The sequence below is a fragment of the Lissotriton helveticus genome, chromosome 10, assembly GCF_964261635.1.
Source record: "Lissotriton helveticus chromosome 10, aLisHel1.1, whole genome shotgun sequence".
NCBI lineage: Eukaryota > Metazoa > Chordata > Amphibia > Caudata > Salamandridae > Lissotriton > Lissotriton helveticus.
This window is the reverse complement of record NC_136071.1, coordinates 278,733,109-279,309,824: the sequence shown is the minus strand read 5'-3', so window position 1 is coordinate 279,309,824 and position 576,716 is coordinate 278,733,109. Positions and strand designations below refer to the sequence as shown.

Sequence of the window (576,716 nt, the reverse complement as noted above, 5' to 3'; positions counted from 1 at the left end):
TGACCAACGTGGATACCCGAGAGAATTGTTGGATGATCAAGCTAGATTGGCATGTGCCAAGGAAAGAAGAGATCTACTTAATAAGAAGCAGAAAACTGATATTCCAAGAGTAGTATTTGTTAAAAAATTCTCAATTAATTCCCCAAAAATACGTAACATCATCAATAAGCAATGGGAACATTTAGAACAGGAACTGGACTTCAGGACTATATTCAATTCAAAACCTTTACATGCATAGACACGATCAAGAAACATTAAAGAAATTTTACGGAAGAAGATTACTCCCGTTCAAAAAAGATGCTAGTGGAATGAAAACATGTTTAAACTGCACCCACTGCAATAATGTTACTCAAGGGAACACTATTTTACATTCACATACAGGTGAAAAAATCAAACTCAGATTGAAAGGAGATTGTAACACCGATCATGTTATCTCTACGATTAAATGCCCCTGCGGGTTGTTATACGTAGGGAAGACGGAGAGAAAACTTAAAATCCGTATATTTGAACATAAAAGTAGGATACGCAACAGAAGTACCATTTCCTGCTTAGCAGTGCACTGGAATGATAATCATCACACCATAGCTCAGATGAGATTTCAAATTGTTGAAATAGTTCAGACAATATCTGGGGTAGACACTAATAAATGCCTACAACAAAGAGAGGTTTTTTTTATCAAGCTTTTAGATACTATCAATCCTCGTGGGTTGAATGACAGACTTGAAATGAGTTGCTTCCTATAATGTCATACAGGTATAAGCCACATGATATATTGTTTCATTACATACAGCTTAAAATTATGACAGTGTTTTATTTTATGCTTGCATTTTTTGCAATGTATTAGTAATGTTTACATTTGGATTTCATTTAACTTATTCTTTTGCACTAGTAAACGCTCAGGTGATCTTTAAATTCTGTGTCTGGTGACTAAGGGATACAGTGAAACTATGTTTCAGTTTTTTGATTAAGAATGTAGTGTGGTTTCGTTATCATACCGGTTTTGCCTTACAGATGTGGATAACTAATGAGGGACGGTGCTTGTTTGTAAGTATCTGAAATATAAATAAGATTTAAATTTCGGAACCAAGAAACACAGACTCTCATGAGATATATGGATTTCAGACGTTGTTGTATGGACACACATGGCACATTTTGCCGTCCACGGTATCGCGTTACGGTGCAGTTCATGTTCTTATTTATCAGATTTTTTACATAATATATATTACATATTTCCAGTCCAACATGGCGGCGCTTTACGGTGTAGTTCTTAATGTTGAGTAAAATCCTGTCATGTGACCAGCTTGGGACGTGCTATAGTATCGCGAGACCACGCTGATTTTACACACAGCGGTGTTCGTTTACTGCAATTCAAGTCGAGACGCGATGGTAAGCCTCATGTCATTTTCAATATAGCGTGAATACACAACAAAAGGTTTGTGTCCTTAAACCGGGATCCTATCTCGTTACAGAAACTGGGATCTTCTCAAACGGTTCTACTTATGCAAAACGTGGTGCAGTTATTGATAGTGTCTACAATTGACTCCGGTAAGGAATAGCATGGGATTGAAAAATGGCATATAGCACATAAACCGTTACCTAGCATGTTTATTGGTTTTCTGTTCGTTTCTTGTCTTTTCTACCACTCGATGGTAGTCTTTGCACCTTTGACATTGGTTTAAGGTATGTAGTATGCCTATGTTCATTCGCACAGAGTCAAAGTACTGCCGGTTTAGTAATTTATGCTAAGCATTGTGTTAATTATTTCGTTGCAGAGTCTTGAGACTTTAGAGCTGATTCTGGTTGTTTTTATGGACAGATTTTCACTACCAGTGAGTACCACGTATTCATTTTTTCGCTTTGTACCACCTGGTCTTTATTTACGTCATGGGTTGTCAGAAGCGTATTTGTTGAAAGGTTTGTGGTTCTTTTCTACACTATCACAACGGGTCGTTTGGGCCTTATTAAATGTTTGTGCACATTATTGAAAAGGTGTTTTAAGTAAACATAGGCTGTCATATCATAAGTTAAATTTGACAAATGATTCAGAAAAGCTATTGACTTAATTTGATCTACAATGTACACTTATTGTCATTGTGATTCTTGTTTTACAGCCACACCCCAAAAGAAGGGACAAGTCACGTCCCGAAATGTATTGGGTTTTTTCTGTGAATTTCTGTTAAATAAGTTATTATATCTAATTGAAAAATTATTTCAACAGTAGAATTGTTAAAGGCTAGAGAAACACTGTATTGTGTAACAGGTAGTTCTTAAAAATATTGCCTTTGAGATAATTATTTGTATGTATTAAATAGCTGAAGAGAGCTTAAAAGTATTCACGATCATGGAGTATTATTCTTGAAACGTGAAAGTAAATCGTAGCACGCAACTGAGTCCAGTAGTCAGTGGGACCACTGGCCATTCTTTCATAATTTAACGCCTCACTCCGCCACTTCAAAAACGCAAGGCTGCACCATATTTACAACAATATGGTGCAGCCTTGCGTTTCCCCCTGTGGTGGCGCTACACTTAGCAGAGTAGCGCCAATGCAGGCACACGTTCACCATAGTGCAAGGGTGTCTGCGTGCAAGGGAAGATTGTTTATGTTCAGGAAGGTCCCTCTTTCTTGCACGTAAACAATCTTGAAATGCCATTTTGTCACTTCTATGTGTGCTGTATAATGCTGCACACATGGAAGTTACAAAATGTCATTTTCATGAAAGATTGTTTATGTGCAGGAAGGGTCACCTTCCTGAACATCAACAATCCAAGGCGTTTTGCTTTTTCCATGTGTGCTGCACAAGCAAAAAGCAAAAACGAGGAGAAATAAAGCATTTCTTCCCATTTTGCCAAGTTAAGACCAGGTTTTCGCTGGTCTTAATTCTGGCGCTGCCTCCTATTCATGCCTCAATTGTAAATAGGGGACAGCGTCAAAAGCAAAACTCACTGCCCACCGCTTTTACGCTAACCAAAGCGTGAAAGAGGGCATTATTTACACGGCAGTGTTAAGCCACATTAAGTGGCTTAAAGCTGCCTTGTAAATAAGGAAAAGCCTGTATCACCACGGAAACATCACTAAAAGTGACGTTACTGTGGCAAAAAGGGCGTGCACATATGCCCACTGGTTTCCTCAAAAGCACGAGCAGCTCGGTGATTCTTTAAAAGCGGATGCGTCACCAGCCCCCACCTATTTTAGTCTGTTTTTCTAGATGATGGTTCCCCTAAAGAAGATAGTTTATGTAATTTTAGCGAGCAAAGCAGTGATGTGCGTCTGCCTATTAATCTCCTCTAAAGCTCATGCTTAAACGGCGCTTCCAGCTTAAAAAAAACACACACACACACACACATCTCTCAGCTTCTTTTGGTAGAGCAGGCTGCAGAAGACCAAGGGCACGATGTAGGTAATCCCAGATTTCCGATTCTTAAATACCGAATTATAACGATTCGGTATTTAAGAACAGGCAAATGGGATGTAGGTAATCTTTCTTAAAAAATTATTGCCGTTCATTCTGGAGGCCCATAGGAATGAATGTCAATTACTGAATCGGTATGTCAATTACCGAATCGGTAAATACCGATTCGGTAATTGGGGGAAAACATTGAAGGGTGGCAGGGTGTCACTTTGACACCCTGTTGCACTCCTCATTTGTGTATGGGTGCACATGTTGCAGACATATATGCCCTAAGGGCATGTATGTCTGCAATATGGCACTGGCACTGTTGGAAAAGCAAAAAAAATGCTTTTTCAAATGTTTTCATTATTTACCACCAACTTGTAGTTGGTGGTAAATAACAAATCCTAAAATGGGAAAAGCACTCACTTGAGTGCTCCCTATATTTCAGATTCGGTAATTTACCGATTCAGTATTTTTAAGAATCGTTAATTTACCGAATTCTTAAATACCGATCTGAAATGTAGCCACCTACATATGAAAAGGTCTAATTCCGGTCGGTAACGGCCGAAATTCGGTAATTTCGGCCATTACCGACCGGAATTAGGCTTCCTACATCTGGCCCCAAATGAATATAGTGTATGGGCGGGGATGTCTCCTCTGCATTTCACAATTTGTACACCTCCCACTGAGCACAAAACAACACCTTGGCAGCAGACGAATGTGGCGGATGGATATTACAGCAGTGGCGAGCGAGGCCTTAAGTGTATTGTGCACTGCAGTCGGAAGGCTCTTTACTGTTGGTATATGTATTTGATGTAGTGCGTTCAGCAGTCTTTTATGTATAAAAAGTCGAAATACAAAGCTCGAGGTTGTGCTCCACAAGCAGTGCCGCTCTTTAAAAAGAGTTCCGGCGCGTTCGGTCCTGGTGCAGGCTACAAACACTGTGCTGCTACAGGTGGCAAGTTTTAATTTAAATTTGTGACATTTCCATATTTTCTATGTTACTGTGTGACATTTCAATTCTTATGTGTGACGTGTATCTTTTTCTTTCTAACCCTTCTATTATTAATTAATTTACATAATCTTTCATCCATACAACCTTTGCATTTTTTACTGCATAACTTGAGCTTTCACATCTGATTTTACAGTGAGTTGCCTATGTATACCTCTTTTTTAACAAAGCTTGTATTGCATTTCATGGTATATTTGCTCTTTTTATACAAAATAGTATAGTTCTAAAATAAAGAAAAATCTCCTATTGAACACTGTAAGTGGTAGCAGCTCGATCAATGCCTAATTAAAACCGCCTCAGTGCTGACTGAGGCTCCCAGCGCACAATTGAAAAAGACAGACAAATATAACGTGCACTTAATGTGAATTTAAAATAACGCCACCCCCGATTGACTCAAAACCCCCTGCAGCTCCTCTGCTCCCATCCAGGCCGAGCAGTCTGTGCTTACCCACCCCTCGCCCACAGAACAGTCAGGGCTGCCACAGTGTTTAATTTGTCAAAACAAAATAAGTGCCAGGCCCACTGCGGTTGCTGTAGACCTCCAATAGTGATAACGCGCACTGTGTACAACGCTAGGCTGCTAAGACCCTATTAGCACGTGGTCTTGATGGGGAAAGCAGATCACTAAGCCTTGTTTTTATTTTGCATTTCTAATGGAGAAAAGAAAAAAAAATACCAGGAAAGAATAGCACCGGACAAGGTTCTTACTCCCAACAAGAAGGAACCAAAGCTCTAGCTGACACTGTGTAATAGCTGCCGCCTTCCTCAGGATCTGCACGATGAGATTGTGGCCCACCTCCAGGCAGCTCCAACTCAGTATGCTGTTATAGAACAGAGGCTTAGAGAGGCTAGGCGGGGAAAGGGTGTGGGAAGGGAACTGTGGGGAAGGAGATCTGAAAAGGAAAAATCCATTAACACAGATAAATCAACAATAAGCTTAATAGCCTTCAAGATTTGTTTCTGTCTCTTCTCTTAAATATCTCTTGGATATATTCTATGATCTGCTATGATCCTTCTCATACAGAAACAGATATGATTTCTGCAGTATCATCTTGCAGAACTATAAGAGACCCAAATGTTCTACAATGGCTACTTGCAGCATGGCAATACAGGAGCACTACACATAGCAGTTGTATTCCAGCCCTCTGTTCAATGGTCACAGGCACTGACTTATGTATTAAGATGTGAATCTCAAACCCGAGACACACACATACATCAAAACACTCTCCGAGAATACTGCCCTGCAGAGATTCAAGAGAGGGCATTGTGGTGATTGGGGTGAGGGGCGCTAGGCCCTCATGACGCAGGCATGCACACAATGAGGCAGACACGGACACAGTGGTATGGGATGGGTGAATGGGCCCTGAGCACGTGCGCTCAGCCCCTTTTATTGGCCAGGGTCATCTGACCTATGACGCCTGGTGGTGGGTGGGTGTTAGGTGTGCTCATTACAAAAGAACTGAGACACTAGACCATGTCTCACGTTACTACAGGCCTGACCGTAATGCAGAATTTAATGCGTTCCCCACCAGGGGGGTTTTACTGCTCAGAGAATGCCTGCTCTGACTATGGCTACCGGAGTGTAGCTGAAAATGAAACTGCAGTAAGCCGAGGAACCTCTCAGCTCTCAATGGAGGACATGCACCAGTCAGTGCGGGGCCAAGGGCTGAACAATAACTGGAGCGCTCACGAGTAACGACAGGACTTCACACCGGAGATGGAATCCAAGTTGCACTCCAGAAATTCCCCGGGGTTGGCCGCCGTCACTGGAACCATAAGAAGGAAGAAACCCAGAGCTTCTGCTCTGCCCAAGATCGAAGAGTAGTGAGCAGCACCCCAAGGGCGGGGCTGCTTATATAAATCTGGACCACACCCTAGATTACTGTCTGCAGCAACAGGGAAAACCCCAGCAGTTGCAAAAGGAAAACAAATTGAAGCAACACCCTAAACAAGCATTGCAACCTGTAACAGAAAAGTTACATTATAGCAGGGCATTGTAACCACCAACGTGTGGCGTGGGACAGGTGCCTTTTCTCACAGCATACCACTCCCTTACGGGGGAAGGGAGGACCCACCAATTCGTGCATGCTGTGATCAGGGCGGGACCTAGAACGCATGCTGCTGCTGCACTGATCGTACTCCCCCTCCCAAGCGCATTCTAGGGCCCGGCTGGGCAAGATGGAGGAGATGAAAGCACTTTACAAGGAGCAGAGCATTCTCTGGGCCATACCCTTTCCAGGCAATCCATTGCCAGAGGCCATTTCTGCACCTTTTGGCATCCAAAACTGCACGCACCTCATGTTCCCATTCCTCATGGATCAACACTGGATGAGGATAGGAATGGGAGTGGGTGGAAACTAATTTCAGGAGCAAGGTGTGAAATACTGGTTGAATCCGCACAGTAGGGGGCAACTGTAGCTTATACGTGACATGATTCACTTGTCGTATCACCTAATAGGGACATATGAATTTTGGATGAAACATATGTTTATGTTTAAAAGTAATGTGTTGTGTGGACAACCAAACTTTGACACCAGGTTGGTACGTGGGACCAGGATGATGTTTTTTGTCATATCACGTTTTATAAGCTTTCTTAGCTCAATCTAACTGTGCCTGAATGTGCTTCTCTGCTGAATGTGCGTCTGTGTCTGTTGGAGGGTGTGTAAAGCCTCTGATACCACAGGTGTAACATCCGCTGAACCAGGGATAGTGATAGGTAGCATGTCAGGCTGATACCCTTATAAACCGTAAAATGGAGTACATCCCGTGGATGAGTGATAAGAGTTGTTGCATGCCATTTCTGTCAACCACAGGAAAGTTACCAAAGCCTCGATTTTGACCTCAGCATAACATGGAAGGTATTGCTTAAGAGTCTGATTAAAGCGTTCTGTTTGACCATCCGTTTGTGGATAGTGACTGGTGGATAACGTGGCACAAACCTGCAATGCTTTACACCATGTCTGCCAGAATTGTGAAGAAAACTGAGATCCATGATCTGAAAGGATCACCCTTGCTAAACCATGTAAACGTACAATATGATGAAGAAGCAACATAGCTAGTTGGCTGGATGTTTGTAACTTATTACATGCTGTGAAGTCAGCATATTTGGTTAAGCCGTCCACTACGACTCGGATTATGGAACATTGTTGTACCTGTGGAAGTCCAGTGATAAAATCTAGTGTAATGTGTTCCCATGCTTTCGTTGGGTTGGGAAGGGAAACAACCTTTACAACGCAACTTTTACAACGCACTACCATTACAACAAAACTTTTACAACGCAACATCCATTACAACGCATGCATTTACAACGCAACCATTACAATGCATGACACTACAATGCACACCACTACAACGCATGTCATTACAACTCAGTCATTACAACGCATAACATTACCATCCAGCACTTACCCTTCTGTTGCACCCCCTGGAGTTAGAATAGTAATTTTATCCCTACACTATCCAATACTTACCAAAACATGCAATGTAATGTTATGCGTTGTAATGGTATGCGTTGTAAAGGTATTATGCGTTATAATGGAATGTGTTGTAAATATAGTTTTTTAAATTTCGTTGTAATGGCATGCGTTGTAATGGAATGCTTTGTAATAGATGTTGCGTTGTAAAAAATGCGTTGTAAAGGTATGCGTTGTAAAATTGTGCGTTGTAATGTCATACATCCGTTGGGAAGAGGCATCAAGAGACCCTTTAGTTTGGAATGGTCAGTTTTGCTCCTGGCACAAGTGTCACACTTTTTTACCATTGTCTTGATGTCTATTCATAAGGTTGAAGACAAGAGAGAGGTACATAGTTCCCCAAGTAAGGTTGGCCACCAGAAGTATCTTTTTTAGGTTTCGACTTTTGGCGAGGGGCGAAGCCCCTCCCAGTCGAAATCTATTGTTTTTAGTAGTGAGGTTAGGACAGCCTCTGTTTCCAATTGGCTAGCTCCATAAATGGAGGCTAGCCATTGGGAAGCAGAGGCTGTCAATCGCGCTTTCTCACGAAAACGCGATTCGGGGGCGTTTCTGGTGCTTTTTTTAAGCCCCGCCCCTTTGTCCCGGGCCGCGCTGCGATTGGCTGCCGGCCCGGGACACCCCCGTGACGTCATTCCCGGGCCGCGCTGTGATTGGCTGCCGGCCCGGGACACCCCGTGACGTCAGCCAATCACAGCGCGGCCCGGGACCTCTTCGCTTCTCCCGCCTCTCTGGCTTCCCTGTCCCTCTCTCTCATCTCTCCTGTCCTACCTTGCCTGCCCCGTCTCGTGCTCTCGCTCCCATCCTTCCCCACCCGGCTGTCCTCCGCAGGGTATGAGTAAGAAGTGGGATGTTTCTTCGGATAAAAATGTACATTAATTTAACACGAACAGTGTCTGGTCACATCATTTAAAAAAAATAGAATATCCTATTTTTCTATCCGTAGTTAAGTTTCCAAAGCACAGCATTTGCCTCGGGGTGCATTTTCCAGTCTCTGAGCCCTTGGGTAACGTGCTTATTTTGTGTCCTACTTCTATGTCTCTCATCACGATGTTACTCCCTGCTCTCCATCAGTTTTTGTCGGGTCACGTGACAAGAGATTGGCAGCTCCAGTGGCTTCGTTCTGTTCACCGAAAGGGAGGTAGTGGGAGGAAGTGGGAGGGCCGGGAAGATGGCGGCGCGCAGGAGCGTAAGTGTCAGGTGCGGAGCTCAGTGAGTGGCCAGGAGATTGTGCGCACGGGTGACATGGAGAGCGAAGAAGAGCAGCATACCACGACCCTGCTGTGCATGGGATTCGCTGACCCTGGTGCCATCCGGAAAGCATTGCGTTTGGCAAAAAATGACATCAATGAAGCGGTGGCGCTGCTCACAAACGAGCGGCCGGGCTTGGACTACGGCGGGTATGAGCCCATGGATAGCGGCGGCCCTCGTGGGGACAGTGGCGAGGGCAGTCGCAGCGGGCGCGGAGGCTTCGACCCTCCACCGGCCTATCATGAAGTAGTGGACAGTGAGGTAAGGAGAGTAAGGAAACTTCATATTTTGCAATGAAACCAGGAGGGGAAGCAGCTGACAGCAGGTTTAGAGAGACCACACCCGACATGGGCAGGGTACCCCATCTGAGCATCATGGTGTGTGTGTCCTACGCATGGTGTCCCCCCATCTCAGGAAAAAATAGTACAACAGGAACCTCCAGCCTATATGCCTCGAGCAATCAATGTTTTGTAGCATATAGGATGCGCCTTGTGAATATCGTGGGAGATTGAGTGTAGTGAGCGAGAGGTTGGTCTGCTCGCTCTACAGTTCCCATCCATATGGAGGGCAATCAATGAGCGTGAACAGTAAGGGACTCTATTAGTAACTATCTACATTTGCACGTAATTAGAGACGGGCAACTTGATCAAGAGTATCCTATGATTCACTAAACGGGAGCTACCCAGGTGGCATGATACACCCAAAGGTTGGCGCACTCGGCAAGCAGTAGCTTACTTCCTACTGCCAAGTATACGCTTGGTAACAAATACAGCACCAACACCCTGAGATTCCCACTATGGGGAGAAGGCTGTAAACACGCATTCATTGGCATCAATTGCACCACTATGAATGCATCCAATAAGAACTACAGTAGTAGCTCTTAATCAGTTGAGGGGATTAATCTAGATATTCTACCTTTAGCCCACTAACGGAGAAAATGTTTGGGGTGTCTCATATAATACTTATCAGGCAAGGCGAAAATATAAGAATTCTGGGCGTGGGGATCAGTGTAAGGTATATCATTGTTAAGTATTTGTATGGGACACGTGCTGTAAAAACCGCTTACTATTGTGAAAAAGGATGAACAAATAGGAGGCATTGTGGAAGGTACAAAAACTAAACGCGTGAATCAAAACGTGAGTTTGGCACGCACTCGCTTATGCTGAATCCCTCTTAACTTGAATGAAAGTAATTAAATACATTTTGCGTGCTACAGAGTATGAATGGCTGCTTACCTACGTGCCCTTCAGTAACTCAGTAAACCTCATTATGAAAAGCACTCCTCATTACTTACATGAGGAAACATGGTTTAATGATCGTTGTATTAGAGTACAGTGTGTTTTAAAGCCAGGTGATTTTTATTTATAAGCAGTAAAAAAGTGATGTTAATTGTTCGTACCTTATTCTACCTTTTTAACTCTGGCTGTGGCAGCAGCACTGGTTATGCGTTGATCATCATGCTTTCTGTTTCATCCTGCTTGAAAGTGTAATCTTGCTCCTTATCTGCGTTTCTGAGTAGGCAGAGGGTTCATGCCCTCTCCCAGTATTCCAGTAGGGATCTCCGGCCAGCTGTTGCACAAATACTTGATCTCAAAATTGTGCAGCCCAGGATCTCTTTTGAAACCTACTAGTGACTAGTGTGTTTGCTTCCCTGCCCCCTGGCTGTGCTTGCTTCCCTGCCCGTGCTTGCTTCCCCGCCCCCTGGCTGTGCTTGCTTCCCCGCCCCCTGGTTCCCCTGCCCCTGGCTGTGCTTGCTCCCCTGCAACCTGCCTGTGCTTGCTTCCCTGCCCCCTGGCTGTGCTGCTCCCCCGCCCCCTGGTTCCCCTGCCCCTGGCTGTGCTTGCTCCCCTGCAACCTGCCTGTGCTTGCTTCCCTGCCCCCTGGTTTGCTTCCCTGCCCCCTGGTTTGCTTCCCTGCCCCCATGCTGTGCTTGCTTCCCTGCCCCCTCGCTGTGCTTGCTTCCCTGCCCCCTCGCTGTGCTTGCTCTCCTGGGTGGGTGTGTGTGGCTCTGGGTGGGTGTGTGTGGCTCTGGGTGGGTGTGTGTGGCTCTGGGTGTGTGTGAAGGTGTGTGGCTCTGGGTGTGTGAGTGTGTGTGGCTCTGGGTGTGTGTGTGTGTGTGGCTCTGTGTGTGTGTGTGGCTCTGGGTGTGTGTGGCTCTGTGGCTCTGGGTGTGTGTGGCTCTGGGTGTGTGTGTGTGGCTCTGGGTGTGTGTGTGTGGCTCTGGATGTGTGTGTGTGTGTGTGTGTGTGGCTTTGGGTGTGTGTGTGTGTGTGGCTTTGGGTGTGTGTGTGTGTGTGTGGCTTTGGGTGTGTGTGTGTGTTTGGCTCTGGGTGTGTGTGGCTGGCTGTGTGTGTGTGGCTCTGGGTGTCTGTGGCTCTGGGTGTGTGTGTGTGGTAGTAATTGCTGTCTGCTGAGCTCGTCCAGTAGGGTACAATAGGTCTCACATTTGCGAGAGATTAAGCTATTGGCAATGTAAATGACAATGTCATTTATTTATCTGTTTTCAAAACCAACACATAAATAAAAATGTTGTCTTTTACAATGCCAATAGCTCTAACTTTTGCCAAGGCGAAACCGTTGCATTGTAAATGCTTGTTTAAAATTGTTTTTATTGGTCGTTCAGACAGTATAATACAAACTGAAAAAAGAAAACAACGACTTTGTACCAGTTCTATGGTTTTTGGAAAGCCACGATGGCCAGCTATGGGAATGGTGTGAAGCTAGTGAAAAACAGTTTGCTGTAACTCCAGGGTTGGCATGAAGAGGCGTGAATGATGAATGGGTAATCCTTGATTTATGGTTCTCTCCGGATGCTCACTGAGCAATTTTTGCCAGTCTGAGATGGTAAACAGATCTTGTAACTTATCGAAGAACTTATCATCGCAAACTGTGCAAAGGACCTTAGATGGAGCAATGATAGACTGTGGAGGTCCGGTTGTGTGTGTTGTCATCGAATCTTGATGGGATAAGTGCATCAGCTGTCCTGTTGTCACTTCCTGGTCTGGAGGTTACTATAAAATCGAATTCTGCAAAAAGGAGCATGCACTGTAATTGACTAGGTGTGAGGAGGCAAGCAGAACTCATAAATTGCAAATTGCGGTGATCAGAGTAGACCGTGATGGTATGTTGGCTCCCTGGAGATAATGTCACCACTCTTTGAAAGCATCTTGAATGGTCAACAATTCTTTTTCAGCAATAACATAGTTTTTCTCCACTTCATTGAGCTTTTGTGACATGTAGGCAACGAGGTGGAGTTGTCCCGTTTCATGGTTTCTTTGGGAAAGTATTGCGCCAATAGCTGCGTCGGAAGCATCTGCTTCTACCACAAAGGGTTGTTCTACATTAGGATGAGCTAGGATTGGAGCAAGCCAAGAAAACACTGCACATCTCTAACCGTGGTTGGCATAAGCCATTCCGTCACGGCCCTGACTTTCCGGACTGCCATTTTCATTCCTAAAGTAGAGAGCTTGACTCCCAAGAACTCTATAGTAGTGATGTGGAACTCACATTTGCTGAGTTTACAAAACAGGTGATGTTCTCAGAGCACCGTGTAAATCACCATGGGGTGACCCCGTATCCTTCAGAACCTGGGCAATACAATTAAATATAAACAATGGTTCTGTCGGGTATGCGATCTGATTACTTCAAAGTATACATTATATCATCACAATTCACAAAAGTCCTTTGATTACTTAAGACTGTGCTCCAAGCACGGAGCTCGCTCTCAACGCAAATCCAATACCACACGAATGCAGGGTAACCAATTACTTTTAATCTATGAATTTCATTCTTCATTCATAAATACCCTGTATACACATGATTTATTTACAATTTACATCAAACGGCGCAGATAAAAAGTGAGTATAATGTGACATCATGTGAAAATGGTGACATTCAAACGTGCTTATGTACAAGTGAGTGAAAGAGAAAAGAGGGGGGGCAGAAACGACTTGTTAGGCCAATAAATAGTAATAAAGGCTGCAGACAAGGGGGGGGGGCTATTGTGGTCCAAGATACGGTTGACTACATTCATGAGATTGAACAACAGCTACAAGTACAGGAGACATGCATGCTCTATATTTGCTAGATAATATACATTTAAATACACAAATCAACAATGTAACTAAACAAACTCATACACAAGCAGGGGCGCACATATGCACAGACATCCAGTCATGTTTAATGCGTTCTGGAGCCAGCACTACAACCTTTTCGGGCTTTGACATCAGCATATTCTAATGTTGCTGTATGGTAACGTCGGTATACCTTGACGATGGCATATCTTGACGTCAACCTATCTTGACATCAGTATACCTTAATGTTGGTTCATCTTGACATCAGCATATCTTAACATATAGCATACAGTATATATTAGTATCCACACATCCTGATATTGACTAGCTGTTCTATGCAGCTCTCAACTCTATGTATACATTATGCCACATAATTCCACTCCCCAAATCCACTTCACTCCACTCCACACAATTCCACCACATACAATTCCACAACTAACAATTCCAATACAACCCACATAATTCCACTCCACACCACAAACATCCACTCCTCTCCAAACCAAAATGCAAGGGTAAAAGACATTCCCCGAGATTCATCAATGTCCCGTTTTGCGAGTCCTTAATAGCGATTTTTAAGGAATCGCTATTAAAGACTCGCAAAACGGGATGCATGTAGAAATCGCAATATTTTTTGCGATTTCTACTGCTTCCTTATTTGCGATTCGGTAATTGCTAATCGCAAATAAGGAATGGCTTTCCCATTCATTCCTATGGGCCTAAAGGCCCATAGGAATGAATGGGGAGTCATTCCTTATTTGCGATTAGCAATTAGCGAATCGCAAATAAGGAAGCAATTTAAAGGGTGCCAGGGTGTCCAAAGGACACCCTGTAGCACCCCTGAAATGGTCATGTACACTGGTGTTGCGCACACATATGTCCAAAGGACATGTGTGTGTGTAACATACAACTTAGAAAAATGCACTAAAGTGCATTTTTCTAAGTTTTCGATATTTACCACGTAGTTATACTTCGTGGTAAATAGCGGCCCCAGATTGCGAATTCGCAATTTTCAAATGGTTCATGAATTGAATTTAAGGAATCGCAAATTGAGATTCCTTAAATGCAATTAATCGCAATTTAGCGATTTCTAGATTAGCGATTTTTGCATTTGGGATGATGAATCCCAAATGCAAAAATAGCACTCACAAAGGGCCAGATTCTCAGAATCTGGCCCTTTGCGAGCCGATTTTGCTTTGATGAATCTGGCTGATTGTCATTTACAACACCAATAGCTCTAACTTTTGCAAATGCAGGACCAATTGGCATCGCCAGTGCTTGTTTTCGAAATTGGCAGGTCAGCCCTATAATGTATTCTGCATGACAGCAGACTTTCACTTCACCAACATATCTCCATTAAGGCGGCTTTGAAAGGTTACTGGGCGCAGACCAACTACAAATCATTGTAACCTCAAACTGGCATAAATATAGTACGTTTAAAGCCTGAAATGGGCCTAAGAGTGAGGTGACGGCTGTAAGGGCCTCTCCTCTCATGTAGTGCTACTAACACCATGTGAGATTTAAGTGGTTTGACCTGTGATGGGCAACTTGAGAACCCAGTTACTCCGGAGCCAAACTGTAACCTAAGGGGCCGTGTCTCTTGGGTCCAAGTTATTTAAGTAATGTTTATGTGCAGTAATTGACTGGAATTATTACTGATCAGGCTCATACCACAAATCTAATCAGTTTTCTTTGTCAAATCTGTTATGAAGGAAGACACAAGACAAAATTCTAGAAAAAATAGTGTAATTAATATGAATTTGTTTCCTCACATTTTAGATAGTGTTTGGCGTATTGACCAGCTTGTTTATTAAAGACCTGCTGGAACGTAAACAGATGCATTCTTAAAAAGAGCTAAAATGACAACTGTTATGTTTAAATGAGCAGTTTTAATATTTGCTAACAAATATAGCATATAAACTCGGATCATTGAATTATTCTCTTTGCATTGGCAATTGTGTATGAAAAATACATCAAAGGAACGTCGAACATGCTCCTACATAAACATTGACTCAGAAAGGATAGTTAGAGTTCATATGAAACACCCTGGCTTCCCCTTGCCACCAGGATTTCTCTTTGAACATTGCATCTTCCCAGATACATACATGCCTGCTTGCATGCAATATGTACATACTCAGGACTATGACACCGGGACTACTTCTCTGTGGACTGTGAGGTTCCTTCCCATGGGGGTATTTAGGACTATGTTTGTAATCCTCACATAAACATGTTCAGGTCACTCAGTCTTTCTGGGCAAACGATCTGTCTGAGAATGACCATCATTTCCTTATCTTGGTGAATCAATTATAGTTTTTCGTGAGGATCTCCCTTATTTGTTTGGTCATGCCATTTGTGTCGCTATTTGCTGCAAAAGCCCCAGGCTACAGCTAAATTACTGCAAATGTGTGTTACTGCAAATTTGACATATGTGAAAAAGGAGAACCCGGGCAAGGATTATTACATTAATTACAGGCAACCCAATTTCAGTGCGACTAAATCATTGACTTTCACTCATCATGTATTATATTAAAAAATAGATATTTATTAATAAATAAACATGTAAAAAACTATTTTTCCTACATACATATGTAATGTTTTTAAAAAAAATATATACATTTATTGTTTAATTTTTTAATATAAATATATAGTCAAGCTAGTTGATCCATTATATATTCAAATATTATTGAACTTCATAATTTCCCCCCGAATTAATAATCCTGTAGTGTTTTCAGTCCGTGTATCTTACAATGCAGGTCCGATTTAGGAGGGACCAATAGACTGGTTTAAGATTGAAAGTCCGTATCCCTTAAGTTTCACCCTTACGTAGTAGCCCACATCCTTGTCCTAGTGTGCGTGGTATCGACATCTTTTTTAACTGAATAAAGGCTACCCTTGCTTTGATGATTCTTGCCTTGACATCGGCATCTGTGCACCCTGCTTGTCTATGACACTGCCCAGGTAGGTGAAGGCCTCAACCTCTTCCAGTGCATCGCTTGCAAGTGTGACTGCAGTTGTTCTGGCCATGTTAGCGTTCAGGATCTTGGTTTTTCCCCTTTGAATGTTGAGGCCTTGTTGTGCTGATGTGGTTACCACCTTGCCGGTCTTCGCTTGCATCTGCAAATGGGTATGGGAGAATAGGACTAGGTCGTCAGCGAAGTCCAAGTTGTCGAGCTGCCTCCAAGGTGTCCACTGGATCCCATTTATTTTCCCTGCTGTGGATGTCTTCATGATGCAGTCTATAGCCAGCAGGAAGAGAAAAGGCGAGAGCAAACAACCCTGGATGACTCCGGTCCTCACTTGGAAGGCTTCCATGAGTTGTCATCCATTGAATATGTTGAAGGTCATTCCCTCATAAGAGTTCCTGATGATTCTTATGAGTTTATCTGGCACAGCATAATAGCAGAGGAGTTTCCAAGTGGTCTGTCAGTACAAGCTGTTGAATGTCTTCTCATAGTTGATGAAGTTTACATAGAGAGGGAAGGTTTCATGGGATTGGAGATGGATTTTGTTTTTATGAAGGAATGAAACCATTTTTTTCAATTCAGAATCAAAGTGGGGCAAAAAACCTTAAAAAAGAGCTCATGTGAGACAGTCAGGTCTTCAGCCAGGGAGGGCTTTGCTTGTTCTTATTTCCTGCTTTTAGATTTCTATCTCTAACTGACCTCTTTAGATAGAGCAAATTCAATTCTTTTGTATTATCTATAAAGGTCATATACTGGGATAATTTCTCATTCGACTGAGTTTGATCTTTGATCAAATCTCTTGAATTCTCCTGTTGTCATCTCATTTTTACTTGGACAATATGCTCTATTGTATTTAATCATTTTAATACAGGAAATGTGGGGGGATGTGACGTAATGTCCAGAGCTGCTGACTTTGGATTTGGGGAACTGGGATGCAGTCTCGGCATTGGGTCAACATCCTGTGATCCTGGGCAAATCACTTCATCTCCCCGTGCCTCCCAAAAATGACTATGTCCTTGTGTAAGATAACTGGTGCTCATGTAAAGTGCTCCAATATCTTTGGCTTGAGTTCGCGGTAGCTCAACTGAGAATTTATATCTGTTTAACCCCTTCTCATAAATGTTTCTCTGTGGTTCAAGAAATGCAAATATGGTGTTTTAGGTGCTGAAGAGTTCAGGAGACCTCATGTGCTATCATCACTGTGACATGCTCTTGTACATTAGTCACTTTGTATATCTATTTAATTACCTGCACTTATTTTTCAATTTATACTTTATTGGGGTGTATTTTAATGCTGGCTGTCATCGCTATAGCCCTTCCTTTCATCACCACATTAGGAGTGTCCCAAATGGTAGTGCCATTGGTGTTTCACTGGTTAGTATTCTGTAAGAATGTGTCCAATTGTTCTGCAACCATTATTCTATGAATTGGGTTGTTTATAATGTAATCAATAAAACTCTGCTTTACTGTGTTGTTAGATGTGGGTCAAAGAAGTCTATCACTGCTATCATAGTAATGATCTGTAAACCTGCAGTTTGTACTTGTGCTGCTAAGAAGTGCTTAAACGGATGATTAATCATCAGTGAAATCAAATGTATTGTCTTAAATCTAATGGTGGGATGCTGTCCAAATATTGTCAAGGCCCTTTTGTGTAATTTTGTATGGTAGTGTTTTAATTTACTTACAGAATGGTGAACATGCTATAAAAACCACTTAGAGTGCTGCATGAGATGGTGAGCTGGAGCACAATGCATGCACAATTCATTATTATGGGTCAGTGATGTAGGTCAGACTTCCAGGAGCTATGCTGGAGTCTCAGGTGCAAGAAGGTCCTGGTACATTTTTCAGGGGTGCTGATCCCTTTAGTACTTGAATATATTTCATAAGCCTCCTTCAATAAGGACTTTTCAATGGCTTTTAATGCCCCTCAGATAAGTAATAGTCTTAAATGAGGGTCCATGAAGCTTCCATGGAGTATACATTTTTTTTCTGTGTTTCCTTCTCTTGTTTTTTAGATGCCTGATCAATTTATTGCGTTGCTGGACCTGCATTTCTGACCCGGGTTATAGTGAGGGGTCATTTTCGGAGGTCCACAGCCCCACGTCTACATAAGGATTTGTAGATTGTGCTTCATATGTTGGGGCACATGCATCAACAAATTACCGATCGCAAACAGGCTGACTCGCAGAATCGGCCCTTTTGCAACTGGTATTTTTGCAACTGGAATGCATCAACCCAAATGCAAATTCGCGATTTAGATAATCGCAAATTTTGCAATTACCTAAATTGCGAATGTATTTAGGGAATCGCAAATTGTGATTCCCTATTTGGAATGCAACAAGCATTTCCTAAATTTAGGAAACACAAATTACCACCAACTGCAAGTTGATGGTAATTTGCAAAAACTTTGAAAAATGCACAAAAGTGCATTTTTCAAAGTGCCATGTGGCGCCCACACATTCCCGTAGGGCATGTGTGGGTGCCACATGTGCACACATGCCAATTTCGGGGGTGCATTAGGGTGACCTTTTGGCCACCTTGCAACCTTGAATTTGCATGCGCCATTTGCGAGTACCTATTTGGTACTCGCAAATTGCGCATGCAATTCCCATTCAATCCTATGGGCCTAAAGACCCATAGGAATGAATGGGAAGCTATTTCCTAATTGCAAATCGCAATTTGCAATTCACAATTAAGGAATGTGTAGAAAAGGCTAATATTTAAGCGAAACCTACATGCATAGGCAATTGCGATTCCATAATTGTGATTCCTTAATAATTGCAATTTTGGAATCGCAATTGCCTAATTTGATGCATGTGCGCCTTTGTAAATTGAAATACAACAGTATACCAGGTTTAGCACTAGAGTTCTGGTACATTCCATTGAGTGATTTGTTTGGAGTAATAGGAGATCCTTTTAGGCATCCTGAATTGTAAGTTGGTGTTTTTCAAATCCCTATTGTAGTTGGATGTCCAAAGGAAAGATCTTAGGGGCATATTATCAAGGGGGTTTATCTCCGCTTTTTTGGCTTTAAAAGCCAAGAAAACGGAGATAAAATTATCTCCCTATTACCTAGTTGTCGCTAACACCAGTTAGCGACAGCTAGTAGGAGATAGCGACCATCTTGGGCCCCACTTTGCATGTCAGTGATATTTATCACTAATGACATGCAAAGTGGGCGTGCCAAGATGTTAGCGACTGGAAACAGTCGCTAACATCGCTATCTCCTATTACCAACTTTTGGAGATATTCGCGCTAAGCGCGAATATCTCCAAAAGCTAACACCTGCCCTGAGCAGTTCTTAGCCATGTTATCCAATGGGAGGTGGATAACATGGCTAAGAGCATTAGCTCGGTAATGCATGAATATCGCGGACTTTTCAGCGATATTCATGCATTGCGGCCGATTTTTATCGCATTTGCGATAAACCTTGGTAATACCAAGGTTTATCTGCGATAAAAATCGCCGCAGCTCAGCGGTAAATTTTTGTCTCTAACCAAGCAATAGCGATAATTATCGCTATTGCTTGGTAATATGCCCCTTAGTCACTCCGAATTACCGGGATCAGTCCTGCAGATGCTAGTGCGTGGGTCACAAAACACTGTTGAACAATTAAAAGGAAAGTCAGGTTCAGCTGAGTTGCCTATTATTATTAAGAAACAGGTTGTTCTCTCTCAAACAAAAGGAGGCATATGGTATGATACTTATAGGTGCTGTTTAATTTGTAAGGGTTTGTGCATCAACAGTATATACATGGGAATTGCCTATAATGTTATGTCTTCACATCCACCAAAGCCCCATGTAAGTATTGAACTGTTGCAGTGACAAGGTAAAACCCTGTGGAGGATGCAATTGATGAAGTGGCATTCCGGATCCTTACTGGTCAGTTAGGAAGAATCACATCCCCTTTGAGGTTACTCCAGTGATACCATCCAATCGTCTAGGTGCGATCCACCGTTTCATACATATTTAGCAATGAAAGGAACATTTGGCGAGTCCATGTCAGGCTTTCAGGGAATGTCCTCCCTGATGCCTGGCTTGACTAGCGCTTCTGAGGTTTGTTGGGAGTTTCCACAAAATTAGGATGTGTGTGATGATCTCACATTCTTGGATCTTAGAAGGAAATGGACAGTTGGCTGTGGGTTGATAGATGGCCTGATCGTTGGGATAAGCTGTTGGATTCCTCAGCAGTGGGTTACAGCTGCATGCTTTAAGTCCTTTGCTGCTTCGGTCTTCTAAAAATGCTGCGGAGGTTCCTGCCTCTTCTGTCGGAGGAGCATAGGAGGCTGACAGTGCAGGCCCTGATAGGCTCCAGGTTGGATTATGCCAACATTCTTTACCTGGGCCTACCAGAGTACCTGCTGCAGCGGCTTCAAGTTGCGCAGAACGCGGCGGCCAGGGCCATTTTTGGTCTGAACAGACGCACCAGCGCCTCCGGGCTAATGCGGACTCTGCACTGGTTACCGATCCGTAAACGGATCGCTTTTAAGGCCATGATATTGGCCTATAAGGCACTCCACGCAGTGGGAGCAAAGCATCTCCAAAAGAGATTGGTCTTTTACCAGCCGGGCCGCTCTCTGCGGTCTGAATCTTTGCTTCTGGCGGCTGTCCCTCGTGTCAAGAGAGCTCGCTTGGGCGGCCGCTCTTTCAGTCTGCTGGCCCCACAGATGTGGAATTCGCTCCCACTTCTACTTCGGGGAGCTACTACTCTTCTGGATTTTAGGAGAGGTCTTAAAACTTGGTTGTTTACCCAGTAGGCCTCCCTAGCAGTCCCTCTTTGTTTCTGTGTGTGTTGTGTTTTCTTTTTAACTGTGTTATGTTATTCTGAATTTAGTTCCCCTTTCCCAAAGCGCCGGGACACTCTTTTTGAGTATCCGTTGCGCTATATAAAAGTATAAATAACATAACATACTTTGTCTAATTAGTTATTTAGGAGATTTTTATAGCACAATAGGGCAGTTTTACTAACACTTTGCATTGGATTTGCATTGCAAGAGGGATATGCGCTAATTTGTATCAAGGGGGTTGACCATGGGTGGCGGATGGGCATTTCCATGCAAACGTCCATGGTTTGGGCACCAAGCCCTATCTACTAACATTCGTAGATAGGGTTTTCTGCCAAAAATATAACAACACTTTCATGCTGGTGTTAACTTGGAGAAATGTTTTAATTTCTCCAAAACTTTCAAATATTGCATGTGTGCTGCACTGAACAGCACACATACAACGTTTTAAAAATGTTAAACTATGTCATGTCATGGTATTTTGTACTGGAAGGTTTACCTATAGTAGACTTCATGCAAGCACCTTTCACTAAAGTGAAAAAGTGTGTGTGTGTGTGTGGCGCTAGGCAGGATATTTGTGTGCTAGCGCTGGAGATGACAGCAGCAGTACCATATCTAAGTAGGCATGGTGGTCGTCTGGACCTTCCTCCAAATGCAAAGGATCAGCTTTGGTTGCGGTGCTGCATTGTGTTAAAATTTTGGAAATATACACAGTCATGTTACCTAGATCACTTCATAGCAGTGAATGAAGCATTCAGTAACTCCACACTGTCTGTGACCATGCTACTCCTGCAATCTGGCAAGATAGTAGCTTTTCAGTTTTTGGTTGCTTGCTGGACTTGTTGCTGGCTCAGTAGAACGCATGATTGGGAAAGGCAGGGTTATATGCGGAGAGTGCTGAATTGGTGTCCCAGAAGATTAGATGACTTTTGTAGATCTTCGCAATGAAAATGCACTAGTTTGGAGTTCCATTTGGAGCACTTTTGGATTTTGGCTGATTGATCTCATGTAAATTTACAGAGTTTGTTAGGTTAGTTGGGGCTTCCATCATGAACATTAAATAGTCCTGTGAACTGCACTGTACTAACTAAACATTCTGAGGTTTTTTTCACGGAAGTTTAAGTTAATTTTGAGATGTTCAAGCATGAACCCGACTGTCCTGAGCTGTAAATAACGTGTAATAGCCTAGTTGTTCAAGGCTCTTAACCTGGCCTTTGGAGCCCTTGAACATAAAGGCCCTTTAGATCTAATGAAAAGAATTATGGCGCACTCTTAATCTAGATCACTGAGATCTAGGGGCCCGATTCACAGAACTAACAAGACAAAATCCTAAACTTACTAATTTTGGTATTCACAGAAGGCATTTAGTAGTAGTATAGTTAGGATTTTGTCTTAAATTTGACTCAAGTTTGACTTAAGACAGACTTAAGACAGACTTAAGACAGACTTAAGACAGACTTAAAACAGACTTAAAACAGACTTAAGTTAGGATTTTGTCTTAAGTTTGTCTTAAGACTGTCTTATGTCTGTATTAAGTTTGTCTTAAGTTTGTCTTAAGTCTGTCTTAAGTCTGTCTTAAGACAAAATCCTGACTTTACTACTACTAAATGCCTTCTGTGAATACCAAAAGTAGTAAGTTTAGGATTTTGTCTTAACCGCATGCGTGCGGGCGGAATTCCGCCCGTACGCTGGGTTTTTAAAAAGCGCACTTTACGTGACGAGCTGGGCTCGTCATGAGCGTGCGAGGAGGCTACGCCATGACGAGCCCAGCTCGTCATGAGCGTCGAAGGGGTTAAGTTAGTTCTGTGAATCGGCCCCTAGGAATCTAAAACTTCTTCAGATTCCTCGGGTGCATAAAGCAAGAAGGGGCGGAAGATCTTTTGGGTACCTTTGGAATCTATTTTCAGGAAAACTTGGAAACCTTTGATTTGAACTCTACCCTCTAACTTCTTATCGGGTCCAACCTTTAACTGTAGCGCCAGGACGCTCTGTTCCCAACTCTTTTGTATTGTATTGTATTGTTAAAGTCAGATGTCTTTTGTGTGATTGGGGCTCCTTTATCAAGTATGTTGGAGATGTGGCTATTTAAGATTTTCATTAATCGAGCTAGACTGACATCCAGTGGAGGGGAATCTGATGATTAGTGAATGAGTCATGGAGCCTTGTCTCAGTGATATTCTTTAGTAGCCTGCAGGGTATATGAGTTACAAGCAGTCTTTCGCAGTGGTTTTAAGTGGTAGCATGGGTGATTAGAAGGTGGACAGACCAGGGTTGTTGCTGTACTGTGATTTCAGACATATTCAAATTCATATCATAGAGAAAAACTAGAGAGTTTCTTCCCAAGAGTAAATTTTGTCGTAAGTGCTCTCCTCAGCGTTAATAATTTCATTATTCTGTACACCCATCGCATTGATAAGATAGTTAGTGATGGCATTAACAGGTTCAGTTGACTTTAGTCAATTCCCTCCAATCACTTGAGTATGCTATGCCACTTAGTATTCAGAAAATTAAATCTTTATAAAAAGTAGACAGAGAACGTCTTTCTGAATTCTGTGGATTAAGCCCAAGTCCACAAGATTACAGAACTAAAAAGGGTGGACCCAGCATACAGTAGGAGCAAGTTTGTAGGATGTGATGAAAGCAGCAAATTGGTTCAATGCTTAAGTTTTCAGTAAGTTCTATTTTAAACCTGTGGAGCATGTTTCAAGTTATACATTTAGAGAATTTGAACATGAATAATGCTAGTCTCCTACCTTGCCATAAAATTCTGATTCTCATAGCTTTAGTGGATAGAGAATTGTGATTTTAATAAAGACCTGGGGCCGTTTTTTGTTGGTTGCAAACAGGAAATCAACCAGTTTGCCACAGCTACAAAGGGTTGTAGCATGTATCAAACCTATTTTGCGAGTCGGTAACCTATTACCGACATCTTAAATAGGTTCTGCAATTTGCTATTAGGAAGGGGCATGCCATGGGCATTTCTTCCTAATAGCAAGTGAATATTAATGAGGCAGGTCCCTTGCTGCCCATTTGGGAATTGCACACAGTGTCTCAGACACTGTTGTACATCAATGTTTCCGACTCGCAATCTGCAACTCGCATATCGCAGGTTGCAAACACTGAGGGTCAGATATCTGGCCCAAGAAGGCTAGCATTATCCCTCCCTTCCTTCCCAGGAATACAATAATAACATTGGAAAGGAGTTAATAGATTTTGTAAACAAAAGGGAAGCACTTATGAAATTCTATTGAAATAAAGTCTAAATATGGTAGAATTAAAATATTTGTAAGAGTGTTTAAATAGAATTTGGGTGATATATGTTTGACTCTTTACCATGTAAAAATATGTTAATATTTTGTTTTGTTGTATATATTTAAGGACATGGTTTGGAATAAAGGGAAGCTGGAAAGGACGGAATAAAAGAAGAGCAGTGCCAAAAGAGGGAGTAGATTGAATGTTACTGGGTATTTTAGACTGATGGCCTGATTCGCAAAGGGCCTCCGCTCTCATGGGGGAGGCCCCACAGTCGTGTGCGAGCCTCCATACTCAGGGCACAATCTCCACAATGAGATTTCTCATTGCAGAGATTCCGCCACAAAGGGCAGTGGCTACCCCACGACTGCAGAACCTCCGCTACGAGTGCGGAGGCTCTTTGTGAATCAGGTCATGAGAGTTTTCGATTTCTTGTTATGAGTCATGCAATGTTCTAAAACTGGATTTTGAAGTTGATGCTGTTTAGAAGTAGTAAATAAAAGTTAACTCATAATGCTAGCCTCCTTGTCCATACTAATATTATAAAGAGAGAGCCCAAACCTTTGAGGCGGGTAATCTCAGTAACCACAGCACCAATCACAACACCCAATACAGCATTGGAAAGGGCAGTTGCAGCAGAAGGACATAGGCTATGCAGACGGCCACCATATATTTTTTTTTGCAGAGTTTTATATAGCGTGAACTTGACCCGAACTGAATCAAGTATCAGAGCGCTTTACATCAATCAATCAATCAAGGCATTTATAGAGCGCACTACTCACCCGGAGGGTCTCAAGGCGCTTGGGGGGGGTGCCGCTACTGCTCGAACAGCCAGGTCTTGAGCTTCTTCCTGAAGGAGAGGAGGTCTTGGGTCAGGCGAAGGTCGGCAGGGAGGGTGTTCCAGGTCTTGGCGGCCAGGTAGGAGAAGGACCTACCTCCTGTTGTCGCTCTTCGGATGCGGGGGACGGCGGCGAGGGCGTGAGTGGTCGATCGGAGGTGGCGTTTGGGAGCGTAGAAGTTGAGGCGGTTGTTGAGGTAGCTCGGGCCTTGGTCGTGTAGGGCTTTGTGTGCGTGGGTGAGGAGACGGAAGGTGATTCTCTTGTTGACGGGGAGCCAGTGCAGGTCTCTCAGATGCCCAGAGATGTGGCTGCGTCTGGGGACGTCGAGGATGAGTCTGGCTGAGGCGTTCTGGATTCGCTGGAGTCTCTTCTGGAGCTTGGCGGTGGTTCCGGCGTAGAGGGCGCTGCCGTAGTCCAGTCGGCTGGTGACGAGGGCCTGGGTGACCGTCTTCCTGGTCTCGGTGGGGATCCACCGGAAGATCTTCCGTAGCATGCGCAGGATGTTGAAACAGGACGAGGAGACGGCGTTGACTTGTCTGGTCATGGAGAGGGAGGAGTCCAGGATGAAGCCCAGGTTGCGTGCGTGGTCTGTCGGTTTGGGTGCGGTGCCCAGGGCGGGGGGCCACCAGGAGTTGTCCCAGGCGGATGGTGAGGAGCCCAGGATGAGGACTTCCGTCTTGTCTGAGTTCAGTTTCAGGCGGCTGGTCGTCATCCACTCGGCTACGACTTTCATCCCTTCGTGGAGGTTGGTTCTGGCGGTGACGGGGTCGTTGGTCAGGGAGAGGATCAGCTGGGTGTCGTCGGCGTAGGACCAGTTACGTTACATGAGGACACACATTCATTTTTTTTAGGCACGGGGAGATTACGTGATTTGCCCTGAATCACAGGATGTTTGGTGTCGTTACCAAGACTCGAACCCAGATCCCCAGGTCCAAAGGTCGAGCGCCTTAGCCGTTAGGCCAACTCCTCTATACATTTTAAGGGGAAAAGAACAGTGCCAGCAAAGTAGTCCCTTGTGGGCGTGTCTGCGTTGTGCTGTGGGCGTGGGCTGGGTGCATGACTAATGCTGGGGGCATGTGGTACGGCCATCAAATCGTGGGCTGTGGGCGTGTGCTGGGGGGGCGTGACAAACGCTGGGGGCATGTGTCCGCCCTTCATGCCATGTGAGTCGTACATACAAGCGCCAATTACGTTGCTGCGCAGCATCAAGAGGCACGCTGGGGGCGTGAGAAACGCTGGGGGCGTGTGTCCGGCCTTCATGCCATGTGAACGCAATTGCACCGCATCAAGGGGCACGCTGGGGGCGTGAGAAATGCTGGCTGCGTGTGCTACGTTCCGCCCTTTATGCCATGTGGGTCGTACATTAATCAGAAGATCGTCTGCTGTGGCCGTGTGCTGGGGGCGTGACAAACGCGTTCACCTGGCGGCCTGGTAAGTAACGTTACTGCAGCCTCTCCCGCGCGCTGTTACTGAACTCTCTCATTCAACGAAATTACATGCGCCTGCTACCATCAACCAGGGCTCTAGCCGGGCTCAGGCGGCGGATCAGTACACTAATTACACGCGCCTGATAACATCAACCAGGGCTGCAGCTGGGCCTCAAGCGGGGGAACACGCGCCTGCTAACATCAAACGGGCCTGCATCTGGGCCTCAGGCGGGGGAACGCGCAAATGAGCGTGTCTGCATGGACAATTACCGCAGCCTCTCCTACTCGCTGTTACTCAACTCTCTCATTAAACGGATTTACCCGCGGCTGATAACTCTCTCATTCAACGACATTACACGCGCCTGCTAACATCAACCAGGGCTGTAGCCGGGCTCAGGCGGCGGATCACTACACCAATTACACGCGCTTGCTAACATCAACCAGGGCTGCAGCTGGGCCTTCTCCGTCCCTATTCTAATGAAACAAAATGTTTTGTCTACCGCGAGATTTTAAAATAAATTGCCCTTGCCAAATACACACATTACACACATTCTATTTCATACCTGGACAACATCGGGACGGGCTGCAAGTCTTTAATAAAATCACTATTCTCCATCCACTAAAGCTCAGAGAATCTGCATTCTCCATGGTGGCTGTTCTCGCTCTCCCGCAGTTTCCCCTCCACCGTCAGCTCCTAGTCAGCTTCTGGGCCACGTTGGTAGGCCATGCTCCTCTCCATCGGCCGCCTCAGGAGGAAGCTTTCAATGCTGAAATATAGTAATTGTAGCAACACCTCCCTTCTGTATGTCGCTACATGTCATTTTAAGAGAATCTGGACTCTGTAACGGAACATAAATGTTGGTTTGTAAATTCATCTGGCAGGGCCTCACCGAGAAGCAGCCGTCGTGCAGCCTGCCTCTCTGATGCCCCCAAGGTGCAGGAAATTGGATACCCTCAGGACTAGTGAATTGCATTTTGATATTGTTGAGAGTTCAGTTAGGATCATTTGAGATGATCATGAAACCAACTGTAAATGCATTCATTCAATGACACTACAAAAGTGTTGGCGTTCATATTCTTGGCTTGGTTTACTGTTGTGCCATTGTCAAACAGGCTGATTTTACGTCATGCACCAGGACAGAAAAAAGGGAAAAGTAATTAACCTTTTAATCAGCAGTACACCTTTAATTTTCCTGTCTGGATTACCTTTTTGTGCCTGGCCTCGGCTTAAAGTAAACTATGCAAATTACCTCACCAGAGATATAATGAATCACTCCCCATTGAAACACCCTTGAGCTGTGTTGGGAAAGACCGTTATCGGCTGTTATTTATATGCATGGCACCAAGTGGGTAAGAACATTGTAGACTATTTGGAGGTAGTGATAAAAAAAATACTTCCAGCTGAAGGAAGGATCTGTACTGCCCTAGGAGACATTGTTAAGCTTAGAAGCTGCTATTTAAAGACAAAACATTTACATATTTGGAGAAGAGTGTGTAGTATTCTGAGTTATATATCTATGTTCCTGCATTTCACTGCATCTAGCTGCTCAGCCAGTGTGAGTGTTCCAAGTAAGAATGTTGGTGTGGGGGGAGGAGCCAAGCTCGCGACCGTGATGGCCGCGTTGTAGCTCGGCTCTGTCAACTTTCCTGCTTGCACTACCTATCCTGCGCCTTATCCTGCCCCGAGAAGTCTTATTTGATGGAATATGGAATTATGACGTTTTGCTGGCACTTACCGTCTGCTCTGGATGATCCTAGGTGCCGCGGATCTTGAGCTGTGCCCTTGTTCGCTTCGGGGCCTCCGGGGCGGGCGGGCCTGGGACTCGTCTGCGGCGCCCGGACGGGGCGGAGCGCCGGGGCCGACCCCTTGGTGGAGGAGTGGGGTCGGCCGAAGTGGCCACTGTGCGGTTGGACCGGTGGCGACTGACCGGGCCTGGTCTGGCTGTCCGGGGCCTGGTGGTGGAGCGCTGCCTTCCACGGACGGGGGTTGACCGCATGGGCGACTCGTCTCCCCTTTGTTCTCCTGTCCGGCCATCTTGAAACCCTCCGCCCGGTCTTGGCGGGCGGCGCCTGTGGGTCGGTGGCGCCGGCTGCCTCAATATTCTGGTGGTCCGCCTTTCTGCCCTGGAGGTTCCATTGTTTGTTGCCGGCTGGATTTCATCGAGCCCCGCCGGTGGCCGGATTGGGGTCGGAGATTGCCGAGGCCCCGCCGGGCTAAAAAGATGGCGGCCTGCGCCCTGTATCTACGCCCAGTTGGAGATGGCGACATCGGCTGGCCGCACGGCACGTTTGCTGAATACCGTAAAGGTGAGCCTACAGTTGGCGACGTCCTCGCCGCCTTGTGTTCCTGGCGTGCTTCCATGACTGTACCTGTTGCTGGGCCGGATGGTGGTCTTGGTACCGGGCTCGTTGGGCCGTCCCCTGCGTGTGCGGTTCCACCGCTTCAGTGTGCTGCGGAGTCCTTCCTGGAAATTGAAGACACCGGGGCCACCGCTTGTTTGGACGTACAGATGCCTACTGCCTTGTGTCGTCAGGAGTTCTTCCCTGTGGTGGATGTACTGGAGGGCCTCCAGCCGAGATCCGTCCGGGACTGTCTCGCCGGGTCTCCCGGTGTTTTTTTGCCTCGACCTGCCGAGCGGAGATCCTGTGACTGTTTCACCGGGGCGACTTTTTCTCCTTGGTCGGCGGAGCTATGCTTGAGTTGCCTGCTGCTGTTGTTGTCCTTTCTTGTTCATCCGGTCCGAAGCCGCTATAACTTGTGTGGTATATCGACGATTGGAATCCCTGCTTTTCACCTCTGGCCCCTCAAGTTCTGGTTCTTTGTGCACTCTGTGCCTATGGAACTGGACAGACGAGGACAGGGGTGAGTTGCACTTGTGCCGCCGGACTATTACTTCGTGGCATGGCCGATGACCACCTTGCAGCTGTACGTGTATGATCGATTCCTCTTCATATTCCTGGTGCCTGTTTTTTGAAATGACTTCATCTTCTCGTGGGATCTAAAATGTGTTCGAACGGGGGGTTGGGAGCTGATAGTTTTGATTATGTGTCTCCTCTCCCACTGGAGATTTTTTCCTTTTTTTTTTTTTTTCCCTTCCTTTCCCCTTCCTCTCTTTTTGCCTATGTGGTCTCTTCCTTACTTTTTGACTCTTCTATATTTCGGGTTTCCTGTTAGGGCGACAGGCACGCTGCTGGGGGGGTAGGCCGTAGCCTTCTGCAGGGGTGCAGGGTGGGGTGGTGGTGGGGGGTCTGTATTTTTGTTTTTTTCTTTGTTCTTGGTTCTATGGCTCTTATGTATCCTCTTTTCTGGATGCTGCGTCTCCATGTAGGCCTCCTGGGGTGTTTTTGCCAGCGTGGGCCTTATGATCTCCCTGCCTCCGATGTTCATTGTGCATCCACTAATCCTATTTCCTTCGGTTCCATAGTCTGGCCTTTTCTTTTGTATGCTTTGCTTGCCAGGGGGTGCATGCTGTGGTGCCGCGTTCTCTTTTCCCTGTTTTTTCTACCCTTTTTCTTGATGTCCTTTTCCCCTTTTTCCCCCTTCTTTCTCCCTTTATTTGGGTTGATGTAGCGGATGGCTCTTTGTATTGCAATCCTGACTTCCTTTTTATGTATTGCTGCGTATTTTCGTAGTAACGGGTGGGCGTTGGGCAGTGGTTGGACTTGCTTGCAGATGTGGGACTTACGTTTTGCCCTTGCTATAATATGGTTGTTCTTTTTGAAATTCGCTGTGTATTGTTTTACTGCTTGCTGATGGCCCGCCACAGACTTTTGGACCCTAATGACTGCACTATTCCTGCTATTCACCCTATTGTATTATAAAATTAACCTTCACTTTTCCTACTCATGGTGGTTTCCTTGTGGCTTTCTGCCTCGCCTTATTGCTTCTGTTATATCGGAGACCCGCTGGAGCTTCTTTCCTGGCCTACGTGCTAATACAGTGTGGTGGCCGGCCCGATGGGTTGTAGGCCCGTATTTGTAAGCTTCATGTGCACAATAAAGGTTTTCAAAAAAAAAAAAAAAAGAATGTTGGTGTGATTGACTTGTATGGAATGCTTGGGTGCTTGGTATGAGAGTTGGCAGTTGAGAATGGGCTGAGTAGCTAGAAGGCTGCTCTTGATGGGGCTGCTTGTTCCAGAGTTTTACTTCCCACTATCTTGAATATGGCTAAATAAATCTACTACATATCTCTACCACGTCTGCCTCGGCTTCATCATTTCATGTATGTATGGACTAACCTACTACAGAGTGAGAAATTGAAATAGGTGGAAGAACTTGGACAAGCCTCATGCAACTAGAAAAACAATACTTACGAGACCCAAGGAAAGAAACCCTCAGAAAAGTCTTGGTAGATGAAACACAACTCAAAAAAATGGCAAACAAAATGGGAAGGGTACTATGGATGACATCCTGGTAATATGTCTAGGACTTGGAGCATAAGATAGGAAAGATAATGGAATTACTTGAGTTTCAGACACAAGGCTTCGGGCCTGATTCACAAACTGCACCTTTATTTATTTATAAAGTTTTAAGTTCAGACTTTTGAGAATGCTTACAACTTTTCAGTGTTCACAAATTGCACTTTGTGAACTTACACTTTGTAGTAAGTCCAGCACTTCACTTGGCCAATTACTGATACTGCAACTCCCTCTCACAGAAAGTAATGGAGATAGGGCCAGAGGGAAACAGCCTTAATAACGTAGCCTTTACAATGACTGACTTGAACAATGAATCCAAAACAACAACCTTTATATGAACCACAACATCATTAACCACGACTTACACGAACAACGACTTTCCTAAACCACAAATAAAACGACCTCCTAACTGGCCAATAGATGGCACTATTGTAATGTTTATTTTTGTTATTTTTCGTAACCATGGGAATCCCAAACTCCGTCAAGCATAACAAAAGAAAAAGCTAAATTAAGGAAAAGCCTTTCTCCAAGGGGTGACACTGACAGAGGTAAAGAAATTGTTATGTTTATTTATGTTATTATTTTTCGTACTGATAGGAATCCCAAACGGAACGCTGGAGCCTGGTGCATTCCGTCAAGCATAACAACAACAAAGAGGAAAATTAACCCCTTCCGTGCGGGGCACGTTCAACGGACGTCGCGTGCACTACCTCGGTAGTGCTGCGCACGTCCGCTGAACCTTCTGGCCCCGCCCACGCAATAGAACGTTCCGCACCAGCGCGGAACGTTCGGCGCAGCGGCGGGGTTAAGGAAAAGCCTATTCCCCATGGGTGACACTGACCGAGTAAAAGAAATTGAAATAAAAGCAGGCCATTGTACGAAGTTGGCACCGTCCCCACTGGAAGTAGAAATCTGGGGAACATAAGGAAAAAGCATACAAACAAGGGTTTTACACAATCATCTCCTTCTTCCTGAAACGTTTTAGATTTGTATGCCCTGATGCACTGCCTGTAATCTCCCACAAATCATCATTAGTTAAATATATGTCTAAAGAGTCGCTACAGAGAAAATAAGAAATCAATGGACCAGGTCTCCTCGAAGACAAATATTTGCAATGTATGTGTATTTATTTAAATACATGGCATTGAACATCTCTGCTTTGCGCTTCTATGCGGACGCTGGGGTATGTTCAAAGTTTCTCCTTGCATCGCCTTCTCCCCCGCAGACAACCCCGCACAGAGGCTGTTTTCTCTGTTCCTGGACTCGCCCATGAAGAGAGCTACCCACCAAGCTCGTGATTGTCAAAGGCTGTCAGCGAAATGAGCCCCAACTCCGGGGAGAGATCGGCTACAAAAAAACAAGTAGGTGCCGGCATTTTACATTTCTGTCCTTTCTGTTTCAGAGCAAAAGCCTGCATTTGAGCGAGGCTTTTAAATCCCTTTAAAATACCACAGCGTTGTATTCTTTGCACAGCGTTCCTCTGTTGAAGTTGTTGTAACTGGCGTAAGTAATTGGATGGTTTCGTTTTTACATGATCTGTGAATGGTTTTTTCAGGAAATTAGCAAATAGAATAATTTTCGTTGTTTAGGAAGTAGCTGTTAAGAATATACAGCCTGATTCATGTACGGGCCGTTTTGCGTGTCCCTAATAGCGATTAATAGCGACTCGCTATTGAGGAAACGCAAAACGGCATTCATGTACTTTTCGGGGAAAAAATAGCGACTCGCACGCGGGCGCTAAATCCGTTAGCGACCAACTAAAAACGCAGAAAAATCGCTATTCCCGGCTACCTGCGTCGGGATTGCGACTCACAATCCCGTGCGATCGGGAATGCGACTGGCAATCCCGTGCGATCGGGAATGCGACTCGCAATCCCGTGCGATCGGGAATGCGACTCGCATTCTCGCGCGATCGGGAAAACGGGAAGTCGCTTTCCGAGCACAGTGATGACATCACAACCAGGAAGCAGGCAGTTCCAACCCCCAAACACCACAGTGAGGCAAACCTCCGAGGGAGCAAGTCGGAAAGCAGACGCTAAACCAGCGATAGCGACTTCACAACCGCCTGTAATAGCGACATATCTGCTGCCATGTCTGAGGAACCTGTCCCTGGCCCCAGCAACAGCGCAGGACGAAAGCGAAAGCTGAAGTTCTCAGAGCAGGAGCTCGAGAACCTAATTGAAGGGGTGGTGGCCAACCATGACAGGCTCTTCGGGATCAACTCCAGAAAGGTCCCAGAGCAAGACAAGCGGAGGATCTGGCTGGGAATAGCCTCCAGCGTGAACTCGGTGGGTGTGGCCGATAGGTCATTGGAGGAGCTTAAGAAGCGCTGGTATGACCTCCGAGGTCGTGCCAAGGAGAGGGTGGCGGAGCGCCTTGGAGATGCATTGGGCACTGGAGGTGGCGGATCGACAGTCCCACCCAACACACCCTTGGAGGACTAGGTCGAGAACACCCTTGAGAGGGAGGCGTGCGTTGGCGTCACCCCTCTGGACTCCTCCCGCCCCACCCAAGACACCCAAGGTAAGTGGCATGCGACTGCGACCCTGTCCCCTATGACCGTCCCTGACCAAATAGGCTCACTTATTGGCCCTTAGTCATGCCTTTGTTGCGCATCAGGGAATGCCCTGAAGCATTGTGGGAGATGTAGTATGTCCACAATGTAGTAGTACCCCAATGCAGCCAGACAGGTCCCAAAGTACGCAAATCCACAGCCATCCAGGGAATGTCACCCAGCATGCATGTAACATCAGCACGTCTGCCAGTCACATGCAACTAATGAGTATCCACTTACCCTCACAGGTGGCGCAGAAAGCAGTGACAGCGAGAGGCTGCAGATAGATGAGGAGGCCCAGGAGGAGGATTCACAACCAGAAACCCAGGCACCAGCCCCTGCCGCTGCAACAACACCAGCAGCCAGGCCCCCCACCGTTGTGGCCCCTGCATCTGCCATCCCACCCGCAGCCAAGGCCAGGCCCCCCACCGTTGTGGCCTCTGCTCCTGCCATCCCACCCGCAGCCAAGGCCAGGCCCCCCACCGTTGCTGCATCTGGATCTGCCGTCCCACCCGCAGCCAAGGCCAGGCCCCCCACCGTTGCTGCATCTGGATCTGCCGTCCCACCCGCAGCCAGAGCCAGGCACCCCACTAATGTGCCCCCAGTCCCTGCCGCACCAGCAACGCCTGCTGCAACACCACCTGCAGCTGGTGCTACGAGATCTGGGCCTGCGACAGCGGCAACACAGCGGCCAATCAGCAGGAGGGGCAATGGACATCGCTATGCCTGTATGAGCGTAGAGAGACGCATGCTCCGGATCCACCAGCGCCAGTCACAGCAGCAAGGTGCCATCCAGCTCCAGCTGCACAAAATTGGGCGCAATGTGGCGGGAGTTGGAGACCGCATGGACCGCATGACGGCGGCCATGGGCCGCATGACTGCAGCCATGGAGGAGAACACTGCTGCGCTGATCAAGCACCGCAGTGTAGCGAGCCGGCGCCACCACCAGCTGATGAGCCGGCTGTCCGCCTATAGCAGGTCGAATTATGTGGCAGCAAATGCCACCACCCAGTTGTCGCGGCGCTCTCTCACACAGCAGCACCAACTAGTGCAGTGCTGTGAGGACATCACCAGGGTCCTGGAGCACCTAACCACCACGGTAACGGCACTACACACACCTGCGCTACCGGCCACTGTAGGGGGCGACGATGCCAGTGAGGGTGCCTCCAGCGTGAGCAGCCAATCGGCCACACTGGTCCCGCCACCTAGGCGCAGCACCAGGGCAACGCCTGGTACAGGTGCCCAGGAAGAGGAAGAGCCTCAGAGGCGCTTGGGCATTACGCGCAGGAGGCGCCATTGGCACTGTCTGCATAACACTGGCACAGGCTGACGCTAAGCCTGCCATGTACATGCACACTGCAGTATGAAGGAATACTGTTATTTGTAAATAGTTGGACTGATTACCTTTTTCTTGTGAATGAAACAAATATATTTATTTTGCTGCACACATTAGCCTTGTGTAATCATTACATTTTGCATGCAATTGTGATATGTGGGGTGGGGGAAGAGGGTGGGCTAGAAATTGTTCACTGTGATGTGGTTGCGACGTCTGTGGCCTTCAGCTGGGTTTTCCCCGCGTGCATGGTGCACATGTGCTGGTGGCCTGTCGTCCCCTTCAGATTCACTGCCTGAGATGTCAACAGGTATCCGGCGCTTGGTTGCAATGTTATGGAGCATTGCACAGACAGCCACAATGCGGCAGCACGCAGCAGGACTGTAATACATGGCCCCACCTGTCTTGTGCAGTATACGGAACCTGCTCTTGAGCAGGCCAAATGTCCTTTCTATGCAGTTCCTTGTCCGGATGTGCGCAACATTGTAGCGCCGTTGCTGAGGTGTGGCAGGGTTGAGGTAAGGGGTCAGGAGGTATTCCCGTAGGGCGTAGCCACTGTCACCTGAATGAGAGGAGCAGATGTTGATTGCCTGTGCAGCGCAGTGACTTCATTGCAATGTGACATTGTCGACAAAGTGTACTTACCAAGTAGGTGTCCTTCCCCAAACTCTCCTCTGAGCAGTCGTGTGTGGAGTCCACTGTGCCTGAAGATAAAGGAATCATGGGTACTCCCTGGGTACTGTGCGACAATGTCAGTGATGATGGTCTTGGCATTGCAGACCATCTGTATGTTGAGGGAGTGGTAGGACTTCCGGTTGCGGTACATATACTCCGTGGCAGCTGGTGGGCAGATGGCGACGTGGGTACAGTCGATGCAGCCGAGGACATGGGGAAAATGGGCTACATTGTAAAATTGTAGTTTTGTCAGGTCCAATTCCTGTTGGCTCGTGGGAAATGTGATGTGGCGGTGGAGCTGGGTGAGCATGGCGTCAACGAAAGTGTGGAGGCAGCGTGACATGGTGGGCTGGGATATCCCCCCAGCAGCCGCTACTATGCCCTGGAAACTGCCGGAGGCCAGGAGGTGCAGGCTGCACAATACCTGCACATGTGTAGGCACAGAATTGTTTCGCCTTGTTGGGTGCTGCATGAGGGGGTCAAGTTCTTGTATCAGCCAGGTGATCATTTCCCCATTCAGCCTGTATTTGGCATAAATCTGTTCTCTGGTTTGGCCCAGCAAGGTGACCCGCTGCCGGTAAATCCTTTCCTGCCTCATGCATCTCCTCCGTGCTGCTCGCTGTAGCCTTCGCCGCCTCACCACCATGTACATTCCTGGCATTGTGGAACGCCTAATGCTGCTGCTGAATGTCCTTATGTGTGATTGGTCAGGCCTGGACCTGTTGGTGATTGGCCAACTGTTTTTCAAATTTTACTTAATCATGGCTTTTATGGTTACCACCTGCTTTGAGTTGTCCTTAATTTGCGCCGCGCAAAATTGCGATTTTGGGGTTTTCCGCTATTGTATATTTTTCATGAATGCCGATTGAGAATAAATTGCGTTTCGCTATTCATTTCGCAGATTCCGTGGTTGGTCGCTATTTCCGTATCGCTAATGCGCGACTACCGGGACTCTGCGACTATTATAGCGTAATCGCTATTTTAATCGCTATTCTGTGTTTGCGATTTCGCTATTTTGTACTTGAATGCCGATTCCGTGTTTTGCACCCGCAATTGCATTTTCGCAGCCATTGCGGGCGCAATTTCGCTTCATGAATCAGGCTGATAGTGGTTTGGAAATGGTCGTGGTTTAGCATTCGTGGTTTAGGAATTAGTTGTTAAAGTAGTAGTTGTTAAATCATACATCCCCAGGGCCATATGTATCAAGCCTTTTTCCTGTTTGCAAACGGGCAGATTCTCAGAATCTGCCATTTGCGAATTGGAAAAAGCCTTTTGGGATGTATCATTCCAAAACGCCATCGCAAAATAGAGAATAGCAAAATGTTTGATTCTCTATTTTGGGAATGCAATTAAGGAATTGCAAATTGAGATTCCTATATTGCAATTCTGGAAGCACCAGAAATTTGCTATTTGACCTTAAGGAATTGCAAATTACCACCAACTTCAAGTTGGTGGTAATTTGCAATTTTGCCATATGTTGCACATACATGCCTTTAGGGCATGTATGTGCGCAAAACGTGACACACGCATATTTCAGGGGTGCAACAAGGTGTCCTTTTGGCACCCTTGCAACTCTGTAATTGCATTTTCAATTTGCGATTCTCTAATTGGTAATCACAAATTGAGAATGTCTTCCCATTCATTCCTATGGGCCTCCTAGCCCATAGGAATGAATGGAAAGGTATTCCTTATTTGCGAATCTCAATTTGCGATTCGCAAATAAGGAATATGTAGGATTCGCAAAATTTTTAGCAAATCCTATATACATTGCATTTTGCGATTCTCTAATTGCGATTCGCTAAAAATCACAATTTGAGAATCGCAAAACTCTTTTTTGATACATATGGCCCATAGAGACTTAAAACAAAACACCATAAGAAAATGTTTTAAAGTATTTAAAATAGGTAAAAATATAAATAAATATAGATTGTTACAAAGTACATAGAAATAGTACATATGTATTATTTAAATATTTTTAAATATATTTGAATATTTTATTATAATTACATTATTTATGTGTTCTGTTATATATTTTAAGCATTCATTTATATTAATTTATTTTTAACTGTATACATAATTTCATTTAATTTAGCATTATTTCCTATGGATTTTTATTTCAAGTCCTCACCTTTATTGTTTTCTGTGGGATGATGTCGCAGTAGCAGTGGTTGACCATGTGTATTGCTGAATTTACTACAAAAGTGTAAGTCGCTACAAAAGTGCAGTTTCTGAATACTGAAAAGTAGCAAACTTACTCAAAAATATAAACATACTCAAAAGTGTAAGTTACCTTTGTGAATCAGGCCTGTCTAGATGTTTGCAGGCCGCCAACGATGCTGAAAGCAATCTGGTGCAAGGGATGCAGCAGAATAAAAAGTTGTTCCTAGATTACTACTGCAAACCATGTAGACCTCCAGGGGAAGGATCTGATAAAGTCCTGGATGGCTTCATAAGAGACATATCAATGAGTACCCCCGAAGTGGAGGAAAGGATTTAGTTAGAAATTGCAGGAAGAACTGAAGGCAGTGCTTTGGCCACCTCAGTCTGGGAAAATAACAAGAAGAAATGAGCTCCTGGTGGAATATTGTTTTTAAATGTGATAAGAAACTAAAAGAATTTGGTGGATTTGCTGAAGGAGTTGGTATTCAGGTGTGCCTTCTACCAGGACCGTAAAGCGGCGGTTATATCACTGATACCCAGGGATGGGGAGCCTACACAACATTTTTGCTATGTCTGATATAAAAAAGGCCCATTGGTGTTTGTGATACTGAGTGGGGATGCATGTTCTGATATTGGGGGGAAAATGAATATGGGCCCTGAATTTAAATAGTGGCTACAGATGGTAAAAGACAGCCTGCTAGCACAGTAATGTTAAAGGGGTGATAGTGAGACTATTTCCTCATGTTAGGCTGTATCACAGAACTGCCTATTACCCCATCTTGAGAGTTCATCTAAACAGCGCATGTGCTGTCTCTGCGAGACATGTTGTTTACATACAGTGGACATACAGCATGCCCATAGATTACCATTTGTTAGCTTCTGTGTCGCTCTCATTTCCTGCATTCAAGTTTGTCATCGCATGCAGGAATTATGTTCCCTCCCACCCATGTCCTATGTTTCTTCTCTTCTCTCCCAACTCCCTACCCTGTACTGTAGGTCACTGCACTCTACACCACTGCACTCTACTTAGCACAATTCTACTCTACGTGACTGAACTCTACTCTGCACTACTCTAATCTGGAATACTCTACACCACTACAGTCTGTGCCAATCTACTCTATGCCACTGAACTTCTTGCCACTGCACTCTACTTTGCACCACTGTATGCCACTGCACTCCACACCACTGCACTTTACAACACTCTACTCTGAACCCCTGTACATTATGCCACTGCACTCCATTATGCACCACTCTACTCTGGGCCACTGCACTCTATGCCACTGCAGTCTAACCCACTCTACTCTGTACCACTCCAAACCACTGCACTTTACACAACTGCACTATATGCACCATACTACTCTACACCACTGCACTTTATGCCACACCACTCTACTCTATGCTACTGCACTCACTCTAAGGCACTCTACTCTATGCCACTGGACTCTACTTTGCACCACTGCACTCAACACAACTCTATTCTTTTCTTTATATATAGAACACAAGGGTACCCAAAGTTACAGTAAGCTAGGGACCTTGGGTGATTATGTATTAAAAGAGACAGTGTCCCTAGACCAGAAGACAATGAATTTCAATAAATATAGACTGAATAGTTCTATATCAAATGTTCAGCTGGACAGTTTAATTTCCAATGCTTAAGATACATAAAAGTTAGGTGTGATGCAAGTGGGACACCAGCCGGTGCCCAACTAACACAGTCAAGAAAGGACAAACAAGAGATTTTTAGGCAAATTGTGGCAGACTGAATATCACAAATCATACACAGACAATCCAAAAGATACACATATGCAAATAATAAATCACAGGATAAATAAGCATTTAGTGTATTAAAGTCGACGACGTTTCGAACCCTATTGTAATACAAGGTCATCCTCAGGACAACGAGAGATTGCCTAAAAAATACATATATACAGAATGCCCACACTCTGGGGTTATATTACCAGAATACAAAATTAGAAAAAGGGGAAAAGGAGCGAATTAAGCGCCAAACTAATGGTGCGTGGGTATCCACGGAAGCTAATTCGCTCCTCTCTCAAACGTGCCTGGTATTGCCCTAGAGAGGTATTACTTGAGCCTAAACCCAAGAAGACACAGAACCGTTTGGTTTGTGTAACCACTTTCTCACCTGCATCCAATGCTATCACCAAAAGCATTAAGAAACACTGGCCTGTGGTTAACGCAGGGCGTCTCCAACTTGAAAAACCGCTCTTTGCCTTTAAGAAATCTAAAAATATTAAAGACCACCTTGTACGTGCAGCATTGCCTCTATTAGATCATGATGGTACTCTGGATAATCTATGGGGACTTCCCCGTCTGACTGGGCATGCAAAGTGTGGTAATTGTTCAGTCTGTGAGGCTACTATCGAGGGCAAAGAGTTTATTTTCAATTATGTTAAATTTGTAAGAAAACTATTTTCCAATTGTAACAGTGTTAATGCTATATATGCTATTATCTGCCCTTGCTCAAAGATCTATATAGGGCAGACAACCCAAAAAGTAAGATTGAGAATGTGTCAACACAGGAGCAGGATACGCTGCAAGACCCCGAATGCTCCCTTGGTGGACCATTTTACTGACTGTCACATACAGAACTGGATTTCAAATGGACAATCATCTCTCTGATTAAGCTACCTCCTCGAGGTGCTGACCTACAATGTCTCCTGAATAAGGAAGAACTCCATTGGATTCTGAAGACCAAAAGTCTCCATAGCGGTCTGAACAGGATGGAGGACTGGACCGCTTTGATCTAACTACTGTAACATGGCTGTAGACCATCTTTCTGAACAGGACTGAATATCTGGTATCCTTGATCTCACTGTGATAAATTGTTCCACACTTGGTTTCTATTCACAAATACTATTGTGTATTAAAATATTGTCTTGTCCTCTTGTATTAGGGCTTGTTTTATAATAATGATTTTAAATCTCACTGTCCTGGGCCACATGCCACTTTTATTGTTCTCTTTCACAATTCCTTTTCATCACATGCACCTCTTAAATAATGGTTGAATCCCTCTCTGTACTAACCATGCTGACAGTGCTTAGTTTTCTCATCTTGCAATTTCATTGGGTAACGTGGAATGGTCGTATTTCCGTCATTACCGCAGCTTGTATTAATGATTGTGAGGTCTCCATGATTTATTAAGATCCCCAGTGTGGACCATTACTGCTATTATATGTGATAAGCGAATTCCGTGTGCTTCGCTTTTATTTCCCCCTTTTTCAAAAATTCTAGGTTCACGATTTTTGTGCACATAGTAACTCTTAATTGAGTTGTAGAATTGACCGTTATTTAGACAACATATTAGTGACAACTGGGTTAACTAAGCCCTCTTAGTAATGGCTGTTCCTTATACCGAACTATCCCTGTTGTTACTGGTGGAATCTCTGCCTGCAATTTCATTGGCCAATTCCTTACCACGTGACCGGGAATGCTCCCATTTCCGGTACCGCCGCGGCTTGCTTCCTTGATCATGAGGTTTTCCCACGAATTACGAGGACCCCCATTGTGGACCTGTATTCCCATTACAACTGGTAAGCAGACTCAGATTGTTTTCACAAGTATAAGGTCCAGCATTATGCGTCCTGTGTACTTAGCAATTCGTGTTTTGATTTACAGAATTGCCCGTTATCTTAACACCGCAGCAGCGGCTACCGGGTAAGCCTATGTTCCTTGCAGCACAATTATATATGATTATCCCCGCACTTCTTGCTCTAACTATTGGCCTCTATTTTCTTATAGGAGTGGCTATTATATAAAAATATTGCGTATCACCGAGCATACTCCGGCGTCCCTGGGTAAGCTTAGCATAGTTTGTGCAATTGTATGGTGAAGGTTCACTCTACACTCCCCGGACTTTACCTGCTAGGTCTCCTTATTATTCTCCGACACAGTTCGAAAGATCTAATAATACTCTGCGTCTATGTTGTGACTGTCATGCTTTGTGATACCATTATGACTACATGCTCGGTCACGGAGCTGTTGATTACATCGTTAGCGCTGTGTACATATGCTTCCACTCTCTTTTTGTTGTCACTTTCTCTATTTTGCATGTACAATCTAAAATAGGGTTATTGCCTTCTCTTGGGGCCTCTGTTCTTTTGGGTTGTCTGCACAACTTTTCGTGATTGGCACCCTGTGGTCCTACAGTGTATATCTAATTATTAACAATGAACGGTTGACATGCCATACATGTTTCTAATTTATTGTTGTTTTCCCTCCCCCCTCCTTTTCTCCTTTTTCTAATTTTGTATTCTGGTAATATAACCCCACAGTGTGGGCATTCTGTATATATGTATTTTTTAGGTAATCTCTCGTTGTTCTGAGGATGAACCTTGTATTACAATAGGGTTCGAAACGCCGTCGTCTTTAATACACTAAATGCTTATTTATCCTGTGATTTATTTTTTGCATATGTGTATCTTTTGGATTGTCTGTGTATGATTTATGATAATCAGACTGCCACAATTTGCCTAAAAATCTCTTGTTTGTCCTTTCTTGAGTGTGTTAGTTGGGCACCGGCTGGTGTCCCACTTGCATCACACCTAACTTTTATGTATCTTAAGCATTGGAAATTAAACTGTCCGGCTGGACATTTGATATAGAACTATTCAGTCTATATTTATTGAAATTCATTGTCTTCTGGTCTAGGGACACTGTCTCTGTTAATACTCTACTCAGCACCGCTGTACTCTATGCCACTCGATTCTACTCTACTCTACGGTATGCCACTGGACTCTGCGTCACTCTACTCTAAGCCACTGCACTCTACTATGCACAGCTCAACTCTACAGCACTGCAATCTAATCTACATCACTGCACTCTAGGCCACTTCACTCTACTCTGCACCACTCAACTCTACACCACTACACTCTAAACTGCATCACTCTACTCAATGTCCCTGCACTCTACACCGCTGCACTATACACCAATGTAATCTACTCTGCACCCCTCTACTCTATGCCTCTCAGGGGCAGCTGTTATTAAGGGGCAAAGTAGACGTTGCCCCACTAACAGTGAACCCCTCTGAGTGGCTTTAATGAAAAGCTCTTTGTTGTTTGTTTTCAGCTCTTTAAAAAACTCTTTTTTTTAAGAGTTGTAAAAGTGGATGCTGCTACGTATGTGTTGGGCTGGGAGAGAGTTTTCTCTCCCTGGAGGCACAAGGCAGTGTTGTGTCATCAAGGTATTGAGCGTGGCATTCTGTAAAGCCAGTGTGTTTGATTCTTTAAGGATGTTAAGTGGCTGTGACCAAGGTGGGGTCCACACAGTGCCAGAGACAAGAGGCAGGGTTGATTAGGCATAAACAAACCAGAGAACCCTTCCTTCGCCCCATCATGGCATGCTTTTAGCAGGACCAGGTCACAGTGCATGTTTTTTTTATATATATATATTTTTGTCCTCATTAGCCTCTTTAATGGAAAGAAAAAACAGTGACGTTCTTCCACTTGCACATGTTATTGGACGATGGAGACCTAAACTCATGTGCTTTTTAACAGGTTTGAAAGAGAGATGGAGATCGTAGCTCTATACGTCCCTCGGAATTAACCTCCATCTTCCCTGTTTTCTTTTTGTCTGACTCATCCCTCTCACTTTCCAACCGGTAAACTAGACAAAGAAAACCTAACCAAAAACCTGCTGAGGCTGAGAAGGCTTAATCATAGGACCTCTGAATTTCTCCTGTTAATATTCAAATCATCACACCATTTGAAAAAAGGGATCCAGTAGTCGAGATTTCTTGAGCTCTTCATATTCTTCATATCTAAAGTGGGTGTATGTGTAATGGAACTCAACCAACTATCCAAGCTGGGGGGGGTGGGGGTTGCAGCTACAAGCCACAACTTACATATCTCTCTCCGCATGATTCCACATGTCCAAGCATAACGCTTACCTCGATATTGAGCTCCAGCATTTCAGACAATGCCCTACTCACTTCTCTCCAGAATACCTGTTATTCCGGGCATTCTACAAACATGTGGACATCATCCTCTTTAATCCTACCACACTTTGGACAGGCAACTTCTCCACCTCTCCCAAATGTTGACAATTTCTGGGGAGACCAGTGCGCTCTGTGGATGGAAAAGAGATGATTTCTCCTCAGGTATGCAGGCTTTACTATTTTGAATAGCATAGACATAGATACTTGCCATTGGTGTTCCAACGTTGATTCTGGCAAGTATTTCCCCCATAGTTCCGCAGGCAAAGTAAAATCTCCATCTTCAATTTCAATCATTAGCCAGTAGATAATCACTAGCTCCTTCTTATGAGCTGACTCCTGCTTAAGTCGTCTTTCCAAGTCATTTTGTTCACCGATCTTTGTTTCCGGGTCTTGGAACAAACTTCGCATTTGGAGATATTTGAATTTAGATAGGTGGTAGTCAGCTTGTTGGCTACACTCTTCCCATGAAATGAGCCTGCCCTCCACTATTATCTGCTCCCTTTTTAAAAAAAAATCTTTATTGGGTTTTAGATTTACAAAGCACCCCCCCCACCCTCCCCCAGGTCAGACAAGTTCAACAAAGAATACTTCACATATAAAGACAGAGAAATTAGGAATTTGTATTCATAGATCATACATTAAAAACTAAATAAGTTAAACAGACAACCAAAACATTTCCCTTCTATTTGGGGAGATACAAGCAGCATCTGAGTGATTATAGGTTTCAATCAATTTACAAACATGACAAATTAAAAACATTTTTTAACAGTTTTTAAATCACGCTTGTTATGTCTTCATATTACAGGGAATAACCTTGGGATTGGGACCACTCAATTAAAGGATTCCAGATTTTCAATCCCCTGGCCCTGCGTCTTCTACCTTTTCTTTTATATGTAGCCATTTCCAAGTTAAATATAGCTAACAGTCTAGAGAACCACTGTTGAAAAGATGGAGGGTTAGGGTCCAGCCAGGCAGAGGCGATACAGATTCTTAGGACCGCCATGGCGATAAATACTAGTTCATGACCAGGGGATGGTTCTGCAAGATTAGTTGCCCCAAGCCAAATCATTTCATTAGAAAGGACTGTTTCGGTTTTTAGGACATTAGTTAAAAACCGTTCAATGCTCTGTTTTAAGGAGGAAAGATTTGCACAGGATGAAAATATGTGTACGCTATCAGCATTAGGCAAAGTACATCTAAAACAGCATGTACCCCTCCCGCTCCCCCATTTAGCAATTCTATCGGGGGTATAGTACATAAAAAAGCAGGTTTTATAGAACTGTGTTTACAGTTTGGTTGACATAAGAATAGTTTGAGATAGATCATACGCATAATTAAATTCTTATGTGGTGATTGCTAATTTTCCCTGCCACTTCTGTGCTGTTTTCACAAGATTGTGCGGAAAGAGGGATAGCAAGAGAGAGTATATCTCACCAATTGTGAATTTCTTGTTTTTTTTAAGGTTTCTGCTGTCAGTATTTTATCAAATGAGGTATTTTCCCGAATCCTTCATGCTAAAAAGTCTCTGATTTGCAGATATTTAAAAAAAATCCCTCCACTCCAATTGATATATTTCCCTCAAGGTTTCAAAAGAGTGTAACCCTTCATTTGAGAAAAAACATCCAAGATGTGTAATTCCTGCCGTAGTCCATCTATCAATACAGGCTCCTCTAAAGATTTCGGGTAGAGCCGGATTGTGGCCTAGAGGAGAGTAGAGCGAGAGTCGTCCTATGCCCAGTAATTTCCTCACAGCTTTCCACGCTTTAAACCCCCCTGGTAAGGTCTTTAGATGGACCTTTTTGTGGTAGCTATCATAGAGAAATCGCCATAGATAGCCTTTGCTCTTATTGCCTAGTACCAGCTGATGAATTGATGGTTGGTCTTCCCCTAAGACTGTCTCATTGTTGTCTAATAGAAAAAAGAGTTCATGGTTATAGGAAAGCGTACATGCCCAATATTATAGCTTAAGGTTAGGGAGGGCTAAGCCTCCTTTTTCTTTTGGAAGGGTCAAGAGCTTGTAGGCTCTTCGGGGTTGTGAATAGGTCCAAATAAAACTTGAAAAAGTGTGCTCCATTAGTTTAAACCAATATTCGGAAATTTCCGGATTAATTGCTCTAAACATATAGAGCAGTTTAGGGAAGTAAACCATTTTTAATGCGTTTACATGACCAATCAGGGATAGGTGTAGATTATTCATACATCAAAGATCTTTCTGCATTTTAACTAGCAGTGGATTCAAATTTATTTCAACCACTTTATCTAGTTTGGAGGAGATACATACCCCTAGGTAAGTCGCTTTTGTTGTCCCACGAGAATCTACCATAGTGCATTTATCATTTAAGACCACTTGGGTTTTACTCTGGTTAAGAGCGTAGCCGGCCACATTACCAAAGTTTTTTGCCTCAGTTTCAATTATATGTAAGGCTAATGCCGGATCTGGTGTTACTATGGCGATATCGTCGGCGTAGGCAAGAGTTTTAGTCATATAACCTTGGGTCAATGTAGTGATGAGGGGTGAAAGGAAGCTCTCTGGGGTGTGGTCACGAGTCACAAACCATAAACCACCCTGCCCTGTGGTTTGAGCCGTGGGCACGTGTCATCGACGCAACACTTCACTGAGGAATAAGGAACAATGATATGAGACAACAAAGATCACAGCTGAAGTGGCATTTTATTTGTTAAGTCTTAAGTACATCAGCATATGGATGTATCAATTGATCAGCCTGAGCAAGGAAACGTTTGAAAGTCTGACTTCAATCTGTCAGGATTTAAAAAACGCAAGTTCATATTTATTATGTGCAAGAGCCTAGAAAACAGGCTGGAATGAGGACCTGTAAAAGGGTATATTTGACATCAGTAAGCAATTCAAAAGGCACAGGATACATTCTATGATACATTCTATGAAAACATAGCGCCTAGAAATGTGCTTTTCTGAAGAGAATTACCCATGCAAGTTTGACATTCCAAAGAGATCCAAGGTGCAAAAGGACTGGGATCTTTCAAAAGGGCACAATTGAAATTAGTTGGGGTAAGCAGAACACTCTATAAAGTCTAGTGCCCAGAAGCACCTTAGCTATGGAGACTATCCCAGCAGGCGCTAATAGCTTAAGGGAACCTAAGAATGCAAGGAATTGGATGTGAATGGAAAATACAGAGCATGGACAGACATTTAAAAAGACAAAAGTATTATCTGGCTTAGGGAGCCCACCACCTGAGAGAGAGGAATTGACACCCTAAGTCAGACAATCGACTAGTCGGAGAGCTTGCATGCAAAAAGTCGCATTAGCAGAACTCTGGCTTCAGATTTGATGGGCTGAATCTAATAAACCTGAAAATGCGGAACCAGGTTCTATGGTGACATACTGGCCTACGCCCATTCAGTGCAGGCGGTCTAACCACATGTGTTCTAGGACACCGGAAGGAAAATCTTCAGAGAACATTGTGTACATTTGTGACAAGAGAACATTGTGTACATTTGTGACAAGAGAACACCGTGTACATTCGTGACAAGAGAACACTGTGTACATTTGTGACAAGAGTACACCGTGCACATTTGTGACAAGAGTACACCGTGTACATCTGTGACAAGAGAACACTGTGTACATTTGTGACAAGAGCAATGGGGCTTGTGAAAGGCTACTGTACTTTTCTGGTTTGCTCAATTGCCTTGTTGTGTTCAGCACATCAGAAATGCACGTTTAAAACTATTTAGGCTCAGTGGATTCTGTTAACATAAGCTGGTGGCTTTTGGCCTTTGGCTTGGGCCTACAAACCCGGGATTCAGGGGATCCGTGGGATTTCATTTGCTGATTTTATATAGTGAAAATTGGTCATTTTAGCATATTTTCAGATTTTGTCAAGTAGGGCTCACATCGGACCTTCATCCTACCAAGGTCGATAAAAACCCCCCTCTATCATCTCCCTCCTCTTGATCATTCAATCATTCATTCAATGATCACTTATTTTCAACTCAGTATCTCTGTGACCCTTCAGCCAGTGGCCGTATCCAGGGCATGTCACTAACATAACACTTATAGTGGTATTTTCGCACACTCTGCATCTTGTTCATTTAAGCCGGCGTTCACATTGGGCTGCTGTTGGGCTCTTACTCAGACAGTCTCTACCTGGGAGAAGTGGCGGAGCTGTTTGTATTCCATAGTATGTGTTATGTTCTTCTAACTCGCTCATCTCCATTTGTATTCCAGTCCCATCCCAATGAACACCATCTTTGTCCTCATACTCAGCTAACTGTAAATCCCTATACTAGTGTAACTTGTCCCTACTATCTTGGTGCTAACTTCCTTTTCCCAAAATGGCACTCATCTGCGGGAGGCAACACAAAAAGGAACAGCAAAAAATAAAAACTTTTTTAGAACTGCCACAAACGTATCCAGTCCAAGTTCAACAAATCAGTGGCTATCTCCTATGACACCTCCTCCAGCAATCCATTTCTTTTCTATCTTGTTCAAGTTTTTTATGGCATTTGTCAGTTGAGCCATTTTCTTCGTTGTTGGAAATGTACAGCTCACTCCTTATCCAAAGGCATACTCTCCTCTCAGTATTCCGACGCCAGAGTCCTTCTGCCTTGGTCTGGAGCATCACAATGATGGTAAAGGAAAAAGAACTGGACTCTGCTCAACCGGCAAACCTCCTTTGGTGGGACTTTGAACACTGTCCACCCTTAGAACTGAGCACACTGCTCTTGTCAGTGGAGCCATATAACAGAGCCAGAGATGGGCATCGACGTTGGAGATATTTGCTGTTGGAACCATCATGGTGACTTTGTGCAATGTTCTAGTGAGCTCAGGCTGCTCCTTCGTAAGGGCTGTTGGAGATGGAGCCATTCTCTGCAGGCCCAGTAAAATTCAATTTGGATAGGGTGTCATATTTATTGTCCAGAAAAAAAAACAGTGCTGTTTGCTGTGTGCCGTCCCACAGGTAACATGCCATTCTGGAAAACAGAGAACACATGTCTTTTAGTTTGAAATTAGTTCATACTTTTGCACATTTTTATTTTATAAACCCTAAGTAGACAATCTGCTATCTTATCTTTTAATCCTAATCTACCCTATGTTGCCCTAATAGCTCTGCTTTATACCTTAACTAACCTCGGGCACTGTATTGTGCCATGGGCATAACTTGGTGCAAATAACAACAACGCTGTTCTAATCTGTCATGGGCAATGGAGAGTGTGGGGGATGTAGCAATTATAGTCTAACAGAGAACCTGCTATCATAAACCCATTGATGCTGCAAAAAACTACACTATGGGCCATATCATGAACAATCATCTAAAATAGCCTTGTTGCCTTCACTTCTATTCTGCATGTGTCAGTGATGACCTCATGCATCATAGAGGTGGAGGGGTAGTCCCTTCCTGTTCTATGTATAAACACTCTAGAGACAGTGGCCTCAATAATCATTACATTAGTTTGTGTATCCTGCAGGATGTGTTCTATAGTCTGTAGTCGTATCTGCCTAGGTGAGAAAATCTATCTGTTCTCCCTGCATGGGGAGTGTATGAGTCATGTAACAGTGCGTCTTTAGTCTTCTGTCTACCTATTGTTGTCATCTGACTGTATCTCATACTGTGTAGAGAATCGTGAGCAGGAAGCTATCTAACTGCTTGGGCACTATTTCTTATTATTGCATTAGTACTTCCATCAGTGGAGGGCGATGAAGACACATGTTACAATTATTCTGGGGTGCCAACTGTGCTGGTAGAGGGACTGTTGAACCTTTCTGCATGCTTGCAAGGGCCATTTACTCCATGTGCTAACAGATATATTGGAGGTGACTTTGTTGCTATTGGCAATCTCAAGAATGTGAACAATACAAGTCTTCCTATTAACACAATGAAAGAAAACCAATTCAATCTACCTAATGCCACTTCTGCCAGTATTGCAAAATATTATAATACAAAATACATAACTTTAGATAAGACACTTCTGTGCGACTGGTGTTGTGGCTACGTCTGAATCCATAAACGACCAAGCTGTCACCACCTTCTTCCTCTTGGACAGTCAAATGGAAGCAAGTTAATCTTCTCTATTTTGCAGCGTTGACTTTGAAGTCTGTTCTGTTATTTCATCCCTCTTGGCAATGGGGACAGCTGCTCATTAGTAGTCTATTATTTCCAAAAGTCTTTGGGCCAAGATTGGTGTTCCATTATTGAAATGTCAAAGGCCAGAACTGATGTGGCCCCACTTCCTGGAAACCTGACTTTGATAGAAACCTCGCAGTGCATGTTAGTGTATACAAATATATTTCATTATTTCAGAAAACTTTTCACTTGTGTTAATGCATAAATAATAATTTTGTGAAACATTGGAACATCCATTAACTTAAAAAAAATGCACTATGCACCGAAAACATGATACTGTCATAATTCCAATGGTATCTAAACTTTTAAAGCAGGTAAAAAATATACACAACCATCTGAAGTCTGCAACTTTACTTCAACCGCCTGGCAATAATAGTGCTTATTTACTGCTGTATGCAATGTATTATTACTATGCCCACATATTACCTCTGTTATGCATATATACATGTATACTTCTATACATATATATATGTGTATATTTCTCATTCTGTTCGATCTTGCGATCGGTGTTCCAACTATCTAAAAACTCTCGTTACAAACCACAGGAAATGTATTTCCTGCCTGGCTCGATGCCCAGAATCTGTGGTTGGCTACTTCCTAACACCAGAGAAAGTCTGTTAACTCCTTTGTCACCTTGTAAATCTAAAAACATGTGTACTTTAGTTATATGCTATGCTGACCAGAATATTTAATATCACATCAAACACATCCTAATCCTGTGCACCACAGTGCACATTTATGCTATCGTATTCCATTCCACTATTTTATCCCCCTATTCTCTCACAATTTCTGTACATGAGAAATTGTGGGAGAGTCTTTTACCTTATTATTATCTGCTCCGACATCTACGTTGCTCTAAGGCCAGTGGCATCATTCAACTTGAACGTGAGCCAAAATTTCAAAAACCCTATTTTGTAATGGCTAACATCAACTGTCAGTGGTCTCTTCCGACACCCTTCCAAATTAGTGCTGCATTCGGGCCATAAGCCTGTACCTGCCTTAGCTGCTGCTAAATTCAGACGCAGGTAGGAATGAATTATTCTGTACTTAGTATCTTAGGGCTGCAGTATTTTGTGTAATCTTAGTATTGTTAATCTAGCTGACATGGTAGGCCTTTACATTTTGTACATTGAAATACGGATGCCAATAGATAGTCATCAAGTCTCTAATGAAAAATTATTTTATTAATTATAATTCGTCATCTAAATAAATACATTTTCGTATGCATTTGAAAGTGAAAGTATTTTCTTTTCTGCCAGGAGATCATACTACCTATACTGATGGCATGTTATGTCTTTAAACATTGTGGGCCCTAGAACATTATTTTGTAAGGATCTATTGTCAATAAGGAAGAACATATTTGTATGTTCCCAGCAAGGCACTTTACTATCATTTGCTGCTTGGCCAGGTTTAGGGTGCAATAGCAACCAGAAAACAAAAAAAAGGGTTGAAATCAGTCAGAAATTCCCAAATGCGGAATTTACAACCACAAAGTATATCTAGATGCCCGGAAAGGGTGACATTTCAAGGGGGTGTCTTCGCAAATTCATGACCCCATAGATGTACAAATGATAGAGAAACATACCTCTCTCATTTATATGGTAGAAGAACCCTTTTCAACATTCAATAATGAGCATTGGCGAAGTCCTGGCATTTAAATGCACATTTCTGGAGTGCAAATCAAACTCCTTCAAATGCAAAAAATAATATTTTAAATCAATGGAAATACTTAAAAAAATTAACCTATAATGAAAAACACATCACATGCTCATGTCAACCACCACTGCTTTGCAATTGCAACAAGCTTCTCCAACCAGTAGCTCTTGAGCTACTGGTAGCTCTCTAGTATGTAGCTCAATTTACGAAATTAAAACCTATTTTGTGCTTTGTTGAATTAATGTATGTATATCAAAATTGAAGAGCATATATTTGATAGAAAATATAGATATTTTCTGAACACGTAATGTTATTTTTGAAGGAACAATTTTTGAAGTTGCCAATATATGTAAAGCTTATTTTTTTGGGTAAATAAATACCAGCATTTTAGAAAAACACAGTAACAATCTGATCACATCCTACAAGTCATAGACAGTAAAAAAGACTTTAGGGAAATAGTACATCTCACTATCTCCTATCTTCATATCGTGAAATCATGTGGGGAAGAAGCAATTTGAACCATTGTGTACATACAACCAGTTACTGAAGGTATTCCCCCTTTTTATTTTTACATCTGCATCAATACATTCTTTACCTCGTGATATATAGTCCTTGGAGGTGGTGTGTGCAGCACATTCTACAATTTAACCTCTTTTTAATAGCAACAGACCTTTCAATAAATGTGCTATTACTGATGCATGCTGTATGTTTGCCAGCTGACGTAAGAAGGGCGCTCCAAATGAAGAAAACAGCCTAAAAATTATATTTGCATCCCTGTGTTACATTGTATTCTTTTTGTTCACTAATGCAAAGGCTTTATTATTAGGGTGAGCCTAGGTAAATCTTTGAAGCCCAGACTGCAATTTTGATACTTGTTAGGGTATAAAAATGTGTACACTTATTTTCAATATTTAGCAACGTGACGCTATGCATATTGCTCACAGGATGTTCCCCAATTAGATGCAAATATTTGCAGAAGCTTCAACGCAAGACCGATAATTCTTTTCTTTCAAAATAAAATGTTCACAAAACAGAATGCAAAATCATTCCACCACACTACTGGAATAAGGTGGTATGTACCATTCTTTGCAATACAAAAATAAACAAGCATTGGTAAAATTCAGTAGGTCTCAAAATTATTTGTTACCCTCTTGGCTTTGTCAATGCACACCCAGTATTGTAGTCCCTGGCTTATGCACTGCTTAAAAGCATTTTAGTACACGCACCTTCCAGTATAGGTACACAATATTTCCTGCAACTTTGAAGAACCTAGACTATTACTATACTAGTAAGTACTATTAGGGTGTAATAGGGTGTAATAGGGTGTAATAGCAACCAGAAAACATAAAAAATGTTGCTGTGTGATGTGGTCAGTTAATGCCTGCAAAATACTTCCTCCCCCTACAGCCAGTGGGGGTATCCAGGGCATGTTATTAACATAACATTTAAATGTACCTTGGGCCTGCTCATTTTTCTTCGCTCTTTCCTCGTCCGACCTAAGGAGTATTTTGACATATTCAGCATCTCGGTCGTAAGTAGACGCTCATACTGGGCCGCCGGACCAATACATTGGTAGCGGTATTGTGCTTTAATTCAGGTAACCGTGAGAGAACTGAATAGTGCAATGAAGGATATGTGGGGGGGGGGGTGCTGGACATTACGAAAATAAGGAGAGGTGGAGCATGACCGGTGTGGGGGGTAGCAAAAGGGAGTCAAGTGCCAGGATGGAATACAGTTCTCACCTCTCCTCTTTTGGCAATCAGTTTGCAGGCGCAAAATGAGAGGCAAAAGAATTTACTGGAAGTGGGCGAAGGGCAAGGCATGTGTAGTCAGTTTGTAGATAAGAGGGCGACACTACCTAGCAAGAGTGTACTACGGGGAGTGTCAGTGAGGATGCACCCCAGGCCTCGAGAGGGCTTGGTGAGAAGGGCGGGGCAGAGAGGGCTTGGTGAGAAGGGCGGGGCAAGGAGGGCACTGGGGCCGATATCACGGGCCCAGCTGCAGAGCCTATTGACATAAAGAACTGCACAGAAACAGCAACGGTACCTTGAGCACAAGCAGTGATATTGATGACCAGGAAGCATCAGACATAAACAGGAGACAGAAATCAAAAACAATGAAAAGGGTATTTTTTAGATGGAGGAAAAAATGGTAATTTAAACGAACAAAAACATGATGCAGTCAGTAAATGTCGTAGGTGACAATGTAGCAGTGAAAAATGTGTGCGTGCGTCATTATGTCAAAGCAGGAAATGGAGCCCCGGGTGAGCCTTTGATCACAGAATCCAGAAAAGGGAAGTATGACGTGTGCTGCTGCACAGCACAGAGGAGAGGGGGCGTCTAGGGGACGAGCTGGAGAGAGAGAGAGAACTGTTAGAGATGTACGGACAAGTAGTGAAGGAGAGAGAAAGAGGGGTGTGTTATTCAGCAGATGTGAAGGAGAGAGAGAGAGAGGGGCTGTGGGAGACCGGTCTTTAATATCGTGTTGGGTGAAGTGCCATGCGGCACCGTGAACCACCGTGGCAGGAAATTGTTGACACAGAGCACAGAGCACTTCCTCTTTTTGTGCGCGCAAATTGCAAGCTGACAAAGGCAGTAAGTCTTGCCTTGCCATCCTTCCGACAATGGAAAGTGTCAGACTAAACTAAACTAAACTAAACTAAACTAAACTAAAAGACCCAATCCTTGCAGAAACAAATCAGGAGAAGAAGGAAGAAGAGAAATTATTTTTGGAGAGGCCAGGTGCCTAAGGGACATAATTTAATTTTGAAAGCATGAGAAATAAAAAACCCTTAAATGATGTCTATATGTAGGATAGCAGCACAATGAAGACGAAATGACATTGTTATGAAATGAAAAATGGAAACGAAACCGGAGTGTAAGGCAGTTATTATACAAGGAAACTGGCATAGGAAATTTTAGACTGAAGAGTAAAATACAATACTAATACAAATATTTGGTACAGGTGAATAAATATATACTTCCCAAGACTCGAACTTGGGGTTAAAAAGTACCTCTCAGGACCCACCCTGAGGCTTACCAAAAAATACCACTCAGGACCTCAAACCTGAGGCACCCAACAAAGCCACAAACCCTGTACCGAAACCACTGCCCACGTAATATATGTAAAAAGAAACCGACACGCTGTATCTGACAGGAAGGCAAAAAAACTGTGACCACACAAGAAAATAGAAAGATACAATACAATACAATGTGCAAAGTAGTAATGTGTTATCAACCTAGAATATGGCAAAGAACAAAATGCAATCGTACGTCAAACCATAATGCGAAAATGGAGAACTAGGGGAGACTCTACCTCCGACCCCGGACACAGAGGCTCCGGGGGACACCCTGCACACAGACTCGAACTGGAGAGGGATCATAAACCTGCCCACAGACTTGAACTGTAGAAGGGGAGACTCTAACTCCGCCCCCAGACACAGAGGCTCCGGGGGACACCCTGCGCACAGACTTTAACTGTCGAGGGATCAAAAACCTAGAACCATTGACGCTATAACCATCCCCTCCGGACCGGAACCGGCAGGGCAATCAAGAGTGCAAAACAGGAAAACCCCCAACCTCGAAGGCACAACTGTTATGAACCAATAAGCAGCAGAAAAGCCGATACTGGCCTCTGACAAGAAAGTGACAAATCGTGACCACACAAAGGGACAGACATTTTGGGTTAAAATCATGACCAGAGATAGCGCCGCAGGGACAGGTGACAGCCAGAGACAGTCCCCAAAAGAGTCAGTCGCACCCCCAGGCAGCAGAGACCCAGGAAATCCAAGGAAAAACAAAACCCTTGTCTTACCCGTGGTCTCTGCCACAAATGAGCGGTGGCGGTGCTCTCAGGAACCTGTCGGGGGTGAACGCCAAATCCACTGCAGACGTATGTAGTATGATTTATACGTTGGGCGCCAGCTGATGAGGGGTGAAAGGAAGCTCTCTGGGGTGTGGTCACGAGTCACAAACCATAAACCACCCTGCCCTGTGGTTTGAGCCGTGGGCACGTGTCATCGACGCAACACTTCACTGAGGAATAAGGAACAATGATATGAGACAACAAAGATCACAGCTGAAGTGGCATTTTATTTGTTAAGTCTTAAGTACATCAGCATATGGATTTATCAATTGATCAGCCTGAGCAAGGAAACGTTTGAAAGTCTGACTTCAATCTGTCAGGATTTAAAAAACGCAAGTTCATATTTATTATGTGCAAGAGCCTAGAAAACAGGCTGGAATGAGGACCTGTAAAAGGGTATATTTGACATCAGTAAGCAATTCAAAAGGCACAGGATACATTCTATGATACATTCTATGAAAACATAGCGCCTAGAAATGTGCTTTTCTGAAGAGAATTACCCATGCAAGTTTGACATTCCAAAGAGATCCAAGGTGCAAAAGGACTGGGATCTTTCAAAAGGGCACAATTGAAATTAGTTGGGGTAAGCAGAACACTCTATAAAGTCTAGTGCCCAGAAGCACCTTAGCTATGGAGACTATCCCAGCAGGCGCTAATAGCTTAAGGGAACCTAAGAATGCAAGGAATTGGATGTGAATGGAAAATACAGAGCATGGACAGACATTTAAAAAGACAAAAGTATTATCTGGCTTAGGGAGCCCACCACCTGAGAGAGAGGAATTGACACCCTAAGTCAGACAATCGACTGGTCGGAGAGCTTGCATGCAAAAAGTCGCATTAGCAGAACTCTGGCTTCAGATTTGATGGGCTGAATCTAATAAACCTGAAAATGCGGAACCAGGTTCTATGGTGACATACTGGCCTACGCCCATTCAGTGCAGGCGGTCTACCCACATGTGTTCTAGGACACCGGAAGGAAAATCTTCAGAGAACATTGTGTACATTTGTGACAAGAGAACATTGTGTACATTTGTGACAAGAGAACACCGTGTACATTCGTGACAAGAGAACACTGTGTACATTTGTGACAAGAGTACACCGTGCACATTTGTGACAAGAGTACACCGTGTACATCTGTGACAAGAGAACACTGTGTACATTTGTGACAAGAGCAATGGGGCTTGTGAAAGGCTACTGTACTTTTCTGGTTTGCTCAATTGCCTTGTTGTGTTCAGCACATCAGAAATGCACGTTTAAAACTATTTAGGCTCAGTGGATTCTGTTAACATAAGCTGATGGCTTTTGGCCTTTGGCTTGGGCCTACAAACCAGGGATTCAGGGGATCCGTGGGATTTCATTTGCTGATTTTATATAGTGAAAATTGGTCATTTTAGCATATTTTCAGATTTTGTCAAGTAGGGCTCACATCGGACCTTCATCCTACCAAGGTCGATAAAAACGCCCCTCTATCAGTAGGAATAATACCAGCATTAGCTTCCATACTGCGAATAAAAGGATCAATGTAGATAGCAAACAGCAATGGATCGCTGTCGTGTTCCTTTAGATATTGTTAGTTCTTTGGAAAGATTGCCATTTATCATCACTACAGCTTTAGGGTCGGTGTATAGTTTTTGTACTGCCTGAATGAATCCTTGTTTAAAGCCCAGATGACCCATTGCCAGCCACAGAAATGACCAGAAGACCCGGTCAAAGGCTTTTTCGGCATCTAGAAGAATAAGCGCCATTGGGTCTCCCGTTACTTCTGTGCTGTCAAATAGGGTGATCACTCTGTGAATGTGATCTGTGGTTCCTCTTCCAGGTACAAACCTGTGCTAGGAATTTGAAACACGTTTGTGGATTAATGGTGCCATACGATTCGATATTAATTTGGAATATATTTTTGAATCCACGTTGATTAAGGTGATGGGTCGGTAGGAGCCCATCTGATCCGGAGGTTTATCTTTCTTCAGGAACACTACTATTTTTGCTTTTGACCATGATCTTAGTGTTTGTCCCCCGTAGAAAATGTGCACACATAAATCTAAGAAAATCTCTTTGATTTGAACTAAAAATGTGATATAAAATTCTAGAGGGATAGAGTCCAGGCCAGTTGCCTTTCCTCTAGGCAAACCCTTCACTGTCTCTAGAATTTCTTCCAGGACTAGTGTCTCTTCTAGATCATCTCGATCTTCTTCAGCAAGTCTACTGGGTGTTCCTTGATCTAGGTATTCTCTCATACTGCCCATATCGGCCTCTCCTTCCTCTGAGTATAAAGTGCTGTAGAAGTGCCAGAATGCCTCTCTAATTTTATTGCTTTCTGAGATTAAGCCTTCCACTGGGTCTAATTATTCGCGTATGAGGTTCTGAGATGTTTGTTGCCTCATGCGTATAGGATACCCAAGGCATATCCTCAATAAAGGCTTTAAACGGGCACGGAATCAACCACGTGAAGCCCTCCTAGAGACACCTGTAAGATTCCCCGAGGAACCACCATTAACGTGTGTGACTACCTACAGCAGTCTTTCTAACCAGATGAAAAAAAACATCAATAAAAACTGGAAAATCATTACAGGAACACAGAAAATATGGGAAAAACCTCTGTTTTCTTTCAGAAAGGGACGCAGCCTGAAGGACGCCCTAGTACATACTCGACCGAAAGAGACAGCGGAAACTCCTACCCGTATTATCACGGATATATGGGGTCTACCGAAAATCACAGGACACTTCCCCTGTTCCAACTGTAGTGTGTGCCACCTGACGGCGGCCACCAAATCCCTCTACTTAGAACAAGGCAAAATCTGGACCCAGAAAACCCACACAAACTGCAACTCTGTCAATGTTGTATATCTGATCACATGTCGCTGTGAGCTACGATACATCGGGATGACAACGAGAAAAGCCAAACAGAGGATCTGTTAGCATAGAAGCAACATAAGATGCAGAAAGTCTACAACCAAAATGAGTGACCACTTTTTACAGTTTAACCATACCACCAACGACCTCCGGTGGACCATAATTGAGCAAATTAATGGAGGAACGAACATTTCTGAGAGACTTTTCGAGAAAGAGCAGAGGTGGGTGTACCGGTTAGGTACCCGCATTCATGGATTAAATGATGATATCCCGTGGGCATCTATCTTGAAATGACTTATTCTTCCTTATACCACCATCATATGCTGTCCTTTGGACATGTGTCCAGCTGCCTGGCACTCCGATCTAGTCTCACCCTAGAGGATGATTGCATGTATTGTCTGTGTTTTTGTCCTGCCCCCATGTGGCGTTCTGCTAGCAGAGGAGCTAGTTGACATGCTGATCATCATGGCGTATTATCTATCTATTAAACATCATGGCGTATTATCTATCTATTAATTATCTATAATCAACCTCTGATAAGTCATGCACCACGAATCGAGGTGTTCACACTTCAATACCACCCGATCACGTGGGTTGCCCCCATTGCAGACTGTTTATGGGAAATACGAGTATTGCTCTTTCTATCTTGAGATACTCGGACGTATCTGTCTAGACACATCTCTGAGTGTACGAATGAACATGCGCCTTTAATCGAGGTGTTTACTATTTTTCCACCAGATTACTGAGGCTGCCCTCACTGCCCCACTGCAGAATGTTTGGGGCGAGATACGAATATCGCCCATCTGTCTCTACCTAGAGATACTCACACGTATCTGACTAGGCACGTCCCCGAGTGTACGAGTGTTTCCCAGTATTGAAACTCAATAAAGTTTGTGCATTTCCTGTAACGTTCTAGTCTCCTCACGGCCGCCATTTCTTCCTCACCACAGCGCAGCTCATGATTGGCTCCGAGCACGTTCCCCGATTCGGGCCCCGCCCAACCAGGAAATGCTCCGCTCTCCGGCAATATCTATCGGGCAGCAGTCCCAGCCCTGCATCCACAAGACCCGGTTACCGAGGGTAGACGCAGGTACTGAGCGGGTGCTAGATGCCGAGGGCGTGAGTGCTAGCATAGCGATGGGATCGCCACCAGCACAGTGGTGTACCTTCCTACCTCTCTTTTTACCTCTTTGTAGCTTAATCCCCGGGTTCCCTTTCCTTCCTCCCAGGGTAAGCCAATTGCATCTCCACCCCCCTCCCGAGGTCTATGGTGTGCAAGCTTCACACCTGTCAAGTGAGAACAATTTTTTATTTATTTTTTGTATTTATTTTTCTAGATTGTTTGTTTAATTGTCTAATTGCCTGAACGTAACTTGGTCCACAGGCCTTTGGCCGATTGATCTTTCTCCCGTTCGCACGCGCTAGACTCTAGCGCTTTTCTCGGACATGTAACGATAGCATTTGGTGTTCACTATTAGCTCACCAGCTACAGGCGCATTCATACACACACGCGCCTCGACTGGTGCTTCTTTGCGCTTGTCGATCATAGCGGAGTCCGACGATTAAGACTTTTTATGGTCTGCAGTATTGCCTCGCAGACCACCGCACACCCACAGTTGGGGCCCCGAATTTACTGCTAGTACCCACGTGGGTTTGTGAGGGTCGAATCACCAGAGCACAGAGTCACTGCTGACAATTGACACACCTCTGATTTAAGATATCTAATTGTTTGTATGTCTTTTCATGTGTGTGTCTTTTTTCTTTCCACAGGTGCATTTTAATTTTTGTGTGGTCCCCATAATTGCGAGTACCTACCAGCATTTGCACTTCTTCTTTTTTAACAGTATTTTAATTTTTTCACTTTCACGTCCCTTGGTAGGGTGGGCCTTAGCATGTCCATACCGCCGGGGTTTATTACACCATAGGTCCTGACGAATGCCAGGTAAATTAACACCGACATTGGCAGAAACATGTTGACCATAAAGCTAGAGGAAACAAGCCATCTAATTTATCTGGCTTAGTTCTCCCACACATATTTTAATATGTCTTATTGATCAGATAATAAAGATATTTTGATACATTTAAGGCATTTTAATTCCCACCACGTACACTTTTTCTAGTCACTCACACAACCACTTAGCCACTCACGACTTCACATTACCCGCTCCGCAGTAATTCTGGCGTTGCAGCACACTGGGGTGGCATTCGGCCCCTCCCAGTGGGGCCCGATGATGAAGCATGTCACCGACCAGGTCGGTGAGTGAGGGCTTTCTGAAAACACCAAGAAGGTGCCCCTATTTCCTTATCTCTGTGCTCTGAAACCTGTCCTTTCCGACGAACCTGAACACTCTTTTGTTGTTATTATTGCCTCATGTGTATAGCCAATTGATGGCCAACTAATTCGCTTACTTCATAAATGTTCTCGCTATGAGCGGTGGCTTTTTTAACAGCTTTGGTGGTAAATGTATTCATAATAGCAGCCTTATCAATTGCCACCTGATATTGAATTTTAGTGAGTTCTCCTACCATTAAGGAGTCATGAGTTGCCCTGATGAGTTTTTCTTCAGAACACTGTAATTTTTCCGATAATGATTTATACAGGTCTCTGGCCAATTTATTAACCTTCATTGAATATTGTGCGGTTTCCCCTCGGATTCCTGCTTTAAAAGCATCCCACACTATCTCTATAGAGGTGCTCCCTATATTATTTTCTAGGAAGTCGGGGATCCATGCTCGCATGTGATTACAATAATCTTCTTGAAGGAGCAGGGATTTCTCGAAGGTCCAATTTCCTGGCGCATACTAAGGGGTTGTGGTCAGAGAGTACTCGGGGCAGTTTTTCTATTTGTGTGATAGAGCTTAATGTCTGTGAGAGGAGAAAATAATCAAGCCTAGCATGAGCCCGGTGTGGGTTTGAAAAAAAAGTGTAACCAGGATCCTCAGAATTAGAGATCTGCCACCCATCCAGAAGTCCGTGCATATGACATAGATGTTTTAAGGCCTTAAACACTTTAGGTTTCCTCCCATGATACACCCAATTATCATTCATAGACCAATCAGGGGGTAAATTAATATTGAGATCCCCACAGATGAGTACTGGTAATGGCCAGTGTGCGAGTTCACTAGAAACCTCGTTAATCAGGGTGGGATCATCACAATTGCTCCCATAAATTGAGCAGATGGTAACTAATTGTGATTTTTCAAACTGGCATTCTGTGATAGCCCACCTGCCGAATTTGTCTGATTTGCATTGGTTGAAGCTATAGCCTCTGCCTCTAGCTAAGATTGCCGCCCCCCTAACACGAGCTCCCTGAGTGGTAGCACAGAATAATTTGTACCCCAAAGTTTTTAAAAGGTGTAGCTGTGAGCCCTCGATATGCGTCTCCTGCATAAATACTATGTTGGGGCCTAAAGTTTGTCGACCCACCGCGACTGCTTGTCTCTATTATCTGCTCCCATCGTAAGAGGCCCCCCCTCTAACAGTGGTTTAGCAACAGCATCTTTTGTCCATCCCGGGGAACCCGGTCCGTCCCAAATAGGAGCCAAGTAACTATTGTATGGAATTTTTGGGAATTTTCTGACCTTGTACAATGTCTCCGCAAGCCCACTCGGTATCTTTAACCTGAGCATTTAAAAAAATAAAAAATGGGGTCGGCATATTTAAAGAGAAAACCCTCTTTGCCTCCTGATTCCAGACTTGAGATTGTGAACCACATGCCCCCTGTCTTCATTTGGCTAGGTGTGTTGAATACACACCTGCCTTTTTTAAAAAGATAATCCCAAGAGTAGAAGAGTAATTCTGGCAGAGCTAAGCCCCCCTCTCCCACCCTCCTTCTCAGCTAGTCTTGGTCCTATACTTGCTTAAATAAAAGGGCAGAACTCGCTTTGCAACTTTTTTAACCATTCCTTCTGAAAAGGTACGGGGATATTGTCAAATAAAAAGGTAAGCTTTGGAAGGGCTATCATTTTTATTAAATTGGTGCGTCCAAGAAGAGATAACTGAAGATGAGACCACATTTTCAAAAGTTTACTGATCTCTTTCCTAGCCTTCTCAAAGTTGAGTTTAGCTATTTTATTGATGCCCTGTGCTATCATGACTCCCACGTATCTAATTTCTTCTTTCCCGTTCTCCGCCTCGATATTCCAAGTCATGATTTCAGTCTTGCCACTGTTTATTTCGTGGTACAAAAGGGGGTGGTAATGGACGGAGCATCTGAACCAATCAAACACTCACACCCAGTCAAAAGATCTGGGTTTAATCCATCACCGTTCTTTAGCCCACTCTGCCACCCCAGTTCAGACATGGCTATATGCAAATCAGTCTGACCCTGTGCCTCACGGGAACAGTCCAGCCCGAACTGCCAAGCCATGCCTTCCCTGGACCAGAAACAAACTTCCGAGGACCGGTTTCTGGCATTGCAGCCGTCTTCAGCCCGGCTTGCTTGAATCCAGTGGCAAAGTGAGCAAGGGACTCACGTCTGAGCATACCCTGCCACACTTATGGCGGCCAAAAGCGGTACAAAAGGGGGTGGTAATGGACGGAGCATCTGAACCAATCAAACACTCACACCCAGTCAAAAGATCTGGGTTTAATCCACCACCGTTCTTTAGCCCACTCTGCCACCCCAGTTCAGACATGGCTATATGCAAATCAGTCTGACCCTGTGCCTCAAGGGAACAGTCCAGCCCGAACTGCCAAGCCATGCCTTCCCTGGACCGGAAACAAGCTTCCGAGGACCGGTTTCTGGCATTGCAGCCGTCTTCAGCCCGGCTTGCTTGAATCCAGTGGCAAAGTGAGCAAGGGACTCACGTCTGAGCATACCCTGCCACACTTATTGCGGCCAAAAGCGGTACAAAAGGGGGTGGTAATGGACGAGGCATCTGAACCAATCAAACACTCACACCCAGTCAAAAGATCTGGGTTTAATCCATCACCGTTCTTTAGCCCACTCTGCCACCCCAGTTCAGACATGGCTATATGCAAATCAGTCTGACCCTGTGCCTCATGGGAACAGTCCAGCCCGAACTGCCAAGCCATGCCTTCCCTGGACCGGAAACAAGCTTCCGAGGACCGGTTTCTGGCATTGCAGCCGTCTTCAGCCCGGCTTGCTTGAATCCAGTGGCAAAGTGAGCAAGGGGCTCACGTCTGAGCATACCCTGCCACACTTATGGCGGCCAAAAGCGGTACAAAAGGGGGTGGTAATGGACGGAGCATCTGAACCAATCAAACACTCACACCCAGTCAAAAGATCTGGGTTTAATCCATCACCGTTCTTTAGCCCACTCTGCCACCCCAGTTCAGACATGGCTATATGCAAATCAGTCTGACCCTGTGCCTCATGGGAACAGTCCAGCCCGAACTGCCAAGCCATGCCTTCCATGCCCAAGATCTTTCCAAAGTCCGTTGTTATGGCCATTACACGGTACAGGGTTTTTTGTAAGTTTGAAGTATATATCAAAATGTCATCTGTGTAGAGCCCCAGTTTCTTATCCCAGTCGATAAATTTGAAAGGTAAAATTGCGGGATCCTCTCTAATTTTCCTTGCTAGAGGCTCTATATAAAGGTTGAATAGGATGGGCGACAGAGGGCATCCCTGCCTCGTCCCTCTGGATATAGTCACAGGCTTAGTTAAAGAGCCGTTAACTAGCACTCTTGCTTCTGGAGCTTGATAGAAACCTGCCAGTGCCTTACAGAAATTTGTTCCTAGGTTCAATGATACTGCCACAGCTTTCAGACAGACCCAGTTCACCCGGTCAAAGGCCTTGGTGGCATCCAAGGCTACCACGGCCAAAGGAAGACTATAATGTGAAGGTCAGGTCTTTCAAAGATCTTCCCCAAATGAACCCTTTCTGGTCTTCATGTATCAGCTGGACCATTAGACCGTTCAACCTGTCTGCCAAAATTTTTGCGTAGGTCTTATAATCACTATTTAGTAATGAAATTGGCCAATAAGAGTCACATTTCTTTAGGCATTTTCCTGGCTTTAAAATTAACAAAATTGTAGCTTCCTTCCAAGAGGCAGGCAAATCAGACCCATTAATAAAATGATCATTGAAAAATTTCACCAGAATGGGGGGTCAATATACTTGCCAATATTTTGTAGCCCTCTTGGGGTATACCGTTGGGCCCTGAGGCTTTCCCCTTCTTGAGCTAACTAATTACCTTTTCCACCTCGCTACTATTGATATCTCTATTTAACTGACCAGATTTTTCTAGTGTAAGGGGGTTTATCGTGTCTTGTCCTAACCATGTTTTAAAGTTATTTTCAGATGGGTTTAGCTCCTCCCGGTAGACTACGCTAAAATAATTATGGAACGTTTGCTAAATCCCACTGCTGTCCCCAATCAAGATCCAAGTTTGTTCACAGGTAACCTCCTCAATTCTATTTCTTACTTGCTCTTTACTGGCCTTCCAGTTTACTGCAGTCTTCGCTGTATTCAAAATGAGCCATCCGGCTGGCCTCCCATCTCTTCCTGATGTTATCTTGCAATACAATTGCTAAACTGGATTTTGCCTGTGACAATTCTTGCAACAACCTCGTCCTGACCCCCTCTCCTAATCTTGGATCGATTAGTGTTTTTTGCAATGAACGAACCCTTTCCTCCTGTATTGCCACCTCCTTGTAATAACTTCTCTTCTCCTCAGCCAAAGCCCCTAGTCTACCCCTTAAAACGCCATTTAAGCGTCTCAGGTCACCCCAGAGGCTGTGGATCCCCAGTTTTGCACCAAAAAATCTTCAGTCTCTCTATTGAGTATCTCAATAACTCCCTCGTCCTGCAATATCGTGCGATCGAGAGTCCATCTTGATTGAGTGACTCCCTTACTGATCTTTAGTTGGAGCATCACTGCCGAATGGTCGGACAGATGAACTCCTACATGGTCAATCTGCTGTACATCATCCTTTATTTTGCAGTCAATGAGGAAGTAATCTATCCTAGACTGATGTCGATATTTTTTATTGTAAACGGTAAAGCCTTTTTGTGACCCTGCTTTTTGCCGCCATACATCATGCAGACCTAGTTGTTCCATCATTTGTTTTATTAATCCAGACAGTTTAGTAATAACCAGTGCTCTGCTGTGCGAAGAATTATCTAAAGTGTAGTTTAGCACCACGTTAAAGTCTCCAGCTAAAATAATTGGGTCAGAGGAGTTTAAAAGTTCAGCCATCAATTCGCCTAAAGGTTTCACTTCGTCCTGATTTGGACCATAGTAACCTGCCAGTGTGTAGGGGCGGGTTAAAATGTTTACTTTAGCTGCTATCCATCTTCCCGCTTTGTCTGATACAAAGGAGTCTAGGTTCACTTGTAGCCCTCGTTTGATTAAGATTGCTACCCCTTTTGTTACGGCTGATTGGGCTGTGCATGCCACATGGACAATCCATTTAATTGACTTAAACAGTTTTGTTGCTTCCTTCTCCGTTAGATGTGTCTCTTGAATTATTACGATTTGTGCTGGGCTGTCTTTAAGATACTGTAGATTTTTCGCCCTCCTTCCACTTACCCTAAGGTCATTTAGATTCCATGACAACATTTTAATAGTGCCCTGCTTCCTCTCACCCATCATTGGTACCAACTAAATAGATAACCACCTCCTGAAACATTAAAAGAGACTTCAGAGGAACTATATATTTTTTTCTTTTTTCCCCACTGCTCCCCACCCTGTACTCCCCCCGTCCCGTGGAAAACCCTTCCCTACCTCTACATGGCCGAAAGCCATATGGGTATCCCCTCAGGACAAACTATTCTTTAAGATGTTTAACATCTGAGTAAGCTTATAACCTTAATTAGAGCTAGTAACTCTGGCAAAACATAGATGGGAAGAAGGAAAATCTTTTATTCATGTGTTTTTTTTTATTTCTACTGTTGTTTTTATTTATTTATATTATATACATATCATTTTTTTTCTTCCCTCCCTTCCTTCCTCTTCCCTTCTTGACTTTTTTTGTTTACTTAATTAACCTTCACTCCCATTGATTTCAACGGACTATGCCAAATGAGTTAAGATTACAGACCACCTGCCTGAAGGTCTTCAATGAATTCATCTACCTTTTCGCAGGAGTGAAAAATGTGCATTTTGTTATCATGCAGCACCTTCAAAAAGGCCGGGAATCTGAGCTGAACCACTGCACCTAAACTTTTAAGTTGATCCATCCTTTTTTCTAACTTCCACTGCCTATTTGAGGTAGCATTTGAAACATCCGACCTAAACTCATATTTAGCCCCCTCAACCTCTCTCTTTTTCAAAGTCAATGCTTTTGATAATATCTTCTCCTTTAAGGTGAAAGTTATTAAAGTTGAGCAAAATATTTCTGGGCCTTGTCCTATTTGTGTTTAGCCTGAATGGATCTCTATGCACGCGTTGTATGTCTCTCCCTATCCCCTCTTCGGATTCTTCTATCTGTAACTCTTTTTTGATCAGTCGCACTACAAAGGTTTTAATATCTTCGCCCTCCCTACCTTCAGGCACCTTCAAGATTTGTATATTATTCCTTCTCTGAAAGTTCTCCAACTTCTCGATTCTGTCAGGTACTCCTTCTCTGTAGATTTTAATTTTATGATCTTGGCTGAGTTCGTGACTACTTTCTCTCTAAGCTCCTTAACTTCACCCTCTAACAAAGTTGTTCTGTTGCTGAGGTCATCTATCTTTCTCTCTAGAGTGTCACACGCCTGCCTTATTTCCTTCTGGTTTCCTTCCGAAGTCTCAAACCTACTTTTAATCTCAACAGACAGGGCCCTTAAAAGCATACCTAAAGCTGGGTCTCCACTTGCCCTGGGATTTGCTGACGTTCCCTTCCCCTGTCTCACCTCTACCAGAGGCTGATCATTACCCATCCGTTCTTCTGTGGGGAACATAGCGAGCACTTGGTACCTATTTGGAGATGCAACTTTACTCTAGTCTGAAGCTTCCTCTGAACCTGCTCCTCCAAAGACTTTGACCTGCTCTGTGCTAGCTTCCGTCTCTGTAGCTGTATGACCCTCCATAATATTGTCAGCTAGTATTATTGTCTGGGGCAGGACTTTAAAGTAAGTTTTTAGGGACGGGGTGACCTTTATTTTCTGATTTGTTGTTCGTTTTCGTACCGATTTTTTCTTTGACCATGCCTGGGTTTTGGTTATTTCACAGTCGTTCTTAGCCCCATGTACTTGCGAGTTCCTAATTAAGCTTATTGCATCCCTAGCTCTTCCCACTTGTCTTGCCTCAATCTCCGAAGGTCATACCATGGGGGTATCTCACCTTGTATAATCTTCATGTTGCCTCTTTGCTTTTAGCTGGGAATGAAGCTCCTTGCAGCCAGCGCCCGGTATTCTCAAGTCTCCTGTTGCATCAGGTTCTAACTCTAACGCCGGTTCTTGGAGAGGGGGCCAGCTTTGATCTCCTGCCGACTCCCCTCCACTCTCCTCCGGCTGCTTTTCCAGGCTGCAGCCTCTTACGGTCATGTGCCCAAGCCAACTGCTGCTGTGTCCTCCCTTCCACCGGACGATCCTAACAGTTGCGCCTCTTCCCCTGCGGAGCTCTAGGGCCGCCCTTCTCCACTGCCGCTCCGTTGTTACCGCTGCTCCTGCTGCTGCCGCTGCTCACGTTTCCTTCTCTTCCATCACTCCTTTGATCCGATCCTTGATCCGAAACAACCACCACGCCATGCTGTTCCAGACCTGATGTAAGTGCCTATTTTATGTTTATATTAAGTTTGTTGCCTTTCACAACCTCCGTTTTACTCAGATTGCACTGCACATTCTCCGTTCCGATGTGTCGGGCTGGGAGAGAGTTTTCTCGCCCTGGAGGCACAATGCAGTGTTGTGTCATCAAGGTATTTGAGGGCATATCATCAACAACCGGCGATAATTATCGCTAAGTGCACTTAGCACTAGGATAATTATCGCCGGCTACCGCTGGTTTCTATCGCGGAGATAGCATGCTATCAGCAACCCTTATCTCCGATATGATAGAAATCCAAGCGTTAGCCACAAAACTGTGCGATTATTGCTGGAAATCCAGCGATAATCGCACAAGGAACGGCGATACCTTGATGATAGGGGATGGCCCGATTGATGAATTGACCAGGGCAGCTGCACCGGTTGGATGTATAAATGAAGGAGTATCTGAACCTAGAGCTGGGTATATAAGCACAAGTAGGGTGAGTGAGGCGCCCCCAGTTATCGATCCTACCGTCGAATTAAATGAAGGTATAGTGCAGGAGCATCTTACAATTTCAGCCATTGTGGTACCTCCCGCCACTTGTAATAGTAATGGATTGGGTGGGAGCAAACTAATCTCGTGGAACATAGCGGGTTTACGCTCCAGGCTGGATTCTCCGGAATGGTTAACTTTCATCAATAATTTCGATGTTTGCATCTTCCAGGAGACCTGGTTGTGTGAACCCCAGTTTGTCCAGGGTTATTTGAACTATTTTGTTCCGGCTGTTAAAGGGCCTAAGGGCCGACCGATGGGGGGGGTCTGGTTATCTGGGTCCGTCAGAGTTTAGCACTCACTATTAAGGAAGTATCCACCAGAAACATTGACATCCAGCTCATCAGAATCGCATTGTGCTCTCTAGGTTGGTTGGACATTTACAACGTCTATGCCAGGAGCAACAAGGGTGGCAGGTCAAAAGTTATAGCTGATCTGGATCAGCTTTTGGAATTGCATTCCGTTGATAATAATATACATATAGCTGGAGACCTAAATTTAACCTTTGAACCCTTGTTTGCCATTGATCAACACCATGGGGATGAGGAAGATAGGCAATGGGGTGTACCCAAATTAGATCTGCAACCCGTAATTAGATGGACCGAGGATGTTATATCCCTAAATGCGATCTGTTGTGAAAGGGGACTAAGGGCACTCAATGGGAGAACGCCAAGTGACAAGATTGGGGCCAACACTTTTGATAATGGGAGACACAGTAGCAGGATTGATTATGTCTTGTGCAATATGAAGTTGTGGAAACTCGTAGTTGACATGGAGATAAAGGTGCGAATCGAAAGTGACCACAATCCTCTATGCGTAACACATAAATGGTGGGATACAGAAGTGGTAGACAGGGATCTAATAGTTGACCGTTTACCTTCAAGTCTGCTTTCAAACGATCTTCGTAGGCTAAAATGGGTACATGTCATGGAAAACCAAAATGCCATGAATAATATTAGGGAAAAAACTGATAAAGCTATCCAGGCCCTCGAGGAAATGAATAAATCAGCCGATGGTCTGACCGAAGTAACTAAATTACACGAAAACCTCTTTTCGGCTATCAGGGATCATTTCTTGAAACCCGTAAGGAGGAATAGTATTGCATCCACTAAAATGCTGAATTGGTATAACACTGAATGTAGGAAGGCCAGACTTGCCCTAGGTTCTGCTATCAAAGGTAGGCATATGGAGGCCATTCGCACTGCTAGAAAGGAGTATAAAAGGTCCATAGTAAGGGCCAAAAAACTGTGGGATGATCGCCACTGGCAAGATTTAAAGGAAGCCAGTGACGGTAAGGATTCTAGAAAATTCTGGAATATAGTTAAATGGGGCAGTGGGGGCGTACCAGATGCTCCTGAAAATAATGTTTCGCAGGAGGACTGGCTGAACTATTTCAAACCGCAATATGCCTGTAATCAGCTGGATATTTCACTAGTAGACCTTAGGCCAGTCTTTCCCAAGGGTGATTTCTATAGTATCGATGATGTCCTAACGGCCCTTAGTACAGTGGCAAGAGGAAGAGCCCCAGGCCTAGATGGGGTCCCTGCTGATGTTTTTCTTAGTAACAAAGAGCGGTGGGGAAAGTATATTTTGCTTCTTGCAAACGCTGTGGCACTGGGAGCACCAGTTCCAGATTCATGGCAGGGGGCTGTCATAATACCAGTTTTTAAGAAGGGCGACAAATCTCAACCTGGCAACTATAGGCCCATAAGGCTTATCGATACTATTCAAAAGGTGGTAGGGAGGATGGTTGTGAACAGTATTCTTGATTGGGCTGAGGAGACTAGAGCCTTGTCACCCTTCCAAGCAGGGTTCAGAAAGTCCACTAGTACCATAGATCAAGTCTTCCGGTTCACTCTCCTGCAATGGAAGACAGTGCTGCTGGGTAAAGGCAGTTTGTATGCGGCATTTGTCGATTTACGTGCTGCCTTCGACCTTGTCCCAAGATCACGGTTGTGGGCAGTCTTAAATAAACTAGGCTTACCCCCAGATCTGCTAACATTATTGAAGAGGTTGCATGAAGCTAATTTTGCCAGGATCCAGTGGGGAGGGCAGGGAAAAGTCACCTCTGACTTCCCAGTGCAGCGAGGGGTTCGCCAGGGCTGCTCAATGCAACCTACGCTTTTTACGCTATATATTAATGGGGTTGTGGCGTGCATGCTATCTGCAAACATTGATGCCCCTATCTTGGCTGGCATTAAGACACCAATTTTAATGTTTGCAGACGACACGCTGATTCTATCAAAGACCCCGAGTGGTCTACAGCATGCCCTGTCCATTTTTGACAAATTTTGTGTGGACCACAGTTTGGAAGTTAATATAGCTAAAAGCAAGCTTATGGCTTTTAATCCCCATCGTCGCTTTAAAGGCAGGATCACCTTGAATGGTCGTCCACTAGAGGTGGTCAATGCTTTCACATATCTAGGGATTCTTGTGGCAAAGGACAGTAGATGGTCACAACACATAGATATGGCGGTATTAAGGCATAGGCAACTTGCAGGAGCTCTTAATCTGGAGCACAAAAGGTCCCTAAGTAAACCAATAAAACCCGTACTTCAGGTGTACGAGGCTAAGGCTCTTAGCTCAGCGCTGTATGGGGCTGAGTTGTGGGGGTATGAGAAACTGAAGCCTCTGATGACTTCCGAAAACAAGTTTTTCCGAAGCATCACTGGACTTCCCGTGAGTACTCCCTTGCTCCCTTTGAGGTATGATCTGGGAAGGAAGTCTATTCAGGATCTAGCAAGGCTTCGCCCTGTCCTATACTGGCGGAGGATCTGGACTACTCCGGAGCTCCTCCATTATGCGACAGGCTTTCTGGACATTATTAAATCTGATGTCTTCCATAAAGTAAGGTGGCTGAACGAACTTAGAGACACCTTGGTTGCACTAGGCCTGCAAATCCTATGGGAAAACCCGGCGAATGCTGAATTTCCATCCAAAACAACTATCAAGGAAATCTATTGGGAAAAGGTGGCACTCCGAGATTGGAATGATGTTGACTCTACTTCTATGGCTGGAAGATTCTTAGAGGCAAAACTCATTCCATGCTTAGAGCCCTATTGGGATGTAATTAACAAACCAGGGGACAGGAAGCTTTTTTTCCAACTTAGAGCTGGTTCCCTTCCCCTTAGGTCTCTGACTGGTAGGTGGGGCAATCGAGCCAGTAGTAATTGCCCTGCATGTAGCGATCACAAAGAGACTATTGGCCACTTTCCATTTGCTTGCCCGGCATATGAATTGCCAAGGCGAGCCTGGCTAATTCCATTATGTAAGTCTTTTGGCACTACCAGCAGCACTGTAGCCCTAAGAATAATATGCACTAGCACTTTAACATTGATCTTTGTAGCTACTGCCAAATATTTAGGTTGGGCATGGGTGGTTAGACTTAAGCTTTTAGATACTGAATGACGACAGCCTCTGTCTGCAAAAAAAATGTCTTAGATTTGTTAGTCAATGCATTAAACGAGTGCTCGTAATTTACACGTCACATGTAAATAGCAATTGAGATGTATTTTACTTCTTTGGATTGTATTTTAACTTGTATTTTAAAACATATTTTATTCTTATTTTTATATATTTTTAGATCTGTATTCTTAAATGTTTGTAAATCTCAACGCTTTTATGAGTGAACCTCGAATAAAGCTAAATGACTTGACTTGATAGGGCATGCCATACTTAGCCATAATATCCATCTTCCATTAGATATTATGGCTAAGTCCACCTGAGAGCAGGCGTAAGGAAAGTAGCGATAACCAAGGTTAGCGCTACTTTTCTTTTTGCTATGCTCTTTAGCGTGCAGCTTGTAAATTGGAGAAATGTCGCTTAGCAACATTTTTCACAGTATTTTGGGACGGAACGCCCACTTTGCATCTCATTAGAGATGCAATGCTGGGCGTTGAAGGACAGGGCGCTAAGGCAAGGATTCAGGCGATAGCATGACCTTGCTAATAGGGCGATACAATTATCGCCGCTTTATGGCCTAAAGCGGCGAAAATTGTCTTGATGATATGCCCCTGAGTGTGGCATTCTGCAATGCCAGTGTGTTTGATTCTTTAAGGGTGTTAAGTGGTTGTGCCCAGGGTGGGGTCCACACAGTGCCAGAGACAAGAGAGGCAGGGTTGATTAGGCGTAAACAAACCAGAGAGCCCTTCCTTCACCCCATCATGGTATGCTTTTAGCAGGACCTGGTCACAGTGCATGGGTTTTTTAGATGTTCCAGTTTAGAGAACAACAACCTTTTCTTTCTTTTTCTTGGTTACTTCTTTCACCTAAATTTAAAGGCACTATCGGTGGGTAATCATCACCGGGGCTCCTATTTAGGATAAAATACACCATCAAACAAGCACAGACATGTGCACCTTGACATGTACACAGCAGAGCGTGAAAGTATGCAAGGGTCTTGCACATAAACTAGTGTGAGAAAGTGACATGTGAAACAGTAGTAACACTGACTGCTGAGTTGTATGGGAGCCAAGGCAAGAACAGGTGTGATGGGAAGGATACGCCATTTGGATACTGCACTGGAATCTAATAGTGCATATAATGGAATATTGTGACTGTAACTGTCTGAGTGCAAATATGACAAATGCCGATAAAAAATGCTACAAAAAATGGTGGTATGCTTTCGTTTCAAAGAGGACGTGCTGGGGGAGGGGCCCTCAATCTATCTATCTGCGCACATGGGGGAAGAAGTGACAGGTGCAGCTCATATTGGGCCACATGTACAAAGCTATTTTCCTGCCAAAAACAGCCTGATTCAAGAAACGACCGGTTTGCGACAGGAAAAATGCTTTTTGGGATGTACAAAGCCCAAATGGCTATTCAGTAACTTGTTATTGAATTGCAACATGGGTTTTGCCAGTCGGTATTAGAAAGGGACGGTAAAAGGGCGTCCCTCCCTAATACCGAATCGCAAGGGTATGTACGAATGTTTTGCTACTGGAATGCAGTCGTAAAACATTTGCTTTTTAACACCAAATTTCAATTTGGTGCTAACGCATTTGCAAACGGAGAGGGGGACCCCTTCCCCTTTGTGAATTCATGCAAAAACGTATTTTTCAGAGCAGCTTGTGGACCCATGGACCACTGCCTACTCCTAAAAAATGGAAAGAATATTTTTCAATTTTTGTTTTTAAAACGCATCTCGTTTTCCTTTATGGAAAACCGGCTACATTTAATAAAAAAAACATTGCTTAGTTGAAATGCAAATGCAAACATCGTGGTTTGCTGTCCCCAGCAGGCCACCATCACTGTGTATAGTAGCGATTCTCATTGGGTTGTAAATCGCGACCTACCTCATGTACATGAATATTAATGTGGTAAGTATTTTGCGAGCCACTGAAAATCACAAATGAAACTCAATGGAGTTTTGTACATTTGGAAATGCGATTTCCTAATTGCGATTCGTATGAAATCGCTATTTGGAACTCACAATTTCAAACGTTAGTACATGTGGCCCCTAGTTCTTAAATCAGCATGGTGCGCTTTGAAGGGTGGATTGCAACCAGGTTGCAGCCCCAGGTTTCCAGTGACCTGCTGGCTGCCTCGTGGGAGAGCTGCCCGTCAGCCTTATGTAGGTAAAAGTATCAGCTAGCACGTCACAGCACTAATGCTGTGAATAGCGTGTTGCCGTTTATAAATTTGAGATGTAGACGTATGGAGTTGTCATCCAATCCGAAGTGAGTCTAACAATGCTCCTGGGGGCTGGTCTCCCCGCACCTATGCCAAAACATTGAAAGAGAATAGTGCAGGACAATAAGGCATTTGCGCTTTCTCCTCGTGCCTTTTAAATAGATATCAATGAGGAGGGAGGTCACCCTTTAGCAGCTAATACAAATGCCAACTCTCTTGTTTCAAGTGTGCATTTTTTTTTAAAGTTTAGAAAGCTTTATTGAAACAAATATACCAAGTAAAACATCAGTACAAAATCACAATCAGTAAAAAAAGAGATAAGCAAAAGGAGAAATGCAAAATACAGGTGAATTCAAAAACAACAATCCCAAAAAGGGAATAATTAAGTGTACATACTAAGAGAAAATGCTTTTAAGGGTTTTGTGCAAAATGGGAAAAGGGAAAGAAAGGAAAAGAGGGGGAGAGAGAGAAGGAGAAGGGAAGGAAAATGAAGGCAAACATTTAAAAAAAAAAAAAACCTTAAATAAAACATCAATTAAGGCATATTAGGAAATATGTCTGGAAAGAAAATCAGTTAAAGGTAACCATAACAAATCCCTTTTAATCAAAAGGGGGGTAGTCGTAGCATAGGCGCGATCAAGTCTATGATGATGACATATCACATTCCACCATGCATTTTAAGAAATTTTTGAAGTATATTTCCAGTTCGTAGGAATTATCTGCAAAGAAATAGCTATGAACAAATCAATAAATTTATGAACATTGTATGAAACATTCCAAATGGGGGAGGAACCACCTAGAAAAATATGAACAATGTCAAAATTGTAATTAGAGCCCAAAATATCATTAAGATTGAACCAAATTTTATGCCAAAGGGATTTGACCAATGGACAGTGGAAAAACATGTGGAAGAGATCACTATCAGAATAAGGGCATGACCAACATTGACTAGAGTCTGAAGATTTGAACTTGAATAAATCTGAGGGAGTGAGGAAAAGTCGATTATAAAAAACGTAGAGAGTCTGGGTGGTGCTGGCTGAGCGGGAGACAGTGTGGATTTTAGACCAGATGGCGTCCCAGATGGGAAAGGAAAATTCCTGCGACAGATCTCTTTCCCAGGCAAGCTCGGATTTGGATTTGGGACGGTCAGAAGCAGAACGGGAAAGAATCTTATAAATAACAGCAGCTTTGTGGGGAAGAGTGAAATCAAGTGGAGGGGAATCTGACGGAGCAGTATCAGGTAAGGAACTGTGATGAGAGATAAGAGTGGTTAAAGCTAATTTAAGCGCATGGTACTGTGAAGAATATGTTAGATAAGTGAAAGGATGTGCAGATGGCAGAGAAATCCATCAGGGAGTCATCAACAAAGAGCTTATCTGCATACATAATGCCTTTGTCAATCCACTCCTTCCAAAAAAGAGCTTTGTTATTGATCTTCAAGGATTGATTATACCATAGCGGGGTAAGGGAGTGAAGACGTGCCGGAGAGAATGAGGAGCGAAACAAAGATAATGCAAGCGCCCTTGAAAGTTTGAAGGTGGGTGAGAGAAACCGTTTAGGGGGTTGGGACAGGTGGGTAGCAGTGAAAAAAGAGAAAGGCGAAAGCTGAGCCAACTCTAGTGCGCTCCAGGCAGTGACCGGGAGCAGGGATGAGTCAGTTAAGAAAGACCATATTTCTTTTAAAGTAAAGGAGGAATGAAAACGGACGAGGCTGGGAAAATTAACCCCCCCCCCCAGATTCTTTGGTTGCTGAAGACGGGATAGAGAAATCCTAGACTTTCGGTTATTCCACAGGAACCGAATAAGGATGCGATTGATATGGGTAAAAAAGTAAGCAGGAAGGGAGATGGGAAGCATTAAGAGATAAAATTGATAATGGGGAGAAGCATCATTTTAATGGTTGCCAATCTTCCCCACCAAGATAGGAATAGTGGAGACCAGCGATCTATAAGAGCGGAAAGCTTAGAAAGAATGTCTTTAAGATTAATTTTGATGGTGTCTTTGACATTTTTGGCATAGAGAATACCTAGACGTTTGATGCTTGTAGGATTCCATTCAAAACCAGAGCCTTGATACATGTGGGGGAGACAGAATTTATTAAGGGGTAATACTTCAGATTTATCGATATTCAACTTATATCCAGATACTAAGGAGTATTCGTGAAGTAAGGAAAAAAGAGCAGGCAGAGAAGTATTAGGTTTAGAGATATAAAGTAAAATATCGTCAGCATAAGCAGTGAACTTGATGTCTAAATTCTTATAAACAAAACCAGAATATGATGTGGAGCGCCGCATTTTTTCAAGAAAGGGTTCTAAAGCCAAAATAAAGAGAAGGGGAGACCAGGGACAGCATTGCCTAGTGCCCCTATGTAGGGGGAAATAGGAAGATTGAGCACCATTAAGCCAAATGGAAGTGGAAGGAGCCGAGTATAATAAGTGAATAAGTTTAATAATGTGTGGACTAAAACCATGCCAACGAAGAGCGCCAAACATAAAATCCCAACTGACCCTATCAAAAGCTTTTTCAGCATCAAGGGTAATGGCAGAGAGTGGGGCATTCAATTTTGAGGCAAGGTGAATAATATTAAGGAGCGTTCTAGAATTATCTGTGATAGATCTGCCTTCGATGAAACCAGATTGGTATATGTGGATGAGGTCAGGAATAACAGAATTTAATCGAGAAGCTAAAATTTTGGCATATATTTTGCAATCTGTATTGATTAATGAAATAGGTTGGTAATTTTTACAGAGAGAGGGATCTTTATCTTTTTTGGGGAGTAAGCATAACATGGCTTGGGTGAAAGAACCTCTAGATTCACCCATAGAAGGAAAATAAGCAATCAATGAGGATAAATGCGGTATTAAAAAGTTCTTAAAATGAAAATAGAAACGGACAGTAAAGCCATCGGGACCGGGTGATTTATCTTAAGATAAGAGAGTAATGGCTTGAAGAATCTCTTCTCTTTTTAGGATATGGGAGCATCAAGGGAGGAAAAATCAATATCAGCGTTTGAAGATTTGGGTATGGTTTGGAAAAATGAATCTATTTGAGCAGAGGATGGAGTCGATTCAGGTGTGTATAGAGAAGAGTAGTACTGAACAAAGCAGTCAAGGATCTTATCATCGGTGGAATGACGGTTTCCATGAACATCAGTAATGACAGCTATTTTGGCTTCTGTTTCTTTACTTTGAGATAATTGGCAAGTGATTTCCCAACTTTATTGCGCCCACCATACATTTTTTAATTAAATTTAAGAAGATTATTACAGGCCGCATCCCAAGAATATTTATTACATTGAATTTTAGCTTTGATAAGGGGGAAAGGGCTTCTGCAGAGTTGGAGGTATAATAAAGATGCTCTAAGTCCCTAATTTGTTTAAGAATAAGGGAGGATTTAGAAAGGGCTTGTTTCTTCTTGCGAGAGACAAAGTCAATGATATAGCCCCTAGCTGCTGCTTTAAAAGCATCCCAGATAAAATGGAATTGAGAGGTGGAATTGAGGTTATTTCGAAAAAATTCCTCCATAAAAAGGGTAAATTGGTCAGTAAATTGGGGGTCAAGAAGGAGAGAGTTATTGAACCGCCATTGACGGGAGCTAGGTGTAGGAGAAGATAAGTCAAGGTCAAGAATAACAGGGGCATAATCGGAGATAAGGATAGAACCGATTTCAACATTGGTCATGAATTGGAAGGTGTGTTGAGTGACAAAAATGTAATCTATACGGGAATGGGATGCATGGACAGGAGAGAAAAAGGAAAATTCCAGGGTATCAGGGTGGGACAATCTCCGGGAGTCAATTAGGCCCCTACAAGATATAGCTTTGTAAAAGGACTTTTGCATCTTATTGGGGATAAATCTAGTTTGAGACTTACAATCCAAGAAAGGGTCCATTAGTTGATTACAATCACCACCAACAATTAAATCAGCAGTAGTATGCGAGGAAAGAAACATAGAGAAATCATTCCAGAAATTTAGATCGATACCATTAGGACCATAAACATTACAAAAGGATAAATCAGTATTATTAATGGTAACATCCAAATATAACCATCTACCATTAGCATCTGAGAACTCATTTTTTAACTGAATAGATAATGATTTGTGAAACAAAATGATAACTCCATTTTTATAACTAACTGAAGGGGAACAAAAAACTTCTCCCACCCATTGTTTGCGTAGAGAAGACAAGTCCTTATGGGAGAGATGGGTCTCTTGTAACAGAGCAACTTGGCATTTCAGTCTTGCTAAATGAGATAAAACCCGTTGTTTCTCGACTGGGTTGCGAAGACCTTTAACATTCCAAGAAATGACACTGGAAGTCATAGAAGAATAGGCAAGAGGATAGAAAATAAGGAGCATAACATAGTTGGAGTAAACAAGAGATAAAAAATAGAGAAGAGAGGAGAAAGGCTGCTGGAAAAGGAGTAACAAGTAAGAAAGTAGAACCCATAACCACTGTTGGGAAGAAAATAGGAAGGAGCAATTTGTGGAAAAGTTGAAAGGACTGAGGAGAGTCAGGACATGGGTAGTAAAGAGAAAAGGAAATTAAAGAAGCAGGAACGAATGTAAAATGCCTTAGAAAAAGAGAAAAGCATGATAAGGGAAAGAAAATCCAGGAGAAAAGAGAAAAAGTGGTAGAGCAAAAGGAAGTACAGTGAAAGAATAGAGGGAAGGAAATGGAGGTAAAAAGGAGGGAGTGGGCGACTAAAACTCCCCTGAGATAAAGTGAAAAGAGAAAGATGGCAACAAGTCAAGTGGCTTTAGCCATTAAGGACTAAGACACGAAGGACAATAAAGTGAGAGTGGGAGCAGCGAAGAACAAAACAACTGCACGAGCAAAAGAGAATGTCGAATGCATGGTCTCAAAACCAGTAGGTACAAGGAGAACAAAAAAAAGGATAAATAGATCGAGAGACCAAACACGACAAAATAAGACAAATAAAGGGAACTTACCAAACGTTGGGGAAGAGAAGGCAGCATAACGAGATGCACAGAACAGACATCAGGGCAACACAGTGAAAGGGATGAACAACGAGAACAATGAAGAGGGAACCTGGAAAACAAGATGAGAAGAACAGGAACAACATTACCGTGGAGAACAAAATGTCAGAAAATATAAGACAACAAGCATAAAAACAGAGAAATTAAGATCGACTGAGTTCCATGGATTCATCCTTATGGGTATTGATGAACTTCCGAAGGTCCGCCGGATCGTCGAAACTGAAAGTTCTTTCTTTGTAGGTCACTTTGAAAAAACAAGGGTGAATGAGACCATATCTGGCATTCATAGATCGTAAAGTAGGCCTCAAGTCAAGAAACTCCTTGCGCCGTGCAGCAGTTGGTTTAGAAACGTCTTGAGTGAGAAAAACTTTATGGCCAGACCAAAGTAGCTGCTTGTGCTGCTTGGCAGATGCAGAACAGACATAAGGTCTGAATAAAGAAGGAAATAAGCAATGATGCCTCTGGGTTTAGAGGATGAAGAACGTTTCTTTGGTCCAAGGCGGTGAGCCCTTTGTATATTAACATCCAGGTGCTTAGGAAGGCCAGTAATAGGTAGGACTCGAGTCTTCAAAAATTGGATAATATCAGACCCCTCTGAGTTCTCCGGAATTCCATAAATGTGCAAGTTATTGCGCCGATTGCGATTTTCCAAATCCTCAGAGTTTTTTTTGAGCAAATTAACTTCCTTGGTAAGACTGGCAACCTTAGCGACAACATCATGAGCATCACTAACTTTTTGTTCCACATCAGATACCCTCTTGTCCAGACTAGACCATTTATCATCAAGTCTCTGAAGAGTAGTGGTGGTGTCAGTCATAAAAGGGCGTATGTGGCGTAGCTCCTCCATGATATCCTCCAACGTAACAGGAAGTGGAGATTTGGAAGGAGATGGAGGGTCTTTTTTAAGGCGTTTACCAGTGGAAGCACGATCTTTGCGTGTAACAGAGGCAGCACTGTGAGCCTTAGAGTTATGTGCGGGTTCCATTGTGCGCAAAACACAAAAAGGACCAATTTGTAATACAAAAGGAGGTGAAATGGTCACCAAGGCGCGTGAGAATAGGAAACTGGCCAACGAAGCAACAACAATAAGATAAGGAGCAGTAAAAATGACTAAAGAATGCAGCATATATTACCGAGACGACGGCACCTCCATGTGGACAGAAGAATATTTCACAAAGTCCTGTAAAAATGGTTAAGGGAAAGTACTGCGGCTAGTACAAGTTCCATGAAACATAGTCCAATCAGGCAAAAGAGAAGGATTCAGCAAGAGTAGCGGCAAAAATTGTTTATCATTAGTAACTGCAGTATCAAAGTGAATGAAGAAAAGAAAAAAAACGTGTGAGAGAATGCAGAAAAAAAAATGGCGGCTGTTTTTGAGTGAGGAGCGTTTCCTCATAATTCTAGGTGAAAAACAGCTTATTGTGCCACAAAAAGCATACCAAAATGAGGAGGAGCATCTCCGATTGCAGAATCCTCGTATTTGGAGAGAAAACGCTGTCCGAATATATTCCCTTTGAAAGCGAGCGCCGCCCGATATCGCGGAGCTCAGGGAGGAGCGGCCATTTTGCCTCGCCGCGTCGCGCGCTCTCCTAAGTGTGCATGTTTTAACTGTATGATTACACTGTCCAAGTGTCCAGAAGCTTTAAAGGCGGCAATGGCCCATAGAACTGTCCACACCTCCGTCCTGTCTTTACCGCCCACTGCAATGAAGAGAGGCCGGGCAGATTAATTACAGCTGCTGAAAAATAGGAACACAGACGTTCTCTGTTCGCGTCTCAGCGCATTAATTCATTGATTTAATCTTGAAACGTTCTGGTCTCTTGAAAGAGTGTTCCTCTAAAGATTTCCTATTGGACTTACTGATTTCTAGGTAGTGCTGATGGTGATTATGTACGTTTAAGTTTCTAAAGATTCCTCTGCTTTAAGGGCCAGATTTACAAGCCCCCTGCGCCACTTTTGCGTCACTCTCAACATGGGAAAAGTGACGCAAAAGTGGCGCAAGGGGCTTGTAAATCTGCCCCTAAGTCTTTGCGTTTTCATTCTGTATCAGTGCAGAGTGAGCAGTGTGTCTGTATGAGTACAGGGTGAGTGGTGTGCCTGTATAACGACAGGGTGAGAGCTGTGCCTGTATGAGTGCAAAGTAAATGCTGTGCTTGTATGAGTGCAGGGTGGGTGCTGCACCTGTATGACTGCAGAATGAATGCTGTGCTTGTATAAGTGCAGGGTGAATGCTGCACCTGTATGACTACAGAATGAATGCTGTGCTTGTATAAGTGCAGGGTCAGTGCTGTGCCTGTATGAGTGCAGGGTAAGTTTTCTGCTTGGCTGAGTGCAGGGTGAGTATTGTGCCTGTATGAGTTAAGGGTGAGCGCTCTGCTTGTATGAGTGCAGGGTGATCGCTTTGCCTGTATGAGTGCAGAGTGAATGCTGTGCTTGTATGAGTGTAGGGTGAGGACTGTGCTTGTATGGGTGCAGGGTGAGTTACGTGCTTTTACGAGTGTAGGGTGAGCGCTGTGCTTGTATCAGTGCATGGTGAGTCCCGTGCTTGTACGAGTGATGTGTTTGTATGAGTTCAGGGTGAGTGATTTGCGTGTATGAGTGCAGAGTGAGTGCTGTGCTTGAATGAGTGCATGATGAGTGCTGTGCCAGTATGAGTGCAGGGTGAGCACTGTGCTTGTATGAATGCAGGGTGAGTACCGTGCTTGTATGATTGCAGGGTGAGTGGTGTGCTTGTATGAGTGCAGGGTGAGCGCTGTGCTTGTATGAGTGTAGGATGCTGTGCATGAATGAATGCAGTGTGAGCGCTGTGGCTGTATGAGTGCAGGGTGAGCACAGTTCCTGTATGAGTGCAGGGTGAGTGGTGTGCATGTATGAGTGCAAGGTGAGTGGGGACACTTTATAAGTGCAGGGAGAAGGGTTTTCCTTTGTGGGTGCTTGATGACCAGTATGCGTGTTTGAGTGTAGGGTGGGCAAAGCAATATGAAGCTGTAACTGCATTGTGAGCAATTTGATTCATCTGAGTGTAAGGTGAGTAATGTGTCCGCGTGAGTACAGGGAGAGTGGCAAGATTTTCTTTTTGAGTCTATTTTCATTATCTTAAATTGGCAGCAAGATTTCTTGAACCATGTATGATTCAAGCTTGCTTGCAGTTTATAATCCCTCACAGCTTTCTGCCCGTCACTTTTAAAATGCACCAGACACAACTGTTGCCACTGCACTCTACTCTGCATCACTGCACTCTACACCACTTCACTCTACTCTAATGTGCACCACTGCACTCTATGCCACTCTACTCTGCACCACACTCCTTTATGCCATTGCACTCTTCACCACTGCATGGTATGCCACTCTGTCCTACTTTGCTCTACTCTATGCCACTCTACTCTACTGCACTCTACCCAAGTACACTATATGCCACTCTACTCTACACAACTGTACTCCAATGCCACAGCACTCTGCTCTATGCCACTCTACTCTGCACCACTGCATCTCTGTTACTTTATTCTACTCTGCATAACCCTACTCCCTGCCACTACACTCTATGCCACTCAACTCTATGCCACTGCAATCTACTCTATGCCACTCCATTCTACACCACTGCACTCTATGCCACTGCACTTTATAGCACTGCACTTTATGACACTCTACTCTGCACCACTGTAATCTTCACCACTGCACTCTCCTCTGCACCACTCTGTGCGACTGTATTCTACTGGTACTATTCTAATCTGCAACACTCTACTCTACAGCACTTCACTTTATGGCAATCTACTCTATGCCACTCTATGCTACTGCACTTCACGCCACTGCACTCTACTCTGCACCACTGAACTCTATACTACTGCACTATAAACCACTGCACTGACAACACTCTACACTGCACCACTGTACTCTATGCCACTGCACTCTACTCTGCACAACTGTACTCTAGCGCACTGCACTCTACCCTGGGCCACTCCATGCCACTGCACTTTATGTCGCTGCATTCTATGATACTCTACTTCACACCACTCTACTTTACACCACTGAACTCTATGCCACTGCACCAATTTACGTCGCTGATCTCTACTCTGCACCACTCAACTCTATGCCACTGTACTCTGCATGGCTCTACTCCACTGCACTCTATGCCACTGTACTCTGCATGGCTCTACCCCACTACACTCTATGCCACTGTACTCTTAATGGCTCTACCCCACTGGACTCTATGCCACTGTACGTACTCTACTTTGCACCACTCTACCTTGTGCCACTGCACACGACTGTGCATCACAGCGCTCTATGCCACTGCACTCTATGCTACTCTACGCCACTCTAGTCTGCACTACTACGCTCTATCCCACACTACTATACTCTGCAGATGAGTTTTTAGTTTTTTCCGAAAAAATGTGTAGTTGGAAGTGAGCCGTAGATCAAGAGGTAGCACGTTCCATTTCTTAGCTGTCAGATAGGAGAATGATCGCCCGCCGGTTCTCACTTTCCTGATGTGCTTAGTTCTGGCCAGAGCTAAATGGAGTGAGCGAAGGCTACTAGTGGGGACATAAAACTCGATTTTCTCCTGGAGTATTAAAGGGCCGGTTCGGTACAGAGCCTTGTGTGCGTGGCTCAGTAGCTTGAAAGCTGCTCTTTGTCTCATGGGTAGCCAGTGCAAGGCCTTCAAGCACGTGGTGGCCGAGCTTAGCCTGCCTTTGTTGCAGACAAGTTTGGCGGCAGCGTTCTGAAGTACTTGGAGTCGCGAGAACAGGAGCTCGTTCATGCCCACAAATTGGAGTCCTAAAGACCCTAAACAAAACCTTAGACCTCCTCCCTTTATCGGCCAGAAGAACACTAACGCAGGCACTAGTGACCTCTCGGTTAGATTATGGCAACATTCTGTTCCTTGGGGCAACCGAGGGCAGCATAGGTCGCCTACAAGTCATCCAGAACTCCGCCGCCAGACTGGTGTTAAGAAGACCCAGGAGAGCTAGCTCGAAACTGGCGCTGGATGCGCTTCATTGGCTGCCGGTGAAGAAGCGTGTGCTATTTAAGTGCCTCCTTTTTTGCCATCGGATTGTCTGGGACAAGTCACCGACATATCTGAAGGAGCTAGTCAGCCGCTATGAACCTACCAGGACCCTCCGTTCAGAGGGTACCGGTTTGCTGACAGTCCCCAGGATCAGGAAGGCGAGAATAGGTGGTCGTTCCTTCGCGCTACTAGCAGCTCAAAATTGGAACAAACTACCTCCTGTGTTGCGACTGGAGGGTAATGAACTGCGGTTCAGGGCTCTGCTCAAAACACACCTATATACGGCATAGAGTCTGGGTTTTCTATGCTGGTTTCACTGGTAGCTTAGCGCGGGGACACGCCGTGATGGCGTTACTGAGCGCTCTATAAGCTCTTTATTATTATTATTATTAAATAGTGCATTCCCATAGTCCATTTGACTGACCAGCAAAGCTTGTGTGGCAGACCTTCTGCAGTCCAGAGGTATCCAGGGGAAGAGCCTGCCCAGGAGTTTCAGGGTTGCAAAGCCTTTGCCGCAAAGGGCCCGTACATGGTCCTTCATGGACAGGGTGTCATCAATGGTGATGCTCAAATTTTTGGCGCAGTGTTTTGGAGTTGGAGCAATGCCAAGTGTGAGTGGCCACCAAGTAGGATCTCAGACTGATTTGGTGCCTCCAAAAAGTAGGATCTCAGATTTCCCTGCGTTCAGCTTTAAATAGTGCTCATGCATCCATTGAGCCATTTCCGTGAGGCAATTGTGTAATTTGATTTAGTGACCTCAGGCTTTTCATCCAGGGTCACCATCAGCTGTGTGTCATCAGCATAGGAGCAAATGCCAATGCCCCACTTCCTGCTGATTTTGGCCAGTGAGGAGACATAGGCATTAAATAAGGTGGGACTTAGAATGGCTCCCTACGGGACGCCACAGCTGATGAGGTTCGATTTGGATTGATATTGGCTGAGGAAATCAGATTGTGTTCGATTGCTTAGGAAGGAACTGATCCAGCTCAGTGCTTTTGAGTGAATTCCTTTTTCATAAAGGGTTTCTAACTCTTGTGCGAGACCGTGTCGAACGCTGCAGACAGGTCCAACAGTATCAGCACGACTGCCCCTCCTTGGTCAGTACAGGATCTAATATTGTCTGATACAGCCAGCAGTGTTGCTTCTGTGCTATTTTTGTCATAAATACCGTCTGTGATGGGTCTAGCAGGCTAACTGTTTCTAGGTAATCGGATAGTTGTTTGTTCACCAGTTTTTCCAGGACTTTGGAGAGATAGGGGAGTTGGGATATAGGGCGGTAGTTTTCGGGATTGAGGACATCGGATCCAGCTTTTTTTAACAGGGGGATTACTGAAGCATGTTTCCATTTATCGGGAGAGATGGCAGTTTTGAGGGAGTTATTAAAGAGTTGGGTGATGTATGGGCATAGAACAGAGGCAATCTGAGCAGAAATAAAATGAGGGCATGGGTCAAGCGGGGATCCCGATTTTATTTCACTCATGGCCGAGCCTCTAGTACATCATTTTCTTGGAGGGGGGTGAAATTGCACATATTTGATGTGGCATCTGGATGAGGAATCAAGGGGGCCCTGATCATTATGTCAGTATTGGTGGGAATATTAAAAGTGGAGTAAATTTTCTTTATTTTATCTGAGAAGAATTCGCTTATTCTTTTGCATGCGTCAACTGAAGGAGGTAGAGTTTGAGACATGCTAGCTGGTTTGCTAAGTTCTCTGACTATTTTGTACAATTCTTTGGAGGAGTTACAGTTCTCATTGATTCGGTAGGCATAGTGGAATTTTTTTGAGTTTTTTATGGCATGATTGTAGGATTTAAGTTCTGATTTGTACCTTATTTTGTCCGAATCATTTTTTGAGAATCTCCATAGATGTTCGAGGTTTTGGCATTTCCTCTTAAGTTTTTTAAGTTGTGGGGTGTACCATTTTTCGGTGTGTGGTCTTTGCCGTTGCTTGTGTTTCTGTATTGGGGCCAGTTTATCCAGTGTTGTACAGATCTCTGACTCAAGGTTAGCGACTCTTATGCAGACTGGGAGATCTTTTAAGGTGTCTACGTTATAGCATACGAAGTGGGCTTGAAATGATGATTCAGTGACAAGCCTCCACGCTCGGTTCGATGTCTGACGGGGTTTGTAGAGCTTGGTTGATTTAATTGGTAGACCCAATGTAAAGGCTACGAGCGAATGGTCTGTCCAGAGTAAAGGTTGGATCTCATGGATGCGAGTGGCTTCGATATTGGAAAAGAGAAGGTCAAGTGTGTGGCCGGCTATATGGGTAGGTCCCTTGTTTGAGTTGAAGTATCTGCATGTCGCTCTCCAGTTGAGAGACGGCTGGGCTTTCTTTGCTTTCATAATGTACGTTAAAGTCCCCTATTACCATGTAGTTCTTGTATTTCAGGCAGACTGGGAGAAGTTGGGTGAGTAGCCTGGTACCTAGGTCAGCTTGATGACCTGGGGATTATAGATCACTGCCCCCACCAGAATGATCAGACCTTCGTTAAGTATTTGGAAGGGGAGTAGTTCATGTTCATTCTGTGGTGCAACTTGCACGGGTTGGCAGGTCAGATGGTTTTTAAACATGATTGCTACCCCTCCTCCCCTGCGGCCAGGCCTATCTTGCTGGCTAATTTTGAAATTAGCTGGTAATGCATTCGCAATATCTGGGGCGTTATTGTCATCCATCCACGTTTCCGTGATGAAGACAAGATCAGGATTCATTTCATTACAGAGGTCCCATATGTCAGAGGAGTGTTTAGGAAATGATCCAGCGTTAAGGTAGATACAAGATCCTCACTTCACTCATTTCACCTGATGCCGATGCCGGGTGTGGGCGAGTGATAACTATTGCGCTGATTACGAGCGGATTTTAAACATTTATTTTAACCTGATTTTACCTGATGTACTGTCTCTTATTTTGCGGTTGACTACAGTATTTTAGAAGCTGACTACTTCTGTTCTGCTGCTACTTATTGCACTTTGCACTTTTGTTTTCCTTTCAGGCACCTGAGGCGGAAAGCCGGGTAACCTTAGGCCTCTCAGCACTTTTCGATTTTTTTATCCCTGATTCACCCTTGTTTGCGCCGCGCTGCTCTGCCCGCAGTGTCCCTACCCTCTCAGCCAGTACATCGAGGTGCTGAAGGGTACGCTGGGACTTGCAGGCGCGCATTTCTTTTGTGGCCATCTTGGGGGTAGGCAGGCCCGCGGGGCGGCAGTCTAGTGGTGCTGACTCTCGCCGGCCGGCCAACGACGCCTTACAACTAGGTGCACTCCCCTCCGCGCAGCGGTCGCCTGCAGCGGACGCGCCTAAGGAGCGCCAAAGGAAAGCCCGTCTGCGCCCGTCAGCGTCCCGGAGGCGCACGGGTGCAGGGCGGGCTTGCTTTGCAGGCTAGGATGATTAGCTATACCCAGGAGGAGCTTTTCGTTCTCAAGGACCTTAGACCCAATTGCTGCACGGTTTTTCCCACACTACCTGAAGGCAACAGGCGCTGCCCGGGATGTGGCTGGCTACCTGGTAAAGGGGCCATCTCCCTCCCTGAACCCCCACCTACTAAGAGCAACTGTCTGTTACTAAACACCAGATCCTTGGGAAAGCATGCATTGGACGTACATGACCTACTTACTGATAAAAACCCCACATGTCTCTTCCCGACTGAAACTTGGTTGGGAGAGAACTCTGGTCCAGACATTGCCACTTCGATCCCCCCCCAGCCACGTGATCTTTAGGAAAGACAGAGCGATCGGGCGGGGGGGGGTCGCCATGGTGGTAGACAAACGTACGGCGTGTTCTATCATACCTACAGACGATATTCAGGGCTGCGAGACCTTGGGATTCTTGCTTGCCCTGTCGCCTAATCAATCTTGCATAGGGCTTTTGGTTTACAGGCCTCCGGCCCTACGGGGCCTTCTTTGAAGAACTGCATTCGGTAATCTCCATGCTTTGCCTTAGGTCCAATCACTGTCTACTTGTAGGAGATTTCAATATTCACATGGACATAGAAGACGCCACTGACAGCATCAAAATGTCGGACATCACTTCCCCCTTGGGACTCACCCCCTATCAATCGGCCGCTATGCACAGCAAAGGTCACATTCTGGACCAGGTATTCTCCACTATTCCGATTGAGATGTCTTCCCTCGCACCAGTCCTTTGGCCCGACCACTATTTAGTGGAATTTGAGATCACTCATTTTGGGAAAGGGCCGCCCAGCGGGCCCGCCCGCCAAGCACAGGATGTCAGGGCCTTCCATAGGGTCTCTCCCGAAATGCTGGCGCGGGCCTTATGTACCCACCCTTGCCAGTTGACAGGGGTGCTTGAGAATGATCTGGAATATCTGCAGTCCTGGCTTACCCGTCAACTGGATGAACTCGCTCCCCTCCGGACCCACCAGACTAATTCTTCTAGAGCGTCCGCCCCCTGGTTCTCTCCTGTGCTGGCGGAGAAGCGGCGGCAGTGCAAAAAAGCGGAAAGAGCATGGCGGAGGCACTATGACCTTAGTTCCAAAAAAGCCTATAGAGACCTGATTAGGGAATACCACCATGACATCAATGTAGGAAAGAAGTCCTATTTTGCACTAAGAATAGATGCAGCCTCTAACTCTTGCAAAGAGATCTTTAGAGTAGTAAAGGATTTCACCTCTCCCCCCGGTGCACCCCTAGGCACACCCATTCTGAGCCTTGGGTCACCGAGTTGGCCAATTTTTTCGCTAACAAAATCCAGTCCATTCAGGCCTCTTTTGCGGCAGCCAGTGCACCTACAATTCATGAAGTACATTGGTCCCCCTCTCCTTCTAACTAGATGAGCCCCTCTATTGGGGACTTTCCACCTCTCTGGACCTGTTGACTAAATTAAAATCAGGCTCCCCCTTAGATCCCTGCCCTGCAAAATTTATCGCTAAAGTGGCGCACGTGCTTAATCCCCTAATCAACCCTGTGCTTAATCTCTCTTTGAGCACAGGATTTGTCCCTTTGCAGTGGAAACAAGCCCTGATTTTGCCTCTTTTAAAGAAACCCAATCTTGACCCCGAAGTCCACGCAAATTATAGACCCTTCTCCCTCCTGCCCGCCTTAGCGAAAGTGGTCGAGAAGCATGCCCATCATACTCTTGCCAACTTTCTTGAGTTACATAATATCTTACACGTGTCGCAGTCAGGGTTTCGATCTAATATGAGCACCGAGACAGCGCTGCTCGAAGTCACTGAGGCCATAAGGGAAACTCTGGACGCTGGGGGAAAGGCCATGTTATTGATGCTCGATCTTTCGGCGGCCTTCGACACCGTCCCCCATGACCGTCTCCTTTCTAGACTCTGGGAGATCGGTCTTAGGGGGTCGGTGTTCAGCTGGTTTTAATCTTTCCTTGCCAATCGCCAACAAACGGTCTGGGCTCCCCCTTTCTCTGCCAGGATGCCGCCATTGGAGGTTGGAGTGCCCCAGGGCTCTATATTGAGCCCCTCTCTTTTTAACATCTATATGTCCCCACTGGCGGCTCTGGCGGAGGCTCATGGAGCTCAGATCGTGTCGTTCGCTGATGATAACCAGCTTCTTTTCACGTGCGTCAAGGGCTCCGACTTTGATGGTGAGAGCATCAGGGATTGCCTTGGGGCTGTTTTTAGCTGGTTTCAGCGGAATAGCCTCAAGTGCAACTCCGATAAGTCGGAGGTACTTTTTTTTGGCTGCCCCTCTGATCCCAGGTGAAAGGCCTGGTGGCCTGTTGCTATGTTTCCCCCTACTAGTGACTCTGCGGTCGCTAAAAATCTCGGGATACAAATTGATAATGGCCTTACGCTCAAACCCCTGGTGGGCAAATGTCTTGCCATCTTAAAGATGATTCGGACATTTCTGCCCCTATTGTCATTTGACCATCGTAGAGTTACGGTACAGGCACTGATTGGCTCCCGCCTAGATTATGCTAATGTGCTGTACCTGGGCCTCCCTGAAATTCTCCTCTCTCGCCTGCAAGTTGTCCAGAACTCGGCAGCGCGTGCCATATTTGGTCTCACTAGGAGGGCCAGAGCCAGTGCTCTTCTTACTACTCTTCACTGGCTCCCGATTAAAAAGCGGATTGTCTTTAAAACATTAACGATGGCCTTTAAGGCATTGCATGGCCTGGGTGCCATGTATCTCCGGAAACGGATAAAGTTCTATCTGCCTTCCAGATCACTTAGATCTGCCACCCTGGCCTTGGCCGTGGTCCCTGCTACGCGGCGAGCTAGGTGCGGTGGACGCACGTTCAAACTCCTCGCTCCTCAGCTTTGGAACGCCCTTCCTTTGTCCTTAAGAACCACTGGCAATTTGCTTACCTTCAGGAAGAGTCTTAAAACCCTGCTTTTCACTCAGTAAAGTATTTCCGCTCTCCCGCCCTTCTGTACAGTTAAGGATCTTAAGCGCCGGGACACTCCTCGGAGTAGCTGAGCGCTATAGAAATCCCCCATATAACATAACATAACATAACATAACATAGTTTGGAAAGGTTGGGATCAGCCTGGCTGCTTATTTGACTGTGCCCCATGCTGGACCATTTACAGAAGTGGCAGGAGAACGGGCCAAACGTGGATCCGGGGTGTGCTCTGGCACATTGAGAGAGGTTATTGCCTGTATTATGTGCATAGGTTAATGTTACATCTAATTGATTAATTTCAGTGGCATTCACAGATGATATGCTGCCCTATATAGGCAACTAAAAAGGTTCAGGACATGTAAGCCTAGGCCAAATTCAACAGGTTCTCTGGGATGGAAGTAATCTTGTGTTAACTGATCATTTACCATGACCAAGGTGGAGAGGAGCTCAGTCAGTAGCCGCAACTCGGGCAGAAATTATCTAATTTTAAGTGCCCTAGGCTGCATATGGCAAGGGAGGGGAGAATGCATTAAACTAAACTGACAGCTGCTCATAGTCACAATTAGAAAATCAAAACATCAAGAAGAGCAGCCAATTTTGTTCATGGGGCACGTCCTCCAGAGGAGCTGATGAAAAATGTCCTAAAAAGATTTCCACTGGGGTCGAACAAATCCCTGCAAGAATACCTGTGGGCAGGGATACCATAATGCCACCAAATGAAGACCCTTTCCAGTTGGCATACAAGGAGTAACCGGGGATCCCAGATGCACCGTTGCACCTTTGAGACACACTACCAATGGAAGCAAATGAATAGCTACGTTATACCAGTCTGGGTGTGCCTTTCTATCATATGTGATGTATGGACACAGTGGATAGGATTCCAGTTAGGGTGAGTACATCTGAAGGCTTCAAGGCAGGATAACAGACTCATGCAGAAGACACCCTGGTGGGATGAGAGGATGCTCAAAGAAATGACGACATCAAATTGATTTGAGGGCGTTGAATCACAAAAGTAGGTCATACAATAGATCAAATATATTCCAAGACATACGTAAAACTTTAGAATAGGTTTGCTCTCCACAAGGGTCAGTTCTCCAACTACCTACACATACCACACACCCTGTAGCACTACAGGAAAGTCATTAAGGGGAGGTTTTTTTTTTCTAAGGTTGCAGGGGTGCTCATGTGGTGCAAAGCACTGCATTCATTTACTTACCAATAAGAAAACCCACTGGTGCCCCCCCAAGTCTGTTCCAGAGTAGCTTATTAAAAGTGAACTTCATCAAAAGCGGGATCCCTGAGATACTAGACTCTAATAATAAATGGCTGCCAAGTTTCCATATCATCTGGCATAGAAGAGCACTATGGCATTATTTTCAAAAACCCATCCTCAAATGTCATTTAGGTGTCTTCCTCCAGAGAATACTAACCAAGTAGGAAGAGATACCAGCAATATCTAGAGACGGGTATATCGCACAATCGACATTCAGAAGGTGGTGATATATATATATATATATATATATATATACATTCCTGATCCTTGTCAGAAGGGGTGACAGTTATATGTGACCCCAACGTCAATTCTGGGGTGGGACTGTCTCGATGCCACTTACCGGCAAGCAAGGGAATTGCTGAGAAAAAAATCTACAACTCTAGTCTGGCATCTGGTATTCACAAGAAGAGGAACTAAAAGGTGAGGATGTGTGGCTAGAAGTATGCAGCAGAAGTGCAGATTACTGACTGATGGTGTGATTTGTATTGATACTTTCTGGCACAAAGCATCAGCCGAGTGCCGCTTTCCGATTTAGTTGAAAGCTGTAGGTACAGTTTCACTTACCCTTGTTAATTATTTTTAACAACTCCAATCATTTGTAAGGACCACTCTCCAACATTTTATGGGGTAGAGATCTAATAAAAACACATTTAGGGTCAGCAAAAGCTAGGCAAATCCTACATGAGATTTAAAAAGGGGAAACAGCCACTACAACAAAGCCGTTTCCACGAATGCACTAACCACGCATGCTTTACAACGCATGCGTGGTTACCACTATAACCTTTACCACGCATTCCTTTACTACGAAATACGTAGTAAAGGAACGTGAGTTAAAGGTCGCAAAAAAAGGGGGGGTTGGGGGGTCTCCCCCCCCCCAAAAAAAACAAGAGGGTTTAAAAAAAAAAAAGAAAGAAAACTTACCTAAAACACGCTCTTATGTGCCTCTGTCCTTCATGGAAAGAGCCTCCCTAACAGACGTGATTACGTACGTGCGTCTACGTACTGCATCAAAAATAGAGAAAGGACCACTTAAAGAGTTAGAAGAAGGAGAATACCGTCGAAAGAAAATGTAAGTATAGTTATTAATTATAATAATTTATTAGGTTAGGCATAATTAAAACAACATATATAGGGGGAGGAGCTTGGCGGGCATCCGAGATGGCCGCGTGAGCACAGCGCTCCCCGGACCCCCGCCACTCCCGGCATAATATCCTGAACAAATCCTGATTTTTCACGAAGATTTGTATAGAGGATGTTGGGCTGATCTACCTGGACCTTTCAGAACTTTATTTCGACACCGGGTGCCGGAGCTACGGTGATTCGAACTTTTGGGCTCCGCCCTTGAGGTGCGCCCGGGACTGGGTGAGGTTCAGTGGCCGTCTTGGAGTTGAACAACAACGGCAGGGGGATTGGACTTGTGGGTCCCCTTCTTAAGTTTCGGTTTCGATTCTGCCTCTGACTGAGACATCGGCGAGAGAGTCGGGCCAGAGCTGGGTACAGGGCACGAGTCGGCTGTCGGGCCTTTGGCTGGACTACTCTCCTACTTGGCTGTCCCTATCCTAGTGGTACCCCTGTTGCGGTCCTTTGGTCCTGAGGCCTCCCTTTCTGGGGCCCGGTCCGTTGACCCTGGTGAATCTCCTTGTGACGCATCTCCGAGATGGCGGGCAGAGGGGACCGGGAGACACGGAAGACGAAGACACCTCTGCGCGGGGGTCCGGTCCAATCTAACGTCATGGACCGTTATACCCACTCTAAGGGGTCCCCCGGAGCTGCCCTGGCCGGTCCCAGCGCGTCTGACCACATCGTGGATGCGTCGACGGAGCCTTCCTTGCAGGACGTCATGGGCGCCATTTCTGGCATGAGGGAGTCGATAGGCCAACAGTATGAAACCTTGGCCCACAAAATTGACACCGTGGCCATTGACGTGAACTTAATTCGAGCCGATCTATCAAAAACCAATGAGAAGGTGAAATCATTGGACATCAAATCATCCAGCCTTACGGCAGACGTCTCTGAAATGCAGACGGAGATTGGCAATCTCCGTAGGGTGAACGATTTCATGACCCGGCGCTTGGAAGATTTTGAGAACAGGGCACGTCGCTGTAATGTTCGCGTGGTTGGTGTTCCGGAGAATCCGGAACCCCACTCGGTTGATCTCCTGGTTGAAGACCTGATCCAAAACCACCTCTCTCCATCTGGACTGAGTAAATTTTTCACAGTGGAGCGTGCACATCGTGTTCCGGGGGGCCAGGGTAAGCCAGGTGCCCCGCCGAGACCTATTGTTGCAAAACTTTTCCACTATAGGGATCGGGACGCAATCCTGCAAGCATCACGTGTGAAGGGCCCGGTGGCCTTTGAGAATGCCACGGTGAACTTTTATCCGGACTTTTCCCAACAGGTCCAGAAGCAGCGAATGGGATTTCGTGGTGCCAAGAAGCGTCTTAGGGACATGGGGATGCGCTACGCTATGCTTTTTCCGACCAGGCTGCGGGTTGAGCACAATGACCGAACTTTTTTCTTTGATCGGCCGGATGCTGTGAATGACTGGCTGGACTCCTTGCCTGACCGACCTCCTGAGACTGAGTCCGATGCCCACCCGGGCGGTGCTGAAGGTGGTGTAGAGAGCTGAACATTTCGTCTTCACCTGGTGCCTTGTTTTGAATAACTCTTTCCAGGAGTGTATGCCTACGTTCCCTTACTGCTTATGTGATTTGATGTATTTTTCTCGTTATTGGTCATGATCGGGGTGGCGGGTGGGACGGAGCCTTTCCTCCTCCGGGGTCTTTGTGTAGAATGGGGGTTCTTGGGCGACAGGCACACTGCAGGTTGGGGTGGCTTTTTAGCTTTTTGCAGGGGTGCAGGGTGGGGGGTGTTCTCTTGTTTGTTGGGGGGTGGGCGGTTGGGAAGTTCGTTGTTTGTGTGTTCTGTTCTCCAGGCGACTCTATCCTGTATTTGATGATGTTTCTTGTGTCATGCTCATTGGTGGGGGGTTTTGGCGTTGCTGGGTGGGATGGGGGGTAGCGGGTTGAGATTTGTTTCGTGGAACGTTAACGGTCTGGGGGATCGTATCAAACGGAGTGTGGTGTTGAAATGTATACGACGTTTATCTCCAGATATTGTTTTCCTGCAGGAGACTCATTTGGTGGGCAATGTTTGTCATGCGATGAATAGGTGGGGCTATCGCCTCGTAGCACATTCGGGGTTTACCTCGGGTTCTAGGGGTGTGGGTATCCTTGTTCGGGCTTCCCTCCCCCTAGCTATTGATGATGTGATTCTGGATGATTGGGGGCGGTATGCTGTCCTTGTGGGTCGCTATGAGGGTCGTGCCCTCTCCTTATTTACGGTTTACGTGCCCCCCGGCCTGTAGACTTCTACCTTTTCCGATTTGGGCCGTGTGTTGTTGGACCTCCCTGATAGTACTCTATTTATGGCTGGTGATTTTAATTCGGTGTTCTCCGGTCTACACGATCGCCACCCCCCTAGAGATACTCCTGCGGCCCAACAGTGGTTGGGTGGGTTTTTGGATACATTTGGCTTGGTGGATTGCTGGAGGCTTTTGCATCCTGCTCAGCTTCAATACACCTTTCACTCTGGGGCCCATGGGAGTCTGTCTAGACTGGATTATTTCCTGATGCCTGCGGCTCAGTCGCCGGCGGTGCGTGAGATTGTACACCTACCCAGGGGCATTTCCGACCACTCTCCGCTCTGGCTCCGTTTTGAGGTTGGAGTGGTGGCGGTGGGCCGGGTGGCTCCTATCAACCCGTGGTACCTTACCTCCCCCGAGACCCGCAGCCTTTTGCTTAAGTCTTTGGACGCATATTTTCTGGATAACGAGGGGTCGGTCTCCTCTGCGGTGTCCCTATGGGAGGCCTTTAAGACGGTGATTCGGGGGCAGGCTCTCTCCCTTATTGTTGAAGCTAAGAAGGCGAGGAATCGGGAGGTGGTGGACCTTGAGGGAGAGATTTCTGCATTGGAGGCTGCTTTGGAATCGGGTGTCACGTCTGCGAAACTCCACGCCCTGGGTCTGAAACAATTTGCTTATAAATCTATGGTCACGGATGCTGCTAAATTGATGTTTCGGGAGCAACAGGGTCGTTTGTATGATGTGGGGGACAAAGCGGGTAAATTGCTGGCATGGTTGGATAAGAAGGAGAGAGCTAATCGTGTGGTGCCAGTGATTCAGTCATCGAGTGGTGCGAGTGTGACGGACCCGATTGGAATAGTCGACTGTTTTGCTGAGTACTTTCGCGTGGTTTATACCCCTGTGTCTGTGAGGGATGTGGCCGACTCTCGCCTTCTGTTGCGTGATATAGCTCTGCCCAGTGTTTCCGATTTGGATCGTGTAGCGTTGGATTCCCCCTTTACTGTTGATGAGATAGCTACTGCCATCCGTTCACTCCGTTCGGGCAAAGCTTTGGGCCCGAACGGGTTGCCAATTGAACTGTACAAGCTACGTCCCGACAGAGTGGCACCATATCTTCGCGCCATGTTTCTGGAGTCCCGTGAACGGGGTATTCTACCATATGATCAGCGTCTGGCCACGATAGTTGTCATCCCCAAGGATGGTAAACCGCGGGACCTTTGTTCATCCTATAGACCCATATCCCTGCTGAATGTTGAGCCCAAGGTATTGGCGAAACTCCTGGCGACCCGCCTCCTGACGGTCATTAGTGACTTGGTCCATCCAGATCAATCCGGTTTTATCCCGCATCGCAACACGGCTCTTAACCTACGTCGTCTACACGGTGCGATTGCGAGGGCGGGGCTTCTGACGGAGCCGGCCATTTTGGCATCGTTGGATGCCTCGATGGCTTTTGACACTGTGGAATGGCCTTATCTTTGGGCGGCTCTTGAGAAGTTTGGTTTCGGGCCTGAGTTTATTGGCTGGGTCAAGTTATTATATGCTGAGCCCCTAGCACAAGTAGTGGTAAACGGTAGAGTTTCGACCCCTTTCAACCTTGGCAGGGGAACCCGTCAGGGTTGCCCCTTGTCTCCATTGCTTTTTGCACTGGCCTTGGAACCGTTAGCTGCATGGCTTCGGTGGGAGCCTTCGCTTAAAGGGATTCGCTGGTCACCGGACTTTGAGGACCGCGTCTCACTTTACGCGGACGACATTCTTTTATATCTCACCTCCCCGCGTAAATCTCTGACTGTTTTATTTGATGTTCTTACTTCATTTGGTGCCAACTCAGGCCTCGTTATCAACTGGGCCAAGTCCTGCGTGTATGTTCTTTCGGGTGTTTTACCCCCATTGCCAAGCAGACTTCCTATCCAGGTGGTCCAGTCTGGCTTCAAATATTTAGGGATCTTCATTACGTTGGACTCCTCGCTCCGATTTGAGCGTAATCTCCTCCCCCCGTTGCTTAGATTGCGACTGGACGTGGCCCGTTGGCGTAAGCTCCCTTTGTCTCCTCTGGGCAGGGCGGCTCTGTTTAAAATGATGTCCTTGCCGCGGTTCCTTTATGCGCTCCAGACTTCTTTTGACGACGTCCCCAAGACCTATTTCCGAGAGATCGAGGGTCTTCAAAGGCAATTGATTTGGGACGGGCGTCCACGTATTGCCCTTGCGAAACTCACCATCCCTTGGTACGACGGGGGCATGGCGCTCCCCGACATCAAGAGATATTACTGGGCCTCCCAGTTGTCTGCTATTAATCACGTGATGTTTTCACCGGGTCGAAATCCTGCATTTGAGATGGATAGACTCCAGCTGCCGGGTGGGGACTTTAATAGAGCGCTTTATTCTAGATCAGCCGGGCGCCATCTTGTGGGTCCGTCTAGGAGTGCAGTCACTGTGTGGCGAGCCGCGAATGAGAGTTTGGGATGGGAGGATCGAATGACACTGGCGACACCGCTTTATGCCTCTGAACGTTTGGGGTGCCTCTGGTCTACTAAGGGCTTTGACCGCTGGGATATGATTGGGATATGTAAGGTGGGTGATGTCTGTTCGAAAGGTAGTGTGAAGTCATTCCAGACCCTCCAGGCGGAATACGGTTTGAATGGTAGAGAATTTTTTCGCTATCTGCAGGTCCGACACGCCCTCGCCTCGGTCCTGACTCCTGCTGAGACCCTGCCCGAGTCTTCCCCCCTCGAAGATCGTGTCCTTGATGGCCACCTGCCTGATAGCACTATTTCCCTGATCTATAAGAAACTGATCAATAATCGGGCAGACTTATTGGTCCGACTTCGGGAGGTTTGGGTCGGCGATGGGTTGGAACTGGACGACGAGGATTGGCAATCGGCACTCTCTTCTCCGAAGGAGGTAGCCATTCCTGCCCGTCTCCGTTTGGTTCAACTTAAAATCCTTCATCGTGTATATGTCACTGGTCCGCGTCTGGTGACAATGGGCTTTTCCCCGGATGGGTTATGTAAGCGTGGTTGTGGGTCGAGTGCTACTTTTTTACATATTCTTTGGGAATGCCCAGTGGTGGCGGCCTACTGGACTGCTGTGCTTGAGGCGATGACTGCTGTGACTGGTGTTGCCCTGCGGCCGGAGACGCGACGGTGTCTGTTGAATGCGTGGGAACCCACTGACTACTCTGTAGCCCAGACCAGATGGGCTACCTTGGGTTACATGATTGCAAAACGGGATATTGCGCAACTCTGGGGCGCATCCAGACCCCCTGAGGTTTCAAAATGGGAGGACAACATGGACTGGTCCATGTTTCGTGAGAAGACTGTATATGTGGCCAGGGGCAGACCCAGGGCGTGGACGAAGATTTGGGGCCAGTGGAATGAATATCGTGGGGATATCTGTACCCCTCCCCTTGTTGGCACTACTGATGTTATCCTATCTCCCTAGGCGAGCGTTCCCGGAACCTTTTCATACTGTTTTGTGAATTTCCGGTTCTCCCCGCTGCTCCCCCCCGATCTTATTAGAGTCTCAGGGCTCTTGTTATGTTCTCCTGATTGTTGACCATCCCCTCCGTTCTTTGGGCTGACCTTGATTACTATGCATTCGCCTTTTTTAGTGTTTGTTGTTTTTATGTATAAAACAGAAAATCAATATGCTCTGTGATATGTTTGGAGTAATGCTTGGTACTTGATTTGTGCCTGACCACGGGAGTACATTTCTCTTTCTTTCCTTGTGCCTTATGATTAGCGGCCAGCCCGTGAGGTTGTAGGCCCATTCTTGTATTTTTCTATGCTTGCTCAAATAAAGGTTTTTGAAAAAAAAAAAAAAAAAAAAACCAACATATATAGATTTGAACTACATAATCAATCATGCAGTCGGTTTAACATGAGAATGCCAATATCATGCATAGTTAAACAACGAAAAACGTTGTTAAACTATGCGTGGTAAAGGCATTTTCGTGGTAAACCATATGCGTGGTAATGGCATTCCGTTGTAACGCATACGTGGAAAAGGCATGCGTTGCAACGGAATGCGTTGTAACATCATATAACCTTTAAAAAGCCATGTAAGCCACTTTGCGTGGCCCTGTGGTGCTTGGTGAAAATGGAGAAACTGAGCCAGGGAAGTGTTCCATGGGTGGAGCGTGGGTGTGCCAAGGCATCCACACATGCATTTTGGCACATTCCCAGATTTACCATGAGTGGTGTACCATGAGTGGAGTAACTAGGGGAGGAGAAATATCTTTATTTCTCCTTGCTTATTCCTCTTTCTGTGAGCGTACTGCATTCTGCAGTACACACAAAAAGTGAAAAAGCCTCAAAGGACTGTTTTTGTTCAAGAAAGTGCCCATCCCAGCACAAAAAACAATCCTGCCAGCAATGCAGGCACCTTTGCAATATGGTGCAAGGGTGCCTGTGTGGGTGCTAGGCAGCACATAGTGTGCCAGCCCGAGGAGAAGACAGGAATGTGCCATACAATTATAAATATGACCCATTCCTGCCCTCTCCCTGTCACTCAACGCAGCGCAGCAAGGTGACATTGTATTTATTTATTTACTGTATTTATATAGCACAGACACTCATCCCCGGCCTAAGAGATATCACGGCGCTTAGAAAACCCCCTGTCTTTTCAAATGTGGGGACTTAAAATGAGAATTAAGGATAAACAGCTAAGGATGACTTAACCTTTGAAAAATACAAGTTTTCTTTTTTTTCCTAAACCACAGATGGTTCTATCAGCCAGATTCATCAAGGGAAAATCGGCACGCAAAGGGCCAGATTCTGAGAATCTGGCCCTTTGCGAGCTCAATTTTTGCATTTGGGATTCATCTTCCCAAATGCAAAAATTGCAAAATGCTAAATCGCTATATTGCGAGGAATTGCATTTATGGAATCTCTATTTGAGATTCCTTAATGCAATTCATGAACCATTTTAGAATTGCGAATTCGCAATTTTTGGCCGCTATTTACCGCGAAGTCTGACTTCGTGGTAAATAGCGAAAACTTAGAAAAATTCACTTTAGTGCATTTTTCTAAGTTGTATGTTACATACACACATGTCCTTTGGACATGTGTGTGCGCAACATCAGTCTACATTTTCATTTCAGGGGTGTTACAGGGTGTCCTTTGGACACCCCTGGCACCCTTGAAATCGCATCCTATAAGGAAGCTGTAGAAATCACATTTTTTTTTGCGATTTCTAAATGAATCCCGTTTTGCGAGTCTTTAATAGCGATTCCTTAATAATCGCTATTAAGGACTCGCAAAACGGGACATTGATGAATCTGGCCGTATGTCCAGTGAAGGTCGCAGGGAAGAGTCTTCCAGATGCCAGATGAGAAAAAGATGCCCCTTCGCATCTTCAATTCGGACTGGAAAAAAAAAGTTTTGTCTTCTGAACCAAAGAAAGAGAAGACAGACTGTGCCTCAAGTCTATGCTTACATTTTGTCTCTAGAGAGAAGTGCTGAATTCACGGTTGGTTACTCGACAGGACGGGACTCAGACATTCAATACCCCTCTCGGCTGACCTGAAGCATTTATTTCGAGAGCAGGCGTTCCGTTTCGAGTTGCCTTTGGAATTTCGTCCCTGGCATACAGACTGTGTACCACGGGCAAAGTGTGAATAACAACGCAACACTGCAAACCTTATAAAAGAACTTAGCTTTATGTCACAAGATGAAAACTGCATCAGCAAAGCAATCTACATGTAACACTTATAACAACATTGTTATTTTAAATATATTGATCACATTTGACGACCAGAAAGCTCATCCATTCCAGTCTTATGAAGCACATGATTATAAATGAACTCACTTATATCATATATATTAATTTACAGAGGCATAATCAAGTACTGTACTGACGTCACTGTACTGCAAGGTGCTAATGGAATATGAGCTGATATTTATAATTAATTTCATGTTTTAGTTCGTGTTCTGTTACTTTTCTGAGAGAAGCTCTTTTAGTTAGTCAAACTCAATATTGAGATATCTTAATTTGGCTAATTACATAATTTACTGGCCAGCTTTCAAGACCAAACAGATGGCTTCTTTCCAATTCCAATTAAACTGTTGACAAGTTGTCTTTCTGCTGCAAATTGTCCATATTTTAGATGCCTAAATATGTGTATGGGGAGTTCCTTGTGACCAGGAAGGGTTTCCACTACAAATTAGTTTACTGTACAGCGACACACAGGCCACTCTACTTAGCATCAATAATGTGTTTTCCATAAAGGGTAGCCCGCAGTCAAGTTAGACTGCAGCGTGCTTCTCACCTCGCTCTTTGTACCTTACCTCTAATGTTTCTTTTTCCCTAGTCCTTAACCCTATTCGTGACCCTAAGCATGTCAATTTCTATAACCCAAGCCCTTATAGTAACCTTTAATTTAAACCGAGTCTGTAATAAAGCCCTCTTCTTAACCCAAACTCATTTTTTTCTTACCTTTTGTGCAAAACATTTCCCCCATTGGCTTCAATGGTATTAACAGACTCGATATTTTGGTTTTCTTACTTTGTCAGTTTGTTGTGGTGGTTTCTTTGTCAGAGGCATTTTTAATGGCACTCTTTGTCGTATCATATTCCCGTTCTCATCTGTGTTCTTTGTCCTGATTCCTTTTGCCTTCCCACCACCAACTCATGGCACTTACTTTTAGAGCATTTCCCGGACAGTTTGTTTCACCAACCGCCCAGCATATCTCACCTTCCTATATCACGCAGTCATTACTTCTCACACATTCCACTGGCTAGCAACGTCATCTCCTATTTCACAGCTAGGCTTCGACAAAGGGCTGCCATGGAGTAGAACATATGTCCCAGACTATGTGCTAGGGTTCCCGCTACTCGGTCGAGTGCCATCTGCCCTCTTGGCATTGAGTTTATTTTGTAACGTGACTAGTATGGTGGTGGATATTGGAGAAGACATGCGATAGCCAAGCTGCACCAGCCAAGCAGTAGCAAAAGCAACACACCCGGTTCTTGACTCGATGATATACAGGCGAGGGAGCGGGATTGGAGGAGGAAAGATCGGGCATGCATGCCTGGAAAACCTCATGAGTGCGATCTTAGAAGAAGACTCAAGAGGCAAATCATGCATGGCATCAAACTCACCAGAAATAGTTACCACTCGACTTGCCCATGGCCCAGGAGAGGGTCCAAACATGTGGGCGAGGTTGTGACTCAGCCAAGAAGTATTTAACAACAAGGGGTGGTGATGGACAGAGTTTCTGAATTAAGCAGAATACTCTCACCCAGTCAAGAGATCAGGGCTAGATCCAACACCGTTTTTTAGCTCACTGCACCATCCCAGTTCAGAACCTGGCTATATGCAAATTAGTCTGTTCCTGTCCCAGTGCATGATGGGAACAGGGCAAACCAAACTACCAAGCCAACTCTTACACTGGGAAGGAAACAAGCTTCCGGGGACCGGTTTCTGCCATTTCAGGCGTCGTCGGCCCGGCTTGCTTGAATCCTGATGGTGCAATGAGCAAGGGACTCACATCTGAGTATACCCTTCCACGCTTAGGGTGGACAAACGGTGATGGATTAAGCCCTGATCTTTGGACTGGGTAAGAGTGGTCTGCTTAATTCAGACACTCTGTTCATCACCACCCCCTTTTCTGAATCGTTTTTGGCCACTTTAGGTGTGGCAGGGTATACTCAGACATGAGTCCCTTGCTCACTGCTCCATCAGGATTCAAGCAAGCCGGGCCGACGAGGCTGAAATGCCAGAAACCGGTCCCCGGTAGCTTGTATCCTTTCTGGTGAAGAATTGGCTTGGTAGTTTGGTCTGCCCTGTTCCCATGATGCACTGGGCCAGGGACAGACTAATTTGCATATAGCCAGGTTCTGAGCTGGGATGGGGCAGTGAGCTAAATAACGGTGATGGATTAAGCCCTGATCTTTGGACTGGGCAAGAGTGGTCTGCTTAATTCAGACACTCTGTTCATCACCACCCCCTTTTCTGAATCGTTTTTGGCCACTATAGGTGTGGCAGGGTATACTCAGACATGAGTCCCTTGCTCACTGCTCCATCAGGATTCAAGCAAGCCGGGCCGACGAGGCTGAAATGCCAGAAACCGGTCCCCGGTAGCTTGTATCCTTTCTGGTGAAGAATTGGCTTGGTAGTTTGGTCTGCCCTGTTCCCATGATGCACTGGGCCAGGGACAGACTAATTTGCATATAGCCAGGTTCTGAGCTGGGATGGGGCAGTGAGCTAAATAACGGTGATGGATTAAGCCCTGATCTTTGGACTGGGTAAGAGTGGTCTGCTTAATTCAGACACTCTGTTCATCACCACCCCCCTTTTCTGAATCGTCAGCCAAGAAGTAAGGCATGCACCAGCAATATACTCTCAGTCCATAGAGGTGCAGACTGTGCACATGACCAGACGGTGGGCGTGCAAGGGGTGGCGAACTGGCACCACGGCCTGCAGGTGTGGAATCCATGAGCAACACCAGTAAGGTTCCAGCAACGAAAGCATGTACACTTCTTGAACTGCTCAAGATATACAGGTGAGGGTGGTATGACGGGCGGGGAACAACGGACGGGGAACAATGGGCGAGCAGGATGCATAGGAAAACCCCAGTAGCCTCATCTGAGAAGTGGACACATAGCAGATTGTGCATGGTGATAAACTCACAAGGCTTACTTGGCCTTCTACCCGTCCATTGCCCATGAGAGGGTCAAACATTTGTGTTGAGGTCTTGAACCCAGCAGCGAATTGAGTAGCACACCAGAAATATTCGGTCCTTATAGTTGAGTGGTGCCCACAAGATCATCGCTAGTTGAGATTACCAGCAGCCAGTGTTGAAATGGGGTGGGTTGTGACACCACTTAGTGTAAGCGCAAGGTGCAGTGGGCTGGCACAACAATGAAGGATTTGAAGAGCCTCACTCTACCTGAGCAAGTGGGAGGGGCAGAATGGCCTCGCCCTCCGTGGGAAAGAGGTGAGCATGACCAAGTATCTACCACTTTCTTTAGTCTCTCCCTAGCATCTCACGGCCACTGGACAGTTTGGTTCCACGCTTTTCAATCCTAGGTCCAGCAGGCGCTCCATCTGCCTAGCACATGCTAAGACGCCTCTGCCATGTTGTGTAAAGCAAGAGTTCACAGAACCATCCCTTCCTCTGTGACCAAATAGTATTGTTGGTGCCAATCCACATAGGATATACCTTGACAAACTGTACCTGCCCACCACCTGGATCTGGAAAAGTGTGCTTCTGTTATTGAGAACAGGTGTCAATGTGATGCTGGTATCCTTCCCTTCTAGGAGGGAATGTTGAGCAGAGGTTCCTCAAAACATGCCTCTGTTGCCTATTAGAAGCCCAAGCCTGGCAGACACAAAAGAATACCCAACCAATTCAACCCTGTAATTATGCATTTCTGCCTCGAATATTTCAGTAGGGTAGCCCCCTGGATTAATGATAATTCCCAGACAGTCTGCCCATTGCCTTTACATTGTGTATGCAGTTGTCAGGGAAGCCCATGGTTTCATATACAGCCTTGTGCATGCTCATGCAGAGGTGGAACCCCCTTCGCCACTCCTCAAGCGGAGGGAGGGTTTAGATTTCTGCATCCGAGAGCATCATCTCTTTTAGCTGCAGTCATATCCAATCAAAGCAGTCAGAAAAAGAACAGAATTACACAAAAGGGTTAGTATGGGCAAGCCTATCCCTGCATGCTGCCACACAGGGAGAAAAACAGACGTGGTGACAGTTGATGCATATGTAATGGCAAAGAGCTCATGGGCCCACAGGGAATCTCTTGTATAGGAGCTCCAAACACAGCATTGATTTGAGAAGCTTTTTCTGGTCTGCCCAGTCATCCAGGCACTTTCAAACCAGTTTGGAAAAAAGAAAGTTAATGACGACAGAGTACCACAAACACTAATGACAAGTATTTTGGACCGTGCTAGTTATGCAACTGTGACTAACGATCCCTGAGACGTGTACTGTATCTATGTTACTACTTCTTGAACCAATTCCATTGCCCTCTGAAAGTTGATTCCCGATTAAAATGTAACTTGCCCCTGATTAGTGGCCAGGATGTTGAATATAGAAAGTGACTGACTGAACCACCACGAGAAGGTAAGCATTGAACATTTCACACTGTTCCTTACACCACACATCCTTTCCTTGAGGTCAGGGCATACATTTAAAATGCCACACCTGTTTATCCTTTACTTCTGAATCACAAATGTCTATAAACAAAACATATACTGAAAGCTAACATCTTCAGTTACATGCTCATATTACTAACCAATATGGTTATTAGATTCATAGGTACATGGCCATCACCACATGTTGTGTGCTAGATTGCGCTGTTTGAATTCACTTGTAATAGGTCTTCATACTGTATTACTTAGGAAATGGGCAACACTAGCATTCATTTACTATTATGTATGATACACCAATATATAATACGAATTAAAATAAATGAAATACATACATTAATAGGTTCTCAAAAAGCCAATTATTGATAAACTTGAAAAACAGTATAATATAAAAGAAGATTATACAGATCACAGTACAGTAAAAGCCAATGGCATAGAATACATAACGCTAGGCAAACCAAATCAACGGCAGATGATCTTGTGCCCCTAAACGATCTTGGGACTTCCACATGAATTTTGAAGACTAAATGGGATCTGGATTTTCTTCAGTAGTATTATGGAGGCAAGCCATTGGATGGCATAACTTCCCTCCTATCAAAGTGAGGCATATAACTTAGACTGTTCCTTGTTAAATCAGATGCCATTTGATCACTGAGCTATTCTATTAATTAGAATGTGCCAACCTAGACAGTTTATTGGGTAAATTAGGAGACATCTGGAACATGTCTGTGGTACGCACCCACTTTTTGTATATCAGTAGATGAATGGAGTAGGTGAATGCTATTTCAGATCTTAATAGGATATTCATAGTTCCATTAGCTACTCTGGGTCAGCTCAAACAAGTGGTCATCAAAAGGTGAAATTATGTTTGAGATTGACTTATCCAGGAGTAGGTCTTAATTGTCCTGTGGCCCATTTGCAAGGAATCTAAGAGGTTGGGAGAAGCAACTGTATGTCAGGACCCTAATGGACCCTGAAAGTAGATGGATGCTACAACCAACTGCTGATCCTGGATGTGATGAATGTGTGTTTAGGCTGAACAGGGATCAGATTCTTTGTTGACCATGTGCACTGTGAAAAGAAACAATGTGTCATATATTATTGAATTGCACAAATGTGGAACATCGGAGGGACACTTATTGTATAGCTGCTGTGAATTTAAATTCAGTGAAGATTCAATTCTACAATTCATTAATCCGAACGAACACAAATGAAATATGCCTCAATACAAACAATATTTTTCAAAAAGTAAAATAATTAAAGAATAAGTTAAAACTTTATAAGAAATATTTTTATTTTTTCTTCTCTCTATATTATTTGATATGTAGTTTATTTAAAAGTTGTATATATATATTACATATATGATATACAATAAGCTCACTTTCACAATTAAATGTAAAACTATTAAATATATAAATAAATAACACAATAAAATAAGAAAGGGTAACAAGAAGCACATTAGGAAAGACCACACAAAAACAGAAATTAAGTGGATATCATATAAAGGTTACATAAGAGCCATGCTACTAAGTACTGTACCAGTTTCAAACATAAAACAACAACCTTTACAGAAAGAGAAGAATAGCATCAAACTTATAGATTCAGATATTACTTACAAAAATGTTATTTATGTATTCATACATTTAATTTACAGCACTTTCTCTGCATAGCGCTGATTAGAGCCCAATAAGCCCTTTAACCTATGTTCAATATATGCACTCATATATGGGCTATCGATATACAGCAGTGGCAACTACAATTAACAATAAATTTAGTGCACTGGAATCTAAGACATTCATTGAATGCCTGACTTGATTTCTCTCTGGTTTACACAAGATCTAGCAAATAACCATAGCTTTGCTATATGTGATCTATAGGTCTACTCTTGGAGATGGAGGCATTAACTCCTGGGGCGACAGTTTGTTCATTGATGTCCCTCCCACCTCTCCCAAGAACAGTGGTTTTGTAGAAAGTAAAAATATATCTAACATTTGAAAACAAATATAACTAAAATATTCGTTAAGCTAAATGATCCAGTAATCAACAAAGGATTTATGGAAATAAGTGTATTAGGTAAATATTATTCCATTTTGGAACCATTCTTAAAAATGTACTATCTATGGGTTACAGTTTTGTCTTATGTCTTGTTTTTACAGTTTAGCAGATGTGCTTGTGAGGGCTACTCATTCAGATGATTTGCAACATATGGGGCTGATCTGATTCTTGTAAACCCAATCCCACAAGGTTACAAATGTATAGCTATCACTGACCTCTGCTAGATGATGTAAAGTACAGTAAGACAATGGTCTGTCAACAGAAGATCGCTGTTATCCTGAATTTACTTTATAAAATAATTTTAGGGAAGTAGCAATCAAGACTTTTCAAAGACCAGCGATAGAAACATCTCGAAATTTTCATCTCAAATAAAATTACATGGTATGAAAGCCAGAAGGTCACTCCAATCTGAAATAAAAAGGAATCTCTCCATCAAGACTAAAAGATATCCAACAGGAAAGAATAATTAAGTAGCTTTAGTTTCTGAGACCACTCTTTCTTCAGCTATCAAAGGAAGGTTCTAACTCTCAGCTGACATGAGTCATTCTCACATATATATTTGAAAAGAGTCCTTTAAGAGAAAGTTTGAGGTAGTGCCAGGGAGATTTAATTTCCTCCACAAGAGGACTGACGTTCTTTTTATTGTTGAATTGATCCGGTCCCGTCATTCGCAAACATTCTGGCATGTCTTTAGTTGAAGGGAAAAACAAGGGGTGTTTCAGACCTATTTTACTATAAACCAGCTGTTTGAAATAAAATACCCAACTCAATTTTAAACAAGCCCTGTGTGACCAGCATTTTTTACAACATAGCTACTCTTGCCTAGTAACTTAAAACGAACTATCATGGAAGCATTACCCACCCTTCAGCAGAAATAGTTCAACAATGTTAAAAGTTCATAGACCTCAAGGTATGAAGCCAAAAATCATACTGTTGTCACCAGGAAATGGCATTAAGAACATGTCTGCAGTTTGTTTTGAAATTTCTTCCAGTGCTTAATAGCTTCTAAAGTCCAACATTAGAATGTTTGCAAGACTTCATGCACCATCTTAGCTTAACTCTGTGACATACAACTTTTGAAAAGCACAATACTAACTCATAATAGAGGTAAAGTATACATTTACCTTGCTGTCGTACATAACTCCATAATATATTTCTCTGTAGACATAGGAGGGAATTGCACAATGTCAACATTCACATCAGGCACCTCAACTCCATGGACCCTTGGAGAATCAGAAAGGCCTACACTGAGCACTGAAAAAAGGCATTTGACTGTTCAATCTCAGGTATTTTACAATGTACCGCTAAAACAACTGTTTCTTGACAATCTGTTCACTCAATTAGAAGAGTACTGAATGTTAGTCCACCATTTACTCGGCCAAATCATCCTTTCTAAAATCTATTTTCAATTTGCAGACTGCTATTCTGAGCGAGAAGAAAGATTCTGATAGATCGTCATGGAAAGGATTGCAAATTGTTATTGCAGAAGGTACTATTCTTGCCTTCTCTCCTGCCATTAGGATGAAGCATTATCCCCTATTGATCTATTAACTGAGACTCCTTTGCAGAAGTGAGGGAGAAAGTGCCTCAACTTGCCAGTGACAGAACTAGCCACAGGAATGGGGACAAGAGAGTATACAATTCTACGAAAGAGTATATTTTCTCCATTCTTAAAACAGTGCCTAAAAATACAGGAGCTTGCCATGTGTATCTTCAAAAGAGCTTTAATGAGTGTATCATAAAAAGCAATATTCAATGATCCTAATCTTACTCCGATAAATACTACCATTGCATTCTAAAGGAGGCTTCACATTACAGTATTTATGCATCAAGAGAAAAAAAACCCACAAAAAACCACATTCCATTTGGTGCCCTGGAGGAATTCCGAGTCCAAGGGTCCCCATCTGGCTCTACCAACAACACATGCGAGACATCATGAACGTTGGCATTAGCTGTTTATGTTCAATCTAAGGCACTTTTGGCTGTACGAATTCAGTTAGCACATCTGCATGAGTTCAACCAATATCATGACCCTTCTTCGGTGCCAAAGAAAGGAATCACCAACCACATGGCTGGCAAAAACTCTTTGAGGGCAACGTAAGGCACTTTTGTTTCTCTGGGCTTATGTGTGCATCTGCTTGAGTACTATTTTTATCATCTCCATCGTGGGTGCCAGAGAGAGAAACAGACAATCACAATGGCTGGGATTAGACTCGTGGGGCAAACTAAGGCACTGGTTATCTGGAATTATGTGACTGAGCCTGCACGAGTAATACCACTATTGTCATCTTCACTGATAGAGAAATAAGCAATCACAAGGAAAGGTTTTAGATTATTTAGGGGCAATCAAAGGCACTTTGTTATCTGAATACATGCAGCTAAACACCCACTACCATTGTCATCATGCTTCCTCTTCAGCACAGAGGTGCAAACAGTTACGCTATTTTGAAGCTTTGCAGGAACCAAATTTCTTTAAAAAACGAATGTTAGATTTTTTTCCAGTAACAATCCTAGAGTCTTTAGCTGATCTAAATTATGGGATGGTACATTCACTGTAGAATAAGTTTCCCTTGTGGGGCTCGGCATCTACGGAATAGACAGAGGATCCAGGGAAGCACAATGAAGAGATCAGAATCCCTGATATCTGAGACTAAGGTCATAGAAGAGTGCTCTTTGATCAATACTGAAGCTGCCCAGTGAATGTTCCTCTCAATTCTGATCAAGAATACTTGGTGAATAGGAATGCTAAGAGTGAGGTAAAACATACTGAGGGCCTTATTACACGTTTGGGGGTACTGTCGGCTCCTGTGGCGCGCTGTGAGCTCAGCGGGTCGACCGCCTTATTACGTGCGCGTTGGGCAGATTTTGCGAAGACTGCCGCCTGAGCGCGATGACCGTTGCTGGACCACAGAGGCAGCCAGCAGCAAAGGGTTTGTGGCGTGGTAAGGCAGTCGCCATAAGGAGGTACTGGGGAGCTGCACCGCAATCTTATTACGAGTTGCCTGTTCACCAAACAGACCGCAGCGGTCCGCCTGCCTGCTTCAAGGTGGCGGTGACAAAGGATTTGGGGTACGTACTCACCCCTTTCTTCTTCTACCAGGCAGATTCGACATGTATCCCTTTGTCTAGGTTCCTCATTCACAGCAGGATCTTCATGCCGAGGATTACAACCCTGTTTGCGGCGATCTACAGGTGGGTCCTTTTCGAACAATATACCCATTGCCATAACTGCCCATATATGAGCTGAACCCCGGTAATGGGTATGTGGTATTTTTCCACAAATATCATACATATGTGTGCATCCGACACATTTACAGTCGAAATGCACATAAAGGCATCAATATATTAGTCACACCGCGGGCCCTTGGTCAACTTGCAATATGGCAATCTTTGGTCCACCAGCGCCGTGGGCTGCTGGCGGGGGCAGACGCGGTCCAATGGCAGTCGGACCACCAAACTCGTAATAAGGCCCTTAGACTTTATTACAATAAAGTTGAAATTATATTCCTAAAAGTAGTGACAGAACAATCAAGTTTATTTATATTCTTGCTGGAAAGATTTTCAGTCTCAGACTTTTTCGTGAGATGTTCCAGAGAATTAGTCTTTAACCAGAAATGTCATAAGCCAGAGCTCAAAACTCACAGAATGCCAAGAGGCAGAGGGAACATTTGACAATCATAACCATTACAAATACATAATTGCCAGAAAAATGACAGAAACGAATTACCAAGAAGACCGTACCTTATTAAAAAAGGGAAAAAGACTGAAGAGAGCGCCAGAATGGGGTTAAAACAAGCCATAAGAAAACTAAGGGGTACAGAAAAAGTGGAATGTTGAGAGAGAATTGGAGTTTATACAAGCTTACTGGATAAGTGCTCCAGGGGCTGTGTTATACATTGTGCCCTGGGATCGCAATGGGCATGTGTGCCCACTTTATGCGGCCCCGGATCACAACGGTATTACAGAGGGGGCTGCAGACGCTTCTGGTCTCTTTCTGTAATATTGATAGTGCTGTGGCACATGTTGCACCAGCTCTATTATAAGAGAGTGTTCCTTAATATGCATGGGAGCCTGGCCCCACGCAAATAAGGGAATTGGTTTGCCTCAGCATCTTTGATGTATTATGTAAACATGCCTTTAGAAGGTGCACTGAAAGAGCATCACAAAAAGTTGGCGCATTTTTGTGCCCCTACTAAACGCAGCCCTTTTAAGGTTACAATAGGGTCCCCTGGACCCCCCCAAACATCCCCCTGAAGGCAGTGCAGTCACTGCCTGCAACCATCTTCAAGGGATCTCTCTCCCCTAAGTGCAGGCAGGTTTCCAGCTGCACTGTGAAACACGGAGCAGCTTTTAAACAGCTGCTCCGTATTTCACGTGAATGCGCTGCCACCATGGCACCAGTTTGCAGCTGTGCTGGGGGCAGCGTATTCTTTGTAATACAGTGCACTGTCCCTGTATCCACCTGTGCACATTTTGAATGGTACGTAATGGCGCAAACAGGGAAAGTGCGCACTATTCATAATATGGCCCCAGAATGCCTTTGTATACATTATACATGAGGCATACTAAACATTTTCTCTGCTTTAAACAGGGAACTTGGAACCAAAAAGCAAAGTAAGAGTGCTAAGGTGCATGGACCATGTGGGGACGGTGTTATAGTACCTCCTCCTTAAGGTTGTATTAGTGTGTTGCTGTGTATCTTGTGAATACTTCTGATGCTTAACTGTTCCCAAACCTTAGAATACCACACTTCAAACTCGAAAAAGCTGCCTGCACACCAACCATCTATGTGGTGACCAAGAAAAAATGTGTATTCTACAACTGAAAAATGAACTTCAGATTTATAAAAATTATCTGGACCTTAGAATAATTTTCAGCAAAAGGCCTACATTTTTCATAATGTAAAAAGGTAAGAAGAAAAGAAAATTGTAAAATAATGTCTATATTGACATAAGGGGTAAAAAGTAAAAGGCCAAGGCAGAGCAAACTAATTCGTACTTTAAAAAAATTATTTTTTAATCTTTTTGAGACAGAGGGTAGGACAATGTTTCTCCTTCCACCATGATCAGGGATATCTCCTTATATTCACCGATAGCCTGAATTTTTCCCTTACAATTCCTCTTTCAAAGGCCTCATCCATTTAGTCTTTCTTTAACTACTCCCACTTCCCGCACATTTTTTATTTTCTGTTTCCAAGCTGCCATCTTACACAATAAATAAGGATTAATATTATTCTTCCAACAGTTTCAATGTTTTTGTTTTTACTTTCTATAATCAATTATTTGATATCTAGAATGTGGGCTGTGTGTTACAGATTATCAACATACACATGACCAAAATAAACCACATAATCCCCAAATAAATAGACCATAACAAGGATAAAATAAATTGGAAGAAAGACCAAACTATCCAAACCATAAGGGTGGATAAAAAGCACTGTGGCACCCTATATGAAGAATACCATGAATGGGAATGTTTGGACCCATGATCAATAGTTACCGTGTTAGGAAAGTGAACGTCTTAACAATGCATCCTGCTGTGAGAAGGGTTATTAGGAATCATTTCACTATCACAACAGACAATTATAAATAAACTGATAATTTTTTTCTGTTCATTTTTGGATGCATTTACAACCCTTTTGTGACAAACCTTATCACAGACTAATATACGTAAGCATACCTATATATCTTTAAAAAAAATAGCTTTATGTTTCAGTTTATTAGATATCAGATATCAAAGAAATACCATGCATGATGGTGTCCATGCTGCCTGAAAATATACCAGAAGGAAACAATATTGAAAGAGCTTACTTAGGCTATACAAACTACAATTAAACCGAATTACATAGTATGTTTCTCTCTTGCCCGTTCCATTTTGCAGTACATGTCTACTCACACAATACAAGAAGAGCACTATGTGATCTTTTTTCCAATCCCTAACAAAACTCTTTTCACTCTCTCAGAACCCATCAACATTTAAAGAGGATTATACGTGAACACAGGCTATAACTCCCCCAAACATCTCTTTTTGATGATAAATTTGCCTTTATAGACTTTCCTGCCTTGAAAGAGCATTCTGGTCCTGGCAGGCAGCAACACCATCATAAAAGAAAGCACCGTTGGAGAGTGACTAACTCACCTACTTACTTATAAACAGAGTTCTCTAGCATCAATATATTTTTTAGACTCTCAAGTTTTGGATTATTCAATGATAATTTAACACATCAGTATTAAAGGCACACATTTACTATATTAGCTTATGTAACATGTGCAGCTCATGTGTATCTACCATTTAGTGACTAGGGTGCAAAGGCCTTATCTCTATCAAAATATTTTACACAGTGTGAAAGTTATATACCTCAGTGGGGACAATGGCAGCACACGTAAATATATGAAAGGCAACAATTTCGAGAACTGAGATCAAAGGTAATTGACCATTTCTTCTCTGGCATTGGATCTTTCTTGGAATCACATGTTATCAAATATTATGATATGCACTATGTAGATCAGTGGATAAGACTAGCTTTCATTAAACACACACCATCTGTTCCATTGCAACTTCCTCGACTAACTACATTTAAACAATATTAATTGAATGTACAGCACGGCAATCTCGCAGCCACTTTACTAAAGTATTTGACTAATGGGTGCTACAAGAAGCTGTCTTCATGACAATTCCCTGCATGAGTTCAACCTGAACCTTGAGCAAACAAAACAAACAGTTAATCCAACTAAAGCTTGTAGTACAACCCAAATAGTATATTGGACCCTTTTAGCGTCCAATGAAGCAAAGACTGGTGTATGAAAACAATGAGACTCTTTGATCCAAAATTAATCTGACCAAACTTTAATAATGAAGTTGGGTTTTATTGCAGTACCATCTTGTTCTCATGAAACCTGGTGAAAAGCACCATTGTAGATGGTTTATATATTTCTCTCTCATGTGGCTGGAGTAACAGCCAAAACTGAGCCTGTATTTCACGGTATAAATTTAATATCTGCTTTGTGCAGAATTTTGAATGGGTGAATCGTCAGTTTTGATGACACCATTTTGTGGGAACACCTTAGTAATAAGAGGCTATAAACAATACAAAACTGACATAAATTGTTTGATTATTCTTTGCAAGACCAGAGGCGAGGAGCCAGGCCCGCTTTACCTCAAAATGGCAGAAAGATGAGTTTCTGTGGACAAGTCTTGAATGCCCAGCTGAGCTAAAAGCGACATGCATAGGGCGATTTGACGAGGCAGGTGAGAAAAGACCAGTTTATACCTAAACAAGAATCTTTCCCATTGGAGTTGGTTTGTCTTCCTCTTAGAAACTGCAAACCTCCAAAATATCCAGGTTAAAGAAAACAGGTACTCAAGAGCCATGGCATGAGATTAGAAGAGACTGGTCTGTAATGGGGAACCTGTCAATTCACCATCTACATCTTGAACCAGTAAGAAATGAAAGTGTATTAATTTTTGATTAATTAAAATCGTTACATATAATGAAACAAATACCTTCAAACCCACCCCTCACCAATTGATTCCAAATCACATTCTTATGACAGCTGAGACTCAGTTTCTGACCTGCAGGTGACCTCAGAATACTTGATGCTCTGAGATGTTTAGAGGATCATTCATAAGCAGATCTGTTCAAGCATTGCCCAAGTACCACACAATTCTCCCTGGAGTCAAAGAAAGGGATCCACTAAAAGATCAAATTAACATTGTACAGTTCCCATATTGCACAGTTCCCTTGTTGCATTTGCCACACCTGAATAATCCCAAATACATGATCAGCGTGTAGCATGTACACTAGATGCCCATTGTTACAAGGGAGCAGTCCCCAAAGTGTAGTCCACATGGATTTCTTACACAGTTGAGTTTAGATCTTTACAGGACTATAAAAAACACTTGTGCCTTACCAATGTCTATTAAACACAGAATGTATCAATTAACTGTGCAAATATCTTTAAAAGTATAAAAGAATATATCAACTAGTCAGGCAACAAGGTAAAATACAAGTTCGTTAGTCAATAATAGTTAAAAAATAGAATCCATGATCTAGATACAGATCCTTTAATCAATAAGTCATGAGATGGGGGTTTCCTCCTTCACCTTGAGTTTCAGGTCAGCTTCTATCAAATAAATTGTTGAATTGACAGCTTTAAAAAATATCCATGGAATTAAAGCAGGCTAAAACTGCTTGTCTGCAGACTGTACACCACAGATATTAAAAGGTGTTCTCAGCAGAGATCACCTTTCAATTAAAAGTTTAGGGCAAAAACGTAAAGGTGGATCAAATCTTAGACACCTTTCCCACATAAAGGACAGGGGCTTATGGCCTCATGCCGAAGCCGGGGTAAGGTGTGTGACTGTGCCGGAAGATGACCAAAGCAAAACCCCATATGTTTCATCTTCAAGTACTTGTACCAACCCACAGTTAGATAGGACTGTGGTCGGAGGGTGTTATAGGCATTTAAAAACATCCAGCCGTGTGATCTTTTTGCTTGTAGTTCTTTATCCTTAACTGCTGATTACTTACTCATTAAACAATGAATCTTTTTTAAAAGAAACTGCAGGAGTGATGTTATGATCTCATAGTAATTGAACACCAAGAGAGATTTTAGCAGATTCTAGGTAAATTCGGGAAGGAGCACTTTCAATTATGGAGTACTCTAACCATGTTTTACTTATTGCATCGTTCTGGTGATGCTCCTAGTTTGTGCAAGATTTAAGATAAGCCCCCGTCCTTTCAATTTACTGTTAGGTCAGACCAAATTCTAAACAAATTTGGGCTGCAGAGGCATTAACTGGTAAGCTAAAGAGGAGTGTATAGATTTGTTAAACAACTGTATCAAGTATTACTGAGTCACACCAGCGAAGGGCTTCACCGCCATATGTTAATATTGGTAACTGTTTAGCAGAGATGATCTTTAACAGGGGATAAAAGTTGAAGCAGACCAGAAATCTTTTCAAAGTTAAAAAATCGGTTAAAAGAGAACTACATTTCTGCTTTAAATTCTGTTTATGTGAAAGAAAAGCCCCCCTGTCATCAAATGAAACACCTAATTATTTGTACTCCTTATTGCAGTATATCCACCAAGTGCATGGGTACCCAGTGTAGTTCCAGCTGCGATTGCTTATCTCCAGGACCTTTGTTTTTTTACAATTGATTTCCATACTATTCTTAGTAAGGGCGTATCATGAGAGTTCATTGAAGAGCAGTTATAGTCCAATTTCTTTTGACTGATTAGTACAACGTCAACCACGTATAAAAGGTTTGAAACCGGTTGGTATCCTAAATTCGGTGGATGAGCATTGACTTCATCAATAGCCTTTGGCAGATCGGCCAGAAATAAATAAAATAAATAAGGGGTCAGCACACAACCTTGTTTCGGCCCTTATCTGGTATAAATTATTCCCAAGAGTGTAGAATCATCACCAATTTTTATTCTTACCCACGTGCCTATATAAAATAGTTGAATACCTTTAATAGTCCCACATGTAAACATGACTTCTTACCAGAGTAAAAAAAAACTTGCATCCTTAGCTTCATGGTTTTACTTCTCCTTATAATGTGTTGAAAGTGTTTCTAGGAAGACAACGTTCCAATGAGGATTGAAGAATTTCTAATTCTCATTCAGCAACAGGCTTGGCTGGTGAAGAAGCTAAAACGTTGTAGACATGGTCTTCGCAGTCTGTGCTTAGAGATTTGCTCTGAGCCACTATCTTTCCAGTTACCAGAAATAAGGAAAACTGTGTGCTGCCACTGGAGAGTCGCATTGGTAAATTCTTCTAGGCACACTTTTGCCCAAAAGAGGAACTTAAAACTGATAGTATTACCAACTAATAATGAAGCACAGGTCCTTCCTGTGGTTTGAGTCAATGGCTATCAAAAAGGATGCATTCTCAAAATAAATGTCAACAAATTTCCTTCCAGGAGCAAAAGGAGGATATTATGAAGCTGCACAATTTTGAAGGTTTGTTTTCTGAAAAACCTATGAAAGAAAACTGGTCCAGGATAGCGCTCCAACCACCTGACTTTTGATTTCTCCTAACAATCCTTGTAGTACTGGTAAGAGCCATGGTTGTGATTGCCAGGAGCAACAAGGTTTGACTGCCTATGTCTCCGAATTCAAGAGTATTGTCCCCATAATAATGATATCAAAATAACTCCTTGATGTATTGTTTCATGCCACACATATATGCTTCTAATTGATATAAACAACGGGATGCACTATTACCCAATTTAATGCTATTCAATTAACTGTCTTCAGAAGGTTGGAAGCCTGAGGTGGTATTACTGGGACATACAGAACACATGTTCGCTCTGGGTACTTAACTCAATGAGCCATTTTTCCACTGGCATGGGTGCATCTCTTTTCACTTTTGTTCAGTAATCTCAATAATGTATCACTACATCCTCCAAAATGCTTTCTTCTGATCAACTGCAATATTTCGAACTGTAATCTGTACTTAAACATGGCTAGCTTACAGCTAGGCAAGTAATCTTCCAAGAAGTAGTGTTCTAGTACACTATAAGATCCTGAGTTGGAATTTGCTTTTTTGTTCAAGGTCCTCTTTGCACCCTTTTCCTGAGGCACCTCTGTGCTTTGTTCTAGTTCAAATCAACTTTCTGACAGTTTGATTTACCATCAATACTGGATGACTTCCCAGAGTACCTTGAAGGTGGCACTTGGACTCAGTTACCAATAGCTCAGATATCAGTGTTATTATTTTGATACCGCGCAGATCACTGCCTTGGTTAGCCCCTAGCAATCCCTACTTGCTTACAGTAACTTCCTATCTACAACCTTTTCTTTCCTTGAATTCAAGATTGGTGTACGCTGTATTCCTGTTGGCTTCTAGTTAGTCTTCCACTGGACTTCAATCTTTCAAGTCTCCAAAAGTTTAGAAACATGTTTCCCCTAAAATGGAGTTCTTAATCCCATTTAAGATTGTTGCTGGATCATTGGTGTGGTGTCAACTTTGTACTTTTTTCTTTTTCTACTTTAGCTCTGAACATTTTTTAAGTTATTGTTTGTATTCAACTGCTTAGACTCTCACGCTTGTAGTAAGTGGTAGAAAATGTAAATATGGAGAAGAGACAGCAGGGCTTAGGCCTTTTCAGCTTACCGCCTTAACTTAGAACATACACAGTGAAGTGGATATGTTACTCAGGCTAAAGTATTAATATTGAATTTATATGTTTAATAGTTCCATATTAAATTTACTAGGAATTCCTAACCTGAAGGTGAGTAATATATCAAAGCAATCAGAACCAGGTTTTCAAAATCTTAAGTATTTTTAGAGTACACACAGCTTACCTGGCACAAAGGGAAGAGGCAAGAGGCAAGCAGCAAAACAAAATGTTCTACTCTTCCTTCAACTGTTGTGATGTGGTGGGAAAAAGGCATCCAAGTGTGGACCAGCAGAGTGATCAAATAGATAGGATTTTCAGAGAAAGGAGATAGCTCCAATATCCTGATAGAACCAATTATGCAGGGGCTCAACCATAGTAAACCCCACTGCATGGAATGATAACATTTTGCTCAAGACTTAAAGGTGAATGTGAAAAATCAGCCACCAATCAATATTTAATTAAAAGTCTGAGTTACTGTCCTTACTCCCATGGGTGGAACAGCGTCCCATATCCACAGAAAGCTTCGGCAATAGAGGTCAACACTGCTTCTGTGACCATGATCATCATCTAAACGCTCTTGAGTTTGGGCAAGTTGTTGCCCATCCAGCTCCTGATCAACTACCTACAAAATTTTGAATCACAGATGAGGACACCCAACTAATCTGAGCGCTCTCAACAAATATACAACAAAGAAATCCACTGTACCCAATAAGTAGAGCCAAAGTATAGAAGTTTTGAACAAACTACTGGACAGCTCAAAAAGGAGCCACCAATGTTCAAATTCTTCCTCTTTATCAATGTCAGGTTTGTGAATCTCCATAATAAAGAAAGCTTCATTGTCCTCTGAAAGCATCACCCTGATAAGTGAACATGGCTCGTGTATGGCTGTAAAAAACCTAAAAAAAAGGTACCAGCCCTATGTGACACTTACCAAAGAGACCCCCTGAACAGACAGCCTTGCAAGCCACTGGGACAATGTAGACTGTGGTGAAAGCAAAAGCACAAATATACAAAGTCACTGTATGACCCAACACAGCAGCATCAACACTCCAATGTACTGCAGCAGTGTAAAGTGTATGTCACTGACCAGTAGCAGAGGCAAGATAGTCTGGCAGCTAGCACTACTGCAGAGGGAGCAGGACAATTCCACAGAAGAGAGCAGTTGTGCTGGACAGCATAAGAAAAAAAGATACTTACCTGTAATTGTGGTTCTCCATTGTTGGAATCTTTTATAGATTCACATGCTTGACTCATTAACCGGCGTCGAAGTGGGAGTCCCTCCGTAACTTATAATAACAGTATTAAGCACTGACAGCTGTAAAAGTCCCAGACAATGCCCACCTTCTAGGCCTACCCACCTCATTCTCAAGATGAGGTGAAAGGGCACCTTGGCTCACCCCTCGCATACGACTTCACACCTTAGATTTCATAGCACAAGAGGGGAAATCCAAACCCCTAAGAGTATTGCCTTTGGTAAGGCTCTTTTTCGGGAGGAGAGTAGGTTTCATGTGACTCTATGAAAGATTCCAATGCAGGAGAACCACAGTTACAGGTAACTGACACGTTTTTTTCTCCAGCATTGGTTCTTTCATATCTGCACATGCTTGCATCTAGGTAGTAAGGACTGTTAACAATTTAGCATAATATGTACAATATGTGATGATGGTGGGAGAGAAAAAAACAGACACACCTATGTTTATAAGTGTCGTTCCCGAACATTGGAAGGGAGGGCTAGAGGAACAGGGGGTTTTCCCCCCTTGCCAATACGTGGTTACCTCTGCGGATAAGGTCAAAGCGGTAACGTGCATGTACCGCAGATTGACTCAGGGCTTGAGGACCCCGCTGGAGAGATTGTGCGCCAAATGGGAGGTGGACCTAGGGACTCCCATCGAGCCTAAACCTTGGGAAATGCTGATGGAAAGAGCTTGGAAATGTTCTTGAAACGCCAGATTTCAACTCATCCAATTCTATGTGTTCCATCGGGCGTACCTCACTCCTTCCAAACTTAATGAGATCTTCGACTCTCATGCTGCCTGTCCACGATGCAGACTGGAGGATGCAGGATACATGCATATGTTCTGGGATTGTCCTATACTCCGGGGGTACTGGGGAGAGATAATGACTAAACTGACTGAGGTAACAGAGAGGGACCTACAAAACACTCCAGCTGTGTGTCTGCTGCACTGGTTCCCCCACACTGCCCGCAACAAGACTACCAGCAGGTTTGTGGATTTGGGTCTGGTACTGGCCAAGCACGAAATCACTAGTCATTGGAAAGCGACCTCAGACCCTAATGTAGGGCGCTGGCTCAGAGAATTTCTCAAATGGGCGGACTGTGAGGGGACCCTCCAACTCCAACTAGCTCGAAGAATCGACAATGACAAGTTATGGGACACAGCTAGAGCCTGGGTAGCGCTGACAGATCTACTTAAAGACCCGACGGACGGAGAGGACTGATCCCCCTGATCATACATGCCCTTTGGGTTGTCTGGGACCTCGGCTGCAGACAATGGGATGACCAAGTAGGCGGGAGGTGGGATCTCCGGGTTGGGTGCATTCTCCCGGATGGAGGTTAGATCACTGGCACAGGTCTCATTTGGAGTGTGCGGAATACATTGTGAACGACACGCATGATATTGGGGAAGAGGCATGTCTGAGGGGAGGGTGGGGTGGAAGGGTTGTGGGGGGAGTTGTGTGAGTTGGTTGGGGAGGGTGGGTAGGAGAGTTGGATGTTCGGTTTCCTGATCTACTGAATGGAAGAGGGCTATCTCTAGTATGATTGAGTACAGAATAGCTTGAGTCCTGCGGAGTTATGCAGCTACGCGACGAAGCTGTGACACCTGACTCAAGGAAGGCTGCGCACGGCACGCTGAAAGGGCAGAGACTAAAACTGACTGACTAAACGGTGCAGCACTGTTTTACTATGTCTGCTTGTATAATTTGGACGTATTGAGCTCACCATGCATTTAATGATACCTTGAAAATGATGTATGCCCTCAAAACAAAAACCCAATAAATTCTGTTTAAAAAAAAAAATAAGTGCCGTTCCCAAACAGAGTGCTCATAAAAAAGCCATGCTTCTTGGAAAATGGCATTTAATTGTTAAATTTACATGGTACCAAGAAAGATACTAGAAGCTGATTAGATTTTCCTATCTGTTTAATTATATTGAAATAAATTCTAGACTTCTTTTAACGTAAAATGAGTGGACAGTTCCTTCTACTGGGCTGGTCGGATTTTGAAAGAATGCCTTAAGAATTACAGGCTCATTTAGGAAAAGTTCAGTTGGTACTTTGGGCGTAAATTTTGGATTAGTCATTACTATGACTTTGTTTTACAAATTGCAGGGAAGCGTTTGTGATGTAAAGGCGTAGATCTCACTGACTCTACTTGCCAATGTTATGGCTAGTAGAAATGCAGCTTTCCAGAAAAAAAAATCGAAAGTTGCCTATGTATAGACTCGAATGGAACTGAAATGAACTGCAATAGTACTGTATTCAATTCCCAGGTTGCTGGAGGTGTTCTAGAGTATGGGAAGACTCTGAAAAGACTTTTTAGAAACTCCTCTGCCACTCTATGAGACTTTATAGATGGCTAAATCTGTATTTATTTAAAATGTAAAATCGCAGTCAGGTGAACTCTGACTGAGACATGCTTAAGACCTGATTTTGCCAGGTCTAGAAGATAAGGATGTATCTGATGTGCTTAAATTGAAAAGGATGAAACCTATTGGGGATCTTTTCCATTTACAATTGGATGTGGAATAATGTCCTTGCAGTCTTCAGGGATAACTAGTTATCCAAATTCATGGTGCTCAGGAGTCAGTCTGCTGATTTGATCGATTTTGTATTAGGGTATAGCATCTAACCTAAGAATCTAGAGAGGTCTGTTGCCAACTCTTGGGGAATGGGTGAGTGTTGCCCTAGGTGTGGCTGGTCTGAAAACCTTTTTATCCTCTGGTAGCAATTAAATATACAATTAAATATGCAGAGTTATGTCAAAACACCTTCGCATTATATATCTGCCTACGATTTCCATGGCATTAGCAGCCCTTATTGACAGTCACCATAGAGGAGAATATTTTACCCAACGTGTTCATTCTACGTTCTTCTGTTGATGCAGTACAGGGTGCCAGCACTTTCTAGGATCTTCGCTGTGCTGACTACATGACAATGGAATTAGCTTTAGGATAACCCAGGAGGCATAGTGGTGAATTCACCGGGAGCGTATATCTTTTTTTCAATTTGCCGTACTACAGCTGCGACAGTAGGGAGAGTTTGCATAAGTTTTCTACTTTCTCGCCAGATGTGATCTTTTAATGGGATTGCTTTGACTGATTCCTGTGCTACATTAAGGAACCGTCAAACAGTCAGTTTCTTTCACTGACGCAGGTAAATTAAATCTCTTGGCCGCTCTCTCGATCAAAGAGTAGAACCTGCCAATATCATCAGGTGGTGAGTCAGCAGGTATTGATGTTGGCGGATTTTCATCTGGTAGGATCTATTCATCCTATTCATCTCACCTCGCTGGGTAGGTTGGGTGTATTTTGCTCTCTTCTACATCTGTATATTGGAAATCATCTGATGTGTAAATCAGGAAAAGTGGTTGAGGCACATCTAAAAATTGTTGGATCGGTTGATGTATAATTTAAGGCTTTCTTTAGATGTGCATGGTGCAGCTACTCTAGAACTAGGCTGTAGTTGAGAAGGAGCAGGTGTATGCGTTGACATCGAACGGTGTGTGGTCAACGAAGTCTCAGAGGAAGCCATCAACTGAACCATCATTGATGTTTGTTTCATCGCCGACTCCTACGTCCACGGGCAAGCTGTTGATGGCTCCATTCTCGATGGATCCAATAGTTCCTCCCCATGCTGCCTCCTCACCTTTACAGTAGTAGATGAGTTTTTAACGACTGGTGTCACTGATGACGTTGTTGGTGGGCTCAACATCGATGGTGGAATTACTTTCAGTTTTCTAGTCAGTGGTGCTGATGGTGGAGGCAGAGGTTGGGGAATGCCTCTTTTTCCATCGTTTTTCTGGGGAAATGTACATTGTGATTTTTACAATTTATTATTTTTTGCCATTTGTTTTTCACCTCCAGAGGACAGCTCTGTAGCCCTGGCTTTCAACCTTGAGGATTCTGCTTCATTAGGTATTTTCTTTTTTTTCTCAGATTTAGAGGAACTCACCAAAGATTCATCCCCTGAAGAAAGGTGCTTAGGTCTTTTTGGATCCATCTGACAAGTCTCCCCTTACAGTCATTGATGGTCTTGGCAGAAAAGGTCCTGCAGATCTGGGTAGAGGAATTATATGCATCTCATTTCAGGGTCATCAGGGAAAACCCTCATTTTGCCACAGGATTCAAAAGTCTTAAAAAAACTCTTTTGGATTTCTCCATTGAAGACATTTCTCAGATACAGTAAGGTAATGAGTTTACCTAAAGCCTAAGAAAAAGGCTTAAAGTTCCCTTGGCTGCATTTGAAAAAGAGCAAAGCTCTGGAACTGCCCTCCAAACGACCCGTGGTAGAAATCTGAGAGGGGGTGAGCCAAGGAGCACTCTCACCTCGCTGGCTGATGTTTGGGAACTTTAGAACAAGATGGATAGGCTAACAAAGAGAGGACTGTCTCTGGCCTTTACAGCTGTCACCACCAAGTCCGACTTTAAAGTTACTGAGGGGTTCCCACTTCGACAACAGTGAATGATTCAAATGTGAACCTATTAAAGATCCAAAGCTGGAGAACCAGAGCAGTTTAACATATGTTGTATTAGGAGCATTGCAAAGGAGATGAGCATGACTTTTCATTACACAGCCCTATATTAAGCTGCCAGAACTGAAACCATTCCACATACTAATCTGGGAATGCACACTTGAAGAACAAATAAGGCAACAGCATGGTTGGATAACAATATTCAAGATTTTACAGAGATGACCTGAGTAAATCTCAATTGCATCAGATCACTTAATGGGCAGCTATTCAAAGACATTGCAATGGAAGAAATCAAACTATTTTGTGCATAGAATAGCTAGTGAGTGGTGTAAACCTGGAGAAACCCCTGAAAAGTAAGTACCTGTGAGAGCTCTGTTAAGTCCTCATTGGAAGACAGAAAGGAAGACTGGTTACTAGAGGTGGTAATATAATGCTTCTTTAAGACCACTAGAAATTGCAGAGGTCAAAGCGATAGTAGTTGTTGAGATACACAGTGGTAGGAAAGTAGAGGGAATGGGATTGATAACAAGTACTTAATGTTGAAGACCCCTAGAATAGCTCAAGCTGAATTAGGAAGTAAGGTTCCAGTAGGAAGCTGAATCTATCCCAATGAAAGAGCTGGATATTCATTAGTACACAACATAATTAAGGTCTACTTGTAAGGAGATGCCTAAACACTAACAAGGTGCCAGTTAAAACCAAGTACGAACCCTTTCAGAAAGAGAAACATTTTCACTCAAAAGGAATTGTAAGGCTATGAAAAGAAACATGCGTCCCTTCGCAGAAAAAATATAACTGAAGATGTCTCGGCATCTTCACCAAATCATCAAAGACAATAGTTTGGAGATAGGGATTAAAATGAGGAACTACTGTGGAGAGTTAAGTGACAAAGGATCTTTAAACAAAAAAATCTGAATCAGAGTTCATAAGGGAACTAACGGTCTCTTCACATGTAACATCATCAATGAGAGAAAAGAAAGCTTTCAAAATGGATATTATACTAAAGCCCAGGAAGCAGTTAAACCCATAAGTATATGAGACGCCACAGCTCGGAACGTAAGGTTTTGACCTCTCAATGACCAGAAGACTTAAACAACCAGAGAAACTAGGTTAACATAGCAGAAGACAGAGATGAAAAGCTGTAGACTTCTACAATCAGCCAGAGACAGAAAGAGGAAATAGAATAACCCAACAAACTTCTGATAACATTTACTTTCATTAAAGACAAGGCAACTGAACTGTACTTCTGTCTGTCTGTTTGATGTCTGTTTAGTCAATCACTTGCTGTCTCACATTCTAGTGCAGAGTCGTAGGATAGGACAGGAGCTTCATGGTTCACCAAATACATCCTTCTGTGACAGATGTGGTCAAACCCATCTTTTCATTAACACCACACTCCACAAGCAACAGGCCACTCCCCAAGGTTGGCTTGACCAACCACTTCATTTCTTACTTTAAATTACCAGCCCAGCACAAACCACTCCTCAGATGGCTTTCCCGAATATGCAGCCCCTGAGAAATACATTCATCAGCTCAAGAGAAATGGAAAGATATCCTACTAATGTAAACATGTCCAACTGCTGCATACTCATTTAAATTACCAAACTCATCCACTTGAAAAGACATTCAAGGATTCATACCATTAAAAAATAAAAGTGGTACCACTTTCCTCATTATACATTGCTAGAAGGGGAAAAGGTAGCTCAGCTGAGGGAGGTATCAGTGCTAATATAGCTACTGGATGTTTCAAGGAAGCTGCTCCCTTCTCAGTCTAAAGCATCTTACCCTTCTTCTGACGAGTGAGTGGACACTATTTTAAGGCTTTCACAAATAGCCAAATAAAGAGCAGGAATTGTTGTAGAAATGCAGAGTTACATGAAAACCTCACTGAGCACTTCCAGACAAGAAGCTGAGTGTAGTCCTCCCTGTAAAAACTACAACGATCTGCCAAAATGCACTAAATTCATATTCAAGGACACATGTGAATATGATCAAACCCAACAAAGCACAAAGGAGCAGCAGAAATTGTAGGCTGAAAGTGAAGTGCTAAGAAATAATGCAATTTTCAGAACATAATGTGAACTCAGCACAGCAGGCATTATGCACCATCCTATAAATTTCCTACAATCGCACACAATTAATTTGCGGTGGTGTTGGTCAGTGATCCTGAGAACATCAAACAGAACTGCTCACAGCTTCAACTTTCTTTAGTTGTGTTCTGCTGAAATGAACTTTGGGGTCCAACAATACAACACAGTTTCAAGTTCCAAAGCTTAGCTTGTATCTGTAGAAGGAATGTACTATACGCCAGCTGACTATTCCTTCCAATGTGTAAACCCGTAGGGGAGAAATTCGGTAAGAAGGATGGAAATTAAATATTCTAAATTAGCCTCAGCCTAATATGTTGAAGGCACTGCTCATTTTTGGGGTGGAGGGAAGGGACAGAAGGGAATTTCTGAAGCAGTACTACTTCAAACATAACTATTAAAACTATTTCCTTCATTTTTGTTCCAAGAGATTCTGAGGGTCAGACTTTCTTTTGCTTTAAGCATCGAAGGATTCATAGGCTGTTGCTTTGCCTCCCGTCTTTAACCCTCTCACAAGGGCAATAACTACATGTTGACCATTCTGAGAAAATATCTCTCCTCAAAATATAGCTGCAGTTTTTGAAATTGATAAATGCTACACATGCCCATATAAACCTTAACAAACCATTTTAGCTGGTGTTTTCACTATACATCTATCATAGTTTTCTTTGGGATCCAGTACTCTATAGTTATATAAAAATAATAGCTTACAGCGGAATATCGGTCTCGTACACACAGGTAATATTTGGAACTTTAAGAAGTTAAATTTGGGGTAAGTCTCTAATTACCCTGACAGTGGAGTCCAATTTGTCACAAAGGCCCGAGACTCAAACCTAAGGCAGGAGGTGAAATGGAAATAATATTGCACTTTAAGAGCTTGTGTTTTGTAAATTGCTTTGGAGTGAGACTGCCTTTAGCCACTTCAACTGCCACAGCTACAAAATTAATTTTACTGATTCTGGGTGGTAAAAACTGCAGATAAGTCCACATGAGTTTTCTCTTGGAATTTCTCATGGAATTTCTGTATGCAAATTGGGAGACATATTTTTCTGCAGGCTCCTCTGCTCCATTTTGATATAGTTCTGCTTGATTCTGTATCACTAGACCTTTTCTTGCTTGTGATGCCGCAGGGCTTGAAGAAAGATCTCTTTCACTTGAGCCATCATATCATGGTATAGTTTAAGGTCTTCTTCTTTCGACTTAAGTGTGCTCTTCAAGGTCATTTTGAGTGCCTCGTTCTCATCCATCTGGATAGCAAGTCTAAGATAATAAAAAAGAAAAAAAGATGTGACATTTCTATACACAAGAAACCTACTTTTCATATACATTAATATTTTCCTAAACCCAGTGAGGTATGGAGCTTTTTTTATCGAGGAGGGGGTCTACCATATATCAAAACATCGACTCTAACTCGGTTTCTCGTACTTTACATCCACCCAGTATATATATATCTCACTGTTCTCTCTCTACCTATACATAACCTTGTCATCCTCTTCAGTATATTTAACGCTCTTAAATCTGCTCAAATAATATATTATCTCTTTTCACTTTCTCTTCAACCAGAGTTTAAAATCTGGCCTTCTACATTAATTGTTGTCCTTCCTTTTTACACAAGTTCTCCTATTGTATCCACCTCACCCTCTTGGTACAACAAAATTACATATTGCTCCTGCGCTCATACCTTAATTTCACTGGAGTCATCTGTCTAAGGACTGCACTCACTATGTATTCCTGGCTTTTTTCACACACTATAACTATTATTAGTAGTGGCATTATTATTGTTACTTTTATTACCATTGTTGTTATTATTATCATAATTATTAATATTATTATATTTTTAAAGTTTCGCAAAAGCTACCTGGAGTTACAATGGAGAACTAGGTGGTGACCATATCTGGTCTAGGTGTTGAAAAATCTGCTTTGAGGTACATAGTCTAGCTGCGACTGCTACAGTCCCAGGGCCAGATGTACAGACATTTTTGCATGCGCAAATAGGTTTGCGAACCTATTTGCGCGTGCAAAAAATGCATGGGGAATGTACAAACCCTATTTTGCGAGTCACAATTTTTTGCGACTCACAAAATAGGGTTTTGCGACTCGCTTTTAGGAAGGGGCGTTCCCTTCCTAATATCAAGCGCAACCCTATGCAAGAATGTTTTGTGTCCGCAATTGCGGACGCAAAACACTCGCAAATTACCACCCTTTTCAAGAGGGTGGTAATGGGGTCGTAAAAGGGAAGGGTTCCCCAGGGGACCACTTCCCCTTTGCAAACGCAGGAGGGAAAAATATTTTTTAAGGGCAGGCAGTGGTCCCAGGGATAAAATCATAGTGAATAAGCTGCAAGATGGTAGGCGAGGGTCTCCTCTGATAGTAAAACACTATCGGCCAACCCATATATATCAAAACCCAACAATGGAAGGAAAAGTTACTTACTTGTAACCCTAGATCTGAATCATTATTCGGAAAGCTCTGGGGGTTATGTGTGAATCACCTAAAATCTGTGTTGCTCCCAATGGGCCCCATTGGGAGCAACACAGATTTTAGAACTTTCCAAATGTATTCATGACAACCACATTGTGGAGCCGACTCAGTTTGGGTTTAGACCAGAGCATAGTACAGAAACAGCCCTGGTCAAAACAATGGAATAGATGATGATGACCACGTTAGACAGAGGAGGATCTGCCGCCCTCATTCTCCTTGACCTTTCTGCTGCTTTTGATAGGGTGGATCATAAGACTTTGATCCATCGTTTAGCAGCGACAGGCATCAAGGATAAGGCTCTCTCCCTGCTCACCTCCTTTCTCTCGGATAGAACTCAGGCTTTAGGCAACTTCAATTCTTAACCTTTCACTTTGCCATGCGAGGTCCCATAGGGATCTTCGCTGATTCCAGCTATTTTTAATATTTATGTGTCCAAACTTGGCCCTCTTATTAAAAGTTTTAACCTTGATCCTACCTCCTACGCTGATAACACCAAATTGGTAGTTGCAGCCTTCAACAATGATCCGTCTGGACCCATACAATTTCAAGAATACATTAGAGCAGTCCGTCTCTGGATGAGCAAACACTGCTTAAAACTCAACTCTGGAAAAACAGAGGTGGTACTGCTTGGAAATCTCTCTCCCCCCTGGTCACATCCTGGTGGCCAAACATGCTCAGCCACCCTTCAATCCCTGCGCCCAAAGTCAAAAGCCTAATAGTCATTATCAATGCCTCGGAGCACAAGTCTCTGCAGTGGTATCTTCATCCTATCACACCTTTAGGATGATTATGAAAATTCTGCCATACATTTCGGATAATTCTAGGAAAAACGTGATCACTGCATTAGTCCTGTCAAAGTTAGACTTCTGTAATCGCCTCTACATGAACCTACAAGAGAAGCTTGCTAGTAGACTTCAACTAGTTCAGAACGCTGCAGCTAGAATGATCTTGTATCTCTCGAAATGTCACTCAATTTCCCTCGGTCTCCAAAAGTTGCATCGGCTCTCTGTCCATAGCCGGTCAAATTCAAAGCCTTTTGCTTGCCCATAAATGTCTGCACCACTCAGGACCAGAATTCTTGAGGCACTCCTTTCAGTGGTACATCCCAAATAGACAATTACATTCTAAAGGGTCTAAAACACTAGGGATCCCCAGAGCCAGGAAAGCAGACTGGGGGGCTAGGAGTATTGTTGTCAGTACAGCCAACCTTTGGAAGAACCTTGCGGCCCACATCAGAGCCATCCTATGCATCCTCACATTTAGAAAAGAGATCAAGACTTGGCTCTTTAACAACTAAGTCGCTCCAACTTCTGTGTGTTTATGCTCAGCCAAGACACCCAAGGGTGTTCACACACTTTACAAAATACCTTAACATAACATAACATTGGCAGCTTTTGATCTTCCACAGCCAGTTCAGCGAACAAATAGTGATGGCAATTGTAAGCTATAACAACCTATGGCCAAAGAATTGTAAATATTTTCTAAAAAAATCAGGGTTGAATAACACTAGAAGTGTTCTGAGAACCTATTAGAGTGAGCCAGAAAAACGAAATTGACCTCTCCAACATCTGCCAGTACAAGGCATGATGGAATAGAGAAGTTGCTGGCTTCTTATAGCAATAGTCTCTCTTTTTAATCTGACTGCATTTTCCTTCTATGTGTTTTTCTGAGAGGGTTCCAGACTGCAATTTAAGACTAGGATGCAAAATAGTTTTAGGCTATCATCTAAAGATTTGTATTCATTTTGTTAAAGAAAGAGTGGAAAAACAGTGGAATTTTTGTAAATTGGCCCCATAAAGAGACTGCAATTATTTCTATTGGTAGCACTTACAGTGCAATTGGATTGCCATGTATTTTGCTATATGTAAACATTTTCATATAGATTGGAAAGAAAAGTTACGTGATCCAGTGCAAGGATGGGGAAATTCTAATATTTAGGATTATCAGAAAGGATCCTACAATGAAGACAATAAACTTGCTATTATTTTTTCTTCACGGCCAGAATGTTCACTGAAGTCATAAACAACTGAATAAAGTCACCCGTCAAAGAGAAAATGAAAGACTTTTTAAATATAACAATAAACATTATATTGAAATAGAACAAAGTGGATAGTTTTAAAGACAGATACATACCATAGTACATAATGGGCTAAATTATCTAATTTTCATGCATTGTAAGTTAAAAGCTCTGACAGTTAAACTGAACTGAGAACAAACATTTCTGTATACAAATTAGCCTTGCTACTTAAAGGAATACACAAAGAAACAGTGAAATGCAGTCTGATAGGTAGCAGTTTTAAAAAGCTGAACTATAACGCAGTTTTCATAAAGGACACTAGCAACTTCTGTATCCCATCTTGGCTTGTACTGGCATTTATTTAAGTTCTTTTTGAGTAGGACTAAGGGATCCATAATTTACACCTTTACTCATCCAAAGATATTGATGGAGGGAAGAGTGCATTTTTATGACTTCAATGACCTCTGCTATGACGGAGAACTAGGTTTAAAAAGCACATTTGTCATTCTCCATTATCAGATTTTCATTATTGGTCAAATAACCGGATAGTAAAAATATTGCAAAAGCAGAAGTATCCTATTCTGTGCCTTGACCCACTTAGGTTTCAGCACTGGAGTTCTAGGCAAAAGTGCCTGGAGAATGAATAGCCGGATCTCTTCCTAGTTGTCTGGCAATTGTCAGCAATTTGTTTGTTTGGGGAGTAGCTGCTTTCTCTCTTATGAAACAAGCGTTCAGTTGACCTAACATTGATTATTAGGCATCTCATAGCACAAGGTTAAACACCATCAAATCCATATAGATATGGTGAATGTAGAGGATGACATTCCAGTTCTAATGGGACCAGAGTGTAAAAAGATCAAGAGTAACTATGTACACTTCCACAAGAGGGATCCGGTTTTGAAAGAAAACACTCAGAGAAGTAGCATGGTTCACATGAAAGTTAAAAACAACATTTTGGAGAAAAGCGGGATGAGTTTTCTTAACCGTTTTACTAGAGTGAAATACTGTGTATGGTTCTTAAGGGTGCAGAGCAGGAATATCGATGTAGAAATATCATGGGACCTAAATATCGCTGTAAAAATATTGTGGAGAAGAAATATCGACAACAAAAATATCGTGGACAAGAATATCGACTGACAGGTGATTAATATCGATTTCAAAAATATCGATGTATTAAATATTGTTTACAAAAATATAGTCGACAAAAATATCGAACTATTAATAATGTTATGTATTTTGTGGTTTTATTGAGAATTGTTTGTCATTTTATTATATGTTTTAAAATGTTAGTATTTATAAATTTATTTTAAGTTTAATTTTGTGTTTTTAGTTCCTTAGCAGGTTGTGGGCTTATAGGGGAATAGGGTGGGAAGTAATTTAATTATATAGATTTAAATAAAAATTTGTAGTAATTAATATTTTTTTTTATTAGAATTTTGCGTTTTTAGTTCTGTAGTGGGTTGTGGGGTTATAGGGGAATAGGGTGGGAAGTAATTTAATTATATACAATTTATAGAATAATTAATGTGTTATTTGATTAATTAATAATAGTTAATAATTAGTTGTTAATTAATTTTAATTAATCCATTAATAATTAATTATGTTAATTGTTTGATTAATTTTAGGTGTGTGTTGTGGTGTTTACATGTGTACATGGTGTGAAGGGTGGTAAGTAATTAATTTTTTATTGCTTAATTATTAAATATTTATAAATTAATTTCCATTAATTAATTAGTAATTATTAATTCTAATTGTGTAATTAATTTTCGGTGTGTGTTGTGGTGTTTATATTTGTAAGTGGTGTGAAGGGTGGTAAGTAATTAATTTTGTATTGATTAAATATTAAATATTTATAAATTAATTTCTATTAATTAATTAGTAATTGTAATTGTGCAATACATTTTTGGTGTGTGTTGTGGATATTATAGTGTTAATTAATGTGTAATTATTAATTTTTTACTATCTCTGTTAATACAAATACATTTAATTTGATCGTTTAATTATGTTAATATTGTAAATTACATTTAATAAAAATGTTGATGTTTTTGATTTTTATTGTTGTGGGATCCAGCACTTTCCCTACTGTTGCACTTATCGGAGTGGGAATAGTAATTTTTACCCCTATGCTATCCAATGCTTTCTCTACTGTTGCACTCACTGGAGTGGTAATAGTGATTTTTACCCCTACGCTGTCCAGCGCTTTCCTTACTATTGCACTCATTGGAGTGGAAATAGTAATTTTTACCCCTACACTATCCAGCACTTTCCCTACTGTTGCACTCACTGAAGTGGGAATAGTAGTTTTACCCCTACTCTATTTAACGCTTTCCCTACTGTTGCACTCACTGGAGTGGGAATAGTAAATTTTACCCCTACGCTATACAACGCTTTCCCTACTGTTGCACTCACTGGAGTGGGAATATAAATGTTTTCCCTTACGCTATCCAACGCTTTCCCTACTGTTGCACTCACTGGTGTGGGAATAGTAATTTTACCCCTACGCTATTCAGCGCTTTCCCTACTGTTGCACTCACTGGAGTGGGAATAGTCATTTTTCCCCCTACGTTATCCATCGCTTTCCCTACTGTTGCACTAACTGGAGTGGGAATAGTCATTTTTACCCCTACGCTATCCAACGCTTTCCCTACTGTTACACTCACTTGATTGGGAATGGTAATTTTTACCCCTACGCTATCCAGCGCTTCCCCTTCTGTTGCACTCATTGGAGTGGGAATAGTGATTTGTTCCACTCCGCTATCCAGTCCTTTCCCTACTGTTGTACTCACTGGAGTGGGAATAGTAACTTTTACTGCTACGCTATCCAGCGCTTTCCTTACTGTTGCACTCACTGGAGTGGGAATAGTAATTTTTACCCCTCCGCTATCCAATGCTTTCCCTACTGTTGCACTCACTGGAGTGGGAATAGTCATTTTTCCCCCTACGTTATCCAACGCTTTCCCTACTGTTGCACTAACTGGAGTGGGAATAGTAATTTTTACCCCTACGCTATCCAACGCTTTCCCTACTGTTACACTCACTTGATTGGGAATGGTCATTTTTACCCCTACGCTATCCAGCGCTTCCCCTTCTGTTGCACTCATTGGAGTGGGAATAGTGATTTGTTCCACTCCGCTATCCAGTCCTTTCCCTACTGTTGTACTCACTGGAGTGGGAATAGTAACTTTTACTGCTACGCTATCCAGCGCTTTCCTTACTGTTGCACTCACTGGAGTGGGAATAGTAATTTTTATGCGTGTATCAAGAGGGAGAGAGAGGACCAGAAAGCTAGTCCTTATTAAGCATGGGCGGATTTTGCGGATTGGCAATCCGCGAACTTGCGTATTTACGGATTCGCAATCCGCGAAGATCCGCGAACTCTAGCGGACTTGCGGATTTTTCCGTTTTTTGTGTTGGCGCGTGTTCGCGCCGATTTTGGGACAAGTTCGCAATTGCGAACTTACTTTTCGGCTTGCAACGGCCGCGACTATGTTGTTTCTACGTCTGGTTTATCATCACAGGTTCACAGCACCCTCTGTTTCACCACTGCCACCCTCTGGGACACCCATGCCACCCTCTAGTACATCCTCACAGGCACCTATTAGGTTTATTTATTACTGTAGATTATGGTGGTTGAAAAAAGCTAGCACACCTGCCCTTCTTCAACTGCCATCAATTAATTTGTGTTTCATTAATGTGTCAGTAATTTTGAAAGTTCCAGTCTGGCTGGCACCTGCTTCCTTCCTTATCTGTAATTTGCTTTTTGTTGCAGTGAAATTTTTTTTTTACAGGACCTTTATGGTGCTATTCTATGAGCCTGCTGTTTGGGTCATAGCAGGGTCATAGAATTGTTGCAAACTCTGGAGGGGCCCATCAGGAAGCACTACCTTGAATGTTACTAATGTTAAGTTTGAACTTTTGCACCTGCTCATTGCTTTCATTTTAGCTAAAATCGTTTTTTTTGCAATTTCGCGCGTTATTTGGGGCGCGAATCCGTGCGAGATCGATTTCGGAAGCCGCGAATACGTGCGAATACAAAATTGTTTTTGTTGCGACGTGTATGTTCGCGTGATCTTGCGCGTGTTCGCGAGGCGCTTCTAGCTATTCGTTTGCCAAGTTACCCTATCGGTCGTACACGGGCGCGGCCATCTTGCTGGCGTGACGTAATTCCGTTTCCGCCCGCTATGTGTAATCTCGCAAAGTGTGCTGCTCGCGAGTACAAGTTCGCGCGTACTCGCAAGGAAAATCTCGCGCGAACTTACCCACGCGGTCGTGAACGGGCGCGGCCATCTTGTTTCTCATTCATTGCTATGGTTCTGGGCATGCTTTCTCTATCCTCTCTCAATCTCTGCCATCCTTTGCTTGTTTGAAGTTTTTTTGATCTAATTTTACTTATTATCTAACCCTCTATTTTTCTAGCTCTATATTTTTGTGTTTTCTGCAGCTTTTAGTTACTTTTAAACTACTTTTTTAAACTCTTTTATTTTCTTCTTCACTATTCTATTTCTTCTTTATCATTTAAGTTTATTTCTGCCCAGACCATGGTAAAGGGAGCCGGGAAGCACCCTGAGAAGGGGAAGGGTCCCGCACCCCGTGCCCGGCTCCCGTGCGGGCGTTTAAGGGGGGAGCAAGTGGTCCCGAGGGAGATCTTTAGCGCGGAGGAAGTGGCGGCACTGATCTTCCATGTCCAGCGCCGCCTCCCCAAGACGATCCTGGGAGGCGGCAAGATCGCGACCGGCTATGGCATCCGGGAGCGCCGCCAGCGGTGGGAGAAGGTGTGCCGGGCCATGTACAAGATCTCTGGGGTCCGGCGCACATATAACCAGGCCACCCACCGCTGGACCGATGTCATGGACCGGGAGCGGGACTTGCTGGACGCGCTCGGCGTAGAGGTCCCCGGGCTTGGTGAGTAGTAGTAGTAGTACATTTACTACTCTGTTTTATCCTGCTCTGTTATTTGCAAATCTTTGTTCTTTACCAAGAGCAATAATGCTGCCGATTACATTGAGGTAAATTATATTTCAAAATCTTCTATGCATTTCATTTTCAGGTGCACTGCTCTCCTTCTCAGTAGCCTTGCTTGCTACTATGCTTCTTTGTTTTGTATGTTGTGTTCAGAAGCATTTCATTGGCCTGAGAAATTATGTATCAGTGTACTGTAAAGAAAAGAACTGCGTAATGCTAGACAGTAAGGGTCATATTTTCAATTACCGGCGCATCCCTGCAAAGTAGCAGGGATGCGGCAGTAATTGTGTGCCATGCCACCACCACCCATTGGCCCAAAACGTCACAGAAGCCTTACGCATCTGTGCCGTAAAGGCAGCGCATTGCTGGAGTTGCGTGCCAACGATGGCGCAGCTCCAGCAATGCTCTGGGGTACCCTATCTCCCCAATGCTGCATCAAGCCGTACGTCGGCTTCAAGCGCGCAGGGTTTGAGTCATGCATCATTGTCATAAAAATGACTGATTGACATCTTGTAGATTTCCCTCAGCCACTTTTAGGATTCGTTCCTGCGCAGGTACGCCCTCCCTTGCACCGGAACGCCCCCTGATGGCGCAGGGCTTTACAACGTGATGCATCGCCCATATGCCCATATGTGTTTTTTTTTTTAATATATACGCCGCACCAACACCATGGCGAGTCTTTTGTTCTGCCGCTGCGTCAGAAAAGGCACGCAACAATGGAGGAAAATCAGCCGCAACTTCCGCAAGGGACTTATAAATCAGCCCCAACAGACTGAAGTCCAGTGTCCTTCCTTTAGACAGTCACATGGCTATCAGAAGAAATAGTGGCGGTGGTGGCGGGTGGATTGATAGTTTGAGTATTCACTGATCTGCAAGCAGGATGGACTTTGTCTGTCACGTGTTGTGCACTACTGCCTGCAGTGCCAGGCCTAGGCAAACCTCTTTAGTAGTCTGTTTATTGAGTTACATAGGAACTTTCTAAGTCAACGTTCCGCAAATCAGGCAATACGAATAACGTAGTATACCACATGAGATAGATCCCGTGGAATAGTTGTCTATCTATTTGCTATTTTTCCAAAATATGTTGTTATTGTTCTTTTGAAATGTTTGATTTGGTTGAAAAATCTCATCCATGTTTTATGGTTTTTCTTTCTTTCATGTTGTACATCAGCTCCCCCCAAGGGCAAGAGGACACAGGAGGAGGGTGCTGAGGATGCAGGCCAGGATCGGGCAGGCGAGGGCTCCTTTGCTGGCCCCAGTAAGTTTACATTTTACTAAACAGTACCTATTTTTTCCTAGCGTTCCTCATTCGATTTTTTCTAAATCGTCTTTGATCTTCTTGTAGACTGGATATAAATTCTTATCCTGCCTCGAATATGATGACTCCCTGTGGTATTACTAGACTATTCTTATTAGTCTGTCTGTGTAGCTAACTAAGATTGGACATTTGGCAATTCCATTGGACTCCCATTATATTCAGCAATACCTCTATGCACTGTCTCCTTACTGACTAGATAGTGTGGCAGAGTCATTCAGCTCCCGAAGTCACCGATTATAGATCCCCAATGATCTCTAGATTATCGTACGCAGGACAAGAGAGTAGTACGGAGTCACAGCACAGTCAAGAAGTGTCAGAGGCACTCATGCTTGCAAAAATTCCAAAACCTTTAGCTCATCCACTCTAGTCTAGAGGAACAAAAACCACAGAGTCTATTTAAGTGTAAAAGCTTTATTAAAAGTAAACACATTTATTGAAATCTACTTTGTCATAAAACTATTTAACTGTAAACGGAAAAGTGGTTAGTGCTGACGATTAATTGGACACATTTCTTGTGGTCGAGCCGAACTCTCACCTACTTTGAACTTGATCCTGGTCGTGTTCTTAGGACTCAGGAGTCAAGCTTCTGTCTGTTAGGAGAAAAAGTGGTGCGTGTTAAAAATCAAAAGCAAGCATTCATCAGTTGTGCATAAAAGTGCAGCAAGACAACAGCCTTCCCTGGAAAATGGGACATTTTTACTATGGAGTAGACAGTCACAAATTATTACATTGTATTCTGTTTTTTTAACATTTCTCCTAGACCAAATATTATATAGTAGTGAGTGGTGTATTCTAACTTTCTTAAATGTACTTTGTAGGTGTAACATCTGGTGACGGGGCCAGCGCGGAGGTGGCTGATGTGTTGGACTTGGACTCGGAGGCCTCTGGGGAGGATGCGGCGGTAGAAGAGCTGGTGGCCGTTCCTGTGGGGGATCAAACGGTGGTGGCGGAAACAGGTAAGCTATATATTCCTTACTTATTGAGATTGAAGACTGCATAGTGTGCTTTCTGCACGGGTGTATTACAATTACAAATCAACCAGGTAGTAGCCTCCTCGAAATGTACTTCGACTTAGCTGTGAAGTTTTTGGTGAGAAGAATCCCAATAAGTTCTTAGACGAACGTGATGGATGGGATGAACGAAAAGCGAAAGAAGGGTGTAAGTAAGTGGGACGCGAACTTGTATGATGGCTGGCAAAGAAGAACGATATGTGTTTGCTTGGACCCAGAGGTGGCTGGGAAGGAAAGAATATGGTATGGTGCATGGCTGGGTCAATGATGAAGCAAGGATGGGTGGAAGGACAGCAGCCTGGGTGGGTGAAACAGAAACTGTATGTGTGCGTATACTTTGAATGAATGGATGCCTGGAGCATGGTATTCTCTGACTCTTACATAGCAAATGTGTATCTAGAGAGAGTAGATGGTCGCCAGGTGAAGTAAGTGTTACCTTGAAGAGCATGTACCACCGCACCCGCACGTCCGTCCCAGTGCAGGGAAGGCAAGGAAAAGAAATTGTAAATGTGTCCAATACTTCCATGAATAGTAGCAGTACTTTGTATTGCGTTTGCATTCACAGCATATATCTGGTTATTACGGTGGACACTCCGTACCTCTCTTAATAACTTTAGTTTACTTGTAGTACGTCATTCATGTGTGGGTGTATCACTGTGTTCACTCAATATTAAGCAAAGCACCTAAAGTCATCTCATCTGTCATTAAATACGTCCCATGTGAAGTGATAGATAATCAAATTAGTTAGCTTCTTCAGTTTCCTTTTCTAGTACTCATTTGCACTGTAGGGTGAAAGGTAAATTAATTAAGCAGTAGCCCTTGTAACAGAGTATTCTCAGTGCCACCCGTAATAGAAAAGTAATAGCTTCACCACCTGCATGTACTGGACCGGTACAGTAACGCAAGTCTGTCTCCATCATCATGGTGTGCAACTTTTTTTCTCGGGTGCAACTTCACTGTGCTGTGTCCATGTCATTCTGCCGGCTTGCATAAGATAACGTACCCATTTCCCTAAACAAGAGAGAAGAAGAAGAATAAGACTGGTGTACTGTCATAGTCGACTGTAATGGAAGTCCATAGTGGTCGTAGAATTAGTTCATTAAACTACCACTACTGTTAGAGCAAGGATGCAGAAGTGGGAGGGTTACATAGATACTGTCCTCAATAGTTATGTACTGTGCTTTCAATTTGCTACTTGTACTCTGTGACCCAACTTTCGGCTCAATCACTTTGTGTTATTAATAAGGAGCATTGGTTACAGACTATGTCTTTCTTTCTTCATATAGTTGCTCCTTCTTCCAAATCAACAACAAGGAGGGAGCAGGCTAGATTGGCCCGGCAACGGAGGCTGGAGGCCACAGTCGCCGAGTATCGGCGGCTGGTGGCCCTGGAGGAGGAGGAGGACACGCAGTCGAGCGGGGCAACATCTTCGACTGCATCCTCCTCCGTGACTAAACCAGCGGGACCGAGCCGGGCTAAGAAAGCCGACCGCCACCGCCAAGCACCCGAAACACCAGCTGCCCCCCACAGGAGCTGCAAGGAACGCCAACACCGCCTACGAGTCCGCATGTCCAACCTGGAGCAGGAGGTCCTGAGGTATAAGACCTTGGTTAAGGGCCTCCGCTCCGAGCTTGCCACCCTCCGCAAGGAGTATGATGCCCATGCCGCATCATGCACCAGCACCAGCACCCTCCAGTAGTGGAGTGTCCCTTGCCCTTTTTTTATAGACTTTTGGGGGGTGGGATTTGGGAGTTGGGATCGTTTTGGGACGTTTCAGAGACAATCGTTGGGGTTAGGGTGGGTGAGGGAGATTATTTTGTTAGGGATAAATAAATATATTTTTCAACTACTTTATCTGACCATACCTGTTTTTTACTGCTTTTCAGTCTGGTGGGTGGGGGGCGGGGGTGTAACAGTAACTTTGTTTTCCTGAACAGTCGTAGGACTTTAGTAGTACAACCGTCAAACTCTTGTCTACTCCGAAATAATACTCCATTATACTACCTCCCACCAAACGCTTATCTTACCTGTAATTTGTGTTAGAAATTAGGGCTAGGCCCAGGGCTGGCTCCAGGTGAAATGGGGATTAACGTTGTCATTCCTGGGCGGGTGACATTTCCTCATTGCGGTGTTACTAGTGGTGTGACACAGTGGCAGTTGCATGCCTATGGAAAAAAAGAAAACGAAACCTTGTTTGTACTCCTTACTGTAGCATTACAACGGTTACGGTACGATCGAGAAAATAGCAGGTGACAGTACACTAGAACAGTGCCATAATGTAGCCTAACAAATGGTAAAGTATTGCAAGTATAACTAGTACTTGCGTTGAATTTATTTGACATTGGCTACTACTACTAGAAGATATAGTACTGAAGCTGAGTAAGTCTAGAAGATATCCTCGTATTCCTTCACCAGCCTGTTGCTGCTATCACCTTATCCTCCCCAGCAAGTGTGTGGAATTATTGATGTCATTTTAGTCAGACATCAAGCAAAACAACACAGCCCGGGGGAAGAGGGTTAGGGTTTGTAAAATGGATGGGAATGGGGGTTTCTTTTTGGGTAGGTTTTGTTGAGAGAAGAAAAAAAAAGCAGAGCATGGACAAACAATAATTGAAGATACAGAGTTTACAGACAATCTTTGGTTACAAAGTAAAGGTAAGCACATGCAGTCACACTCATAGAATAAAAGACAACAATGGATACTGTATCTGTATTGCGTATGTTGTTGGAGTTGTCCTGTTGAAATTGGTAAGTAAGTTGCATGCAGCAAACAATTCCTCTTATTGGCGGCACTCCTCCATTCCAGCTGACGCTTCGTCCATCAATGTGGTGGTGACCACTGACAGAAGAGACACCCTGTCCACTGCCTGCCTGGCGGATGTTGACTGAAACCCGGCCTGTAATTATTGAACGGAAAACAGGAAGTGCTATTACAATACCACTGATAAATAAATAAAAGGTATGTACGCTGTGTGGTTCAAAAAGTCACACTTTGATGATGCCTAGCAGAAAAATGGTTACAAAACGTACTTTGAAAGTAACAGTAGACCCAAATACAGACCGTGGATTGTATTCAAACCACTTGCCTGCAAGCAAAAGTATCCATAGCCAGCATCGCTCCAACAGTGCTCTACAACAACAGAACCGCGTTGCAATAGAACCCCCCTAAACACATGCAATCCTGCTGCTAGGGCTAACCCTAACGAACCCTAACTTACAAAGTGCCAAAACTGGTGTTTCCTTATGGATTTTGTCCAACTAACTTCTAGCCGGTATTAGACCTTCCCAGGAATGCCCCAGGCAAGACCCGCCAACCCACCCGCAAAAAAACACCCGACACAACACCACCAAACAGCGAAAAAGCTAAATCTCATACTTACAATGTCTCTCGGCCTTCGGTCCAAACGCGGCGCTGTGCAGCTAGGTCGTCATCATCATCATCAATCATCATAACTCCTGTTTTCCACCACGGATTTCCTGAAAAGCAAATGCAATCAAGATTAGACTGTCGCAGCAGTGCTTCGACAGAGACCCCGGCCGCAACCCACCCACGAACAGCAGGAAGCCCCCCAAAACGCTACATTGAGCAAGATGTCTGAAGAAATGGCAAAAAAAAGGCTGTTCCTTATGGATTTTGTCCAAAACACTTGTATCCGGTATTAGACCTTCCCAGGAAAGCCCCAGGCAAGACCCGCCGGCGCCAACCCACCCGCAAAAAAACACGCGACACAACACCACCAAACAGCGAAAAAGCTAAATCTCATACTTACAATGTCTCTCGGCCTTCGGTCCAAACGCGGCGCTGTGCAGCTAGGTCGTCATCATCATCAATCATCATAACTCCTGTTTTCCACCACGGATTTCCTGAAAAGCAAATGCAATCAAGATTAGACTGTCGCAGCAGTGCTTCGACAGAGACCCCGGCCGCAACCCACCCACGAACAGCAGGAAGCCCCCCAAAAGCTACATTGAGCAAGATGTCTGAAGAAATGGCAAAAAAAAGGCTGTTCCTTATGGATTTTGTCCAAAACACTTGTATCCGGTATTAGACCTTCCCAGGAATGCCCCAGGCAAGACCCGCCGGCGCCAACCCACCCGCAAAAAAACACCCGACAACACCCCCAAACAGCGAAAAAGCTAAATCTCATACTTACAATATCTCTCGGCCTTCGGTCCAAAGTAACGCGCTGTGCAGCTAGGTCATCATCAATCATCATAACTCCTGTTTTCCACCACGGATTTCCTGAAAAGCAAATGCAATCAAGATTAGACTGTCGCAGCAGTGCTTCGACAGACACCAAAAATTACACACAAACCCCCGGAACCCCGCCAAAGAGCACCTCAAAGGCAAGCAAGTCAGCAAAAACGGCAAGAAATTTTCACCTCATATTTGGTCCAAAACACTTTTGTCCATTATTAGAGCTTCACAGCAATGGGCCCAAAACCGTCAACTCACCCGCAAAGAAGTACAACACCCCCACAAGTGCTGAGTCTTTCTTCATTGTGCGTAATCCAGCACTCTGCTTGGAGGGAAATCGCAGTCTGGAGGAGGAGGATAGAGGAGCATGTTCTTCAGAACTTGTGAACCTGAGGAATGTAGACTGCGGCACCTTCAAATCAATAAGCAAACAAGTGAAGACAGTTCTGATGATGGTCTTCTTTTTGGGATTAGGTGATTAAAGTTTGAATTAAATTAACTGTGCAAAACAAAGAAAGAGAGACACAAAGCACACAGGAATAAAAGTGAATAAGGACGAAAAAGAAAGTTCTTGATTGATTGTCTCATTTTCAGGGCTCGGTGTCAGGGAATAAGAACAAGATTTCGTCATCATACTCTGCGAATTCAGGCTGGATGAGGTCAGTGGCACCGAACAGAGAAAAAATCCCCTCATCTACGTTGCTGTCCTCATCGTCTTCATGTGGCGTGCTTTCTCGCACTTTGTAATCTGGTGGTATGAGGTGCTGATTCATCTTGATCATTGTCAGCCGCTCCACATTTTTGGGCGATAGGCGGCTCCGTTTGGCAGTTACAATGCCACCAGCAGCACTGAAAACACGTTCAGAAGACACACTTGCGAGTGGGCAAGACAAATAGTTTATAGCCAGGTTGTAGAGCTGTGGCCACAATTGTTTTTTGCCATGCCAATACTGCAATGGCTCCTCATTAAGAAAGACCACTGTTGAGTCATTCAGATAGTCCTGCACCATCGACTCAAGGTCATCAACTGTTCCTCCACTTTGCTTACTTTTTGCTGTGCCTGTGACATTTTTTAGAGAACCATACCCCATCAAACTTAGCCAATCCTCCTCCCCAGCCACTGTTAGTGTTGTCATTGTGTGTGGTGCAGATGATCCAGTTGCCGGTGTCTTTAACGGCTGAGAGGTCACTTGTGCCCCAGCCACAGGTGCAGAAGTGGATTCTTGTGACTGCGGATGGCCTGCTGATGCTGATGCTGATGTACTGGCTTCTCCTTCAATAACCTGCCGTTCTTTTTCAAACCTCTTGGCTGACCAGGCTAACCAATGTTTGTACTTTTGAACATCTGCATCAGCGAAAGGAAAGAATGCGTTGTCTGCCAGCGCCTTTTTGTAGCGTGGATCCAGAATAGTAGCACAAATGTAATGCTGATCTGAGTTGATGTTTTTAAGACGTTCATCACCACGTAGGCGATGTAATAATTTCTCAGACAAAATGAAATGGTTTTTTTTTTTTTCATCTTTTTCAAACTCAGAAGAAACCGCCATCAGTTGGTGCTCCAGTATGCACAACAATGGGATAGCTTTTCCCAAATTACAGTCCTCCTGGCTGACTGCACGCGTGAAGAACTCAAAAGGACGAAGCATGTCTGTCAGGCTTTTAACTATGGCCCATTGCGCCTTACTCATCCGCAGGTCCTCCTTCTGAGATGTAGCCTCTGTCAAGAAATAGTGATCGAGTACGGTATACTGCTCATGCAGACGCTCAAGCATGTAGAAGGTTGAGTTCCAACGTGTTGCCACCTCCTGGATGAGTGCTTTCACTGGCATTCCACGTTGAAGTAGCAGTCTCCGCAGATGCTTCCGGGCCTTAAAAGAATGGCTGAAATGGTTGCACATTTTGCGGCAGGTGGCCATTACCTCGAACGCTGGACTCTCTTTATCACTCAAGAATTTTTGAACTACCAGGTTGATACAGTGCGCCAAACACGGCACTCTAACATGGTGACCCTGTGACATGGCCTTAACTACATTGGCGCCATTATCCGTGGAAACATAACCAATCTTGCGTTTTAGGGGGGATAGCATTGACAACACCTTTTTGTCAAACTCTTCCAAAAGGTTTTCTGCTGTGTGACTTTTCTCCAAGGCAAACATGGCTAGTGTTGCATGTTTCCGAGCAGCTTTGAAAACTTGGTCCGGGTCAACACCTGCGTTTAGCTTTGCTATAACACCTGAAAAAGAGACCCAGTGTGCAGTGATGCACATGTAATCATCGCCTGGGCCACTGGTCCACATGTCTGTTGTCAGATGTATTGTGTGAACAGCACTCTTCTGCAAAGCTGCCCCAATCGCCTGCAGCACATCTTCATGTAGTGCTGGAACCGCAACTCTGGCAAAATAGAACCGGCTCGGAACCTTCCATTTAGGGCAGAGCGTTGCAACTAATTCAAGAAAACCTACCGCTTCTACAAAAGAAAAAGGTAGAAGGTCCACAGCTAGCATTTTAGCCAGCTTAGTGTTATACAGACGCGTCAGTGGGTGGTTGCGTTCATATGGCACGTCTGAAGTAAGCATTGTTCTAATGTTGGCCTGGACCAAGCATTTACGGGCTGATAATGACTTCGTTGACCCAATTTTGCTCGCTGGTGAACTTTTGTGCGTTGGTGTCTCACTCGCTCCAACACTCTTAGTGTGCCTCACATTGGGTGTGCTGCTGAGAGGGGTACTGGGTGTAAGGGAAGTGTTTGACACGTCTTCTTCCTGCTCGTCAACATCAGATGAAACATCAACGTTTCCTTGATTTTGGCCTTTCTTGATCGCAGCTAGGTGCGCAAACCATTGGACACCGTGCTTTCTGTCAAGATGACCACTCTGGCCGCCGGTACCATAGTTGCTACCTGGCTTACCACGACTAACTGCAAGCTTACAAAGGGTACAAATGGCAAACCTTGGATTTTTGGGACAAACAGTAAAGAAGTCCCAAACTGGGGACTTGAAGTGTCTGTGGGACCTGGAGGAGGCGGCGATACTGGTGGTGGTGGTGGTCATGAAGCTAATGCCAGATGAAGTGGAGGATCTGGATTGGCCAACTTTTGTACGTTTTCCACTTTCACCGCCACTAATTAAGGTCGAGGTTGACGCAGGTCTCTTCTTGCCAGAAAGAAATATGGAAGCGGGACGAGTTGGTGTACTACTTAACTCCAATGATTGTGGTGTTTCCACTGCCTCCTCATCGACAACATCATCATCATCATCATCACGCGCAGCAGCTCTTCGGGCTAGGGTCAAAATGTCTGTTTGCTGCATGCCCGCTGGGGCTGCAGTGACCTTTATGATGACTGGGTCGTCGTTGGCAGAGTCTTCATCAGCAGCAGTATCCGCCACTTCTTGTTGAGCCTCATCACACTCCATAAGTCTGAGACTTTGGACGAGCTTCCTTTTACGCTTAAGTACCTTTGTTGGATCATGGTGTGCCTCACTCTCAGACGGCTGTGGTGCTGGTTCCCAAGTTTGATCCGTATCATCAGAAGGAGGTGTGCTTGAAGAGGATGTAGACACCACCCTTGATCTCTTCCTTGCTAGGGTTGTGGAAGACAATGAAGGATCATCAGGAGGAGTGGCTTCCTCAAATGATACCTCGCCTTGATTGTCGATTTCCTGATGTGCCCCTACTTCGGGAGGAACAACTATTGTGGGCACTTGTTGTGACCCTCCATGCACCTCTGCATGCGCATCTCCTTGCGCTGCCTCTCCTTCCACATGTACTTGGGCTTGTACTTGCACATGTGATTGTTGTTGCCGCTGTGGTTGTTCAACACTCGTCAGATGAGCTACAACAACCTGTGTTGATTGAGGGACATTGCTGCTGCTTTCTTGCGATGAGCCAACATCACTGGTCGATGGTGATTGAAGAAGTATACTGGCTGCCTCTGCAGCACTCAAGGGCTTGGACTTAAGTTGGCGTGGTGGTGGTGGTGGCACTGAGCCCAATGGAGCGGGGGTGCTGCTGCCAGCTTGGTCCCCAGCAGATCCCGCTGCAGCTGCTGCAGGCATACTTTTTTTTTTACTCACAAAAAAAGGGGCGGGCGGCACACCAGTGTCCTTGGTAACTTGCTTCTTCTGCTCCTTACTGGCACCTTTCTTGCTAGAGGAGCTACGGGTTACTTTTTTTGGGGCCATCTTCTTCAGAGCAGGTCAGCAGGCAGCAGTTGCACGAGTTGCAGAGGGTTCTGTGTCCAGACGTGACGTCGCGTGACGTTATGCTGCACACACCGCTGCAGGACTTCTTCCTGGCACTGGTGGTTCTATTGAGTCTTCTTGTGCACCTAAAAGCAATGGAAGACAGAGGAACATCAGTTCAGTTATACACCCCAAAAAATCGACAAAACACAGAAAAATGAGCACAATCCCATGCCATCCATGATGTTTACATTGAAGACACCCCACAGAAAGACTAGGGACATGCAAGTATGCAACACTCACTACCCCTGGGCATAAGGGATGAAAAGTAGGCAAAATAAGTGCAGGCCTCAGACACTGCCTCTCCTCAAAATGGCCCCCTTACACCCCAAGCACATGTTGCTGCCTGTACCAGCCAGCACTCAAGATGGCCACCACCACCACCCACATGGCCAGTCCACATCAACAGTACACCCCCAAAAAACAGAAAAACAGCCAGAAATCACCACAATCCAATGCCATCCATGATGTTTACATCAAAGAGAGTGAGACAACACCACAGGCACACTCAGTCCATGCACCACCACCACCCCTGGGCAAGCAAAAGGCCACACCAGCAGCCCCCCAAAAACGACAAAAAACAATAAAATAAGCACAATCCCAGCCCATCCATGGCCTCAATTATGTTTAAATTCAAGAAGACACCCCACAGAAAGACTAGGCCCATGCAACACTCACCACCCCTGGGCAAAGGGCCACACCAGCAGGCCCAAAAAAACGACAAAAAACAATAAAATCTGCACAATCCCAGCCCATCCATGGCCTCAATGGTGTTTAAATTCAAGAAGACACCCCACAGAAAGACTAGGCCCATGCAACACTCACCACCCCTGGGCAAAGGGCCACACCAGCAGGCCCAAAAAAACGACAAAAACCAATAAAATCTGCACATTCCCAGTCCATCCATGACCTCAATGGTGTTTAAATTCAAGAAGACACCCCTCAGAAACACTAGGCCCATGCAACACTCACTACCCCTGGGCATAAGGGATGAAAAGTAGGCAAAATAAGTGCAGGCCTCAGACACTGCCTCTCCTCAAAATGGCCCCCTTACACCCCAAGCACATGTTGCTGCCTGTACCAGCCAGCACTCAAGATGGCCACCACCACCACCCACATGGCCCGTCCACATCAACAGTACACCCCCAAAAAACAGAAAAACAGCCAGAAATCACCACAATCCAATGCCATCCATGATGTTTACATCAAAGAGAGTGAGACAACACCACAGGCACACTCAGTCCATGCACCACCACCACCCCTGGGCAAGCAAAAGGCCACACCAGCAGCCCCCCAAAAACGACAAAAAACAATAAAATAAGCACAATCCCAGCCCATCCATGGCCTCAATTATGTTTAAATTCAAGAAGACACCCCACAGAAAGACTAGGCCCATGCAACACTCACCACCCCTGGGCAAAGGGCCACACCAGCAGGCCCAAAAAAACGACAAAAAACAATAAAATCTGCACAATCCCAGCCCATCCATGGCCTCAATGGTGTTTAAATTCAAGAAGACACCCCACAGAAAGACTAGGCCCATGCAACACTCACCACCCCTGGGCAAAGGGCCACACCAGCAGGCCCAAAAAAACGACAAAAACCAATAAAATCTGCACATTCCCAGTCCATCCATGACCTCAATGGTGTTTAAATTCAAGAAGACACCCCTCAGAAACACTAGGCCCATGCAACACTCACTACCCCTGGGCATAAGGGATGAAAAGTAGGCAAAATAAGTGCAGGCCTCAGACACTGCCTCTCCTCAAAATGGCCCCCTTACACCCCAAGCACATGTTGCCTGTACCAGCCAGCACTCAAGATGGCCACCACCACCACCCACATGGCCAGTCCACATCAACAGTACACCCCCAAAAAACAGAAAAACAGCCAGAAATCACCACAATCCAATGCCATCCATGATGTTTACATCAAAAAGAGTGAGACAACACCACAGGCACACTCAGTCCATGCAACACTCACCACCCCTGGGCAAAGGGCCACACCAGCAGGCCCAAAAAAACGACAAAAAACAATAAAATCTGCACAATCCCAGCCCATCCATGGCCTCAATGGTGTTTAAATTCAAGAAGACACCCCACAGAAAGACTAGGCCCATGCAACACTCACCACCCCTGGGCAAAGGGCCACACCAGCAGGCCCAAAAAAACGACAAAAAACAATAAAATCTGCACAATCCCAGCCCATCCATGGCCTCAATGGTGTTTAAATTCAAGAAGACACCCCACAGAAAGACTAGGCCCATGCAACACTCACCACCCCTGGGCAAAGGGCCACACCAGCAGGCCCAAAAAAACGACAAAAAACAATAAAATCTGCACAATCCCAGCCCATCCATGGCCTCAATGGTGTTTAAATTCAAGAAGACACCCCTCAGAAACACTAGGCCCATGCAACACTCACTACCCCTGGGCATAAGGGATGAAAAGTAGGCAAAATAAGTGCAGGCCTCAGACACTGCCTCTCCTCAAAATGGCCCCCTTACACCCCAAGCACATGTTGCCTGTACCAGCCAGCACTCAAGATGGCCACCACCACCACCCACATGGCCAGACCACATCAACAGTACACCCCCAAAAAACAGAAAAACAGCCAGAAATCACCACAATCCAATGCCATCCATGATGTTTACATCAAAGAGAGTGAGACAACACCACAGGCACACTCAGTCCATGCACCACCACCACCCCTGGGCAAGCAAAAGGCCACACCAGCAGCCCCCCAAAAACGACAAAAAACAATAAAATAAGCACAATCCCAGCCCATCCATGGCCTCAATTATGTTTAAATTCAAGAAGACACCCCACAGAAACACTAGGCCCATGCAACACTCACTACCCCTGGGCATAAGGGATGAAAAGTAGGCAAAATAAGTGCAGGCCTCAGACACTGCCTCTCCTCAAAATGGCCCCCTTACACCCCAAGCACATGTTGCCTGTACCAGCCAGCACTCAAGATGGCCACCACCACCACCCACATGGCCAGACCACATCAACAGTACACCCCCAAAAAACAGAAAAACAGCCAGAAATCACCACAATCCAATGCCATCCATGATGTTTACATCAAAGAGAGTGAGACAACACCACAGGCACACTCAGTCCATGCACCACCACCACCCCTGGGCAAGCAAAAGGCCACACCAGCAGCCCCCCAAAAACGACAAAAAACAATAAAATAAGCACAATCCCAGCCCATCCATGGCCTCAATTATGTTTAAATTCAAGAAGACACCCCACAGAAAGACTAGGCCCATGCAACACTCACCACCCCTGGGCAAAGGGCCACACCAGCAGGCCCAAAAAAACGACAAAAAACAATAAAATCTGCACAATCCCAGCCCATCCATGGCCTCAATGGTGTTTAAATTCAACAAAACAGTTGTATCATGCACCCATAACCAACCCTGGTCCTACTGGATACTGTGGCTACCCACAATATAATTTATTTAATTTTCTGAAAAAGTTCCAAAATTGTACTTGCAGCAACTGTAATGCCCCAAACAAACTTACTTGTGAAAGTTGATTTCTAATCCAAAAGTGATCCAAAGACAGTCAAAAAGGCCTCAAATCCAAATATCCAGCAGCACCCACAAAAAGTAATCCTTCCAGCTCCAGATCCAAATGAAAGTGACCAGGAGATGGACAAAGCACTGGGAGGAGCCTGCTGGACAGGAACAGGAAGTTGGAGACTGTGGGGCACTTCCTTCCTCCCCCCACCCCCAAAATGGACTCCTTGCAAAAAAAAAGGCCATGCAAATGTCAACCTGAGGAGTGATTCTGATAAAAATCATAATTTTCTGAAGGTTTATCCTGTTTGCTGGTGATTTTCTTGTGCGAAATTGCAAAATCTCTATTTCGCAAGTGCGAGATTGTTCCTTTCCGCCGCAACTACATGTTCGCAATTGCGAACTCTCGCGAGGTGTGCTGTGCAAGGTGGCAAGCCGCGAGTACGTATTCGCGGGCGACAAACTCCCGCGGGAACACGCAGCAAGATCTAAAATGGCGCGTCACTCGCAAAGAAAAACAACTCGGCAAACGCTAAAATGACGGAAAGTGAACGCCGTGCACCACGCCGCGCGCCGCAACCAAGCAAAAAATCCGCCGCGAGCGGATTCACGGATTTTCGACAAATTCGCGAGCGTTCGCGGATTGCGGATTTGCCGAAAATCCGAAAAATCCGCGAGCGGAGCGGATTTTACGCCCATGCTTAGTCCTTATCCCCCGAATTATATGTCAAAAAATCAAAAATGGACTAGCTAAATAATCAAAAGAAAATAAATTATTTTTAATTTATCAAGGACTCAAGTATGCTTTGTCAATGGTTTGTGGCACCTGGTAGGTGTGCTCATAAAGCCCTCACCCACCAACCTAGTTGGTGGCATGCTTCATCATCGGGCCCACCCAGTGACACCTAGCGTGTCCCGGGTGTGCTTCGACGCCTGAAGACAGCGGAGCAGGTATGTCGCTGTGTGTGCGGTGAAGACTGTTATGGATTGTGAATTTAAAACGGCTTGGCGGGGATCCCAGTGCCCAGGGGCAAATACACTTTATTAGCTGGGTCACCGTCAGCGGTTAAAAAATAAGGCTTATTGGATGTTAGAGGCGAGTTACGACCTCCCACATCCTGGGGTGTGTCAACATGTTTCAGCCAGTGCCTTATTACTATGCTGGCTTTCTTCAGGACGGATAAAAAAGGTGTGTGCAATTAAAATTAGTGGGTGTATATCCAGACTATGTGTATACACGCCCTAAAGTGTTTTTCTATGTGTGAGTGGGGAATTCCCATCTCAAGAAAACACCTGTACATTAAACATATAGGACAAGGACAAAACATACAGGGGAGAAGGTTAGAGTCACTTGGCTGTATATATATAAATACAGTTGGTTGCCGGCTCTATAGCGGTGTAGGTGCTGGCTATGAGCGGCTAGGGTGTAATGGCACTGGTGGTACCATTAGGGTGGGGTTCGCACTGGATTACGGTAGTGGGGTGGCTAAAACACGAATTGTACAGATTGGTGCACAGTGGTACAAGAGAAAAAACATAAGAAATCAATCTTACGCTGGTTTGTCAAAAGTGCTACTTCATGGTTAGAGAAGTGGCATGGGTTGACCCTGTTGAGTAAAAACATAGGTTTTGCCACAGTTTTTGGGAGAGAGAGAGACCTGTAGGGGAGAAAAACGCTTACCAGAGATGAAGAACTGTCTTGGTACTCACTGAGTTCTTGGTCAGAGCCTGCCGTGGACCTGTACTGCCTCCTTCGCTGCACCGGTAGCGAGTGGCCATGGGAGTGAGCTTTTTATACTGCAGGCTATTTGTTAGATTATTGCCACCTGTGTTTATCGAAAAAAGGGTGAAAAGACTCAAGGTTCCGAGTCAGCGCGCTCGTAAGCGCTAGTCATGGTTGGGGTGGCGGTCTGCGCATGCGCGTAGAAGTGTGCTGTGATCGCGCATGCGCATTATGGTGCTCGTTCTGCGCATGTGCATGAGTAAGAGGGCCGGTACTACTCGCTCGCGCATGCGCGGTTAAGGCGGTGCGAGCGAGGACCAACAAGTGCTATTACCAAATGAAGTGGGGCAATAGGAGGATGCTAATAATGGAGTTACTAGAGCAAATGTACGCCTCATTACAACTAGGCAATGGTCTTGTTAGGGTGCATGTTATCATGGCGACCGGGCAATGGTCTGGGGATGGCTGGCACTGCTGGTCAGGGGGGGGGGGGGGGGGGGTGGCCTCCGTTATGTGGGGATGACCACCCGAAAGGTCAAGACCAGAATCACTGAGCATCGAAGCACGATCCGATGCAAGAAAAACGTAAGCAAGCTTACGAACCATTTCATTACCCAAGGTCACACTCCGAATGACTTCAACTGGACAATAATCGAGCAGATCCCGGAAAGTGCCACTGATAATGACAAAAGACTCCTGGGCAAAGAACAAAGATGGGTATACCGTTTGTCAACATCTACCAATGGGCTCAACGATGCCATCCCGTGGAACTCATTGTCCCACACATGATCAGGACATTCAAAGAAAACCCCCATACCCAACACCCCCCCCCCCCCCCCCTGACCAGCAGTGCCAGCCATCCCCAGACCATTGCCCGGTCGCCATGATAACATGCACCCTAACAAGACCATTGCCTAGTTGTAATGAGGCGTACATTTGCTCTAGTAACTCCATTATTAGCATCCTCCTATTGCCCCACTTCATTTGGTAATAGCACTTGTTGGTCCTCGCTCGCACCGCCTTAACCGCGCATGCGCGAGCGAGTAGTACCGGCCCTCTTACTCATGCACATGCGCAGAACGAGCACCATAATGCGCATGCGCGATCACAGCACACTTCTACGCGCATGCGCAGACCGCCACCCCAACCATGACTAGCGCTTACGAGCGCGCTGACTCGGAACCTTGAGTCTTTTCACCCTTTTTTCGATAAACACAGGTGGCAATAATCTAACAAATAGCCTGCAGTATAAAAAGCTCACTCCCATGGCCACTCGCTACCGGTGCAGCGAAGGAGGCAGTACAGGTCCACGGCAGGCTCTGACCAAGAACTCAGTGAGTACCAAGACAGTTCTTCATCTCTGGTAAGCGTTTTTCTCCCCTACAGGTCTCTCTCTCTCCCAAAAACTGTGGCAAAACCTATGTTTTTACTCAACAGGGTCAACCCATGCCACTTCTCTAACCATGAAGTAGCACTTTTGACAAACCAGCGTAAGATTGATTTCTTATGTTTTTTCTCTTGTACCACTGTGCACCAATCTGTACAATTCGTGTTTTAGCCACCCCACTACCGTAATCCAGTGCGAACCCCACCCTAATGGTACCACCAGTGCCATTACACCCTAGCCGCTCATAGCCAGCACCTACACCGCTATAGAGCCGGCAACCAACTGTATTTATATATATACAGCCAAGTGACTCTAACCTTCTCCCCTGTATGTTTTGTCCTTGTCCTATATGTTTAATGTACAGGTGTTTTCTTGAGATGGGAATTCCCCACTCACACATAGAAAAACACTTTAGGGCGTGTATACACATAGTCTGGATATACACCCACTAATTTTAATTGCACACACCTTTTTTATCCGTCCTGAAGAAAGCCAGCATAGTAATAAGGCACTGGCTGAAACATGTTGACACACCCCAGGATGTGGGAGGTCGTAACTCGCCTCTAACATCCAATAAGCCTTATTTTTTAACCGCTGACGGTGACCCAGCTAATAAAGTGTATTTGCCCCTGGGCACTGGGATCCCCGCCAAGCCGTTTTAAATTCACAATCCATAACAGTCTTCACCGCACACACAGCGACATACCTGCTCCGCTGTCTTCAGGCGTCGAAGCACACCCGGGACACGCTAGGTGTCACTGGGTGGGCCCGATGATGAAGCATGCCACCAACTAGGTTGGTGGGTGAGGGCTTTATGAGCACACCTACCAGGTGCCACAAACCATTGACAAAGCATACTTGAGTCCTTGATAAATTAAAAATAATTTATTTTCTTTTGATTATTTAGCTAGTCCATTTTTGATTTATTGACAATAGTAATTTTTACCCCTCCGCTATCCAACACTTTCCCTATTGTTGCACTCACTTGAGTGGGAATTTTAATTTTTACCCTCCCCCGCTATCCAACATTTCCACTACTATTGTGTTTGTTTTGTTATTAAATGTATGTTTCATTTTTTTTAATAGTTACATGTGTTAAATATGGAATATTTAATTTAATTTTAAATTATGTATATATGTGTATATTTTATTTTTATATAATTAAAAAAGTTTATAAATTAAAAAGATAATAGTTAATAAAATGTATTCAAGTAAATATTGTAAATGTACACTTTTTTGTGTTTATATTTATTAAATTAGGTTTATTAGTTATAAATAGTTAAAATATATATTAAATGTAATTTATTTTGTTAATAATATTAATAATATTTAGTTCATTTTATTAAAGTTATGTAATTTTATTAAGTTGATATTTTTTACTTCTATATTTTTTACATCAATATTTTTCTGTCAATAATTTTGTACTTACCTGTTTATGTATAGGAAGTCGATATTTTTGTTATCGATATTTTCACATCGATATTTTTTTCATCAAATATTTATATTTAAACATGGAACCGTTTCAAAAACTTAAAGCCTGTATTCCATTGACCATTTGCAGTAAGGCCACTTTCCAGGACAACTGCTTCAGGGTAATTTTGAGTACAGGTTCAAATGTAGGGCCTGTTAGTTTTATTAGAAATAAATTAACTTCCTTAACACCTTAGGAGCTTCGTAAATAAACCTCCCCAGTGCTGCGCTGTCCATTATCCAGTGCTGAACTGGACGTCCAGCGGTCGCACGCAGCACTGGGGAGGTAGTGCCCGTGACGACCGTTGGCCGACGGCAGCACTTAAGGTGTTAAGAAGATAGGCCTTTAATTGGAGGAAAAGCATTATTTATTTTATCTAAGAAATCCTTTAACAAAGGCACATTAAAAAGAGATCCCTAAAACTATGTTGTAAGCCCCAGTAACAGCACAGAGAAACTTAATAGATGTAACTGGAAGCCAAGCTTAGCCAGATGTAACAGATACCGCAATATTGCCCTTTCGAGGCATGTGATTTGGTTGAAGTCCGTCTGCACAGGCCAGATGAATAATCCTTTACATTCGAGTGCCTAGATCTACCTAGTTCAGGGTAACTTCTCTTCTTTCAGTATGACCATATTGTTTTTCAGGAAGTCTGAGATGGGTATAGTGAATGGTTTCAGGAGGTGGAGAGGTGTGGCTCACTGGTTAGAGGCGGCAGACCTGTAAGCAGAGAATGGCCCAGGACCAGGGTTCAATTCCCGACGCGGCAGGGTCTTGGACCAGGGTCAACGGACTCGATAATTCTCGCCTCAGTGCCTACTCTAACCAGGGAGCACACTCGGTAACTCTGGGCATTAAGCTTGCCTCATCTCTACAACGGCCCCCCACAGACGCCGGGGATGCCTGGTTTCACCCTGGAGATACCCAGAAAGGGACCATCTCACAGGGAAAGCCAGGACGGGTTCCCCAGCGGTCTACAGCGCCAGGACACTCGGGTAGAGTAACAGTGCGCTTTACAAGTATCCCACATGCTATCAAATTTGGTGATCGTAGGCTAGAGTGGTATATCTGGCCTAGTACTCTGGACAGCAGATTTCATCGGCCTGTTAGCTTATTGTAAGGTCTTTTTTTAAATATGAAGTAGATTTGCGGCCAAACACTATCTCGGCTACTCTGGAATGTCTTGTTTCAATCTCAGTTGTTGGAATCAGTGTCAGAAATGTTTTGTAAAAATTCCATTACCAGCGGATTAAAAGGGCATCAGCTGCTGTCAAAGGTTTGGCCGATCTGTATAATACACATACTAGACATTAGACAACATAGCAATACAGAATATTTATATTCCAATTATTTTTTTTCTTTGTAAATAGAACCAATAAACATAACGTTAGAATGGAAATTCCTTCTTCCTAGCCATGATCATTTATTGCGCCAATATTTAAGAAAGGATGGGTTTTCTTTAATAGAATTAGTGACTGGGTACAGGAAAATAATGTTTTGATTTCATATCAACATGGTTTTAGGGAGAGGTTAGGTGCAATGGAGCAGTGCTTCCATTTTCTTAAAGGATATTATATTGTAGCAAAGCACTGCCCATTGTACCTATCATTTATGAATTTTTATGCACTTTTGATAAGGTAAATCGAACTATGCTTTTACTTGACATGGGTCTGGATGCCATGCCTATACATTTTTTGACAACCATGCATCAGAATGTATTGGCCAGCATTAGTTTCAGACCTAAAAGGGAACTTTTATACTTCATTAAATTGAGGAGGACAGCATAGAGGAGTACAGCAAGGGCGCGTCCTTGCTCCACTTTTGTTCATTTTATAAATTAACAAACTCAATGAACATTTGAAATTAGTTATGCAAGATGTCCCATTGTTCAATCCTGTCCCTCAGACAGTGCTTTTGTATGTGGATGATGCCGTACTCCTTGCATGCACTCCAAATGCCTTATTTTGGGGCCGATTATGATGGCGGACGGACCTGAGTCCGTCTGCCACCATAGAGTAGGAGGGACCGTCCGCAGGGGCAGCAGTGGTCCCTCCGTGAAAATTAGGATGTGACCGCCACCCTGGCGGTCACATCCTGTATTTTTAACATTGCGGCGGGTGCAGCTTCAAGCTGCACCCGCCGCAATGTTAAAAATGCATGCACTGCATTTGCGTGCACAAAGCGGCAGGCACCGCGCGGTGCCTGCTGCTTTGTTCACGCAAATGCAGGGGGGTAACATAGGTAACACCCATGTGCACCCCCCACCCCCCTTCACCCAGGGGGGCCGCAACGGGCCCCCGAAGTGAAGGTCCGTATGCTTTTCCACGGCGGAAAAGCCGCCGTGGAAAAGCATACATTCTACTCCATCATAATATGGCTGGCGGTGTCTGATAGACACCGCCTGCCATGTTATAGCTTTTCCGCCGCGGTCGGAAGGCGACAGCGGTGGAAAAGCTGCGGACTGAAAAACGATCCCCAAGCCATCCTAATCTGGCAGGGGGTCTTTTTCAGTCTGCAACGGTTTTCCCGCATCCTCCGGGCCGGCGGTGGCTTCCGCCGGCCCGGAGGATGTGGGAAAACCGCCATCATAATCGGCCCCTTTGTTTGGTCAGAGTGTTTGTACAGTTTTATGTCTAGCTTGGATCTAGCAACATACTTTTCTAAGTAACATACCTGGTTTTTGGTGCAAAAAGCATTACACTTCACACTCTTTCCATTAATGACTATAAATTAGTTAGTGTGTTCGGTTTCCCGTATTTGGGGGTAGTAGTTGAATCCAGTTTATTCTGGGCTAGCAATATCTGAAATCACAGCTTGAAGTTAACCCAAATATTTAGCTCTATCTTTAATGCTTGGTGGTAAGCCAATTCCCGCTCTTTTGGAAATTTATAAAACACAATTTGTGCTGATTAATAGTTATGGGAATGGTATCTGGGTCTACGCAGACTGTCAAGTGCTGCAGGTGGAGGAAAACCATTTCAGTAAGCATCTTATTTCACTTCCCCATTAATCTTCCCATTATTTTTCCCATGAAGAACCTGACCTGGCGGATCTTGAGGATCTTGATGAGCTGGGAACTCTTATGTTATGGCTCTCGTCTGCAAGAATCCCCAGGTTACTTTAAACCAGGCAATATTTTTAGATTGTTTAAGTTGTGATCACAGGCTAAAAATACCAGGTATGCCTTTGTTAAAATACCTTTGGGGAACTGGGCAGGCCTGTTTTGTTTACAACGAACGACCATTTGTAAGAATTATAAAATGGCTGTTGAGGACATTCTTGGAGTACAGATATCGGCAATGAGAAAGTAATGAATTAAGAAATCCATTGGTGCGACAATATGCAATTCTCAAGTCAAATGCTGGCATAGATCCATTTTTGATTCTAGTCCTCAGTAGTTAGGAGAGGGCCATACTATTTTGAGATTTAGAGCTGGCATGATTATCCATGTTTTGTATTTTCCATTGGGGCTATTTGATATTCAAACTTTTAGGGGCCTATTCCGATGTTGGACCAACCTGAGTCCGTCCGACATCGGTCATGAGCCGTAACCGACCGACCTGCTGTGGTCGGTTATGGCCCTGCAAGTACGATGCGACTGAACCCTGTTCGGTCGCACTCGTATACTTCACAATGGGAGCATGCATTCCAAGCGGAATGCATGTCTCCATTGTGAAATGCAGGGGTGCAGTTCATCCCTGCACTCTGTGGCCGGCACCCCAAGGTGCCTGCCACCGGGTGCAGGAATCAACGGAGGGGCACCATAGGCCTCACACCCATGGGGGCCCTGCTGGGGGCTCCCAGAGACAGTTTTCGACTGCATTTTTGTGCCGGACACACCGGCACGAAAAGGTAGTGAAAACCTGCCATCGTACTCCCTCGGTCGTAAAGAGGCGACCGGGGGAGTACTGAAGGATTTCCGGATGACAGACGGGCTCTCCGAGCCCGTCGTAAGCCATGGGGACATCCGAGTTGGATTCCATTCCGACCGAGCCTATCAGAATGGCTCGATCGGAAAGGAATCCGGCCGACACATTCCGATTCGGTTGGAAGGGCTCCGAACATGGTTCGGAGCCCTTCTGACCGGAATCAGAATCAGCCCCTAAGTGTGTCCCGGGGTGACAGTGTTTAAATCCAAACTATTCTGCATTTTATAATCTTTTTTAATGGTGTTTTTAGAGCTCAATTTTTTATACAACTTTTAAGAGCGTATACATTTAATCAATGTAGAGCAACTCTTCGATTTCTGCAAATGTTACCTGATGAGGATGTATGCTATAGAGTAGGGTGCATTCCTAAATCTGCTGTATATTGTTGTAAATGTTTGAATTTAAATTACCATCTTTACTATTACTGTTTTATTGAGGTATGTACTCATTATATTCTATATTACTGTAAATGTGTGAATTTTTATTAACTATTTTATGATGCTTGTTTTATTCATGCATGAATCTATTTTTGTGGTTTCATGACTGTATTGGACTTTCGAATAAATCTGATGATAATGATTAACATAATAATATATTAGGAGGAGCTACAAATGTGAAAACTGCTAGAGTGAAATGATGGCGTGAGTCAAATGTGCAAGAAAGAGTGCGACACAGGTGAGGCTTGTAAAAAAAAGTATGTCAAAATGATCAAAGGATAAGTTACATTACACAGTTTAGTTCCTGTCTCTCAAATTGCTTTAATCAGATGAAAGCTAGGTCAGGCATGTGTTATGGACACTATGGCCCCAGGTTTGATGAGGAGCTTAGATTAATGTGGCAACAATGTACAAAGCTTGAAAGATCCTGGCGCAAGCTGTATCTATCTGAGGACAAAGGCCATAATAAAAAGGAGCGGTCTATTTATCTTTGAGGAATAAAAAGTAAGTGTCCCACAGCAAACCCAAAGAGGTTTTTAAAATCACTCAGAGGTTTATCAGTGTTTCCGCTCTCTCTCAGTCCCTGGGAGCCTCTCCGAAACTTTGTTCTCAACTTTCAGACAACTTTGAGAACAAGATTCTGGGCATTATAGAGACTTTAAAGGCAGCAGGAACGAGCAATAGTTCTTACTCTACTGGGTTAGAAGGCAAAATGTAACTACAGCTATTAATAATTGTGAGCTCAATTTACCTGGAGGTCAGCCCTTGATAGCTCCTTCCTTACACTCCTGCTCTTTGATGGAGTTCTCAACCATTTTGTTGAAGGACTCTGAGAAAGCTCTAAAAGCTTGTAAGTAGGGGCTACCCCCAAATCCCTAGTCCCCTACAGATTCTGGTTGCTAATGCTGAAGTCATCAATCCCTTCTTGAATGCTCTGCTAAAGAACTCACTGCACCAGGTCACAGTCCCCAGCTGCTGGAAGAAAGCCAAGCTGATTCCACTGCTTCTAAAACCTTTGGCTGACTACATCGTTCTGGCCAACTATAGGCCGATCTTCCTGTTGCCAGCATTCTCAAAGATCCTTGAAAAACTGGTCAACATCCAATTTTCCAGTTATTTTGACGTGAACCAGTTGCTGCATCCTTTGCAATCGGGTTTTCGCCCAGGACACAGCACTGAATCCACTCTGGTAGAGGTCTCTGATGGTATTAAACTAGCTGTGAACAACGGGAAGAAAGTTGCCTTATTGTTACTGGACCTTTCAGCGTCGTTTCATATGGTCACCCACCCTTTCCTGATGCAAACCCCTTAAAAGTGTGTGGTTCCTCAGGGCTCTGCCTTAAGTCCGACACCATTTAATGTCTACATGTCCCACTTGGCAACCCTGGTGGAATCCTTTGGATTGCTGGCCATGTCATATGCTGATGACAAGCAGAGCCTTCTAACTTGGAACTGGAACATCTCTAGCACACAGAAAATATTTGAAGCGTCTCTGTCAATGATGTTCCAGTGGATGTGCTGGAGTAATCTCCAGTGCAACACAATGAAGACAGAGGTGCTGGTTTTTGGATCTCCCCCCACTCATTGTGGGGTGACGTTTGTCCTAGTTCTGCTCCATTTCCTCCGACCCCTACCACAGTGGTTCAGAATTTCGGAGCGAAGTTTGATAACAACCTGTCCTTTAAACCACAGCTGGAGAGTGTAGTTAAGACCTGTTTTGGCCTTTTCCGGTTTCTAAGGACGTTCTGGTTTCTGTTCCCTGCTCCTTGCCAGAAGATGGTTGTCCATGTCCTCATAACATCTCGACTCGGCTATGCCAATGCATTATACTGGGGTTTCCCTCTGTCACAAGTTAGGCGACTCCAGTTGGTGCAGAACGCTGCAGCCCGGCTCCTGCTTAACATCCTGAAAAAAATATCTGTTCAGGCCCACTTTAAGATGTTGAATTGAGTACCTATTTGGGCGAGAGTGAAGTTCAAGGAACTTGTGCTAGCTCACAGAGCTTTCTATAGCCTAGGCCCCAAATATCTAAGAGACTTCCCCATTATCATCCATCCAGAAACGTTACGCTCTGCTGCTGCATTGCTGGTAGTGGTGCATAAGACTAAGAGGAATAGATGGGGAGGCACCTCCTTTTCGGAATTTAACTTTTGTGGGCTGGAATACTCTTCCATGCACCTTTGTGCCATTTAACCGTGGCTTGAAAACTTGGCTATTTAAATGTGCCTTGTAACTATTGCTTTTCTATTATGAGATCAGCGGTTGATGAACCTGTAGCGTGACACTCTCTAGAGTAGCAGTCGCTTTATAAGTTCCATTTGATTGATTATCTCCCCTTGGAAATCCCAGCCTTGGTATTATTCATTGACAGTTCCTGCCTGTACTTTGAGACAGGACTGGTGGCAGCTTGTACTGCACCTGGAGTATCAGAATCTGCTTCCCTCCTTAAAGTTATCTCCCAGGTAGCCAGCTTAATAGAATTTCCAACAGTGTGTGATATTGGACTGAATAAACACTGCAGATGCCCATTATAGGTTTGGTGTGGCTCATGATCATACCATCATATTTTGCACAACAAGGTTTTCTCACATTTTCAGGCTTGAAATGCAGCCTAGGTACATTCTTTGCTGTTGGTGTAGCTATGGCATGTTAAAAAGCCATTTTCAAATATGCAGCATGTCAGCAAATAATGTACTGCATCATCAAAGGGAATTCTCTGGCAGACAGGGTTGCATTTCTTTCCCCTCCAACTGAAAAGCAGTGTTCCCGCTGTTATCAGCTCAGCAATATACTGTGTGCTTCCCTCACAAGTAAAGTAGTGCCCTGTTTTTGGGGGGCGTGGCCACATAAGCGACTAAAATGGCCGCCTCCGCTTGAAGCTCCGCCGGCCGGGCTCCCGTTTGCCGAGATAGGCATGTAGCTGCTGGTGGCTGACACCAGCACGGTCCGCCATCCTATAGCTTAGCCGATACCTGTGCGGAGCCCGAGGACGCGGTGTTGAGGAAGGAGCTGTACACGTCCACTTTATCTGGTGGGCTTGAGGGCCGGGACTTGTATTTAAGTGAGATAGCAATGGTATTCCTTGAAAAACATATGCAGGAGTTTTTGGCATTACCCATTACCCCCGACAGTATAATTGAAGCCATTGAGGCACTTAGGGGTTCCTCCGCTCCCGGCCTAGACGGCTTTTCCGCCGACTTTTACAAGGCATATAAAGAAGAACTCGTTCCCCAACTAGTGGAGGTGTACGCAGAGGCGCTCAAGTGGGGTTGCCTGCCGCCCACGTTCAGAGAGGCAGTCATTATTTTACTACCCAAACCAGGCAGAGATCCCACCCTGTGTGGCTCCTATAGGCCCCTTTCTTTATTGAACCTTGACTACAAGATCCTGGCCAAGGTCATCGCCATTCGGTTATCTTTGTTGATGGAGTCCATAATTTCTCCAGCACAATCTGGATTTGTTCCCCATCGCTCCACCTCTTTAAATTTAAGAACTCTGTTCTCGGTCTTGCACCGCATAGACCCGTTTACCCCGGCCGCTGCCATCCTTCTTGATGCCGAGAAGGCATTTGATTAATTGGAATGGCCATTCTTTTTATCCATCATGAGGCGTATGGGTATGCCAGAATGTTTTGTTTCCACAGTGTCCTAATTGTACACTCTACCCACAGCCAGGCTACAACTGAATGGCACTCTTACGGAGCAGTTCTCCATATCACGTGGCACCCGTCAAGGGTGCCGGTTGTCCCCTCTACTTTTTATTCTGGCCATGGATCCTCTGGTCCGCCACTTCCAAGAAAAACATCTGTTCCGCGGCCTCCAATTTCAAACTGGTCCGCTTTTACTTTCGCTATATGCTGACCACACGATTCTGTATGTAAGAATGCCCCAACATCAACCTTGAACCTCTTTTGGCAGAAATTACCCGCTTTGGCAAGTTTTCTGGATTACGTATTAATTGGCATAAATCATTAATTTTCCCGCTTACCCCTAGCACCACCGAATGGGATTGCCCGTTCCCCCTTGAGATGTGCGGCAATTCGGTCAAATACCTGGGGATTCATGTCCACCTGGACACTGTGTTCATCATTAGGCTGAATTATGGTAAAGCACTGGACTTCCTGGAAGACCAAATTGGTCATTGGATCGGCCTCCCGCTATCTATGATGGGATTGATCGCCATAATCAAAATGATTGTGCTCCCCCGGTTTTTATATTTATTTAATAACATACCGATACCTCTCACTAAGATCTTTTTCACACAGTTGCGCTCATTGTTGTTGCGACTGGCCTAGGGGGACCGGCATCCCAGAGTTTCATGGCGGGTGCTTACTCTCCCATACGACTGGGGGGGCCTGGGCGTACCCGACTTATTTGTATTTTTTAGTTGCCCAATGCTCGTTTGCATATTCCTGGTTTCACCCGGATGCCCGCATATTATATTTAAAGCCCGAGGCGGATCTGGTCCTACCCGGTACACTCTCCACGATCCTTCCTAGGGGGCCCCCCCGGGACCCGCAGGATATACAAACAGTGTGGTCTACATGTTGGGCTTTGGTTAGGGTGTGTCGACTTTTCGGTCTGGAAGACTGTACTCTCCTGCCCTTCCACTCCCCAATGCACACTGGCTTCCTATTACAGGGGAGACAGTGATCAAACGCACCTTAACCAAATTTTGTATCAACACTATTGGTGGCCTCTTCCCTGAGGGACATGCCTTCTCCACGACAGAAGACCCCCGGTTCTCTGATCGTTCCTTCATGGACTCTTTTGTATTAACTAGGCTGCGCTCTATGTTGCACGCTTCGTTCCCCACATTTCCAATCGCCCCCGAAGAGACCCCTCCTCCTACACTTGTGATCCAGCACCCTCTTGGGACACACTTGGTCGCTAGGTTATACAGACTGTGTAACTCGTCCCTACCTGCCTTAGACACTAGGGTTCGGCTGCGTGGGAGGAAGACTTGGGAAAGACTATATCAGATGAGCAATGAGTTCAGTGTTGCAGGGTCACCAGGGAAGTTTCCATAAACAGTCAACATAAGCTCATTCACTTCAAGTTTTTGCGTAGGCTGTACCACACCCCTGAGCTGTCTCACATGATAGACCCTAGCCGACCCCATCGCTGCCCCAAGTGCAAGGCCCCCCCATGCCGATTTCGCTCACTTATCTTGGACTTGCCCTTCGTTACACACATTTTGGTCCCAGGTACATCGAGATTTTGGTGAAATGCTGGGTGTTCACCTGACCCCCACCCCTGAGGTGGCATTGTTGGGTTATGTCTCCAACTTTCCCCGTACGATTCGTAAACTTGCGGCATTGGGTTTCCTATTGGCCAAGAGAGAGGTTGCATTGCTCTGGTGCGCTGGGAGGGCCCCCAGTTTGAGGTAGTGGCTAAGGAGCATGGCGTTTTGCAACATTAACAGCGTGGAATATTCTACATCGATTCCTGCTCCCTCCCGCCCTGTGGATATTTGGGGGCCCTACCGCTCCTACATTGCCAGGATTGCCGCCGCCCAGCAGGCCCAAGCAGAGAGTAATATTGACCCAACGGGGGTGGGCTGAGAGGATTTGTTGGACTGACCATCGTTGTGCCTTGTGATAATACTCCTGCCCCCAACTCCACTGGTTCCCTCCCAAGGTTGTGAACTCCCTATGATGCCATTTGATTTGTATTCTTTTCAGGTATATTGATTTCTGTGGATATGGAATGTGTACCTTTTGCACTTTTCTGACTCACTGTTTATGCTTAATTGTGACTCTTATGATGCATTCATTTTTCTTTGTACTTTTTGTTCTTTATTGATTTTGAAAATGATAAATAAAACCTTAAAACAAAAAAAAAGTAGTGCCCTGTTTCTTAGTTATCTTAGCGGAATAGAAAGTACCATTCCAAGGTACATGTGAACAAAGGGGGAGCAGGGCTATGGTCGCAGCATTGCAGCTGCATTGGAAGGCCCCTCTTTTGGCACCAAAGTTGCACAGTATTCCTGTGCATTCCATGTCTGCTAAACCTTTAGCGCTGGTAAAGCAGACAAGGTAGTACAGCCCTGGGGTACATTACTAAACATATAGACCAATTTTACTCAAAGTGAAAGAAGTGTGCAGTACCATATTAGGTTTGGTATGTTTTTTCTCTAACTGGGCAGAAGCTTAGCTGAGTGTTCATTTAGATGGCTGGACTATGGCCAAACTACTGTTGAAGGAAAATATTCCCCGATATGGAATCCTGTTAGAGATGGGTATTGACAATGGCACACACTTCAGAGGCAATGTTGTTAAGGAAATCTTCAAGGCATTTCACTGTACTCAGATAGTCCAGTGTAGGTTCTATCCTCAATCCTCTGGGGCAGTGGAACATCATAATGGAATTCTGAAGAACAGATTGCCCAAGATCAGTTTAGACACAAACCGAAATGGTCCAATGGCCTTCCTATAGCCCTCATTCGAGCATTCAAAGAATGATAAAGAACGAGGCTCATCCACCTTGCGGTATCAATGGGCAAGTTTATGATAGGCCTGGGCCCCCAGCGATGGCTGACATACATTGCCAGGATCAAAGGATGCTGAAACGTTGTAAAGCAATAATGAAGACTATCAAGATTTTCATTACCAGATATCAGCAGCCTTTCCACAGACACTTGGTCATATACTGCAGCCTGCAGACCAAGTCTTCCTTCCAGTATAGAAAAGGTGGTCTACTAGTAAAAATGGTGGGGAAGACCCTTCCAGGTGCTGCTCATTATCATTACTACAGTGAAGTGGCTATGGTACGACCACTGGGTGCACCCTTCTCACTGTAAGCGAAGTTCTGAACCAGCTAAAGCAAGCCCAAAGTGCCAGGATCAGTAACTTTCCTTTGCAGGTGCAGCTACAGAGAGATCCGAAAGCACAATAGAAACAAATACTCCATTTAATGATGCTGAACTGTAGCGAAGAATTACTGAAGACTGTCAATTTATTCCTTACTAGATACCAGAGGCCTTCCTACAATTATCCACAGAACTTTGTTGTGAACTGCAGACTGAGTCTGCATGCAGGCGTTAAAAAAGGTAGCCTTTCTTGTAAGAATGGTGGAAAGAACTCTCCCAGGTGCTCCTCATTACCAATATCACAGTTAAGTGCCTGAGGTATGACAAATGGGTGCACCTTTCTCAATGCAAGTGAACTACTGAACCTACTGGAGGCTTGCCCAATGAACAGGGTGCAAGTGTTAGTTGCCACTCCTCTGTGGGTGGTATCTATATGGAGAGCCCAAGCAACACCAGAACCAAATCTTCCAGAATACACCACTGCAAGAAAAAGAACACACTGGAAAACAAGAGGCAAACCTATTCCAAGTGAGAATCCATACAAGATCCTACAGCAGAGACTCAACAATATTGCATTATTTTAAGGTAAACAAAGAATGTAAGGGAAGCTAATGTTCAAATCTTAAAACCTGCCTAAGTTATTTATTTGATATCAAATCTGACAATGTGGAAAGGAATAACAGATGCCCCAAATACAAGATACAACATGGTATACATCAATTAATAGAACTACTTTGGCAATGGTATTCCTGTTTAGTACTCCATCTTCCAATACAGGCATCATCCCCTCAAATATCCCTAGGTGTCATACTTGGCTGGGATGTTTTTTCTGTAGCATCCAATGGTTGCCAGAGGCACCTAATGCTGGGGATCAGCACAGGTGTTACTACCAGAATTGATATTGTCTCAATAAAGATGATAGCTCATACTTAACTTTTCTTCTTAATTTGTGTCACTCTACAGAGATTAGCAAAAATGGCTGAGCTAGACAGAACACAAAACAACAAACACACTTATCGAATAACTATAGAACACATGAGAGGAGAGCTATGAGGGCAATGATTTATAAACAGAACTGCGAGTATCCATCAGAAATAAAAATGTTAATGAAAGCATTCGATAAAATGTAACCCTATTTCTGCATCCTATGCATCTTCATTGAAGTAATAAAAATGCTATTTCCACCTGCTTCAAGGGACTCAGCAACACTTCATGTTCAACATATCATGTACACCCCCATGGGTGCTGTAAAAAGGCCATTTCTCAACTGCAGACAAAACCTACAAAAACAAGCCAGATCTGCTTCTGAATTCTCTAACGTTTAGTAATAAATAAGGCAACACTGCAGCATGAACCCCTAAGTGTGCGGCAATTAAGAGTGCAAGCTCTAAATTCAGTAACAAAGTACATGGCAGAAGAAAATGCCTGACAGGCTTAATGCCCAGAGTCTTAAAAAATTGCACTCTTCCTTTAAGAAGATAGCAGCTCCATACTGCAGCATGACTGGCGATCCAAGTCCTTTCTGAGGAAGCCATACAAAGAGTATAAAGTACTTGTCATTCACTGAGTGAAAAGACTGGGGCAGCAGGAGGGCTGCTTACGACATCAGTGACGATACTTGTGAACTAGCATTACAAGTAAGTAAAAATTTCTTGTGCATCCCACGACTTCCAGTGATGGTCATAAATAGTAGATCGAATAGCCAGCTTAGCCCACCAAAACCATGGTCTCCATGACTTGAACAGCAAGAAAGTCCTCTAGAGACCATTAGCAAAAATAGGACCTCATCAAGTGATTCCGTAGAGCACCTTAACCAACTACATTATGTGTGCCAGAGTAAGACGGTACCTTGTTGACGGAATGGACTAACTACCAGGTGACTGCTCTATACAATCTTATGCTTGGACATTCTTTAGCCAAGCTGCAGTAGATGCATATCCTCTTGTGGAATGGGCTATTGTTTACTTTGAGATTTGTTGGCCAAATAACAATACATGGAATAAAAGAGACTATTAATTTGGAAATGAAATGATTTGATGTGGCAAGCCAGTTCAAAGTGGCCCGTAGTTGACAAACAGTTGGTTAGACTCCTTAAGTTTTTTATTCTGTCTAAATAAAACTTCAGGACATTACTAACTTCTAAAGGGTGAAGAAGCATTTATTCAGAAGCGGTGGAATAGCTCAATAAAGGTAAAGATAGATTGAATTACTTGAAAATCCATAAATCCTTACGGTACGAAAGGATAATGTGGTCTCATAACACTCTATTTTTGTGCAAAAACAATGTAAGGTTGCACTGCAGATAGAGTATCAAGCTAGCTCACAGCATAAACTGAAGCGATGCACAATAAACCACAAGAGGAAATGAGGAAAATTTGAAAAGATCTTTATCAGTTCCTCAATTCATAACATTGCAACCAAAGCAGCACGGATGCCCAAGATGTCGATCTGAGTCACATCAGCCTCTAGTGAGTTCATTGACACCTGCCTTTGGAAAACACAAAGGTTTTTTTTTTTATAGGGATCTTGCTCACTTAGGGGCCCATTAGGATGGCGGGCGGACATCCCGACGTAAAACGGGACCGCCCGCCATAAGAACGGCGGTCCCGTGGGGGCCATTAGGATGCGCCCGTCACACTGGCGGGCGCATCCCGCATTTTTAACTCCGCCGCAAAGCTAGAAATGCACATTGTGCACTTCAATGCACAACGTGACAGGCAGCGCGTGGTGCCTGCCACGATGTACAGTGAAGTGCAGGGGGTACCATAGGCACCCCCCATGTGCACCTCCCACCCCCAGGAATCCCTGGAGGCCGCAACGGGCCCCCACAAGACATTCCAGCATGCCTTTAATATGGATGGCGGTGTCTAACAGACACCGCCACCATATGAAACCCTTTTCCGCCTGGTCAACTCCTTGACCGGACGGAAAAGCGGCAGACGGTCTTTCCGTCGTCCGCGGTCCCCCCCGCCATAGTAATATGGCGGGGGTAAATGGATGGCGGGCGGGGAAGAATGTCGGGCGGATCGCCATTGTCCGCATGGCGGTGGCGATCCGCCCAACATCCTAATGGGGCCCTTAGTGTCCAGTGGCAAGATTCATTATCAGACTCCTCACCCAGTGAGATGATTCTACTAGTTAGGCTCAAACAGTTACCTGGGAGCTCTTCATATTGTAGGGACAAAAAGACTGTGATTAGTATTATTTAGGTTATAATCAAAAACCATGAGACATTATTGTTGGTTACCCATGGGAGATTAAAAACTGGGAGTACAATGGTTGTACTCTATTGCGAAGCAGCAAGATAATGAAGGACCTCTGAGTCTATAGTCTACATTTATGGCCTAAGCGTCGACTACAAGGGTCGATTGGCCTTCACCCTTACCTGTATTCTGTAAGCGACATCAAGAGGAGGCTAAGCCCCCTATGTTATCTTTCGTGAGTTTCACAACATGCATGCACTTATGCATGCTTATGTTTCTAGTACGTTCCAACTGTAAGGCAGGAATATAGACATAAAGCTCATTATAATATTTACATTCATTTTGCTTATACCTGTATATATGCACATAAATGTGAGGCACAAAACGTATGAATTCACTGCACACATACACTTGTGTTTGTGCTGTACACTCATAGATAATGAAACATACCATATTCCTCTAGCATGCAGAGGACAACTGGAAGTACTTAATATCATGCATGCCAATTAATGAATAATCGGTCTCTAATGTCAACTAATCACATATTTCCTTCTCTGTGGGTTATAACTCACCCCTACTAGGGTTCAATCATTGCCCCAGGGGTCACTGTCAGTTCTCTATAGGGAATAAGTATTTTCATGGGTTGTCATGCTGCAGTATGCACTTACTTCTTCAAGAGTTCTGGTCTGTTGAGATACCTATTTCGGACGGCATTGCCCTCAAATGTAACAGTCCCCATCGGAGCAGCTCACTTAACATTGTCCGAAACCCTTTAGGTGTTCCTGACATTGCTTACATGTTGTGTCACATGCAAGTGATATGTATGACGTTTTACACTGTTCCCATGCCTTTTACTTTGTGTAGTCGGTCCTTGTCATTACTTTCGTCTGAAGGGTCAATTAGTCTGTCTCACAAGTGTCAAAAAATAAAATGTTGTATGTGCATACCTACATCCATTTAAATCGTAATTCATCTTACATGCAATTTGTCTTGTGGGGTTAATTTGTGGCCTGAGAAATGCCAGAATATATTCATATGCAGAGACTACCCTCAAGCCTGTACAGTTCCCATTAAGGATAAGTCTCATTTACAAAGGGCATTCCATGGTATCTCATTGTTCAGGCCCTGGATATGTGTCTTCAGTCTGAACATCTTCTCTGTTCTTTTTCTAATGAGACATTTCCTACCTTTGATGGTACGGCACAGCCAAGTTCATGTATCACCCACCTCATGTCATAAGGGATATGACTGTTGTCCAGAAAGTGGGTCGGCATTTTCATTGTGTTCTTTTTACAGTGTATATTACTCCTGTGTTCACATACTCTAGTCTTGATATTTATCCCAGTCATGCCAATATACTGTTTATTAAATGGACATGTTATAATGCATATCACATTATTTTAATTACAATTCATATGTTTTCTTCAGAACCATGGTCCAAGTGTTATTTCTATTGTGATGTTTGTCAGATGGCATACACTACACAACCACAAGGCAAGTGTCCCATTATTGGTTGAATGCCTCAGTTGAATAATGGCCTCTAGAAAAGCAACCTTCCAAGGCAGATACTGAAATGATGTTCTGTGTATAAGTTCAAATGGAGCAGTTATAATTTTAGATTAAACCAGACTGAGCTTCCATGGAGGAGAAAGCTGCCTTCTAGGAGAGGATGTTTTCTTTAACTCTTCTGAAAAGTTGTGAATCAAGGAAAATTTTCTTTGGGTTGAACTCTTCCTGCATGCTTAAAAATAGCTACCAAATAAACTTTTAAAGAGGCAAATTCTGATTTGACTGCACCAGATGATGTAGGTATAGAATGATAACATTCTCTTGGCAGGATACCACAGATAGCCTGTCAGTTTAATAGCAAATCATGTCCTTGTTGATGTTTGTTTCACCTCCTTCATGATGTTGATATATTCTTCAGGTAAACTTCGGCATCTCAAGATCCACGCTGCCAAATTCAAGGACGTCAGGTAGGGATAATAAAGCTATCCTTGCATCCTGGTCAGCAAATTTTGATTGCATGTCAATCTCCTGTTTGGTCTCTTGACAGGTGAAGGATCTCTGGGTACCACAATGCTCTGGCTATATGAGACCTTGAAATAGAGGTTGGAAGGTTTGAGTTTTGCTAAAAAAGATGGCATCAGTGGTATTGGCAGAAAAACGCAGAGAATTTTCTCTTTCCAGTCTATTCGAAGAATATGATCTAGCAATTCTGGCTCCCACACTCTCGAGGATAAAGCTTGGGCATTTTATCTTTCGAGCTGCAGCAATCACACTTGTTTGACAAAGACCCCACTCTGACACAAAATGCCTTCCAGCATGTCCTCATCAAAAACCTGTCTGTGATTTTCTACGATGAATCTGGTAAGAATTAGGTTGGGATTTTTGGAGGTCCAGAAGATAAACTACTTTTATGGTCCGGTTCTCACCAGGAGCAAAATCTACATCGTTTGGGCCTCTAGTGAAAGAATCCTGGATCTGGTGTCCTCTTGTTTGTTGAGATAGTATGCTGTGGTCAAATTGCCTGTTTGAATTAGAATTCTGTTTGTTGTCACTGAAGCTAGGCAGACTTGAGAGCTAGGTGAACTGTCCTAAACTTCAGCACATTGACATGATGCTTTTAAATTCTGAAGATGAGCTTCCCAACCTGACAAGGAAGCATCAATTACGATGATTTGAGATGGAAATATCCTGATAAAACGGAATTCCTTTCAGTAGATTTGACTTCTTCCATCACCACTTAGGAGGCAGTTTTGCAAGAAGTTGTCAGGAGTAACATGTCTTCCTGATCATTAAGACTACTGATGTTCTAAACATTTTGAAGAGGTTTCATACGGAGCCTTGTATTTGGAACAATAAAAATGCAGGAGACCATCGATGTCATTAAAGAAGACAATTGAGCCAAGGTTTCCTTATTGTTATGCTTTATAAGTATTTTATTTTTCACATCTAACAAGCAATTGATGAAGGAAACTCGAATTTGGAGATATGTTATTAAAATGATAGACACTATCTACTTTGAAGGATACACTTGTCGTTTTGTATCCAGGTTGGTCCCTAGGTAAGTGAGAATTTGAACTGAAGTTGTTGTGGATTTTTAGATGTTGTCATGAAGGCCTAAATGCTGAGGATTGAGTTGAAGACCAGAAGAGTTTTACATACTGAGTCTGCCTTTATTAGCCAATTGTTGAGCTATGGGTAGGTGGGGGCATGGCCAGGGGGAGGACTTCCCAAGACATGTCTCTCCTATGCTCCAATGGGGTGATCATATCAACAACAGAGTTTAGCAGGTTTCCCCATTGTGTGAGTCCCAGAATGACACCCCCAGTTTGCTGAAGCCTCACTGCATATGCAGGGAGACCGGCATTTGCATCAGTGATCAATGCCTGATTGAGAAACGTTGATCAGATGAGACCATATCCTCCGACCGCTCCTCCCTAAGATGGTCAACGCCATTGCAACAAGCATAACGGAGCTATGTTGACCGGAAAAGCAGAGGGCTGCAGATGGGACAATGTCTGTGATTCTAATGACATCAAGTGAGTCCACAGAGGGTACTCCACTATGTGCAATGTAGAGTCTAAAGAGGCACACCAGGGGGACACTGAAAAGCAAGCAGAGAGATGTAGTCAGGCGCTAATCGGAGCGGAGTGCTATCCCGAACCGCGGAACAAAGAGGCGGCAAGGATAAAAACTTGGGCCCACCATCTCTAAACGACTAGCTCCAGGATTACCCCTCCCCCAACAGTATTGGCATCGCAAGCTCTGACCTATAGCAGCTGAGGCGACCACTGTGAGGGGGGACTCTCCTCCGCCCCTACATCATACCCAACTTCTTGGAGCCCAAACATGGCCCCAAACACAACAAGCCTCATCTACATGAAACCCTAGAGAGCCCGCAGCCACAAAATCCTATATAATGACCTCCGGGAGAACGGGACGGGCCTGAACAAGGCTTTAACAAGACCTGGGAAAGAGCCACACCAGTTGACCTTGGAAAAAGTCCCCACGAAGAGGAGACACCTCTCCCCTCACACACTTGCTAATGGTCCCAACATCACTGGCATTGCGATGGGGTCCGACACATTGTATATTTGTACTGCACTGCCCCACCACCTCCTTCCGAGGAACCAGGGAATGGCACCTAGTGCTGAATGATCTCACTGCTTCACACCATTATATAAAAGATACACAATTGATGCCAGCAGCTGAAGCCCCTACTAATTGCGAGACAACCCACACATATGGCGTCCTCTGAAACCAAACCGCGCAAGCTGACAATTATCAAAGAGATGCTACACTTGCACGGGGTGATGGCCTCACTCCACCCCCCCCCCTTCCCCCGACACTTCCGCAGACCTCAGTGAAACCTACAGCGTTAACTGATAGTCATTACTGGCAGCATCCTGATCCTATTATGAGAATTTTGTAAAAAGATGACCTCTTGAAAACAAGATCTTAGCGGAAAGCCGAAGGAGCTAATTTCAGATCGAAAGGTAGTACTTTGTACTGAAAGTAGTAGCTGTCCACTATGACCCTTAAAACGTTTATGTTTTTTGGTACTAGAATGTAAAAATGTTCATCTTGTCGATCCTACTACACACATCCAGTCCTCTTTCTTGGTTGAGGTGGGGAAATATAGGATTGCAAACCTACACCAAAGTCCACTTGTTGGGGAACTTGAGATCCAAAAAAATGAGAATTTCCGCAACAGGCTTTTTAACATGCTAAAAAGATCTCAAATAAATACAAGTTCCTCTATGAGAGCCAGGAACCAGTTATACTTCATTCTTCTGTGCCAGTGTTCCTGCTTCCTTCTAAAGTGCAGCTGATGTTTTACAGCAGGCAACTTTGGAATGAACAGTGGTCGTGCCCTGAATTGGAGAGTGAAGTTGTTCTAAATAATTTGTAACACACATTTCTCAGAAGTCATTTTATGTCATCCTTTAAAATGATATGGTACTCACCAGTCCAGTGGTGTGATGCACAAGGTAAGCAAGTGGGGTAGCCATAGAGGGATGAGGCTGTGACCTTCCTGAAGAGGTTGGTGTTGTTTTCGCCTGCCTCTGGAAGATCTTCTATGAAATGAGGACTGTTGATATTGCTGTTGCACTATGGGCCGAGGATGATATGACCACTTAGGGGACTGAACCCTCTGGATTGCTTGGTGAAAAAAAGGTCAGGCCATCTTTAGAGACTTGAAACATCAGGGGCAATCACTTTCAAAGTCTCTGCCTCTGCCTTACAACTAGCAGCTCATCATTCATTTGGGGACCAAACACGAGACCCAGTGAATGGAAGGATCACAATATTAAGCTGGGCGTTTGACTTTAGGGAAGTGAGATAAACCATGGGGATTGTCTCAAAGAAATACTGTGGCAGAACCCTAAGATGGATAGTTCTGATGCTTCTATGGAAGCACACTGAAGGTCTGGCTTAAGACTAGATGTTCTTCATGTACCACTTTCAAGAAAGTGGGTCTGAGGTGCTCATGGGTGAAGAGCTGCAGACTCTCCTAAAGTGCCATGTCTGTGTTGAAGACAGTGGTCCCTAGAACATTGAAAATGAACGTTTAGAGTCAACATACACTAAATAGCCAGTATGTTCTTTGTCTAGCCGGACAGAGTTTTATTTTGCAAATATATTTTGCAAATATATTTTGCAAATATAAATAATAACACAACATTGAAGGTAATGTCAAGGGGGCACAGCCTGTGACCCACATACAACAAGACAAAACAGCAATTTTTACAGGCAAAAGGCAGACAAAGCGGTCTGTTTCCTAGTATTCAGTGAACAGACTTGATTCAATCAGGGTACCATTGTGCAATGCAATCAGACTATTAATGGACATATGGTACAAAGGTGTCGACATTTCGATGCTCAAACTTTAGATATATGGCATCATCTTCAGGACAGTAATATAAACCATGTCTGTCTTGAGATCATAGAGTTTCCGGTGGACTGAACACTTGAGAGGATTCACAAGCATATGAGGGTATCGGGCGAAATCACTCCGGGGGGCGTAGCCATGATAGGTGGCGTGGATTCAATGTACACGCAGTTTCAATTGTGAAGCTGTCGCGGATGGCGAAAGTTCGGCAACTTCGAGTTAATACTCTGTGTGGTCCCCGGTCGGCGTGGTTTCTGCAGGGATCCCCGCAGAAACCACGCAGAAACCTGCAGAAGTACAGTTCTTCCAAGAACTTCGGTAGGTTGGCATGCCTCAAAAACAAATGACATACAGCGGTAGTGGCAGGAAGACCCTGAAAGGTGATGCTGGATCTTTTTCTCCTTAGACCACCTTTTGTGGGAGTCACTTCTCTGTGCATTAAGCTTATTAGGCTGATGTTTTCTTCATGTACTATCTTAATTCATTCAGAGGCTTCATCTTTATATAGCACGTTTGAGGGTTTATACTGCAGGGTTGCCTTACGTATTATTAAAAGTAAAGCAATACAGAAATGTATAACAAGATAAAGGTAATCAGTAATTAGAATTATTGAGGTGTGTGTCTACACAAATTTATATCCACCGGTCTTAAAAAATAACTCATATCAACACATATAATCTCAAGAGCTCCCATATTTTGTTTGGGCCAAGCACATCTGGCATGATACATGTCTAGATGAAGATAGGCCTTCTTATGAGGCATGCTCCAAGTTATGGGTAAGAGCTGATATCATCCTTGAGAGATACTGACACATACCTCAGTTACTAGAATTAGTGGTTACATTCATCTCACTATACCTTTCATGAGATGGCCAGGGAGGAAGTACCAGCATGTTTTGTTTCCTCATGCTCCTCCGTTCGCTTAGCAATAACACTGTGAGAGGAGAACTTTTTTCCACATAAAGGAATAACCAGATTAAGATGTTATTTGATGCCAAAAACACATCAACCGCCCCATCCACCATGATCCATTGCTTAAAGTATTCCTTTCAAGTCTCTAGGCCTGAAGGTGTAGTGTCCAGAAATTTGTATAGAGGACTCTAGCACCATGCTGCAAGGGATCATTCCCACTCTACTGGTGACCCAGTGGCCTACAGACAGCGCAGTGCAGCAGTTTCACGAATGACTTCCTCTTTGTTCAATCAAAAGCATTAAAAATGGTTTCTTTGTGAAGAAGTAATTTTTGTGCTCACATTCAGGAGACCACGAATCCTCCAGAAATAAGTAATGCAATGAATATCCAACCTATTACAACTGCCTCCATAATATGACCCCAAGTAACAACTACCTACATTAAAACAGACCGTATCTAGCATTCTCTCAGGTAGCAAAGACATCAATAGTCTGGTACCCCAGATGATCAAGATCATGCTTATCACTCTGGGGAAGCTCCTACGTGGGTGTGCTGTTTAAGGCCTTCTGAGGGTATTTTCTGGAGAAATCAAAATCAAAATGTTGTTAATGATTTCTGAAAAGTGATAAATCTGCGTTCTTGAGCTAAGGAAGAAAGACTACACTCCTCCACTTTCTCCTTGAGAAATGTGCATGGTTGTGGTTTTATGTATAAGGACTTGGATTGTGTGGTAGTTGCAGGGTTAGGAATGAAAATCAGGAGAGGGGAATGGCTCACAGCTCCACGAGACTCGTGTGGTACTGATTATCTTGGCAAACTTACAATCAGCTCACAAACCTTTCTGTACAGTGAACGCTCACGCCAAGTGGGGAAGCATTTGTCACACTCTGAAAGGTTCTCACACCAGCAGAGTTTCTGTGCATGTTCATCAAAGAAAGTCTGCATAGACGGTAAGACTGACAATCCATTGTATAGGCTTCTCCAAGCCTGGGAATAAATACTCCACCAGGGTTTCTCGTCTTCTCAGCTGTTAGAAACATTAAGTTGCCACATTATGTGAAGCATCAGTTACAAACATTAGGATGCAACATCAACAGGAAGTTGCCACTGACTTAAAAATTTCAATGGATAAATCAAACACTACTTTGTCAAAAGTGTACAGTGAGCTCTTCGTGTTACATTTCTAGTTAAGTAAAAGTAAGCAGATAAGAGAAAGGAAAACTATGTACCGTGTAGTTAATTCTTCCAACTGAGATTCGAAGGGTACCTCCGAAAGCTGTGCTGAACACCAGTCCTTTCTCTCATTCACATTCATGGCATGTCTGGAGGTAGAGTGAACGTTGCCTGTGGTTACAAAAAGAGCCAAACAATGGGGGTTTTATTTGCATTCCACAAAGCATACAAAGTGAAAAAAGGAAGAGTGGGCACACACACCCACGTACACTTTCAAGTTTGTACCAACTACTGTTACATTTGTCATTAGGCAGCATTAGCCAAAAAGTGCATTCCCTTGTGACTTCGGCTGCCATTTAAAAACACGAACATCTGAAGGAAATAAATAAAAAGGAGAAAGTACTGTCTGGAAGTGTTTTTAGTATGCTTGATTCTCAAACCCTATTGTGTTGCACAATTTCACTATGTGAGACTGGTTGCATGAAGTTATTTGTCTTAAAGTAATTTTAAAATGTAGTAGTGGTGGCATGCAAAACTTTATTTCCACAACTGAGAACTTTATTTTCTTAGTTCATCCTGCTGTTACTATTGCCAGAAAAAGTCACAAATTGGTTACTTGCATGTAGGAGTAGTCTTGCAGCTTGAAGAATTTTCTGAATTAACATGTTGTGCATTACACTGCCATCTAGTGGTTGGGTCCTGAACTGTCTTTGTAGTCCTTTTGTTCCCATCTGGACGCTATTTGGAGTCTTCTCCGAGCTCCTGGGGAAGGCAGAAGCCTTCCCCAGGAGCTCCTTTGCATGTGTTGTCGCTATCATCAGATACGTTTTTCTCCTTGACAACTATTGTCTTTTTGTGTCTTCCTACACCTCTTTAACATATATTTTATAAAGTTTGTGTTCAGCAGCAGCCTCCTCATTTCCATGGAGGTGGGAGGGTCACGTGTCTATCCAGAAAATTCCTAAAGCTGCAAAACTACTCCTACAGGTAAGAAACCATTTCATTTTACAGGATGAATCTTTTCTGTATTCACAGGCAGTGCATTGATTATGTAGCGCTTTATTTTTCTTTCTAGGATGGCTCGGCTCAAAAAAGCCTGCATATGACAAAAGATGTTTTAGTATCTTCTGTCCCACCTGCGCTTCCTTGATTGAATGGATGCCCATCCAATAGTGTTTTGGAAAGGTGTGTACAGGTGCTAACAGGCAACACCATCCCCATGTTGCAAAAAACTTGGCGGAGTAGGGCCCTGGACTCTTTGCCAAGGGCACTGTGCCTCTGGAAGTGGCTGAACCATTAAGGGATTTACCTGGTGGTGAACCACCTGGCCAGATCGTTGAATGCCAGGTTGGATGAACTGGGACAGTGACACATAGTGGATCACAAGTGGCAGTTACCCTTGGAGGTGGCACAAGGCCTTGACTGCAAATGGGGAGAATGTTGGCTGGGCATACTTGCCGCAATTAGGGCATCTACTGCAAAAATAACAAGGTGATAGAAGGAGTGCTTGAATTAACATCAGCAACTTGCAACTGCTCTGGGCCGCATTCCAGACCATCAATTATCATACACTGCGCCTTTCAAGACAGAGAGCGGCTTTATGAAAATCAGTCCTGGGAATACCCTATTAGGAATGGTCTAGTCCAAACTACCTTCCAGATGGGAGCACAAGCAACCTCAGACATATTTTGACCAATTTCGGTCTTGTCAATAAGGTATAGCTTTATATATATGACACAGTGAGCACAAGTCCCACAGCCGGGGATAACCATTACACTTTTGGTGTTTACTGCAAAAGAAACATGGTGACGGGAGGGATGCTTAAATTAATCTCAGTCACTGGTGATCGCCGAGCAATCGCCAGTGGATTAGATTAGTTCAAGCATTCTATTCATCACCTTGTTATTACTTTCTTACAGAAAGTCAGAAAGTTGCAGACACTCACAGCACAAGAACTCTACTTGCTTATACCCAAGAACAGAGTGGGGGTGAGGACAAACCCACAATTTCTACCAAAGGTCATCTCCCACTTTCATGTCAATCAAGCTATACAGCTGCTAAAATACAGAGAGTAGTCATGATTTACATTGTTTAGTGGCCAGCTCAACTTTGTGATCTTTTCCCACTCTTCTAGGTGTCACTGTAGTGACAGAGAGGGAGGTATTAAGAAGTCACAATGATGATTATTGGTGGGCGGACACAGTAAAGTGTTGGTTATGACTGAGCAATTTTGTGAAAATGATGGTGCTTTATATGGTATGGTTTTGCGCCCTTACTGTGTAATACATTCACGAAACCACCTTGGGTGTAGTCAGGTTTGTTTGTACATTCTCTAGCTTAAACCTGTGTAGCTGTGGCTTCGAGCAGCAAGGCTTAAACAAATACACTAGTATAAAGCATTTAGAAGCACCAAACAACGAAATAAGAAAGTCAAACAACACAAAAGAAATCCAACATCAATTTTTAAAAAGTAGCTCATATTTTTATGAATTTTTAAACACCAAGATGAGGAAAATACACAGCAGGATTCCGGAGATATAGATTTTTAAGTAAAATGTAAATCTCAGCTTTTTAATCCAAAGCACAAACTAACAGTGGTAACTGTAAAGTTTGGAAACTTTTGAAAAGTTTGAAAGAGTTGTGTTTAGCTACTCCGGCCCGGACTGGTGACCAACTAAGAGAGAGAGAATATCAGGGGGTTCAATAAGGAGTATTTGGACAGTTACCTGGTCACCAAAGCAGTCTCAAGTCCAGTTCCACATTCAATGGAGTGTTCCTGATGTTAGGGATGCAGGATGTTGAAAGATGCTGTGGGTACTGTCCGGTCAATGGGCGCTTCCCTAAGGTTTTTCCATGGTCTACAGATAAGGTGGAGCGACTGTGGCCACAGAAGTCGGACAGCGGGTCCAGTGGTATCCTTTGGTGAGGTCTAATGTCGCTTTAGGTGACCAATCCACACTCAGACGACTCTTTCGACATGGGTGCAACTTTTGAGTCCAGAGTGGAGGGCTTCTTGGCCGCATGTAGGGGGTCAGTGGTGATTCCTTGAAAATGACTACTGATTAGCTAGGATGGGTGACTTCAGCTGGTGAGGCCATGGTGCTACAACAGGAGGTCAGTTGACTGACCATTGAGGTCACAACTGCGGTCTGGTGCTCAGAAGCATCTTTTCTTTGAGCAAATCCACCATAGGCTCAGTCCTTTCTTTGATAGCCCAAGGAGCAGCAGGTGCAGTCCACTCTTTGGTGTACCTCTCTTGCCAGGTCTGGGTGTCAGAAGAGCAGTCCTTCTTCAGTCCTCTCTCCAGTTCAGATGTGATCTGATGTTCACAGTGCCAGGGGTGCCATATTTATGCACAGAAAGTGCCCAGGGAAGATGATGCTGTCACTAGCCAATAGGTTACCAGAATCCCTCCCACTATATATCGACTTCCTGCTATGTGTGGCATCTACAAATGCCAGAGTGCACTATTCTGCACACTCTCAAGATGTCTGAACCCTTCCTTTGATGTTAGGAGCTTGGTATCCCAACCTAGAATTGGAACTACCTGTGGGCTACAGCCCAAGGAAACACCAGTTTGGCAACTGTTTTTCCCTCTCTATGACTGCTGCCAGCCCCTCTACCTAAACTAATGGGAGGTCCTACACGAGTGTGATCGCCATAAGCCCACCAAAGGCGGCTTACCCTTTGAAACTTGTCTTTTTTTGCCAACACCCATGGTGGTTTCCTGCAAGGGGGAGGAAACACCTCCATTTGTAGCAAGACTTGGTTGTTCCTGACCCGGAGAGTTGTACAGACAACTCCCCAGGATGGCAGATGTCTGCCTGGTGGTCAGCGAATGCGAAAGGCCACCTGATAAACTGTACAATAGAGTGGCAACTTTGTAAAAGTTGCATGTCCCTAAAAGTGACATTAAATTCGACTTGGGCATCAATTCAGGTTTTTTGCCACAATTAGTTTGATACCTTGAAGTACTCATTTTAGTAGTCTCATTCAGAAGTTAGCAGGAATGAGAAGTCAGCCTGTAACTCTGTATTAGACAATGGGTCTACTAACCTTCCCACAGTTAAACCGATAATCTGGAAGTTTTACTGTTAGGACATATGAAAGTATATGTTCTACTTAATAATATACAGCTCCCTGCACTAGGAGTTGATAAGCCTTTCTTAGGGGAGACATATATATTGTTAAGGAAAGTGGAGGCTAGTGCCATTGGTTTAAATACCTACAGATGGAAGGCGCCGTCTTAAGTGGTCAAAAGTGAACCCGGATTGACATTATGATAGTATTCATAAAACATGTGCCCTGGAATTCGAATCCTGTGTATCCTCTGTCTCTGCCCCCATGGATATTCTCAGGGCCTTTGAGGTGATTACTATCAAAGTGGGGTAGTTGCGGACCATTCCGACAGCAGCCCCAAAGTCCAGGGACCCAGGATGGTTTGATCACATCTGCTCAAGGGCTGCCAAGGAGCTAAAGGCAGCCCTGAAAGTCACGCCGAGAGACCGCTTGCTGATCCGATCATTACGCTTAACATACAAAAAAGCGCTAGCAAAAGGAAAGGGTGAATTAAAAGAAATGACCTGGAAGGTTCTTTTAGAACCAAGCACCCTGAATAATAGCGAGAAATTCTGGGGCATAGTCAACAGACCACTGTGTGACACAGGCGGGGAACCTGAACTAGGCACCAATATCCCTGAAAATGATTGGGTATTGCACTTCAGCTCCATATTTAAGGCCAATACCCCACAGTTAGAATCGCACCAGGGTGGGCAGGGCGTAACATCCCTGCACTTTACCCCAGGTGAAATTGAGACAGAAATTGTGGGGCTGACGAGTAACAAAGCACCGGGCCCTGATGCCATGCCCCCGGATCTTTTTAAATAAAAAATGGCATTGTGGCCGCCGGTTCTTACAGCAGTACTCAATGCAGCAGCATCCCTGGGTTGCCCCGTGGCATGGGGTACCTCCACAATCGTTCCAGTCTTCAAGAAGGGAGATCAGAATAGCACTACTTGCTATAGACCGATCTCCCTGATCGAATCTGTGGTTAAGGTTGTGGGAGGAGTGGTCCTGAACAGATTAACAACATGGGCTGAGGAAAACAGGATTACATCGGATATCCAATATGGGTTTCGCCCTGGCCATTCTGCACTAGCACAACGCCTAAATTTATATATGGTCCTCGGGAAGTATACCATGGCTCGACGGGGCACCATCTACATGGCGTTCATGGATCTCTCCTCCGCGTTTGATTGTGTAAACCGGAGGAAATTATAGGATCTCATGGGCGCCATGGGGGTGGAGCCTTCCCTGGTTAACTTCGTAAGGGACCTTCACAAGGATACTAAGGCAAATGTTAGATACTCGCTAGACCTTAGGGTATCCAGGGACTTTCTCGTGGAGAGAGGAGTGAGGCAGTGCTGTATTTTGGCCCCTTTTCTTTTTAATTTATATATTACCGAGCTGGACACGTTTCTGGTTAAAACTGGTGTTGATTTTCCCTATGTTAGGCGCAGGGGCCTGCCCGGCTTGCTATATGCAGACGATGCCGTCCTTCTGGCAGATAGGGGTGCACCCTAAGAAACAGTACTCATTTGCTGTAAATGCAGAGAAGGTACCCATGACCACATCATTCTCTTACCTGGGTGTCTTATTCGACGACCAGTTAAAATGGAGCCCGCTGGTACAAAGGAAAAGAGGGGAGATAATACGGGCAAACTCAGCAATATTCAACTTTGCAACTAAAATGGGCAAACGTCCAGTAGCCGCACTGTTGAAGATATACCAGGCAAAAAGTGTTGCACTGGGTAGTTATGGCAGTGAACTATGGGGGTATGTACCAGTCGAATGTATCGGGGTGGCTGAGAACACCTTCCTGAAACAGCTCTTGGGGGTACCTAAGGGAACATCAAACCTAATAGTTCATAAGGAAACCCGAATACCCTTCATTGGCGACACTATAGCACTACGGCCTCTATTGTTCTGGCTTAAGTGCTGGTTAAATAAAGACCTGGCCCTCAACCATCAGCTGTTAAGAGAAGCATTGTCTCTGGATTATATGCTCAATGTACCATGGCTAAAATACTTAAATAGTTGTTTTACCGAGCTGGTGCGTCCAGACCTTTTTTTAAATCCAGATTCGATTGTTACCACTGATGTAGAGTTTGTTAAAAAAACTTTTATACTAATGAAAAAACTAGCCAGAGATGGTGCGGAATTGGTAAAACCCAGCATACGCAAATTTGCGATGCTTAAAACCATACCTCTAATGGAGCCATATCTATCATGGCCCATAACAAGCCAAGAGCGGTTTTTACTAACAAGGTTTCGGTTGGACTATTATCATTTATTATTACCCGTACCTAGGGGATCACATAGAGGCCAGGCGTTACCTCCCTGCGGCTGGGACAATACGTCTCCGCAGGATTTGGTGCACTTTTTATTATTTGTCCTCTCTATAATGCTCCCCGGAGGTTCTTTCCGAAACCCCTACTAAAAAAACTAAATTTTAATCAGGTCCGCCCCGCCCTCTGCTACCTGCAAATGGTAAAACCCGAAAGCACTTTATATGTGGTTGGATTTCTCAAATCAGCATTAAAATCCAGAAACTGTAGAGAGCCGTGACAGTCTTTTATCATGTTGTTATACCTGTATTTTATTGATACATTTTATAACCTCCGTAAGTGAAATGAATTGTATAAAAATTGGGGATACGATCATGTTACATATTTCTTTTTAAGTTTTACGTCATGCTGTAATGTTGCTTTTATGGTTTTTAACATATGTAAAACCGAATAAAGTATTTTGAAGTTTAAATAGCAAATGTGAACTAGAAGTTTAAAAAAAATTGCTCTTCCACGCTGTAGCCATTTTGTACTTTGTCCCAAGCAGAGAGGCACAATCATTGCTGCAGCCCTGGTTGGACACTCTAACTTACATGCCCTGGGTAATGTTGGTACCATATACCAGGGACTTAAAAGAAAGTCAAACTCCTGGTAGATGTCTGCCCCTGTACTGCCTTTGATACTGGGTGGATATTTACATGGGATACTTGCATTTCTTTTCCACCCCAGGTGTCACCGTTTTTGTGGCTGCTGATTCCCTGAAATCTTCTTGTTCCTTATCTAGAACACTCAATATGCACTGGAAGTTCTTCTTCAATATTAGAATATGCATCCAATTTTCTGGTTTCACTTTGTACAAATCAGCCAGTAACTGGGTATCTATTAATCTTTCCTTATGATAAGGCTTCGTTTTTTTTCTGTAGTTTTATATAGTGCAAACTCGACTCAAAGGTACTGGAGCACTTTACTTCGGAGAACCTTAAATGAGTACCTGTTGAATTACACAAGGTCACCATTCATTGAATATAGGAATGGGGAGATTAAGTGATGTATCCAGAATCACAAGATGATAGACAGCCACCAAGACTCAAACCTGGTTCCCCATTCTAAAGTCGACAGCTCTGGCCCTAACACCACATCCATGGCACAAGGAGGGAGGCAGGCGGGAGCCACATATGAGCCCTGCTCGTTACGGGCTCAAAGCTTGCAAAAGGATCTCAAGCTCAGCTAGAGCCAGACTTCAGGTAAAGCCTGGCTTGAGCTTTTAGTAACTCGGCCGCCTCTAGATATATGATGGAGATGGACAACTGCCTTAACTTACCACTGTTGTTTATTCTGCTCATGGCCATGACTAATAGACCAATTGTAATAGGCTGCCAAAAGCTTAGCTTCTGCATTGCCTTTACACTAGGCTAATAAGCTGCCTTGCAACAGATAGTCACTTCATGGTACACATTCCATGCATCAGAAAACTTAGTGAAAACAGCACTTCAATAGGTCAGCTTTTGACATGTGAAGTTATGGAAGAAGAAGCCATTCCATTATAAATATTACTGCTTATTGTTAGGGGCATATAGTGGATTTAAGTGTCTCTTCGGAGTTCAAAGGCAACTGAAAAATGTGTGTTCTCTCCCACAATTTATTTAAAATGATAGTATATTTGGAAGTGTGGAGTCAATTTGCAGTGCTCAAACGTGAGCTTTCAAACATTCCACTTGCAGAGTACAGGACCTTACTGCCTATGCTTTATAAGGCCCAAAAGACACTATGCACACACAATGAACACACTTTTATTAGCAATTAGCACAAGGCCATTAAGAAGGGAGTATGTCAAACACATTAATCACACTTTTGGGATTTGTGGTATAAGCATTACTTTATTTATATTTATTGATAACATAGATTGTGTAATCCCCTACCTTACACCTATCTTTAGCAGGACAATTTCCTTTGATTTAGGGAAGTCGGCAAATTAAGAGCATATTATTATGGATTCCCGAATTTATACCTGGCACTCCCACAATACAAACAACCCTTTGGAAATTGTGTGCTTTGAGATGTATTGTCATTTTGATCATCCAAGGGCCCCATTACGATCAGCCCGCCACCGTAACGGTGAACGGGACCGACCGCCAGGCCCAATAGGATGCGACCACCACCCTGGCAGTCGCATCCTGCATATTATACATTGCGGCAGTAAGCAGCACCCGCCGCAATGAAAAATATGCATGTTGTGCATTGGCATGCACAACATGACAGGCACCACGCAGTGCCTACCACCTTGTCCATGCCAATGTAGGGGGGTACCATAGGTACCCCCCAAGTGCAGCCCCCCACCCCTCCGGGGGCCCGCAACAGGCCCCAAAGTGATCACCGCATGCCTTTCCATGGAGGAGTCTCCGCCATGGAAAGGCATCCCACCGCTGGCATAGTAATATGGATGGCAGTGGCTGCAAGGCACCGTCACCATATTGAATGCCTTTTCCACCCGGTCGGCAATCCGACCGGCGGAAAAGCAGCGGACGGTATTTCCGTCCGTTGTGGTGCCCCTCGCCATACTAATATGGCGGGGGTGCAACTGGGGCATTTGGCGGGCAGATCGCCACTGCCGGGCCGGCGGTGGCGATCCGCCCGTTATGCTAATGGGCCCTTTAATATTCTCCTTGGTTGAATATATTATTTTGGGCCTTTGCTATAATTTCAAAGAAAGGTCGTTTTGATAATTGGAGTATGTCTTGGTGGTATTTAGAAACTGAAAGATTTGGCAACCTGTTTTCAGTGATGCAAGAAGAGCTACAGAGGAGGGATGAACATTGTATATAATGCTAACAAGACAATGAATGCATTTGTGGGGTACACCAAGGCCTTGAATGAAGTAGGTGAGAAGTCTTAATACATGAAGCAACTCTCAAAAAGAAGAAGTATGTATAGTAACGCTCTATTTACCTGGCCTGCTCCTTGCACTAAGCTTTTGGGCATTAGGATTTCTCCCAGTCTCCATTTTAATTTTTTCAAATTGCTGCTCCAATATCACAGTCTTCCGTCTCTCCTCATGAAGTCTCCTCTCAGCATCCAGGACCTTTTCACTGCTTTCTTCCATCCTTACATTGAAAATAAAATCCTGCGTTACTTTATTTTCATGGTGGCAATACAAAATGAAAATCACACAGAAAGAAATCTCCTTGTTTATACTTTGAACCACAACTCCTGACAAGCTTAATTAGAATATGCCTCAGCCCTACTAAACATTATTAAGAAATTTCCACATATACTTGTAAGATGTCAGAATAAGTAATGTATCTCCCAAAATATCACCTGTAACCTATGTCCTTCTGCCCATTCAGTCATGCGAAGGGAAGGACGTCCCATGCTTAAAACAGGAATGTGTGAGATGCAAGTATAAGTAAAATGTCCTAATCAGAATAACTGTTTTATTCTTAGAAATCCACCAGGGACATATGTGAAACATCATCTACTTTTTGTAGTACCTTGCATAAACTACTGTCCGTGTATGAGAGTAGTATCTAATGGTACAAGCAAACCTGAATTATAACATAAATGTCAACCTAATTTACAATTTGTATCCCTAAATTTGCTGTTGGTCAGTTTAAGTTACGAGGTTAAATCGATCAACACTCTATCTTACTATTATCAAGAAATATGATAATTGCCTATTTCTCAAAATCCGCCTTTCTGCCATTTAAAAGTTTGCATGCAGAACCAAACTCATGTTCTTTAATTGCAAACCAAACACCAGTCCTAGCACCACCTTCAACTCACCTTCCTAACCAGGAAAAGGCATCATACCAAGCCTCGTTGTGCAACCTAAATATCGAACCACTGATATTGAGACAAATATTGAAAAGAAAATATTCACAAGTATGTAGGTCTAGATTTTCTATACTTGCTCCACACATTTCAAGGTATGTAGAAGTGGAATTAGAAATAGTACATATATACTTCCCTCTATGCACTTGCCTTTCGATATTTTGTCCCTCAATATTCTGTTCTCAATACTCTTCTATCTCAATATTGTTTGTGTCGATATTCAGTAGTACAACTGCAAGCCTCAAGGCCAAAAAAGGTCAATACATCCTACCCACTTTGCTTCTCTCCTTTGAATTTGGATTTCTTCCAACTAGTTGTGTGCCAAAAAACTACCAAAGACCTCCTCTTTAATCACAGATATTAATGTAGCCAGAAACGTAGCACTAAAACTTCACCACCTGAACTCCAATTATTCCCTGTAAATGCATCAGTCATAACAAAGGCCCCCAGGCATAACCATGGGCATCATTTAAGGGTCACCAGGGGCAGCAACTGTGGTACCTGGTTTGCTCATTGGTAATGCTGAAGCTGGCCTTGAGAACCCTGGCTCACAGATTGTTGAGTCTGGTCAATGGAAAACTGTCAGCGCCATCACTGGGACTGCACTAAGCTCTTTCCGTTGACACCTTTTGCTGCAATTGGAGTCCCCTGTTACCATGAAATAATTTGTTTGATCTTTGGCACCTATACAAATATAGACTGGGTTGATTCTGTAACCCCCAGGTGCTTTAATCTTGGGACTACCATTGTGTTGTGCTCTCATTATAAATTAAGTGGAGGCACTGATCCGAATTAGGATATATATATATATTTTTTATATATATTGTTTGTTCGGGGTACATAGAAACGTGATATTGTAAATGTGATGTATATTTGTATATATATATATGTGATAGTTTGTAGATAGACTGTCGGTTGTTGTGCTTCCCTTGATGTCCGCTCATATGTGTGTTGATGAATTTATATATGTAATTCTTTCATGTTTAATTTCTGTTTCACAAGAGAATTAATTGTTTCTTGTTTGAAAATTAAATTTGGATCAATCCCTTCGGTACCCTTTGTTGCTATTTTCTCATCTTAGGATGTCTCCTGCTCAGGTATGGGAGGGTTAAGTGGGCAGAACCCCTGACCATTTTTTTGCTAGTCGATATTCAGTAGTACAACTGCAAGCCTCAAGGCCAAAAAAGGTCAATACATCCTACACACTTTGCTTCTCTCCTTTGATTTTGGATTTCTTTCAACTAGTTGTGTGCCAAAAAACTACCAAAGACCTCCTCTTTAATCACAGATATTAATGTAGCCAGAAACGTAGCACTAAAACTTCACCACCTGAACTCCAATTATTCCCTGTAAATGCATCAGTCATAACAAAGGCCCCCAGGCATAACTATGGGCATCATTTAAGGGTCACCAGGGGCAGCAACTGTGGTACCTGGTTTGCTCATTGGTAATGCTGAAGCTGGCCTTGAGAACCCTGGCTCACAGATTGTTGAGTCTGGTCAATGGAAAACTGTCAGCGCCATCACTGGGACTGCACTAAGCTCTTTCCGTTGCACCCAGTGATCACATTCATCTGTCACTTTTGCTTACACAAGGAGATGATAGACGGAGTGCTGAAACTTTTCAGACATTCACCCCCAGTCACAGATCTGGGTTGAATCCATCATTGTTCTTTAACTCACTTCGCCATCCCAGTTTGGACCCAGCCATATGCAAATCAGCCCTGACCCTGTGCCTCATGAGAACAGTCCAGCCCGAACTGCCAAACCAAGTCCTCCCTGGACCGGAAACAAGCATCCTGGGACTGCTTTCGGGGTAACACCCCTCATCAGCCAGGCGATCTTGAGTCCAGTGGCAAAGTAAGCAAGGGACACCCTGCCAACTTAGGCCAAAGAAAGCAAACACAAGGAGATCAATTGTTTCTTTTACTTTTGCTTACCCCATCAAGTCAACATGCATACACACGTTGGGGGACAAGTAAGGCCAGGGGAGCTGCTGCGTCAGCCTCTGGTGGCAGTGCTGCTAGCATTAATTGATTGAGAATTATATATCGTTGACCTCAATGTAAATATATGCTGTATTCTAGTTTTTCTTTAAACCCTAGTAAAGTTTCCACCACAATACACAAAAATCTGGTGAAGTTTTAACCACAAAACTATCTGCGATCAGTGCCCAATTGCTTACTACAGCTTCAGAATGACTTCATAACGTTAAGGCGAAGGCCATTTACAAATTGTGACATATCCAAAGGAGACTACCTTTTTTTTTTTATACAAGTCCCCAACATTAACACAACATTTTATTGCAAAAAATGTAAACACCTGAGAAATTCTGAAATTCAGACAGACATTCGAGCGAGGCAGTTTGTTTTGAAAGTTCTCAGGTAGTCCTGCAATAGTTTGAGCTGATATTTCCACTATCCACTATTGCAATCTCTGCACTTGAAACACTCATAGCCGGCTATCAATCAAAGCAGGGATGAACTCCCTTCTTTCCTCAAAAATCTTGCAGCAGGATGCACCTGCATAGTGGATGCTGTGGTGTGTTACCCATGCCTCTCTGATAGTTACTGAATATCCCCAAATCATGTTGATCTCGGTGATCTCCCTAAAGATTCATAGATCTGTAACAAAGCACTTACTTTCTGGGATGCATAGTTTCCCTTTGAACACTGCATGTATAAACTAAAAAAAACACCAAAAAAACAGATTGCAAATTGTTGTTGGCAAAAAACATGTGACTTACCTTCTGAAACCGTCTTTCTGGTGGATACTCTATCAAACCGCAGATTCATCATATTTAGAATATCTTCAGGCGCCAGACTGGATTCAGAAGATTTTCCAGCATAGCCCATGCACGCAGGTTTGTGACATTGTGTGGCTCAGTGCCTACCCCGCTCCACCCAGAAGTGACAACTGGAACTGCATATAGGTGCAACCCAGTGTGCGGACGTCGGTTCAGGCCACTGTTTGAGCCTTCGAAAGCAGATCCGAATTGTTCATGCCAGTGGGCAGATCTCTAATATTTGACCTTTTTAAATGGAAAATAACTAATTCTACAGGATGGGGATGTGGTAGGGCTGTGAGGATTCTGCAGTTAGATAGAGTATCCACCAAAAAGAGTGTTAGTGAAGGTAAGTCATTTTGTCTTCTTTTGGATACTTCGGACTGCAGATTCCTTACCATAAAACTAGATAGCAAAGAAGTACCTCGCTAGTCAGGGGGTCTGTGGAATGGCTCAAATCAAAAAGTTCTGCAGAACCAAATGATGAAAATGGCCTTCCCGTTGGACCTGGCTGACAAGGCAGCAGTACTTTGTCAACATACGCCCTGAAGCCAAAATCGCAGTCTAACAAATATCCAGCACAGCCACTTCATGTGCCAACACAGTGGTAGGAGTCTTGGCCCTGATGGAATGGGCCCTGTATCTTTCTGGAGGTTGCTTCTTGGACAAAAGATAGCAGGTCTTAGTACAGAGGACAATCCACCTGTACAAAGTACTTTCTGCACTTCGTTGCCATTCTTTGCTCTGGCGAACCCCAAAAATATCTGATTGTCTATTCAATGGTATGATCGATGGTATGATCGATGTAAAAGCTCAATGCTCTTTTGTGGTGTGAGTTGGACTAAAGAATATCAAAGGAGTGATGGAATATCCAGTGTGAAAGGAGCAACCTCTTTCGGTATATAGGCTGCTCAAGTCATCAACACAAGAATTTCCAGAAAGAAGGTTGTGTAGGGGGACTTGAATGATAAAGCATGAAGGTCACTCACGCAACACGTTTTTAGCGATGAGAAAGACAGTCTTTATGGTCAGGAGTCGTAAAGGACACCTGTGCAGAAACTCAAAAGGGTGCACATAAGAAAGGTACAGACCAAATTAAGGTCCCAATGTGGTATCATAAAGGATTTAGGAGAAAATATGTGGATTAAACCTTTGAGAAATTGCATCACATCAGGAGGAGCCAAAGACAAAACAAACAACAAGATATCTGACAATTTGGCCTGAATTGGGTCCATATTCATACCTCGACACATCTACTAGCATATTTTATCAAGGCGAGCTATTTTGAGGGCCTAATGGTCCATTCTCTGACTACAACCGTAAAAGATTTTGCAAAGCTAACTGTCTGCCAATCGTGCTGTACAAAGAGTGTGCAATGAAAGGCTGTCGAACGTCAGTTCTTTTTCAAACACACAGCCATTAAATAGCTTGTAAGTGAACTGTGCAAACATATCAAAATATATTTCTGTAATCATGAGAGCATATTTTTTGTACTTCTGTGAGATGAATAACGATTTTAACAGGCTAAAACCTATCAGAATATTTTATTTGGTGATGTGCAAATGACAAATATTTTAGCTGAAACCCAAAATCCACAGATTGTTTATACACTAAATAGTTTTATCAGTAAAACTACGTTAGCGGGCAGGTTTGTGGTCAGTTCAATGGAAAATGTGCTGTTTGTAAATGACAGTGCACTACTGCATCATGCTTTCGTAATATATTTAGAAAAAGTAGGTTTTAAACATGAACTGAGAAATATTCCTGCCCCCACCCTGATGTTAATGCTATTAGTGTGCTAAGAGGTAAGTCAAGTGTTGTGTACCCCACATGTGGGCTAGATTCCTATTATAGATGGAGCAAATGTTTAGTGTATTACATCAAACAAAAAAGTTTTTTGTACTGCAGAAATGCTGAACTCACATATTTGAAGGTGTGCACAAATGGGATAATGAAGAAAAAGGCATCTCTGTTAAATAAAATATTTGCCTAGGAACGCAAAATTTGAGACCAGTTCACGGTCACGTACATTAGTTATATCAAGTAGATTATTCAAGTTACTAGAACTGCGGCTCTATTAAAATTTTTATGATTTTTCGAGGCTTGATATTATGGGTGCCACACCAGACCACAAACTTATCCAAGCATCTAGCAGACAGAGACTTTGTAAGAGGATAAAAGGATGGATGACACCCACTACTTCGGGAGTGAGATTGAATGTATCAACTGCTGCTGTCAATCTCCAAGAATGGAGGTGGAGATTGCACAAGTCCGGATGCAAGACCCTCCCATACTGCTGTGCGGGAAGATGTTTCCGAAGAGGCAGCCTGATTAGAATACAGATGCTCATGCCTAGACTTTTTGGGTATCACACTCTCATGGCCCAATCTGTAGCCACTATGATGACTTGGTCCAGTCGCTCCTGATCTTCAGAAGTCGGAGTAGGAGAGGTAGCGGTGAGAAGGTATGCAAGAGTCCTGTGCTCCACTTTAGGCGTAATGGGTCCCCAAGAGACAGCCTTCTTGGGAACCTCAGCGTCCAAAAGTGTGGACAGTGCGCTTTCTCTGTGGTGACAAAGAGACCGAGCCAGGGATAACCCCATTGCTGGAAGACGTCATGCACCACCTTTGATGAAACTGTTATTTAAGATCCGGTAAACGTTGATGCCCAAGTTTGTTGACCTTGCATTTAAAGCTCCTGCCAGAAAATGCACGATCAGGGAAATGCCCTAATAATGGAGCCATTTCCAGAGGAACAGGGCCTAGAACACCACTCTGCCTGGTTTGTTGCAATACCACATGGCAGTGGTGTTGTCTGTGAGGACCTGTAGTAGCCTCCCCTTGATGGACAGCAGGACAGCTTTAAACTCCAAGTGGCTGGCTTGCTAGTCTGACAGGTTGAGGTGAAGACAGGTCTCCGCCAGTCTCTGAGTCATACTCACTAAGCCCCGAGACAGAAGCTGAAACATCAGCATCATAGCCCTAATGTCCTGGACTCATTTATATGGAGGGAAGGCCGAAAAACACAGCATATGGCTCCAATGAAAAGGAGCTTCTGCAAAGGACTCAGATGCCACTTTGGCACTTTGATCATGAATCCAAACTAGATATGGAGGTTTGCAGTTTTTTGGATGTGGTCCACATCGGACTGTGAGGAACCTGCCTCAAACAGCTAAGCGTAGAGGTAGGGGAAGATTGGTACTACCGACATCCGAAGGTATGCTACCATAGCCACCATGACCTTTGTGAACATGGAGGGGCACTATTGAGGTCGAAAGCAACCGCAGCCTGAAAAGGCTTGAGGCCCACCTTGAACCTCACGTAGTGCCTGTTGGCCTGCAGAATGGGAAAATGGAAATAGGTATACTGCATGTCTAAATCTACCATTCAGTTTCCTGGAACCTGGGCCAGCATGAGCATCTTCAAAGTGTCCTTCCGCAGGAAGAAATTGAGAGGTTGGAGATCTAAAACAGGAAGAAGTTCTCTGCCCATTTTCTGGCATTAATAAATAACAGGAGTAACACCAAGTAAAATGGCGAGGAGGCTGCTGCCAGGGGGCTGGGGGATGCCACTGTCTGCTGGATCCCCTACCTCGAAACCAAAAGAACCAAGATGTCTGTCGTTGAGATGGTTTGCCTTGACTCTGCTTGTAAGCAAACCCCCAGCGATGCCTCAAAAGGGTTGAAATTGTTGGGGATAAAATCTTGCGCGTGTGGAAAGGCCAAGGGAGCATGCAGTGGTCTACATACTTCAAAGCTCTCAAGGGCAGAGCGGGTCTACTGATCAAAAAGACGAGACCTCTCAAACGGAATATCCAGGAGGGACACCTGGACTTCGCCCATACATCCAATGGATTTCATCCATACGTTGCGCCGAAGCACCATGCTAGTTCTATCTGCTCTGCCCAAATAGTCTGTAAGGTCCAGGCTTGACCAAACGAGATATTTGGCTGTCATGACCATCTCGAATGGTCTACGACAAGTTTCCATGGAATTCCTTTACGGCTGGTGGTAAGATTTCCTCGACCATGTGACATAATGCATGGGAGTACCTACCCATCAAGTAGCTGGCACTGTCTGAGCTAAGGGCGAGGCTTGCTGAGGTGAACATTATCTTGCAGAATGCCTAAATTCACTACGTCTGGGCAAGATCGCAGGGAAAGATTTGAAATTAAACCGGGTAATAGATGCCTGAACTACCAGGCTCCCAGGAGTAGCGGGATGCCTCAGGAAAGCAGGGTGACCCGGAGGGGGTCTGTGGTGTTGAGACACATGTCTGTTCACAGGTAGGCAGGAGCAGGGTTTAGCCCACATATCCATTAGGGTGTCAGTCAAGGCTTCATTGAATAGGTTCGCCCACAGTATGTCTGTTTATTAAGTCTTCAGTGAGGAGGCTGGTTTTCTAACCCCATGTTAGAGGAAGTGTTCAGCCCATTGTCCTCTTAAAGATCCAAATAAAAATTGTCCTCATCAGATTGTTGGAGAGATTCATACCCATCATCGCCAAAAGCTGGTTGACTCTGGTCAGAATCTGGAGCGAGGTGCATTGGAACTGTTCAGGGGTGCAATTCGGCCAAAGTCAAGATGGAGTACCCTTTAGACCCCAGGGGATGGACATTAAGCAGGGACCCCAGTGCTTCCACTGCACAGAATGGGGACATATAGCATGTAACTGTCCCCAGAAAGTACCTCCAAAAGAACCCATGGAAGCTGGGTATTCGAGGAGACATGTTCTCTGAGCAGGGAGCAGTCCCAGCAGATACAGGAAACTCCTAGAAGTAAATGGGTTGCTAACAACAGTGTTGGTGGATTCTGAATGTCAACACTCATTTATAAGTAAGAAAAAGATGAAGCCCGAGCAATGGGTACATGGAGAAACCATAGGCATCACATTTGTTTATGGGGACAGCAAACCCTACCCTGTATATAGAGCCACCATTAATTACAGAGGTCAGCCTGAAGGCTTCAAAGTAGGGGCAATATCTCATATGGTATACAAAAGTATAATAGGGATCGACTTTCCTGACTTTACATTACTGTTAACCTCCACTGAAGGACAAAAGAGTGAGTCAGAGTGGTGGAGAGAGGCCCCTTTCCCGGACGAGGAGACAGAAGAGGGTAAGAGTCATAAGAACTTGATACACCAAGAGAAACACCTACATAATAGACTATATATGTTGGTAAGGGGTACAGCACCTAGTTTTAGAGCTGCTCAGAGGGAAGATCCTAACCACACACAGGTTTGGGGATAGGCCCTTTCGGATCCCAATGGTCAGGTAGACCCATATTTTAATATCTTGAAGGGGATGTTGTATAGGAATGTAAAGCAAGAACACAATGTTCTCCAGTATTAGGGTGTTATTCATAGATTCACATGCTTGAATATTCCCCGTCGTCGAAGTGGGAGTCCCACGGTAAATAAAATAGCAATAAAAGAATCCCAATAAAGTATGTATATAAAAACATATCACATAAATTGCAACACCAGAAATACGTATAAGTACCAGGTTAGCATAACCACATAGCAATACATGGAGAAAAAGAAGAATCTGTATAACATATCCATATTATTATGTTAGTCCAAACTACAGCCAATCAGGCGCAAGCACCCCTCCAGAACCTTCTCCTCAGAGGCTCAGGCCCTCAGATTTTCTACCGCACGTCGTGTGAAGGGAGTCTCCCTGAGCTCTGCTCAGTTTTCTACTTTCTTCTGGTTTTCCAGTGTTTCTACTATGTCTTCAAGTAAGAAGTCTTTGTTTAGACCTTGTTCTTCTTGTGGGAAGTGGCGGCTCTACTCTGAGGACCCCCACAAGAAGTGTATATACTGCCTCTATCCTGACCATGAGGTAGGCAAATGTAAAATTTGCAGGACTTTTCCCACAAAAACCCTTAAGGATAAGGAGGGTCGTCTCCTTCTTTGATTACAAAGATTGAAAGACAAGAATTCATCCCTTTCTGACGCAGAGAGCTTGGCGTCAGGTACTTCTAAAGCCGCTTCTAAGTGAAGCAGTGTGCAGGATCTGCCATCTCCCTTCTTGAAGAAGAAGAAACTTTCACTCATGAAGGCTCCTGCGGTGTCTCTACCTCCTCCTGCTACGCCTACGCCCCCGAGATCTGACTCTCAGTCGTCTTCGGCTTCTTCAAAGCATGTTTCTGTCAAAAAACGTGCAAAATCGTCGACGGGAGTGTCGACGATCGTCCTGATGACGAGATCTGCCATCTCCGCCTTGTCGACGACGACAGTGACGACGACTTCTGCTTCTGGCTCGTCGCCGGTGGCTACGACGACGTCGTCTGTGTCGACGAAGGTATGCCTCAGTTTGTAAACTGTCTCGTTGACGATTCCTATCGCCTCGACGTCGAAGAAGAGTGTATCGTCGTCATCAGGATTCTCGTCGACGATGGTTGTGAAGAGTGCCTCCTCGTCGTCGGTGGCTCCGTCGACAAGTGCTCCGTCGACGGCTGCTTCATCGATGACGGCCTCGTCGACGGCGGCTCAGTCGACAACAGCTCCGTCGACGGCGGCTCCGTCGACGTCTGTACTGTCGGCGTCGACGACTTCGACGACGGCTCCGTCAACGGTAGTATCATCATCCTTCGCATCTTTGCCTCTGGTGCCACTTTCTTCATCTGGGTCTGGCTCTTCCACTGTTGACCCTCTGCATCAACATCACCAGGTACCTTTGGACCAGCTCAATATTCCAAGTGACACACAGCCTCCATCACCTTTATTTGTCACAGGTTCTGAAAAGGATTCTAGTTCTGAGGAGGACGAGGATGAACCATTCCGGGCAGCACGAAGCCCTTCTGAACTGGTCATAAAATGTCAAGAATATGGGGATGATAATGATGGTTCGTATTTACAAGAGGAGGAGCCTTCTACTCAGGTTCCTACAGTGACACTACCACTTTCCCTCATTTCCAATCTTCAATATATGTTGGAAGATTACATCAGACGTTTTCCTCCATCTCGCCATGGCTCTCCTTTTCCAACAGCGCCCGCGCCTGCAGCAGCTCCTGCTGCTGCTCCGCAGCCACAACCAGCAGCGCCATCTGTTCCGGTTACGACTTCTAAACAGGTCCACGCTATGGTGTATGAAAATGATGATGCTCGCCCAGAGCGAGAGGACGGCGAGGTTCAGGATGACGATGATGATGGCAATATGGCAGATTGGGACGATTACCAGATCCAAACACCGCCCCCGCCTCCTGCGACTCCAGGAGATTCCCCTCCTGTTGACATCGCAAGCTTTCACCAGCTGATGGATAGAGCGGCGCTCAGCTTTAAACTTCCTATGGCCCAAAAGGACGAAGACTGTTTTCTTTACGACTTTAAAAGTCAACCTTTCAAACAGGTCCGGACAGTCCCCATCATTTTTATTTGGAATGAGGGTGTCAAGTTGATGCAAATGCCGAATTCCATCCTGGCACAGTTACCTCGTTTAGAGAAGAAGTATAAGGCGCCCCATGGTTCTCCAGCTTGCCTGGTTCCACAGCCTAAACCAAATTCCGTGGTCACACAAGCCGCCTAGCGCTGTTCCAGAAACCCCTCTGCTCCAATTACTTCTCCTCCTCATCGCAAAGGTCGTCGCATTGATGCCATTGGGCGAACAATTTCTACTATGGCTTCCACTACTGTGAGGGCTGAAAATTCTCTGCCCATACTAGGACGCTACGACCGCCAGATGTGGTCTGACATGTCTGCCTTTGTTGCTCTCATTCCTGAGTCATCCAGAACAGAGGCTCTAAAGATTCTTCAGGAGGGGGAAAGAGCGTCAGAAGAGATCATAGACTGCTCTGTGGATATCGCCTGCACTGGCTTCTGTCAGCTCGCAGGGGCAGCTGTTCTACGGCATCAGGGTTGGCTTAGTTCTACCTCTTTCCGCCAGGAGGTTCAGGCAAAATCCTGGACATGCCTAATGACGGCAAATCCCTCTTCGGTCAGGATGTCGATGAAGCATTGCAAACTATAAGAAAGGATACCGAAATGGCTCGTTCCTTAGGTACTTTGCAATTCCGCAAATAGCCTTTTCGTGGTGCGCGCGGACGCGGCACCACCTCTTCTTTTCGCGGCGGATCCAATCAGTACCGCTCCTACGTTCAAGGAAATCAGCGATACTCCTCACAGTTGCAACAGTCCTCTCGCCAGCAGTCTTCTAGATCGTACCGAGGAAAGTCTTCCTATAGAGGCTCCGCTTCCAAAAGGCAATGACTTGCCTTCCCCGCTCAGAGTTGGAGGTCGTATCTCGCTGTTCTTTTCTCAATGGTCCTCAATCACCTCGGACCGTTTGGTGCAAGACATTGTATAAAGGGCCATGCCTTGGAGTTTGTCAAGATTCATCCTCACACTCCTCCGACTGGTCCGCCTCCAGGGCACCTCAAAAAACTTTTCCAACAGATTCGCATCATGATTAAAAAAGGTGCCATCGAAGTGGTTCCCAAGTCTCAGAAAGGGATGGGATTTTATTCCCGGTTTTTCCTCATCCTCGAAAAGACAGGCGACTGGCGTCCAATCCTCGATTTACGGGCACTTAACAAATATCTAAAGTGCCAATCCTTCCGCATGCTCACGCTCGTGGAGATCCTACGTCTTCTCTCCAAGGACGACTTCATGACTACCATCGACCTCCAGGACGCTTATTTCCATGTGCCAATTCTTCCACGGCACAGAAAGTACTTGCGCTTCCGGGTAGGGCGGAGAGACTTTCAGTTCAGAGTGCTGCCTTTCGGCCTGCGTTCCGCCCCTCGCGTCTTCACAAAGGTCTTGGCTCCAGTGGTGGCTTATCTGCGCCTACAAGGAGTTCAAATTTTCCCATATCTAGACAATTATCTAATCAAGTCGCAATCTCGCAGTCAGCTGTCCCGGGACACTCGACTCTGTCAGACCTTATTTCGCTCCCTTGGTCTTTCCATCAACACCGAGAAGTCTCAGGTCGACCCAGCTCCTTGCAGAACTTTTCTAGGCACCAATCTGGATACGTCACTAGCCAAGGCATTCGTGTCTCACGAGCGTCAGCTGAGGATTCTACACTTGGTGGCTCTTATCTGTTCAAAAGAGTCCGTTTCAGTTCATCTATTGAAGTCATTTCTGGGGATGCCGTCCTCCTGCATCTCTCTGATCCCGAATTGCAGGCTCAAGAGTCGCCCCATTCAGGAAGAATTGGACAGACAGTGGCGTCAGGTCACCGGCTCTTTCAACGATCTGGTCCTAGTGACCGCCCGGATGAGGTTGGCTCTCCAGTGGTGGGCGCAACCGACCAATGTTGCTGCGGGACTTCTTTCCTCACCACCGCTCCGGAACTCATTCTGACGACGGACGCCTCCTTGGAAGGATGGGGGGCACACCTTCAAGGGCTGTCCATAAAGGGCAAGTAGACTCTGTCTCAACGCTCCTGGCACATCAACAGGCTGGAGTTAATGGCCATCTTCCTGGCGCTCAAATTGTTCCGTCTTCTAACCCAGGGAGAATCGGTGCTCATCCAAACCGACAATACCACCAGTATGCACTATGTAAACAAGCAGGGTGGCACCAAATCTCCTCTCCTGTCTCGTCTGGCACAGAGTATTTGGGATTGGGCACTTCGGCACCACATTACCTTGACAGCAGTTCACCTACCAGGCATCTCCAACATCCTGGCGGATTCCCTCAGCAGGTCCGCACCCTCGACTCATGAGTGGGAGCTGCATCAGCCGACTCTGGACTTCATCTTTCGGTGTTGGGGTCATCCGCACATGGATCTCTTTGCGAGCCCTGTGAACCAGAAATGCCCGTCCTTTGCAAGCTGGCTTCCCCATCCAGAATCGTCAGGGAATGCCCTTTTGATGTACTGGTGCGATCTATTCGCCTACGCTTTTCCGCCGAATCCACTAGTTCCTCGAGTGTTCTGGAAGATGAGGAGACAGCCATGCCACATTCTCCTGATCGCTCCCAGATGGCCTCGCCAAGCGTGCTTTTTGGAACTGCTGCTTCTCTCACGGTGCAAACCCATTCTCCTTCATCCTGGAGCGGATCTCCTCACGATGGACGGAGGGTCAGATCTGTCATCCGGACCCCTCCTCTCTCAAATTATCGGCCTGGAACCTGAGCACCTTGAATTTGCCCATTTGAACATTTCGCCAGCATGCAGGGACATTCTTGCCATTGCCAGGGCTCCGTCCACAATAAAAACCTACAAGCTAAAGTGGAAAAGATTCTGTCACTGGTGCGCAGCTGCCAACATCCATCCCGTTCATTCCACTCCCGCTCAGTTACTGCCGTTCTTCTACAACTGGCACAATCAGGACTTTCCCACTCCACTTTGAAGGTTTTCTTGGCGGCAATCTCTCGCTTCCGGCAGGATGGCTCCTCCTCTCTCTGCTCTTCCAGAATCATTCGTCAATTTTTCAAGGGACTGTTCAGGAAGTTCCCGCCCATTCGGCGTCCTCTTCCTACCTGGCATCTCAATATTGTTTTGGCGCAATTGATGAAGGCGCCATTCAAGCCTATCTACAAAGCGGATTTAAGTTTTTGACTTGGAAGGTGGCTCTTCTCCTTGCTTTAACCTCTTCACGTTGCGTGAGCGATATTCACGCCTTTATCATTGAACCTCCTTTCCTCCAATTCAAATCGGACTGTGTTGTGCTTCACACCAACCCGGCATTCATGCCTAAGGTGCCCACTGACTTTCACCTCATTTAACCTGTTTTCTTAAAGACTTTCTTTCCCAATCCTCAATCTCCAGCGGAGCAACGTTTACATTCATTGGACGTTAAACGATGCCTGAAATTGTACATAGACAGGACGGCACCCTTTCGCAAATCTGATCAGCTGTTCGTTGCTTACGGACGCAGGCGCAAGGGGCGTTCTGTTACCAAGCCAACTATTGCTCGTTGGAATTCTTCAGCAATTTCTTTCTGTCATCAAAAAGCAGGCACGCCTCTTCAATCATTAGTGAAAGCTCTTTCCACCAGGGCGATGTCATCCTCTACTGCCCTGTTTGCTGGTGTGCCGATTCACCAAATATGCTGAGGTCCAGCAGGCACACTTTCACGAGACATTACTACCTTGAAACGATCAACGAAGCCGATATGGCAGTGGGTCAAGCGGTGCTTCGCAATCTTTTTAACTAAGGTGAGCCTCTGCTTTCTTCCCTCCACCTATATGGTTTATGTGATGATATTGTTATTATTATTATTTTTATCATCGCTATCTGGCTATGTTATGCTATCTTTTGCATTCTCATACCTATGCATTGCTGATTTTGCTCTTACAGCCAGATGTTACTGCTCACTATTATATTCAAGCATGTGAATCTATGAAAGACACCCTAATACTGGAGAAGAACAATTGTTACTTACCTGTAAACAGGTGGTTCTCCAGTATTGGTGTCTTTCATAGATTCACATGCGACCCACCCGCCTCCCCTCAGAGGCTCGCTTCTCCTCCTAGACTCTTCTGTCACTCCTGTGCTACAAAAATCTGAGGGCCTGAGCCTCTGAGGAGAAGGTTCTAGAGGGGTGCTTGCGCCTGATTGGCTGTAGTTTGGACTAACATAATGACATGGATATGTTATACAGGTTCTTCTTTTTCTCCATGTATTCCTATGTGGTTATGCTAACCTGGCACTTATAAGTATTTCTGGTGTTGCAATTTATGTGATATGTTTTTATATACATACTTTATTGGGATTCTTTTATTGCTATTTTATTTACCGTGGGACTCCCACTTCGACGACGGGGAACATTCAAGCATGTGAATCTATGAAAGACACCAATACTGGAGAACCACCTGTTTACAGGTAAGTAACAATTGTTCTTATTAGTGAATTGGTGGGGCCTCTTCCCTTCCGACAGCAGGTCTTACATCTGGCTCATAGCTAAGCCGGAGGTGGTCATTATGGCTGTGACAAGACAGAGGAGTATTTACTGAGGCAATTCTATTGACCAGGGGTGCTTATGGACATCAGAAGGTTCTCTGCGGCATGCGAGAGATGTCAGGTTACCAACCAGACCCACATAATGAAAGCCCCTTTAAGACCACTGCCTGTTATTGATATCCCTTTCTCCCGGGTTTGCATGGACCTGGTTGGTCCACTGGTAGCATCAGTAGGTGGTTACCAATACATCCTTGTCGACTATGCGACACAATACCCCATGGCCATTGCATTGTCTAGTATGACCACGGTTGCCCATGCGATGATTGAATTCTTTACAAGAGTTGGTCTCCCCAAGGAGTTGCTTACCAACCAAGGGACTCCTTTTATATCCAAGTTGATGAGACAGGTTTGTATCATCCTAGGTTTAACCCAGATTCGGACCTCAATCACCGTCCACAGACCGACGGCCTTGCAGAACAGTAGATCCGAACAATTAAAACCATTCTGAAAAAATTGGTACCAGAGATGGGAGAGATTGGGACAGTAAGCTTCCCCTAGTGTTATATACCATTCATGCACAGGCCCAATCATCAACTGGGTACATTCCCTTTGAACTGGTATTTGGGAGAGAGCCTCATACCCTGCTTAATATGGCACCTGAGCATTGAGAGGAGGAAGAGGGGTTAGGACTTCTAAAATACAGTGAAAACCTCAAAGAAAAAGTCCATAGTCTTCGGGAGGAGGTTCGGAATAATCTAGAGAGAGCCAAGGACAAACAGAAGACAACTTATGACAAATACCAGTAAAGTGAGAGAACTGCAGTTTGGAGGCAAGTGCTGGTGTTATTTCCTTCTTCTGACAAACACTTGGCACGCTGGCAAGGGTCCTATAAAATAGTATCCTAAATCACTCCTGTGACTTATGAACTGGCAATACCATATAGGCACAAGGGTGGACAGATTTATCATATCAGTCTTCTCAAGAAATGGGTAACGGATAATAAGCCAAGGGGAGAGTGCTACTCTGCCATGTTTGTGACTTACTTACAACCTCTAGAAATTGTGTTCATTCCCGAGAACAGAAACTAGGTGGAAAACCAAATTACTTAATGGATCCCTGAACAGCAACAAAGCGTTGATTGCCTGAAGGCTTCTTTTGTGCACTGACTTTGTCTTAATCTGTGTCTGTTTGTTTTCCAGACGGACAGCTCGGACAGGGGAATCCATGCTGTTCTATCTCAACCTGATACAGACAAATGTTTGAGGCCTGTAGCTTTCATTAGCGGGAAACTGCTTCACCGGGAACTCCACTACCCAACTACTGAAAAGGAATGTTTGGCCATTAAATGGGCCATAGAAGCGCTTTAATATTAGCTGTTGGGTCAATCATTCTTGCTACTCACTGACCATGCCCCTCTAGTTTGGCTTTCTAGGAATAAGGACACAAATGCCTGGGTCCTTAGGTGGTTCATAGCTCTTCAACCGTTTTCATTTCAAACATGCCACCTCCCTGGGAGACTGCAGGGCACCGCAGATTTCCTGTCACAGGCTGCAGATTCCTCATGGTCCAATTGGCCTCGATGGGAGGTACTGTGAAGGGACTCCAGTGCGCCGAGTATACTGCATAACCTCCAGGACCCCGGAGGCACTGGGAGTCGGCAGGTCTGCGTATTAGTGGCTGACAAGTCTGTGGCTAATCCAGTAAAATTAGGCGGAGAAAGAACTAATAGCGGCAGAGGCCTGAGAGACGAAAACGCATGAGGATTATGAGGAGAAGGAGTGTGGTATCCCAAGGAAGTGGTAGCTGGAGAATGGGGGCAGGAAGGCCCGAAGTACACCAGCAGGAACAGAGCTCACCTCCTGAGGACATGTGGAACCCAAGAGGACATTAGAGAGAGTATGGCGGTCAGAATGTGATCACCATACCGAGGTGATGCCTGCAGTGGTTCGTGAGGAAATAGAAGTCTTCCTGGAGGGAGGCACTGAGGACGTGGCAGCTGCAGCTCTGGATCAGAGCTGTGGTCACAGGCAAGTGAACAGAAGGGGTTCGGGGAACGCATTATGGTGGGAGGTACTACAGGAATCTCTCTTTGGGCTCTAATAGTGAATACTCACATTCTGAACTTGGGATCTGTGATATTCTAGACAATGTTACAAGGGAATTTGACACATCGCACTCACGGTTAGAGTGTATGAAAACGTCCCTCCCCGTATCTTAAATCATGAATCAGTCCCCTTGTGGTGTGGTGTGGTGTTGGGACCAACATTGACAAATAAGAAACCGATTACTAATCCCTATATCCTTTTCTCCATGAGGGTACAACCTGCCTGTATGCATGGAACAGAATGCAGGAAATCCGGCTGGTAGAGCTATAAGAAAACCCTGATGTGTGGTGATTCAAACTTATTGGAGAGCTAAAAAAACACTTTATACATAAAATTCAGTATACTTGTGCATCTTCCGTAGTCGAGTTCCGTCCATTCTCCTATGACAAATGCGTTAATGTTTTGTGCTAGTTAAGACTGAATACAGATTGGGTATGCATTATGAAACTATGAACATACTCTGTGTATTCTTTGTATGTACTCGACATTCATAAAAACAAATAAATACATTTTTGTAAAGTTGGGCCAAAGCACTGATGGCTTTGCCTGTGCATTCAATGGCTTTAATTAAGTTATAGATAAAGTGCCTGGGCACACAGCATTTAAGCACTGGCATCTGCGACTATAACTAGGTTAATTTACCTTATCTCATGAATATAATAACATTGTGTAATATATAATATTAATTTCTCAGCTCCTTCAAGCCACAATATTTCCATTCACCCATTATAGTCCTTACTTGACAAAATGTTATGTTAAATTGGTTTAATAAAGTGCTCCTGACCAGTTGAGCAGTTTTATTATAAAGTCACCAAGAATACTGCTTTAAGGGAACCCAAAAAATATAACTTGAAGCCTGCTGGTGTTTTATTATAAATCTTAGGTTACTGCCATTTTCACATGCTCCATTAGTTAAGCACATTTCAACAGTTTGTTGTTAGGTTTCCACACAAATACAGGAGAATGCAAAGGACCACGAGCTTCCCAACTCTAGCAAAAAGTTAGTGTTGATACATAAAACTGTCACTTCAATGAGTTCAGCATAACACCTATCAAGAGACAAGTGAGAACTGAGTTGAAATCTCTACCTATAATGAGATTCAGACTGAAAATGCTCATTAGGGGCATCAGTAATAAATATGCCATTCAACCAAGCGTATCTACCATCAGGATCAGTCAAGACACTGAACTTGACAAAATGATTGACAACACCATTCCTCTTAGTTTTATAGGAGCAAAAGCAGCCTACACTAAACATTTAGACAAACATCTTTCTTTTTTGGAAGATCAGTTTCCTGCATGCACAAAAAACCTACATCATGACCTAGGAAGCTCTTGAAAATGATTTTTCTGTTACTTGGCTGATTCGGACCCTGGACTTCAGGGTCCAAAGTTAATCAACACCTTCTAACACAGACAAGTTCTTTGTACGCACTAATGAAATTACTTTGTGATGTATACCTAGAGGAATAGTTCCTCAAAAGAAGCTGATTAAGAGAGAGTATAAGCTATTGAACAAATAATCTATCACCGAACAGCAAAACTCTTTTGATTTCAGTGAACAATTCAGTTGAAGACTGTTCATTTTTAGTCTGCTCCACTAATTAGTATTATCTCATAGACAGTTAATACAGTTGAAGAATAATAACATCTGGCAAACATTGTTGGAACTCATACTTCTTTACTCCACCTCTTGTCTATTCCTTCCCTAACATGATGATAATTATTAGTCACATGTGAAATGCTCTTATACATTTCTTATACATTCTCTGGTCTAGGCTGCAGTATATAAACAAACAGGTTACTTACCTTCAATAATGGTATTTCTGATAGAAACTCAAGCTAATAGCAGATTCCACACCCTAGGAATACCCACAGGCACAAGACTGGATACAGAGATTTTCAATAGCAATTCCCTTGCACGCTGAAGATTTTGCAATAGCAATTCACTTGCGCACTGGTAGGTGGCATCGAGCGGCTCCGTGTCGGATCCATCTCGCCCCAGAAGTGACATAAGGGCCACTATATCTGTACCACCTATGTGCACAGACATCCTAGCTACTTCCAAACAATCCTTAACTTTGGCCTGGACCGGATATAGAATGGAGCGCCTAATCCAGTCTACAGACTCCTCCTGTCTAACTCCAGGTTCCTGGATGTTAAACAGTGCTACAGCTTGGCGCCTGGTTTTGACATTATTCAGCCCTTAGCAGCCAAGAAACTATTTCTCCAATTTAGGCACGGGACACTTCCGCTCTATGTGTTTACAAACAGGTGGGAGGAGGAAACAAAGTTGTTATGCCCCGGCTGCAAAATCATAGAAGAAACTGAGATCCATGTGGTCTTTTTCTGTCCTGCATATAGGATGGCTAGGGCCAAATGGATCCTCCAACTTAGTAGAAATCTGGGTATAAGAAGCCATAACGTGGCCTATAGGATTTTTAAATATGATACCTGCCCAGTTTTTATTGTCACAATCGACAAGTTCTAATTAGCAATGTGGTGTAAACGTAGGCACCTTGTGGCTGAGTGGAGAAGTGTGACGCTCCTTAACTTTGACAAGTTCAATCATTCGGATTTAGAAACGTCCTTTCGATTCTTCTCAGGTCTCTTAGTGTAATTTATTTCTTTATTTTTTTAACATAGGGTATCTTAAAAGAAACTGTTGATTAAAATGTTGCTAATGATGCCCGAAAGTGTAATCCTAATGTATGTTTCTATGCCCCATTTTTGCCCGGGTGTTCGTTGCTGTTCCATTGTTATGGAGTGGGGAAAGTACTTGATAATTGAAATTTTAAAATGTTCTAGTGTTCTTCCCATGCTCTTTTTAATTCTTTCTAACTTTGTAAATTCCTTATCGGTTACTTTTGTGATGAAGTTGGTATATTAATATTACATTGTATTATGTACTTTTATGGTTGTAACCTGCTGAAATAAAGTGTTACTGACTGACTTACCTTTTCTTTTTAATCTCTCTCTGTGCCATCAGCCAAGGGCACGGAGACATCAGAAATCAGAATTTGCTGGTGTGCAGTTCTCTAGTTTGTGATCTTTTATTAGTGGACTGTATGAGTCCATTCCACTGAACGGAGAGGTGGATGGGTTGCTGACAACCCAAAGGTTAGATCAAGTTTCTACCAGAAAAGGCATTACTGATGGTAATTAACTTGCTGTTATGAATAGATATCAAAGTAGTACATCCCACTTGTGATGGATCTGTGGAATGATTCAGACAAGGAAATTCTGCAGGACACATTGGATGAAATGCCTATCCCGCTAGACCTGACTGTCCAGGCAATAGTGCTTCATGAACCAAGACTGGGATACTGCAAGTCAGCACAGTTGTAACAGCCTTTGCTCTAGTGAAATCAGTATGCAAGCTTTCTGGGGCTGTTTCTTGGCAAGCCCATAGCAGATGTTGATGCATAACACAATCCATCCGAATATAGTTCTTTTTAGTACTCCAAAGAAGCTCACAAAAAACTGATCGCCTAATCCATGGTGTATAGTCTGATCAATGTACAAAATGAAGGCCCTCTTAGAATCAAGGCTGTGGAAAAACACAACAATGCCAACAGGTTGGCCATCGGAATGTAAAACAGAAATAATACGAGACTCTGTTAAATGACATTGATGAGGGAGGTTACACTTCCGTGGCTGGTTGTTATTCAAACCACAAATGTAACTTTTTCAAATTTTTGGGGACACAAGTATTATACTGTGAACTTCTAAATGGGGAATCTGTCAAAACTCAGGGTAAAGTAAATATATTTATGTAAGAGAAAACAACATTCTCATTTTCTGCAAGGCCCCATTTCCAACTTACATTTATCAGATGTATTTAATCTATGCTTCATTTTTTTCCGACAGCCCTCTAACTAATAAATTATTAACTTGCCAAGATTTTTCATTACAGACCCTCCAGGAGCAAGTAGTCTGTTGAGATGTACTTGGTAAGTATGCAAAAAAAGAAGAAAAAAAACAATTTGGATCACTTACCTTTTTTGAAGCACAGTGACAAGTTCCATGAGCCTGTCTCTCTCCACCTCAGCAGCCTGGCAAAGTGCCCGGTATTCTGTAATCTGAATATGCAGTGAACTCATTTCTGATCCATCACCAAACCTAATACAATGGTAGAGATCCATTTTACGGAGACTGAAACCGTACAAGTCGGAGAAGCTTGTTACAAAAATTGTTACAAAGCACAAAATTAATTATTTTGCATTACTGTCTTTAAATTCACTTGAACTGTTCCTCGTGAGAGAGCCTACTAGTAAGCCTGGAGGAGGATGGTGAAATATGATATAGACAGTTGGTCTACATCGTATTTTTGAAAAGGTACACCGGCTAATTCAGTGGTTACAGAGACAGAATATCAAGTACAAAATATTGAGTTGCACAAATATCGAGTCATTAATAACTTGGGTCAGAAATATCGACAGCAAGAATATTGTGATCAAGAATATCGACTTAAAGTAAGTAAAATTGATTTTAAAAATATCGAAGTGTTAAATATCGTTTGCAAAAATATAGTTGTTAAAAATATTGGTTTGTATTATTGTTATGTATTTTAGTATATATTTAATATGTATGTGATGTATGTTTTTTGTATAAGAATTGTTTGTATTATAATATTTGTGTTACATTTATTATTTTATTTTATATAATAATTGTAGGTTTTTGTTATATGTAATTAGTATTATAATATGTGTTCTTTATATATGTTTAATATATATATATTTTTAATTCTGATTATTAATTTTTTTAATATATATATATATACATATATATATATATTTTTCTGAGTGTATGAATGTGAATAGTATTTTTTTTCTCCGCTATCCAACACTTTCCCTACTGTTGCACTCACTGGAGTGAGAATAGTCTTTTTTATCTCTCCGCTATCCTGCACTTTCCCTACTGTTGCACTCACTGGAGTTGGAATAGTAATTTTTACCTCTCTGCTATCCAACACATTCCCTACTGTTGTACTCTCTGGAGTGGGAATAGTTATTTTTACCCCTCCGCTATCCAACACTTTCCCTACTGTTGCTCTCACTGGAGTGGGAATAGTAAATATTAGCCCTTCGCTATCCAACACTTTCCATACTGTTGCGCTCACTGGAGTTGGAATAGTAATTTTTACCTCTCCGATATCCAACACTTAGCCTACTGTTGCACTTGTGGGTATGGGAGTCGATATTTTTGTAGTCTATATTTTTTCCGATATTTTGAACATCGATATTTTTAACATTGATATTCTATCAGTGAACCAATTCAGAGCATGTGTATGAATGGATGGTCCAATGCTGTACATAAAAGATGTCTAACCTTGAAAGAAAAGAAAATGTACTCACTCTTTGCAGTGCTATCATGAGCTTAGAAAAATGATTAATCACTAGGATGAATTAAGAGGCAACCTTTTATAGCATACTCTCTTGTTGTGTTTGTTTGCATACATCCACTAAAAAATAAAGATAGCATGCCAAGCAGAAGTCCTTAGGCATACGGCCGACTGAATGATTGAAGGCAGTTGGCCTTCCATGCCGAGAGAATGCTTTGCACTAGAGGAACCGTTTCAGTTCATTTTTCAGTTAAACTGTGCTACCCACTCTGTTGGGACACAGGGATAAGAGATCATGAAGTAATCTGGTGAGAACACCCTGTATGAAAATCTACTGTTACTAGGTAAGTAAGTTTGTGACCATACCTGTCCTCTGCCATCTTGAGCATCACTGACTGGACTACAGCCACTCCCTTTATTAGGAATGGCCTGACTAAGGACGTCCAACAGCCTATGCTGTTGTTCTCCAATCCCCACTCCTTGTGTTTTCATGTCTCACATATCTCTGCATACTGCCAATACAATGTGGTGCCTGTTTTTGGAGGTTTGTAGACTTGTTTTATGGTCTGGTGTGCTTGTTTTTACTGATAAGTTCCCTGATATTTCCATAAATACTGCCTGCATGAAACTGTCACAATATTCAACAATGTGTATAAAAGCTAGGTGACCAAAAACAAATCTAGATAGAAAGCTTTAAGAAGTCGAAATCTCCAGGTACTCCTTCAAAATCTCTCCAAGCATCATCATCAGAACAGTATTCTGATGTTAAGTGGGTCTTTCACATTCTGACCATCAAGGTGCTGATCAATATAATCATGGTCATCATCTTTGATGTACTCTTCTATTAGACACTTTTAAATGGTCTTTTGTGTTAAATTTATCAGTGGCAGTGTATTTCTGATGAAGGCCTCTGTATGCTAATTTGAAAACATCCCTTGTTAAAAGAAATATATTTTGTGACTAAGGTTAGAGAAGGGGATAGGTGTAGAACTCCTCAATGCCCTGTCCAAGAAATGTGGATGCAACACCTGGTTTGGCAGAGGCAATGCAGGTGCCTACCTAGAAACCTTCCAGGGGGTACACATCTTCTATGCCTCAAGGAGTATTAGCTCCAACAGCTCTGGAGTCAGCAGATAGGTAAAGGCTACACTACCCAAGTACGTTTCAAAAGCACTTAACTAACATGTTCTGATTACTCTGGTCTAAATCTTTCAACTATGTCTGCAGGTAGAAGTGTCATGGTCTGACGGGCTGAGATACAGGCATTTGGTACGTCAAATGACATCTATCCCTCACACTTCATATATTGCTCTAATGAACCCAATTGCTCACAAATGCAAAGTGGGCTTCTGCTGCCTTTCCTGTGATAACTCCAGTCTGCTACAGTCAGAAAATTTGAATAAGACCATCAACTGGCATTCCTAGTTCCTGTTATGGCAGACCAGACAAAATATCTAGCATGGCTTCCTTGGTGCCGATCATTTAGGAAATGTACAAAGATAACTGCTCTCAGACATAAGATGAGAGAGAGTCACATTTCTCTGAGTAATATGGTTTGCCAATAATTTCATTTTTTCGCAACAATTTTTTATCACTATATTTTCTATAGGAATGTTTATTTTAAGCATGAAGTAGGTTTTCAACATTATAATACTGCTATGTTTTCATATTAAGAAGTTAATAATAGGTAGAGGAAAGAAGAGGAATAATAAGAAAAGGAAAGAAAAACAGCAGAAGGAATGGTTGAGACAATAAAAAACAGTACACAACTTCCCCTCAACAAAGAATTAACAAACAATCTAGTTGACTTACTAGCTGTAACTGAAACTTTACATTTTGGTCATCTGGTACCCTAATCTGGTCATGGGGTTTGGATTGCAACACGTAACTGTATTAGTATATAGATAAGAGTAGGAGGAAGGAGACTGAAAATAAACTAATTTTAAGGGTCCCAATAGGTTCCAACATTGCCTGGTGTATAAAGTATCGCACCTTGTTAGCTTCCCACCCTCGCTTAACCCATTGTTGTCAGTTACTTCAGTTAAAGCATTGAAGCTGCAATTGCACATGTACAATTAACTCTCAGTCAAAGGACATCACTTTAGTTTAGTTCCATTACACACAGTGTCTATAACATGTCTCATCACCCCTCTGTAATCCTTATCCCTTATAGTAGTAGTGAGTTTAATAATTATCACAGTCTACCTTTTCTCTCTCTAATTTTTGGTCCAGATAGCCGTATATTCTTTAATTCGGTAATTTATCTTTTCAGATGATGTTCTTCAACACATTTATTCCATCCATACTTTTAGTGTAGGCACAGATGGGTGGTGGCTAGCCATCAACTGCTATGTTTGTTTAATCCCACCACTTCCGACATGTTATGAAGGATGGCCAGATCTGCTGATTGCCGTATTCAATAGTCTAGTGTGCTGCTCAAATGCTACCATATATTCCACCAGTACAGTTGTATTCTGGGACAGTGCCATATAATGTGTATATTATCACATCCCACTTGTTTGCATATCAAGCACTCGGTGTGTGGAAATAGTTTTGCTCTGTGTAGTTTTATTGGCGACCAATGTCAATCATGGAAAATATTTAAAATGTAGAAACTTGAGTCTGGAGTCTCTCAATTGTTTATCATGCCCTTCTATCTACTCCACCCAGACGTCTAAGGAGTAGTGTTTGCCCAGAAAGCTCTACCAATACATCTTTGCATCATTCAATAGGGGAGGAGGCATGTAGTATTAATAGGTCATAAAGGCCTGGCCTCACTCCTTTGTGGTTCCTCAACACAATGATGTAATTTTTGGTACACAATCCAGGTGTCGTCGTCTGCTATGTGCCCAACCTCCTCTTTAAGCAGTGGTTATGCCTTTTGTCAAGGACCGTATTTTCAATGTGTTATTCCCCCACTGTAGAGTCACCTTAATTAAAGGCAGCAGCGATGTGTCCGTAAAGGCAGAGGGCCCCTGCATCCCCTCCTTTCGGCAGACAAGAATAGTGTCTGTCAGACTGAGCAAAGGTCAGCCTGACAGGCACTCTTTATGCTCAGGTCAGGAAGCCAGGTGCTACACATGCGCTACATGCGCAGACACCTGGCTGCCTAAGCTGAACTTTGCCGAGCTGAAGATGTCTCAGCCCTGTGGGTGTGACCTCCTCAGCCCTGAAAAGCGCTGTCCGGTCCTTCACCTCATGAGCATTACTGACAGCCATTGACTTGGGTGCTTCATCACAGAGTGGGGTGGAGTCGGCAGTCTCACTGACTCCATCCTACTCTGGGACGAGTAAGGGACTGCCGCCTCCTCCCATTTGCTGACCCAAACCTCTAAGAAACCCAGAGGTTTACAAACTGAGATCACCGCTGCAACCAGTTAGTTTTTGCTTTTAATATTTGGTGTATGTGTATGTATAAATATATGTGCATCAGTGAGTGTGTGCTAGGTATTTAGACAGAATATCGTGACCAAACATCGCGTCAAGAATATCAAGGAAATAAATATTGTGAGGGTAAGTTTCTATAGGTAAAGAAAGTTTTACAATATACAACTATATATATATATATATATATATATATATATATATATATATATGCAGCAGAATCCAACAAGGAAAATAAAAACGCACTCACTCGTGTTCCTTTTTCAAAGATTTACAGCGGCTTTATTTCGGCCAATTTGGGTTTTGGCCGAAATAAAGCCGCTGTAAATCTTTGGAAAAGGAACACGAGCGAGTGCGTTTTTATTTTCCTTGTTGGATTCTGCTGCATATTTACCGACTGGACCCTGTCAGAAAAAACGCACCGCACTGCCAGGAGTGTGCCGGTGTCCACGAGGGTCAAAACTTGCTGGATATATATATATATATATATATATATATATATATATATATATATATATATTACCTACTGGCGGTCGCCAGTAGGTATATATAGTTAGGATTTTTTCTCTATGGGATTTTTGAAAATTCTATGTCTAATAACTTTGGCGTTTGTGGACGGAATTGGCTGAAATTTTCAGGAAAATGGCACATTTTGTTTCTGAGCAGCCCTTGAAAATTTGGGGGGGGTTCGTCAAGGGGGGGCTGAGAAAAAAGGGGGGTCCCAAAACGTGTTTTTAACATTGAGTTTTCCATAGGGCGGTTGGCCTCACTTTTAGCCCGAACGGCTGAATGGATTTGCACGAAACTTGGCAAAATTGTAGGGACTGGTAGCCCGATGTGCCTTTTGTAGGTCTCAATATATGTGCTACAGTGGATTTTGAGAAATTAACGTTTAAAAAAAGATATATATCTGTAACAGCGGACCGGGCAGCGCTCCAGGACGCGTACTTTTCGCGCAACGGAGCTTTGTGAAGCGAAGCTGATTGGTTCTCCGGCGTCTGTCAACATTCCAAACAGTCCGTAGCGGCCGCCATCTTGTCTCTCGGTAGGATCGAGAGACAAGAGGAGGCCAAAGCAAAGGGGCAAATGACCATAAGGGGGAATAGTAGATCCTCGCTGACCCCCTACGTTTGATGTGGAGGTTTTAAAAGGGCCCCGCGGGGCAAAAAAAAAAATAATAATAATAATCGAACGGCTGAATGGATTTGCACGAAACTTGGCAAAATATTAGGGACTGGTAGCCCGATGTGCCTTTGCTAGGTCTCAATATATGTGCTCCAGTGGATTTTGAGAAATTAACGTTCAAAAAAAGATATATATCTGTAACAGCGCTCCGCTTCGCGTACTTTTCGCGTTACGGAGCTTTGCGAAGCTGATTGGTTCTCCGGCGTCTGTCAACATTCCAAACAGTCCGTAGCGGCCGCCATCTTGTCTCTCGGTAGGATCGAGAGACAAGAGGAGGCCAAAGCGAAGGGGCAAATGACCATAAGGGGGAATAGTAGATCCTCGCTGACCCCCTACGTTTGATGTGGAGGTTTTAAAAGGGCCCCGCGGGGCAAAAAAAAAAAATAATAATAATAATCGAACGGCTGAATGGATTTGCACGAAACTTGGCAAAATATTAGGGACTGGTAGCCCGATGTGCCTTTGCTAGGTCTCAATATATGTGCTCCAGTGGATTTTGAGAAATTAACGTTCAAAAAAAGATATATATCTGTAACAGCGCTCCGCTTCGCGTACTTTTCGCGTTACGGAGCTTTGCGAAGCTGATTGGTTCTCCGGCGTCTGTCAACATTCCAAACAGTCCGTAGCGGCCGCCATCTTGTCTCTCGGTAGGATTGAGAGACAAGAGGAGGCCAAAGCGAAGGGGGAAATGACCATAAGGGGGCATAGTAGATCCTTCCTGACCTCTTAGGTTTGATGTACCATTTTGCCAAGTTTGGTGTAATTCCGTTCAGCCATTCAGGCTGTAGACGTATGTAAATGTCCTATGGAAAATTGCATGGGGAAAACACATTTGAAAGTGTTGAAATTTAGAACCAATTAAAATGTTAGTTTGGTTTTGTATTTGTGTGTGATGAAAGTTAATTGGTTATGTATATATTTCAAATGAGAGGAAACCACAGCCATTTTGTGATACTACTGTCTGAGGTACATTTGTGAGGAATTTTTGGTGGTGAATTTCTGGTGTTTGATTTACACAGTACTAACACTTCTCCTACTTTTAAAAAGGTGAGTTGTTAATTTGTAAGGGGAACTATGTTGTACACTTGAAGATAATTTGAAAAATGTTTTCTGTTATTTATTTGCAGTCCTTCTGTTATACTAAATACTTGATAAAGTTAGTTTTATATTATGTATTACTAAAAACGATAAATGAAAGTGATTATTTTTTTCTGCAATTTACAGCAAGCAATTTCAAAATAAAATGGCTCACAATGAAGAGACCGTGGCAATTTCTTTTGAATTGTCCACTACATTGATTGAAATTGAGAGCACCAATAATGAAATATTGTCACAAGGAGGAGATGACTTGTATGATTCCATTAGATTGATTGAAATGGACAGCACCAATAATGAAATATTGGCACAAGGAGATGACTTGAATGATTCCACTACATTGATTGAAATTGAGAGCACCAATAATGAAATATTGTCACAAGGAGGAGATGACTTGTATGATTCCATTAGATTGATTGAAATGGACAGCACCAATAATGAAATATTGTCACAAGGAGGAGATGACTTGAATGATTCCACTACATTGATTGAAATTGAGAGCACCAATAATGAAATATTGTCACGAGGAGATGACTTGAATGATTCCACTACATTGATTGAAATTGACAGCACCAATAATGAAATATTGTCACAAGGAGGAGATGACTTGAATGATTTTTTTGATCAATCTCTTGATGGCGAATTTATCGAATGTTTGGAGACCATAGAGTTACAAGAATCATCATTGCAGACTTTTCATGAGGACATTGCTGATGAGGACATGTTACTAGTTCTTTCAAATTTAGAAAATTCTGAAGAATAAATTTATATTTAGAAATCAAAAATTGTTTGAGACATTATTCATTTTTATTTTTAATTTATGAGGTTGTAGCGAAGTGATTGTAGTATAAAATGAGACTTATAGTATAGAGTGCAACATTTTTATGTTACATGGTAAGTTTACTCATATTTACTTCCCTTCTGCCACTATATTATCTCCAATGTGTATTTGACATCTCTTCTTCATCTCCGGCCTCCTTTCTCTCACTGTTATGTTATGTTATGTTATGTTATCCCGGGGTTTTATATAGCGTACGGCTACTCAGAAGAGTGTCCCGACGCTTTGAATTGCACACAATCTCATAACACAACAAGAAAATAAAAACAGAGAGACAGAACCCTAATAGGGCCAGGAACTAAGAGGAAAAAAGCCAAGTTTTGAGCCCCTTCCTAAATGTTAACAGGTTAGGGGAACTGCGCAGGGACACAGGCAGTTTATTCCACAGCTGGGGCGCTAATAGTTTAAAAGAACGGCCTCCGATGCGGGCTCTCTTGACACGAGGAACCGTAGCAAGAGACAAGGCTCCTGACCTGAGCGGCCTGGCAGGGTAATAGAATGATAGCCTTTTCTGAAGGTATTTTGCTCCGGAGGAATGCATGGCTTTGTATGCCAGAGTAAGGGTCTTAAAAATTATCCGCTTCCGGACAGGAAGCCAGTGCAGAGCCTCCAGGAGACCCGAGGCTCTAGCACGGCGAGAAAGTCCATAAATGGCACGTGCTGCCGAGTTCTGGACAACCTGTAACCGTTGGAGCAGGTATTCTGGCAGGCCGAGATATAGGACGTTGGAATAGTCAATTCTCGAACCTATAAACGCCTGAACTGTGATCTTCCTGTGTTCCTCCGATAACAGGGGAAGGAACTTGCGTAACATCCGGAGCAGTCCAAAGCAGGTGCCAGTGAGCCCGATTACCTGTGAGCGTAGTGAGAGGCCATTGTCGATCTTGATCCCAAGGTTTTTTGCCACCTGGGACGAACTTGCTGGTGGAAACATGTTCTCAGGCCACCACACTTTCCAGTCCGGATCTGAGCTGCATCCAAAAAAGAGGACCTCGGATTTATCCGAGTTGCACTTGAGGCTGTGATGTTGGAACCACTGAAACACAGCCTCAAGGCAACCCTGGATCCTACCTCCATCAAAGTCCGCCCCCCTCTCACAGGTGAAGAGGAGCTGGGTGTCATCGGCGTAGGAAACGATCTGAGCCCCGAAAGACTCCGCCAGTGCCGCCAGAGGGGTCATGAAGATGTTAAAAAGAGTAGGGCTCAGTACTGAGCCCTGAGGAACTCCGACACCCAATGGCGACATCTCGGCGGAGCAAGCAGAAGCCCAGACCGTTTGGCGACGGCCAGCCAGAAAAGATCGAAACCACTGGAGCACCGTCCCCCGGAGACCAATCTCTGCGAGTCTTCCAAGAAGACGCTCATGGGGGACGGTGTCAAAGGCCGCCGACAGATCTAACATCACCAGCATCACTCTTCCACCCGAATCCAGCACCTCCTTTATCGCCTCCGAGACTTCCAGGAGAGCTGTTTCGGTGCTAAGATTGGCGCGGAAACCTGACTGGGTAGGGTGCAGTAGATCGTGGGACTCCAAATACTCGGTAAGCACCTTATGCACGTGCTTTTCAATGACCTTCGCGAAGGCCGGTAGGAGCGAGATAGGTCTATAATTCGCCAACACCTCCGCATCCAAACCAGGCTTTTTAAGCAGGGGAATAATCATTGCCTGCTTCCAGGCCTGGGGAACCACGCCCTGTACAAGAGAGCAGTTCAACAGGGGGTTCACAAGTGGATTAATGACAGCTGCCATTTTAGCCAGAAATTTAGCGGGGCAGGCATCCCGAGGGGAGCCAGATTTAAGCCCAGCCATCAGGTCAAATGACGCGGCCATCGAGAGAGGCGGGAAGGCTGCCAGGGCCACACCGGCGTTAGGCAGGGTAACAGCGGTATTCTCCACCCGATCGGGCATCTCAGGCTCCAGCACAGGGAAGGAGTCCTGGATCCGTTGGATCTTAGATGTGAAAAAGTCCGCCATCGCCCTGACCCACGGCGCAGGAGGGGGGGCCTGAGTTGGTGCCTCGCGTGAGGTTGTAAACTCCCGCACAACGGCGAAAAGCTCCTTACAGGAATTGGAGGCAGCTTCAATTTTTCTCGCGAAGTAGGCCTTCTTCTCCGAGAGGATGTTCCGGTGATAGGCTTTAACCAAAGACCTGTAGGCGAGTTTCGCCGTTGCGTCGTATTTCACGCGCCATGCTCTTTCTGCTACCTTGCATAGCCGACGAGAGGCCGCCAATGCTGCCGTAAACCAAGGGGCAGATGCCCCTTTTTCAGGTTTGCGGAGGGGTTTAAGAGGCGCCAGGTCATTAAGTCTCTCTGAAAGCCAGACCTGCACTCGCTCCACATCCTCCTCTAAGACCCCCGTTAGCGCACAGGGATGGTCCACACAGGACTGAGCCAGCAATTCCGGAGTGACCCGCTGAAGTGCCCTGAATCCCACGGAAGTCTGCCGGGGGGCAGCGGAAGGCTTCCTAACTTCCGGGAAATAAAATTTCACCAACCTATGATCAGACCAAAGCACCTGAATAGGAGCCAGCATCTCTATGGGAGACGTAGAAAAGGTCAGATCTAGGGTATGTCCCTTCTCATGGGTCGGTCCAGCATGATAGGGAACCAGGCCCAGAGGGGCTGTGACGTCCAGCATCTTAATCGCGTCAGCATCCGTTACCACGTCCATATGGACATTAAAGTCCCCGGCAACAATACAATGCTCTGCCGTGAGTAGCAAGGAGGAGGTCACCAACTGAAACTCTTCAAAGAACGAGCCCGTGGGCCCTGGCGGCCGATAAACTAGAAGACCCTTCAACGATTGGTGTGGAGAGAGGATAATGGCAAAGGCAAGGGATTCGCAATCCTTAATCGCGTCCGAGGGGACGATGGTACAGGTGGCCACTTTGTTCACTATTAGTGCAACTCCACCTCCACGCCCCTTTGGCCTATCCTGCCTGAAAATATTATACTCAGGCGGAATAGCAGTGGCGATATCTGGATTGGACGCCTCGCCGAGCCACGTCTCGGTGAGCATCAAAAATAAAGGTTTTTCTGACTCTAACAGATCGAATATGTCCAGAGCATGCCGACCAAGAGATCTAGTATTAAGCAGCAGGCCCAGATGTTTTACGCCGACCGCTGCCTTCTGCGGCGCACCGACCAGATGTTTCTGCGGGCGCCAGCCACACTCGGGGCAGCACTGCTTGCTCTTGTGGCGGGCAGGAAACACCGTGCGGCAGGAGCCATTTATATGCTGCCAGGAACGGAGTTCAGATCCTGAGTAGTGGAGCATATTGCTCACATACAGAAGTAAGAATACCGAAGAGATGGCCCAGTCCTGCCCGGCGCCTCGTACGCCTCCGGGACGCTGACGGGCGCAGACGGGCAGGACTCTGGCACGACTCCGGCCACGCGACGGCGTCCCGCTGCGCGATCCCGCTGCGCGGGAAAGGACGACTTTAAATAGGCGTCTCCCACATCCACTCGAGCGTCGGGACGCTCCAAGATGGCGCCCGCGCACACAGACACTCACCCCAATCAAAGATGGCGCCCGCAAATGAGTCAGCCCCGGAACCCGGACCCACCAAAAGGCGGTGTGTTTTCCTCAATTAAATGCGGGTAAGGGGACAGAAGCCCAGTGGAGCGGTGATTAAAAACAAGGGTTAAAGAACCTAAACAACAGAAATAGACAAAGGGAGTTTTTAAAAATAGCAGTTGTCCGAGCTAGGTGTCAGCGCGACCAGCGCTCGTGTAGCAATTCACAGGAAGCCTGAAAAGATCAAGTCCGCCTTAAATAGGCGTCTCCCACATCCACTCGAGCGTCGGGACGCTCCAAGATGGCGCCCGCGCACACAGACACTCACCCCAATCAAAGATGGCGCCCGCAAATGAGTCAGCCCCGGAACCCGGACCCACCAAAAGGCGGTGTGTTTTCCTCAATTAAATGCGGGTAAGGGGACAGAAGCCCAGTGGAGCGGTGATTAAAAACAAGGGTTAAAGAACCTAAACAACAGAAATAGACAAAGGGAGTTTTTAAAAATAGCAGTTGTCCGAGCTAGGTGTCAGCGCGACCAGCGCTCGTGTAGCAATTCACAGGAAGCCTGAAAAGATCAAGTCCGCCTTAAATAGGCGTCTCCCACATCCACTCGAGCGTCGGGACGCTCCAAGATGGCGCCCGCGCACACAGACACTCACCCCAATCAAAGATGGCGCCCGCAAATGAGTCAGCCCCGGAACCCGGACCCACCAAAAGGCGGTGTGTTTTCCTCAATTAAATGCGGGTAAGGGGACAGAAGCCCAGTGGAGCGGTGATTAAAAACAAGGGTTAAAGAACCTAAACAACAGAAATAGACAAAGGGAGTTTTTAAAAATAGCAGTTGTCCGAGCTAGGTGTCAGCGCGACCAGCGCTCGTGTAGCAATTCACAGGAAGCCTGAAAAGATCAAATCCGCCTTAAATAGGCGTCTCCCACATCCACTCGAGCGTCGGGACGCTCCAAGATGGCGCCCGCGCACACAGACACTCACCCCAATCAAAGATGGCGCCCGCAAATGAGTCAGCCCCGGAACCCGGACCCACCAAAAGGCGGTGTGTTTTCCTCAATTAAATGCGGGTAAGGGGACAGAAGCCCAGTGGAGCGGTGATTAAAAACAAGGGTTAAAGAACCTAAACAACAGAAATAGACAAAGGGAGTTTTTAAAAATAGCAGTTGTCCGAGCTAGGTGTCAGCGCGACCAGCGCTCGTGTAGCAATTCACACTGTGTGTCTCCGATGCATCTTATCGCTGCTATTTTGTGTAATTACAGAAGAGAGTAAAATAAAATAGTTCGGAACGTGAAAAGGGGGCAAAGTAGAGTACTCCTCACCCCCTAGGCCTTTTTAGGCGGTCCCAAAAGGATCAGTTTCTGCTTTCCTGAGAGATTATGGTATGAGTTCCATATACCACAATAACTTGCATTACAACATGCAAGATATCTATCTCCTTTTGGAGATATTCGCGCTAAGCGCGAATATCTCCAAAAAGTAACACCTGCCCTGAGCAGTTCTTAGCCATGTTATCCAATGGGAGGTGGATAACATGGCTAAGAGCATTAGCTCGGTAATGCATGAATATCGCTGAGTTTTTAGCGATATTCATGCATTGCGGCCGTTTATTATCGCATTTGCGATAAACCTTGATAATAGCAAGGTTTATCTTCGATAATTTCTGACGATGCTTAGCGGTAAAAAAATCGTTGGTAAGCATCGTTAGCGATAAATATCGCTTAACTTTGGTAATATGCCCCAACGTCTGTTAACGTTCGATTCGAAGGAAATGAGGAAGTGTTGAAAAACATTGTTTGCGCCATCTTGCCTTTTTTGAAATGCCACACTTTTGTGGTGCACGGCAGCCATTTTAGATGCCTTGACCAGACCCACTCTCTGCACGCTGTCGATTCGTAGCATGGCTCCTCACCCTCGCAAGCATCTTCCCCAGGCACTGGTCACCCCCGCTCTCTGTCTTATGCATGGGCAATAAACCTCCCCCCATCTGCGCTGCTCTTTCCTGAGAATCACACTCTGTGCCCGCCCGACACCTCCCTTTCGCCCTATTCACTACCGCACCCTCTGACACTCCTCTTCCTCTGTGTCCGATTGTCCAGGCTATCAGCTAGCCCTGCAGATGTAGTTTATGGCCCCAGCTGTAAAGAATCACCCCTCTTCAAAGGAGTTATAGTAGATCAAGGCCCACACCCGATGAGATCCGTCACACCACACGTGTTCCTACTATCTGAAAACCATCCTGTATTGTGATTGGGGAGGGGACCGAGCCTGAAGCGGAAGATTCCAGGAATGACTCTTGGTACATCAAAGTTTTTACAATTATGTGTCACATTAAAAATATGTAGCACTCCAACAAAGTAGTAGGAATATAAAACTTTAATAACATATAAATATATACAACAAAACAAAAACAGTAAAAACATTTAAACAACGAAGAGACCGTGGCAATTTCTTTTGAATTATCCAATAGATTTATTGAAATTGACAGCACCAATAATGAAATATTCTTGTCAGTAGCGGTCTGTTGTGCGAATAGTTCCAAGGCAGCAGAACGCGCTGAAATCTAGATGGCACGAAAGTGATGTCTAGTAAGTTGCCGCCCAGCAAATAACGGCGTGGGGCGCCGCGGGGGTGAGTGAGTCCAGTAGGCACCACAGCTATTCTTACCGGCATCGCAGAATTACTGCTGGGGACAATGCCTGTGCTGTAGCAGGGTCACAGCAGAAACAAAAAGGATTTTGTTGAAGATGTTGTTGGTTTTAAATTTGAAAACAGTTCTGGTGTCAACTGCTATGCTAATGTAGTGGTTAATGTTTTGTTTTCTCTAGAAAATGTAAAAGAGGGGGAGGCAGTCCAAAGTTCCGTTAAAAGGGCAAAGGAAAGGATCGGTGGTTTGAACTATCAGTGAAAAAGGGGAGGGGGTGCAACAATTTTTCCTACCGGGTCACACTGTGCTTTCACCGGAACTGAGGTCTGCAGGATTCTAGTAATTCAAAGTGAGGCTGGCGCCAGCATGGGAGCGCCGACGTCCCGCGGATACAGTTTCGTCACTCCACGGGCGATCATGGCAGTCATTCCCCATCGGGGGTCGGAGACTCCCGCGGCTCCTCTAGAATCTTCAAGGTCGTGGAGGGCTACGGTGGTGGAGTCAACCAGTGACCGGGCCATTTCTTTATGCTGGGCCCGCTCTTGCCAGGTCGACCGCCATTTTGAGAGTTCGGTAGCTACTGGCGATCACGGGGTCAAATGAGCGGACGGCCTCCACCCTGCCGGGCGAGACGTTGCAGCATGGCCACAGTGGAAGAACCCTTTTCCGGGCGCCTGGAGCGCTGAGGGTGCAGCTGGGAAGCCTCCACCTGGGGAGGCGGGAGAGGCCTGTTCGCACCGTCTCTCCCTCCCAGTGCACCCCACGGCGTCTCGCTTGAGATTTGTTATGGCCGGACCAGGCGATGAGGACGAGGGGGGGGGGGGGGGTCGGAGGCATGTGCAAGACATCCCCCCCCCAGTGTTGTCGCAGCCATTATTCATGAAAGAAGAATTGTCCCGTCGTCCTCGGCCCCCCGACCGTTGGTGGCCGGACCGGAAGAGCATGTGGCGGGAGTACCTGCAACTCTCAAGGGCCACCGCGGCCGGACTGGGAGAGAGAGGGGAGGGTCGAGGAGACATTCCCCCCCCCTGCAACTGTTCAGCGTTGTAAAGGCAATCCCCTGGCCGGGTCCCGCTGGCCTCGGCCTCTCCTCCGGCTACACCCTACGTTAGGATCTCCTGGCCGAGGCGTGGCAGCAGGACCTGCCTTATATGGGCTGTTCCCGGCTGGGCGTAGCCGCAACCCTGCCCCACCTTGGAAGTTTCCAGAGTGGGGGCGGATGTTCTACTGACTTGCATTTTCCCTAGTCTATCGATTTTTTTGGCGTGGCAGGCGGTGGGACAGCGAGGGGTGATTTGGTTTCTCTTACTGTTTTTCTGGTCTCTCACCACTGGCATATTTTAACGTTTTCTTGTTTCTAGGACATTAATAGGTTTTATCATTACGTTATGTTATCGTTTCTTTGTTCGTTGTTTAATAAAAGTTCATGTTCATCAGTGGCCTACTGATTTTCGTTTTCCTATTCTTTTCTTTCCAGGTTGTTTCATGCTAAAGTTTCTGTTAACAGGATACAGTGATCACTTCGTTATTATTGCATATGTCCTTTTCACTAGGGGTGCTCTCTGGTCGGGCCAGATGACGTATCTCTAGTAAATGGTCCGGGTGAAACAGGTGCATCAATCAGTGGGGAGTAGATAGGCATGATAGATTACAACGGGGGAGAAAGGTCCGCATTACGTACCCTTTCACTACTTGCAAAGATTTTCCTACGTTTATTTGCAAACAGGGAATACCTCCAAAAAGAACTAATTCCCAAACAGTCAATGTTCGGACAATCAATCAATCAATGAGGAATGAAATAGGTACGACGTGTTAAAGGCTTGCGTTACCTACCCTTCACTATCTGCAAAGGGAGAGAGAATATTCCTATTCTTCCTCGTTTGCAGGCAGAGAAGATCCTTAAGAGAACCAACTTCGAACAATTCAATGCTCGATTGAAACAATCAACAAGGGGTACTGTGAACACAAATGAACGCCGCTTATGTACATACGCATTGCTATTTTCAACAGGTTGTTCCTAATGTTTCTATTTTAGCGAGGTCAAAAAGAGATCCCATTAGTGGCCTACTGATTTTGTTCGATTCCTTTTGTTTTTTTACACGATTTTTCGCTATCTGCAAAGACTAAACAGAGTATTGCGACTCTGTGCTTGTTTGTAAATAGAGAATGAACCAAAGAGAACAATCAATCAAATGGAGAGAGAAGCAGGCACGACGGATTACAAAGGGGGCAAAGGGCTGCGTTAACTACCCTTCACTATCTGCAAAGAGAGAGTACTCCTAATAGAAATGAGGGGTGGGGGGCAGCATTCAAAGCAGATCAGTGTGCATAAACACGAAAATGTTTTTACTTACCACGTACTTGACATTCGACAGCTTATGATATTTGCTATTAAAAAACCATTGAAATTCACTGAAAAAACCATAGGTTATAGACCATATATAGTTAGGAATTAGCATTTACAAAACCTTGAAAATTCACTGAAAAAACCATAGGTTATAGACCATATATAGTTAGGAATTAGCATTTACAAAACCTTGAAAATTCACTGCAAAAACCATAGGTTAGAGACCATATATAGTTAGCTGGACATTTTATTGACATAAAACCAATGAAATTCCATATATAGTTAGTTGCACTAACTATATATCGCGCACCCGCAATCCACTGCTGATGATGTCACATATTACATCATTCATGACATGGTCAGTGACATCACTGATGACATCACTGATGACATCTCAAATGACATCACTGATGACATCACTGATGACATCTCATTTGACATCAATGACCACATCACTGATGATATCATTCATGTGACAATACAATGCATCTCCTCACATTTTAATATAACCTCTGTTTCACCCAGTGTTAAAAAGAGAGTATAATTTTTGAAACCATTGACACACCAATACTAGTTACTACATACGCACTCACTGATTGCTACGTCTACACACACCTTCACTCATTCACCCATACAATCATTCATACATACATACAATCACTCATCTTTACAACACTATCATATGCACTCATACACCTATACATACACTCACAGTCTGCCACTCATCCATGGAGTTACTCACACACCTAGTCAGTCCTGTAAAGAATCAATGACACTTCCATTTTCTTGTCTATACAGTTAAACATAGAGCACCTTACATTTTCAAACATATACTAACACATACTTACCTTCTTATACAATCATTGATACAAGTACAGATTGATCTGCACAGAGTCACACACCTCCCAGCTAGCCACACACACACTCAGTCTCCCATACAAATACTTGGGCAATCAATCAATAACCCATATAGTTACTCATATAGCTACTGATCAACACATGCAGCAGTTTACAGAACAACAGACATAATGATGCACAAATTAAGACAGTTTAGTCACTAACCCATGCACTCAGTGAGACACATTTAATCACTCACTCATACAGTCAGTCATGCACCTACTAAATCCTTCGTCCAGACACTTACACATCCACTCATTCTTCAATATGTAAGACATATTTAAACTTTATAGAAACAAAAAATCACTGGATGTTGTTATCAGTGATGTCATCAGTGATGTCATTTGAGATGTCATCAGTGATGTCATCAGTGATGTCACTGACCATGTCATGAATGATGTAATATGTGACATCATCAGCAGTGGATTGCGGGTGCGCGATATATAGTTAGTGCAACTAACTATATATGGAATTTCATTGGTTTTATGTCAATAAAATGTCCAGCTAACTATATATGGTCTCTAACCTATGGTTTTTGCAGTGAATTTTCAAGGTTTTGTAAATGCTAATTCCTAACTATATATGGTCTATAACCTATGGTTTTTTCAGTGAATATATATATATATATATATATATATATATATATATATATATATACATACATATATATATATATATATATATACAAACAATAAGCAAATCGAAATTATGCAGCCGAAATAAGAACACAAGTGGGTGTGGAACGCAAAAATGACATCGGATACAACGTTTTGTGACACGCTCTCCACACATCTTGTAACAGGGACTACAAATCCCAACATGCCTAGCACCAAATATAAGGCACGGCTACCAGAGAATCGTTGCCACCTGATGAAACGGAAGTTGGAAACGCGTAGTGGCATAACAACAGACTCTCAGCCAATAAAGCAATAGATGAATTTACTTCTGGGTGTTCGGCGTATTCTTCTTGTGAACACATGACTACAGGGGTGTGGTCATTCCCCTGCAAGCCGAACCAGCAGCGAGCGCGCCTTAATGACCGTTTGTGTGTGACTGTAAAGGGACAGGCGGCGCCCGGAGCTTTTCTACACCGAAGAAGCAGGCGGAGAGATACCAATCTCTTGCGGAATGCATTCAGCGGTTGAAGACACAGGCAACCGGAGGGTACCTTCTTCAATCCCGCAATACGAAGCTTCTAAGTGAAGAGTGTCCTCATCTGTCATCAATGAGGTGGGGATGTTCGTTGAAAAGTGACACCGATGCGGCTCGAAAATGAAAACTAAAGAGCGCAGAAGAATTCAAACAATAAGCAAATCGAAATTATGCAGCCGAAATAAGAACACAAGTGGGTGTGGAACGCAAAAATGACATCGGATACAACGTTTTGTGACACGCTCTCCACACATCTTGTAACAGGGACTACAAATCCCAACATGCCTAGCACCAAATATAAGGCACGGCTACCAGAGAATCGTTGCCACCTGATGAAACGGAAGTTGGAAACGCGTAGTGGCATAACAACAGACTCTCAGCCAATAAAGCAATAGATGAATTTACTTCTGGGTGTTCGGCGTATTCTTCTTGTGAACACATGACTACAGGGGTGTGGTCATTCCCCTGCAAGCCGAACCAGCAGCGAGCGCGCCTTAATGACCGTTTGTGTGTGACTGTAAAGGGACAGGCGGCGCCCGGAGCTTTTCTACACCGAAGAAGCAGGCGGAGAGATACCAATCTCTTGCGGAATGCATTCAGCGGTTGAAGACACAGGCAACCGGAGGGTACCTTCTTCAATCCCGCAATACGAAGCTTCTAAGTGAAGAGTGTCCTCATCTGTCATCAATGAGGTGGGGATGTTCGTTGAAAAGTGACACCGATGCGGCTCGAAAATGAAAACTAAAGAGCGCAGAAGAATTCAAACAATAAGCAAATCGAAATTATGCAGCCGAAATAAGAACACAAGTGGGTGTGGAACGCAAAAATGACATCGGATACAACGTTTTGTGACACGCTCTCCACACATCTTGTAACAGGGACTACAAATCCCAACATGCCTAGCACCAAATATAAGGCACGGCTACCAGAGAATCGTTGCCACCTGATGAAACGGAAGTTGGAAACGCGTAGTGGCATAACAACAGACTCTCAGCCAATAAAGCAATAGATGAATTTACTTCTGGGTGTTCGGCGTATTCTTCTTGTGAACACATGACTACAGGGGTGTGGTCATTCCCCTGCAAGCCGAACCAGCAGCGAGCGCGCCTTAATGACCGTTTGTGTGTGACTGTAAAGGGACAGGCGGCGCCCGGAGCTTTTCTACACCGAAGAAGCAGGCGGAGAGATACCAATCTCTTGCGGAATGCATTCAGCGGTTGAAGACACAGGCAACCGGAGGGTACCTTCTTCAATCCCGCAATACGAAGCTTCTAAGTGAAGAGTGTCCTCATCTGTCATCAATGAGGTGGGGATGTTCGTTGAAAAGTGACACCGATGCGGCTCGAAAATGAAAACTAAAGAGCGCAGAAGAATTCAAACAATAAGCAAATCGAAATTATGCAGCCGAAATAAGAACACAAGTGGGTGTGGAACGCAAAAATGACATCGGATACAACGTTTTGTGACACGCTCTCCACACATCTTGTAACAGGGACTACAAATCCCAACATGCCTAGCACCAAATATAAGGCACGGCTACCAGAGAATCGTTGCCACCTGATGAAACGGAAGTTGGAAACGCGTAGTGGCATAACAACAGACTCTCAGCCAATAAAGCAATAGATGAATTTACTTCTGGGTGTTCGGCGTATTCTTCTTGTGAACACATGACCACAGGGGTGTGGTCATTCCCCTGCAAGCCGAACCAGCAGCGAGCGCGCCTTAATGACCGTTTGTGTGTGACTGTAAAGGGACAGGCGGCGCCCGGAGCTTTTCTACACCGAAGAAGCAGGCGGAGAGATACCAATCTCTTGCGGAATGCATTCAGCGGTTGAAGACACAGGCAACCGGAGGGTACCTTCTTCAATCCCGCAATACGAAGCTTCTAAGTGAAGAGTGTCCTCATCTGTCATCAATGAGGTGGGGATGTTCGTTGAAAAGTGACACCGATGCGGCTCGAAAATGAAAACTAAAGAGCGCAGAAGAATTCAAACAATAAGCAAATCGAAATTATGCAGCCGAAATAAGAACACAAGTGGGTGTGGAACGCAAAAATGACATCGGATACAACGTTTTGTGACACGCTCTCCACACATCTTGTAACAGGGACTACAAATCCCAACATGCCTAGCACCAAATATAAGGCACGGCTACCAGAGAATCGTTGCCACCTGATGAAACGGAAGTTGGAAACGCGTAGTGGCATAACAACAGACTCTCAGCCAATAAAGCAATAGATGAATTTACTTCTGGGTGTTCGGCGTATTCTTCTTGTGAACACATGACTACAGGGGTGTGGTCATTCCCCTGCAAGCCGAACCAGCAGCGAGCGCGCCTTAATGACCGTTTATGTGTGACTGTAAAGGGACAGGCGGCGCCCGGAGCTTTTCTACACCGAAGAAGCAGGCGGAGAGATACCAATCTCTTGCGGAATGCATTCAGCGGTTGAAGACACAGGCAACCGGAGGGTACCTTCTTCAATCCCGCAATACGAAGCTTCTAAGTGAAGAGTGTCCTCATCTGTCATCAATGAGGTGGGGATGTTCGTTGAAAAGTGACACCGATGCGGCTCGAAAATGAAAACTAAAGAGCGCAGAAGAATTCAAACAATAAGCAAATCGAAATTATGCAGCCGAAATAAGAACACAAGTGGGTGTGGAACGCAAAAATGACATCGGATACAACGTTTTGTGACACGCTCTCCACACATCTTGTAACAGGGACTACAAATCCCAACATGCCTAGCACCAAATATAAGGCACGGCTACCAGAGAATCGTTGCCACCTGATGAAACGGAAGTTGGAAACGCGTAGTGGCATAACAACAGACTCTCAGCCAATAAAGCAATAGATGAATTTACTTCTGGGTGTTCGGCGTATTCTTCTTGTGAACATATATATATATATATATATATATATATATATATGTATATATATTCACTGAAAAAAACATAGATTTCACGAGTGTTATAGTTAGTTGGACATGTCACTAGTACAAAACCATAGAAATTCCTCCGTTATAGTTAGTTGTGCTAACTATAACTCGCACGCACGCAATGCACTGCTGATGATGTCACATATTACATCATTCATGGTCAGTGACATCACTGATGACATCTCAAATGGCATCACTGATGACATCACAGATGACATCATCCAGTGAATGTGGTTTTGTTTGAAATTTAAATATCTAATATATATATTTATATGTATATATACCAATCTGTATTGAAGATTGAGTGGATATATAACTGTCTGGATGGAGGATTTAGTAGCTGTCTGAATGTTTGTTTAAGTGAGTAGTTAAATGTGTCTCACTAAATATATGGGTTAGTAACCAATCTATGTGAATGTGTGTATCACTGTCTCTGTTGGTGTATAACCTGCTGCATAACTATATGAGTGTCTATATTAGGTATTGATTAGTTGGCTGAGGATTTGTACGTAAGGGAGACTGAGTGTACCTGTGGTTGGGTGGGGGAGTTGTAACTCCATGCATAAATGTGGGAGTGGTTGATTATCTAGGCATATGGGTTTAGGAGGGTTTATGGAAACAGTTGTTTGGGTGTCTGAGTGTGTTTATTTGTGTGTTGGTAAGCGAATATATGTGTCAGTGGTACATCTCCAATAAAGAAGAAAAATAAAAGGCATTGTACATGAGAGTTGGTGTGTATAAATAAGTATACGTAAGAGTCAGTGATTGTGAGAGTAACTGTATGAATGAGTGTATAATTGTAAGAGTGATTTTTTATAGTAACTATGATTTACTATGTGTATGTATAAATCAGGTGTTATGTGTATAACTGTGGAGGTGAGTAAATGTAAATGTGATTGATTCTTTTCATGAGTGATTAGCATCACTGCATAACCGACTAGGACGATATGTCAATGTCTACATAGGTGTATGAGTACATTTGATAGTGTTACCATTGATCAGTGACGGCATGTATAAGTGATTCTGTGGGTGAATGGACAGTTGTGTGTGTAGACTTCGGAATCAGTGAGGGCGTATGCAGTAACTGGTATGTGTGTGTCAATGCTTTCAAATATGGTACTCTGTATTTTACAGTGAGTGATCAAAGGTTATACTAGTGTGTGATGAGGTGTATCAGGTTGTCACGTGGATGATATCATCAGTGATGTCATTTGAGATGTCATTAGTGATGTCACTGACCATGTCATGAATGCTGTAATATGTGACATCATCCGCAGTGCATTGCGGGCGCGCGAGTTATAGTTAGCACAACTAACTATAACGGAGAAATTTTTATGGTTTTGTACGAGTGAAATGTCCAGCTAACTATAACACTCATGAAACCTATGGGTTTTTTAGTGAATTTCAAAGGTTTTTTAAATGCTAATTCCTAACTATAATGTCTCTGAAACGTATGGTTTTTTCAGTGAATTTCAAAGGTTTTCTAAATGCTAATTTCTAACTATAACGTCTCTGAAACGTATGTTTTTTTCAGTGAATTTCAAAGGTTTTTTAAATACTAATTTTTAATTGCAATAGTAGCTATACTTTTTTTGTACTGAATTTCTAGTTTAACAGTTTATTTATAAATATTTAATTTATTAAACATTATATATTTTTCTGAAAATTGCAAAAAACAAATTTAAATAAATTTAAAACTGAAACATTTTTAATTATTTAGTTTTTTTTGTATTTTAATATCTTTATATAATTTTTTCAACATTTTTGGGGGAGTTGTGCTCCCAAAGCGTACCTACTGCAGCGGGTCCGCATATTCTAGCTGCCATTTGGAAAAGTCATTAAGGATCCGCGTATGGTGAGCGAAGAGCGCTGTTTTTTTTTAGTTACGTCAGTCGCGTCGGTGAGTGGATCCCATGTGAACTCAAAAGAAAAAGATTTGATTGGTTCATAGCATTTACCGCTGTAACTATTGAAGAACCTCACCCGTTTTAAATATTCTGTTTGGAGCAGTTGATGAGACATCTGTTCTTCTTCCAGAGCTGGTTTTGGAATTATTTTGGTGTTTTAAAAAAATTGCATTGGAGAAATGGCATTTGATTCGCAAGTTCCTCATCATTCTTCAGATGAAGATATCTTGGAGGAAGATCCACCCAAGCGGAGGCCTGAATCAGTGGTATGAAAATGTTTTACCTTTCCTGCCGGAGAAAAAAAGGTAAACGCAAGAAAAGTCACATGCTTGCTGTGTGACAGGGCCCTGTTGCGAGGCAGTGGCAAGAAATACTCCTGTGGAACAGCGAGTATACATAAACATCTGCGGACCATTCACCCGAAGAATCTGGCATGCGAAGAAATGAGGCGTGCAGCAAAAAAAACACCACCAGGCATTGCTAGCACCTCCGGAGCGTCCACTTCAGCACCACCAGTAGACATTCACCCAGAATTTGGTTTTCTGCAGCAGCACTGCACTAAGCCATCATCTGTTATGGTGAGCAGTCAGTGGACGCTATTTTGTGCAGCTCAACGGAACCACAAATGCAACTTTATTTGTTTTTGGAATGAAGTTGAAGTCCAAAAGCTAACTGTTTGCTTAGTTCCTTTTTTGTTACATTTTTAAAAAACACCCAAAAAAATACAAAATTGCTAAAAAAAACTACTACAAAAAATAAGAAAACAAAAAACAGAAGAAAAAAAAGTTCAGAACTACCTTATCTGGTTTAAAAAAAAGAACTATAATTGCATAGTAATGTCTAAAAGTTTGGTTGAATGTATGTGTAGAGCATGGTTGATTGAAAGAATGCATTAGTACTGTATGGTGAATTTATAGGGGCAGATCTATGAGGAAGTGCTGCGGCGTGACACTGCAAGCCCTTTAGCTGCACCTCGCTGCGGCACTTCTGAAGCACAGGGATGTGACATATTTACATGAATATGTCGCAATTCTGTGCCCCCTCTGCACTAGCACACAAACTGCAGCCATGCAGTGACGCAGGCACCCTTGCACCATGGTGCAAGAATATCTGTGTCGTGGGGAGATTGTTTTTGTGCAGGAAGGGACTACTTCCTGAACAAAAACAACCACTAAAGGCATTTTCCTCCTTCAATGTGTGTTGTGTAATGCAGCATGCATTGAAAAAGGAAAAAATGAGGAGAAAGAAAACATTTCTCCTTGTTGTGCCTCGCTACACCACCTCTAGGGTGGCGCACCATTCACACGTATCTACAGATTTACACTTTCTCGTAAGTCTTGAGATGTGTTAATCCATGGGTGTTGTGTGGGAACAGACCTGCTGTAGAGCCAGAGAAACCAGGTCAGCAGAGCTGCTCTCTCTCTACTACTCACTCTCTCCTACTCGCTCTCTACTACTCGCTCTCTACTACTCTCCCGCCACTACTCGCTCTCTACTACTCACTTTCTACTGCTCACTCTCTACTACTCTACTACTCACTCTCTACTACTCTCTCTCTACTACTCTCTACTACTCACTTTCTACTACTCACTCTCTACTACACACTCTCTACTACACACTCGCTACTACTCACTCTCCACTACTCACGCTCTACTACTCGCTCCCTACTTTCTCTACTACTCACTCGACTACTTACTCTCTACTACTCTACTACTCTATCTCTATTTCTCTCTCCACATTTGTGGGAACAGACCTGCTGTAGAGCCAGAGAAACCAGGTCAGCAGAGCTGCTCTCTCTCTACTACTCACTCTCTCCTACTCACTCTACTACTCTCTCTCTCCTACTCTCTCTCTACTATTCACTCTCTCCTACTCACTCTCTACTACTCGCTCTCTACTACTCGCTCTCTACTACTCACTCTCCACTACTCACTCTCCACTACTCACTCTCCACTACTCACTCTCCACTACTCTACTACTCTCTACTACTCTCTCTACTACCCTACTACTCACTCTCTACTACTCTCTACTACTCTCTCTCTACTGCTTTCTACTACTCACTCTCTAGTACTCACTCTCTACTACTTACTCTCTACTACTTGCTCTCTACTACTCACTCTCCACTACTCGCGCTCTACTACTTACTCTCTACTACTTACTCTCCACTACTCTACTACTCTCTCTCTACTATTTTCTCTACTTTCTCTACTACTCACTCTCCACTACTCACTCTCTACTACTCACTCTCTACTACTCACTCTCCACTACTCACTCTCCACTACTCACTCTCCACTACTCTGCTACTCTCTCTACTACTCTCCTACTCACTCTCTACTACTCTCTACTACTCACTCTCTACTTCTTGCTCTCTACTACTCGATCTATACTACTCTCTACTACTCACTCTACTACTCATTCTCTACTACTCTATTACTCTCTACTACTACTCACTCTCTACTACTCACTTTATACTACTCTCTCTCTACTACTCTCTCTACTACTCTCTACTACTCACTCTACTACTCACTCTATCATGGAGTGTCTCCTATATTGTGAACTATTGGGCATGCCACATACAATAATTCAATAATACATGGTATTAAGCCTGTTATTCACGGGGCAAGTGATGCCTGAGATTATGCTGGAATGTATAACCTTACCATTACAAGATGGCCGATGCAGACTGTTGAATCACTGTCCACTTTCTGCTTCAATGCACCTCATGTCACATGGTTATACACTGTCTGTTTATATGCACTGTTTGAATGAACTTTATTTACCCGTGAGCAAGGCGTTTATCGCTGAAACGCGTAGGGTGTTTTGTCCTGGCCCTTATGCTTTGAATAAACGACATCTCCAACTGGAATTTATGGTGGTGTGATTTATGCTGGAAGGAGTGCATTCGCGCAGTTTCGCGCTTGGTGAAAAGTGTGTGTATATATATATATATATTCACTAAAAGTGACACATGAGTGATGTCACTGACTATGTCATGAGTGATGTAATATGTGACGTCATTAGCAGTGCTTTGCGGGCGCGCCAGTTATAGTGAGTACAACTAACTATAACGTGGGAATTTCAATGGTTTTGTATGAGTAAATTGTCCAGCTAACTATAACTGATATAAAACCTATGGTTTTTTCAATGAATTTGCTAGGTTTTTTAAATGCTAATTCCTAACTATAACGTGTGTAAAACCTATGTTTTTTTCTGTGAATTTGCAAAGTTTTTTAAATGATAATTCCTAACTATAACGTGTGTAAAACCTATGTTTTTTTTAGTGAATTTGCAAGGTTTTTTAAATGCTAACCCCTAAATAAAATATGTGTAAAATTCTTTTTTTTTATTATGAATTTAAATACATCAAAACACTGAAAGTAGTTTTTTTCTCCTTTCTTTATTGCCCTTCCTTTAGTTTTTCAGTCCCCTTAACTCACTCCCCTACCCTTAGTCCCCTTTCAGTTACTCTTCAACTCCTCTTTTGTCACTCACCAAACTCCCCTTTTCTCACTCTTTCCCTCAGTCCCTTCCTTCCCTCAGTCATTTCAATCACTCATTTATGCACTACGCTTTCATTCAAAAAATGAACGACACAGTGTTTAAGAATATAACTCTTTTTAGAGAATTGAATGAGTTCTGAAAAGAACTGTTTTTTTTCTTTTGTTGTTTTATATTTTTTTTCCTTTTTTTTAAATTTTGAGATTTTTTTTTTTTTAAGAAAATTCAGGAACTGCAACAAGGAAACTGTTCAACCGGAACAAAATAAATGAAAAATAGAAAAAAAATTATCTCCTTTCAGAGCATTTATGATTCTGAATCATGCGTTCAATTAGATTCAGGCTCTGTTCTCCATAAACAATAATATCAAAACATTCAAGTTCAAGTTCAAGTTAGGAGATTTATATAGCGCACTACATACCCATAGGGTCTCAAGGCGCTTGAGGAAGGGTGTGGAATTACTTGTCGAATATCCAAGTTTTAAGTCGCTTTCTGAATGCCAGGTGGTCCTGAGTAAGGCGAAGGTGAGTGGGAAGTGAGTTCCAGGTTTTAGCTGCCAGATAGGAGAAGGATCTACCTCCCATGGTGGTTTTGTTGATGCGAGGTACAGTGGCAAGGGCTTGGTTGGAGGATCGTAGCTGACGGGAGGGGGTGTAGAAGGACAGTCGTGTGTTGAGGCATTCGGGTCCAAGTTCGTAAAGTGCTTTGTGTGCGTGGGTTAGGAGGCGGAAAGTAATCCTCTTATTTACGGGGAGCCAGTGGAGGTTTTTCAGGTGACCAGAGATGTGTTCTTTACGCGGGATGTCTAGTATGAGCCTGGCTGAAGCGTTCTGGATGCGTTGGAGTTTTTTCTGGAGTTTTGCGGTGGTACCGGCGTATAGGGTGTTTCCGTAGTCCAGGCGGCTCGTGACCAGTGCGTGGGTGACCGTTTTTCTAGTTTCGGTGGGGATCCAGCGAAATGTTTTTTTGAGCATGCGAAGAATGTTGAAGCAGGATGATGAAACGGCGTTGACTTGTCTGGTCATCGAGAGTGAGGAGTCCAGGATGACGCCCAGGTTCCGTGCGTGGTCCGTCGGGATGGGTGCTTTTCCAAGGGCCTGTGGCCACCAAGAGTCATCCCAGGCGGAGGGGGAGGTGCCTAAGATGAGGACTTCTGTTTTGTCTGAGTTCAGTTTCAGACGGCTGTGCTTCATCCACTCGGCTACTTCTTTCATTCCTTCGTGTAAGTTGGTTTTGGCGGTGTTAGGGTCTTTGGTGAGTGAGAGGATCTTTCGAGTGTCGTCAGCGTAGGAGATGATGTTGAGATTGTGTCGGCGAGCGATGGCCGCAAGGGGGCTCATGTAAACGTTGAAGAGGGTGGGGCTGAGTGACGATCCTTGTGGCACGCCGCAGATGACTTCAGAGGCCTCTGACTTGAATGGTGGGAGGCGGACTCTCTGGGTTCTTCCGGTGAGGAACGAGGTGATCCATTCCAGTGCTTTTCCTTGGATTCCGACGTTTCTGAGGCGCTGTAGAAGGGTGCTATGACAGACTGTGTCGAAGGCAGTGGAGAGGTCGAGGAGGATGAGGGCGACTGAGTCTCCATTGTCCAGTAGAGTTCGAATGTCGTCTGTTGCTGCGATAAGTGCGGTCTCAGTGCTGTGTTTGGCTCGGCAGCCGGACTGTGAGGAGTCGAGGGATTTGTTGGTTTCGAGGAAGGTGGGAGCTGGATGTTGACAGCTTTCTCGATGACTTTGGTCGGGAATGGAAGAAGCGAGATGGGGCGGTAGTTTTTGAGTTCGGTGGGGTCAGCTGTGGGTTTTTTCAGAAGGGCGCTGAGTTCTGCGTGTTTCCAGCTTTCCGGGAAGGTGGCGGAGTTGAGGGAGCAGTTGATGACATCTCGGAGGTGTGGTGCTATGATGGAGTCTGCTTTGTTGAAGATGTGGTGAGGGCATGGGTCAGTTGGGGATCCTGAGTGGATGGAGTTCATCAGGCGGATGGTGTCTTCAGTGGAGATTGGGTTCCAGTCGTTAAGGATGTTCACGGGGGGAGAAGGTCCTGCATAAGGTTGGGTGGGTTGGTCTCCGGGACTGTTGTCGAAGCTATTGTGGATGTCTGCGATTTTGTTGTGGAAGAAGGAAGCTAGGGAGTCGCAGAGGGCTTGGGAGGGGGTGATGTCGTTGGAGTTGGCTGATGGGTTGGTAAATTCTTTGACGATGTTGAATAATTCCTTGCTGTTGTGGGCGTTGTTATCTAGTCGGTCTTTGTATGCGGCTTTCTTGGCAGACCGGATTAGTTGGTGGTGTATGCGGGTGGCGTTTTTGAAGGCGTCCCTGGTGCTGGTGTTTGGGTCTTTTTTCCAGGCCTTCTCGAGGGAGCGACAGAGTTTCTTCGATTTCTTAAGATCATCGTTGAACCAGGAGGCGTTTTTGCTGCCTAGTTTGATTTGACGTTTTTTCAACGGTGCTAGGATGTCGGCGCTGTTGGATAGCCATTGGGTGAGGTTAATGGCTGCTTGGTCGGGGTTTGAGGAGTGGGCGGGGGGGTTTAGAAGAAGCGATGAGGATATCTGGTCGATGGTGATTTTGTTCCAGTTTCTTCGCAGGGTGGGTTGAGGATGGTTGTGGATTGTGGTCTTATTGTAGATAAAGTGAACGCAGCTGTGGTCCGTCCAATGAAGAGCTGTGGTGTGACTGAATGAGACATGTTTGCTGGAGGTGAAGATGGGGTCGAGTGTGTGACCTGCAATGTGGGTGGGGGTAGTGACAAGTTGTTTGAGTCCGAGGTTGGCGAGATTGTCCAGAAGGGTGGTGGCGCTGCTGTCATTGTTCTTTTCCAGGTGAAAGTTGAGGTCTCCCAATAGAATGTAGTCCTCGGAGGGGAGGGCGTGTGGGGTGATAAAGTCAGTGATGTCGTCACTGAATTGTGCACGGGGTCCTGGAGGCCGGTAGAGGAGGGTGCCTCTGAGTGTGGTCTTGGGGTTGGTGTGGATCTGGAAGTGGAGGTGTTCGGCGCTGGCAAGGTTGACATCTGAGCTGGTTGAGATGCGGATGGAGTTCTTATGGACGATAGCGATGCCTCCTCCTGTTTGCTTGATGCGGTCCTTACGGATGATCTTGTATCCTTCCGGGATGGCAATGGTGATGTCTGGGGCTGAAGAGGTATTCATCCATGTTTCTGTTAGGAAGGCGACGTCCGGTGAGATGGTGTCTAGTAGATTCCAGTGGTCGATGGCGTGTCTGTGGATCGAGCGGGTGTTGAGCAGGATGCAGTTTAGGTGGTTGGTGTCAGGTCTCTGTTTGGTGTTGGTGGATGAGGAGTTGGTTTTGGTGGAGTCGAACTTGCAGGAGTTGCAAGAGAAGGGTCCATGGGTGTGTCCAGGAGCGGCTTGGACGCAGTTGGAGAGACGGCCGGGGTTTAGGGCTAAGAGGGTGGTGGCGTCGTAAGTGATGCGAGTGGGCAGGGCATTACGGGAACCAGGGGGTCTGGCGCTGGGCGCGGTCCAGGCGCAGACGGGCTTACCTTTGGCGCACCTTCGGCGCGGCCGCAGCGCGTGGACGCTGCGCGTTGGTTCATCTACTTTAAATGGAGAGAGGAGGGGGGCGGAGCGTGGGAGGGTCAGCTGGGAGGCGGGGAGCGGGGAGGAGCCACGGGCAAAAGAAAATAAACAATAAGATGGCCGCTCGGTAGCAAAATCGAAACTGGGGCAGAGCCGGAGTTCGAGTAAGGTTCCCAATTAAAGTATTTAGTCACGCTTCTTAGCCGCACTACAATGCTAGGTATGCAATTAATTAAATGCCAAATAGAACGATAGTATGCGCACACAATGTCACATAAACAGCGCTTCAAAACTGAATAATAACGATACCAAGCGCTATAAATTGCGCAGTGCGCTGTGTCAGGGCAGGCAGGCAGCAGGTCTCAGGACAGGCAGGCAGCTGGGCGATAAGCGTCCGATGTGCTAGCCGAGTGCAGGGTGAGCGACCGTAATGGAGGGTATCCAGGTGGTCACAGAGAAGGAGAGGACGGGGCGAAAGTAAACTATCCGTGTGTGGGAGGGTCAGCTGGGAGGCGGGGAGCGGGGAGGAGCCACGGGCAAAAGAAAATAAACAATAAGATGGCCGCTCGGTAGCAAAATCGAAACTGGGGCAGAGCCGGAGTTCGAGTAAGGTTCCCAATTAAAGTATTTAGTCACGCTTCTTAGCCGCACTACAATGCTAGGTATGCAATTAATTAAATGCCAAATAGAACGATAGTATGCGCACACAATGTCACATAAACAGCGCTTCAAAACTGAATAATAACGATACCAAGCGCTATAAATTGCGCAGTGCGCTGTGTCAGGGCAGGCAGGCAGCAGGTCTCAGGACAGGCAGGCAGCTGGGCGATAAGCGTCCGATGTGCTAGCCGAGTGCAGGGTGAGCGACCGTAATGGAGGGTATCCAGGTGGTCACAGAGAAGGAGAGGACGGGGCGAAAGTAAACTATCCGTGTGTGGGAGGGTCAGCTGGGAGGCGGGGAGCGGGGAGGAGCCACGGGCAAAAGAAAATAAACAATAAGATGGCCGCTCGGTAGCAAAATCGAAACTGGGGCAGAGCCGGAGTTCGAGTAAGGTTCCCAATTAAAGTATTTAGTCACGCTTCTTAGCCGCACTACAATGCTAGGTATGCAATTAATTAAATGCCAAATAGAACGATAGTATGCGCACACAATGTCACATAAACAGCGCTTCAAAACTGAATAATAACGATACCAAGCGCTATAAATTGCGCAGTGCGCTGTGTCAGGGCAGGCAGGCAGCAGGTCTCAGGACAGGCAGGCAGCTGGGCGATAAGCGTCCGATGTGCTAGCCGAGTGCAGGGTGAGCGACCGTAATGGAGGGTATCCAGGTGGTGGTGCATATGCGGTGCAACATGTGTTGCACCGCATATGCACATGTGCCAAATATGGCCTAACGTCCATTTCTGCTGTTGCTGGCGATGGAGGTGGAGCTGTAGATGTGCTGGCCACAGCTGGTGGAATCTGCTGGGCCAGAGCTCTTGTGGCTGCTTGGGCATATTGCACAGGGTGCACATTTTTTACATGTCTTATCATGGTATGGATAGAAAAAGAGTATTTTTTAAGAGGGTTTCCCCTTGAAAGAACAGTACCACAAAGGGTACACGTTACTTTAGGGGCATTTACCTTTTTTTGATGCTCAGGAAAAGTAAAAAAACTTCCAAATAAAAGAAGATTTTTCTTTCTTAGCTGGCTGGCGATATTCCATGTGGGAGTCAGATGAAGAAGATGATGTTTCTTGTCTTTCTGCCATCCTGTTCTTTTTTCTGCTTCCAGCTCCAAAAAGGGTCCTTCTTCCAGGAGAATAAAGCAAATAGTGAGTGAAATGGGTGGGGTTTTGAAGATTCTAGATCTGAAACTACTATGAACCAATGAAAAATGTTGTTTTTGAGTCACATGACTTGACTTTTTTTTTTTAATTCAATTGTGAGGTGCGCGACCGGGTGCGCGCACCGCGCAATTAAAAAAAAAAAAAGTTTTTTTTGCCCGTCGGAGTTGTTTTGGGACCCCCTGAGAAACTCTAGGGGGTCAGGGACTGTCTATCTTTCCTCCTTTTCACGTTTTGAAACTTTTATGTAAATCGGGTAAAACGCCATTTTATTCCGACGTGCGTGACCGGGTGCGCGCACCCCGCAACTTTTTAGTAAAAAAATAAAGGATTTTTTGGGCCTTGGGGGTCCTTAATGGACCCCCTGAGAATACCTCGGGGGTCAGGGAGTGTTTACCAAGCTTCCTTCTCACGTTTTGAAACTTTTATGTAAATCGAGTTAAACGCCATTTTGAGACGGGGTGCGCGACCGGGTGCGCGCACCACGCTATTTTTCATTAAAAAAAACGGTTTTTTGGCCCGTCGATTTTCTTCTGGGACCCCTTGAGGGGTCTAGGAGATCAGGGTGTCTCTACCTTGCATCCTTTTTACGTTTTGAAACTTTTATGAAAATCGGTCAGACCGCCATTTTAAAGTGACGTGTGCGACCGGGTGAGCGCACCACGTGCGCGCACCCGAGCGTGCACGTCAAGTCATGTGACTCAAAAACAACACTTTTCATCGGTTCATAGTAGTTTCAGTTCTAGAATCTTCAAAAACCCCACCCATTTCCCTCTTTATCTGTTTCAATCTCGTGGAAGAAGGACCCTCTCCAGCTTCTCTGAGAAATAACTGAAATGGCAGCCAGACAGGAATCATCATCATCTGATTCTGATGAACAGTATCGACTTCCTCAACGGCGAGTGAAGGAATCTTTTATTTGGCAATTTTTTCGATATCCTGAAGGACTAAAGAAGGTGAATGCACCTAAAGTCACGTGCACCATTTGTGACACTGTCTTTTCTAGGGGAAACCCTTCGAAAAAATATTCATTTTCAATTCACACGATGATGAGACATGTGAGGCAAGTGCACCCTACGCAGTTTGCGAAGGCATCCACTAGAGCCCTGGCCACACAAATGCCAACAGCTGTGGCCAGCACTTCATCGGCAACACCTCCATCTCCTTCAACTGCCGAACTGGACCTGAGGCCATATTTAAAGAAGGTGCACATGAGGTGCAACAAGTGCAACAAAATTCTTGTATACTCTGAACAAAGCCTTGTGCTTGTTGAAAAGCGCATCATGGAGCATGTGTGCACAAGAAGGCGCTAATTTTTTTTAATTTCAGTTTTTTGTTGTTCCTGTTGAACACTTTTGAAGTTCAGGATTTCAGTTTGCGTTTCAAAAAACCCCCAAAAAGTATAAAACTTTGTTAAAAAAAAAATACAAAATAACAAAAACCCCCAAAAAAGTTCTTTTCAGAACTAACTCATTTTTCAAAAAAGAGCTCTATTTCTTATGCACTGTGTCATCTTTCTTTTGAATGAATGTGTAGTGTATAAATGGCTAGCTGAAATGAATGACAAAAATGGAGTAAGGGACTGAGCAAATGAGTGAGGTAAAGGAAGTATAGTGACTGAAGAAAGTGAAGTAAAAGAGTGACTGAAACAATGAGGCAGATGTACGTTACATGGTGCATCTCTGCAAATCAGCAGCGATGCGCCAAGTAACCTACGACAAGCAAAACCACCCAAGCGCCACCACTGATGTTCCACATTTATAACGTGGCACACCATGGGACAAAAACGGCACAGATGCGTGACGCATCTGTGCCGTAAAGGTGTCGCATTGCTAGAGTTGCGTCGCATGCGCGATGCAGCTCCAGCAATGCTCCTGGGGGGCCCATTCAACTAATGCTGCGTCAAGCCTTACGCCTGCTTCAATCAGGCGCAGGGTTTTGACATAGCATTGGCCTAAAAGTGATTGAGTGAAATCTTGTAGATTTCACGTAGCCATTTTTAGCAGGCGTTCCTGCGCAGGAACATCCCCCCCTGCACCATAACGCCTCCTTAAGGCACAGGGCTTTACAACGTGACACATCTCCCAGATGCGTCACGTTGTAAATACCACGCACCATGGTGCATCTTTTGCACCGCCGCTATGTCACAAAAGTGACCAACGCAGCCCCCTGGCACATTTGCAGAGGAGGAACTAATTCCCCTTGCATACTGGGGGTCCCTGGGGGCCAACTAGCCCACCAGGAACCTCCAGTATTTCCCAGGAGGCTGCATTGCAGAGAGTTGTAATGAGGCCACACCCTTTTTTACACCTCTCTGCAGCGCAGCCCACGGGCGCGTTTGCAGAGGGGGAACTAATTCCCTGGGAGGCAACTAGCCCACCAGGAGCCTCCAGTATGCGCCAGGGGGCTGCGTTGCTTTGCCCCGGAGGGTGGCGGTCCCCGGGGCAGTGTGGGGGGGATTGGGCACCCCCCACACTTCTTTATCACTATGCCCCCACAATTTGGTCCCCCTGGGGGGGTCATTTTTGAAATAAACATACCGGGTTTTTAAAAAAAAAACATTTTTGGCCTTGGGGGTCCTTGTGGGACCCCATGAGCAGGCCTAGGGGGTCAGGGTGCTTCTACCCTGCCCCCTTTTTGTGTTCTACACGTGTGCTTTTCTGCTTTCTTGTGCCTCAGTCTATTTATTTATTTATTTATTTTTTATTTTTTTGACATTTATAGAGCGCAGCGAATACCCTAGGGCGTCTTGGCGCTAATAATTCATCTGTTTCATACTCATCGCATAAGGCTTATTGATCAAACAGCCATGTCTTTAAAAGTTTTCGAAATTGATAGAGTGAGGGACTCATCCTGATGTTGTGAGGGAGAGTATTCCAGAGTTTGGGGGCAGCCACTATGAAGCGACGGTCACCCCAGGAAACTTTCTTTGATCGTGGAATTACTAATTGGTACAAGGAGGAAGAGCGAAGCTGTATGGAGGGTATATAAAATTTCAGTTGGTCTTTGAGAGAATGCGGTCCTTGATTGTTTAGAACCTTGTAAACTATACACAAGGACTTAAACTTGATTCTGTTTTGGATCGATAGCCAATGGTACTGCCTTATTGTTTCTGATATGGGTTCAAACTTCGAGGTTCCTGAGAGCAAGCGTGCAGCCGCATTCTGAATTGATTGTAACTTTTTTGTGACCCTGACCTGAGCGTTAAGAAATAGACCGTTGCAGTAATCTAACGAGGTTAAAACTAAAGAGCTCACCAAAGTTTTAATTAATGTCTCCGGAAGAAAGGGGCGAATCTTTCTAATCATTTTCAGTTTATAATGGGCCCTTGAAGCGACTTTGTTTGCATGGTCCATAAAGCTGAGCCCATCGTCAAAAATGACTCCCAGATTCCTGACTTTAGGTGTCGGAGTGGGGGGTGAACCAAAAGCTACTGGCCACCAGCATGAAGACCATACTGGGAGAAGAGGTCCAAAGATAACTACCTCGTTTTTTTCCGAATTAAGTTTGAGGTAGTTAGTTGCCATCCATTCTCCGATTTCCAGCAGTCCGTTTTTAAAGTTTTGTGCTACTTCTCCTCCATCACCCTTGATGGCCAACACCAACTGCGTATCGTCCGCATAGGATGTTAGGCTCATCCCATATGCTCTGATGACATTGGCAAGGTCCGACACGTAGATATTGAATAGTGTCGGACTGAGGGATGAGCCTTGGGGAACCCCGCATGGCAGCGAGAGTTGGGCAGATTGGAATGGTCCAAGGGTGACCGCTTGTGTTCTGTCAGCGAGAAAGGAGGCGAGAAGGTATCTGGCAGAATGACAAATGCCCAGCTTTCCGACACGATCGACCAAGATGTTATGGTCGACCGTGTCGAAGGCTGCTGATAAATCTAGCAGTACTAAAATTGCGGTCCCACCTTGATCCCGGATAGCCCTGACATCATCAGCGGCCTTAATGAGGGCAGTTTCGGTCCCATGATATCTTCGAAAGCCGAATTGTGAGTCATCCAGCAATCGATGTTTCTCAATGAAGTCTGAAAGTTGGGAGTTCATAGCCTTTTCAGCCACTTTGGCTAAAAAAGGTAGACTCGCAATTGGCCTATAGTTTTTAAGTTCATTTTTATCCAGGCCGGGTTTTTTTAGTAAAGGTTTCAATAAGGTGTTTTTTAAAAGATTCGGATAGCTCCCTGAGGACAGAATAGAGTTACAAACTTGGGTCAACACTGATATAATGGATTCCATGACTGGAGTTAGAACTGAAAAAGGGCAGGGGTCAAGGGCGGAACCTGTTTTGATGGTTGAGACAATGGTCCTTATTTGGTCGCCTGTAAGTGTATGAAAACTAGACAAGATATTAGCTTGATATGAGCAAGATGGGACCGTGTTCATCGTGGGTGATTTGGAGGCGAAGGCTACCGAGCACAAGATGGCTGCCAACACTTCCTGGTTGAAGTGTTGAAAGCCAATGAGCATGCAGCTCGTGCTCGAGAAGTTTTAGAACTCAAAAAGGGGGCAGGGTAGAAGCACCCTGACCCCCTAGGCCTGCTCAGGGGTTCCCACAAGGACCCCCAAGGCCAAAAAAATAAAAATTGGGGGGGGGGGGGGGGTGCGCACTTTTTTTTCTGCTTTTTTGTGCCTCAGTCTACTGAGGCACAAGATGGCTGCCATCCATTTCTGTTTTGGAGTGTTGACAGACAGTGGCAGCCAATCAGCATGAAGCTCGTGCACGGCAAGGTGCGCGCACGGTGCGCGCCTATCGATATATAATTGATTTCAACTTTAATTTTCTCAGGAACTACTGGAGGGATTTACACTATTTAACCAAAAGCGTGATCTGCGTACCAGACTCTACCATTTTGCCAAGTTTGGTGTAATTCCGTTCAGCGGTTCGGGCTGTAGCCGTGTCTAAAGGTCCTATGGAAATTAACATGGGGAAAACACGTTTTGGGACCCCCCTTTTTTCTCGGCCCCCGCTTGACGAATCTACTCGAGACTTTCAGGGAAGGAGCGCAGCGGAGCAGGACAACATTTTGGAAAATTACAAGCAAATTCCTCAACCGGCGCCAAAGTTATTCCCAATAGAATGTTGCAGATTTCCTATGGAAACTAGGTCCTAACTATAACTACCTACTGGCGACCGCCAGTAGGTAATATATATACCTTGATATATATATATCTTCAAGGTACACAGATGTGAATTTAAGAACAGCAAATCTATACTTACCTACTTGCAATGTAACCTTTCAATATTTTACCCCTCAATAATTTTGACACGATATTCTGTCCACGCTATATTTTTGGTTCCAATATTCCGTCAATGATCCTCGTGCTGTGAATAGGGGTGTGTCTGTGCGCTTGTGAATGGTAAGGGTATATTTGCACACATATGAATGCATGGAGGTGTGAATGTGCATGTAGATGGGTGAATGTATGTGTGTGTGATAAATATCCTTCCCACAGGTGTACTTCCGATTTCTGTCCTCTGCCTCGATCAGCTCCCAGGACCAGATTGATACATGTTTTTTGTACTGCTGTGAGTCCTGTATCTGGTCATCATATTCCCAGCTTTCGCCTATGCTAATTGAAAGGAATCAAACCTCACAGTGATTCATTAGTAATGACAGTTAGTTCTTCCCAAGAGATTAAATCCGGCCCCTGTCATAACTCCCCCAATATGGCTAATGGACACATTGATGTGCGCCAATTCTTTCAGCAGTGTATAAACCCAGAAGGCCCGGAGCAAGATGGCGACCGTGTGAAAGGGTTGTAGGTGGCTCTCAAGGTGATGACACGATTTAATTAATTAAACCCCCCGCTGTCTCAGAGTGACATGCCCCCAAGTTGGAAACTGCGGCGCAAGTGATCGGCCAGAAGTGGAATATACCGTACCCGGACTGAAGTGCTGGGTCACGGCACTGGTGGAGATCGCGGAGACGCTGATTGCTGGGTGCAGAGGCTTCGAGCAGGAGCTGTCCCGCTCCTCGAGGTGGAGCAGGGAGTGCAGTGTCTCAGCAGCTGTCAGCAAGATGCCCCAGAAGTCTGCACGAAATGAAGAGGGGGTGACTGTCCAGACCGGTCTGCAGGATTCCCCGCGGAGTGACCCGGCAGAGATTGAGACGGCTCCTGTCGCACTCCATGGACGCAGGCAGAAGGCCCGGGCAGAGAATCTCCCAGACGCGAAGGGCGCGGGCTTATAGCCCCAGCCACCTCGTACTGCAGTGTCAGTCATCGACCTGCGCAGGGGTTCTGGCATACAAGGATCCGATCAGCTGAGTGAGCAAGCAGGGGCTGCGGTAGGAGGGAGCGGACAGAGCAGAAAACGAACTGGTGAGCCGCCGGTGGGCCCAGAGGAGGTGGGGGACCAAGGGGAGCCTCAGAAGGCGAGACATTGTACCAACAGCCAAAAGGGCATAAGCAGGGCTTCAAGGAAACAGTGCTACAGGGAGAGAAAACTCATGGAACTGTGCCAGAAGTATGTATCGAAGTCAATCCCGGTATAGGAGAATTGGCAGGATACGGGGATCCTCGGGGGTCTCGAGCTCTTACAGGAGGAAGTAAACCAACTAGTGACTCAATTTAGCCAAGAAGACCTAGAAAACAAGGGGAAGACCCTGAGAAGAGGGAGGGAAATAAGGCACAAATAAAATCCTGAGTGACCTCGCAGGGGGAACAGAGCGGTAACTTATAGTGCAAGATTTAAGGGGAAAGGCAAGAGAACCTCCGGGGCCCTTAAGGGCTCAAAGATTACCAGGGGAGAGGGATATTGACTCAGAAGCAAATGATTTATATTCTCTATCAGACACCACCTGGTCAGGTCTGGGATCAGACACTGGGTTTAATGCAGAATCAAGTGAGGAGGACAGCGCATCTGGCATTGTTATTAGTGGTAGGCAAACTATTCCAATCACACGAAAGACACACCCCGGGGTACCTAGAGTTGAGAACCCAAGATCAAATAATTTAAGGTGGAGTTATTCTCTCGGAGAGCAATTGGTAGGAAACAGTAAGCATCCTACCAGCGAAGAAGAATCCACTTCAGAGCCTCCCACACTGGAATCAATTCTGAAGTGTGTCGTTGCACACCGCGAGAAAGCTCGAACGGAGAGTAAACGCGCGCAAAATGTCACGCGGAAACTTCAAGGGACTGTTAGGAAAATCGGAAGAACCTGTAATAACATCAGCGTTCAGATGACAGAGGTGGAATCATGAACTGCTTCACTGGAGGTGGATATAGCAGGTTCAAAGGGGCAAGTGGAGGCACAACTTATTGATATCCAATGGAAGCTAGAGGAAAGTGAAAACCGCCAAAGGGTCAGACGCACGACTATTTATGGTTCAGCTGCTTCAGAAATCCTTTCCAGAAATGGAAGAATGGAACTGGCCCCAGGAAATACAAAGGGCACAGCGAGTGCAATTTAACATAGGTCAGCCAGCTCGCCCGGATGCCAAACCACGGGTACTTTTGGTTTATTTTGGGAACTATTTATTAAGGCAAGGTGTGTTCGAGAAGGCCAGACCAGATGCACAACGTACAGCAGATGGGTATTCCATCTTCACCAGGCCAGATTTCTGCCATATTACAGTGGAACGCCGATGGCGTCTCCGCCAAATGATTACCCAGTTCCAGGAGAAGGGTGCACAAGACTTCCTATTAAATCGGCCCAGCTGAAAGTAGTCTGGAAGGACCGGGTTAGAGTCTTCACGTAAGAGATCAAGGCCAATGAGTTCCTAAATGCAGGGGGACTATGATCCATACTTCTCCGATGTATTTTCTTTGGGTAGAAACCCATGGAGCTAGTTGGGAATAAGTAAGGTGTCTCCTTTTTGGTTTTCTGGCTGGCCTAGATTTTCTGTTTTGTTAAAATATGATCAGAATAGGGTGGGGGCATTCAATATTAGCTTGAAGAAGCTGAGGAAATTAAGGCTTAGGAGGGTTTAAAATTCACGAATTGGTATTACATATGTCGCCCTAGGGAGAGCACCACCAACCATCACCCACAGACCTAGATAGGTCTGTTGCTTCACAACACGGAGGGCGGGGGGATGTAAAGGGAGGGGGTGGTTGGGTGGGAGGAGGGGGGATACAAAACTCAGGAAAGCAGAACACTGTTGTAAAATAAAAAGGTGGGTTCAAGGTAATTTGAAGGAATGGTCTAAGGGGCAACGTAGGTACCAAAGAAATGGTAGGGATGGGTAGGATGACTATCTGTACGGTAAATATCAGGGGGTGAACGATCGGGGTAAGAGAGGTAGGTCAGCAGTGTATTCAATGCATAGTCTGAGATTGATTTTGGTGTCCATCATGTTGTTGTCTATGTGTTTCCCTTATCTTGTGTTCGCCACTGCTTCCAAGAACAGAAGTTGATTCACTAATATTGATTTGGACATGGGTGGGTCAGTAGGTCATTTAGGGGTCTATTAGGTTGGCGAGCAGATCACCAACGCCGGTCCGACGGTGGCGATCCGCCCGCCATCCATACCTGATTTACCCCTGCCATATTAGAATGGCGGGGGTACTGTGGCGGACGTAAAGACCGTCCGCCGATTTTCCGCCGGTCAGATTGCCAGACGGGCGCAAAAGCCCCTCAAACTGGTGGCGGTGCCTTGCAGACACCGCCATCCATATTATGATGCCTGCCTTTCCATGGCGGAGTCTCAGCCATAGAAAGGCATGTGGAGATTGGCATTGGGGGCCTGTTGTGGGCCCCCGGGGTGTGGGGGGCAGCACTTGGGGGGTACCTATGGTACCCCCCTTCATTGGCATCCACAAGGTGGCAGGCACCACGCATTGCCTGTTGCATTGTGCATGCCAATGCACAACATGCATATTTTGTATTGCAGCGGGTGCTGCTTACAGCACCGCCCGCCGCAATGTAAAATATGCAGGATGCGACCGCCAGCGTGGCGGTCGCATTCTAATTGCCATGGCTGGACCGCCACACCTCTGGTCGTTGGTCCCGTGTACCGTTACGTTGTCCGCCCGCCATCATAATAAACCCCTTAGTCTGAGGATGTCTTCATCTAGCAGTTTCCAGCGAGATGCTGCCTGCACATTGTGGTGTGGAGCCTAGCAAACATTTCCCAAGCCTATGAAAGTTCATAGGTTACGAGGGCTTCCTGGATCAGGAGGTAAGTTTCATTCAGTGATGGGCTTCTGGTAGCAATTCAGAGCTCAACTAAGTACAGGAGGCACTTTTATTGCTGGTCTGTTGAGGGGTGAAATCATCCTTCTCCTGGACTGTCCAGTAACCGGTATTAAGTACAGCCTGGCCTTTACAAACTTCCAAATAGTGTACAAGCAGCCTGAAGAAGAGCAGCCCAGGGGGCATGCAGTGGCACTCAAGATCAATTCAGATGAGTTTTGGATAATAAGTATTCAATCATACTTTAATTGTCTTTCATGATAGTTACAAAATCCCAAACCGGTTTTCTTTCAGGAGGTTCTATTTCTAACATTCCAGCTAAGTATCAGTCTTTTTGGAGAGGTATTTACATATTAAGCCTCCCCAATATGGCTGCCATCATCGAGTAAGCAAAAACCTTTCTTTATTTCTATGTCTTGGCCTACGGTAATACTCTGCTTGTATCATGTGGTGCAGATGGCTTTGGGCTTCAATTCTGACCTACTTCCCGGTCCTTGAATTCTACCACTGTGGTGTGTCCTCTTGCCGCACTTGCCTCCTTCTTTAATGCCGAGCGCTCCCATAGCTCAGTACTATCCTGCAACATCTGCTCCCCTATATCACTGCATCCTATTGCCTGCCATACTCGCCAGGCTCCGGTGGTGGGGTGTGTCTGTCATCTTCCACTGAAGTTCTGGCACACTCGTTTTCGCCCCGCCTTCTCCTTCTTAGGTGAGCTTGTTGAAGTTGCTGTATTACCTCCAGTGGGCTCTTCGGACAGAGACAGCATAGCACAAACCCTCAATCCAGTCAGAGCGTGTCAGAAAACATACAAAAGGGTCTTTGGTACCGGGGAGCGCCGGGGAGTTCTAGCACTCATTTCTTTTTTATCTAATTGGATACCTGCTGTAGTCCATGATGTTGTGGAGAATACCTTATCCTATCATTTGAATGTATTTCTTATAGTATAAAATGGCAGAAAACTGGCAGCAACATGTCAGCAGCATCACTAAAACAAGATTCTTGGAATCCACATAGTTGAGAATTTATTTTCAGTCGCATATTGAGCCGCTATTTCTCTTGCTTTGTGAAATTCAGGAACTGTAATTCCATTGATTCCCAGATGTAATAAAATGCGAATCATTTCAGTCTTAATACATTTTTCCAATGACTTAAAACTATTTTCCACACAGTTTAGAACAGGCAGTTGGGGTTCTGCCAAATGTTGAAAGTCAGCATTTTAAGGTTATATTAGGGAACATGAACAGTGTGATGTGATCCCATTTTAAGTTCCCCCTTACTGCCTTTTTGCCAGTAAAATGTGCATTCACATAGTTGTCTGAGCCTCAATGCTCTTTGCCTCATCTGGATATTAACACTTCCATTAAAGCTGTCCTTGTTCTGCTATGGTTGTCCCTGATTTCCATTGTGTTTAGACCTGCAAAGTCAGAATGGTATCCAATCACCTTCACCTTTGACTGATTACACCTACATCGCTCAACTGTTGCTCCCTCCTATTATGCTATTCGCAACAACAGACGAAGCAGCGTTCTGGTGGTGTGGTAAATGTACACAGGAAGAATCTTATAGACATGGGGAGACTTAGGAAAGCAAAAGAAAAAAAATTAAACCACTGATATGCGTGTTTATTGCTTCAGACATGGTTTGGCTGTTGTGCAACATGTTACTTCCAATCCAGCTTACACGCGTAAATGAAACCTGAAGCAAACATCAATACAAAGACATTATATGAACCAAATAATATACTAACACAAAGGAGCAATGTGTGTAATATACTTATTAGGAAATTATTCATAATTAAACGCCAATGAATATTTTCAATTTGTGTCGTCTTTATCAAATATTACAATGAAATCCCACCTCAAGGAATTCGTAAAAATATAAAAGTGAATCTGAAGTTACATGTAAAATGCTTGGAAATAACAAAAGGCTGACCAGTTACATAAAACGTACAGAAAACGTGTAGGAGACTGTATCAAGCTTAATACATACCTACTTGATGAGATGCCATTATTTCCATAAGAAGGCTGCCTGGTTGCAGGTTCCACAAGCAGGTGCCCTAGTTTAGAGACAGTGCTGTGAGGGGACAAATGTTTGCCAGGGCTCATTTATCACATTTAGTCGAAGTAGAAAACAAAATGTAAATGTGTTAAGAAATCTCTTACAATGCCACCTAGAACACCTGCTACCAGTTCAAGCAAAGTGAACAAAACAGTCGGCATTCAGACACTGCCCTATGGTCACAATCCTTAATGTTTATTAATTTCCTACTTTGCGATTTCTCTTTCTAACATTTATTGAGCCCAAAGGAACACCTTCTGTGACGCACAATTTTTAAAACAAAGTTGAAAAACTAAGTACAATGATTACAATTACTGGAGCTGTAGCATTTAGGTCCTCGAATAATAGGTATAGGGAATCGGTCAGACTGAGGTCGAATTTATAGGGGAGAGAGTAGGTGCGCACAATAAATCAACTACTTTTATGCTGAATAGATTCTGTCCATGAAGGGCACATTCAATGTCCGTGTTGTAACATTTGGATGTATGATGTTACAACGCGATCAAAATGATCGCGGTACATCACAACGCATCTTTTACAACGCAAGTCGTTACCACGACTTGCGCTCTAGGGTGCTGGACTTAGGAATAGTAAGATTTACTATTCCAACTCCAGCCTACGTACAGTAGGGAAGGTGTTGGAATAATAAATCTACTTTTCCTTAGTCTAGACCGCCCTCCAGCGCAAGTCGTGGTAACGACTTGCGTTGTAAAAGACGCGTCGGAATGGCACCGCGGTGTTTTGACCGCGTTGTGAAGGATGTTTACCGCTTGAATACCAGCCAGAAGCAATTCTAGTTGAATAGCAAAAGCTTTCTTTGTCAAGGCAAAGACCCCTTTCCGTGTTTTATTCTCTTGTGTGTACCTTCTCAAAATAGCTAAAACTATAGCACAAACTGTGGAGGAATGTGTGGTAGGGGTGTTTTCCCAAAGGCTACCGGATTTGTTAATTCTTGGACAACATAGGTGAGAAGCCAAACTTGCTATACATAACACTCTCAGTGCCCTGGCTGACAATCTTTGTGTTAGAAAAGTTAAATTCACCACTATGTATCTCCTTCACTGTATTGCCAATAAGTCTAATTCAAAAAGAGGTGTTAAGAATGCAAGCAGTCCAGGCCACATGCCCACACATGATTTGAGGAGGGCATGGCGTGAGAATTGCTTGGCATTCATTTGCATCAGATGCTCTGGAAAGCATGAAGGTTTACGTTTTGTGGGTTGGAAGTTAAATGTGGCTTTGCAAAAAATGTAATAATTTGTTTAGAAATCAGTAAACACACATATTTGATACATACACTACATTGATACTGTTCAAATTACTTCAAACAAATAACATGGTATTAATGGTTTGGGGTAAAGAGGGGCCATGGCATCGAAAGCTGAAAGATGTTCCCTGCTGAAAGGAGGATTGAGTCCCAGTAGGTACTTCTTAGATTGTACTTAGTGAAATGGCAGTGAAATACTGATTTTGGGACGGTGGAGAACCTAGTTTTTCAGAGTTCAAAGAGGGCTATGCTACTAAATGGCAGGTCGAGGACTTAAAGTTAGGCGTTAGGTCTGAGGACTTCAGCCATGCTTGCCTGAGCACAGAAAGACCAGTGTTCAAGGTCTGGAAGTGGCATCAGTGAGATACTGGGCTATCGGTATCTTCTGCTACCATGCATCCTTCTTATGCAGATGATAACCTTCTGAGCACAGTTAGAACATAGGGCTGAACACATACCAGAGGTATCACTTTGTCTCCTGAAAAAGAGACTGAGGGCCTAGTAGTGTTTTTTGGCTCAAGATATCTTGTCTACTAGCCCATGAGGAAGAATGGCGATTTACCTTTCATAGATACTGCAATCAGCACCAAAAACTAAGCAGGGGAGGTGCCTGAAAAGAAGGGGGAAGTGTAATTGGACAACAGGTATTTATTGTCCAGAGTGCCCAAGCACATAGTATAGCTTTCAGGGTACGTGTAGCAAAATAGCAAGCTGTGTTATATTTACAAATAGGATGCGCAAGTCCAACATTAAAATACGCCAATTTTCTAGAGGGAGAATAGGATTATTAATGGGCATAGCCTCATTAGCTTGAGATAGACACTTTATTGAATACCTCCTCTTGCTCACTGCCTCTGGCACTAAGGGTCAATTCTTGGTCAACCAAGGGCAGTGGCTTGCAATAAGTTGACGTCAGAGAGGGCCAGTTGGAGCCTCCTCTATGCCTGCTGGTCCTGCTAGGGTGTCAGGAAGCTGAGCTGGTAAAGGCTGCAGAGAAATTGCTGGCAAGTCCTAAAGAGGAAATGGGGTTAATGCCAGCAGGACTGGTAGCCACGTAAGAGTTACTGGAGGAGGGTTGCTGGTGGTGGCTGCAGTAGTACTATCAGTACCACTCTAGCCTGGGGTGAGGATGGTTGCAAAGTAGCATTCAGCTTGGTTTTCAAGGCATCAAGAAAGGAGTCATAAACCAGTAGACATGCCAGCATGTTGGTGAACTCTACACAATGATCAGAATCGACATACGAATTCTGCTCTAAGTCAAAGCCAAGCTGTCCCTCATCAAAAAGCTTGATGTGTCCACCATACTGCAAATCTTTCTAAATAGGGGACCAGTCAATGTCGAACCCAGAACCACAGACTAGAGCATAGACTCTGGTGTAGTGCTAGCAATATCAAAATCTGGTGAGAAATGAGACAGAAGCCACACCTGTTCCCGGTGCTGATGCAGAATGGAGGCTGTAACTCAGCAAGATGCAATCCAGCCACAAAGTGGAAAAGGTAGATCTGATAAGGGCCCATACTTACCAAAAACAACTATTTACAGTTTCTTGGGCCTTCGTGGTGGAGGGTACTAAAGCTCAAAATTAGGATGTGCTAGCCTTGTTTGCCCCTACTTGAGAAGAGACCCTTCTCTCACAATCAAATGATTTTCAATGTAGGCGTCTGCTGCACCAGGCAGTAGTTAACCATAACCACGGCGGGAGGAAGAAGGAATTTCAAGTTGGATATTAGAAAGGAACTGTGACCGAGAACACCCAACCCAAAAAGGAAAAGTTCATCATCATCATCAACTTTATTCGGGTTGTACAAGAAAAAAATAAAAATTAAACAGACACCTTTAAAAAACTCCATCAAATAATTTAACACAAACAGTACATAATACAAAGTGAAAAAACAGACACTTTTGCCAAATTCATAATATAAGCAGTTTCATATAGCCCCAGTGTCCGAAATGTATCCATAAAAATTAATTGCATCTGGAACTAAGCTAATTGCAGCCCTTAAAAAGCTAAGAATGTGTAGTACGGAGAGTTACTCGAGAGCAATTGTAGAAAGCTAAAAGCAGGTCTAACCTGCCTAAAGCTCGCTTTCTTGAGAATAGGAATAATAAAAGACTTTCTGGGAACCTCGAAAAAACGACAAGACATTAAAAAGTGCATCATGTTCTGTGGCGACTTTCCGTCGCAACCACAGAGTAAGAGGCAGTTGATGACACCGTCTTCAGCAGGGAATACCTATGAACGCTGGGCTTCCTCAGCTCCACTTCTGCCCTCGCCCACATACGAATTTCGAAGAAGTTCTCCGTCGCCCAGTAAATATCCCTTCTACAGATTCCCTCTGGGTTCTCAAATAGATCAGCCCTTCACATGTTGGTAAAACGTTCTCTAACATACTTTAACCAGCAAAAACGGTTAGAGTGGTCAAGGGAGAGACAACACCTTAGGATTTCCTTACTCTGGTGAGTTCCCTTCTTCATCCAGGTTTTCATCCACAGTGATAAAGGACGAAAACCCAACACATCTGAGAGGAAAGCCATCCCAAGTTCTTCATGGGCTGTAAACGATGGAATACACTGCAGTAAGCAGAGAATCCATCTCAGAAAAGTGTTTTAAACAGATTGAAATACATCATGCTCGATATAGCCCCAAATCTCACTCCCATAGGTGACCTTCTAGATAAATTTAGCTTTATAAATCTGCATAAGTGCTCCGATCGGTCTACTTCCTAGTCAGGAAGCAAAGTTAAGAACAGCAGCAATACCCCTAAGAAAATCCCCTTTATTACAGCTTGTCAAGGGGTGCCAATTCATGGCTACATCAAACACCACGCCATAGGTATGAAAAAACGTGGGTCTTAAGGACCGGAGTAGCCCACACCAAAAATGTGTAGGGCTCAGCTAGACTTTGGCCCACCTGCATGATTTACTGTTATTGACCAAGAAATCCAAGTCCTCCATAAAATGTACAAAGGAGTTCAGTAACCCCCTCGCTGTCCTCACCATGAGGACAGCATCATCAGCGTACAGGAGGATCGGCAAACTTCGCTTGCCCACCTGGAGGCAGTCAGTATTTAATTTCAAAAGGACCTGCTCCAGATTATTAATATACAAATTAAAAAGAAAAGGGGCAAAGATACACCCTTGATGGACCCCTCCCTGTATAAGAAACTCGCAGGTTACTTTAAGATCTTTAGAATAGTGTACTACAGCTCTGGTGTCTCTATGGAGATCCCTCAAAAACAAAACAATGTCTTTATCAATGCTAATATAAAGCATCATCTGCCAAAGCTTGGATCTGTTAACACGATCAAACGCAGAAGACAGATCCATAAAAGCTAAGTAGATGGTGCCAGTGCAGGTTACGGTGTACTTATTCAAGGCCATGTATACATTTATACTCTGGTCCACCGTTGAGCAGCTGGGGCGAAAACCATATTGGACTTCAGCCAGAATGTTGCTGTCATCTACCCAGCTACCAAGCCTGTCAAGGACCAGCCGTCCACCATCTTTACAACGGAATCCAAAAGGGAGATTGGCCTATAGCAGTGAGTGCTATCCCAGTCTCCCTGTTTAAAAAAATAGACAATGGTAGATAATTCACAAGTACCTGGGTGGCCAATTATGACCGCAGCATTGATTGTTTAGGTCAGTACAGGAACCCAAATGTCCAAGTTAGAAATATAGATGTCTGGGGGGATCCCATCAGGTCCTGTGGCCTTATTTTTAGATAAACCCATTATACCTGATCTTACTTCTTGCGCACTAAATATGATCTCAGATTTACCCTCACCGATATTTTTGACTTCCCCCGAGAGGGGTGAAGGCTGGAACATACTCTCAAATTGACTTATCCAATCATCCTCGGTAATATGGGCATCCAGTATGTTGGCACTATCTTCTGTAAAAACGGGCTATTAATGATGCTCCAGAACTTAGAGGGGTTGCGCACGATGCAGCCCTCTAACAGACCTGACTAGGCCTGCTCTTTCAGGGCTGACTTATGCTTTGCCAGAGTGGCCTTATATTGTCTGCTATACCTTTTGACGGCCAGGGAATCTCTTGGTGTGGTACTCAAAACTTCCTTCAGTCTCATGGAGGCACAGGAGCACTAAGGAGCCAAATCATCTCAGACCTATATAAGGATGCCTACCCAGGGCACCTATAGGTTGGCTATAGCCCCTGATTTGCTTCCAAAAGCCTCCAAAATGTCTGTTGGTTATGCCGCCCTGTCTGAGCAAGTGGTGAGCCCTTAGAGCACTGAGTGAACAGCGACTCATCAAACTGGTCTGGTAGAATCTGTACCCACTTCAGTCTACTCTGCTCATTCACAGCTGTCAGAGCCCCCCTTGCTCCATTATTGGCAAATTTTTCTACCTGTGCCATCCAGTCGAAACACACACCAGGTTGTGGTCACTGTACACACTCTCCTTTATGGTAAAATCCAAAATATTTACAAAAATGTGTAGAAAAAAAAATAAAGTCAATGAAAGACTCACACCTCTCCCAGTGGAAGTGGGGGCAACATCCTTTTTTCCCGGGGGCAACTTGTTCATAGCAGACAAGAAATCAAACTCATTCAAAATATCGTTAAGTATAGAGCCCTGCTAGGTATGTTCCATATGCAGACCGGCTTGATGTGCACACCTCATGTCTTTAACCCCCCCAGACTTAGGGTCCCCACGTATATGAACATTAAAGTCCCCTGCAATAAGACCATTAGAGCAGATCTGCTTGCTCCGCGTCATGTTTCTCAGACAAAAGCCCAACCACGTAATGGTGCATATTTCCAATGAGCAGGCTACCGCATTATTCAAATTTAAAAGCAATAAATTGTTTGCCCCCCTAGATAACAACAGCACATGTAAGGTGGGGAAGTCTTGGGGCAACATGAGAGAGCTGACTTGGACAGCTAAAGAAACAAAACTGACTAAAACCCCCTTAGCTCTTCCTGCAGTAGCGGGAGTGGCTGGCACAAAGAAGGTTTTGTAACCTTCCAGATAATAACTGTTTACGGTGGCCCATGCCTCCTGGAGGCAGATTACTCAAACATTCTTAAAAAATGGCACCTAGTCTGGATCATCAAACTTGCTTACCAGCCCTGCAATGTTCCAGGAAATAAAGTTACACCCCTTGAATTCTGAATAACCCAGATGCCCCCCGGAGTACTGTGTGGAAAGGGCAAATGGTTCGGGAGGAACTGGACTCAGTCAATCACAACAATATAATGAGCTCAGGGGCACAAACCTACTGGAATTCCTTTTTGCTGACCTCCCTGACCCAAGCCCGAAGGCCCCCCTGTAACCTACCATATGGGACAAGTCGATGGATCTGGGGCCTATAAAAGAAACCCAGAGGCAGAGCCACAATGGCTGTATTTGGACCCTAGGTTTAAGTTGGGAGACCATGCTAAGGATGCTATTCACCACAAAGGGGCTGTTGAAGTTAATGGTAACACAATCCCATCCATGTTTTTCTTGACGCTGCCCAACCATGATGTTCTACGCAGCATAATGATGTGACTATCTACCCGCAACCCTGTAGCAATATTAGAATTTAGTCAATGCACAACTTTATTCTTGAGTTAATCAAAGTCTTTCTTAGTATCCGGAGCAAGTCGGAGTACATTTGCTAAAACCACTACTAAAGGAGTTGACTCTGATTGCAGGTGTAGAGTCCAAGAGCTCAGGGCAGGGTCGCTTGAAGCCCCTGAGTGGGTACCTCCTCACCCTCTTCCAGACATCGTGTTGGACCTGCTTGCAACAGTTCCTGGGTTTGGTTTCTGCTTGAACTGTAAAGAGGCACCGTCGTTGGTGGTTATTGCTGTTAACGAAGTTGTGTTCAAAGTTGGAGCCAATGTAAATGAGCATACGGAAGGTGCTTCTCGACATGAACACTGAATTGCACACTCCGTCGCAGCCTTAGGTGAAATCTTTGTACCAAGCTCCTGCACACTTTGACCCACGCTATGACACACACTGGTAGGCGGGGCAGTTGGGCCCAGAGGAAGAGTGGACAACACAATAGGATTGCCTTGAGGGCGTATAGTTAGCTTTTTAAGATCCTTTTCAATTGCTGACAAGCGATGAAAAATAGGTTCTAATTTGAGGTCCAGTGCTGAAAACAAGAATACTTTAAAAGTGTCAAGGAAGCCCGTCAAATTTGGACTAAATACAACTGTGGAATATGGGGGGATGGAGTGCGAGCCAAGGGCCTTCCGACATTTAGCATGACTCACGATTGAAGGGCCATTCCTCTTTTCTCTTACTTTCTTCCCCGCTCCAGGACCCACTCCAAGGACTGCTGAATTTGTCTGGGGGTCAGTTAACTGTACGCCGTCCTGATGGAAGAAGGTCAAGCAGATCGGACAGTTGCCCCTGTCCTCATCGACGTGCAGCCAACTCGATTTCCTTATACAAGACCCCCTACGGCACGCTGCAGGAAAGCGTCTATAGTGGACACAGTATTCACCATTTCCTTAGCAAGTGGCCTGCTTGTCCCCAATGTAACAATCCGGACAACCCCAAGTGATGCGGCCGAAGAATATGTCCCTCAAACTATTCCAAAGATGATGTCTCGAAATAATGTGGCCACTGAAATAGCAGAGTGTTCGGAAAATTGTGTCCAGCGGGTAATTGGGTTTGTTATAAAAGAGACAGGAAGACTTAGACCATAACCACCATCTTCATTAAATAAACAAACAGGGGCCGCTCTGTACCAAGCATTCGCCCAGCACCCGAACCCTGGGTCTTTAAGCACAGCAGAACACAGCTCACTCATTAAAATGGAGATATAAACGGTCCTACCTGCACGGGAATGTCCAAGTCCAGTATCGTCCAGGCGTTAGTCCTAATATAAACCCCCGGGAAGACCTGGCTGTGAGAATAGAGATGTAAATGTCAATCAGTTGCCACCTGACCCCATGGAGTCAGAGAACCAAGAGAGTGGGCCCAGCCCAGCCTTCTCCCACCTCTGACGGGCGCGGACGGCCCCGCACTTGGCCCAGGTATGGCCTGCGCCGTGGGAGATGTGCAGCACTTTTGAGAGTGTGGCACGGAAAAGTTGGCTCTTCCACCTGTTCGTCCTTGTCTTCCTGGGACAGCGAGTCCAAATTTTTCCCCAAAGCTGTAGGCTCCACACAAACAGCGGCTACAGGCAACAGGCAACACCTGCGCCGCGGGAGATGCGCAACACTTTTGAGTGTGCGGCGTGGGAAAGTTGGCTCTACCTCCGGTCGTCTGTGACTTCCTGGTACAGCGAGTCCCGGTTTTTCCTCAGGCGGCAGGCTCCACACAAACAGCGGCTACAGGCAACAGGCAACAAGCGTACCGCACCGAAGGCAGATGTGCAGCACTTTTGAGTGCGCGGTGCAGGAAAGTTGGCTCCTCCTCCGGTGGTCCGTGACTTAGTCAGACAGCGAGTCCTGGTTTTTCCCCAGGCGGCAGGCTCCACACAAACAGCGGCTACAGGCAACAAGCGAAAAGTTATACTCTTACTTTGACATCATCTGAATCTTCATTTAAGTCATAAATCATGTGCGGAATGCGCCACATATACAGGCCTATTCAAGCGTTATGACTACAATTCAGTGCAAACTATGAGTTCATCTGTATTTTAACCTCAGAGCCAGCACATCAGAATGAGAATGATTTTTAATGGAGGAAGGCATGTTCAGATTCTCAGTGCAGCAACATAGTGTGCTCAGAAGTAGAACCTTAATCTAACCTTTGAAGTAACATTTGTTTGAAATCTTCATGTCCAAATGGAAAGTAGGAATAGACCTGAAAGTGCAACACATTCTAGAGAAGCAATTACGTCCCAGAAAGCCTCTCAACCTTCTAATATATGACACCTCTTCTAAAGCCCTTGGGAACTGTACCGAGTTTCTTGTAAGTAACAAGCAGGAAAATAGTTATGCCACCATGTGATTTCACATTTGCATATGACATGGGGGAATAAGCTGTTATGGCGGGTGAGGGTCCCTAAACATGGTACTTTGTTGCCCCATGTCAAGAAGGGAGCTGCTTGTACACTCCCTTTACATGTCCCTTTTCTCAATTCTTGACTTCATGATGAGATAACTATCAATGTGTCCTGTGTGAAAGTCTTGCCCTTCTTCAGCGGGCATGCTAGATGGTACCACCACAAAACTGTGTCAAGGCTGGTACAGACTGCTGGCATGCACTCTCTATGAATAATGGTTGCTCGTCACAATGAAATTCATAGTGGGCTATACATTTACACACAGGATAGAGGATTATGTTTATATTGGTCTGAACATAGATGTACATGAGAGTTCCATGTGTTATTGATGAGTGACACCAATGCTACTCTTTTGAAAAGTAAAACACTCCCCAAGGTGTGGATGTCTCAATAAACAGTCAAACTGCTAATTAACTGGCAAAACATTCCTAAGAAATGCTGCAGTAATACTACTTGCAACAAACCAAACAACATTCGCCAATGTAACATTTTATTTTCTTTGCATGTCAATCTAGAGCATATTTTAAGTATCAAACAGCTTTTTCTCTTACCGTCCAGATCCCATTCGTCCACTATGATCTCCTCCCGCAGATGGGGGCCTGATTAGTGTATGGTCTTCCTGGTGTCTGCAATCTCGTGCCACCTCCCGGACACTGATGCTAGCTCCATCGCTTGACCCTCTTGCATTCGGATGCTGTGTTAACAAAGTAAAAGAAATAAAAGATTGTAGCTGTGGTGCAGCTGTAGCACACCAAGAAGCTCATTCTCTTTTACTGCAGGAGATACCCTTTTTGACATATTTATGGGAATGCAACAGTAATCTACCATAGTAATACTTGTATTTGATTCCTTCTCAACTAGCTTTTTAGGAATGGGTGTCCTCTCAAAGCACTGTAATGGAAAACAAGTGTCTTTTAAAAGATTAGAAGAAATATGCTGTTTACCTTTGATATAAATGCTTCTGATGGATACTACGTTCTCTCTACAGTTTCTAATTGATAACACTTATTTTGCTGCCTCTATCATTGAACAATACCCCAGAAATACCTAATAATTTGGGTTTAGGGGTCTTGGATAACCAAGAAGAATAAATGCCGAACTACCAATATTACAGTGGCTTAGTCCAGGATCCTAGGCCAGGCAATAATGTTTGTCAGGTGGTGAAAAGAAGATTAAGTGACCGCCTTCTAAATCCCTTACAGCTGCGTGTCTCTGAAAGAATCAGGAGTGGTGACTTAGCCTCTAGCCGAATGTACAATTTGTCCTTTGTGGTACAGATGTGTTGGTCACTTAATGGCATTTCCCTTTGTAGGGCTCTATCTTTTAATGTTCTGCTCTATAAAAGCCATATTCTTGGAAACAGTCATAACTTGAAACAAAATGACTGAGAGTTATTTCTGGATCTGGTCAGTGTAGCCTCTCCACTGTAGTAGGGGGACGCAGAAGCTAACAGAAAGCTGGCAACTGAATATATTGCTTTAGCTGAAGAACAGTTACCACGTTAGGAAGTAAAGGCACAATATTTTTCCTAGTCAATTTGTACTATGAAAAACAAATAATATTTCCCCATTCTCCCTTGTGTTGATGCTTGTGTTCTCCTTCTCCTTCAGTTCACCTGGCGCTCCATTGTGCGAAAGGAAGATTTCAATGGATCGGCCCTCCATTTCAGATTTCCTACAAAAGTGCCATTTGTAGCCAGCGTTCTTTTGCCAATGTATTTACATCTGGCTGCTAAGTCCACAATCAGGTATGTTGGAAATCCCGAACGTATATTCTAACTTTCTAATTTATCTTTGCTGTTTTGAGCTGTTTTACCATGAAGTTCTACGAACTCTCTTTCAGGTGATCTACCCTTCAAAATATTTGCGGTAACCCATGCCTTATCACCGGAAGATATTTTCTCAGGGCCGGTGAACAAGTCAGGTCTACCTAAACTAGCCACAGTAGAACTTGAACCAGGGAATTGTGTGACTAAAGTCACATGAGAGACAATGCCTTATAATCTCCTGATTTTGGTATGTGGATTTACTGTGAAAAACAGCAATCAATAACAAACGTGGCGCCAATGTGATGTTATCCTCAAAAAACTGAAGGCCCAGCTCTTAGTGGATGGTAAAATTAGAATTTAATGGAGGTAGGGCAAAAAGCTGACGACAAACATGATATTCCTCAACCCGTAGGAAGTTAACATCACAGTAGCACTATATTCCATCACCGTAAGTTAACACTGGCAAGCACGTATGTCTATAAAATTCCATAAGGGCACAATAGTTTTTTTGCCTAAGTTTGACGCCAGGGAAAAAATGACAGCCCAGAGCAGTACAAAAATGTTTTTCCCTGGCGAGCTAACAACGACCCAAGGTACAGTTTGAATCAAAGGATCAAGAATGATGGAGAAACAGTAGCGGAGAGTTTTAAAGCAGGTATGCTAGCCATCGGACAATGGATGTCGGCAAACTGTTTAAAATTAAACTCCGAGAAAACAGAGGTGGTAACTTTTGGACATCTTAGCCCCAACTGGTCCCCGGTTTGGTGGCCACCATCCTTTGGAGTTCTACCTAAACCTACTCCCAAGGTGAGGAATTTAGGTGTTATTTTTGATAGCAACCTGAACTTCATGGCGCATGCTAATCAGACAGCTGCCACGGCCTTCTACAAACTGCGACTTGTAAAAAAGATCCTCCCTTTCCTCCCAAAGAATGTAGGTAAGACTCTGGTAAGCGCGCTAGTCCTGTCTGCGTTAGATTACTGCAATGGCTTGTTGGCCAATGCCCAAATTAGGGTCATCAAGAAAATGCAGACAGTGCAGAACGCAGCTGCCAGATTTCTCTCGGGAACTCCCAGATTCAATTCAAATTCAAAGCGACTCTTGACTGGATTATTTCAAGAAACAAAGAGACTTCAATCCTTGCTATAGACCCGTGTGATTGGTCGGACCATCACGCCATAACATTCGCGATACCCACAATGAAAAAAGGGAAGACCGTGCAACCTCGCAAGTGCAAAAAACTGATTCGAGACACAAAAGAAGCCAATATTGAATTACTAGTGGAAAGATGCGAGAAGGACCTGAAGCCTGGTAACAACAGGCAGAATGTCAATGTCAACGAGCTGACGGATCATTACATAACCTCGATCGGTAATATAGTCAACGACACCCTGCCTCAAAAACTGAAAAATGTCTCAGAAAAACCAAAAAATCCCTGGTTCAATGAATCATTGAACGAAGACAGGCGAAAACTGAGAATGGCAGAAAGGAAATGGAGACAACATCCCTCCTCCCCTGTGCTGAAAGACCTCAGAAAAACGAGAAAACAATATAACAAAAAGATAATCAACACCAAAAAAGAATTTATAAGGGCTGAACTTGACAATGCCACAAACAGACCAAGAAAACTCTTCGAGATCTTAAAACAACAGTCTAATAAACTAGCCAAAACGTCTCAAGAGAGCTCAAAAACTCCCATAAGCTGCGAGGAGTTCTCTTCATTTTTCACGGAAAAAAACAAACTACTAGAAGATGAGCTCACAAGTGCAGCAGCTAACCTCACGACACTTCCCTCACCTATAAATGAAGCCAAGGCGACAACTGAAGAACCTCAGACAAAAAATAAGGCAAATTGGGACACATTTGAACTATACGAACAGGGAAAGATCGCCAAAACACTAGCAGACCTCAGACCGAACAACCACTATCAGGACCCTCTACCGGCAAAGTGTGTAAGAGAAATCAGCCACACCCTAATTCCTATCTGGACTGAGATAATAAATGCTTCACTTGCACAAGGGTCCCTCCCTGACTGCCTAAAAACTGGGCAGGTAGTTCCCATCATCAAAAAACCGACAGCGGATGCAACAGACCCGAAGAACTATCGACCAGTGACCAACATCCCTCTACTTGCCAAACTTATTGAGAAATGTGTACAGGGCCAACTGAGTCAGCACATCGCTAAGTTCTCACTACTAGATGACTGCCAATCAGGCTTCAGAACTGGGCATAGTACTGAAACGGCGATCCTGCATATTGTGGATGATGCCTTACAAGCCCTAGACCAAAATCATGCGTGCCTACTGATCCTGCTAGACCTATCATCAGCATTTGACACTGTAAATCACGAACTTTTGATGACCAGGCTACGTGACAGGATGGGCTTATCTGGAAACGTACTGAATTGGTTTAACTCCTTCCTACAGAACAGGTCACAACTATTCTTGGTCAACCAAGCAATCTCCTCCCCGTGCCCTAACACAATAGGGGTCCCTCAAGGCTCAACGTTATCCCCTGATCTATTCAACTTGTATGTTGAACCTCTCACGGAGATTCTCCGCAAATCACAGATCTCCTATCACATGTACGCAGACGACACGCAAATTTATATGAAAATCGCCTGTCGGGATGACATTGACCTAATGAATGAAACATTAAAGCGAGCGTTACAATGGCTAACAGCTAATCATCTAAAACTTAATGCCGACAAAACAGAATTCCTACTAATATCACCTGGAAGGAGTCAACCTGAGGTAAAAGATTGGACTAAATTGATAACTGCTTTGAACTGTACTCCGACCCTAATTAACTCTGTTAAATCACTAGGAATCACGTTAGACCAGAACCTTGACATGAAAGACCACATCAACACAATGGCCAAGAGCGCCCGTTTCCACCTGAATTATCTAAGAAAACTGAAACCCTTTATCTCAGAGGCAGATCTAAAACTGGCTATCCAATCTCTAGTGATCTCGAGAATTGAATATGGCTGTACCACGTTAGCTGGCCTACCAAAAACATCCACTGCACCACTAAAAGCCTGTCTCAACGCTGCGGCAAGACTCATCACGGGAACGAGGAAATTCGATCACATATCTCCTCACCTAAAGGCACTAAACTGGCTACCCTACGAAGCGAGAATTAAAATGAAGATGGCCTGTATTACCCACAAAGCAGTTCACTACAGCACGCCTAGATATCTAGCCAAGAAAATTCAGCTATCGGGAGGCAACAGACCAACGAGAAGTGCCAAGGAGCTGCTACTACGACCGGCCTTCTTCCGGAAGAAAAAGACCTATGACCGAGCATTCTCCGGAGCCGCCCCCAGAGTCTGGAATTCACTCCCTCCTAACATCAGGGTGATTCAAAACACTGTAAAATTCAAACGGGAACTTAAGAATCATTTGATGAGTAAATACCCTACATAGAGATACATACCGACCATTAGTATGAACACTCAAGACAAAGAAGATCGGACTCATCATTAATATTCTGAAGATCAAGTAGATAATGACAATGACTCGATCAAGCAGCGGCTACACAACTTAAGGTCACCTCACATATATGTAAACCCTACATTATATCTCACAACCATAATGATATAATTCTCTACCCTACTTGGTTTATTATTCTAATCCTTGCCACAAGCCATACCTAGCCAACTCGTATTGCTGATTACTCATGGAACTGCAATGATATTACTATACAACCCTACCTCACCAACCTGACGATATGACTACGACACAAGCCTAGCCTAGGCCCCTCCTAAGGCTAATGTCACAGGCGTTAGGAACATATAGTTATTTAATCACCCCTGATAGCATATCGCCTACTACCTCATATATGTGTGTTATCATAATTTGCTATTATAATGTCAATCTGTAATTTGTAATTTTATGTTTTTATGTTTCTATACTCTTATGTTAAGCGCTCTGATACCCACGGGTCTTGTCCGCGCTATACAAAACTCTACAAATAAAATAAAATAAATAAATAAATAAATCTATAGCTAACACTCTAAGAAGCTATCACTGGCTCCCCATCAGGAACAGAGTCAAATTTAAGACCCTGTGCATAGTTTATAAATCGCTGCACCAACAGGCTCCTCAATTTCTGAGAGATCACCTCACCCCATACAGGCCTTCTCGACCTCTCCGTTCAGCCAAACTGAACGACTTGGTGATACCCCGCACTAAATTGGTCACTTGGGGAGACCGACGTTTTACGGTTGCTGCCCCAAAATTATGGAATACACTCCCCCAATCTATCAGATCTAGCCCAAACCTCCAGTCATTTAGAAAGCAACTGAAAACCTGGTTGTTTAACCTATAATAACACGAAGCCCAGTATAGGAGAAGTCTGCAATTGTAATAGCGCCGAGACGCCTCCGGGCATTCGTTCGCGCTTTATTAAATGTCAAAAAAAAAAAAAAAAGTGAACCTTAAATAGTGAAAGAAAGAGCTCTTTTCAATTGCTTTACCCTTAATAGTGTAAGAACAAGACTTCAAATTTCTTGTGCCACAAGCCATGGTGAAGGTCTTCAAGTAGTTAGTCTTCAGGTTTAAGTCTACCATGAACTGCACAGAAGAACCTTGGGGCTTCTTTAAGCTGTTGAGAGTTCTAGACATGATAATAGCATAATCTGCATACAGGACGGGCGCCAACTTGGTGTTAACCAAGGGCATATCCGGCCCATTGGTCAACAAGATGCCTTAAATCCATTGATATATAATAAAAACAGGATTGGGGCAAGGACACTTCATTGCTGGACTCCTGGCCACCTCAAAAGAACTGGTACATTCCCCATAGTTTCCATGGTGCACTGATGCAAAAAGATCATAATTTAGGCCATGCTGGATATTCACAAGGTCCGAATCCACACCATATTATTCAGAACATCCCACAGTTTGTGTCAGTTCACGCTATCAAATGCACTTGAGAGGTCCATAAAGGTCATGTAAAAAGAACAGTGCTTAGCCATTGTGTATTTGGAGATAAGGAAATGAAGGTTCAGACATTGTTCAATTGTCCAAAGCCCCTCTCTAAAAACCTACTGAACATCTGATATAATATTGAGCTCTGTGGTCAACTGTTGAAACCTTCCGAGAACAATTCTTCCTATAGTCTTAACAGTAGAGTCTAGGAGCGATATAATGCACAACAGCCTGGAGCCGTGCGGTTGGAATTTTTAAACATGGGATAATTATCGTGGATCTTCATGGTCTAGATATACCAGACTTAGAGGATGCATTGATGGCATTTGTCAACAGGGGTCCCCAAAATGTAATGCTGCTCTTATAGAGGTCTATCTGAACTCCCGTCTGGGGCTGGTACCTTATACAGGGATTTGTTGAACTGCCACTATAACCTCTGCTAAACCAAAAGCAACTTTAAGAGGTATATGGGAGGGGATTATTCACAAGAGGTGTAGCTACCTGGGGGTAAAGACTATAAAGATTCAAAATGAACAACTCACCACTCTCTGTGCCAAATCCTTAACTGACGCCTTGGATAACTTATTGGAGTTCACTATATTTAAAAAAACATAGGCATCTTTACACTTGCACGAGGCCACCAGATCTTCCCAGACCTCCATACGCAGGAAAGTTTTACACTTAATCAGTGCCTTTCTTTAGTCCCTCCTGCATTGCTTTACTTCCTCCTTATTACCGGGGATACATTTCAAGGCAGTTCAAGATTATGGGCAGCACACTCTCAGACATATAGACATAAGAGATATAGGGGATCATCTCATGTAACAAGTGTTACAGACACTACAGCTCCCAATATAATGACCGGGAGTGCATTTTTGCATGGGTTTCCACTCTTTGAAAGTTGGAAAGGTGTTTTTATTCAAATGAGAGTGATACTTCACAGTGGTGCATTGTTTTCCACCACTTTATAAAAGGACTGTATCTTACAATTGAACGTATAACTATATGCGAAAATGGTTTCATTATGTTTTTGTAGCCCTGAAGAAGTCGCAGGGTATTCCTCTAACAACAAAACACGTGTTGGCTGGGTGCAGAAAATTAAAAACAAAGATCAAGAAGAAGTTCTCCGTGTGATCATTACTGATTGATTGTTGATTTTATTAAGTGTTTGCTAAGGATTGGGTTTATGTTGAAAAAGACCAGAGGGTCTTTATTGTGGAGGCGTTAGGGTGATTCCCCTCCCCTTGAGCACCACATAAAGATTTACATATATAAAATAACTAGTACGTCTAATGTCAGCGCCAGTATTAACCTAGGATAAATTCATCCCATTTGTGTAGGATTAGCATTTGCAAATGTAGATGTAAATGTAAATGTGTTTGTATTTATATAGCGCACTTCTACCCAGAGGTCTTGTAGCGCTGTATTCATACCGCTGTGGAACCCATCCTGGCTTTCCTGTGAAATGTCCACTCCTGGGCACTCCCAAGGTGAAGCCAGGCATCCAAGCGCTGCTGGGGCCGTTGTGGAGATTAAGCAAGCTATTGCCCAGAGTCATAGAGTGGGACCCATGATTAGACTAGGCACCGAGGCAAGAATTATCAGGTCCGGGGAAATTAAGTCCAAGAGCCGCCGAGGCGGGAATTGAACCCTGGTCCCGGGCCAGACCTCTGCATCAGGGTCTGTCGCTCTAACCATTGAGCCACGCTTTTCCTCTTGCAGACTTGCACATGGAATCAAACTACCCAGAGGGCACCCCACCTTTGGTCTGGATTGCCTTATCCCTTATACGGAGGCCCATGGAAACAAAGGCATCAATAACATCGGAGTGCACAGAGTTCTCTGATAAACAAGACCCACTATATCAGAGTTGTCTTTCACAAAACGGTTCAGAAGACACCCCAAATCCAAATTTTTACAGACCAGCCTGCGTCCGCTATTTTTGGTGGTGAGCCCAGTGTTACCCCTTAGCTTGAGGTTTGCATTATCCACAGGGATTGCTAAAGTAACCTCAAGAGGGTTATGGTCACTAAACGTTTGTGGAGTAACAGCTGCCTCCCGCATATTATTGACCAATTCCGTAGAAGCAAAAATATAATCAATTTTTGGACAACTGGCTTATAAATAAAAGTAGGGACTCCTGGGGGCCCCAAACCTACAAGTTCCATAACATTACACAAAATAAATTGAGGCAAAAGATTATACAGATATTCCCACCTTGCATCTCTGCATGCGATCTCACCCCTTAAATCACTAGAAAACAGAGGATTAAAAATATTAGACTGATTTGAAGTTCCAAGTTTAGCATTGAAAACCTCTGCCAACAGTAAATTAAAAGGTAGTCCTGTAGTAAAGTGCTCAGTGCTTATTTTGGTGACAAAATTGAACAATAAACAAAAATTCGTATTGGCCCTATTAGAAAAATCGTCATTATAAAAGTTGTCCAGGAAAAAACTAAACCGATCGGCCCAAAGGAGATAAAAGCTAGAAATCAAAGTACAGGACACATATATAGGAGAAATGGAACCGTTTAATGCAGCCTTAATCCAGGTAGTAAGGCAAGCCCATCTCGCCGGGAGGGGGGGTGCAGGTTTACAAAAACATAAGTAATGTTGGAAAAAAACCTCTGAAGGCATCCAAGTCTCTTGCATGAGTAGCACGTCATATTTCTTAATTAGTTTTGTCCAAGGTTCCAAGTACAATTTAGAGCCAAGACCTGCTATATTCCAACACAAACAGGTGATAAGGTAGGACAATCATTAGAAAAACAGGATTCTCCCTTCTCTTCGATAGTGCCATAGCTCTGCTGATGGTACAATTTATGATTTAACCGGCATTCATTATCATTAGAGTCTGCCACAACAGCAAACAAGTTAAAAGTAGCTATCTGGGTTTTAGGCTTCTCTAAAACCAGAGACACCATAATAATGTACGTGCTGGAAGGTATATAATGGGCAGAAGAATATGGAGTCAGGTGCCGACAGAAAAAGCCCAGAGGGAAATCTTTATAGTGGATAAAGACTAAAGACCAGAACTGTCTGAATCCAATTTCCAAGCAGCCTGGTTGGAATATCTAAAATTAATAATTACAAAGGCGACATTGTATTCCTTTATGGAGCGGCCCTACCCAAGCTACCCTCTGCACCATCAAAATGCCATTATAACACTATTTATTGAACTAAACGTTATGTTTCAACCAATGGCACACTTTGTTCTATAACTGCTCAGTTCTTTCAGAAGCCCTTGAGGGTGTAAAAGGAACATATGTTAGAACTATTAAATAAGGGCATGCAGACCGGGGGAGAGGAGATAAACAGCTAATGCCGCTTTACGAGCAACTACTGCCTCAGCCAGGGAATCCGCCTTTGCAGTAGGTACACCTTCTTGACGTTACTCCTCCAGATCACAGTGGGTGATTAGGATGCCTCTCCGTGTGACTTTGCCATATCACTAGCTTTCAAGGAATTATTCCGCTGAGATTGAACAACAGGTATAGTTTATGAAGTGGATACTGGAGTTCTTGGAGTGTCATGGCTTATACGGGATCCACTGGCTAAAAGGCTAATTTTGCCAGTGGAGAGTTAAACAATCACATGAGGGCCGAAAGATCTTGTCATAAGTGATTTAAATTTGGAACATAGTTAGCAGTTAGACCATTTAGGTCGAAAGGTGTTGGCACAGACTCGTCATCATTCAATATAGCGGAAAAAACCTGGTGCTTCCGGGTCCGAGCTTTGTAGGGCTTCTTTTGTCGTTTTGTAGTGGTCCCAGAGGTAGAGGCAGGTGATGATGAAAACAAGTGGGGGCTCGCAAGCAACTGAGTGTGAGAAAACATTATGGATGAACTGGGGTTTGGAAAGTCATGCTGCTGAGCCTCCACTAATAACAGGTACAGTGGCTGCGGAAGAAGAGCCTGGGTGATAAAAAGTTGTTCCTGAGACAGAGATAAACGTCTTTCCGCTATTTCAATGTCTTTGGAAGCCACAACCACAGTGCGATTCAGAAATCCTTCAATGGGTATTATGTCTCTTATCCCATTAGAGTGACCCCCGGGCAGCTTGCGTTTCACCACTGTTATGCACATAGGATGTTAAGACAAAGAAATTGGGCCCAGCCCAGCCTTAGTATTGATCATGATAAATTTCTAATAAGTTGAATATAGGGGGGTACACAAGAAAGAGATACACCAGAAGGTTAAAAAAAAAGAAAAAAAGATGCTAGAAGCAAAAAAGTTACTGAAGAATGTATACTTCAACTATTTTTATTGAACCCATAAATCGCATCAGTTAAAGAGCATTTTTGGGAAAAGAACAGATGGATAACTCTATCTTGCCTCAGACGCCTCACCTTTTGAATATTCCCAAGGAATCAGACTGATCTAGAATTTTTTCTGCAGTACATCTATGTGATGGTATGTGCCACTGTGCAGCTTCACACCAACGCCGTTCTGCTCTGGTGATGTGCGGAGCTGATATAGGCATCATTAACGTGCTCTGACAGCAGTTGCTTTCGAGACTTTCGGAGCTCCCACATGCAGAGCCCAAAAAGCAAATCAGTAGGTCAGTGTGCAGATTCCTAGACTAGGGGTCTCGACCTGATTGAGTCCAATCACAAAACAGATAAGATGGGAGTGTTGGTGAGGAATCTGCGGCAAGATAAAGCCTCAGCCAAAAAGAGCGTTACCAAAGGTAAGTAACTTGTTCTTCTGGTAGAGAATTCTATCTGCAGATTCCTCACCTTTTGAACAGATAACAAATCAGGACCTGATTGGGAGTGGGTTGTGAATGGGCAGAAAGCCCTAATTGCCGTCCATTGGGCTCTGATTGTACATACTGCAAATTCAGTCTGAAGCCATCACTAAAGAAATCCAAATCTTTGATTGGCTTGCAGGACTTTGGGAGGGGCGGGGGGCAGACTTCTGCCTCGGGGAACATCCGGAACAACAATGCAAGAGCCACAAGTTCCGGAAGCCTGCAAGCCGAATAACGACTTGCCTGAACAATGGCTCTGCCTTAACTACGCATGTGTGTGGTTAAGGCAAAGTCGGTCTAGTGTTCAGGATGGGCGTGAAAAAGAAAAGAAAGAAAGAGAAGAGGACAGGTAAGAATGGTTAGGATTCGTTTTTAGGGGGTGGGGGTCAGGTACGTGGTGGTTTTTAGGGGGGTGATCGGGGTAGTTTTTAGGGAGAGGGGAGTTTGGGGTAGTTTTTAGAGGGTGGGGGATTCGGAGTAGTTTTATGGAGTGGGGTTTCAGGATAGTTTTTATGGGGTGGGGGTTCAGATAGTTTTAAGGGATGGAGGAATTTGGGTGCGTTTTTAGGGGGTGGGCAAATTCGGGGTAGTTTTTAGGGGGTGGGAGGGGGTTTGGGATAGTTTTGAAGGGGTGGGAGATGTTCAGATTAGTTTTAAGGGTGTGGGGGTTCGGGATAATTTTTAGGGGGTGGGGGTTCGGGGTAGTACTTAGGGGGTGGGGGTTCGGGGTAGTTTTAAGGAGGTTGGGGGTGCATTTAGGGCTCACGGGGAGAGGGAGGGGTGGTAAAATTAGCCACAGATCGCTGTTTACCATGCAGTTTACTATGAAACTTTGTGGTAAAGGAATGCGTGGTAAAGCAATTTGTGGTTAAGATGCAGTCGTTGTAGAGACTACGTTGTAAAGGTAGGCGTTGTACAGGAACTCGTTGTTCCGACATACAACCGCCTGCCTCTGCATTAGCATTCAAAGTTTTTCCAATGACAATTTTAAGGTCGGAAGTTTCCTTGATAGTTGGATACTCTTGGCTCCGTCAGCTGAACTCCCCTGGGCCAAAAGGTTTAACCCCTCAAGTGCCAGATGGAGACGCTTTAGGGAATCTGGATTGAGAAGTGGGGTTCTCAGCAGAGATGGAAAGATTGGGAATTGCCAATAAAAACCAACATCCCTCCTCAAAAGAAGGGGAAACCATGGTCTCATGCACCATTCCTGTACCACTAAGAGGTCTTCTGCCCTGTCCTCTTGTATCTTTCTCAAAACACTTGGAACGAGTGAAAAGCGGGGGGGAAATGAATACAGTAGTCCCTGAGGTTAAGGGACATCCAAGGCATCTATTGCTTAGGTCATCCTTTAAGGGACTGCATGCAGGATTGCAGCAGGAGGGATTTCTCTTTTATCACAAAAGGGCACAACTGGGGCTGATCGAGCTGTTGACAATCTCTTGAAAGAGAAGAGGAGCAAAACAGAGACATATCAACTTTGGGAACATCCTGCTCAAGAAGTCAAGTGGCCCAGTCTCCCTCACTGGAAGATAGACTGCCGCCAAAGAATGGGGATTTTTCTCAGCCCAAAGGAGACACAGGGGAGGCTGCATCACCCGATGTTTGATATATGCTCAGACTAACATGTTGTCCATCTGAATACAGATCAAGCAATTCTGCAGGTGGGTAAAAACCACAGAAGAGCTATCTGTACGGCAGCCAACTCTCTCCATTCGGAAGACTAACATGACTCAACCATTTGCCATGGGCTATTGAAGTTTGAATTCTCCCACACAGCTCCCCACCCAATACTGCTAGCATCACTTGTTAGGATACTGACTGTAGGAGGAGCTTAACAGTGATCCCTAGAGAGGTATTCTGGAATTAGCTACCACTGGAGATCTTGACTGATTTCTGGAGTCACAGGAATCAAGGCTTCGATTTCCTGAGATGTTGGGTCCCGAGTTGCAGTAGATGGTCAGCTAATGGATACAGGTGGAAGTGACCCCAAGGAAGAATTGCTAGTGATGGGTCCATTGCCCATTGGCTTCTTAACAAGAGCACAGTCAGTGCCTAAGGTTTTGATGATGGGATGCAAGTTCCTTTGGAAAAATCAGCCAAAACAGAAGTTCCACCTGAAGAGAAACAGATGGGATTTTACTCCACTCTCTTAATAGTTCAGAAAGTGTGGGTAGAGTTTCGCCCAGTATTGGACCTGTAGAGAGTGAACTTCCATCTTCCTCATGGACCCTTCAAGATGGTGACTATTCTGAGCATCATGCCCAGATCTGACAGGGAAGTTTTTTTGTTTCATTAGGCATGATAGATGCATATCTTCACAACCCATACAGAGAGCGAGGCGTGCTTTACAATCATCATTTTTTTTTGCTTGCGCTTAGAATGAGAGTGTTTGACTTCATTCTTGAGCACAGCCTTTATAATTTCCTTTAGTCAGATAAGCAGCCTTGTTTTATTTAGCTAACCGCCTTTTGGTTGTCATTATTGGATCATAAAACTCAGGGTGCTTCGGGATAATTTGTGGAATTGCTTCCTCTGTAGAACACCGGGACACAGATCAAGACGCTCCTTGACATCCCAGCGACTTTTCTGGTTGAGAGTGTCGAGTTGTCTTTTTATGGTTTTTCTACTACCAGCTCTTACCTGAAGATTTGTAGTGCGAAAAATAAGTTTTGCATGAACAGTCTCTAGAATAGGGAAGAGACCCTGTCATTGACTGGGGAAAACTCTCACATGCCTTTTGACTGTGTTCAGCGACATACTGTTTGGCTTTGTGGTCCTGGATAGCCTTCATTCAGGTGTAGTCCCTGCAAGACTTGGAGATGCGTGAAAACCCTAGACACCAGAGACATACATTGTGCATGTCTTTCACAGACTTCTTCTTATGATGATAACTTTACTTTTATGGAAAACTATAGAGAGATCATTACAGCATAGCTTCTTAATCTCAATTAAATTTGTGGAGAGATGTAATGGCTACATCAAATGTTGCTTTCACAATTACATGTTGTGAGGTGCATTACCAACTGGTTCAAAGGAGATAGGGATTTAATACATTTTGATAGTACTATATTAAGCTCCCATTGAGGAGTGTGTCTCTTTAGTAGTGGAAAGATCTTTTTAATCCCTTCTAGAAAATATTTTACTACAGGGATTGAAAAGAGGCAGGTAAATAACATTTTCCTATATACAATAATGGCTGCAAGATGTGCCTTTATCAAAGAAAACAATCTCAACTTTTGTCAAATGGAGACAATATGAAAGTACTGCCTCCTCCTGGCAACTGATTGATATTCTTCTGGATACATCAGAGGCAGAATCTCTTTCAGTTAAAGCATAGGATGCATTAGTGGATGGACACATAACCTCTTTTAAAATGGCCACACAATTTTGAGGAAGAATGGACTGTCCATTTTGCTTGGGTTCAGTAGCCAGGCTTTACAGCTCAATGATGGAGGTTTGAAATGTAGAATATGGGTCCCTAACCTCAACTGGATATCCAGGCTGCAAAGCAGCCTATTGTGAGTGCACCCTGAGTAATGTAAAAAGTTTGTGAACCACTGCTGCTGTGGCCATTCCACAGTAACATGGAAAGTGGCAGCGGTAGCCTTTAGACCTTCATTATTTAAGGTGTGCAATAGCTCCTTATCTACAAGACATGATCCAGAAGGTTGGGAAAAAAGCACTGATATTACTTTTGTAAAAACAAACCTAGCTCAGATCCCTTGTAACTTTCCAATTTTCAACCAATGTCTCTGTTACCAGTTGCCGTCAAAATCTTGGAGAAACATGTTAGTCAATTCCTATTGGAGTTGGCGGCTAACGGACAAATTCTAGATTCAGCACAGTCAGGGTGTCGCCCTTCACACAGCACAGAAGAACAAGTTACTTACCTTCGGTAATGCTTTTTCTGGTAGATACAATATCTGCCTGTGGATTCCTCACCTTTTGAATACCCCCTGCGTCAGCATTCCGCTGGAAATTCTTTCCTAGCTCTCCCCACGCCGATGAGGACGTCACAATGGGCCGACTCCACACGCGGCATCGTGTGACGTCACCGGAACCACAAAAGGACCTCGTCAGCGTGATGACGTCAATTCCACCCATTTTTTCCGTGCCACCGAGGCAGACGGGCGGACCGACACATTTTCAAATATATCCCTAAAATATCAAATATATACATACACAAATGCAAAATCACAATTGCATAATCAATAAAGGCAAAGAGAAAAAGCTAGCATAAAGCATTTCTCATCATTATACTTAAACATGAATCACATAAAACTTTTCTCTTTTCCTTTTTTTTTGTTGGTAGAAACAGGTGGACAATGGGAAGGCGTGTGGGATCGTGAGGAATCCACAGGCAGATGTTGTATCCACCAGAAAAAGCGTTACCGAAGGTAAGTAACTTGTTCTTCTGATGGATACTTCTGCCTGTGGATTCCTCACTTTTTGAAGAGATTCCCAAAGCCGTACCTCTCCCGGAGGAGGGTGTCCACCTGACTAGACCAAAAAATCCTGCAAAACAGAACAAGCAAAATGGCCATCCCTCCTGACCTCAGAATCCAAGCAGTAATGCTTTGCAAAGGTATGGAGGGAGGCCCAAGGTGCTGCTTTACATATATCAAGAACAGGAACACCTCTAGCCAACGCAGAAGAACTAGACTTAGCTCTTGTTGAATGAGCTCTTATACCTTCCGGAGGTTCTTTCTTGGCCGGAGCGTAGCAAATCTTGCTGCACAAAATGATCCACCTTGACAGCGTCCTCTTGTGCACTGCCTTGCCTTTAATTTTCCCAACATAGCCCACAAAGAGCTGATCATCCAGTCTTAGATCACTAGTCCGGTCCAAATAAAAGCGGATAGCTCTTTTAGGGTCCAATCGATGCAACCTTTCTTTGTCCTTGGAAGACTGAGGGGGAGGATAAAAAGTAGGCAAAGTAATAGATTGTCCCATGTGAAAAGGGGTAACCACTTTGGGAAGGAAAGCAGCCCTGGTCATTAGAACCAACTTATCCGCATGAACGGTCAGGAAAGGAGGTTTGGAGCTAAGAGCCTAAAGCTCACTTGCCCTCCTAGCCGAGGTAATGGCAATCAAGAAAACCGTTTTAAAAGTAAGAAGCCTCAATGGACAAGAGTGAAGAGGCTCAAAAGGAGAACCCATTAGAAACATAAGGACTAGATTCAAATCCCAATGTGGCATAATGTAAAGAGTGGGAGGAAACATATTTGTAAGGCCCTTAATGAACCTCATTACAATGGGGGACCTAAATAAGGATGGCTGATCTTGCAAACAAATAAAGGCTGACAACGCTGATAAATAGCCCTTGACAGTAGCTACAGCACAACCTTGCTGTGCCAAAGAAAGGGAAAATCCCCAAATGTTAGATAAACGGGCCTTAAGAGGATTGATATCCCTCTCTCCACACCACTTCACAAACCTGGACCAACGGGAAGAGTAAACAGATTTAGTGGAGTGTCACCTGGACAATAAAATAACATTCACTATCTCTGGTGGTAGAGAGAAAGAACTCAGGTTGCCCTGTTCAATCTCCAGGCATGAAGGTGCAGGCTCTGGAGGTGGGGGTGTAAATCCTGCCCCTGTGACTGCGAGAGAAGGTCTGCCCTGAGAGGGAGACGGAGCGGAGGGTGCAATGAGAGGGGAAGTAGGTCTGTGTACCACACCCTTCTTGTCCAATCCGGGGCGATCAATATAACTTGGGCCCGGTCTTGGCGAATATTCCTCAGAACCCGAGGAATCAAGGCTATGCTAGGAAACGCGTAAAGAAGCTTAAAACTCCAATCTATCTGAAACACGTCCCCCAACGCTCCCTGCAACTGACGATGGAGACTGCAGAACAACGGGCATGAGCGTTCTCTAGAGTGGCATACTAGTCCAACCGAGGAGACCCCCACATCTGAAAGATGTGAAGGACAACCTCCGATGAAGCCGCCACTCATGATCGGTAGAGTAACGCGACTGAGACTGTCCGCACGAACATTTAGTACACCGGTCAGATGATTTGCTAACACACAAATCCGTTGGCCCTGAACCCAGGACCAGAGCCACAACACCTCTCGGCAGAGACGGAACGACCCAACACCTCCCTGTTTGATAATGTATCACACGCGGTGATGTTGTCTGTCAGGACCTGAACTGACCGACCGCGAAGGCAAGGGAAGGGAGAAAGGCCTTGAGCGCAAAACGTATCGCCCGCAGTTCCAACAGGTTGATATGAAGCAACCTTTCCTCTGGAGACAAAAGACCTTTGACTTCCAGATGAGCACCCCACCCTAGAGTGGAGGCATCTGTGATCACTGTGGCCACCGGCGTCGGAGACTGAAAAGGCTTTCCTTGAGACAGGTTGCCCTGCACACTCAACCAAGTTAGTTCTGCAGCAGCTTCTCTGGAAATTCTGATCCTTTCCACGAGATCTCCGTTGTGCTGATACCACTGACTGCGGAGGCACCACTAGAGTGCCCTCATGTGCTAGCGTGCATGGTTGACCAACAGAATGCAGGAAGCGAACAGCCTGAGCAGGCAAAGAATCTTCAGGACTGGAACAACCGCTCCATCGTGAAACAAAGGAATCATTTCTTGTATGTCGAGAATCCTCTGCGGGGGCGGGCATGCTCGACATACAGATGGGTCCAGTATTGCACCTATAAACAGGCTGCGCTGAGAAGGCACCAGGTGAGATTTGGGTACATTTATCGAGAAACCCAATTTGACAACAAGAGTTGTCACTGCAAGTGGCGCGAAACCAACTCTGGAGACTCCGCTTTGAGCAGCCAGTCGTCCAGGTAGGGGAAAACAGGCACCCCTAACCTTCTGAGATGTGCCACTACCACTGCCATCACCTTTGTAAAGACACAAGGTGCTCAAGTAAGACCGAACGGGAGGACCGCAAACTGGTAGTGTTACGATCCTACCATAAACCGGAGATACTTCTGATGCGACTTCAGGATGGGAAAATGAAAGTACGCATCCTGCAGATCGATGGACACCATCCAGTCTTCCGGTTGCAGCGCAAGAAGAACCTGTGCTAACGTTAACATTTTGAACTTCTCCTGCCTGAGGTAAAGGTTCAAAATCCTGAGGTTCAAGATTGGTCTGAAACGACCATCCTTTTTGGGGATCAGAAAATACCGGGAGTAGCAACCCTGACCCCTATCCTGCTCTGGAACCACCTCTATTGCACCTTTGTGAAGCAAAACAAGAATTCCTGCTTTAAAAGCAGTAAATGGTCCTCTGAGCACCCACTCCGGCGAGGAGGGTAAGGAGGAAACTCCAAGAAAGGGAGGGTGTACCCATTCTCTACAAGATTCAAGACCCAACGATCGGAAGTGATTAGTCTCCAATCTTGTAGAAAGTGGGACACCCGACCTCCAACCGGACCAACATGCTCCAAGATGGGTAATCTAGAGCTGCTTTCCTGTTGTACCAACAGTGGTGGGAGAGGAGGTGGAGGGGGACGAAGAAGATGGCTGACGATTTGCTCCCCTGAAGCCTCTTTTATTTCTTCCCCTGTATGACTTGTACAAAGGATTTTGCTGTTGTTGACTCTGCTAGGACTGCTGTTGTCCACGAAAGGAAGCAGATCTCCCAAATCCTCAATATATTTTATAGCCATGGCCTCTAGACTGCACCTGGAGGCCTAAAGATCTTGCAGTAGCTCTGCTGTATTTGAAACGCTCTAAGGCAGAGTCCACCTTCGAACCAAAGAGTCTTGACCCATCAAATGGAAGATCTAACAGCGTGGCTTGAACATGAGCAAAAATGCCCGAAGAACAGAGCCATGCTTGCCTCCTTGTTGCTACCGATGAACCCATAATATGTGCCACAGAGTCAGCAGAATCCATGCCTGACTGAATTACTTGGCGTGCTGCAGCTTGTGAGTCAGAAAGGTCCTCCAAGAAATTGGCACGGTCTTCCTCAGGTAACTTAGGAGCCAACTGAACAACAGAGTCCATTAATGCATGGATGTATCTACCTAAAAGGAAAGTCGCATTTGTAGATTTTAAAGCCATACTGGCAGAAGAAAACACCTTTTTTGCTGCTTGCTCCATTTTCTTAGAAACCTTGTCACCCAAAATGGTTGGGAATGCACTAGAAGACTGCTTCGAGTAAGATGCTTGTATAACCAGACTCTCAGGTGTTGTGTGAGATGACAAGAACGCTGGATCACTAGGTGCAGGCCTGTACCTCCTTGATATTGATTTAGATACAGCCGGAGCAGACAAAGGTTTCTGCCAAACCTCTAAAATTGGCTCTGTTAAAGTTTCTGTAAAAGGAAGCAGAGGTTCAGAGGAAGAAGAATTATTCAAAACCTCTATAAGAATGTTAGACTTGACCTCCGCAGTCAGAAGTTTAAGACCCAACAAATCAGCCGCCTTCCTTATCACCACATGGTAAGGTGCCACGTCTTGAATTAAATCACCAGAAGCACAAGGCAGGTTATATTCAGGGGAAGTGTCAAGGCCACTTGCATCCTGAAGGTCTTCAAATTCATCCACAGATTCTATAATTTCACCTTCCTCCTGCTCATGCAGATACTCCTCCTCCTCAAGTAACCTTTGTGCCTCTCTCCTGGAAAGATGTTTAGGCAACGGCATCGGTGGAGCCATATGCGACGCCGGAGAACACAACAGCAACGTCGTTGGAGGAGCCTCGGCTTCGTTCCTCGACGTCGACCGATCTCGCTGCGAAGCCGACCCAACCGCAGATGGCGTCTGCGGAGCCGCAGTAAAGGTCCTCGGCGCCGGGAAATGCCAAGCTGGAGTCAACGGCATAAATGGCACAAAAGGAGCCTGGGCATAGTATTGAGGTACTCCCAGGTTAAAAGCCAACTGACCCACGGGGCCCGAAGGCACCCTGGATGGAGTCGAGGCTCTAGCAAACATGCCAAATGTAGCATTTAAAAAAATACGATGAATCAGCCCGAGGAGCAGGAAAAGGAGGGTAAGGATCCGCACCTTCCTGATGGGGCGTCACCTGAGGCTGAACTGGAGCCTGCGGAGCCGGGGTCGGAGCCCGCACAGGTGAAGTCTCACAGACTGGAGAGGACTCACGCGGATTCAGCTAAGCCGCTGGACCCGGAGAATTATCATGATGAAAAGTGACATCAGAAGCTGGAGACACTTCCGGCTTCGGAGATGATACCGGCGTCACATTAGGAGAAGGCGAAGGAGAAATTAGGGGCCCGATGTAGGTAAAATAGATTTACCGATTTTTAATTACCGAATCATACCGATTCGGTAATTAAAAATCGGTAAATCTAAGGGGTTGAGATGTAGGAACATCCAGATGTTCCTGCTACCGAATCGGTAAAAATCTGTATTTACCGATTCGGTAAATACCGACCGGTAATGGCCCATTCATTCCTATGGGCTTTGAAGCCCATAGGAATGAATGGGGCATTACCGGTCGGTATTTACCGAATCGGTAAATACAGATTTTGACAAGGGTGCAGGGGGTGTCACTTTGACACCCTCTAGCACCCCCAAAAAAGATTCGGTGGCCATGTGGCAGGCATACCTGCCCTAAGGGCAGGTCTGCCTGTCATATGGCACAGGTGTGCATGCACACATGTGCATGCACACCTGAATCGGTATTTTACCATCAAATATATTTGATGGTAAAATACAGAATCGGTAAGGGTTGTGGGACTCAGAAGAGTCCCACCTACATATCAAAAATACCGAATAGGTATAAATACCGATTCGGTATTTTACAGATTCGGTAAATTTACCGATCGGTAAATTTACCGAATCTGTAAAATTCTGGGCCCTACATACCAAATCTGATTTTCCGGTCGGTAACGGCCGAAAATACCGATTTTCGGCCGTTACCGACCGACCTACATCTGGCCCATAATCCTTTCTTTGAGATCGTTCAACTGGAGTCACTGACCTCAACCGCGACTTCGACCGCGACCTCGTCTGCAACGTCAGTACTCTTGACTTCGAAGAGCGATGTCATGAAGCGTGTCTCTTCTTGGACCTCTTATGTTTTTTTGACCTAGACGTGTGCGAAGATGAAGACTTCGCCCTTTTCCTTCCACTCTTCTCCTGTTTAGCTTTGGCCATAAATAACTTGGCCTCCCGATCCTTGATCGCTTTCGGGTTCATTTTCTACAGCTTCTGCACTCCTCGACATCGTGGTCCGAGGAACGGCACCAAAGGCAATCTTCCTGCGGGTCCGTAATGGACATGTGCCCGCCACATTCCCTACACGGTTTAAAACCTGTTTTCCTCGAAGTAGCCATTTCCTAAAGAAACAGAAACAAGGTTACAAAGTTTTCTCTCTATGAAAATGGAGAGCCCAGAAAATCCGTTGGCGTCGACGGCACGTAAAAAAGGGAACTGAAGTCATCACGCCGACAAAGGTCCTTTTGTGGTTCCGGTGACGACACGCGATACTGTGTGCGGAGCCGGCCCACTGTGACGTCCTCATCAGCGTGGGGAGATCTAGGAAAGAATTTCCCGTGGAATGCTGGCATAGGGGGTATTCAAAAGGTGAGGAATACACATGCAGAAGTATCCATCAGAAATTGCCCTACTAGCGGTGATGGATGTTCTTCAAATGCTGATGGGCGAAGCAAAGTCTTAAGCCCTACTGCTATTAAATCTGTCTGCAGATTTCGATACAGTATCGCATACCATCCTTCGCGCCAGACTGCAGAAATCTTAGATTGAAGACAGGGCTTTAGAAAGGAGTGTCTCCTATTTAACAAATAGGTCACATGCGGTCTATTTTCCTTTAAATTTGTCAGAATACAAGACTACACTCCAAAGACTCCTAAGGGGTCAGTACTGAGCCAGCCATTCTGTTATATGTATGTATGCCCACTGGTGAAACCCTTAAAATCATTTGCCCTGCAGCATATCAATAATGCTGATAATACTCTGCAAATCACTATTTTGGATAGGTGGGGTGCTGACCCTTGTGAGCATTTCCATTGATGTATGAATGTGTTATCAGCTTGGTTACAACAAAACTCCTTGAAGTTTAATTCAGATAAAACAGAGGCCTCCTTCCTGGTCTGTCCGGTCTCCCCCTGTCTAGGTGATTAAAAATGTGGGTGTATATCAGGAGCTGGAACTTTACGTAGCTGAGCAGGTTAAACATGCGACTTCAACCTGCTTCTTCCTTTTGAAGGTGCTTAAGAAAATTCTGCGCTTCGTTCCAAAGAATGTGAATGAGTGGTGATTCAGGCAACTATACATAGTCGTCTGGGCGATTGCAACTCTGGTTTTTGGGGTTGGATATTGGCCAAATGAGGAAGTTGCCGAGGATTCAGAATGTGGCCGCCAAAATGGTACTAGGATTTTCACATTTTTTTCCTATTTCAGATGCTCTAAAATCTTTGCACTGGGCTCCAGTGGAAAAAAGAGTGGCTTTTAAATCTCTTTGCCATGTATTTAAAGAAGGCCGTTGTATAGGCCTAGTCTACCTATGACAAACCTTTTTTTAAATACATTCCTATAAATTGTTTATGCTCCTCTGAGGCCCTTCTGCTGGTTTAATCTAGAATAAAAAGTAGTCGCTCTGGGGGTAAAGCTTTTTCAGTAAGATCTTGTCAGGTTTCCTGAGTAGTCTATCATAACAGCATTCCTCAATGTGCCGTACGAGTAAAACCTGGAGGCGCAGTTTGAGATTTTTTGTTTTCTGCATTTGTCACAAGATCTATGGGAGGAAATCCCTATTCGCAAAAGATATTATGCTGAAACACACTGTTTAATAGGCACCCACTTCACTGCTTGTGAAGTCTGTCTTTGAGTTCTGAACTCCTGGAAAGTGGACTGCAGTAACATGGATGCACCTGGCATCTAGCCAATTCCGAATTGCCTGACCTTCAAGAGACAAAAATCTGGATTGAGTGCATCCCCATATGCTTGTACACTGTCATGGTGATGTCTTACTGATTCAACACAGATTTCCTTTTTGGAATGAGGGACATTCTCCAGAGCTTCCTTGCCCAGAAGGCTGTTGATGTCTTGTTGAAGCAGCTCAACATCTTTGGAGGTATGGCTCGAGAGGAAAATTTGAACTTCGGAGAACTGCAATTGAGCACAACACTTGGCACTCATGTCCTTTGTGATATTTCTCCTTTCTTCCAGATGACTGCTGGTGCTACTCCCTACTGAAGTGGAGAATGAAGGAGGAGCAAGGTAGGAATCACTGGTGGCAGGTGGCCTTTCTGTAGCTACAGATGCTGGTTATCCTCCCAAGCTATTTTGGCTGACTTTCTTGGCTGATACGGCTGCTTTTATTGTGATGGTAGGTACACTTGTGGCATTGAGATGTTTAAACAGTCTACTGCTAGTACCTTGAATTTTAAGTTTTCACAGTGCTCGCGTCTATCCCTAGACCACTCCAATGGACAAAGAGGGTAAGTGGTTGGCCTCCACCTCCAATCTTTTTTAGGTCAAGACCTATTTTCGCTCTAAGGAGCGCGGCTGGTCGGCTGCTCATACGTGTAATGTTAACCGTGCTGGGGACAAATGGATGTACACATTACAAAGTGTCCTACTGTAGGCAGCTGTTAATGAGTTGTAAAGAGAGCACAAGTTGAAAGGGACGCACCTTATAAATACCAGCACACATACCTAAATGAAGGCAGGATCTATAGTTATTTTACTACTGGCTGTCTGAACACATTTGTCCTGTTTCCAGTAGACTTCTCCTTAGTCTTATAGCCTGCAGTGAATGAGAAGCACTCCTGTGTTGATTTTACATTGTAAGTCACTCAATGCCTTGACTGATCCCATCATACCCCACCACATTAAGAAGATAAAACTGGAGGTTATAAACTGCCTACAGGGCTTGAGGCAATGAGAATTTAGACATCCCTGTTTTTTTTTTTTAAGTACAGCCTGTCGGCATCTGCAGCACTCACTATACTGACTTGTTTTTAGTGCAGCTGTGAAATAAAGTTATTAAAAATACTAACTATGATCATGCCAGTGTCCTATATGTTCTTAAAATGTCTATCTCTTATGCCACATTTACACGGTTGCTTCTAATCGCTTAACAATAAGTGAGGCACAGTGAGGCACAGTGATGTTAGTATGTGAGAGATGCTGAGAGAGAGTAAGTGACTAAGTATGCGTGAACATGATACAATGTGTGTATTAGTGAGTGAGATGGAGACTAAGGCCAGGATTACAAGGTGACTGGATTTATGTGTAACAATACTATTTGGCCAGAAATAGCGTTTCCCACTGATATCCCCTCCAATACCTACATCCCCACACATAAATGGGAATTAAAAAACAGATCTGGGATTTACTGGGTCAAAAATAACATGTGTAGTCCTAATTTCTGGGACAAATATGCATCCATTTACCACCTACTCATAACAGGTGGTAAATGATAGCAGTGGTGCTTAGTGTGGGGCAAAAGGCGGGGGTAGAGAGGACGTCAGAGCTCAGTGGAGACTGTTGGATAGTAGGTGGAGGATTCTATGCTTCGCCTGTACCATAGAAAGGGTTTAGCTGGGGGCCAAGGCCAGGCTGCACCTGAAGCTCAAGCCTAATGTGATTTCACCGGCTGGGTTATCTGGCCCATAAAATTGGGTCTGATGTCCCTTTACCTAGAAAATCCGGGTGCAGGAGCACCGGGCTGGTTATAGTTGTGCAAGGAGGTGTCCCAACTGAAAAGGTCGCTCCACCCTACTTTTAATTGAGTGCGAAGATTGGAGTTAGGAGAAAAGTTAGGAGAGTGAAGGTAGAGTGGGAGAACAACTGAAAGCGATATACTGAGCAGATCAAAGTCTGCAAACAAGAGATTGAATAAATGGGAAGGGAAATAAGAGAGATATAACAGAATGACACAACACAATTGATAATCAGTGAAATAGTGAGTGAGAGTGTAATTGAGAGAGTGATTGGGTTAGACTGACCACACGTGAGAGTCACTGAGAATAAGACAGAGTAGGGTGAGACATAGTGGGACAGCTAACGTGAGAAAGTTGGAAAGTGAGTGTGGGAGGGAGGAGAATAATGTGAGTAGATTCAGAAAGAACAGTATGGGATAACTATCTCTTGGTCTCCTCCTCTCCTCCTTTCCTTCATTTTCTAAAGAGTAAAGGAGAAAGAGGATAATGGAGAAATAAAGACTGTGAAATAAGAAAGGGAAAATAAGATTGGGAGACAAGGTATGTTGTAGCCTAGTAACTTATAGAACAATCATTCTGTGAGGAAGTGACACTTAAAACAGATGCCCACCATCTCTTGTCCTAGTAGTGGAAGTGTATGCTTCCCATGGCACAGTAACTCAGGGCCCTTACTTTCAGAATAACTGGGTTGTGTGCATTCTGCAGGCAGTACAGTACCTGATAGAAAGGATTTCGTGCTGTGCTTTGTAACTAATGGGTTGGGATTCTTTAAGACAGTAAGTGATATGGTGGAGATTCTGTGGCATATCAATGGAAGGGTAGATATCCTGTTGTACAGCACCAATTTCCGTGGCATAGTACATTGAGTGAATCTCATTTGGCAAGTATGTAATGGGCAGGCAGCAATAGTACAGATATATAATCCTGCTGTGCAGAGTAACTCATGAACAGGCAAAACATTGGCTGTAATTTTTGAACACGCATTCTTTGGCACAATACCGTATTTGCAGAGCCTCTGGAATTATGCTGCATGTTAGGACTAATTTATGCAGCACGTTTACCTAACTTATAAGCAGGGTCGGACTTGGTCAAAAAAATAGGACCCGGCACCAAAATGAAAGTGGCCTCCATTAGCAAAGCCAATAGCTTAAAAAGTTGCAAAAAGTCACAATATCAGGGAAATCAACAGTGAAAAACAGCCCACTTGGCCATAAAACCACCCACCAACTGCCAAAAAATTGCTTGCCCCCTGATCTGTTAGAACATGTCATCTGGCACTGCCTCATTGCTTTATAGACCAGTCAGACCCTGATTACAAGGCAAGAAGGCAAATAATGCACTGAAATGTGTCACATTCTGTGACAGCTTTGTAATATTTGGCCAGTGTTCGCATATGTAAAAAAAAAAAAGACAAAATGTCTTACTTCATTAGTATCAGTTTAAAACCTAAATACCACAATCAGTAAATGAACAAGCTTTGCAATGCAGTAGGTCTCGCAATCACGCGAGTTTGAGCTATTGGCATTGTAAATGGCAATGCCTTTTATTTATGTTTTGGGTTTTAAAACATAAATAAAAGGTATTTTCATTTACAATACTATTAACTTAAATTCTTGCAAATGTGAGACCTATTGCTTTGCAATAAAGGGCCTTCTCGACCACTTGCTAGACTGTAAATATCAGAGGAAGAGACCGGTCTGCGACGTCTTCAAAGTAGTGATAAATAGAGCAGTTAAGAAGATGTGCAAGTGTTGTAAATTACACAGACACAAAGTGTGAAGTGAGAGTTATATATGATCCGAGCTATAAACACTAACAAAGCGTTCCAACAACTTTCACTCTGTGATTACACTGTTGCGGCTCAGGAGGAAGATCCGGAGGGGGGGCTATTTCCTGCCCTCTCCATGATTTGAGTGTGCAGTGTGGAAATGAGTAATTTTATTGCTATCTTTGGCCTAATTAAAAACACTCCAGCTGTAGTAGGACCCTGGCTTCACCTCCTGGTGCAGGACGGGCTCTGCTTTATGGTAGGCATGGAGGGAGGGACGGAAGAATGGTCTCGGCTGCAGCTCTGGCCTCGTACAGTGCCACTGCTATTATGCTATTACTAGTGAGCGAGAGGCGCAGACATTGTGGTTTTGGTGGTGGTGGTTTTAGTGGTGCTGGTATTGGTATTAGTGGTGGTGGTACTGGTATTGGTGGAGATATTGGTGGTAGGGGTGGTGTTGGTGGTGGTGGTATTTCTTGTAGTATTGGTGGTGGTGGTATTGGTGGTGGTGGTATTGCTGGTGGTGGTGGTATTGGTGGTATTAGTGGTGGTATTGTTATTGGTGATGGTACTGGTGGTGGTGGTATTGGTGGTACTGGCAGTGGTGGTAGAGTTATCGGAACTGGTGGTGGTAATGGTGGTGGTGGTATTAGAGGTGTTCTTGGTGGTGGTGGCGGTATTGGCGGTGGTGGTATTGGTGGTATTGCATTGGGGGTGGTATTGGTGGTGGTGGTATTGATGGTGGTATTGGTGATGGTATTGGTGGTGGTATTGATGGTGGTGGTATTAGTGGTGGTATTGATGGTGGTGGTATTGGTGGTGGTGGTGGTATTGGTGGTGGTGGTACTGGTGGTGGTGTTGGTGGTGGTATTGGCGGTGGTGGTATTGGTGGTGGTATTGGTGGTGGTATTGATGGTGGTAGTATTGGTGGTGGTGGTATTGGTGGTGGTGGTATTGGTAGTGGTGGTATTAGTGGTGGTGGTATTGGTGGTGGTGCTATTGGATTGGTGGTGGTGGTATTGGTATTGATGGTGGTGGTATTGGTGGTGGTGGTATTGGCGGTGATGGTATTGGTGGTGGTGCTGGTATTGGTGGTGGTGGTATTTGAGGTGGTATTGGTAGTGGTATTAGTGGTGGTATTGGGAGTGGTATTGGTGGTACTGGCAGTGGTGGTGCTATTGGTGGTGGTGGTGGTATTAGTGGGGGTGGTATTGGTGGCGGTGGTATTGGTGGTGGTATTGGTGTTGGTGGTATTGGTATTGGTGGTGGTATTGGTAGTGGTATTAGTGGTGGTATTGGGAGTGGTATTGGTGGTACTGGCAGTGGTGGTGGGGTTAGTGGTACTGGTGGTATTGGTATTAGTGGTGGTGTTACTGTTGGTACTGATGGCAGTGATATTGGTGGTGGTATTGGTGATGGTATTGGCAGTGGTGATGGTATAGGTGGTGCAATTGGTGGTGGTATTGGATTGGTGGTGGTGGTATTGATGGTGGTGGTATTGGTGATGGTATTGGTGGTGGTATTGATGGTGGTGGTATTGGTCGTGGTATTGGCAGTGGTGGTGGTAGTATTGGTGGAGGTGGTATTGGCGATGGTGGTGGTATTGGTGGTGGTGCTATTGGATTGGTGGTGGTGGTAGTTTTGGCGGTGGTGGTATTGGTGGTGGTGGTCTTGGTGGTGGTATTGGAGGTGGTATTGGCAGTGGTGATGGTATTGGTGGTGGTATTGATGGTGGTGGGACCAGCGGTGGTTGTGGTATTGGCAATGGTGGTGGTATTGGTGGTGGCATTAGTGGTGGCATTGGTGGTGGTATTAGTAGTGGTATTGGTGGTGGTGGTATTGGTATTAGTGGTGGTGGTATTGGGAGTGGTATTGGTGGTACAGGCAGTGGTGGTGGGGTTAGTGGTATTAGTTGAGGTGGTACTGGTGGTATTGATGGTGGTGGTATTGGTGATGTTGGTGGTATTGGCAGTCGTGATGGTATTGATTGTGCAATTGGTGGTGGTATTGGATTGGTGGTGGTATTGACGGCGATGGTATTAGTGCTGGTATTGGTGGTGGTATTAGTGGTGGTATTGATGGTGGTGGTATTGGTAGTGGTGGTGGTGGTGGTATTGGCGGTAGTGGTGGTATTGGTGGAGGTATTAGTGGTCGTATTGGTGGTGTTATTGGGAGTGGTATTCATGGTACTGGCAGTGGTGGTGGGGTTAGTGTTACTGGTGGTATTGGTGGTGGTGGTATTGGTGGTGGTACTGGTGATATTGGTGGTGGTATTGGTGATGGTGGTGGTATTGGCAGTGGTGATGGTATTGGTGGTGCAATTGGTGGTGGTATTGGATTGGTGGTGGTGGTGGTATTGATGGTATTGGTGATGGTATTGGTGGTGGTATTGATGGTGGTGGTAGTGGTGGTGGTATTGGTGGAGGTGATATTGGCAATGGTGTTGTTGGTGGTGGTATTGGTGGTATTGGTGGTGGTGGTATTGGCGGTAGTTGTGCTATTGGATTGGTGGTGGTGGTAGCTTTGGCTGTGGTGGTATTGGTGGTGGTGGTATTGGTGGTGGCATTGGAGGTGGTATCGGCAGTGGTGGTGGTATTGGTGGTGGTATTGATGGTGGTATTGATGGTGGTGGTATTGGCAGTGGTGATGGTATTGGTGGTGGTATTAGTGGTGGCATTGGTGGTGGTATTAGTAGTGTTATTGGTGGTGGTGGTATTGGTAGTACTGGTGGTGGTATTGGGAGTGGTATTGGTGGTACTGGCAGTGGTGGTGGGGTTAGTGGTACTGGTGGTATTGGTGGAGGTGGTGGTATTGTTGGTGGTGGTATTGGTATTAGTGGCGGTGGAACTGGTGGTATTGATGGTGGTGGTATTGGTGATGTTGGTATTGGCAGTGGTGATGGTATTGGTTGTGCAATTGGTGGTGGTATTGGATTGGTGGTGGTGGTGGTATTGAAGGTGATGGTATTAGTGTTGGTATTGGTGTTGGTATTTCTGGTGGTATTGGTGGGAGTATTAGTGGTGGTATTGATGGTGGTGGTATTGGCAGTGGTGGTGGTATTGGTGGAGGTGGTATTGGTGGAGGTGGTATTGGCGATAGTGGTGGTATTGGTTGCAGTGCTATTGGACTGGTGGGGTGGTGGTAGTGGTGGTATTGATCGTGGTGGTAGTCTTGGCGGTGGTGGTATTGGTGGTGGTGGTATTGGTGGTGGTATTGGTGGTGGTATTGGCGGTGGTATTGGCAGTGGTTTTGGTGGTGGTACCAGCGGTGGTGGTGGTATTGCCAATGGTGGTGGTATTGGTGGTGGTGGTGGCTTGGGTGGTGATGGTATTGGTGGAGGTGGTATTGGTGGTGGTATTAGTGGTGATGGCATTGGTGGTATTGACAGTAATGGTGGTATTTGTGGTGGTGCTATTGGATTGGTGGTGGTGGCATTGATGGTGGTGGTATTGGTGGTGGTGGTATTGGCGGTGGTGGTATTGGTGGTGGTGCTGCTGCTGGTGGTGGTGGTATTTGAGGTGGTATTGGCAGTGGTTGTGGTATTAGTGGTGGTGGTATTGGTGGTGGTGGTATTGGTGGTGGTGGTATTGGTTGTGATTGTGGTATTGGCAATGATGGTGGTATTGGTGTTGGTGGTATTGGTGGTGGTATTGGCGTTGGTATTGGTGGTGGTATTGGTGGTGGTATTAGTGGTGGTAGTATTGGTGGTGGTGGTATTGGTATTAGTGGTGGTGGTATTGGTGGTGGTGGTATTGGTGGTGGTGGTACTGGTTGTGGTGGTATTGGTGGTGGCATTGGATGTGGTGTTGATGGAAGTGGTGGTATTGGTGGTGGAATTGGCGGTGGTCGTATTGGCTGTGGTATTGGTGTTGGTGTTGGTATTGGTATTAGTGGTGGTGGTACTGGTGGTATTGGTGGTGGTATTGGTGATGGTGGTGGTATTGGCAGTGGTGATGGTATTGGTGGTGGTATTGGATTGGTGGTGGTGGTATTCATGGTGGTGGTATTGGTGATGGTATTCATGGTGGTATTGATGGTGGTGGTATTGGTGGTTGTATTGGCAGTGGTGGTGGTGGTACTGGTGGAGGTGGTATTGGCAAAGGTGGTGGTATTGGTGGTGGTGGTATTGGCAGTAGTGGCGCTATTGGATTGGTGGTGGTGGTAGTCTTGGCGGTGGTGGTATTGGTGGTGGTGGTATTGGTGGTGGTATTGGGGGTGGTATTGGCAGTGGTGGTGGTATTGGTGGTGGTATTGATGGTGGTGGGACCAGCGGTGGTTGTGGTATTGGCAATGGTGGTGGTATTAGTGGTGGGATTAGTAGTGGTATTGGTATTAGTGGTGGTGGTATTGGGCGTGGTATTGGTGGTACTGGCAGTGGTGGTGGGGTTAGTAGTACTGGTGGTATTGGTGGAGGTGGTGGTATTGGTATTAGTGGCTGTGGTACGGGTAGTATTGATGGCGGTGGTATTGGTGGTGGTATTGGTGATGGTGGTGGTATTGGAAGTGGTGACGGTATTGGTTGTGCAATTGGTGGTGTTATTGGATTTGTGGTGGTATTGATGGTGGTGGTATTAGTGCTGGTATTGGTGGTGGTATTGTTATTGGCAGTGATGGTGGTATTGGTGGTGGTGGTATTGGTGGTGGTGGTATTGGCCCATGGTGGTATTAGTGGTTGTGATATTGGCGGTAGTGGTGGTAGTGCTATTGGATTGGTGGTGGTGGTATTGGTATTAATGGTGGTGATAGTCTTGTCAGTGGTGGTATTGGTGGTGGTATTGGAGGTGGTATTGGCAATGGTGGTGGTATTGGCGGTAGTGGTGGTAGTGCTATTGGATTGGTGGTGGTGGTATTGATATTGATGGTGGTGGTAGTCTTGTCAGTGGTGGTATTGGTGGTGGTATTGATGGTGGTACCAGCAGTGGTTGTGGTATTGGCAATGGTGGTGGTATTGGTGGTGGTGGCTTGGGTGGTGATGGAATTGGTATTGGTGAAGGTGATATTGGTGGTGTTATTGATGGTAATAGTGGTATTGGTGGTGGTGCTATTGGATTGGTGGTGGTGGTATTGGTATTGATCGTTATGGTAGTCTTGGCGGTGGTGGTATTGGTGGTGGTGGTATTGGTGGGTGGTATTGGTGGTGATATTGATGGTGGTACCGGCGGCGGTTGTGGTATTGGCAATGGTGGTGGTATTGGTGGTGGTGGCTTGGGTGGTGATGGAATTGGTATTGGTGAAGGTGATATTGGTGGTGATGGTATTGGTGGTGGTGGTGTTATTGACGGTAATAGTGGTATTGGTAGTGGTGCTATTGGATTGGTGGTGGTGGTATTGGTATTGATCGTTATGGTAGTCTTGGCGGTGGTGGTATTGGTGGTGGTGGTATTGGTGGGTGGTATTGGTGGTGATATTGATGGTGGTACCGGCGGTGGTTGTGGTATTGGCAATGGTGGTGGTATTGGTGGTGGAGGTGGTGTTGGTGGTGGTGATGGCATTGGTGGTGGTATTGGTGGTGGTGGTATTGGTAGTGATGGTAGTGGTGGTGGTATTAGCAGAGGTATTGGTGGGGGTGTTGATTGTGGTGGTAATGCTGGTAATGTTGGTGGTATTGATGGTGGTGGTATTGGTGGTGGTGGTATAAGTGGTGGTGGTATAAGTGGTGGTGGTATTGGTAGTGGTATTAGCGGTGGTATTGGTGGTGGTGGTATTAGTGGTGTAGGTAGTAGTGGTATTGGTGGTGGTATTAGTGGCGGTGGTATTGGTAGTGGTGGTGGTATTGGTGGGGGTGTTGGTTGTGGTGGTAATGTTGGTGGTATTGGTGGTGGTAATGGTGGTGATGGTATTGGTGTTGCTATTGGTAGTGGTGGTATTAGTAGTGGTGGTATTGGCAGTGGTATTGGTGATGGTGGCATCAGTAGTATTGGTTGTGGTATTGGTGGTGGTATTGATTGAGGAGGTTGTATTGGTGGTGGTATTGGTGGTGGCGGTATTTGTGGTGGTACTGGTGGTGGTATTGAGGGAGTTGGTGGTATTGGTGGTGGTGGTATTAGTGGTGGTGGTATTGGAAGTGGTGGTATTGGTGGTGGTGGTATTGGTGGAGGTGGTATTGGTGGTGGTGGTGGTATTGGCATTGGTGGCGCTATTGGATTGGTGGTGGGGGTAGTCTTGGCGGTGGTGGTAGTATTGGTGGTGGTATTAGGGGTGGTATTGGCAGTGGTGGTGGTATTGATGGTGGTGGAACCGGCGGTGGTTGTGGTATTGGCAATGGTGGTGGTATTGGTGGTGGTATTAGTGGTGGCATTGGTGGTGGGATTAGTAGTGGTATTGGTGGTGGTTGTATTGGTATTAGTGGTGGTGGTATTGGGAGTGGTATTGGTGGTACTGGCAGTGGTGGTGGGGTTAGTGGTACTGGTAGTATTGGTGGAAGTGGTGGTATTGTTGGTGGTGGTATTGGTATTAGTGGCTGTGGTACTGGTAGTATTGATGGTGCTGGTATTGGTGACGGTGGTGGTATTGGCAGTGGTGACGGTATTGGTTGTGCAATTGGTGGTGGTATTGGATTTGTGGTGGTATTGGTGGTGGTATTGATGGTGGTGGTATTGATGGTGGTGGTATTAGTGCTGGTATTGGTGGTGGTATTGATGGTGGTGGTATTGGTATTGGCAGTGATGGTGGTATTGGTGGTGGTGGTATTGGCGATGGTGGTATTGGTGGTGGTGGCATTGGTGGTGGTGGTAGTGCTATTGGATTGGTGGTGGTGGTATTGGTATTGATGGTGGTGGTAGTTTTGGCAGTGGTGGTATTGGTGGTGGTATTGGAGGTGGTATTGGCAGTGGTGGTGGTATTGGTGGTGGTATTGATGGTGGTACCAGCAGTGGTTGTGGTATTGGCAATGGTATTGGCAATGGTGGTGGTATTGGTGGTGGTATTGGTGGTGGTATTGGTGGTGGTGGTGTTGGTGGTGGTGGTGGCTTGGGTGGTGATGGTATTGGTATTGGTGGTGGTATTAGTGTTGATGGTATTGGTGGTGGTGGTGTTATTGACGGTAATAGTGGTATTGGTGGTGGTGCTATAGGTGGTGGTTGTATTGGTATTGATGGTTGTGGTAGTCTTGGCGGTGGTGGTATTGGTGGTGGTGGTATTGGAGGTGGTATTGGTGGTGGTGATGGTAATGGTGGTGGTATTGGTGGTGGTGGTTTTGGTCATGGTGGTACTGGTTGTGGTGGCATTGGTGGTGGCATTGGATGTTGTATTGATGGAAGTGGTGGTATTGGTGGTGGAATTGGCGGTGGTCGTATTGGCTGTGGTGGTATTGGTGGTGGTGTTGGTGGTATTGGTGGTGGTGATATTGGTGGTGGTGGTACTGGATTGGTAGTGGTGGTGGTATTGATTGCAGTGGTGGTGGTATTGGTGGTGGTATTGGCGGTGGTATTGGCGGTGGTAGTGGTATTGGTGGTGGTGGTATTAGTGGTGTAGGTAGTGGTGGTATTGGTGGTGGGTATTAGTGGTGGTGGTATTGGTCGTAGTGGTGGTGGTATTAGCGGTGGTATTGGTGGGGGTGTTGGTTGTGGTGGTAATGTTGGTGGTATTGATGGTGGTGGTGGTGGTATTAGTGGTGGTGGTATTGGTAGTGGTATTAGCGGTGGTATTAGTGGTGGTGGTGGTATTAGTGGTGTAGGTAGTAGTGGTATTGGTGGTGGTATTAGTGGTGGTGGTAGTGGTGGTAGTGGTGGTGGTATTAGCGGTGGTATTGGTGGGGGAGTTAGTTGTGGTGGTCATGTTGGTTGTATTGGTGGTGGTATTGATGGGGGTGGTGGTGGTATTGGTGGTGCTATTGGTGGTGGTGGTATTAGTGGTGGTGGTATTGGCAGTGGTATTGGTGATGGTGGTATCGGTAGTATTGGTATTGGTGGTGGTATTGATTGAGGTGGTTTATTGGTGGTGGTATTGGCGGTGGCGGTATTTGTGGTGGTACTGGTGGTGGTGGTATTGGTGGTGGTATGGAGGAAGTTGGTGGTATTGGTGGTGGTGGTATTAGTGGTGATGGTATTGGTAGTGGTGGTATTGGTGGTGGTGGTATTGGTGGAGGTGGTATTGGTGATGGTGGTATTGGTGATGGTGGTGGTAGTATTGGTGATGGTATTGGCGGTAGTGGTGGTATTGGTGGTGGTGCTATTGGATTGGTGGTGGTGGTATTGGTATTGATGGTGGTGGTAGTCTTGGCGGTGGTGGTATTGGTGGTGGTGGTATTGGTAGTGGTATTGGAGGTGGTATTGATGGTGGTACAGGCGGTGGTTGTGAAATTGGCAATGGTGGTGGTGTTGGTGGTGGTGATGGTATGGGTGGTGGTATTGGTGGTGGTGGTATTGGTCATGGTGGTACTGCTTGTGGTGGTATTGGTGGTGGCATTGGATGTGGTATTGATGGAAGTGTTGGTATTGGTGGTGGAATTGGTGGTGGTCGTATTGGCTGTGGTGGTATTGGTGGTGGTGTTGGTGGTATTGGTGGTGGAATTGGTGGTGGTGGTACTGGGTTGGTAGTGGTGGTATTGGTGGTGGTATTGAGTGTAGGGGTATTGGTGGTGGTGGTATTGGTGGTGGTCGTGGTATTGGTGGTCGTGGTATTGGTGGTAGTGGTGGTATTGGCGTTGGTGGTGGTATTGGCGGTGGTGGTGGTATTGGATTGGTGGTGGATGGTGGTGGTATCGGTGGTGGCATTGGTGGTAGTGGTATTGATGGTGGAGGTATTGGTGGTGGTGGTATTGGTGGTGGTGATGGTATTGGTGGTATTTGTGGTGATATTGGTGGTGGTGGTATTGGTGGTGTTGGTGGTGGTGGTATTGGTGGTGGTGGTATTGGTAGTGGTGGTGGTGGTATTGCTAGTGGTAGTATTGGTGTTGATGGTGGCGGTATTGGTGGTGGAAATAGCGGTGGTAGTGGCAGTGGTATTGGCGGTGGTAGTGGCAGTGGTATTGGCGGTGGTATTGGTGGTGGTGTTGGTTGTGGTGGTAATGTTGGTGGTATTGATGGTGGTGGTATTGGTGGCGGTGGTAGTCTTGGTGGAGGTGGTATTGGTGGAGGTGGAGGTGGTATTGGTAGTGGTATTGGTGGTGGTATTAGTGGTGGTGGTGGTATTGGTGGTTGTGGTGCTATTGGCGGTGGCGGTATTGGTGGTGGTATTGGTGGTGTTGGTGGTATTGGTGGTGGTGGTAGTGGTGGTAGTATTGGTGGCGGTATTGGCGACGGTGGTTGTATTAGTGGTGGTGGTATTGTTAGTGGTGGTATTGGTGGTGGTGGTATTGGTGGTGGTGGTGTTGGTTGTGGTGTTGGTTGTGGTGGTATTGGTGGTGGTGGCAGTGGTTGTGGTATTGGTGGTGGTGGTATTGGAGGTGGTGGTATTGGAGGTGGTCATATTGGAAGTGGTGGTATTGGTGGAGGTGGTGGTATTGGTGGTGGTATTAGTAGTGGTGATATTGATGGTGGCATTGATGGTGGTATTGGTGGTGGTGGTATTTGTGGTGGTGGTATTAGTGGTGGTGGTATTGGCAGTGGTATTGGTGGTTGTTTTAGTGGTGGTGGTACTGGTGGTGGTATTGATTGAGGTGGTCATATTGGTGGTGGTATTGGCAGTGGTGGTATTGTGGTGGTGATATTGGTGTTGGTGGTACTGGATTGGTAGTGGTGATGGTATGGATTGTAGTGGTGGGGGTATTGGTGGAGGTATTGGCGGTGGTGGTAGTATTGGTGGTGTTGGTGGTGTAGGTAGTGGTGGTATTGGTAGTGGTATTAGCGGTGGTATTGGTGGTGGTGTTGGTAGTGGTGGTAATGTTGGTGGTATTGGCGGTGGTATTGATGTTGGTGGTGGTATTGGTGGTGGTATTGGTGGTGGTGCTAATGGTGGTGGTGGTATTAGTGGTGGTGGTATTGGCAGTGGTATTGGTGGTGGTGGTATTGGTGATGGTGGTATCGGTAGTGTTGGTTGTGGTGGTGGTATTGGTGGAGGTATTGGTGGTGGTATTGATTGAGGTGGATGTATTGGTGGTGGTATTGGTGGTGGCGGTATTTGTGGTGGTACTGGTGGTGGTGGTATTGGAGGAGTTGGTGGTATTGGTAGTGGTGGTGCTATTGGTGGTGGTGGTATTAGTGGTGGTGGTATTGGTAGTGGTGATATTGGTGGTGGTGGTGGTGGTATTGGTGGTATTGGTGGTGGTATTGGTGGAGGTGGTATTGGTGATGGTGGTGGTATTGGTGGTGGTATTGTTGGTGGTGGTATTGGTGGTGGTGGTATTGGCAGTAGTGGTGGTATTGGTGGTGGTGCTATTGGATTGGTGGTGGTGGTATTGGTATTGATGGTTGTGGTAGTCTTGGCGGTGGTGGTATTGGTGGTGGTGGTATTGGTGGTTCTATTGGAGGTGGTATTGGTGGTGATATTGATGGTGGTACCGACAGTGGTTGTGGTATTGGCAATGGTGGTGGTATTGGTGGAGGAGGTGGTGTTGGTGGTGGTGATGGGATTGGTGGTGGCAATGGATGTGGTATTAATGGAAATGGTGGTATTGGTGGTGGAATTGGCGGTGGTTGTATTGGCTGTGGTGGTATTGGTGGTGGTGTTGGTGGTGGTGACATTAGTGGTGGTGGTACTGGACTGGTAGTGGTGGTGGTACTGATTGTAGTGGTGGTGGTATTGGTGGTGGTATTGGTGGTGGTGATGGTATTGGTGGTATAAGTGGTGTAGGTAGTGGTGGTATTGGTGGTGGTATTAGTGGTGGTGGTATTGGTAGTGGTGGTGGTATTAGCGGTGGTATTGGTGGGGGTGTTGGTTGTGGTGGTAATGTTGGTGGTATTGATGGTGGTGGTATTGGTTGTGGTGGTGCTATTGGTGGTGGTGGTATTGGTATTGATGGTGGTGGTAGTCTTGGCGGTGGTGGTATTGGAGGTGGTATTGGTGGTGATATTGATGGTGGTACAGGCGATGGTTGTGGTATTTGCAATGGTGGTGGTGATGGTGTTGGTGGTGGTGATGGTATTGGTGGTGGTGGTATTGGTCATGGTGGTACTGGTTGTGGTGGTATTGGTGGTGGAATTGGATGTGGTATTGATGGAAGTGGTGGTATTGGTGGTGGAATTGGTGGTAGTGGTATTGGCTGTGGTGTCGGTGGTGGTGTTGGTGGTATTGGTGGTGGTATTGGTGGTGGTGATATTGGTGGTGGTGGTACTGGGTTGGTAGTGGTGGTATTGGTGGTGGTATTGAGTGTAGGGGTATTGGTGGTGGTGGTGGTATTGGTGGTGGTATTGGTGGTGGTTGTGGTATTGGTGGTCGTGGTACTGGTGGTGGTATTGGCGTTGGTGGTTGTATTGGCGGTGGTCGTGGTATTGGATTGGTGGTGGATGGTGGTGGTATCGGTGGTGGCATTGGTGGTAGTGGTATTGATGGTGGAGGTATTGGTGGTGGTGATGGTGGTGGTATTTGTGGTGGTATTGGTGGTGTAGGTGGTGTTGGTATTTGTAGTGGTATTGGCGGAAGTGGTGGTGGTAGTGGTAGTATTGGTGTTGGTGGTGGTGGCATTGGTGGTGGAAATGGCGGTGATAGTAGCAGTGGTGGTGGTATTGGCGGTGGTATTGGTGGTGGTGTTGGTTGTGGTGGTAATGTTGGTGGTATTGATGGTGGTGGTCTTGGTGGAGGTGGTATTGGTGGAGGTGGTATTGGTGGTGGTATTGGTGGTGGTATTAGTGGTGGTGGTGGTGGTATTGGTGGTGGTGGTATTGGTGGTGGTGGTGTTGGTGGTATTAGTGGTGGTGGGACTGGTGGTGGTGATTTTGATTGAGGTGGTCGTATTGGTGGTGGTATTGGCGGAGGCAGTTTTTGTGGTGGTATTGGTGGTGGTGGTATTGGTGGTGGTGGTAGTAGTGGTGGTATTGGTAGTGGTGGTATTGATGGTGGTGGTGGTGGTATTGGTGGTGGTGGTATTGGTGGTGGTGGTGTTGGTTGTGGTGGTGTTGGTTGTGGTGGTGTTGGTTGTGGTGGTGGTTGTGGTGGTGTTGGTGGTGGTGGCAGTGGTGGTGGTATTGGTGGTGGTGGTATTGGAGGTGGTAGTATTGGAGGTGGTGGTATTGGTGGGGGTATTGGTGGTGGTATTGGTGGTGGTATTGGTGGAGGTGGTATTGGGGTGGTGGCTTTGGTGGTGGTATTAGTAGTGGTGGTATTGATGGTGCTACTGGTGGTGGTATTAGTGGTGGTATTGGTGGTGGTATTTGTGGTGGTGGTGGTGGTATTTGTGGTGGTGGTATTGGTGGTTGTATTAGTGGTGGTGGTACTGGTGGTGGTATTAATTGAGGTGGTCATATTGGTGGTGGTATTGGCAGTGGTGGTATTGGCGTTGGCGGTATTGTCGGTTGTGGTATTGGCATGGTGGTGGTGATATTGGTTGTGGTGGTATTGGTGGTGGTGTTACTGGATTGGTGGTGGAGGTGGTATTGGTGGTGGAGGTGTTGGTGGTGGTTGTTTTGGTGGTGGTAGTATTTGTGGTGGTATTGATTGTAGGGGCATTGGTGGTGGTGGTATTGAAGGTGGTGGTGGTATTGGTGGTGGTGGTGATGGTATTGGCAGTGATGGTGGTATTGATGGTGGTGGCGGTATTGGTGGTGGTGGTGGTATTGGCGGTGGTATTAGTGGTGGTATTGCAAGGATTTTGGAACGCCTGTCATACGAGCCCGAGGAGTGTGTGGAGCAGAGTGGACCACAGATCGTTGTGAACGCTGTTGGTGCCACTTGTGCTGATTTTCCGCTCATGCCAATTGAGATCCGATTTGTGACCCGATTTTGAGGCCCGCCACCCCCGCCAAGCCGTGCCGAGCTGAGTTACTAGCGGCCACTCCCTCCCTTGCTCCAGCCCCCGCTCCTGTTCCCTGCCGTTGAGGTGAGGAGAGGGGAGAGGAGCTTTTCACCGCGAGCTAGTACCGGTGCTATTGCAGGCAAAGTTAGAGGTGCGGCGTACGGACAGGAGCGGAGCAGCGTGGAGCTACGATGTGGTGCTTTGCCTGGGGAAGGCTGGAGCTAGTTTTTAGGCTGATTGAGGCCTGACTTTGGTGCTTGGAGCTTTGAGAGCAGGGCGGTGCTGGTGCCGGGTCCGGTGTTACCTGCCAACTTCTCCCTGCTCATTGCCCATTGCTCCTTAAAGCCCCCCCCCCCACTCCCCCAGCCTCCACAGAAAAGGAATGGAGCAGACCAGGAGATAGGAGACTGGAGAACAGGTAGAGACTAACAATCCTAAAACAACCCAAATCCAGCTGAGAGGTGGCTCTTTTCCCTACTACCTCTCCAGCTCCTCCGCGTAAGGCAGCTGCAACCACGTTTCCTTGCATTTTTATCAGGCTAGAGAGATGGAAGCATAATACCTCTTGGCAACCAGCTAAAGGAAAGCAGAGAGGAGAGGAAAGCCGATTAAAAGGTCTAGAAGGAGCGGAGTGTCAGAGTCAGGACATCGGGCTGAGATGAGCAGGTAAAGAGAGCGAGTGATCACATCTTGAGAAACCCCCCGCTCCCCTGCCTCCTGCCCCCTGTCTCCCTCGCACTCACTGCATACATCAAGGCAAACACAGAATAAAATGTGTTAAATGTGTTAAATGGGACTGTTACACCAGTAATTAAACCGATAATCAAAATAATGGAGTTCACCAGCCAGCTTTGGCAGCCCCTGCAGTCCCCTGTAGAGGAAATAAACCAAAAAGGGGGTCGCCGTGTTGCTGCACGAGTTAATCATTACGACCCAACCCACTAAAATTGAAGGGACACTTGAGTACAAGGAGACACAAGCAGAAAACTGTTTATACTGACTACGGAACAATCCACACCATGCACAAGTAAATAAGGGTGTCCTTCTAATAGAGCTTTCGCAAAATTCCAGAAAAGCCCCCAGTTTACACTGACCAAGGAATAACTCCACCCCCGGCATGAGGAAAAAGGGCAATAAATAAAGTCCAACAAAGCGACCAAATAGTGGATTAAGCCAAGTTGCAAGGAGCATGAAGTCAGGAACAATCCGTCAAGCACCTACCCTTTGGAGATTTGATTCGATTCATTGATACAGAAAACTCGTATCGAGCTTTAAAGAATTCGCATCTGCGACGAAACACGTGTCGGCTGTGGATCTTTCTGGATTGTCAAGCAAACGCAGTTCAACTTCTCTTCACTATTATTGGCTGTCAAAATACTTGCTACTTGGATTTGTATATGTGATATTTCTGAATTTGGACATTAAAAAGACAAGACAAGTCCAACTTGAATTTGATCGGAAAAGAAATTATGTTTGATGCTGTGCTCTGTTACATATTGTTATACATTTTATGTGGTTAGAGGCTTTGCTTCTACACAGGGGGACACTGCGGGTGGCACTGTGTTATAACATTGAGCACGCAATAAGACAGCTTACTTTAATATCTGCTACAACGTAACAGAGGTGCTGACTGTAGTAGTAGTTACCACTGCCATCATTCAATTTTATAAAACAGTACAACATGGTCTTCAAAAGAAATAACAGCATTGATATATTCAACAAGAGCGGCCTTTGAAGCTTGGGGCATAACGCTAGCACATCCAACACGTATAAAATACTCATACCCGCTATTAAATAAAGAGGCACATCAGCCAACCAAAACAAATAAAAGATCAACAACTTCCTTTTTAAGGGGGTCGAGAAGTATGACCCCGAAAAAACAACAATCAAGTCAGGATATATGCTTAAACAAATACAGCCCAAGCCCCAGACAACCCAAATAACAGGCAGAAGAAAATCAAGATTGGTCCTGGGTCCCCCAAATTTTGAACTTACAATGATCCTGATGAAAACAAAAAAGCTTGAAGGGAACAATGTGTGAAGGTCCAATCGATCATACAAAACGAGGATATTATAAGAATCCGCTCCTGGAACAACCACAGTTTTAGAGAAATGGGACAAGACCAGGATACCGTCTACTTCTTGGGAAGATTCAACATAATCCTATTACAAGAAACATGGAATCTAACATCAAGATCCATAGTCGGATATGAAGAATATCATGTCCTGGCAGAAAAAATATGTCAAACTATGGACACCCAAGGGGGGGCTGTCAATATACGCTACGGTAAAACGGGACTGGAAATTAGGAGAAAATTGGATACAAGCCATGAAATTGGAATGTAAGCGTCTCTCACACAAAATCCCGTGGAAGTTACTGATTTTAAATATATATATCCACCTGAAAAAGAAGAAGAAAAGGGAAAGATTGTCATATTTGATAAACCTGATAAAAGTGATACATCAAAATTGCGAGATGATTATCTCAGGCGATTTTAACTGCAACTTAACAGAGGGCTACCTGAACAAGAGAGAGAGCCAAACAAGGTCTGAAGTAAGAAAAAATGGAAGCAAAAACGGGAATCTCTAGGTTTTATCATATTGAACAGAAATATAAAGGGGGGGTCAACCAGCTGGCATTACATTTTTTAGTGGAGAGAAACAATCTCCAATAGATAACACTATAATCAGTAAGGACCTCTTGCACTTAGTTGACTATTTCTAAATTAATATCCGTCGAGTGACCATTTCCATCAAGAAACAGCACTACACATAAACCTGCTTTATAAAAAGAACAGAGCAGCTTTAGCCATAATGCCAGAAATATATATTCAAAGGAGACTTAAGTGGAGAGGAACAAATACCAAACAAATAATGGACACAGTGTATAAACACGTAGAGAACATCGAGTTACAGAGCGCCCATTAATTAGAACAAGATTGGGCGAATCTAGGAACGACCTTGTTAAACAAATTACCAGTAATCCCAGCAAGCCAATTGACTTATGGCGCCAGAAAAGAACCATGGTACAACATACAGCTGCAAGACCAGTAGAGGAAAATTGCAAAGGAGGCTAGAGCCAAGGCCGCAGCAGCCAGAATGGGAATAGCAACAGATAATAGTAAAATCATAAAAATGAGAAAGGAATACAAGGAAATGTGTAGGGACGCAAAAAGGGTGCATCCTTTGGGAGAAATTGCTGGGGGCAAGCAAATTGCAGACAGCAGCAAATTCTGGGGGCTAATAAATAATCTAACAAATGGAATAGGAAGACACCAAAATGCGGGAATAAGTGACTCAGCTTGGATACAACATATTGACCAATTGTATAATAACACACAAACTGGTACTCATACGTGGGCAGAAACAGATTTATACGAATTGATGGACGCAAATCCAAATTTAACTGTAATAGGTCATTCCATACTGGAAAAAGTGCAATTGGAAGGGGACCAAATGAAACCCATTATTCAAGATTCAACAACCCTCACAACAACAAAACACTTAAAAGAAGTGATGAAAAAATTGAAAACTGCGAGCTCCGCACGGCCAAATAGCCTCCCAAATGTAATTTTAAGCAAGATCCAGACGTTTGGACCAACTACCTCAGGCCACTTCTTAACTACCTATATTGCGAAAATAAGACGCCATATTCCTGGAGAGGGAACCTATTTCATCCAATCTATAAAAATGGCTGTCGAACTGAGCCTGGAAACTACAGGCGCATTGCCCTGATCGATGTTGAGGCAAAACTTTTCGCATCAAATATTTTACAACAATTACAGAGGTGGACGGAGGAAAAAAGAATAATCCCGAAATACCAAACAGGCTTCAGGCAGGGCATGGGCACCATCATCAACATGGCAGCATTGAATATTCTAATTGAAAAAGCTACAAGTAAAAAAGCAGGACTCTGCATGTTATATTGACCTAAAATCAGCTTTTGATAGAGTGCCGCGAGATCGTCTTTGGCTGAAATTGAAAGCATGGGAATTACCTCAAAAACTAATTGATATTATAATATCCCTATATAGCGAAACTTGGGCCAGGGTGAAGTTTGGAGACGGCAGGGGAATATCCTGCAAGATAAACATAACAAACAGACTAAAACAAGGCTGTGTCCTCTCACCATGCCTATTCAACCTATATTGAGCCGACCTAAACAACTACCTGTTAAAAGTAAATGGTCATCCTCCTAAACTGGCAAACAAGCCAAATCAGTTCCTGCAATATGCTGACGATATTGTGGTTGTGAGCCTTACCTCAATCAGGTTGCAAAGAGTCATCAACAACCTGACCGATTATTTTGATCAGCTAGGCTTGGAATTAAAGAAGAAAAAAACTAAGGTGGTGCGACTAGCAGGTACTAGGCCAGGAAAATATAAATAGCATGCAAAGGGCCCACAAATTGAGGAAACCAGCTCATACAAACACCTGGGTATTAAACTGGGCCGAAGTATGTCCTTACGGATCAAAAAACAGATAAAAAAGCAAAAGCCCAATCATTAATTTTTGTCTACAAACAGCTGTATACAAAACTGCGATGTCCTCCTCACAGTCACCTTTTGAAAATAATGGCAGCACAACCACTCCCAACTCTGGCCTATGGCCTAGAAATATGGCATGGCCAAGAAATCGACATATTAAATGAGTTGCAGACAAAAGTATACAAAGCAGTTTTTAACCTTCCTAAAGGAGCATCTCCAGCACAGATACACTTGGAATTTGGCCTTCAGAACCAGGAATATCAAAGAAAAGCAATTATTGCAAAATTGTGCTGGAAATTCCGAGCATCAGAATCTAGATCTCTCGTAAACCATCTGAACCTTTTGTTGAAAAAAAGTTGCCATGGAGTCCACGAAGTTCTGATCAGGTACAAAGATGGTGTCACGGGGACTCTTTGCCAGAAGGGCGACCGTTTTCAATAATTCCCTGGGGGAATTGGAGGCTTCTTGGATTTTTTTTGTAAAGAAGGCCGATTTGGCCTGAGCTATCTTTAGCTTGTATTCGTGTAAGACTTTGGTATATTCTGTCCTGTTATGATGACTGTAGTCCGTGCGCCAGATTCGCTCATAGCGTCGGCATTTGAGTTTTATTAGTTTTACGTCGGCGGTATACCATTGGGTGGTGGCTGACCGTCTTCTTGGTTTTTTAAATTGCACTGAGGCCAGCTCATCCATTGCATGGCTAATCCAATTGTGGAAATGAGTCGCCCCAGTTTCACTGTTGTAGGTTGCAGGTAATGGGGGGGTCCCTAGATAGCATATTGGTTAATTGGTGAGGGTCAAGCTTCTTCCAGGGGCGTATTTTTTCAGGTAACAAAAGATCTCTGCACCAGATGGTAGAGAGATTTGTTTGCAGATCGAAAAGGATAGCCGCATGGTCGGACCAGGGGACAGGTAAGACCGAAGTTACTTTTATGTGATCATTGTTGGTAAAGATCCCGTCAAGGGTGTGGCCAGCTTCATGTGTGGGTTTCGAAACTATTTGGTTCATCCCAAAGCTAAGAAGATTATCGATTAACGTGGCTGCTTCTGAATCATTGTTTTCCTCAAGGTGGAAATTAAAATCACCCAGGATCGTGTAGGTGATTGAATCTAAAGTAGATTCCAAGAAAGTATGAAGTGCTTTGGTGAAAGGGGCTCTAGGTCCTGGGGGTCTGTACAGTAGTAGGCCAGAGAGCACCATTTAATTTCTATCTTTAACCTTAAAGCTCATAGCTTCAGCCTCCAGATGTAATTGAGGGAGAGTGAATATTGTGAGGTAGGACCTGTGAATTATCGAAATTCCACCTCCTATTGAGCCCGTCCTGTTAACATGTGCTACAGAGTAGCCTTCGGGGACTGCTATGTTCCAGTCAGGCCCTGAAGTTTCAGACGCCCAAGTTTCAGTAAAAAACACTAAATCAGCGGCATGATCCGTGATGAATGCTTCGATCTCATATTTATGTTTAGACATGGATCTTGTATTTATAAGGATGTTCTTTAAGGTTTTTTTTCTGCTGTCAAGGTGGCCTGCCATACACAAATGTTTAATAGTGGGCAGCAGATAGTTACTTGCAGTTTTAAGCTTGCTCTTATCCATGTGCGAGTTCTGCTGCCTGTGGGGAAGAGTCGAGGGTGCTCTAAGATTCCTATACCCACAAGAGGTGCAGTTAGAGGCATTAATGATGCCATTTTTATATAACATGGTGGGATGTTTACAGGTTTTTGGCTCTAGTCGAAGTAGTTCATCTTTAGAATCCCTGTTTAAGGGAAAATGGACATGGGTTTGGGCGCTGGGCGCGGGTTCGGCGCGGACGGGCGCAGACAGGCTTGCCTTTGGCGCGCCGCAAGCGCACCCGCTGTGCGCGTCCGCTGGGCGTTCTACCGAGCATATGGCTTAATAGGCTGTGCCTGGATGTCGAGAGAGCTGGAGCGTGTCCCCAGCAGTCCCGCCCAGTCCTAAGATGGTGGCTGTGTGGGAGGCCCGAGAGTACCCAAGTTTTCCCTCCGCAACAAACGGGACTTCCTGCGGCAGAACAGGGAATAGGGTATGAGGTAGGTACAGACACCTATTTAGTCAATTGTGCAAATTACATCAGCAATTACATCAGCAATGTTAAAATATTATCAGCTATTAATTTAAAAATGTCGTAATCACACTTCCAAAATGCAACAGTATTACTCTCCGCAGCAGCCTAGATCCGTGTCTAGGGCCGTAGCAAGTCAGTTCCGTGCGCTAGCACTCTGTGTTTCCTTCTATCACTAATCCTCTGATCGGCCCTTGCCTTAATAGGCTGTGCCCGGATGTCGAGAGAGCTAGAGCGCGTCCCCAGCAGTCACGCCCAGTCCTAAGATGGCGGCTGGGTGGGAGGCCCGAGAGTACCCAGGTTTTCCCTCTGCAACAAATGGGACTTCCCGCAGCGGAACAGGGAATAGGGTATGAGGTAGGTACAGACAATTTAGTCAATTGTGCAAATTACATCAGCATTTACATCAGCAATGTTAAAATATTATCAGCTATTAAATTAAAAACGTCGTAATCACGCTTTCAAAATGCAACAGTATTACTCTCCGCAGCAGTATTGGTGGTGTTGGTGGTATTGGTGGTGTTGGTGGTGGTATTGATGGTGGTATTGGTGGTGATATTGGTGGTGGTATTGGTGGTGGTGGTATTGGTAGTGGTGGTATTGGTGGTATTGGCGGTGGTGGTAGTGGCAGTGGTGGAGGTATTGGCGGTGGTGGTGGTATTGGTGTTGGTGGTGGTACTGGTGGTATTGGTGGTGGTGGTTGTGACATTGATGGTGGTGGTATTGGTATTGGTTTTGGTATTGGTGGCGGTATTGGTGGTGGCGGTGGTGGTATTGGTGGAGGTGGTGGTATTGGTGGTGGTATTGGCATTGGTTTTGGTATTGGCGGTGGTATTGGTGGTGGCGGTGGTGGTAATATTGGTGGTGGTGGTGCTATTGGTGGTGGTATTAGTGGTGGTATTGGTGGTGGTGGTATTGGTGGTGGTGGTATTGGCAGTGGTATTGGTGGTGGTAGTGTTGGTGGTGGTGGTATTGGTGGTGGTGGTATTGTTGGTGGTATTGGTGGTGGTGGTACTGGTGGTGGTATTGATTGAGGTGGGGGTATTGGTGGTGGTGGTATTGGTGGTAGTGGTACTGGCAGTGGTGGTATTGGCGGTGGTGGAATTGGCGGTGGTGGTGGTACTGGATTGATGGTGGTGGTATTGGTGATGGTGGTGGTGGTATTGGTGGTGGTGGTATTGGTGATGGTATTGGTGGTGGTGGTATTTGTGGTGGTATTGATTGTAGGGGCATTGGTGGTGGTATTGGATTGGTGGTATCAGTGGTGGTGGTATTGGTGGTAGTGGGATTGGTGGTGGGATTGGTGGTGGGATTGGTGTTGGTGGTGGGATTAGCAGCCGGGGTGATGGTATCGGTGGTGGTGGTGGTATTGATGGTGGTGGTATTTGTGGTGTTGTTAATAAAAGGCTTTTGGAAAAAAAACGTCAGGTGGCTTTAGTACAGATGATATGTAACACAGATGTGCTATTGTCCGCTTCAGCCCATTAGCATAGGATTATGTGCTACCTGGAATTCACATGAATTAATTTGCTAATCATTTCTAAATCCATTTTACTTGGGGGGGGGGGGGTTGCAACAGACACGAGATAATGCCTGGTTAGAGTGATTGAAAGCTGGTGCCCGTGATAACCAAATCACAAATTCACTGCATACTAAATTGAATGGTGATTATATATATACCCTTTGTGTGACAGGACATATGATGAATATTTCTTCTGGGACATGCATATTAATGGTCTATATTTGTGTAATTAATTGAAAACAAATAATTTTTTGATGTTCTACTGGGTAGATGAATAATAAGTAGATCTCTACAACTAAATAAAAGAGTACATGTAATAGGAACATATGTTTGCCTCCACAAACCAGTAATGTTTTTGAGCAGTCTTGCAGATCTTCAAGCACTGGTTTATTATTTTAATAACTCTCCTTCAGAACTCTTTTAAAAATGATGTTTTTTTTATCCTTTAACCATGAGAGAAGGGTTCCAGTATCCCTAAACGTTTGCGCACACTACTGAGAAAGTTGTGCACACACATAAGTCGTTGCTGCACACAGAGAGATAAAAAAGAACAGGGAACATTGGTGAAGGTTTAAGTAGAGTAGGCAGGCAGAATAAAAAGACAACTTAGCAACTTCACCTGTGCGGATTGCAGTGAGCACGATAATGGCATTGTGTGATGATGGTTAACCTATACTGGGGGCACAAGATAGATTTACTCCTCATCTAGTATGATAGTAGTACTTTTATCATTAATAATGATGATGAGTTGTTGGGTGGTAAAGTTAGTGCTTGTTATGCTCCTGATTCATTTTTGCATTACAGCATCCTGAACACAGGGATCACTCTGGCTGACAATTTACATTTTGACCATCTCATACACCACACAATAGAGGCTTGGTTAGGTTCAAAACAGGCAGCCAGATAGTAGGGTGCTATTGCTGTGATGCCTGTGATGTTCTTTCAAAATGTAGGATGTCAGAAACAATTTGACCTTATAAGAGAGAGGCGTCCTAATGTAATCCTTTACCCCACCTTTTTGAACATGTATAAGTGAGAATGAGGTTACAATAAAACTAAGCATATGTGCATGGAATAACATTGCAACCTATCCTGACACTTCCCACACCCCAAAAAACATACTACTTAAATTAAGAACTTGGGATGAGCCTGTCGAGCGACACTTGTTGCTTGCAGAGGTGCACCCTTACAATGAGGTATGCCACCATGTGTGAGCAAGGGGTTTGTATCCTTTTTCTAAAATTACCAATCAGACATTGTCATCCCCTAATCAGTAGTGCACCAAGAGCCACGTTTGCAGAGTGGTGCAGAAAGGGGGCGGGGCCTCCGGTGATGTGCCAGTCTTGCTTTATTTGTATTTATTTTTTAAGGGAGTGTTTATCAAGTGCTGTTTGCCCCCCCCCCTTCCTTGGGCCGATTTCGGCCTCCGGACCCTATTCCCTGGGGCCAGGCCTTTTGTGAAAGGAGGAGGGGGTTGTGCTGTGCCCCTCCCTGGCCCCATACCCCGGGACCTAGGCTTTTTTATTTATTTGTCATTTTATTGTTTTTGATTAAAGGGTGGGCCTCAGGGATCCCATCCCCAGGGGCTCGGCCTCTATTACCCACCCAGGGCATCCACTCAGTTTTGTTGGGGACCGCAGGGAGAGCCTCAAGGCCCTTGTGATCCCTGCTGACTTCTTGCCTCCTGCGGGAGCCAGCATTGCTTTGACAGAGCGGGATCTGCTAACATGCAGCTCCCTCTCGTCAAAGCAATTGTGCTCTGCATTGAGCAAGCGAGAGCAAAATGCTCTTGCCTGCTCAAAGTGGAGCAGTTTGCCATTCCTTGTTGGGAGCAGTAAAGCTCCCACCAATCCATAGCAAATAGCTTTGTTCCGGGAGTGGCCACTCATGGACAAACAGGAGATGACCCTGGGGACAACCACTCCCCAGGGCCGGATCCGGCTATGTCCCATGGTGCTAACTCCCGAGACACAGCTGCTTGCTATGGCTTGGCAGGAGCTTTACAGCTCACTTGCTCGAAGTGGAGCACAATTGCTTTGACAGAGAGGGAGTTGCATGTTCAGCAGCTCCCTCTGTGTCAAAGCAGTGTCAGCTCCCGCAAGAGGCAGGGAGCCGGCAGAGACCGCAGGGCCTTGAGGCTCCCCCAGCAGTCCCTAACACGAGTGACCGGTCCCTGGTGGATGGAGTACCTAGAGCCAAAATCTGCCTGGGAGTGGGGTCGCTCGGCTCCCTTCCCTTTAATATATAAAATATTTTATTCTTAAGGCCATAGAAAGGGGTCCCCATGGCCAAAGTAGGGCACGAGGTAGACCACGCGGCCGCCTCTCTCATTCAAAAAAGGCTGGTCCTGGGATCTCCAGGGCACAAATTAGCCCAGGGAAGGGAGGTAAAGCACCCCCCTCAATAAATGTTGTGAACAAATACTCCAGCATATCACCAGAGGCCCTGCCCCCTTTCAGCACCACTCTGCAAACGCGCCTCTTGACTCACAACTGGTTGCGAGGGTGATTGGGATTCAACAAGCCCTCCTCTTACCTCCAATAAGTTGCCAACAGCGGGATTGCTGAGAGGTTTTCAGAAGCCACACCCCCTTTCTCCTCCACTATGCAACGCGCCTCCTGGCACACTGCTGGTTGGGGGATGAAGTCCGCTTGGCTCCAGAGGGTCCTTGGGGGCCTAGTACCCCGGCTGTTACTGCCAGTAAGACTTGCACAGTAGGATTGCTGAGATGTCTTCAGACATGGCCATATGCAATTCAGTCTGACCCTGTGCCTCATGGTAACAGTCCAGCCCGAACTGACAGGCCATGTCTTCCCTGGACTGATTTGCATATGGCCATGTCTGAACTGGGGTGGCGGAGTGAGCTAAAGAACGGTGATGGATTAAACCCAGATCAGTTGACTGGGGGTGAGTGTTTGTATTGTCAACGCTCCGTCCATCACCACCTTTGGTTTTTCTTTGTTCGCCCTAAGTTGGCAGGGTATGCTCAGACGTGAGTCCCTTGCTCACTTTGCCACTGGAGTCAAGCAAGCCCGGCTGAAGACGGCTGTAATGCCAGAAACCGGTCCTGGGAAGCTTGATTCCGGTCCAGGGAAGACATGGCTTGGCAGTTCAGGCTGAACTGTTCCCATGAGGCACAGGGTCAGACTGATTTGCATATGGCCATGTCTGAACTGGGGTGGCGGAGTGAGCTAAAGAACGGTGCTGGATTAAACCCAGATCAGTTGACTGGGGGTGAGTGTTTATATTGTCAACGCTCCGTCCATCACCACCATTGGTTTTTCTGAGTCCATAAAGTAGAACTAGTATGACAGGTAAGCAAACTTTCATTCTCCTTTAGGGGATCTCCATTGATACTCATAAGCACAGAATAGAATAGTAAGCCCTTTCCAAATCATATGGTGGAAGGAAGAAACCATATTTAGATATATATAAGTGAAAGGATTCCTCAAGAAGCTTGCCCAGCTTGGGAATCCAGCTTTGGAATCTGGATCTAGGTAATAGTTTCTTGTGAAAGTATGGACTCGGTGCCAAGTGGTTGCTTTACATACCTCTATGATATGGATACTTCTTAAAGCAGTAGTTCCAGATGTACCCATATTAGAATGGGCCATAGGTTTCCCTGGCAGTGACTTTTTTGCCTTCTTACTTCCCAAAAGAGCAAATGAGACAATCCATGTGGAAATGGACTGCTTGGAGGTGGCAGGACGGATTCAAACATGTCTAGAGCTAAAAAAATAAAGAATCATATCTGCAGAGCTATTTCTTTTATCAATATAAAACTCAAGAACCCTCCTAACAGACGTGCAAGGAACTTTCAGCAGGAGTGGAAGGATTCTGAAAAAATGTAGGAACTGAAATTATCTTATCAACAAGAAAATCAGAGAGAACCTAGGGAAGAAAACGTGGGTGTGCACTCATGACCACCTTCTCCTTATAGAAGTGTATATAGTGTTCATGAGAACATAAGGCCTGAATTGAATTAACACTGTGAGTAGATGTGATTGCCACTATGAAAGCAGCTTTCCACAAAGTAAGCTGCAAGAGGCCATATGAATAGTTTCGGTAAGGAAGACCCATTAGTTTGGAATAAAAGCAACACATTGTGCTCCCATGGAGGAGAACGACTCATAACTGGTAGAAATTCTTTTTTAATGCCTTTCAGGAAGCGTTTCGTATAAAGGGATCCTGAAGAAAGAGGTTTGTGAAGGACATTTCCGGTATGCTGTAACAGCAGCAAGATGTCTCTGTAGAGAAGAGATCAGCAGCCTGATCTGGCTAAATAGATCCTACAAATGTCAGGAAGAAGCAGTACTTCTTTTCCACCTCTATGTTTTTCCAAATATGCCAGATGCAAAATATCTTTCACTTGAAAGAGCAGGATGCTCTAGTAAATGGATGCTTGGCTTCCTTTAAAATATCTATACAGTCCTGGGGAAGACTGAGATGCCCCTACTGAATGACTTCAGGTGCCATGTCACCAAATTTAAATATAGTAAATTGGGGTACATATTCTGCCCCGCTACCCTGTGGAAGAGATCTGGCATGCACTGATGTTTTGTGTAGTCACTCTTACACATGAAGAAGGTTGCTGAACCACCACTGGCGTAGCCACTGTAATGATACGAGGATACGTGCCCAAGGGGCTGCGAGAGGTAGGGTAAGGGAGATCTTCTTGGAGGGTAGGAAGATAGCCCAAACAAAAAGCTTCACATATTTAGGCATCTTATTTAACTGTAATGATACATGGACCAAAACGATAGCCACTTAAAAGATTGCATTTATAAGAACAACTAGTGCCCTTGCCACCACCGCAAAGAAGTTGGGTAGGAAGCCACCAGGAGAGCCTACAGGATTACACTGAAATTGGGAGATTTTAAATATAAGTTTTAACGCAACTTGCACATTCAAAGATGGCGCCTTGTCACATTTCTATATAAGGTAGTGACAAGGTGGCACCCGAGTAGAACGCCGGTTGTCAGTTACGAGTGAGATGCTTACGACCTGTGTTGGGTAAGTGGGGGACTTAGATGAATATTATTTTCAGACACTTTACTTGCGTTTGACTTGATACAATCTAACGCATTATAAACTGGTCTTTGTTTATTTCAGACAACGTACATGTGAGATTAGGAAGACTATTAGATACCGTTCATAATAATATTAGACTATTATTATTATGAACGGTGGAGCTACGGGTACTTATGAGGAAGGGCGAGATAGGTTTTACCCTTATATGATGGATTTGATATCAGGGGTATTAGATAGTTATGGAGTTACAGATTGCAGTTGCTTATCTATATATGACATATTCCAGCGAACACAACTGATATGAATTTTGACTATTTGGTAAGACCGTTAGTGGTCTATGATGAGGCACTCTAAATATATTTAACAAGTGCCCCTGTTATTTTTGTGAGTTAGGCGTTCTATACAGGAGGATATCAATATTCACTTACTTTGGCATTCGAATTTCAGGTGATTTTCACGTCTAATACTTAATCTTTGCTCTTGGGCTTTCACATTCTCGGGTGTTGAAGCGGGAGATGCTTGGTGCGCGGATTTTTATTTAAAGTTTTCTTTGAGACTCTATTCTATTGCACAATGGGTGATGGTTTACTATGATCCCTTGAGTATCTTCTTGTCGATTTTTAGCTTCTTAACTGTAAAAGGATAAAGGTGTAATAAAATGTATTTACAAAATTAAGAAAGAATTTTGGTTATATTTTGCCTATTTGGGTTTGCAGCCCTGAAGAAGTCAAGGATGCTTGATTTAGCATGACGAAACACGTGTTGGCTGCTTTGAAAATTGTTTATACTGAAGAAATACCTTATTGAATGTTTCGGATGCTCGGACATGAAAATTCTGCTGTACCTACTGAAGAATACCCGATTTAAAGAAAACAGAATAAATTGATGTACATTGAATTCTGTATTTGTGGATCATGTACTTTTTGAGTGCTCAGGGAGGATTTCATTTCTAAATGCCTCTTTATCGACCTACAGCATTATGATGAACTAATAAAGTTCAGGAATTAAAAAATAATGGATAATGTTTTTGGTGATTTTTTCTGGTATTAAAAATAATGGATACTGTATTAGGGGGATTTTTTCTATTGAGAGGGGTTAAGCCCAGGGGGAAAAGATGAAGGATACACAAAAATCTAGGGGAGATACAGAGGGACATTTCTTAAAACGTTAAGTCTGTTTCAAGCACTTACTTTAACTGTCAGCTGTTTAATCTCCTCCTCCAGGTCCTTCACCTTGGCCTCTTTGTCAGTCACCATTTGCTTGAGCTGGCCAATGAGTGAGCTTTGCTTTTGAGCTTCATTGTGTAACTGAAATCCAAGTGAATGCTGAGACTCTTTGTTCTTCTGGTCCTGCTGGCTGAGACGGCCTAATAGTTCTTGCATGTGCTTCTGCTGGCTCTGCCGGATGAAAATGTACATTTACAAATCTTAGACATTAGCATAGACGGAAATGTAAAATTGTTACTCAATTTATTAACTCGAGATTCAATCCACAAACCTATTTGAGCACTTAACATTACACATAGGTGTGCAATAGAGCATTCTACAGGTGGAAATCCCTTGCGCATTGAATCAGGATAAGAAGCCTAGAGTTTCCTCTGGTCAGCAGTGCTCAGTTTTCCAATAGCACATTCTTCACATAAATTTCATATTATGTCAGAGACCCTGTGAGAGTATTCTGAGATATTGAAGTACTTTCATGGTGGGCCAACTAAGTCTCATCCTCATCAGGAGTTCAGTTGGTATGCATGCCCGAAGAGAATTATGATGAATTCTGTCAAAATGTGCATTATTTCACAAAAATTACCAAAGAACGTCTAAAAGGTCATAGCTGACACAGGCAGCACAGCAAATGCAATCTCACATGGCTGATCAATTACTATAGCATCTATTAACACTTTAACATTAGGCTTAATTTAATAATCTATCTTGCCCATCAGTGATGTCATCAATGATGTCATATGAGATGTCATCAGTGATGTAATTTAACATATTATGAGGGCTGTAATATGCGAGATCATAAGCAGATCATAAGCAGTGCTTGTTGGGGTGCAAGTTACAATTTTCTCACTATACTAGAAATGGTGAAATTCAGTAGTTATTCTTTTTTTTATGTTAGTGTTTGTATTATTTCCACACCAAAGTATAAGTTGAAACCTTTTTTTGAGTGAATTTCTTTTATTTTAATCATATTTACAGTGTTTACCTTGATGCGCAAAGCTTATGGCGATGCGCAGCAGGGAGTAGGTTGCATGGTCTGACTTCTGGCAAGGCCTGCACCCAACCCCTCCCCAATGATTGCCAATTTACCAGCGGATACCAACCCACAAGTATTTTTGTCAAAGTTGTCTTTATTGGTTTTATGCATAAATTAACATTGGCAATTGCATACATTTCAAATCCCACCATAATCTGGATCCACTAATTCAGTGAACAGCTGTCGATGTTTGGGGAATGTTTCTCATGGAACAATACAGATTCTATCACCACTGCTGTGAAGTTTACAAATCGCATAAATAACATTCTACCACCTCTCCCAAATCAAAAAATTATACACTCTCAAAAACAAAAGAAACAAGTTAGGTATGTGTGTCAATCATCATCTAAAACATTAAAAGAGTATTGCAGGTGATGGGAGGGGATAGCCAGAGACCACAGGCAGAGGAGAAAACACCGATCTCTAGACACCCCCTTACTGTTTAGCAATCTAAAATTAGAAGAGGTGGAGAGCTCTTGTATGAGTAGAGCAGGCACACAGGAGCAAACCTCTGGAAAGAATAGTCTCAAATTAATTAAGTTTTTATAATCACCAGAAATATGTCACCCATTCTTTGCATCGCGGTAGCTTGCCACAACCTGGGGGGCCTTTGGTATCACATTGAGACAATGATGGCACTCTCTTTTTCTTCCATGCGGCTGCTAGGGCTATCTTAGCAGCACCGAGACACAACCAGAGTATGGTCCTGTCACCTTTAGTTTGGCGCTTTAGGATATCATTCCATAAACCTAGTAATGCAAAGTCTGGATTGTCCGGAATCGGGTACCCCCAGAATCTCTTCGATTTGAGCAAGTGTTTCAGTCCAGAATAGGCGAATGGTCGGGCAGTTCTACCAGATGTGGCGAAAGTCGCCAAGTACGCCACACCCCCTCTAACAGAGATCAGATGTGGGTGGGAAGATTTTCTTGAGTTTTTTTTTCCAGTGTTTTATATAGCGCAAACTTGACCCAAAGGTATCGGAGCGCTTTATATGCGCACCAGTTGTTACACAAGGACACATTCGTTTTTGTTAGGCACAGGGAGATTAAGTGATTTGCCTAGAATCACAGGATGTTGAGTGTGATTGCCGAGACTCAAACCCAGTTCCCCAGATTTGAGATTGAGCGCTTAGGCCACATCCTCTCCCCAGTTTAGTGTGGTAGAGATACCAATCAAACCGGTGTTTATAATGGACTTCTCACATGCCAATAGAATGGTTAAAACCATGGAATCTCTCTTCAGAGTCTGCCCCAACTAGCCTCCAGAATGTCCTTCCAATGACCTGCTTCCAAAAACCTTTGCATTGGACTTGTGGAGAAGAAATGGTGGAGAGCAGAAGGGCATATAAGAAGGAGATGCAGCCCTTAGAGGTCCCTGGCCTTCTCGCAAAACATTAGATGGAAGTCAGTTGACTAGTGGCCGCTGCACGAATGTCGGGGTGGAGTACCATTGTTTTAGTTATGTGTAGCGGTAGCGTTACGAGGCGGGGAGGTGAAAGTTTCTCTGACAATGCTCAAAAGTGAGAATGCCCCACCCATGAAAAAGATCAGCTATGGTGAGACATCCCCTTCCCTCCCTGCATCAAATGGTTCCAGGGGCAATGCTGGATTAAACTGGATCTGTATGAAAGGGGAAGGAAAGGTGGTCCACTCTGCTCTTCTAAGCACCTCGTCCCATACCATAAGCGTTGTTTTGATGGGTGTGCTCAAATGTGCATTGGGTTGGCGATAAGATTTCGATTTCCACAGCACACTCCAGATATATCTGCCTACCACCGCTCTGTCCATGTGTAGCCAGTGCTTATCCGACTCACGTAGGAACCATTCAGAGAAGACACATAACAGAGTTGCCTTTTAGTATAGATGGAAGTCCGGAAGACCCAATCCACCTGCGTCTTTTGGTAGTCTTAAAATGTTTTGGATAAGCACGCGCTGCGATTTTGCCTTATGAAGCACATTACTAGGGAGTGTAAGGATGAGAGGTAACCATGGTCTAGGTCAACAAGGAGGCCCTGAAAGAGATAAAGCAACCTTGGCAGGAAAGCCATTTTTATGGCATGAATATGTCCAAGCCATGAAATATCCATGGAGCACGACGTTTGAGGTCTGCCTTAGGCTGCTGTAGGAGTGGTGGATAATTGACTTGGAAAAGGTCTGAGACTCTGGAGGTAATTTTAATACCCAAAATGTAATCTTCTTCTTAGCCTGCTGAAAAGGCGTGTTAGCCACCAAGTTTTCCATGTCAGGAGTAGTGAGGGTAAGATTGAGGAGGAAGGATTTGTTTAAGTTTATACAAAATCCCCCCACCCCTTCATAAGTCTATAGTGCCTCTTGGAGGGTATCCAGTGAGGACTGCCAGGGGGAAGTCAAGGTTAACAGCACATCATCTGCAAAGAGGGAGATTTTATGGTCAATTTAGCCAAAGGGGAGGCAGGCCCCAAATGGTGGACATAGAACAAATTTAAGCTGCCAGGGGTTCTATGCTAACGGCAAATAAGAGGGGCCCCTTCTTAAGTGGAAAGAAGTCTGAACTAACCCCGTTGACTAGTACTTTAGGGTGTGGGGAAGGGTAATTGGCTGGAATCATGGCAATAAATTGGTAGCAAAAGCCAAAACGTCGCAAGGTATGGAATAGGAAAGGCCAAGCCACTTGCTCGAATACCCTCTGTGCATCAATGACTAGTAACACAGCCAGTATCATATTCTTAGTTGCTTTTTAGACCAAGTGGGTTACCCATCGCAAGTTATAATGTGTCTGTCGGCCTTTGATGAAGCCTGATTGATCTGGATGGATCAGGTCGGGCATCAAATCCTAGCCTGGAGGTCAATATCCTTGTGTAAACTTGGCATCCAAGTTGAGCAGTGATATGGGTCAATATGAGCCACAGGAGCAGAGTTCTTTACCTGGTTTAGGACTGATCAAGACGAGCGCCTCGCTCATCAAGGGCGTGACCGCCCCTGATTGGTCCACGTAGTTAAACAGCATAACCAGATGAGGAATAAGGTCAGAGCTAAATGTTTTATAAAATAGAGCCATCTGGGCCAGGCGATTGATGGGGCTTCAAAGTCATAATTGGTATCCGTACCTTCATCTTTGCTAATGGGTTTACTCAGGACCTCATTTTGGGCCTCTGTCACTTGAGGGAGATCAATACTTTCTAGATAGTTTGATTGGTTCAAGTCAATTGTGGGGGTAGCATTGTGTAGCCACTTATAGAAACTGCCAAAAGTTCGGGCCTTCTCCAAGTCAGCGACTGCAAGCTCGCCATTTTCCCTTATTACATCCCAAATATACTCCTTCTCCCGTTTAATTCTAAGTTGTCTTGCCAGATGGGACCCTACTCTGTTACCCTACTCATAGCATGTGCATTTGAGACGTAGGAGAGTGAATTTTGCCCTGTTGGTATGTATCTCAGTAAGCTTCCCTCTGAGGGCTGTGACTTTCCATTGTAGTGTTAATGTCGGTTGTTGTTTATGTGCCTGCTCGGCCGGGTTAAGTTCCACCTCGAGTGTTAATCTTTCTTTCGTTCTTTGCTTATTACGTGCTGAAATCAGAACAATGCATTTCCATCTAGTGAAGGCCTTGAACGTGTCCCAAGTATTAGTGGGGTTAGTGTCTGATGTGGGTGGTGTATTCAATTGAAAAAAGTCCCTAATAGCTTTTCGAAGATCGTTGCTGAGGAGGTGATCCCTGGAAAAGTCCCGAATAGCGTTTCGAAGATCGTTGCTGAGGAAGTGATCCCTGGAAATGGGGGTAGGAGAGAACTAGCGAAGGAGTTTTGATGGTGAGGCCCCCAATCCATGTTTAACAGTAGTGGGGCGTGAACAGAGGCTGTGAGTAGGGCCGGCGCAAGTGATTGGCCGTTGAAGCCGTAATCCAATCTGGAGTATGTGCAGTGGGAATGTGAGAATAATATGTAGTCCCTAGTTGTAGGATGTAGAGTTCTCCATGCATGGATTAGACCCAAAGACTGCATTTCATGTTTTAGGGCTATGGGGAAACTTCCTGCAGGGGTTCTGTGTGGGTAGGTGCTATCCATGTCAGGATCCCATGGGAGGTTAAAGTAATCTAGCATGATTATTTCCCCTTCCACAAAGCCTCACAATAAAGCCCAAAGAGTCTAGATGAAGGAAACTTGATTAACATTAGGGACGTACATTGAGGCAAAAGTGCACAACCCCCCATCAAGGTGCCCTTTTCATCAAAATAATTCTCCCCTCCTTGTCAGAATTTTAGTCTTCTGGAGTAAATCTTAATGAGGAGTGGAAGAAAAGGACCATCCCATTATGTTTCTTGGCTGCTGAGGATTTATACATGATAGGGTAGACTTTATGCTGCAACCTATGGTCTTCACCCCGTTTGTGATGAGTCTCTTGAAGAGCTCTAATGTCATGTCGCTGGTCTAGCAAATATTTCCACAATCTGTGACGCTTGGCGGGTGAATTAAGGAACTTACCATTCCATGAGAGCGTAGTAATCACCATGGAGTCTCTGGATCCATCCCGCTCTCTGCCCCCGCCGAAAACATAACATTGTATATCACATGGCCATTTGCCCTCCCTCCATCTCACCACAAAGCTGTGTTCCACTTGTACCAGTAAACTAAATGCCTGGAAATCCAGAAAAGAAACTATTGGGACAACATGTCCCAAACAAGTAAATTCTTAGTCGAGATACAATGCATGTCAGGCGCAAATGCAATACAGAAGAAGTTTATTATGTTCAAGGCGCATGATGACACCACTATCCACTCAAAATGGTGGCCAAGCTAAAAACCAACAAAGGAATTGAAACATTTTAATATTCAAACAGTGAAGAAGGACTCACTCACTTTGCTCTGCTCCATCGCCCAGTTAGTTTAAAGGACTCTTCAAACACAAAACACAAAGAAAGGACTCTAACTAGACTATCAACATCTTAAGATCTAACCTGCTATGATCATTAGAATTCTACTCCTTTAACAGCTGCCATCTTGTAATTTTATTCACACCTACCACTCTCTAGCATCTACCACTTACCAGCATTTACCAGCCTTTGGGCTCTCTTTAACCTAAAACCATCACTAACTACTACCACTAATAAAATAAAAGGATTTAAATAGTACAAACATAAATGGTGAGTGAAGAATCGCTTCTTACTACCAATTCGTAAAGTAAGAGATCTTAAACTTGCTACATCTCCCAACAAATAAGTCCAGCCTGCGAACCCCTTACCATTTCATACCACCCACCTATATAGGACCCCCCGGTCACTTCCTTTTCTCTGACATGGATCCACAAAGTGCTACCAAAATCATCTTAGAACCATTGGGCAAGTTTGCTCATAAAATCATTTCCCCCCAGAATCTATCCAAAAAGGCTTCTAAGACCCTAAAACACTGACTCCTCAAATCTCATCCAGAACACTGGTTTCCGACCCCTACTTTTGTGCCAACAGAGGAGTGATAAAAAGTGACATCATTTTCGATACAAATAGGTGCGCAAAATCAATGCTCTTGATCTCTACAACCAGGAAAACTCCACATTGTCTCAAACAATCGGTAACCCCTTCTTCAGCATGCAAAACAGCAGTCACCATCTACAACAATGGCGTCATTCTCATCCAGGCATCGGATAGCCACGTTTAATTACTCGAATAATTTTTTCCACTCATCAAGAAATTGGCGTTGATCTCAGATTCCTCCACCGCTTCATTTCTTCCTACCATATTAGACATCTCCATCTCACCACCATCTACCATGGATTCAGTAACCACTGCCCACTACACAAGATAGCCAGCTCATCCCACATTGGGAGTAACCACTCCGGATTTACACAATCAAACCATCCGCTCCATCTCTACCTCCCTACCTCCCCTAAACCTCTGTCTCGCCCAAAAGCTACTCCTCCTATAACTCACAACGATACTCCGTTAGCATGCCCCAGCACCCATCTCTCAAGCTCTCCCCATCCTAATTCAGACTTTACTTCTAGCTACAATCCATCCTTTCTCATGCCTTCTTTACCAATATACCTGCACACCAGCTCCACCTTCACCCTTATGCCTCCATGTCCAATGCCTCAAGACCAGTCAACCTGCTCCTATAGCTCACTAGATTCCAAACTGGTTGAGATTACAAAAGGCTTGCAAGATCTCAAAGCGGACCTAAACAGACTAATTCACATCACAACAATGACGACCAACTATCTTGGGCCCCATAAGAACCACATGATGCATAAAACCACACATGACCAACCCACCAACCACCCCGCCATAACTCGAACACACCTCCCTGCCAACTGGATCTCTCCCCCCAATTTGCCCTCGCATTGGATTAAGAGAATGAGACCTTACCCCAACACACTCTCAAAACATTCTAGATGTAAAGCTCCCCTATCCAACAGCGATCTCCAAACTCTCCTCCTATCATACAACTACTCTCACCCTCAAAACATGCATAGTCAGGAAACTATCCAGGCCACATGATCTTGACCTCTTAATCCTAACGGAAACCTGGCTAAATGACTCCTCAGCACCTATCATGGACATTCTAGTCCCCTTAACCATTGTATTACCATATTGAATAGACCCTATAGACCAGGTGAAGGCATCGCTTGCATACAAGGCCTCTACTTATCAGTCATACACGCACAAACCCCCATCTTACCCACCTGCAAATATCTTGATTTCTCATGCAACAACAGATCCCTATGCAAGCTGCACATGATATACCGCCCTCCAGGTGACAACCTGGATTTTATTGACTAAATCATGGAAACCATTGTAACAAATGCCCTTAAATCTTCCTCAGAGGCTTCCATCTACATTGGAATGACCTGAAGGATCCAGCAGTCAACAGCGTCAAAACCTTCCTTGCAGACCTGAACCTGACTCAATTCTGAGACAAACCTATTCACAACAAAGGATCAACATTAGATCTTATCATTGCAAAGCCCAACTCAATTAAATTGGAATGTATCTTACCCTGTGATTGGACAGAGCACCACCACATCACATTCCTCATCAAGAAAGTTTTGATAACCAACACAGCACAAAGACCCAAGCCCAGAATATGGAAAAGTAACATGCACAACATCGACGGGAGTGCTCTGACTTCTCTCAGTCATAACATCTTGACTTCCCCTGAAGAGCTCTCAGATGTCCTTGATCTTACAAATCACTACACTCACTCCATGGAGTCTGTTCTTGACTCGATCACTCCATTCCAACTAAAAAGAATGTCCACTAAAGTGTCTAAAGTTCTTCAAACTTGGTTTCACTGAGTCCCCCAAAACTAAATATTTTAAAATCTGGCCCCCCTCCAAAACCTTATGGCAAGGACTGGAAGAGCTGAGTGGCAGGGCTGAGCATAGAGGTTTGAGCTTCCGAGACCATTTCAGGGGTACTTTTTCTGTAGCTCATAATCCACAGTAATGTCAGACTTAAAAAGAGTAAATGCTTGAAACAAAAACAGAAATTGATCAACAAACACTGCTCTCCATAATTGGGGGAGTTGTAAGCACCTCACACTCCTGGGCCCCAATACAACACCAAATGCTTCACTAATGATATATGCATTCCTGAGTAGCAGGTGGTCACGTTAGCCTCTTTCACATCTTCCCCTCCATGCCTGGCCGTCATTCCAGGCTTGGCACAGGCTCTCTATTCCTTTCAGAAAAAATATCTCCCACATGTTGTGCCTTCTGCAGCAAAGGTTCCCTCTGTTCTAATGCTAGAAAGGAATATGAGCTCTAATGTTCCTTTTACAAAGAAAGCTACCCATGAAACGCACCCGTGATACAAAGTAATGCAAGGCAGCATGTAGCAAAACTTTGTGTTACTTTGGGAAACTATCGAATGCAAATCCTGACTTGCTTTGGATAGTAAATCACAGCATACCACTTTGCATCGGGTTAGCATTACAAAAGTAACGCAAACCTGTAGCAAAGCATTAGTAAATCTGGTCCCTACAGTGAGGCGCTGCGCAGACTTGTATTACATTTGGATACAATCCAGTGCAAATTGTGATATGCACTGGATTGTAAATACCAATACTCTTTGTGTCAGGTTTGTTTAAATAAAGTAACAGAAACATGACGCAAAGTCTTTGTAAATCTGGACCTAAATCATTTTGCTTAAGCCTGTCTTACGCTGTGTGTTTTAAAATGTTGAAATAATGACACATTTACGGTGCTTTCTGACAAAGACCGGGACCTTGTAGCATTATAAAAATAAAATTCACTATTCCTCACTACACCAAGCATGATTCAGTTCTCTGACTCTCACACACACACACACACAGACATCTGCAGCGTACCAACTGAGATTTCATCCTTTATGAGTGCCTTTCCCACTGATTAATTTGTGTGTGCATTTTTTTATATGCAGTTAATGTGGAGACAAAATAAAACACTTAAAACCAGCTACTGAATATTGTTTTGTTCTTTGTAGGCCAGTAAATGACCCTAGCACCACACCGACTGACCTCTGCCCCATGGCACTCGAAATCACTGGTCCATGCTTTTTTTAATTCCCTCTGCTGCATGTAATGATGATAGCCTAGAAACAGGACAAATACATAATTTCATGCTTCCAGGCCATCTTCATTTACACTTCTTTTCTGAGACTCGGCCTCAGGCAGCGGACAAGACAGGGATGGTCGCACCGCTGAAAGTGCCGATGGAAGAAGAAGAAGAAGATGTTTGCACCTGCGACATACTGTGATGCCACGGAGAGCAGAGGCCCAAAGGACGACCACACCTCCCTAGCACAGGAGAGAGCTATGTAATAGCTACCACTGCCCGACATAGGGCAAGTTACATCCCAAGTACATGGGACCCCTCTTAGAAAAAGTATCCGCATCAGAAGATAACAACCAAAAAGACTTTCGGGGAAATCGCAAACGGCTTTCCAAGGAGCCAGAAAGAATACACTCAAGGCCTAATCTCAGGCCAACACGGCTGACAAACAGCCAAAACCACAATCAAAAAAGGGCTGGACCAGCAGCCAACAGCACCAAAGTCCAACAAGGGACTGGAAGGTACAACAAACACACAGAACACCCACCACCGGGGTTACTCACAACAAGGCCCCAGAACACACCTTCCAAAACTAGAACGGCTACCCAGTCACTGAGGGGGAGAAGGAGGAGGAGGAGTAGGGCGGAGCCCCACCAGAAACCTCTCAATGGCAGAGTCCGCAGGGGCGTGGAACAAAAGGGTGCCATGAAAGGGAAGGTCCACCAACCGTTCCCGAACATCCGAACACACTATCCCGGAGCCATGCATGGCAATGAAGGGCCACTGAAGAGGCCATGGCACGACCAAGCACCTCCGACACATCCAGAGCGGAGCGAAAAATGAAGGCCACCAGCTCCCGGCCATCCAACACATGGTGCCGGAGATCAACCCTTGCACCCTCACTAGAAGCGGCAGACAGAAGGGACTCAGCCAAATCCCACAAGCAAGAAGTGGCCCTTGCCAGGACACAAAGAGTATTAAGGGCCCACAAGGCCGCACTGGTGGAGGCAAAGATATTCCGCCCCCAGGAATCCAACCAGTGCGCCTCCCGCGACTGGGAGAAAACACTGATGACAGGGAGGAAAAAGCTGTCTGCAAAAGAGTGCCCCTTGTAGAGGGGAGAAGAGAAAGACAGGTAGGATCATGAGGTGCAGGACGGAGACGGTGCAGAAGGTGCTGCGGCACCGGGTCCCCGTGGCGGGTCGACCCCAAGCCCCCAGGACAGAAGTGTGGAACGAAGCATCAAAGGGCAAAAGCAGCTCCAGACCACCAGAGCCCTGATGGGGGACCTCCAGAAGATGATCCGTGGGGAAGTGGGCCGCTGGATCTCCCAAGCGCAGGATCCCCGCAGCCGTGGAGAGAGCGCGAGCTAAGGCCGCATCTGCCTCCGTAGGGCCCCGTGGCGGGGAAAGCAGCTCCTCTGTGGGCAACAGCTGCAGACTAAGGCGGCCGTCCACCAGGCCAACCGGAGAAAGAAAAGGCCAAGTCTGGAAAGGGTGAAGGGGGACCGACGAATGAGGAAACTGAGGTGCCTCCGGCGACGACTGCGGCCTTGGTGACGGTGAAGAACCGTCCTTAGACGACGATGGGGAAAAAGCTACAACTCGGCGACCCGTCTCCGGGGAGGATGACACCATCAACCGCCGAACCTCTGATGAGAAAGAGGCGTCTGAAGAGGAATTGACGACCTGGCGGCATTCCCGGAGCTGTAGAATCCACAACCGGATTCGGGTCAACGTCGACCGGCGCCGAAGAAGACGCTGGAACGGCCTCCGCCACACCGCTCGGCGCAGGAGACTGAGGGCATGCCGGAGCCGGGCCGGCCAGGGAACGGCACTGAAAAGGCATCGACTCGACCTCCGACGAGGCAGCTGCCTGCGTGGAGGGACGAGGGGGGCCTGGGGACACGCCCGACCCCTAGCCAGCCTCTGCGGGACCGCCCAGGCCAGCAGCCGCCGGCGCCTGAGCGGCGTCGCCTCGGCTTTGGACAAGAGCATCGCCTCTCGAGAGGGCCGAGAAGGACTCTGGGACATGCCCCGAGCCCCGGCAACCTCCCGCAACACCACAGGGACCCCCGCGGAGGTTTGCGACAAAGCAGAGGCGCCGTGGTCCGAAGAAGGGAACCCCTAAGGGCCGCACCCCGATGACACCACATCCTCCGAACTTGGAGCCAAACTAGTCGGCGCCAGGGCCTGAGCCGCCGGCGACACTGCGGAGGGCTCCGCACACGGCAAGGGATCCGCAGACGTCCCAAGAGGAGAAGGAGGAGCCAACGAGGCCTGCAAGGCCCCCGCATAGTCCTCCATCTGGGCTCTAGTCGCTCCCGCGCCAGGGAACGGTGGATAGGGTGAGGATGTTCGGGGCCGCACCACCCGCGGAGAGTCCACACCCCCAAAAGGCCAGAACCCAGTTCGCGGGAACATACTGCGACACTTACCAACAGGTGAGTGACGCTCCTGCGGCGAGGGAGAAGAACAATGTTGGAGGCGGAAGCGGTGGTTCTTGAAGCCATCCGCAGGGGACGGCCGCGGCGACACCGCTGACCTGGACATGCGAGCCGAGATGAGCATTATCCAGCACTCCCGCCGGGACTTCGGCTTCAACTGCTGACACGCCTCACAGTCCGTGGAGTCGTGGTGCTCCCCCAAACACCACATGCAGATGGAATGGGTATCCGTCGCCAACATCTGGCGTGCGCAAGACGAGCACGCTAAAAAACCCGAAGGCATTCACATACTGTACCCACAAAAAAACTCTCAAGATTGAAAAGGTAAAGGCCTGAACCAGCCAGTAACACTACCCGGGTCTGCGTTGCATGCGGAAAAGAAGAAAACTGATGTCAGCGCGCTGGAGTGGGGCTTATGTGACCTCGCTGATGTCACGCCCGCGGAGGATGTCGGGCGGAGTCGCGTGGCACTGCCCCCCCGGCGCGCAGGGACGCTGGGCAAGAAAGTTTTCCGGGTCCAGTCTCACGCCTGGGGGATATTCTACGTTAAGAAATCTGCGGCTAGTAGTCTCGATCAGATTCATGGTACAATGGTAGTCTCAACAAAGAAAGACGCAATTTGAGACTAGCCGAACGTCAACGGAGAACTGACCTGTCCATTGAACACCTCAAGCACCTGAGATCATTGAGGAACAGATGCTACAAAAACATCAGAACCTCTAAAGCAAATTTCTTGAGAAACCAAAAAGATCAAGCAAGTAACAGACCCAAAAATCTGTTTGATCTCATAAAAGCACAATCGAACTGTGCATCCAAGCAGTCACTGGCGGGATCCAATTAGCTACCAAATTGTGAGGAATTTTCCTCCTTCTTTCTGCACAAGGCAGATATCATGAGAAATGACTAGCAAAATGGCCTTGGAACAAAGCCCTATGCCCCCTCAACTCTGCTCCCAGGCCTACTGTTCCAGCGTGCTCTCGTGGGCATTTCCCCCAAAACAATGCCTCATGGAACTCTTTTAGAACCTTTGATGAAGTCACTATCCATAAAATCTTAACTAGGCTGACAACTGCAAACCATTTAATTGACACGCTTACCTCTAAATTCTTCAAGGAAATACTGCCAATCTGGACAAAGATTGTTAATGCCTCCCTCCTTCAAGACTCCATCCCTGACTGCCTGTAAAGGTACCGCCATCCTGAAAAACCCAAAAGCGGACCAAACTGACCGTAACAACTTCCAACCTATTTCCAATATCCCTACCCTGGCGAAGCTCCTGGAAGTATGTGTTCACATACAACTCTGTTACCACAATGATCAATTCCAACTAGTAGACCAATTTCAAGCTGTCTTCCGTGCAGGGCACAGAACAGAATCTGCTATGACACACATTATGGACGATGCACTAGAAATGCTGAATCAGAACCAAGCTTGTCTTTTAGTCCTCCTTGACCTGTCATCAGCATTTGATACGGTTAAGCATGTAAACCTCCTAGACCTTTTAGTACACTGTATTGGCCTAACAGGACCAGTTCTTAACTGGTTCACCTATTTCCTAAACAGGTCTCAAAGAGTCAACATTAATCACTCTCTATCGCAGACCACGCCTATAACACTAGGGGTCCCACAGGGCTCATCTCTTTCGCCCACTCTCATCAACCTATTCATGGAGCCCCTAACAGAAGGTCTGAGCTCATCCAACATCCACTTTCGCATGTACGTTGACGATACCCAGCTATCCCTAAAAGTCTGCGCCCAGAAGACATCAGTTCACTCCGCATAACACTAATAAAACTCAAAACTGGCTAGCGACGAATCACCTCAAACTAAATATTTAAAAAACTAAGCTCCTAATTGTCCCACCCAACCAGTCGCTGGTCATCGAAGAATGGTTGAAACAACTTACAGCCCTAAACTGCACTCCACAAATCCTGCTGCAAAATCACTGGGCGTAACTCTTGACAAGAATCTCAACATGCAGTAGCACATCAGTGCGGCCACCAAAGCAGCAAATCATCAAATGAGTATTTTAAGAAGATGAAATCCTCCCCCCCACCCTCAGCAACTTCAAGCATGAGGTACAAGCCCTAATGATTCCCAGGTTGGACTATGGTAGTACTACCTTATCTGGACTACCCAGGTCCAAACTGGCTCAACTCTGCCGCTTGACTCATCACTGACTCAAAAAGATACAACCACATCACCCCGGATCTCAAATCTCTCAACTGGCTCGCTTGCAAAGCAAGAATCCAGCTAAAAATCACCTGCATGAGGCATAAAGCCCTCCACCACGATACCCCTAGTTATCTTGTATGAAAGCTCGAACTCTCTGGTGGTTCCAGATCATCCAGAAGCTCAAACACCTTTCTTCTGAAACCTCAGAGATTCCACAAGAAGAAAACCTACAACCGTGACTCTCTGGGATTGCCCAAAGAATCTGGAACTCATTAGCTTCTGAAATCAGAACAAATCCCTCAATCATATCCTTCAAGAAAAAAGTCAAAGAACTCCTGATGAACAAATTTCTTCCCTAGATCCCAAGATTCTAGTTCTTCAGTTGCTCACATGATTATTATCTCGGACTACCTAGTAGTACAGACTTTACCCCCCTCCCTGATTCTCAACACTGCTTGGTAATTGCAGTGGTATGAACTATGACATTATGTTATTGTTAGGGACGGAACTATGATACTCACTTGTTACTGAATTTGTAGTGATATTGATATTACTGTTTCTACTTCTCTGGTCACTGTAAATTTGATAGCCCACAAGCATCATGTTTGCGCTATAAAAAACTATTAAAATTAAAATAAATAAATAAAATAAGTGTAGTAGTATTAAGTAATCTTTATTGTATGAATAATTAAAATCTTTACAAAAAATGGCAGTAAGAGCATGTTAGAAAAGGTGATAATAAAATGCATAAAATCTGAATAAAATGATATGTTCAAAATGCAGAGATAAGATTTTTTTTAAATGCGTCACAGACAATGGTTGTCAAACAAGAAAAGTGCAAAAACTGCTCTAGAGCGTCATATTCCTACCGAAGATGGGTGTAAACATATGTATGATAGAAAATACAGGTGTAAATGGTAGCGACTGTCAATAGTGCATGAAGCCTGATTCATACTACTGTCACTTCTCTGGCTAAGCGTATAAGCATTCCAGCAGCAGCATAATACTTCCCAATTAGTGCCAGCTATATCGGGACAGTGGTGGTGAATATGTGCCTTAGGGCCTCCTTGCATGTTCTAACACCATGGCATATGAACATGGATCTTAGGTACAAGCGTCTTTGGGTCAACAAAGCTGGACAACAGCAAAAAGCATGTTCCCCAGATTATGTGGGGTGTTGACACAGATAACAACCGTTGCCACTAGGCGACCAGTTTTTCCAGTGTGCTCTATAGTCTTGTATGGGCAGAGTTAAGAGCCTCACTCTCATAACATTTTGAAGGGCTTGCCTTCCAAGACCTGCTTTTAATAAGGCTGACATGTGCTCCTTTCATGTGAGGTGCTTAGGCCTTCTGTACCTGAGAATGATCTGATCGGTTCGAGATCTTGTTGCCTTGAGATGCTATTACCACACTTTTTAGCAGAGTCTTTAAGCTATACATTGTAAGTTGTATGTCTGAGGAAGGTTCGAATTTTAGTCCCAATGTTTGTTTTGCAATCAAGAGATACCTCGCCCAGCGACTGTTGTTATCTGAGAAGATCACCTGTAATGCTTCCCTGATTGTGCCAGGGCAAGCATTGTTCACATTGTGTTGGAGTTTGACTATCTCTTTTTTGCATTCGATGTCCATTGCTGTGATGTTAAACTCCAAACGGATCAATCAATCAATCAATCAATAGCATTTGTATAGCGCGCTACTCACCCGGAAGGGTCTCAAGGCGCTGGGGGAGAGGGGTCCATTACTGCTCGAACAGCCAGGTCTTGAGTTGCTTCCTGAAGGAGAGATGGTCCTGGGTCAACCGAAGGTGGATAGGGAGGGAGTTCCAGGTCTTGGCTGCCAGGTAGGAGAAGGATCTTCCTCCGGCGGTGGCTCTGCGGATGCGTGGTATGGCGGCGAGGGCGAGGCTGGTCGAACGTAGCTGGCGGGTGGGTGTGTAGAAGATCAGGTGGTCGTTAAGGTACTTGGGGCCCAGGTCGTGGAGAGCCTTTGTGTGTGTGGGTGAGGAGCCTGAACGTGATCCTCTTGCTGACGGGGAGCCAGTGCAGGTCTCTCAGGTGGTCGGAGATGTGGCTGTGTCGAGGGATGTCCAGGACGAGTTGTGCGGAGGCGTTCTGGATGCGTTGGAGTCTTTTCTGAAGTTTGGCTGTGGTTCCGGCGTAGAGGGTGTTCCCGTAGTCCAGTCGGCTGGGGACGCGTGCCTGGGTGACAGTCTTCCTGGTCTCAGTGGGGATCCATCAGAAAATCTTACGGAGCATGCGCAGGGTGTTGAAGCATAATGAGGAGACGGCGTTGACTTGTCTGGTCATCGAGAGGGAGGAGTCCAGGATGAAGCCCAGGTTGCGTGTGTGGTCCGTTGGCTTGGGAGTGGTGCCCAGGGCAGGAGGCCACCAGGAGTCGTCCTAGGCGGAGGGTGATGATCCCAGGATGAGGACTTCCGTCTTGTCTGAGTTCAGTTTCAGGCGGCTGTTCTTCATCCACTCGGCGATGTCTTTCATCCCTTCGTGTAGGCTGGTTCTGGCGGTGGCGGGGTCGTTGGTGAGGGAGAGGATCAGCTGAGTGTCGTCGGCGTAGGAGATGATGTTGAGGTTGTGTTGGCGTGCGATGGCTGCGAGGGGGCTCATGTAGACGTTGAAGAGGGCTGGGCTGAGTGATGATCCTTGTGGTACGCCGCAGATGACTTCGGTGGCCTCGGATCTGAACGGGGGGAGGCGGACTCTCTGGGTTCTTCCGGTGAGGAACGAGATGATCCACTCCAGTGCCTTTTCTTGGATTCCGATGTTGCTGAGGCGCTGTACTAGGGTGCGGTGGCAGACAGTGTTGAACGCTGCAGAGAGGTCCAGGAGTATGAGGGCCGCTGTTTCCCCGTTGCCGAGCAGGGATCTGATGTCATCGGTGGCTGCAATCAGGGCGGTCTCGGTGCTGTGGTTGGCTCGGAAACCGGACTGCGAGGGGTCGAGGGATCCATTCGTCTCGAGGAAGGCGGCGAGCTGTCTGTTGAGGGTCTTCTCGATGACTTTGGCGGGAAAAGGGAGGAGCGAGATGGGGCGGAAGTTCCTGAGGTCGGTGGGGTCCGCTGTTGGTTTCTTCAGGAGGGCGCTGAGCTCGGCGTGCTTCCAGCTTTCCGGGAAGGTGGCGGTGTGGAAGGAGGTGTTGATGATGTCCCGGAGACGGGGTGCGATGATGGAGTAGGCCTTGTTGAAGACGTGGTGGGGGCAGGGGTCGGTTGGTGATCCGGAGTGGATGGTGTTCATCGTGCGAGTGGTGTCTTCGGTGCTGACCGGGGTCCAGTTGAAGAGGGTGGTGGTGGGGGGCGTTGGTTCGGCGGTTGGGTGCGTGGTTGGTGCGCCGAAGCTGTTGTGTATGTCGGCGATCTTGCGGTGAAAGAACGAGGCGAGTGAGTCGCAGAGGTCTTGCGAAGGAGTGATGTTGTTGTTTCCGGCGCTGGGGTTGGACAGCTCTTTGATGATGCTGAAGAGTTCCTTGTTGTCGTGGGCGTTGTTGTCCAGTCGTTATTTGAATGCTGTCTTCTTGGTGGTGCGGATCAGTTGGTGGTGCTTGCGGGTGGCGTGCTTGAGGGCGGTCATGTTGTCTGTGGTCTGGTCGTGGCGCCAGGCTTTCTCGAGGGTGCGGCAGTTCTTCTTGGAGTCCTTGAGTTCATCGGTGAACCAGGGGGCTTTCTTGCTGCCGGGCCTGTTTGGAGGGTTCTTTAGTCAATCAACCAATCAGGGGTTTGTTAAAGCACGACTACTCACCTGTAAGGGTCTTAAGGCGCTAGGGGTGAGGGGGGTGCAGGTTCCATTCCATCAAGGAGGGGGTCTGTTGAAGAGCCAGGTTTTGAGGTTTCTTGCGAAGATGGGGAGCGATGTTGTCTTTCTGAGGTGGAGCGGAAGGGCGTTCCACGCTTTGGCCGCGAGGAAGGAGAAGGAGCGGCCTCCCGATCTGGTCTTTCTGGTGCGGGGGACCACGGCGTAGGAGAGCTGGGCTGATCGTAGGGTCCTTTGGGGTGCGTGGAATTTGAGTCGGCTGTTCAGGTATGCTGGTCCGGTGCCGTGGAGGGCCTTGTGTGCGTGGGTGAGCATCTTAAAGGTGATTCTCGCCTCGACGGGGAGCCAGTGGAGTGTGCGCAGGTGCTGGGAGATGTGGCAGTGTTTTGGCAGGTTGAGGACCAGTCTTGCGGCGGCGTTCTGGATGTTCTGTAGCTTGCGGATGAGGTTTTTGTTTATTCTGGCGTAGAGTGCGTTGCCATAGTCGAGTCTGCTGGTGACCAGGGCGTGAGTGACTATCTTTCGGTGTTCAAGGGGGATCCATTTGAAGGTCTTACGAAGGAGGCGGAGGGTGTGGAAGCAGGAAGATGAGACAGAGTTGATCTGGCGGTCCATTTTGAGCTCGGAGTCCAGGATGATTCCCAGGTTGCATGCGTGGTCTTTGGGGGTTGGCGGGTTTCCGAGGGCGGTGGGCCACCAGGTGTCGCTCCAGGCGTCGGGGTTTGGGCCCATGATGAGTACTTCTGTTTTGTTGGTGTTTAGTTGTAGGCAGCTGTTTTTCATCCATTTGGCGACAGCTTCCATGCCTTCTCGAAAGTTGCGTCTGGCGGTGTTGGGCTCGTTGGATAGGGAGAGGATGAGCTGGGTGTCGTCTGCGTATGACACGATGTTGAGTCCGTAGGTTCTGACGATGGGGGCAAGTGGAGCCATGTAGACATTGAAGAGCGTCGTGCTGAGGGAGGAGCCCTGGGGGACTCCGCAGGTGGTAGGGTGTGGGGTCCGAGAGGAAAGGGGGGAGTCTGACCCGCTGCGTCCTGCCGGAGAGGAAGGAGCAGATCCAGTCGAGGGCCTTGTCCTGGATTCCTGCATCGTAGAGTCTGCGTATTAGGGTGCGGTGGGAGACTGTGTCGAATGCCGCTGATAGGTCGAGGAGGATGAGGGCTACTGTTTCTCCTTTGTCCAGTAGGGTGTGGATGTCGTCTGTTGCTGCGAGGAGGGCGGTTTCTGTACTGTGGTTTTTTCTGAAGCCGGATTGGGAGGAGTCGAGGATGTTGTGTTCTTCAATGAATGTGGTGAGTTGGCTGTTGATGGCTTTCTCGATGACTTTCGCTGGGAACGGGAGCAGGAAGATGGGTCTGTAGTTTTTGAGGTTGGTGGGGTCCGCTGAGGGTTTCTTTAGGAGGGGGTTCACCTCGGCGTGTTTTCAGTCGTCGGGGAACGAGGCGGTCGCCAGGGAGCGGTTGATGGTGTGGCGGAGCATGGGTGCGATGGTGTCGGCGGCTCTGTTGAGGATGTGGTGGGGGCAGGGGTCTGTGGGGGCCCCTGAGTGGATTGACTTCATTGTCTTCAGTGTGTCTTCGGTGGTGAGGGCTGTCCAGTCATCAATCGCTGGCTTCCGGGTGTCGGGGGTGGTTGGTGAGGGTTCAGTGTGTTGGTTGTCTTCGTCGAAGTTGACGTAGATGCTCTTGATTTTGTGGTGGAAAAAGGTGCTGAGTTTGTCGCCGAGGTCTTGTGAGGGAGGGATGTCGGTAGACTCGCTGGTGGGTTGTGTGAACTCCTTGATGATGCTGAAGAGTTCCTTGCTGTTGTGTGCGTGGGTGGAGATTCTGTCTTCAATCGCTTTTTTCCTCGTTTCTCTGATGAGTTGATGGTGGGCGTTGGTGGTGGCTCTGAAGTTGTTGTGGGCTTCTGTGGATTTGGTGTTTCTCCAGGCCTTTTCGAGGCGGCGACATGTGCACCTGGATTCTCGAACTTCGGTGGTAAACCATCTGGCTTTCTTGGCACGAGTATTGTTGTTTTACTTGAGGGGGGCTATGGTGTTGGTGCTGTCCGAGATCCATCTATGCAGGGTTCGGGCTGCGGTATTGGGGTCGTCGTTTTCCGCGATGGTTGGGGTGGAGTTGTTCAGTGAGGAGGTGAGCTGGTCGTCGGTGATTTTGGTCCAGTTTCTTTGTGGAAGCAGGTGCTGGTGTCTGTGGATGGTGGGTGTTCTGAAGGTGAAGTGGACGCAACGATGGTCGGTCCATGGGAGTTCGGTGGTGTGGCTGAAGGTGATGGAGTTTCCTGTAGTGAAGAGGGGCTCGAGGGTGTGTCCTGCTGAGTGCGTGGGGTCGGTCACGATGTGGCGGAGTCCAATGTTGTGGAGGTTGTCCAGGAGGCATGTGGTGTTGGGGTCCAGTTGATTGTCGAGGTGGAAGTTGAGGTCTCCCAGCAGGGTGTAGTTGGTGGATGCGATGGCCTGCGGGGAGATAATGTCCGTGATGGAGTTGGCGAAGGGTCCGCGGGGTCCAGGTGGTCGGTAGATGAGGGTTCCTCGGAGGGCGGCGGTGGGGCTGGCCAGTATCTTGAAGTGAAGGTGTTCCATCAGTTCTGTGGACTCGTCAGGGAGTGTGCTCAGGCGGAGGCTGGATTTGTGGACGATGGCGATTCCTCCTCCTGGGTGGGTGGGGCGGTCCTTCCTGGAGATCTTGTATCCTTGGGGGATGGCGATGGCGATGTCCGGTCCCGAGGTGGTGTTGGTCCAGGTTTCGGTGAAGAATGCTACGTCCGGGGTGGTGCTGTCGAGGAGGTCCCAGATTTCTGTGGCGTGTTTGTGGAGGGATCGGACGTTGAGGAGGATGCATTGCAGGGTCTTCGGTTCAGTTGTGTTCTTGTGAGCGGGTTGTGCTGGATCCGTGTTCTTGGCGGTGCTGCAGGTGTGCCGGCAGCGGTGACAGCAGAAGGGTCTATGGGTGTCGGCTGGTGATGCTAGCTTGCAGTTGTTGTTGCAGCCTGGGTTGAGTGCGTGGAGTGCTGCTGGGTCGTAGCATTGGCGGGGCGGAGGTCCAGGGTACCTGGTGCTGGTCGCGGACGGGTCGCAGACGGGCGCAGACGTGCTTGCCTTTGACGCGCCTTCGGTGCACCAGCGGCGCGCCCGTGGCCGCCATTAAGTAGGGGTCGGGGAGGGCTGGACAGCTGGGAGGCGGGAGCGGGGAGGGGAGCTGGATTGGGCCGGGCGCGGGGGCAGCAGCGGCGGGGAAAGGTAAAGGGATGAAAGAAGGGATAAAGAAAAAAGGGAAAATAAGCAGAAATAAGGCACAAAAGAGCAGAGATGCAGAAAAGAGCAGAAAGGTGAAAGATAGAAAGGGTAGAAAAACGAGTGGAAACGAGAGGAGCAGAGGGAGAGAAAGGGAAAATGGGCAGAAATAAGGCACATAAGAGCAGAGGTGCAGAAAGGAGAAAGATAGAGAGGGTAGAAAAACGAGTGAAAACGAGTAAAGGAGCAGAGGGAGAGAAGGGAAAATGGGCAGAAATAAGGCACAAAAGAGCAGAGATGCAGAAAGGTGAAAGATAGAAAGGGTAGAAAAACGAGTGAAGGAGCAGAGTGAGAGAAAGGAGACAGAGGTCCACTGGACCACCAGGGATGAGGCGCAGGGAAACCTGCGGGTGGAGGAGGGCCTCGATCACCAACACTCAAGAGTGCAGGGGCAGGGGCACCTCACTTAATGGTGGAGCTGCGAGGGTGGGAGAGCAATTTCACTGACAATGAGTCAGTGGTCTTGCTCGCCTGTCCCCGCAGTGGCCGCCATTAAGTAGGAGTCGGGGAGGGCTGGACAGCTGGGAGGCGGGAGCGGGGAGGGGAGCTGGATTGGGCCGGTCGCGCTGGGGGGGGGGAGGGGCCCCGGGGGCAGCAGTGGCGGGGAAAGGTAAAGGGAGGAAAGAAGGGATAAAGAAAAAAGGGAAAATAAGCAGAAATAAGGCACAAAAGAGCAGAGATGCAGAAAAGAGCAGAAAGGTGAAAGATAGAAAGGGTAGAAAAACGAGTGGAAACGAGAGAAGGAGCAGAGGGAGAGAAAGGGAAAATGGGCAGAAATAAGGCACATAAGAGCAGAGGTGCAGAAAGGTGAAAGATAGAAAGGGTAGAAAAACGAGTGAAAACGAGTGAAGGAGCAGAGGGAGAGAAAGGGAAAATGGGCAGAAATAAGGCACAAAAGATCAGAGATGCAGAAAGGTGCAGAAAGGTGAAAGATAGAAAGGGTAGAAAAACGAGTGAAGGAGCAGAGTGAGAGAAAGGAGACAGAGGTCCACTGGACCACCAGGGATGAGGCGCAGGGAAACCTGTGGGTGGAGGAGGGCCTCGATCACCAACACTCAAGAGTGCAGGGGCAGGGGCACCTCACTTAATGGTGGAGCTGCGAGGGTGGGAGAGCAATTTCACTGACAATGAGTCAGTGGTCTTGCTTAGTGGTGCGAGGTCGTCGGCGCAGGCAGTCAGCCACGGTGTGAGGTTGCTGGCTGCTTCGTTGGGGGTCTGTTGTGCTGGCGGGAGGGTTCTGGCTGAGGAAGGTGGTGAGCTACTCGGCGGTGATCTTGCTCCAGCTCCGGCGAGGAGCCTGTTGCGGGTGGTGGTGGGCCGTGGTTCTTCTGAAGCTTAAGTGGACGCAGCTGTGGTCTGTCCAATGGAGTCCGGTGGAGTGGCTGAAGGAGATGTGCTTGCTGGAGGAGAAGACGGGGTCAAGCGTGTGGCTGGCGTAGTGGGTGGGGGTGTTCACCAGTTGCTGGAGTCCGAGGTTGGCGAGGTTGTCCAGCAGGGTGGTGGTGTTGCTGTCCTTGTTGTTCTCCAGGTGGAAGTTGAGGTCCCCTAGGAGGATGTAGTCAGCAGAGGGGAGGGCGTGTGGGCTGATGAAGTCTGCGATGTCTTCGCTGAATTGTGTGCGTGGTCCCGGGGGTCTGTAGATGAGGGTGCCTCTGAGGGTCGTCTTGGGGTCGGTGTGTATCTGGAAGTAGAGGTGTTCGGCGGCGGTGAAGGTGTCGTTGGAGTTGGTCGAGATGCGGATGTTGTTCTTGTGTACGATGGCGATGCCTCCTCCCGTCTGGTTGAGGCGGTCCCTCTGGGTGATCTTGTATCCGTCCGGGATGCCTATGGCGATGTCGGGTGCTGTCGGGTGCGGGATCAATGAAAGCCTATTCGTATAAGGGAGCTTAAAGACTTTTCTGTACACCATTATACTTAGGCCTTCCATTTTTTTAGTCAGCAGACCATTGAAGGCAAGGTGGCCATAGCTCAGTGTAGGCATTAGCTTGGCTTTGATAATACGTCGGATTCCCTCCGTCGAGTGACTTACAAGCTTGTAGTGTAATTTGCACAAGCCATATGTTAGCTTAGCTGCTTTTGTCTCCAGTGCTTTGACCTGCAGTGCTGGACTGCAGGTATCTGTAAATTGCACTCGTAAGTAAGTGTACTTATTGGTAGTATTTATCCTTAGAGGACCCAGCTGCCAAGCCATAGTATTTTTTTTGGTTTGTGGCCAAAGATCAGTACTTTAGTCTTTAATACGTTAGCTACGAGCTTGTTTTCAACGTTGTATTTGTGTAGCACCTCTAATGCCCTTTTCATTCCAATTCTTGTATGGTCCAGCAAAACAAGATCGTCTGCGTACTGCATAATTGGCAGTCTGAGGTGACCCAATTTTGGACGGAAGATGTTGGTTTTTAACAATACTTCTCCCAAGTCGGCCATGTATAAATTAAACAGGGCAGGGGCAATCACGCAGCCCTGTTTTAACCCCCTGTTTGTGAGGATTTTGGGAGTTGCGCATTTGCTAGTAAGCTTTACACGCACCCACGTGCCGGTGTAGAGTGCTAGTATCGCCGCAAGCAGTTTCCCTGGTATTCCCCACTTGCCAGTTTTGCCCACAGGATGTTTCGATTAACTCCATCAAAGGCGGCACTGTAGTCCACAAAGCAAGCATATAGTGGAGGGGTGGTGGCCCGGTTGCCTTCGTTGCCAGATATGAAAGTGCAATGGCGTTGTCCATGGTAAACGATTTAGGTCAAAAGCCAGTCTGATAGTGTGGGATTACTTAGTTTTTCGAGATCCACGACTCTAGCTCTTTCAGGAGCATTTTTGCAAAGGCCTTTTCTTCCACGTCCAGTAATGCAATTAGTCTGTAATTTCCTGGATCAGCGGCATCCCCTTTTTGTGAATGGGATATAGGATGGAGCCTTTCCAAGAGTCCGGAACCATTGAAATGTTATAGGAATGGCTAAATAAAGTTTGGATGTGGGGTGCCCAGTATTCACAGTCTTCCTTATAGATATAACCAGGCAACCCTTTGGGCCCTGGGGCCCCATCCTTCCTGATCCCCTGGAGGATAGTTAGTGTTTCCCTTTCTGTTAGAATGAAGTTGTCCGCTTTACTCTCTTCATGTTGGAAGTGTTTGGCAATGCTTACCATGAGCACTTTCTGATCGACGTATAGGTTGGTGGCCTGAGCAGCCCAATTGTAGTAGTAGTTTATTAGCATAGTTAATAAAAACCATTGCAATACCAAACATCAAAATTTAAAAGCAATTCTGCATACAATGTTAACCCCTTCGCTGCTGGCGTCGGCCAACGGCCGTTGCGCGCACTACCTTCATAGTGCTGCGCACGTCTCTTGGCCGACGCGGCCCCGTCCACTGCGCTAAACCACCGCACAGCGGTGGAATTGCCGCTGTGGTTAAGCGGTTAAAAACATTATTCTATAATATGCATTTTTTATCTTTTTTAAATCAACTCTAAAATGTATATATTTAGACTTCCATAAAATAGAAGTGCTGTTTGTGTTACGATAAATGATTAATCTGGTTTTGGCATTTTCTTTTCCACCACCCTCATGAACTTCGCCAGACTACAATTCAGCTGTGGGTCATTAGATGAAAGGCATGCGAGAACTGCTTGCCTTCGTGAGTGTATCCCACGCTGATTGAAATGGCATTTTAACAGTTGCTTTCGTTCTTCCAAAAGTTCATTGCAGGACCATAACAAATGCAGCAGATCCTCTGGCCCTGTGCCGCATAGACGGCAGGAGGAGCCCGCCTTATCCTTTAGCCAATGCGGGAAAATGCTGAATACAAGGTAACAAGCCCAATCTGTACATTAAAAACTTCATTTTAGTCGTTTTAGCGTAGCCCAAATCAAAGTAGTTCTGTGGTGCTGGTATGGAAAACGAGCTAATGGTCATCCAGCCATGTGACCTTTTCGTGAGGGATGCCTTGTCCTCGATCCACAAGAGATGTTGAATTGTCTTCCTGACCAGTTTTTTAAGTGTTGAGTGATTTGTAGGAGTATCCCAGAGTCGGTTTAAGCCAGTATTTTGAGGTACTTGACAGCTGGTGAGGCTGAGTGTTGCTCTAGTTCCTTCCATAAGTATTTTGTCTAAAGTTCCTTGGTTGGATTTCCGCACTTTGTCCCAGGTAGTTATGTACGCCCCCTGTCTTGCCAAGAATTGTTTCTGAGCGCTAAACTCTAGCCTGATTTGAGCTGGTGAAGTATGTTTAGGAAAACTAAGAATAATACTGTATGCAGCTATGACTGTATTATCAAGAGTTTTTGCATCTCTGCCTCTCTGTACTTCACTACCGTAAGCAATTGTTGGCAGGAGTCTGGCTCGTATCACTAGAGCCAGGGGTAGGAGCGACGGACCGGTTAATTTACTGTTTAGTGTTTTTAAAGAGATAGCTAAGGCGAGGCCTTTGCCTCTAATGCTGGTTTTCTGTACAGTGAAATGGCCGCCTTTATCGATTTTTACTCCTAGGTAATTGTATACTGACGTATCCTCAATACAAGTATTGTCCCAATACCAGGTAAACAATTTTTTCCTATTTTTGCTGATCGTCATTGTCTGTGTTTCTCGAGATATATCGTCAGTTTGTTTGCTTCAAAATAACCCCGTGTAGCGTTCACAAGATGTTGCAGAGCTACTTGAGTATGGCTGATTAGGACTATATTGTCCGCATAGAGGAGACACGGTAGTGATAGCCCACCTATCCTGGGAGCGTGAGATTTACAGCTATTTATTATCGGGACGAGATCCGCTAAGAACAAGTTGAATATTGTGGGGGCTAAGACACAACCCTGTTTGAGCCCTTTGTTGGTTAGTATGCGCCTTGACAGTCGAATAAAATAAGTGCTTTTGCTTTGTTCGCCATAAGTTGGCAGGGTATGCTCAGACGTGAGTCCCTTGCTCACTTTGCCACTGGATTCAAGCAAGCCGGGCTGAAGACGGCTGTAATGCCAGAAACCGGTCCTCGGAAGCTTGTTTCCGGTCCAGGGAAGGCATGGCTTGGCAGTTCGGGCTGGACTTTTCCCATGAGGCACAGGGTCAGACTGATTTGCATATGGCCATGACTGAACTGGGGTGGGAGAGTGGGCTAAAGAACGGTGATGGATTAAACCCAGATCAGTTGACTGGGGGTGAGTGCTTGTATTGTCAATGCTCCGTCCATCACCACCTTTGGTTTTGCTTTGTTCGCCATAAAATAAGTGAGCACAGACCTCCGTCAGTGTGCACGGGCTCTGCTGAGTATTGAATCTGTTTGGAAGAGAGAAAAAATTGTTAACCCCTCAACGTTTTCTTTGGATTTGGAATCTCATTGTGAGAGCCACTGTCTCCTCTCTACATTTCCCGAATGGCTCTTGCACAGGGTCCCTGTGTAATCTCCATGTCGTCGATCATCAGTAGGTGGAATACCCAAGATTGCAGCTGGGAGTTCGGTGATATGATGAGTCAAATGGGTATGTCCAGCTATCTGATGTGATGATGCCTTAATTTGTCTGTGACGGGCGGCAAATTGTTGTCTATGGACCAACCTTGCTGGAGCTATATCTTGGAAAAGAGAGCAAGTGGTACCCTGGAAGGAGATGTCGTTGTTCATCCATAAAGCTGGAAGGATCTTTTCCTTCGTCTTGGAAGACTGTAGTTTAACTAAGACATCCAGGGGTCAGCCGCTTCCTCCTGATTCCTGGGTGCCCACCCGATGAACTCTGTCTATCCTGATTTTCATGCTGTCTTTTCCGACCACCTCCGCAAACAGACCCACCACATAGGCCCCAAGGGCTGGACCCTCTGCCCCCTCTTCCAGGTTACAGATGCATATGTTGTCAAGGCTCGACCTGTGTTTGAGATCCTTCCATTTTAATATTGAAGCCTGGAGTTGCATACGGAGGGAGTCGGATGATTCTTCCATCAGACTTGTACATCTGTCCAGCTCTTGGATCCCGGTCTCAAGGTCCAGTGTGTGACAGCCCACAGAGTTAACATCATGTTGGAGCGTGGTGAGCCTGGTATTAATGCCTGACTTGCGTAGTTCCAGGGAAGCATTCAGATCTGCTTTTAACTCCTCTTAGGGTTCCTGCTTGAATTCATTAAGGGAGGAGAGAAGGTCTTCCTTCATGAGTGCTATGACGTTGCTGCTAATACTGACAGTGAGGATGTCATGCATCTAAGTAGGAGTGAAATAGTTTGACACTCTGATGGTCTCAATCCTTTTTAGAGGCATAAAGACAGCAGGCGCGAGCGGGGGTAGCACCCGGAGGGTAGTCACAGACCGCACCCAGTTCAGTGAAAAAAGGGGAGTCGCTTTGTAATAGCACCTGCACTGTACTGTGGAGTTTGGAAGGCGGGTCACTGGGGCAACCGAAGGCTGATTATCAGTAAGGGCTGTGTATAGCAACGGTCAGTGGGCTATCGCTCCCACCAATATAAAGCAGGAGAGGATCGCCTGGGTCCTCTAAGTATAACAAATCACCTCCTCCTCTCTCAACTGTTGCTGCATTGGCATCGTTCAAAAAGATGGTTGCCCTCTGTCCAGTCCACCTCTCAGGGGGGGGGGCAACAATCGCAGGTTGCTTAGGATGCATTGTGGCGATTACAGAGAGTGAGTTCAAGCAACTGGTGCCCAAGTCTATCTGCAATTCAGGGGCCTGAGTGACTATCATCAGTATTCATTAGGCAGGTAGTCCCCCACCTTAAGGTCAGGCAGGGAGGAATCAGCATCTTCCTGGGATCCACGCTTTGGAGGCAATAATTAGTGCCGGAGGAAGAAGGCCCAGGCTCCCCAGTCTCTTTACAAGATCATTTCCAGGGGGGGGGGGTGTGGCAGTAGACTATGCAAGGCTAGGGTTATTATTTCCTAGTCCTGGCGCCACCATCTTGAGGTCAGGCATGCATCAAACATTGTTCCGAAGATGGAGAAAATCCTATTTTCTTTAAAGCCACAGGACTTCGGGGTATCCCCACCACCACAAAGAAATTGCCTCTGGCCGCAGTGAGGGTTGTTGCAGTGTATGGTACTCACTGCCGCGATGTGGGGCTACTGGCAGGGGCCACGGGCCAGGCATGAACAGAGGGAAGGGGGGGGCCAGAGCGGGACGAAGGAGAGCTGCGGGCGGAGGGAAGGGGGGGGGGGGCCAGAGCGGGACGAAGGAGAGCTGCGGGCGGAGGGAAGGGGGGACGAGCAGAGCAGCTCTGGAAACCACCACCGTCTTTCTCCGAGGCAAAGCAGAAATGCCTCAGAGAAAGCATGGTAATTTTCGCATTCGGGGGTGTGTTTTTTTAGGTTTGAGTGACGGATGACGTCACAGGTAGAAAGAACCTAAAAAAACACGCCCCCGAATCCGAAAAAGACTGGGCTTAAGGGGAGTGACGCCCCTCTCCTCCAATGGCTGGCCAGCATTTACGAGGCCAGCCAATGGAGAAGAGGGGTGGGTTCCAAGCCCCCTAACTCAAAAACATAAAATCTTCGGACTCCGCCCACTGCTACGCAGTGCGACGGTCCTCGACCTAACAATACACAAAAGGGAGTGCTTAGGAAGTCCAATGTTTTTACTGAAAGTTCACTTAATCACTTATTAATGCAACAGGGATTTTTTCTACATCAGAGGGTGCTTCTGTGAGCTGTTTAAACTGTGTTTTACTAGGATCTGTGCACCTCGTTTTTTGGCCAGCAGGGGGAGTAAAGTTTTATCTAAACAGTATTGTTAGATTTCAAGTTAGTGAGGCCCTTACCTGCTGAAGTCCAAAGTGTGGATTGAGCCTGTCTGTCTCCTAGGAGATTCTGAACAGGAGAAGCAGCTGCCCAGCCCCCACACCCAGGCCAGCAGACCATTGGCCATTCAGCTACCAGGCAAGTCTGAGCTCTCCTCTCACACCTGCCCAGGCCCCTTAAGGCCTTGCTGGGTGCACCCCAAATCATTCAATCATTCTCCTCCATCTTGTGAGTTGCAGCCTCCCGGTGCCCCAGATTGCAGTGAGCTGAGTCCAGGAAGTGGCAAGGAGACAGACTAGTGCCGTCTCTTCCCAAGACAAAAAGTTGTTTAAAAAACGATTTTCATTTTCTGTGTTTACTGTCTATGCCTGTGGTTGTTACAGTTAAACATTGTAGTTTTAGCCTGCCTGTAATTGCATATTTTATCACCTGCGTTGTGTTTTAAATTTGTGGTTTTCCCTGCCCATGATTGCCTCCATTTAGTGTGTTGAATTGTGGGATTTGCAGTCCAACCTCTGTAGTTTGTCCCTCTCATTCCTTGGTGACAATTCTGTTTTCCCTCCAAATTTCTCCTTTGCTCTGTGCTACGGCCTCTATGTTAAAACAGTGCACTCCCAGCCACCATTTTGTGTTCACATGCCAGTGAAACCAGCCCCCCTGCCCCCCCCCCCCCCAGCAACAGGGATTTTTTCTACATCAGAGGGTGCTTCTGTGAACTGTTTAAACTGTGTTTTAATAGGGCCTGTGCACCTCGTTTTTTGGCCAGCAGGGGGAGTAAAGTTTTATTCAAACAGTATTGTTAGATTTCAAGTTAGTGAGGCCCTTACCTGCTGAAGTCCAAACTGTGGATTGAGCCGGTCTGTCTCGTAGGAGATTCTGAACAGGAGAAGCTGCTGCCCACTCCCTGGCCAACAAACCTTGTCTGAGGTCGCTGGGACCTTATATGGTCTGCTAGTGGTTGGTACATGTATACACTGATTGGTGGTTGTATCTGGTGTTTCTATTGGATTAGGGTTAATGTCCTCATTGGTTGGGTATTTGAAGGTTCTGATTGGTTTCTGGGTCTGTGATTCAATCATTGTAGGGTTGGGATTAGGGCTAGTGTTAGGATTTCTATTGGAAGTAGGAACTAGGGCTTCCTATGTTATTGGTTGTTGGGAGTAGGGTGGGACTAGGGCTAGGGTTAGACCTTTAATTGGAAGTAATGATTAGGGCTTCTGGTGTGATTGGTTGGTGGACTAGGTGTGGGACTTAGAGTAGGGTTAGGCTTTCTATTGGAAGTAGGGACTAGGGCTACCTGTGTCATTGGTTGCATGGACTTGTTTTGGGTCTACTGGTAGGGCTAGGGCCTTTATTGGACGTAGAGATCAGGGCTTTTGAACTGATTGGGTGCTTGGACTAGGGCTAAGATTGGCTGTAAGGTCCTGGTCTCCTATTGGTTCCTAGATTTTAGGGCTAGTGTTGTGATTGGATAGTGTTAGGGCTAGGGTTTCCATTGGCTGAAGGGGTCACCTGATTACTAGGGCTATAAAAAAGGCCAGGCTTGGGCGTCTCAGCCCGGGCGTCGAGGCGAAGGGCAGAGAGGGCAAGGGCAGTTGCCTGTTTGAGCCTGTTAAGGGCAGAAAGGACAAGGGCAGTTGCCTGTTTGATCCTGTTCAGGGCAGAGAGGACAAGGGCAGTTGCCTGTCTGAGCCTGTTAAGGACAGAGAGGACAAGGGCAGTTGCCTGTTTGATCCTGTTAAGGGCAGAGAGGACAAGGGCAGTTGCCTGTTTGATCCTGTTCGAGACTGGTCGGGACTAGGGCCAGAAATGCTGCCCATTTTCCCATTTAGCAATACCCAGCCCACACCATCCACAAACAGAGCAACACACTCACACCAAATGTACACCACGCACAACACTATGCACAGAATAATGTACCAGCCTGCACTGCAAACCCAACCAAACCACATCTACACACCCTACTATCCCACCTACCACACATATGCACCATCACCTACAAACAGTACACAACCCTATCCTATACCACTAACCAATACACTCATCACTAACACAACACCAATCAACACCATACATAACTACATCCCATTCAGACACACTCTCCCTGCTGTAATTACACCTAACAGACCTTCCATCAGTTGTCCAACAAACACCCTCCTCTCCCTTCTACTAACGCACAACACACACACTGCTCACCACCACACTTTGTAACTCTTGCAACACATATACTCTCAAATGTAATTATGGATCTACATATTTATCACTTTCTTCTAATTTAGCATTTCCAATGCACTACCCTATTTCTCAGCCTATACTTCGCTCAATATATCTTCTAGCCCAACCTTTTGACTAATCTCAAACCTTTTCTACTACTCCTTCCAATGCACTACCTATCTCTCATCCTATGTATCTATCACTATATCCTCTACATCCACTCTCTCATTTATCCCAAACCCCATACCACTACTATGATTGCCAAAATAACCCTTTCTAGACTCTCTCTTACTCTACCCCTCCTTGTATCATCTGACACCTCTTTTACTATACCCATCCCCTAAACAAACCTTTCTAAACTCTTTCCTCTGAGTCTTCCCCTCCAAAACTCATTTTTACTTATCCAAAAGCCTTCTCCTATTGCTAAGACCTAACAAAAAAAAAAATCTTTCACTCTTTTATCCTTCCTCTATCCTTTTCAATCGAAATTAAGACTAACATGTTCACTTCTCAAATTCCATATTAAACTAGACTAATATACTACCCAAATAACTGAATAACATATCCACTGCTCAAATTACTTCATATTTTTTACTATACTAATTTTCAACAGTAATCCTTTATGGGTTCCGGAGTGGCGTGCTACTTACCAGAAAAGCGATTCAACACCCATCAGGGGTAACAAGTGCTATTTGAATGCAAATCTTTCTTCCCCTTTTATCCCTCCGCTATCCTTCTCACTTCAAGTAACTGACCACCACTGAAATTACTTCATATTTCACCACATTAATTCACCACTAATCCTTTGTAGGCTTCCTGAATAGCGTGCGTCAACAAGTGCTATATAAATAACAAACCTTTGTCCTCCTCTATCCTTCTGCTATCATTCCAAATCCAAATAACTGGCTAACCTATCCACCACTTAAAATGTACTTGCGTGTTTGACTATACTAATTGAACACTAATCCTCTATGGGTCCCGGAGTAGCATGCTACTCGCCGAAAAAGCGATTTGATGCCTCGTCAGGGGTAGTAAGCGCTATATAAATGCAATTACAATACAATTATAATACAATATAACGCTGGAACCATGATGTGATATTCCAAAAAAGATTTTCCTTTATTCTTCACAACATCAAACTGCATCCCAGCCAATGTGTTTCTTCCCAACAAGGGACTTCATCAGGGTTTGGGGATTTCTTAGTCTTATAACATATTAACCGAAAACCAAATTTGTATATCCTGGGACGCGGATCATCCACAGATGCTCCTAAGATCCTCTGCTGATTAGCGACTCCACACTCCAACAGCAATGCTGTGAATGGCTGATCACACCCTGAGAGGAAAGGTGTGGCTGCCATTTTGTTAATCGGGACTCTGTTCTCAGTGGGGAAAATAAAATTAAAGAGTGACAGAAGGGTAGAGGTACCCTGACCCCAAAGCACTAATGAGGGGTGATGTGAGAAATGTTCCCCAAAACTTTTTTTTTACCATACGAGGATCAGCAGATCCTCTCGGATCCTCACAGTTTAGGATGGATTCAGCTCTGTGGATCCCAAACCCAATTAAAGAGAAAATACACTCATTCACAGACCCACATACCTAATCACACACTCACTCACACACCCAAACAGCCACTCATACACCCTCAAAACCACTCACACACCTACTATCATACCCACTCCCACTTACATACCCACACAGCCAGTCACACACGCACCCATACACCCACCACACACACACCAACATACACACTCACACACCTAATTTACAGGGACATTAAAGTTAGGAAATAACATTAAATAAACCACAGAAATTCACTGAAAAAAACAAAGGTTACAGGGACGTTATAGTTAGGTTCAGATTCTACACACATAAAACCATAGGAATTCAGCAGTTATAATCATCTCAAGAGACTATAACTCATGCCCTCAACATGCACTGCTAGCTACCCCACATATTACATCACTCATGACATCTTCTATAACATCATTGATAATATCACTGCAACATTTGCAGTGCAATTATTGCTGAGAAAACTGTACATGGCAGGGTGAGAGTTATAGTCACCCCACACTGAGTAGGCCTTGTGGACCCCTAGAGGTCCTCGGAAAACAGGTTAAGAACCACTGGTCAAAATTAAAGCAATACCTTTAAAATATATAGGCACATGGTTAGTTAGCTTACATAGCGTTTTCCAAAAGAGTTTTTTTTCTCTTGTAAAAAGTGTTTAGGGTTCAAGGATTTGTAGATTTATCAAAGACTATGAAGGAGAACAATATAATCTATAAACGTTGAGAGATTTTCTGAAAAGACAGCTATCTCTCAAAGAGAGGCAAGCTTTGGACAGAGAAGCATATTGGAAGTTGCTTCTGACAAATGGGTCGGCAACGCAAATCCTCACATCAGGACAATATCACTATACAGGTAAAGGGTGGATGTTAGAAGGGGAATGTCAATGTTTATAGCCATACTGTACCATTAAAGCATCAATAAGCTCATCATCGTGCTTTCCTTTCTCCATCAGCGTTACGATTTGGCTCTTCAGTGTTTTCACCTCATTAGTTAAGACCCTGTTCCTGGCTTTCGAGGCATCCAACTTTTTTTTCAAGTCTTCATGATCTTTCAGAAGAGCTTCATGTTCACCAGTAAGCTTCTGCAATCACATAAACATGCTGCGTGAAAAGAAAGAGATTGTTCCAACCTTTCTTATTAAACACATCAAACCAATCACAATACCCATTGTTCATCTAAGGAAGAATATATTGTTGGGCAAATACAGGTACTAGCAGTATGCCCTGTTCAAAGAATTAGATTCCCTCGGTTTTGTATAACTACAATGTTGTTTCCAGCTAATACCATGTGGGCTTCTATTCTTTATATTTACTGATATTTTGTGGCAAGACTGTATAGAATCTATCTGAGGAGTCGTGTGCGCAAAATAATAGGTTGCTAACCTTCCAAAGTGTTCCTTCTGATAGGTTAGTAAATCTTCCTCCAAATTCCATATCTTGTATATTCTTGTGAGTCTTTGGACTAGACCAGGACATTTTCACAACACTCTGTCACTGACTCAAAGTGGTATTCCTCATGGGCCAAACATGGTTTCATGTATGCTATGGGGCTGATGTATAAAGTTATTTTGTGTTCTCAAAGCCTACAATTCCCAAAATCACAAGGTTTGCAACCACTAAATTTTTTTTATTCTAGTAAACACATTTTCAATTTGGTAACATGCTAGTGAGTCACAATATGGCTTTAGAAAGGTATAACGGACGGCTATTTGGAGGGAGCGTGTTCAGGGTGGCTCTTCCAAATAACGATTCAATGTTTTGCAACTGTGACTGTAGACACAAAACAATGAAAATGTATTGACTAGTAAAGTGAGGTAGTAACACATTTGCAAAAGAGAGTGAGCCCCTTTGGACCTCTTTCCCATTGTGAGTGTAAAATAAAGATTGTTGGGGCATATTCAGTGGTCCAGACTGCCAAATCTTAAATAAAAAAAAAAAAAAAAACCTTTTACTTTTAAATGCAGTCCGTTTCATTTATAGAAAACAGGCTACTTTAAAAAAAATGTTTACTTCCTTAAAATGTGATCATAGACATGGGTGTATGCTAACCCCAGCAAGTAACCATTTTTGTGCTAATGAGGTAGGTTGGATTGTGAGCCACTGATATTCGCAATTTTGTCAACCGATGTATTAATATTAATACATAGCTATAGATATACTCTTGCTAGTCCTAAATTACTTTTATATTCACCTAGAAGAGGCTCTTTACCAGGGCATTTTCACAACATGGAGTCTTTCCAGCACATGTGATACAAAGTGCATAGCTTTTTATTAAAAGATTTTTTATGTGCAAATAACACTTTTTTTGAAGATATATTTTGTTACTTTTCTTAGAAGTTCCATCTGTGCTGACATATACAATTGATTTCAATTATCAAATTATTTAAAGGCACATATCAAAATTGACAAACACAAGGCGCTAATATTTACAGCTAAAAAGTTTTTACAAAGGAACATTACAAAAGACATACAAAATTGACAGTGAAACCTCGTGTATATAACCACACACACAAGCATCCATCAGTATCTCTTACCAGACCAGCTACTCTCACACTCACAGCACACTCACACACAAAGCAATCCTCGGAAAATTTCGGTTTCTTCTTATGATCATACGCTGCCAAGAAATTACGTGGATTGATTTAATCACAAACATTTCCACTAATGTGTTGTTTTTAGAAGATTGCCCCCTTATGGTCGGTCAACGTACATTTCGGTAGAAAGGAATTACAACCACCTTCATAAGGACCACATATAATGAGTTTCATTTCAAAGGAGGTGAAGAGGGGTTATCTCGATTATGGTAGATGAAAAGTCTCCAATCTCATCGGTACATATCAATGTGTTACAGATCACAGGCAGCAGAGATGACACTATTACTGCGTGTCATACATGTTTAGGGTAAGTGATTCCTTACCACCTTGGTGGTGTTTAAAGGTACAAATGAATCCAGCTCCTTATATTTAGTGGGTAGGCTCCTCCGTTAGCAAGACTATGACGTCACTGACCAATGGGCTATACTGGTGCCCCCGAATGATAGTTTGCTGGTTGCCGTTCCAGCAGGTCAGGAGCTAGCCGCGCAAATGTGCTATCCAAAGAAACACCCACAAAAAAATAAACTGTCACTCAGGGGAGCACCAGCATACCAAGCCCATTGGTCTGTGACGTCATAGTCTTGCCAACAGAGGAGCCTACCCACTAAATATAAGGAGCTGGATTAAGTTGTACCTTTAAACACCATCAAGGTGGTAAGGAATCACTAACCCTAAACATGTATGACACGCAGTAATAGTGTCACCTCTGCCGCCTGTGATCTGCAACACATTGATATGTACTGATGAGATTGGAGACTTTTCACCTACCATAATCAAGATAACCCCTCTTCACCTCCTTTGAATTGAAACTCATTACATGTGGTCATGATGAAGGTGGTTGTAATTCCTTTCCACCGAAATGTACGTTGACCGACCATATGGGAGAAATCTTCTAATGACTACACATTAGTGGATATTTTTGTGATTAAATTATTCCACCTAATTTCTTGGCAGTGTATGATCATAAAAAGAAACTGAAGTTTCTAGAGCATTGCTCTCTGTGTGAGTGTGCTGTGAGTGTGAGAGTAGCTGGTTTGGTGAGAGAGACTGATGGATGCTTGTGTGTGGGGTTATATATATGAGGTTTCATTGTCAATTTTGTATGTCTTTTGTAATGTTCCTATGTAAAACCTTTTTATCTGTAAATAATAGCTCCTTGTGTTTGTCAATTTTGATATGTTTCTCTCAATATGTTGATAATTGAAATCAATTGTATATTTCTGCACAGATGGAACTCCCAAGAAAAGTAACAAAATATATCTTCAAAAAAGTGTTATTTGCACATAATTTTTTTTTTTATAAAAAGCTATGAATTTTGTTTCACTTGTGCTGGAAAGACTCCATGTTGTGAAAATGCCGATGTAAAGAGGCTTTTTCAGGCCAATATAAAAGTAATTTAGGTCTAGCAAGAGTATTTCTATAGTTGTTGCTTTTTCCCCCTCAATCTTGGACCTTAAAGTACTGCTAGGGGGTACCTTTCTCTGATTCATTAATATTAATACATAGGTCAATTCTCTAAATGCTATTCCATTCGCAAAATGTTGGTGCGCAACTTGAACCCACTGTTTCCAACTGACTATTTTGTAAATCAAGCCCTTTTTTGCCTACTTATGAAAAAGTGGTCAACCCACAAAATCTGCCATTGGTGCCCTGTGGATTAAAATCAAAACAGAATACAGAATAATTGGAAGACCCACAGGAGAAGAGACAAGGGAGAGCGATGTGGAATCTGCAAGAAATTATGTATCCAGAAGACACATTATCAAAGATAAGTAACTTAATTCTTGCAATGGATACTGCTTAACTCTGTGTTTTAAGGAGTGAGGCAACCCACAACATGTTAAATATTACACCACATAGTTCTGTCAAATCACTCGGCCAAATTGAGTTTCACTCCTAGCAACAGACTCTGTAATGCTTGGTATGGAGGAAGTGCCAGGCTGCAATTTCAAATGCCTACTTTTTCAGACGGAGACTTGGCACACGAAGTGCAGTGATTTTTTTGTACAATACCAATGACAACATGACGAGAACCCGATAATTCGCACTTTGGATATATGAGAATCTTTGTTGGAGTTTCAACTACTTGCATTGTTTATTGGAAAAACAAGGTGTGAGCTTTAATATTAGTGACCCTTGAGGAAGCCCCGGTGGGGCGAAACGCGTATCGGCTGTTTTGCTCTATAAAGAAATAAAATTTGACTGATCTACAGCTACGTTGATTTCTATCGATGTGGAACCCTTTTCACATATTAAGATATTGTTGCTGATAGTTCCCAATGCACGAAGGATGAGAGTAACCTATGTATGATGTGCTCTGGTGTCTTTATTGTCCATCTACAGGGTATTTGAGTGCCAATTAATAACATTATTTAATACATAGCATTACCTACTAAATCTGCTAACAAATGGCACAGCTCTTTTTAGCACCAACGCAGCATACGACTACTTAGTTGATCATTAAGCCTGTATGACTTCGACCTTTCCTCATACAAACTAAGCTCCCCTGTGGGATCTAATCTATGAAAACATCTTACAAGGATGCAGAGGAGAAAACAGAGATGGTAATTAAATCTTATGTGAAAAATGGAATTTGGAAACCCCTTTTCAAAGAAAAGGTAGTGTACTTCACACCCCACCTAACCTGTGTAAACTATTAAGTGTTAGAGGGCACATACAGTGAAGGCAACTCTCCCTCTCTCCAAATCGCATCAGGGTAAAAGATCGAAGTGGGGAACAATAAGTGAGCACAAAATGCAAGCCAGTAAGGAAAGTCTAAACCAGATTCAAGTCCTGCTGAAGTGTTGAAAGGTGGACAAAGTTCTGAAGTTCTGTGAAAAACCTGCCTACAGCACGGAGGTGAAACAGATGCCGTGAACAGAGGAGGAAATACATGTTGATATTGCAGAGAACTGCCTCTTGACAGTCTTTAAATTAAATTCACTCGGAGTTGAAAAAAATTAAAAATTCCATAATATATATCGCGCTTGCCGCAAGTGGGTTAATGTTGTCTGACTTCCCCACTTGCTACAAATCTTATGCTTTTCTAAAACACCCGGGGCAAAATATATGACTAACATCTTCCACTTAACCTCCATGCAAGCAAATGTGATCTCTGAGGGCCGTATTTAAAGTTGGCTGGATGGGGTACTCAGCCACAAACGTAGTGGATGTGCCATTCGCAGTCTTACAAGAGCTTTGTAACTTATGAACCTTGCAATAGGGTCGACGGGACATCCACCACGTTTTGACTTTTAAGAAAGCAAAACCTTCACTGGCAGAGTCCCTGGAAGTTCCAAACAGACTTCTAACAAGTTATCAAGGCGATCAGGCCCGGTTTATAGGTAGGAAATGACCAGCAATGTGTTTCTCCTTATCTTTTGAACAATGTTTGCACAAATATTGGAAGGAGGAAATGTGTAATGAAGAGGGAAAGCCAAACTGATGGACAACACAAACGCTTATGCTGAATTTCATGGGAATTCCCCAGAAAAGAAGACAGCTACTTCTTCATTATTGTTGCTAAGGTCCCTTTGTTTGAAGAAGAAAAAAAAAGATAATACAAGACTTGCTTAGCTGCTATGGCAGAATCTAAAGGATGCGTTTGTCTACCCCGACCTCCACTTTTTACTTCACACAGTAAATCACTTTCTAATATTACCATAGCTACTCTTAATTTGATCACGCACGTGGCTCCGTTGTACAGAATATCTTTCTTCTTAGCATTATTTACCACTGAGGAATTTGTTCTACAAACTTGATCCATATTCCTAAAATAGTTCCATCTTTTATCAGTCTAGACGAAATTTGCAAATTCTATTTCATGGACGAAAATATTGACCTCTTTTGGTACAGAGAGAATATAAAAATAAAGACAAAAGAAGAAAGGGGCAAAAAGTAAAATGATAAATCCTGGACTAATTCGGGATGTTGCAAATGGACATTTCTCCCCTAACATTAGTGTGTGCTAGTAAATGTTGGCTATTTTGAAAAAAACAAAATCAAAGTGGACCAATTTAGGAACACTTTAAGCATGTAAATATTGCACTATAAAAATCAATGGTGTACATTTTAATAATTAGTTTGAATACTATATCAAGCTAACATACAAAAATTATTATTAATAGTGAGTTAAATGAAATTTGTACATCAGTACACTTCTCGCTGCTATCTATCTCTTCAAAAGCTGAACAATAAATGCTACTTAGCGTTAAAAAGATGTCCTTCGACCAAACCAGCAATTCAGTTATACAATAAACAAAGTTTTCCTCACTTCCTTTGCAGGGCAGTCACCACTACAACAATAACTTTGTGAACACTCGAGATCAAAATGAGGCTCAAGGGAAGAAAAGGACATTGCTAGTGCTCTGCTTCAAATACAAAATGATTTTCCCATTAACCCCTCCGCTGCGCTGAACGTTCCGCGCTGGTGCGGAACGTTCTATTGCGCGGGCGGGGCCGCGACGTTCAGCTGATGTGCGCAGTGCTACCGAGGTAGTGCATGCGACGTCCGCTGAACGTGTGCAGCACTTAACGGGTTAAAAAAATAATGTCAAAACAAAATTCAAGAAAACATGCATATTATAGGTTTGGTACAGTAAGCATAACAAGGCCGCACCAAACTACATTTTTTTACAGTGAATGTTTAAATATTGTGCACGAGCATGTCTTTTCAGTAGATTTTCAGAAGATCATCGAAATACAGATGCATCCACGATGTCTCTGTAAGTGCAAAAGTATTATTTTTAGCTTCCTTAGCCAGATGTATTTGACACAGTTTGGAGGTTAATGTGCTAATCCACCATTGCTGTTTATTGGTATTAATGTACAGAATAGTCCATTGTATTAGGCTGCATTTCTCATGTTTCAGTCTAATGAAACTACTTGCAAGTAGGCGTTTTAGAAATGAACAGTTTGATTGGTTTGCTGTGCAAGTGACATTTTAGTACCACCTCTCTATGTAATGGCATTCTATGAAAGCATGAGCTGTCTTTGTCTAAAACATTATAAAAGATCTACAAACATTATGTCATTGGGAGATTTCTTATTTTTGCTTTAGACATTTTGCCTTAGACATTCAGACATTTTAGTCTTTTGTTATTTTTACATTTTGCATTGCATCAAGTGCTGCTTTTTATTTTAGAAAGGCATTGCTCACATTATTATTCTATTCTACTAGCTCTGTTCAGAATAGAGAAAACCAAACTGCTGTTTATTTTATGTTGAGAGGGTTAGTCACATGTGGTCCATTTGAATTTGGGATTTATAATTATGATTTGCTTTATGCTAACTCCCTGATTCTCCAGTATTACATCTTTCATAGATTCACATGCTTGTATCTTCCCCGTCGTCATGGTGGGAGTCTCACGGTAACAGAATGACCAAAGCAGTATCATAGAGAAGATAAAACTGCATAGAAAATCCCAAAGGGACTATAGCATTAGGTAACCAGACCATGTCGTTATTTGGTCCAAAAGTCAGCCAATCAGCATTGCTGCCCTGACCTCACACTCCCCAGCAGAAGCTTCCTGCCTCAGATTTCCAACCGCCTTCGTGTGAGAAAGGAGTCTCCCTGAGCTCTGCTCAGTTTACTGTTCCTGAGTGAACTTTTGACCTTTTGATTCTTATATCCTGACTTCTGGATTAAGGTATTGTGTGACTATATTTCTCAATATGGCTGAAAGCTCTAAGAAGAGGCTGTTCAGGCCTTGCAGATCCTGTGGGAAGGCCAGGCTTTTCTCAGAAGACCCTCATAAGGACTGCCTATACTGTCTTCATCCTAAGCATGTTGCTAAGGATTGCAAATACTGTAGAACTTTTTCTGTCAAAACCCTTAGAGACAGAGAAGCTCGCTTGCTGTTATGGCTTCAGAAGAAGAAGGCCATATCAGACTCAGATTCTGGGGAGGAATCTTCTAAACTAACACCTAAGAAGAGAAAGGCCTCTATTTCTGAGGAGAAAGTGGAGCCTAAAAAGAGTAAACCTAAGGAGAAAGCAATGTCATCTCTCCCTATTACTCCTCTGAAGAAGCTGTCAGACCAAAAAGGGACAGGGTCCGCTCCGTCGACCAGTTCCCTAACTTTTGCTTCAAAATCTGTGGAAAAACCTTCAGTTCCGTTGACGACTGCACCGTCGACGACGACTTCGTCGACGGCTTCGTCGACGACAGGATCTAAAGCAGCGTCGACGTCGACGACGTCGACGACCACGACGAGTAAGATTATCCCGTCGACGAAGAGACCGTCGACGACCACGACGACGACATCGTCGACGAAGAGCTCGACGACGAGGATGTCGACGGGGGCCCCGTCGACGGTGGACCCGTCGACGGCGGTTCCCTCGACGGTGTCGTCGACGGCACCGTTGACGAAAATTATACTGAAAACGGCAAAAGCTTTCAAATCTCCACAGTCGAAGACTATGATTTCAATTCGGTCTTTTCAGTCGTCCAAGGGTTCGGCGACTATCAGCAAATCGGCGGAGTTCACATCATGGACGAAGATTTCACCTCTCCCACCATCTTCTCTGTTAGAACAAGACTCAGATGGAGAGGAGTCCTCAGGTGCTGCCTACAGTCCTTCACAGCTCCAAATAAAGAGCCAAGACACAGATGAGGAGGAGGTATTCTCCTTTAAGGACAGAACTCAATCTTCCAGGTATGAGTCTTTCCAAGACACATGTGAGTATAATGAGGAGGAAGAACAACAAGAGGAATCACGTGAGGTAGAGCGGCAGGACACAGTTTCCATTCCGATATCTCTTGTATCTGACCTCAGATTCATGATAAACGACTACTACCGTCGTTTCCCGGAGGCAAACGCCCTTCAATCAGCTACGCCAATAGACTCTTCGCAGCAAGCCAAGGCGAAGGACACCATTCAAGGTCAAGGAGTGAGATCACCGCCTTTGGTTACAATACGAGATGACCTAACGGAATCCGACGAGGATGAACAACCCGAAGAAGGGGAGCTTGTTCATGATGCTTCGGGACAAGAATGGAATGAATACATCTTGCCATCGGCCCCGTCACCATCTCCACTGCCATCCACCTCTCCTCCTCAAGACATCGGAGGTTTCCACGACATAATGGAAAAAGCGGCGAAGAGGTTTAAATTGGATATGGAGGTTAAAGAAACAGACTGTTTCTTGTATGATTTCAAGGACGATGCCAGGAAATCAGCTAGATTTATTCCAATTATCCCTCATATTTGGGAAGAGGGCCTAAACATTTTGAAAACTCCGGCTTCCATAGCGGTTTTAGTCCCAAGGATTGAAAAGAAGTATAGAGCGCCAGAGTCTGCTGCAGCCTGTCTAATAGGACACCCCAGACCAGAGTCAGTTGAGACGCAGGCGGCGCAGAGAAATTCAAAGAACCCGATGGCTACTTCCTTGGTGCCACCAGACAAAGAAGGAAGAAGGATGGATGGTGCCGGTAAGAGGTTTGCAGTCATGGCAGCCTCTACTATTAAGGCAGCCAATGCTATGGCCCTAATTAGCCGGTTCAACAGGCAAATGAGGTCAGATCTGGCACCCATACTGTCTGCGCTTCCGGAAGATAGGAAAGAGGAAGCGGTGGCCATCCTCAAAGACGGAGCAAAGTCCGCGGCTGAATCCATTGACATCGCCATGGATGTCTCATCTATGGCCTTCAGACAGATGGCTGGAGCAGTTTCGCTTCGCAGACAAGGCTGGCTTAAGGCTACCTCATTTCGTCCAGAGGTGCAATCGAAGATTGTGGACATGCCGTTTGACGGCGAAAATGTATTCGGGAAACATATAGATGAGGCGTTGCAAGGCATCAAATCCGACACGGATACTGCTAGAGCGCTGGGATCTCTTCAACAAGGAAGGTTTCAGTCCTTTCGTAGAAGAGGTACAAGAGGTCAATTCAATCAGAGAGCCTCATATCAGACCAACAGATATCAGCCGTATAACCAACAGAATTATCGGCAATACAATTCAAACACCCAGTTCAAGCCATACAACTCCTCTTACCAGCACAAATCTAGGGGCAAGTCTGGCGCCAGAGGGAAGAATCAACAGTCTAACAGATGTCAATGATTTCAGGCCGGCGCTCCCCACAATGCAGATCCCGGAAAACGACCACTATCTGTCTCAATACTTCAACAACTGGAAGTCCATAACATCGGACAAATGGGTTCTAGATGTCATCAGCAGGGGTCATACCCTGGAATTTGTAGAAATACCACCGGATCATCCCCCGGTGCTCAGGCTCTCTCAACATCGTCAGAAATTGCAGAGGGAGGTCCTCTCGCTTCTGCAAAAGGGAGCCATAGAGGAAGTGCCACAACATCTCAGAGGGAAAGGCTTCTACTCGCATTTCTTCCTCATCAAGAAGAAACAAACCATGAAATGGAGACAGGTATTGGATTTAAGGGATCTGAATCAATACATAAAAAAGATTTCATTCAGAATGCTATCATTGCAAGAGATCCTGCAAATGTTAAAGGAACAAGACTACATGGCGTCTTTGGATCTCATGGATGCGTACTTCCATATTCCAATTCACTGGAAGCACAGAAGATATTTAAGATTCATCGTGGAGAGTCGCCACTTTCAATTCAAGGTCCTTCCATTCGGCCTCAAATCGGCCCCGAGGGTGTTCACCAAATGCATGGCCCCGGTGGCAGCCCATTTAAGATTGCAAGGGCATTACATTTACCCATATCTGGACGACTGGTTAGTGACAGGTCCATCTTTCAGAGAAACAACAACGTCTCTCCAGTGCTGCATTCGACTGTTCCGACGTTTGGGACTGAGGACCAACTTAGAGAAGTCCTCGCTGACTCCAGCCCAGGGCATTCACTTCCTAGGAGCGTGGATATGCACCAAGGCAGTGAAAGCTTATCCTTCCAAGGAACGGATGACAAAGATAATGGGTCTGGCCACGACCCTTCAGTCAAAAAGGTTCACTTCAGTGAGAATATACAAATCCATGTTAGGGATGATATCTTCTTGCATCCCACTGGTACCAAATTGCCGTCTTCGAATGAGACCTTTACAGGAACAACTGGACGAGCAGTGGGTTCAGTCCAAAGGCACCTTCGAGGATCGCATTACCATCACGAACCGTATGAAGGTGGCCATTTCATGGTGGAAAGTACAGAAGAACTTGGATCAGGGCTTACCCTTTGTGACTCAGACTCACGATTTCGTGATGACAACGGACGCCTCCTTACAAGGATGGGGCGCACATCTTCAGGAGCTGGAGATCCAGGGTCTCTGGTCAAACTGGGAGGCACAGCTTCACATAAACATGCTAGAACTCAAAGCTGTGTTCCTGGGGCTCCAAGCCTTCCTACCCAGGATACGACATGCATCGGTGCTTATTCAAACGGACAGCACCACGACTATGTTTTATCTGCTAAAGCAAGGGGGAACAAAATCCAAACAACTGTCGAAGTTGGCGCAAAGAATCTGGAAGTGGCTGATAATCCACGGCATTTCAATCCAAGTGCAACATATACAAGGCATCCTCAACACGCGGGCAGATGCCCTGAGTCGCACACCGAGTGTGACGCACGAATGGGAACTGCACGACACTCAGCTCCACAGAGTGTTTCAAAGGTGGGGCACTCCCACATTAGACTTGTTCGCAACCAGGGACAATTCAAAGTGCGTCCAGTTTGCATCCAGGTACCCTCAACAAGATTCCAGGGGAAATGCATTCCACATGGATTGGACGGACATGTTTGCCTACGCGTTCCCTCCGTTTCCACTGATACCACGAATACTTCGCAAAATGAGGGCGGAACCGTGTCAGGTCATACTGATAGCACCAGCCTGGCCGAGGCAGGCATGGTATCCAGAACTGCTACGGATGTCAAAGGGCAACAAAATTCAGTTTCCGACATTCCAGAACCTCATTTCCATGAAAAACGGTCAGATTCTTCATCCAGACCTGCAATCGTTAAAATTGTCCGCATGGAACCTCATGAGCGGGAATTCCAGGACCTAAACATTCCTCAAGAATGCAGACATATTTTGTCACAAGCCAGAGCTATGTCAACCAACAAGACATATGCAGCTAAATGGTCTCGTTTCTGTCACTGGTGCGACAGTCAAAACTTGCATCCGTTAACAGTACACCCTGAAGGTATTCTACCCTACCTGTTATCACTATCTAAGGCAGGACTGTCGCATGCCTCGGTAAAGGTACACTTAGCAGCAATATCACGCTTCAGGAGAAAGCCAAACGAGCCATCTCTCTGGTCTTCCAGGCTAATAAAGGAGTTTATTAAAGGACTTTTTAGAGTTTTTCCACCCATTCGGCGCCCACCAGTGCCATGGCACCTCAATACAGTCCTGTCGCAACTTATGAGGCCTCCTTTCGAGCCTAGCCACAACACAGACTTACAGTTTCTTTCATGGAAGACAGCCCTGCTCCTCGCATTAACATCAGCAAGGAGGGTTAGCGAAATTCAAGCCTTTTCAGTGGAAGAACCCTTTTACAATTTCGCCAGGACAGGGTTATTTTAAGGACAAATCCTACCTTCATACCTAAAGTCCCTACGTCTTTTCATCTCAATGAGCCTATAATTTTGCCTACCTTTTTAAGCAATCCCTCAACTGATGCAAAAAGAGCATTGCACTCTTTAGACATTGCTAGATGTTTGAAGTTCTACATTGAACGAACAAAGACATTCCGCAAATCCAAACAATTATTTATTGCTTTTGAAGGCCAAAGGAGAGGCCTTCCTCTTTCAAGACTGAGTATTGCAAGATGGATATCATCGGCTATACTGAAATGTCATGAGAAAGCGGGAAAGCCGCTCTCTTCTACGGTGAATGCACATTCCACAAGAAAGATGGCGACATCAATGGCCTTATTCGCAGGAGTGTCGCTGCCAGACATCTGCAGAGCAGCGACGTGGAAGAGTGTGCACTCTTTCACCAAGCACTACTGTCTGGACACTGCATGGAAAGAAGACACGGCAGTGGGACAAGCTGTTTTGAAACGCCTATTTCAATAAGGTACAATTTGATTATTTGCTAATTTGTCTATTCAGTACTTTTACCTTATACTTGCATGTATTTTCATATATACATATGTCTCTGCATACTTGGTATTATACGGATATGTATTATTCTAACATTGCTTTATTGCAGAGCTTCCTTCTGGGTTCTGTCCTGGAAACGCTGCAAACCTTTGTGAGCACTGCTTACTATTCTGATACAAGCATGTGAATCTATGAAAGATGTAATACTGGAGAAGGAATTAGTTACTTACCTGTACACTATAGTTCTCCAGTATTATCTTTCATAGATTCACATGCGCCCACCCGCCTCCCCGTTTCGCAGGCAGAACCTGTTTCTCGGTATTTATCCATGTCTCTCACTCGGGGACGGAAATCTGAGGCAGGAAGCTTCTGCTGGGGAGTGTGAGGTCAGGGCAGCAATGCTGATTGGCTGACTTTTGGACCAAATAACGACATGGTCTGGTTACCTAATGCTATAGTCCCTTTGGGATTTTCTATGCAGTTTTATCTTCTCTATGATACTGCTTTGGTCATTCTGTTACCGTGAGACTCCCACCATGACGACGGGGAAGATACAAGCATGTGAATCTATGAAAGATAATACTGGAGAACTATAGTGTACAGGTAAGTAACTAATTCCTTATGATTAACCTTTGATTTCTGAAATTGTAATTTTGTTATTTGAATAAATCTGCAAAATTGAAAACTGGCGAATCATGTAGGATTGGTAATCTGTGGAGAGGTGAACTGTCCTATGGTGAAGTAGTCCCATTTTAGAGTCTGGTTGTTGGAAATGGGGGTTGCCCAAATCTCAAGGGGGTAGCATGGCATCAAGCGGGCAGGCCAAACTTCGAGGACATGTGAAGCATTCACGCAGTACACACAGACGACCCACCAATCACACTACAAAAGAGTCACGACACCACCTTTGGTTGGAAAAAGATTAAATTTAGTTATGTCTCCAACCTGCAAGGTAAAAAGAAATAGAATAGTGGTAGTCACAACAAGGTGCCAACTGGCACCAGAGCCAAGTACTTTATAGGGAATTATTTACATGGCACAAAAAGGGGTTGAGTCCAAAGTCCATGCTGATATAAAGAAAAATTGTGATTAAATAACAGTAGACCTGGGGCCAATCTGGCGGGGCCAACTCAGGCTCTCATCCTTAGGGGGTTGGCTGAAATTGTAAGTTGCAACATTAGCATAACTATACATCATGCACAATAACGCCAACCCAACCCCTGTAAAAGAAAACATCAGGGCATCATAGTAAATCCCAACATACAGGAACACCTGCAATAAATCGGCACAGAGATATCAAACATCAGGCAGGAAGCATTAATGTGCATTGGCATCAGTAACATCAACAACAGGGGTATCCTTAAACATTTCCTATCACCTGATCACTGTGCAGGAATAAACATTTTACTAGGGCATGACTAACCATTTCACCAGGCAGGGATGAGCCTCTCTTTATATAAAGCAACCCTAGAAGTATATCCCTGTAAGAATCTATGCGACATTTCAGTAGGGTGGAAAGAATAACCTGCCATCAGAGGGAAAACAGCTCATCCGAGTGCTCCACAGTCAATTCCGTACTTATTAACCCTTTTCTCATGGGCAAGAATCAACAGGCAGTAACAGACCCCTAGTCAGGGGCTAACTTCCATGGCATGCAGCCTTTAACTGTCCTCACCCATGTTCTAGGTACTTGGGGCTTATACCCTGAAAAACCGTTCCGGGTGGGGCCAGTAGGCCTCACAGGGTTAATTGGGTTGGAGGTGGCCCAGTGGTAGTCTCCTGAATGACCACGATGCAACTCCTACAACTGCGATGCCACAGGACGTCCCCCCGCCGGATTGGTCCAGAGGGGGGGGGGGGGCGCAGGCACCGAGACGTGCCCCGAGGCTTCCCACCCCCAGCTTCTCCCAAAGCCTCTGGCTTCCTCACGTCCGCCCCATTCACCGGGCTCCTAGGCTCTGCTGAAGTCAGGGGCTCTGGCTTTCTCCACTGCCGGGGCTTTCCTCTAGTGCTGCTCCTCAGCGGGAGCACAGACAGGTAGGGCAGACTTGTGGCCGGCTTGGGTGTGCGGGGCTCTCTTCAGCTCAGGAGAGTCCCGCCAGCAGCAGCACTTCCCCCGGGCTTCCGAGGCAGAGGCGGGGCAGGCACCGAACCCATGCCTCGATGCCCCCTCCTCACAACAGCCGGGCTCCTCCTTCTTCCCGGGGGCCCGGGACTTCACGGCAGCCTCCACGAGGCTGCAAGCACACACGGGGCTCCCTCTTCACCACGGGAGCCCCGCAATCCCACAGCTCCGCCGGAGCTTCTCCCGGCCTCTTTCGGCTGCTCCTCTATCCGAGCCACAGACCGGCAGGGTGGACTCCCGCTCAGGTCACTTCTCTCAGGGCTCCCTCCTCACCACGGGAGCCCCGCAACGCCTCCGACGGCTTTGCCCGGGTTCCCTCGGCCTCCCGGGGCTTTTCGGAAGCTTACGCGGCTTCTTCCTGCTGCCCGGCTGGGCAGCCAATCCGTGCGCGGCAAGGGCGGGGGCGCGGCCAATGACGCGGCCGGGCGCCCCCGTCACGTGACACGGGCCCTGACGGCTTCGGGGCCTAGCGTGGCCTACACTTCACTCCGGTGGCCCTCTCCTCACTCCGGGGGCCGCCGCAACAGCGCTGGCAGCAGCAGGGGGCACTCCAAGGCGGCGCCGGGCCGAGGCGGTGATTTTCGGTGGCCCATGGGGTAGGCTCCCTTTATTTAATTATTTCCATGGCGCTATTCACAGCGCACCAAAAACGAGGGGTAAGCTCCCTCAGCGCTGTTCAGTCAAATACTTCCTCAGCAAAAGGACATCACCACGTGGGGTAAGCACCCACAGCGCTATTCACAGCGCTCAGCTCCTCTCTCTCAACCCGCCAGGATAGAGGCAGTTCAGTCAGGCCACACAGTACTTCGGCGCTTCTCCGTGGTCACAGTTCTCCTCACTCAGCTGGCAAAGGGGCCACAGCTTCCTTGGGGGCACCAACCTCCCCAAAACAGCGCTTCCACAGCACAGCGTCCGGCAGGCACACCTCACAGGGGCAATCAGTTCCACAGCTAGCCCCAGGGCCACTCTCCTCACCTCCTAGGGGGGTTCAAGCCCACAGCACTCCTCTTGTTCTGGGTGTTTCTGTCGCTCAGCGCTGGCGTAGTTCAAGGTCCAACAGCTTCAGTGACCTGGGTAGGGGCCCTCCCTTATCATGGGCCCAAGGGACAGTAGAGTAGGGGGTTTTAGGGGTGCAGGGCCCAGCTCACAGGCCCATGTGGCGGTAGCACCTCACAGCAGGTCCCCTCTCTTCTTTGTCCCAGCGCTGACTGACTCTCTGGTGACACTTCTCCCTATTTCTACCCTCCTCCCTCACAGAGCCAGCACCTTCCGGAATGTTGGGGATAACTGGTTCACACTGGCTCAAGGGGAGGGGTTGAGCACCCTGGGTGCCAGGCTTTCCCTCCAAAACTAGGGGTAGCTGGGTAATATTATCTAGTCCGCTGACCTATGTCAGTCCAGTGGCAAAACCCAGGGCCATGGCATCCATTTTAAATACAATACATTTCAATCAGGTGCAGTTTTAAAATGGGGGATTTTACAAGTGCTCACATTATGTCATGTAATTACATTTTTCACAAGGGGTCTCACACCACTCATGGCCTATACAGGTTTAATCCCATGGGGGAGACAATCTAGATAAGGGGGTCAAAAGCGAAAAATTTGGGGGGAAAGGCCAAGTCCAACACGACTCCCCCCAGCCAAAAGCCAGGGTAGACTGATCAATGCCTTGATGGGCTTCCCTGCTTGGGGCGGAAAAAGGTGGACGCAGGCCTGCAACTACAGGAGCACCTGCAGTCTCTCCTCCACTCTGGAACCCAATGGTTCTCTTTCGCAACCCTCCATTCACCAACAAAACCACCCCACTGGTGTTCCCTAGTGGGATGTTTCTCCTTCCTAGAGTGGGAGGCTCTAGCCTCAGGCTTGTAATTCTCTTGGACCACTCTTCTCTCTCCAAATTGCCACTGGTCCACCCACCTGGGGTCTATACCCTCAGACTGACCAGCCCTTAGGGGCGAGGCTCTCCTCCCCCTACTTCTCCTCCAAGGGTTCCTCCATCTCCTACGCCTAGGGACACCCTCACACAACTCTCTCCCCAACCTGGAGTCGAAACTCACAGGCTGAACTGGTGACAGGGGCGAGTCCTCCCTCTCCCTGCACCCCCTCCCAGAGTTCCGCACCCTCCTACCCGGAGAAGTACCCCTGGGAGTCACTTCCGGGGGGACTCTGGTCCCAGCGCTGACTGACTCTCTGGTGACACTTCTCCCTATTTATACCCTCCTCCCTCACAGAGCCAGCACCTTCCGGAATGTTGGGGATAACTGGTTCACACTGGCTCAAGGGGAGGGGTTGAGCACCCTGGGTGCCAGGCTTTCCCTCCAAAACTAGGGGTAGCTGGGTAATATTATCTAGTCCGCTGACCTATGTCAGTCCAGTGGCAAAACCCAGGGCCATGGCATCCATTTTAAATACAATACATTTCAATCAGGTGCAGTTTTAAAATGGGGGATTTTACAAGTGCTCACATTATGTCATGTAATTACATTTTTCACAAGGGGTCTCACACCACTCATGGCCTATACAGGTTTAATCCCATGGGGGAGACAATCTAGATAAGGGGGTCAAAAGCGAACAATTTGGGGAAAAAGGCCAAGTCCAACACGACTCCCCCCCAGCCAAAAGCCAGGGTAGACTGATCAATGCCTTGATGGGCTTCCCTGCTTGGGGCGGAAAAAGGTGGACGCAGGCCTGCAACTACAGGAGCACCTGCAGTCTCTCCTCCACTCTGGAACCCAATGGTTCTCTTTCGCAACCCTCCATTCACCAACAAAACCACCCCACTGGTGTTCCCTAGTGGGATGTTTCTCCTTCCTAGAGTGGGAGGCTCTAGCCTCGGGCTTGTAATTCTCTTGGACCACTCTTCTCTCTCCAAATTGCCACTGGTCCACCCACCTGGGGTCTATACCCTCAGACTGACCAGCCCTTAGGGGCGAGGCTCTCCTCCCCCTACTTCTCCTCCAAGGGTTCCTCCATCTCCTACGCCTGGGGACACCCTCACACAACTCTCTCCCCAACCTGGAGTCGAAACTCACAGGCTGAACTGGTGACAGGGGCGAGTCCGCCCTCTCCCTGCACCCCCTCCCAGAGTTCCGCACCCTCCTACCCGGAGAAGTACCCCTGGGAGTCACTTCCGGGGGGACTCTGGTTACAGAGGTCCCTCCCACCAGGGCAGGCAACCCCTGTCCCTGGCCACCCAACCCAGGATCTGCGCCCTGTGGCTGAGCTGGTGACAGAGAAGAGACCTTCCTCCCTCTGCACCCCCTCCCAGAGTTCCGCACCCTCCCACTGGGAGTAGTACCCCTAGGAGTCAAATTGGTAGGGACCTGAATTACAGGTACCCCACCCTCCAGGTCAGGCAACCCCTTAACCTGGAACCCCAGTCCAGGATCTAAACCCTGTGACTGGTCAGACCCCCGAACCACTGGAGCTCCAATTATTGATGCTCCGGGTCCTCCTGACATGAGGGGATCCCTTCCTCTGGATGACACATCGGGACAGCCTAGACTCCCAATCTGGGGTTCTCTTAAAGAACACTCCAGGCCCGGTGACCACAGCTGGGGCACCTCGGGACACCTTCCCGTCTCACTCCCTTCAGGATCACTCCCCTCAGCCTTCCCAGACGCTCTGGCACTTACCCAGAGGTCTGCCTCCCGTGCAAGTTCCCTGGGGTCTGAGAACCCGCACTGCAACAGATGGTGACGCAGTCTTGGGAAACAACTCCTCAGCATGTGCTCCCGGATAACGGCATGGCACAGCCCTTCCCAATCCTCCACTGCTCTCCTCACCACCCAATCCTCCAGTACAGTCCAACACTCCTCCTCGAACTCTCCCCAGGACTGATGGAACAGCTTTCCCCTGCCCCTAAACACTAACCCGTCCTCCTCTTCTGGGGAATCAGGCACAGTCTCTTGGGCTTCGGGAGTGGGACTCCTTGCACTGGACCTACACTCGCTGCCACCACTGGATCCCACCCTTTTCGGTGAACCCAGACTCCTAAAACCACTCTCAGGGGACAACCTACCCACCTGAGCTGATCTCTCCCTGGCGAAGGCCCTCTCCGCCTCCGCCATCCTCTCCAGCGCTAGGACTTTTTCAGTCTCTAGTCGCTGCTCTTCTACCCTCAGCTGCGCTAAGCCCTCGGCATGCCTGAGCTTTGCCAGCGCCAGCTGATGCTCCCTTACTTCTCTCCTATCTACCCATTCTTCTGGGGACAGGGAAAGGGATGGGGCAGTGCCCCCGGGACTGGACCCAGTGCGAGACTCCCTATCTTCGGTGTCCTCCACAGCTACTGGCGTCTCTGCCCTGCTAGACTCTTCCTCCTCCTCATCGGAGCAATTACCTCCCAGGGTTCTGGATGGGGAGCCCTCTCTCTGGTCTCTAACCCACTGACCCTTCAAAACTTCGGGGGGGTAGTCAGACAAGTCCCCACTAATCTCTAGGGGCTCTCCCCTCTTGAGGGCCTCATAGAGAAACAAATTCCTCCTAATGTTCCCTACTGGGGGTATCCCTCTCTCCAGGAGGAAGTCTATCACCTCCTGTTCGGTGTACTCCATCAGTTCCACTTCCTGGTAAATCAACCCCATCGTGGCGAGATACACCCGGGACACACCCACAGTGGACCAAGGGGACACAATTGTCAAACACTTTCAGGAGGAAGCAATTTAGCAAACAATAATAATCCCCACAACAAGGCTCGGATTACATCCAAAGCTCTATTTGCAGTGTAACCCGCGGCCGCTGTGGTACTGCGTAAACACAAGTCCTATCCCACCGCTCTGCCACCAAATGTTGGAAATGGGGGTTGCCCAAATCTCAAGGGGGTAGCATGGCATCAAGCGGGCAGGCCAAACTTCGAGGACATGTGAAGCATTCACGCAGTACACACAGACGACCCACCAATCACACTACAAAAGAGTCACGACACCACCTTTGGTTGGAAAAAGATTAAATTTAGTTATGTCTCCAACCTGCAAGGTAAAAAGAAATAGAATAGTGGTAGTCACAACAAGGTGCCAACTGGCACCAGAGCCAAGTACTTTATAGGGAATTATTTACATGGGACAAAAAGGGGTTGAGTCCAAAGTCCATGCTGAAATAAAGAAAAATTGTGATTAAATAACAGTAGACCTGGGGCCAATCTGGCGGGGCCAACTCAGGCTCTCATCCTTAGGGGGTTGGCTGAAATTGTAAGTTGCAACATTAGCATAACTATACATCATGCACAATAACGCCAACCCAACCCCTGTAAAAGAAAACATCAGGGCATCATAGTAAATCCCAACATACAGGAACACCTGCAATAAATCGGCACAGAGATATCAAACATCAGGCAGGAAGCATTAATGTGCATTGGCATCAGTAACATCAACAACAGGGGTATCCTTAAACATTTCCTATCACCTGATCACTGTGCAGGAATAAACATTTTACTAGGGCATGACTAACCATTTCACCAGGCAGGGATGAGCCTCTCTTTATATAAAGCAACCCTAGAAGTATATCCCTGTAAGAATCTATGCGACATTTCAGTAGGGTGGAAAGAACAACCTGCCATCAGAGGGAAAACAGCTCATCCGAGTGCTCCACAGTCAATTCCGTACTTATTAACCCTTTTCTCATGGGCAAGAATCAACAGGCAGTAACAGACCCCTAGTCAGGGGCTAACTTCCATGGCATGCAGCCTTTAACTGTCCTCACCCATGTTCTAGGTACTTGGGGCTTATACCCTGAAAAACCGTTCCGGGTGGGGCCAGTAGGCCTCACAGGGTTAATTGGGGTGGAGGTGGCCCAGTGGTAGTCTCCTGAATGACCACGATGCAACTCCTACAACTGCGATGCCACAGGACGTCCCCCCGCCGGATTGGTCCAGAGGGGGGGGGGGGCGCAGGCACCGAGACGTGCCCCGAGGCTTCCCACCCCCAGCTTCTCCCAAAGCCTCTGGCTTCCTCACGTCCGCCCCACTCACCGGGCTCCTAGGCTCTGCTGAAGTCAGGGGCTCTGGCTTTCTCCACTGCCGGGGCTTTCCTCTAGTGCTGCTCCTCAGCGGGAGCACAGACAGGTAGGGCAGACTTGTGGCCGGCTTGGGTGTGCGGGGCTCTCTTCAGCTCAGGAGAGTCCCGCCAGCAGCAGCACTTCCCCCGGGCTTCCGAGGCAGAGGCGGGGCAGGCACCGAACCCATGCCTCGATGCCCCCTCCTCACAACAGCCGGGCTCCTCCTTCTTCCCGGGGGCCCGGGACTTCACGGCAGCCTCCACGAGGCTGCAAGCACACACGGGGCTCCCTCTTCACCACGGGAGCCCCGCAATCCCACAGCTCCGCCGGAGCTTCTCCCGGCCTCTTTCGGCTGCTCCTCTATCCGAGCCACAGACCGGCGGGGTTGGCTCCCGCTCAGGTCACTTCTCTCGGGGCTCCCTCCTCACCACGGGAGCCCCGCAACGCCTCCGACGGCTTTGCCCGGGTTCCCTCGGCCTCCCGGGGCTTTTCGGAAGCTTCCGCGGCTTCTTCCTGCTGCCCGGCTGGGCAGCCAATCCGTGGGCGGCAAGGGCGGGGGCGCGGCCAATGACGCGGCCGGGCGCCCCCGTCACGTGACACGGGCCCTGACGGCTTCAGGGCCTAGTGTGGCCTACACTTCACTCCGGTGGCCCTCTCCTCACTCCGGGGGCCGCCGCAACAGCGCTGGCAGCAGCAGGGGGCACTCCAAGGCGGCGCCGGGCCGAGGCGGTGATTTTCGGCGGCCCAAGGGGTAGGCTCCCTTTATTTAATTATTTCCATGGCGCTATTCACAGCGCACCAAAAACGAGGGGTAAGCTCCCTCAGCGCTGTTCAGTCAAATACTTCCTCAGCAAAAGGACATCACCACGTGGGGTAAGCACCCACAGCGCTATTCACAGCGCTCAGCTCCTCTCTCTCAACCCGCCAGGATAGAGGCAGTTCAGTCAGGCCACACAGTACTTCGGCGCTTCTCCGTGGTCACAGTTCTCCTCACTCAGCTGGCAAAGGGGCCACAGCTTCCTTGGGGGCACCAACCTCCCCAAAACAGCCCTTCCACAGCACAGCGTCCGGCAGGCACACCTCACAGGGGCAATCAGTTCCACAGCTAGCCCCAGGGCCACTCTCCTCACCTCCTAGGGGGGTTCAAGCCCACAGCACTCCTCTTGTTCTGGGTGTTTCTGTCGCTCAGCGCTGGCGTAGTTCAAGGTCCAACAGCTTCAGTGACCTGGGTAGGGGCCCTCCCTTATCATGGGCCCAAGGGACAGTAGAGTAGGGGGTTTTAGGGGTGCAGGGCCCAGCTCACAGGCCCATGTGGCGGTAGCACCTCACAGGAGGTCCCCTCTCTTCTTTGTCCCAGCGCTGACTGACTCTCTGGTGACACTTCTCCCTATTTATACCCTCCTCCCTCACAGAGCCAGCACCTTCCGGAATGTTGGGGATAACTGGTTCACACTGGCTCAAGGGGAGGGGTTGAGCACCCTGGGTGCCAGGCTTTCCCTCCAAAACTAGGGGTAGCTGGGTAATATTATCTAGTCCGCTGACCTATGTCAGTCCAGTGGCAAAACCCAGGGCCATGGAATCCATTTTAAATACAATACATTTCAATCAGGTGCAGTTTTAAAATGGGGGATTTTACAAGTGCTCACATTATGTCATGTAATTAAATTTTTCACAAGGGGTCTCACACCACTCATGGCCTATACAGGTTTAATCCCATGGGGGAGACAATCTAGATAAGGGGGTCAAAAGCGAAAAATTTGGGGGAAAAGGCCAAGTCCAACACTGGTTACAAGGTGATTTGACGGTCCACTCTGGAAGGTGGATTGCTCAGTATGACTCTGCAGTGATGTGGTGTTTCTATCGGAACGTGTTCTGTGAAAAGTGTTGTGTTATGGTATTGTATTACATTACCTTGGCCATTGGCGATGGTACGTGTTGAAATATTGCTGTGATTCCTTTGTCTTGGCACTTTAGGGTCGATTTAGATGTTAGTTGGGAGGAAACTCCTTTGCAACAGTGTTACCTCCCCGCAAACACAGTGGTCGGCCTGCCCGATTTAAATGCGGGAGGGCCACAGGTTTCTAGCGGAGCGTGTTCTGTTAAAGGTGTTGTGTTAAGGTATTGTACTACATTACCTTGGCCATTGGCGATGGTACGTGTTGAAATATTGCTGTGATTCCTTTCTCTTGGCACTTTAGGGTCGATTTAGATGTTAGTGGGGAGGAAACTCTGTTGCAACAGTGTTACCTTCCCGCAAACACAGTGGTCCGCCTGACCAATTTAAATGCAGGCGGGCAATAGGTTTGGCTACAGTGATGACTACTGTCACTGCTATAGCTGAACATCTCTGACGGAGTAAAGGGTGTCATACTTGGCTACATGTCTGTCCGCCTAATTAGGATAGGCAGCTATATAGCCATTTTTGCTTTACTGTTTGTCACCTCCAGGCAAACCTTGGCAGTAAGAGACAGTAAAAGACAAAACATGCCACCCTCGCCATGGCAGATGACTCCCATGACGAGGGGGGCAGTATATTTTTTCCAAAAAGGAAAACCCGCTTTCAGATTTTCTTTTTAAAAATACAAAAGAAAACAGTTTGGTGCAAGGATCCGTCAAGTTAACGGAGTCCTGAACAAAACTGCAAAAAGCATCGACAAGAAACGCCATGACCACAGTTCCTGCCAATGCTTTAGAAATGACCGGCAACTTGGCAGCCATTTCTGAATTCGGCAGGAGGCATTCTCCATCAGGGCGACTGAGTAATTTACTCCATCGCCCTGGCAGAGAAACAGGCAACTGGCCGATATATAAGTCAGCCGCAAGGCATTTTATGTGCCAATTTTCGAGAACTGGTGAGTTGGGAAAAAGTGTCTGTGGAAGTAAAAAAGTGCGGCGACTGGTTTGAATTTAAGCCAAGTTTATGGTTTCCTCAATAGTCTAGTTGTGAATGTGTTAATTTTGGAGTGGGATGGTGGTAGTTTATTTTGTGCACACAAAATAAACGTAAACTTTGTGTGAGCATTCCCTGTTTTAGATGCGGATCCAGCAAAGAAGCGCATGATGAAAAAGGAGAAAAAGATTGGGCTTTATGAAAAGGAAAGATGTTGGCTGAATTGTTGGCTGTGAGGCCGACACCATATAAAGAGACTGGAAAGTTAGAATGAGTCAGGAGGATGGAAACTGTGACTAGAAAGTCATGGAAGAGTGTAACAAAAGAAGAACAGAATGGTGTTTCTATGAGTAAAGTGAATTTGAAACAACATATTAATTTAAGAACTAATTCTAATAGGACTTCGAAATTGGATTTGATGAGATAGTGTTTGTGAATCTGGAAGCAGGAAAGCGAGTTTGTCATGCATATGAAAAGCAGGAGAGTATGGCTAATGAACGAGGAGTAGATTCGAGTAAAATGAGGATGTATTAGTCTTATATAATAGAGATGACAGGTGTTGAAATGCGAAAGGTGACCATTATACAATTGGGAGGACATTTAAGAAGAACTCTGGGGTTAATCAGAGAATGAGGAAGGACACAAAGGAGAATGGATTTCAAAGCTGCTGAGGAATGAATTAAAGAGAGTGGTGAGAGATTCTTAGAGTAATATTGTTGAAGGATATTTCCCATTAAGATAATAGCCTGGCTTATGTTCACATAGCATGGAGCAGTCAGGATTTATGCACTTTTATGATCGGTTTCCCAAACTTTAGAGAAAACCTGAGGAACTGTACGCAGATGTAGGCCAGACTGCTACTGTGTCGAAGGTATGGAAAGATTTGGAAGCATTGTTTTCAATCATTGTGATAAAGGATTTGTACATTGAATGCAAGATGATGGTAAAGTTGCCAGACGAAGAACCATTTAGTTGTCAGTCGAGTTATAAGCTCTCTTCGGTGGTTAAGGATAAGTTTGCAGGTTTATTTAACATTTGAAAGGAAAAGGTTCCAGCGAAACCGGTTATGTGGTCAAAAGAGAACGATGCAAAATGCAGAGAAGTCAACTCATGTATATTAAGAGAGATTGATGCAGATTTACACACAATATGGTGGAATGGAAAACCCAGCTAACGAGGGTGCGTCAGTTTTTGTCTTGGCCTTTGAATTGGGACTGTGTCCGGACTTAAGTATGCAGCTTCACTCGAGTGTGATGTACTGACAAGCAAAGTTGCTTCCTCTTTTATTGAAAATATTTTTTAATAGCAAAAGTTTTTTCAAGATAACAGGTGGCAGAGCCCAGAATACAAACTGGCTAGAGGTCAAAGCTGAGCATTTTGTATTAAACCTCCCCTTTCAACAGCCAATCAAAACAGCAGGTAAGCAAAGGATCTGTTTGAGCATTACTAGAATATATTCATACTGTTATGAAAGATTAAATCCTCAGCCAACAATGAGGAATTAAATCAGACTACAACAAGAGTGAACAAACTCTTACCTAACATGTGCACTGTCAACATTAACAAAAAACATTTCAGGAATGCCCAGGGGAGAATATAAGGTGGGTGATTGTCCCCAATATGCTGAGATTTAAACTCCTCCAGAAGGAAATCAAATGTATGTGAAATACAATGTTAACGCAGACCATCCATCTTATCCCTGTGAAAAGGTGCACTCTCCAATTTAAGCAATGGAAGCGTGATTCTATCCCATGTCGCAACTGAGGGAGTGAATGGGCTTTTCCAATTAATTGTAATATTTTGTCTGGCTACGAGCGATACAAAATCTAAAAATTTATGTGACGCTTTTTCAAATTTCAGCCAAGGGAAGATGGGGAAGGGAAGAGCCATCAACATAACCAGTTTGGGAAAGGTCTATCTCAGCTAAGTTACGACAAGTCATCCAGTGGGAAACCCTTTGTAGCTGTGCTGCCAAGTAGTATCACTCAAAGTCACTAAGACAAAGTCCTGCTTCCACGAGTAATTTTAGAATAGAAAGAGCAACCCTATGATGGTGGCCGGCTAGAGCTCGAATACTAATACATGCTACACGCCCAACCACTGCAAGAGGAATCGAAAAACAAAACATGATTTGTAAGCAAAGAGATCGTCCCACCCTACCTAGATCACCATCCTATAAGTCCTAAGCTGAGTGGTAAACATTTATTCCCAGGTATCCAAACAAAATGGCCTCTTCGGCAAGTCTGCCATCCAAAACTGGTTGCAAAGATAACCAGTAAGCAAAGTCTAAGGGAAAAATACAAGACTTGCCCAGTTAACATAAAGGCCCGGGATCTGTGAGGAAAAAATCTAATATCTGCTTAATATCATAAAGGTCTGCCATGGTGTTCCTGACATACACAAGAATCTTGTTGGCATAGAACAGTTTAGCCAATGTAGCACCACACCTGAGCGTGCCCGCATAAGACGCAAACAAGAAGCTAAAGGGTCAAAGGCCGGGGTGAACAATAAAGGTGGCAAAGGGCAGTCTCGACAGCTACCCTTATCAAGTGCACAGTAGTTGGTGATGCATTGCCCAATCTTGACTATCAGCCCAGCATACAGGACATGGATCCACTCAGAAATATATATATAGTGAGACTAAAACACTTCAATGGTATGTGTATGTAACTCAAATGTAAGGAATCAAAGGCTTTTTCGAGATCAAGCACGATACAGACAGCTCGAGGGAATGAGTCCCTGGCACAGCACATGACATCCCAAAGCCTACACAGATTCAAAGAGGTATTATAGTGTGGAATGAAGCCAGCTTGGTCAGTTAGTGGCCAGAGGCTAATATTATATAATCCAAATTTGTATAATCTGAATTGAGGATCGATTACGGCCTGTTGGAAGCCATATCTGTAAGGTCCTTCCTTAGCTTTATCATTGTGGTTAAAAGAGCTTCATTTAAGGAGGGTGAATGCAGCCTTGTTTACAGGATTTTTTCATAAATCTTTAGTAAACTGGAGGACAGCTGGGAAGATATGCATAACATTTGGATGGAGTCCCACCTGAACCATAGACCTTACAACACACCAATCCTAAATAACCCTTTTTATTTTCCACAGAGAGAAAGGTAAATCCATATTTATTATAGCATCTCCCAAGAGTCTGGGGAGAGGCACCAATGCAGGGAAGTTATCAATGACATCAGAAGAATCTAGCAAGGATTCATATAAATCCCTTTAGTATGCAAAAAGTCACTTTTTATGTTGGAGTGTGTGAATACCAATACCCCTGACGGTAAAATATATGGAGGGGGATGGAAAGGAAGGAAAGCAGATGTACTAAATGGGTCAGTAGACATCCAGATTTATCCCTCTCATATTGGGCCCTAGCCAAATAGGAAGAAAAATCATGCCACATAAGGGTTGCCATCTTATCATAATATGTAGATGTCAAGGAGCGGGGCTCATCTGACATGTCCGGGTTTGCAGGAAGAAGAGTCCTTATGTCCCAAGGATGCTTCCAAACCCAAATGCTCTCTGTTAATTTTCTGTCTAACTCTAATTATTGGTTTTGATGCACAAACCCCAAGTAACCACCTTGAACGTCTCCCCTCCGATCAAGAGGACGTATCTTCATTTTCATGGACTAATGTACTAAAGTGATCCTGTAGCCATTGGGGAAACCCCGTGTATTCTAGCATACCTAATTGTGTACGCCATGTGGGAATAGAAGTCAACGTCTTACCCCAGTCAAGTACCAATTGTAATGAATTATGACCGGCAAGTGTTTTGGAAAGTTAGGGAATGGTGGAGATGCCTGTGTGAATCTCTGATGCACACACAAATCAATCTAACTGTGCATACTGTGTATAGGGGAATAAAATTAATATTCTATCCGGTGAAGGTAACACAAGTACAAGGTGTTACCCAAATCACACTGTTACAAACATTTTCCAAGACTCTTGGTGGAAGGAATTGTGGTTGGGATAACAAGGAACGGCCAATCCGAGTGTACAGCACACAATTAAAATCCCCAAGAATAACTCATGGAATGAGCCCAGGCTGAGAGACATGCATAAATGCAGAGCCAGTATCTAGCCTGGTTGACATTAGGAGCATATAAAACCCCCAGCACCAGTGGTTTACCATCTAGTCTACCTCTGAGCGAAACATATCGCCCATCACCGTCAATACGAGAGGCATCCATCTTGAATAGGACATTAGAATTAATCGAAAGCACGGCACCTCTAATATAAGCAGGTCAGCCTCTTCCGTATGCCTGCCTCTGGACACTTACCTTGTAGTCTGATGACTGTAGAGTTCATGTATTTTGTAGTGCTTCTGGTCAGAATTGATCCCCTTAACATTCTGTGCAACTAGTTTCTATGAAGAAGTGAATGATAATGTGTGATCGTGCGAAGTAAATCAGGGCCATTACATGTTTAGTCTTATTATTGTGTAAACACGGCGGGCACATTAGTGGAAAATATAAATAGGCTGCCAGAAAAAAAAATAAACCCCAGGATTGGGTGCAGTACAGCAATAGTCACTCCACAGAGGTCAGATGCCCAAACAGAAACAGTTCCCGGGGTCCTAATAAGCAAAGGCACAAGAGGAGCGGTGTGAGCATATGTTCACCAGAGACATTGGGGCCCATTGTTACTCCTGAATCAGGGGAGCAGAGCCCTATAGCATATGTAGCATGTAATAGCATTGCTAGTCATCACTAACCAGTGACTTGGACTCAACATAACAGTATCCATAAAAAAACATGGCTAATACTACAGCAGAAATACAAGTTAATGTGAGAGAGTATTTATATATATATATATAGTATATAGCAGGAAAGCGAGTTTGTCATGCATATGAAAAGCAGGAGAGTATGGCTAATGAACGAGGAGTAGATTCGAGTAAAATGAGGATGTATTAGTCTTATATAATAGAGATGACAGGTGTTGAAATGCGAAAGGTGACCATTATACAATTGGGAGGACATTTAAGAAGAACTCTGGGGTTAATCAGAGAATGAGGAAGGACACAAAGGAGAATGGATTTCAAAGCTGCTGAGGAATGAATTAAAGAGAGTGGTGAGAGATTCTTAGAGTAATATTGTTGAAGGATATTTCCCATTAAGATAATAGCCTGGCTTATGTTCACATAGCATGGAGCAGTCAGGATTTATGCACTTTTATGATCGGTTTCCCAAGCTTTAGAGAAAACCTGAGGAACTGTACGCAGATGTAGGCCAGACTGCTACTGTGTCGAAGGTATGGAAAGATTTGGAAGCATTGTTTTCAATCATTGTGATAAAGGATTTGTACATTGAATGCAAGATGATGGTAAAGTTGCCAGACGAAGAACCATTTAGGAGTCAGTCGAGTTATAAGCTCTCTTCGGTGGTTAAGGATAAGTTTGCAGGTTTATTTAACATTTGAAAGGAAAAGGTTCCAGCGAAACCGGTTATGTGGTCAAAAGAGAACGATGCAAAATGCAGAGAAGTCAACTCATGTATATTAAGAGAGATTGATGCAGATTTACACACAATATGGTGGAATGGAAAACCCAGCTAACGAGGGTGCGTCAGTTTTTGTCTTGGCCTTTGAATTGGGACTGTGTCCGGACTTAAGTATGCAGCTTCACTCGAGTGTGATGTACTGACAAGCAAAGTTGCTTCCTCTTTTATTGAAAATATTTTTTAATAGCAAAAGTTTTTTCAAGATAACGGGTGGCAGAGCCCAGAATACAAACTGGCTAGAGGTCAAAGCTGAGCATTTTGTATTAAACCTCCCCTTTCAACAGCCAATCAAAACAGCAGGTAACAAAAGGATCTGTTTGAGCATTACTAGAATATATTCATACTGTTATGAAAGATTAAATCCTCAGCCAACAATGAGGAATTAAATCAGACTACAACAAGAGTGAACAAACTCTTACCTAACATGTGCACTGTCAACATTAACAAAAAACATTTCAGGAATGCCCAGGGGAGAATATAAGGTGGGTGATTGTCCCCAATATGCTGAGATTTAAACTCCTCCAGAAGGAAATCAAATGTATGTGAAATACAATGTTAACGCAGACCATCCATCTTATCCCTGTGAAAAGGTGCACTCTCCAATTTAAGCAATGGAAGCGTGATTCTATCCCATGTCGCAACTGAGGGAGTGAATGGGCTTTTCCAATTAATTGTAATATTTTGTCTGGCTACGAGCGATACAAAATCTAAAAATTTATGTGACGCTTTTTCAAATTTCAGCCAAGGGAAGACGGGGAAGGGAAGAGCCATCAACATAACCAGTTTGGGAAAGGTCTATCTCAGCTAAGTTACGACAAGTCATCCAGTGGGAAACCCTTTGTAGCTGTGCTGCCAAGTAGTATCACTCAAAGTCACTAAGACAAAGTCCTGCTTCCACGAGTAATTTTAGAATAGAAAGAGCAACCCTATGATGGTGGCCGGCTAGAGCTCGAATACTAATACATGCTACACGCCCAACCACTGCAAGAGGAATCGAAAAACAAAACATGATTTGTAAGCAAAGAGATCGTCCCACCCTACCTAGATCACCATCCTATAAGTCCTAAGCTGAGTGGTAAACATTTATTCCCAGGTATCCAAACAAAATGGACTCTTCGGCAAGTCTGCCATCCAAAACTGGTTGCAAAGATAACCAGTAAGCAAAGTCTAAGGGAAAAATACAAGACTTGCCCAGTTAACATAAAGGCCCGGGATCTGTGAGGGAAAAATCTAATATCTGCTTAATATCATAAAGGTCTGCCATGGTGTTCCTGACATACACAAGAATCTTGTTGGCATAGAACAGTTTAGCCAATGTAGCACCACACCTGAGCGTGCCCGCATAAGACGCAAACAAGAAGCTAAAGGGTCAAAGGCCGGGGTGAACAATAAAGGTGGCAAAGGGCAGTCTCGACAGCTACCCTTATCAAGTGCACAGTAGTTGGTGATGCATTGCCCAATCTTGACTATCAGCCCAGCATACAGGACATGGATCCACTCAGAAATATATATATAGTGAGACTAAAACACTTCAATGGTATGTGTATGTAACTCAAATGTAAGGAATCAAAGGCTTTTTCGAGATCAAGCACGATACAGACAGCTCGAGGGAATGAGTCCCTGGCACAGCACATGACATCCCAAAGCCTACACAGATTCAAAGAGGTATTATAGTGTGGAATGAAGCCAGCTTGGTCAGTTAGTGGCCAGAGGCTAATATTATATAATCCAAATTTGTATAATCTGAATTGAGGATCGATTACGGCCTGTTGGAAGCCATATCTGTAAGGTCCTTCCTTAGGCTTTATCATTGTGGTTAAAAGAGCTTCATTTAAGGAGGGTGAATGCAGCCTTGTTTACAGGATTTTTTCATAAATCTTTAGTAAACTGGAGGACAGCTGGGAAGATATGCATAACATTTGGATGGAGTCCCACCTGAACCATAGACCTTACAACACACCAATCCTAAATAACCCTTTTTATTTTCCACAGAGAGAAAGGTAAATCCATATTTATTATAGCATCTCCCAAGAGTCTGGGGAGAGGCACCAATGCAGGGAAGTTATCAATGACATCAGAAGAATCTAGCAAGGATTCATATAAATCCCTTTAGTATGCAAAAAGTCACTTTTTATGTTGGAGTGTGTGAATACCAATACCCCTGACGGTAAAATATATGGAGGGGGATGGAAAGGAAGGAAAGCAGATTTACTAAATGGGTCAGTAGACATCCAGATTTATCCCTCTCATATTGGGCCCTAGCCAAATAGGAAGAAAAATCATGCCACATAAGGGTTGCCATCTTATCATAATATGTAGATGTCAAGGAGCGGGGCTCATCTGACATGTCCGGGTTTGCAGGAAGAAGAGTCCTTATGTCCCAAGGATGCTTCCAAACCCAAATGCTCTCTGTTAATTTTCTGTCTAACTCTAATTATTGGTTTTGATGCACAAACCCCAAGTAACCACCTTGAACGTCTCCCCTCCGATCAAGAGGACGTATCTTCATTTTCATGGACTAATGTACTAAAGTGATCCTGTAGCCATTGGGGAAACCCCGTGTATTCTAGCATACCTAATTGTGTACGCCATGTGGGAATAGAAGTCAACGTCTTACCCCAGTCAAGTACCAATTGTAATGAATTATGACCGGCAAGTGTTTTGGAAAGTTAGGGAATGGTGGAGATGCCTGTGTGAATCTCTGATGCACACACAAATCAATCTAACTGTGCATACTGTGTATAGGGGAATAAAATTAATATTCTATCCGGTGAAGGTAACACAAGTACAAGGTGTTACCCAAATCACACTGTTACAAACATTTTCCAAGACTCTTGGTGGAAGGAATTGTGGTTGGGATAACAAGGAACGGCCAATCCGAGTGTACAGCACACAATTAAAATCCCCAAGAATAACTCATGGAATGAGCCCAGGCTGAGAGACATGCATAAATGCAGAGCCAGTATCTAGCCTGGTTGACATTAGGAGCATATAAAACCCCCAGCACCAGTGGTTTACCATCTAGTCTACCTCTGAGCGAAACATATCGCCCATCACCGTCAATACGAGAGGCATCCATCTTGAATAGGACATTAGAATTAATCGAAAGCACGGCACCTCTAATATAAGCAGGTCAGCCTCTTCCGTATGCCTGCCTCTGGACACTTACCTTGTAGTCTGATGACTGTAGAGTTCATGTATTTTGTAGTGCTTCTGGTCAGAATTGATCCCCTTAACATTCTGTGCAACTAGTTTCTATGAAGAAGTGAATGATAATGTGTGATCGTGCGAAGTAAATCAGGGCCATTACATGTTTAGTCTTATTATTGTGTAAACACGGCGGGCACATTAGTGGAAAATATAAATAGGCTGCCAGAAAAAAAAATAAACCCCAGGATTGGGTGCAGTACAGCAATAGTCACTCCACAGAGGTCAGATGCCCAAACAGAAACAGTTCCCGGGGTCCTAATAAGCAAAGGCACAAGAGGAGCGGTGTGAGCATATGTTCACCAGAGACATTGGGGCCCATTGTTACTCCTGAATCAGGGGAGCAGAGCCCTATAGCATATGTAGCATGTAATAGCATTGCTAGTCATCACTAACCAGTGACTTGGACTCAACATAACAGTATCCATAAAAAAACATGGCTAATACTACAGCAGAAATACAAGTTAATGTGAGAGAGTAGAACAGTGCAAATATAAGCATTATTAATGAGGGAAAGGATATAATAGTGCTATAACAGGTCATCAGCAGATTGTGGGTTGACCATTAGAACAGGCGTGGCATGAAAGCCCTCAGAGTCAGTCAGGTGGGTCATCTCCGAATACCCCAGAGCCAGCATACAACAGTTTTGGAGTGGCAGTGATATCTTGTACAGCAGCAGCCATGTCCACCGCTCGTTGATATTCCCACTGAATCTAAAATAATCTGAGTCACTTACTTCGAAATTGGCGAGGGCAGCCCTGCTGGACCGTTGTGAACGCTCTGGCAGAATGGGATGAGGAAGCAGTGGGAGCTGAAGCAACCACCCAGCTCCTTTGTCAAAGCATTCAGCCCAAGCTGATTCGGGATACGTAAAAACAGTGGGAGCAGTGACCATCAGATACTCTCAGTTTCGCAGAAAATTGCAGTGTATATTTGATGCACAGAGTTGGGAGCTTTTGTTTGACCTGCAAAAATGAAGAGTGTTTGCGCTGCCTTGCGGGTGTGTAAACTGGAAACAGCAGCACTCCTCTGTTTTCCACTCTTATGTTTTCTTTTTCTCTGGCTGCCATTGGGACCGCATCGCGATCCCAGAAATTCTAAATCTTCACAACTATCATCTCTGTGGCTAGATAGGGGGAGGGAACATAGACGGGAATCTGTGGGCTCGCTCCACCACAAAGTGCAGGGACAAGGTATCCGTAGCTATATCAGTTTTCAACCAGCCCTCAATAAAACTAGTGGCATTATTATCTTTCAGGCCTTCAGAAAGTTTGATGATGCAAACCTTATTACAGTGGGCTGACCCTCAGCATCGTCAAGTCTGTCTTCTATGTTTGCATTTGAGCTACCATTGACAGACTGTTGAGTCAGGTCTTCCATGCTTAGTTCCAATTCAATAATGGCGAGGGTATTCACAGAGCTCTTTTCTGATAGTTTTTTTTTTCTTGCAGTATTACATCAACCTTGGCTTCCAGGGCTGATAAGGTCTCAGATATCGCAGTGAGAATCTGATGAAGTTTATCAGGCTGGTTCATCAGGCTCACGCCAGGGGCCATCACACTAGGTGAAGTACAACCCTCGTGGCTGAGGTCATGGCTAGATGTTGAGAGTCACTGTCTGAATTAGGTTTTTGTCTACAATGTCATTTATTAATTTGGGGGTAGAGGAGCTGAGGCTGACCATACTTGATGTGGAGGTAGAGCAAAAAGGCCTACCAAGTTAATGCTAGAATCAACAAGTGTGAAACAGCCAGCTACAAAAGCAAAATGAGAACAGGAAGCATATGCCCACCTCAGCCAAGTCTGTATATCGATAGACTCCGTTTGTGATGACAGCAATCACTGGAGACACGTCTAGCCAACACAGAAAGGATAAGCCAGAAGGCATTGTTATAGCTGGTGAACCCTGCCGCCCAAAAGAGACTGCCCGAGGGGGATGTAGTCAAAGTGCTCTGCAATCCCAGCAATTGCCAGGTGAAATGCCTGAATGTACCAAAAATACCATATATGGGGGATCTGGGAGCTCTTGACAAATGAAATCAAAATAGTAAAATAAATAGGGGTCGAGATTAAATCCATCTACTGTTCCATGAAAGGTGAAGAAGTGGGACCCGCACTATGGTAGATTAGATGGCTTGAGGTTGGTGCTGCCTTGCAGCAGCTCCAGGCTCAAACAGAAAGCACAAGCTGATTGGACCCCGGTTGGGACCCAGTCTCATGCAAGTAAGATGATTGCCAATGTTAAAAACAGCAGGTGAACATACAGTTGCCTGAAGGCAGCTCCCGCAGGACCCATGGGATCGGAAGGGCCTGGGACACAGAAGAATTATTGGACTTCACCCTCCACTGTGCACAGGGGCGCAATCCAATACTGGCCACAGGCCTGGAAGCACGCAACAATTGCGAGGGTCCCAGTTTGGCTCTCCGGAACCAGGCGAAAGGCCCCCAGGATGTAGAATATTTCCCCCCAGTGCCATGATGTATCCCACAGGTAGAAGCGGGGTCTCAGGTACTATGCTCTGGTGACGATGATGCCACAAAAAGCAGGGCCCAAGAGCTCCAGTAAAACACAGACGCCATACCCGAACACCAAGCCAGGCCCCCTGGCAAGCAACGTCACTAAATAGTGGAGTGATTATTGTTCGTCTCAAAATAAATCTTCAAAGGAGAAACTCATGTTGGCATAGACTACATTCTTTCAGAAAGGAGGGCAAGGATTGGTACCTAAGTGAATTGGTGTGCAGATTCAGGGTCCTTCGAAAGGTGGAGGAAATGTTTGAGGTGGAGGCAGAGGTTTTAATAACAATGCCGACAATTATATTGATAGATCTGGATATTATTACAGAAGTGGTAAAGAGGTACAGTGGAAGAGAACTTGTGTATTACATGTGCAGCCATATGCTAATGGAATTCAAATAGCTTCTCAAATAAACTAAATAATATGATTCAAATGACACTGAATGAGATGAGTTAGTGCATGGTCCAAGCTCCACTGCTACTTGAAAGAAAACAAACCAGTTCTACTGGTTTGACTTAATCTGTTCCACCTCAGAAGCAGAATATTACAGTAGAATTTCCACTGAATTTTCAATTTCAGCAAAATTCTGTCAACCTCAAGAGAGGTTGACAGAGAGAGGTCACCAATTTGCAGCTACTCTTAGAGTTCCACAAGGATAAAGTCAGGCCCAATGAAGATGCCCGAGATGGAAGGAGATTGCATGCTTGATGCAGTTCTACAAGATGACCAGAATGGCTCATTTGTAGAAGGAGTAGTTAATGGCCACCCCATGTAATTTTCAGTTTATACTGGTGCAACCTATGCCACAGTTAGACCAGTGGAAATTCCTAACCTACCCCTCTTGGGAAAGTACTACAATTAGTAGGCAGTTAAAAAACAAAGTGATTAAGAAGTTGTCAGTAAATGTTCCAGTAAAAACAGATTCAGCTGTAAATGAACATGAATTCATAATTAGTGAATTAGTCCAGTAAATCTATTGTGTCAAGATTTACTGTATACATTTAGCTGTGTAAATGATTGTACACCGTATGGTGTCTACATTAAAACAAAAAGCCAGATGTAGAGATGACTATAGTAAGAAATAATACATTTCTGATTCTTACAGAAGAGAACATACCTCCAGATTTGAGAGAGGCCATGAAGAGGCTAGTTTGGGATTTTACCGGAAAAGATGTTAGGCTAGTTACAAGTTCTAATCCAGTACAGCTTTCTGTTAAGCCAGATGAAGTGTATTTCCCAATATAGACTTTCCTGTGAAGCTGAGAAAGGGATTACACCTGCAACTGAAAAAACGGTGTAGCAGAATATCTTGAAGAAAGCTTCAGAAATCAATATAATTCTTCTGTAATGGGCTTGAGAATACCTAATGTAAAGAGGAAGATATTACAAGATGTTAGAAAGATTAGTGAGACCGTAGTCCCATGTTGTCCCGTGGTACCGAATCTAGCAGTGATTATATTTCAAGTTCCTGAAGATGCATTGTGGTCCACAATCACTGATTTGTGCTACGCATTATTTTCCAATTCTTTATGTGAGGATATCCAGTATCTTTTTGCGTTCCGATATGAAGATACGTTATTTGTTTGGGCAAGAACCCTACAAGGGTAGAAAGAATTCCTTCTATATTTTTCCAAGTGATTAAAAAACGATTTTCAAGTTACCCTATGTTCAAATTTGGTACAATGCATTAATGATTTAATGACTGCAGCAAAAATAAAAGAATGATGTAAATTTGACACAATTGCAATGTTGAATAGTTTGCCTGACAGTGAACATAAACCGTTAATGACAAAGTTACACTATTGTCAGACAGAAGGTACTTATCTAGGATATTAGATTAAAAAAGGAGTTAGGAATGTGTACAAAGATCGCATATCTGCAATTTTGAGAATGAATGTGCCCACTACACTGAGAGGATTGAAAATAAGTATAGGGATGGATGTGTTCTGTCATCAGTGGATTCACAACTTTTCCATCATTGCGAAGCCCTTCCAGAGATGGACCCATAGTGATGTCATTTAGATGGTACCTTAGAAAGAAGAATGTACGAAAACCTTCCTCGAGTTAAGACACACTTTGTGTACAGCATCCACTTTAGGCATGCCTGATAATAAATAAAACTCTTTTTTTGTTGTACTATGTCATAAAACAGGTGCTCGCTTTCTGTTCTTGCACAACAGTATGGTAATAGGAAAAGACCTGTGGCATATTTTTCTTAAACTCTCAAACCTGTTGCCGCTGATTTGCTTGGAAGCTTTATATTGGTAGCGGCTACTTCTATTGCCATTACTCAGAGTGATTCGGTTGTCATGGGTCACACATTAATTGTTGGTGCCTCATTTAGTGGAGACACTTCGGACCAGAACAAGAACTCAAATTTGGCGAATGTCATATTGACTAAATATTAACTGACAATTCTGGCAGCACCAAATGTCTCAATAAAAAGATGAGATATTTTAAATCCGGCAACTCTTTTGCAACTTCCAAAAGATGACAGTGATGAAGATGGACAGGGGGTGCATGACTGCCTTGATATATCAAAATTGCAAACTGACCCAAGAGTAAACAGTCACGAAATACCACTCGATTTGGCTGACTTGGTTTTATTTTTGTATGGCACACGTTTGAGAGATGTCAAGGAAATTTACAAGCAGCATAGGCAGTTTGCATTGTACTTGTGTAATGTTACTTCTGAACAAGCATCAGAATCAGTTGCCATTACTAGAACATTCTACATAGCCAATGAGTGTTACAGTGTATATTGATAGTCAGTATTGCTTTGGGATAGTTCACAATTTTGGCCAAGTATGGTCACAGTGTGGTTTCATGACTTCAGCTGGGAACCCCTTTCGCAATGGACCACCCATTCTTGATTGTTGCAAGCTTTAAAATTTCCATTGAAAATAGCATTTGTGAAACATGCTACTCATGGACATGGTAGTGATATGGCCACTAAGAAAATTATTTTGCAGATGCATTTGCAAAATATTATGCAACAATGAATACTGCATTGTACATGATGACAGATGAACAAGACAGATAAGCAATCAGAGTCTACTGAAACCGTTTTTTATTGTGTATCAGTACGAACATTTGACAAATTTAAAGATGTACAAAATGAGATGCAAGATAAAGAGAAGGAAAACCGAGAAAACGTAGGATGTAAACAGAATGAGGAAGACCTTTGGAAATACAATGATGGGAGGTTTGTCTTGCAAATTCACTGATACCGTAGATTGTGAGAGATTTCGCAAACCTACACGTAGGACGTGATGGGCTGGTGAGGGTGTTTAATGCTTGCTAGTTCAATCCTAATTTTAGAACAAGCATTTGCAATGCAATAGGTCTCGCATTAGGAAAGTGTGAGCTCTTTGTATTGTAAATGACAATTTTTTTAAAATATGTGTTGGCTTTGAAAATATATAAAATAATAGCATTTTTATTTACAAAGCCAATAGTTTACACTTTCCTAATGCGAGTCCTATTGGCTATGGCAATTGTTGTTGGTAGCAAGCAAGGACAGTGCTGTTGTGGTGCTGAGTGATGCTGTTGTGGTGCTGAGTGATGTGGTTGGGCTGAGTGATGTGGTGGTGTATTAGAGTGATGTGGTGATGTCCCAAAATGATGTGATGGTGTCCCAGAGTGATGTGGTGGTGTCCCAGAGTGATGTGGTGATGTCTGTGAGCGATGTGGTGGTGTCTGTGAGTGATATGGTGGTGTCTGTGAGAGGTGATGTGGTGGTGTACCTGAGTGATGTGGTGGTGCCCCTGAGAGATGCCCCTGAGTAATGTGGTGGTGCCCCTGAGTGATGTGGTGCTGTCCCAGAGTGTTGTGGTGCTGTCCCAGAGTGATGTGGTGCTGTCCCAGAGTGATGTGGTGCTGTCCCGGAGTGTGGTGGTGGTGTCCCAGAGTGATGTGGATGTGTCCCAGAGTAATGTGGTGGTGTCCCAGATTGATGTGGTGGTGTCCCAGAGTGATATGGTAGTGTCCTAGAGTGATATGGTGGTGTTGTGAGGCATGCAGCAGTGTGAGGCGTGCGGCAGTGTGAGGTGTGCAGCAGTGTGAGGCGTGCAGCAGTGGCAGCAGTGTGAGGCGTGCAGCAGTGTGAGTCATGCAGTGGTGTGCAGCATGCAGCAGTGTGAGTAATGCAGCAGTGTGCAGCATGCAGCAGTGTGCGGCGTGCAGCAGTGTGAGTCGTGCAGCAGTGTGAGTAATGCAGCAGTGTGAGTCGTGCAGCAGTGTGAGTCGTGCAGTAGTGTGCAGCATGCAGCAGTGTGAGTAATGCAGCAGTGTGAGTAATGCAGCAGTGTGCAGCATGCAGCAGTGTGCGGCGTGCAGCAGTGTGCGGCGTGCAGCAGAGTGCGGCGTGCAGCAGTGTGAGTCGTGCAGCAGTGTGAGTCGTGCAGCAGTGTGAGTAATGCAGCAGTGTGAGTAATGCAGCAGTGTGCAGCGTGCAGCAGTGTGCGGCATGCAGCAGTGTGAGGCGTGCAGCAGTGCAGCAGTGTGAGGTGTGCAGCAGTGTGCGGCGTGCAGCAGTGTGAGGCATGCAGCAGTGTGAGGTGTGCAGCAGTGTGTGGCGTGCAGCAGTGTGTGGCGTGCAGCAGTGTGTGGCGTGCAGCAGTGTGTGGCGTGCAGCAGTGTGAGTCGTGCAGCAGTGTGAGTCGTGCAGCAGTGTGAGTAATGCAGCAGTGTGAGTCGTGCAGTAGTGTGCAGCATGCAGCAGTGTGAGTAATGCAGCAGTGTGAGTAATGCAGCAGTGTGCAGCATGCAGCGGTGTGCGGCGTGCAGCGGTGTGCGGCGTGCAGCGGTGTGCGGCGTGCAGCAGAGTGCGGCGTGCAGCAGTGTGAGTCGTGCAGCAGTGTGAGTCGTGCAGCAGTGTGAGTAATGCAGCAGTGTGAGTAATGCAGCAGTGTGCAGCGTGCAGCAGTGTGCGGCATGCAGCAGTGTGAGGCGTGCAGCAGTGCAGCAGTGTGAGGTGTGCAGCAGTGTGCGGCGTGCAGCAGTGTGAGGCGTGCAGCAGTGTGAGGTGTGCAGCAGTGTGTGGCGTGCAGCAGTGTGTGGCGTGCAGCAGTGTGTGGCGTGCAGCAGTGTGTGGCGTGCAGCAGTGTGAGGCGTGCAGCAGTGTGAGGCGTGCAGCAGTGGGAGGCGTGCAGCAGTGTGAGGCGTGCAGCAGCGTGCAGCAGTGTGCAGCATGCAGCAGTGTGCAGCATGCAGCAGTGTGAGGCGTGCAGCAGTGTGAGGCGTGAGGTGAGGGGGTGTGAGGGTTAGAGGGTGTGAGGGTGAGAGGGTGTGTGATGGTGTGTGCGGGTGAGAGGATGTGTGAGGGTAAGTGAGGGTAAGTGAGGGTGTGTGAGGGTAAGTGAGGGTGTGTGAGGGTAAGTGAGGGTGTGTGAGGGTAAGTGAGGGTGAGGGGGTGTGAGGGTGAGGGGTGTGAGGGTGAGGGGGTGTGAGGGTGAGAGGATGTGTGAGAGTGAGAGGGTGTGTGAGGGTGAGAGGGTGTGTGAGAGTGAAAGGCTGAGTGAGGGTGTGTGAGGATGAGGGTGAGAGGATGAGGGGGTGTGAGGGTGAGGGTGTGTGAGAGTGAGGGTGTGTGAGAGTGAGGGTGTGTGTGAGGGTGTGAGGATGAGGGGGTGTGGCGTTGTGAGAGAGAGGGTGAGGGGTGTGATGGTGAGGGTGTGTGAGAGTGAGGGGCTGTGTGAGGGTGAGGGGGTGTGCGTTCTGAGGGTGTGTGGCGGTGTGAGGGGGTGAGGGGGTGAGGGCATGTGAGGGTGAGGGAGTTAGGGGGTGTGAGGGTGGGTGAGGGTGAGAGGGTGTGTGAGGGTGAAAGGGTGTGTGAGGGTGAGAGGGTGGGTGAGAGGGTGAACGAGGGTGAGGGGGTGTGTGAGGGTGAGGGGGTGAGGGTGAGTGAGGGGGTGAAGGTGAGCTAAGGTGAGTGTTGTGAGGGTGTGAGGGTGAGTGAGGGTGAGAGGGTGTGAGGGTGTGAGAGTGAGTGAGGGTGAGAGGGTTGTGAGGGTGAGGGGGGAAGGTGTGAGGGTGAGTGAGGGTGGGTGAGGGACGGTGTGTGAGGGTGAGTGAGGGTGTGTGAGGGTGAGTGGGTGTGAGGGTGAGGGTCCGAAGTAAATGGTGGCAGGGCAGACATCATTGCAGCTAGCAAGTCGATCTTGACATTTGTATACTCTCTACTCCGCCCAAGGCTGGAATCAGTCACTAGTTACAGACCTGAAGACTGGATGTGCTCTCTCTGAACACACTGCAGTGGCAGATCTGTGAACATCGGCCCGATCAGATCTGCACACAATTTGTCATAGATAGACAATAAGCACATTGCATGGAGAGAAAATGTTCCTTCTGCTGGACTACGAAACAGTCTGTAAGACATAGACACACACTACATGCTCTACTGCACAACCTCATGAACACACTACAAAGTCCGCAAGAGCTAAAGATAGAGTTAGGCAAACCCAAAGCGCAGCATACATATATCTACGGAAATCTAAGATGAAGCAAAATTAAACACAAGGCTCACGGTGCTCTCAAGCCACAGTCTAGCACACCATGACTGGGAATCCATCTTAGACGGAGCCATAATGAGCGAGTGGCCAACAGACCCTGTAAGTCCCAGTGGGGTACACGTGTTACTATGGTAATCCCTAAACTAAAGCCACAATAAACATGTGGTAAATGAAGACTATAAACAACAAGCTCTCCGCATTGCTGTGGGGGAGGCGGGGGAGCGGAGCACATTCCTTTGAAGTGTGATGATGGGGGGGGGGCAGGGGTGAGGAGCGGCCACATCAATGGAGAGCTGATGAAGTGCTAGGATTCCTCACGGCCAGACTGACTTTTGCGTGGCGCGCAGCGTATTTGGGAACACAGGGACATATAGCATGGGACAGAGTAGCAGCGTGAGAGGGACAGAAATGCATATTTTTAGCGCACAGCATGGGCGGGGGCAGTATGTGACAGAGGCAGAGCTTGGGCAGAGTGGGACGCAGCAAGGATGTGGGGTCAGAGGGGCACATAGTATGGACGGGGGTGGGGGATCACTCAGGGGCAATATGTGAAAGGAGCAGAGCGTGCCATGGGGCGGACAGAGACGGTGTTGGGGGAACGGAGAAGGCAGCATGTCACTGAGAGGCAGAGCGTGGGCAGGAGACAGGGTGGCGCGCAGAGTACTTGGGTTGAGAGGGACACTTAGCATGGGGCAGACTATCAGCGCGAGAAGGGCAGAAATTTTGATTTTTAGCGCACAGCATGGGCGGGGGGCAGTATGTGACAGAGGCAGAGCGTGGAATGTTTTTAAGACATAAACTTAAAGAGAGGGCTAAGCGTCCCGGCAGACAGCGCCCTAAGAGACTGCCCGCTGGTAAAAAAAAAAAAAAAACAAGCAGAAAAAAGAAAATGCAGGAAAAAAGGAAATAATGCAACAAAGAATGAAATAATGAAGGATGCAAGGAAAGATGAAAAAAGAAACGCAGTACAGAAGAAAATAAAATGGAGACTGGAAGAAGGAAGGAAGGAAGGAAGGAAGGAAAGAAAAAGGGAAAGTAGGAAAGAATGAAGGAAAGAAAAAGAAGTAAATAAAGAAATAAGGATGGCAAAATGGAAAGATACAGGTAAATAAAGAGAAAAATGGAAAGAATGAAGTGAAGAAAAAGATTAAAGGGAAGAAAAAGAATTAAACGAAGGAAAGAAAAAAGAAAGATTAAGACATTGGTGCCAGCTGTTCATTGCAACAATGCTGCCTTTACAAGTGTCATTCTCTGCAAAGTATGAAAAGGGGGGGCCCTCGGCCCCCCCGCGCGCATGGCGGCGCGGCGACCGTGGCCCCCCCTTCCCCATTGTTGCCTCTCGGTGGTGGGGGCGGGCCCTGGGGGGCGCGACCCACCACCGATTGGCCGGCGGCCTCCCTGACCCGGATACAAGGTAGAAGGTCCGGGTCAGGGGGGGCGGGCTACAGGAGGGACCGCCTGGCCCCTCGGGAATAAAGAGGTGGGGAGCGCCCAGGAGACCCCCTTGTCCCTGGACGCTCCCTCACAGGACGGTGTGCCCCGCGCTCGGGGCTTCTTTGTTTTAGTAATTTTTTCCCCCTTTCTTTTTCAGGTGTGCCAAGTTGTTCCGGGAGCTAGCGCGTGGAGCAAGCCGCCTCTTTGTTTTTCTTGGTCTCTGGTACAGGTCTCCGTGCGTGCGAGGGGGGTTGGAGAGAGACCCCGAGAAAGTGGAAATTCTCCGGAGACCCGTAGGATGGGCAGAGCCTTCACGCGACTGCCACGGCCCCGCGCTCGGGGCGGAGTAATTGTCTCCTTTTGTTGCCCTGCAGGGTTGGTAGCCAGGACGGCTGGACGGTTCGCCCTGGGGACGATCGCAGGGGGTGTGGAAAGACAAATGCGCCGGGTGATTTGGGACAAAGGAGGCGGCAGGACTGGCAACTCGGACCAGGGACAGGGCCCAAGAAGAAACACCGGAGGAGCATCGCTGGTGGGCAGCTGGACGGGCAGTGCATTGCTGCTTCAGGCGGAACGGAGGTAATCAAATTAAAGGGAAGTGCCCAGTTTTGATGTTACGTGTTCGTGTGCCGTGCACACGGCTGGGTGGTCGAGGGCTCCCCCTTTTCAATTCCGTGCACATCTCAGCTGTCATCTCTTTTGATAAATTACCTCTCCCTCCCAGCATACGCAGCTGCACAGTCCCACCCATCAGTTTTTTCTAATTGTTATATTACTGCTAGACGTTGGCCTTCAACATTGGTGATGGCCATAGAATTTTGCAGAATCCTATTGTATTGCATTGTACCATTTTATGTTGCGCTGCATACCAAGTTGGAGCTCATGTACATTGTACATTATGGTGGAGTGCATAGTTGGCAGTGTCCTATTAGTTGTGCTCCCATGTGGAAACTGGGTTGGTGTTGTATTCGGGTGAACAAGGAACTGCTCTTAGCGTGGGGCTAATGCAGATGAATGAAGACAGTTTAATGGATGGCACAGGACTTACGAGAGGTAGATATGCAAATAGAAATCAATTCTAGTGGTTAAAGTTTACCCTGCACGTCCTGTTATGTTTCAAGGTTTTATGTTTTTCAGTTAATATCCAGTGCTGACTGCAGCAGTGGGATCAGCCACTCAGCAAAGTTTTGTGAATGTAGGTGGAGGGAAGTTAGAGGGGGAAAGAAGAAGAGAAAAGAGTAAGAGATATTCCTACCACTTGAAGATATAAAATATAGACAACTATAGTTGCTGTCCAATGTTACTAAATGGGAATGAATGGAAGTTGGTATCATAAGTAGTAACCATGCATGTTTTTAAATGTAAACATAATGTATGTTGCTGAAAAATACACCTCCTGAGCGAGGAATGAAGTAGTAGTGTGATCAAAATTGGCAAGCTGAGAATAACTACACAATCGGTTCCAAGGGTGTTTACACAGTCCCATGATTCACCTACTCCTGCTAGCCCACAGGGAGCCAAAATCAGAACAGGGTTCGTACTCCGTTCTCTCTGAGGCTTCCAAGGATTGTTGAACATAAGTCGGGCGAGCCTTAGGCGGGTCGTGGTTCTAACCCTAGCTACATCTGCACATACATGGGTGAGCGACAAAGCACCTAGCATAACAAGACCAAATCAATCCACCCAGTGCTACCCCTTTGTCCTCCCCTCGTTACCCTTCCCTAGATCCCAGAGAGGCCATTGCCGTCTCTAACTTACCTATGGAGGCATCCTCCTGCCGTCCCGAATTCCCTCCCAGGCCTTTACGCTGTTCATTTTAGGGTGGGGAATGATGCCATTTCAGGCTAAGAAGGAGCATCGTGAAAAGAGACTGAGCGTGTTTCTATTGTTTCGGCTGGGACAGCGGCACATAACCGACTTCTTGGGTCTCACTTTGTTCGTTCTCAATTTGTTCGGTCTCACACCAGTTGTTCCCTCACCTTATCTCCAAGCACATACCCTGCTCTTGGAGCAAGATGCCATTCCAGTCAAGTAAAGCTGAATGTGTAGAGCATCTGCAGAAATTGGTTGATGGGTGTAAAACCATTTATCATTTTGTTTAGCCGGTGAGACCCCTAGTAAACAGATGTAGACTCCTAGTACCCCCCAGAGACTGGTAAAATGAGTGCCTGCACGCCTGTGATTCAGCTACGTGAAAAGAATTCAGTTTGTTCCCTCCATGATCCCATACTGCCTGCTTAACTTGTTTAACAACCAGGTACAGAAGGCCTGTGCGGTTTCCCCACTGTTCCATATTATTGTTAAATATAACATGTAAGCCCCAAAGGTTGGTTGTTTGGTAAGGTAATAAATTGTGATTTTGCTTTTCTTCTCTGGAGACCTCGCCAGGCGCTTTGGTGCAGTTCTCACCGGTGGTCTCTGCATTGGAACTGAAGCAGAATGACTTATGCCGGGGCTGTGTGATAATGTGGGTCATTGCTGCAAGCCACACTTATCACAGTACAATTAGCACATTTAATTCCACCCTGGATCCCTTTTTTCCTTACTCCCTGCTTAACAAACGCTGGATTAGAGGTCTGGTATCTGCGGCTTTTTGAAATACCTTTGAATGCTAACATAATGTCTTAAGTAAAGTGCTAATTATAGGGATCAGTGTAATGCCCATTGTGCTGTGACTTCCAATCATGTCGGAACAGCAACGTCTTATGAGCCTGCTGTCGTTTGTAATTGCTTGCAGGAGATCTTGTTTAGGCAGGAAACACATTGACGAGAAGCTGGAGGTTTGAATCTTTGCAAGGGCTACACGTAAACACTGTATTTCTATACACCAGAGAGTACTAGGGTTGTTTTTAAAGTTCTGCCTACCTTTGCCGAAGCAGTCCAGAACATCAAGCCAGCCTAAAATCAACTAGCCAATTTCTGAAATAGTTTGCCCACATGAGAAGGGGGGGCCCTCGCCCCCCCGCACGCATGGCGGCGCGGCGACCGTCTCACCCCCTTTCCCCTCGGTGCCCCTCGGTGGTGGGATATTGTTTACATTAAGGATATTGGGGGGCATGCTGCTGCCTTTCTAGCCGAAATTAGACTTGTACCTTAACAGTTTCTTTCACCAGTAACCAGTTTAACACAAATGGGGTAAAGTAACACTTCTCCAGCTTTTCAAGCATTTAGGAGCCCAGTCAGCCCAAAACTGTGGCACTTACTCTATCTTACATTAGCACTGGCAGTATTCACTGTATTCAATGTGACAAGATGAACACAAAGTCACCGATGCCCATCAACTGGATCGCATCCATGTACTGGGGGGGACTCATCAGTAGGGAGCTTGGGCGTTTTTAAAATGCTCGGGTTGTACTTGGGTAGAATTCACAAGGCAGACGCAGCCCCCTGATGGGACGGGTCCCCACCATGGGTTGGGAGTTACCCAGAAGATGCTCTGTCGGCACTCAAGACCTCAGGTCATTCAGTTGATGAGTTCAGTTTTTGGATAACTCCTCGTCTAAATCAGAGCTAACGCTACATGGGTGACATTAAATTTCACCTGGGGAATAGGATGGATGTTGACTTTCCTGGGCTGCTTTATTGATGTCCTCTAAGCACTTGCAATACTTTATCCAAGCCATGGTTGCTGCTTATTTCTCTTAAGCAAGGAACAGCCATTGGCATGAGTCAAATTTTGACACTCGAGAACGACTATCATTGGTATCTGCTAGGTGATAGTTAGAACAATCATGGAACCATTCACGAATAGGGTATACCACCTTCTCTTGGGGTCATCCTGGGGACTAACGACATCTAGGGGTAGGGCTTGACGAGACTGAGAAAGCAGGTGTCCCAGGTCCCACTTTCCTTTGCAAGCCAAAGCAGAAAGCCAAACAATGGACTTATTTCATTGTGCAGGTAATCACCATATGAGGTGCTGTTTCACTATTCTGGGGGGGTAATTGCACCAGTCCAAACATTGCACCTGTCCAAACGACCTTTCATGGAGGATAGGTTAAAGTCAACATCATTAGTAAGCTATCCTAGGGTTAGCTGTATTGCGTGCAGCCTTCTGGCTAAGTCTTGAGGGAATATAGAGCAGCTTGTTTTACCAGTCTTTTATCTCATGAATGAGTAAATGAAGAAAGAACAGGTGTATAACAACAAATATATGTATTTGTTCTAAACACACCCCTTTAGTTCCTTTCCGAGGCTAAAAGCAAGAAAACATTTGAGGCGAATAATTGCAGTGTGCAAACTTATATGGCACACAGTAATTTAGCACCATATACGTTGAGCTCTAGGGGTGTACCAAAGCCATATATTAAAAATATGGTGGGGGAACCACGAATGGCATAAGAGACAGGGCCTAGAGCCTATGGAAAGACTACTCGGGGTCCTGATAATGTTACACACCCTGATGTCACACCTAAAAGGTGCCCAAGAGCCTAGTTGCGGCTTCACATAGTCCTGGGGATGCATGTGATCATGTCCGGTTGGCTGGGAAGATATTTCCCAGAAGCCAAAGTGGCGAGCGGAAAAGGTCCTTGCGCCAGCTTATGGCCTGGCGGAGTTGGGGCTGTGCTAATTCTTTTAGCTAAAGACTGTGATGCTGCACTGTTAAGTAGACTGTCTTGTTTTACACATGGACCCTATGCATAGAGACGTGGGTAGAAAACCAGGATTAAGAGGCGATGTCCTCGCCTACAGCTCAACTTTCTTGTGTAACAATGATTGTGAAAATAGGAAGCCAATTTTACAGCCTACCATGGTTGGGGCGGCGCAGATCCTATGCTTAACGACATAGATGCTGCACTAGCAAACAGACAAACTGAGGCTATGCTTAACATTTACTGTCGACGTGTTAATGTGTAGTAATCTGGCACTAAGATTATCTAAAACTTAGCAATTGATGGTAATGTAAGTCTAACGCGTGTACAGCAGTTATCACCGGAAACACTAATGGTGTGTGTCTATCTTTTCAATTTATGTATGACCGGGTGGATACCTGGAGTGATCCACATCACAACAGCTGCAACAGGTGGACAGCCCAAGGGAGGCTTACGTCAGTCACGGCTGGGTCCATGGCGGATATCTGAGGAGTGCCCCACACCGCAACATCAGCAGCGGGTGGACGTCAAAAGCGAAAGAATACGTCGAGAAAGAGGACACCAAGGGCCCAAGTATTGCTGGCAGGTGTAAGTGCTACCCATTCCCTAAGGTGGAAGTGGGAATTGTCACCCAGGTTTTCTTGGTCTTTCCCTGGTTCTTGCATTTTCTCAAACCTGTCACGCAGGGGAGGAACTCAGCACCAGAAGTGGAGGAGCTACAATGTGCCAGCACAAGCAACAGGCTGGACGCAGGACAGGGAAGAGTTGGTTTGAGGGTCTGTGCCATGGTCAGTTCAGGAACTTCTTTCAGGGACTTTTAGCCCAGCAGCCCGACCCCCTGTCAGTGGTGATACTTCACCTAGGGGGGACTGAATTGGCCAAACTGGCGAGGCGAATACTCATTGATGAGTTCATCTCCACTGGGGGTGGGTCTTCAGGACTTGCCCGGGTGGCACAGTAGTAGGGTCTCAACTTATCCCGTGGTGGCAGGAACTCTGTCAGGGCGTTGAATCACTCGATAAAGAGGATCAACACACAGAGGGACGAATTATTTCAAGCCCCCCCTCGGTTGCAGATGATCCAACATGGGTGTATTTGTTCTACCTGGTGAGGGGAGTCCATTTGACGGAGGGAGGAAGGGTCCTGTGGTCTGATGATGTCAGGGCCTGGGTGGAAGGTTTTGCTAAAGTGAGAACTTTCTAGGGTAGGTCTAGGCAGGGGGAGGCCAGATCGTCGGTTAACAATGCTGGCCTGTGGCGGTAAGGTCATTATCGGTGAGCACATATTTGAGGTCTGAGGGGGCGGGCATCATCCTATGGAGGTTCCCGCCCAGGGGGAGGGGCCTGCGGGCCACTCCTAGAACTCCAGGGGCAAGGTAATGGATGCTGCAAAGCAAAGGAGCGCGGGTAGGAGTAGTTCACGCTTTCCTTAGGCTGGTAGCCACCCCGCGCGCGTATACTCATGACGTCACCGGCTGGCGCAGAGTAAGGGCCCTCCTTCAGTGGGTAAATGGAGTTCAGGGCGTAGACCGGGCAATTCCCGGGGTAACACTGCGCATGCGCACGTCTCATGGGGAGGCGCAGCTTGTAGGACCTGACACCGGTAGTGACCCTGCCATATGGCCAGAAATGTACAAAAATCAAGATGAGGATGTTTAGACTCGGTTAGGAAACAACATGTATTAGAGTTTTGTTAAGGTCAGGCTCTCAAACTTGTTGACAATAATTTTGTATTTAATGTCCTGCTGATTTTTGTATAAATTGTTGATCATGCAATTAAAAAACCTTTTTTAATTTCATACTTTAATAAATACGGCCGGGCGACTAGCGCCCGCCTTCCAAAAAGTAAAGATGTCTCGTGTCCACGTTTCTGGGTGTTGGGTGCCGGTTTGGGGGGGAGGCGGCAGCTAGTCGCTGACCATGTGAAAAGGGGGGGCCCTCGGCCCCCCCGCGCGCATGGCGGCGCGTCGACCGTCGCCCCCCCTTCCCCATTGTTGCCTCTCGGTGGTGGGGGCGGGCCCTGGGGGGCGCGACCCACCACCGATTGGCCGGCGGCCTCCCTGACCCGGATACAAGGTAGAAGGTCCGGGTCAGGGGGGGCGGGCTACAGGAGGGGCCGCCTGGCCCCTCGGGAATAAAGAGGTGGGGAGCGCCCAGGAGACCCCCTTGTCCCTGGACGCTCCCTCACAGGACGGTGTGCCCCGCGCTCGGGGCTTCTTTGTTTTCCCACCCACCATCCCTTGGAACAAAAGTCTTGTGGCATTCATTATGTCTGATTTAATGGTAAGTTTCTGAAGGTACTGTCCACATGTCTTACATGGTAGTAGAAATGGATCTGTTGGTATATTTGGTTGATGCTTTTGTTTAGGAATTTTTTCCCCTGTTTAGCAAACTGTGTGTGAAGTGATTTTTCTTTGATGCCAAGTGTCTTTAGGCCTTTTTTCCCTTTGTAGCTGTACGGTGATACTGTTATTTATTAGCCAGTGTAGCTGTCCTTTAGAGTTTTTTCCCATAGGTCGTCGTATTTATTAGGTATGGGGCATGCGGTAAGGTCATTATCGGTGAGCACATATTTGAGGTCTGAGGGGGCGGGCATCATCCTATGGAGGTTCCCGCCCAGGGGGAGGGGCCTGCGGGCCACTCCTAGAACTCCAGGGGCAAGGTAATGGATGCTGCAAAGCAAAGGAGCGCGGGTAGGAGTAGTTCACGCTTTCCTTAGGCTGGTAGCCACCCCGCGCGCGTATACTCATGACGTCACCGGCTGGCGCAGAGTAAGGGCCCTCCTTCAGTGGGTAAATGGAGTTCAGGGCGTAGACCGGGCAATTCCCGGGGTAACACTGCGCATGCGCACGTCTCATGGGGAGGCGCAGCTTGTAGGACCTGACACCGGTAGTGACCCTGCCATATGGCCAGAAATGTACAAAAATCAAGATGAGGATGTTTAGACTCGGTTAGGAAACAACATGTATTAGAGTTTTGTTAAGGTCAGGCTCTCAAACTTGTTGACAATAATTTTGTATTTAATGTCCTGCTGATTTTTGTATAAATTGTTGATCATGCAATTAAAAAACCTTTTTTAATTTCATACTTTAATAAATACGGCCGGGCGACTAGCGCCCGCCTTCCAAAAAGTAAAGATGTCTCGTGTCCACGTTTCTGGGTGTTGGGTGCCGGTTTGGGGGGGAGGCGGCAGCTAGTCGCTGACCATGTGTTTATTTGCTGGTCAGTTGTTGAAGATGTCTGGTTAAAATTGCCCTGCACAGTGGCAAATGTTTGTAATCTGCCTTGCCCCCCCCCCCCTTAAAGTCTGTGTAGAATTAGTAAACAGGAACTAGGCAGACGAAACGCCATTATCTCAATGATAATGGTATCAAAAACATGCACTAATGTATTTTAAACATACCTGGGAGCATCAGGGATTCAACGTACTCTCTCTTAGACTCTTGCTTAAAACAAAATTTTTTAAAAGCAAACACAGCGTTGTGCTTTAGCAAAATGTTCTTGATAAGCTATCTCGGTTAGCAGGCACGTGCGGGGCTACAATGACTATCTTCGGAAGAGTTAAGTAGCAGAGGAAACATTTTTGCGAGACATTCCAATCGGCCTGTGGGGCATTATGACATCACAAACTTCAGCATTGTGGAGGGCAGGCCGTTATTAAATGTTAGTGCCCCCTTTCCAAGCAAGGTATTTGGGTACTAGCGCTAGATCATTCAGTTTCATGTTATCATATAGTTCCTGCTTCAACCTCAGAAAGGGGCCCGTCCTTGGAGGCAGACGATTAAGTTATTCATTAAGAAGTAAGCAAAAAACGCACCTCATTACATCACCATAGGCTAAATAATGTGCACCAGATTGACCATTACACATACCTCACATTTTTCGACGTAGAGGGCATGATGGATTCACTTGCGGATGGATTGGTTTGTGCCCAGATAGCTTTCTGTAAGATGTGCATTGTGAGATCTATTACTGTGTTTAACTTAATGCCTCGCGCTGCTTTCTGTGGTAATTCCCATTGATCAGCGGGCGCGCGGGTGTTGTCACTGACGGCAGCGGCTGCACTTAGCTACTGTACTAAGAGGATTACCGCCGATGTCCGTGAGCTGAATAGGGGCCGCCAATAAAAAAAGGAAAAAAAGAGGCCGGGAAAGGATCCCTTTGAAGTGGCCGTTTAACTTTGAATTGGGAAAAAAACATGAACCGCGCATCCCACCCCCTTGCCTGCTCATGCAAAAGATAGCTGCGTGTTTTAATTAATATATTAATTTAAAAGGCTTCCAGTTTTAGGATTAGGATGTTTTATCATTTGTACATGATTGCAGCTTATGAAAACGTGGCGCAGAACAGTTTCTTGGCAGGAGACTGAACATTATGCCCCAAACGATATGTGCAAACTACAGCAGGCCCTGGGGGAGGAGGCACCAGCCCTTCCCGGGCCGCGAGAGCTCAGATTTTGTCATTGCATTCCGTGGCTCTGGGCCCAGCTTGGGACGGGAACGAGTTCACGAGGCATGTCAATGAGAACCTCAACAATGTCTGTTATTAAACAAGCAAAAATGATTGCCGAGCGCACGAGTGACACATCTGCAGGCCTCAGATGGCTTCTTGGATCGCATGCCTGCAGCGGGCGCGACATCACCTCAGGCAGAACTGACGGTGGCCCGGCTTTCTGTTTTAAGCGAAAGCTCGTTGCTATGTCGCGTGCCCAAGAAATCTGCTAAATGACAACTGGGCGAAACCAAAAGACCCTATGTGGGGGAGGAGCCTGGGAGCACTGGGCGGAATTTGAGCCGAACGTTTTGTTTTTTAATGTTTTCAATTACAATGAAAATGATGCAGGGAGTTGGACATGTTTTCTTTGGCTCAGACTGAAGTAAACTGCAAAGAAGGAAAACAAAGATAATAGCCATGAAAACGATTCACGTCACGCTTTTTTTTATTTCAGCGAAAAAACGCACAAAGGGAGCGAGTTTGGGAAGTACCAATATTAGTGGTGAGAAAGTCTGTCTCGTGCACATACGGCTTGGTCACAAATGTTTTTGCGTACCGGTGTCACCTAGGCAAAAAATGAATGGGCTTGTACTTCTCAACATCTCTTCTTAATTCAAAGGATCTAGGTTGATGGAATTTTAGAAACAGGAAATTTTGTTTGCATGTCAGAAAATGTCAAGGCTGGTACGTTTACAGTTATGAACAGTAAGCTGAGTTTTAACAGGCAAGGAATCGAAGGATAAATGTTTGAAAACTGTGCCATACTGCCATTGGATTTTTCGTCCCAATTTACATACCCAAATCCCCTTTGAAACAAGAACATCGCCGAAAGAAAAAAAAAAGCGTCCGGGAAAGGATCCCTTTGAAGTGGCCGTGAAAGCGCAAGCAATTAGGGGGGAGGAGAAGTGAGGTCAGCGCGCATGGATGCGCTTCGCGCTCTGGATGGAAAGCGCGTGCAGCAGGGGGTGGAGCGGATCCCTTTGAAGTGACGGTGTTGCATCAGGAAAGCTAAACCAGCAGGCGGATGCGCGTTCACGATCACATGCACTTGTGGAAATCCGCCGCTGGTTTAGCTTTCCTGATGCAACCCTATAATTCTCGCTATTCATTCCTTGCGGAATGTAATAGCGAGACTTAAAAATGGCAGAAGACTACTGTCAGAGATGTATAGTGTGTCAGAAAAACAATGCTGAAAAGAAAACTTGTGTAACGAGTCCCGCAAGGAAAATAGTTGGTCCATTCATTGATTAATTAGTGATGCCACCGTGTAATGGTTTGAGGTACGTAGTCTTTATTATTAATCTGTTTTCGAAGTAGATTGAGACCTATCCAACAAAAATGTGTGATGCAAAATTATTATTGAGGGAGTCGATCCCTAGATTTGGAATGCCAACATTAATTAAGTCAAGCAAGGGGGAATATTTCAAGAAATCATGAGAATTCTGTGTGCAGCACTGAAAGTCCATCAGAACTTCAATTGTACATATCATCCAGAACCATCTGGTTTGATGGAGAGATACAACAGTGAATTTTAAAACAAGTTAGCAAAAGTGTGTGCTTCAACTTCTCTGAAATGGCCCGATGCAATTTCATTGGGGTTGCTAAGCATGAGGTGTACCCCAAATAAGAAAACTGGATTGAATGTCCATGAAGTGCTCATGGGAATATCCCGGCTGGAGCTTTGCTTACTATTACTGATGAATAGATCTTCGGATTACTGCAATTGCCTAGCTGACAGTACACTCTACCTCTCGCTAGGTGCAATTTGAAACAACTTCTGCATCTACAGAACTGTGTCACTATGTGCAACCAGGAGAGTGAGTCCACATCAAAAAGCATGTCAAGAGAGACTTCTTTAAACCATGCTGGAAGGGCCACTACCAAGTGAACTTGGTGACAAACACAGCCGTGAAGTGTGGAGGTTAGCTGTATTATATTCATGCATCTTACACTAGGAGAGTGTGCAATGCATATGAAGAAACTGTAAGACAAGCTGTTGAGCAGTAAACTCAAAATCAAGTTTGATATGTGGATCTGAGGAGAACCTGGAATCTGGGTAAAGATAGTTTGAAGGATAGGTGGGATAAGCAGGGAGTTATTAGTAAAGATTGTCGCTTCAATAACATTAATATTTATAGTTGTAAAGAGTGTTTATTTTATATTTAAGTCCTGTAGATCAATTTGCGGTAGGGATTTTAAATGTAATTGAAGGAACAAGGTGAGGGAGAAAGTAATACGAATGGTGGAAGAAGAAGTTGGACTTGAATGAAAGACAGAGGCCTACAACAACTGGAGACCATTGCAGAGGGTAAGTCCTTCAAGATCAAGAATGATGACTGAGATGTAATAGTTTGTTACAGTCATAACTTTTAATTATCATGGCGGGGAGGGGGGATTGAGGAAAATTATTTTTCCGTTATATAAGCATTGGCTAATACAAGTTTGGTTCAGTTAACATAACTAGGTCACACTAGGCAGCATTTCTGAAATTGCATGCTTAAATGAAGTGCACAAGCATTTCTTTTTGTTAGCTTCATAGAAAATCATCAAAATTCAGCTGCAACCATGGTGTCTTTGTCGCTGAATGTGTAAAGGTTTCATTTTTTAGCTTCCTTAGCTAAGGAGATGTATTTGAAACAGTTTGATGGTTAATGTACCCAACCTTCATTGCTCTGTCTCTTGGTATGAATGTTCAGAACGGTCCATTCTATCAAGATGCATTTCTCATGTTTCAGTCCAATCAAAAAAATAATTTACAAGAAGGTGTTTTAGAAATTAACAGTTTGATTAGTTTCCTGTGCGAGGTACATTTTGTTCCCACCTCTCTGCGTAATGTCATGCTATGAAATGTGTGATGTCTTTGTCTAAAACATGAAGGATCTGCAAACATTATGTCATTGTGGGATGAATTTTTTTTTAATTAGATACATACATTTGGCCTTAAATCTGTTATTCTAAACCTGTGCAGATCCCTGGGGGCACACTGCACCTACTGGGGGTGGGGGTTTGGGGGTATGGGGCTGTGACTGTTTAAATAATTAAATAATATTAGCATAAAGAACTTTTAAATTGTATGTTAAAAATGAAGATGTTATCCTTGGCTTGATTAGTTGAAGCAGTACAAGTATAGCAAACAGTAGTATAGATGACTGAGGCATCAACTGAAGCACTAACACGCTCCTACAAATAGATAGGATGCATTAAGGTGTAAAAAAGAATACAAAGTGATATGCTAGATCCTAGCATATTGTTTTGTCTTTTAGAAATAGTATCATATAGTGTGTATTTGTAAAGCACACCTTCACCCAAGGGTATCTTGACGCTGAATAACAGGTGTTTATTGTTACCAAACTCAATGGTATTCATTTTATTGACCTCCGAAGCAGCAGCGACTCCAAGGAAATAGGAAATGATAATAACTCAAGGTTAATATTATTTTATGCTTTCCTTCTGTGGCAGGTTTGTGGGCGGGGCGGGCTGCTCCAATACCAGAGGAGCAGGGGGAGGAGTGGTTTGCCCACTTCAAGTGCGCATGAATGTGTGGCCGGCCTTCTTAGGCTGGCCAAACGTTCATGCGCACTTCACATGTTCTCCACGCAGGCTGCATTATAGTCTGCGTGGAGGACATGCTCAGGTTCCCATTCCCTGGCTGAATGCTGAACCATGGCGCACAAACGAATCATAAAGCTGCACTGTAGTGTTATGATTGGCTCAGGGGAGCCTGGGTGCTTACCAATCACAACGCTGCATTGCAGTGTTGCGATTGGCTCAGGGGAGCTTTGATGCTTCCTGTTCCGGCCCCAGGGGAGAGACGGAGACATGAAGAAGAGACCCGGCATCAGGTAAGTGTTTTTTTATTATTTGTTAAACCCCCTTATACCCTCCTCCCGCCCAATTCATGCTGGCCGCCACTTCTAAGAAGGATGAAAGGCTGAGTGGACCCACCAGGATTTGATCCTGTGACTATGAGTTCGAACGCAGGCCCCTACAGTGGATGCATTCGTCCACTATACATGTTTCTGAAATTTTGTGCCTTTTTTTAGGCTAACCTTGTAGATATTGTTTGGGCGGGCTCCCAGGCTACCAATAGTCATTCAGTGGGGAGCCACTGAAGTGAAAATGGTAAGAACTGCTACCTTAGGCATTCATATCTTTAAGACTTTAGATATTTTTACATTTTGCATTACACATTTTAGAAGTGCAGAATTTTATTTTAGAAAGGCATTCCTCATGTTATTACTCTATTCTGCTAGGTTTGTTCAGAACAGAGACAACTGCTGTTTATTTTATGTAGTGAGGTTAGCCACAAATGGCCCTTTTTGTATTTAGGATTTATTGTTATTATATGAATATTGCTAATTCCCTGATTAGGATTACCTTTTAATTTCTGTAATGATAATTTTGATATTTGAATAAATATACAAAAAATGAGAACTGGCGAAACCTAGTTATGCACAATTCTTTTAATGGTCTTGGCTGAGTATTTGAACAGTGGATTATCCTTGTCTGACACAAAGAACCTCATAGATATGCCTAGGGCAAAGTATTTAAACAATTTTGGGGTTGAAGCATCTTCACTGCCAACAACTATTATAGACCTGTAACAAATATAAATCCCCTACAACATTTTATAATTTATTTCCTTGGAAATCAGTTTCAGAAATTCTTAACAGGTAATAGATGAACTTGAAGTTTTTCTAGTCACGAGATGGGATTTAGTTGTGAGAACATTTGAGACCAGCCTCTTTCTTGTTTGGTCATGACATCTTCTATATACAATAAGGCATTCTGATACCAACTCTTTACCTCCAATGTTTCTTTCCTTTCCTTTTCCAAACTGCGAATTCGGAACAGATTTTTTTCCTGAGCCTGCAGTTTCCGTGGTACTGTAAGGCCCAGCATCTCCTCTTCAAGACTAAGCTCAGATATTGGACTTTTGTTCATTCCCAACTGGTTCTCCAATTCACGGACCTGAGAAAATAAAATATAATATGCATCATGCAATAATAACACTTATAACTACGCAAGATTTCTAAATCCTTCTTGCATATTTGTGCGATAACAGTCTTTAAGACTGCCTCTGGGCCCATCTCAAAAGTAATGTCTTTACTCTGTTGTCATGAGAGGGAACAATAAATAAAATCTCCCTACCTGTAATTGAGGCTATTGAGCCACCAACAGCAGTGCAGGAAAGCTACTTGAATTTTACAACACTTTTGGTCCTCACAAAAAACATGAAATGGTAATTTTGACCTTGCAGAAGAGAGTAGGCCTTCCTGCTGGTGAGACATATTTTGAAAAAGGGAGACACGGGAATAATTTGATACAGGGAGAAGGTATAGGAATTGCAATTCCAAATGATCTCATACATAGCTAAAAGGACATCTGGGAAAGCATGCAAAAGTCCATGCTCCTCTTGCTGTTTCAGCTTTACCTCACGCAGTAGAAGCTGTCACCTATGGTACGGTCAGATTCAATCTTGCAAATGCTTAGTGAATGTCCTCATTAGCTAGTTACCATTTAGTGCTTTCACGGTCATTGGAGCGGTTACAAACTATTCATACATTTAATTTCTAGATGCAAGACAGAGAACTGCCCTTTTCGTACTTCTTGTGTTGGACACTTGCAAGAAATCACAAACTACTTTTCTACTTTACATGAATGCATTGTATAGGGGGGTGAGCAAGCCGGCAAAGAGGTTAGCTTTGCTTTGTGCTCAGAGCTCCTGTAATCCACCAGTATATTGGAGGGCTTGGGCTGGGGTCCACATGATTGACTCAGCCAGAAGGGAAACATGGCCTGAGTCCGGGGAAAACCTCAGTGGGCCGAAAGTACTCCAGTTCACTGGGTAACAGTGAGGGACTGCTGTGGACACAGGTGCCTGGTGGGAGGGGCGAAATCGGAGCTCAAGCTCGTCATGGAATATACAGGTATTGGAGGAGGGCCTGCGACTGGAGGGGAGCGGCTGAGAGTAGGGTGAACTGACATTCGTGCTGCTATTGGCCCCTCAACAGAACCTGGTTGACCCTGTGAGAGTTGCAGAGTCCTCTCACTGGAGAACTAGACATGGCCTAAATAGAGGAATGTTATGGCCTGGAGTCAATGGGGGAGGGTAAGACTGGTGCCCCTCCACGCATGTCCTATATACCTATGCCTCCTCTTCCCCTACACTAAGGGGTGGGGGTATCAACAGTAGCCCCATCCAGTATTGCTGGGAATGAGGGGTGAGCACCTATGAATGCAGGCAGCACACAGCAAAGGAGAACATAACAGAGTGCTCTTCACTGCATTGCTCAGAGACTAGTGCATGGGCACCCTTGCGGCCCCTCAGCCTCTCCCCACCTTAAACAGAGATTGATGTGGCTAGTGCCGCCAGTCACCAAAGAGGGCAAGAGGACCCCTCAACTCCTGTGTGACACAACATTTAAAGAAGAACCCCTGGCAGAAGAAATTGCCTCTCCATTCATCAACCCATCTGGTGATACTGTGGTGCCCCAGGGGATCTGCCCTCAGAACACATTAGCACCCATCACCAAGCCTGAGAAGAGATGTCACCCTGGTATTTGAGTGCCGCTGCAACTGCAGGTTCTTAAAGTATGATTATGTAGCCAATCTTAAATAAAGGCTCCTGCAACAGTACTTTGTCTTGTTTGACTGATTGAGAAAGAGTAGACGCCTTAGTTGCAGGAGAGAGGAAATTGAACTAGTAAGTTTGAATACACAAGATCCAACACCAAATGAAGCTTAAAATCAACATGATACTGAAGAGTTGCTCAAATGGCTAGTAATCTTGCTTCTAGTGCTGAAAAAGGAATAGTCAACTTATTGGTTCCTCTAAAAATCATACCCTGAAAAGTATTACTGTAGTTTAGTGGAAAGACTGTGGAAGCAGACGTTATCAGAATTGTCATCGCTGTCCCGCAATCACGCATGACTGGAGAAGTATTTATCTTTTGTTAGAGATTAATCCTTCTTGGAAGTTCACAATCTGTCTTGCAATGGATTACAACCTCTCTGTGGTGCATGTCATCTATTTGGGATGTGCCTTTCTCTCAGTATATTTTCGCTTGATTGGGCACTCTCGGTCATCTCATGTTGAAGTTATTTTTGGAGTTTCATCTTTTGTTGGAGTTTACCGTTTCCTTACAAAAGTATGTCTCTAGGGTACGATAGAAATAAAGTGTACTCCTTCTCAGTGTAGTCCGCACTCCTGTTGATGGAAATGTTTCTATCAACGTTGAAGCCCTGGAAGTTGCAGCACTCAACATTAACATCCTGAACCTTAAATGTGATTCCTTTTATGTGTAACGTGATTGCTGATGCAAAAAGAAAACCAACTGCTTTTATCTAATAAATGTTAGAAGGTAAATGGCACACACCTTGCAGAATATTGCACAAAAAAAGATAAACAAAGGCAGACTGTAATATTCAGGTACCTTTTTACAAAGTGGAAGTATCTGTTGTTTTCCAACTGTCATTCACTGAAATCTAGGGTAATCGGGCACACTGGTTGCCTTCAAGGGATAGTAGATTTGTTTTCTTTTTGCACAGCAAAATGCCTGTCTGTTTTAATTACTTTAGTTTCTTTTAGGCTGGGAAATAAAAATATTTCTACAGTTTTACTAGTACTGGGGAAATCTATCCCTCCCTGTGTGAAGTAGCGACTGAGAAAAAAGATATCAACAGTAATGAGAAGAAGACTGTAAAAATAAGTCTGGCTTGCAGAAAAATATTAAATGGCTGTTGAACAATCAACTCACTATCGATCATTCATACATCAAATGATTCAACATAAACATGATAAAGCTGAACCTTCTACTGAAAAAGAGGCAGCATAGAACACATCCAACATTTTGAAAGCACACTTTAAAATAGGTGCACAGACCTACCCAATGATTATAAGAAAAGTGTTTTTTTAGTTACTTACTGGCTTAACATGGCTTCCCTTCCCACAGAAGGAATGCATGAACTTTTGCTTCATCAATTTGCGTTATATGACAGAGGATAACATTATGTGTATAACATTCTACCTTTATACTTACCCTGCTTTGTAGACCAAGAATATGCTGGGCCCGACCGCGCCAGTTTCCAGTAGAGGACAACAACTGTTGAATGTTCACATCTTCGCCTACTTCACTTACCAAAACCTACAAAGTGAGTCAGCAGATATGATAGTAAGACGTACAGCAATCTTTACCACTCCCTTCACAATATCATGTTAGAAATATCTTAATCTAGAATATTGTGTATTTTTTTTATCTTAATTTGACCAAGAGCCACAGGAAAAAAAAGCAAATTTGACTCTGCAGGATGTTGTTTAGGGTAACAATGGTTTTACCACGCTTGCCACATATTCATCCCACTACTACATTAGTAATACACATTTATTCCACATTCTGCAAGGTAGTCGTCTTCACCGACGCCTTACAGATTACAATATTTGCTGCCTTTGTGGGGGGTTCCCAGTACGCTCTCATTATTTACAATTCAAAACTTCTAATTATCCACCTGGAAAGCCAAATGCAGAGACAACCCCACCAGCTGTATATGAGGTTGAAGGGTTGAAAGTCTGATTAAGTGAAAAATATTACATAAAGCAACAGTGCAGCTACAATCTAATGTTGCCCAGGAAAACCGCTGAAAACCTGAAGAAAATGAAGAAAAATGCAGCCATGTAGACAGCGCAGTATAGACTGAAAACTTTCCTATTACAGAGCGCTCTGTACTGGCAGTTACTTCACTGAGTCGGATATTTTTTAAAGGCCTACGGGAGAGCCTTATTACTGAGAGTTCTCTCATTGATAAAATGGAGACAATAAAAGGGAAGTGGGTCAATTATGACATAATATTGATGCGTATGATGCAAAACTTGGAATACAAGTCATTTTTCCTTCTGCACCATAGAATCCATACTGATATTTATAAATAGAGTAGCAAGCCATTTACATGCGGTATCCAGAAAACATCCAATGTGCTTAACCTGATAATTCTAGCCTAAAGGATTCTTTAAAGTATCTTGCCCAAATACAGTTTCGGCTGAGGAATTGTAATTCAAAAATTAGCGAAACAAGGTTTAGGTAAAGTATGGACAGATTTCCAAGTATTGGCTTTACATATTTCATTCAGTGGAATTTTTCTCACCCACACTGCCAGAGCTGCTTTTAAATCATATGTAGCCTTTCCTGCCAGAAGTCTGTTGCCTAAGTCGTAACAAAGAAAAATACAAGAAACAATCAACCTCACCAAAGATTGTTTTGACTTGGTCAGAGCCATAGATAAAGATCAATAGGTAATAAAGAGTGGACTTGATTTTCTTATAGGCAGAAATGTAAGACTCAATGTCTAATTAATAGAGGGACCTTTCAGGCATAGTTGAAGGGTTACAAACAATACTTGCAACAAGATAGCCTGGTTAATGTGGAACTCAGACACCATTATGGGATGGAACGAGGGAAGTCTTCTCGGTATCTCTCTAACTGAATGGAGTACAGAAAAGGGTTCACCAGCAGATAAAGCCTGTAGTTTAGTGACCCTTCGGGCGGAAGTGATAACCTCTAGAAATGCTGCCTTCAAAGACACTGATGCACTGTGACTTTGTTTATTGTTTGATTGGAGAAACCATCAATGTTGGTAGAAGCAGAGTAAGTTCCCATGGAGTGGAAGGTTTTAGGATAGAGATAACTTATTTAACCCCCACCCCTCTTTGAGAAGAACTATTCCTATATGAAGTCATAGCTGCCAGGTGAAAGCCCGAGAAAGAAAACTTGACTTTTGCTTCACTATTGTGAGGAGATATCAAAGAATTGTTTAATACTAAACCAATAATCAAATTCTCATTTTGTTTTTCGGCACCACTAGCAAAAATCTTTCACTCAAAAGAATATGTCAACCTAGTGGAAGGTCTTTTGATTTCTCGTAAGACCATTACATACTGTTATAGTATGTTAAAATGTTCATACTGCAAAAACTCAAAAGCCATGCTGCCAATTTCAAGGATTTCACATTCAGAAGGAACTGAATTTTAGTGCTCAAGAGTAAAAAGATCAGACCATAGGAAAATAGGTTGTGCTGGAGAACCCAAACTCTTTCACGAAAAAGGGGCGCTGTGAAATAAAACTGGTTGGCTCAAACCGGAACTATAATTTTTATTCGGCATCTCTGATTCTCAAGTTTGTAAAGTAAACCTCAGAATCAGAGCGATAAGTGGAAATATGTAGATAAATGTCAAATACATGCGTCCGGTGGCAGCCTTGATTAATAGGACTGACGAGGGAGATGGCCTGTACAGCAGATAAGATTTATGTAACTGAGATGAACGAGTAACTGTAATTTGCTGTGGTTTGTTGGGGTGGGGTAGGCAAGTGTTTGCAGGTTAAGTTTAAGGACACTATGCTGAAGAGCTTCTCCACTTGGCTTCCCTTCCTCCATATTAGGGTCTGGCATTATTGAAGAGCCATTGTTACAATTTGTAGTACTTTACAGTTAATTTGCATGTTAGTACTATGCACACAATATGCTAGAAGGTGGGCGGAGTTGGAGTTTAGTCGCTGAGTACAAAGGCGACAGGCTTAAGCAACATCTGCCCATGAGTGTATTCCACAACTTGGAATCCTTTTGTTTCAGTTTGTTGATGGGGATTATTGTTTTATTTTTATTCTCGCTGGTTTGGTTAATGGGTAATCGTCATGGCCAGTTGAGTGATGCATGGCGTGGGTGGGGATTGGGGGAGGGGGGGTGCAGAGGCATAAAAGAGGTACTACTAACATTGAAACGTTTTTGTATAGCAGTGTTTGCATCCTGTTTGGCAACAGGGTACGATGGAGGAGCACTAATGTACTACCATGTGTAATTACTGGCCAACTACTTGAACAACATGGCTCAGGCGTTATCCCGTAAGCTCAAAGTTTTGACTTGGAATGTCCGAGCCTGAATGACTTCAGGAAGCTGAGGAAGGTATTGTCCTATCTTAGCAGACGTGAGATTGACATAGAGTTTTTGCAGGAATTGAACTTGCCCCTCAATAGAAGGATGCTCAATTGCCGAGGGCTCCTGGGAAATACACACGTGGCGGGGTTCATGTCTCACGCCCGGGGCGTAATAACTTGGGTCAATCCTAAACCTGGTCTTAAATGAGTAACACTTGCTACTGATTTAGACGGGAGGTATGTTATCACTAGATGCAGCGGGTGGGGGCTGGACATCACGTTAGTTAACATATATGGACCAAATTATGATGACCCTAGGTTTTTTACACAGTTGCTCGAGGTGGCGAGCAGACATGGAGGGACTTGCCAGCTCTGGTGGGGGAGACTTTAACTGCATATTGGATCCACATCTGGATAGATCTGGAGGCCGAGACAGACGCCTTACAGCTGCGGCACACGCGATAATTGATGCATCAACACAGATCTCTGTGATGTCAGGAGAACTCGGTCGCCAGGTAGTGGTAGGTACACTCACTATTCCACTGATCACAACTTGCACACAAGAATAGATTACTGGTTAGCCTTAAGTGACTTATACTCCCACACCCAAAGCTACGATGTCTTCCCCCGCACCTTCTCGGACCACTCGCCGATACTGTTGGTATTGGAATGACCCCATTCTCAAATCCCACCCTTTACATGGCGTGTTCCCCCTTACTCATTACTTGATAATGTCTTTAAGTCAGAATTGTATTAAGCTATTGAAACCTACTTTGAAATCAACATCTGGTCAGTGGAGACTTTCTCTGTAGTTTGGGAAGCCTTTAAGGTCTACATTAGGGTATAGCATTGACCAAACACTCTAGTGTTCTTAAGGCGTTACGTAAGCGGTTTTCTGACTTAGAGAGGAACCTGAAGTCCCTAGAGCACGAGTCCCTCACTGGTAATTCTGACCAGGCGACGGAAGAGATCAAAGTGTTGCTAAAAGAATATCATGAGACGAATGACACGGAACTCAATCACATGGGTAAATAAGCTACGGACCGCACTTACGGTGAAGGTGATCGGCCGGGATCGGTACTTGCCTCACTGTTGCGTACACGTAGGGAGAAAGCGGAGGTGACAATGGTCAATGATGAAATAGGGGTCCCCTTGACTGAACCGACTGATATAGCTAACATATTTAAACAGTATTATTCAGCACTGTATACCTCTAGAGATGAAGGCCTTGACAGTGATATGCTGGAATACTTGGTGCACATTAAACTTCCCTGATTAACGAATGCCCATCGGGAATATCTTATGCGCCCTCTGGAGGCAGAGAAGATACCTGAAGCATTATCGGGCATGAAAGCCGGTAGCGCCCCAGGAGTAGATGGACTTACAGTCTCCTTTTATGAGGAGTTTAAGGATATACTTATTGTTAAACCTGTCCGCCCTTTGGGTGGTCCCTCCTATTATTTATTTATTTTTGTCTCCTTTTTGCCCCTCAATTCCCTTCATTTTTTGATGTCCACTGGAATTTTTCAGGTGTTGACCTAGGGGTTAGGTGCTCCTGGCCCCTATAGTCTTTTTCCCCTGCCTTAGATGCCTTTCCTGACTGAAACCACAGGAACCACAAAATGGTGGCTTCCAACTGCCACCTTTTTGGCTACCTCAGGATTAAGGACCATAGGACAGAATGAGGGTTTCCAGAACCTTCTGGACTCCTCTGGACATTCTGGGGTCAGCCTATATAAGGCGGAATGTTGGGCAGCCATTTGGTGTAGTAAGGAGAGGAGTGTAGTTAGTTGGAGTACAGGCTGTGAGGGGAGGAGGTTGGCGCAGAGTGGAGAGTTGATTGCCTCACGGGGCTACCCTTTCTACTGACTGACGCTGTCCCTCGCTTATGGATCTGACCCAGCGAGCCTAACTACTTCTCTTAACCCCGATCTCGGAAAGGGAGTGCCCACCCTTAGGAGCAAATTGGGACAAGGACTGACGAAGGCCAGGTGAGGGCAGCTGTGACTGACACCTGCTTACGAGACCTGAACTTCCCCCCTCTCTAGAACTCCGCCGTAACTGCGGGCGGGGCCAGACGAGAGAGACCGAATCCGGAGGGCCTGGCAAGTCTACAGAAGGAAGTAAGCTGGGGGAGTGAATCGGAGGGGAGGGAAGGTAGTAAAGAGTTCATTCACATTGACAGCGAGTCAGCCAGGCTAAGGGAAATCCCTGCAGGCTCGGGGTGATCGAACTGGTTGAACTACGCCCCAGTCAGAACCCTCTGATTAACGGATTTGCTGTGAGACCCGACTACCACCCTCTTTCAGACCATGAGTCTTCAGGATTTGGCGAGGGGAGCTTCCAGCTAATGAAAGGCGGGGTAACAAAGCTGGTTCATAAATAGTTTATTGACTACTTGAGGGGAGAGATGTTGTGTAGATTATCCAGAGCCTAGTGGACCCATTGAGTATCTTGTCAAAACCAATAGGGTTGGAGAGTGAATCAGAACGCTTCTTACAGTAATTGATTAACCTGCCTGTTTCAATTTAAACTGTGTAGCGGCACGAATCCTTATAACCAAGAGTAACCACTGTGGAACTGTCTGCTGAATTCATAAGATTCCCTAGTTTAAGAGACAAAGAGGTATTAAATGTAATGTGCATTCTATCTACTCCATAAGGAAGCACCATTATCGCCGCTTATTTAATATACACTGTGCAGTTGTTGCTGAGCTTTTATCTTTCTGGTGAATAATTGAAGTGCCATATGCAGGGTAATGTTGAGATTTTAATTAATGCAAGGAAACAGTTGGAGAAGTACTTGATGTGAATAGTAACAAAGCAGACTGATGGAATAAGAGAACACAAAAGAGCTTTTATAAAAGTGAACCGTATTTTTCTACAAAGTGGTGTATTGTCATTTTTAAGTGGGTGATCACTGTGTTACAATGAGGGTACTACGCAAGCTTAACACCTATTGCCTTTGGGATTGACCTACCCCCTTCGCGCCAAGCTACCCTATGTGGTCTGGTGACCCCAGGTCCAACATAATTGGTGTCCAGCAGTGGGATGAGAACTGTGCTTGCGTCCACTCTATAGTAACCTAGTGTACTCCATAGACCTACACCTGGAGTTTTCTCCTAGTGGACTCCCTAATTATTTTTTTTGTTTTTCCAAATTTACTCCTGGTGGTGGGTGGAGGTAGCTTCTAAATATCCTCTCAATTAATTCCTTCCAAGTGGCTGTCCCTGTCTCTCATTGGCAAAAAAGGAATTTGCTCTGGAAGAATTGGAGACCTATACTGTGGCCCAGCTTAGGGACTTTTGCCAAAATATGGGAGTGTTCTTTAAGCGTGGTGCTAAAAAGGGGGAACTCCAAACCAGTTTGAGGGCATGGGTGGCAGCGCACCCAGAGGGGAAGGAGGCGGAAGAGGAGAAGCAGGATGCGGTCATCGGAATAGATGAGTTGTACCAGTCTGAGAGGGAGAACCTACTGACAGGTCCCAGAAACCTCTCAAGAGAGGGCAGCAGTGTCTCCGCGAGAAGCTTGACTGAAGCCGAACTAGCGGATAGGAGGGAGGAGAGACAGTTAAGATGGGAGTTGGCAAAATTGGAGAAGGCAAGAGAAGAGAGTAGGCTAGCTCATGAGTTGAGCCTCAGAGAATTAGACTTTAAGGCCCTGCAAGTAGGGACTTCCAATTCTCCAAATGGTGGCAGCGAACCAAAGGATGTGACCAGGGAACCCAGACCTTATCTACCAAAGGACGTAGTCGCCAGCTACAGCACAGGGGATGACATCGCCAAGTGGCTGGCTGCCTATGAGGTCTCCTTAAGAGCCGATGGGATACTGGAGAAACACTGGGGGAGTGGCTTGTATAAGTACATGCCTCCTGCAGGGAGGGATACACTCTTGGTCCTAGAGCAGGAAGAGCAGACCCACTACCCCACCATGAAAGTGGCGCTAATAAGAAAGTTTGGACTGACTCCAGAAAAATACCGTCAGAAGTTTAGGGGTAGTCATAAACTAGGCACACAGAATTGGGTGGATTTCTTGGACTACGCAAAGAAGGCATTAGAGGGTTGGGTGCAAGACAGCGAGGTGGGGGACTATGAGGGGTTGTATGACCTAATTCTCAAGGAGCACCTACTCGAGAAATGTTTTCCCGAGCTGCGTCAACACCTGGTGGACAGCAAGCTGACCAACCCCCGGAAGCTTGCTGAGGAGGCGGACATCTGGGCAAGTACCTGGGTGTCCTCAAAGGGGACTGGAGGGGATTCCCAAAGGACCGGACAGGGCGCCCCCCAGAAGAAAGAGGGGGGAGATAAAAAGAGGGAGTTCTCGAAAGGCCCCCAAAACAGTTTCCAGGGAAAGGGAACAGGATTCACCCCTAAGGTTAACCCGCCCAGAAACCCTCATCCTGGCCAAAGTCAGCAGCCAAGGGTTGTCCACTGCTTTGAGTGTGGTGGTGTTGGACATTATAAGGGAGATGTCAAGTGCCCAAAGAGACCACCCCCTCCAACTGGAGGAAAAGCCCCGGGAGTAGCTAGTGTAGTGCTCGGGGAGGAGTTGCCCTTAGATAAGGGGGGTGAGTGGGCGGGTGTCACCTTAGTGTCCCTGGGAGATCGGGAGATGGTTCCTAAGATCCAGGTGCCCTCAAATACTGTAAAGTATGGGCAGTGGGTCACCATCAATGGCCAAAGAGGGGAGGCTCTGAGAGACACAGGAGCCAGTATGACTATGGTAAGGAGTCCACTGGTGTCTCCAGAGCAGGTGATTCCACATGTACTCCACCCCGCCGCGATGGCTGATGGCAGATTGGGCCACTACCCTGTGGCCGAGGTTCCATTTGAGTGGGAAGGGGTTGCAGGTTCACTTCGAGTTGCCGTAAGCCCTGCCGTGCCAGTCGATTGTCTGTTGGGGAATGACATGGTTGTGAACAACAGAAGGGGACTAGAAAGGGACAATATTTAAAGGGGTCCAGTGTACCTGTCCGAAGAACATGTAACCAAGAATTGTACAAAGTTCCCCTGTGAGTGATGATAATAAGGTAGCAGAGTCTCTCTCTTTGCAGTGCCTAATGAGGTTTAGCAGTCAGGGAACCAGGCTGGTCCCTTGTCGGAACTAAGAAACCTCACACAACTAATAAGCTGGACGACATGTTTCATCCAGCCCTATAGTTGTCTTGTTTCATCATCGGCTTCCTGCTCCAACGTCAAGCCGGCGCTGGAATGCCTGACGGGTAACATCAAGTGTTACACTTTTGTGGAGATCTTTTGTTCCTTGCCGTGATTTGAGGGTGTGTGAGGGACCTAGAAAAGTGTATGGGTTCTCTGGTAGACCTCCGAGCACCTGGATGATCACTGATGCCTGGGTGATGTGTCTAGACTGTGGAAGGTCTTGGTATGCTAGCAATCAACTCAGATTACCCTGTGAATTAACACCTTGTTTATACCCTATTTTATATCCTTAGGTCTGACTTGGCTGCAGGACTATCAGCCTGCTCCGGCTACTGACCTTACCAGGTTGTATACTATATACACTTGAGCCCAAATTTGTTGGGCCCCTGATTAGTTTATGAGCACTACACGGTCCTGAAGAATTGCCTTTAGGGCATGAAACATGTTGACCACACATGAGGGTTGAATGAGGCCATACTAACTTGATTGTGGTTCTCTGTACCCCTCATTTTCACCTTTTAATAAGGTGGCTGACCACACGAGTAAAGGACTCTTAGTGGATTAACCAACCTTTTTTAATACACCTCGCTCACTACTTCACTTTTCTAGGTCCCTCACACACCCTCAAATCACGGCAAGGAACAAAAGATATCCACAAAAGTGTAACACTTGATGTTACCCGTCAGGCATTGCAGTGCCGGCTTGACGTTGGAGCAGGAAGCCGATGATGAAACAAGACAACTATAGGGCTGGATGAAACATGTCGTCCAGCTTATTAGTTGTGTGAGGTTTCTTAGTTCCGACAAGGGACCAGCCTGGTTCCCTGACTGCTAAACCTCATTAGGCACTGCAAAGAGAGAGACTCTGCTACCTTATTATCATCACTCACAGGGGAACTTTGTACAATTCTTGGTTACACGGGGAATGACATGGAGCACAATGCTTGGAAGGAGGTGGAATACCGGACTCATTCTGAGATGCTGGGTACACCTGACTGGGCCTGTGCTAGCACATGGTCTGAGACTACCCGGAGGGGGAGTTCGCTTGGGCTGGAGCCTGGAACAAGGGCCCAGCCAGCTGCCAAAAAGGAAAAGAACCGAGGACAGGAGGAGCCTGCCTCGGCTTCCAAGCCCCATGAGACAGATAGGCCACCTGCGGTGGTGGACCAGGAGTCCGTGGAGGGGAAGTTGTCTCCCTGGAGAACTTACCTATCCCTGCTGAGTGGCATGTGGAAGGAGGTCCTACCAGGGAGGAGTTTTGTAAGGGCCAGAAGGAGTGCCCTACCCTTGAGGGACTGAGGCGACAGGCCGAAGCCCAGGCAGCAGGGAACGTTACTGGGAGTTACCATATTTACTGGGAGGATGGACTCCTCTACAGTGAACCTAAGGCACCCGTGCATGGTTCATCACGGGCCTTGGTTGTCCCTCAACGTTACCGAGCCTTTCTTTTAGAATTGGCTCATGAGATACCTTTGGCAGGACAATTAGGACAGGACAAGAGCTTTGCCCGGCTTGTCCCCCACTTCTACTGGCCTCAGATGAAAGTGGCATCCGACACATACTGTCGGACATGTGTATCCTGCCAAGCCAGTGGGAAAACAGGGGTGAAGCTGAAAGCTCCCCTGGAACCACTTCCTGTCGTTAGCACCCCCTTTGAAAGGGTGGGCATCGACATTGTGGGGCCATTGGATCCGCCAACTACAGCTGGTCACAGGTTTATCCTGGTTCTGGTGGATCACGCTACACGGTACCCAGAGGCAATACCTCTGAGGACCATTACTGCACCTGCAGTGGCTAGGGCCCTGATGGGGATCTTTACCCGAGTGGGTTTCCCCAAGGAGGTTGTGTCCGACAGGGGGACCAACTTCATGTCAGCATACATGCGGGCTATGTGGAAGGAGTGTGGAGTTACCTACCGGTTCACCACTCCTTATCACCCACAGACCAATGGTCTAGTGGAAAGGTTCAACAAGACCTTGAAAGGCATGATAAGAAGTCTGCCTGAGAGCCTGCGGAGGAAATGGGACGTCCTCCTACTCTGTCTGTTGTTTTCCTACAGGGAAGTTCCACAGAAGGGAGTGGGCTTCAGCCCCTTCGAGCTTCTTTATGGGCACCCTGTGCGTGGACCTCTCAGCCTGGTGAAAGACTGATGGGAAAAGTCTCCCAGGAAGCTTCCCCAGGATGTGGTGAGCTACATGCTGGCCTTCCGGAGCCAAATGGCTAAGTTGTGGAAGCAAGCTTCAGACAACTTGGAAGCCAGCCAAGCAGTGATGAAAGAGTGGTATGACCACAACGCTCACCCCGTGGAGTTGGAGCCTGGCCAGAAAGTGTGGGTGATGGAACCTGGAGAGCTAAGTGCCCTCCAGGATCGCTGGACAGGCCCCTTTGAGGTGATGGAGAAGAAGGGTAAGGCCACCTACCTGGTGCATCATAAGACCCCTCGACAGCCCCTACGGGTGCTGCATACCAATCGCCTCAAACCCCACCATGAGAGGCCCGAGGTCATCTTGATGATGGTGACTGATGGAGCAATGGAAGCGGAAAGTGAGCCTCTCCCTGATCTCTTTTCGTCTCAGGAAAAGGATGGGTCAGTGGAGGGAGTGATTCTCTCCCCATCCCTAACTCCTGAACAGCGAGAGGACTGCCGCCAGGTCTTGGAGCAGTACTCCTCGTTGTTCTCCCTTGTCCCGGGAAGGACCCACCTGTGTACCCATGATGTGGACACAGGGGACAGCCCACCAGTGAAGTCTAAGACCTACCGGCTGTCAGACAAGGTGAAGGCCAGCATCCACAGTGAAGTTACCAAGATGCTGGAGCTAGGAGTCATTGAACCTTCTAGTAGCCCCTGGTCCAGTCCGGTGGTTTTGGTACCAAAAGCTGCCCCACCAGGCACCACTCCAGAACTGAGGTTCTATGTGGATTACCGGGGACTGAATTCAGTGACCAAGACTGATGCACATCCGATCCCTAGGGCGGATGAACTTATTGACCAGCTGGGAGCTGCCCAATACTTGAGTACCTTTGACCTTACTTCAGGGTACTGACAGATCTCTCTTACAGACGGAGCAAAGGAATGGTCAGCCTTCTCCACGCCTGAGGGCCACTACCAGTTCTGTGTGATGCCCTTTGGGCTCAAGAACGCCCTGCCACTTTTCAGCGGCTGGTGAACCAGGTCCTCTCTGGAATGGAGGCTTTCTCCGCTGCTTATCTAGATGACATTGCCGTCTTCAGCAGCAGTTGGGAGGACCATTTGTGTCACTTACAAGCTGTTCTCCAGGCCCTGAAAAAGGCTGGCTGACAATCAAGGCCAGTAAATGTCAGATCGGGCAGGGGTCAGTTGTGTACCTAGGCCACTTGGTGGGCAGGGGAGCGGTGCAGCCCCTCCAGGCAAAGATTGAGGCAATCATGGCCTGGGAGCCCCCCAAGTCCCAAACTGAGGTCCGAGCTTTCCTGGGCCTCACAAGTTACTACCGTCGCTTTGTGAAGGGGTATGGCACTATTGTGGCGCCCCTCACTGAGCTCACATCAAGAAGCAACCTCGACGGGTAGTCTGGACAGAGGCTTGTCAGCAAGCTTTTGTAAAGTTGAAACAGGCAATGTGTGCAGCACCGGTCCTGAGGTCCCCAGATTTCTCCAAGGAGTTCATTGTCCAGACAGACGCATCAGAGCATGGCATTGGGGCAGTGTTATCGCAACTCAATGAAGAGGGTCTGGATCAACCTGTTGTCTTTCTGTCTAGGAGACTGCTTCCCCGGGAACAGAAGTGGAGTGCAATTGAGCGGGAAGCTTTTGCAGTGGTATGGGCTCTGAAGAAGTTGCGGCCATACCTGTTTGGCTCGCACTTCCTGGTTCAGACCGACCATCGACCCCTTCGTTGACTGATGCAAATGAAGGGAGAAAATCCCAAGCTGTTGAGGTGGTCCATCTCCCTACAGGGAATGGACTTCCGGGTGGAACATCGGCCTGGAGTGGACCACGCCAATGCAGACGGTCTCTCTAGGTATTTCCGCCTTAGTGATGAGGACTCCCAAGGGGTTGGGTAGCTCTTCCCACTTTCAGCTGGGGGGGACGCGTGTTAGACTTGTCCGCCCTTTGGGTGGTCCCTCCTATTATTTATTTATTTTTGTCTCCTTTTTGCCCCTCAATTCCCTTCATTTTTTGATGTCCACTGGAATTTTTCAGGTGTTGACCTAGGGGTTAGGTGCTCCTGGCCCCTATAGTCTTTTTCCCCTGCCTTAGATGCCTTTCCTGACTGAAACCACAGGAACCACAAAATGGTGGCTTCCAACTGCCACCTTTTTGGCTACCTCAGGATTAAGGACCATAGGACAGAATGAGGGTTTCCAGAACTTTCTGGACTCCTCTGGACATTCTGGGGTCAGCCTATATAAGGCGGAATGTTGGGCAGCCATTTGGTGTAGTAAGGAGAGGAGTGTAGTTAGTTGGAGTACAGGCTGTGAGGGGAGGAGGTTGGCGCAGAGTGGAGAGTTGATTGCCTCACGGGGCTACCCTTTCTACTGACTGACGCTGTCCCTCGCTTATGGATCTGACCCAGCGAGCCTAACTACTTCTCTTAACCCCGATCTCGGAAAGGGAGTGCCCACCCTTAGGAGCAAATTGGGACAAGGACTGACGAAGGCCAGGTGAGGGCAGCTGTGACTGACACCTGCTTACGAGACCTGAACTTCCCCCCTCTCTCAGCGAAGGCAAATCCTAGCTATCATCCCATCCCCCGGCGCGACCTGCAGCTTCGTGAACTGCCTAAGTATTGAACTCTCCCCTGGGCCGGGAACGTACTTGTTTAGGATAGCTGACAGCTGATCCTGGCTTCCTCGTGCTTGCGCGGCTCCATGTGGTAGACCTGTGGCTGCTTGTGAGGAGAGGGACGCGGCGCTGTGTTCGCGGTGCTGTCTGCACCTTGTTGCAGAGCTCGCAGGGGGTGAAGCGGTGGCTGCTGGGTGAGCCGCCGGAGGAAGAGGGAGTGAGACGCCGCCCGGAGTGAGCATCGCGGCGTCGGAAGGGGAGGAGCGAAGTCGGCGGAGGCTGGACTTGTTCGGGATCCTTCCTGAGTGAAGCTAGATCGGGGGAGGATCACGGAAGGGCCCAAGTAAGCTTCTGGAGCCGGAAAGAGGGAGACGGCTGTGGTAGCGCTGAGGCGAAAGCAACGTAGACCTTGCCAGGTAGTCAGGCGGGAACCGGCTTCGGGGCGGGTCTGCCTCCCAGAGAACTCCGCCGTAACTGCGGGCGGGGCCAGACGAGAGAGACCGAATCCGGAGGGCCTGGCAAGTCTACAGAAGGAAGTAAGCTGGGGGAGTGAAACGGAGGGGAGGGAAGGTAGTAAAGAGTTCATTCACATTGACAGTGAGTCAGCCAGGCTAAGGGAAATCCCTGCAGGCTAGGGGTGATCGAACTGGTTGAACTACGCCCCAGTCAGAACCCTCTGATTAATGGACTTGCTGTGAGACCCGACTACCACCCTCTTTCAGACCACGAGTCTTCAGGATTTGGCGAGGGGAGCTTCCAGCTAATGAAAGGCGGGGTAACAAAGCTGGTTCATAAATAGTTTACTGACTACTTGAGGGGAGAGATGTTGTGTAGATTATCCAGAGCCTAGTGGACCCATTGAGTATCTTGTCAAAACCAATAGGGTTGGAGAGTGAATCAGAACGCTTCTTACAGTAATTGATTAACCTGCCTGTTTCAATTTAAACTTTGTAGCGGCACGAATCCTTATAACCAAGAGTAACCACTGTGGAACTGTCTGCTGAATTCATAAGATTCCCTAGTTTAAGAGACAAAGAGGTATTAAATGTAATGTGCATTCTCTCTACTCCATAAGGAAGCACCAATATCGCCGCTTATTTAATATACACTGTGCAGTTGTTGCTGAGCTTTTATCTTTCTGGAGAATAATTGAAGTGCCATATGCAGGGTAATGTTGAGATTTTAATTAATGCAAGGAAACAGTTGGAGAAGTACTTGATGTGAATAGTAACAAAGCAGACTGATGGAATAAGAGAACACAAAAGAGCTTTTATAAAAGTGAACCGTATTTTTCTACAAAGTGGTGTACTGTTATTTTTGAGTGGATGATTACTGTGTTACTATGAGGGTACTACGCAAGCTTAACACCTATTGCCTTTGGGATAGACCTACCCCCTTCGCGCCAAGCTACCCTATGTGGTCTGGTGACCCCAGGTCCAACACTTATCCCACATTTAAGCACGTTATTTGAGGAAATGGGAGCCTCAGCGGGATGCCCCCTTCAATGAGAGAAGCTCTTATTGTGGCGATACTCAAACCTGATAAGCCATCGTCAGAATGCGCATCATACCGCCCGTTATCAGCCCTGAATGTCGATACCAAGCTCTACGCCAAGATCTTGGCAAATAGACTGGCCCGCTTGTCCCGATTCTGGTAGCACAGAGCAGGCTGGGTTCATCCCAAACAGAAATCTAACCTATAATCTGAGAACAGTATTTGGTGCCATTCAACACACGATTCATAAAAGGGGGTGGTGATGGACAGAGTATCTGAATTAAACAGAACACTCCTACCCATGTCAAAAGATCAGGGCTTGATCCATCACCGTTTTTAGCTCACTGCACCATCCCAGCTCAGAACCTGGCTACATGCAAATTAGTCTGACCCTGGCCCAGTGCATCATGGGAACAGGGCAGACCAAACTACCAAGCCAATTCTTTACTGGAAAGGAAATAAGCTTCCGGGGACCGGTTTCTGGCATTGCAGCCATTTTCGGCCCAGCTTGCTTGAATCCTGATGGTGCAGTGAGCAAGGGACTCACATCTGAGTATACCCTACCACACTTATGGTGGCCAAAACGATTCATAAAAGGGGGTGGTGATGGACAGAGTATCTGAATTAAACAGAACACTCCTACCCATGTCAAAAGATCAGGGCTTGATCCATCACCGTTTTTAGCTCACTGCACCATCCCAGCTCAGAACCTGGCTACATGCAAATTAGTCTGACCCTGGCCCAGTGCATCATGGGAACAGGGCAGACCAAACTACCAAGCCAATTCTTTACTGGAAAGGAAACAAGCTTCCGGGGACCGGTTTCTGCCATTGCAGCCATCTTCGGCCCAGCTTGCTTGAATCCTAATGGTGCAGTGAGCAAGGGACTCACATCTGAGTATACCCTACCACACTTATGGTGGCCAAAACGATTCATAAAAGGGGGTGGTGATGGACAGAGTATCTGAATTAAACAGAACACTCCTACCCATGTCAAAAGATCAGGGCTTGATCCATCACCGTTTTTAGCTCACTGCACCATCCCAGCTCAGAACCTGGCTACATGCAAATTAGTCTGACCCTGGCCCAGTGCATCATGGGAACAGGGCAGACCAAACTACCAAGCCAATTCTTTACTGGAAAGGAAACAAGCTTCCGGGGACCGGTTTCTGGCATTGCAGCCATCTTCGGCCCAGCTTTATTTTATTTATTCAACTTGTATAGCGCAATTATCACCGATAGGTCTCTAAGCGCTTATGGTGTAAACAGCCGAATCAGTACCAAGGAGAAGATCACCCAAATCATGCCAAACCCCAAGCTTCTCGGAACAGAATCGTTTTTAACTTGCGCCTAAAAGGCAGTAAGTTTGGTTCTTTCCTCAAGCAGAGCGGTAGTTTATTCCAAGCTGCCGGTAGAGTAGTAGAAAGAGCACGACCACCATAGGTGGTCGTGCGGTAACGAGGACAAACTAGAAAAGACTCCTCAGATGAGCGTAGTGTTCTTTTGGGGAGGTAGTGTCTCAGCTTATCTTTGATGTATCTAGGAGCATTGCCATAAACTGCCTTATGCGCAATGCACATGCCCTTAAATAAAATCCTTTGCCTAATTGGAAGCCAATGTAGTTGGCATAGGAGAGGGGAAGCATGTTCTCTTCTAGCCTTTCCAAAAATCAACCTCGCAGCATCATTCATTACAATCTGTAATCTTGAGAGTTGCTGCTGAGGAAGTCCAACATAAAGGGAGTTTCCATAATCGAGGCGCCCTAAGATTGTAGCAGACACTACCGTTCTCAAGGTAGAGAAAGACAGCATCTGCGAGATTTTCCGCAGTTGCCTAAGAAGGCCGACGCATGTACCCACCACCGACGACACCTGATTCTTCATTGTCAGTTTCCCGTCAATGTGGATGCCCAGGCTTTTCACCACCGCAGCTGGTACCGGAGTCCTCCCCAGCTCCTTAGGCCAGAGGCAATCGTTCCAAGGGTTTCCCGAGATGGTTATGGGCAACACCTCAGTCTTCTCTGGGTTAATTTTTAAGGAGTTGGAGGACATCCAGTTGCTTGTGAACTTTAAGATCTTATGTAATCTATCCTGGGCTCCAGATGTATCTTCAATTTGTATAATGATCTGGGTGTCGTCGGCGTAGTTGTAGACTTGGCAATCCATATGGTTAAGAGCATAAATCAGAGGCTGGAGATATATATTAAAGAGGAGCGGTGAGAGAGCTGACCCCTGCGGAACTCCGCAGGTTAAGGCTGCTGCAGTGGAGACCAAGTCCGACAACTGGACCCTCTGCGATCTTCCCTGCAGGAAAGAGGTCAGCCAACCTAACACAGTCCCCCCAATGCCCAGATCTCTCAGCTTGCTTGAATCCTGATGGTGCAGTGAGCAAGGGACTCACATCTGAGTATACCCTACCACACTTATGGTGGCCAAAACGATTCATAAAAGGGGGTGGTGATGGACAGAGTATCTGAATTAAACAGAACACTCCTACCCATGTCAAAAGATCAGGGCTTGATCCATCACCGTTTTTAGCTCACTGCACCATCCCAGCTCAGAACCTGGCTACATGCAAATTAGTCTGACCCTGGCCCAGTGCATCATGGGAACAGGGCAGACCATCACCACCCCCTTTTTGAAATTCAACACACGAGACAGGACGTGCGAGCGGTCACTGTATTTCTAGATATGGAGAAAGCATTCGGTCGAATGGTCATTCATGTCCCAAGTATTGACTAGATTGGTGTTAGGAGGAATATTTTTGCAAATGATGGAGGTACTGTACCACGGGCCGTCTGCCAGGATAAAAATCGGTAGCTTGGCCACGGACAGCATTCAGATTTCTAGGGGTATGCCACAGGGGTGTCCGCTTTCTCCACTGTTATATGCACTCAAAAAACTTTTTTAAATACCTTGCCATCATTAAAGTCTTTTTGAGCATTCATTAACCAAAGTCTGCAGGCAAAGAACTGACATTTTAGTTGTCTTTTGGAATGAAGAGATTTTAGTGAATATTTAACCTATGGACATGGTTACAAACACTATGACAAGTTTTTTTAAGATGGCCAATAAGCAAGCTTCATGGTCAATCTCCCAGACACATCTCTAGTCAGGCTACTAAATAGATTTTAGTTGTGGGTAGACTATTTCCCTGTTACATTCTTTAGTTGGCATTGTCCACCAGGAAATAGAGACTCAAGTAAGAGATAAGTTTGTTATGTCATATTTATGATTAACTTTCAATACAATAACTAATATGGAATACATTATCTTGCAGATGACAAACATTTGATGAAAGTGGCTAAAAAAAAACTGCAGTTGGGAGCTGTTCAGCTGTAAACAAGAGTCTGCATTGTCTCCAATACTGGAGTCTGAACAGAATTAATAGCTATCTCTCTGTCCTTATGTCTTCACAGCTGCCAAAGCCCAAAGCTAACTTCTGAAACTTTGGGAATTCTCTCTGTCACTCACACTTGCAAGAAGTATTTGTTCACGCTGATTTTCTCAGTGATGATAACTACGATGGAGACTAATGGATAATCTGTGCTGAATGAATTACCTCATATTTAAAAAGACTGGGGTTGGGTCGTGGGTTAAAGGAGCTCCGTGCCCCCAACCTGAATACTTCATTTATCCTGCCCCATCCAGCAACATCCTGCCTCTTAGACTTGCCGGTTTCGTGCATCTGACATCCAAAGACACTTTGGGCCGTGGTTAGGAAGGGCCGCAAAGGAATGGCGGGCAAGGAGGCCTGACATACAAGGCTGCCGGCCGAGCCTAGCACCTGGATCGCTCTGGGGCTGCCGTCCAGTCACAGTGCTTCATCAATGAATGAGCACATGGGTCATTGGTTCGTAAGTCAGATACACAAGACCTTGCACTGAAGAGACGGAACAGAAGCAGTAAAGGCCCCAGGATGAGAGGGACACATGGTGAGGATGGTACCGCTTCAGCAGGTTCTGGTCATTGACAGCAGATTGCAAATCCTCTTGGAGGCTATTGTCTCCCTTCATCGGGCAGATCCAGCGGTCAGCAGTCTGGAGACACATCTATGGTCCAGCCGCGCTGAAAAGCCGAACCCCGACGGACCTACATAAGCCATAGCCACAGTCCCAGATGGGCGCACTATGATTGGGGGTGACTTCAACGGATGGATCCCCGATACTATGTATACGAAAGCTAAACGAAGAGTGGGCACATTGAGTGATTGGGCGGACTCCCTGGGGCTACACAATGCTTGACGGTATTTACATCCGACACAAAGTCATACACCCATTTTTCTTATCCCCACTCCTCTTACTCAAGACTAAACTATGTTTTTTTACCAGCAGTGGACTTGGTGGGGATCAATGGTGCAGTGATCCGCCCAAGGGTAGTGTCAGATCATTCTTCAGTTGAAATACGAATCTGGGGCACAGTAAGAGGACAGCAAAGGCAATGGAGCCTCCACGCTGGTTGGCTCAAGGAAGCTAAATTCTGGGATAGCATTGGAGAAGGGATTGTAGACTACTTTAAGCTAAATACATCCTCTTGAGTCAACCTGCTCTAATCTCTGGGAAGCCATGAAGGTAGTGATACGGGGGCAGATAATGACATACATTGTGGGGAAGCACAGACAGAGGGAAAGTGACTGTCAATACCTAGAACAGCAGCTCCAAACCCTGGAAGCCCAGCAAATCTCTGTGATTGTTTGAATTTAATCTCTTGTCCTCTGTGCAATTGGTACTGTTAAAACTGCAGTTTATTTCTCGTGACTGTTTGAATTGAACTCTTGGTTTCTGTGCAATTGGTACTATTTAAACTACTGTTTTTTTACCTATGGCTGTTTAAAATGCTGTCCTAGTTTCCCCTTTACTGTGCTTAGGCGTGCAGAGTCAACACCCTCAGCCGCCCCCCACTCCCTTTTGGATCTTTGAAAAGTTAAAAAGGCAAACTACCACCTCAGAGGCTAAGCAGAGTGTGTTTGTCCTCTGAATCTGCTTTAAGGTTTAAACTGTATTTGGAAAATGAATGTAACCCTCGCATTTGGCTAGAAAAAGGGATTTGTTGTGTGCGAAAAGCAGTATGAACGTGGCTTAGATTTGGGCCTATCTGCAGGGTAAACTAGGACCAGCAAAGTGTGGATTGAGTCTATCAGTATCCAAAGAGATTCTTGAGGAACAGCTTACTGCCCGCTGGCCATCAGACAGAGCTTGAGGTCACACCCTCATTACGTTTGCTATTGGACGTTACATTTGTGCTCTGATTGGTTCCTGTATCTGGTGTTTCTATCGGGCTTAGGGTTATGTTTTTGATTGGCTAATAGGTCTGGTGCTCTGACTGGTTGCTGTATCTGGGGGTTTCTATTGGGCTTAGGGTTAGGTTTCTGATTGGCTGCTAGGACTAGGGCTGCGAATGGTTGCAAGGGCTTGGTCTCCTACTGGTCCTAGGGCTTAGGGATAGTGTTGTGATTGGTTAGGGTTAGGGCTAGGGTTACCATTGGCTAAAAGTCTCACCTGACCACTAGGGCTATTAAAGCCTAGAGCGCAGAGCGTCTCAGCCCAAGCTTCGAGGGCAAGGGGGGTTGCCTGTTTGGGCCTTTTCTGGACTGGTCAGGCCTAGGGACAGAAATGCTGCCCCTTTTTTTCATTTACAAGCACCCATCTTAACCCATCCATAACCACAAACATTAACACACTCACAGCAAATAAACATTGCTCATTTACTACAAACAACGTGTGACCAGGTCCAGGTGGATCTTGTTACACCTTATATGGCCCCCGTGAATGGCTATACAGGAAGAAGCCGTCCCGCTCTAGCCATCCGCAAGGATCTCTGAATTACGTCGCAGGATTACCAGCACTTAAGGGGTGGAGTTCTAAAAGGCAGTGGAACTGACGTTTCGACGCAAAAAGAGGACTTTAAAAAAGGAAGTCAGAGCACGGGAGTGGAGAACAGAGATGCTGAAGACCCCGAGAAAAGGGGCACCGAAGAAAAGATATCACCAGAGAAAACACCTGAGGTGCTGAGATCGAGAGGGACACCGAGTCACATAGAAGACATCGGGGCCACAGAGGAAGAGAACAGCTCTGGGCGAAAAACGCCTGAGTCGAGCTGTCCTAGAGAGGACACAAACACTGAGACTCTGACTACCATGGCATAGGAGGGTCTTGGTATCAGGCATGTGAATAGTGCTCATTTCTTGTCACTTGGTGAGTGGGCGGGAGTGTGCACCACACGTTGAAGCAACACTCTTGGCTTAAGCACGGTGTACACAAAGTTCACTGGTGTGGTGTAGGGCATGCTATCTTAAACAATTAGTAATGGAAACTCAAGACTGACCCTGTTGTCTTGTTTTGCCATTTCTTGAAGGGCACCTTACAACCTCACCAAGAGTCCTGAGGAAGGAGGGGAAGATTGAACACGGGAAAAACAGTAGGAACTTCTATATAAGAAAAAAGACACTGTGTATAGTTTTCAAAAGACTTGAATCTGAACATTTTGCCATAACAGATAAAAGATAGAAAGACTAACAGTAAGAAAAATAAAGAAAAGAAAGCAAAATACCCTTCCCTGAAGCCTATCAAATAAGGGTAAAAAAGTGGGTGGCTCTTGGGCGTACGGGGCCACACAACCCTAACCACAATTCTCTATCTCAAAACCACCAAATAACCCCACAAACCACACTTATCAACTCGTCTACCCCAACTACCGCACAATGGCACCTTCACTCAAACACAAAACACCACCATATCCTATACCACTAACATATACACACATCAACACAACACAAAGCCACACTATAAATAACTATACTCTATCCAGACACGCACCTCGCTCATACAAAGCACCAGCTCCATCCTCAACTTACTCCTACTAGACCCCTTCCGGTCACCACCAAACCTATACTCAACCTTCCATCATTTCATCGAACACCCTCCTCTTTTTATCAAAAAAACACAACCACACAGCCCTTACACTCCACTGTACCATAAATAATACTTCTTCCAGCGATCAACTCCAACACACTCTTAACTCTTGTCTGTCCCTTCTCACGCACCACATACAACCTTTTCCAAAACACATCACCACCCCTTTACCATTCAGCTTCCACTCACCAACAATACTTTACATACAAATGCTTCGCAGAAAACAAATAGATCATCATCTCCTCACACTAGCTCATAATACATTTTGTTACAAACTAGAAACATTCACCCACTCCTACCCTCCTGACAACACAATTAACACATACCCTAAACCAACTCTACTGCCAAGCTTTCTTTCTTTCCCCACACTTTACACATACACAAAAACTCTCTTTCAACTGCCTCTCATCAATTGGACAATTTAGAGCCTTACAACATGACCTATATGCTGCACCACCACCCCTAAATCATACACCTTCCACCCTAAATAAACACAAACAAAACAAACAACATGCCACTCTTCACAACTTTGCATCTCTAGGTCTACAGCATAACAAGGCTACTCCAGAAAAACAACAAACCTCACCAACTCACTCTCAACTTCCATCTCCGCACGCAGACCAACCAAAATGACTTCTTAGCCTGCTGGACGAGGAATAAGATATAGAAAAGCTACACTATTGCTATCCTCATACAGCTAATTCTAACACTAAGGACACACCTGTTACAAGTCCACAAAATACTGCTCACTCTTCTACAAAACAAAGGCACACCATCACCAAAACACAATCTCTAAATTGCCTACTAATAAATGCTTGATCACTCTACAAACAAGCATCACATCTACAATCTTCTCACTGACACACAACTTGACTTACTCTTCATAACTCTATCATGGCTAGGAGATGAAATGGCTTCAGTGTTGCATAAAGCCTTTCATCTAGGCTATCAATCTATCACAAACAATTGTATAGGCAAAAGAGGGGGTGTCCTAACTGTTGTAAACAAGCAAACTCTAAATATCACTAAAGCTGACAACGTCTCCATACAAGGTTGTGAGGCCCTCTTCACCAGAAGAAACCCTGCATGATCTTCCTCCTGTAACTTCCTACTCCTTTACAGACTTCCACCTTGCAATAAAACATTTACAGACAGACTTCCGGACACAGTTTAAAACCTGATAACACTACACTTCAACCTATGCATTCTTGGTGACCTAAACATTTGGCTTACAAACCCAATATGACCCATCCGAAAACAATCAATGGCCTAGACACACTGAACCTACATCAGATCATCCTCAAACCCACAAGCATCGCTGGACACATCCTAGTTGTCTTTTGTGCAAATACGGAACTAGTTCCCTTTCAAATGATTACTGCAGACACATGGTCAGACTACTATTTGCTATCTTTCCAACATAAAATACCACAAAGCAATACACCTAAAACCACCTTACATGCATCCACCTATCAACCGTGGAACAAACTCAATTTTGAAAACTTGGAAACACAACTAACATCCAATACAGATCTAGACACTATACATTTTGTTAAAAAACTATATGAGAGGCTACAGGAAGCTATTGATATCCTAACAGCACTCAGAATAACAAAACAGGGATGTCGATTTCCTATAGCCTGGTGCACAGGACATATTGTTTGGGGTCAAGGACAACAAGTTTTCATGTTTATTTTGTCCTTGGGAAAGTATGCCCAACTCCCTGCAGCTCTAACAGTTTGGTTGCCAGATTACAGTACCAAATTATGGATCAGTGACGGGCATTGTCTGCAGTTAAGGTAATATTTGTGTCCAAATGTTAATGCTATTTCAAACTTGTATTTATGGTTCATTAATACGAAGCCTTTATTATTAGGGTGAGCACTCTAAAGAAATGTTGTAAGTTCAGACTGCATTACTGACAGCGGTTCCAGTAGAATGGGTAAAGCCACAAGCCTACATATCCCCTGCCTTGAGGGCCCTACATTGGTTACTGGTTGCCAAGAGATCCACATACAAGCTGCTTTTATCACCCGCAAAGCTATAGATGGTGCAGGGCCGCTCTTTATTAGGAATAAAATCACCAAATACATTCACCAAATACATACCTCCGTTCAATATTGACACCTCGCCTCAAAATACAAGAAATTACCATAGGTGGAACATCTTCTCTGTTCAAACAGCCAAATGGAACTCATTAACCCCCAAACATGAATCAACGGATAACTGTCTTATCTTCAGAAGAACACTCAAGAGTTGGCTCTTCCCTACATAACCACCAAATGTACAGCACATCCCTGTGTATATAATCATGTAATCTGATTATATGTATGTATCTAGATATGTGTATTCCTTTGTATGAATGGGTACAATAATTATGTTTATAAATATTTAGATATTCGTTTAGTGTACTTAACAAAATGTACATATTACTTATGGGTATATTATTCAATGCTTAACATGTATAAAGGTCACTAAGTAGTTTTCATATACGTTATTTGATTAGATGCTTATGGTTCCCTGTTTATTTATTGGTCACAATATGTAAATGTTTATCATAACTATTTATCTACAATTGCTTCACTACTGAATTCATAGAAAAAAATATATAAACACAAGTAAATTAGCTTAAAGTACATTAACACTTGAAAGTCTGAGTTTATTAAATACAACTTAAAACGTGATATAATACCAAACTTATACATATAGATCTTCAATGTACTTGTGTATCTATATATTTATTACTTTACTCCTACTGTCAACAAAATCAGCCTCTCCAATGCGCTAGTCTATATCTCACTCAATATATCCTCTACCTCCACTCTCTGACTTATTCCAACCCTCATTCAACTACTATGATCCCAAACATAACCCTTTGTAGACCTTTCCCTCTTCTATCCCTCCTTGCGTAATCGCACACCTCTTTTTACCATTCAGATCTCCCAAACAAGCATTTCTAAACCCTTCCCTCATGTATCCCTCCTAGACTTATCCAACACCTCCTTTTTCTCCCTAATCCACTTCTAGACCCTGCCCCCTCCATCTCTCCTTTACTCATCCCAAACCTCCTCCTACTGATATAATCTCCAAATAACCACTTTCTAGACACTTCCCTTCTCTATTCCTCGATTATCTTTTTCAGTCCAACTAACAGTTCAAATGTCCACCACTCAAATTAATTCATGTTTCCCTATACAAATTCACCAATAATCCTTTTTGGGTTCCAGAGTAGAGTGCTACTCGCCGAAAAGCACATCACTCTTACCTCATTCCACTGACGTCCATCCCCCATGTGTTATTCTCCAGCTGGGCCACTCTATGCAATCGCCTGTCATGATTCACAAGCTCTCTTTCGCCAGTAGATAAACAAAACTACTTCTGGGTCAACAGCCCACACTCATCTGCTTGAGAGCAGCCATCGCCAGTTTCTCTGATTGCCATAAAACTAGGATCCACAGCAGGTCACAGCAGTCCACTCTATATCACTACTCTTTTCATTAAAGGTTATTCTTTGCTTTCTTATACCATTTCCTACTTCTCCCATTTAATATGTTCTTCCCCTTTCCAAAGCAGTATCTTTATCTTTGCTTTTCCAGAAAGGAATAACAGTACTTTTCATATGTATCCTCCATGCCCATTGCAACCAGCTATTCATGCCTTGTATTTGCTTTTGCATAGCAATACTACGCTATCATGTCTGCATGGTGTTCACAACCACCTCCAACAATAATTTGTACCAAAAAAATACTCAACAAAATCTCCAACAGGATTTCAGCATTCAAATACATGCTTTCGTCCACTTTTAAAAAAGTAATGGAGGAAATGAAAATCTCAATGAAAACACTGTGATTGGTACCCTTTAATTCTTAATGCAATTATGATGAACCATATGCAGTTGCATCCATGCTCTCCTGTAGCAATCATGTAATAATGAAAGCATTTATCTGCACAGAGGCACTTTGGAGGATTTCTTGGACGCTGACCCTGTGGTATTCCTTGTACCCTTCAGGACCCAGCAGGACGACTCGCTTCGCTGTCTTGGACACCGGCCACCGGGTGAGTGCGGTCAGCGGGGCTGCGAGCGTGCAGGGGACTCCATTGCCCAGGAGCCCCTGCGAGACCTTTGATTGACATCCGGTCCGCTCTCCCTGCTGCCGCCCCCCGCCCCTGGCTGTTTTAAAAACCCTCTTTCTCTCTTCACCTGCGGGACGCATTTATCTGCACAGAGGCACTTTGGAGGATTTCTTGGACGCTGACCCTGTGGTATTCCTTGTACCCTTCAGGACCCAGCAGGACGACTCGCCGCACCCGCTCCGCGGGTGCCGCTTCGCTGTCTTGGACACCGGCCACCGGGTGAGTGCGGTCAGCGGGGCTGCGAGCGTGCAGGGGACTCCATTGCCCAGGAGCCCCTGCGAGACCTTTGATTGACATCCGGTCCGCTCTCCCTGCTGCCGCCCCCCGCCCCTGGCTGTTTTAAAAACCCTCTTTCTCTCTTCACCTGCGGGACGCATTTATCTGCACAGAGGCACTTTGGAGGATTTCTTGGACGCTGACCCTGTGGTATTCCTTGTACCCTTCAGGACCCAGCAGGACGACTCGCCGCACCCGCTCCGCGGGTGCCGCTTCGCTGTCTTGGACACCGGCCACCGGGTGAGTGCGGTCAGCGGGGCTGCGAGCGTGCAGGGGACTCCATTGCCCAGGAGCCCCTGCGAGACCTTTGATTGACATCCGGTCCGCTCTCCCTGCTGCCGCCCCCCGCCCCTGGCTGTTTTAAAAACCCTCTTTCTCTCTTCACCTGCGGGACGCATTTATCTGCACAGAGGCACTTTGGAGGATTTCTTGGACGCTGACCCTGTGGTATTCCTTGTACCCTTCAGGACCCAGCAGGACGACTCGCCGCACCCGCTCCGCGGGTGCCGCTTCGCTGTCTTGGACACCGGCCACCGGGTGAGTGCGGTCAGCGGGGCTGCGAGCGTGCAGGGGACTCCATTGCCCAGGAGCCCCTGCGAGACCTTTGATTGACATCCGGTCCGCTCTCCCTGCTGCCGCCCCCCGCCCCTGGCTGTTTTAAAAACCCTCTTTCTCTCTTCACCTGCGGGACGCATTTATCTGCACAGAGGCACTTTGGAGGATTTCTTGGACGCTGACCCTGTGGTATTCCTTGTACCCTTCAGGACCCAGCAGGACGACTCGCCGCACCCGCTCCGCGGGTGCCGCTTCGCTGTCTTGGACACCGGCCACCGGGTGAGTGCGGTCAGCGGGGCTGCGAGCGTGCAGGGGACTCCATTGCCCAGGAGCCCCTGCGAGACCTTTGATTGACATCCGGTCCGCTCTCCCTGCTGCCGCCCCCCGCCCCTGGCTGTTTTAAAAACCCTCTTTCTCTCTTCACCTGCGGGACGCATTTATCTGCACAGAGGCACTTTGGAGGATTTCTTGGACGCTGACCCTGTGGTATTCCTTGTACCCTTCAGGACCCAGCAGGACGACTCGCCGCACCCGCTCCGCGGGTGCCGCTTCGCTGTCTTGGACACCGGCCACCGGGTGAGTGCGGTCAGCGGGGCTGCGAGCGTGCAGGGGACTCCATTGCCCAGGAGCCCCTGCGAGACCTTTGATTGACATCCGGTCCGCTCTCCCTGCTGCCACGCCCCCTTGTCTTACCTGTCCACTTACTTATTGTCCCTTCACTCCCGCAGCGCGGGACGCAGCCCGGGGCGAAGACCGGGCAAAGAGCGGGCCGTTTGAGGCCGTTCGAGGACTAAGAGGACTGGGCTGGGCCACCCCCCCTTGTTGGTACACTTTACAGTTTTATTGTTGTTTGTATTGTTATTTATCCACTTGTATTCTGTAATATGTGCTCACGGGGTAGTCGGAGCAAAACCCTCATGGCTGCTAGCAATTGTAATCGAACCTTGGATGATTTCTTGGTCAAGACCAATTTGGCCATTGACGAAGAAATTAGCAAAATGCAGCACAAGGTCTCCCTAGAACTTGATGCTGCAAGAAGGCTGTCAGAACATATTGCCAACACAAAAAAATCATCCTTGGGAAATATCGCATCTGCCCGTACTCCTGATCGTACCATAGCTCCTCGGCCCTTAATAGTAACAACGGCAGCTATTCATCCCGCACCGCCATCAACCCTAATAAATTCCCCCCCCATCCCCACTCCACATTCAGTGCAGCAAAGCAAAGCCCTTGCCCCACTAATTAAAGGCATAGGCACTATTTCTTCTTTCTTTTCTAAAACTAACCTAGTTACCAAATCGGGTAGTGCTAAGAAAGCAGCAACCCTTAAAAAGAAATGTTTAGCGAGGTCCATTTATGCACGAAAGAAAGCCAAAATGGCAAGATCACAGTTTTTTAATCACAGACGTACCATGGGCTCTCTTGGGGCGAAAGTTGATAGCCAGAATATAGCTCCTAGCGGTATGGGGGGGGGAACACGTTCCCAGTTCTCCTAGCCTGGTGGAAGATACCATCCTTGTCATCTCTCCAGAGTTGAAAAGTGTGGTTAATCCAGAGTGTCGGGAGAGCTGTCCCGTGAAAGGAAGGGAGGGGGATGAAGAATTCCTCAAGTTAGTTTGGGGTACGCTTAAGCAATTACTATCCCCTTTGGAATTAAGACTCTCCCGCATAGAGAACAATCTGTTGGAAATGGACAGGACAATAGTCACCCTGGCTAGTTTAAGCCTAAAAAGCATGGAAGCTAAGCTTCCATGTGTAACTGACCCTGTTCTCCAACCTAAGGCACCTGTAACCATACCATCTCTCCCACATGTACCTGTAAGTAATCCTGTGACCGAGTTAGTATCAAAACCAACACCTAAGCCCCGCACCATTATTCCCAATCCTGCAGTACCTACCCCTAGTTTAGTTGTCCCTTTATCTCCTCCTTTGCAAAAATCAGCCATTAGACAGAATCTTGTCCCAAGAGTAGTAGCCCACCAACATTCAAGGCCAGAACGTACGAAACATCTACCTCGACAGGCTACCCGCTCTAACTTTCGTGGAGGGTTTATTGACCTTCCCCCTGAAGCAGGGTCCTATGTCATCATTTTAGCTGGTGTTCCTGAATTGGACCCTCATTCCCAGGAGAATGATCTTTCCCTAAAAAACAAGGTCATTCACTGGCTTAATACTAATGCCCAGCTCCCTGGTCAGCATAGAAGTAGTGTCCTAATGGTACGGAGAGTGCCTTGGATAGGCCCCACGCATAAGTCTATAGCGGGTGACTGTGTTGTGGTATCCTTTGCCGACCCTCACTCAGCCCAGCATCTCTGTACATGGCCTTCCCATGGAGCTAATTCCACCATTGTCGTGAGGCCCCTTACTTTTTTCTACCCTCCTAGACATCAACCTATGAAGAACACTCTATGGTCAAATGTTCAGCACCCTAGACAGCCAGCTTATATGGCTGATGGGTACACCCAGCACAATTGGTGGCAGGGGGTACCGATATCAAATAGGTTTGGTTGTCTGGAGGATGTCGACTGACATGGGGGGTCGGTCGACATATCGCCATTAAATAACCTCCCGCTTACTCAGGATACAGGCTCATTTACCACCCCCGTAAAATCTGGTGTAAGTCCAACTTCTTCCAGAAATTTGACGAATTCTCCCTATACTAGGGAGGTAGCTCAACCCACCATTCTAACCTCGTTAAGTTGTGGACCCATTATGTCTGGAAACCTGTATTCACCGCCAGACCCTAGCGTTGTTCCGGCTATGTCTGGGGTTGACGCGCAGGGACTGGCTTCCATCCACCTAGTAAACGGTATGGATAACCCATTGAGAGTGGTATCATGGAACATTGCAGGGCTAAGGGGACGCCTGGATAATGATGATTGGACTAACTTTATCGACCTGTATGATATCATTATCTTCCAGGAAACTTGGTCAACAGTCCCCTTATATAGGGTGGGTTACCTTAATTTCTCAAAACCCGCCACTCCGAGTATTAAGGGTAGGGCCTCAGGTGGATTAACCATCTGGATTAAAAATAATCTGGGCTTTTATGGCAAGGAAACCTTGGTAGAGAGCCTGGACCTTCTGTGTATCACCTTGAGCAAGGTTAATGCCATCGATCTCTTTTTGGTTAATGTTTATGCTCGTGGCTGCCAGGGTGGGAGGAAACAAACTGTCACATCCCACCTTGACCTGGCACTGAAGAACCTCACTGCCGATAAGATCGTTATGGTAGCGGGCGATTTGAATTCCTCCTTTGAGCCTATACTTACTTTGGCTGAGGACGTGGGCGCTGAGGAGGACACAGCTTGGAATATTCCTCCGTTAACTATCTCTAAGGGAGTCAGGGGTACTGAGGCAGCACTTCATTGGCTGGGCCTCTGTTTGGAACGGGGCCTTCGGGCTGTCAATGGGCGCACGCGCTCTGATAGATTAGGGACACATACTTTTGACAATGGCTTAAGCTCCAGCCGTATCGACTACATTTTGATCAATATTGAATTTTGGTCGATTGTGCGCGATATGGTGGTAGAGCCCCGTCCAGAGAGTGACCACAATCCTCTCTCACTCGAGATTTTGGTCACCGGCCTGGGTGAGCAAGCCTGTGGAACTAATTGCCTGACATCTGACGTGGTCCTGTGTGACAATAGACGACGCGTAAAGTGGACCAGAGTGTTGGATGATCCAGCGCTTATTGCCGAGTTAGAGGAGAAGGTCAGGAGCACGAGGAGTAAGATGCCATCACTATCCTCTTTTGGTGCAGTTGACCCAGCCTTTATCAATCTCCATGAGGAGTGTTTTATGAGTTTAAAAAACCTCCTTACTAAGCCCTCTAAAGCCGCCCCCATTAAGGCGCACAAAAAATGGTATGACAAGAGCTGCAGAGTAGCTCATAGCAGCCTAATAGAGGCTGTCAAGGCTAGGAACACCGCAGATATTAGGGTTGCTAGGCAGCGTTATAAACAAACTCTTTGGGTGGCCAAGAGGGATTGGGACGACTCTTACTGGCTCGCTCTTCTTAGGGCCTGTGAGTCCTCCAATCCAACTGAATTTTGGCTGATTGTGAGGAGGGGAAGGGCTTCAGTCGCCCAAACACCCAATAATCACGTGTCAGCGCAATCTTGGGTTAAATTCTTTGCAGCACAATTTAATGACCCAAATATAGCCCTAGATCACACAATAGCAACCATCCCACAGAGTCCTCTATATTTGCCAGGAGATAGACTTATCTTTCTGGAAACTGATGCCTCACAAGCCTTGGAGTCAGTCCAGTCGGGAAAAGCCCCTGGCCTCGATGTCATTCCCGCTGATCTTTTTAAGCTAAATCCTGGTTTATGGGTCCCTTATATCACGCAATTGGCTAATTACATAGCCGCAGGCGCAGAGATCCCAAAATCCTGGAAAGGTGCGGAAATCCTGCCAGTATATAAGAAGGGTGATCGCTCCATCCCAAATAATTATCGGCCAATCAGTCTGATCGATGCACTTCAGAAGATTGTGTCTAGGATGATTTTAGTAAGAATCCAGGAATGGATCGACACCAATAACATACTTTCTCCTATGCAGGCAGGATTCAGGTTTGGCATTAGTACTATTGACCAGGTTCTGCGGTTCTCACTTCTTTTCTGGAAAGTGGTCTTGCTGGGTGGTGGCGTAATTTACGCCGCGTTTGTCGACCTTAAGTCGGCTTTTGACTTAGTTCCAAGGAAGAAGCTATGGGAAGCTCTTAGATCAATGGGTCTTCCCTTAGAGCTTTTGAGTTTCGTTCAGCGCTTACACGAGGATAATTTCGCCCAGGTAAGATGGGGCAGCCAGGGCCAGGTAACAGAGTGTTTCCCTGTACAACGTGGGGTGCGACAAGGTTGTGTCTTGGCACCCACCCTGTTCCTCTTGTTTATTAATCAGGTCATCGATTATTTTAACAATATCCAGTCCGATGCACCAATGTTGGGTGGTCGCAAATATCCTATGCTTATATTTGCTGACGACACCCTCCTTCTTTCTAAAACAAGAGGAGGGCTCCAGGTTGCCCTGAATAGATTTTCGGAGTTTTGTAATGCAAACGACCTACAAATAAATGTTGAAAAGACCAAATTTATGGTCTTTTGTAAGAAAACCCCCCCAACCTGTACGGTGTCTCTAAACGGGGTCCAACTTGAGCAGGTCAAAGTTATGACTTATCTTGGTGTGACTCTTGATCAGCATCTTGATTGGAACTCCCAACTGGAGACATCTAAATTAAAATTTAATAGGCTGGCCGGTTGTTTGGTTCTTGAGCAAAAGAACTCGTTTACAAAACGTATCACCCCCGCCCTTAAGATCTATGAGGCAAAAGTCCTTTCCGCAACCCTATATGGAGCCGAAGTCTGGGGTCATAAAGATCTATCAGGTTTGGCTGTGGCACAAAATAGGTTCCTACGGAACCTGGTTGGTCTTCCACAGTCTGCACCTATAAAACCTTTGCTACTAGACCTAGGTTGTAGACCAATTAATGATCTGGCCCAGTATCGTATAGTGTCACTCTGGCGTCGCCTTTGGTCCACTCCCGAGCTTAGTCTCTTTGCCCGGGAACTGGACGAGGTTAAATCACTATGGGGCGCGCAAAAACTACACTGGTTTAGGGAAGTTAGAATCACCCTACATATGATGGGCCTTCCAGAGCTCTGGTCAAATCCAGGGGGGTCCACATTTCCATCCAAATCTGAGTTTAAAGCTCTTTTTTGGGCATGGAAAAAATCTATTTTGGTATCCCAATCCCTGGACACTAATTTAACAGGAATATTTCTGTCGCACAAGGTCACTCCTGCACTAGAGCAGTATTGGGATTTGATACCCAAGGTGTTAGATCGTAAGCTTTATCATCAGTTTCGTACTGGCACCTTGCCAGTCAACTCCTTTACTGCTAAATGGGATTCGAAGTCAGGAAGCAAATGTCCTTGGTGTTTGGACCAGGAAGAAAGCATTGGTCATCTCTTCTTTGGTTGCCCTGTTTATCGTGATCCTAGGAATAAGTGGCTAAAACCCATCTGTGCATCCCTGAATTGTAGTGGTTCTCGTGATGCACTTAGGAAAATGCAAGTAATAAGATCTGAAATAGTGGTGATTTGTGTTGCAAGATTCCTGGGATGGTCTTGGCTGATTCGAATTAAGAAACTGAACGCACCCTTGCATTGATCGTTCCATTTTGATGTATTTTATGTATACTGTCATGCTTGTGCTTTTTTAGTACAAGGGATTGCTAGTGAATTTTATAGTGTATATGATTGTGTATTGTCTTTTATGAATTTTTACCATTCGAAATAAAGACTAATCGAAATCGAAATCGAAAACATCTCCTGTACAATGCAACAACTCTAGTGTGTGCTGCCACAAATCTTTACAATCCAGCCAGGAATAAACAGTGCACATTCCAATTGTAAAGATCACAGAAAACATGTGAGAGGAAAGAGAAAATTTGCACATTGGTCTCAGTAATGTCATGGCAATCTTTCATTTGTATTTAAAGGTTTCATCCATTGGCATGTGATTACAAAATGATGTAGCAGAAGAAGTTACTGCCAAATGCACTGATTACTGGAATGTCTAACTGAAAGCGTAAGATGAGTACTGAAATCATGGATTTTCTGAATTCAATGTTTCTGACTTCTGGCAAAATAAAATAGGTTTGAAACTGGTATGAATATTTGAACTCACTGGTTAATATTATATATTGAATAGAATGACACCACTGATGAAACCGTTTCTGTCAGCAGTATCCTCACACCCCTTAGGCATGGTCGGTTTAGCAAGGATAAGTGTGCCTAACCAGAAAGACACATAGGGGTCTGCACTGTCCGAATGAGGACTGCCCCGCCTCTGCTGGTGGGGTACATCATTTTGGCTAAACATTGTAGGAGGAACCAGGGCGCATATCACCATATTAAGACCAGCATGCCACTGATTTTAATCAGGGTGATTAGTGTAGTGAGTACAAGCAAGCCTTCTTGATACATGGCACTAGCACTTCCCATAAGAGTACCATATTGCCTCCATTTAGCTAATCAATGTAATTTCTGTATAGTATCTCAAATGAGGGCCAACAATAATGTCAGGATTTGGCTTCAAAATGGCATTTTTTACTGAATGGGCAGGCAATAAGAGCCATAATACCACTCCATAATCCATTACTTGGGCTTTGCAATCGTACCTTGTGTGCAATCTTTAGTTCCTGTTTTGTGGCTTGGATCTGGTTGCGATACTCCATCATTTTGAAGTTGGCTGCGGCCAATTTTTCTTGCAAAGCTTTGACCTCAGGATTCTCAACCTTTTAAAGAAAATAACCAAAGAAATAGAAACTTTTTACTGCCTGGAAAATATGTAAAACTGAACAATGCACCGTAAGGAAACTAGACAAATATATTACAATAGATAGAAACTTCAGCAACTCTACCCTTGCTGGATTTGAAAGACTGTGGCACTCATGTGAGTGTGTGCTTCAGCTGATTTTCTTCCGGACTTAGAAATTAAAATTGCTATTAGCCTATACTCACATAAAATGTTTAATATGTTTATAGAAAGTAACAGATTCAGCAATATGTAGGTACACTAAAATATAATTAGTTAAAAAGTCAGCCAAACTGAAGCTCAAAAGTGTATGTTCACTAGTAAAGGTGAACTTTCTGTTTTAGCCCTATCGCCAGATGGCAGGTGAATGAGATTCTCCAGGGATTCAAAGGAGCCAGGGGTGGCTTAAAGGTAAACCAGGGGAGATGAAAACTGAGTTGCTCAAATAACAAATCTAGGGTGGTCATTTAAAGCATGGAAGGCAAGTCACTAAACTGCTAGACTAGCACAGATCCCAATTTAGCATGACCCATGAGGGCTCACCCACCACCCTTACTTCTCTACCATTCTGGCTTAGTAATTTTGGACAAATGTGCTGCCCCTAACCCAGGCGGAATATGTATGGCAAAAACCTAATGCCTGGTGGATCGCCATGTTGTAGCAGCAGACTCTGCCTTTTTATTTCTTTTGAGAAAAGAAACCCCTAAAGCAGAGGTTTCTTTCTACAGAAAAAAAAGCTGGAGCTTTGAAGTTTAAGGTGTTTTCTCAGAAAGCATGGGGTATCATCTATAATTTTTCCTGCCCAGGTCACATCTCACATAGCAGTGCCAGGCAAGCAAAATGTGCATTGAAAGCCCTTTTCTAAACAGTGGGAGTTCCACCTTTTGTTAATAAATAATTTCAGATCTCACCTTATATTCTGCGATGGTCCTACTAGGCCTATGGTTTAAAAAGTCTTCCTGCCTTGATTTATTCAAATTCCCTTTGAGTGGCATGAGGAATCTATGTAGGGGTTCAACAATCAGGATTCATACAATTAGAGGGGAGAAGGATGTCAACAACGCTGACAGGCCTGCCTGATTCTGAGCATTGCTGTCTTGAGCTTTACCAGACAGGAGTCACAGGGGCTATGAAGAAGACGATCATCTATCAGCGGGTTGAAGGAGGAGGAAGAGAACCCAACCTGGCCTGTGTGAGCTGGGTTGTGCTTGACAGTAACCACGGAGACGGGGCGGGAAGCAGAAAAGTGGGGTGCTCACACTGCACTAGAGAGGCTAAGCGGGGAACCTGCGGACAGGTGACTAGAGTGGTTCGTCCAAAATGGGTTGGGGCTTTGGACAATCCAGCTAGCTGCACAAAGAGGTGACAGGTGGCGATGTAAGGAGTCAAAGGAGGTATAGGAGGTTTAGTAGCAAGCGTGGTGCAATGGGCACCTGTCACGTTGGGTTGAGAATCACGTGGCATGGCAGCAGGTGGTTTAGAAACCAATGCTGGCTAGTTCCCGCTTCACTCCCTCACCCCATTGCTCTACCTGACTTTGTACTGGGTCAATCTGGTTAATCAAGGGCAGGGAAGCACTGTGACGAACCTGGTCCCTGATCTCCCCTGTCAGCATGCGGATTTGTGCGGCCAGAGAGGTATGGTGGCTTAGGAGGAGTCGTCAGGTTGCAGCCCAGGGAATGGATAACAGTCTGCAGGGAATGCTGCGAATGCTGTAAATTATATTAGCATTGAGATCACAGTGAGCTTAGCGGCACCAGGTAAGGCTGAAGTGCTATTTTCGTTTTCATACCCATTTTGGAGTGAATTATCTGGGCTATCTTCAAGACATTGACTAAGGCTAGTTAATTATGGTGAAACCAACGAACAGACGACAAGGCAAAAGCCATTTAAACAAATTTATAAGGGAGTCTATGAAGGATATTCATGCTGACGAAAACAAAGTCCAAGTTGATAAAGATGGACATTGCCACATGGAAAGATCAATACAATCCTTGAGCATATTACAGCAAAATGCAAAAAGAAAAGGAATGACTTAATTAAAGTAAAATCTATCTGTTACTAATACAGCAGAAACAACTGTATCCCTATAATTTGAGAATTTGTCGAGCATGCACAGAAAATTTCGATACTAAAGGAGGATGCATGCCTGATACATTGGGTCTCTGAGACTGGGAGTACCACTGAACTCAAATTGCCCCTATCTATAGGCGTAAACCGAGGAGCACACTTTAAAGTTAAGAAAAGCAAGCGAAGGTGCTGAGCCCATCATTGTTAAGCAAATAAGATGGTCATTGGCTGGAGGACACAGCCCTAGGAGTCCAAGGAACCAGTCAATACTGGACTCTTTGGTAACAATGAAGAAACCCCCAGAGCATCTTGACAACAGATAGAAGGGACAGACAGAACAGGCCCAGTATTTACACAGAGGCCAAGTGAAGTATGTTTAGAGGAATGAGACAATAAAATAAAAGTAAACAAATGAAGATTTTGGTATTAGTAAAAAAAGCTTTATAGTGGCGGTTGGGGTAGAGGAAGTGGAAAAAGTGAAAAAGATTAAGGATGTCGAAGTGAGCATTTCTGCTCAGGGGTGTAATGAAAACATAAAATGGAGTAATGGAGGGCTTAATGTTGGGGTTCATATAACTGACAATGCTTTAATCACAAAAAAAGCCTGAATTGCAAATACAGGCAGAGATCAATCCTGTACCAATAGAATTTGCGATGAATAATGAAACAGACAGCCAGAGTGGCACAAAGAATCAAGGGCAATCGATGGCAGTGGCCCTCGCAGGTGTGTCTATTAAGGTTCCCAGAGGGCCCAAACTGCAGAATATACCCAAAAGCTTTACAGGACAAGCAGGGGAGTGGATGCAAAAAGTTGGTCCAACTGGTTCTGAAATAAACTGAGAAGTTGAATTAATTGAACCAGTTAAAACAACAGCCATGCGAATACGCCAAAGCCAGTATCCTATGGAAAAACTCAAACCTTGATAGTATATGACTGGTGTCTAGTTTTAAAGAATTTACAGATTGGCTAGGTTTCCCTAGGTTCTGGCTGAGCTAGGGTCCAAAATCTATAGATGCCAACATTGGAAAAAATGGGCCTATTTTCTGTGGAAAAATGTGAAGTGTCCATTTTGTGTTTTGGTCCAGTTGCTGTCGTGGGCACTAGACCTACCCACACAAGTGAGGGATGACTTTTATCAGAAGACTTGTGGAAGCATAGAATAGTAGAACATTTGTTATTACCAATTGGATTTCGCTGTATTTGTGCCTCTTAAATTAGGTCAGTGCATAGAAAGAAGACATTTTAAAAAATACCCTATAAATCATACGCTACTACGGATACTCACACATTCAGAGGTGTAGAATTACAAAAAGACAACGCTCCTAAACTCCATATCTCATGCCCATTTCAGAAATACATACGTTTCCTTGATACCATTTTTCACTCTACATATTTCACCATATAAATTGCTCTATACACCGTACAGAATGTAGAAGCATTGCACGGTGCGGCTCAGTTGTTGGCTCTGGGTACCTTGGCTTCTTGAAGAACCTACAAACCCAGTATATACCAGCAACCAGAAGGGCCTAGCGGAATGTCAATTTTTTCTCCATTCTTGTTCAATTTTCTTTATTTCAACACTTGTTTTTTATAGGAAAACCTTGAGAGGTCTACACATATGATCCCTTGCTGAATTCTGAGTTTTGTCTACTATTCAGAAATCCATAGCTTTCCCAGATCACTCATGGGTTTTACAATGGTATCCAACACAAACTTGGTTGAGAGCACAAAACATAAGAAAATGGGCTACCTCTTCGAAAAAAGCCAAAACTGTGGAACAAAATTTTTTTTTTTTTGATTCAGCTCTGCATGCTCCTGAAAGCTGGGAAGATGGTGACATTAGCAAGCAAACAGTTTGTTGATGCCATTTGTAGGGGAAAAAAATACAGACAATTATATCCGGAGCACTCTTTTCCCAAAACTCAATATTTTGTCTATTTTCTTGGTCCCCTCCATTGGAAGCAAAAACGCGGGTACCTTTAGTATCCCCGGGATGTTGAAAAAAAGGTCACACATTTGGCATGGGTACCTTATATGGAAAAAAAGTTAGGGCACCTTAACCGCAAACTTCCCCAAATAGACAAAAAAGGGAAAAGCACTGGAGGGGGAAAAGCCCAGCAGTTAAGGGGCTAATGGAGTACTGGGATTACAAGTAACCTTTCCATCAGCATCAAGGTTTTCAATATCCATATAAAGCAGATTAGAAAAACAAGCTTAAGCCAGTACCGGAAGTGAAAAAAACTGTGGTATACAGTGTCTTGATGATCTATTTGGAATACTCTCTCTTCTGGATCAGAACATGTTCAGTAAATTGTTTGAGTGAGTCTAACAATGCACAGAAGTGAGAATCCAACAATGCAACTCTTAAAATGCCTAAGGAATCCATTTGTCAGGTCTACATCTATATGGGGCAAAATTGGTGCAAACAAAAACATTGTGATTTTATCTAGAGGAGGACTGTTGTCCCCGTGATCTCGCTGAAAAAAAGCCTTAAAGAGCAGACCTGGGTACTTTTCCATCTCAGTTGGCTTGGATGTTAGCCTTAGCAAACCTCCTATCTGCCCCTCTGTAAGACATCACCTAACAGATGGTGCAAAACTTAGTGGCATGCCAATCCAGAAGTCAGACCATGGAGACTTTCTGGGATGTTTTCCCACTACTTGAAAGACACCCAGCAGAGAAAACTGGCATAATGAATTGCAATATGGATGAATTACTTAATAGCCAAAGACATTTTCAGGGTGCAGAAGGTGGAGAGAAAAATAGTTTTTATCTGGAAAAAAATACCCATCAGCAGTGTTCCTGGGTCTTGATCAGTGAGCTAAAAAAACAAGGCAGACTAACTCTCTCCTGTGCATGATAGTATAAGGCAGACTTCCAGAGTTATTAAGGTGGCAGGGTCAGTTTTAATTCTTTTAAGGTCTAACTTCAGGAAAAACATTCCTTGCTTTATTTTTAGAGACACACTGCTAAAGTGGTGGTTTTAGGCCAAGTGTACTTTATTGTGTTTGATTTGGTTAATTAAATAATATTTTTTCAAAATGCAGGATAATTGATCATTTGTCTGACAAAAGAGATTGAGAAATGTCCCACATTGAAAGTTGTGTTGTTATAATTATTGTCAATTTAAAAAAATGGATATCTTACATTACGATTTAAAATTCTGGATAACCTTCATAGATGATCATTACTTCCTAATGGACGTGTCAAAAGTATAGTTTCGTAATATAGTATTATGGACTGATTCAGGCTTTGTTACAGGCATTTACTAAGGCTGTTTAATCACAGCAGACAGTGTTCAATCTGCGGAAAGCAAAATGGTCTGCCACAGATAAGCTTACCCAGGTTCACCCACCACCACAGACTATAGGAGCCTTTTGAGAAGATCAGTATCCGGACCTGCGGTGGTTCCTCCATTTGAGTGGAGGAGCTCGCCCCTCACTCCCCTACACACTGCTGCACGACAAGCTTGAAAAATAAAATGGTTCTAAAATCCATTTATTACCATTTTATTTTTCCAGCTTTCTGTCGTAGGGAGCAGGACGGGGCCACTGCATCATTGCTGCTGATTGGGAGCAATGACGAGTGGCCCCTTCAGTTTGAAGTGCGCATGTCGGTTTGGCTAGCTACCTTGCTACAGCCGAAACGACATGCGCAATCCAAACTCTCCAACCCAGCCGTCTTAGACAGCTGGGCTGGAAAGCAAACACAGCCATCCAGTGCTCTTTGGAATGCTGAGTCAGCCTGCTCCAGACACTTCACTCATTCTGCTTAACAGCATGAGAGCAGCATCTCGATTGAATAAGAAGCTGTGGGATCTCTGTGACCTTGCACTTGGAGGAGTCTGGACCCGGGGACTGGATTTGCTGCCCGCTAAGGTAAGTTTCTTTTCTTTTTGAATTTTTAAATGTTTGTTTATTTGTATGCATTTTTATTGAAACTTGTTAATATCGCCACACCATTTTTACCACCACTGATCCAGACTGAAAGGGTATTCCAGTGCCAGGCCCATTGAAAATAAAGGTACCACTGACGAGAATGAACATGGAACGTGGGAAGGGCTGAATGCAGAAAGCCAGGGTGTTGAGACAGCAGAATACTGTCAAAGCTAGGAAATGCACTTATTGAAGAAACCACCCTGAATATTCGAGACTAATATTGATAGTATCTAAAACTGCTCCAATGAACAAAGACTATGAATGATACTTAGCTGGAAATTCAGGAGGTTATTAAAAAAACTCAGGTCAAGGATAATCAAAGCTGTGAGCCAAAGATGGCCTGACGCCATCTGTAGCAAGCCTACTTTAACACTCAGCAATGGAGGTAATAAAACATATGCATTGCGCCTTGCAGAGATGAGTCGGGGTATCATCTGCTTGACATTCGTGATCACATGAGGATCTAAAGTGAGCCGAAAAAACATGACAGCAAACTGGTAAAATGCACAAAGCATAGATTATTTGTGAAATTTGCCATGTTACACCTTGCTCAGCTGTGGGTAGATGCTGATGAGAAGCCCTTTTTTTTTCCTTATGTGAAGGAGGCCATCAAATTTCTCAAGTCGCTCAGACCTGATTGGAACTTTCTGCGATGGCTGCGGACTTCTCATTCCATGCAAAGTGTTTCCAGACAGCTTCAGGGGGATGCAGAGGATCTCAAAGCGTGTTAAGTTAATTCAAACATGGGCCTATGCGACAACCCTTTTTCAGGACCCTTAATGCTTACAGTATATGAGATAAGACTGGCATTGAACGATGCTGGCTGTGGGTCACTTGAGGGAGGTGGGCATGCATCAATACAGTGATAATTGCTTGTATCATGCTAACATCACTCAGTCCAGAAGAGTATCATTGACAGGAAAAAGAGTTGCATAAGATATCCAGACACACAACACTCATGTGACTTGTCACACAGACTTCGTTGGTCGAAATGATCTTGATTATTGTAGAAGGCATTATAGGCTTGGTAGACTACCTCAGCACCAGAGATTCAAGTAAAACTCTTTTTCACCTGAACCAGGAGTTTACCCTATTAGGGAGAACAGTGTCCATCCTATTGGTGGGGATATGCCTTAGATGACTCCCCTGGACAACACAGGATAGGGATTTGCTGTCAACGTCAAAAAAACATTTAGGCCTTCAAGTCGACTCACAGGTTGTCAAGTTCAATGGTGGAAAAACAAATGTCAGGTCTGACAATAGTCAAAAAGGGGCAGAGTAGTAAACTGTAGTAAATCTTCAGTTCCAGAATCTGAATAGCTTTAGTAGTAGTGATGCCCTGTTGATTGGTACTCCAATGAACTGTTTGTGTTAATATATAGCACACAACTAAACTTGCTGTCAACACCCCAAAGGGTAAAAGCAGAGATCCTGTGATGAAGTTTACATTTTCAGAATAATGTGCAAGTGGTTGTAGTTAGAGAACTTCCAAGCTTATGGCACCAAGTTGGATAAAAGGAGCCATCCCATTGCCCCTAGTTATAATCCAACAAACAGGCTGTTCTGAAAAAATGCTACCAGTATCTAAGGAGCAGGCAACGTATTGCAAGCAGGGGTGTACATGCACCATTCATACTTGGACTTGCACCAAGGAATACAGGAGACTGGGACCCTCTACATTCTAGAACATCCAGTTGCTTTTGTCAAGCTGCTGACTTTTTCCATTATGGCACATACCCCTCACAGTCGGGTACCATAGGATAAGCAAACCTCAAACTAATCGAAAACGGAGAGTTATCTCTTTCCTTGAGCAGGACTGCTGGTCATTTGCTAAAGCAAATTTTTACGGAGCAGAAGAAAAGCCATAACTACTGCAGATATAATAACCATAATCATGTTGGCAACTCCCTTGAAAGTAAACTGGAACAATAGTGATTACAGATGGCTTACTTAGGCAGAATATTTAGAAAACCTCTCCAGCTGTTTCATAACCCAGTAGGAGGGAATTTCCCATCCAAGAGGACCTAACCAGTATCATCTGAGTCCAAGCCATGGGCTTCCTTTTAGCATAGAAGATACAAATCCTGTAATTGAGAGCCAATGAAGATCAAGGTGGTTGCTGAACACTACTCTCTGGTTAGTGGTCTTTAAGGAAGGTCAGGTAGGGAAGAATATAAAACAATTCACAGAAAATCTACTGAGGGACACTGAGTGCTGAGACGCCCCTGACGTCTTCACAGTAGAGTTGTCACAAACAAAAGGGGCTTCTTTACAAGCATCTAACAACAGGATTCTCAACTACTAAAGAGACAGAAGACCAATTCTGAAAGAAGTCTACAGAATTCTCATTGGGGCCAGTAGCACAGTTACCAGTCCCATCATAATTTACAAGGTTTGTGGTAAATCTGTGGACCTGGTACATTTCGCTCGGGAATTTGGCTGTTGAACGAAGCCAAAAAAGCTACCTAAAACTACAAGAGAAAGGAGAAATGACTTAGGTATCAGATGCATAATTACCAGTACCCCCAGTAATTCATAATATCTCAGTGGGCATGCCACACACGACAATGGAAGTAAATGTGAGCTAATGGCTACTTTGTTGACTAGGGAATCAGGATTACTGATTTGCAGTTCACCTTATCCATTTGTCGATACTGTATGATCAAAACAGAAATCAGCCCACAAAGAAAGTCGTATCCAAGCTACTACAAATCCCTAAAAACAAATAACCCCTTTGAAATGGGAGATTTTTAGGAATCTCTGTCCCTTACTTGTAAGCCCAATTCTTTATGCCATGTGGAGCAGTGGAATCACTATTTAGTAATCAACCCATACAGACAATGTGTGGATAAATTCCCTCATAACATGCAAATGTCATTAAAAAGGGCATATCTGCTAATCACAATTGGGCATTTCACAATTCTACCTATGCATTCTCCTGATTCAGGCAAGGCCAATTAAGGTGCAAAATATTCTTGAATCTGTGATCCTTGGAAATGTTTAAACAAACCCTTGAATCAAACATTTGTTGAGCCATCCCGAACAATACAGTTAGGTATTCAATACACACAATAGAAACACATACAGCAAAGACGTTTCTGTGTATTAAAATGCTCATACCACAGCTCCTTCTGTGTTCCTGGGGGTAGTATGACGGGCTCCTGGATCTTTTCCACTTAGAGCCGGAGGATTGGTTAAGGTTGCCTGCAGCTGAATACAGAAAAGATCAACAGTATATGCAATGTTTTAGACAAATATATTCATATACTAGTATTAGCACAAATCACGAATACCAAATCCTACTAAAACTGCAAGTGTGATGCAAGGTATGAATGCTTGCACACCAAGTTCCCTTTCTTGAAATGCAAATTTGTCCTTTTAACTTTTACACCCTACCTGAAAGATCACAGCTTGCCCCTCCATTTGTCATTTTTTACTAACCTGAAAGCTCATCTCCTCATTACACAAACAGTAGCATGTTATTATGTTCCTTTGACTCCTGTTGGTAAATTTGTAGGCACTGTTGTCCTCTTAAAAGTTCTTTCATGTCTCAGAGTTTCTTTTGTTCTATTGAAATTAAAGCGCCAACCATTTATCTAGGGATTATGGTGGCAACCTTATTGGCATTGGAACCTGGAGACCTAGATTCTAATGCCAGTTTCAGAACTTGACTAAACAGGATTTGGATTCTTAGAAAAACACCTAATCCCATGTGTTTCAAACTGTAAAACGGGTGATGTAACTGCACAACGTGACATGTACAATGCAGAGCTGGAGAAAAAAAAAATCACACGTGATATATAAAATCTTGATTCAGCTCCTAAAACCCATGAATGCAGGGGTCTGATGCTCTTCAAGTTGGTCTGTGCTAGATAATTAACAAAATAAACCAACAGATGTCACAAGACAAACAACAATGTAATGATTCTTCTGATAATGGGGTTTCATCTGAGATATATTAATTCCTTAGTCTGCAGTTTTGATTCAAAGGCTGCAGGAAAAATTCAACACATCTGTCACCTAATAACTTTGCCAGCTGTTTTCTGCTCCTCTTTCTAGGCCTCATCTACACACTGTTAATTGCATGTTGTTCACAAATCCATTGTAAATACTACTTTACCAAATAAATAAGTAGACTTTGCTAAAGCATACTTCAAACCAATGGGCTTTTTGGTTTCCACCTCTTACAGCTACTGGCTTGAGATATTGTCAACCTCATCATATATTAGACCAAATGGGAATGTCTCTCTTCCCTCAGTCTATCAATTCTTTCAGGAGTCCTTGTACTGCAATTAATGCAGATTGATCAGAAACTGGGCATTGTAAATTAAACCATTACACTTCTGCTTCTGGACTCAGTAGTAGTTACAGGCCATTGTAAACATGAGTACATTGTTTGAGAGGTGCAAACAAGATAGGTGAGTGCTATGCCTGCCACTGACGATACTGTAAAATACCTCTCTGGTATGTGAAATATACAAGAAGGTCAAATTTGCAATACTTAACGCCCAGCAATTGTTCTGACTGAAAGTAGCTATATTATATGAAGTAGCACTTCATGGCAGCTTGGACTTCCCACACCAAGGACTAGCTCAAAAAACCTTTGGATGCATTTGGGGAGCCAAACAAAGTGTGATTCATAGCAAATCGTGGGTGATTTAGAGTTTGGCTGAAAGAGTTTACCAATAAACAAGGCTATAAAACCACAATTACTACTTTTTGTGGGTGTGGGATTTAGATGTTTTCCAACAACAAGAAGAATGCATTATCCTTGCAAGGGAACTGGCAGTTCTCATGCCTGGAAGCGGAATTTGGGTGTATTACTCCATGCCTTAACAATGCTGAAGAAATTAAACATTATGCAGAGTCCAGCAAATAAAGTAAGATTACACTGTGTGTCCTAAAATGTTTTAGCCATCGTTCAGCCATCTTACAGTGAATCTGTTTTTGTTGAACAGTCTACAAAGAAAACAAGTAACTGCAGTACAGGTGATAAGGAAGAACCCTCTGTAAGCTATGCAATGATCAGGAAAAAACATTACCTCCTGATTGTACCTCTAATTAGAATGGAAAATGGCCTTTAAAATGGAGAAGATAACTAGCAAAAGAACAACAACTATTTCTATTGGTAGTGAGCTGTGGAAGACTAAACACCAGTGTTATTTTTTAGGACACCAGCATTATTTTTTAGGACTGGCATTACCAAAGATCTTTTTATTTTGGTAAAATTATACATACATAATCACTTAGTTATGCATGCTTTCAGACAGCACTCTAGTCGTTGGTCTGCTGTCGTGGATATTAAAGTAAGGCCCTTCAGGCTGTGCTATAAATATAATGTAATTTCTTTATCCAAAGGAATAGTATAGTGATGGCCGCATTCTGACTAAGAGGGTGGGGCCAGCTACTCATTGGGGTTACAACTGTATAAGTTACAGAGTACTAATCACATTTGATTGTTTTGATACGTTTAGTAGCTCATCTGGCCTTATTTGGCCAAAAACATCATTATTATTTTTCATCATTAATCACTATCTGCCAGAATCTCATAAGGACACGCTATGACAAAGTTCATACAGTGAAAATAAAGCTACGTGTTCCTATTCGGAGGGCTGTTTCTATTACTTTTATTTTCTTTAGTGTTTGCTGAATTATAGAGTGAGCAGCAAGATAGCCAATACATGTTTCGCCCTGTAAGCCTGGGGCATTTTTCACGGCTTTGATTCACAAGTATGGTCCCTGCATCATGGGAATGTTGTTGCTGTAGAATTCTGTGTCTGTCTGGATTATTAATGATGGTGTAGCATGGTAGTTGAAATTCCTATACCGAGTGGGTTGAGGGAAATTCTTCAAATGACAAATCTTCAGGTAGTCTCCGAACATATACATATATATTATATATGCGGTCCGTGCTCTTCATTTGCGTCCCGAGAAGGATAAGCAGAGACGAGGAGTATTCTTCGATATATATATATATATATAGTAGTGCAGGTAAGTTTCATTATTCCGTTTGAACAGCAGCCGTAACGCGTTTCAGTCTCTGATGTTTTATACCATGTTTTTACGTTTTCTTAAAGTGAAATGTGCATTACAAACTTGTAGTCATCAACATAGAAAAAATACTACGTTTTACATCAACAACATATAGAAAACCACCAATGTAATTATACATTGTTCTTTTGCGTAGATTCTAATCATATGATACTTATTCAAATTCTGGTATAAACACTGTAGTCAGTTGTTATCTATTCACAGTTACAGTTGGCGGCACTAAAAACTGTTAAAAAATACCCTTGCGGTATTCCTGTCTAAATACAGATTGTGCAAAACTTGCAAAATACAGTACTGTGAACCTGGTGTCATTGTTGTTTTTTCCATGACTCCATAAAGTGCTGATGCAACTAGATATATAGATACAGTACAAATTAAAGTCTTGCTGACTACTTAAAGTGCTGGTGTATGTTTCAATAAAAGTGAATGTGCAAGAAAAAACCCTTAGTGCGAAAAAGTTAAAATTAAATTAAAAACAGCTGTGTTATCGTTTGGTTGGGAAACCACTTTCAGAATGATGATGGCTAAAATAACATACATGGAATACAAACACTTTGTCTTTTACATATTGTATAGCCATAATCCAATATCTTGCGAACTCACTAAATATGTTTATAAGCATGTGTATAGGTCTTCTGTGGTGTTGAGTCCCCCTGGGTAAATAGCATCTAACTCAATGATATAGCGGGTCTCCAGTCTGCGCAGGCCTTGCTCTCTGTTGCCTTCTCTTTTGTTAACCGGGATGGCATCTATCAGATAGTATTTAACATCTTTGGGGTTAGATTGATGTGTTTCCCCAAAATGTTGAGCCACCAGGTAGGTTTGATCTTGGTTTTTGATGGCCCTAATATGTTGTAATACCCTTTTGTGACCCTGAAGTTTGGTGCTGCCAACATATTTTAAACCGCATGGGCACTCAATTACGTAATCAGCATGATCTACGGGTGAGGGCTTTGCTTATGATTCGTCTTGGTTGCCAAAGGGTGTCAAACAGGTTTTCTTATTTTCACAGTGTTGGCTGGCTTTGCACAGTTTACATTTCAAAGAGCCTTTTCTTTGTGCCAGCCACGTGTTTCCCATTTGACTATCCAGGTTGTTTTTAACCAGACAATCCTTCATAGATGGTGCTTTGCTGTAGGTAATGGCCAATTTTGTGGGTAACAGATGTCCTATGGTGGGATCACTAAGTACAATAGGCCAATTTCTGCAAATGATCTGGTTATTTGCCTATCCCTGTCTACTGCAACCTATAATCATTTGGATGATGGCTCCCCCTACCTCCTGTGCTTTGGCTGTCCGAGTCTGTACCTGCTGTTGGGTGTTCCTGAGTAGGTCATCTCTGATCAGCGTATTGCTCTTGTTAATTGCTGCATTGATACATTTGTTAGAGTACCCCCTTTCCAGGAACCTGGCTTTGCTTGCTTGCTGTGCTGCCTGCAGATCCCTCTCAATACTACATATTCTTCTCTACCTGATAATTTCCCCATGTGGGATACTCTGTATGAGGTGTTATGGATGGGCACTAGTTGCATGCAACACTGAGTTGCCTGCCGTTGACTTTCTGTGTACTGTTGTTTCCATCGTACCTTCTGTGATGTATATCTTGACATCAAGAAAATTTATCATTTCTGCACTGATATTTGCCGTAAATTGTAGGTTGATTTCATTGTCATCGAGACCCTCGATAAAATTCAGTGCTTCTGACAAGGACCCTTGCCAGATGAAAAACAGGTCAGCAATGAATCTTAACCATAGTTTGACATTTTTGCGCAGGACCGCCTCGGGTTTTTTTTGCAGGACCAGCTCCTCCCACCAATCCATGTGCAGACAGGCATAGCTGGGGGAAAAGCTGGCCTCCATTGCTACCCCTCGTAACTGTTGACACAACGCACTCTGAAACATAAATATGTTGTTGTGCAGACAAGAGTCTATCATACTTATGAGCATTTTGTTGTGGTGATCACATTCGGCCAATCTTCTTCTGAGATAGTGTTGTATGACCCTCATTACGTCCTGATGGTTGATACTCGTGTAGAGTGCTGCCACGTCTAGAGTTTTAACAAATAATAATTTTGCCATTTGAACTCTCAAATTTTTAATAAAGAATATATATATATATATATATTCTTCTTGCCGGCCACCTACCCCTCCTGTTACCTCCAGTAAGTCCCACACAGCAGGATTGCTAAGAGATCTTCGGAGGCCATCCCCCTTTCAAACACACCTCCTGGTGCACTACTGGTTGGGGGATAAAGCCCACTTTACTCCTGAAGGACCTTGGGGGCCAAGAAGCCCTCCTGTTACCTCTAGTAAAGTCCAACACAGTGGGATTCCTGAGAGCTCGTCAGAGGCCCTGTCCCCTTTCTCCACTACTCTGCAAATGCGACTACTAGTTAAAAAACCATAGAAATTCACTTTTAAAAAAAACAACGGTTACAGGGACATTGTAGTTAGGAAATAGAGTTTGACAAACCATAGAAATTCACTTAAAAGACTACAGGTTACATGGACGTTATATATAGGCTCAGATTTCACTAGTACGAAACTAGTGAAATTCGACAGTCATAGTTACCTGAGCTAACTATAACTGACACCACGCAATGCACTACTTATGACCTAACATATTATATCACTTATGACATGGTCAGTGACATCACTGATGATATCACGGATGACATCTCAAATTACATCACTGACAAGATCCCATACAAGCCCTCATACACTCACTCACACGACCACTTATGTACCCTTTCACACATCCATAAAAGTACTCACATATCCTGTACCAACTGTCACTCACACACAAACTCACTTAACGAAACACCTACTGAAACAGCCACTCACTCAGCCATACAGCCACTTACACACCCAGTCACTCACTCATACATCCATTCAGGCACCCACCCACTCACCCATATAGTCACTACACACCCACTTACCCACCTATAAGCCACTTACACAACACACGCCGCCCCATACAGCCACTGACACATCCACTTGTTCACCAATACAGCCACTCACACAGCATCTCACTCACCCACACAGCTACTCACACGACCACTTATACACCCATACAGCCACTCACACACTCAAATGCTTAAGGATACACACAGTCACACAGCCACTCACTAAAAACATGTTAGAAGCGGTATCACTCATTAGTAGTACACCTAGGGGCGAGATGTTCGACCTGCAAAATAGCAACTCACAAATTGCGACTCGTTTGAGACACAATTTGCAAGGCGTTACTTGGCATGTACAACAGTGTGCTTAACACTGTTTGCGTTTCCCAATGGGGTAGCAAATTGGGAGACTCATGAATATTAATGAGCCTCTCGCAATTTGCGACCCCATTGGGAATGACACGCCCTCACAGGGATGGTGGCCTGCTGGTCTCAGCAGACCACCATGTCTGAGACTGCTTTTAAATTTTTTAAGGGCAGTTAGTTGTCCCTGGGACGACTGCCTGCCCTTAAAATATATGTTTAGAGACAGTCACAAAGTGGCACGGGTCCATGCGACTGCATTACCACCCTCTTGAAGAGGGTGGTAATTTCCGAGTAATTTGCAAGTGTTTTGCGACCGCAATTGCGGTCACAAAACATTTATACATTGCTTTGCAGACGCTATTAGGATGGGAACGCCCCTTCCTAATAGCGACTCGCAAATCCTAAATCGAATTGTACATGGCCCTGGGCTATTTTGCATGCGCAAACTGGTCGCAAACCCGTTTGCGCATGCAATTTAGGGTCATACATCTGGACACTAGTATACTACTTTAACACTGGTAGTACCTTAGTATATATGTTACACTCCCTGGGTGGTGTCATCAGTGATGTCATTTGATATGTCATCAGTGATGTCACTGACCATGTTACGAGTGATTTAATATGTGAGATCATAAGCAGTGCATTGCGGGGGCATAAGTTATAGTTAGCTCAAGTAACTAGAACTACTGAATTTCACTGGTTTTGTTCGAGTCAATCAATCAATCAGGGGCTTGTAAAGCATGGCTACTCACCGGTGAGGGTCTCAAGGTGCTGGAGGGGGGCTGCTGTTCCCTTTTGGTAGGGGATCATTCAAAGAGACAGGTTTTGAGGTCCTTCTTGAATTGGGTCAGCGACGCTGACTGCCTGAGGTGGAGGGGCAGGGTGTTCCAGGTCTTGGTGGCGAGGTAGGATAAAGAACCTTCTCCGGTTCTGGTCTTGTAGATCCTGGGGATGGAGGCTAGGGCGAGTTGGGCGGAAAGGAGTTGTCTGGCAGGTACGTGAATGCGAGGCAGTGGTTCAGGTACGCTGGCCCTTCGTCGTGGAGAGTTTTGTAGGCATGTGTGAGAAGCTTGAAGGTGATTCTCTTGATGACTGGGAGTCAGTGGAGTTGTCGGGGTGTTGCATGATGTGGCTGTGGTGCGGGATGTTGAGGGCCAGTCTGGTTGCAGCGCTTTGAACGTTCTGTAGTTTCTTGAGCTGTTTCTAGGTGTGTTGTAACTGGTATTGGTATGTCCAATGCTTTGAAAATGTTAGTTTGTATTTTTGAGTGTGTGTATCAATGGTTAAATTGGGGTGAGAGGAGGTCTGCCACTCCACCACAAGGATGATGTCATGAGTGATGTCATGAGTGATGTCACTGACCATGTCACGAGTGATGTAATATGTGACGTCATCAGCAATGCATTGCGGGCGCGCGAGTTATAGTTAGCTGAACTAACTATAACGGGGGAATTTCTATGGTTATGTACAAATGAAATGTCCAACTAACTTTAACACCCCTGAAACCACCTATGTTTTTTCTGTGAATTTCTAAGGTTTTTTAAATGCTCATTTCTAACTATAACGTGCCTGAAACCAATGTTTTTTTCAGTGAATTTCAAAGGTTTTTTAAATGCTAGTTTCTAACTATACCTACAGAGGTAGGACATGTGATGAAAGAAGAAACAATGCACAGAAAGAAAAAAAAGAAATACAGAAAGAAGCAACAGAAGTCCACAAAGATGAAGAAAAGTGCAGGAAGAAGAAGAGATGTGCAGAAAGAACCAACAGAGGAGCAGAAAGTCTTCCTGCACCCACAACTTTTTCAGACGGGTACTGGTGGTAACTGAATTTGACTAACCAGGCCTAGAGTCAGTGCATTGCTAAAAGACACTTCGAATACAATGAAGACACCTACATACACTAGGGAACACTATGCTTTGGGGTACCCCTCAGATTAGCATGACCTCCTCTGTAAGAACCTAGTACATAATAGGGCAAGGGGATTAAAACTACCTCTTAAAACGCTCCACAGGACGCGTTTGCACACTGGTGAAGGGAGGGGGGGGGGCCTGAGTTGACATTTGTGCAAACACGCCCTATGGCCGTTTTAAGTTGGGGATAAAGTCCCCTTGAATCCTGAGGGTCCCTTGGGTACAACTAGGCCACCAGGTATCTCCAGTAAGCGCCACAGAGCGGCGTTGCAGAGAGGTGTAAAAAGTGGCACGGCCTGGACCACCTCTCTGCAATGCAGCACAGTGGCGCTTACTGGAAGCACCTGGTGGGCTAGTTGGCCCCCAGGGGCCCTCAGGATTGAAGGGAAATTATTTCCCCAACTTAAAACGAGCCACAGGGCGTGTTTGCACACGTCACCTCAGGCTCCGTCCCCTCCCTTCACCACTGTGTAAACATGCCCTGTGGCCATTTTAAGTTGGGAGAATAAGTCCCCTTGAATCCTGAAGGTCCCTAGGGTCTAACTAGCCCACTAGGTACCTCCAGTAAGCGCCACAGAGCTGTGTTGCAGAGTGGTGTAAAAAGGGGCAAGGCCTGGGCCACCTCTCTGCAACGCAGCACAGAGCAGTGGCGCTTAATGGAGGTAAGTGGGGGGCTAGTTGGCCCACCGGGACCCTCAGAATTGAAAACCAATTAATTCCCCAACTTAAAACGCACCACAGGGTGTGTTTGCACACGTCACCTCAGGCCTGCCCCCTCTCTTCACTACTGTGCAAACACGCCCTGTGGCGCGTTTTGAGTTGGGGGATAAAGTCCCCTTGAATCCTGAGGGTCCCTGGGGTCCAACAAGCCGACGAGGTACCTCCAGTAAGCGCCACAGAGCTGCATTGCAGAGGTGTAAAAAGGGGCGTGGCCTCTGAACACTTCTCTGCAATGCAGCTCCCTTGCGCATACTGGAGGTACCTGGTGGGCTAGTTGGCCCCCACGGACCCTCAGTATTCAAGGGGAATTAATTCCCTAACTTACAACTCGCCAGGGGGAGCGTTTGCACAGTGGTAAAGGAAGGGCCTGAGGTGACATGTGTGCAAACACGCCCTGTGGCGCGTATTAAGTTGGGGAATTAATTCCTCTTCAATCCTTAGGGTCACTGGGGGCCAACTAGCCCACCAGGTACCTCCAGTATGCGCCAGGGAGCTGCGTTGCAAAGAGGTATTCAGTGGCCACGCCCCTTTTTACACCACTCAGGTAGCATTACAAAAATAGGAGCCGAGGGGGTGGCGGTCCCTGGGGCAGGTGGGGGTCCTGTGCCCCCGCAAATTTATTGATTAAAGGCCCGGGGGTGGTGGTGCCTTGGACTTGGGGGTCTATCACGGATCCCCAAATTTGAACAATTAGAGCCCCGGGGAGGTGGTGGTCCCCGGGGCATGTGGAAGGGGCTTGAGCCCCCCCACACAGGTAGCGTTACAAAAATAGGAGCCCCGGGGGGTGGCGGTCCCCGGGCAGCGGGGGGCCATGAGCCCCCGCACAATAATTAATTGGAGGGGCCTTGGAGGCCCCCCACACACAAGAATAAAGCCCCGGGGGGTGTCGGTCCCAGGGCTGCAGGGGGCCGTGAGCCCCCGCAAATATTCACTGAAAGCCCCGGGGGTGGCAGTCCCCAAGGCTGCGGGCCTGCCTGGGCCCCCGCAATTTCAATTTAACATGCCCCCGGGACTTGGCCCACCCGGGGGCTAAACAATAAGGGAGCGCGGGAGCCCGTGCTTTCTTTTTTTAACATTTCGTCCAAAATTTGCGATGGGTGCGCGAATCTCACCGATATATTTTTTCTGCCCCCTTTTCTTGTTTTGCACCTTAGTTTGGCTGCCAACACTTCCGGGTTTGGAGTGTTGACAGCCAATTAGCATGAAGCTCGTGATCGGGAGGGTGCACAGATCCACTGCACCTCTATATATCGATATTGTTTTAATTTTGATTTTCTCAGCAACTACTGAACGGATTTACACCATTTAACAAAAAGAGTTCTTTCTGAAGCAAGGGCTACCCTTTTGCCAAATTTGGTGTAATTCTATTCAGCAGTTCGGGCTGTAGCCGTGTCTAAATTTTCCTATGGAAAATAACATTGAGAAAACATGCTTTGGGACCCCCCGTTTTTCTCAGCCCACGCTTGCCGAATCACCTCAAAACTTTCAAGATAGGAGCGGACTGGAGCGCCCCACGAGTTTTGAAAACTTCGCGAAGATTCATCAACCAGCGCCAACGTTATTGGGAATAGAATGTTGCGGTTTTCCTATGGAAAGTAGGTCCTAACTATAACTACCTACTGGCGACCACCAGTAGGTAATACGCTTATATATACACACTCACACATATACACACAGATACACACACACATATATATATATATATATATATACACGCACACACACACATATATATATATATATATATACACATATATTACCTACTGGCGGTTGCCAGTAGGTAGTTATAGTTAGGATCTATTATGCATAGGAAATCCGCAACATTCTATTGACAATAATTTTGGCGCCGGTTGATGAATCTGCGCAAAATGTTCCAAAATTTCCAGCTCAGTTCCGCTCCTTTCCTGAAAGTTTGGGGGCGACAGGTCAAGCGGGGGCCGAGAAAAAAGGGGGTCCCAAAACGTGTTTTCCCCATGCAATTTCCCATTGGACCTTTAGCCACGGCTACAGCCCGAACGGCTGAACGGAATTACACCAAATTTGGCAAAGAGGTAGACCTCAGTTCAGACTCGTGCCTTTTGCTTATTTGGTGTAAATCTGTTCAGTAGTTTCTGAGAAAATGACATTTAAATGTACATATATATCTATGGGCTCGGAGGGTCCGCGAGCTGCTTTTTAATTGGCTGTCAACACTCCAAATCAGGAAGTGTTAGATGGCAGCCATCTTGCGCCTCGGTAGAACCGAGGCACAAGAAACCAAACAAAAAACGTGTAAAACGCGAAAACGGGGCGAGACACACCCTGACCCCCTAGGCCTGCTCAGGGGGTTCCACAAGGACCCCCAGGGCCAAAAATTATTATTTTTCTTTTTTAAATCGCGGGATGCGCGTAGGATCCGCGCATCCCAGTGATATTAAAAAAAAAGAAACGCGGTCTCCTGCTGTAAATATATTAATTTACCCCGGCATTATTGAAAAAATTGTGTGGGGTGGTCCCAATCCCCCCCACACTGCCCCGGGGACCGCCACCCCGGGGCTCTAATTTAATATATGCGGGGAGCTCACGGGACCCCCCTAATGCCCCTGGGACCGCCACCCCCCCCCCGGGCTTCTTCAAAATGGGGGGGGGGGCTCTGAGGCCCCCCCAGACCCGGGGACCGTCACCCCCCGGGGCTCGATTTCAAATGTATGCGGGGGGCTCTCAGGCACCCCGAGCCCTGGGAACCGCCACCCCTGGGCAAGAATTTAATGTATGCGGGGGGGCTCACGCTTCCCCCCCCCGCAGGGGCCCCGTTAGCCCCCTGCATGGTTAAATAATCTTTTAGAATAAAGTAGGCAAAAGACAAATACAGTGCCTGATTTTTGTGGTCACTGATCCCTCATTAAAGAAATCCTCAAGTCATAAATGGGGATTCTGTCAGTACATGTTGAGTGATAGCCCTAAACGGCTGACCGCCAGCTCATTGGTTCAGTTGTCAAGCATAAAAGTAACACTTATCAATGTCCTATTACTGGCACAAATACACCGACTAAAAGTACAATGTTGAAAAGATACCCTTACCTCTCTTTCAAGCTCTTTCACTCTGTTGCTCAATTGTTTAACTTTAGTTTTTTCTTTCTCGGTTTCAGCAGACAATTCGCGATTCTTTTTGGACAGCTCCACTATTTTGGTAGCTGCAACATCCCCTGCAAAACCTGCTGTTCCTAATGAGAATAACAAATAAGAAATTAAAGAACCTGCTTAGATCATGGAGTAGAAGTAAGATAGGTTTGACTGCTATTTATTTTATGCTACAAAAAATGCTATTTCTAATCGTGACTTACTACATAAGATTACAAACTCAACAACCACAGAGTGACAAAAGGGCTTTGTATGAGTTCAAATAGATGAAAACCTCTGTCCAGCTGCAAGGGGGCTGGGCTTAACTAAATATGTTCCTCCTTGGTATAACTTTAATTCTATCCGCCTTTTAAGCTGCATCTGTGTTTCTTCTATCAACCCTTTCTTAATCTTTGTTCATCTACATGCATTCATAATAAAATACTTTTGTGTGTCTATATAAAGAAATCTTGCAGCTAGAATGAAAGAACATTTCGCCACATCACAGAATCCCTAGCATCTTAACATATAAAGAAAAATAAATAAAGAATATCCTTACATTCTAATGCAGAATCGAGGCTTACAAAATATCTGATATTAATCACAATTACTAATGAGGCAAGCAGAGGTTTAATGCTTTATCTCTCTCCATGAGGAAGTAGGTTTGGGTTACATCACAGACAAGCTGAATTTGGCACCTCTTTTACTATGGGCAAGGACATGGCTGAATCCAGAATTACCTTTAAACCATCTTATTCTGGAGGACGTCATGTCCTTGGACCATGCCATGAAAATACCCTGGTTGAAGTTTTTAAAAAACACTTTTTCAGCTTTGGGTAGAGAGGAACTTTTCTTATCCCCTCGCAATATTATAGGACGTAAGGTGGATTAAAGTCCATTTTCCAGATAGGGTCCGCCTTAGTAGAGAGGGGAGGGAAATGATGAAACCATCCATAAGAGCCCATGCCATGTTAATCACTACCCCAACCCTGGAACCATATTTGAATTTTGTTACAAAACCCCTTCACAGATTTTTATTAACAAGATTCAGGTTTAATTTAATCCAATTCTCTCTAGGTTACTACCCTTCATGGAATCACCCGAAAGATGCACCCCCTTGTGACTGTGATAAATTTTCTGAGCAGGATACCATGCATTTTATGATGTTTTGTGAGTTTTATACTGCTGCCAGGAAAAAACATCTATTACCTGTGCTGAGGGAGGCTGGTTTTATTCAAGTTAGACCTGCCTTAACTTACCTCCAGATGTTGGGCAATATCTACATTACTTTTAGTGTGGCCAGTTTCCTAGCAGAAGCCTTCCATTTCAGAAAAAAACGAGCTCCACTGAACATTTTATTGTAAATAAGGTATCTTTTATTAGTATCAGACATGATGTAGCTTAGTAAAATTTTAGGTCATCCCGTTGTATTATTTAATTATGAAATGTGATTTTAATGTATATGTATTGTATGTGCTTTTTATGGTTTCTTTGTAAATCGAATAAAGCGTGCGTTGACTGGCTTTATCTCTCTCTTCCACAATCATTATGTTAGTACTGTTGCATCTTTTCCATTTTTTCAAGTTCTCAAATAAACGTCCTAAAGAACCCAACTTTCATATATGGGTAACTCAACTTGCCTCTGTTCTATCTACTCACTTTTTTCATTTTCCATATTGGGGTAGCTTCTGGACAGCCCTAGAGGACGCCACTTTGTCATGTTAACAATGCCTAGGCCAAAGTAAGCCAAGCCAAACATGCTTCCACTCATTTCTCCTCAACTGAGATTCTTAGTTTGCAGGATAAAAGCTAACTGGGTCAAATAGGAAAGCGTGGATTTACCTCGAGGTGCTTTTTGAAATGCACTATGGCCAGGTCTCAAATAACTTATATAGCATTTGCTTTCAACAGCAACCTGCCCCCCATCATGGCTAGTAACATAATGCCAATCCTAAAACAACTACCATTAGACACCATCCATTAGAAACATTTTGTACTTTTTATTTTTAGCAAACTTAAAACTAAAGGATGTCTCATGCCTAAATCAGATGTATTCAGGTGTCTGTCTCTTAACCCTTTCCCTCTTGAGGTGTTTGAGTACCTCTATGCTGCAGATTGTATATATAAATAACAAATTAAATCAGTATTTGGTTATTCAAACACATGTAACTCCTTGGTCTCTTTGCGCACCCAAGCAACCTATGCTTTTAGCCCATTCATAGCTTTGCACTGGTGCAAAGCATGCATCAATAATTGCTCTCTGAATCATTCTTTAAAACATTAGCTCAACGTTTTGCTGCATTTCTCAAATGGGTAAACAAAAATCCCAGAAATGTATCCAAGGAAATTTTGTCCAGCAATACCAAATACGTGTGGGTTTCCCTAGGGGGTGCAGACTTTCCAATCAATTATGTAATGATAGTGCAGATCACAAAATTGTAGCAGAATCACTGGTTATAGCGCTCGGTTTATTTGATGTAAGAAATGAAATTCAGCACTGCAGAACAAGTTACTTACCTTCGGCAACGCATTATCCGGTAGAGTCAACATCTATCTAGCTGCAAATTCCTAACCTTTGAATTTCCCAGGCATCAGACTGGATCTGGAAACGTTTGTGTAAGCAGTACCCCCGTGCGCTGTTTGGTGGCTCCGTTTGATTCAGTGTGGCATCGCTGGCACCGTATATGATGTTGTGGTCACCTATATAGGTGCCACTCACGTTGGCGGACATCAGTTAATTTTCATACTTTCCATGCCAGAAGTGAATAGCCATAAAGTGAACTGACTATTGTGTGTCTAAACAAGGGCCCTCAACAGGAGAAACCCCAGCCCTATAAATGTGTTCGCAGAGCAGTGAGGCATGGGGAGCTGTAAGGAATCCGCAACTAGATAACGTCTCTACCAGATAAGGCGTTACCAAAGGTAAGTAACTTGTTCATTTGACAGAGACTTTTAGCTGCAGATTCCTTATCTTTGAATAGATACCCAAGCCATAGCATCCAGGCGGTGGGCTGCGGACAAATGACTAGATTAAGAAGTCCTGCCAGACCGAACGTGCGAAATGCCCATCCCTGTGGACATTACTGTCCAGGCAGTAGTGCTTGGCAAACGTGAGCAGGGACACCCACGTTCCTGCCTGGTAGATGTCCTGGACTGAAACACCATGAGCCAACACCATGGTGGCAGCTTTTGCTCTGATGGGATGGCCCGTAAGCCCTCAGGAGGCTGCTTTTTAGCCAGGGCGTAGCAGATTTTGATGCAGAAAATGCCCCAGCACAAAATGGTTTGTTTCTGAACTGCCCAATTTTTGTAAGCTCCTATATAGGCCACAACGAGTTGGTCGTCCACCCAGAACTCTTTTGTGCGGTCAAAGTAGAACAATGTTCTTTTTGGGTCCAGGCGGTGGAGTTGTTCCTCCTCTTTAGAGGGATGTGGAGAAGAATCAAAGGTGGATAGGGTGACAGATTTTCCCGAATGGAATGGGGACACCACATTAGGCAGGAAAAAAGTCCGGGTGCGAAGCATCACCTAATCCATAAATAACATTAGATAGGGAGGCTCGGATGATATAGTCTGCAGCTCACTTACCCCCCGGTCAGATGTTATTGCCACTAGAAAGGCGGTCTTTGAAGGTAAGCAGCCAGAGGGAAAAATTGTGTAATGGATCAAAGGGAGCACACACGAGGTAAGTGAGAACCAGGTTCAGATCCCACTAAGGCATGATGAAGGGCAAAGGAGGAATCATATCTACAAGGGTTTTCAGAATCCTATTTATAATAGTGACTAAAATAAAGAGGGGTGGCCAGGCAGCCGCAGGTAAGCACACAGAGCAGAAAGATAACCTTTGAGAGCACTCAGAGCAGAGCCCTACTGGGCATAGGTAAGAATAAAGAGTAGAATATCATAAAAAGAGGCAGAAAGAGGGTCAATAGACTTGTCTGTACAATATTTCACAAACATTTGCCAACAGTAGGCATATATTGTTTTAATGAAGGGCCACCTGGCTGCCAGAATAACTGTACAAACTTTGGGAGGAAGTACAAAAGCGATCAACTGTCGACATTCAATCCCCATGCAAGGAGGCGGAGGATTCGCAGGTTCGGTGGAGGACCCTCCACTGCTGCTGCGACAGAAGATCCTACCGAAGGTGCAACCTGATCAGAGTATCGATGCTCATTTTCAGAAGCTTGGCATACCAAACTTCCAGAGCCACAAGAATGACTTGTGCCTGGTCGCTTCTAATCTTCTTGAGAACTCTGGGCAGCAGTAGTATGGGTGGAAAGGCATACAAGGGGCCTGAGCTCCACCTGAGACGAAAGGCGTCTCTGAGTGAGAGCCGCCTTTGAAACTCCAACGTGCAAAACTGATGACATTGAGATTCTCTTCAGAGGCAAACTGCTCTAATCAGGGCCTGGTGGGCAAAGATCGCAGGCGTGCCATAGGAGAGCTCCCAGCAGTCGACCAGCCATATGATGATTATCCTGCCCGCCATGCTTCTCATAAGGGAATCTCAGCCTTCGGTGACTCCAGGATTGAGTCGACAGTGGATGTGGGGAATCCCGAGTGTGTAGATCGTCAGGGGAGCGGCGAAGCGTGGTGCACCATGGTCCCGCTCCTGCCCAGCGAGCGGTGCTGCTGTTGTGGTCGTGGCCCGTTGCGCCTGGTCGTAACACCCGGGAGACTTCCCGGCCCCATGGATGTCGTGCAGCGGTAAGTGGCACCCCCCCGGCGCTGAGACGCGGTCAGGGCAGTGCGGTGCGGGCTGTGTGGGAGGATTTGGGATCGGGTCGGATTTTGTGTCCTGGCGGCCTGGGAAAGGACTACGCCCCATTGGACCTTTGGGGCCTCCTGACTCAGTGGTGAAAGGGAGTGCCGGCTGGGAACTGCAGAGAGGTTGGTGGCAGGCCGCTGCACCTCCAACAATTATCGGCAACGGGTGGGTGGGTGAAGCCAGTGGCTACGGGGCAGCAGGCCCGCTTAGCCAGGGATGTACTAGTGTACCCGGGGTGCGTCAGAAGATTCCACGCCTCCGGCGCATAGAGGCGGGCCCCCTGGTGATTGGGGATGACTTGGAGGTCGCGGCTGGTCTTGGTAGCCTTCCCCCGTTGCCATTGATCTCCTCTCTCTGTGGGCCCTAGATTCAGGCAAGTGAGACCTTCCGATTGGGCTGCTGGATATTGGCAGCGCAGTTGCAGACCAGCACTGATCCTAAGTGACTGTACCTGGTGGTGGAGGGGACAGCCGTGGTGGGCCCAAGTGTTCTGGTGTGTGGATCCTTCCCCTCTCTTGGGCTTCAACTCTCTCCTCAAGGAGCCAGTAGCAGTTCAGACAACCATGTGTGTGATGTGAGGTAGTGTTCCATTCAGACATTTTCTCACTAGGTCTGTCTAAACTACATTCAATCACATGCCACGCTAGAGTGTGTAAATTATACATTAAGGTATAACCATACATAACCATAACATAACTTTAGAAATTCCAATATTTGTGTAGCTTAAGTTAGGTTTGTATAGAAAGAATAATTAAAGGTTTACTAACTATAATGTTTTATATATATATATATATATATATATATATATATATATATATATATATATATATATATATCTGACAGCCCAGCACGGACCCCCACTCACAAAGAGGCGACGACATACAGGAAGCGAAGCGTATGCTTTCGCGCTTTCAGCCGAAAGCATTTGGATTGTTTTCCCTGCAAGGATAAAGATCGTCGGCACCGCCCCCCGGCAGCCAAAGACAAACCCAACCCGAAGTAATCTCCTCGAGGACTGTGTCGGAGGACGCGCTGGTCGGGGGATTGAACATTGAAGGTAGGAGGGTATACGGCATTGAGGGGAGAGTGGTGTGCACACGGCAACAATATCGGGACTGATTTACAGTAAAACCTCTCTATTCTTGCTGCACAAATATCGGATTTAATTCCGAATGTCGGCAGACACGCTTAGGGACCGAGAAGCGGCAGCCTCTGAACTTTTTGGCAATACATTTCAAGGCAACCTCACAACACATCAAGTTGCAACAAAGCCAGTGAATGAAAACATTAAAGATAAATTGAAGCAATTAACCCCTTCGATGCTCATGACGGAACGGTTCCGTCATGAGCGTCGGTTGAGCTGTGCTCATGACGGAACCGTTCCGTCATGAGCCCGTTGGCTCATTAGAATGTTCAGCACAGCGCTGATGAGGTAAAAGAAACTGTCTAAATCAGAACAAGGCAAACGGTGGGAGCACAAATCCTTACAGCGTTACCTGGATGTGGATAAAATTCCAAGGGGATTGCGAATATTAATAGCTCCCAGTTATGATCAACCCAATCCAAATATGATGTGAGACTGGGCGCAAAGTAACCTAGAATCGTCCAGGAGACTAGTGGAAATTCTGGTTCAAATGCAGAGATAGACAGAATAGCTCTACAAGAAAAAATTGAAGCTCTTAATGAGGAAATTAAACAAATGAAAAAGGGCGAGGAGGAGAAAAAACTGAGAGAGGAAATGATGGAGTGATTAAAAAAAGAGGACGACAAGATAAAAGAACGCAAAGCGTACAAATTTCATAGAGATAGAGTGGACTATAAAACCGGTAGGATTTTAACTTTTTCAAAAAAATATGATGTGATGAAAACGAATAAAATGAAAAAGCAGAACCAGGCCGACACGAATACATCCACAAGCAAAGTTCCTTATGAACAAGTTTTGAATTCTGATTTAAGTTCCAACCTGGAGAGTGAGGCGGAACCAGAGGGACAGGCAGCAGTCCCAAGAGCCAAATTGCCAAATCTGTCTTCAGGGGAAGAAATACATTTTTTAGTGGAAGAGAGGAGGGCGACTCTACGCCCAAGGACTCAACAGAACGCCAGAGGAAGAGGCGCAACCACAAGCGGAGACAGAGGAGGAAAGCAATCCGAGCAGGCATTCTTTAAAAAAACATGAGGAAGGGGGGAGGCTGGTGGAATCAACGCTAGACAAAGACCCAACCAAAACAATCATTAATCTCTCGGAAATGACCTTAACAAAAGCTGAAGAACAAATCTTGGCACTTGGACTTTAATTTTGTCCAGAGTCCAATTTCCATTACGCCAACACCAGAATGGATATATATAGATTCATAAGGAAACTGAAGCTTAAAAAATACCATGTGTTAACAAAAGAAAAAAAGAACACAAAAGAAATAGAGACGGTGGAAACCAACAGTGCTGAACAGGACCAAAGAGAGATGTCCCAGACAGGAGATTCAACTCTATTGGAAACACTTATAGAACTACAAATGATAAGTTCTACCGAGGCAGTAGACTACATGAATCAACAATTGGACCTTCACAGCACTAGAGGTGCAACATCGACAGTACTCTCACCAACAGCAGAGGACATACCAGAAAGAAAAAGACCCCTTTTAAAAGGAAATCAACTTTCAATCCCATAATGACCAGAGACAGCATTGATATTTTTAATGACCAAGTAACCAATGAAGTCAAAAAACTGAATTGCAAAATATTGCAAAGCAAGCGTAAATGGCACCCCAAAGACAGGCAATGTAAAGAGCTAATGACCAAACTACAAAGTAACAAAAATGTAATTGTAAGGAATGCCGACAAAGGAGGCAACATTGTGCTGTGGGACAGAAAACAATACATGAAGGAGGCACTATCGCAAATCAATGATAGAGGATGCTATAAAATCAGCAATTGGGGAGCCTTAAAAGCAATACAAGACGACTTCTATTCAAAAGTGCTGGCATGGAAAAGTGCGGGAATTTGAACAATGGAAGAGTACAAGTTTATACGCAAAGAAAATCCAACCGTACCAAACATTTATTTTATTCCAAAGATTCACAAGGACATAACAAATCCACCAGGCCGACCAATCATCTTGGCACAAAACAGTCTAATGGAAAATGCCAGCCAATACATAGATTACTTTCTACAGGAACTTGTTCATTCTTTACCATCTTATATTAGAGATACTAGCAACTTTCTGGAAAAAATCAACAACTTCACATGGAAAGAGGGATACATCTAATGACTCTGGACGTTGTGTCACTTTATACTAGTATAAGACACAGGGACGGTATAAGGGCATTGGAATTCTTCCTGAGTAAAGGCAAACCAAGACTCTCTGCTCATTGCATGATGTTAAGTGACCTAACCAAAATTTTGCCTAAACAATAAGGTTTTTCTGTTTGACAAAACTGTTTTTCAACAATTACATGGTGTTGCGATGGGAGCCAGCTTCTTCCCCAGCTATGCCTGTTTACACATGGGCTGGTGGGGGGAGCTGGTCCTCAACGTAACACACAAGACAGTGATGGATAAAAACGTGAAAGTATTTCTTAGATATATTGATGACATTTTGTTGTTTGGGATGGTTCAACAAGGGAAGCCCATGAATTTGTACAGAGCATCAATAACAATTAAATCATTCTGAGTTTTACGGCAACAGTTGACAGTCAGGCTATCAATTTTTTAGATGTGGAGGTCTTTGTATAAAACAACAAGCTGGAAACAAAACTTTTTAGAAAGGAAACAGCAGGAAACTCAGTGCTCCACTCGACGAGTTTCCACCCAAGACACTTGGTTAACAGTATCCCCTACGGGGAAATGTTAAGAATTAAACACATTTGCAGCAACCCAATTGATTTACAAAAAGCACAATTGGAAAGCAAAAATAGATTCCTAGCTAGGGGGTACAATAAAAAAACAGTTGATGCAGCAATACTAAAACTATGAGGTTAGTGAGGGAGAGACTCCCTTAAAAACGGAGTCAAATAAATTAGAAAGATAAGAAAGCACAACAATTGCGCTTAATTACTACATATAATTTGCAACACAAAACAATCAGAAATATAGATCAGCGCAATTGGCCAATAGTGCTAGATGACCCGGTGATAGGAGGGCTTTTACCCAAAACATTGGGTGTAACTTACAGGAAGGCTCCTTCCATGAGCAGTAGCTTAGTTACAAGTAGCCCTGAAGTGGTGGAAACCCAGAATTGGCTCACACAAAGACAAGGGTTTGTCAAATATAAAAATTGCAAGGCATGCCAATATGGTATAAATATGAAAGCCTACAAGACACCCTTCAGTGACAGGGAGGTAGAAATATGGCGATCTTTGCATTGCAAAACAGATTATGCTATCTACATTCTTAAATGCACATGTAATCTCCAATACGTGAGTAGCACTAAACTCCCTGCCAACAAGCGAATACTGCAACATCTTAGAGCAATAACCAACAAAGACCCTACCTATCCAGTCGCCAGACATTTCCAAGAAAAACACAATAGCGATTTGAAATTCTTGACCTAATACCTCATAGACTCGGTGCCTAAAAACAGAAGAGGAGGCAATCGGGAGGGCATCCAGCGCAAATTGGAGACTAGATATATAATTGATAGCAAGATGCCAGGATGCCTTGACACTACACAATACCTATACACTTGCAGTTAAAGATTTCCTCTTTCGCCTTCCCTATACATATTAAGCTGCACACAAATGATAATGAAATGGACTAATAAGGTGTTCATAGCTGTTTCCCACTAATTGACATGAAATGTAAGAGATGCCAAATAATGTATAAAATAAAGGTGGCGAGTCAACAAAGTTACCACAGACTGCCGCCTGACCTCAACCAAAAAAATCATGTTTTTTTAAGTTTTATAATTTATCACCGCTTTTACACGCAGGGGTAGTAATAGTTTTTTGCAATTTTTGCACAATCTTAGGTCACTCAATAAGTCCAATCCCATGGAAGGGGTAAATTTAAATTTCAGAGCACCATACTTACAGTTTGTTAAGGGAGAAAACAGCACCAACACAAGTTAAAGACAACTACTAAAGACAGGTGTGATATTCTATCAAGATAAACATACAGCTTTAACAACCATTATTTTGCATTTAGGCAAGTATTACAATTAAATGGCATTTTACCATATATTGATTTTAAAAAGTTAAAATTTATATAGGATATTTTAGCAGGTCTTATAATCAAATTGGTCTTTTATAAGTTTATGCACTTATTTTTGACTTAAATTATGTATTTATTGTATTTATACAATTAATAGGCTTTGTTCATGTATATTTGTGGTTATCTACTTATTTACATAGGACCAAACATTAATATGAAAAGGCTCAAAAGAAAAATACGATTTGTTTTTTTTTACACAAAGTATGTTTTTACTGTCTATGAATTCACTGTGGAGGCCGCAGTTTCTTGCACAATGCACTGTCACTTTAAGATGTATAAAATGGTGGATGAAGCCAAAGAGCGCTGTCATGTGATCAAGGTCCAGGAAGGACCGAAATGCGTCATGGCCGACTAATGGAATAAACAAAAACTCTCTGCACAGAAACGTGGTCCGTACCTGCTTCTACATTCCGGGATGGTGATTCAAATGAGCAGTATTAAATTATATATAATGTATATATATATATATATATATATATATATATATATATATATATATATATATATATATATATATATATATATATATAACCTACTGGCGATAGCCAGTAGGTATATATATAGTTCGGATTGTTTTCCATAGGGAAATCGCAACCTTCTATTGGTAATAACTTTGGCACCGGTTGAGTAATCTTCCTGAAATTTTCCTTAACTTTGCCTCGCGGCGCTCCGGTCCTTCCCTGAAAGTTTGGGGGGGATTCGTCAAGCGGGGGCCGAGATAAAAGGGGTGTCCCAAAACGTATTTTTCCCATGTTAATTTCCATAGGGCGGTTGGACTCACTTTTAGCCCGAACTGCTGAATGGTTTTCCACCAAACTTGGCAAAATTGTAGGGACTGGTAGCCCGATGTGCCTTTGCTATGTCTCAAGATATGTGCTCCAGTGGTTTTTACGAAAATTAACTTTGAAAAAATATATATTGGGCTACATTGGGCTATATATATGTTAGAGCCCAAATGTAGCCCAATGTAGCCCAAAGATGGCCACCAGAGACAAAAAAAACAAATGTAGCCCAAATATCAGCCAGATGTAGCCCAACTATAGCCCAATGACAGAATGTCCCAGAGTGTTCTAAAGAACAACTAGAGCGCTAACAGTCTTACTTATGACAAAAGTATGGCACACCTGAAATCATCTTGATTGGAATAAAGTGTTAACACTTAAAACATTTAATTTGCAAAGGAACAAAATGAGGGGGTTCATTTTGCCATAGAAATTATGATTAGTGCTGAAGAAAGAAAAATTAGGGCACATTTTGAGTGACTTCTCAAATCCTCTTATATTTCATTAAAAAAATTCTGATATGCAGTCTCCCAAGATGGCCACCAGAGACAAAAGAGCCTGTGCTTAAAAACTCTGTTAGCAAAGCAGGCATTTGAGATTTAAAAAACTTTTAATATATAAAAACGTTATCCGCTAATAGAATTAGCATTTAAAAAACCTTGCGAATTCAATGAAAAAACCATAGGTTTCAGGCCTTATATAGTTAGGAATTAGCATTTAAAAAACCTTGCGAATTCACTGAAAAAACCATAGGTTTCAGGCATTATATAGTTAGGAATTAGCATTTAAAAAACCTTTGAAATTCACTGAAAAAACCATAGGTTTCAGGCCTTATATAGTAAGGAATTAGCATTTAAAAAAACCTTGCAAATTCACTGAAAAAACCATAGGTTTCAGGCCTTATATAGTTAGGAATTAGCATTTAAAAAACCTTTGAAATTCACTGAAAAAACCATAGGTTTCAGGCCTTATATAGTTAGGAATTAGCATTTTAAAAAACTTGCAAATTCACTGAAAAAACCATAGGTTTCAGGCCTTATATAGTTAGGAATTAGCATTTAAAAAACCTTTAAAATTCACTCAAAAACTATAAGTTTTAGTGGTGTTATAGTTAGCTGGACATTTTACTCATACAAAACCATTGAAATTGCTCCTATATAGTTAGTTGTACTAACTATATTTCGCGCACCCGCAATCCACTGCTGATGATGTCACATATTAGATCATTCATGACATCGTCAGTGACATCACTGATGACATCTCAAATTACATCACTGATGACATCATCCAGTGAATGTGGTTTGCTTCGTTATTTAAATATGCATTATATATATAGCAATTTGCATTGAAGAATAAGTGGATATATATAAATAAATATTTGGATGGAGGATTTAGTAGCAGTGTAATTGACTGTTTACTTGACCAATTTATAATTATAATGTGGAAGATCTTGAGAGGTTACCGAACAGTGACAAGATCTCCTTTAGGAACACCTCCCGTCAGGAACAGGCTGCACTGCAGGAACTTGCGAATAACCAGACTATTGTGATAAAACCAGCCGACAAAGGCGGGGCAACGGTTGTACAGACCTATAGTAACTACGATAGGGAATGCAAAAAACTACTGAATGATGCACGGAATTACCAGGTACTAAGAGAAGATCCCACAGAGGAAGTGAGGATCTCGATCCAGATAATGATTGAGGAAGCGAGAGCGCATGATTGGCTGACTAGAAAAGAGAGTGAGTTTCTAATCCAAGACAAACCAAAAGTACCGTACTTTTACACTATACCTAAAATTCATAAGGACGCCCCTCATCCACCTGGGCGTCCGATAGTGTCCGGTATAAACTCGATCTTGGAACCACTATCTAAGTTCGCAGATGCATTCCTCCGGCCAATTGTGCAGAGCACCGATACCTATTTGAGGGATACTAAAGCAGTCCTTCAATTGATCAAGGATGTTCCCTTTGACCCTGAACACGACCTTCTTGTGGGACTTGACGTGGAGAGCCTATATACAAGTCTTCCACATAGAGAAACCTTGGAGATAATAGAGGAAGTATTATTCTCCACACCATGGGATTACCACACCCCCAGACAAGTGGTCCTCGAATGCATCTCTTTGTCCCTCACAAAGAATAATATGAAGATACCTACTACCTCCAAAGACACGGGACCAGTATGGGGAGCACCTGTGCCCCCAGTCTGGCAGGTCTTTACGTCCATCACCTGGAATCCACCAAGATCCTGGATCAGAGCAATCCCCACAGGCATCATGTACTCACTTGGAAGAGATACATAGATGACATTTTTGTCATCTGGAAGGGCGACCTTGACTCGGTTACCTGTTTCATGAACTGGCTTAATCAGCAAGATCAGTTCTTGAGATTTACTCATACTGCTTCCAACGAAAATCTAGTGTTTCTAGATCTGAACATCTTCCCTAAAGGAGGCAAACTTGCAACTAGCACTCACTTCAAGCCGACAGCTAAGAACAGTCTACTTCTGTACAGTAGCTTCCATCCGCGCCACCTACGTGAGAACCTTCCGTACGGACAATTTCTCCGCCTACGGCGTAACTGTAGCAGCATAGATGACTTTAAGACTCAAGCAGCAGACCTGGAGAGCAAACTCCTGAAAAGACAATACCCGGCGAATATTGTTCGTAAAGGTCTGAAGCGTGCTCGCAATAACAACAGGGAAGCCCTCCTGGACGACACGGAAGCAAAAGAACCAGATCCACGCCCCATTTGCGTTACCACCTACAACACCAACTCCAACCAGATCACGAAAATCGTGAACAAACATTGGAGGGTGTTATCATGTGGCCAACTGGATTTCCCCAAACCAATGTTTGCACATAGGAGGGGAATGAACCTAAAGGATCTCCTGGTACACACAAGACCAAGATCAACAGGTGCAATTGAACCCCCTAGAGTCGCAGGGATCAGTGGACACCACCCTTGTGGGTCTTGTGTATCCTGCCAATACACAAAGAAGAGTAAGAGCATCACCTTTTCTAACCACTCTACATGGGAGCAGCGTGCTTTCACGAATTGCAACAGTCGCAATGTGGTGTACTTGATCACCTGTCCGTGCAACAAGGAGTATGTAGGTATGACCAGCAGACCCGTAAAAATTCGAATGGGTGAACATCGCAGCAATGTACGCTGCAACAGGACATCTACAAAAATGTCTGCCCATTTTGCCACTGTAGGACACAGTGTCCATGACCTAAAGTGGACTGTTATTGAGGTCTTCCCCAATGATAGAGAGCTTCTATCAAAAGAACAACGTTGGGTGTTCCGTTTGGGGTCACATCGCACTGGCCTGAACGATGACATCCCGTGGTCTCAACTGCACACGTAGGGTGTGTTGTACTTTATAACACTGCAGACACCTCTGTCTCCAAAATGGAATCTTTTCTGTTTTTATGAATTTTTTCTGTTTGTAAGAATGGCCCCTGTAACATAGATGTACCACATTACGAGTTCCCCATAAATTCCCACCCCTTCCAGCCAACCTGGTTCCTGAAAGGTGTGCATATATGGGTCCGTATCGTAATATTTGGTAACATCCCCTTTTCCAACATCTCAACACCTCCTTTTAACTCAAACTCCTCGAGTCTTCATAAAAATCGGACATTTCAGTTCCAGATTACCTATTATTATGGATAGTTTTCATGTATACCAGCGCCTATAGCCATGATACTTTCCAAATCCTTATGAGACTGTCCAACCTGAGCAGCGCTGGTGTCAGCAAGGATCACGACTAAGGCAGCACGGTGCGCATGGGCACCGCCTTCAGTGACTGCCCTACGCGCATGCGCGGTAGTGTGCTAACTCCGGCGCATGCGCAGTGACAAACCACACAGCGCCGGGCGCCGCTGCGGTTTCAACCTCCCGGTCTGACTACCTTTTCAGCTAGAACTTGCTCTATACTCAAGAAGAGTGCCCACAATCATTATCAAACGGGTACCATACCTGAGGAATCAACATCTATTGGTTGTATCTAACACTCCAACATGGCCGCCCCCTTATTTCCCTTTCTGGCCATGTATATTCGGCGAACTTCCCGCCACGCTTAATTGATCAATTATCCAATTACTATCGAGTATATAAACACGCCGCCCACTCCCCCCTTCACATCCACGGAAGCCGCGGACGAAGGAGGAAGCACAAGCGTGCTAGGGGCACAGTAAGTACGGCATAGCCGTCTTGGGTTAGATAAAGCCTGTATTCCAACTCAACCTGGTTGAGTTACCTTACATCACTTCGAGGGCAGGATTACATTATATCCATTTTCCTTCTTTGCAGCTGATACCCCACCATACCCTTCAGTCTTATGCTGGCTCATGAGGCATTGATCCCCCCATTGATAAGTATGCATTTCCATATCTCATACCTCTGGCTATGCAGAACCTATGTGTGTTACCTACTCTGTGTGTGACTGACTGTGTGTGTGCTGAAGGGACTCTTCAATAATCCTCAATGTTTACACAGGATCCCCTACTTGTATATATTTCTATGTGTGTTTCTCATTTTTCATTACAGGTAATTTAGAGTTAAGCGCACTTTGGGATCGGCGCATTTTTTATCTATTACTCTTATCTTGCAGGCATACTACATTATTAGTGTGGTAGCATATATGTGCTGTAATTATTAATTTGTAGTTACTCACATAGTTCTTTTTGTTCACTTTTTTGTACATACACTTTTTCTACCTATGTGGAGAAAACATTAGTGAGTGACAGGGGGATCTCCCCTAGGTCCTGACGTAGAGGCCCCGTGCCTCGAAACATGTTGACCCACTTAGGAGAGAGAGCCCATTAACCTGCTCCATCTCTCCGTTTCACTTTTTCCTTTTAATAATACCAGCCAGTGTTTAATAAAATTTTCTTTTTCCACTAGGCCAGGTATTTTTTAACTCACACCGTATATCACCCCTGACCCCACTGACACTCACTCCCAACACATAGCACCTCCATCTAAAGGTGCTCCAGCGTATCCGCTTGTCGCAGCACTGCCCCGCCCCGCAGCGGGACGGGAAGACCCCGATGATGAAGCACGACACCAAGGGCCCTTTTGGTGTGTGAGGGGTATTTTAACAAAGATGGTGTACTCCAATGACATCTGGATACACATCCACCCAATGTGAGGTGGCCCTTTCTGATTAACCTAAAACCCTGACAAGAGGAGAACGTGCCCACCTCGGTGCCCACCGGCATCACCTCTTCACTCCCCCCTTTTGATTTCCTTGGTCCTTGGGAGCCAACAAGCCCTCATGTTACCTTCAGTAAGTCCCACACTGCGGAACTGCTGAGAGGTCTTTCTAGGCCACACACCCTTTCTCCACCACTCTGCAAATGCACCTCCTGGCACACTGCTGATTGGGGGATGAAGTCCCCTTGGATGCTCAGGGTCCTTGGGGGCCAGCAAGCCCTCCAGTTACCTTAAGTAAGTCCCATACAGCGGAATTGCTGAGAGGTGTTCAGAGGCCAAGCCCTATTCTCCACCAGTCTGCAAACAAGACCACTAGTTAAAAAACCATAGAAATTCAATAAAAAAAAAACAAAGTTTACAGGGACGTTATAGTTAGGCTCAGATTTCACTTGTACAAAACCAGTGAAATAAAGCAGTTATAGTTACCTTACGCCTCCGCAATGTACTGTTTATGACTTCACATATTACATCATTCATGACATGGTGAGTGACATCACTAATGACATCTCAAATGACATCATCCATAGAACCTCCCTCACACCTCCATGCAACGCCCACTTACACACCTGCACAACTACTCACATACCCATTTACAGGCCCATAACAGTACTCAAACACCCACTCACTCCTCCAGAGACACTCACATACCCACTCACTTGTACAGCCACCTACACAACCATTTACTCACTCATACAGCCACTTATACAACCAGTCACTCACCCGTACACTCAGTCACATAGCCACACACTTGTCCACACAACCACACACACATTGTTTTTACCTAGTCACTGACTTACTCACGCACCCATCCAGGTTCACAACTCAGCCACTAACCCATACAAGCACTCAGACACACACTCACACACCCACACAACCACTTACATACCCATTTAAACATCCATACAAGCACTCACACATCCGCTCACTCACCCATAAAGCCATTCACACAGACACTCACTATCCAATACAGCAACTCACACACCAACTCACTTAACCAATCACCCACTCAAAGAGCCACTCATTCACCCATACAACCACTTACACACACAGTCACTCACTCATACAGTCCCTACAAACAGTTACCCACCCATAGAGCCACTCAAAACATCATTCACACATCCATACAACCACTGACATACCCACTCACTCACCAATACAGCAACTCACACACCATCTCACTCACTCACACAGCTACTCTCACAACCACTTATACACCCATACAGCCACTCACACACACCTATACACACAAGGATACATATAGTCACAAGGCCACTTGCTAAATATATGTTACAGCAGTATCACTCAGTATTAGTGCACCTAGTATACTAACTGAACTTTTGTAGTAGGTTAGTATATATATATATATATATATATATATATATATATAGTATACTAACTGAACTTTTGTAGTAGGTTAGTATATATATATATATATATATATATATATATATATATATATATATATATATATATATATTCCGAGCAATTTCAAAAAGACGCACTCTTCTTGGATGCTTTCAAGCTTATTTAATCCATCTCAAGTAAAACTTCCTCACCTACTACCGTGATCAAGAACAGTTTTGTTCGTAACGCGTAGGTGAGGAAGTTTTACTTGAGATGGATTAAATAAGCTTGAAAACATCCGAGAAGAGTGCGGTGTCTTTTTGAAATTGCTCGGAATATTTTACGAGTCTGGTCCTTGACTCGTCACCTGCACCAGCTGGCCGGCCGCTCCTCCTCCAGAAAGGGACGTTTGCTTTGAAAATATATATATATATATATATATATATATATATATATGTTTAACACCCATAAACTCTTAAAAACACTTACATTCACTGGATGATTGTCATCAGCGATGTCATTTGAGATGTCATCAGTGTTGTCATTGACTATGTCATGAGTGATGTAATATGTGAGGTCATAAGCAGTGCATTGTGGGGTGTATTTTATAGTTAGTTTAGGTAACTATAACTGCTGAATTTCACTGGTTTTGTACGAGTGAAATCTGAGCTTAACTATAACGTCCCTGTAACCTTTGTTTTTTTTCAGTGAATTTTTAAGTTTAAAAAAAATTCTATTTCCTAACTATAATTACTCTGTAACTTTAGTTTTTTTAAGTGAATATATAGCCACATGTAGATATACATATACAAACACATACATGTATCCACACGGAAAGCTCCCAAGTGCTATCGAGCACAAAGCAGGAACACAGATTCTCGATATAGCTGATGTCAGGTTTGACTTATTTAATGCAGTGAATCAAACAGCAACTCCTCTCACTTTCTCACTTCGCCGGGGAAGAAAGGAACTCAGACCGCAATTTGCTGCTGTAAGAGTTATTTTATTATCTGTTCAAACAAACCACAGCCATGACGCGTTTCGGGCCCAAAGGCCATTGATCACATTTATATATTCCTTTTCGCATAGTCCCGTTTACTGACTGCTGGGCGCCTCTTTGGTGGTGTGTATCGAGTATGGCAGGACCAAGCCGTTACAAATATCGCCACGCTTTCCCTTTGCACAGGGATTTTCTCACCGCACTCGCTGCTCCGTTTGATTATAAGAATATATATATATATATAATATATATATTCAGCCGTGCTGGTGACTGTGTCTAGGGTCCAAGATGTACCTGGACTCAAGGTGTCTTAATTGCCTCACCCATTTGCCACCTCTCAAATTGCTTGGAATTCTATCTATTGCGAAGAACAGTTTGGCCACATCACTATTATGTTGCTCATAAAAGTGTCTTGCAAGGAAGTAAGTGAAATTGGCATTCCTGATCAAATGAAGGTGCTCTAGTATACGTTTTTCAAGTAGGAGATAGTACTGCCCACATACATAAGTGGACAGGGACATACTAAAATATACATGCAGTGGTCAAAGCTACAGTTGTAAAAATGACCTATTTTTCTCTTGTATCCACCAGATGTAACATACCCTGTAGTGTTGGAGATAAATCTACATGCTTAGCAGTGCTCGCATTTGTAAAACCTCTGGGGTTTAATTAACCAAGTATCCGTATTATGGTCCCTAGGGTAGCAACTGTGAGTTAATTTATCCCCCAGCGTCCTACCTCTTCTATAGGTGATAGAGGTTTGTGAAGGCAATTCTAGGCCACTTACAATGTCGTATTTCAGAATAGTCCAATGTTTGCACATCAGATTCCTGACTTGATAAGAGAGAGAATAATAGGACTTATTCTCCCCACCCCCAGGGGTTCCACTTGGTAATTGAATAAAGTAACTGATCCCAGGTGAGGGGTTCTGCTTTCTTAGAGGCTGCACTTAAGAGCTTAGGTGTGTAGCCCCTTTGTCTCAATCTTCTCCTCATTTGAGAGGTCTGTTTTGCAAATTCAATATTATTACTACACGTTTTCTTTAGTCTTAAGGTCTCCCCATAGAGTATGCTCTCTGTTAATTTTTTTTGGGGTGCTGACTCTTGTAGTGCAAAGTGTTATTCCCTGCCTTAGCTTTGCAGTGTACAGACATATATACTCTTCCCTCTAGTACCAACCGTTGGACATCTAAGAAGATCTCTTGAGAGCTCATGGTTACTGTGAATCTCAAATTAAAAGGGCTGTCATTTAGTCTTGCAAGATACTCATATGCCTTTTACCTCGGACCATTACACAATAAAACAAATCATCACTATAAAGGGTCCAAATCAAAACGTATTGCATGTAAGTCTGGTTGTCATCTGCCCAGGCCACCTACTTCTCCCACCAGCCCATCGTGAGGTTCGCAAAGTTGGGGGGGGAGGGGGGGTAGCAGGTTCCCATCGCTATCCCAAACCTCTGCCGATAAAAGACCCCGTCGTCTACAAAGATATTCTCCTTGAGACAAAATTCAATCATACTCATGAGCATTTTGTTGAGTTCCAAAAAACATGCTGGCCTTGTTTTCAAGAAATTCTCACACACGGTCACTCCAAACATATGATCTATACACATATATAAAGAAACCACATCAATTGTGATCATGAGAAAAGACTCTGACCACTCCAAATTATGAATTTTAGACAGAAAATCTTTTCACTGTCCCTGCAATATGCCGGGAGAGCTGCCACAAATGGAAAAGGGAAATAATCAATGTATATAGCTGTATTTTCCAGAAAGATTTTATTGGAGGAGAAAATCAGTCTCCCCAGGGGATTTGTGGTGCTATTATGCACTTTGGGCAGTACATAAAATGATGGAACTCTGGGGTAATTTGACCTTAGAAAGTTGTATTCATCGTACTCTAAGATCCCCCTATTTCGCCACTCCATCAAATGATCCGGATACTCATCTACAGAGGCCTTATACATATCAACAGTAATTACTTCATAGCAATCATTCTGAGAAAGTTGTCTCATGATCCCTTCCTCATATATACTTGTATCCAGAATCACTTTGCCTCCCTTATCGGAGGGTTTGATTTCTATGGTGGTGCCGCTTTTCAATACCTCTAAGGATACTCTTTGGGCAGATGTTAACATTATTGGATGTCCTCCGACCCCTGTCTCTCAGGGCGAGTAATTCCTTGATCACTATGTCAAGGAAGACATCCAGATTATCATGTGGTAGCGTTGGTATGAGACATGACTTAGGTTTAAAGCCGTCACCACTTGGTGTCTGTGTCAATAATCACTGTGTCTAAGACCTGTTCCAATTCCACATTCGTGGCAGATCATTCACTTTCCCTCTGTAATGCCACCAGTGCTAGTAGCCCTCTCGCCACTCCAATGTAAAGATCTCAGGAGGGTAAACTGTTCTGCTTAATACAGAGTTTGTGTTTGGACAGCTTATGCATTTTACTCAATTTCAGTTTCCTATTAAGCAAGCATAGATCATCACAAATGTGGGCATAGTTAAATCCTGAACATGGCCAGAATGACAGTCCCAAATCTAAAAGTGAGATTTTATCGGCAGTCAGTTCACAGTCGAACAAGTTCATGACCATCAAACGGGGCTCAGTTCTTCTTTTTCTGGTGAGTTGTTTGCCCGGTCTGCGACACTTCGCCCACCCACACTTCTGATCATGCACCTTTGTTGGCACCTCTTTCCCTGCCCCTTCCTTTTCCTTTTAGCTGGGGGGTCGATCTTTCCTGGGTTTGTCGGCCTGACGTAAAAGGCGGTACTCATTCTGAAATCGTTGGTTTTGTCCTCTGAGCCTTATCAACTGGATCTTCATTATCCGTACTGACATCTGAACTAGATTCTATAGAGATAGGATCTTGGTTTTTTCAGGGTATCTTCCTGATGCATTTATTTTCTGTAGATGCCCTTTCTTGCGAAGGTTAGGATCCTCCCCTCTGTATAATCGCGGTTTTCATGCTGAAATTGTTGTTGTATTTTGAGTTTTATTTCCTCCTTGTATTTGATCAGTCTCTCAGACATTTTTGTTTGTAACACTTTCAATGTGCCTTGGTCTTCAGCATCTTCTTGATCTTCTCAATTCACTTCGATTGTGGGCTAGGTCGAGCTCTGCATATTTCACCAAAATATCAATAATTCCCTTACAGGATTAAGCCGTAAAGTTCCCCTACTCCTTCGGCAATCCCGGGTACGGGGATTTATAGGTGGTGACAGTGAATATCCGCAGGCCCAGCTGGACCTTGTTCACCTCAGTGTATCGCACAAGGGAAGTGAGCTCCCACCATTTGCTGATTACTTTTTTGGCCAATATCACTAGGCAAACATTTTCTGTTTGATCGTCATGGTACCTCTAATAGAGCTCTTCATACTGCCGGCGTGACTCATGCCCCCGGTCTCATCCGTATCATTGAAAATGTGTTTGGCTGCCTCAGCCTCACCAAATCACCATTGATTAAATTCATGCTGCTGTTACAAACAATACAGTCGCCAGTAGGTAGTTATAGTTAGGACCAGGTTTCCAGAGGAAACGCATTTTGGACTTGCCTATAACTTTGGCGTTGTCTGACAAATCTTCACTACATTTTCCAAAACAAGTATCAAGTTAGGTCTTGTTTTGCGGCAATCTGTCAAGCAAGGGCCAAGTAAAAGAGGGGGGGGGGTCTAAAAAATGTGCTTTCCCATGTTAATTCTAACAGGGGCTTTGAACACAGCTGGGTGGAATTACACCAAATTTGGCAGAAAGGAAGATTTTATTACACTATTTGTTTTAAATCCGTTCAGAATTTGTCGAAAAATTCATGGGAAACAAAATTTGGATAGCTACAATTGTGAACAATTTGCCAATAATAACAAGCTTGTGCACAGATCTGATTTGCTACCAACTTTTCAACCAGGAAGGGCTAGCAGCAATCTTGGGAGTGCCAATAAAAAAGGTGCAAAAAGAAAAGAGGGCAGGGTAGGAATACCCTGGTCCCCCAAGCCTTGTTTTGGGGGTCCTAGAGGGACCCCGGGATGGCAAATAAGCATTTTGTTTTTGGATTTTGTGAAGTATTTGTAAATATTGCCATAAAATGGAAAAAAGAAAAGTGTAGACTCCTGCGCTTGTTTTTGAAGAAGCCCCCAAGTGGGATGGGTCCCGGGGGAACGTGGGCAGTTAGAGAAAAAGGAGGGAGGCGCATGGGGGCCCCTCCGGAGCCTCTTTGATCCCCAGGGACCACCACCTTCCCAGTGCTTTATTATTAAAAAGGAGGGGGACTGCATGGACACCCTCTCTATGGGCTCTTTAGAGCCCCGGGGACCACCACCTCCCTAGGGCTTAACACGAATAATTCAGGGGGGCCACGCAGACCCCCCTGAACCCCAGGGATCACCTCCTACCCAGGGCCAGCAGTTAAAATATATGCGAGGGGGGGGGCACACAGCACCCTCCCAGGCTATATATACAGTCTCAGGGACCACCGCCTCCCCGGAACCGGCCAGTGAATTGTAGATCCTTCCGGAGCCATTAATGGCCCTGGGGACCGCACACCACCAGGACTTGTTCCTGTTATGTCCCAGGGTGCCCAACCCCCGGATATAGGGGTTTGCTTTTGCTTGGCATGAGGAGACAGCTCCCACTAAGCAAAAGCAAACACTCCGCTTCCAGCAAGCAGGAGCTTTCAAAGTGCAAGTTTCCTGATGATTTTGGTGAGGAGTTCTTGATGCAGAGTAATTTGAGGACATCTCCACCAAACAAAGAAGCACTGACTTCGAATAGTTAAGAGGAAGGACCCTTGTTTGGTGGAGATTTACCTCTTTGTACTCTTGGCATCTTCTCTATAGGAAGATTCACGTTACCTAAAATGAGGGCGGAGCAAGATGGTGGCCGCTTAGGTGGACGTTAGCGACACTAGCAGGCAGCGTTCTGACCGTATCTATGTGACCCGATTGGAGAGGGCTCCACCGCGCTAAGAATCTATTTTATGCCTCCCCCCCCCCAGATCGAATGCTGCTTTCCCGTAAGTGCCTCCCGCCTCAGCATCTTGGAACGGTCACCTACCTCGTGAGACGGTGTGTAGAGAGTTACCTGCGGCGTCTGGTGTTTCAGCTCACAAGCGAGGATTCCGCTATGGCAAGCTACGGCAGCTACGGCAGTAGCCGCCCGTAAAGCTCGGAGCAAGGCGCTGTCAGCACACGCGGAAAATCCGGTCCCTGGGAGAGCGTCCCGGCCTCCAGTGAAAGCGCCCCCGGACGTCCGCAAAGACTACGGCTCTCAGATCCAAGGAGAGGAAAGGGCGGAGCCCTGGGTGTAGGAGCTGCGAAGAACAGGCAGACGGGTCCCACGGTGGTGGAACTGATGCAGCGAGGGAGAGAGTCGGCTGCTAATGGGAGTACAAACGTAGGAAACACTGAAAACAATGTCGGAAGTGGAACAAGAGCTCAGGCGGTGAGTCCGGGGAGCTCTGGAACAATGTCTAAAACGGCTCGAGTGGCTCAGGAGGGAGTAAGCCTGATGGGTTTGGGACTGGCTGCTGCAGATGGGGGGGAATAAGGGGTGTGTGGCATTTCAGGAACAAAACGCTGCGAAGGATTTAGATCTGAGTAATGCACCCTCGATTGTCCCGGCTGAGGACTCTGGCAATAAAGACAGTAATGGCAACAGTGCAAGGGAGATATGTTGTGCAATATGCTAGTGCTTGACCCCATCAGGAGGTTACGAACCAGTCTGGTAGACAAAATGTAACTGCTATACTAGAAGATAAGAATCCTATGGAAGATAAAAATAGGTTGGAAGTTGAGAAGGAGTCGAGTGACTGCTTTTTCTCGGTGTCAGAGGAAGCAGAGTGGTCGGATGACATACTAAGCACCTCGCAGGGGGCCAGCAGTCTGGAATCAGACCCAGAGGAAAGTGAGGAGGACCATCTCTGAACAACCAAAAAAGTGCTGGTGCAAAATGGGAAGGAAAATAGAGGAAGAAAAGACCTTTCATGGGATTACTCTGCAAATACGCCACTCTCAGGGTCATCTGAAAAAACAACCCCGGTCCCAAAGGCTGACGCTCCCCCCACGCTTGAGACTATTCATCAGGCTATCCTTGCTCACAGGGAAGAGGAGCGTCAAGATAGCTGAAAAACACAGGCAGGGATGAGGAAAATGCTGTGGGTAGTAAGGAAGCTATCGAAGGCATTTTCTAATATGGGAGAAAGAGTGGTAAATCTGGAAGAAAGGATGATGGTAATAGAAGCTGACACTGCTAATGCTGTAACCTTGGTGGAGGCCCATGATGCCCAGATTAAGGATATACAATGGAAGCTATAAGAGTCTGAAAACAACCTAAGAGTTTTGGGGGTCCAGGAGGACCTGGAGGGGTCCGATACCTAGACCTACATAATCAGCCTTTGTTCGCCAGCTTTCCCAGAACTCTCCGAGTGGAACTGGGCATCTGGGATCCAAAGAGCACACCGCATCCCCTTCAAACAGAGAGCACCGGTGAAGGAGGGTGACAGACCACGGGCCATACTGTTTTTTTTTCTTAAACTTCCTTCTGCGGCAGTCTATATTGGATAAAGCCAGGCCGGATACCAGGAGATCAAGCAGGGGGTCTCATTTTTCGTATGGCCCGACTACGGCCATATAACGGTAGAAAGACGCTGGAGGTTAAGGCAGATGCTGAAACCATTTCAGGATAAAAAGATTCAGGCATATCTGGTTAACCTGGCACAGATAAAAATCATTAAACAAGGAACCACTCGGTATTTCTCTTCAGAAATTAAGGCAAAGAAGTACTTGGACTCCCTGGACAAATAATCTGTCTAATTTGTAGAGATGGTCGGGGGTGTTGAGGGGTGATGAGGGGAAGGGGGGGTGGCGTTACTTAGTAGTGGCTGGTTTTTCGAAGGAATAGCGAGGAGAAGCTTTTTAGGTGTGGAAGTGGGGGAAGGGAAGCGTTTAATTTTTTCAAAAGCTGAGTGTATTTTAGGAAATTGTTGCTCTTCTTCTTCTAGGTATAGGGTTTACTGATTTTGTTGTGTTTATAGGATCTACTGCTTTCTAGGATTGCGCACATCACATGCACAGACCTAGGTCTGAGCACTCTGAGGGGGGGTAGGCAGAATCAAGCCGGGGATGGGTGGAGGGGTCACATGGTGGGAAGGGGGAAGGGGGGGGAGAGTGGGAGGTGGTGGTGAGTATTTCACGAGGCGGGAAGGGGGGTAAAAAAAGAAAAAGTTAAATGTATCTGGTGCATTGTTGTTATTGGGTTGAAGTACGTAGGGTCAGCAACTGTGTGGTGTTTATGCAGGGATTGGTCAGGAGTTTTAGGACAATGGAAAGATGAGGAAACTTAAGATATGCGCTCTGAATATAGGGGGGTTGAATGACTGGATTAAAAGGCAGAAATTAGGGCATTTTGTGGGTTTGAATCTTCTGGACATTATATGTATACAAGAAACGCATCTGCCCTGGTCTAAGAAACACCTGTAAAATATTAAGGGCTTTGCGCTATTGGGGTGCTCTATGCAGACATCCACTGTCAGGCGGGGGGCTATTTGGGCCAAAACTAGCCTGGGTGGCTGTAAGCGCTCTTTAGCAGATGCCTTGGGTAGGTGGGAGATCGTGGAGCTGAAGATAGGGATAACATTGTGTACAATCCATGGCTCTAATCAGGATGAACCCGATATATTTGATAAACTGGAGGTCGAGTTATTGAATTGACCATATCCCCTTATAGTTTGCGGGGATTTTAATATATTTTAATATATCCGCAGATGTAATAATAGCGTAAGGTATGCTGGACTAAACCCAAGGTTTTTAGAGCCTTGTCTGCTTTAATCAGCTCACACAGTCTCATGGATGTGTGGGGGTATAAGGAACCACTGAACCCGGGTTTTACCTACTTCTGCTGCCCCTTTAAGAAATATACCAAGTTGGATTATTTTCTTATATCAGGTACAAAGACGGGAAGGATAGGAATCGCTAAAATGCCAAAGGTAATTTCTGACCACAGCCCATTAATCTTAGCCTATGAGAGTGATAATGTTATGAACCCCCCCCCTATAGATGGACGTTCGAGAGGAGACTGCTAGTTGATCCTAAATTTGTGGGCCACCTTAAGAGATGGGCACAATGTTATTTTGACATGAACATGTATAGCGCGCCTCAAAACTGTGTTTGGGACTCCTTTAAGGCAGCACTAAGAGGGGAGACAATTAGCTTCTCTGCAAGTCAGAGGAAAAAAGCTCGAGAGGAGCATGAGTCGCTGATGGCACAGATAGTACAGGCAGAACAACAACATATGAGAGACAGACATTACAGATGGGAAAGAGCCTAATGAGAGTTTATGTAAGATTCTAGCTCTTAAGGCAGAAATTTATAAGTCTGCTGCTCAGAGAAGTGCTGATGATTATTAGATAGATAAGGGAAGAATGTACGAGACGGGGGAGCAGGCTGGTAAGTTACTAGCATTAAGGATCAGACATGGTTTTAGTAGAAACATGGTAGGGAAAATCCAGGTGGGCATCCAGGGGTATACGGAGCCAGAAGACATTAGAGGGGTGTTTAAAGACTTCTATCAAAAGCTATATCAAGAGGAGACTAGGGCAGAGCTTGCCAGTTTAGCTTTTGAAGATTTTGGACATATTCTGGCTGCCCAAGAGAAAGCAGTATTTGATAGTGACATGGAATTGAATAAAGTGGTGAACGCTCTGCAGAATTTAGCGGCTGGCAAGGCTGCAGGGCCGGATAATATCCCATCGGAAGTATATAGGTGCATACAGGCAGTGATAGCCCCTGTATTGCTAGATCTATTCAGTGGTATAACAGTTTCTGGAGAAATCCCAGATTCTTGGAAAGAGACGAACATAGTTGTCCTCCATAAGAAGGGCAAATCTAAGGAAGATCCCGGGTCGTACCGTCCAATATCCCTCATAAATGCAGACACTAAAATATACAAGAAGATTTTGGCTAATAGGCTCGGAGGGGTCATTGGCGGTCTGGTTTCCCTGTGGCAGCATGGGTTTATCCCAGGTCGTGGAACAACGGACCACATAAGGCGGGACATTACGCTGTTTGATGCCCAGGCTGTCACGGGGGGCCGTATCGCCATGATCCTTCTGGATGCTGAAAAAGCCTTTGACCGTGTTACATGGAAGTATTTATGGGGGATATTGGAACGGACGGGCTTTGGCCCTAAAATAATAAAGGCCATCAAGGCAATGTATGTCGATCCGTATATCAGAATCCAGCTAATGGGCGGCGGGTCGGACAAAATATACATCTCCCGAGGGACACTTCAAGGGTGCCCCTGTTCTCCAATCTTATTCGCCCTTTACATTGACCCGCTAATAAGAAAGATACTAATGTGTGAGGGCATTAATTCTGTGGTGTGCAACGGATTCGAAACCAAGGCGTTGGCATATGCTGATGACTTGGCAGTTACAACTACTGATCTGGATACTGCTATGTCCGCCTTGAGGGCAATATCTTCAGAGTTTGGGCGTTGCTCGGCGTATCTTCTTAATGAAATAAGACTCAGATAATCTGTTCAAATAATATTATAAAACGGGATGGAAGATATACGGATTCGGCAATCCATCTGGGGGTCAGAATCAGCCCCATAATGGAGTCTATAATTAGAGAAAATTTTGACCCGTTGGTGGAATCAATGACAATGGAGTTAAAAAGTATAGACTCCATCCACCTGGCTATAATAGGGAGAGCTAACGTGCTTAAAATGACCATGCTCCCGAAAGTATTATATCTCTTTCGCTCGATCCTGCTTATGGTGAGGGAAAGTGTGTTAAAATCTATTGAATCAGTCTTTATAAACTTTGTATGGCAGTATGGAAAAACAAGAAGATCTCTTAAATACCTGTCTTTTTACCACGAGAGAGGAGGATTGGGGGTCCCAAATATTCGGTATTATTTAGTGGCATGTCTTTTTAGTCAAATGGCGATATTTGTGGACAATGCCACGAATATCTCGAACAGCCTACTTGGGAATGCACATCCCCCATCTATCTTTGAACTGTTGCTGGGGAAGGAAGCAGTGAGGCTCCTACTGCATAAAACAGACCGACGATATTATAATAAAAAAAGATACAAGGTACTGGATAGTGTGTGGAGGGTGTGGAAAGTGGTTCGGAAATTACTGGGAATTCCGAAGTATAATTACTATACACCCCGCTGGAACTCAAAGCTTTTTCCTCATCTGAGTAGAGATAGTTGGTGGACATCTTGGGAGTCTCAAGGAATCAGAAGAATAGGGGACCTTTGAAATGGGGCTGCCTCGCTGAAATTCGTAGATTTGCAGCTGAAATTCGGTATTGCGCTGAATCAAAGCTTAAAGTTCATACAAATCTCTCAAACTCTAGTAACCATTAGGCCCCAGATTAACCCCGGAGGTAAAGTCAAGATTCTTAAGTATGTATTGGCTGGGGTACCAGGATTGGTTTGATTTATGGGGACTTGATTTCTACAATGCAAGATGACATGGATAAGGTGGAGGCCTCTTGGGCGTTGAAATTGGGTGACCCAGATGTGGATCTAGATAAAGCATTGCAGCTGGCAAGCAATCTATTTCGCTCCTTGAACCTTAGAGCACAACATTACAAGACATTACATAAGCTGAATTATACTCCAGCTAAGCTCTTTGAGTGGGGGAAAAGGGACGATGATAGGTGTCCAAGGTGCTCCCAGGGGCCAGCAAATTTGGTGCATATGTTTTATGACTGCAGCACACTGAATAAGCTAGGTACGGAGATGGAAAAATTCTGGGAGGGGTTGCTAGGGGTTAAAATCACCCTATCCCCGGTTCTGATGATATTTGGAATAGATTCTAATCTCAGGTTGAAAAAGGAGGAGGAAGCATTTGTATTTATTTGTGTTGCAGTCTTAAAAATATTATTGGCTGCTGGGTGAAGGACTCCACGGGCCCTCATTCCAGATGTGGCTGTCAAGGCTGTTAGGTATTCATAACATCGAAGCATGTCTTTATTCCCGAAGGGGTAGAAGGATGAGGGAGGTGGGGCAGAACATCAGGGCCTCCCTTAAAAAATGGAGGGATGGGGGGCGTGGCTAGCAGCCAAGCATGGCGGAAGCATAACGTAGGAGCTCCTGAGGGCACTGTGGCCTACTATCAATCCGACACCCAAAACCTGTAAATAACCCACCTGAAGCGGCGGCGGCTGGGACTGGGTCCGAAGCGGTAGATCCTGATCCGCTTTTGAAGACAGACGGCCGCTGCAATCTGCTCCGGCGTCGTCTGACGCGGTTGGGCCTGCACTGGCGAGGGAAGCACCGGGCTAAAGTGAGCCTCCGGCCCCGGCGGAAGTGAGACCAAGCCGGCATACTGGTGGGGACGGCCCCCGGTGCCCGGCTGACACCTACGTCCCACCCGCAACAGAGATCAGCCGGACGGTCGGGACCTGGCGCTGCGGCCCCCGGGAAGTAGTGGACGCTGAGCCTGCCGGTGAGTGCCCCATCTGGAAGGAGGGAGTGAAGCCTCTCGGAGACTGGCGGGAGGAAGCGTCACAGAAACCGCAGCGGGAACCTTGGGGAGACGCCGAGCGCCGGAGTGCAGTATCCAGTGACTGAAACTTAAGTGGATGCCGCCGGCCCCCCCCTGAGACTGTCGAACTCCGAGGGAAGAGGTCCGGCCGACGGAGGGTGAAGGCGAGTACCCCCGGGGGACTATCCAGCGCGCACTCAGGAGACAGGCCGGAACGGAGAAACGGCACCGCTCGGAGCTGCAGAGACGGGTGGAGGCGGCGGAGCTGGAGGGCGAGCCAAGGAGCTATAACTTTACTTCACAATGGGACAATAACGAAGGAATAACAGGGGGAATGAAAATATACCAGGAAATATAAATTTAAAAAAAAAAAAAAAAAAAACGGTGCTCTTTCCGCGTCCACAGTGACGCCCCCATAACGCCATATACCTCCAATACTGCCGTGGTGAGGAGCCTGGGACTAGAACTTGGAAATAATGGGGCCCCGCTGAGACCCTGAAAATACAGACAACACGCGTCCAGTGCGTGACACATAGCGACACACTTGAGCCGAGACGCCACGCCTGCAGAAACACCATACCCCCGAGCCGAGGCATTGGCATTCGGACTGGACATTGCACACTCCAGAAACGGGGGATTAAGTGGCGTGAAAGCGTGCAGGCACCCAGCGGCAGCTAAGACTATTGTGTCGTCAGGCGGCAGCGAAGCGACGAAGGGGCTGACCGCGGAGGGAAACGGACAGAGGGAATCCTCTGAAAACGCGACCAGACTTTGCTCCACGGCGCCCAACCCCGGACACAGCTTCCTCCGTCGTCCCGGCGCGGGAGGTTCGAGACCACGTCCTGTGGACCTCTCGGCATGACGGGGAAAACAAACAGGAGTGGCTCAACACAGGCCAAGCTAGACAAGTTCGCCTACAGCCAACATGCAAGATCTCTGCCCAGCGGGCGGAACTCCGCCGGGACTTCTCAAGATGCGGAAGAAACCGCAAAGGTAACGTTGGAGGACATCATGAGAACGCTGTCGGATGTCAAGACCACGGTGGGATCTATCTCGACTGAAGTCACACTACTGCGAGCGGACTTTCAAAAAATGTCAGAAAGAGTATCCCAGGTCGAGGTGGTGACGAAGTCCCTGGTGGAGGACACATCGGAGCTACAAACGGCCATGGAACGGATGGAGAAGGTCACCAGGCTGCTACAGGACAAGCTGGACGACCAAGAAGGACGCTCTCGAAGAAATAATGTGCGAATCCTTGGCCTTCCAGAGACGGAGGGGAAGGGAGCCATGGACCTCTACATTGAAGACCTCATCAAGACCAAATTACAACCGAAGGGGCTCTCCCACTTGTTCTCCGTGGAACGGGCGCACAGAGTCCCAGGCGGAATGCCCAAAACTGGTGCTGCTCCGAGGCCTGTGCTGGCGAGACTCTTTAATTTCAGAGACAGGGATGCCATCCTGCAGGCTGCGAGAGTCTCCCCCCCAGTCAAGATACAGAACGCTACCTTGGCCTTCTTCCCAGACTACACGGCAGAGGTAGCCAGACGCCGCAAATCGTTCACGGAGGTTAAGAAAGCGCTGAGAGACAGAGAACTTCCATACTCAATGTTGTTTCCGGCCAAACTGAGGGTGGTCGCCGACGGTAAGACCTGGTTTTTCGACAATCCGGAAGTGGCCCGGGACTGGCTCGATGGTTGGCGCCGGAATGGACGACAACATCGCACAAACAGGGAGCAGCCCGAACAACGGAACAACAGCCAGCTGAATACACAGGCCGCTCACTCACCGCGTCGGGACGGCACGGACGGAACTGATTTTGAGGCGACGCAGGACCTCTTCGATTCGGGGCAGCCGGCCCCGGTTTGATGACTCCCTGTAGCGGAGCAAGACAAGATGAGACATAATGGACCTGGGTTCCGAAGCAGCTGAGTAAGGTGGGCACAGTTAGTGCCTGTAAGGAACTCACCGACCCCACGAGAAAGTAAGATAGTTGGGTAGGGGCTTAAGCACTCTGCGAAGTTGGGGTCACGGGCGGGGGTTTGTCCGTGGAGCAGGGGAGCAGGGAGGGGGGAAAAAGTTAAAGTTATGTTATTCTTGTTTTTGTTGCTAGCCATCGCTCGAACCACGCGCTACACCATCTCCTGCAGAGGAACCGCACACTTACACTCTAGCATCACCCGTCAGGTCTGCATAGCCGTAAGCGCCACAATACGCATTCCATCAACTCACCAGTCCCATGGCCCATTCACTACATGTAGCGCCCGCGCGGGCTGACCCCGAGACAGTAGCTGTGCCTCCTCTGCGCCTCTTAACTTGGAATGTCAGGGGCCTGGGGGACAAAATTAAGAGGGGGTTGGTGATACAAGCCATAAAGCGCCAGGGCCCAGATTTAGTCCTCCTCCAGGAGACACATATGGCAGGGACGACATGTAAAGCACTCGATAGGCGAGGCTATGAGATGGCAACGCATGCAGAATTTACCACCGGTTCGAGGGGAACAGGAATACTAATAAAAAAGCACTCGCCCTTTATCATCACTCACCGCATGACGGACGACCAGAGCCGTTTCGCCGCTATACACGGCCAATGGGAGGGGAGACCGCTTAATGTTGTCTCTGTCTATATACCCCCAGCGCTTCTCTCAGTGGCCCTGCCTGTCCTAGGTAAATTCCTCCTAGACCTACCGGAGGGAGACACGATTATAGGGGGAGACATGAATGCCATAATAGACCCAACGGTGGACACCATGCCCGCCAGGAACAATCCTAGAGGGAACACAGCGTTACCTGACTTTCTAGAAGCCCTAGGCATCACGGATCTATGGCGGCACTTACACCCCACAGCGACTCAATACACTTACTACTCGGCGGTACATAACAGTCTATCTAGAATAGACTACTTCCTGTTCCTTGGGTCGGGGCTGGGATCAGTGGACAAGCTTGATATCCTGCCCAGAGGAGTATCTGACCACTCACCACTCATTTTATCGCTTACCACCGGGGACAAAAAACGCGCTAGAATCTACCCCCTATATCCGGCCTACCTACAAATCCCTAAGATCCGGAAACAACTCAAGTTAGCGACAACACACTTCTTTGCGGAAAACACGGGAACGGTGGCTTCCCCATCAGTCTTATGGGAAGCGTACAAGACGGTCCTCAGGGGCACAGCGATAGCTTCAATAGCGGGGCACAAACGGGACACCCGGAGGGCACTCGCGGAGCAGGAACTGTTATTAAATGACGCTAGCGCCGCCCATATGGCGGACCCCACCCCAGCCACAACGCACACATTGCAATTACGACAGCAGCAATATCAGAATCACCTCAAACTGACGGTTCAGGGCTACATCACCAACACCGCACATAGAATCTATGACGTAGGCGACAAAGCAGGTAAAATGCTGGCATGGTTAGATAAAAGAGGGGGAGGACCTAGAGGTATCCACAAACTCCACACAACTGATGGCCAAGTACTGACACACCCGGAGGACATTGTACACACTTTAGCTACTCACTTTCAAGACATATACACCCCGAAACATGTCATCACCGCCCCAATGGCGTCGGAATCACTAAATGCAATTGGCGTCCCCACTATCTCCCATGAGGCTTGGCTTGAACTAGAGAAAGACCCGACAGAAGAGGAAATACACTTATCAATCCAGGCATTGCAATCGGGCAAAGCGCTGGGCCCTAATGGGCTACCCATAGAGTGGTACAAAACCATGGCGTCGGAGCTTAGCAAACCATTATTAGACATGTATAAAGAAAGTAGAGACAGGGCGGAACTACCGCTTGACCAGCGCATGGCGACGATCGTAGCCATTCCCAAACCCGGGAAACCGCAGACAGACTGTGCCTCCTACCGCCCGATTTCGCTGCTTAATGTGGAGGCCAAGGTTCTGGCCAAGATTCTTGCCACTCGTTTGATGCCACACCTACAGGCTCTGATCCACCCTGACCAGTCAGGCTTTATGCCTAATAGATGTACAGCGTTGAACCTGAGGAGGGTCCATGGCGTACTGGCTCGGGCGCACCTCCTCACGGAGGAAGCGGTCATCATCTCGCTTGACGCCAAAATGGCCTTTGACCTGGTGGAGTGGGAGTACCTCTTCGAGGTTCTCGCACGTATGGGCTTTGGGCCGAAGTACATAGCCTGGATACGACTCCTATACACACAACCAGTGGCGCAAGTAATAGCGAACGGCCACATTTCGCCACCGTTCCCACTGGGCAGAGGAACCAGACAGGGGTGCCCTTTGTCACCTTTGCTGTTTGCACTGGTACTCGAACCCCTGGCGATCCTGCTTCGAGAGACGCCCCTGTTCCGGGGCATTAAATGGGAGGACGGTGGGGAAGACAAGGTATCGCTATATGCGGACGACATGCTCGTCTATATGGTAGACCCTGACGTTGGGATCCCGGCCCTATTGGAGCTTTGCAATACACACGGGAGGTCCTCGGGCTATACTTTGAATTGGTCGAAATCAGTGATATATCCGCTGACAGGCCTGGCGCCACACCTGCCAACAGACTGCCACTTAATGACGTCGTTATCCTCCTTTAAATACCTGGGCATAGTGGTCACGCGGGATGCCGCAGCCTTCTTTAACTACAACCTAAAACCGCCTCTGGAACGCCTACGTGCGGATGTGAAACACTGGGCCACGCTGCCACTGACCCTCCTGGGGAGAGCAGTTTTATATAAAATGATGGCACTGCCCAGGTTCTTATATGTATTTGAAAACACCCCTTACCTTGTCCCGCCACGGTATTTTCGGCAAATTGCGGAATTGGTCTCCAACCTGCTCTGGAACGCTGGCCCGGCTCGCATAGCCTATGACAAACTGGTGAAAAGCTGGTACGAAGGGGGAATAGCATTACCCAACATACAGCTCTATTACTGGGCAGCTCAGCTTAAAGTGATTAACCAGTGGATCCATGCCCCAAGGAACGACCCGGCTTACCAAGCGGACTGGTCCCAACTGGGGACTGATTGTATGCTCTCGGTGCTCTATAATAGACAGCAGCTGAGGCGCCTAACGGGCCCAACGCGACACACAGCGACAATATGGCACGTAGCACAGGCACGGCTGGGGTGGAAAGGGAAAATAACGAAACTGACACCGTTATGGGACACAAAGGCACTGGGATCCCTGAGGATATGTAAGGGATTTACACAGTGGGACCTTATAGGCATTTCCACGGTTGGAGATATGTGGGACAAAGACACAGTGGTGTCGTTTCCACAACTACAGCACCTGTACGGACTTAGATCAACAGAGACGTATAGGTATGTCCAAATCAGGCATGCACTGCTACGGGCGATTCCGGCGGGCACGAACTTACCGGAATCCTCACCCCTAGAAGATAGACTGCTAACTGATTTCATGCAACACAAAGCGACCTCTCTTACCTACAAAAAGATCATTAACAACCTAGCTGACCCCACGCAAAAACTGAAAGAGAAATGGGAAAGGGAGGTAGGAGAGATGGATGAAACAGAATGGAACGAGGCATTGGCCTCCCCAAGGGAAGTAGGAATTTCGACGAAATTCAGACTGGTGCAGCTCAAGATCCTGCACCGCATTTATTATACCAGAACACTGCTTCATAAAATACACAGAGCACCGCACCCCTTCTGCCTACGGGGATGCGGAGAGGAAGGCACACTATTTCATACATTATGGGACTGCACGCACATACAGGAATACTGGAGGCGGGTACTACGTACTATCTCTCAAGCTCTTAAAATCACTATTCTGCCTGACCCACGCAAATGTCTCCTAAATGTTTGGGAACCCAACGACTTGGGTAGGTACGGGAGGCTATGGGCTACGCTGGCTATGACAGTGGCTAAGCGAGACATCGCGCAGAAGTGGGGGGCTCCAGATCTACCCACGGCGAGCAGGTGGGCTAACAATATGGACACACTGATGGTGACAGAGAGAGGGGTCTATATCCTTCGAGCCTCCCCCCGGAAGTGGAATAAGGTTTGGATGGCATGGAATGTATATCGCGGGGACATCTGCGACCCACTTCCGGAGGAAGAAAATGTAGACTCAGAGGGGGAAGATGAGTGAGGATGCGACTGGGAGTGAGCAATACTGAGGGCAGACCACGGGATTGCATTGCTATATGGGGATTGAGTGGAGCGGGTTAAAGCAGCGGACTTGACTGCGGACAATGGGAGACGATAAAGTGAAAGTTATGATGGCATAAGTTGGGGGGGGGGATGTTCAAAAAAGTTATTGTGAATAGAAAGGCAAGCTGGACACAGTCACTAAGACGATAATTAGTGTTACTCACATTGGTAATGTTATCAACAAAACGTATGGGCAAGCCCATGCTGTAAAAACTGTATGGTGCAATTGTGAAGAAATTCTGTGCAATGCAATGTATGATACAAGAATATCAACTTCTTAAATGTAACTACATAAAACAAGGGAAACTGACCAAGCAAGAAAAAAATGACAAACAAAACAAAAAAAAAACAACAAAAAAAACGAAACACAAACTGTACTGTTGTAACGCGATAACTGTCTAAACTGCCTATATATCAATAAAGATTTTCCCAAAAAAAAAAAAATGGAGGGATGCTAGAGTTTAAATTTGAATGTCTTTTAGCCATTCCGGAAGAATGTGACCCTTTGTATATCGCTGTGTTTTGATGAATTTATAGGTATTTATTATTAATTGCATTATTTTTGTATGCACCAGATATGTAATAAAAATATATATGTAAAAAAAAAAGGAAGATTCATGTTACCACAAATTTCAGGATAAAGACACATGAGAACAATCACATTGCCAAAACGCACACATGGTCACTGGAGACATTTCCTCTTGCTCCATTACGCAGCTGTAGTGCAGAATACATCCTGGACATTTATCCAAGGAGTTAGCACTGAGTAATTAACCAGTAGAAAGTACTCCACTTGGATAGATATTTTGTGCAAAACTGTGGACTCTTTTTGGATAAAGGGGCAGGTGCGGTTGCGTTGTGACCCAGTCACTTTAGGACACTGCTATCTAAGCCACTGTAATCTACACCACTCTACTCCACCTTGCACCACTACACCATGCACCACTCCATTCTACGCCACTGTAATCTACACTGTGCCACTCCACTCTACTCTGCACTTCTCCACACTTTACTCTAGACCACTCTATTCTACGTCACTGCACTCTACGCCAATGCACTATACCGCTTTACTCAAAACCAATGCATCCTACACCACAGCACTCTACTCTCCACCACTGAACTTTAAGCCACATTACTCTAGGCCACTCTACGACACTCCACTCCACAATACTACACTCTATGACACTCTACTCAATTAAACTCTAGTCCACTCTGTTAATATTGCGAAAGTTAATGTCAATATGAATAATGATACAATCATGTATAAAAACTAAATCGCATCTTTATTAACAAATTTGCCTGTTGTGAACTCCACATGAACCCCGACTCAGAAATACATGGTTAAACAGGCCCTGCAACCCATACCTGAGGTTATTAACTGACAGATCACAGATGGGGGTAGCACATAGCCAGCATACAAACACGGGAACAGGAAATTACAGATCAATCCCACAGATGTAAATGTAAATGTAAATGTCATGGTACTTATAGAGCGCACTGTCACCAGACGGTCACCTTGCGGTGTCACCTATTCGGCTTCCTGGCGCTGATACTCATACCGCTGTGGAACCCCTCCTGGCTTTCCCTGTGAAGTGTCCACTCTTGGGCACCCCCAGGGTGAAGCCAGGCATCCTTAGCGCTGTTGGGGCCAGTGTGGAGGCTCAGCAAGCTATTGCCCAGAGTTGCAGCGTGGGGCCCTTGATTAGAATAGGCACCGAGGCGAGAATTGACAGGTCCAAGGAAATTGAGCCCGAGACCCCGCCGAGGCGGGAATCGAACCCTGGTCCCTGGCCAGAACTCTGCATCAGGGTCTGCCGCTCTAACCATTGAGCCACACTCCTCCACACTCCTCCAGATAGGCCCAGCAACACCACAATGGTTCAGGGAGAGTGGCCCCAATAAAGCACCCATGGCAGGAGGGGAGCACGCATTCCCAAAACATCATAAAGTCAGGTGCCACATGAAGCTAGGAACACTTAGCCAATCAAGACACAGCACACACAATACAGGCACTGGTCATTCGCTCCCCATGCAGGACATCTGGACACGTTACCCACTTGCCGCATTGAATCCACGCATAGACGAGGCCCACCTGGATTCCTCATCCAATTCCTTCATTTATGGCTCCAAAGACAGAGTTACACATTCCTTACCTAAAAAGGATCACCGACCTGTAAATTGAGACAGTCCTCAGACCCTGTGCCTGTGCTCCCTGCGCATGGTTTGATTAAACAAACAGTTCCTGTTTTTCCAAATGCCTCGTCTCTTGTTTTAAAAAGGTATTTCATGTTCAAGCAAAAACTCCACAACACTCTACTCCACTCTATGGCAATACTCCACTCCACGCAACTCCCTCTGCACCACTCCATGCCACTTTACTTCATTCTATCTACGACTATCAAATTCACTCTACTATACTACCACATTCTACTCCTCTCCACGCCACTCTGTGCAACTCCACTCTACGACACTCTACTCCACTCTAAGTCACTCCACTCTACCACAATCTACTCAACTCTAGTCCATTGAATACGATTCCACTCTACTACACTCTATGCCACTCCTCTCTGATGATCTACTCCGCTCTACGCCACTCTACAACACTCTTCGCAAAACCCTCTACGCCACTCCACTCTGCTGTACACCACTGTGACACTCTACTCTACTCTATGCCACTCACCTCTATGAAACTCTACTAAATGACACTCTACACCACTCCACTCAACTCTACACCTCTCAACGCCACTCCATGACTCTCTACGCCACTTCATAACACTCCACTATATTCCTCAACACCACCACTCCATTCCATGCCACTATCCTTTACCCTACTAACTTTTAGCCATGCTAAACAGTAGCCACGCTGGTGTCCAACATGGCTAAAACATATCGACAAAGCGAATAGCTCTTGCATAGGCGACACTTATTGGATTTGCTAATGCTTGTTTATAATGCTGTCTTCATCTCCTCTCACAGCTTTCACTTTTACCTCTCATCCCTCACGAACATAAGGGTGACACTGCAAAACAGAACAACAGCTGTCTAAGAGGAGCAGTAATAGTAAGTAAATTGGGCCCAATATGTGCAATATGTAGCCACTGTAGGTCAAGAGAAGGCAACAGATGGAACTGGATGTTTGAATTTGTTGCCAAAATCAATCACTTCCACGAATGTGAAGGCAAATCACTAACACAGGAAAAATGTCTGTGCAAAAAATTACAATAAATTGTGGTTGATTTTGAATCAAACAACGTAATAGAATTTTATAATATACCAGTTTTCAATCTCCAATAGAAGTGCAATAACATTGCAAAAAGCAAGATTCAATTTAAAACAAGGAACATTAACATTTTGCATTTCTTTTTATGCTGCATATGAGTAACAAAACAAGGCCAGGTAAATAAACTATTTGGGGCCAGATGTTTGTAGATATGGTCACAAAATACTGTAAGTATTTTTGCAACCACTAAATTATTTTGCAAACCTACCTATGCATTAATAGTTTGAGTTGCAAAATAAGGGTTCGGAGTGGGTTGCAATCTGACCTACCTCTTTACTGTTCATGAGGTAGGGTGCAATATTTAAATAAACTTTTTTTATGCAGACCATTTGCCTGAAAGAAAAGTGGTCTGCATTTTAAACAAGCATTTACAATGCAATGGTCTCTGCATTATTAAAGGTAGAGCTATTGACATTGCTCATGATTTTTTTATTTTTTTAAAAATCCTAAATAAATGGCATTGTCATTTACATTGCCAATAGCTTTTCAATGTAATAGATCTCACATTTGCGAGAGTTTGAGCTATTTGCATTGAAAACGGAAATGCCCTCTATTTATCTGTTAGTTTTTAAAATATAAATAAAAGGCATTGTCATCTACAATGTCACCAGCTCAATTCTCGCACATTCGAGACCCACTGCATTGCAAACGCTCGGTCCACTGGTGACTCTCATGGCCTCCCACAGCATGTCAGGAGCGAGCAGGGGCATGCAGGGGCGACAGCTGCACTCCCCATCCTGGACCCTGTATCAGGCCACCAATTGATCTGAACGCGTCCTGTGCTCTCCCTGGAAATGCTTGCTCCGTTTGCAAATCCTAGGCTACCTGTCGCATTAGAAAGCATGCAAGCCACGATGTAGTCCCGGTTGGGCAAGTACAGCTACGTGTACCCCGTGCATGTTTGCAAAGCACTGAGGTTGCGCAGAGGCCGTGCCCAAATCTGTCAAGCTCGAAAGTCAGCAGCAGTGGGCGAAAGTGTGTGAAACAAGAGACAAGCAAAAACACCCTCTCAATGAAAATCACACGGGGCTCGGGGAGATGCCCCCGCCTCTGGCCGAACTCTGCTCCCCTCACCACCCCATGCCCCAGCAAGGAGCAAAAGAGGGGCAGCTGAAATATGCTTCCTCCATCAGCCCCAGTGGGCGGTGCTGACCAGTACAATGCACAAACCCTGCTTTGAAGATGCCGTCATTCTGGCCCTCCAAGCAAATTGAAATCATGCCATTCTCTGCCCGGGCGCAGGACTCCCAACATACAGAAAGTTGCACCAAGCACCCATGGGACCGAAAGAAGGCAACCTTCGCGGCCACGCCTGTCTCCAGCCCACCTACTCTCTTCTTATGGGTCCCACAATGCTCTCTGCTCCTCGTCCAACAGACACAAGCCTCCTCTGTGAATGTCCCAGTCAGTGTGTGTCTCAGCACTTGAATTCGAAGGCATTTATGTGCACCTCCGGGCGTATCCGTGTGTGACCATGCATGTGTCTGTGTGCTTCCAAGCCACACGGCACCTGTGTGCGTGTCTGTCGGCGCGTTTGTATGCAATGAACCAAAGCAAGTATACATCCGCTCCCTGGGATGGGACTCCGCAAGGTCGCCTTGTTGCAACACCAAACAGCGAACACAACAAACAGCTGGACAACACATGGACAGTGTTGTTTCCAATGCAACAATACAATTCTCCAACCTCCCTTTTGCTGTAAGTAGCCCTTGTTCCCCCTCCTCCATCTACAAACACACACGACTTATTGAGAGTGACCCGAGGAAGGCTTTCCTGTCTCTATGACGACGAAGCGCTGTATTACTTCCGCAGCAGCTGCAATGGCGCCCGCAGCTTAAAGGGGAAAGGTAACAAACAGCCCAGCTGTTGTGAACGAAAAGAAAGCGTTTTCGCTACAATTCGGAAACCTGTTATTTTTCTCCCGGGCGGTTCTCAGCGGTCATCCCCCCTGTCCCCACAGCCAGGCGGGGCTCCGCTTTCTTCTCAAAAGCCAGGGAAAGCATACGGCGGGGGAAGGGGGGCAGAGGGAAGGGGGAGGCGTGAGCGGGACAGAGGAGGGCTGCGGGCAGAGGGAAGGGGGGAGGTGAGCGGAGCCGAGCAGCTCCAGAAACAGCATAAGTACGGCAGGGGGAAGACTGGGGGCAACAACACGAAGACAAAGAGCAGAAGTTACCTGCTGATGGTTACATGCAGCACAGGAACACACCAGAAACATGCTTTTGTTCTGGGACACAGGATCCAACACCACCATGTTTCTCCGAGGCGAGGCAGAAATGCCTCGGAGAAACCAGCGTCTTTTTCAGATTCGGGGGCGTGGTTTTCTTTCTCTCCTCTTCCCATTGGCTGGAAGGTAAAATTCCAGCCAATGGGAAGAGGAGAGAAAGTAAATAGAAAGAAGCTTAAAAAAACGCCCCCGAATCCGAAAAAGACGGGGCTTGAACCGAGTGACGCCCATCTCCTCCAATGGCTGGCCTCCGTTTAGGAAGCCAGCCAATGGAGAAGAGGGGCGGGTTCCAAGCCCCCTCTAAGAAACATTACATCTCAGGCTCCGCCCACTGCTATGCAGGGCGACGGTCCTCGACCTAAAAATTATAATTTTTTAAAGCTTTTATGCGGATAAAAAGTTTGTTTGGGAGTAGGCAGACTCCCAAACAAACGTTTTTGTTTTTTACATTCACAAGGGGAAGCAGTACCTTGGGGATCCCTTCCCCTTCTCAAATGGGTTACTATCGCCGTTGAGGAGCCAGTAACCTATAAACGAGTTGCAGTAGAAAACCAGTGATGCACTAAATTGGGAATCTCAATTCAGAAAGGATGTCCTAAAAATGTTACTTCCAAAATGTGATTTAGAATTAATCTCTAAACCCATTTTGTGATTTGTTAAACATTTACTCAATTGCTCATTGGGCTTTGTGCATAATAAGAAGGCATTTAGCAGTTGCATACGCTGTGATGATGTGAATCGCGGAGTTTGGGCCTGCTAAATAGTTTAGAACATCTCGCCCTCCATTTTCTGTAGGAGTTTAGGAATACACAGAGCACTGCTGTCAGAAAACACGCTTGCTAGGAAGTTGAAGGGAATGCTTAGATTCTAGACATTAAGAAGGGTTGAAAGGGAGATGATTAATCTGTGGTGTACTTGCCCATACAGCTTTCCGGACCACGCCTGAGGGTGTAATTCTGAACAGTGAAGCACTTTTTTTAAAGCTCACTATCGTCTTATGTCAGCCCAGAGAAGGATTATTCCTCTCACCATCATACTACTGTTTGTGAGGTATATTATCAAGTGCTTCCACTCGGGTGTATTGTTTTCAGGAGGACCAGCAGTGAACATGAGGACAAACAAGCATTGGCAAAGCCAATATGTCTGGCTCCAAAGTGCCTAAGGAATGAAAACAGGATTACTGCAGGTCTGTGCTTCTAAGCATTAGCAAAGAAGGCAGGTTAAATGGCGTTTCCAATGTTGAAAGGAAAGCCCCACTGAAATGTACAATCATTAATAATGGGGGATTATGCATTATCAAAAACTTCCATGACAACCAAAGTATCCTGATATAATATGGTTAATAGATTTCATCTAAAACAATGGTGTTGCTCATGTAAAAACTCTGTCACTGAGTGTGCTAGGGGAGTCGTTCAGATACTTTTTTAATAGGAGAAATACAATTTGAGAAGTATGGCCACTAAACACAAATATGTCAGACTTGTCTGCAGTCTGCCCAACAACACCGGAATTTCCTGAGGTATAAGCTTCTAGTTTACAAGCGAGTCTTTGCTGGATAATGTAATTTATTATACTTTCAATTGATATCCTCTCAGTAAACTCAAAACAAATTTTAAAAGAATACCGAGTAGCCATCTCCTACTGTTGAGTCACCTTTAAACTTGTTTCTTGGACATAGGTTGACTACATGGCATTTCTATTTCTAGACGTATAAATTCATAGCACTTGTGATTGGGCAAAAATACAAAGAATCCATTGCCCTACGTTTGTTGTGGTATAGAACAAAAATCAGACATGCCATGAATGAATATCAGTAAAAAAAAAAATATATATATATATATATATATATATATATATATATATATTACAACCACAGACAATATTGCAGCTTCTAGGAATACAACTAGTAACACAGGAAAAGCAAACGGTTACCAATGGATGTTTTTCAAGTAAATGGAAGGGTAAAAGGATGGTTACGGGGGGTTGTAGGGCACATTCAACTACAGAAACGTTGAGCTACCAAGAGCACCAACATATCGAGAAGTTTAGTGCATATAGGTAAGTGTAGATTTACTATTCTGAACTCCACATTCAAGTACCTTGAAGATTCATAAATCTTTAAGGTACATGAAAGTGGAGTTAAGTAATAATATAAACCTATACTTACCTATATATACTTACTTTATTGATATGTTGGTCCTTGATCACGATATTCTGGAGTCAATATTAAGGTGGAGTAACTTATTTGAAATTACCAATGCAAATTCAGTTTATTAAAATGTGTTCATCTGGTATCTGCTAAGGAAGAAGAGAGACTGGTGAAACTCTCACTTTATTTTCATCATGTAATTATCAACTCTAGATAACTTACCTGAACAATTCATTCATCATCACCTGTGAACCAATGGGTGGAACAAACATTAAATCAAGGAAGGTGGATACCACACAATGCATATATTACACAGGAAGGTCAAACACCATGGCTAAGGAAAAGCAGACCAAAAATTATTTGTGGAAAAACGTGACTGAAGTTTCCAAGGTCAGGTTTTCCTTTGGATCTGACACTGGTATTCTACTGAGTAACAATTCCAAATGCATGATTGCTGTTCTAAAAGCAACACAAATTCACTGCATGAAATTGCCCTGCATTGCAGTTTCTCAGAATTGTGTGCTTATGAATATACCTATAGACAGTATATAGCCAAATTAAATTTAGACACTGTTGAACCATGCTGCATGTATGAGGGAAATATTCTTCTGCCACTATCACTTATCAACAGCTGACCTTAGATAGCCTTGGTATAATTTCATAAGAAAGGCATGAAAAAGAAACTTCTGAAACAAATTAAATAAATACCAAACTGGGGTGTTCCAGGAAGCCTGGAAGGGTACAAATATGCTTAGAAATAGGTTAAAGGCAAGAGAATGCAAGGAAAGGACGATATCAGATCGGGGGTAAAACAAAATAGATAACTTTCTCTGCTAATTTCACCTCACAAAGGCAAACTGATCATTTCTATGCAGTTAGGGTAAACTGTCAAGTCTTATACTGTGGCACAAGTTAAAATAAGGGGGTTCACATAACCAGATATTGTGTGGTTTGTGTTTTAGTCTGTCCCATACATGCAGGTTGTTTGCATCTTGCGATGCAAGAAACAGATTGCCAGAAGACCCCCCCCTCCCCCCACACGAACACCTAAACATGACAGGGATTGCAGGACCTGTCTCTACCTGCCAGAGCAAATTTGTCTTCCTCCACTTTCTTCTTTAGATGCCGAATTTCAAAGTCTTTCTCCTGCAGCAGTTTGTAAAGTCTACCATTTTCATCTTTAACTTCTCGCAGCTGTTCTTGTAGTTGTTCATTCTCGTCTTCCAGTAGCCTGTAATATTAAGGAATTGTCAGCAGAAACCTCCATCAGGATTTGGTAAGATGCAGGGCAATTAAACAAACACATATGTGAATATATTTATTTTTCATGTAAAGTAGCAAGAAGCCCAGGACTGTGCAAATGAAGGAGATAATATACATCAATTAAAGTGCTTGTGCGAAGCACATGCAAATATTTTATTTTATTTACAGAGTAGGAAGTCAGTAGCCCGGCACCTAAATTGTTTGGGAAGGGATATTAAGACCAGTTTCCATGGATGTAAGCTGATACCTAAGATGTATGCAACCTGATCTAACAGAATGTACTAGTGCTTGTGTGTGATTTAATGGCAATACAAGTGAATGTGTGAAAGAGAATCTTGACCTCTGGCCAGTGACGCACATATTTTGCATTCACCAGGCACCAGATAAGGAATGTGCAAATTGATTCTACACTATCTCTTGGCACCAATGTGAGAGAACATTTCGAAGTGACACAATGTGGTCTACATGTTGAAAATACATAATCAATTCAATATCAGATTTAACTAAATGGGACCCTATCCATATCAAGACCCCCTCTTCTTTAATAGTTTCCACTCCAACCTTTCAGAGAACACTTAATTGGAAACTGCAAGTATCCTGTTTCTTCTACTAGGGAATAGCACTGTGCAGCTAGAGGTACAAAGAACCAGAGGACTCGGAGAAAGGGGTTTTCTTTTTCTCAGTCTTTCAGTGTAGAGCTAGCTATAACCTTTATAACCATAAAAATCTGGTGACCACAGGAATGTAATTTTGCGTTCCGAAACTTCCAGATAAACATTAGTTACCCGAGCTCAGGGATAGATTGTGAACCAAGATAACGAGAGCCAGCATTGCTCAAGACCAAGACTCTGGATTTGTTAGAAAGAGGGAAAGCAGAGCTAAAGCATGGATTGCTTTGAGTGCCTGTCCATGAAAATGTTGGCGGAAAGGCAGGGAAAGGGCCCCAAACAGGGCCGCAAGGTGTTGTATCTCAAGGGATGTGTGCATGGGGCACATGTTGTGCCCCCCTCTTCTTGCACTGTTGTGCGTGCGCTGTGTAACATGCACAACATGGTGATTGGTGCACAGTGTGCTGATGTGCAAGAGGCGGTGCCACGGCGGCTATGAGCCGAACCGTGCCGCTGCCAAGGCACCGCAGTCGCAACACTGCCAGGCCAGGTTTTAACTCTTAATGCGGCAGTGGGAGGCCCCCATCTTGTCATAAAGTCATAATCGGGCCGCAAAGCCTCAGAAACCACCCAAATGAGTTAAAATATATATTCTATTTCTTCACCAAATCCCTCATAAAGTGCTGATCTGCAACTCGAGATCTCAAAGTGATAACGACCCTGGTGAAAGTATAGCATACTTATCCTAGAGACATTGTAGATCTTCAATGGAACTTAAGGTTCAAATAGTCCATCTTAAGGGGGCCTCTAAAACTCCCACCATAGTAAGCATCAAATAATCAAGACCGCATTGACTCCCCTGAGGAACGGAGTATGGACCTCTTTGAATTGTATTTTATACAAGATCATATCAGCTTAAAAAAAACAATTTGGCCCGCTGTGGCTAACTAAAACTTGGCTGAATAATTCTCCCAGATAACAATAGCACTACATACTCTCCCTGATGATGCTTTCACTCAGCTTTATTGAATTGGGAAAGTCAGAAAAACATGATTACCTGATCTACGTTCAGAGAAGGCCTCCTGTATATGTGGAGGAAACCCATTTCAGAGCTTAGACCATCTACTGTTTTCACAGATCCCAAAGTAACCTCTCTCATCAAACACATCTGTTAATCTTTGATTCCTTTCCAAAACTTTAAAAAAATTAAAGCATCACTCTTGCAAGGAGCTTTTCAGAAATCCCCCAAAATATCCTGGTTACTCTTCTGCTAAATAAATAGCTGGTGCCTATAAGAAGAAATTAGTAAAAGTCTTGGAAAGCTTTGTGGAGAAACCTTCACAGAAACATTAAAGGAGAAAATGCTTGACGACTTCCAATCAGGTTTTCAACCGGGCAGCAGCACGGACACTACAATGCTACAATTCATAGACAATGCATTAGATATCTTATGAAAAATTGACTCTTGCCTCCACATCCTCCTACTCAAACTGTTCCACATAATATCATGGTAACCAATGCCAATGCAAAAAAAAAACACACAAAAAACCCTCTCTAACCCCTCTACTCTACTCTACTCTACAGTACGGAGTGCCTAAAGGATGGAATCTCTTGGCTTTTATCTAAAAAAAAAATGGCAACACCTCATACAAATTCTATGGCGGTGACACTGTTCTATTTGAACACTTCCTCTCAAAATCACATTTATTCTGAATTAGATTTTTTTTATCTTGAAGGATGTCACAACCCTCCCTCAAATTAAGCCCCTCAAAAACAACATTCTTACAGAAGAAGCCACCCAAATTATTCATGTCCATGCAGACTTTAAAGAATGTATAGAATACACATGAGAGCCCACAGTCTGTGATGGAATAAATCCCTGGGCTTCATTTCGGACAAGAATCTCAACCTCCAAATTCATATTAGGTCACAGGTTCAAATCAGACTCCTGTGTGGAATCAAAGCTTTCTGCTGGATGAAGAATTTAAACAAATGGTTCAATTCATACTCTTATCAAGACTGGACATTGCTATCGAAATTGTAAGTGCTGGTAATTATAAAGTGCTTGGACTACGAAGCACAATGTATTCTGATTTCATGCATAGACCCCTACATTCTCTTGAATTAGCTATGCCCTAATGCATATTCTTGTAACCTCCATTAGAGCATGAGTGCTGTACAAAACCAATAAATTAAAACTAAACTAAACTAACTCCCTACAGAGTTCAACACTAAAGTTAAATCTCACTCTCCTCAGGGCAGACTTACATACAGCAAGCTGCTTGGATGGTCAATGCCTCCAGTAAAGATGACTACAGTATTCTAAACGTGACCACTCTGATGTGGCACTCAATTGATGCCAGCAGTACAATTTCACCTGATTTATCTACAAAAGTCAACACTTTGGGACTTTGAATTATCTAGCCCCTAAATTGGTTGCCCTGTGTGATTAGCGGTGATCACAGAGCTTGCTCGAATACCCATGTAAAAAGAAGATAAAGCGTAAGCAAGTTTTCTCATGAAGCGTAGTTAAGATGGGGTAATCAATCAGCCTACCATCAAACCAAATCCCTTATACAAAGTCTTCAAATGTGAAACTAAACACCTTTTGTACCAACGGCATCTCCTCATTTGATTGGTAAACATAAATGATCAATGTGAGAGAAGTTATGTCTGCTTTTGCTTCAACACCATATTTCTCCCATGACAGTACGAATGTGTTATATAACTTAGTTATAACCTACGGCCAGATTCATCAATGTAAAATCGGCTCGCAAAGGGCCAGATTCTGAGAATCCGGCCCTTTGCGAGCGCTATTTTTGCATTTGGGATTCATCATCCCAAATGCAAAAATCGCAATTACAGAAATCGCTTAATTGCGAAGAATCGCATTTAAGGAATCTCAATTAGAGATTCCTTAAATGCTATTCATGAACCTTATTAAAATTGCGAATTCGCAATATGGGGCCGCTATTTACCGCGAAGTGTAACTTCGTGGTAAATAGCGAAAACTTAGAAAAATGCTCTTTAGTGCATTTTTCTAAGTTGTATGTTACACATACACATGTCCTTTGGACATGTGTGTGCGCAACACCTGTGTACATTTGTATTTCAGGGGTGCTACAGGGTGTCCTTTGGACACCCTGGCACTCTTGAAATCGCTTCCTTATTTGCGATTCGCTAATTGCTAACCGCAAATAAGGAATGACTCCCCATTCATTCCCATGGGCCTTGGCCCATTGGAATGAATGGGGAGTCATTCCTTATTTGCAATTCGCTAATTGCTAATCGCAAATAAGGAAGCAGTAGAAATCGCATTTAATTGTGCGATTTCTACATGAATCCCGTTTTGCGAGTCTTTAATAGCGATTCCTTAATAATCGCTATTAAGAACTCGCAAATCGGGACATTGATGAATCTGGGGGCTAGTTCTTTTTTACCTCTGCCCCCCTCCGATTCTAGGGTTTTCCTGCAATTATCCTATTAAATGATAATCAATTCTATTTTCATGGCATATTTGCCTTCTTGTAATCCTGTGCCTTTTAAACATTTATTCCCTCTGCACATTGCTAATTCTGTAATGTGGTCTATTACTTAAGATGGTCTAGGCTGCACTATATAAAACAACAAACGGAAAATAATAACATTGTTCTAGGCATCTGAATCTTGCTCATTGATTTTCATGAAGTAAAGCATAATCTTAGACGTTCTCACCTTTTGCCTATATCACTAGAAGAGTCTGTACCCAACTGAAACAGGTGGAGTTCATCTTGAACCCCGAAAGCATCGGTCCTTGTGCGTGAATCGGCCTTCAGATCAGGTGTGTGCTGCTTCTCTTTCTTCTTCTCTTGCAACCTCTGAAGCCTTCTCTGCTGCTGTTCTTGTAGAGCCTTAAACTGAAGCCTCAGGTTTTCATTCACACTATCATCTGACTCCATTGGTATCTGAAAGCATTCAAACAAAATCCAGAGACTTAGTTTGTGAAAAATATTGAAGGTATTCTGAATTCACTGGCTTATTTGCAATAAGCAAATCTGAAAAAACATATTTTTGATTTTTCTTTAGTTATGTGTATATCTTTTTATGCATTCATCTGGTTTGTTTCCACCCATGATTTAGATGTTTCAATGAACAATAATGTTCAAATGAGAGACCCATGACAACTTGTAAAGTCATAGCAGGACCTTTGCCATCTGACTAATATAACAAAATTTGTGTGATTAATTAGTCCCTCAAAATATATGGTCACCATCATTACATAAGGTTTTCCCAAAATTCAACACCTCACACGAGTCGCTGCTGCCGTTTGTGCTTCCCATCATTTGATGCGCTTGTTGAGAAAGAATCGCAATTCCAGCAAAAACAAAATAACATCGGCGTCCCCTCCTTTGTTGTCTAGTGCTTGGAGGCTCGCTGAGAGTGACTGTATACAAATTGATATTATCTCTGCGGACCATTGATGTAAATCATTTCTTCAACCTTCGGATTTGTACCGTGTCTCTGTATTTATGTTCCCTGTATGAGCGCTGCATTGTCTGCACTAACATCACTGTTATAGTTGTAAATTGTTTTACCATCTCAATATAAGGTTCAAGGTTTTTATTAGAGATTTAGATCTTAGAATGAGATCTACAATATACAAAATTACATTGATTAACACAACAGCATTAACTCATTAACTGGGTGATTTATTATCTCCACTGCAGCTTTTGTTGTTGAAGTACCATATTTTGTAATATGTGGCTTTAAAAATGTGTTGATAAATGTTTAAAACGGAACAAACACATATACAATGTACATCAATATAACATAAGGTGCATAATCTCTCCTCCCAAACTACATTCTGCCAAGCATCCATCACAGCTTTTAACGGTAAACATTTTCAGCCTACATAGCATTATGCATCTTCGCACCCTGTGTTCAAGGTATCACTTCAAATACACTTGAGGGACTGCTGCCTGACATGACTGAATAATACAAAGGAAATTAGATTATACTCTACACATCTCTCTATCATTTTCCATGGAAGTATTTTTCATGCCGTGGTTTAAATGATTTTTGAGGTGAATGTTGCTCATACTCAGGATATCTAATCTAGGCAAAGAAAAGTGTTGAAGTGCAGTTAAAATATTAGTTAAAAATTATCCAGCCTCTATTGTAGGAGAAAACATTCTGAAGCCATAAGACTCCTGAAAGACTTTCCTTTAGCATGTAGTTTACAATAGTACTATCATAAAATAGCAGCTAGTCCTCTTTTAAAAGTGCTCACCAATCCTAATTCCATCCTTAGGGCTTCTGTTGTGACCACAGAATTTAAAGTGTAAATAATGTGAGGAATCTTCCCCTTTACCTTATGCATAAAGTGCCATTGATTCATATTTATTGTCTCTATGGCGTATAAAAGAGTTGGCAGAATCTTTATTTTATATACTGTTAAGAGATTAATAAAGTGCCTGTGACCTGTTGCTCCGTAAAGTCCTTTTAGGGCATTTCCATGGACAAACACCTTATTTGATATATGTGCAATATGTTAGCTGTCAGCCAAGTTTGCTGACATAATTCTTCCAAGATAAGGGTAAGATGTTACTACTTCTATGGCAGAATTATTATAAGACCACTTATACTTTGTATAATCCGACACCCTTTGGACAAAAACTTATGCCCTTAGTTTTATTTATATTTACCTTCAGGAACTGAGCATCACAATTAAATGACAAGGTACCAAGACGTTTCTGAAGACCATTAAGAGCAGGTCTAGCAGGACAATATTGTCCGAATAAAGGAGTGTATCTAAAGGATAAGAGCCGAATTTTGGGGCATCACCAGGTACCTAACCTAACACATCGGGTAGATTGGCCATATATAGTGAAACAAGCATTTGCAATGCAATAGGTGTCGCATTAGGAAAGTGTGAGCTATTGGTATTATAAATGACAATTTTTATTTTATATGTGTTGGCTTTGAAAATATATACATTAATAGCATTGTTATTCACAAAACCAATAGCTTACAGTTTCCTAATGCGAGTCCTATTGGCTATGGCAATGCTTATTGGTAGCAAGCAAGGACAGTGCTGTTGTGGTGCTGAGTGATGATGTGGTTGGGCTGAGTGATGTGGTGTTGTATTAGAGTGATGTGGTGGTGTATTAGAGTGATGTGGTGGTGTATTAGAGTGATGTGGTGGTGTCCCAGAGTGATGTGGTGGTGTCCCAGAGTGATGTGGTGGTTTCCCCGGGTGATGTGGTGGTGTCCCTGAGTGATGTGGTGGTGTCCCTGAGTGATGTGGTGGTGTCCCTGAGTGATGTGGTGGTGTCCCTGAGTGATGTGGTGGTGTCCCCGAGTGATGTGGTCGTGTCCCTGAGTGATGTGGTGGTGTTCCTGAGTGATGTGGTGGTGTCCCTGAGTGATGTGGTGGTGTTCCTGAGTGATGTGGTGGTGTCCCTGAGTGATGTGTGGTAGTGTTCCCGAGTGATGTGGTGGTGTCCCCGAGTGATGTGGTGGTGTCCCTGAGTGATGTGGTGGTGTTCCTGAGTGATGTGGTGGTGTTCTCGAGGGATGTGGTGGTGTCCCTGAGTGATGTGGTGGTGCCCCTGAGTGATGTGGTGGTGCCCCTGAGTGATGTGGTGGTGCCCCTGAGTGATGTGGTGGTGCCCCTGAGTGATGTGGTGGTGTCCGAGTGATGTGGTGGTGTCCCTGAGTGATGTGGTGGTGTCCCTGAGTGATGTGGTGGTGCCCCTGAGTGATGTGGCGGTGTCCCTGAGTGATATGGCGGTGTCCCTGAGTGATATGGTGGTGTCCCTGAGTGGTGCCCCTGAGTGATGTGGTGGTGCTCCGGAGTGATGTGGTGGTGTCCCTGAGTGATGTGGTGGTGCCCCCGAGTGATGTGGTTGGGTCTCTGAGTGATGTGGTGCAGCAGCACATAGACTGAAGCTAAGAACACGCAGGGTTGAGTGCTACAAAGCGCGTTCAGTTTATCAAAGCACAGAATGATGGAGCCGGGAAAAAGCAAGGGGAAACAGGAAAACACAGGGAGAGTGTCTAATGATAGTCAAGTCAAGTCAAAATCCACTTTATTCGATTATTTTAAAATCATAAAAGTATGCTATTCAATCACAGGATAAAATCAAAAGTACAAAAATACATTAAAATTATTTTACAAAAATGTACATTTCATATATGCAAAACACAGTGGTGTCGAATTGATTATTATACAATATAGCTTGCAAATTATACGAGATCGACACTGATTCAATACATGTTTTAAAAGCTACAAATTTAGCGTCATGTATAATCTCAATTAATTGGTGGGAATAATTTCAATTTGGGATATTAGATATTCCGAGGATGTTTGCCCCAATGATCATAGTTTCTTGTTACGGATAGATGCTACTAAGAAGTTTGCTACCCCAAACATGACAGCGGAGGATTCCATTAATTGGAGATAGAGTAATGCAGGTTTAACCTGCAGGAACCCCCTGTGTTTTAATAATGGGGTGATAAACTTTTTCCTGCCTCCCATATAAAATGGGCAGAAGAACACAAACTGCATCGTATCCTGATATGAATGATCGTCACATTTGCAAGGAGCAGCATCCTCTGGTTTACACCACTTGCTAAAAGATCCCAATAGTAAATGCGACTGATTAAAACGGAATTTAGTAAGCAACCATCGGTGGAAGGGTTTAGTGACAATTGACAGATATGGTTGAGAAGGCATAGATAGCAACAACATGCAATGGGCCCTCACAGTTGGTTTAGTTATTTCTGTAGGTTCACGATCCGTTTCTCTTGATCTTATAAAGTTTATTTTTACCCAGTTGATATCAGCTTTTGTTAAACCTTCTGGGTTAGTATAAATCTCTGGACGCCCTAGGATATTAGATGTAGATTTAATGAAGGACAGCCATTGAATTTCCGTTACTTTATCGAGTAGCATACAGTCCCTGATGATCTTATGGTTCAGTGTGAGATTGGGGTTCAGCCAGGTTCTGATCCATAGTAGGATGGGGGCCATGTTTAATAGGTCTGTAATATATCCCATCCCAAGCTCCAAGTATACTGCATATGTGGCAGTTGATTGAGGGAGCCCTAATAGGGCGCGCAGGAATTTATTTTCTTCTCTCTGGATGAGAGTTGTATCTTTATATCCCCATATTGCTGCCCCATATCTTGCAATGGCCAGAGTTTTAGCTTTATAGATGGACAATATTGCCTCAGCTGGTTTACCACCCAGTCTCTTCGCAAAACCTAAAATAGCAACCGAAGATCTTTTTACGGCAGCTACTTTATTCAGGATTTGGGGGGCCCATGAGCCTACATCGTCAAAGCTCTAATGATAGAGGCAGTGAGGGCTGGGGCTTGGACAGCAATCAAGTACGGGGTCGAGAAGGCACTGAATGGGAGAACAAGGAAAAAACCCAGGGCCAAGGAAGGAAGATGCAAGCACACGGGAGAGCCGGCGGATGGGGTTCGGACAGGAATCAAGTACGGGGTCGAGAAGGCACTGAATGGGAGAACACGGAAAACACCCAGGGCCAAGGAAGGAAGATGCAAGCACACAGGAGAGCAGGCGGATGGGGCTTGGACAGCAATCAAGTACGGGGTAGAGGAGGAACTGAATGGGAGAACACGGAAAACACCCAGGGCCAAAGAAGGAAGATGCAAGCACACGGGAGAGCAGGCAGAGACAAGCTCTCGGCATTGCTGTGGCGGGAGCGCATTCCTTTGAAGTCTGATGCGGGGGGCGGGGAACGGCAGCCTTGGAAGTTTGATTGGGGGGGGAGCGGCAGCCTTTGAAGTCTGATGCGAGGCACAGACAAATGGTGGTGTGTGATGTGGCTGGCGTTGTGCATGCGCATAGATCACATGAACTGTGTCTAATCATCCGTTTTGGTAGACTGTTCTTTTCCCCTTACTATAATCTCGCCAGAGCAATGCACAAGCGCATTGGCTCAGGCGAGACCTAAAAAGGAGGGTGCCAGCAGGCATCCCTGGTAGGGATTTTTGGAATCGTACCCTGCCTACCTCCTAAAATAACATGACACCAGGTAGCGGTGTGAAGAGCAATGATGAGTTGTAGAAGACCCCCAGGAATTCCCAAGGCATTTAACTTCCTCCAAAGTGTCTGCCTACCTATGCAATCAAAAGCAGTTGAGTAATCAATATAGGCTACATAGACAGGCATTCCTCTCCGTTTCACAAATTTCTCCAACATAAGATTTATTACAGTTCTATTATCCAGAGTAGAGTGGCCTGATTTAAAACCGGTCTGCTCCAGTGGTACAATATATTTTCCTCCACCCATTCTAGTAGATTAGATAAAATACATTTAGAAAAGATCTTTCCTACGGCGTCCAACAGGGTTAACTGCCTATAAATGCTAGGTATGTTTCAGGGGCTTGTTTTTATCTAACGGCAATAAAACACTACCCCTCCATGAACCAGAGATCACCCCAGTATAATAACAGTAGCAGAAAAGCGTCACTACGTAGGATGCCCATGGGTCCGGATCCAATTTTATGACAATGATAGGTAATGGGTCGGGACCGGTATTCCCAGTAGCCTTAAGATAATGCAACACTTCCTGTGTAGAAGGAGGGGAAATGGAAGAACAACTCCCGACTGATGACTCACCTAGCGACTCTTTAACACTGTTGCTCTCTGTAGGAAAGTAGGATCTGTTTTCATGGTTACCCCCATTTTTTGCTTGGTGTGAGTATGTTATTGACCCAGTCTGGTCAGAGATCCTTCTAACCAGGACCCCTGTCACGGTGCTTTCTCCCTAAATTGACCATGGTAAGTACTTTTGTATATCGACAATTGGCCATTGGTGTACCCTTGTAAGTCCCTAGTATATGGTACTAAGGTACCCAGGGCATAGGTACACCAGGGGTCTCCCATGGGCTGCACCATGTACAGTCCCACCCACGAAAGTCCACTCAAACTGTGACTACAGGCCTGCCACTGCAGATCTGTGTAAGTTGGTGCTTGCACCTCATGATATCTGAGGTCACTGCACTTAAAACCTATTTGTCACCCCTATGGCAGGCTCTTCATTCCTGAGTGCAGGGTGCTTGGTTATAGGTGTGAGGGTGCCCCTGCATGATCAGAACACCCTACAAACCCCGGAGTAGATTCTGCAGGATTTGTAAGTGCGCTCAGCCATTTTAATACATATAGTGGACATCAGTCATTACGAGATGTCTTACAGTGGTTGCACCAAACCCGGTCATGCTTGGTATCAAACAAGTTGAAATCATGCCCCAAGACCTATTCCAGTGCTGGAAGTATGATCCCATGTACTCGGGGGCCTTAGGGTACCCCACTGCATTCCTGGTAACAGACTTCCACGGTCTGAGGGCAGGCTAATGCTGCCGGCGGCCACAGACACGATTCTGCCCTCCTACTGCTTAGCCAAGATCAAGCAGGGGAAGGTAGAACAATAAGTTTACTGTCACAGGAGGTGTGACCACCTCCCAGACAAGAATTAGTGTACTGGGCTGGGGTGGGGTGCTTGTCAGCACCACCAGACTGCTTTGAAGGGCACATTTAGTGTGCTTGCATTCTCCAGTTTGCGCTAGTTCAGGGTACCCTTGGCTCCCGCCCTGGTGTGAAACTTGACAAAGGACATGGGAGTATGCTCCTCTCTGTCCAGCTCCTCCTCTGAGAGTGTCCCCTGAGATGTTCCAATCCTTTTTCAAGGTTAATTAAGGGCTTACCGGTGGGTGCGTCCTTGGATTCGTCGTGGGACAAGACTCAAGAATGAAACCACGCCACTCTTCAACCATCTAGACACTTGGGCTTCGCCTAGTGCAAGACTGCACCAAGGAAGGCTCCTGCTGCTCTAGGTCTCGCTATTCTGCAAGTCTTCTTTGTCGTTTGTGTCTGTGTTTCGTCCAGGTTCTTTGACAGACACGTGGCATCAAAGACAACCAAAGTAATCTCCCTTGGAGTGAAGGAGTCACTCCCCTGCATCTACAGGCACCACAACGAAGCTGGCTGGTCTGCAGCCTTTCTGAGGCAACACAGGTGGTGGTTCTGCAACTACCTCGAGGCCTGACCTGACCTCTCTGCAATCTTGAGGCTAGTATCCCTCGTTGGAACCGCAGGGACCGAACCCCTGTTCATCGCGTCGACTTGCTATTGCCAAGGCTTGTTGGCTCTACACTCAAGAGATTTTCGGGCTACAAGAAGCTTCAGCACCCAGAATCTCTTCCCTCCAAGCTCAGTGTCCTCACCGCATTTTCTGCACACTGGGCCTTCGTTTTTGGTGAGCTGCGCAAGGTTCTCTAGTGACTACTGTGCCTTTGACCTCTGGGTCCTCCTGAGGGTATTCTACTGATTGAGGAGGACTCCCCTGCTTGCTTGGGCCTGCTATGACTTGCCTGCTGTTGGTAATTACCTTGTACCTTGCTGGTCCCAACACTGCTCTTTCTTCGTTCTCCACGATAGGTGCGGCTGCGAAGACTTGCTGGTGCTCCTACCGGACACCGACCACCTAGTCACTGACTTCCGACGTGGGACTGCACGTGCACGACTTACTCATTGTCGCCTGGTCCTCACAGCTGCAGCGACAAGGTCACAGCCGAATCTTCTGAACCTGCTGACATCGGTGGACATTGTGTCTTCATGCCTCTTGGTTACTCCAGAGTGGCATAAACTCAGTCCCCTCTGCTTGCAGGTTATTCACTTACAGAATCCACCCTTGGATTCCACAGAACTTCTTTACCTGCTTCTGCAGAGGCATTTAAAGTCTTCCATTGTAATCTACAGGGGTCCCTGACGTCTCTACACCCCTATGCGCCTGGCTTCCTTGGTGTAGCTAACCTGGTTCCCGGGCATCCACGGTGGGGTAGATCTCCAAACTTCCATCCTCCAAGGGAATTCTTGGGGGTCCTCGGAGAAGGGTCCTTCTTCTGCAAAACTGTGACCATGACTTCTCCATTGACTTCCATTGGTCACGCTGCTGTGATCCCACCCTGCACACAGCTTTCGTGGGGTTCCTAGGTACTTACCTTGGGTGGTTCCTTGTGTCCCTACTCCTCTGGGTCTTCTGGTCCAAGTCCTGTCCTCCTCTACAATTCGCATTCCACTTTCTTAATATATGGTTTAGTCTCCCCTGGAGACAACTGAATTTTGGGCTGCTTACCCTATTGCAATTGTAGTTTTCTTGTGTATTGTGCTGGTATCTCCAGGTAGGATATATACCAATGTGTTAGTGAGTGATGTGTAATAAATAGAAGTATTTTTATACAAACACTTTGAGGTTCTTTTCATTTAACCTACACTATAAGATTAAACTGGTGAAACAAGCTGCTTCACACTCCTTCCAGATAACCCTGAAGGCTGCTACCACTTTAAAGACCACTATAATCGGGGGGCGCTAGAGGGCGCGCTTACGGAATGGCTGCCTAGACGCGCAGCTCCCGTTCCTTGGCGCATGATCCTTCTCTTATCCTGCGCCACGGGGTGCTAAATCACCCCACGAAGATTGGATCCTGACTCCTGCATTGTTCCCCACGCTCGCTCCAATTCTGGCGGCTCTGAGTGCTCCGGAACCAGAGATACGGAGGCTAGCAGTTTGACCGACCCTGCCACTGGAGCTCGGGCAGGCGCCGGAACGGCTGCTGTACTTACGCGACCCTGGGGATCGCCACGAGTCTACAGGCCGCACCTCGCCGCCACAGCCTGCGATCCTGCTGGGAAGACGTGCGGCGATCATCGTGAGGGTAGGAGACGACTGGCTGCCCTGCCCTGAGCTGCGTCCCCCCCCCCTTCCCACCGCTGGTGGCCCCTGGTTTGTTGGTGCCTGGGGGGGGTTGATTCTCCCGTGCTGAACGGGGCTGCGGCCTGCCCGGACTGATTCCCGCCTCGCCACCGCAACTGGCCGGCGCGGCGGATCTTGACGGTCCTGCAGGGTCTGAGGCCTGACCCCACCGCGCTGGGACTTACCTCTGCCCCGTGCTCCCTGCTGACGGGCCCCTACGCCGGGGCCAGACCTGGAGATACTGTCGGGGCGGGGGCTTGCTGTGTCTCCCTCCTGAGAGTGGGCCCTGGATTGCCCCCCTGCGTGGCGATCCCCGGGGGGGCTCTCTCCCTCGCTGCTGGCCACTGCTGTCTGTCCTGCTGGCCTGGATCCTCTTGAACTGGACCCGCTGCGGGCCCTGAAGCCTGGGTTCCGCCTCGGGCAACACTGGTGTCCCCTGGGTGCTCCTGCGTCCACTGTCGCTTCTCTGGAGCCTGGGAGGGTGCAGACTGGCGGAGCTCGTCGCCGTCTCTCCTGTACTATCCTACTGAAGTGCACTGCGGTGGGGCCGTCCTGCCCCTTTCGACTGACCACTCCTTCACCGGCCCATTGAATTGCCCTGCTACTGACCACCCGGGTCTGTGGTCTGTCGCTGGAAGCTACCATGGGGCGCCCTGAACACCGCCAGCCCAAACTGAGTTTCGACAATGCTCGCAGAGGCGCTAAATCGACGCCGCTGAACCCGGGGCCTAGCACGTCTTCTCCACAACCCACCCCCCCCCCACCCCCGGCCCCTGCGGCGGACCTCACGAGTCTGATCCAAGAAATGCGACAAGGCTTTGCCACTGTCGTGGAAAAAGTGGATGGGGTAACGGCTCGGCTGGATGCCCTTGTGCACAAGGTTGACCGCCATGAGGAACGCATTACAACTGCGGAGCAGCGGCTTTCCGACAACTTGGACACCACCGCGACCCATACGTCGCAATTGGCCAGGATGGACAATTTGCTGCGCGTCATAGCGGCGAAGAACGAAGATTTGGAGGCGCGCAGTCGCCGCAACAACATCCGCATAACGAATGTTCCGGAATCCACAGCCACAGGCAGAATGGAGCTGTACGTGGAAAAGTTGCTTAGGGGTTCCATCGGAGAGGACGCTTTTTCTCCTCAGTTCATAGTGGAGAGGGCCCACCGATCACTGGCGCCGATCCCCCAGCCTGGCTTACCTCCTAGGCCTATAATTGCAAGGCTATTGAACTATCGGGATCGCGACACGGCCCTCCGGGCGGCCCGCACTCAATAATCGCTGCAGTATAATGGGGTCACTTTTTCAATATACCCTGATTTTACACCGATGGTCCAAGACGAGAGGCGCAAGTTTCTGCCCGTAAAGAAAAAGCTGCGAGAGGCCCAAATTGACTATGCCCTCCTGTATCCGGCGAAACTGCGAGTTACCCATCAGGGTAAGCAACGTTTCTTTACTAACCCGCAGAAAGCAGAAGATTTTTTGAAATCTGTGCGTACTGCGCGCAGGGGCGGGAATGTGCCTGCCGAGGACCTGGAGAATGCTGATATACCCCCTGAACAACAGGATGACTAACTGTACTTGCAATATGTGTGGACAACGCCAGCCTCGCCTGCTGTCTCTTCAACAGCGTGTGGGACTTCGATCGCTGGAGTGATGGGAGAATGATGGACATGCTTGGACACTGCACCCCCAGTGGTAATGTACGCCAAGGACCACTCCCTTGGTCTTAGTCTCCACCGAGGGTAGTACAGTACTGGAGCTAGGACCAGGTGGTGGCAGTTCGCACTCTATGCCTTACCCCTACTGGGTGCTCCCCATTACATGGTTGTGTTTTTTTGTTGCTGCTGTTGCGGCTGGAAGGGTGGTTGGGGCGGGACTAAGAGGGTGGGATTCATGGCTACTGGCATGTTTGGGATGCTGGGGTGGGTGGGGGGAGGCTGGATTTTACGAGGCTGCTATTGCTCAGACTGTATCTTTCTCTGCTGATATGGTGTTTCCTTGGGTTTTGGGCGGGATGGCTGTGGCCATGACGCTGTGTCCCTTTGGGTGTTTTCACATATAGTCTTGCTGCATCTATGGCGGTATCGAATGCAAGTGCAAGATTGACATGCGTATCATGGAATGTCAGGGGTCTGAATAATGCTAGGAAATGCAGAAATATAATTGCCTATCTGAACAGACATCATGTACAAGTTGCTATGCTGCAGGAGACGCATCTGCCTGCTCAGGGCGATGCCACTTTTGGGACAAAGTGGGCTAGTGCCCGTGTTTTCTCCTCATACTCGACTTATGCAAGGGGGGTTGCGGTGCTCATTTCCCGCGGAGTGCCGTTTCATCGTCTCGGAGAGGCGGTGGACAGAGAAGGGCGTTATGCTTTACTGTGGGGAAGGGTTGGCCGCGATGTCTATGTATTTGTATCTATGTACGCACCAAACGTTGATACTCCTGCCTTTTTTTCTACGCTATGGGGAAAGATTGTAGCTGTTGGGGCACGACATGTTGTATGGGGTGGAGACTTCAACCTCGCACTGGTGCCCCCCATGGATAGGGCAGATGGTGTTAGCTCCTACAAGCCCAGGTCTAGAACGACATTGGAGGGAATCATGGAGGAGGGTGGGCTCTTGGATGCCTGGAGACACCTGCATACCCAGGGACGGGAAGGGACACACTTTACCTCACACACTGGGACATGGGCGCGTCTCGACTATTTTCTAGTTGACAGGGAGGTTACTGCAGAGTTGATAAGAGTAGAACACTTGCCTAGAACCTTTTCCGATCACAGCCCTGTGTCTATGCAATTCAGCATTCCTGGGTGGGACGATCCACGACCTCAGTGGCGACTGCGTCCTGATATACTTCTGGACAATGTCTTCCGCACTGAGCTGGGTGAGGAAATAGCAGATTTTTTCCCACGGAATAAAGGCTCGGTAGAATCAGTTGAGAACATCTGGGAGGCTTTTAAGGTCACCATCCGGGGCTTCTGCATCTCCAAGAGTCACGGGGTACTGCGTGATATCCTACACTCCATAGCTACACTGGAGCGCAGCCTACGAACTCTGGAACACCGCATGACCACAGATTCTGACCCGCGCTTACACGCCACCTTTAGGGAGACACTATCGGAGTATGAGGAGGAAGCAGCCAGGGAGGCGAAATATCGGGGCAAACACTGGGTGGCTCGTAAGTATTGTGAGGGTGATAGGCCAGGAAAAGTGCTCGCTGCAATCACACGACCATCTCGGGTGCACAACACTATACTTGAGCTCACTGGCGACGCCGGAACTATAGTCAGGGACCCGGCAGAAATACTGTCTACCTTCACGATGCACTACTCTACACTATATACTTCTACGGCAGTGGAACACACCCCGTACACTGAATACCTTAACGAGGTGGCATTATGTTGGCTCAGCGATGGGAACAGGGAGTTTCTTGCGGCTCCTATCGAGCTAGACGAGATCCGCGAGGCCATCATGTCCCTTCGGAATGGTAAGGCGCCGGGGCTCGATGGCTTACCGGCCGAATTTTATAAAACTTACATCGACATAATGGCACCGGTGCTCCGCGAAGTCTTCACGGAATCCCTAGCTGATGGGATACTTCCCCGCTCTATGCGTGAGGTGGTGATCACCTCCCTTCTGAAACCGGATAAAAACCCCACCACCTGTGAGTCATACCGACCACTATCCCTCCTAAACTGCGATGTCAAGATCCTAGCTAAGGTCTTGGCCACCCGACTGTCGCTGCTCATGACCAGGTTGGTCCTGCCTGATCAATCTGGCTTTGTGGCGGGGAGATCTACGTCCCATAATCTTCGCACCCTCTTTGCCTTGCTTCGCACGGTTCACCCCGACATCCCTGTCGCAGCCGTGTTCCTGGATGCCACTAAGGCATTCGACTCGATCGAGTGGCCTTACCTCTTTTCGGTTCTAGCCAGCATGGGTTTCCCCAAATTGTTTATCTCTTGGGTTCGGCTCTTGTATACTGACCCCACTGCTAGAGTGCTAATCAATGGCCGCCTGTCACTACCTATCGCACTTACTAGAGGCACCCGGCAGGGATGCCCGCTCTCTCCCCTACTGTTTGCCATCGCGGTTGAACCTCTAGCCTGTCGTTTACGGCAGCTACACCGAGAGGGAGCAGTGCTATGTCTGCAGCGGCAAATAGATGTGTCCCTATATGCTGATGACATCACACTATATGTTAAGCATCCTGAGACGCATCTTAATCCCCTGCTTAGAGAATTCATAATGTTCGGAGGGGTATCAGGTGTCCACATCAATTGGGCAAAGTCGCAGTTTTTTCCCCTCACTGACGCAGTACAGTTTTTCCCTCTAGATTACCCATTAGAGTGGTGTAGCGATGATCTTAAATATCTGGGGATTCGTATCTCTCGCGATAGAGAAGAGACGTTACGTGCCAACTATGGAGTAGCCATGACCAAATTAACTGCTTCAGTGGACAGGTGGATCACTCTGCCACTCTCCATGGCGGGTAGAGCCTCACTCATTAAAATGGTGATCTTACCTCGCTTCCTGTACCTATTCCTTAATATCCCCTATTACCCTGGCGCTTTTTTCTTCAGAACGCTTCGCACGGAACTGCGCAGGCTTTTCTGGGGTGGCAAATCCCCCCGCTTAAAATGGTCGACGCTGACCCTCCCCTACGATAGAGGTGGCTTTGACGTCCCTGATTTTGAAACTTACTACCAATGTGCACAGGCACACTTTGCCTACCATTGGATGGCTCCAACTCCTTTCATGCCGCACTTAGCGGTAGAGGACTGGATCGTACACCCTATACCGCTCAACGGTCTGCTGTACTGTCCTGAGACTTCCATTACCACTGCGAACACCTCAGTTTCCTGCACGTTGGACGCATGGCGCCGCATTGCTGAACGCCTGTCATGCCCACTACCCTACTCTCCTAAATTGCCACTTTCTTTCCACCCACAACTATCTCTCTTGTCGGAACGTGGTTTCCGTCACCTATGTGACAAATTACTCATCGCCTGTTGGGGCGACCTGTTCCATGAGGGTAGTTTCAAGACTGAAGAAATGTTCTTCAAGGCGCAGTCGCGCACCTGCCTTGAACTTTTTTACTACATTCGGCTGCGTGCGGGGATGCGGGACATCTTACCTGATTATCCCAATGAACCTGATACCCTAGCGCCACTGCACTTCCTGCTGGGGTCACAAGACGGGACCCACTTGGTCTCCGGTCTTTACCGCCAAATCCGCGTAGCTGCCCCTGAGCCGGACTCTAATGCTAGGTTGCGCTGGTCGGCTGAGCTTGCCATCGACATTACTGACGAGCAGTGGAAATACTGCTGCACGCTCACCTCTCGTGTATCTGCTAGCAGCAGATTGAAAATTATTCACTACAAATTCCTTCAGAGAATATATTATACTCCGGCTCGGAAATACAGGTTTGGTTTGGCTGACAGCGACCGCTGTGACCGCTGCCGTGCTGACCACGCTGATTTCCTGCACCTGGCATGGGACTGTCCTCAGGTTGCTCATTACTGGCAGTTGGTTGTGGGGGCTATTGCGGAGATGGTAGGTGAGGCGGTTCCCGCTGACCCCTTGGTCGCCGTACTCGGATACACGATGCAAATGCCTAAAGGATGCCGGAAATTTGTTGACACCGCCTTGCTCTTAGCCAAGCGACGCGTTGCTTGCCGCTGGGGCAGAGGAAGAGCCCCTAAGTTTAAGGACTGGCTTACAGATTTGACATATTGCCAAGATCAGCACACCACGTTTGCCGAACTGGTGCCTCTCTCCTGCAGGCCCAGGGATATTTGGGAGCCACTAACGCATTATCTGCTCACGCGCCCGGACGGCGATGCACGCTTAGACGACCTGCCTCCCCCTCCTCAGCGCGCTGATGTCCCTCCCGGATCGCAGCCCCTTGATTCCTCCTGCGACATCTGACTCTCTCCGTCCCCACACGCTCTAATGCCCCTGCAATGTCCTGCACGAACTAGGCCGCCCAGGCGTGGCCTGACCCACACCCCCCCTCCACTTTGGGCATGACTATTCTCTCCTTTCTGCATCCACAGCCCGTTTCACGTTCTTACTAGGTGATACCCCGTTTTGTATTTTACGTCCATGGGACACACCTTTGCAGGCTTCTGCCACACTAGGATAGCAGACCCAGACATCAGTTCCGCCATGGGCTACGGTCTGCCCGACCCACCTTGCTGCACCACTCATTATTTGCACTTTAGTACAGTCACAATCGGCCTCGTAGTTATAATCTGAGTTGGGAAGTTTTGGGTTCTTGTTTTTAACAACCAATATAAAGGTGAGGAACCTCATCTTTTTGACCACAAAACCCTGTTCAACTGCTGCTTATCCTTTGCTTGTCCTACTCCCCGGACTGCTGAACCAGTATCATGTATGTCTTTTCTATACGCCGCCGGGCCCCCGGGATGCCGGCTACTGGGCTGTGTACTGTTCGTAACTTTTGCTGCCGGCCTCCGGGTTGTGGGCGAACCAAGCTGTGTATCATATTCTGTTTACTCCAATAAAGCAGGTTGAACCCAAAAAAAAAAAAAAAAAAAAAAAAAAAAAGACCACTATAATCACCACACAGGTTGCCTGGATTAGAGCAAGGTACATATCTTAAATATGTGTGCACCATATAATAAGCCAGCCTCCTACACTGTCGATCTGTATATTCAAAGCATTGAGGAAATGTTTGTACTCTTGCAATTCAATGCAAGCAATATTATTTCTCTTGGGTTTAGAAAAAGAGCCACTATTCTCCTCTATAATTTTCCAAAAGGCTTTTTGATTTTTACATTTCACTGCTTGTCTTATTTTTACCCAGATGTTATCAGAGATATGTCTTTTTTGGACTTGCACACACCTTGTTCTTCTTTTTTTCAAACAAGCACTCCACTTATTATGTTCCTTAGAGTAAAAGGTGTATTTTCTTCTTTGCAAGTGATTAATTAATAAGCTTGGTTAAAAACAATGTCTTCAAATTATGAAAATGCCTTATGGATTTTTTACATAAGCGACCTGCCACATTCAGGGTTACCCTCCCAAATGTTTCCATATGCTCCTCAAATACATCTACAGGTAGCCAACCTAATGGGGGAAGAATTTCAGTAATTCTCCTTAATTCTACTGATAGCGACTGATTATCTTTCTTAGTCCATAATATCTTCAGGTTCACAGAACTAAACAACATACTGCCATGAGTGTACATCATTAGGTTTCCCATTGATGCTAAGAAGGAGAATATTGTGGTCACTTTAAATATTATTTAACAACTTTAGGTCCAATAAACAGGGACAAATCATGTATGAACTAATAACATAGTCAATCATCGTAGTTGATATTGCTGTAACATGAGATGAATGAGCTGGAATATCAATTAGTCTATAATCTCCTACTGAGAACATTTAAATCATGTTCCATGCATGACTCTAGGAGCAATGTTTCCCTTTTATTTGTCCTGGATCAGGGAGGGAATATGGTGGCGGGTATATAAACAGCCTCCTCCTATTCCATGTCCACAAATAGAGCAAGTGAATGATTATAGACAGTAGCATTAGGATCTCCCATGATTAGGACCTTAGAGATACCCACTTTACATATGATCATGATTATATAATGAAAGAACTCACTTATCAAATTGTTATTTTCTTGACCTGGAAAAATATAAAGAATGACCAAAATAAAAAGCAAAAATAGAGCAGTGCCTGAATTCTGCTCCCGAAATACAAAACAGTGCAATACATTTGATTGATGACACTACACCTAAAATGTTCAAGTGAAGTTTGCGGACAGTAGTGTGGTAAACCACCACTAGAATGGCTTCTCTTTTACTTAATAGCAGGACAGCTAATCACATAATAATTTTAACCTCAAAAGCAGCAGGTGCCCAGGGTTCCAAACTTCTGGTCTCACCATGACACATTCCCAGGGGGTCTGCAGGCAGCAGTTTTAAAGGAACTGCAAAGTTCCTTGTATAAGCAGCAATTATTGGGAAATAATAAAAGTGTCAAGATAACTCTGGTGATTAATGTGCCTGCTGGAGAGAGATGGGAGTTTTGTCTAGTGGCAGCTTTGACTCATCTAAGGTAGCACAGATGGTTAATATGCCTGCTGCAAAGAACATGTACCATCCATTTCAAAGAAAAATATTTTATAAGCATAGCTCAGTGGATTAGCGCTTTTGTCGCAGAGATTCTTTTGTTACTGTGCAGTTCATAAGCTACAATCGTAATCTAGAACAGCGAGCTATGAACTACCATCGATAAGCTGCATGCAAACTGCATGGTACAAGTTAGAAAGTTCTATTTTTTCCCAGTCTTTCATTATCCTAATGCTGCTAAAAAGATTTCTTTGGGTAGAAATAATTCTTATTATTAAAGTCAGAGCTAGCCACTGTGTTATGTTCTGAATCCTGAGTTTGTGCTTCTCCAGACCAAGAACTCTTAAAGAATGCCTACCAGTATTGATTACATGAATACTGCACCTTTTAGTACCCTTTGCCTAAAAGGTGTTTAGTGACATTTGCTATACACTGAGTTACACACGTATGATTCATTGTCTCTGTATGTGTGTGATGTAAGTGCTCTGACAACCTGCACTGGTATAACAGGTGCTATAAAACAAATGAAATATATGTGACGGGTTATGGAGACAGGAAAGGCACTGTTGGAAGTTGAAGGTGAGGGAATCATTGAAGAGCCCCAACAAAGATTGTTGTATCCTGGTGCACAGTAAGGTCATCAATTACAATCCTTTAAAAGCTAATACAATTGAATATATAATGACAAATGGTTTGTAGAATACACCATTTTTCCCTAAATTTTCTTGAGGGGGGATAACCCCTCCAACCACCCTTTGTGTGGGTCAGGCTCGCTCCCTGCACTCGCTACACACAAGGGCTGGTCTGACAACTTTTGCTAGGGTTTCTTTGCATTCCCAGGTTCAAAGGCTTGACCTGGCAGGAGCAGGAGCCTTGTACCATGAAATAAAACTAAACATTGAAAAGTTAGTCGCCGAGATGCAGCACTAACCTTCCCATTAAAATATTTTGTTTTTGCATATTTTTTCAATATAAAATAATAAAATCTTTAGTAATTTGGGTATTTATTTGTGGTGTACTCCAGTAGTGATTCAGTGGGAGTCCTCAGGAGTCAAAAGGTTGGGAACCACTGCTGCAGACAGATTACCACAGGACTTAGTACATCCACATTCCAGATTTTTCCCAGGTTATTCCAACAATCAGCTATATTCTATGACACTACTTTAATGAAGTGGATCGCACTACTAAACACCCCAATTCAACACCGTTAGGGCCACCACATTTTCAAAATTTAACAAACCAGCTAACCAAGCCCACTAAGATACATCAACATTTTTTAACTCCAATCCAGATTTGTAATCATTGCATGAAAGCACCCTAGAGCCGGGTCTGCAAAAAAACGAATGTTAATTTTGCATTAATGACCATATTTTCCTGTGAAACCGAACATTCCTCAATGGGAAGTGAAATTGGCAAATAATGTTTCCCAACCACAGGCAAGACCTTATGTTTGAGAGGGGGGGGTACAATATCAATTCCTTGTGACATAAAAAACTCAGTTGTTTAAAATCAGATTCACAATAACTGGCAACTTAAATGTAACCCTTGTTTTCTTCTCTAATCGTGTATCTAACAGTTCCACCAATTCCAGATCACTACTATCTCAGCCAAGATATTCAACAAAAGAGATCAGTTTAAAAACGTAGAATCATACTCAAATAAGACAATAAAGTCCAAAGTTATGATTTCCTCCATTCTCTTTTGCGCTTTAGTCTGGTATTTTGAGGACCATTTTCCAGAACGTCAGACAGACTACGAGGCAAGAAAGCAGTTGAGGTTGGGTTCAGAACAACGGATAAAGCTATTATTTCTTTTTTTAAGTCTTTCGAGTTCCAGTGTGGAAGTTCTTCAGATTAAAGGACATCTTATCAACTTGCTTATCTAAGATAGTATCTTTTTTTGGCCATAGACTCCAGCTACTTTGGTGGTATTACCCTTCTCAGCCTACTTGAATCACAAAGGTTCTCAGAAGCAACAGTTGTCAGCGGATTCTCAATAACAATAGACTGCATCCTTTTCGCACAAAATGTTTACTTTTCTAGCCCCTTTTTTGTTTAATATTCTCTAATTTCTTTTAGCTTTCTTCCATTTCTGGGGGGGCATTACGACTAAAACAAGTGGCTTTTCCACTGCTACTTCACTTTTTAAATGTTTTAAAAATTGGAAAAACTTGACCAGTGCTGCCTTTGGAAAAGCTCAGAGAGGTGAATCCTTCTCCATAAAGAGAAGCTCCAGTGAAGATAGATCTACCTCCAGCATTGATTTATCCGTGATTTTTGGCATTTTCGACATGGGATAGCCAGCTTGCAGTCCATTATCATTCTTATGAATAAGGTTGACTTGAACAGAGTGCTTACCAGCTGGTACTTCGCCCCCTCAGATTTCATAGGGAATTCTTTCATGATTACTGTTAAGATATCTAAGATATGATCTGAGCGGTCCGTGTTTTTTTTCCTAAAGATGCATAATGGAGGACAAGTTTCTCTTAAGACATTAAAGTGTTCTAAAGAAGCAGACATAGTCACCAGGGAGATTCACTGGCGGATTAAACAATATTATGATGCAACAGATATATTTAGCCCTCACAAAACATTAACACTAGGTGAATTGACTGTCTGTTTCTCACTAGTAATGGGATCACTCTCTCTGAAATACTTTTACTTGACACAAATGAAGCAGCCTTAAATGATTACATCTCCAGTAGAGTGTATTGTACCATTAAGGAGGTGTCTCTGGAGTGGTCAACCTACCGAATTGTCTGACTTTTCTCCAGAAGATACTCTGATGGATCTGAACTTGGAAAACCTTAAATTGAATGTTCTATGTTAACTGGGACATGAGTGTTGTCGAGGAAGAGCAAGGAAGTATCCGTTTTTTTTTTTGCCACATAAAGAATAATTCACAATACTCTCACTATCCCCCAACGGGCCATCCAATTGTGATTTTTTTTATGCATTTATCAAAGGTAGAAAATCAGCTTCCGCCTTAAGATGTATTCAATTCAAGATGGAGTCATTGCAGAGGATCATTCAGATAATTCCTCTCAATCACTTCCTGATGAATTTGGAACTCATTGATGCTTATCTACACATTCATATTGCAGAGGGCATTACATGTCCCTGAGATTTGTTGTAGGAAATCAACTCTGGAAATTCAAGATTCTACCCTTCAGTCTCAAATCGGTGCAAAGGGTGGTTACAAAGATAATGGCTCCTTTTGTGCTAATCTACATTTACAATGGATACCTGTATTTATTTTCTTACCTAGACAACTGGTTGCTTCATGCTCTATCAGAAGACGAAAGCATTCGGATTTGGGAGTGCATAAAAATGACCCAACACATCTGGGTCTACACTTGAGCACTCCGAAATGTCAGCTTCAACCTTGCAAAGGAGCTGATCTTCATTGGGGCATTCTTTAAAACTGATAAAAAAACGTCTTTCTCCTGAAGAAAAGGACTGAACGTGGGGGGCGCTAGGTGGCGCACGACCAAAATGGCTGAACGCCTGTGAGGCTCTGGCAGCTTGGCAGCAACATCCGTCATATATCCTGATCCTAACTCATGAATCCTGCGCGAATAGCCTGCCACTTGCTCCTCTATGTGTCCTGCAACACTGTGGTGACTTTCGGGGCTCTCCGACCCCGGTGCGTGGTTCCAGATCGGCCTCTGCAAATCGGGAGGTGAGCATGGTGACGCTCCTGGAGGCCTGCGTGGCGGTGGGCCTCTCAGCCTGTGGCAGTGACTGGCTCTCTTTGCCCGCTGCTACCCTGCCTGCCCGCGAAACAATCTGCATTTCTCTGGAAGGATCACAACAGCAGAGCTTATTGGTGACTCCTGGTGCAATACGGTGAGGTGCTTGCTGCCCTGCGAGAGACTATTTACTCTGATTGAGTGCCTCCATTCTCTCTTTGCCTAGACTCCCTGCCGGTCGCGCTTCACTGATACTCCAGACCCCTCCAACGCTCCGGCCTTTAAGCTCCTTATTCCACTGGGGGCTTCTGAATACTGCCTGCGGGGATTGATCTGTTACTGGGCATAGCGGACACCATTAAGTGCTGGCTGCGGCGGACGGCCCCTTGGCTTACCTCGTGGTATTCACATTGCAACTGAGGCGACGCCGCTGACAATACTGCCCACATTAGACACTTGAGACGCACAGAGCCGTGCAGTACGCTGCCCACTGCTTTGCACTGCCTCAGTGCAGCGTCCTTTGTCCTCGTTAGCTGCACTCACCTGCTTGCCGCCCCGGCCAGTTGAGCCCCCTCTGAATGCCGATCTTTGCACTGCCGAGCACGCACTCGGAGGCCTTATCCTCAGCGATCAAGATGACACTGCTAGCACCTACTCCTGGCCTCTCCTGAAGTTGTCAATTCACAGTGCACCGCAGATAGATATCACACAGACTGAGGGTTATCAGACTTGCATGAGGTGATGTGCGGCTGATTCGCCGGCCTGGAGTCATTCACGGCCTGATTCTGCATGAGTTTTCTTTTTTTGGCCCATGTGTTGCTAAATACAACGTTCGCTCACCTCCGGCTACATCCCTAGAGGCACCACCCGCACCGCTGAGCTTGGGCGCAGACTCTCTTCGTCTACCAGACAGTGGGCCTCCACTGTTGGTCCCTCCCTCCGGTCAGTATCACTGGTACATGCCAGATAAGCGCCCGAGATGCCGCCATAATGGCCCTTTGTTGCACTTCGAGCGGCCTCCTGCCCTGATCCTTCACAACTCGCTGCTCCCCAGGAGTGTTACTGTGCCTGCCCCATAGGTAGCAAATCAGCTTCCGCCTTAAGATGTTGTTCACCAGTTTTCATGAAATATATCAGAAAAGTTGACTTCTCTTTTAAAATGCCCAGATGTGGTGCCTTATTCCTTAATGGATTTGATCATTTGACAACACCTTGTACAGATTGTTCTCCAAGATCTTAACTTTTTCGGTGTCATAGTGTATGAAGACAAATGTAAAGGTATATATGCAAAAGATAACAGAACTAAACGGTTAAATCGGCTTTTCCAAGATAAAGATAATAGCGCAAATCACTTAAGAACATAAGGCGTACTGAGAGTTGAACCCAGTTCTAGTCCATATCAATTCCACTCTGACTCCTTCCCACCAGCCACGTATCGCCAACTCTCTAGCCACGTATTGCCAATTCTCTACTGTGGCTAATGGCAAGAGAGAAGTAATTTGGCTCAGATTCGCTGTCCGCAGAATGTTGGGATAACAGGGTTCTTGAAAGGGAGGGACAGACAACCTGCAAGCCGCACCGGCAACTAAGCCGACCGCTTCTGCCGGTGACTCTCCCCTTTCCTTGCACCTAGTGAACTGCTATAAGATGAAGTCTTTAAAAGGACGTAGAGCCCCCAGCTCACCTTCCTCTTCCTACTGCAACATAAATTAGAAACTAAATGAGCACTGCACCATCCAACATACACAGTATGGAAACCGCCCTCTTAGCAGTGGTGGAAGCTAAAGAGCTGCTTGATAGAGGAGGTGTGGCAGCTGTAATCCTTGATCTTAGTGCAGCGTTTGATACGCTTAATCACAACATTCTCATCAAACGAATACACATCGCCGGTATAACAGGATCTGCTCTTGCTCGGCTCAAATCCATTGGATTTAGATTGGCCGAACTGCTTCGAACCCCCCCCCCCTTTAACCCCCAACCTCCCCACTCCAAGAACCAAAAACTAATATAAAAAGCCTAGGAGTTTGGTTAGATGACTTCCTTAATGCAGTCTCACAAGCAACAAAGGTTGCAGCATCTTGTTTCGTCTTTATAAGGATGCTTAAGAAAGTTCATCATCTCCTCCCCACCTCTCTCCAAAACACTTATCATCCAGGCCCTTATACCTGCTCATCGGGACTACGGAAACTCTCTCTATTTGGGAGCTCCTAAAATGACATTACATAAACTACAGACAGTGCAGAACTTAACTGCTAGAATTTTGCACAATGTCCCCAGACACCATTCTGCCTGTAAAAGCCTCAAGGCTCTTTATTGGCTGCCAGTGTCACAGCAGATCAAATTAAAATCTTTCTGCTTCTCCCACAGGGCCCTGATGAAAGGAGGACCACTGAGCTTCCGATCTTTGATCTCCCCATATCTTCCAGGACGTACTTTTTGTTCCTCCAATGCCTTTCTGGCCAAGATCCCTCTGATCCTGATGAAGAGGACGATCCTTTTGCTACAATGTAGCTAAAGTATGGAATACACTCCTCATCTCAATGAGATGAACCACAAACCAACTATGTTTCCATAAGTCACTCAAAACATGGCTATTCCAAAACTCCCTCCTCTGATTCTTGGCAGAGTTGCCTCTGCACTAGCAGCGCTGGGATTACTACGGGTAGGTATGCACCATATAAATGCTGACAGAATAGAAAGAATGGATTCTCTGTTAAAGGTCGAATTCATTGATTTGCTTTAGAGTGACCATAAATCACACCCAATAGTTGGATATGGGAGGTGGTTTGGAAGGGGAACATGGTTAAATTCTTTTGTCAGACCAGATTCTGACTGGGACCTTTCATACAGCACTTCTTAAAAACCATGGGAAGAGACTGGCTTTCTCCCACCGGGTTTCTCTACTTCAGATGAAAAAACAAATAGTTCTGGTACCACAGAAAGGGAGGGTTAGGCGTTTAAACCACAGCATCCTGCAATTATCGCCTGGTAATCGATCTGAAAAAATCTGAACACCTTCTTCATACAGAATATTCAATTCAAGATGGAGACATTGCACAGGATCATTCAGATAATTCCTCTCAATTACTTCCTGATAAATGTGTAACTCATTGATGCTTATCTACATATTCATATTGCAGAAGACATCACATGTCCCTGAGATTTGTTGTAGGAAATCAACTCTGGAAATCAAGGTTCTACCCTTCAGTCTCAAATCGGTTACAAAGACTCCTTTTGTGCTAATCAACATTTACAATGGATACCTGTATTTTCTTACCTAGACAACTGGTTGCTTCATGCTCTATTAGAGGACGAAAGCAACTTGGATTCGGGAGCGCATAAATATGACCTAACACATCCGGGTCTACACTTGAGCACTCCGAAATGTCAGCTTCAACCTTGCCAAGGACCTGATCTTCATTGGGGAATTCTTCAGAACTGATAAAAGAGCGTCTTTCTCTTGAAGAAAAGGACTGAACATGGGGGCGCTAGGTGGCACACGAACATAACGGCCGCCCGCCTGTGAGGCTCTGGCAGCTTGGCAGCAACATCCATCACATATCCTGATCCTACCTCATGAATTCTGCCCGAATAGGCTGCTGCTTGCTCCTCTATGTATCCTGCTACACTGTGGTGACTTTCAGCGCTCTCCGAAGCAAGTGCGTGGCTCCAGATCGGCCTCTGCAAATCGGGAAGTGAGCGTGGCAACGCTCCTGGAGGCCTGCGTGGCGACGCTCCAGGAGGCCTGCGTGGCTCCTGCTGCTATGCGGGCCCTGTGGACCCCACGTGGCGGTGGGCCTCTCGGCCTGTGGCGGTGACTGGCTCCCTTTGCCCGCTGCTTCCCCGCCTGCATGGAAACCAATCTGCATTTCTCTGGATGGATCGTGACAGCGGAGCTTATCAGTGACTCCAGGTGAAATACGGTGAGGTGCTTGCTGTCCTGCGAGAGACTATTTACTCTGATTGAGCGCCTCCACTCTCTTTGCCTAGACTCCCTGCCGGTCGCGCTTCACCGATACTCTGGACCCCACCAACGATCCGGCCTTTAAGCTCCTTATGCCACTGGGGGCTTTTCCTGATTACTGCCTGCGGGGATTGATCTGTTACTGGGCATAGCGGACACCATTATTTGCTGGCTGCGGCGGAAGGCCCCTTGGCTTACCTCGTGGTATTCACATCGCAACTGAGGCGATGCCGCTGACAATACTGCCCGCATTAGACACTTGAGATGCACAGAACCGTGCACTGCGCTGCCCACTGCTTTGCACTGCCTCAGTGCAGCGTCCTTTGTCCTTGCTAGCTGCACTCACCTGCTTGCCGCCCCGGCCAGTTGAGCCCCCTCTGAAGGCCAATCATTGCACTGCCGAGCGCGCACTGAGGCGTTATCCTCAGCGATCTAGATGACACTGCTAGCACCTACTCCTGGCCCCTCCTGAACTTGTCAATTCACAGTGCACCGCAGATAGACATCACACAGACTGAGGGTTATCAGACTTGCATGAGGTGATGTGTGGCTGATCCGCCCGCCTGGAGTCATTCACAGCCTGATTCTGCATACGTTTTCTTTTTTTGGCCTCTGTGTGGCTAAATACAGCGCTTGCTAACCTCCGGCTACATCCCTAGCGGCACCACCGCGGCGCCGAGCTTGGGCGCAGACTCTCTTCCTCTACCAGGCAGTGGGGCTCCACTGTTGGTCCCCCTCCTCCGGTCAGTCTCACTGGTACATGCCTGACAAGCGCTTGAGATGCCGCCATAATGGCCCTTCGTTGCACTTAGAGCGGCCTCCTGGCCTGTTCTTTCACAACTCGCTGCTCCCCAGGATTACTGTGCCTGCCTCTGGCCGCTTTGGACGTTGCTGCTGTTGAATGCCCCGACTCCATTTGGACCTTGTTCTCTCCTCCCTCCTGTATCGCCCACCTTGCACCTGATGACCCGGAGCCCACATACACATCCTACCGGGGGTTCCCTGAGCGTGCCAACCACAGTCCTGCTCCCCTTCACGTTAGCCAGGCCACATCTGCTGGTTATAAATAGGGAAACCAGATAGCCGCCAACCGAAACTCATCATTGACTCTAAAAAGGTAGTCACACGGTCCAATTTGGACGACAATAGCCAACTGGGCCCTGAACAGTCGCAGGTGCCAGCAACGGCCCCGGACGATGAGGTAAAAACTCTGCTATTGGCCATACAGCATAGCCTCCCTGATCTCTCTGGGAAGATGGATACAATGAACCGTCTCGACTTTCTCGTGCAGTAAGTGGACAAACATGATCAACAACTTAAAGAGGCTGAGTGGCGTAATTCTGACACCGAAGACACGCAATCCCAGATGCAGCTCTAGGTGACACAAATGGATACGTTGCTGAAGGTCATTGTGGCAAAGAATGAAGACCTCAATGTCCGCAGCGGTCGCAATAATATTCGAGTGATGGGCATACCCGAAAGCACGAACACGGGCCGCATGGAAGACTTTATAGAGCGTCTCTTGTCAGACACCTTCGGTGTGGAGTCCTTCTCATCGCAGCTTATTGTGGAACGAGCACATTGCTCCTTGGGTCCCAGTCCCCTTCCAGGCGGCCCACCACGAACCATTGTGGCCCAACTCCTTAACTACGAGATCGTGATACTGCACTAAAAAAGTCTCGAGAGAAATAAATCGCTACACTTCAAGGGCAATGAGTTCACCATATACCCAGACTTCTCTGTTGCGGTTTAAGAGGCACGCCGCAAATTCATGCAAGTCAAGCAAAAACTTCACAAAGCTCAAATTGAAAATGCCCTTATGTACCTGGAACGCCTGTGGATTACCCATCAAGGCAAAACAATCATCTGTGTGAATCCCCAACAAGTTGAGGACTTCCTCAAGACTCTCAAGCGCAATTCGCTGCATCGAGATTCCGATGACCGCGCTTCCAAATCACCATCCCCTACAGGGAGTTGAATCGAGAGTTAGACACTAAGGCACTGGGATTCATCTTTGGTTCCAGCCACTCTCCCTGCTGCCGTCTACATCCTGCTTACTCTCCCATGTTGCCATCACTGCCTACGCCCGTTGGGTGGAACGTTGCATGCTTTCTGATGGTTTTCCATTCTTATGACCTGGTATCGACAGATAAGTGTATCTTATATGCTACGTGCTCTGTATAGCTTAATAGTAGGCTTTTTGTTTTTCTTTCGGTAGGTATGTTCAGGAACTTGCCAAGCACCTCCCGCTTTCTCTCTTCCCTTTTCATCCCCATATCACTGGGAAACTGCCTTGCAGTTTTGGTTGGGAGACAGGAGGGTTTTGTGGCCCCAAATGGGCGATCCCCCACATTACGTATTTTTTTGTTGGCCTCTCTTGACTTGATGTCAGGGAGTATTTGGGGGTACGGGTGGGCAATCATGTACCAGCACGTTTGGGGTGCTGTTGTGGGTGGGGGTGGTTTTGTCTTTGGGCTACCAAAAGTGTGGCGTAATCACCTATATTGCCTGTAAAGTAAAAGAAAGGTATATGTGTGCCGAGCCCCCATGGAGCCTGCATGTACTATCTTTGGAGATTAGATTTAGGTCGGACAATAAATACACCTGACCTAAATACACCTGACCTTTCTTTTTTCAGCCTGTCCAGCGCTGGAGAAACAACATATTAGTGAAGACTTGGTCACCATAGCAGTAGTGATGCACGCAGAATGGAGCTAAGTAAACTGTCTGGAGTCGACTCTGGAGCACTGCAGGAAGCAGCACGGCGAGCTCTCAAAGTACTTTTGTAGTAAATTATACATTCTGTTTAGTGGCTACTCAGACTGTATAATTGACTACAAAAGTACTTTGGGAGCGCGCAGTGCCGCTTCCTGCAGTGCTCCAGAAAGGTGGTCTCAATTATTTGGCAGCTTTGTTCCTGGAGTTGCCGATATTATAATATAAAGCACTTACTCACTGCCTCCGCGGACTATAAATGGAGGCTCCCGGCATTGGCTCTGGCTTCCTGGTAGGAGTATGGTGCCGCAGTGAGCGCAGAGGGGGGCATGCAGCTTGCGTAGCGGTGCAAAGGGAAAGCAGCCACACGCACATGCTCCACTTCGCTCCTGCCGCCGCGTACAAGCCGTACCGCGTACCGTACTGCGTCACTGACATGCGCAGACAGACTGATGCACGAGAATTTACCACCGTTGCACGACACACCCACGCATGTCAGGCGACACAGTACCATGTCGCGACACATACTTTGGAAAGCTCTGTTTTATAGACTCAGAACTTCAAGAACATTTTGGCAAAACAGGCTATTGCTGTGGGACCCTTCGTACCCGGAGGTTTTTCAGCAACGTCTTTTTGGTTCAAAAGAAGGGAGGAGGACAGAGATTGTTGCTAAATCTCAGGGAGTGCAACCCTTTTGTGGTATACAGACATTTCAAGATGGAAGGGATCCATATTTTAAAGACTTATTGCTCGAAGGGGACTGGATGGTCCGCTTGGATCTGAAGGACGCTTACCTTACGGTCCCCATTTGTCTCTCCCATCAGAAATATCTCCAATTTCAGTGGAAGGGACAATAATTCTGTTACCTACCCCTTTGTTTCGGCCTCTCCTCAGCACCATGGGTGTTTACCAAACTGCTGAAGCCTGTGACCACAAGGCTTCGAGAGATGGGCGTCGGCATGATCGTTTATCTCTACTACATGCTTCTCCTAGCCCTAAACCCTATACTACTGTGCACCCATTTACAATGGACAATGTCACTTCTGCAGGAGTTGGGTTTTGTGATCAACTCCAAAAATTCCATGTTTATCCCATCCCCACTAGTAGACTTCCTAGGATTTCAAATAGACTCAGTGAATGCCCAGTTGTTCCCCCTAATCCAACATCAAGTCCACAAAGAGGGAGATTCTAACAACTCTTTCGAAACAGTTGGTCTCGCTGAGGTCCCTAGCGAGGATTGTAGGTCTCCTTGCATCCTCGATTAAGGCAATCTTCCCTGGGCCTCTTCATTACAGGGCGTTACAACGCCTCAAGATTCACTACCTTCAGAAAAGGTTCTCATACGATCATTTGATCGCTCTCTCTCTAGACGAGCAAGAGGAACTGCAATGGTGGCTAGCACATATGGAGGCTTGAAATGGGAAAGCCATATTCGGATGCCTCTACCGACGTTATTATCGAGTCGGATGGCAGTCGTTGGGGCTAGGGTGCAAGATTCAGAGATTTTGCCACTGGCGGTCGGTTGTCCGCAGAAGAGTTACAATTACACATCAACCATCTAGTGTTGATAGCCGGATCATTTGCCATCAGGTCAATCTCCCCTCTGAAGAGCAATTGTTGCACCCTCCTGCGGCTGGACAATGTGTCAGTGGTTCAATACAATAATCGCCTGGGAGGGATGAAATCTCAGCTTCTGGCCAACATTACAAGGGAGTTTTGGCCTTTCTGCCTGTCACAAAAGATCAGGGTTGTAGCAGAATACATTCTCGGCAAAAACAATCAGGTGGCAGACTGGAACTCCAGGTTTCTGAGGGACTTCAGCGACTGGAGACTCCATCCTTCTGTGTTTCTAGAGATCATGAGTATTCGAGGCCCTTGCCTGATAGATCTCTCTGCATCTCGCCTCAATGCTCAACTTCCCCGGTTCTACAGCTGGAGACCGGATCCGATGGCACTGGGAACCGATTGCCTTTCTCCATCGGTGGGGTTCCCACAGGAATTATGCCTTTCTCCCTTTCGCGTTGATTTCGAGAGTAGCTGCTCAAGTCCGGAGATAGGCAATGTCATTAGTGTTAGTCACACCGTTATGGAAGACACAATCGTGGTTTACGACTTTGCTGGAACGGTCGGTGGATCTGCCATTCCGATTGCCTGTGTTCCCGATGCTGCTCCAGGAACCAGTGGGCTCCCCACATCCTCTGGTCCTTCAGAATCAGCTAACGCTCAGGGTTTGGACACACTCCGGAGACATGAACGAATTGAGGGCCTTTCATCAGCGGCTGCCGAATTTACACAACAGGCTTGAGCTCCATCCACTCGCAAGTGATATTCTGCATCCTGTAAGCGATCGATGGGTCGGTGCCTTCAACAACAGGTGGATACCATGGGATCGGATTTGAAGGAAATAATAATTTTTTTGTCTGAATGTGCCGAATCAGGCCTGTCTTATAGGTCTGCTAATAATTTAAGGTCAGCTTTATCTGCCGGACATAATCACATTGATGGGAAACCAGTGGGAATGCACGCTTTGGTGTGTAAGTTGCTGAAAGGCATCAGAGCTGCTTGTCCGCCTCGCCCCAGATAGATAAACACCCATTATCACGAATCTTTCTTCCCGCATACCATCACTCCGCATACTTTTATTACGCATCTACCATGACTCTGCAATGCCATAATAACGCATGGCATCACATTTTATGTGCTTTTACGACGCATACATGTTAGGATAAGGTAAGTATGGGTATAGGGGTATATGTTTTGGGGTTCTGATGTATATGTTTTGGGGTAACAGCGGTATTTTTAGGGTTTAGGGATAGGTTTGAGTTTTGGGGTGCAGGGTGGATTTTTAGGGTTCAGGGATAGGTTTGGGTTACAGGGGTATTTTTAGGGTTCAGGGATAGGTTTGGGTTATGGGGTACACATGTATGTTTAGGGTTCAGGGATAAGTTTGGGTTTTGGGGTACAGGGGTATTTTTAGGGTTCAGGGATAGGTTTGGGTTGTGGGGTTCAGGGGTATTTTTAGGGTTCAGGATGGGTTAGTGTTTTGGGGTGCTGAGGTTTATATAAGGGTTTAGAGGGTATTAAAGTTTTGGGGTACAGGGGTATTTTTAGGGTTCAGGGATAGGTTTGGGTTTTGGGGTGCAGGGTGTATTTTTAGGGTTCAGGATGGGTTAGTGTTTTGGGGTGATAACGTTTTTTGAGGGTTTAGAGGGTATTAAAGTGTTCGGGTACAGGGGCATTTTTAGGGTGGGTTTTGGGGTACAGGGGCATTTTTAGGGTTCAGGGATAGGTTTGGGTTTTGGGGTGCAGGGTGTATTTTTAGGGTTCTGGAAGGGTTTGTGTTTTGGGGTGCTGAGGTTTATTTAAGGTCTTAGAGGGTATCTTGAACAGAATAAAATCTTGGACCCCTCTCAGTCTGGCTTTCGGGCATCTTATAGCACGGAGGCAGCACTGCTTGAAGTTACCGATACACTGAGGATGGCGCTCAATAGGGATGCTCCAGTCATGCTAGTGCTGCTGGATTTGTCGGCTGCTTTCGACACGCTCTCCCACCGTATTCTGTTAAGCAGGGTGCAAGAGATTGGTGTCGGAGGCTTAGCCTTGAAATGGATTCAGAGTTATCTCTCTGATAGAACCCAATCTGTCAGGCTCGATGCCTATGTGTCGCCTACAGCTGCAGTGGACAAGGGGGTACTGCAGGGCTCTATTTTAAGCCCTACGTTATTCAATCTATATGTGGCCCCCTTGACCTCAATCATCAGAAATTGTGGGTTTGAACCCATATCCTACGCGGATGATACGCAGCTGATTGTCCACATAGAGAAGGATCCTGCCGAAACGAAAGCTAAGCTCTCAAGGTGCATGATCAAGATTGCTGATTGGATGAAGAGGAACTTCTTACAACTGAACTCCTCTAAAACAGAGATCCTCCTGTTTGGCAAGGCTGTGGACCTGTGGTCCCCTGACTGGTGGCCTTCAGAGTTGGGCGAGGCTCCCTCCCCAAAAAGCTGGGCGAAGAACTTGGGAATAAAGATTGACAATCAGCTTTCAATGGAGGAGCAGGTGAAGACGCTTGCAGGCTCCTGTTTTGGGACCATGCGGATGGTGAAAAAGATATTCCCATGGATCCCGCGCAGTGCCAGGAAGACCCTGATTCAGGCGCTTTTAGTTAGTCGCCTTGCTTACGGCAATTCCCTATCGGTGAGAATTAGGGAAGACCTTTTATCTATATTACAAGTTGTGTAGAACACCGCTGCATGTCTTGCCCTGGATAAACCAGCCCGAACAACCTACCTGCCCCTTCTTTGCCAATTACATTGGCTTCCAGTCAAGAAGCGGGCCATCTTTAAAATGCTGTGTATGGTCTTCAGGTCCCTGCACGGACTGAGGCCGGTCTATCTGACAAACTTAAATGGTACCTTCCTGCACGTCAGCTCAGATCTAGCAACACAGTAAGTTGCTGTGTTACCAGAGAATTAGGAAGGAAAAATGGGAGGTCGGACCTTCTCATATCTGGCCCCCAAACTCTGGAATGACCTCCCTGAGTACATTCGGGAATGCCCATACCTGTCCCTATTTAAAAAATGGATTAAGACCTGGCTTTTCTAATCGGTACTTTATTTGACTGCTTGTCCTTCTCAGGCACCGAGAGATCCCCTTGGGTATGATTCGAGCGCATTACAAATGACATATAATAATATTAACGTTTTGGGGTACAGGGGTATTTTTAGGGTTAAGGGATAGGTTTGGGTTTTGGGGTGCAGGGTGTATTTGTTGGGTTCAGGATGGGTTTGTGTTTTCGGGTGCTTAGGTTTATTTAAGGGTTTAGAGCATGGGTACTCACAAACTTTCTCTCGGGGGCCAAATTTACAGTGTGGTTTGTGTCCGAGGGCCGCACCGGAGGGGGCAGGGTCAGTGTGAGAGGGGGCGGGGCTAGAGCAACAAAAAAAACTGTGACTATGAGGTTGAACACAGGTCCCTGCAGCGGACGCCTTCGTCCACTGAGCCACCAGACCCGGCATACACACCCATATATATATATATATATATATATATATATATATATATATATATATATATATATATATATATATATCTCTCTCTCTCTCTCTCTCTCTCTCTCTCTCTCTCTCTCTCTCTCTCTCTCTCTCTCTCTCTCTCTCTCTCTCTCTCTCTCTCTCTCTCTCTCTCTCTCTCTCTCCCCCCTTTCCCCCCTCTCTCTCCCCCCCTCTCTCCTTCTCTCTCCCTCCATCTCTCCATGTTTCTTCCTCTGTCTCACTCAGACTGCCTCACTCCCTCCCTGACTCCCTCTGTCTCACTCATTCTGACTGTCTCACTCCCCCTCTCTCTCTCTGTCTCCCTCTCTCTCGGTCTCCATCTCTCTCTCTGTCTTCCTCTCTCTCCTTCCCTCTCCCTCTCTGTCTCCCTCACTCTGTCGCCCTCCTCCCTCCCTCTGTCTGTCACCCTCCTCCCTCCCTCCTCACTCCCTCCCTCTGGTTGTCACCCTCCTCCCTCCCTCCTCCCTCCGTCTGTCACCCTCCTCCCTCCCTCCCTCTGTCTGTCTGTCACCCTCTGTCTCCCTCCCTCTCCCTTTCACTGTCTCCCTCCCTCTCCCTTTCACTGTCTCCCTCTCTCTCCCTTTCTCTGTCTCCCTCCTTCTCCCTCTTTGTCTCTCTCTATCTGTCTCCCTCTGTCTCCCTCCCTCTCCCTCTCTTTGTCTCCCTCTGTCTGTCTCCCTTTCTCTGTCTCCCTCTCTCTGCCTCCCTTTCCCTCCCTCTCTCTCCCTCCCTTGCCATCCCTCGCTCTCCCTCTGTCTGTGTCTGTCTCCCTTTCCCTCCCTCCCTCGCTCTCCCTCTGTCTATGTCTGCCTCCCTTTCCCTCCCTCGCTCTCCCTCTGTCTGCCTCCCTTTCCCTCCCTCGCTCTCCCTCTGTATGCCTCCCTCCCGCTCCCTCCCTTTCCCTCCCTCCCTCGCTCGCCTTTGTCTGCCTCCCTTTCCCTCCCTCCACCTCCCTTTCCCTCCCTCGCTCCCCCTCCCCCTCCCTTTCCCTCCCTCCCTGTCTCCCTCCCTCCACCTCCCTCCCTCTCTCCCTCTCCCTCTGTCTGCCTCTCTCTCCCTCTGTCTGACTCCCTTTCCCTCCCTCCCTTGCTCTCCCTCCCTCTCCCTCCCTCTGTCTGTGTCTGCCTCCCTTTCCCTCCCTCCCTCGCTCGCTCTCCCTCCTTTTCCCTCCCTCCCTTGCTCTCCCTCCCTTTCCCTCCCTCCCTCGCTCTCCCTCCCTTTCCCTCCCTGTCTCCTTCCCTCCACCTCCCTCCCTCGCTATCCCTCTATCTGCCTCCCTCTCCCTCTGTCTGCTTCCCATTCCCTCCCTCCCTTGCTCTCCCACCCTCTCCCTCCCTTTCCCTCCCTCTGTCTGTCTGCCTCCCTTTCCCTCCCTCCCTCGCTCTCCCTCCCTTTCCCTCCCTCCCTCTCTTTCCCTCCCTCCCTCCCTCCCTTTCCCTTTCCCTCCCGCCCTCTGTCTCCCTCCCTCTACCTCCCTCTGTCACCCTCTTCATCTCACCCTTCCTGTGTGTGCCTGGGCAGAGACAGCTTCCTGGCGCACACACACAGCTGCACCCCAGCACGTGTCACAGGTCTTTAAAAGACCATTTGTATGTTAATGAGGCTTTTGCATTTCACCTCTTAGCGCGCCTGCAGCTGCACGCTGACTATCACTGGAATGCCCGGGACCCCACAGAGCAGCAGAGTCTCTCAGAGTCGCAGCGCGCAGTGTTTGATGACACTCTTTATTTTTATTTTTTTTCCAAAACACTGGTAAATTGTCTGCAAGGTCCACGAGCCGCCAGGGAAGGCTTGCCGGGCCGCTGGCGGCCCGCGGGCCGTTCTATGAGTACCCGTGGTTTAGAGACTATTAACGTTTTGGGGTACAGGGGCATTTTTAGGGTTTAGGGTGGGTTTTGGATTTTGGGGTACAGTGGCATTTTTAGGGTTCAGGGATAGGTTTGGGGTGCAGGGTGTATTTTTAGAGTTCAGGATGGGTTTGTGTTGGGGTACAGGGGTATTTTAGGGTTCAGGGTTAGATTTAGGTTTTGGGGTGCAGGGTGAATTTTTAGGGTTCAGGATGGGTTAGTGTTTTGGGGAGATAAGGTTTATTTAGAGTTTAGAGGGTACAGGGGTATTTCTAGGTTTCAGGGATAGTTTTGGGGTGCAGGGTGTATTTTTAGGGTTCAGAATGGGTTAGTGTTTAAGGATGCTTGGGTATTTTAAGGAGTAAGGGTGGGTTAGGATTATGGGATGCAGGGGTATTTAAAGGGACCAGGGTGGGATTCGTTTTTAGGGTGTAAAGGGTAATTAAAAAAATTAAACAAAAAAAATATATATAGAGCTAGAAGTACAGAGGGTTCCGAGGGGCCTTAGAATATCACGTATGCCAAGCCAAAAGGATGCGACCAACGAACTTTTCAAAGAAGGAGTAGTTTCTGTCCTGTAACTCCAGTTCTGTAGTAGGGGTATCTCTGTTATAGTCATAATCTAGTGAATAGTCCCGCCCATGTGCGTGGACCCCGGAGCAATCAAAAATAATCTCTGACAGTGTCGAAAAATGCAGAACTGCACAGACACTTAAGAGAGAATTTAAAGACAGATAATGCAGCCTAAAAAGGCTACACTGTCCAGTACTTCAACTAGAAATTCCACCACAAAAATCCACAAAACAGCAAAGCCTGTACAGATTTCCCTTGCTTTAACAGCAAAATCCCTCAGGAATGATAGAGAGAAGAACCTGGACAAACAAGCCCCATAGGCTGCCATTATGTGGCTCAGAACAGGATACTGTGCCTTTAAGAGAACTTTCCAGAACTTCACAGTATCCCAGAATGCCCTGCAGGTCCCAGTTACTTTCAGTTCTTTTTGAAGGCGTAACACGCTGGACCTGTAGCATTCCTTACATGAATATCTCTCTCCACCGGGGAGGAGGGCGGGCGCTTATGACTATAACAGAGATACCCCTACTACAGAACTGGAGTTACAGGACAGAAACTACTCCTTCTGTAGTAGGGGATCTCTGTGTATAGTCATAATCTAGTGAATAGAATGGCAAGCCCATCCCCACACCAAAGCGGCGGTGGAGAAACGAGAAATAACACCACTATTGTGCAAACAGATTTCGCAGCGAAGCCTGCCCAACCTGAGTGTCTGCCCTGGCATCAGAGTCCAGGCAGTAATGCTTAGCAAAGGTATGGACCGACTTCCAAGTGGCCGCCTTGCAGATTTCCGCAATTGGCACGTTAAGAAGCAAAGCCGTCGTGGCGGCTTTGCCCCTGGTGGAATGAGCCTTAGGTTTTCCCCCTAAGGTCTTATTAGCTTGTTGGTAACACAATTGTATGCAGGACACAATCCAGCTCGAGATGGATTGTTTAGAGGTAGCAAGACCCGTCCTGACTGATCCATAATTGATGAACAATTGGTCTGACCTACGAATATCTTTGGTTTTATCCAGATAAAATTTCAGCACCCTCCTAACATCCAGGGAATGCAAGGACCTTTCCGCTGGAGACGAAGGATTCTGAAAGAACGTAGGTAAAGTTATAGTCTGGTTGATCTGAAAATCAGAAATAACCTTGGGAAGAAATTTAGGGTGAGTACGCATAACAACCTTAGCAGCATGAAATACAGTATAAGGTTCTTGGCAACACAACGCCTGAATTTCACTCACCCTGCGGGCCGATGTAATGGCCACGAGGAACGCCGCCTTCCAGGACAGGTGCTGCAACGAAGCCTTATGAATAGGTTCAAAAGGCTCCTTCATCAACCTGGACAGCACCACATTCAAGTCCCATGAAGGCGAAGGAAGCCTGACAGGAGGGAATACTTTCTTCAAGCCTTCCAGAAAATCTTTGATCACAGGGATCTGGAAGAAGGAAGTCTGTGAAGGGCATTTCCTGTAGGCAGTTAAAACAGCCAGATGAACCTTAATGGAATGGACATTAAGGCCAGACTGCGCCAGATGTAGTAGATATGGAAGGATGACATCCTCCTTGCATGTTGTAGGGTCATAGTTCTTGGACTTGCACCAGATTCAAAACCTCTTCCACTTGTAAGCATAAGAAGTCCTAGCGGAAGGTCGCTTAGCCTCCTTCAGTATGTCCATACAATCCTCTGGGAGATTCAGATGGCCATATTGAACTATTTCAGGAGCCATGCCGCCAAACTCAAAGACGAGAGGTTGGGGTGCACCATTCGCCCCCCGAACTTCGTGAGAAGGTCCGGCCTGCACGGCAGCTTCATGTGAGGAAGGAGAGACCGGTGAAGCAGGTCCGTGAACCACCACTGTCTGGGCCATTCCGGGGCAATCAGAATCATCCTCGCCCTGGATTGGGACAGCTTGATGAGAACCATCGGGATCAGGGGAATGGGTGGAAAAGCGTACAGAGAGCTGTTCGACCAGTTGATCCATAACGCGTTCCCCAGCGTCCCTGGCTGGTAGTACCTGGAGGCGAAGTCTCGGCATTTGCTGTTTTCGGCGGTGGCGAACAGATCTACGTCTGGAGTTCCCCACCTTGCGAAGACTTCTCCTAGTACTTCGTCGTTTATGACCCATTCGTGGTTTTCCTGAATCAGTCTGCTCAGCTCGTCTGCCTGAACATTCTGCACACCCGGCAGATGAGTGGCCGTTATCGACAGTCCTCGGGCCAGAAGCCAGTGCCAGATCGCCAGCGCCTCCTGCGACAGAGTGCGGGATCTCGAGCCCCCCTGCTTGTTGAGGTAATACATCGTAGTCGTATTGTCCGTCTGTACAAGCAGAGAGTTGGTCCGGAAGGACAGGTGAAAAGCCTTCAGCGCTAAGTGAACAGCTCTGAGTTCCAGGAAATTGATGTGGTACGTGGACTCCGTCGGGGACCACGTCCCTTGAATCTGTAAGTCTCCGGAGTGCGCTCCCCATCCCTGGAGAGAAGCATCCGTCACGATAGTCTGTGTGGGAATGTCCTTGTGGAAGGGAACCCCTCTGAGGAGATTCTCCGCTGAACACCACCACTTCAGAGACTGAAGAGCATGCAGAGACAGTCGTATTTTGTCGTCCCAAGAACCTCTCCTCTGGTCCCACTGATCTTCTAAGCACTCCTGCAGCGGTCTCATGTGCAGCCGCGCATGTGGCGTCAGGAAGATACAAGAGGCCATCGATCCCAGTAGAGAAAACACCGTCCTTACTGTCGTAGATGGAATGGACATGAGAGCCTGAGCCTTCCGAAGGAGTGATAATCGTCGCTCCTCCGAAGGAGACACGCTTGCTGACAGCGTATCGATGGAGGCTCCCAAGTACTGAATGCACTGGACCGGAGTCGGAACAGACTTGGACATGTTGATGTGCAACCCCAGCTTGTTCAACAGAACGCACATCTTCTGGAAGTGTGCTTGAGCTTCAGAGAAGGAGGAGGCCTTGATCAACCAATCGTCCAGGTACGGGTAGACAAACACCTTGTTCTTCCTCAGGTGTGCCGCTACCACTGCCATGCACTTCGAGAACGTCCTGGGCGCAGACTTCAGCCCTAACGGAAGTACCGTGTACTGATAGTGATTGGTGCCGACTTGAAATCGCAGGAACTTCCTGTGTTTGTGTGCAATGGGCACATGGAAGTATGCATCCTGTAGGTCTATGGCACATAGCCAGTCTCCCCGTTGCAACTGAGGATAAATCTGATGAAACGACAGCATGCAAAACTTTTCTCTGCAAATCCACTTGTTTGCCTGTCGCAAGTCCAGAATGGGCCTGAACTCGTTCTTGTCCTTCTTGCGGACCAGAAAGAACCGGGAGTACAGACCTCTTCCCCTTTGAGACAGAGGTACATCTTCTATCGCCCTTTTCCTTAACAGGATATCGGCCTCCGCCTGGAGCTCGCGCAGCTGATACTGCGAGCTGACCGGAGGAGTCGATGGAGGAGGGCTGATGAACCGAAGACTGTATCCATTGCAAACAATATTCAGCACCCACTTGTCCTGAGTAATTTTTCTCCACTCTGCCAGAAAAAATTAAACGCTTCCCCCCACCGGAGCGGGTAACGGATGAAGGGGAAGTAACCGCTCAGGGGCAAGACCCGGCCGGGCCTTTGGTCGCGGTAGAGGACTGCTGTCCACCTCTACCCCTCTGACGTTTTTGGAAGGGTCTTCGGAACTGCTGCTGTTGTTGCTGCTGCTGTTGTCCAGAAGACTGTCCTCTTCCTTTCCCCTGCGAGCCGAACCGCCGTTGGAACTGGCGGTAAGGCTTTTTGTCCTTGGGTTTCTCCAGACCCACAGCCGTCAGGGTTTCAGCCTCGGCCTTCATCCGGGCCATTTCGTCGTCGGCATGTTTTCCGAAGAGTGTTTCACCGGAAAACGGCAGATTGGCCACCCGCTGTTGCGCCTCAGGCTTGAGTGACGTAAGCCTGAGCCAAGCATGGCGGCGCTGGTTGACCCCGTGACAGTAGCCATGTGCGGCCAACAGCGCTATGTCCGCAGCGGCACTGATGGCCTGGTTGGAAACCAGCATCCCTTCCGAGACAATTTCCAGGAAGTCCTCCCTCCTGTCGCGTGGAACAAGGTCCGCAAACTGTTCCAGGGAGTCCCATAGCGCACGGTTGTACCGCCCTAGCAAAGCCGAATCGCTGGAGGCTTTCATAGTGGTGGAAGAAGTCCCACAGGCTTTCCTACCAGCCGAATCAATCCAGCGGCTCTCTTTATCCGGTGGCACTGTGGAGGACGGGGAGGTAGAATGCAACTTCCTGGCCGCCGTCACTATCACCGAGTCGGGCACCGGGTCCACACGTAGGAAGGCCGGGTCCGAGTCAGGAGCTCTGTACTTTTTCAGGAGTCTTGAGGGAGCAGCCTTCACCACCGCCAGTGTAAGGAACAGCACTTCCGCCGGTTCGACCAGTCCTGGGACCAACGGCAGAAGAGGGTGAGACAGGTGCTTCTTGTGAAGCGTCTCGAATATCACGGACGTCGTAGGTGTAGGAGCCGTCACCATGATACCCAACTTCGCAGCCCCCCTCAGGAGCACCTCCTGGAACGTGCCAATGTCGTCGACCGGGGACACCCTAGTCTCCGGAGAATCCGATAGAGTAGGCGAATAGGAACGGGTCCTAGAGGATGCTGTACGGGATATGGACCTATGCCTCCTGTGGCGATGTCTAGATCTGGTGGAGGACCTGTGTCTGCTCCTCGATCTGTCTCTCCGCCTGGAGCGCGACCTTGACCTCCTAGGTCTGGGGCGTTCTGCCGGTTTCCTCGGGGCGGACGTCTTGGGCTTGGGCGGTTCCTTAGACTTAGGAGTCTTCTTGGGAGGGGTCGGAAGCCTGGGCAATGAGACCGACCTTGGCACAGGGGTCCTAGGTCCTGTTGGAAGCGGAGGCAGAGGAGGCAACGGAGGAGGGGTTGGAGCCCTCGGAGGTAGACCTCCTGGCAACGGAGGAGGAGGTGGAACAGCCTTCTTCGGGGTATACACCTCCAAGTACACCGATCCCGGTGACCCGCCATCCTTTCCGGACTGAGGGGAGCCCCCCACAGTCCTAGGCCTGTCAGCACGACCCCTCGACGCCGAAGAACGGTGACCAGGCGTCGAACGTAGGTCCCTCGACGTCGAGCGCCCCTTCGGCGTCGACCGTCTTCTATGCTTCGGCGTCGAACGGCCTCCATGCCTCGACGTCGAGCCCGACCATCTCGACGACGATCCTTTATGTCTCGACGGCGATCTCTTGTGCCTCGACAACGACCTCGACCGCCTCGCCGGCGACCTCTTTGAACGCCTTGACGGCTACCTTGTCCGCCTCGACGGCGACCTCGACCGCCTCGACGGCGACTTCTTCCTCGCCGGAGATCTCTTCTGCCTCGACGGCGACCTATTCCGTTTCGACGGCGGCCTCGACGACGAGGATCCCCTCGACGACGACAATGTCCTGTCCGTCGACGGCGATCGGCGGTGTCGCCTCGAAGGCGAGCGCCGACGCCGGGCCCGTCGACGCCGATCACTCGACGTCGAAGACGACGCCGAAGAAATCGTCACTGGGTTCGACGGCGGCCTGTGTAAGTCCCTCGACGTCGACGGGCGACGTATTCTCGACTCAGAGCCCTGGGGAGACTGGGAGCCGGCCGTGGACCTCCCTCTCGACGTTGTGGTCAGTGCTACCGACCCAGACGGAGAATGTGGACTTTTGCTGGACTTCCTGCCCCTGGGGAGCCCCCCAGAGGCCTCAGCATGGGCAGATGAAGCCCCTCCAGACCCACCTTGCGCCTTCAGCCTCCTTTCCTCGAGGCCCTGAAGTCTGATCTTCATTCTGTCCTTCAGGGTCCTGCCAGAGAAGCCTTGACAGATCTCACACTCCTCTGGAATATGGGAAGAGGGCAGGCAGAGGATACACACCTCATGAGGGTCTGACTTTGCCTTCTTCCTGGAGCACTCCGGGCATTTGTCAAATAATGCAGGCATATTTGACATCAAAAGAGTGCAAAACACCAAGAAGAAAAGCCTAAAAGTACTTAGAAAGTACTCTAATCGATTTTACAGCGAAATAACACCAATAAACCCTTGAAAAGGGAGAGCTCAATGCTCCAGGGTCCTGCTTGCAGGAGCCGGAAAAAAGAACTGAAAGTAACTGGGACCTGCAGGGCATTCTGGGATACTGTGAAGTTCTGGAAAGTTCTCTTAAAGGCACAGTATCCTGTTCTGAGCCACATAATGGCAGCCTATGGGGCTAGTCTGTCCAGGTTCTTCTCTCTATCATTCCTGAGGGATTTTGCTGTTAAAGCAAGGGAAATCTGTACAGGTTTTGCTGTTTGTGGATTTTTGTGGTGGAATTTCTAGTTGAAGTACTGGACAGTGTAGCCTTTTTAGGCTGCATTATCTGTCTTTAAATTCTCTCTTAAGTGTCTGTGCAGTTCTGCATTTTTCGACACTGTAAGAAATTATTTTTGATTGCTCCGGGGTCCACGCACATGGGCGGGACTATTCACTAGATTATGACTATACACAGAGATCCCCTACTACAGAATGGGGAGAACATGTACTGGACTCTTCACTAAGACTAATATCCAGATTAGTCAAACATCTAGAATTGGCATTATCCAAAATCAAAGAGGAATTACAAGAACTTGAAAAGGAGCTAGCCTTAATAGAAATGAATCACAAAATTATTAAACTCAGAGAAGATCTAGAGAAATATGTGGATAAACGTGAGGAAATTGTCAAAGCAAGGAAGCAGTCCAAATTTCAAAGGGACAAAGAGGATTATCTGCATGGCAGCATATTTACATATGCTAAAAAATTTGATATCTTCAAAAATCAAGGTCAGATAAATAGGGGAGCACAAAGCTCCACAAGTGTAACGTCATTAACTTCTACAGGAGCGAGTGAAAATAATGTGGAATCAAGTGAGCAGCAATCTACAAGGAATTCTTTAAGGGACATGTGGTTGGTCCTCCAACAAAGATCATGGGAACAAAATCAAAATCCAACCCCAAGAGGCAGAGGAAGAGGGTGCAAATGGGTGCCCAGTACAATGGCATCAAGAAACCAACAAGAAGAGGCAAAAGGAGAAAGTGGATCCGAAGACATAGGCACAAAGTCGCGGAGCATGCGTCAAAAAACCTCGAAATAAATCTGATGGAGATCCCGGACGAGAAAGATGAACTGGTAGTAATGAATCTATCATCACGAACTATCACTGATAATTAAATATCATTGTTGAAACATGGAATTAATTTCTGTCCAACACAATCAATGGACATGGCACAGACACAGATTGATATTTACAAATACATAAGGAAAATCAAACTTGCAAAAATCTTTCGAGAAAACCAAGAAATGGCCAATTTTACAAAAATGAAAAAGAAAAAAAGAATGGAGAACAACACGGGAGAATCAACTTTGACAACTGCAGAGATGACGGCATTCCTCACCTTAGTAAATTTGGACGTGATGGAAGATACGGAGATCATCACAGAATCAATAGAATGCCCACAGAAAGGAGCAGGCTTAAGTGGCAAGAAACCTTCCTCACGTTTCTATTCCCAGTTGCCTCATTGCAACAAAATAGATATATTTCAAGAGGCTGTGGTACAAGACATCTATAAAACCAAAGGGATGAAATATAGTGATAATCTGAAAAAGGAAGAAAGAACTGCTCTAAAAAACCTAATGGAGGATAAAATAATAATGATTAAAGTGGCAGACAAAGGTGGAAACATCTTAATTTTAAATACAAAGGATTACATATTGGAGGCATATTCAAAGAATATTATAAAAAATTGGATAAAAATCCTACACAAATCTTCAAAGAACTTTTGGATAAAAGGATATCTGATTGGCAACAACAAAACCTAATTGATGATGACGAACGTAAATTCTTAATGACAGATCATCCCGTGACTGCAACGGTATATTTTCTACTCAAAGTGCACAAAAACTCACTGAAACCACCAGGGAGACCAATTGTGTCGGCTAAAGGATCCTTAATGGAACCGGTAGCTAACTACATCGATTTCTTTCTCATGCCCTTTGTGTTGAATTTAAGTTAATATTTGTGGACACAACTGATCTTTTAAGACACCTCCAGGAATTACCATGGCACCCATCTTATATGCTAATAATGATGGATGTGACATCGCTTTACATTAACATTGAGAACAACATTGGCCTAATGGCATGTGCCTTCTTCTTGAAAGAGAGAGATATCCAATTTAAACATCATAACCAAATGCTAATGGATATGATCGAGATGTGTCTCACACAAAATGTGTTCCTTTTTGGTGATGAAATTTACCATCAGACAAAAGGATGCGCAATGGGCTTCTCCTTCAGTCCAGGATATGCGTGGCTCACTGTGGGATGGTGGGAGCAGCAAATAGCATGGCATCCTAACAATGATACATTTGTCACGTAACGAAGTGGCTAAGATACATTGACGACCTCCTAATAGTGTGGGATGGTACTGTACGGGAATTTGAAGTATATTTTAAAATCTTAAACTCAACTGATGCCAACATAAAATTCACATACAACATCAGCAGTGAAAGAGCAATTTTCCTAGAAATAGAGATATATATTCGAAACAACAAATTGGAAACCACACTTCATAGAAAGGAGACATCCACCAATGCCACTCTTCATGCTAACAGTTTCCACAAAACAACAGTAAAGGATAACATCCCATATGGAGAATTTGTAAGATTACGGCGCATTTGTTCTGAACAAAGAGAATGGGAGGAACACAGTAAAAAATGGCAAAAAGGTTCAAACAGCGCGGTTACAAAGATGGAATCATCAAAAAATGTTGGAAACGTGCCAATGAAAGAAAGAGACAAGATACATTGGATGTGAAACATAAAGTAACTCAGAACACAACTCAATCAGAAGAAACAACAGTGAGATTGATCTTGGATCATACGAGGGAATCCAAACAAATAGTAGGAAACCTCAGAAAAATTGGAAACTCTTGCAACTGGATCCAACGGTGAGTCAAATGGTGGGTAAACACCCAAATATAACTTTTTGTCGTGCCAAAAATCTGAGAGATAAGTTGATACACAGCCACCATCAAGACCAGGAAAAAAGAAAGGGGGCGCAGTGGCTAAAAACAAAGGGCTTTTTGAAATGCCACAATTGTAAAGTCTGCCAAATTGCTACAAACACAACGGAAGTAAGATTGCCAAACAACAAAATGTGGCAAATTAAAGAACTGATCACGTGTAAAAGCCAATTCGTCGTGTACGTGATCGAATGTCCATGCTCCTTAACCCCTTGGCCGCGGCGGTAATTCCGCCGCGGTGCTGGGGGGGAGAGAGGGCCACGCGGCGCTGCCATGTTCATGACGGAACCACTCTTCACAGTAGACTGGTTCCAGCCTGATCAGCACAGGAAAGTCTTTGGCAGCAGACCCTCTTGGCATTGGAATCGTGGCACAGTATTGCACAAGGGCTATGGCCCTTACCACACTGCAGTCTTCTCACTGCAGCCCCTCACATGGGGTCGCTGCTTTCCCACTACACACACATTCAGGCATGGGTCTCCCAAAATTGAACCCAGGGCCCTCCAGGTATAGTACAATCCACAGGCACACATACAACCAGTGGATGTATAAAACCTAAACACACTGCACATCACTGTGTCGTTCATGTTCTGTACCACCCATTGGCATACATACACCAGCACATACATTTAGGATGCACATACTGCACAGCACTGCTTCCTCCATGTACTGCACTACTCATAGGCACACATACACCTAGCACATGCACTCACTGTTCAGTATTGCATTGTCCCTATATTATACCCTTCCCAGGCACAGCACAATGGGTGGTGAGGTCGGGGGACCTACCTATCGGGCAGGAAGGGAGGTCTTTAAGTAAACCAAAGAAAGAAAAGGATACGTTCTCCCTGAACTCAAACTACCAATACCATAGGGTATCCCTCTGCCTCATGAGAGAAAGGGTGAGCTTCACAACTAGGCGCCATCTCTACATGAGGTGGGGAAACGAAAATTAATCCATTTTTATAGAACCCTTTTTTATATACAACCCTCACCCCCACTAGTCATCATCAGGTTCACCCTGAGCCCTAAAAGTCAGTGTGGGCCCAACCGTATTCAAGGGAGCTCTTAGTATATTAATGTGTCTGGCGTGAGCAGAGTTAAGTAGGTAGATGGACGGTTAGGGACCCTTGAAGACGGTCTGACTAAAGGGCCAAATCTCCCTCCACCCCTAAGGGGGCGGAAAATGCCCATTTTAGGGTACCATTAGACCAGCAAGTATTTCCTGCCCTTGCATGCCACAAGGAAAATGTAGTCACAGGACGTCACCGGGGAAGTGATTAGTTAAACAAACCTGCCCTAACAAATGCCCTGGACCTTCGGCACCCTTCACTGTAGGGCAGATACAGGTTGGCACCACAAGGGTCATAGGACCATTGTATCCTACATGCCCCACCTGTAGTTTTTTTTAAATATAATTCCTACCCAACCCAATAATAAAGGGCTATCTTGGGAATGGATGAGGGATTTTTATTTATGCGTATGTTCCACCAGACACATGAATATACAAAGAGCTCGCTGGAATACGGTTGTGCCCACCCTGACTTTTAGGAGTCAGTGATAACCCAATAATGAATCATGACACCACTAGAGTGGGTGACAGTTGTATATAAAAAATGGGTTTGTTTTCCTTTTTCCCACTGCATGCAGAGGTGGCGTCTAGTTACGAAGTGTACCCCTTTGCCTCTTGAAGCGAAGGTATACCCTTATCCTAGTGACAGCACACATACACCTAGAACAGATACACCACTCCTGTGCAGCTCTTCACAACAAATAAATGTAGGTCAAGTGTGAGCTAAGCACATAGTATCGGAACTTTAAAAATAAGTGAGTCTGTAGGGCTCACTCCAATTGCACCAGTTAAAAAGACCTGCTCACTACACGATATGCTGCCGCCACTGGACTTGTGCTGCTTAATTCTGGGTGGATGCAGTATCTGCTCGCCACTATGAGGGTGGCGCTTTGCGTGCCCCTCCCGGTCCAACAAGACAGCAATCTGTGAGACAGATCTATGTCTTGGAGCACACACCTGATCCGTGCTGTGACAAGAAAAATTTGCATTAGGGATCCAGGCATCAATACAGTTGAGCACTCTGGGAAGGGGTGCACGTCCATTACAATGCAGATGACTTTTCCAACTCAACACTATCTTATACTGTGAGCAATACATAGTTAAGCTAATGACAAACATATTCACAGTGCTTTCTGTTAAAGTCAGCGACCTCACAGACCTATATATACACTTTACTATATCCCCAGTGCACCAACCATTATTCAAACCAGTAAACCTGTGGTTACAAGCACAGACATTTGAAGAGATCACATTAACCAACTGAGCTTCCTTATCAAAACAAAGCATTTGTCACAAGTTTAACTTACATGTATTTTGTTCAATTAGTATGTGAGCATTACATTTTATATGCAGAGTCCTGTAGGCAAAAAGCCAACAAAAGAGTTACAGAATATTTGGGTATTTTTGGGCAATGTGTCTGACCCCGCCCCACACTCATTAACCCCGCCTATTCTACTCCAGGTTACAGACCCCATAATTGCTATGTATTTGGACCGCTATTAATTGCTATAAGGTATGTTTAACTAATGTGGGTCCAACATTTAATATGCACAAATGTCATCACTAGGCTACAGTACCTCGGATTGATTCGGCGGCGACGTGTATGCTTTCCAGTTGATTCAATGCCAGCGGAGTCAATAGTTCAAGGTATAGGCTTTGCTTTTTTTTAAATACATGATTGTTTAATCATTTGTCGCGTAAATTCAAGAAAATGCGAAATTTCGAAAATGCACAGATTTGTTCAAATAAATTACTGCACGGTTAAGTTGCGTCTTGGCAACATGAAGGCATCTCGTAACCCTAGTGACGGGGGGAGTTGCCTGATGTCTCAAACGGAAAACAGTCTAGCCGCCACAATGCCTTCAGCTTTCCAGCATAAAAGCATACCCAACAACCCTTCGAAATTATGCCAGAGGTTTTTGGACGTTGGACTTACCTTCCGTCTGCCGACAGTAGACCTTAAAATCCGATTTATTCTGCTGTGCTTTCGCTTATAAGCGACAATAAACATTTAAAGCACTCTAACCCATTTCATTAGGTGAAAGCAATGAAAACCAATCCGAAAGCGGCAGCACGCTGATTGACAGGCGAGGGGGCGGTACTGGAGACTCCCTGTAGATGAACTGCCCACATAATCGTGCAATTGGCTGATATAAAAACCAGCCCCGGAAAAATTGCGTAGTTGCCCCGGAAGTAATCGTTCAATAATGGTAGCGGAAGAGATTATTTAGTTACCCGGCAACAAAATGTCAAACCGAACTAGGGTTTGTACTTCAGTCTGTTTACCACTGTTCTGAAAGGATGCATGCTGTGACATTTGTAGTTATGTGACTGTTTGGAAAGACACTAATCGCTGGTAAGTACGGACTCCTGCTTGAACAAAGTGAGATACATCAGGCATTCTATTACCTAGAGAAACACGAAAGCAATCCAGATCAGGATAAACAGTTCGTGTGATCTGGCGCGGGGGGAGGGGGTGGGCGACACTTCAAACACTGGAGGCTAAGTAGTTCGTGGGTGATCCCGTTAGGTATTTTGCAGTTTTCTATTGCACGAACTGGACCTGTAGGTATTGGAGCGAAGGAATGCAGAAAACCACCTTACTGCGGTACATGAAGGGACAGGAATACGCAGTATTTAACATTGTAGTCTTTCCTAGGTCTGGTGCCCTTTTAGCTGCCCAGCGTAAATGCAGGCAGCTTTGTGCCATGGTGCAAGGGTGCCTGCGTTTGTAGACCGGATCGTTTTTGTGCAGGAAGGAGTGCCATCCTGCACAAAAACAATCCTCTGAGGCATTTTCCTCTTTCCATGTGTGCTGCACATGTGGAAAGAGGATAAAATAAGGAGAAAAAGTTCGATTGCTCATCGTTACGACCCCCCTCCCCCCAGGCATATAATTGACACATTCCCAGGTCTACACTGATGGCAAATCTGGGAATACCCCAAAATACATGGGTGGATGCGTAGTGACAATCACGTTCCTGCCTTGTAATGACTTTCTGGGGCAGAGTAACGCAAGGCAGCGATTTGCATTGCTCCACATTTACCAAGCTACACAAGGTGGCTTTACTTTGCTTGGTAAATATCATTCAAAGTTTTGCGACACACTTGCTCCCTCTTGTGTGGCTTAAGAGTGATGCAAACCCATTATAAATTTGGACCTAAGTGATTTGCCCAGAAACACAGGATGTTGAGCAGATGCTGAGACTCAAACATGGTTCCCCAGTTCCTAAGACGGCAGCTCTGGCTTTAATTCTACATTCTCTCCTTTTTATAGTTACTGTACTAATGTGTATGAAGGTAATTTTGTGGCCATTATATGGAAGATTGTGCATTTTAAAGCACACTGGAATCCAGAAAAACAGTCACGCAAACCCTCAAAAGTAGCAGACTGGACTATAGCAACACTCTCTACGCCGGATTCAACAAGAAACTACTTTGCAAACTCCAGACCATCCAAAACGCCACTGCCAGACTGATCCGGGACATCCCCCTTCACAACCACATCACCCAACACCTCCGAAATATCCACTGGCTCCCCATTGAAAGAAGAATAACCTTCAGGTTCCTCACTCAGGCATACAAGGCCCTCCACAACATCAGACCAGCATATCTAAACAACTGCCTCTCCTTCCATGCACCCAATAGACATCTTCGATCAGCTGACCTCTCTCTGGCAACCGTCCCATGCATCTAAAAAACCAGAACACGAGGAAAGGCATTCTCCCTACCTCGCAGCCAAGGCCTGGAACAACCTCCCCCTCCACCTCCAGCAAGCCCCCATACTGCTCCAGTTCAGCAAGGACCTCAACACCTGGCTCTTCGGATGACCCCAGCACTCAACGGAGCCCCCCGTGCCTTGAGACCCTCACGGATGAGTAGCTGCGCTTTACCAACCCCTGATGGATTGACAAATTTTACTGGAAGAATGTGACTGGTATTCAATGAATTGTAGCAGAACAGTTGGCAAATGTTGTATTTTACTACATTAAACTGGTTTAGCTAGTATAATTTGGCATTTCTGGTTCTAATTTTAGTTTAATCAATAATTAATGACAAATGATAACACTTCGCAAACACAAGGAGATGATGGACGGAGCGCTGAAACTTTTCAGACACTCGCCCCGAGTCACAGATCTGTGACTGGGGGTGAGTGCCTGAAAAGTTTCAGCTCTCCGTTCATACTCTCCTTGTGTTTGCTTTGTTCGCCCTAAGTTGTCAGGGTATGCCCATACGTGGGTCCCTTGCTCACTTTGCCACTGGATTCAGGCTAGCCTGGCTGATAAGGGCTGTTAGCCAACCGGTCCCAGGATACTTGTGTCCGTTACAGGGTAGACATGGCTTGGCAGTTCGGCTGGACTGTTCCCATAAGGCACAGGGTCAAGACTGATTTGCATATAGCTGGGTCTGAACTGGGGTGGTGAAGTGAGCTAAAGAACGATGATGGATTCAACCCAGATCTGTGACTGGGTGCGAGTGTCTGAAAAGTTTCAGCGCTCCGTCCATCATTTCTTTGTGTTTGAAATGATAACATTTAACACTTCCTAGTCCGTCAGCACGCTTTCTAATTTCTCTTAATTTTCTCTATAATACTCTACTTAGGCTCACAGTCCTTCGAAAAGCTGCATCTTTCAGCTCTGCTGCCATCAGTTTCCATGTGGGAATGCTTATGGGCAACATACCACAGACTACAGTAACGAGGAGCAGGCAATGGACTGATATTGATTGGCATAAATACTCTGCTACAGCCACTAGTTTCATCTGCAGGGAAGTTTCCTGGCATGTCAATGTCACCACCAATTGTCAGTGTGCTGTCTCCTGAATCACTGGTGCCAGTCAAGCTCAATAATTTGTGGAGTGCGACCTCTGCTGCAGCAACCCTCTCAGCTTCTTTATAGAAGAGGATGGTCTTCCAAGAAACTGTTATCTCCATTGTAAACGCCATCTGGGCCTGTAATGGGGTTAATGCATAGGTCTTCCACAGTTTGCCAGTGCTCCAACCCATGTCCACTCTGCTGATGCATCAATGAAGAAGTGAGGATCCCTATTGTGCAGGACTTTCATGTCTGCTGGGAATGAAAATCCGCATTTGAGGTGTGATTAAGGGAGTAATTTCTTAACTTCCAGAAACTTTCCATTTTGTTGCTGCATCGGCAGACATTTATCAAGAAAAAGCAATACTTCTGCATCTCCAATTGTGTAAGCAATCCAGATTAGAAGCTTTTGTGGGACCTAGGGCAAAAAACAGTTGTGGTACCCTGACCAACAGAGCCTGGTTTCCCAGCTTGACCAAACGGACCCTGAAAAATGCTTTTCTTCATTGTTACTACTTTTCCATTATTTTCACATTTAAGAGCGCCTTGAGATAATTCAGTTCAGGATGCACTCTATACAAAATTAGTTCTGTGGTTTATTGGACCACAATGTTGGTTCAGCTATAGCAACAATGAATTCCTTATAAAGGAGGAACAAGAAAGGAGGAACAAGAAAACAGACTTGGCTCTTGGGTCAATAATAAAAATGTCATCAAAGCAGAAGATGGAAAAAATGGTATAGCCAGGCAACGAAATAATTGCACAGCGTGCAATAACATAAACCTTTTTCAATCCCAACTTCGCAGCTTGACCAAACTATGTGACCCTAGCAATTCATTTTCTATCTGGGTTTCCTTTTCCATAAGCATACCATTTGAGAGCAACTTGAAATAAATCCGTTCAGGATGCACAATGTACAAATATTCCAATTGTATATTGCTTAGTAGACAATAATGTTGTTCAATCTATAACAGTAAAGGATAATACAGAAGGCACATGACAGCTGACTTTGCTAATGAGTCATTAATAAAGTTGTCACTTTAGAAGGGGTGTTGTTGACTATCGGATCTAATGAAAGCTACTCAGTGCAGTGAAGTAATCTAGTGTGCTTAAATGAAAAAATCCAAGACACACCTTTTTATTTCAAAATGTTGTACATCCGCTATAAACACAGTGACAGTCAGCCAGCAACACTAACAGGGAGGGAGTCAGAAGCCACGCAGTGCAGTGAAGTAATCTAGTGTGCTTAAATGAAAAAATCCAAGACACACCTTTTTATTTCAAAATGTTGTACATCCGCTATAAACAAAGTGACAGTCAGCCAGCAACACTAACAGGGAGGGAGTCAGAAGGATGAGGCACAGATGAGAGCTGTTCTCCTGTACGGTGCTGCTCTGTTCTGGAGATTGATGGGATCGGTCATGGTCTCTCTACCTCTCCCTACTGGCGCTGGCTGGTAGTGAGGCAGGAATCCTTAAGTGTTGGGTGTAAAAGCTTTGGCATGCATGCATCACACACTTTTACAGGATGACATCTCTGTCGCTGTAGTTTAACAGTTTAGCAATTATAGTTGTGATTGATGCTCTGGGTGGCAATGGTGATTCTGTGTGTCCGTTCAACTGAGAAGAACTTAGTAGGACTTGGTTACAACTGTTGTGCTACATTACTCTTCAAAAAACAGCTCAGTGATTGGGTTTTCAGCTCATTTAGGGAGGCCCACAATCTGATTGTTGCGCATCCTAGCTCTTATTTCTGCAGCTTTGGACCAGTATTTAATGAAATGTGTTACAGTGGTATGTGACAGGATGTGAAAATCTCCCAGTAGAGAAGGCACTGGGTGGCTAAATCTGCAATTTTCCACCATGTGTCTGATCTATTCAGGAGTGATTTACCTCCTCCAGCCTTCTTTGGTGTCTGAAGGGTGCCCTCAAGCTTTTGTTATTTTGCATTCATGGGGACATGCTGATGCCCACGGTTCCTGTCTGTAAGGCTACCCAGATTCAAATACTGCTATATCAGTGTCCAGCTTCAGCAGTAACATATGTGGCTATCATTTAGAAGCCTCAGGACGTACCAGGTTGCACCATCATGCATCATTGTAGTGATACAGCAGTCCTGGGTACAATATCAGGAATTTACTTTCTTTGCAGCGGTCTTTTTGCAAGGTGATGACCAATCTACACACAGTTGCAGGAAGAACATCCTTTGCTCCTTTCCCGAAAAGATTCTTACCACGGATGATGGTGACTCAGGCAGGAGTCTATAGAGTATTCTCCTGGCCTTTCTCCACGACTCTTTCCTGCTCATGCTGTTTCTGTCCCCCTTACATCCACCTCTCGTCTCTCCTCTTCTCCATCTACCTCTTTCCTCCCAGCAGCTTTTCTTCTCTTGCTGTTTCTGCCACTCTTACATCTACCTATCTTTTCCCTCTCCTTTTATTTTTGTCTTGCTTGTTATAAACTCTCCTATATCCACCTCTCCCTTCAATTCCCTACACTTTAACTGTCACTTCTCCCGAGCCTCTCCTCTTATGTCGTTGGTTCTGACCATCATACACTAGAGGTTGGCAAGACACTGAAAGCTCAAGCCAGATTCGAGCCTAAAGTCTGACTCTGGCTCAGCTCGAGGTCCTGTTGGAACCTCAAGCCCATACAAAGCCAAGATTTCATGTGGCTTTTTCCTGTCTTCCTCTACCCAGAATGTGGCGTTACGGTTGTCTTGACGTTAGTTCAAATCAAGTGATTCTGGGAAAATCACTTAATCCCTTCATGCTTATAAACAGTGCATGTGCTGTTGTGTGATGTACTGGTGCTTATGTAACATGCTCCAATACCTTTGCGTCAAGTTCGCTCTATTTTTTAAAAACTGCAGAAAAATGCACTGAGAGGTAAACACAAAGCCTAAACAGAAGGAAAGGCAAAATAGGTACCCATTTACTGGCTGATTTGTGCAAAGTGAAACCAGAAACCATGGATTAATCGCAACCTCCCCACTTAAATTGCGTGATCTTAAGTAAATATTGTATTTCACCAAACTTCTTTTTCCTTCATTTTTTTTAACTCTGAAAGCACTTTCAAATACATGAGTTTAGGCTACCAGTTGTACAAAACTATCACTTCTAACAAGTGCATCTCAGTGCAGTGCTATGCTGTGCCCTATAATGTCAAAGCTTCCCCACGTTAAAGAAATACACTTTTAGAAAAACTTTGAAGAGACTTTATCATATTTTACATGATGTTTGTTGTATGATTAACACAGCAAATATTTTAAGGCTCAGCTCGTCCACAGGCTCCAAAATCCTCAGCTCTGGTTCGGCCCCTCCTGTTAATTTGTTGGCTTGCCCACCTCTATCACACCCATCTCCCTCCTTACTCTTTCCCTCTATCTATTACTTATCACTGGTTCTGCTCCTCATACACTCATCTCTGCCCTCGACCATTCCCTTGCTCCCGCAGATTTTTACTTTGTCTCAATGGTTCTGACCTACCGACATCCAGTTTTTCCCTCCAAGGTGTACTGTTCCATAGAAGTGCCACCGGGCCAATTTTTTAGTAAAATACATGGTATTTGTAACAAAAGGCCAATAAAAGAAAACGTGAAACCTCAACAAAGGCTGGTATTTATTCCTGCATGAAATACGTGGTTTAAACAATTAGTACAGCCCTAATTTATTTCCAAGCAATGTACAAATCCCTAAATGATTTCTAAAGCTAACAGATGCGGATTTGGGAAATAAAGGCATACGTCAGATATTCATTTAGAATCTCAATGCCCATATTTTGTATGGACTAGATGGTAACTGTACATTTTTCCTATTGTTCATCTCTGGTGGTGGGGTATGACTTAACTTTACACTCCCTGTATGTCTTCGAGGCCATCTCATTGCCATTGTTATGCAGAACTGCAGTAATAAAGCCATGAAAGGGCTTTGCAGGGGAAGCCACTAAAATATATTAAAAAAAACTTAATGTAGAGGCTTGTTTTCTTGCTATGAAAGCTGGGGGTTTAGGTCAGACAGCGCAATACTCTGGGTTACCGGCTGGCAACCCCAGACCAGTCCACGGCATCTGACTGGGGAAGCTGAAGCCCTTTCAGCCCAATAGCCTTTGCACGCCTGATCTGGCACAAGGTGGGAGTCCTCTCTGAAAACCTGCTCATCAACTTTTAATGTAAAAATAATCGAAATGTTATTCTTGGCAATAAAGGAACACCAGAAGATTAGGGTGTTGGTCCAATACTCCCGATTTAGGCAGACAGTGAGTTTTGGAGCAAAACACAGGTTTTCTTTAGCAGTCATCCATTTATAAAATGCTCCAATTCAATGTAAGTCACTGAGGAAATGAGTTCCTCCAGATGTTTTTCAAAATATTCCTCTTCACTGCTGTTGTCAGGTGTTGTATATCTTACTTTGTAAGAAAGAGACTTTTACTTTTAGCTTTCTTCCAAAAAAAACCCTCCACTTCAATGCAAGTTGTTGGTGCAATTAAATTCCCCAGATTATGATGTTGTTCATTTACATTTCTGGCTTATTTGTTCTCAAATGTTCGCATGCACAGAGCAGACGTAGCTGGATTGTATCATGAAGGCTAAAAGAGTAACCACACCAATATCCAGACAACCTAGCCTATAATATATTGCTGAATGTTCATTGGGTTCAAAAGAGACTTAATAACACCAAGTGAACAATGGACTAAGTCTGTTGCAGGACCAAAGTCTTCAGATTATGCATTCTTTTGCAGCTTTATTTACAATAGAGCCATGTCACACAACCATAAATAGACGAGAGCGGTAAATCAAAGGCTACAGTAGCCATAATCCACAGAAAAAAACGATACGTTACTTCAAACGGCATTAACCATCTAACAGTCATTATGCATGTAGCACAATTATCCTGTGCTAACCCTCAGGTAGCTTGGCACCGAGCAGTAAGGCATAATTTAAGAGGCAACGAGTAAAGTATTAGTGCAACACCTCATACAACTCAGTGAAAACACCATAAAAAAGACCACCACAGCAGGCTAGAAACATAGATTATGAATTTATAAATGAAACAAGACCAAAACAAAAAAAATCCATCCAGTAGAAGTTGAGATATGATTTAAAAAAAAGATTAAATACAAAATATAGCGCCAAGAAGCAAGTAGTACCTAAAGAGTTAATTGGTTGCGCTGGACCGGGACACAGTCAAGAGTTAATGCCGACCGTGATGGAGTGTTGGCCAGATACAGGACTCACGCAGGCCCTAGAGGAAAAGTACCATGATCCTGGTTGCAACAGAGAAATGTGTCTGTGATTCCAATGCAGTTGAGGTGTTGTGCTGAATTTCTCCACACAACGGAAGCAGTGCATCTGGTTCATGAGTGAAGCGTCTGTTCAGAAGTATGGCAGTTCCAAATGAGATGCGTGGGGTTTCCCCACAATGTAGAGGCAACGCGTTGATTCCGAAGCGGTGGTTCCGGGTGTGCAATAAGGCTGTTCTGAGTGCGATTCGCTGGTCTGGTTCCTGCAACAGCAGCGATGCATCAGTTCTGCTCTTGCAGCAGAGGATGCATCAGTTCCACTTGAGCAAACTCCTAGGTCTGCTTCAAAGGGTCCAGGAATGGGGTGGCACCACTTGGCAGGACATAATCACAAGCAGATGAGCCCAAGTATTGGAACAGGAGGGTTCTAAGTCTTTTTTGCCCTTGAGACTTAGGCAACAGGAGGCAAGCCAGAAAGCCCTTGGAGTCACTCTGGGTACAAGTGATGCAGGTACAGTTATTCTCATCCAGGCAGAGAGAGAGTGCAGCAGGGCAACACAGCAAGGACAGAGCTCAACAAACAGCAGTTCCAGAGTAGCAGTCCATGAGCAGCACAAAAGATCCTCATCTTCCTGGCAGAGTGGTCACATGTCCAGAAGTGTACTGATTTGGTAGTACCTGTAATTATACCAAGTAGTGCTTTTGATGATTGGGATACTTCAAAGAAAGCTTTGGAATCAGTAGTATAGGGGACATACCATCCATCACCATTCATTTTTTGACAGGTGGGAGTGACGTAGGAGCCGGAAGTCCCGCCCCCGGAAGTCCCGCCCGGAAGTCCCTCCCCGGAAGTCCCTCCCCGGAAGTCCCTCCCCGGAAGTCCCTCCCCGGAAGTCTCTCCCCGGAAGTCTTTCCCCGGAAGTCCAGGGCCGGAAGTCCAGAGCCGGAAGTCCAGGGTCTGAGGGCGCTCCCCAGAGGGGCAGTGGTGGAAGTGGGGCAGGTGTAGGGTGCGAGTGCCGTTCACACAGGAATTGATGGATGTGTGTCATGGGTGTAGAGTGATGGTGTGGGGGTAGCTAGGGCTAGCGGCAAGGCAGGCAGTAGGGCCTACAGGTGTGTTTAGGGTTTTGGGATGGATGAGCAGAGACTTACCTGTGTGCGCCATGTTTGTTGGGCAAGGAGGGACATGTCTGGGCATGCGGAGACATGTCTGGGCATGTTCAGCGGGTAGGTGCGACTGCAGGCTGGTGTTGCATGAGCAGCGTCGTGGTCCATCTGTGGAATGGAAGCCCTAGAGTGTTGCAGGGTGTTTTTTGGGCGATAGGCCAGCCCCCAGGAGGCGTTCCTGATGCCGATGGCGTTCCTGAGTGGTGGCCTGAGGCATGGGGCCGTGCCATAGTCAGCAGGTGGGTAGGAAAGCCATTGGTCCTAAAAGAGGCGGGAAGCTAGACCATTGGATTGCGATGGTGGTAATTTTGCCGCCTAATTTTAAAAAGTCTGTGGGCGAAAATGAGAGCAGTTATGAAAATAAAATAAAAATAAATGAAGACAGGTGTTGTGCATTTATGACGTCTATCTACATGGGAGTAATGTGTTAGGGATGATAAACGTGGACAGTATGTAAAGCAACAGCAGGGGGCTGGCAACATGTCCAGGCAATGTTCTGTAACATGGTGGACTGTCCTGCATCAGACCCAGACTGCTAGTTTGCCAGTGCAATAATTTGCACAGCCTAACTTTTAAAGTCTCTGGTGTAAAATGATGCCAGTTATAAAATGGAAAATAGATAAAATAAAAAATAAATGAAGACAAGTGAATGCAGTACAATAGCCAAGACCACACTTGACTCCCCACACCACCCTATACCACCCACTGCAACACCACATCAGCCTAAACCATACCAAGGGCGTAGTTTTTTAGCCTCTGTAATGTGTTGTCACAAACCTAAACTGCAGGATTGCTGGTGCAACATCATGCACAGCCAAAGTTGAAAGTCTCTGATGTAAGTGCCATTAATTATGAAAGAAAAATAAATAAATATTTTAAACGCTCTGATGTAAAATAATGCCGGTTATGAAAAGGAAAATAAAATAAATGTTATGCAATTGTGGCTTTTTTCTACGTGGGAGTAATGTGTTAGGGATGATAAACAGGGGCCAGTATGTAAGGCAACTGGGGGCTGTGTAACAGACACTTGCAGGGTTCTTTAACAGGGTAATGTATTGTCACAAACCTAGACTGTAAGTTTCCTGGTGCAACGCCATACACAGCCTAACTTTAAAGTCTTTGGTGTAAATGACACTAATTATGAAAAAATATATATATATATATATATATAAATAAGGACATGTTTTATGCAGCCGAGGCTGAGCTCTACGTATGAGTGAGAGGGCAGGGCTGCTAAACGTGGCAATCTTGTAAAGCACACGTCCGGGTACAGCAACATGGACAGGCATATTTTTGTAACTGTAAAATAGTCTGCTACAGCCCATAATGGGTTGGATGGCGCAAGTGTCACAAAAGGGGGCAAACCAGCCATGCTGATGTAACATTCTGCTGCCTAATTTTAAACAGTCTAAAAGACTGCAAAGACACGAAGAGGCTTCTACTTAAGAGTCAGCTGGCAAGGACTGATAAGCATGAGCTAGGCAAAGAAAGTATGACATTTTCAAAGGCGCTCTTTTACATTTGGGAGGCTGCAGAAAAAAATTGAAGTGTAATACGTAAGCTCTCTCTCTCTCTCGCCACGAATTTCCCGCCTGTTAGAGGGAGCCTACAAGACTGCTTTATCAGAGTGTAACATATATGAGTGTACAACATTTTTAAGGCGAGCTTTTACACTTTGGTCGGGTTAACACGTAAACTCTCTTTGCCATAAGTTCTCGCCAGATTAGAGGACGACTCCATGGGCTTTTATCAGATTGTAACAGGTATAAAAATAGGGACATAACTTAGACACACACTGGCACTCTGACAAGTGTTTTGGAGTACCTAAATGCATCTTTGTGAGTGAACAGACTTCGACAGAAGACCAGGTGTAGTGTGTGTGTCCTCCACACAGAAAATAATGGATGTGTAGGTGTATCATAGGTGTAGAGTGATGGTGAGGGCTGCCTGGGGCTGGCTGCAAGGCAGCCAGTAGGGCGTACTAGGGGTGTTTAGGGTTATGGGATGGGTGAGCAGAGACTTACCTGTGTGCGCTATTTTGGTGGGGCAAACAGGCACATGTCTGGGCATGGATGGACATGTCTGGGCATTTTTAGCGGGTAGTTGCGGCTGCATGCTGGTGTTGCTTGAGCAGTGTCGAGGGCCATCTGTGGAATGGTAGTGTTGCAGGGTCTTTTTGGAGGTAGGTCAGCCCTTTAGGAGGCGTGGCTGATGCCTATGGAGTTCCTGAGTGGTGGCCTGTGGTGTAGGGGCGTAGCCATAGCCAACCAAGGGTAGGACTTCCATTGGGCCCAGAAGAGGCGGGAAGCTAGACTGTTTGTTTGCTGGGGCAGTAATTTGCCGCCTAATTTTAAAAAGTCTCTGCTGTAAAATGACAGTAGTTATGAAAATAAAATAAAAATGAATAAAGACGTGTTATGCAATTGTGGCTTCTTTTCTATGTGTGCTTGTGTGTGTGTGTGTGAGTGTGTGTGTGTGTGTGTGTGTGTGTGTGGGTGTGTGTGTATAATGTGTAAGGTATGATAAACGTGGCTATCATGTAAAGCAACAGCTGTGGACTGTGTAATAGGCCAGGGCACTGTTTGTAACATGGTGGAGTATGCTGCAGCAACCCTAGACTGTTAGTTTGCCAATGCAATATTTTGTATAGCCTAACTTTAAAGTCTCTGGTGTAAAATGATGCCGGTTATGAAAGGGAAAAATAAAATAAATACATATTTTAAAGTCTCTGATGTAAAAATGATGCCAGTTATGAAAAAGAAAATAAATAAAATAAAAAAATAGTAAAAAAGACATGTTATGCAATTGTGGCTTCTTTCTACGTGGGAGTAATGTGTTAGGTATGATGAACATGACTATCATGTAAAGCAACAGCTGTGGACTGTGTAACAGGCCAGTGCATGGTTCTTTAACAGGGTAATGTGTGTTGCCACAAACCTATGTTGTTAGGTTGCTGGTGCAACACCATGCACAGCCTAACTTTAAAGTCTCTGGTGCATAATGATGCCGGTTATGAAAAGGAAAAATAAATATTTTAAAGTCTCTGATGTAAAATGATGCCAGTTAAGAACAGGAAAATAAGTGCGTATTTTACACCTTTGGAGTGTGCAGAGAAAAAAAAAATGAAATGCATCACGTAAACTCTATTTCCATGAGTTTCCCGCCTGTCTAGAACACGACAAGGCTTCTACGTGAGGAGAGAGGTGGTATGGACTGATAAGCATGGGAGTCTTGCAAAAAGTGGCGCTGAGGGTCTACAAATATGCACAGTCATGATGTTCTTAGACAGGGAGAGGTCGGTGAAAGTATGACATTTTTACACCTTGAGAGTGTGCAGAGAAAAAATTGAAATAGGGACGTAACTACACTTGCACTCTGAAATTTCTTGGAGCACCTAATTGTATCTTTTCGGCTAAACAGGCTTTGGCAGAAGACTACAGAGTTAACATGGCGCAGAGGGGTAACAGCCACCCTGATGAAACACACTCTATACTTAATGTAAGTAGCTATGGATCTTGTTTTATTCTATAAGGCAGTTCTGGTATTTGTTAAAAACTTTAGACAAGGAATAACTGTAAAATAAGCATGCATATAGGTATTATAGTAGTACTATATCATAGAGACCTAACAGCTTTAAGAGGGTAGAAATTACAAAACAAAACAATGCCTTTTATACACATACCTTAAGTGTTGGTGGTCTTCAGGATATGTACCATGTGGTAGGGCCGCCTAAAAGCCGGCATCTGCTGTATTACAAGGGTCCATTGGTGGTAGGTGCACTGGCTGCTGTTCTGCGCACTTGTTCTACCCCAGATACTAAATTTTATTGACTGCGTGCCCTCCCCTGCTGCATCTCCTGGGAGCACACTCCTCAGCATACTGATACACGATCTTTACTTAACACAGCTTGCATTGCAGTACTTGTAGTACTGGCTATTCTCAGTCTCATACTGTTTAGGGGCAGTACAGTAATGTTATTGGGAAATCGACAATGACAATACTTCCTATCAACATTCTATGCATTTTCGCATTCATTTGAGAAGACTATTGATGTTTTCAGGGTGAGTGTGCCATGAGGCTCCTAGGCTAGTCCATTTGTATGTACAGCAACCAGGATACAAAGTGCACATCAAAGGGCTCAGACAACACCATTGCATTTAACGATTACAGACGGGCATGACATTCCTCAGCACACTGCCATTGTATCCCCTTATTTGGCACCGCTGATAGCCTCCTCGTGATTGTCTTCTGTTCAGTCGACTGCTTTATTGACAACACTGTTTTATTGTAGTTTTACTGCTTTGAGACCATGGCTCATGGAAACACAGGTTTTTCTCTCTTGATCTCAGTTGCAAAAATTGTGCACTGTAGACCATTCTTCGCAGTGGTTAATTTGTAAAAAATAAGCACCGGGGATCATGTCAGGAGGCAGCTTTCACCAGCCCATTTCTCCTGTTAGCACGTCCTAAAACAGAACCAACTACCAACCACGAAAGTGGGGAGAGGCTGTGGCGTAATGGCCAGAGTTGCTGACTTTGGCGCAGGGAACCAGGTATGAGCCACGGCATCGGCTCAACATCCTGTGATTCTGGGCAAATCACTTAATCTCTTGATGCATAAATGAACGTGTCCTTAAATGGTGCTAATGAAAAGCACTGGTGTTGATGATTAAGCGCCGGCTGAGCACCGGAAAACACCGGCTCAAATTAAGCACTGATTCTTCTGCTTCTTTGTGCTAGAGCTAAAACATACTGGAACCTGTCAATATGTGGAAGCTATTCCTAAATGAAAGGGCCTTGAAATACATGTGCTGAGGCAGGAGGACAGATCCATACTCCCCATACACAGAGTATACTCCTTGTGTTGTACATTCCCAAAGGTGCAATCCAGAGTAGATAGAAAAACACTTTTTTTTTTTTTTGTCCACACCTATGTCACTCACGATAACCAACAACTGATGGCCCGGGTGTTGGAACTAGGGGTGCAGCAGGTGGTAGAGCACTCTCAGACCTGGAAGGAGTTAAGAAAGGTGATGGAAAACAGTGAAACCGTTCAATCTGTGAAATTTTCAAACAGCATTAGCAATGTGCTCAAAAGCAGTGAAAGATCAACGGAAATTAAGAAGAGCCCAGAGAACAAAGGTATGCCACTCTTGTGAGTGGATGATATCAGATTACAAGAACGAGGCACATGAAAGGCACCAATGTAACCAATATCAAATTTTCTAAAGTTTGCCAACATCGCAAACAAGAATCATTTGAGTCTTTTAATTGGGAAATGTGGAGACAGACATGTGTTAAAGTAGGGTGGGAAAACAAACCATTCCACAATTTATTTTACCCAGTCGTGCATGCATGGCTAAAACCACTCTGATTTATTAACGGTCTCTTCTAAGTAACTCGGTTATATATATATATTTTTTTTTTAAATAAATTGACAGTGTATTCGCGTTTCATAATATTGCACCATAATGCAAACTGAACCACATTTTCACTAAAAAAGGTCACAGACTATCATTCACCCGCTTCCATCCCTTCAGCACCCCACTTAAAACTTTTTGTCATGCTCATTTGATACACTTGCTTGTTCAGTAACAGCATGATGCTCTAAGAACACCTACAGTTTTAGTGTGCTGAAGCCCCTGGTCAGCAGCCTGAATCAGAAAGGTGTTCTGGCATCACTGATGGCTTTTCAGAGCTCGTGTGACATCGTTCAACAGATGACCCCTTTCAAATTCCCTGAGAAGCAGATCCTACGTTGGTTCATGCCGTAGAGCACTTCTGCTGATGAGTCTAGACCTTCCATATTTTAGATGACAGAAGATTTTTGTTTTCCAAATCCTTGTGCAATTAAAAGTGTCTCAGACCAAGGTAGACATCCCTCAATCACCATAGCGACCTTTAAAATCTACATACTTAGTGTGACAAAATAGGACTTTCTGTGGTGTATTGAGCCGAAGAAGAAAATGGACTAGGATGTCCAGAAAGCGAGGAAGTAAACCTGATACTGTGTTAGTAGCAACCGTGCAAATAGGAAAGAACTCTTTTGTTATGTTATGGTAGGTGTTTTTATTTAGCCACCCTACACTATTTACTTGGTGTGTTATGTCAGTTTGCTCTCCAACAGAAGGTTCATTTATTGTGGAAATCAGACTTGTGTATTCCTGACTTGTTGTCAGCGTGTTTGTGGGGTCTTGCTCAGTTTGCACTGTTGTGGTGTGTCTCCCTGAGCCTCGAGTTTATTGTTTGTCCATTTTGTGGAGTAAACAAGCGGATGCCTCTGGGGGAGGGCGGCATGGTTTGCATTATATTTTTATATTATACTACAGCTCTGTATGGCCCAGCAGTGTGACGTTTTGCTGGAAGAGTTTTGCCGGAGGAGTTTTGCTGTAATAGATAGTAGGTTTACAGTAGATGTTGAACACCCTCATTCTCTGTGTAAGACCTGTGTCTTGTTGTAACTTGGGTAAAGAAGCAGGTTGGTATGGTTTAGACTAATGTGGTGTTGCAGTGGAGGGTGGAGGGTGGCGTGGGGAGTCAAGTGTGGTTTTGGCTATTGTACGACAATGAGATGTATAGTAATTACATTGCAATTTAGTGTGGTAAGGTAAGGTATGGTGTTATGTGGCATTTGGTGATGTGGTACACAGACCTTTAAGGTGAGATGTAATGATATGGTGTTCCAAAGTCGGAGAAAGTGTGGCAAGGGGTGGTATTGAGTGTGTTGAGAGTGGTGTGGACGGAGAGATGTGGTGTTGAAAATTGGTGATGTGACATGATGGCATATGTTAGTGTATGATATAATGTGCCGTGGTGAGGTAGACTGAAGTGGAGTGGTGCAATATGAGATTGTCTTGTGTGGTATGTTGGTGTGTTCGCTGGTACCGTGTGGTGATATGTACTAAGTGAACTTTGTTGATGTATAGTTCTGCTGTGCTGTGATGTGCAATGTAATTGCTCTTATATGGATAGTTGTGGTATTGAAGGGCATGTTTACGGGATGGTGTGGTGTAGTCTGATGTGAAACCATAGGGAACTATGGGAGGGGTTGATGGATGGGTGGGGTGCAATATGATAGCCTGTGATGTGGCTTGTTATAATGTGTGGGATGTTGTAATCTGGTATAAGTATACTTGCATCTGGTGGTGCAATGTGTAGGATGTTGTGCTTTGCTGTGGTGTAGATTGGTACAGTGTTAGATTTTATGGTGCTATGTGGCATATTTGGTATGGTGAACAGGGATCTGTGTTGTTGTACAGTAGGGTGTGTTGTATACCATAGAATGTAAGGTCCTGTGTGGCGTTATTAACTCAAGGAGGATGCTTTGAGGTTCGGTAGCATGAAGGGATGAGTTTTGTCATAATAGATAGATGATTTATACTAGATGTTGAACAACCTCATTTTATGTGTTAGACTTGTGTCTTGCTGTAACTTGTGTAAAGAAGCAGGTTGGTATGGTTTAGACTGATGTAGTGTTGCAATGGGTGGTGTAGGGTGGTCTGGGGAGGCAAGGGTGGTTTTGGCTATTGTACTACATCGGGGTGTATAGTAATTACATTGCAATTAAGGATGGTAAGGTGAGGTATGGTGTTATGTGGCATATGGTGATGTGGTACACAGACCTTTAAGGTGAGACGTAATGATATGGTGTGCCAAAGTCTGAGAAAGTGTGGCACGGTGTGGTATTGTGTGTGTTGAGAGTGGTGTGGTACTGAGAGATGTGGTGTTGAAAATTGATGATGTGACATGGTGGAATATGTTAGTGTAGGATATAATGTGCTGTAGTGAGGTAGACTCAAGTGGAGTGGCGCAATGTGAGATTGTCTTGTGTAGTATGTTGGTGTGTTCCGTGGTGCGATGTGGTGATATGTACTAAGTGAACTTTGTTGTTGTTGTATAGTTCTGCTGTGAGGTGATGTGCAATGTAATTGCTCTTATATGGATAGTTGTGGTATTGAATGGCGTGTATACTGCATGGTGTTGTGTAGTCTGATGTGGAACCATAGGGAACTATGGGAGGGGTTGATGAACGGCTGTGGTGCAATATGATAGCATGTGATGTGGCTTGGTATAAAGTGTGGGATGTTGTAACCTGGTATAACTATACTTGTACCCGGTGGTGCAGTGAGTAGGATGTAGCGTTTTGGTGTGGTGGAGATTGATGTGGTGTACATTAGGGTGGTGTTAGATTTTGTGTTGCTATGTGGCATAGGTGGTATGGTGAACAGTGAGGTGTGTTGTAGTACAGTAGGGTATGTTGTGTTGTATAACATAGAATGTATGGTCATGTGTGGAGTTATGAAGTCAACAGGGTGCTGTGAGATGCAGCAAAGTGACGCGAAGAGTTTTGCCGTAATAGATAGATGGTTTATACTAGATGTTGAGCACCCTCATTTTCTGTGTCAGACTTGTGTCTTGCTGTAACTTATGTAAAGAAGCAGGTTGGGATGGTTTAGACGGATGTGGTATTGCAGAGGGTGGTGTAGCGGAGTCAAGTGTGGTTTTGGCTATTGTACTACATTGGGTTTATAGTAATTACATTGCAATTTAGGGTGGTAAGGTGAGGTATGGTGTTATGTGGCATTTGGTGATGTGGTACACAGACCTTTAAGGTGAGACGTAATGATATGGTGTGCCAAAGTCTGAGAAAGTGTGGCATGGTGTGGTATTGTGTGTGTGTTGAGAGCGGAATGGTACTGAGAGATAGGGTCTTGAAAATTGATTTTGTGACAAGATGGAATATGTTGGTGTATGATATAATGTGCTGTAGTGAGATAGACTGGAGTGGAGTAGTGCAATATGAGATTGTCTTGTGTGGTATGTTGG

The 576,716-nt window shown here is 45.2% G+C and overlaps 1 protein-coding gene across 2 annotated transcripts; it reads right to left on the bottom strand.

The window, feature by feature from the left end:
• Window positions 1-126,830: 126,830 nt before the first annotated feature.
• Window positions 126,831-558,725, bottom strand: CCDC13 (coiled-coil domain containing 13). 2 transcript variants are annotated; one of them, XM_078665306.1, is made up of 16 exons: window positions 558,607-558,725; window positions 511,515-511,744; window positions 507,012-507,160; window positions 462,259-462,401; window positions 450,366-450,455; window positions 441,100-441,216; window positions 407,742-407,846; window positions 404,506-404,670; window positions 347,724-347,900; window positions 314,072-314,278; window positions 260,641-260,783; window positions 250,776-250,859; window positions 207,518-207,640; window positions 185,895-186,049; window positions 176,658-176,772; window positions 126,831-127,161 (listed from the first exon to the last, which is right to left on the bottom strand). In XM_078665306.1, the coding sequence occupies exons 1-16, from the start codon at window positions 558,679-558,681 to the stop codon at window positions 127,002-127,004; spliced, it is 2,238 nt and encodes a 745-aa protein (XP_078521432.1). In that variant the 5' UTR covers window positions 558,682-558,725; the 3' UTR covers window positions 126,831-127,001. The 2 variants fall into 2 exon arrangements, with proteins under 2 accessions (XP_078521432.1, XP_078521433.1); XM_078665307.1 differs by lacking the exon at window positions 558,607-558,725 and adding an exon at window positions 558,248-558,472.
• Window positions 558,726-576,716: the final 17,991 nt, after the last annotated feature.

What these genes read in the sequence shown, in the direction of transcription:
- CCDC13 (XM_078665306.1), bottom strand. Translation starts at nt 558,681, where the DNA reads ATGTTTATTGTCGCTTATAAGCGAAAGCACAGCAGAATAAATCGGATT. An exon ending in AACTAAAGATTGCACACAAG is followed by an intron (nt 407,847 to 441,099) that starts GTACGATTGCAA and finishes CTCACTTTGTAG; the next exon opens with GTTTTGGTAAGTGAAGTAGG. An exon ending in GTCACTGTGCTTCAAAAAAG is followed by an intron (nt 186,050 to 207,517) that starts GTAAGTGATCCA and finishes TTTCAATGTAAG; the next exon opens with GATGGAAGAAAGCAGTGAAA.